Here is a 576,716-nt window from a genome sequence, read left to right as displayed (position 1 = left end):
ATATTCATGTCTCAAAATGAATTCATAGGTGACTGAACCGTCTCTAGAGACCTGGCTGTCAAGATCATTGAAATTTTTTTTGTTTTGTTTTGTTTGGCTGCTTTGGGTCTCGCTGCTGTGCACGGGTTTTCTCTAGTTGCTGTGAGCAGGGGCTACTCTTCATTGCAGTGCGCGGACTTCTCATTGCAGTGGCTTCTCTTGTTGCAGAGCACGGGTTCTAGAGCACAGGCTCAGTAGTTGAGGCACAGGGGCTTAGTTGCTCCACGGCATGAGGGATCTACCAGGACCAGGGCTCGAACCCGTGCCCCCTGCATTGGCAGGTGGATTCTCAACCACTGCACCACCAGGGAAGTCCCTGAAATTTTTAACTTACAATGAACCTGGGATTCTAAAGACTGGCTGAAGGCATCATTCTACTAGGTTTGAACAGGTGTCGTCTAGTACTAACGGCTCTCAATGAATAGAACCACACTCGTTACTATTCCAGATACTCTTGCTAATTTGATGGTGTGGTGGAGACATTACTTTATTTCCTCTTCCTAGGCACACAGGAAAAATACATTCCTTGCAGTTAGGTTGAATGACGTGACTAAAGTGGAAAGCACTTACTAAATACTGGCTCACTGAACCAATCAAAATTTCTTTCTTCTTTTCCCTTGAAATAGCTCAACAAGAGCACAGAATGAAAATAAAAATAAACAGAGGGAGAATTCATCTAGGACTAACAGCATTTGAATAGCAGTGGGATAGAACTCCTCCATCCTATCACATTGGGGTACAGGCTCGGGAAACCAGCTTGGACTTGGAAATTCTAGTCAGCCATCAGAGCCAGATGTCCTCACCCAGGGGACGTGGGAGTTATCATTTCTTGGTCAGCCTTCACAGCCAATAGATTACTGAATCCTGATTAGTCTGTCCCTTAAATCTCTTCAGTTGTACCCTGCCCCCTCCTTCCCTGCTGCTCCTGCCTTCGTTCAGGCTTTTGCTTTTTCTTATGTTGACTATTTTAATAGGTGAGGTGACTCCTTGTCTCACCCCCACTCAGAGGCATTTTCTTCACTGCCTCCTAAAATGCAGAACTGAGCATGACTTCCCTCTGTGTAAATTCTCCAAAGTCTCGTACAGGAGTAAGGTCTAAACTTTCTACAAAGCACAAGACCACCTGCTCCTGCTCTCCTCTCTAGACCCACTTCCCACCACTCCCCATACAAAACCCCACATCACCTTATCATTCTCTGAATAGAACCATATTCTTCTTGCCTCTATAGATTTATACATAGATGTTCTCTTTGCCTTAAATGTCTTTACTCCCAGAAAACTCCAACTCAGCCTTCAAAACCCAGTTCATACACTACAAAGCTACAGTCATCAAGACAGTATGGTACTGGCACAAAAACAGAAATATAGATCAATGGAACACGATAGAAAGCCCAGAGATAAAACCCACGCACATATGGTCACCTTATTTTTGATAAAGGAGGCAAGAATATACAATGGAGAAAAGACAGCCTCTTCAATAAGTGGTGCTGGGAAAACTGGACAGCTACATGTAAAAGAATGAAATTAGAACACTCCCTAACACCATACACAAAAATAAACTCAAAATGGATTAAAGACCTAAATGTAAGGCCAGACGCTATAGAACTCTTTAGAGGAAAACATAGGCAGAACACTCTATGACATAAATCACAGCAAGATCCTTTTTGACCCACCTCCTAGAGAAAGCGAAATAAAAACAAAAATAAACAAATGGGACCTAATGAAACTTAAAAGCTTTTGCACAGCAAAGGAAACTACAAACAAGACGAAAAGACAATGCTCAGAATGGGAGAAAATATTTGCAAACGAATCAACGGACAAAGGATTAATCTCCAAAATATATAAACAGCTCATGCAGCTCAACATTAAAAAAACAAACAACCCAATCAAAAAATGGGCAGAAGACCTAAATAGACATTTCTCCAAAGACGACACACAGATGGCCAAGAAGCACATGAAAAGCTGCTCAACATCACTAATTATTAGAGAAATGCAAATCAAAACTACAGTGAGGTATCACCTCACACCAGTTAGAATGGGCATCATCAGAAAATCTACAAACAGCAAATGCTGGAGAGGGTGTGGAGAAAAGGGAACCCTCTTGCACTGTTGGTGGGAATGTAAATTGATACAGCCACTATGGAGAACAGTATGGAGGTTCCTTAAAAAACTAAAAATAGAACTACCATACAACCCAGCAATCCCACTACTGGGCATATACCCTGAGAAAACCATAATTCAAAAAGAGTCATGTACCACAATGTTCATTGCAGCTCTATTTACAATAGCCAGGACATGGAAGCAGCCTAAGTGTCCATCGACAGGTGAATGGATAAAGAAGATGTGGCACATATATACAATGGAATATTTATTACTCAGCCATAAAAAGAAACGAAATTGAGTTATTTGTAGTGAGGTGGATGGACCTAGAGTCTGTCATACAGAGTGAAGTAAGTCAGAAAGAGAAAAGCAAATACCGTATGCTAACACATATATATGGAATCTAAAAAAGAAAAAAAAAAAGGTTCTGAAGAACCTAGGGGCAGGACAGGAATAAAGACACAGACGTAGGGAATGGACTTGAGGACACAGGAGGGGGAAGGGTAAGCTGGGACGAAGTGAGAGAGTGGCATGGACATGTATACACTACCAAATGTAAAATAGCTAGCTAGTGGGAAGCAGCCGCATAGCACAGGGAGATCAGCTCGGTGCTTTGTGACCACCTAGAGGGGTGGGATAGGGAGGGTGGGAGGGAGATGCAAGAGGGAGGGGATATGGGGCTATATGTATGTGTATAGCTGATTCACTTTGTTATACAGCAGAAACTAACACACCATTGTAAAGCAATTATACTCCAATAAAAATGTTAAAAAAACAACCAAAAAAACCCTGTTCAAGCATCCTTCGTCTTGTGAAGTTTTCCCTGACCCCCTCTGGCTCCCACCCGGACACAGGTGATCACCTCCTCCTCAGGGCCACCAGGAAACCTGAACACACCCATTGCTGCACAACACTGCCGGTACTTCTTTATGTAGATGTCTCTTCTGGTTGACTGTGAGCAACCTGAGGGTCATGGCCCCCAGCAGAGAGTAGGTGGTCTGTATTTTGTTAAAGGTGATGAATTAGGCCATCAGATAGTGTGATGGGCTGGGGTGGAGGTCTAATCCCCCAGCCAGTGCCTCTGGAACATGACCACAGTGGCAGAATTGGGAAGAACTGAATTCATCACAAGAAGAAATTCAGTCAATCTATACATGTTCAAGTTTTATTACAAAGTATGATGGGCAGAAAATACGGTACTTCTTATACAGGAGGCTGAAACAGAATGAAAGGGTGAAAATTAGGTTTAATATACTCAGGAAGCAAGAAATAAAATCATAGATATAACACTCCACTTTCAGGTACCTTTGAAGTAGCCTTCAATGGAGATTTACCATCATGGTTTCACAGCACAGTGTTAAAAAATTTTTTACAAGCCCTGTGTATAATCAATCCTGTGAAAATAATGTTTTTTTAAAAAAATGGTTACAGTACAGTTCTGCAAGGGGCAGCTTCCTCTCCACCTGACCATGGGATGCCACAAAACCTATAATGTAGAGGAAAACTTTAAATATATAACAGGAAATTAAGTTCAGACACACTAGGCTAAAGGGGACAGAAATGGATTGGCTAGCGCTTAACACTTCAGAGAACAAGGAATCTCCATTTTCTCTACATAGAAATTTGTACAATCATGCTACAAATTCACGCTCGGGGGAGGAAGGATGGAAAGTCACTGACAGAGGGGTCATCAAATACACAGGAACCATATCAAATGATCCATATTCGACTCAAGCAAGTCAAAGCTTTAGCTCCACAAGTTTCATAACACACTGTATTACCACAATCAACCCAAGGTGAGAACATTCTTTTAAATAGCAGGTATCACACGTTCTTATTCACTGGGTTTTCCCAAAGGCCAGTACTTGTAAGTTTTCCAGCTCTTACACAGACTGCCAGCATCCTCCTTCCTCTTGAGTTTATACTTTGATTAGCTGATCTGTTTCTGGCTTGATACACCAGTCCAAGCCTCTTGGGAAGGCACCTGCATGTTTCTATACTTAAAATATCACATCCAGGAAGTAGCCTGAGAGGAGCTGGCCCATCCCATGTGGCCACACATTTGACTTTGACCACCAGTAGCAATGACAACGGTGGGAAAAGAGGCCGAGGCTCTGCAACACTGAGTAGCTGGCCGAGCCAGTGCAGGGATGGCAATTCTTGGAGAGCCTGGCCCAGGGTTCACAGTGACTGCTCAGCTCAGCTTTCCTCCCAGGGAAAACCCAACTTCAGTGCCAAGCATGACCCTCCCTCCTCATCCTGGAACACAGACAGGAAAGGGGAGAGGCTGCTTTGGGGCTTCTACTTTAATGGTCTCCCTTCTCCCAAGTCAGGAAGTCAAAGGAGCTGGGGACGGTGGAGGGAAGTTACTAGGCTGGCCTCCCATGGTTGGTAGACCCTGCAGCTCCTGCACACCTTATAGCCTAGGAATTCAAGGCCCAGGTTGCAGCAGGGACAAAGTTCTACAGTGGAAAGGGAGTGGGAAGGTAAAGAGGAAGAGAAAAGAGAAAAGGGAGGGGGGAAAGTCAGCATGACTGTTTACAACCTCTGCTTCTGCTCTCTACAAACCTACAACCAAGAAGAACCATGGTCTGGAATGATCGAGGGACTCCCACTCCTGCAAGTTTCTACCACCAAACGACACTAGGGCTGAACTGCAGCAGGAAGGGGTCCCCCTGTCACCCTGTCCCCAGTTACCCCGCATCACAGGCACCTGATGAACAGTCCAGGAAGGCTGACCCAGGCCGAGAGCAAGGTCTCACTCCACGGCCACATGACAGACAGTCTGAATGCTTCCCCAGCTCAGACCTTTACTGCCCTCTAACATTTTCTCCTTTGTTACCACTGCTTTTCTCCCACATCCTAAATCTCCTCCTAAAATTTCAGCCACACCTGTCATCAAAAACTCATTGGAGTCTTCATGTTTTCTGTTTCTTAACCAGTTCTCTGAGAGCCGATCCTGGTTCTGATAAGAAATTCTCACCTGGTTATCAAATATCTTCCCTCTTCAAGTCCTCATCTTTCAGCCTGGTTCCTCCCTGGAAAGAGAGGCTTCTGACTCTCCTGGGTGTAAACAACCCAAGCTCTTGAAGGACTTGGATCCATTCACCAGCTCTCTGATGGGGAACCTGAGGCCTCATTTATTCAGCACCCCCCTCCCCTCAGAGCAGACAAGGAAAACAAAGGCGGCTGCGGCTCAGGGGGCCAGGAGCATGTCAAAGGGCCACCGCCCAGAGCGCCAGAGCCCAGAGGCGCTGCGGCACCCTTTCCAGTGCCGTCCCGGCAGCGGCTCTTCTCATGTTCAAGGAGAGCAGAGGCAGAGCCTCCCAACCTATTCTCGCTGGCTGGCCATCTGAGAACCTAAACAAATTAAACAAACACTTGCTTTTGAAACTACAACAGATCTCTGCTTCCTGTAGCGTGGCTGACTAAGAGGCTTTCTAAATCCTGAGACTACAGAAATCCCCTCCTCAGCCATAAGGCCATCTGACCCATGGCATAAAGGGAGGGTGAGGGAGCCGGGACTTCAAAATCCCAGCATGCCAGCTACAGTGTGTCTGTGTCTGCTTGGGGGGACTGGGGAGTCTCACCTGGGCCCAGGTGGGATGTTGAAAGGAAGAGGACCAGACCACACTGCAGGGCCTAAGGAGGGTGACAAGGCTGGGAGTCTGCAGGGCAAGGGAAAAAAACATTCAAAGTTGTTGGTTTCCACAGTAAATAGCAACTTTATCCAAATATATCCCTATTCTTATTAACTAATTTTTTTTCTCCAGATTATTTTCAAGTTAGAGTGGAAAAATCTTCTCACCACTCAGAACACGAAAGTGCAGATCAGGAAAGGAATCTTAACTCAGAACTCAGTGTAGTTAAGCCCTGCCCCAGCAGGACCAGCCCCCTCGACCACTAGACCTCCATTTCAGACCCTTTTCCACAGGAAGGAACTGATGGCCTCCTAGAGCAAGTGACATTCAATTTAGACTTGCTACCCTTGAGGGAAGGACCCTGGAACCATCAAACACAATAACAAGCAGAGGAGGGTTCTGACCAAGAACTGTTTGCTTTACATCTCCAAATGATGCAGTGCAAATCTGGTGGTAAGTGCAGGAGAGATGATGACCTCAAGCAGACGGCCATCCAAAGAGCCTCAGAACAAAGCATAAAGGGAGAAGGGGAAATACCCTGACTGAAAAAAAGAGCCTTTTTCTTTGGGACAAGCCCCCGTGTATTAAAGCAAAGAGCTATGACTTTGGGGATACAAATACATCTGCTTCTGAAAAGGAGGACTCAACCAAGAGAGTTTAAGTGCCCAGAAGAACAAAGCTAACTGCTTTGTTTCTCAAAAGCAGATGAGAACTGGACAAAACCATTGGCCTCAAGGTCTGCTTCTCTCCTACTCTCGGATGCTCAACTCAGAGGGTCTCAGAAACCTTCCGGCACTTGGCAGAGCGCGGCAAGCTTCCCCCCTCACCCCCCGCCCTGACTCTGAGCATGTCCCCAACTCTGCCTGCCCAAGGATTCACCTACCACCGGAATCACACACAAGCCCCCTCCACGGAACTCGTTCATATAACGGAAACAGACACCCACAGCCTACAATCCTGTACTGCTCAGAACCTAAACTGGGGTCAGGGTGGCTGACAGGGGTTCGTGGAGTTCTGAACTGGCTGACCCTGGGTCTCTGAAGCTTTTCTTGCTCTCTATATAATTGATGGCCTGGGATCACCACAACCTATTGGTCCATCCTTTGCAAGAGCTGACAGTCTCCCACACTCTAAAGGAGATCCTGTTCAGGCTAGGTGCTCAGATTGTGCACCTGTCAAGCAGGGCTCTCTCACCTCAGAGCACTCTATCCAAAGAGTGGCCAATATACTGCCAGTCACAGTAAACTAAACAAACAGAGATACTGAAGTTCAGCTTATACTTCATTCTTGCCTATCATTCAAGACATGAAAGAGAATGGCTGGGGGCTTATACCTGGAGGGAAAAACAGACTCTTAAACTAGGTACTGGAAACATGCTCTAAGCTCAGCTTTCCTGCCACTGTTCCCCTCAGTCAGGCGCCCCAATCAGCCTGGCTAGCTCAGCGCTAACACGTGCCCAGGAGGTCCCGGGGGGCTGGACAGGGGTACTACATGTGCCCAGGAAGTCCCGGGGGGCTGGACAGGGGTACTACATGTGCCCAGGAGGTCCTGGGGGGCTGGACAGGGGTACTACATGTGCCCAGGAGGTCCCAGGGGGCTGGACAGGGGTACTTCAGGGAGTAACAGAAGGAGTCACATGTCTGTTTCGGAGCCCAGAATGCCCTTGAGAAGAGCCAGGCTGAGCAAGGTGTGAGAGCTGGCTGACTTCCGAGCACCGAGGCGGTTTGGGACTCCAGGTCAGGTATGTTCCGCTCAGGCAGTGATTCAAGAAGGCAAACTGCTCATGGGGGTCAAGGGCCTGGGGCCAGATCCAGGCAGGGAGGGAAGAGAGGAAGGTGCTAACAGGGAGGGCTATGAAACAAAGGAAGAGACCAGGGAGTAAAATTCTTTTCGTAAAAAAATTAGCCTGATAGATAAAAAATATACAAAGTTGGAGTTTGTTAAAGACACTGATAACAGAGAGAAAGACAACTTTGAACTGGCGTTTGTTCCCACCTAAGTGCTCACGTGGACACGGACACAGACAGCTGCCCCGGGCAGCAGCAGACAGAGACGTCTGGGACAGATGAATACAAACAGAGCCGGTGCCCACAATGCTCATTAACACAACGGCTGACAAACAAATATACAGAAATTTTTAATTGAGGAACCAACGGAGATGAGGAGAAGAGAGGAAATCTTAAAACCCAGCCCTGGGCTGAGGAGGCGCCACACAGCACTGAGTCCGGCCCAGAGAGCGGTGGGGTGGCCGGCCGGGAACTCCTAGAGCAGCTTCTGGGAACAGTGGGTGCAAAGCGATGAAAGACGTACTGGCCACCGGAAACACGTTTCTTCTTACTCTGGGGGTGGGACAGAGGCGGGAAACACACAAGCCCCTGCCTCGTGGGCACGGCGCCACCGACACTACACTCTGAGTATCTCCAGGCAGTTGTTGTAGCAGATGGCAATCCAGTCGGGCTGAGTCGACGCCCACTGCACGTTGTTGATCTCTCCCTCGGCTGTGTAGGCCAGGATAGGGTCCTCGATGGCCCGGGGCATTTGCTGGATGTCCCAGATGAGAGCCTGATGGTCATCCGCTAGGGACACAGAGAGCCAGCAGGCAAGGTCACAACTCAGGCAGTGAGGATCATGACCCCTGCATCTGAGCGGGGATCACAGTTTACAAAGCATTCACTCACCAAAACCCCAGTGAGGCAGGTTTTACTGCAAGCCCCCATTTTATAAATGAGGAAATGTTAAGGCACATGCCCCAAACCACAGAGCTATGCAGCAGTGAGCGGCAGAGCCCGGACGCAAAGCAAGGCCGCTGTCTCTGACCCATTCACCACAGCAGAGCTAGGATGGCGGAAGGGACTTGGATGGGCACCTCATCTCATCTGGGGCAGGCATCAGGAAAGGAAGAAGGGATGGGATAAAAACAATCCCCAAACATGTCATTTTCAGCCACTTAAAGTACTTGAGTGATTAAAGATCCCTCTCTGACGATTCAATTATTTAATGGGATTCTTTTCCCTCCATCTTATGGACATTTATACATCAATGAGGTGTTATACAGATAATGAGATAAAGTGCTGTGGGGACATGTGCCAAGAAAAGGGCCCTGGGAAATACCAGAAAGAAGGAAAGCACCTTAAAAAGACAGATAAGCACATGAAAAGTGACTGGAAAGAAACATATCAAAATGAGACCAGTGGTACCATTAGGACCGCAAGGTTATGAGTTATGTTTACTTTTCTCTACTTCCTAAGTGATGTGCAACGTGGTGGTCATGTTACTTTTACGATCAAAATAATTAGTTCTTAATTTAAGAGAGGGAAAAAAGGGCAAGGACCTTCCACATCACAATGTCCCCTAGTCCCATCACCCATCCCGACGTGAAAGCCTGTCTCTCTCCTGAATAAACCAAACCCTCAGAGGCCGCATAACCTGGGCACAGGTGAGAGATGCCCTTCCCAGGACTATCCGCATCAAGAGATCTGGGAAGTTGTTTTAAACACTCGGCACCTCTAAAGCACTAAGTGCCTTTTCCTCGACGCTCAACTGAGCACGCCCTTCAGCACCAGCTCCTGCCACCGGAAGGACACAGGGCGGGTGCGGCACCCAGGGCAGCAGCAGGTCTGCAAAGGCAGCCACTGGGAGCCGAAGGTGGGCTTCTGCTGGGTGGGCTGATGCTGTTCTCCTTTCTTTCTTTTTTCTCCTCCTGCCCTTCCCTAGCCACACTCCTGGGAAAAAGCGGGCGACAGTGAAGAAGCCAGGCCACAACATGAGGCACGCGGGACGGCGTTGGGCCTCAACTGCTCCACGATGAGACCGACAGGCACAAGCAGAGGGCCCCAAACAGGAAGAGCTTCATGCCTTTCGCATTCATGCTAAAATGGCAGAAAACCACCACACTACATTGCTCCTCTGGCTCCATCATGAACAAGGAAAGGAGGATGCTACTGATTTGTGAGGAGGGGGAAAGTGTGTTAGAAGGAAACCCAAGGCTCTGAAAAAGATAAGGAGCAGAACATCATGGGGCTAGAGTGGAATCCTGCCTGTAAAATAAAGGGACAGGTATTCACATGGGAGGGATGTGTACGCATGGATCCACCTAAAAAGGTCTGGAAGGAGACACACCGACCATTGTGAGAGGTGTCACCTCTACAAAGTGGGGCTGAAGTGGAAACGGGTAAGGAAGGAGAGAAGACGATGTTCACCTTCCGTTTTTTTTACATCTCTGTATTGTTGAATTTTTTTTTTTTTGGTTGAATTTTTAATAGCAGGTATTGTTTCTAGAATACAAGCACACCAACGGCCAGAGTATTTTTAAGGGGTACTCTTTTGGGTCTGGCAAATGGAGAAATGGGAACTACACGTCACACACCACTGACCCGGGCAGGCTGTGCAGGCCCTTCCATGCACCCAGAGCTCAGTGCAGGGGGCACGTGCTTTTGGCATCTCCCAGGCGACAGGCCCAAAGAGTCAGTTACATCCAAGAGAGACTGCCCCCTCCTTCAAGTTCCTGGATGAGTGCTCTGTGCCGACCTAGATTTCAGAGGCGCACAGTAGTTGGCACAAGCCTATAATGGGTACACGACGTAAGTACTATACAGATGCTCTGACATCACTGAGGGTACAACAGCATCTGGAAATCTGGACTGCTTCAATTTCACAAGCATAGGGAGGCTCTCAATGGAGTTACTCTGTGTAAACCTCTCAAACTATCCTTGGAATACAGTAAGGATTACAATTCTAAGGAGACAAGAGGAAGATCTCCTTACCGCTCCCTCCCCATCGCCCCCTGCCAGTAATTACCTGCAGTACAGATGTGGCAGGATGAATGTGGGGCCCAAGCAATGCCATTGACACATGCTCGGTGGTTGTTTAACCTGGCGACAGGCGTGCAGGGAACTCGAACGTCCAGAATCACTACCTGCAGAAATAACAAGAAAGAGGCCCAGAAACTTCAGGGTGTGACAGAAAAAACAAGGCACTACACAAGAGAGAAAAAAAAATTGTTTAACTTGTTCATTTGTAGATTTAAAGACTCTTGGAGACAGAGGGTCTCGGTCCCCAAAGTAGCTACAGGATTGAGGAAAAAGAAAAAAAAGGCACAGCTAGTTTCTAGTCTGTGTCATAAGCAGCTCAGGGCCTTTAGGCTGCAGGGGAGAAGTCGGAGTAAGTAACATGAATTTGAATAATCCACCAAGTCCTATTAGGTGCCTGTGCTAAGGATTCTGTGCGTGCTCAGCTGGGCAGCATGGAAGCCCTCTCCCCCAACCCCCGAAGCAAAAGTTGAAAGGTAAGCAGCCCAAGGTACTGGTTTCATCAAAATAAAATTAATCACTGCATCATCTCCACCCACAATTTACTGCTTTTATCAAATAACAGGCTACAGAGTTGCCACTTCCACATCTGTTCACTAAAGCTGGCAGAATCTGTCCAGACTACAGAGGGGAAATCTGCCTGTGTCTTTACTCGGCACCATAGCACGTATGATTTGGTTTACTCTTTAGATACTGCTTTTCTTGGCTCCGACTCCAACTCTCCAAGTAGTAAAAGTGCTTAACACACGGTCCTTGTCCTAGATCAGGTTCTCTCAGTTTCAGCACTCCTGACATTTCGGGTCGGTAACTCTGCGCTGTGCGGAGCGGTCCTGTGCGCCACAGGCCGTGCAGCAGCAACCCTGACCTCCGCCCACCAGACACCAGGAGCACCGCCCCTCCCCCTCCCCCCCCCCCCCGAAGGTGGGACAACCAAAAATGTCTCCAGATAGTTCCAAAAATCCTCTGAGGAGACAATGGCGACCAGTTGAGAACCACTTTTCTAGATACAGTAAGTAAGCAGAGCCGGAGCTGAGTGGCAGGGCCTATGTTAGCCTCAAGCGGGGCTCTCACCTCCATTCCGTCCATGGCCATGGTGGCTAGGTAGTTGGGGTCCTGCTTGTTCCAGCAGAGGCGAAGCAGTGGGTGATGCTGTGGGTCTTCGTAAATGATGGTGCTGTGTTCTAGATGACGGAGGTCAAACATCCGCACCGAGCCATCAGCACCCACAGAGGCAAACATGTCCCTGCCACCCCCGGCCCGGCTAAATGCAATATCATAGACCTGTTGGTGAATAAGAAGCGTCAGTCGGATTCAGGTCCGTCACTGCCCTTTCCTGTAACGGGGATATCTGCTATCCCTAGTTCATCTAAACCCTTGCTCATGACCCAGAAGGAGGTAAACAAAGCCAAACAGCACCTGTGAGGACTGGGACCTGAGAGTGCTAACATCAGTGACTTTCCAAAGAGTGAAGGTCATTCTGCTCTGGAAACTGGCAGGCTTCTTCTCACTTCCTGCTTTCCAAGGACTCTTCCTCCACCTCCCGTGATAAAACAAAGAGCACATACCCTGCTGACCGGCAGAGCACATGTAGCTCTGAGCAAGTATTCTGTAGGCTTGGACACGCTCAGTGAAGCCAGAGCCAGTGGCTGTCTCCTGCCACCCTGTTACAAGATGAAGACATTTATTTCCTGGGCCTTCGTGGCTTTCATTTGTGTGTGATCAGAGGCAAATCCATGAGCACATTAAGGCCAAGATCATCGATTTGCTAGGTGGAAGCAGCCACGGTTCTGCTGAGAAACCTGGACCTGAGACTCATTTGCGAGAAAGAGGTAACAGCAGTTTTGAATCTCGGGAGGCTCAGGTGTTCCTATACTTACGAAGAGGCTTAATACCGCTCTCTTGTCTTAGGACACGCTATCTCTTCTCCTAGTTGGTTTGTGTTCATGAGTGAATCAATTTACGTTTTGAATCATTGTTTTCTGCACTTATTACTTGCTGCAAACATTGCACTCTGCTAACGTCTATGAGAAAACAGAGGCACAGAGCAACAGAGAGCTTCAGAGAAAGAAAGGGACAAAGAGAGATAGACAAAGCCAGAGCCAGACAAGCGGAGACAGAGAATCTGAAAAAGGAAAACAAAATGCCAAACAAAACCCATCTTCTGGGGCCAAGGACAATAACAGCTGACTTCTGGGGAGACATGAGTGGAACCCCTCACTCAGTACCGTGACTCCAGCCTTCTGGAGGTTCTACCTACTGAGCGACACTGACAAACAAGCATCCGTTTCTATTCAACCTCATAACTTCCTTTTCCTCTGGCTGACTATGAAGAAATTACACTTCTCTTTCTGTAGTAGGAATTAGGAGTGGTTCAACGGGGAACTGGGCTGGTCCTCACAGGAGGCCTGACAGATCAAGGCTCTGTCCAACACCGACCAGCTACCTTAGGCCTGGGGTGTGTTCATCCATATGCGCACCCAGGGTTGGCTCCCAGTAACTCGCAGGGACAGGGACACCATGGCAGCACCACTAAGCAATAAGGTTCCCACAGGCAATATGGCCGAGTGTGTAAAGCTCAGCTCTGACTGCTTCTTCTTCTGTGCTCCACCAGTGTATTTCATCATAAGCCAAGGGAGGGAAACAACTCCCAGATATATGCTACCCTCCTCTGCACCAATCCGCCAGTAGCAACGGGAGAACCTCCTGGCAAGTCTTTACTTCAACAGAGAGAGGTGGGCTGAGAAAAATCTAAGGTGCCAGGAGGCGTCATGTTTCTCTCAGAACAACCACCCTGAGATTCATTTCTTCGAGGCCGGGGTGCTGGTCCAGGGCCCGTTTGCTGTTGAGATCGCTGCTCCCATTGTCTACATTACCTCACTGCAGCTCCAGTGTGGTGTCTCAGCTTTACCATCGTCTGTGTAAGCAATCTCCTCATTAAATCCCCTCAGTTTAAATATTTAAAGTAGCTCTAGGTTTCTGGGTTGGACCCTGACAGAGAACAGCAGGCTAAGCTGTCACAGAACCAAAATGCAGCAACCTGTTCCACTTGATGCCAAGAGGGCTCCCAGAACCGCCTTATACTGATCTTCTCGGCAGGACAAACTCTTCCTTCGCCCCTTGGATTATGGCAGCCAAGTCCAGCAGATTTGTAACAGATCTTACTGTTGGGAGCACAGAAAGCCAAAGAACAACCTCTCACTAAGAATGATAATCTGGTCACCAACTTTCCATTCTGTGGACAACCTCAAGTTTCTCACCTAATGTCAAGGCATCCTTTTTATCGGTACAGATATTAACAATCCTCACTGTGCAGGGTACGATAGAAAAGAAAACACTACCCACAGGAAACGTCCTGTAATTTTTCTGGTAGAGGACCAGCATGCAACGGCTCTGGCAGTTAAAGATTTATGACCATTTTACAAAGTCACTCAGAAGAACGCTTTGTTAACACAATTACAGATAGCTTCCTTTGGCTCTTCCAATAAACACAGGAGAAACATCACCATCAAAATAAACCATATTCAATTCCAAATAGTATTAAAAGTATAAGCATTAAGTGAACATACTAGAATTTCATAAAACAAGTTTAGAGAAAAATTAATGATTTTGTTTTGTCTGCCAGGAAATTTTCCCTCTTCTTGCCTCCCTGCTCCCAAAAAAGTAAATATATTTCAAGATAAGTGTTACTCTAAGATTATTTTTTAATCACATCAAGTCCAAGTTTGTCTATAAGAGATCTCATTATTAAAACCCAGCAATCTCTGGCACAAAAAGAAAAACAACAGACTACAGAATGTTTACACCAGCCAAAAAAAACATACACTCATTTATAATAGTGCTGTTTTCCACTGTTCTGACACATTACTATTTTCAATTTAGACAAGACGACGTCAGCATTATGATTTTCCACGTCATTTGCAAAACAAGGAGAGAACAGCCTGACTTCACACCGAAGGCACAGAAAGCAGCTGCGCACCAGCATCAGTACCTCTTTGTCATGGGCAATCAGCTGGGTCTTCACATGGCCGGACACAAGATTCACTCGCCCCAACACCTGCCCGGTCTCCAGCCCCCATATGGTACACGTCGTGTCAATGCTGGAGGTACCTGGAAACAACCAGTGCAAGTCAGCGGCTGACGGGGGTGAAGTTCCCACGCCAGCTTCTCTCCTTGTGCCTATTCATCTGTTCAGCCCAGGAGACAACGCACTGCAAACACTTCTTGAGTACAGGGAGGGAGAGCCCAAAAGAGTCACGTACTCCATCCTCACCCCAGGGCCTTGGACTCTGCCTGGAGAGACAAGACATGCACACATGGGAAGCTCAACTCCATGGGAGGAATTAATAACCACATTCCATATTTAACCTCTTCCCCACTCGGCCCCATTTCAGGATGTTGCACGGACCTCAGGGCCCTGGTTAAAAACTGGCCCAGTGTTGTATCTGAGAAAACGTATCTTTGCTTCTTCACACCGGAATACACCCTCCCTCACTCCCTTACCTAAAAGATAAGGGTCCACCTCGTTCCAGTCAAAGGAGGTCAGAGGAGCACAGAAATCCGAGTTCTTGTTATTGTTGAGCAAACATTCCAGCCTGGTCTCTGTTTCACCAACCTGAAGGAACAATAATTTTTAAAAACTCAGCCAGTCTTATCTTCACAAAAAATCTGTAAAGCCTCTTTTATTCGATATCTTAGTAAATTTAAGACATTTAAATGTCTTAATGGGGGACATTTTTATCATAGAGTATTAAAAACCAGGGGAACTACTTGAATGCTACCTCTTTCCAAGCTTTCTCCTCTGCCCTGCTTTGTTCCCCAAACTTTCACCCCCAAATCCTTCTAGACGAGGGATCTTCTCACTCTGCCCAAACCGGAGCATCTGTACCCTGCCTGGCTGGACGCCACACCTCCAGCTCCAGGAGAGGCCATGGTGACGGCTCGGCAGATGGGAGGGGAGGCTCCAGGATACACTCCCACGCTGCACTAGAAGCAGCGGCCTGGATTTTGTTTCATTTACTCAAAAATATCCTGGCTGTAAATAGAATAAGAGGCCGCCGGTGTCCCCACCCCTGCAGAAGGCAGGCCCTCGTGCTTACATCACGGTCACTGAGCCTTGAGCTTCCAGGGCGACTGCAGCCGGCAGCAGGACTTGAAGGAATCTTGGCGGGACTCACTAGGAAATCTGCTGAGCCAAACAAGCTCGGTCCAGACCCGCTCCCACTTGTTTTCCCGGCTGCAGTGATCTGGCCTCCAGCCCCGGCCTGTTCTCCGAGAGTCCACGCTGCTACGAGCAGCTGACTCTGAGGAGGCCCGTCAAGCACCCGCTTACCCTCCACACGCGGAGATAGTCGCCGCTCGTCGCCAGCAGGTCTGGATAGACGCCTTTTGTGTCAGGGATCCACATGAGCTTTGTGGTGGGGTACGGATGGTCGAAGGTGTTCCGACAAATAAACTCCGAACTCTCTTCGTCTAAACCAACAAGCTGGACCTGTAACACAGCAGAATCCAGCCACGTAAACATCTGCTTCTCGGGAACAGCACCAAATACACCAGACCCCTGTCAGTGACAGCCGTCCTGACGCTGTACTACCCTTCACTGCAGAGGCAAGAACTGAGGGAGAGAGGGCATCTAGTCCAACAGGCCCGCTGCTCAGACGAGGAAACCCAGCCTCGGAGGGGCTGAGTTACACTGAAGACTGCAGAGCTAGTCAGAGGCAGAGACAAAATCTGAATACAGGTTTTCTGACTCCAACTCCTGCCCTCTTGATCCAACACCCTAGAGCTGTGTTATCTGCCCAGCTGGTTACCTTCCCCCACAAGCCGAGGCACTTGACAACGTGCAGCCGTGGTTTTAGTGACCCCACGACTAGAAGTGCCGTGGACATTTAGTGACATCCAACAAAGGAATGTCTCACCTAAAAAAGGCAATCGTAGGGGCTTCCCTGGTGGCGCAGTGGTTGGGAATCCACCTGCCAATGCAGGGGACACGGGTTCGATCCCTGGTCCGGGAAGATTCCACATGCTGCACAGCAACTAAGCCGGTGCACCACAACTATTGAGCCTGCGCTCTAGAGCCCGCGTGCTGCAACTACTGAAGCCCACGCACCTAAAGCCCGTGCTCCGCAACAAGAGAAGCCACCACAATGAGAAGCCCGCACACCACAACGAAGAGTAGCCCCTGCTCCCAGCAACTAGAGAAAGCTCGCACACAGCAACGAAGACCAAACAGCCAAAAATAAATAAAATTAATTAATTAAAAAAAAAACTTTGTTAAGAGTCACAGAAAAACTGGGCAGAAAGTAGACAGAGTTCTCTAATACATTAAAGTTCACTCTTTGTGTTGTACAACCTATAGGTTTTGACAAATGTATAATGACATGTATCCACCGTTACAGTATCTTATAGAACAGTTTCACTTCATTTTTTACTGGGTTGTTTTATTTATTGAGTTTGGGGAGTTCTTTGCATGGTCTGGATACAAGTCCCTGGTTATGTGTTTTGCAAGTATCTTCTCACAGTCTATGGTTGTTCTGTCATTTTCTTTCAGTGTTTATTGAAGAACAGAAATCTAAAATTTTGAGGTCAGTTTACTATTTCTTTAACAGCTCATGCTTGTTGTGTCCTAGCTAAGAAATTTTTGCCCAACTCCAGCCCACAAATATTTTCTCCTGTTTTCTTCTTCCTTTCTCCTTGTTGAGAATCAATTGACCATGTATCTGTGCATCTATTTCTGGACTCTACTCTGTCCCATTGATGCATATGCCTGCCCATTGATCAGGACCACACCTGCTGCTACAGCAGCTTCCTAGTGAAGTCCTGAAATCGGACAGTGTCAGTTCTCCAACTCTGCAGTTCTTTTTCAAGATGGTTTTGAAACCTACTCTATATGTTTGCTTTTCTGTGTAAATTTTAGAACCAGCTTGTCAAATTCTACAAAAAACCTGTTGAGATTCTGATTGGGATTGTGTTGAATCTATAAATCAGTCTGGAAAAACTACTGTCTTAATGGTATTGGGTCTTCTAACTCACAAACAGAACCTATTTCTCCACTTATTTAGGTTTCCTTTAATTTCTCTCAGCAGTATCTTGACGTTTCCAATGTACAAGTCCTCCTTTTCTTTTACTAACTTTATTCCTAAGTATTTTTTTTTTTTTTTTTTTTTTTATTTATTTATTTATTTATTTATCACTGTGTTGGGTCTTCGTTTCTGTGCGAGGGCTTTCTCTAGTTGTGGCAAGTGGGGACCACTCTTCATCGCGGTGCGCGGGCCTCTCACCATCGCGGCCTCTCTTGTTGCGGAGCACAGGCTCCAGACGCGCAGGCTCAGTAACTGTGGCTCACGGGCCCAGTTGCTCCGTGGCATGTGGGATCTTCCCAGACCAGGGCTCGAACCCGTGTCCCCTGCATTGGCAGGCAGATTCTCAACCACTGCGCCACCAGGGAAGCCCTATTCCTAAGTATTTTTAAGCTATTTTAAGTGGAATGGTTTTTAAAATTCTATTTCCAATTGTTTATTGCTACTATATAAAAACACGATTTTTGCCTATTAATCTTGGATCCTGTAACTTTGTTATTAGTTTTAGTAGCTTTTTTGTAGATTCCTAAGAATTTTTCTATGTATATTTATAGATCTTTCCATCCATATCTGACTTAAAAATCCATATGATAACTAAACCTAAATATTCATTTTTATGGAGCACCTACAGACTGAGGGAGATAATGTATGAAAACATAAAAGGAGAAAAAAACCCACTGCCCTAAAACACAACACTGCCCTAAGACAGCAATAAAAGTGACGTCACAAGGTAATACACGATTAGTTGCTTATTTATAACACAGATATAAACAAACAGCTTAGAGGAAAGAGCAATAATTCAAAGTAGGCAAGTGAGGAAAAGGAGCTGGGATCTGAGCAGTCTTCAAAGGTGTATGGAGGGACTTCCCTGGTGGTCCAGTGGTTAAGATGCCGTGCTCCCAATGCAGGGGGCCTGGGTTCGATCCCTGGTCAGGGAACTAGATCCCACATGCCGCAACTAAGAGCCTGCATGCCACAACTGAAAGATCCCGCACATGGCAACGAAGATCCTGCACGCTGCAACTAAGACCTGGCGCAGCCAAATAAAAATAAATAAACAAATAAAATTTAAAAAGGTGTATGGAAAGGTTCTTAGGAGGCGCAGAAACGGAAGGCATCCCCAGCAGGTGGGGCAGAGTTACTAACTGGATGAGCCACTTGGCGGGCAGCAAGAGGAACCATTTGGGAGAGCCCCGCAGAGGGGGCTGGGGAAACGTGCCTAGGGCAGGCTCGAGAGCCCTGACAGCAAACTGAGGACAGGGGTGGGCTTTCCCCCGTGAAGGAGTCTGAGAGGCAGCGGTAGGACTATGAGGCCCTGGAGGCATGAGTATGGGGCCTGGAAATGCCAGGCAGGACTGACTGGATCCAGGAAGAGGCTGGAGGCGGGGAGCTCAGCCTGGAGACCCACAGGGGAACAGGTGGGAAAGGTTAAGGGCCTGTGGTGACCGGTAGTGAGAATGGCAAGGGATAACCTGAGATGGCCACAAGAGGGATTCTGACAGAATGAACAGTTCTTATGGAATTAAAAAGTTGACATTCTGACCTTGGCACAAAACAAAACGTAAAGGAAGATTCTAGATGGAACAGGGAAAATTGGCATCAGGCTTGGTGGGGGAGGGAGGAGAAAATAGATGAGAAGGTAAATTTTGTGGCTCACTGGGCAGAATAAAGCATAAACCTCTCATATAGATTCTGAGCCAGATATTGCACTCATCTATTTATTCAAATATTTACCGAGTGGCTATTAGGTGCCAAGCCCTGTTCTAAGTGCTGGGGATGTGGCAGCAAGCACAAAATCCCTCTTTCTAACCATGCAGGTAAGGCTAAACTAGAAGGGGAAAATGCTGCTACTGCTAAAAGTTGCTTTCCAGCCATTGGAGGCTTCTCTGCAAACCTCAAAATATCAGCTCCCGCGAGCACGTGCCACTTAGGATGCGCTTAAGCAGGCATTCAAGGCTCTCCCTAGCCTACCTTATCTTCCACTTGCATTCATCTAGGCATTGCTGCCCATCCCTCTCCTTACGCTGCCCTCACTTATAAAATCCTCATACCTCCTTCCGTCGATCCAAATCCTGCCCAGTATTAATAAAGAACAGTGGCATTGGCCTCCCAGGCCTCCTTACTTACCACTTGCTAGTTGTAGGACCTTGGACATGTTACTTAACTTTGCTAAACCTGTTTCCAATCTGTAAAGTGAGGATATTCACAGTACCTACATCTCACAGAGTTGTATGTAACACCTTTTGTTTGTGAACTGTTCCGTATGATGCCTTCCTCAGTGTATGAGCTTTTAATATTCTTACACCTCACCTCCTTCATAAACCATCTGCAGTCTTCCTAACACAGTGGTCTCTCAGTACTTATCTATTCCATCCATTTGGTGACTAATCCCACACTGCCTCATGAAAGCACTTGCATGATTGTCTTATGCTATTTCTCTTAGTAAATGCCTTAAAAACAGGGCCTGTATCTCACTCCTGCTTGTACTGCCAACAGCAATGGTTTTCAAATCTGGCAACCAGATTTACCAAGAGTGCTTTACACATTCCTGGGCTCCCCACCGCTAGCCCAAGATTCTGATTCAACAAGTGTCAAGTGGGACCCAGAAGTCTATATTCTTAAGACCCTCCCTGGTGATCTGATTCAGCAAGGTTTGACAACCTCTGCACAACAGTACCTAACCTAGGGAAGAAGCCAGGAAATGGCTGGGATCTTTCCTGATCTTCCCAAAGAATTCATGTGTTTGCACAGACTCGTGTTTCATCCTTGGCCTAACTCGCTTTAGCTCTTCTGCTCCAAATTGCCAACCAAGTACTGAAAGGAACAATACTTTGCTTTCACTGTTGTTCAACTATTGTTCATATACGCAGATGTTAAAAATTTAATGAAAGAGCATGTAAGTTCTCTTGAATATTCACATAATACAGAATGAAGTGGTAAAGTCTCCCATTAACTTCACCCTCAATTCTACTTAGTGACTCTCAAACCAGTTTGATATGAACTACTTTCCAAATGGTTTTTCCAAACAAAACAACAAAAAAAACCCAGACAGGTTTGGACCATAAAATGTATCCTGTAACTTGCTTTTAACAACATCTTGGAAGATCTCACGTCCGTACGAATGGCTCTACCTCATTCTTCCACAGCAGACTGTGGTAAGCACACCATAATTTAACTATTCATAGTTACTGTGGTTATAGCCCATTGTTTTGCTATTATAAACAATACTCTGTACATATATGTGTAAAGGCTTTTATCGGTCAGATTGCTAAAAGTGTAACTGCTGCATCACATTTTAGATGTTAATAACACAGGAACTATGAGATAATAAATGTGTGTTGTTTTAAGCTAAAAAAAAAGTCACAGATTCCGTCCAGCAGCCTTTGAAAAGGTTGCTTCTATTTACACTTTCATTAATAGTATATGAGTGCCAATTTCCCCATACCTTTGAAAACACTGAAAATAATCTTTAACATTTTTGTTAATCTGAGAGATGAAAAACGGCATTTTACCACTGAAGGTGAGCATGTTTGTTTATTATTTTTACTTCTGAATAATAATTTTTAATACGAGTGCTTATAATGGACCAAGTATAAGCATTACACTTACTGCTTTACATGCAATACCTCATTTAATCCTCTCAACATCTCCATGAGGTAGGTACTATTATTCTTCCCACCCTCCTAAGAGATGGAGTAAAAGAGATGTTAAGTATCTTGCCCAGGATCACAAAGGTTATCACTTCTCCATACTATCAGCAACACTAGAAGCAGTAACTTCATTTTTATAAATTTGAAAGGGAAAAGTAACATCACAGTGTCAACTCTCATTTCCCTTAACTACCTGAGGTTGAGTACCTTTCCTGTTTATTGATCACTTGCATTTTCTCTTCTAAAAACTGGCTATTTATACTCTTTGTTCATTTTTCTATCACACTAAGTAAATTAGCTCCTACTGGCTGTCATGTTTTGAAAATATTTTTCCTTGTCCTATCATCTATCTTTTTTGTCCACAGGATATCTTTTCACATAGAAATGTTTTATTTGTATGTACAGCTGACCCTTGCACAAGGTGGGGGTTTACTGCACGTATAATTTAGTATGTGAGTTCTCTGCATCTTTGGATTCAACCAACCATGGACCCTGTGTAGTACTTAATTGAAAAATATCCACTTATAAGTGGACCTGTGCAGTTTAAACCTGTACTGTTCAAGGGTCAACTGCACTATAGCCTGTCAATCTTTTCCTTAGTTGACTCTGGATTTAATGACTGGCTTAAAGATCACCTTCTCTGCGCACCCTCCACTGCCCCAGTACAAATTTCATAGTCAATTTTCTTTTACTATGTTTGTGGGACTGTTCTTTATTTGATCTGGAATTGATTTTCATATATGACGTGAATTAGGGGACTCTCAATTTTTCTGCCATACAATTTATTTTTTTCCCCAGTGAGTTAAAGTTCTATCTTATCACTAACTACATTTCTATATATACTTAGATCTGCTTTGGAACGTTCTGTGTGATTGCACCAACTATATGTGGTATTGGCTGTAACTATACCAATTCCAGTATGTTTACTCTGATCTGGTAGGCAAGTGTTCCCCTGTTTTCAAAACATTTTTTCCCTTTTATTTTTTTGGACATCAGTATACATTTATTTTTAAGACTCTGGAGACAAATAGTATTCCAGTTCTGGCCTCACATTTACCTTCTATGTCACTTTGGGGAGTTACTTAGCACATCTGGGCCTCAGCTTCCTCATCTTCCCATAAGTTTTTTTTTTTTTTTTTTTTATGATATTCTTGTCTGCTTACATTCTTTTTATGTATGTATGTATGTATGTATGTATGTATGTATGTATGTATGGCTGTGTTGGGTCTTCGTTTCTGTGCGAGGGCTTTCTCTAGTTGTGGCAAGCGGGGGCCACTCTTCATCGCGGTGCGTGGGCCTCTCACTATCGCGGCCTCTCGTTGCCGCGCACAGGCTCCAGACGCGCAGGCTCAGTAATTGTGGCTCACGGGCCGAGTTGCTCCGCGGCATGTGGGATCTTCCCAGACCAGGGCTCGAACCCGCGTTCTCTGCATTGGCAGGCAGATTCTCAACCACTGCGCCACCAGGGAAGCCCCCCATAAGTTTTGATACGTATTATTTTTACCAATCAGCTGATTTCCCTTAAGAAAATGTTTTTTCTTAATACATGGTCAATTTTTATAAATTATCTTTTTAAAAAGTGCATTCTATTCCCCATATAAATCGTATATACTCAAGTATATTTTCAGGTATTCATAGTAGCACAATCTGTAATAGTTGCAGATTTGTAGACATTGCTCCATGCCTTCTATCATCAACTGTGGCTAGCCTGACTTCTCCTTCCCCTCTTCAAGAAGATGTGATCATTTTGCCTGGATGTCCAAAGGTTCTTTCTTCACCCTTAAAATGTAGACACTTTCCTAGGGAAGTTTTCAGTGCCAATTGTTTTGTGTCCATTTCTCTTGAGATACAGTTTGAACTCATTACTTCAAACCTTTATTCTATAAAGTCTTCTTTAACGACATATTTTGAGTTTTTGTGTTTCATTCCTTTGGTCTTCTTCAGAGACACCAATTATACCTAAGTTAGACATTCTTTATTTTCTGCATCTATTATAGTCTTTCTAATTGTTCATTTCCACTTCATTTTCTCAATCTGTCTTCCCTATCTTTCACTGTTTTCAGCAGTCTGTATTCATTTTAATTCTCTTTCTAATGTGGCTTTTAGGTCTGTGATAACTTTTGTTTTCTCTCCCACTCTTTTGCTGGGCTGTACCTGCTGATGGTCCCATTTTCTCTTGTCACTATGCCTTATTTTACCTGATCTCCTGTATCTCTGCCTGGAGTTCTTTATTTTCTTAAGTTCTTTGAATTCATGGTGGCAGGACTGGCCATTAATTTTCAACTAAGGTGAAAACATTTTTCTAGTGTAGATACTTTACCTTCCATTTGTTTCCCATTTTTCCCCCCTCCTTTCTTATAGTATCTCTCTATTGCTACTATGCTGGTTCCTGAATGAGGCAAGTTCTTTCTAGATGATCTGAAGGAAGTTCCCATGGGAGAGAGGTCAGGGCCATGTTCCAAGTTAGCATAAACACATGAGGCTTCTGCATCTTCTCAGCCAACAGAGATGAGGAGCTGTCAAGCTGCTCACAATTCAATCTCTTCAAACCTGCCTCATCTAGTGCTTCTAGAGATGATGGCATGTCTCTGTGTCTCCTTGTACAACTTAGCTTCCCTCTCATCCAAGGTGTCGAGTGGGGTCTAGAGAAGCTCCTGCTGCCAGCTGCGCACCCTCTTCTCACTGTCCCAAACAAAGGACTGTTGATTTTGCCCATCAAAATCCTATCCTGGAGAACTGTGCTCTTCTGAGTTTGAACCTGCAGCCACAGACATCCTTTCTCAGCATCTTCCTATACCTATTTGATCTTCATTATACTGCCGTCCTTCCTCACTTATTGTGGGAGCGTAAGGAAAAAGTATGACTTCAATCATCTTGTCAACACTTAGGTTACCCCTCTGCCTTTTCTTTCCTCCATAGTCTTCCCTGTCCTCCTGCTAAACTTCTTCTATCTCCCACCTCCACTGCCTTTCTGCAACTATTGCTTCACAATGCTTTACCCCAACATATGAAACAAATGCCCCCTAAAAAGAAAAGACTGTGAAACAAGATCATTTTGACTTATTTTTAAACTGTGGATGTTACTATGTCAGATATCTCCTAAGGAGCAGATATAAAACATAAAATATTTATTCCTTGGAGGCATGACCACAGCTTCACTTTCAATTACTTTCATGAACAACAACATAAATTACTATTCACATTACTCATACCTTACATTTTTTAAAAATTTAAAAGCTGCTGTGTTTATCTTGTTACTACGCTCCTTGAAGGAGAGAACTGTGTATCCCTCTTTAACTACGTACAGTGCTAGTACCAGAACATGAGGTGAATGCATATGAATATGTGTGTACATATATGTAATTAATAAAAAAAAAACCCAAGTTATCTAAACCAGTAATACCACTCTTGACAGTGGAACATTTCCCCACAATTGTTAATATAACCAAAATCAGCTAAGGCAAAATTCTGACAGAATAAACCAGCTTTTCTTGGTCTTTTCCATTTGTCCTCCTTTCAAGCCTGTTCCTGACTGATTACTGTTAATCAGCATCTGCAGAGAGGTCCTGCCTTGTCAAACTTTGAGATGCACTCTGGCACGGCACCCCTTCGGCTCCTGGCTCAGAGGCTAATCAATCAGCTCTGGCATCACAGCCCCAGGCAGGCCAGACGACCTACAGAACACAGACTCACTCCTTGTTCAAATCACAGTAACTCCAGCAAGTCTGTGTGAACCAGGTTAGGGCAAAAAACAATATAGCAGCAGAAGTTTTATTCAGTGGTCTCATGGAAGAATTAGTCCCCTCACTGTCTAGAAAAAAGAAAGGAGGAAGTTAAAACCAGAAGAGTTTTATACTTTAAATTCCCCTGCTGACAGTCTTGGCAAGGACTGATGGAGCACTGCAAAATTTTAAATATCTATCAAAAACACTTATGTGTACTAAAACACTTTCTCTTTATTGCTACCAATCTCAAATCTGCTAAGAAAGGATACAGAAGGTTACCAAGTATTATCGCTGTGCCTAAAACACAACAAATAAATATTTGTTGAATTAATGAACAAATGAATGAGAATCCTGAAAGGCTGACAGAAATACTGAGAAATGAAAACTTATATGCCAGGGTCAAAATCATTATGTGCCAAATAGATAAAGTAATTCTGCATTAAAGATCTCATAGGAATCAACACAGGCTGACAAGGCAAGCATTCATCCCATGTGCATTTCAAGTACAGGGTAGTCTTACTCAGATTCACTACCAGTATTCTTCAAAAAGCATCAGGTATACCTATGGTTTCTCTCCTCAGAACCTCAAAAAATGTCTTCTAGATGCCAAATCTTAAAGCACAAATGGTCAGCTAGTTAAATATTAGGGCAAAATAAATCCCAATCACGCTGTCAATTCTATTCAAAACCAACCCTGAAACATGCAGCTAAGAATAGAAGCCCAGGAGCTGCTACCCATCTTTCCCCATAAAACAAGGGAAATACCACTTGTCTAAAGATGACAGATATTGTCAAAACTCAGGAGAAATACCAGAGTTCTTATATCAGAGTTACTGTGTCTAAGCCAGGTAGAACAAGAGAAAATGGGCTTAAACTAGCATATTACAGTACTTGGAGTCCAACAACAAGAAGCTTCTACACCACAAAATGGGTTTGGTTGAAAGGAACCAAGAGAATTTTTTCCCCTGGGTCTTGAAAAGGCAAAGGAATGAACATAATGACCTTTTGAGGTACCTTTCTGACCTAAGGTCCTGATTTTTCTCTGGAAAATACAGAAGTCAAATTTACCTAACACCCATATAATTCTCCTTGATTATATTTCAATTACAGATAGAGTAGTGATGATGTTTAAGTAATAATAGCTAACATTTCTAAATTGCTTACTATGTGCCAGGCAGAGTTCCTAACTCCATTACATTATTAACTCATTTAACCTTTCTTATTACTCCCATTTTACAGATGAGGAAACTGAGGCACAGAGTTTAACTTGCCTAAGGCCACACAAAACTGGGAAGTGGCAGGGCTGAGATCTCAACCCAGACTACCTCAAAGAGGCTATCTGGTAACTGAGCTTTTTTCATGGGATGGAATCAATGTTTAGGCACATGCAGACGCCAAAAGAAGGATTCCTGTCTCTGGTCAGGAGATGCCAAGGTAACTCCAGGGTAATGGTCTTAGAGCGCCACCTGGACCACCTGTGTCTGAATCACCTGGCTGTCTGTTAACTAGTGAAGCCTGAGAATGTATAAGTCCCTCAAAGGATTCTTAGACACAAGCTAAAATTTAGAAAACCATTCTCCAACACCAGTGCTGCTCTATCCCCCAGCAGAGACCACAAAAAAAGAACATCAAACACAATTACCAATAGTAGGACTCTTTATTCCAGGTGTAGTTGATAGAACCTAGTTTACTCCACTACAACTCCCAAATTTATTCAGATGATGGAACACCTGGAAGTCAAGTTGTTCTTGAAATGCTAAGAGATTTAATTCCACAGAACTACAAATAATTTTACTACAGGAAAACGTGATGACATGAACACAAAATTTTTCTTAAATTATAATCATGTTTTCTTAATGTCTCACAGTAAAAAAAGATGACCGTTTCTAGGCTTTTTCATCAATGTTAATTTGCTGTGTCAATTTATTTTGTCCTCTACTGGCAATTACTATTGATAGCAAACAGGAACCAAAGGTCTGAGAATTTCAACCAATAATTTTAAAATTCCTCTAAAATATGAAGTCTGGCACCTTCATGTCCAGGTTTCTCAGAAACTGAGCCTGATAATCACTGTGTTCAAGTGAGATTTACTGCCCGCCAGCCCCCAGGCACAGATCCTCTGCAGCAGGGTTTCTTACCTTGAGGTCCATGAACTTGAGTTGGAAAATCACATTTACATTTTCACAAACTCTAGCTAAAATTTATCATTTCCTTCCATTACAAATGGAGGCAGCTACTCACCACGGCATCAGGATCTGTGATTTGTTACCAATAAAAATCACTGATTTTTTTCATATCACATCACAGTGAACATCTTGAAATGCTGTTTACCCTCATCCCTACTTCAAGATTAATGATTATAATGGATGATGTAATTTAATGAGTTAATTTAAAAGTACAGATTACCACTTTTTAAAAAATGTCTTTAATAACTATAGCTCAATATGATTGGTTTCCTTTGTAATCCTATGTATTTTATGCATTTGAAAACAGAATTATGAACAGAGATCTACTGGCTTCAAACTGCCAAAGGTGTCCATCACACACACACACACACACACACACACGTTAAGAACTCTGACCTAGATAGGTGGGGGCACAAAAACAGTAGGCAAGACACAGCACTGCCTACATCATGCAAGTGAACTAAGACAGAGGTAACTGCTTAATCTATTACTACTGGGATCATCAGACCACACTGCCTGTGGGCCTGGCACAAAGAAGGAGCTCCATATGGTTACTAAATGAAAGGGCAAACTTTGGGGTAGAGTCCCTGCAACAGAGGTTTGACACCAGTTACTCCACTGATTCCACCAGCAGCCTAACTGTGGCTCAGTTTCTCCTCTCTTATAAATGCGACTACTACTGCTTACCCAAATCGACCCTGGAAGAACCTGCAAGGAAAAAAAAATCTATCTGTGTGAAAAGATTTAAGCCCTTTGAAAGATATATTTTACTTTTTTTCCCCTTTTAAACATGTATCCTTAAACAACAGTTCTAATGTTCTCAATTTTACTAGTTCAGTTTACACATCAGGGCCTTGAATTCCATTCCCAGCTCTGCCATCCACCACGGGCCATAAAGAAGAAAGAGGCACCAGAGAAAAGAAAATAAAGCTATGTCTTGTCAGGACTCTCTGCTTTCTGTGGGCAATGGGTGGACTCCAAGATCAGTGCATACTCCCCGAGATTTGTTTGTAAATTGTGTATGTGTGACGTCTGGGTAATGAAAGTCCATCGTTTTCATCACTTTCTCAAAGGGGATTCCAAAATAGTTAAGGCCTAACTCTAGAGAAACAGATGTGCTCCTGAAAAACTGTAAACAAAATTACAATGTTCAAATGTTTTTTACAGGACCTTTATGTGTAAAAAAGAACTTTCCTACAACAAACTGTGGGTCAGAAATAATAAAACTGACCTGTGCAGTACCCCCCAGCTGGTCAGTGGACCAGACAGGACCCAACCCTAGAGCACCTGGCTTTCTTCCCTGCACCATGCCTGTCACCATCCACACACTTTATTCTTCCTAAGTCACGGTGTTCATGGTGTTAAGCAGGTGTACAGGCTTTCAACACCGCTAGGCATGGCTCTCCGTTGCTCTGATCACTATCAATCACGTTTACTCTAATACAATAAATGGAAGAGATTAAGGAGTAAAGGAAAGAAAATTCTCCCCACTAACTTATTCAACAACTTTCAGAAATAAATTTATGCTGCACTTCCAGCTTAAAGCTTCCTCCTACTACCCGTGCTTCTATGAAGGATTCTCAAATTGTGGATGTCCAGAAAGACTTACTACTCAAGATTACATATCTGTATTAGCACGAAAGATGCCAAGAAAAAAATACAGCAAGTATCATCCTTCTCTGTTCGGAAAACAATGGCGGATTACAGCCATTGGCCAAGATTTCCAAAAAGAGGTCTCTTTGAAGAGAACGAATATGAGGCAGCAATAGCAATGGCAATCCCGGCAAAGGGCTGGGGGAATCCAGGAAGAGTACCTGGGGGTGGGTGTAGGGGGCTGGGAAGCCTGCGCAGTAAACAGTCCTAATAGAGATCTAGCGTGGCCAGGAGCGACCACCGAGGCGCCAGCATTTTACAGCCATCATTCCCTCATCCTTCTTCCGCCCCCTAATTGAAGCAATGCGGCAGGAGCGGAGGGGATAGGAGTGATAAATGGCATAGCTTTGGGGTGTAAACCTGGGTTTGAGACCTGTTTCCGTCACGAAATAGCTGTGTGACTCGGACAAGTCACAACACGGTGCCTCAGTTTTCCCATCAGTAAAATAAGGGTAACTACACTCCTGACTACCCAGGAATGCTGCAAGGATTAAATGCGTTAACGAGAGCGAAACTGTCTGCACAAGGCCAGACACAGAGGAACCGCTCCGTGGCGCTAGGGCAAGTCCGCGGGAGAATCCTGGGGTCTGGGTTCCGGCCCGGAAAGGGCGCCCCCGGGGCCCGCTCCCCGCCAGCCGGGTTCCGAGCCCCTGCCCGGCCCACCTTGTTGTTGTACTCCTCCACGAAGCTGCCCAGCGCCAGGCGAAAGCGCTTGTCGGGCCGCACGCTCCAGTTCATGGCGTAGACGGTCCAGGGCGCTTCATACTTGTAGATCTCCTTCCGTTTGCCGTGCAGGGACATGGTGGCGGCGGCGGGGCCGCAGAGCGGATCGGGACGGCAGCGGGCTGCGGAGGGCGGGGGCGCGAATCAGTCAGGGAGCCTGGCCTGGAACCCAGGGGTCCGAAGGGAGGCGGGGCGGGGGCGGGCAGGGACGGCCTAGCCCGGAAGAGGGCCCGCAGCGACAGACAACAAGGGCCGGGCCCAACCCCCAGTTTCAAACCTGCTTCGGCCCGGACGACAACCACCTTCCGCTTGAGACACCGCCCCGCCCACTCGGAACGGAAGCTACGCGACCCTAGCAGCGGCGCCGGCCGTTGGCTGCCTGACACGTCCTTTCGAACAGTTCCTTCTTCTCATTGGCTGTTGTACCCTGGGCTTCTGAAACCTCCTTGCTATTGGTGGAAATGTTTGTCATTCCAATTACTCGCCCCGCCCAACTCCAGGGGGCAGGCGCTTTCACAGCCCCAAAGGTCATTGGCTGACAAAGATGTCAGTCAGAGAGATAACAGGGTAGTGATGGTGAATGGGGGCGTGGGTGCATAGAATCTAGCTCGCTGGCTTGCAGGCCTCCAAGTTCTAGGTCAAGCCTCTGAGCGTGAAAGCTCTTGTGTGACCTGCTCTGACTTCCCCACTGCAGCTACTATTTCCAACGGCTTCTCCACTCTGTCGAGTGAAAAAGAAAATTCTGCCTTACCGGAGAGCCTGCTGCATTCCGCGGTACTGAGCTCCGCGGCCTGGCTGCCTGGCCTGCGCCAAATGGGAACCACCGTAATTCCCCGTCATGCCAACGCCCCCGTTACGCCGGAATGTTGTTCTCCCAGCGCCCCAAGGCGAACACACCGTTGGACACGCCGATGTACTCAGGGCCAGGCCAGCTTCAGTCAGGCTTTCCTGCGCTATCCTGGCCATTGTAGAAATGCTCTGAATTCTAGGGTTGGTCTTCAGCAGGCAGCAGCCCGACCAGTGTGGCTCTCACTTTTTATTAGTTCCCATTCCATCCTTTCCCCACCGAGGGTCCCAAGGCAAATGCTAATCTAGCCCTAAATACTATATCTGTGTCTTGAGTTTGAAATGGAGAAGGGTCCGAACCTAGGTAACATCTCTTTATAATTTAAATGGTTTCCAATAATTTGCTTTCAACAAAACTAAAGGAGGATTGAATTGTTAGATATATATATAAATACAGTTTTTAATGATAAATGTGATTGTTAACACAGCTCAGAAAGAATTCAAAGAATTGAGTGACACTGTTATATATAACAAACCCCTTATAGTACTATCTATTTCCTTATGTGAACAAGTTTTCTCTGTGCTTCTGTTTTACTCTAATAAAAAATTAATATTCATCCACACACATGAACTAATTGAGAGGAAAATTCCCTCTTGTAAAAGATGTATATCCAATAAAATTTTAGTTTCTATAAAAATTTAAAGAGATATTTATGTTGTTTTGAAAAACCTAGTATTAATAAGTGTAACCCTTAAAGCCTTAGTAAGGTTACAATTACTTTAAAAATTTCTTTTTTTATTATTTTTTATAAATTTATTTATTTATTTTTGGCTGCATTGGGTCTTCATTGCTGCGTGCGGGCTTTCTCTATTTGCACTGAGCGTGTTTTGCAAACAGATATGATGAGGTTATTAATAATAGACTTTCAAGCATGGAAATAAATTACATGTCAGATAAACTGTGGATGGAATAGAGTGGAATTATGAGCAGAGAAAAAGGAACTGTGTTACAGAAGAGCTTGCTCTCCTGTTTTTAAAATGAATATCAGCTTCTGAATCACTGCTATTTGGATTGAAATAGATTGATATGAATGCAACAGTTTATAAAGTGTCAATATTTACAACACACTGGAAATTATGTCCTCTGCAACTATTTATTTATTTATTTAAAAAATTTATTCATTCATTTTTTTGGCTGCGTTGGGTCTCTAGTTGCAGCGAGCAGGGGGCTACTCTTTGTTGTGGTGCGTGGGCTTCTCATTGTGGTGGCTTCTCTTGTTGCGGAGCACGGACTCTAGGCACACGGGCTCAGTAGTTGTGGCTTGCAGGCTCTAGAGCACAGGCTCAGTAATTGTGGCGCACGGGCTTAGTTGCTCCGCAGCATGTGGGATCTTGCCGGACCAGGGCTCGAACCCACGTCCCCTGCATTGGCAGGCGGATTCCTAACCGCTGCGCCACCAGGGAAGTCCTGTTCTCTTCAACTATTTAAACTTATCATGAAATACTTCAGATGTCAACTAAAAATGTGTGAGGGGGAAATACATTTTCAAAATTCTTTTAGGAAGTACTGCAAAAGGACAGGACCAGTGACTTTTTTGGACAACAGCCCATTTCAGTGGAGTAGTTGACTGCACATGTTCTCAAACCAGACCATCTGGGTTGAAATTATGTCCTCCTTTTGATATGTTTTTGGGAAATATTCTTTTTTTTTTAAATCAAAGTATAGTTTACACATAGAAGTGCACATATTTTTACAACCTGAAACACATTCATGCAATCAGCACTTAGATCAGGAAATAGAAGAGTACCAGCACCCCAGAAGTTCCCCTCTTGCTTGGGTAAATTTCTTAGTGTCTCTCTGCTTCTGATCCCTCATCTTTCTTTAAAATCGGGATAATAATACTGACCCCATATAGTTGTTGTAAAGAGTTGATGAACTAATATCTGCAGGGCAGTCAGCACGGTGTCCCCCAACACAGGGTGAGCGCTATGGAAGTGTTGGCTGTTGTCATGATTCCCTATGGCCACCAAGCCAGCGCCTCTCTGCTTCCCTTCACCCCAGCCTGGCTAAAAGCCCCCTGCTCTGGGGACTCCTGAACCTGGTGGATCCACCTTCAGGTCCCCAACACACAGCTCCTTGGGAGAGGGACTTGGAGAAGATCACAGCTGTCAATTACAGCACAATCAAGGACCTGATGACCCTAGGTAAGTTACACACCCAGCCCAACGTGAAGTGTGCAGACTTTATTAGCTCTGAGACACTCCACTGTCCACTAGGGTCCCAAAGGTCATCACAGAACCGTCGGGGGTAGAGTGGCTGAGGGCTGGAGTTCTGTGCCCTGATGTGTCCACTACAGAGGACACTTTCATCTCCAGCTGGTTCACAGGCTCTCGGCGGGAGGTCTTGACCAACCTTGGGGGCTGGCTGGGTGGTGGGGGAGAGTTCTGAGCTGGGAGGTGATCGTACTTGGCACAGAGCAAGGCTCTCACACAGAAGATCAGAAAGGTCTCTGTTCTTCACTGAGCCCTCTGTCCCATAAGCTACCTCTACACCTGAGGCTCACCCACCCTCCACCAGGCCTGCTGTCTAAATAGAGACCTGGGGGAGGCTGGCAGAAGTCCTGAGCCTCTTCGCCCAAGCCATCTTGGGTCACCTGGATTGGCAGTTTGTAGCTACTCTAGGTAAATGGTTTTCAGTTTACAGGCTGTCTGCCTCCCCCAAATCCTTAACTGTCACCTCACCCACCTTCAGTTCCTTCCTGGTGTCTCTTATCTTGGGGTACAGTGGCTCTAGCTCCTCACAAATCCAGGATCTGAGCCATGTCTCTGGAACTCCAGCTATTTGGGGACAGAGCTGAGGTGTTCAGGGAGGGAGGGAAAGCGAGGACCACAGACAAGTCCCTGTACCTCCAGGGGATGCAGAGGTGAGGCCAGGGGTGACAGGAGCCCCTCAGGCTGCTTCTGTTCCGAGGACAGTGTTGCAGTTTTGTCCATTTCTGTGGCTGGGGCCAGCATCCTGGAGGAGGAGTTCCCCAGCTTCGGCCTCCATTCGTCCAGGTCACCGTAACTGGGGGCCTGGGAGGGGCAAGAAAGAGGGAGGCATGCGGTATGGGGAGCCTCCCCAGGCCACCCTGACTTCAGCGATGGGAACTGGCAGGAGGTGTGTCCTGCTGCCCTCGCCCCAGATGTGGAGCCCCTGGTCACAGTCTGGACTCTGTCACCACCTGTCCAGGCTGCCTGTCATGACTCAGACCATAAAGGAGGACAGCAAAAGTCATAGCTGCTCTCGGACCACAAAGGCCCTGGGCTGGACGCCCATTGAGACCAAGTTAAGGGTGGGGGAAGACATGCAGCTGCCTCCAGGCAAGCCCCTGGGGATCCTCTCAGCTGCTTACCTGTGCAGGGGGCAGATCGCCCTGGGGTAGTCTAGTTCCTGGACTCTGAGTCGCTGAGGTTGCAGGAGACAAGGCCAGGTCATTGGAGGCAGGGGCTCCCAGAATGTAGCCAGTGTGGTCCTGGGGCGGGGGCTGCTGAAGGAGCTGCAGGATGCGGCTGAGGTCTGAGGACATGCGTGATTCCAGCCTGCTGGGCAGAACCCCACGGTCAGAGTCAGGGTCAGGGCTGGGGCTGGCAAAAGCAGTTTAGGTCCTGAGGGCAGCTCTCGATTTTGTAGGCTGCGTGCTGTCCCTGCTATTTCCCTGCTATAATCCACAGCCCCTGCCCAAATTCCCCTCAGCACATCCCTGACTCTGATAACAACAGTTATCAGGCACGGTGCACACACCATTTAGTCCTCATAATGAAGTTTTTTTTGGCAGGGGGGGTGGTGGGTAACCAAATTACTTTATTTGACGGAATGGTACTATGGAAAGAACTTAAGTAGATGTTTTGGTACACCTTAGGAAAGGTGAAGGTAACCCAAACACGCATGCACTGCCTTGGTGACCAGGGAAGTCACCCCCGTGGCTACAAGAAGCCAGCCTAAGGCTTAGCTCTCCTTAACACTGTTTCCCAGAGGGTGCTTGTCAAAGAGATACTCTGGCCTCATAATGAAGCTTGAGGTGGGTATTCTGGTTATCCCCATTCACAAAAGGGCAAACTGAGGCTCAGAGTGGTTAAGTAACTTGTCCACAGTATTGCTGGTAGGTTGCAGAGCCAGAATTTGAACCCAGGACTATAGTGCCCCTAAGCCTTCACTCTGCCACCACAGCCCTGCCACCCACAGGCCACACCCCCTTTCCAAGGGCCCGCGGAATTTGTTTCTGCATGAGGTTATGCCCCTCTCCCCAGAAGTCCTCCTTGGCATGCTCCAGGGTTTGCTGGGACAAGCCATCCAAGGAATTGCACTTAGCGACAGGGATGGGGAGGTCTACAGCTAAATGGGGCTGGCCATTCTCAAACCCATGGGGCACCCAGCGATGTCCCTGAGGCACCAGGAGGGGGCACCCGTGCCTAGCCTGCCACTGGGCCTGCCCTCTGTAGCTGCCCCCATCTGTGGCCCACAGGTCACTCACCTGTTCATCTGGGCCTGGAGCTGCTCTAGCCTGGAGCCTAGCTCCCGAGGCCAGCAGTCTGGGTCTCCCTGAGGGTTTGGGGGGCTCTGACTTGGCCTGGGGGGCACTTGCTGCAGCAACTCAGGCCAGAGGCCAGACGCATCTGAGATGCTCAGGGAAGGGGCTGCGCCTGCACAGGGCGGGGAAAGGGAAACTTGAGCTTCGTTTCAGCTGGTTCCACAGGCCTGACCTTCTTGAGCAGAGTCCGGGCCCCTCCCCCTACCTGCCATGGGAACACAGGGTGGGAGGAATGGATCTCCTTACCTGGGTGCCCTGAAGTACGAGGTCCTGCCCCCACAGAGGTCTGGCTTCTGGGACCCAGAAGGCTGTAGCCCTGGGAGGGGGGCTGGGGCCCCAGCCTGGCGGGGGTGGGTGGCTGGCTGGGTGGGAACGTCCAGCCCTGGCCTCACTGTCCAGGGAGCTGCCGCCCAGCAGGGCCCTTGGTGCCTTGATGTGGAGCCTCAGGGGGCTGGCGGGTATCTACCCCTGAGGGCAGCCCTCACTCAGGCTCTGAGGACACAGGGGGAGGAAGGGTACAAGGGCCTCCGGCACTGAGCCTAGGGAGGGAGCCCCTCTCCACTCACTGAGGGACTGGGGAGGCCTCTCCCAGGGGAGGCAGGTTGGGGAGGACCTGAGAAGGGGCAGGAGGCTGGGCAGGGGCTTCGGGCTGGGGAGGGCAGACACTGGTGGGGGCTGGCCTTGCCCACCTGACTGGTTGTCACTGAGGAAGAAGCCTTGGTGGTCCTGGCTGCCTGGGGCCTGTTGGGGTGATGACTGGAGACCCCCGCCTGCCTTGTGGAGAACGAGAGCATCAAGTAACAGGGACCAAAGCCAGGACAGGGCCTCTTTGCCCTCCCCTCCCCCTCCCTCTGGGGCCATTAGGTGAGAAAGTGGTGACGGGTGGCTGGGCTCCCTGACTGTGCTCCCAGCAGCTCCTCTCCTGTGTGTGTGGGTAGGAGACGAACAGGGGCTTGGAGACGTGCAGACCCCCACAGAGTCTCGCGAGAGGCCGCCTTGAGCAGCAAGGTTGGGGTCGAGGGAGACAGGGGGACTGTTCTCCTCCCTTTCTCCCCAACGCCCTGGTGTCCCCACCTTCAGCGTGGGCCAATGGGGCGATTTCCTCTGAGGAGACGGGGTCTGGAAGTCCCAGTCCGTTCAGTGGGTGCCCTCAGCAGCGCCTCTGGCAGCCCACCTTCCTGGCACCATGAGACTTGGGGGTACCCAGGGGATGCAGATGTCCCAGGCCATGGGGACCACATCCCTCTTGCCCTGGAGTCCAGCCACTGAGCACCTGGGCCACCTGATGGCTCCTGGCTGCTGGCCCTCCCCCAAGGCAGGGTCTTTACGAGATGTCTCCTAGACAGACCAGGTGGGAAGGGGGCAGACCGGGGAAGGGGAGGACAGCAGAGGGCACAGGGTGGGGAGGGCTGTCCAGAGCATGTAAACCTGCCTCAGCACCACCTCCAGAAGCTGGGTGTGGGGCTGGGCCAGCAGGACCCCTCCTCCTGACACCGGGGGTGGGGAGCTCAGCATCGGGGCCTCAGCTGCTGCTGCCCTTGCCAGGTGTGCCTGCCCCCGCCTTCCCACTAGCTGGTTCCAGACCCGCTCCTCCATACAGACCCTTCCGGGCACTTCCACTCCGTACTGGCTGCCCCACGCCTTGGCAACCCTGAGCTCCACAAATATTTGGTCTCCCCGCACACCTTTGAGACTTCCTTGGTTATTTAACTATGCAGCTCTTTCTTTTTCCTGAGTTATTATAATCTCCTCCACTGAGTGATAAACTTGAGAGACTGCTCTATTACTGTTTATACACCTGGGACCTGGCACCGTGAGTTCTTGGATGGCAGACACTGCCGCCCCCGCCTCCCCCCCGCCCCTTGCAGCTTGGTAGGATGTGGTGGGAAAAGCCCGGGCTGTGGAGATGCACAAACTTGAGTCCCATTTTGGCTGCGCCATTGACTATATGGCTTACTGTATGGCTGTGTGGCTTTGGTCGTTTGTCCGCTATGACCCTCAGTTTCCTCATCCGGAAAATGGGGATAATAACACCACTTGCAAGAAGACTAAATGAGATCATGTAAAAGGAGCCCAGCGCTTACCACATAGTTGGTGCTCGATAATTGGTAGCTACCTTCATACTTAGCATTATGTTGGCCATGGTAGGCACAGAAGAAATTACGGCAAAGGATGCAGGAAGGGGTTGAAAGGAAGGGAAGTGGCCAGATGGGTCCCTTTAGGCCAGGCAGGCCAAGCTCTCAGCCGGCTGACTGGCCATTGCCCATTACCAGCTGGCCAAGGGCCACCCCCCACCCAGCCTATCCAGCCCGGACTCACATCCCGCAGGTTGAAGGTGACTTCCAGCTTACTCCAGAAGCTGTCTGCGAAGGCGGGGTACATGTCCAGCACCTCCAGCAGGTCTGCCCGCTGGATCTTGTGCAGGTCACAGTAGGTCAGGGCCCGTACGTCTGCACTGGACTTGCCCGGCCGGGCATGGAGGCTAACGGGCTCCCCAAAGATGTCATTCTTTCCTGCCAGCCAGAGGGGCGGGGTCTTTCTAGGGCCTGGCTCCAGGCTCTCTTCTGAGGAGCCTCCCTGAGGACCTCTTAACCATGACCTCACCCCACTTCAGGGATCCTTCTGGGCTGGGGCCTGGGAACAAGGTTGGATGTGCTGGCTGAGGGGTGCTGCAGAGACCCCTCCCACCCCAGCATGTGGGTCCCCTTGCTATCTCCAGGTCCCTCGGGACCATCCTCTATTAGCCTCCCCCCTCCTGTTTCCCACTTTCTTTGGAACTGCCCCTACCACCCCCACCCAGGGGACAGTGGGCAGTAGGGGCCCTAGAGGCTCCCTGCTCAATCTCTTCTTCTCCGGGCCTCCGCGGTGCTGCAGAGAGGACGGGACCCAGGGTCAGGAGTACCCAGCTCCCCAGGGAAGGGCCTGAGGCTTCTCTCTCTTTGTGTTCCCGCTCCCTTTGTGGGGCCAAGTGACCAGCATGGCCGCAGCAGAGGAAGCCTGGGGAAGTCACTTCCTCTCTCTGGACCCCAGTGTCCTCATCTCTAAAATGGTTATAACCATATCTGCCTTGTCTACCCCCCTGGGCTGTCCAGAGAAGCAGATGTGATGCTTAAGGAAGTGGCTCGAATAGCAAGACGCACCAGACAGGTGGATGCAAGGCACTGGGAGGGACGGATGTCACAGGGTGGACATGGGCTGGATACAGGGGCACGTGGTGAGGGTATCGGGCCCTCCTGGTGCCAGATACTGTGCTAGCCACGGGATGTAAACATGAATAAGATGCTGTCCCATGCACAAGGAGCCCCCCAAATCCCAGAGAGGCAGATTACAGAATGATCTCTAGAGCCTTAGAACAGGGAAGAGCCAAGAGCAATGGGGCTACAGGGGAGGGAGAGGCTCGTTCCACCAAGAGTGGTTGGGAGCAGGGAAGAGGGGGGCTTACAGAGCAAGTGAAGTGGGGGCTGTGTAGTGAGACTCTAGGAGGACTGGAAAAAGGCAACGGGGTGGAGGAAGCAGCATGTGGTCCGTGCGGCACAGTCAGGGCTGGGGGCAGAAAGCCCAGGGCCAGGGTGCCAGGGACCATGATTACTTGGATGGCCACTCCCCACAGGAAAGTCCAGCCCCCCAGCCTGGCCATACCACACAAGAGGTGCTAACTGCTTGCATAATGATGGACAAAGGCCAAGACATGTGCCCCAAGAGAACCGGATAAAAGGTCATTTACAGAGGAGGGGACTGAGACTTGGAGAAGGAAGGGACCCTCCAGGGTCACATATGAAACCCAAGAAGCTGGAAATCTGGGCAACATTATAAAGTGATGGTTTTCCAGTAGATGAAGGATTATGATCTAATGTCCATTTCCACTCAGGACAAAATGAGAGGAGTTCATGTTTCTAAATAAAACTTAAATTGGACTGGCTTCTTAATTATTAATAATAATTATTGTCTCTCCCACATGGATGGCACTTCTAAGCTTGGCTGAGACTGAGGGAAGGGCTCATAGAGGAGCCCGTGCTTGAGCTCAGCATTGAAGGATGACTGGGGTCAGCCAGGCAGGGGGTGCAAGATAGGTGCTCTGAGCAGAGTGGCAGCACGTGCAAAGGCACAGAGCTGTGACAGATGGGCGGGTTTAGAGAACTAACTAGTTTGTATGGCTGGAGCGTGAACTACTAGGGGGGAGGCTGGCAGGGCTTAAGGTGGCCAGAACGGGGAGGGCTGTGCATGCCATGCACAGGGGTTTACATTTGGCCCATGGGTCATGGGACCCATGGAAGGATTCTGAGCAAAAGAGGAGTATGCCAGATGTGAATTTCAGGTCACGGGCAGGAGGTGGAAGATGGAGTATGGCAGTAGACCAGATTCAGGGCCACGGGAAAGGAGCTCCTGACACCTGCCCAGGAAGCACACAATGCGGGGTGGACCCAGGCAGGGACAAGTAGACAGGTATGGGACAGAGAGAGATTAATGAGGGGAACAGACAGGGCTCCGTGGCTGCCTGGATGGTGGCGGTGGGGCAGAAAGGAGGAGGGTGCTTCCTTGGTTGACTCCCAGGTCTCTGGCCCAGGCAACGGAAGGTTCACAGTGATGGGGATGCCGACGGAGCTGCCTTTGAGGGCAGATGATTTCAGATGGAGATATGCTGTTTGGTCTGCCTATGGAATATAAGGGTGGCCATGCCCAAGAACACACGGAGTAGTCCAGTCTAAGGAGAGATTGGGGCCGGGACACAGTTCTGGGGGCCCTTGTGGCATAGGGGAGGCTGAGATCACGGGAGCAAGGAGTTGGCCCAGGTGAGGATGTAATGGGAGAAGAGAGTGGGCACCACACCTGGTGAACACCAGCCGAGGGCAGGCCAGAGGGAGAGGACTGGGTAGAGGGGTTGGAGTAGAGCTCGGCCATGGCGAGCAGGGGAGGGTGAGGCTGGCGGCCTGGGCAGGGACTTGGGGTGGGCTGAAGTCAGCGGGAAGGCAAGGAAGATGAGAATCATCTGAGACAGCTGCAGTGACCTGCCCAACGTAAGTGGTAGGGGCTGTGTGTGCCCCAAATCTGTCCCCTGTCCAATGCTCGTATCCTTCCTCCAAAGTGTCCAGCTGTCCCTGCAGCTGCACCGAGACTGGGGACCCCCCTCCATCCGAGGCAAACCCTCGCCCTCTCACCCTGAGCTTCCCAAGGGTGGGAGAAGGTCAGAAGCTGCCTGGACTTCCGAGTCAGCCCCGTAGCCCTGGAATCCCTGCTTGTCCACCCACCAGACGTCTCTGAGCATCAACTTCCCTGTCAGGAAAATGGGGCCTGTGGCAGAGGGTAGTTGTAAGGCTTGAGTGAGCTGGGTGTAAAGCTCCCCCGTGGCACACGCTCTGCACATGGCAGGTCAGCAGAAGGGGCCACCGTCATCATTGGGAATGGCCTGGTCCAGGCAGGACACCCCACACGCCGGCCTAGCCCTCCCCGCCAGACGCACCGAGGATGGCCACCACTACGTCGTCGCGCAGGATCTCGATGGAGCCGCGGGAGATGAAGTAGAGCGTGGAGAGCACGTCGCCGAGGTGCACCAGAGTGTCCCCGGGCGGCGCGTGCGTCGTCTTGAACTTGACGGCGAGCGCGCGCAGGCAGCCCTTGCTGGCGCCGTGGAAGGCCGGGCAGTGCTGCAGCAGCGCGCGGTGCAGGTGCAGGCAAATGTCGGCCTGCAGGCACTCGGGGAAGCCCTTCAGCACCTGCGAGACGGGCGGTCGCGTCCAGCGGGGCGCGGCCGGGGCGGGGGTGGGGCTAGGGGAACGGGTGGGGAGGGCTCTGGGGACGCCCTGCGCCCGCGGGACCTTGGCCTCGCTTGGGGAGTTAGCCAGAGCTGGGACTTGGGCTACGTCGCCCCCCCCCCCCGCCCCAGGCAGAGCGGCGGGGGCTCACCGCGTTCATGTCGATGCCGTTGGTGTAGGACCAGGCGTGCTGGAAGTACTCCTCGAGGCGCTGCCGCAGCGGGTTGGGGATCTGGTGGAAGCGGATGAACTCCTTGACTCGCAGCATCTGCGTGTGGTAGCGCGCCGTGCCCGAGTACAGGCGCTGGATGATGGCCGACACGTTGCCGAAGATGCTGGCATACATGAGGGCTGGGGCAGGGAGCGGGGGATACGGGGCCGGGGGATGGGGTGGGGGGTGAGCTCCTGAGTATCCGCACCAGGCCACAACACCTCAGGGCCTGCTCCGGGGCTCCCTCCCTCTCCCTGGGGTCCCCCAGCCAGGGACCCCTCTGTCCAGGGCAAAGTCACAAGTGCCCAGGACCGCGCCAGGGCATATGGGGGACAAAGACCCCTGGGCTTCCTGCCCTCCTCCCTCTGCCCTCCCTCTTGGCAGCTTCCTGGGCCCAGAGGCCAAACTCCTGAGAAGAAGAAACTAGGGCAATGAATTTTTTTTAGTTCAGATTTGTTTTCTCTTTCAAGTTGTAAAAATATAATAAAGGGAAAACTCTTGGTCTCTTGTTTTCACCCATTTTCCCCTTGTTTTTGTTTTTCTGGGCTTTAACATCTCTAAATACTTCATGGGAGTGGACCTGTGCTAAGAAGGGCCCTGGGCCTGGTTTAATGCTCTGCTGTCACCGTCTTGAAATTCTTAATAATTTTTTTTTCAACAAAGGGCTCCACATTTTCATTCTGCACCGGGCCCTGAAAATGACGTAGCTTGTCCTGATCCCTGCTATACAGCGAGGGCTACATGGGTGTTAAATTCTGTGTATAGTTGGTGTACACATATGCAAAAGTTCATTGTGCTGCAAACTTAGGCTTTGCCTATCATACCCACTCTGTTATATCTCATTACAAAACTGAAACTGGGATTCTATGGGTAAGGCCCGGGACACTCACAGCCGATGAGCATGACGCAGATGGAGAAGACCTTTTCAGAGTTGGTGTTGGGTGAGACGTTGCCGAAGCCCACGCTGGTGAGGCTGCTGAAGGTGAAGTACAGGGCCGTGACATACTTGTCCTGCACCGACGGGCCCGAGGCCGGGTCGCTGCCATTGTAGCGCTTGCCGAGCTGCGCGCCCAGGCTGTCCAGCCAGCCGATCTTGGGCTCCAGGTAGGGCCGCTCCACGTTGCCGATGGCATACCAGATGCAGGCCAGCCAGTGTGCGATGAGCGCAAAGGTGCACATGAGCAGGAAGAGCACGGCCGCCCCGTACTCAGAGTAGCGGTCCAGCTTGCGAGCCACGCGCACCAGCCGCAGCAGCCGAGCCGTCTTCAGCAGCCCGATCAGGGTTGTGGTCTGGAGAGGTAGGGAGGGGGCCACGGAGTTGGGGGTCAGCCCTTGAAAGGCTGTGCTTAAGACCACGTTTATTCACTTGCGAATATGGTCACATAGTCATTCAACAAACGCTTACGGAGAGCCTGCTTTGGGCCAGGCTCTTGGCAGTGGGGCACAGTGCAGGGCCTTAGGAGCTCTCAGTGTAGAGTTCAAAATAGCCTTATGTTTGCTCGCACAAAAGTCTATGGGGAGCACAGAGGAAGGGGAGGTCAAGCCTGCAGCGGCAGGGCAGGGAAGGCTTCCTAGAGGAGGTGACACAGGAGCTGAGCCTTGACAGAGGAGGCTGGGTCTCCAGGCAGACAGGAGGGAGAGGTAGAGGGCACTCCAGGCACAGGGGGCAGCACGAGCAAAGGCGTGGAGGTGTGAGAGGGCACAGTCCACGTGGAAAACCAAGGGTGATGCTGCAGCTGGAAGGACAGAGTAGAAGATGGTGGAGGAGTGAGGAGTGAGCCGGGAAGGTGGGCGGGGGCTGCCGCTGTGGCCGCAGGGCCCACAAAGAGCTCGGCTTTTATTCCAAGACACTGGGGAGCCTGAAGACTGGGTCAGATAAGGGACAGGGTCAGACAAGAGATTTGAAACTCGCTCTGGCCTCTGTGTGCAGGGGCTGAGACTGGCAGGTGTGGGGCTGGGGCAGAGGTGGGTAAGAAGGCCACTTAGTGTGCAGGCAGGGGCAGTGTGGGCGGAAAGTGGGAGAGAGGACCTGGGGGTAGATTTGCTGGGAGTGGGTGGTCATGGGAGCAGGTAGTCACGATGGACACCCCGTGCTGGACAGGCTGGGTGACTGGGGCTTGACTGGAACACAAGAGGCAGAGCTGATTTGAGTGGAAAGCTGATCCCAAGAAGGTGAGTCAAAAGGACGTAGTGGGACTGGAAGCTACGAGAAGAGCGTGAAAATGCCCTCGCATCAGCTATGAGAAGCAGAGTGGGCATAGTGGAGGGACTGGGGCTTAGGAGGGGGTCGGGCTGTACTGAGGGACAGCCTGTGGATTCCTTTTCTAACGCCGGGGTAAGTGTGGTTTAGAAGTCAGCACGGGGCTTCCCTGGTGGCGCAGTGGTTGAGAATCTGCCTGCCAATGCAGGGGACACGGGTTCGAGCCCTGGTCTGGGAAGATCCCACATGCCGCGGAGCAGCTGGGCCCGTGAGCCACAACTACTGAGCCTGCGCGTCTGGAGCCTGTGCCCCGCAACGGGAGGGGCCGCGATAGTGAAAGGCCCGCGCACCGCGATGAAGAGCGGTCCCCGCACCGCGATGAAGAGTGGCCCCCACTTGCCGCAACTAGAGAAAGCCCTCGCACGAACCGAAGACCCAGCACAGCCAAAAATAAATAAATAAATAAAAATTTAAAAAAAAGTAGCTATAGAAGTCAGCACGAGGAGCTGGGGCACAGGAGTGCCCGTCCCAGGAGGGGCAAGATTCTGGAGCACAAGGAGGGCACCCAGGCCTGGGGTGCTCCGCTGCTCCTTCTCCAGGGCTGGGAGGTGACAGATGCCTGAGCCCCCCACCCCTTTCCACCACCACTTGCTTTGGCAAAGGTGCCCAATGCCAGGTACTCTCTGCACCCAGGGCTGGGGCACAGGGGACGGCCACCGCGGCTGGCCTGTACGGGGTTTGCTCACCTCATCAGAGCCAGTACGGAAGATGAGCAGGTCGAAGGGGATGGCGGCCACCACGTCGATGAGGAACCAGCCCTTGAAGTAGTGGACGGCGATGCGGCGTGGGTGGCTGACCACCTCGTCGTTGGTGTTGACGTAGGTGGTGCGGAAGTTGATGACAATGTCCACGACGAACATGATGTCCACGACGAGGTCCACCGTGGTGAGCGGGCTGCAGGCGTAGCCACAGTCCGCGCGCTGAGGCTCGTCCTGGTCGCCGAGCAGGAAGGCAGCCGAGTAGGGCGTGAAGATGGCCGTGTAGATGACCAGCAGCAGGATGAGCCAGTCCCACACGGCCTTGAAGGGGCTGTAGTGCAGGAGGGTCCCGCGGTGGATGCGCGGTGCCTGCAGCTTGTACTCCGGCAGCACGTCCGCACCCAGGGACAGCACCTGGGGGTGGGGACCATGGGGTGGTCAGCAGGGCGGCCGCCGCTGGGGAGATGGGTCTGGGAGGGGTGGAGATGCAGGGGTGAGGCCTAGGAAGGGAGATGTGGGAGAGTGTGGGCGATCGGGGCTGTGCCGGGGAGAGGGGACGAGACAAAGATGGGGTGTGGCACGTATGACAGGGCAAGTTCTTAACGGGACAGGTGTGCTGGAAGTGCAGAGAGGAGGGGGGGTCCAGAGGAGGGGTGCAGCTCTGTCCCACAGTGACCCCAGGTTTGAAGCTCACAAACTCCCGCCCAAACAGGCCATCCTGGAGTGGGTGGAGACAGGGCTGGGGGAGGGGAGAGGGGAGGGCCAGGCTCAGGCAGATTGAGAGGGTGCTTGGGCGGGGGGCGGGGCATCAGTCCTCTCTGGTGGGTTTGGGAAGTTTCCAGTGGTCAGGTTCCCGATGGGAACAAGTCACCCCCAAAATAGCCTCTTCATTCCTGAGGGCCCTGTGGAGCCTGGACCAGTGAGGGCCGCCCTCCCTGGGGCCAACCCTCAGAGCCTCCGTGGAAAGAACCAAATTTGGGGGTGAGTAGCTAATCTGAGCCCTCGACAGGTCCTGTGTGCCAGAAGCCTTGACCACTTCACGCATCCGAGGGGGTTGTGATCATTACATTCAGCTGAACGCCCTTCTGCTCTGCCCCTCTGACCCCCGCCTCTGAGCCTATGGCCAACACAGGATCACCAGGGCCCAGCCCAACATACCCAGGCTCTGCCCAGCTGCCCAACACAACAAACAGCTGGGGCAGCGGGAAGGCATGCGTTTTGAAGCCAGACCTCCCAGGCTGATCCCAGGTCGGACATTGCTGTGTGTCTGTCTTGGGGCAAGTTTTTTAACCTCTGTGAGCCTCTGTTCCCTCACTGGCAGAAGGCGATGACAAAGGACAACAAACTCCACGGGGCTGTTGTGAGTAAATGAACTGGTGCGTCTCAATGGCACATGCCGCTCTACACGATAATTCCTCCTCCGCGCTCAGCCCATATCAGACGCTGCCCCGACAAGGATGGGGCCTGAGGGGTGTCTCATGGACCACGCCCCACCCCCTGCCTAGCACTACCAGATAGGGCCCTGCCGGTGGTCCTGGTTTAAGAAAATCTACCATGTAAGGTTCTGACCTTGCAAACCAGGTCCATTAGCAGATGGGATCACAGTAAGGAAGATCCACCCAAGGGCTGGTTCCAACCAGATGGTCCCCCATCTGCCATCCAAGGCCCTAGGAGGGGCCACAGTGTCCCCACCCTGTGGTGACCTCCAGCTCAGCCTTGGCCTCGGCTCCTATTTTGTCTCCCCAGGAAGTTTCCTCTAACCCTGCACAGACTCAAACCATCTTTTTCAATTTTCTCCCTGCTCCTTGTAAACACCCTGACCACACAGCTATCCGCTACTGACTTAGAGCTGCAGATCCCTTGTCCCGCACGTCTGTCTCCTATGCCCCGCACTTAGTCCACACGGGGGCTCAACTAAAAGGGGCCAAACGAGCACTGAAAGCCTGGCTGTCATGGCCACCTCCGCCCCTGGCTGCTCAAGACCAGCCAGGATGAAACAGCAGAGCACGGGGAGTGGGAGGGAGGCAGTCAGAACTTGGGGGGGTGGGGTCCGAGGAAGTGTACATCCTCAGGGCTTCCAGACAGGGATGCCATCTCCCCCACCACAGACCTCCATAGTCTCCCATCGCCTCTGAGGCCAGCACGAGGCCCTTCCCAGTGGACCCTCAGGATGTAGGAACTCAGGTGTGGGATCACAGCCCTCTAGACCCTTTGAGTTCTGGTTGAGGTTGGTGTGACTTCCGTGCTCTGGGCCATGCCAGCCTGAGCTCTGTCAGGCTCCTCCCCACCTTAGGGCCCACATGCAGTGGGTTAGTAAAGCCAAGAGGGGCTGGGGCAGGGGGAAGGGGGCAGGACAGGTTGGGTGCGGGCAGGGACCACGGGCCCCAGCCAGCTCTGTCAGGCTTCACGGGCAACTCTCCAGTCCAACAGCCCCCATGGCCCCTACCACCAACCTGACGGCCCCGCGGTGTGCAGCTAGGTGGGCCTCCCAGGCCACTGGGCCACCCTGCCTGACCTCCAAGCGCCCAGCCCTCAACCTGGGGTCCTTTCCCAGGGTTCCTGTGCTTGGTGAGGGGCTGGGTCACAAGGAGTTTCTACTTCATCTGCTCCGGCACAGACAGTGCTTCAGGTGGAAAGGGGCAGGGAGGAAAAAGAGCTGCTCCCATCCGCTTATGAAGCAAAGTCCCAGGGGAAGCTGGAGTAGGCGCCTACCTCGCCCTGCAGCCCCTTGCCCATCTCTGGCCTAGGCAGCCCTCAGTGCTTCGTGGGGCCAGCACACTCATATGAGTCCTCAGAGACTGTGCGGTCCAACTCATTCCTCCAGATGGGAGCCCTGGGGCCCAGTAAGGGCATAAGGCCTCTTGCTCAAGGTCACAGAGCGGGCTAGTGGCAGGGAACCAGAACCTTGGGCACGGCCCTCTGCATTTCCCTCTGGATGGTCAGCTGGGGACTGGGGCATCAGGCCCCAGGAGGAGGGACACTGGGGTCAGCTGGAACAGAGGACCCAGGGAGGTTTGCCTTGGCCTGGCCAAGGTGGGGTGGTGGGGAGGGAGGCATTTCGGGCCTGATCCCCAGGGACCTGGGCAACGGGACCTGAAGATGCCAGGGCCACCTCCCCTCTGCCTGGATTGCAGAAGGATCCTGCCATGGGGGCTGGCCGTCGCCTCAAAGGCAAGGGGCAGAAGCAGGGCTGGGGCTTCCCCATCCACTTCTCAGTATGGCCCTGACACCTCTTCTCTCTGCTTCTCCTTCTCTGGGACTGGCAGAGCCTTGGGTGGGCCCCCATGGTGACTGCAGGTTCCCCCCTCCCAGCTCCTCCAGGCCTAGGATGTGGCACTAGTCACGGGCTCTGCTGACCCCACCCTCCCCTGGTTCTGGGAGCTGAGCATCAGGGTGGTGGCCTTGGGGTAGGCCTTTAGGTCTAAAGAATCAGACTCCAGCAGGACAAGAGGCCTGGAGCTCAGACCAGACAGTAGGGGGCTGGGCAGGCCGGCTCCCTCTGCTAGCCCAGCCCCGGAGGAGTCCAGTCCAGGGCCTGAGAAGGGACCCTCGAGGCCCAGCAGAGCCCCGTCCACCCTGCCCTGCAGGCCGCACCTGGGTGACCTTCTCGGTGACGTTCTGGGTCCGCTCTACCACCTTGTGGGGTGCGATGATCTCAATCTCCGTGGTGGAGCCCGAGCGGTGCTTCTCCAGGTTGAATTCCACGAAGTTGAGTGTGAACTGCGGGATCTGGCTGATGGTCCTGTACTTGACCCTGCCCGTGCCAGGTCCCTGCGCGCCCGGCCTGCCATGAGAGCCCTCTGAAACCAGGGCTGGGGTCAGAGCAGCCAGGGCTGGGGGACCCACTGTGCTACCTGGTGCTGCCCGCCCCTCCCCTGCCACCTGCTCCCCGCCTCACCGGAGCCCAGGAAGCTCTGGGACAGCAGGCGCTGGGACAGGCTGCGGTTCCCTCGCTTGGCCAGGAGCTGGGCCAGGTCCTCAAAGTTGAGGATGAACATGATGACGGCCCCGTCCTCATTCTTCACGGGCACCACGTCCACGAGGCAGCGGAAGCTGGAGGCTGCAAACACCGCGGGGAGGGGGTGTCACTGGAGGCGTCCTCTCCTGCAGGAACCTGGCCTGGGGAAGCTAGGGAGCAAGCTGGGTTAAGGTCAAGTTAAGAGCAGCCGTGGCGGGTAAAGAGGCCTGCAGAGTGACCAGAGCTATTGGGCAGAGGGTTGGTGACACTGCCCAGCAGGTGCCCCACCCACAGGGCAGAGGTGGAGAGAGCAGCTAAGCTTCTCATTAGAAGATAATGTAGCATCGGGCCCAAGTCCACACTCGGCCCTCAGCTCAGGGCTTAACCTTGAGGTTCGCTTCTGCTGTAATTAAAGCCGAGCAGATGGGGGTGGATTAAGTGGGGAGGTGAGGTCGGGCATTCTACCCCCATGTAGCTCTGGCTGGCCCTCGGTTCAGCTCCCATAGTCCCGTCTCACAAAGATGTCCTGCTCCCCTGATGCTGGAAGGAACTCACTGTTGAGAACATACTAAGTGCTGGGCACTGAGCCAGTTGGCACATGAGGCCTCAAGCTCCGTGGTGGCACCCAGTGGATCCCTGGAGGGCACACACAGACCCCTGTTCTGCCGAGCCTGGGGTTCTGAGAAACTGACTTGCTGGGGCTGGCTGGGGCCCTGGAGCGGGGCGCCCTGGGCTCTCAGTACATAACAGTTTGGAGAGGGGAGGGGACTTGTTTGGGGCGAGGACACTGGAATGAAGGCCAGGCTGCTGCTCCAGGCCTGGAAGGGGCCCATGGTCTCGAGGCAGAGGTGCTGGTGCTGGGACTGGGGTTGGGGGGCGGGGCAGGCAGGGCAGTGGCCTGGGGTCTGGAGAGGGAGGGCGAGACAGATAGCAGGGTGGGGGCGGGACGGGTCCTCCAGCCTCTCTTCCCGCTCTCCCAGGAAGCCCAGACCCAGCCATTGACCCCACTCTTCCTCTTTCTCTGCTCCAGGGTCTCACTCCCCCTCCCAAAGGTGAGTGGAACAAAACAAACTAAAGCTGCCCTGCACCCCAGAGTCCAGTCTGTGGGCTGGCTGGATGCCCCGTGAGCCCCCCTCCATGGTACCCGGTCATCCCTTGTCCCTCAGTTCAAAGTGTTGGTGGGTGCCAGGCCCAAGGGTCAGGATGCTAAGGGTAGGGGCCTCAGGTGAAATGACTATCAGAAGGCAGGTTTGTGTCTGTCTCATTTGCCAGCTGCCAGCACCTGTTCCAGGTGTTGTTAACTGAGTGAGTGGAAGAACGTGTGTAAATGTGAGTGGGTGGGAGGCTAGCTCACAGGGGTATTACTACTTTGGGTTCCACTAGAATCACGCGTCCCCCAGCTGCCCCTCTGGCGTGCCTCCTCACACCCTTAGTGCCGGGGTGCAGCCGAGCCGCCCCCCATCCTCCCTCCCACTTTCCTCCCTGGGAGCAGGAATCTCCAGGATCAGATTCCCGGACTCCCAGGCACCGGGCACCATCTGCCAGCTGCTGCATTGGGTCCCATGGGAGACATCCACCCCGAGGAGAGGCTACCCGCTTGCCTCTGTGACCCACTCCTGGGCTCACAGTGCTGTAGGCCTGCCTCCCAGGCTGCTCTTGTCAGCCCGGGGCATGGCGAGGCGTGGGTACTGGGACCCACCCAGGAAGCCTCCTTGGCCAGTGACCTGAGACACCGCCCCCAAGGCCAGACTATCTCCTCACTCTCTCTGGCACTGCAGAAATCTGGCCTGGGAGCAGGCGGGGAGAGGGCAGAGCTGGGCAGAGGGCAGGGCCTCCAGGCTCTATGTTGCTAGGGGTTGCCGAGGCCCAGTCTGTACCCACTGATGCTATCTTTGGAAAACTGAGGCTGGGAATGGACCAGAGACCAGCCCATCAGAGCAGTGAGGGCTGGAAGGGGGCCATGCGTGACACCCTATGCCTGACCTTCATGCTTGCTGCCTGTGGGGTGGTGGAGACAGAAGGCTATGAGGATTTGGACGAGCTCAGAGCATTCTTTTCCTGATCCCTAAGCTGTCCTTGCTCATGAGCAACTGTGTCCGGGTGACCGGAAGTGGGTGAGTGTGGTCACCCTAGGTTGTGCCCAGGAGTGGCAGTGTTCCTGTACCCTTGCCCCCTCCCTGGACGAGGGGCCACAGGCTGTGCTCGTTCTCCCTTCCAGGGACTCCTCCCGGTCACCTCTCTGACCAAGGGCAGCAGGCGCATCTGCCCCCTGGGACACCTCACTGCTGTCCGCTCTTCTCTGTGTCTTGGATGTGTCCCTTCCTTCGATTTCTTAGAGTCCCCGCCCCTCCCCTGTGAGCCTCCCTGCTGTCTATTGCCCCCATCTCTTTACACACCCCCACCCAGCATGTGGTGAGCCCTCAGGGAGGAGCTGGTGCCAGAAAAGCTGCCACTAAGAGGGCAGCTGCTCCAGACTGCCTCCCGACGTGGTCTTTCTGACACTCACGGGTGGGTGTAAAGGAGACACTGGGACCTCAGACCTCAGCCCTTGCCCTATCCTCCGGATCTGGAGCTGAGGACCAGAGGAGCCCCAGGCTTGGGGATTAAGGGACTCTCTGGTGTGGGGTCATCAGAGAAGAGGATCTGGCCAAGGCAGGCAGGGATGGGCCCCTCTGGCAGGTCCCCAGTAGGGGCACGGGTCGGGGGGGGTGGGATCTGAGTGCTCTCCATCCCTCCCTGCAGACTTTCATTCGTTCTAGTCTTATGGCCATCCCCATGCCTTCCAGCTGTTAGGTTCTTACTCGTCCTAGTGAAGGCAGATGGCGACAGAGCCAGTTTCTCAGGGGTCTCTGAGCCCTGTCTCATGGGGTAATTTTTGTCAAATGCCCTGGCCTCTTTGAGCCCAACTTTACACAGCTGCACAATGTGGAGATATATGGACATAGACCTTCTACTTTGACTTGGAGAACTGTCAGTGGATTACCCCTTTAGAGGAAAAGAGGAGTATAAATCAGCTAGAATTCTGTCCAGGACCCCTTCCCTTCTCACCTCCCTGGAGACAGTGGAAGAGGGGGGAGAAGAGGTATCCTGAGGAGGGAAGAAATCACCATCAGGGTGCCCTCCGGCAGGACTGTAAGATGTATGTGAATATGATAAAAAACAATCATGCAGTCAGAGTGGACCATAAGGTGAACGTAAGTTATCTGAGCATTACATCCTTCCCTTAGGGGAATGAAGCCCAGGAGGTTCTCCTTTCTGGGTTTCAGGCCAATTTTGGGCAGGTCCAGGTGGTCAAGGTCTTGGACTATAGGACAGGGAAGGGCTTAGGGTGGGGGTGGGAATAGACTGGGATTTATGGGGCACCAGGTATGTGGGTAATTTTTCATTTTCACCCAGGGACAACCTCCAAGACTAGGTATCTAGGGCCCCTTCTGATTGCTAGAGGACCCCAGCAGGGTTCTGAAGACCTGAGTCCTGATCTGAGGGTCAAGGCTTGGCCTTGACCTCTACCCCCTGCCCAGGCACATGCAGGGTGCTCAGGAGACCCTAAGAGCCCTGATTTGACACCACCAGGAGTCTGTGGCCAGTCCTCACCCCTCTGGGGCCCAGGTAGAGCTCTGGGGTCAAGGGGAGGGACAGAGAAGGACTTGTTGTCCCCTCTCATTTCCTTCTGTCCCATCCTGTTCCCCTGGGACCCTTCTCACTCCTTTGACTGTCACCTCCTCTCTGCAATGATGTGAGGAGGTGAGGTCACAGCTTTTAAAAATATTCTGACTTCATGAACCCTGTGAGCGCTGCCAAGCTAAGCCAGGTTCTTCCTAGTCCCCTAATCACTACCCCATTCACGTGGGTGGCAGCAGCAGGGGACAGCCAGAGGTACAGCCAGGACCTGCCCAAGAAGCACCCGGAAGCCCTTAAACACACACACACATGCTCAGGTTCACACTTACACTCATGCTCCACACACACACACACGAGGCCCCTGCTACCCGGCTGTCAGCACCCCTCAGCCCCAGTGCCTGCCCTTTACCTGCACTCCAGTGATCCTCATGCCTTCTTCCCCAGGGAGGGCCCTCTTCTGGGGCTTCCTTCCCCCAAAGTCCTGCCTCCAAACACAGAGGCTGTTGGGTTCCTTTCTCCCCTCTTGGGATTATTCAGACCAGATATCTCTGAGGGAAGAATCCAGAGATTTGGGGTCCAGTCCCAGTTTGGACCCAAGCAGTAGAATCTTGGCCAAGTCCCTTCTTTTTCTTGGGCCTTGGTTTCTTCGTCCATGAAATGAAGGGATTTAACTAAGCCAGTGGCTCCTAAACTTGGCAAAACATCCAAACTGCCAGAGAGATTTTTACAAATACACCTGCTTTGTCCTCACTCCACACATCTGAGTCAGCCTCTCTCTAGGGAAGGTGTGTTTTGGAAAACAAGCTCCAGGTAGTTCTGATGCAGAACCAGGCTGGGGGGGCCATTGATCCAGGTGATTTCAAAGGATCCTAATTCCCACTCCTCTCTTCCCTCCCCTCACGGATCCAGTGAAGCACTGGGGGGAGGGTCTTAAAGGGCTCCATAATTTTTCATCCTCAGCCCCTGCCCTGTGCTTTTGTGCTGTTTGCAGTAAGCTTGGGCTGGCAATAACATCCCAAACAGGATAAGCCTCCAGGTCATGGCAAACTCCAGACCCTATCTCCCCAGGAGCTGGGGCTTGGTGAGCCAGACCCAGCACTCTTTTCAAGCCAGCTGCCCCATGCCTTGCCTGGCCACAGAGGCCTTGAGGGGGTGACTCCTCCACTAATCCCCAGAGCAGACGGAGATGAGTAAAGGTTAATTTCCATCCCAGCTGCCTGACAGCTGGGGCTGACAGTGACAGAGTGGACAGCCAGGAGACCAGGGACATGGGGGAGGGATGGTGGTGCGGGAGGCCCTGCATGGGGCCAGGACCAGTTGGTGGCTCAGCCTGGTCCCTGGCCTCTGAAAGGGACCTCAGAAGGCATTTCATCCAGTGTCCATCACTTCACCCTACAGATGAGGAAACAGAGGCCCAGAGAGGAGACAAGATTTATCCAGGCCCTTTGGTCCCCTGGGTCAGTGCCCTTCCCATGGCCACTCTGCCTGGACAAGAGAGGGGCCAAGCCTGCCTTGCAGAACCTGTGGCCTGAGGGCGCCTCACCATCCTTGCGGTAGTAGAGGATGTCCACCTTGCACTCCTCGGCCCCCAGCAGGGCCTGTGCCAGGCGGGACATGGCACTGCGTGGGGTGTTGGGGCCTGTGAGGAAGTCGCAGGTGCACGGTCTCTGCATCACTTCCACTCGGGAGTAGCCGAAGAGTTCACAGAAGCCATCGTTGCAGTAAATGATGGCGCAGTTCTCCATCTGAGCATTGGCGATCAGGAACTTACGACCTGGGGTGGGAGGTGGGAAGCCCATGGCAACCAGGATCAAGCAGCAGAGAGGGAAAGATCATAGGGACTCTTGGGAGCAGTCAGGGGGGATCTGGATGGGGGAGCAGAGCGGTGATCAGAATGGGGGAGGGGGAGGTCAGGTCTGGGGAGGGCGGGAAGACCAAGGAGGCCAGAGTCATGGGGGAAGGTCAGGGGACTCCTGGGAGTAATGAGGGGGTGGTCAGGAGGGGGAAGCAGGAGAGTGACTAGAGAAGTGAGGGAAGGGGAGTCAGGGCTGGGGATTGTGGGAAGACCAGCGCAGGAATGAATGGGGTCGTGAAGAGGGAGGGAGGCCCAAGGCTTCCTGGAGGCAGGGAAAGGGGTGTGACCAGACAGGGGCCAGGCCTGGGTGAGCTCCTAGAAAGACCAGAGTGGCTAGGGTTAGGAGGTGAAAAAAAGGAAACCTCTGAAGGAATTTGGGGGCGGGGGGGCGGTTCAAGAGGGAAGCGGTACAGTGATAGAAGGGGAGGTCAGGGCTTGGAAGGGGAAAAAAACAGCTCAGGGGTGGAGGGGAGCACTGCGATCTGCCCACCGTGCTGTAGGAGAGAGGGCGGCATTGGAGGTAAGCGGGGGCTCCCTGGGGGAGAAGGTGTTTCGGGGACATTAAAGGGAAGGGTTTTGCGTTCAGCCTCAGGTACCCCCCACCCTGCTCTATATGAAGTTAGTAAAGGGTTCTGGCCACTCCGGCCACCGAACCAGCGCTCCAGATCATGCCCCCACCCGACGCACACACTCACTCTGGCCCTCGAACTTGCGGATGATGGTGTCCAGGTAAGTGTTTTGGGGCGCGACGTGGCCCCTGCGGACCGGCATCTTTCGGCTGCGGCCTCTGCCTGGCGCCACCAGCGCCCTGGTTCCCTGCGTCTCCGTCTGTCCTCTGGCTCCGCAGCGTCCGGCTCCGGGCGGGCGCCGCCCCCGGGGAGGGCCGCGGGGCTTCGTGCCCCGCCCGCCCGCCTGCGTCTACCCTCTACTGCCCTCCCCGGCCGGCCTCTCGCCGCGCCTCCTCCCCTCCGCTGCCGCCCGGGAGCTGTCCGCGCCGCGGTGCTGAAAGGAGCCGCGCGGCGGCAGCTGGGAGGGGGCAACTTCTCCGGGACTCAACGGGGCAGGGGCGGGGCCCTGACTCCTAGGGGGCGGAGCTGGGCGGGAGTCCCTCTCCAGGACTTCTTGGAGGAGCTTCTGCTCTGTCCCAATGGCCTGTGGCCTCGGCCCCTCTCAGACCCGTTCCCGGTACCAGAGGGCAGTCCGGACGTTACCAGGCGGTCTCTCTCAGGCCATGGGGGGTCGGGGGGTGGTGGTGCAGAAGGGGTTGTTAGAGGCCTCAGGTGGTTTTCTGCTGAAGGTCTCTTTCCTGATCTGACCGTTGGGCTGGACTCCGGCAATGGTACGGTTAGACCTCTTGCCCATCCTTACCAAGTGCCCTCCAGCTGAACCTCGGTGTCCATGTAGAACTCCTAGTGGCAAGCCCATCCAGCACCTGATCCTGGCAGAGTGATGTACAAGAAATATGCAATGAGGTGCTTTCTTGAGCTGTTAGCATACAGGCACTGCTTGGGAAGAGAACAGATTTAAAACTACCTATTAGCAAGTGACCACTGATAAAAGTGTCTGAGTACTGGTTGAAAATGAATACAATAGAATAAGCAGATGGGGATGGGGTGAGGTTTATTGAAAGAGGCTTCTTGGAGAGGAGGGAGAGAAGGGGACCACTGTTTACTGAGCATCTTGGTGGGCTTGGAGCTTTGCAGAGGGTCCAATGGCCAGTTTCAAGCCAGGCCTTGGGGGGCAAGCATTCAAATGGGGAATGCACTTTAGGCAAAGGCTAATGGTGGAATCAGTGCAAGGGGCTGAGCTGGGGGGTGGGAGAGGTCAGGTGGGAGAAGAAGGGAATGATAAGGACCCTCAGATGCCATTTTGAACATCTAGATTTAATTGATGGACAACCAAGTTGTTAAGCAGTTAGACATGAAGGAAGTATTCCAGTGAAAGAAATTTTACAGTGGCGGGTGGGGGAGGGAAGACGGACAAGGAGGCTCAGTGAGGTTTTTGCTGGAGTCCAGGTGAGCGGCTTGGAGTCCTGGGTTGGATGTGCCTTTGCCATGCAGAGCCACAGTGCCTGATGGGGGCCTTGTTGGCCACTGTGGCTGGGGGATGGGAGGGCTGCAAGTGTGGCCTCCTGCTGGGGGCAGAGTTGTCCTGGCTGACCCTGTGTGTGGGGGGATAAGCTATCTGTGGAGGAAAGGTGGGGCTGTTTCTCATGGGCTCAGTGTGTGGGGTGCTGAGCTCTGAGGAGGGATTTGGGCAGTGGGACACTCATTCATTCACCCACTCAAACATTTTCCAAGTCCCCACTGTGTGCCATGGCTTGTGCTGGCTACAGGTGCTACACAGCGTCCTGCCCTTACAGAGCTGACAGCGAATAATGGGGACAAATAAGGACACTGCAGCACAGCAAAGTAACAGCAGTGACAGAGACATCAAACGAGCAGCCTGCGGAGCCTGCGGTCAGAACAGGAAGTGCTCGGGCTCAGCCAGAACTCAAGAAGGCCTCTTGAAACCTGGGCAGAGGTAGGATCCATGGAGATCTCAGCCCACGGGTGCAGTCCTTCTGTACCCTGATCCCCTGACTTCTGGGCTCAGATCCTTAATCTAGAGAGAGCCAGTTCCATCTTTTGGCCACTTTCCCACTAGCTCAACTGGAGCTCTTGTGCCTCCTCTCTGTGGTTACTGGCTGTGATGCTACTTCTCCTCAAGGTTTCCCTAATCTCCGACGGGCATTGACTCTCAGCCTCCCCAGCAGCCCCTGGGGCCTCAGTCCAAACTCAGTAAGTTCCCGTATACTGGGTGTGGCGTCCTTGGGTTAGACAGACAACACAAGAAAGAAAGGGGGAGAAGAGGCAGGAGCAGAGCCCTTCCCTCTCTCTTCCTAGGTTTGCCCCTCGAGTACTCATTCCCCAATGTCCTCCTAAAGCTCTCCCTCCCCATCCTCCCCTCCCCCACTGAGCCTGGAAAGGTGCTGTTTGCCCTGTGCTCAATCCCCAGGGCAACAGCCCAGGCAGCAGGTGTGTGTGTTGAACAAGGCCATCTCTGGGGCGCAGTGGCTGGAGATGAGCTTTGTTTAAATATTAAAGAAGTCAATCATTAATCAAGCTTCGCTTGGTGCCCAGCTACCCACTCTCTCCATTTGGGAGGGCCTGGACTGGGGCAGGGAGGGCCATGGGGCAGTTTGTAAGGCTACTCGCATCTCAGACAGCTAACAAGCAGCTTTTGGGGGCTGGATTATGCAGCCCAACACAGGGCAGGCCAGAGGATCAGCAGAAAGAGGGGCCGGCCAGTGTACAGAGCATCGTGCTCATGAACTGGGCGCTGATGGTTCGTACAGGAGTGTCTGGCTCTACTTGAATACATTGTATAAGGGGACTGAAGCAGTGTCCAGTTTCTAAACAGAGCAGATTCTCCTTGGGTACTGCAGCCCCTGTCCAGCCCCACAGTTGGGCTCCTGAAGAAAGCATGACTATGAAGAACAAGTTCTGGGCATGAATTGGGGCTGAGGGCTGGCTTGGAGGGACATAGCCCCTGAGTCACTAAAACCATGGTTCCTGAGCCCCCAGGGAAGGAGGCTGGCCTGGAACCCAGGGTGTACATGGAATCACACAGTCACCTGTGCACATGGCCTCACATACATGAGTTCACAAACACACAGTTACAACTCCGCATGTACCCAGATCTGCCACAGCTGCACCCAATTACAGTTGGGCACTATGCATGCAAGCGGTCCCCTCCTCAACCTCCCCAACATCCTCTCTGGCTTGGCCACCTTCCTCCTGCCCCCCCAGCCTCACCAGTCACAGTGGTGTCTAGTCCCAGCTCCACCATTCAGCTCTCATCCACGGAGGCTTCCTGTTGTGCTGTGTGAAAATCCGAATGGTCAGGCCGATTGAGCACAGCATCAGGATGAGGCAGAGGCCCAGCAGCAGCCACTGTTTTTTGACAACTTGGTGGGGCTCCGTGGCTATGCCTGGAAAGTAGGCCTTGGGTGGTGACTTGAGTGCACTGGTGTCCTGTGCACTGGTGTCCTGTGTACTGGTGTCCCGCGCACTGGTGTCTTGGGCCAGTGAGCTTTTTTCCAGGATGTACAGCCTGTGGGCCAGCAGCAGGACCACCAGTAACATGACAAAGCTCAGGGCCAGCAACACCCACTGCCCAGATTTGGCCTGGGCAGGGTCCAGCTCCAGACCCAGGAATGCCACCCTGTCTGTTTCTTTCTCTGTGGAAGACATAGGAATCTTGCCGAGCAGGTGGAACTGGGGAGGGTACCTCATGGTGATCAGAGAGGATCTGACTGCCACAGGCCTTCTCCCTCAGCCTCTGGCACCTACCTTCCATGCCAAAGTTGAGGGCCTTGCCTGGGAAGCAGGGTGAGAAAGAGGAGCAAAAGGAAGAGAAGGAAGGGACGGTACAGACAGGGCTGTGTACCACGTGGCGCCCGCAGTGGCTCTGTGCAAGGGTCAGGAGGCAAGATGCCCACCCCGTGCTCAGAAGCCAGCCCGGCAGTCTAGCTGGAGAGTGGGCAAGGAAGCATCCGAGCGAGCTAGTGGCTGGGGCGTGGGCTGTGGTCTTGGCCGAGGCTGCATCAGGTGCAGACAGGGTTCCACAGCAGAAAGCCAGGTCATAGATGGGCTAGGGGTGAAGGCTGGGTTGGGGTAGGGGTTGGCCCAGGGCAGGCTAGGGTAGGGCTTGGGGCTAGAACAGTGGTGGGATTAGGGTCAGATCACCAAACCTTCAAAGGAACAGCTGAAGTGTGGCCAGCCCAGGATCTCCCCACGCCGCACATTCTCGGTGACCAGACAGTTCAGCAGGGGCTTGAAGTAGGTCATGAGGGCCTTTGTAGACAACTTGGTCTCCCTGGTTATCTTCTGCAGGACCTCTGGCCAGGGCTTGCTTGAGCCCAGCTTTAGGACATCCCTGGGAGAGTGGGTACAGCTGTGAGGCTGTGTGGGGGAATTGGCTAATGCTGCTGGGACCCCTCAGTATGCCCAACCCCGCCTTTAGGGCTTTGATACCCAGACTCTTCCAACAGAGCTCAGCACAGTGGATTAAATCACAAGCTTTGAAATAACACCAACCTGTGCTTGAGTCCTCTGTGGCTCAGCTGTGGGACCTTGGGCAAGTACTTAACCTTTCTGAACTACAATTTCCATATCTGTAAAATGGAGAAAATAACAGTACCTATCTCCTAGGGTTGTTGTGTTGGCCAAATAAACACAATTCTGGGAGCATACTATGTAGGCAATAAATCCTTGCCTAATATTATTATTATTATTATTACTACTACTGTGATGATTACTGTTCTCCTGGACTCAAATAAGCCTAAAGTCAAGAGGGAAACCTCATGTTTCCCATGAGGTGCTCAGTGTTAGTAGAGAGAGGTCACTCTTGTCCCTTCCGGTCTCACAGGGAGCGTGTGGGATGATTAGAGAAATAATAAGCATGGGATGCGTCCTGTGCACTGCCTGCAGAGCTGCAGAAATGTCAGCTCTGCCTCAAGGCACACCCTGTGCTTGGTGGCAGGGGGTCTAGCCTTAGGCTTGGCCCGTGCACTCATGGTGGGGTTACAGAGTGTGCTGCAGCCAGGGCTCTGGGCTCCTCCACCCCAGGGCCACCCGCAGAGGCAGCAGGAGGCGTATGTTGATGCTTCTCAACCTGTTCCCCCTGATCCGACCAGGAGAGAGGTGGGGCTGAGAGGCCCAGAAGTCAGAGTGTGGAATCTAGACTAACAGGACCCAGGTTCAGACCCAGCAGTGCTAGTTACGGGCCGCACAACCACAGACAACCAGCTTAACCTCTCTTAGCCTCAGCTTCTTCATCAGTAAAACCGGGTTCCATTAACACTTGCATTTCACTGTGGTGAGGATTAAGTCACATAATGGCAGCAAAGAGGGCTTTGTTGCTTGCAAAGACTTATACACATCGCTTAATAAACAGCTGGGAAAGAATGAGGTGGGGAAACTAAAGGTCAGTGGATCCTTGGAAGAAACCACTAGGGGAAAATGTAGTTATGACCCTAGAGAAATGGAGGAGAAAAGTCATCAAGATAGAAAGAAAAAAACAAACAAAACTGACTTTAGGTTAGAGGATTTTTATCAGATGCCAGGTCCTGGGAAAAAGGAAGGACCTGGTGGGGGAAAAGTTTCAACCACTGAGAGTCTGCCTACTCAGAAATAGTCTTTCAGGCTGGGCGGGACAAGAGGTTTGATGTGGGCAGCACATGAGACTTGCAAGGGTGACAACTGGGCACTGCCTGGAGCCCTCAACTCCAACGTGGCAGCAACGGGACCCACGGACAGGGTCAGGTCCTCGCGGCTGGCTGGGTGAGGCAGGGGACTTTGGGAATTTGGACCAAGTCCACTTCGACCCTCTCTTCCCAGCAGAACCAGCTCAGAGCCTGTCCCACGGCAATCACATTTAGGATGATGGGTCAAAAATAGCAAAATCAAGTTTTAAGCTGTGTTAGGCAAAAGAGCAGCCAAGAATCTTGCCCTTCCCCTTCTCCCCTGCAAGCATGTGCCTGCCCCACGCCTCCACAATATGCCTAGTGATGACCGGCAAGGCTTCTACATGCTTGATGTCAAGTCAGACCCTGGGAGCCTTGTGTGCCCTGCGTGGAGTGGGGGAGGGAAGCGATGAGAATGACTGAGCTCAAAAGTCCCAGCGATCAAGCGGGATGAAGGCTCAGAGTCAAAAGTGAGTTGATGTTGGGAATTCCCTGACAGTCCAATGGTTAAGACTCCAGGCTTCCACTGCAGGGGGTGCAGGTTCGATTCCTGGTCGGGGAACTAACATCCCAAGTGCCACGTGGTGCAGCCAAAACAAGAAAACAAAACAAAACAAAAGTGAGTTGATGTATAAAAAATGGATGTCTGCTATTTTTTGTACTCCTGCGTTGGGGGTCAGAGATCCCTCCTTGATCCCCTGGCATGACCTCCTCACTCTCTTTGCATGTTCACCAAAGCCCTTTCCTACTGCACCAGCTCCTTTCTTGGATTACGGTTATTGATTTATCCTGTGGCCCATTGCCCCCTGCTGGACGCAGGGCAGGCTGGTCGGCACGTGCACAAGTAAATGTTTGCTGAATGAATAAATGATAGGCAGCCAGAGACATGAATGCAGGGAGCAGAGAGGCCTCTTATGTTTCACACATTCAGAGAAGCTCAAACCTGGGCAGTCGACTAGAATAAACTGCTGTAGTATGAAAAGATGGAAAAGCAAACAGACTAGGGAGACAAGAAGGCATGCAAGGTGTAGCCCTCCTGCAAGCAAAGGCAGGGATCAGTCCTGCAACTCCATCTGGCCTTGTGGTTACTGATGAATGGCTTGGTGGAATCACAAATGTGCTCATTAAACTTGCAAAGGATACTAAATTATTGTGGATAATTATTAGTATACTAAAAAGAGGCTTTGTTCATCCTCTGGGAAACCAGGAATAAAACTCAACATGACCTTGACAGGTTAGGGTAATGGACCTACTGAAATCGGTTGAAACTCAATGGGGAAAAGACCATGTCACTGGGTGGGCTTCATGTCTCAGTGGTTGGAGCGCTGATCTTGGGACCAGCGGACTAGGTCAACTTCACCAGACCAGTGTCGTTTGACTGATGGAAGCAACAGGGTGAAAGATAATGTGTTCTGGAGTCAGTTTGAGCCTCAAAGCATGACTCTGCCACTTCCTAGTTGAGCGACGTGCAATCACGTTACCCCTCTTGGCTTTGGTTTCATCACTTATGAAATGTGGATAATAATATCCATTTTGCAAAGTTATGAGCTGCTAACGTGAAACACTGCAAGAGCGCTTGTTAGAGAGCTCAGCCTGTAGCTGTAAATGCTTCCCGCCATCAGGTCAGCCTCTCGCCCCACTCCAGGTTTGCTTCAGGACCAGAAAGCAGTGCCACAAAGGCAGGGATGGAAAGGATGGGCTAGATACCCAGTGCAGGAAAAAAAACTGCGGGTAGGGGGTCAAAGTAGACCACAGCTGATCTGAGTGTGCCAAGAGGCTGGTGTGAAAGCCACCTGGATCGGCCTGGGAACTAGGCTCAAACACTTCCAAGAAAAGATGGAAAAAGCAGAGTGCGCCTTATCAAATGCTGCTGAGAGGCTAGGCAAGCGCCTTGCCAGGAAAGAATAAGGAGATTCAGATGGAAGATGGAGGCAGAGGCAGGACTCCAACACTGGGTTCTGATCTGGGACAGTTTGGTTTATTGGCTATGTGAGTGAGTGAGTGAGTGAGTGAGTGAGTGAGTGAGTGTGTGTGTGTGTGTGTGTGTGTGTGTGTGTGTGTGTGTTAGCAGGAGGGGCTAAACAGTCTCTCTGACCACAAGGGGCTACACAAGACGAAAGGAGCTTTGATTAACATAGGAGAGACTGCAGTCTGACAGAAGGAAGAACTTCCACTAGAACACAAGCTCTGTTCAGGGGGCCTAGGGTGACCAGGTGAGAAGAGGGGCCCTGGGGCAGGCATCCAGCAAGGTGGGGAAGGGGAGCCAAGGACAGGGGAGGGAGGAGGGCACTCACTCCAGGAGCTTCCCAGCCGGCTTGGAGTTATAGATGTTATGTCGGGTGCAGCAGCCCCACGTGGCCTGAGGCCTTGCAGAGTGCTTCATGGAACTGGAACTGCAGCACGAGGATGAGGAAGTACCTGGGGAGAGAAGGCGAGGCTGGCTGGGGAGGGGTGGCAGAGGTGGGCCTGGGTCAGCAGTCACAATGGGGTAGGCGGGCCCTGGAACACTGCAAGGGCTCTCCTTCCTAGCCTTCTGAATCAAACCTATGCTGGCCTCCCTCTTTCCTTCCCTCCTCTCAGGGACATCAGACATGCTTTCCCATTAGCTCTGCCCTCCACACAGGAGCTGATGTAAAAGCCCAGTGGATTCAGGGCATGGCCCTCAGAAGGTTGTGCCGTCTGATGGGAGGAGGTGGGGAGGGGTGCAGGGGGACATTTGGATCTGCGGCCTTCCTGGAAATCCTCAGCTTGGGTCCTATGCCCCCGACTCCCAACTCGAAGAGCCGGTTCTGCTGGCAGGGCCCAGACCTTTACCGAATGTAGGGCAAGCTGGCAGAGATGTGGAACTTGGTGCCCGGATCAAAGTCATCCTCTGTCCGAGGGACAGGGGGGGCACAGGCCCTGGTACTTCAACCTGGGGGTGGGGGGTAAATTGGGGGCTTGATAGTGCCATCCGGTAGGGTTCCCAGAGCCTTTTCCTTTTGAAACATTTGCACAGCTATCAAAGCGACTTGGCGTGCAGAGGACACTTAATGCATTTTTTTTTTTTTTAAAGGATTTTCTTATTTATTTATTTATTTATTTATTTTTGGCTGTGTTGGGTCTTCGGTTCGTGCGAGGGCTTTCTCCAGTTGCGGCAAGCGGGGGCCACTCTTCATCGCGGTGCGGGGACCGCTCTTCATCGCGGTGCGCGGGCCTTTCTCTATCGCGGCCCCTCCCGTCGCGGGGCACAGGCTCCAGACGCGCAGGCTCAGCAATTGTGGCTCACGGGCCCAGCTGCTCCGTGGCATGTGGGATCTTCCCAGACCAGGGCTCGAACCCGTGTCCCCTGCATTAGCAGGCAGATTCTCAACCACTGCGCCACCAGGGAAGCCCCTTAATGCATTTTTACTGATTAAATAAATGAGTTGAAAACACATGGGACTGGGAATCAGAATCAAATAATAACAATAGTTAACACTGAGCACTTCCTCTCTGCAGGAACCGTGCCAAGCTCTTCACACAGACTCACTCAACATTGTCCTCGTTCTGGGGGCACAGGAGGGAATGAGCTAGGCAAGGTCACTGCTTTCGTCCTAATGATGGGGGACGGTTGTAGACCAACCAACAAGGTTGTTTCATCTGATAAGAAGTGCCAAGAGGATACCAGGGGATAAGCGGGGGTGGGATAAATTGGGAGATTGGGACTGACATATACACACTACTATATATAAAATAGATAACTTCTGAGAACCTGCTGTATAGCACAGGGAACTCTACTCAATACTCTGTAATGGCCTATATGGAAAAGGAATCTTTAAAAAAAAAAAGAGTGGATATATGTATATGTATAACTGATTCACTTTGCTGTCCATCTGAAACTAACACAACATATAAGTCAACTATACTCCAATAAAAATTAAAAAAAAAAAAAAAAAAGAAGTGCCAAGAAGAAAACAGAGTAACATCCCTGTGGTATAGTACTACTACTATTCCCATTCTACAGATGAAGAAAACCGAGGTTTAGGGATCAGGGAATTGGTAGCAGGACACAGAACAGTCATGGGCAGACCCTAGTAACTTTCATGTTCAGGTCTGGTTTTGCCCCTCTGAGTTGTGTGACTATGGGAAAGTTACTGATTGTCACTGAGCCTTGTTGTAAAATGTTGTCTGTGAAATGGGGATAAAATGACCCATCTTTGGGATGAGACAAAGTCTATGAACAAGCTCATAGTTTCATTGTTGGCCCACTGGAGCCCTGAACCATCCTCTCAGGGGAGTTCCTCTCTCATTGACAGGGTTTTGTTCAAGGACCAGGGAGTTGCCTTCCCTTTCCCTCAACCCCAGGTTTCCATCACTCAGGTGGTGGTGGGCATGGCCGAGAGAGGAAGGAAAAGGTCCTGGGCAGGCACCTCACATGGCTGGTGGGGGTGCCCTTGGAGGGGGCATGAAGTCAAGACCCTGCCTGTCCCACCAGTGAGGCCTGGCCCTGTATTCAGGGCGGGGGTGTGAGGGTGAGAGGACGAAGGGAGGGGTGCCCAGCTCTGCCATCCCTGGATGGTGGTGTGACCGCAGGGTGGTCACACCTTCTTCTTCTGTGAATGGCCAACGTAAGGGCCTGGTGCAGAGCTAGCAGGCCCATCAGGGTCGTCTGCAGCAAGCAGACCTGAGCTGGTCAGTCTGACCATCTCCTAGTGGAGATGGAGAAGCCATAGTCATGGGCAGTTATCATCCAAGCAAACAGCCAGGGGTCGGTGGTGGGATGGACACAGGTGCCCCTCACTCAGGACTGATGCTGCCCGACTGCCGGTGGTGCTCCTTCCGTTGCCAGCTCTGCCCGCAGACAGGTCTGCGGATGCTAAGTCAGAGGCAGGTGTGTGTGTGTGTGTCGGGGTAGCAGGAAAGGGGGCACTGGGCCTGCCCCTGTCCCATGAGGACTCTTTCCACAGGAGGGAAAGAGCTCAGCCCCCCAAACACCCCTTCTGCTGGCCCCACTGGTGGGCACAGAAAGGGAGGGGAGGAGCAGGAAGGCCTGCCCGGCAGTCAGTGTCCCGTTCTTGGAGGAGCCCAGGCGCAACGACTGCGTGAGCTTCCCGGCCTCCCAGGATCCCCAGAGAGGCTAAGGGGCCTGCTCAGTGCTGGTGCTGGATTCGACATGACCCCCCATGACTGCACGCTCGGGCCCTACCCACTTCAGCAGGAGCGCTTTTGTCCGGTGACAACAAACAGCCAACGCCACCCCAGGGCTTCCCCATGGCCCCGGGTCAGCAGCGTCTCACGCCCAGCTCTGCCCTCACAGGAGAGGCAGCAGCGCTCTTTGGTAGCAGGCGGTACCCTTGAGGCTGCCCCGAAAGCCCTGGGAAAGCCCACACCAGGGCTGGGCCTGGGCAGCGGGCCCCGATCAGCGGTCCTCCCCACCTGAGGTTCCACCACTCCTGGTTGTACACGGCCTTCTCGATGGTGCCGCCAAAGACCTTCCAGCGAAACAGGTCCACCAGGTAGGCGAAGGGGATGAAGGCGATCTTCTCCAGGGCAACGTTCATCAGGAAACCGACATCCTCCTCTGGGGAAAGCCGGGCCGTTAGGAGGCTGCTCCCAGTTCCCCCTCCCCTCAGCTTTGCCTGGAGAGCCCCAGCTGCAGCCCCAGGCCGAGGCTGGCCTCCTATGATCCCCTTGGTCCCCATCACCTTCGTCCTGGTGCTGGTGGCTGAGCAGGCCTCTGCTGAGCAGGTGCTTATGGGAGGAGGCCGAGAGGGTGATCACCGACCCCACGGCCTCTGCAAAGGCTGGGTTGGCGCCTGCGCGGAAGATCACAGAGGGGTTCTTGTACTGCAGGAAGTACTGGATACGGCCCATCTGGTGGAAGATGGAGAGCAGGTCTTCTATGGTCACTTCGGTGCACTTCTTTATCCTGGGGTTAAAGGGCAAGGGTCAAGGAGCATGGGGATGCCCTGGGAGAAGGAGAGATTTCTCCATTCAGGCTCTGTTAAGGGACGGGGGTGGTCAAGCCAGAGACCAGCAGGGCCTTATGCTGTTACTCCAGGCCTCACATCCAAGCAGCGGCCAAGCCCTTTGCTCTCACCCACCTGGCCCGTGTGGCTGGCTCACCCCCCAACCCCCGCCACCCTCCTGAGCCAGGCAGACAGGTGGAGAGCGGGAGGAGCAGAGGCAGGGGGTGATGCTGGCCGCAGGCTGAGCTCCGGAAGTCCTTCCTGTTGTAGAAGTCCCAGGCGGATGTGTGGCACTCCACCTCCCGCCCGTCTGTTGGCCTTTCCATCTTGGAATTTTTCCAGAACCCAGGAGGGGTGGAAAGCAGCCCTGGGGAGGTGACGAATTTTTCAGCCTCTTGGAACATTTTCTCAGACTTCCACTGCTGTGAGGAAGAGGAAGTGCGTGGGGCCCCCCTCAGGGCTGCGGAGGGGGCAGGGGCAGACCGAGGCCGAGCGCTGACCTGGCCTCGCATGATCTTCGTGATGTCCTCAGGGAGCTTCTCCGGGAAGGGCAGGACCGGGTCTAAGATGTTGACCCAGGACTGAGCCCACACATTGCCTGGAAGGGGAGGGGGAGGGCTAAGAGGAGGCAGGAGATCGGCTCTCCCCCGACTGAGCGTCTGCTCGCCTGCCTGCTTGGAGGCCCACTCCGCCCGCCCTGCCTCTGCCGCCAGCTGGGGTTTTACCCAGAACGTGGGCAGGGATGGCCCCCTCGGATCCGGATCGATGAGCTCGGGCCCGTAGAAGCGATACAGGGCCCGGCGCACGTAGGCGTGCAGGTTCAGGCAGAGCGGCTGCAGCTCCTGGAAGAGTTGCTCCAGGTCTTCCAGTGTGTCGGACTCGTACGTGGACCGCCATAAGGCCCCCATGTCTTTGTAACCTAGGACAGGGGAGGGGGCTCAGAGGCGCTCACCACCCTTCAGCCTGGCCTGGCTGGCAGGAGACCCAAGCACCTTCTAGGGAAGCCACTTGACCTCCCAGATCCTTGGGGGTCTTCATCTGCCAAACAGGAAAAACACCTCCCAAGGCCACTGTCCGTATTGGATGAGATCAGGGTGGAAAGGCACTTAGCAAAGTACATAATGTGTGCTCCTCCCCTTGCCTGGCTGGATAGGACCTGGGTAAAGCCCTGTTCCTCTCTCACCCACCTCAAGCCCTACCCACCCAGCCTGCCTTCCTTCAGATCCTCCCAAGGACTTCAGGCTGCTCTTTTCTTCTTGCTGTCTGGCTCGTCCCATCTTTCAGGCCTTGGATAAACGTCAGCGAGGCCTTCCCTGACCACCTAGCTGAAGCAGGGCTCCCCTATTCTCTCTCTGCAGCCCCTTCCTGCTCAGCATTCATCCCGGGTGGCAACAACTGGAGATGTGCGTCTGTCCCCCAGCGAACTGTAAGTCCTAGGAGGGTGGGCACCTTGTCTGTCTTTTCACCTATGCATCCTCAGAACCTCCCCAGCACCAGCACACAGTAGGTGCCCAATCACCGTTCGCGGAACCACACAATGAGTGAGCCACCTTGCCCTCCCCAGCGGCAGGGCTCAGGGTTCCCATCTCCAGGTCCTACCACCACCCTTCCCCTCTGCAGACTCTGCTTCGCCCTTCCCAGCATTGCCCTGAGCCCCACGCAGTACCGGTCTGCCCCTGGCTGGGCTGGCTGGCAGGTGCGGGGGGAGGGGCCTCACCATTGAGCTACGCAGCCTTGTTGCTGAGCTGCACGTAGCGCTCGAACGTGCTGCGGAGCTGGCGACCCATAGCATCCCGCCAGCCCTGCCAGGCCCACAGCAGCTCCTTCTGGTCCCGGGAGGTGGCCGTGACTTCTTGGAGGCCTGTGCCCAGAAAAGAAGCCAAGGCCACCCACTCCGGCGGGTGGACTTCTGCCCTCACCTGCCCCAGGCACCCACTCTCCCCGCCCCCACCAACAAGGGCAGTTGGGGCCAGGAGGAGGGTGGGAGTCTGGAGTCTCCTGGAAGGGGCTGGTGCTGAGACTCGGGGGTTGGCAGGGGTGGGCTTGGGTGCTCCCCAGGCTCCAGGGGCAGGCAGGGCCCCGCATTCAGGCACACCTGGGCCATGCTGTACGTGGTCTCCATGTGGGCCACAATCTGGCTGCACTGGGGGGACAGGTGTCACCCAGGGCAGGCCGGTACCTGTGGGCCCACCCCCGGTGCTAGCTCCACCAGCCTGGAGAGGCGGGCCTGGCCAAGGCATCTTCCCACCAGTCTCTGCTTCCCTCCTCTTCCAGAGGACGCTCTGGCCCTGCCTGCCAACCTCCCTCCTGCCCCCTTCGGCTCCCCGCCAGGCAGCCCACCCACCCTGGGGTGGGGATCATGTGCCTGGAGGCCTGGGGGCTCGTCCTCACCTCCCGGAGCTCCTCCTTGGGCAGGGCCGCCCTGTCGAAGTTCTGCAGCTCACTCAGCACGCGCTTCACGGCTGGGTCCTGGAAGCTGGTGATCTTAAACAGGAGGGCCCGCATGCCAAAGTACAGCGTGTGCTGGGGCCTCTCCACGTCCTTGTCCAGCTGGAAGGAGGGTCACTGTGTTTGTCATGTGAGGCTGAGGGAGAGGGTCAGGGTCCCACAACCCCCCAAGCTCCTCCCAAAGCCCACTTTTTTTTTTTAAAGATTTTTTTTGATGTGGACCATTTTTAAAGTCTTCATTGAATTTGTTACAATATCGCTCTGTTTTGTTTTTCTGGCCGCTAGGCATGTGGGATCATAGCTCCCCGACTAGGGATCGAACCCGCACCCCCTGCATTGGAAGGTGAAGTCCTAACCACTGGACTGCCAGGGAAGTCCCCCAAAGCCCACTTTAAGGGTTTGGAATCATTGAAAATTTGCTAAGAAGGAGAAGGGAGGGAGCCTGGTCCTTAAAAGCAAGCAGGTGATATCTACAAGGGGAAAGAAACAAGAGACTCTTGCCTAGAGATCTTTTAGGGCTACCAAAAGGCCCAGAGCTTACAGTCTGTTTTGACATGTACTTTGGGGCTTCCCTTTTTCCTTTAGCTCTGGAAAGGGGGCAAAAAGTGTGGTTCCCCCCCAATCCCCCACCGAGACCCCTGAGAAGAGCAAGGGGAGAAGGGGCTGGGGTGGAAGTGGTACCACACCATTTCCTCGCGATTTTTCTTGGTGATGTTGGTGACATAGTTCCAGGTGGCCTCCATGAACTGGTTCCACACAACTTGGGCTGTATGCTCATAAAACTGCAGGAAGGCCTTTGCCACGGTCTCATTGTAGAGCTTGTCTGCGGAGAAGGAGACAGGTATAATGATGTCCTGGGAGGGGTCTGCCCCTGCCTGGTGCCCTTGTCTGATCCCATGCTCCTTCAGGTCCCAGCCCTACCTGAGTTCTGATCACCCTCGGTCCTGAGCCATGGCAAGAGCTGCCCATAACAGAAGAGCACAAGTAAGGAAGGTCCAGGGCAAGTCCATCTTGTTCCCATGACCAGGAGAACAGCAGAGCTGGGTGAGGCTATGGGCCAATCACAATCAAGCTCCATATTGTGACATCAGGGGCCAAAGGGTCAGCCATGCAATGTCAGAACTGGAAAGCCCCCACCTACCTTCTGGTCCAACTGTCCCCATTTTACAGGTGAGGAGACTGAGGTCTAGAATGATCTAGCCATACGACCCGATTCACACAGCTAGTCAGTGGCAGAGCCAAGAGGAGAACCAGGGCTCTTGACTTCTACACCAGAGCTTGTCTCATTCTACTCAGTCACTTCTTCCTTGCATTGGAGCCACCCTTGGCCATGACCAGGGATTGATGAGTCTCCTCCCTCCACAGGCTGGGATCACCTCTGAGCAAGTGGGTGGGAGGATGGATGGATGGATGGAAGGAAATGACATCTCTGGGTCTCTGGACTCTGGAAGCACAGTTGTCTCTCCGTGTTCTTCTGACTTGACCTCCTATGTTCATATTTTTGGCCTTTTTCTCTCTTGTGGGATGTATGATCATCCCAGGGCTGTGCAGGACCCTTCCTCCCTTTCCCTGTTCTTACACCTGCTTCCCCAGGGAGAGCCTGATACTATGAGTTTGCTTTCGGAAGGTAGAGGACTGTCTACTATGATTAAAAACAGTACTTTTTGGTTGTTGTTAACTATTGTCATCATGCTATACATTACATCCTCAGGACTTATTTATCTTGTAACTAGAAGTTTACACGTTTTGACTGCCTTCACCCATTTCACCCATCCTCCCACCCTTGCCTCTGGCAATCACCAATCTATAAGTTCAGTTCAGTTTTGTTTTGTTTTGGGGTGTCTTTGTGTTTTTGTTTTTTAGATTCCACATATAAGTGAGATCATACAGTATTTGTCTTTCTGTCTGACCTCTTTCACTTAGCATAATGCGCTGAAGTTCCATTCATGTTGTTGTAAATGGCAAGATTGCCTTCTTTTACATGGCTGAATAGTATTCCTGTGTGTGTGTGTGCATTACCTTTTCAGTGTCCATCAATGGACACTCAGGTTGTTTCCATATCTTGGCTATTGTGAATAATGCTGCAATGAACATGGGGGTACAGATGTCAAGATACTGGTTTCATTTCCTTTACCCAGAAGTGGAATTGCTGTATCATATGGTAATTCTGTTTTTAATTTTTTGAGGAACCTCCATACTGTTTTCCAAGTGGCTGCACCAATTTACATTCCCACCAACAGTGCACAAGGGTTTCTTTTTCTTCATATCCTTGCCCACAGTTATTTCTTGTCTTTTTGATAATAGCCATTCTCAGAGGTGTGAGGTGATATCTCATTGTGGTTTTGATTTGCATTTTCATGAGTAGTGATGGTTAGTGATGTTGTGCACATTTTCATGTACTTTTGGCCATCCATATGTCCTCTTTGGAAAAAAAAGTCTATTCAGATCCTTGCCCACTTTTTAATCAAATTGTTTTTGTTGTTGTTATTGAGCTGTATTAGTTCTTTATATATGTTGAATATTTAACCCCTTATCAGATATATGATTTGCAAATATTTTCTGAAAATCTGGGGGTTGCCTTTTCATTTTGTTGATGGCTTCTTTTGCTGTGCATGAGCTTTTTAGTTTGATGTAGACCCACTTGTTGATTTCTGCTTTTGTTGCCTTTGCTTTTGGTGTCAAATCCAAAAAAATTCATTACCAAGACTGATATCTAGGAGCTTACCTCCTATATTTTCTTCTAGGAGTTTTATGGTTTCAGGCTTCACATTCAAGTCTTTAATCCATTTTGAGTTAATTTTTGTCTATGGTGTAAGATAGGGGTCCAGTTTCATTCTTTTGCATGTGGCTGTCCAGCTTTCCCAACACCACTTATTGAAGACACTATCCTTTCCCCATTGTATATTCTTGACTTTTGTCATAAATATATTGACCATATATGCATGGGTTTATTTCTGGGCTCTCTATTCTGTTCTATTTATCTATGTGTCTGTTTTTATGCCAATACCATAACGTTCTGATTACTATAGCTTTGTAATAAAGTTTGAAATCTGGAAGTGTGATGCCTCCAGCTTTGTTCTTCTTTCTCAAGATTGCTTTGTCTATTTGGGGTCAAAACATAGTATTTTTAAAAATGCAAAATACAGAGCTGAGATGGAAAGCAAGAAAAGGGACTCTTCAGATGCCTGGGAGACAAGGAGGGCTCATGCAGCAGTGAGTGGGGGCCCATGTGGTAAATCAAATTTCATCCATGCCCAAAGGGCTGCAACATTGGTGCCTGCCTGGGGATAGCCAGTTGTAGTGGAAGTACTGCCTACATCAAGGGAGCCAGCAGACGGCTTCTTTTCTAAGGGAGCCCTGCAAGAAGCAACCATGAAACCGACCCTGAGGACATCTTCACAACCTGGTGTTGCATGGGAAGGGTCCCCCTGCAGAAGGCTGTCCCACTGAAGATGGCTCATAGGTCAAGATTTCCATGTAAAAGAGGAAGTCCAATGCAGTCGGTGTTAATAATGATCGCCAGCCCCCACTGAGCATTTTCCAGGGGCGAGGGACCCTTTGAGGGCTTTCAGGACATGAATCCTCACAACAAACCCATGAGGTAGGTACTGAGATCAACTCCCCCAGTTTACAGATGAGGAAAATGGGCACGAAGAGGTTGAGAAACTTGCTCATAGTTACATAGCTAGCAAATAGTGGAGGTGGGACTCAAATCCACATAGTTTGACTCCAGAGTCTGTGCTAAACTACAGACACAGGCATGGATTAGACCACACCTGAGGAAGGGCAGGTGTTAGAGCAATCTGAAAGGGACTTACAATCTGGATTTTACACCATCTACAAAAATTAACTCAAAATGGATTACAGACCTAAACATAAGAACTCAGACTATAAAACTCTTTGAAGAAATCACAGGGGAAAACTTCATGACATTGGATTTGGCAATGATTTCTTGGATATGATACCAAAAGCTCAGGCAACAAAAGAAAAAAACAGACAAGTTGGACCTCATTAAAGTTAAGAGTTTTTGCACATCAAAGGATACTAACAACAGAGTAAAAAGGCAAGCTACAGAACTGGAGAAAATATTTGCGAATCATAGATCTGATAAGTGATTAATATCCAGAATATGTGAAGAGCTCCCCAAACTCAGCAGTGAACAAAGAACAACCCAGTTCAAACATGGGCAAAGGACTTGAATGGGCATCTCTCTAAAGATGATATATAAATGGATAATAAGCACTTGAAAAGATGCTCAATATCACTCATCATTAGGCAAATACAAATCAAAACCACGAGATACCACTAGGATGGATATTACAAAAAAACAAACAAAAAAACCCAGAAAACATCAAGTGATGGCCAGCACGTACAGAAATTGGAACCCTGTGAACTGCTGGTGGGACTATAAAATGGCTCAGGCACTGTGGAAAACAGCATAGAATTACCATATGATCCAGGAATTTCAATTTGGGGTGTATACCCAAAAGAAGTCAAAGCAGAGACTTGAACAGATATGGTGATGGTTGCACAACAATTGAATATACTCAATGCCATTTTTAACTGTACACTTAAATATGGTTAATGAGACTTCCCTGGTGGCGCAGTGGTTAAGAGTCCGCCTGCCAATGCCGGCGACATGGGTTCGAGCCCTGGTCCGGGAAGATCCCACATGCCGCGGAGCAACTAAGCCTGTGCGCCACAACTACTGAAGCCCGCGTGCCTAGAGCCCGTGCTCCACAACAAAGAGTAGCCCCCGCTCGCCACAACTAGAGAAAGCCTGTGCAGCACAACAACGAAGACCCAATGCAGCCAAAAATAAATTTTAAAAAAAAAAGGTTAAAATGGTAAATGTTATGTATATGTTACAACAGTTTAAAAAAAGGTCTTTAAAGGGATGAGAGAAGGAACAGGATCAGTGAAGCAAGGATAGACTTTTGTGGAAACACAGTAGGTTTGAAAGTAATAGAGATGCAAAAATAAAAAATATAGTTATTAAATTGGAAAAACAGTAATCTCGATGCACAGGCTAAAACACAGCTGGGGAAAATCGCTTGGAGCACAGGACAGAAAAAGAGATGAGAAATACGAGTGGGAATGAGGAGACACAGAGGACAAAGTAGGAAGCTCCAAGCTGGGTCTGGCAGGAGTCCCGAAGAGGAGACTGAAAAGGACGAGGAGATGATGGCTGAGCGTCTCCAGAACCGATGGAAGCCGAGTCCCTGAGGTGAACAAGCTCACTGCACTCCCAGGGAGAGAACGTCCAATGGTGCACGGAGGAATCATGAGAAATGTCTATCCAGCTGGCAGTGAGCTGCTCTGGATGACTTTCTCTGTCTCTCTAGTGAGGGGCTTGCCTTTCCAGCTCTCCAGTTTGCGACTCGAGGGGACATTTGAAGTGGGAGGCAGATATGAAGCAATCTTTATCAGGAGATGATGCAGTCATTACAAAGAGAGGAAACTAGGCACCAGGAATTTGTATTATCTCATTCGATCAACTGCAGCAATCGTGAGGCAGCGTCATAAGAACCATTATAATTATAAGCATTACAATTATAAGCAGCGTCATAAGAACCATCTCACACATGTGAAAATGGAGGCTCAGAAAATGGAAGTAAATCACTCAAGGTCACATAGCTGGTAAGTGCAGAGGTGGGATTTGACTCGGGCCTAATCCAAAGCCACTGGACTCACTCATGAGAGCCAGAGTGAGCAGCTGGGAGCAGGGGGGGGTAGATCAGAGAAACCACCATCACCCCTGGCCTGTGTGCGTCAGAGCTGTCACAGAGAAATGACTGCTTGACGGGCAGCGCAGGGCAGGGCTCAGCCTTCAGGCCACTGGGAGAAAATGTTGGAACGGCCCCTCTTCCTGCTGTCACCACCTCCTCTTCCCTAGGCCACCTCCCAGGTAGACATGGCCTCTCCTCACTCATCCGAGGAGGCAGAAACAGGAGTCTGAACAGTTTTAATATCTCAAAAGGCCTAGTGAATAAGGCTGTTAAGTCTTCTTTGCACCTCAGACCTTTGGGTGTTGAATGCTGTTGGTCTCACACTGCCCGCAAGCTCTGACAGGCAGCAGGAACCTATGTCGTTCATAAAGATAGGAAAGGGGGTGATTTGACAGTGACCTTCGTCTAGCAAAGAGCTTTTGAAACATCAGGCGGGGGAGGGGGTAATTAAAGAAGTCTTTGGTGGTAGAAGGCTTGGAACTATTTAGAGGCTATGTTTATAAATTCCATTGTTCTAAGTAATCATAAACTTCCACCCTCTTGCAAATCCAAAATACCTCAACCCCACGTCCTGCCCCATGGAACAGGCCTGTACAATTAAGTCTATGTACAACATACACACACAGACACACAAACACAGACACACACACAATCACAGACACATACACACACACACTGACACAATGGCAGCTGGAGACTGGGGGGCTGGGCAAAAGCTGAGGACTAAAGGATGTTGGGGGACAGATACTAGGGGCTGGGCCAAGTCATCAGCAAAGCCGAGAAGAGGCTCAAGGCCGAGGGTCCTCACAGAGGCGGCCAGGCTTTGGCCAGTTTCTAGGTTTGGCATTTAAATATCTAAAAAAATAGGTCTAGTCATGTTAACTGGAAAAAAGGTTACACAACTGTAAATACAGTGTGACCCCACTTAAAATATATGCTGAGAAAAAAAGTCTGGAAAGATATACACCAAATGTCAACAGTGGTTATCTCTGTGTTGATATAAAGGGCTTTTATTTTCTTTATATTATTCTGTGTTTTCTAGATTTTCTACAATAAACATGTAGATAAGAGATTTTAAAATGTCTCTCAAAATGATACTCCCTCAAACCCATGCTGGCCTCCCAAGGAAGGCTCAGGGCGAGGGCATGTGCTGGGGGGACGGGCAGGGGTGTCCCCTAGCAGTCAGTCCCTGCGTGGGCACCAGCTACTGCCTAGCTGGGGTGAAGGGTCCTGACCCCGGGTCCTGTAGGCAATACTCCAGTGGCTCTGCCCACTCTTTCGAGTGGAAATGGAACTGGGGCAGGCAGGCGCCCGAGGTGACGCCGGGGCCAGTTTTACAGCCTCAGCATGCAAGGCGCCCTCCCCAGGGAACCAGAGGACAGCCAGGAGCCTTCCATCTGGGGGACTTGGCCATTTATGGGAACAGCTGGGGCAGGGCTCCAGAAGCCCAGAATGTCTGCTTCCCCTTTGCTGCCCAGAGCCCTCCTGGGTTGGTGTCCAGGCCTGGCAGGGGCTGCCTGCCATGGCAGGACAGGGGCCAGCTGCCCCAGCTGAAGGGGAGACTGGTATGGGCGCTGGGGGGTGCTGGGGCCAGAGATCTGGGTGTTTTCCAGCCTCTTCTTGGAGGAGGATGAAGACCCCCGAGAAGTGACCCCTTGACTGTCAGGAGGCGAGAGGGCTTCCCCCGTCCCTGGCTTCCCTGTGAGGGACACGGACACAGATGGGGAGAGCAGGACCTTTAATTGAATTCAGAGAGAGAACGGGAGGGGGTTCCATGTTAGGTGGCCTGGTCCCCAGGGGCCGGGGGGCAGGGGCCAAGGTGGTTCGTGGTCCAGGGGACTGGAGGAGGGGAGAGGAGGGGCGGGAGGGGGAGGAGGGGTGGGAGGGGGAGGGGAGGGGGAGGAGGGGCGGGAGGGGAGGGGGAGGGGAGGGGGAGGAGAGCTGGGGTGAGCCGTGAGAGCAGTGGCGGGTCCTCAGCCCACCCCCGGGCCCTTCCCGGTCCCTGGGTCTCCCGGTGGCGGTGGCGCATTCCCCGGCAGGCCCGCCCAGCCCTCATCTCAGGAGTGTCTGAGCTCCACCTCGGAGCCAAACTGGGGCTCGGGGTGGGGCTGGTGGAGGCTGCGGTGGCGGATGCTGAAGAGCCGCTGGGTGAGGCCCAGCGTGGCCACCAGCAGGGCGACGCCCAGGAAGAGCAGCACCCACTGGCCCACGCGGGCCTGCTCCTCCTCCAGGCTCAGGCCCAGGAAGTTGACGCGGCCGGAGCCCGGGAAGGAGTCTTCCAAGCGAGCTGGGCAGGGAGGAAGGAGAGCGGGCGCTGGGCCGGTCCCGGGGCGCGGGCTGGCTTCCCACCCGACCCCGCTCGGAGGTCGGCCTCCCACCTGCCTGAACCTGGGGCGGGGGCCTGGCCCTGAGCGAGCCCCGGGGCGGCCTGGGGCCGAGGGGGGTGGGTGGCGGTACCTGAGTTTGGCGTCCAGTTGTACTGAGGCCAGCCCAGCTTCTCCCCGTGCCGCCCATTCTCGGTCACGAGCCAGTCCAGCAGCGGCTTGAAGTAGGTCATCATGGCAGCGGCCGACATGTTGGGCTGGCCCGTGATGAGCCGCATGGCTTCGGGCCACGGCCGACTGGAGCCCAGCTTCATGGCGTCCCTGGGGGAGCCCCGGGAAGGGAACCGAGTCAGAGGGACAGGCCGCGAGGCCCCCTGCCCCTCCGCCCCAGCCTCGTGCCCGCGCTCTCTGTACCCGACCTCCCAGCGCCAGCTTCCCTCGGCCTGACTGAGAGGCCCGGGCAGGGCAGGTCGGGGGCGGGCTGGCGGAGGGGCTCCTCAGGCCCAGGGAAGTAGGTCAGAGGGTGGCAGCAGGCAGGGGGAGGCCAGAGGAGACTCACGCCAGGCGCTTCCCGGCCTCCTGGGACTGGTAGATGTCGCACTCGTGCAGGGGGCCCTTGTGGCCCGCCGCCTGACACAGCGCCTCGTGGAACTGGAACTGGATGACGAAGCTGACGAAATACCTGCAGGAGGGCAGGCGAGGCCTGGGGTCGGGGCGGAGGGGCGGCGTCACCGAGCCCCGCCACCCCTGCCTCCCTCCGCCCCGCACCTCCCGCCCACGCCCACGCCCACGAGGCTGCCCGCCCTTCTCAGGAGGGCCTGCTCTGAGCGGCTCTGGGCATCCCTCACGGGCACGAACAGCCGTGGCGGCGAGGTCTCCGTCCCCGGGCAACGTGCATGGAGAGGCCGGGTGTTGCCCAAGGGGTCACGTCTCTGACGAGGCAGGGAGGCCAGCCCGCATGACCTCCTTTATCCCAAATTTGGCAGCAGGAATTCCCTGCAGAAGTCTGCCGGTCAAGGTGGGGGTCGCCTCTCCGAGCCTGGGGAGGTTGTGAATATCCTGAACCAGCAGGGCAGGCCTCCCGCTTTGAAAGCTGGGCACAAGCCGTGTGTCACTGACTTTCCTGGCATTTCCTAAAGTGCTTCGCCAAGGCTTCTGGTCAGAATTTGGAGTGCATCCCCTTTGCCCACCCCCGCCTAGAGAATTATCTGTGCTAAGCCCGGAAGCTAACCATCACGTGGGCCTGGCTTCTGTGTGAAAGTGGGTGCCAGCCTGGAAGCTCAGAAATCCTTCGGGGGCTTCCCTGGTGGCGCAGTGGTTGAGAATCTGCCTGCTAATGCAGGGGACACGGGTTCGAGCCCTGGTTTGGGAAGATCCCACATGCCAAGGAGCAACTGGGCCCGTGAGCCACAACTACTGAGCCTGCGCATCTGGAGCTTGTGCTCCGCAACAAGAGAGGCCGCGATAGTGAGAGGCCCGCGCACCGCGATGAAGAGTGGCCCCCGCTCGCCGCAACTAGAGAGAGCCCTCACACAGAAACGAAGACCCAACACAGCCAAAAATAAATAAATAAATAAATAAATAATAAAAATAAAGGAATTCCTTTAAAAAAAAAAAAAAAAGAAAAGAAATCCTTCGGGAAGGCGGGCAGAGGCCCCCCTGCGGGTCATCCTGGAGCAGTGGCCAGGTCAGGCCTGCGCTGAGGTGCCCTTGAGCCTCCTTGGCTCCCTGCCCACCTATGCTCTCTGGAGCATCTGAGCAGCCTTTCTCTTTCTTCCTGGACTCGGGGACAGAATTCACCCACCCCATGCTTATTTATTAGGTCCTGACTATGTGCTGACATCGTGCCAGGTGCTGGGGTGGAGGACTGGGCACAGTGGGCATAAGCCCTCCCTCACTGCCTTCCGGGGAGAACAGGAGGCAAGGGCCGGGGTGCCCTCTACATCCTGCCTCACGGGTGGCCTGGGCTACTTGTAGCCCAGGGGCCCCCAGCCCTCTACCCTGAGGTGTCCCCAGATCCCTACCTCTGGGGAGGGCTCCAGATCCTCTAATTACCCTTCCTGGTCCTCAGCAAGTGCTCCCCTGCAGCACATAGAGGGAAAGGGGCTGCAGTGGGCGCATTCACGCTATGGCTGCATGACTCACAACGCGGCTATGTTCCTGTATTCCATTTAAGACAGTGACTTAGGGACTTCCCTGGTGGTGCAGTGGTTAAGAATCCGCCTGCCAACGCAGGGGACACGGGTTCGAGCCCTGGTCTGCGAAGATGCCACATGCCGCGGAGCAACTAAGCCCGTGCGCCACAACTACTGAGCCCGCGAGCCACAACCACTGAAGCCCGTGCACCTAGAGGTCGTGCTCTGCAGCAAGAGAAGCCACCGCAATGAGAAGCCCGCGCACCGCAACTAGAGAAAGCCCGCGCACAGCAACAAAAACCCAACCTAACCAAAAATAAATAAATAAATTTTTTAAAAAAGAAAAGAAAAGAAAAAAAGACAGTAACTTAATAATGGTGGGTTATGGCCACCAGTTCCCAAGCATGCTATGTATTAGACAGTGTGATAAGAAGTTAGCTCTCGCAATGATCCTGTGAAATAGGATTCCACAGCTGAGGAAACTGATGCTTACAGAGACTGAGGAATTTACTCAAGGAAGCAGAGTTGTGGAGACGTGATTTGAACCCAGTTCTGTCTGGGCCCAAGCCTATGACCCCTTGCCCCTAATAATACAGACTCCCAATCTAGCTGGGTCTCTAATCCTAGTTCTAGTGGATAGAAGGTATTCCAGGTACAACTTAAGTTATATCAGAGGAAATACGTTCAATATACAGTAAAGGAATCACAATCTTGTAAAAATAAAGAAACAGTGCTCAGGTCATGATCTGGCCGTGGGTCATGGTTAACGTTAACTAACCAAGGTCTTATAAGCGTTAGCCAGTTACAGTGAAGTTTCTGTTTTCAGCTGTCAGGAGGGTGCGGGCTCTCGTCACATCACAAGAGGGAAACAACGGTCAGCCTTGGCCACAGGTGAGTGGCCCAGACACAGTGGGCCATGCAGCCGGGTGCCCCGGTCAGCCTGACGGTAGCTGCCGGGGGGGGGGGGGGGCAGCAAGGGCAGTCTGAACGCTGAGCGGAGGCGCTGCCCCTCATGGCGTCCTCCTCCCTTTCCTGTTACCTGATATATGGTACGCTTGAAGGAATGTGGAACTTGGCCCCTGGGTCAAAGTCGCCTTGAGACCTGGCCACTGGGGGACAGAGGCCCTGGTACTTCAGCCTGTTGAGGAGGAAGACACATTAGAGGGAGGGTTCAGGAAGAATCAAGCCAGGAGGGTTGGTGTTTTTGATTTGAAGTATGGCGCCTGCACTGGGCGCTCCAGACTCCCGCGTGCTGTGCCTCCGTGCGTCACGGCACTTACACACACACACACCCCTAGACGCCACAGACGCAGACACACCACGTGCACACAGATGCAGGCGCCTCCGCCCCCCCATGGAGGCCCCCCCGCCCACAGCAGCATTCTAGAACCTGAGGCTCCACCACTCCTGGTTGTAGTTCTCCTTGGTGATGCTTCCGTCAAATACCCTCCAGCGCCACTGGTCCACCAGATAGCTGAAGGGAACAAAGGCGATCTTGTCGAGCGCCATCTTCATCAGAAAGTTGATGTCCTCCTCTGCCAAGGGAAGGGGGCCCTGGCATCAGATCCAGGCCTGCCTCCTAGCAGTGGGGCTGTGATGGGCGCGCGATGGGGGGAGCGGGCGGGGCGAGCTGTACCTCTCTGGGTCCTGCGACCTGCCTCTTGGGATGGTATGGGTTTCATCCTCCCACTCTCCCTGCTGGCTGCCCCTCTTGTTCCCCACTGTTCTGTCCCAGCTCTGCCTGTGGGCCATGAAGTCTCCTCTCTCCACCTCCCAGGCTTGCTGCCCCTTCTTGGCCCCTCTGCCCACCAGGATCTCCCCGTTCCTCTCTCACCATAGCTGCCGTCCCCACTACTCAGCAGGTTGATCTTGTGCAGGTGCTTGGGGGTAGACACTGAGAGGGCCAGCACATCCCCAATGGCCTCGTGAAAACCAGGGTTGGCACCCTCCCGGAAGGTCACAGGCAAGTCCTTGTACTGCATGAAATACTGTATGTGGCCCATTTCGTGGTGGGCCACCACCAGGTCCTCCATGTTCACAGTGGTGCACTGCTTGATCCTGGGAACACGGGGGTGGGGAGAGGGTGTGGAAGGGGGCAGTGAGGATCCCTGGGGCAAAGGGACCTGCTGTCCTTACTGTATGCAGAGCATACCCCCAGGACTGCTTTATGCAAGGAACACAGCATTATGGGAAGGAAAGCCAAAAGGGGAAATAGAGGGAATCTGGGGGTTAGAAGCCCCTAACGTCTGGCCCTCCAGGCCATTCCTCTGCCCCCAACTTCCCTGAACAACTAACTCCAGCCCACACTGCCATGTGGCTTTCTAACTGTACGAAGTACGTGCTCTAGAGGCATGGGGACCCTCAGTCACGGTCAGTGTAGGGCTTGGGTCATGTGAGTCATGTGGTTCCTCATTACACATTTTGTCTCTCCCAAGACTTAGGCTTCCTGAAGGAAACAACAGTGTCTGAGCTCTTCTGCATCCCTTGTGCCCAATGCCAGCAAGCATCTTCATCCCAGGATTTCTCAGGGCCAGGACTGGAGGGACATCTGCAGAGCAGTCCAAGCCAGAGGCTGCACCTCACTTTCCATCTTTTGTGAGCCAAAGAAATTCTCCCTTGGATCTAACCAGAGCTCCTCAGCTCAGTTGACCCCCTTTGTCTGTCATTCTAGGGGGAGGGGAAAGAGCTGCCCAGCACCCTGGTGACAATGAGGTTGGGATCTGTCCACCTTCTGCTATGCCTCCCCATACAGGGAAGATCCCCAAAGAGCCCTCACCCCCTTGATTCTGTCTGCGCCCAGCCCTACAGCTCTGGTCCTTGTGCCTTTGAAGGAAGGGCCCAAGGCCAGGTGAGCCAGTGAAACTGACTGCTTTGTTCCAGGATCTCTGTGCCCACTCTTCTCATAAGAGACACTTCATCAGCTGTGGCAGATCATCTCTGCCACTTCTCCCAAGAGGTGGAATCTTCTTTACCTTCTCTTGAAACTGGGTTGGCCTTGTGACTTGCTTTAGCCAATAAAATGTGGTAGAAGTGACCTGTCCCAATTTTGGACTTAGTCTTTAAGAGATCTGGCTGCTTCTACTTTTGCTCTGGGGATGCCAGCCTCCAGGTAAAAAAATCTGACCGCCTAAGGCTGCCATACTGTGAGGAAGTCCAAGCTTTCCTGGAGAGAGATGCCCCACCAAACCCCAGCTGCTCCAGCCATGCCAGCCCAGGCACCCAGCACGTGAGTGAAGGAGCCAACGTGAACATCCCTGCCCCAGCACGTACCACACAGAGAAAAACTGAGGAACCGAGCAGACAGCCAGAAGCACAGCCCCAGATGGATGGCCCCACTGAGCCATGCCAGCCCTCTCTAGCCCTGCGGAGGTCTCCACCATTGCAGAGCAGGACAAGCCATTTCCACTGTGCCTGAATTCTTGGCCCATAAAATCATGAGCATAATCAAATGGTTGTTTTACACCACTAGGTTTGGGCTGGTTTGTTATGCAGCAGTAGGTAACTGAAACACTGTCCTCCAATGAAGACAGCTTCTGAGCCCATCAGTGGTGAGACTGGATCTGTGCAAAGCCCCCACGTCCCCATGTGCCTCCGTGTCAAGGCACAGGCACCCAGGGAGAGGGCCAGCTGGACACAGGGGCCGCCTGAGAGGGAGGGAAGGCTGGCAGCTCACATGGGGCTACCCCCAGGACTGGGACCTTGAACGCTGGGCTGACAGAGCTGGTCAGCGCTCGAGGAGACCCTGCCACAAGCCAGTGGCCAGGCTGCGGCCAGGCCCAGCTCTCTTAACCCTCCGTCCCATGTTCTGGCCAAGGAGACGGCAGCGGAGCCTCTCCTTGGCTCGTGTCCTTGTCCTCTGGGCTCAGGACCAGGTCCCCCTGTCCTGTAGCCCGGACATACCTGAAATCCCTGCCGTTGAAGAAGTCCCAGGCGGAGGCGTGGCACACCGCCTCCCGCCCGTCGGTCGGCTTCTCCAGCATGGACTTGTTCCAGAACTCGGGGGGCACGGGCAGCAGCCCCAGGGAGGTGAAGAAATCGTCCGCTTCCTTAAACATCCTTTGGGGTGTCCAGCCCTGCAAGCAGAGGGAGCTCTGCCGAAGCTGGGGATTGTGGGGATGGACCGTGTGCCGCAGTGGGAGGGCCCTGGGAGAGGCCCAAGCTGGAAGGGAGTCCTGAATCAGAGGGCCCTCTCCCACCTGCGCAGGGTCCCCCTCCCCTGTGCCCTGGAGGAGCAGGGGTGCAAGGAGGGGGCCAGTGCGGACCTGCTTTATCATGGCCTCTGTGGCATCCATCCTGGGGGCTGAAGGGAAGGGTACTACCAAGTCATAGATGTTGGACCAGCTCTGTGCCCACATGTTCCCTGGAGGCAGGTAGAGGAAGAGATGGCGGAGAGAGGAGAGACAGGTGTTAGATCTTAGGCTCAGCACCGTCACGCAGGGGGAGGGAACACTGATCGTAACCTGACCAGCCACTGCTCTGTCCCCTCCATGTCGCCTGAGGTCAGTTTATGCGGTCAGCTGGCAAGAACCACCCTCCTTTTGGAGAGGTTGATGCCTCTGCATTTACGGCAAGACAAGAGTGGAGATAAGGAAGCTATTGAGAATGAGTGGACAGGTGCAGAAATACATTTGGAGAGGCTTTGACAGCCAAAGGGGACTAAGCTTGAGCTGACGTCAAGTGGAGCCTACAGTGCAAACCAGTGAGAGTCAGAGTGAGTGAGAAGCAAGAATGGGAGGGGGGAGCGAGCCTGGGCCTGGCTGCTCTGCTCGTCCTGGGGGCTCAGCTCTACGCCCCAGCTCCCAGGGCCAGCCGGGCACCTGTGTCCCCTCCCGGGGTCTGTGTTTCTCCGTCATGGAGCTGATATTCTCTGGTCTCACTACAGAGGGACCAAAAATGGCTGCTCTCTTGGGCTGCAAAGACCCTCTAGGCTGAGCAGAGCTAGACCCAAAGCTGGACGGGGGTCTCCCTCACGATTTGTAAATGGTCCATGGCCCCGCCTGGCCTCTCTGTTCACAGTAAGAAGCCCCCAGAAACACGTTCCTGACGGCCCGACAGAGACAGGAACCCAGTAGTCTCTACTTTGCCCCAGTCCCTACCATCCCTTATTGTCTTCCACTGCCTACTTCATGTGTTCAGGGCATTTGAGTTTACAACCCCTGGAGAACGAGGCTCCAAAAGTTGAGGGGGATCTACACTCTCACAGCTCCCTTTGCCTGAATGTCGTGTCTGCCCTTCTCTCCCCACGACTACTTTCTCCATCTGTCAGAACCTCTCATCTTTCAAGGCTCTGCTCATATGCCACCTCCCGGGGAGGCCTTCTCAGCTCCCACTCACGGCCCCCTCCTCTCCCTCATGCTGCCTGGAGCTGTGACGGGTGATGTGGTCTCCCCATGACGGGCCTATGAACTCCACCCACTGCCCCATCCCTGGTGACCTGTGTAACGTGGATCTGTAACGTGGCACCAAATGCAGGGAGGGGGCTCTTCTCCCCACCCCCAGCCCCGACCCCACTCCAGCCCTGGCAACATTCCCCCAGGCTCCAGTTGTTTCACTTCCCCAGCCTCAGGTGTCATCAGCAGACCCTTCCCAGTCTGCCCTCTGCCCTCTGGCCAGCCCTGGGCCCCCCCTCCCTCATACTGTTGACCGTCTCACTTGCCCTCACCCAGCAGGTGGGCTGGGATGGGGCCCTCCAGGTTGATGAACTCAGACCCGTAGAAGCGATACAGGGCCCGGCGCACGTAGGCGTGCAGGTTCAGGTAGAGCGGCTGCAGCTCCTGGAAGAGCTGCTCCAGGTCGTACTCCAGGAATGGCATCTCGTACATAGATCTCCAGGAGTCCCCTCCGTCCTCGTAGCCTGCAGAGGGGACACAGCCAGGCTCTTTGAACACCTGACCATCCCCTGAGCACCCTGCCTCCTCCCCCCTCACCTCTTGGGTCTCAGAGGACCTTTCTGAGGGCCTCGTGGGGGGCTGGGACCCGACAGCCAGTGACACTGGCAGAGAGGACTCACCATTGAGCCTGGCAGCCTTGTTGGTGAGCTCCACGTATTTGGGGAAATACGGGAGGATGGATCTCCCCACCTTGTCTCGCCAGCCCTTCCATGCCCACAGCAGTTCTTCATAGTTCCGGGATGTGGCCATCAGATTTGTCAGATCTGGGTGGGAGGGGTTGGATGGCTTTCAGCCTCCAGCTCTTGGCTCACTTCCCACCTCCTTCAGAGGTGGAATAAAACTGGAAAGGGACCGCACAGGCAGCAAGTCGAGGGAAATTGGAGACAGGCTGGTGCCCTTCCCATGGGGCTTACAGGGCGCCAGGCCCGGGGCTCAGCGCTTCCCGTACACAATCTCAGGCAACTGCGGGGCTGCAACAGCCCTGTGAGGGATGCCCTTGACCCTCTTTCCACACAAGCGGTTTGGTGACACGGCTGCGTTCCCCAGCCAGCAAGTGGCTGAGCTGGGGCACAAACCAAGGGCCCAGACCCCAGAGCCGCTGCTCCCTACTCGTTCCCTGCCCACCTCCTCCCTGGGAGAAATGGCTTGGAGGTCAAAAGACCCGAGTTCTTGTTCAGTTTCCTCCTGACCTCGAAATCACCTTGGGTGAGTCACGGGAACCCTCCTTCCCTATGAAATGGGGACTATGCCGGCCCAGGGGCAGGAGGCCCCTGGGCAGGGACGGTGCCTCCTTCATCTCCACGTCCCCACAGGGCCCACGGCGTCTTTCCCACATTGTGACTGAACTGATTAAATAAAAGAACTGCTGTGAAGGCAAAGTACAGAGCTCCATTCGAGCATCCTCAGGGAGCCAGAAATCTTGCGTTTGTGTCCTGTCACAGCCATGACTCTATGAGTGGCCTCCTGGCTTATGGATTACACGGAGCTCACGTCTACCTCACAGAGCTGGGATGAGGCTGGCGTGAGCTCACGCGTCAGTTCTGAAGGTGACTCCCCTTCCTGCCCGGCCTGGCCTGAGACGGAGGCCTGCGGGCACACCTCAGGGACTTGTGCTCTGTCCTGAAACATGCTATGTGCTATCTACTTTTCACAGAGACAGTACATTCAAGTTAATTTAATTTGGGGAAAAAACGTATCTTGAGAATTTTGTCCTCTGCTGATGTGAGTGCTCTGTTTTTGGGGGTGCTTCTTATTCTTACTACTGGCAGCGACCTGACGGCCCAGCCCTGGACTGAGCGGCTGACCGATGGGGGGTGAAGGCCATACTCCCTTTAACGCTCTTCTCCGTAAATGCACACAAATGCGCATCCCCTTCCCCCCACTTTGCGTGCCTACCCACATACACAACCCGCAGGCCAAACCCTGTCCCAGGAAAACTGTTTCTCTCTCCTGTTTATTTTCCATTTCCCCTTCTATTTGTCATTGTTCTAACGTGGGAGTTGGGCGGAGGGCCAGGAAGAGACTGTTTCTGGGTGGAGATTCCTCAGGAAAAATGTTTATGCCTCTGGCTCCTCGACCCCGGGAAGCATGGGTCAGAGAGTGGAGGGGGTGTATCTGTGCGCAGGTACTGGGGTGTCGGGGCTGAGCTCCTTCAAAGAGGAGAAGGTAAGAAGGACCAGCCCAGTCTCCTGCGAGAGAAAGAGGACACGCCAGAGCTGGCCCACTCCTTCCAGTGGGAAGTGGCGGCAGAGGGAGTGAAGTGGGAATGGCGCGGACGTGGCTTCTGCGGGCTGAGGCTTCAATTTCTGGGTGGAGGAGGGGGCCAGGGAAGGGCCAGGGAAGATGGGGAAGGTGGATAGGATCAAGGAAAGAGCGCAGAGGGGAGATGCCTAGAATTACTCTCCCTACTGGGGAGTCCAAGCCCCTGAGAGACAAATTGGAGATACACCTGCTCTGAAGGGCGGAATGGAGGGAGGAACAGAGGCGACCCAGAGGGAGCGGACGGGCGGAGCCAAGGGCAGGGCAGGGGACCAGGGCAGCGATGAAGTAGGCGTCGGTTCTAAGCAGGGGCAGAGGAGCACCGGCGGTGGAAAACAGGGAAGTGAGTCTCCTGGGCGTGCGGACCCCATGACCCAGAAGTGAACTCCGCCCCTTCATGGCCAGCACCCCTAGCCTCCCCAGGCCTCCCTCTCACTCCCCACGTGTGCTCACCAGGCTCGAGCCGTAGACAAGTGCCATTGCTATAGCACACAGAGGCCACGCTGTAAGTGGTCTCCATGTCCAGCAGGATCTGGTTGTACTGCAGGGGGAAGAAGAGGGGCAGCGAGCTTTAGCCCTGGGCTTCCTGCTCTGCCCCAGGCACCATCGTGGACCCGGGCTCTGCAGCTGGGGCGGGTGCTCCCAAAGCTCTGCCTTCTCAGTAAGTCTGTAGGTGTGTGTTGACGAGCCAGATGTCACGACGTGACAAATCGAGGACGGGGAAGCAGCATGAGGGCCAGACACTGTCCCCTGAGCTAGGACCCTCTCCTGACCTCGAATCCTCCACCCCCTGCTCCCCCCAAGGTACACACCTCCTCCAGCTCCTTGACAGGCAGTGCCGCCCGCTCTAGATCCTGAATCTTCTTTATCATCCGCTTCATGGTGGCGTTCTGGAAGTTGGTCACATCAAACTTCCTGGCCCAGGTGCCGTACTTGACAGTGTGGTTTGCCATCTGTACATTCTTCTCCAGCTGAAAGCACGGGGGAAGCGTATCATGAGGCCCAGGAGCTCTAGAAAGGCCTCCTAGGAGGAGGTGCATTGAGGGGAGCCAAAGGGACTGGGGGTGTCAGGGTGGGGGCAGTTTTACCAAGTTGCTGCCTTTGCCTATAAAGACCCTCTTCAACCCGGACTGTCTATAACATCCTGTGTGCAGTACCTGCCCCTCAACAGATGGTCATATCGAGCAAGACATCTGATGGCAGCGGCAGAGAAGGAAAACCCACCCCATGTCCTAAAAGCTGTTAGGATAGATGCAGCCTGGTATTTGCTCTGTGGCCTCTCTGAGCCTCAGGGTCGCAGCTGTAAAATGGGAATAAGGTCACTGGTGTTGCAAGGTTGAGGAATAAATGAGGCAACAGACGTCAAGTGCCAAGGAACAGTGGCCAGCACACGGTGGGTCTTCAGGAAATGTTAGTCCTCTGCGACTCACCTTGGTTATAACCAGCGCTCAGCCACACAGGCGGGGAGGGGGGTTGGAGGGGACGCAGAGCCCTCTCTATGGTGGCAAACAGGAGCTTTCAATCTTTTTAAAAACTGACTTTAGCATCACTTATTTCTGTACAAATTATTCCGTTACCAACAACAGATTGATTGTTAACGATAAGACAACTTGTTTAGGCACTGGGTGTGTGCCTGAAATTGGACACTTTTCAATATGCCATTGGGATTTTTCACAAATTCTGACAGCCTGTTCCCACTGAGGTGACGTCGGGGGCGGAAGGGTGGCCTGCAGTGCCTTGGGTTTCAGAGGATGGGCCCCCGGGGGAGGAGCATACGGTGCTGAGTCTGTGAGCGAGCTCCGGGGGCGGGGGGAGGGGGCGTGGAGGGGCCCCTACCAGTATCTTGCTGCCCTCCTTGGTGATGTTGGTACTGTAGTCCCAGTTGGCCTCGGCATACTCGTTCCACACCACCCGGGATCTCTGGTCACATTCCTCCACAAACTTGCTGGCCTCAGCCTCGTCGGACACCAGGTCTGTGGGACAGAGCAGAGAAACACAGACAGGCCTCCCCCTGCCCTTCCACTGCTGCCCCGGCCTCCCCGCCCCGGCCCCTAGCTGGTCCCACTTGGGCTCTGGGTTTTCGGGCTGCTGGTTGTTGGGTGGCGGGTAGTCGTCTGGCTGCTGGTTGTTGCCCGGCTGGTTGTTCCCTGGTTGACTGACACCTGGCCGGTGGTCCCCTGGCTGGTGGTCCCCTGGCCAGGGGCCAGCAGCGGGTGCCCACAGCAGAGAAGGAGGAGGAGGAGGAGGCGGGACAGTCCTGGAGCAGCCCAACCTTGGCCCATGGCAGCAGGAGAGCAGAGTCCTGCAGCCCCTGCCCCCTGGCCAATAAGAGCGGAGCCTGCAGTGTGACCTCATAGAGCAGTGTGCCTGCCCGCCAGCCCCCCGGCCGGGGCCTCACATCTGGGCATACCCTCCCCAGGATGTTGGGAAAGATGTGTCCGCCCCACCCCAGGGCCCTGCCAACCAGCTCAGGGGGCTGCCTGGCCCTCCAGGCAGGGCGCCAGGGCCCGGCTGGGAGAAGCTGATCGGGAACCATGAACCGGGGGCCTGGTCCCGAGCCTGGAACTGAGAACCTGCTGTAGCGCCCCGCCCCAGGCTCCCTCGGGCTTTACCAATGCCCTCTGGGTAATTGTCGGGCATCGGTGGGCGCCACTGATATTCCGGCCAGCCCAGGACCTCGCCATTCTGCTGGTTCTGCTCTTGTAGCCACTGTGTGACCGGCTGGAAGTAGTTGAGCAGCGGCTGAGCGTCCAGGGAATCTGAGCCGACCATGTCCTTCAGCACCTCCTGCCAGGGCCGTGAGGAGCCTGCCTGCAGCATTGCCCTGTCAGGCAGAGCGGGCACGGTTGGCACGGGGCTCTCGGGCCAGGGGCCACTACCGCTGCCCTGGCCCACCTGCCCCATCTCCGGCCACTTCTGCCCCCACTGGATGGCAAGAACGGCAGCATTAAGACTCAGGGCCTAGGAGCTCTGTGAAGGGGGGGACATATGTTTTGCCCCATGCCAGCCAAGAGGCCCACTCAATAAACATTCGATGAGAGAAAGCAAGGGAGGGGGAGGGGAGAAAGGCTTCCTCCACTGGTCTGGTGGTGGTGCCCTCACCGGCATGCCCCCCACCGGTCGCTCCCCTCACCTCCCACTGCCCTCCCTGTGCCCCACACACCGGAGCTTGGCTCCTGCCTGCGTGGATTGGTAGATGTCACACTGGTGCAGGGGGCCCTGGTGGCCCGCCTCCTTGCACAGGGCTTGATGGAACTGGAACTGCAGGACAAAACTCACGAAGTACCTGCAGGCACAGGGTGGGCATGAGGGGGATGGTGGAGGCCCCTTGCCCAGGTCCCAGCCAGCTTCCGCCGGGCAGAGGCCAGACCCGGGGCTGCCTGGGGGAGAAGGGAGAACCGGGCTTAGCTCAGGAGAGAGGCCCCCTCAAATTCCAGGCCGCTGAGGGGTCCAGAAGGGTGTGGGAACAAGCCCTGGGAATGGGGGTCCCAGAGTAGGGGGAAGGGGACTAAAGGTGTGCTGGAACTGGGGGCAATAGTACCTGATGTATGGTGTCACATTTGGGACATGAAACTTGGCTCCAGCGTCAAAGTGGGTTTCGTTTCGGACAACTGGAGGACAGATCCCCTGATACTTGGTTCTGGAAGAGGATGTGGTTAAATTGTCTTAGGACCCAAGGGTTGTACACAGGCTGATTTTACCTTTGCAGAAAAGTCTGCTAAGCAGAAATTCCCACCGGCCATCCCTTCCCCATCCTGGCGAACCGGGAGAGACTGCCTGACAGAGAAAGTTTTAGGCAGGAAAGAATGCCTTGCGGAAGAGGATGGAGGCATCATTAGAGAGGAGGGAGGCAGGAGGCAGGTTTCCCGGGAGCAGGGGGAGGGCTGCTTGGGATTAGGCCCTTCCCGGTCCCGCTTTGCTCACCGAAGATACCACCAGTCATAGTTGTAGAGGGAAGGGGGTGTACGCCCACTAAAGACCCCCCAACGCCACTGGTCCACCAAGTAGCCAAAGGGCAGGAAGGCAATTTTTTCCAGTGCCATCTTTAACAAGTAATTGATGTCGCTTTCTGTCGGGAGATGAGATGAAAAGAGAGAGGTCAGAGGGAGACGGGAGTCCAGCTGGGACAGAGTGGGCCTGGGGAGAAGCCAGCAGGAGGTGAGGCTAGGCAGACGCAGAGAAGGGAGCGCCAGCCTTTGGGACCCTGGGCCCCCGCTTGGAAGAGGGCGCTTGGGCAGTGGAGTTGGGACTCAGGGTGGGCTGTGAGGCTCTGGGTGGACCCTCAAACCTGCCTGACGTGGGGCAGTGAGGCAGAAACAAGAAGGGCAGAGGGGAGTGGGGACAAGTGTGGGCCTGCCGTGGGATGGAGCGGGGTCTGGGTGGGGCTGCGCTGGGCTCTCTCCACCCACCCCCATACCCCTGTCGTTGGTGACATGGTCCAGCAGGCCGATTTTGTACAGATGTGCAGGAGTGGAGACGGAGAGCGCCAGCACATCCCCAATGGCCTCATGGAAGCCGGGGTTGGCGCCTTGGCGCAGGGAGACGTGTTGGTCCTTGTACTGCAGGTAGTACTGCACGTGGCCCATCTCGTGGTGCACCGTGGACAGCTGGTCCATAGTGACCTGCGTGCACTGCTTGATCCTGGGGTGGGGAGAGGGCGTGGGTGAGGGTGAAGGACGGGCGGGCCAGGGACCAGAGAACGGTGGGGCTAGCGCCTGAGGGAAAGGAGCCAGGCGGGCACTGCCCTGGGGTTCGAAGGAGCTGGCGGAAACAGGCAAACCCTTTCCCCTGCCCCAGCCCACACTCTGGCCTTTTCCCTCCGTTCCAAGGTACAGAGCTGACTGCCTGTCAAAGATGCCCAGGGAAGGGACCCCGCCCCCAGCCAGTGCTGGTGCTGGGTTAGAGGCGGGCCTGGGAACTGGCTTCTCTGTGCCCAGGCTGTCAGCCCTTCGGGAGCCCCAGAACCCTCCTCCCGAATCGAGACCTGAAGTCTTTCCTGTTGTAGAAGTCCCAGGCGGAGGCGTGGCACACAACCTCGCGCCCGTCGCTCGGTTTCTCCAGCATGGACTCTGCCCAGAACTCAGGAGGCATGGGCAAGAGCCCTAGGGAGGTGAAGAATTCCTCTGCCACCCGGAACATGTGTGTAGCGTTCCATCCCTGGGAGGGGTGTTCGCACGGGTCAGGGGCCAGCCGCTGGAGCCCGCCATGGCTGCCCCGGGGGCACGTCTGTGGTCCCCCACCCAGCTCAGCTCCCTGCTCATGAAGAGCACCTCTGCTCTGTGGCCTCCCTTCCCAGACGTCCGGCCCCTGCTGGCTAGAGCCGGATGGACCGCTGCTCACAAACCCCGCCCCCGAGGGGCCCCGGAAGGATGACTGGCCCCTCGGCGAGGACGAGGACACAGACCCCAGCTCATGGCTTGGACATACACTCCAGGCTGCTGCTCTGTAGAAAGGGAGGGACTGAGGTCCCTTCCTGTCCCTCTCCTCATGTCTGATTCCCTCCTGTGGCCCCCACCTGGCCTGACTCCGAGCTTACCTTCTGCACCATGGTACTGGTAACATCAAGATTGGGCTTGTCAGAGAAAGGCACCACCATGTCGTAGATTCTGTCCCAGCTCTGGGCCCACATGTCCCCTAGACAGAGGAGGGGAGCCAGACAGCTTGCCTCCGAGTCCAGCCAGTGCCTGCTTCCCCATGTGTGTCACCGAACAGCACCCTGGGCGCCTGGTGTCTGGACCCAGGGCGCTGCAGGGCCACAGCCCTCTCAGCTGGCTCACACATCAGTCCCACCCACACTCCCGAGTGCTCTGCATTCCCTGGGGCTGGCAGAGGCCAAGTGTGAGCCCAGGTGATGCTGCTGGGTCCTTTCTGACCGTGCCAGGGTCCCTGCCTCCCAACCCTGACGCAGGGCCACAGGGCTGGCTTCCTGGGGCGTAAACCAGGCTTATTTTTCCTTCTCCACTGGACCTGGAGCTAAAGCCTTCAGTGTGACTCCTGGCTCTGCCTTTTAATAGTTTTCTGCCCTCTGCCAAGTCACTCGTGCACCCTAAGCCTCAGGGTCCCCATCTGAAAAGTAGGAACAATAGTGACCATGAGAAGGATCACCTGCTTTATGGGCTCATGTGCAGAGGATCGAGCAGTGCGGTGCTCTGAAATGTGACACACGACGAGGATGACCCTGGACATGTGTGGCGGCAAGGCCAGGTCCTTACCCAGCAGGTGAGCAGGGATGGGTCCCCTGAGGTTGATGAATCTGTCCCCGTATCGGCGGTGCAGTGCGCGGCGGACGTAGGCATGGAGGTTCAGGTAGAGGGGCTCTAACTGATGGTAGAGGTGCTCCAGATCCTCCGTGAAGGTGGGGGAGTCGTACCAGGAGCGCCAGTAGGCCCCTGTGTCTGAGAAGCCTAGCCGGGGGTGGCATTGGGGTGCAGCTCAGGCCCCAGGCTCTGGCACCTCCGCCTCCCAGCTACCACCTGGCCATTCTCCCGGCTCAGGGCCAGTGTGTCTGCCTGCTAGCTGGAAGGGAGAGCTTGGGGGTTGCTGCTCTACAATCTTCTAACTAGGGGTTGCTCCAACTCCAGCTAAACAGATCCTAGAGAGCAGGAGAGGCAAAGTTGAGCCCTAGGGCTGGGAGGAGTGCCAGGAGCGGCGGCATGAGGGCGGATGGGGCTAATGCCCATTCCGCCATCCACTATCTGTGTGACCTTGGACCAGTGTATGGAGTCATTGTAAGAGCCGCTCTGCTTGCCTCAGGGGGCGGGGCTCAATGGAGACAGAAGATGAGAGGGAAAGGCCCACAGAAGAGACAGGGCGGCCATGCTCACCATCCTGCCTGTAGGCCGCATTGCTGAGGGCGGTGAAGTTCTGGTACAGGGGTTTCAGCGGGATGCCCACAGCGTTGTGCCAGCCCTCCCAGGCATATAGTAGCAGGGCGTAGCTTCGCGACGCAGCCAGGATGTTGGTGAGCTCTGAGACACAGGTGAGCAGGGTCAGTTCGGAGGCTTCTGCGTTGAAGTCAGCAATAGCCTTCACCAGAGCTCCCGCACTGGTCCTCACCATCTCCACCTACTTCCTCAGCATCATGATACCCTCAAAGCCAAGGGCAACCTACAAGCTGGACAGGATGGGACTGGGAGCTATATAAAGTAAGCAGCCAGGCAGGGTCCTGGTTCCCAGGAAATGATTATCTAAGGTGGTTGACACAAAGAGGACACCCAGAAGTTGAAACCCAGGCAGACCCTTCATGGCTCCTTGGATGGAGCGGCTGACCTCAAGGCTGCCTGGTACGTGGTGGGGGGGTGGGGGTGGGGGGGGAGAGGAGGAGGTTTGCAAGGGAAGCCATGAGGGGTCTAAGGCCTGTGGAGGGCTCTTGCGGGGAATGAAAGGACCCACGAAAGGGAAAACCAGGCAGCCAGGAGGAAAGCCGGTTGTGATGGGAGAGGAAAAAGCACACATGAGGGTGGGGGTGGAGCGGGGGCTGGAGGCTGGAGATTCCAGAAATCAGTTTGCCTGGAGGAGCAGGGGTCTGGGGGCATCTGGCAGTCCAGTCCCAATTGGAGGTTAATGCCTTTGGGTTTACCCACTCTCTCTGCAAAAACACGCCATCCTCCTAAGTGCAGCAGGTCGATGGGGAAGGGTAGGAAGCCCCCGAAGACAGAGAGAGTAGACACAGGGCCGTACCTGGGTCCAAGGACCAGCAGGTGGCAGTCTTGTTGGGGAAGCAGACCTTGGCGGTGGAGTAAATCCTGGACATGTTGCTTAGCAGAGAGTTGTACTGGGGAGTTAGAGTTGAGAAAATGTTAGCGATGAACAGCCCTTGGAGGTAATCTGGCCCCCTCTCCTCTTTCTGCTGGGAGGAAAAGGGGAGATGCCCGGAGAGGGGGACGTGGCTAGGGCAAGGCCACGCTGTGGCACCCAGAGCACAGCTGAGCATGAATGCACAGATTCCCCTTCCAGTGGAGGCAGCCTGGGAAACTAGTGTCCTGAGAATTAGGGACCAGGGTTCAATTCTGAGCCCAGCCACCACCTTGAGCGAGGGCAAATCCCTCTCATTCTCTGACCTTGATGCCTTCTCAGCCCTTGCCAATCTTTCTGAGGAAGCCCATAAAACAAACCACCTATGGAGAAAGTTTGAAAACCCCTGTTTCATCCTTTACTCTTTACTTGAATTTTGCTTTCTGCTCCATAATACTTGCTTTGATAGAAATGAACTTCTCTCACTCCAGCTCCAAGGAAAATCAGTACTTCAGGAATCCATTCTGTGCTTGCCGGGCTTCCCCTACAGTCGGGGCCGGTAGAGATCCCAGGGTCCCTCCCTGCCAGGCCCCACCCCCCCGGGGCAATGAGGGCACCCGGGTCAAGTGTGGCCTCCACCCCTCTGCCAGGCCCACCTGCTGCCGCTCCTCCAGGGGCAGGTTGGCAGGGCCCAGGGTGCGCACGGCACTGATGATGCGTCGCAGCGTGGGATTGGTGAAGTTCTGCCAGATTGGGTCGAACAGAGCCTTGGCCTTCTGGCCCCAGACCTCTGCAAACTCCTGGCTGAGCAGGGCTGCCTCTTCCTGTGGGTACCAGGAGGGCACGAGAGGGTAAATAGGGGAAGCCGTGGCGCGGGGGAGGGGAGGAAGGCCAAGGGCTTCAGGAGACTGGGGCTTGTGGGAGCACGGCTCCCTCCTCCTGGGCCCTCGGGGCGGGGCGGGGGGAAGAACTGGGGGAGTCTGCCTCAGGGAGGCGGTGGAGCAGAAACTGGGGCCAGAAGAGAGGCGGGGGAAGAGAGTGTGAACAGTGATGAGTGGTGACAGGCACAGTGAGAGAGGGGTAGGTTGCGGCCGGAGAGGATGAGAACCCAGAGCAGAGCGGGCACCCTCAGCGAAGACTGCCGCGGACCCAGCCCGTCGTCATCCCCAGGCGCTGCCACCTGGAGGGACTCGGGGTCAGAGGGGCCAGCCTCATCCATTCGGTTCCTTACTGGGCAGGAGCATGTGCCCAGCACCGTGCTAGGGAACCGACGGCCTGTCTGCTGGGACGGCGCTGGGGTGGGGGGTTAGCGGGGAGGCCGGCTGGCCCAGCCCGGTCCCCACCGCTCAGGGGCCGGGGGCGCGCGCGGGGCGGTGACTCCCCGCCCCCCCGCGCCCGGCCGCCCGCCTGTGATTGGGCGCCCGGGCCCCGCCCCCCCCCCCGGGCCCGCGCGCCCACCTGGCGCCGCGCGTTCTCCTCGTTGATGTCGGTGTCGTGCGCCCAGCTGGCGGCCGTGCTGTGGTACAGCACCTGCTCCGCGCTCGAATTGAAGCTCTCTGCGAAGAGCTGCGCCCCGGCCTCGTCGGCGGAAAAGTTCCCCGGCTGCAACGCGGGGTCGAGCGCCAGGACCACAGGCGGCGGTGGCGGCAGCAGCAGCAGCAGCAAAGGCAGCAGCGGCGGCCGCAGCCACCCGCGGCCCGACGCGGCCCCCATGGCGCGGTGCGCGGTGCAGCCCCTTCTCCCGCGCCGCGCCCGCCCTGCGGGTTATAAAACCCGGCCGCCGCCGCCGCCGCCTTCCGACACACCCTCACCTCCCCGCCCCGCCGAGCTTCCTCCTCGGCTCCAAAGTACCCCGGCCGCTGCGCGGGCCTAACGGAGCGGGGCGGGGACCGAGGCTTCCTGGCCCGCCCCAGGCAGGGGCGCGGGCCCGAGGAGGGGCCGAGGCGGCCCCCTGCGAGATGCAGCCCGGGGGTGGCGGATGGGCCTTAGGTCAGGTTCTCACAAGGGAGGCTAGAAAGGAGAAGCCCCCCAACGCGCACACACACCTCTGAAGCTGAGGGACCCAGCAGTTTGCTGGAACACCCCAGCCTGCCAGCCTGCCCTCCCCTTCCATCACACAGCCTCGGCGCAGGGACCCGGGGCCCAGCGGTCTCTGACGCTCAATCTTCCGGCCTCGCCGCCCCCGGGCTCTCTGGACTCGGGAGTGACAAGGTGGGGGAGCTGTCCGCAGTGGCGCTAGTGCTGCAGGATAGGGTTAAGGATGGTCGCCCGGTCCAGCTTCTTCACGAGGCCCTTGGGGGAGAGGGTGTGGCCTGCGCGGGTCGGGGAGAGGTTAGCTTCCGCAGGCGCCTGGGGGCGGTGCTCAGAGCCCCCGGCTCAGAGCCCCCGGCTCACCTGCGGACTGGGGAGGGGGGGCTGTCAGAAGGGGGAGAAAGAATGGAGGGGCTGTTCTGGGAGGAGGGGGCGGGTAATAGAGCCACAGGAGCACTGGCACACCTGCTTTCTTCACACGAGCTGTCATTCGCTCAGGCAGAAACAGTCCCAGACTGGCCGACTTCGAGAGCTAGCTACAAAGATGAGCGCAGAGATGTCAGCAACCTCTCCTTCAACAGAGGAAGACATTAAGACTCAGGTTGAATGGCTTGCTCCAAGTCACTCCAGGTCTCCACACTCCCCATCAGTCTTTCCCTGTCTCACCACGCATTCCTCCAAGTGACAAGCACGGGGGAGGAAGGAGAGCGGCATCCTCTTGAGGCGGCTGGGGAGGCTGAGGGCCCTCCCCTAACTCCTCAGCATCATGATGTCTGTCCCCAGAGGCAGGAGGACCTACCCCCAGCAGACGCCGACAAGGGTGTGGGCAGGGCGACGGGGGAAGCACAGGCTGGGCAGAGGGAGCAGGGAAGGGGCCAGTGACAGCTGCTCAGGAGACCCAACCCATCCGCAGCTTGGGTCCCTTGGGAATCACCTGGGCTCCTGGGTATCTGCATGCGGGATGGCGCCTGGGGCTCTGAGGGACATGTGGGCTCGCTGTGCCCTCTGGAGTGTGTGCAGGAGGCTGTGTGGCCCGAGACCGTGCCGAGCTGCCAGGTGACATGGTGCCAGGGCGGTGTGTGTGGCGGGGGGGGGGGGGGGTGAGGGAGGAAGGCGGGGAGAAGAGGAGGGTGGCTGCCCCAGCCCTAGGAGGGGGAGCAGGGCATCGTCAGTGCTGTTGTTCCACAGTGTGGGGGGAAGGCGGGAGGGGAGGAAGAGGAGTCCTGGGCCCCTGGTTTTCCTTCACTCCAGCGGACACTTCAGGGCTGGCGAAGCGGACACCTGTGATCAGAGCAGCCCCATCGAGGGCAGGGGCCCGGCTGAGGGCGACGCAGTGGGCCTGGCCTCTCTTCCTCAGAACTCGCCGGCTCTCGAGTGGCTCTAACAACCATGTTCTCCAGGCTTTGAGGGCAATGGGCCGTGTGTGCACAGTGAGCTGCTGTCTTCTGGGAGAGAGCGGTCTCTCCACCAGCTAAGGCTTGGGTGGGGGGGATTTTGTGAGTGGCACCCCTTCAGGCCCCAAAGAAGGGGTCCTGGAGCGGAAGGATGGGTAGAGGGGGTAAAGAGCCTGACGCTTAGCTCGTGAGCAGGGAGCCCTTCTCTTCTACCAGGAAAGAAAGAGCGTGGAAAGCTGAAGGGTTTGAGCAGGTCTGAGCAGGGCCTTGTCTCTGAAGAGATCTTGAGCGCCATGTCTGGGAGGCTGGTAGGGCAGGGGTTTTGTTCCGTGGCCCATCCTCAGCTCTAACGTGGCCTCGTGACGATGTCTATAGAACGTCTGGGTTCAGCATGGAACAGCCTCGGCCTCACCGAAAATCCATAAAAGCAAAGGCTAGATGGGGTTGGAAGATAATCTAAAAGTAAATACAACTTACATTTGGATAGCATTTTAGACCTTTCTAAATTCTTTTGAGTAAATGATCTTATTTGATATTTATAATAACCTTGAGAGGTAGTAAAGAGATAAGGTCCTTTGTTCAGTCAGCTACCTCCCAGCTGCCATCAAAACAATAGAGACAGCTCTGAATCCTGCAGGAGGATGTAATTATGACCCCCCGGAGGCCTGACCCACCAAGGAAATGCAGTCTGCTTGGGAGAGCGCCCCATCTCTCCACCTCTCTTCCAGGGAAGGACAGGTCACAAGTCACCACAGTTTGAGAAAAATATCCCTTAGAAAATATGCCCAACAATGGAATAAAACTGAGACCTGACCAATAAACACATGAAAAGATGCTCAACTCCATCAGTCATCGTGGAAATGCAAATCAATCCACAATGAGATACCACTTCATACCCACCAAGAGGCCTAAAATCAAAAAGATAGACGATAACAAATGTTGAGGATACGGAGAAATTGGAGACCTTATACGTTGCTGGTGGGATTGTAAAATGGTACAGCCACTTTGGAAAAAACAGCGCAGTTCCTCAAAACTTTAAACAGAGATGCCATGTGACCCTGCAATTCCATTCCTAAGCATGATAGCCCAAAATGGGAAATAACCTAAATGTCCACCAACTGATGAATAGATAATCAAAATGTGGTATATTCATACCACAGAATATTATTCAGCCATAAAAGAAATGAAGAATTGATTACTTGCTACAGCATGGATGAGCCTTCAAAACATGATGCTAAGTGAAAGGCCACATGTTATATAAATCCATTTACATGAAATGTCTGGAATAGGCAAATCCATAGAGACAGAAAGTAGATGAGTGGTTGCCAGAGGCTGGGGGGAGAGGGAATGGGAGTGACTGCCAATGCTATGGAGTTTCTTTATGAGATGATGAAAATGTTTTGAAATTAGTAGTTGCACAACTCTGAATATACTAAATATACTAAAAACCACCAAATCATACAATTTAAAAGGGGGAATGTTATAGCATGTGAATTATATCTCAATAAAGCTGTTATTAAAAAATATGCCCGAATGTTGACTTTTGTCATTCTATGTTCATCAGGAATCTCACGATCATTGATTGGTTTTCAGAGGAGCCGTGGTTCTCTCACTGGATACCCACCTGCTCTTCTTTGTTTAGCCAAAACCTACCCATCTCTCAAAGACCAGATCAAGTCCTGCCTCTCACATGAACAGCTCTAGCTCTCAACCAATGATAATCTCGCCTTTCGATATTTATTCAGCATTAACTCACATGGACACCACAAGCCACGGGTAGGGGAAATAGCACTGGATCAGGAGCCAGAAAAATCTGGGCCACACTTACAAGCCATATGACTTGAGCAAAATAACCTCTTTGAGCCTCAGTTTCCTCATGTGTAAAAACAGCTATAGACATTTTTACCCATTCGCCCTCTAAGGGTTGCTGCCTGAGTTGAGGAACAGCTAAGGGACCAGGGCGGCTGGAGCAGGCGGAGACAAGAATAGGCTGAGTGTGGACAGGTGGCCAGAGCAGGGACCCGGTTATCTTGAAACGAGAACCCAGTGCAATTGTTGGGTATTGGTGACAGGCTTTCATTTTTTAAAGTGTCTTCTTATAATGTAATTAATATATGTTACGTAGAATATAAGTAGTATGTATATATGATATCTAATGTATATGTAAGTTATGAAGCATAATAAAGCGAGGACCCATAAATCCACTGCCCAACATTACTCTTGTCTAGCTGCCTCCTTTCCCATCTCCCTCCCCCACACCCACATGCACCCACACCAGCTCCCCTGAATGCTATCTTTATCATTCTCCTGCGAAGAAGAGTTTCAGTACTTTGTATGTATCTCTAAACATCACACTGTTTAGTTTTGCTTGTTTTAGAGCTTTATAAAGATGGCGTCACCTAGGTATGTACCTAAGAGAAATGAAAACACGTCTGTGCGGAGACCTGCGTGCAGAGCAGTGTTACTCAAGGGAGCTGAACAGTGGAAGCAACCCTGACGTCCGTCAACTGGTGAATGGGTAGACAAAATGTGGTAGATCCACACAGTAGAATATTAGTTGGCAATAAAAGGGAATGAAGTTCTGATACATGCTACAACGTGATGAACTCCAAAAACATTATGCTAAGTGAAAGAACCCAGACACAAGAGGCTACATATTGTATGATTCCATTTATATGTAATGTCCAGAAAAGTCAAATCTATAGAGACAGAATATAGATCAGGGGTTGGCTGGGGCGGGGTGTGGGAATGAAGAGTGACTGAAAATTGGCAGGAGGGTTATTTTGAAGGTGATGGAAATGCACTGAAATTAGATAGTGTGATAGTTGCACAATTCTCAAAATAATCTATTAATCATTGAATTGTACACTTAAAATGGGTGAATTATGCTAAAATGTGGAAATGTAAATTACACTTTGATAAAGCTTTTTTTTTTTTTAAAGGTATCATATTAGAGTCTTCTAAGGTTTGTTTTTTCTCTTACAATTACGTTTCTGAGACTTTGTCGTTGCTGTTGCATGTTTACAGTTCATTTATTTTTATAACTTTTTCATAGTCCATAATAATCCATCATGTGATTATGCCACACTTTTTTCCTCCAGCCTCTAATCCTGTCACTGGACATGTGAGTTACTTCTTGTTTTCAGTTACTACAAAACAATTTGCCAGCAACATTCTCGCACATGTCTCCTTGGTATACATAAGTAACTTTATGTCTGTTGAATCTAATAATAAGATATCAGACTTGTATACTGTATGTCTATTTTCACTTCATTTTTAGGAATTCATTTTTACTGTATTTTACAAAAGTATTTTTCCCCCAACAAATTAAAAATCAAAACAAAACTGGTCCTCATTGAGAAATATTGCTCTAGGGAGTAAAATTGCTGGGCCAAGGATATGCAGATGTTCAGAGATACGCAAAAGTTCAAGGGGGTCCCAATGTCAAACTGCTTTCTAAAATAGTTGTACTGATTAGCACTCCTGTCAGCAGTGGATGGGAGTTTGCACACTGCTCCACATCTTCATCAACACTTAGTGTTCTCCTATTTTTAAATTTGTGCCAATTTTGTGGGCATGACATATTTTCATTCCTTTGTTGTTAATGAGGTTGAACATCTTTTCATATGTTTATGGGGCAACTGTGTTTCCTCTTCTGTGCTATTCCTGTTTGTTTCCTTTGCCCTTTTTTTCTTTCATTTTCTTATCAACTCATACAGTTCTTTATATATTCTGAATATTAGTCCTGTGTCATTTAAATGTGTTGCAGAAATCATTCCCAGTGTGTAACTCGTTTGAATTTCCTTGTGGTGTCTTTTAATAAGAGAAGGTCTCACTTTTTTTTCTCTATTTTTCCTTTTTTTGGCTAGCTCCTCTTCGCTCCTTGCAGATCATGCCTGTTTCCTGGTCAAAGCCTCTGCATGGTCCCTACTGAACTGATAAGCTCTGAGAAGAGCATGGACGGCCTCCTGCCTCCAGCCTCATCTCAGTCCCACTTTACACTCAGTAGTTTGCTCTGGAGCTCATGTTTTCACCCCTGAGTCTGTCGGGGCTGCAAAGACTTCCCTTCATCTGCTCGTAGAACCCCATCACTCCTCAAATCTCAGCTCTGGCACAACCTCCTCCCTTCCCCTCCCCTCTCCCTCTCCCTCTCTTCTCCTTCTCTCTCTCTTTTTTTCCCCACAGTCCAGAGGTCTTTTAGTTCTTTACAGCTATCAAGCCATGAATTCACAGGGAATGCGTCCCAGCAGGGCAGGCCCCTCTCACCGGTTCTCACAAAGCGGGACTCTCTGGCTGGAGCAGGCTGGGGCTTCAGTTGAACCCAAGTACATTTCTTCCTTCTTTTTCTGATCATTTTCTTTCACACGTTTCAGGAAGCTGTCTCGGCTGGTGGAGTAATTCCTACGCTCAGTTCTCAGTTCATACCTTAATTCTCTTGCCAAGAATCTTGCCCTTATCTTGTTTGTTTACAACAATGCCAGCCACATGCTGTGTGTGCACTGTAGACTCTTCCTGTTTTGCCATGGGGACACTGGTGGGCGTTCCTTTTTAAACGGTGCCCCTTCCCTTCATGTCTACGACATCACCTTTCTTGTAGATTCACGTGTATGTGGCCAAAGGAACGGCTCCTTGTTTTCCGAAAGGCCTGGAGAACATACAGTAAGTGCCTCTCCTCCCCGCTTTTGTGTTGGTCACTTTGGTGAGTTACTGGAAAATGGTGGCTCGGGAGGAAAGGCACAGCTTCCTCTTCTTAGAAGCATTTCTTCCTTCCTTGTTCAGTGGGCCCCAAGCCTGGCTAAGCATCAGATAACTGACAATACACAGGTTTTTGACTATGAAAATGGAATAAATTTTACTTTGAATAAGTGCAATTTATTAAATAGATACATTATTATAAAACATGGGATTCGTGAACAATGGGATGTTTGGAAGGGGAAGAAAGGTTAGGAAACGCTGGTCTCTTGCCAGTGACGGCCATGATATCCCTGACATCATCCTGCTTCCGTTAGAACATTTCCAGGGACAGGAAGCTCACCACCTTGGTGGGCTGGATTGCTCCAGCTGTTAGGAACTGCTTTCTTCTGTTGTGTCTCCTGCCTCACCATTTATACTTACTGTTCTTCACTCTGCTCTCTAGAGAAACACTTCGTCTTTTCTCTCTTTGGCACGACCATCCTCCAACAGGAGAGGTCTGTCTCTCCATGTCTCCTTTTCTCCAGGAGAAATCCATCGCCTCCAGCGATTCCCGGGAAGAGATGGTTTCCAGATCCCTCCATACTTGCTCACCCTCTTGTGAATGGACTGCAGAGCTTCCATATTCCAGGTAAACCACACGCCCATGTTTGAGGAAGACCCCAGGGCTGGTCTAACCTCAGGGCTGGTGCAGAGGGGTCCTGATCCAGTTAATGTGAGTCTATTGGTGCAGCCCGAGGACCGTGGCTGTTCTGGCAGCCTCATCGGCCCTGTGGCTCATACTGAACCTGGGATTTGATGAAAACCCTTAGATTTTTTTTCATGTTAAAAATTACCAGTTTGTTTATGTGCATCTGATTTCCCCCTTGTCTAAATGCAGAATATATGTAAAATTCAATCTTACTGCTTTTGACTCAGCAATCCTATCTTTTGAGACAATTTTCTTCACTTTCATGTCTCATTTTGTTCTTCCCCTCAGCTCCATGTCAAGCACAGATTTAGTCAGCAAGATATTGTTTTTTTAAAAATGTTGGCATCCCCAGGACAGTGCCCTATGGCAACTAAGCATCCGTGGACCCTGTCTGCGTTGTGCTCTGCCTTTGGGATGTCAGGCCCCTGACCGCAGGGAGCAGGGGAAGGGGAGGTGCACTGCATCACTCCAGGCCCAGACTGAGGCCCAGCTCTGCCACAGCTGTGGGCAGTGACGGTCAGGTCTGTCTCCCAGGCCGGGAGCATCTGAGAAATCTTTGACTCACATCTGTCCTGTCTCCTCTTGCCTAATCTTTCCTGGTCGTCATTAAAAATGTCTCCCTCCTTTTCTTTCATTCACTGGTTCCTCTGCACATTTCTCCTGAGACCATGGGGTGCAGGCACTGTGCTTGTGCTGAAGATGGTCTCACCAACACAGAATCCCTGGATGTTTTCTTTAGGGACTTTGGCGCGGCATGTGGGATCTTAGTTCTCCGACCAGGGGTGGAACCCGCACCCCCTGTACTGGGAGTGCAGAGACTCCCTGGATTTTTTTTTTTTTATAAATTTATTTATTTTTTGGCCGTGTTGAGTCTTCATTGCTGCGTGTGGGCTTTCTCTAGTTGCGGCGAGTGGGGGCTACTCTTCGTGGCGGTGTGCAGGCTTCTCATTGCAGTGGCTTCTCTTTGTTGCGAGCACGGGCTCTAGGCGCGCGGGCTTCAGTAGTTGTGGCACGTGGGCTCAGTAGTTGTGGCTGGTGGGCTCTAGAGCGCAGGCTCAGTAGTTGTGGCACATGGGCTCGAACCCATGTCCCCTGCATTGGCAGGCAGATTCTTAACCAGTGCGCCACCAGGGAAGCCCTCCCTGGATGTTTAACAGCAATTCCCAAAGTGGTGACAGGCCCTGTGCCCCCTCTGGGGGTGTTGCTTGGGCTGAGCCATGAAAGGAGGGGTAGGACTTGATCAGGTCAGTCGTTGGAGGACTCACATTTGAAGCAGATGAAAGAGAAAGCAATTTCCCCTGGTCAGCACATGGATGTGAGTGGGGGCTGGAGAGCAGGCTGCGGCTGCCAAGTCAAGGTGTGTGGTCAGACTTCCTCCTAAGGAAGGGCTCGCATAGGGCAGTGCCAGCGCCACAACTGTATTTCAGGGTGTTCAGTGGAGATAAGTGATTAGCAAACTCTGGAGGCCCAGAGGTGGCAGGAGAAGATAGGGCTCAGGGTCCCCCAGAGACTGAGTAGAATCAGGGTCTGCTGAGGGAGACAGGGGCCGCATGGATGGGGGGCAGGGTGGGGAGGGGTTGAGGGGTGATGGTGCCTTGAAAGGCATGTTCCTAGGCAGCAAACAGCCTAGAAGCAGGCCTGGGTGGTGGGGGGCAAGGAGATGAGGACTTGGTTTGGGAGGGCACTGGTCCTTCACTGTGAGGAGGTAGGTGACTGAGGAGCCAGGTCTTCTCACTCCTGCCACCAACGGGCATCCTCCAGTCTGCTCTCCCTCCTGCGGCCACCAGACCCTCTGCCCCCTTTTCTCTGCCTGCGTCCTGCCACTGGACCGGGCCTCCACCCCAGAGAACCTCCCAGGAGGTGTCGAGTCCCTTCCCACTCCTGGGCCCAGCTCAGTCACAGGCTCCCCAAGTTTCCATCTCAATCAGCGTTAGGTGTGTGTGGGAGTGGCAGGTAAGAGCTGCCCCAAGAGAGCCCAGGAGGGTTCAAAACCCAGCCCAACACCCCGGAAGGCAGGCTCCGAGCCCAGGGCCTTCCTCGAAGCCAGGCCTAGTATTTTCACCAACATTAACAATCCCTCCTATTCTCTGGGGGCTGTGTGAGTGCTGGGGATGTGACAATGTATAATAATATCAGGCCATGTCTATGGAGCTGGGCATCTAAGCGCTTTACACATCTTAATTAATGTAAACCTCCCAGCAACCTTATGAGTTAGGTACTATTTGGTTCCCATTTTACAGATGAGGAAACTAAGGCACAGAGAGGTTAGTAAGTTGACTAAGGTCGCACAAGAGGTGGAGCCCAAGTGCAAAGTCAGACAAGTCCCCCCACACTGTGAGCTTCCCCACTGCCCACTCCTCCCCCGCCTTCCAGAATGCTCACTGCCTTGGTCCACTCTCACCAACGTGTCATGTGTCATATTCTTTACAGTCAGGATGTTCTTATCCTTAATCCCAAATCCTAAGCCCACTTCCTCTGGTTCTGCCCCTAGTGAGGTTATCTCTGTTCACGGTCCCTGTGAGAACGTGAATGTGAGAGCGGGATGACACCTTCCTCTTCCTAGCTCCTCCCCCTTCTCCAGTCCCACTGCCACTGTCCCCACCTTGGGACAGACCCTCATCATTTCCGCCAGCTCCCTCCCCCCGGCTCCCCCGTCTCTCTCCCTCTGGTCCATCCTTACAGCTGTGAGAATGAATGCTTGTCCCAAAGCACGGATCTGACCACAGCATCTGTTCCCTGAGAGCCCCTCCTGGCTCCACATCAGCTGGGGGATAAAATCCACACTCCCGAGTGCGTAGTCCAAAGTCCTTCCTGGTGTGGCCCCTGCCTCCTCCAGGTCGCCAGTTCCTGCCCTGCCTCTACAGGCCCCTCTGTCAGCACTTTCCAGAGGCCAGTCCACTGGCTGGTCTGGCCCTTGATAAAGTGTTCGATAGTCAGCAATAAAGCAAGACAAACAAGAATAATGAGATATATAAAATCGATCGGCATACGTCAGCCAAGTTGCCAGCTGTCCTTTCTTGGTCACAATATCTTTTATTCTAAGTATTCTATTTCTTTTTTTTATAGTTAAAATACTTCTTTCATAAAATGGTACTGAGAGAAAAATGATGGATTTTTAGAAAAAATGTCCTTACTTGGCAAACTAAAAAATGTTTGCAACTCTAGTCAGATTCTTTTTTTATTCTGACAGTTCAGGGGTTGATGGAAGCTTGCCCCACTGGCGTGCCAAGCAGACCCTGATCTCTTAGATTCCTGAGTCTTTCCTGCCATTCGTTCCTTCTGTCTGCAATGCTCACTCCCTGACCCAGTGCTGGTCATCACCCACCGTGCCTGAGGCCTGACCTTCCTTCCCAAAAAGCACGTCTGCAGCACCATCATATTCACATTTCCAGAGCCTGGTGCAGGCCCAGCCACCCATGTACTTGGAGGTTTGCTGAGAGCCTGACTAGAATGAATTCCAGCCTTCTCTGCAGCAGGTTGAGTGTGTGGTGGTGAGGGGCAGTGGGTGGAGGTGTCCAGGCTTCCGCTGGCCTCAGCTGTCAGGCCGGGGCACGGCCAGCTCTCTCCTGCTCTGAAGGCCCAGTTGGGTGCCAGCGACTCTTCCCCAACCCCAGTGGGGCCCAGCTCAGAGCTCCGAATCCTAACAGGCCCTAAAGCGCTACCCGGCACGTGTGTATCTCACTCATTGTTCCCAGGGGGGTCGTGAAACCACCCTCGCCCTGAAATGCTGGAGATCATCATCTCCCTCCTGGAAGCCCAGGAAACGTCAGGTCAGACAGGAAAACAGAGGCGGAGGGAAAGGGGAGAGACCGAGAGAGAAACTGAGAAAGAGAGAGACAGTCAGGGGAAACAAAACAAGGCCTGTTGTGGCAGCAGAGAGGGCAACGTGGGGGACCCACAGAGAAGGGGGTCAGGAGGGACAGCTGTCATTGGAACGGTGGGCGGCGGAAGCCTGGAGCCAGGGGTCTGGACTGCCTCCTGCTGGGCTGGGGAGATGCACCCTCCCGCTGCCCTCTAATACGGTCTCCATCATGGGACCCAGAACGCATGAGGCAAATGCACCTTTGGGGTCTGCCCCCACCTCTACATGTCCAGGGCCCAGCAAGGCCCTCTGAATGCCCAGGGCCCCTGAAGGGCCTGCAGCCCCCCTGCCATCTCCAGCAGCATCCTGGTCTCCACATCCCTTCCCTGGGACCCTTCAATAATCAAACTCCCTGGAAGGCATCAAGGATGGGTCAGAGGAGGGGTCCCTAAGGGAGAAAATGACATTTTGTTTTTTAGTTAACTTGGAGTAGTTTGCTTTGCTTTAGCAGGTACCACTTGAGAAGGCCTTTTTTTTTTTTTTGGCCACGCCGCGTGGCATGCAGGATCTTAGTTCCCCATCCAGGGATCGAACCTGCGCCCCCCGCAATGGAAGCGCGGAGTCTTAACCACTGGGCCGCCAGGGAAGTCCTGAGAGGGGCTTTTATGCAGACATCAAGAAGAAAGTCTGGGGACTTCGCTGGTGGCACAGTGGTTAAGAATCCGCCTGCCAATGCAGGGGACATGGGTTCGAGCACTGGGCCGGGAAGATCCCACATGCCACTGAGCAACTAAGCCCGTGCACCACAACTACTGAGCCTGTGCTCCGGAGCCCACGAGCCACAACTACTGAGCCCACGTGCCACAACTACTGAAAGCCGCACGCCTGGAGCCCGTGCTCTGCAACAAGAGAAGCCACCGCGATGGGAAGCCCGTGCACCGCAGTGAAGAGTAGCCCCTGCTCGCTGCAACTAGAGAAAGCCCACGCGCAGCAACGAAGACCCAACACAGCCAAAAATAAATAAATAAAATACATTTATAAAAAAAAAAAAAAGAAGAAGAAAGTCTGTTGAGGAGATGGAGGCAGTGGCCTTCTGTGGCTGGGCAGAGGCCACCTCAGGTCACCCCCCCTTGAGAGTGGGGTGGTGGGTTGACCAATGTGCATAAGAGGAAGCGAGAATCTGAGCTGAGACCCTTTTACCTTAGCAGACCTTCTCTGACGGTCAGCTGGCAAGGGAGGCGCTGGGGCTGCTGGGGAGAAACCTCTCCGCGGAGGAACGTGGATGGGGCCGGGCTCTGCGGAGGCCCCAGTCGGACTCAGTCATCTTGCGGGGTAGCTGGTGCTGTTCACCGCACATGACGGCTGCTGACCTGGCCACCTGAGCACTGCGGGGAGGCCATGGGGGGCGGGAAACAGAGCACGGGGTCTCTAAAGAGCTTAGAAGCTGGGCTCACTGGCATGCCACCATTGGTCTTGACTCTGTGGCCAGCTGAAGCCAGGACTGAGCCCTGGGCCAAAGTAAGCTCTTGGAGGTGCCTGGGTTTGTCAGATGAAGAGAGGCCTGTGGAAGGGGAGAAAACTCCTCAAGACGGATGACAGCACTCCAAGTTACACCCGTTTGGACTTGACATTGCCTTCCAAGCTGTGAAGGTATCACAGACAATGGGATGTCGGGACGGCTGATGACTCCAAGCAGTGTCCGTGCCTCCCAGCAGCCTTAGTCCGTGCGACCTAAGAGACGGCACTCAGGGTCATCATTTATGGGCCCTGGAGCATCGCGGGGAGCTACCCAGAAGACCTGAGCTACCCATTGCTGTAGGAGCAGGAGGGCCTAGCTCTGGCCCCTTGGATCCCTTCAAGAGCAGGAGGCATGACCGCCCCACAGGAGGCCGTGAGGCAAGAGACCAGGGGACCAGCTGAGGGGCGTGGCTCTCCCTGGCACCAGCCCCCCCTTAGGGTCTCCCACTGGCTGGGAGGGGTCAGAGGAGTGTGGCTTCTTGCGTGAGGGCAGTTCTGAGCTAAGGTCAGGGTACCTTCTAATCTAAGCTGCTCTCAAGTCAAGGAGCAGAAGGCCTGATAGGAGCACTCAGGCAGGAGGTGATGGCCAAGGTCAAGAGAAGTATAAAGGATGAGGGGAGGGGCAGAGCAGAGCGGGGCGAAGTGAGACCTCTGACTCAGGACAAGCAGGCCGCTGACTGGCTAGGACCTTGGAAGAGTCAGCAGCCTTAGTGCACTCATCAGGGACAATGCCTGACCTGTCCTCCCCCTCGTTCTGCTCCTCTGGGTTCAGCTGCATCCTGCTCTGGAAGAGGGTCATCACAAAGCTGCGGCTGGGAAACACTGCCTGTGCCTTTGCCCATCTCCCGCTAGGGGCATCCTCCGGGCCGTGGCTTTGTCACCCCACACCTTCGGCTCAGAGTGGCCTCCACGTCCTCAGCACACTCCTAGCATGAGGAGTGTGGCTGAGAAACAGGGGGTGTGGAGCCAGGGCTGGAGTAGCTTTAGGAGCCAAGATGAGCACTCAGCTGTCACAGGCTCTGAACAAAGTGCAGCAGTCCTGGCCCTGCAGGGTTTATGGCTGGTTAGTGGAGGCGATTAGATGGCTGTCATCAGCAGCTCATGCCCTCCCCCTTCATGTCTCTGCTGACACCACCCCAAGCTTTAGCCAGTCCTCATCCCCGGCCTCACACCCTTGCCCTCCTGGGTCTTTCTTGCTCTCCACAACGCGCCTAGTACTCACATAGCGGGTCTTCAATGTTTGTTGACTGAGACTCAATGACTGATGGACTCGGAGAAAAGTGGGGAGGTGGGATTGAGGACACGACTGGGAAACACACCTCCTCATGGTTTCTTGTCTGGAAGGGAGCGCTGGCCTGGGTGGATGTCATGCCGGGGCTGGGCTCCAATGCCTCCTTCTCAGGCCGTACCACCAGCCACAGGTAAACCTGGGCTGGACCAGGAGAGCTTGGTGGTGCCCTACTGACTGGGACTGGATTCTCCAGTGGGTGACAGACATGGTCAGTGCTCAGACACAACCACAACTATGTGCCTACGGACACTTCTTAGACGCCCCAGGAACCTCTGGTGGGGTCCCCGCTGCACACCTCACATCTTCAACCTCTGCCCTCTCTAATGACCTGTTTACATCCTGCTTTCTTGTCTGCACACGTGGCTGATTTCTCCTGTGTTGGGGGAGGAGAAGTGTTGGAGGGCAGGGTGGAATGGAGACAGCCATGCACATTCCTGTCCTGGGACCTTTGTCCTTCTTCCCTCCTCTTTCCTCGGCTGGAATTACCTTCCCCTGGACCTTCACGTGGCTGCACCCTCACTTCTCTCTCCTCAGAGAGCCTTTACTAGCACCCCTCAACAACAGCCCTACCTCCCGGGACACTCCATCCCCTTCCCCTGCTTAATTTTCTTTGTATCATCTGTTACTACATGCAGTTAGGTTTCTGTGTATGTGTGTGTGGGTTGTTTGTTTGTTTACCTTTTAATTATCTGTCTCCCCCACTTCATGTAAGTTACATGAAAGCGGGGACCTTGTCTGTCTTATGGATTACTGTCTCTCCAGGGCCTGGAACAATGTCCGGCATAGGTAGATGCCCAATAAATCTTTGTTGAAAGAAAGAAAGGAAGGGAGGAAGGAAGGGAGGGAGGAGAAATGGACTTCCTCCTGATCCTTCCCTCCCCCAGAGGGCTGCACAGAGCACACTGAGAGGCTGGGAAAGCCCACCCCTTCCACTACCACCCACTTCAGGCACCCAGTGCTGTTTTGCCACCTCTTGCACTGGGCCAGTCCCCTGCACCACCCCGGCCGCTTATGCCTCCCACGTCTGTTTGCTCAGGGCCAGCAGAAGTGAAAGCTGGCCGGACTGTTCCGTTCTCATCGCTTCTCCATCCAACCTGCAGTGTTCTCTTGGCTTGTGGACAGGTTACTCTTGTTTATCTAAGTCTTGTTTTCCCAGACTTGGACCGACTTTGTGGGTCAGCCGGGGACCCACAGCCTGTGGCATTCCTCAGCCCCATCCCCTCGCATTCTGGAGGTCCCAGGTGACTCACTGTCTTCACTGGAAGCTTTGCGGTCAGTCCCCTGTGTGCTGCTTCTCCTGCCACCATCGCTGCTGCTCTGCTGGACGCGCTGGCTGTTTCTGCTCGGGCCGCTGATTTTCTGGCCTCCTTCGCTGCCCCTGAGGCTGGAAGATAGGATTTTCCCCCTGAGTGATTATTGTTCCATTTTAAACTCATCAAAGTAGCCATGTGCTTTCAGATTCAAACCAGTTTTCTTTTCCAGCAAGTTGTGGCAAGTTCCCCAGGAAGGGGGCCTGGCGATGCCGCCCCCCTGCTGAAGGATGCTCTCACCCTCAGAGTACAGGTCAGCGGATGTGTCCTTCGACTATTTGCCACCCGAGTGCCACGCCCCCCTCCCAGAGCTGGCACAGGGTTTGGTTCAGGCACGTGGATTCCTGATTCCTATGCCGGCAGTACTGGTTGGGCCTCCTCGCCTGCCTTCCAGCCAACGCTCCTGCTCTCTCCCTGCTGTCCCTTCGCCAGGTTACCCCTGCTCGCCCTGCAGCTCTACGATTCTATGCCATGCCCCAGAAGCCTTCCCTGACCCTCACATCTGGGTTAAGTGCCCTTTCTATGCACTGTTAGGGCCTGGAGAGAACAGCGCTGTGCCTGTCCTGTTCATTGTTATACCCAATGTTGCCCAGCGCCTGGAACACTGAAGGGACTAGATAAAAACTATTGTAAAGAGTGAATGAATTGTGTGTGTTTGCATCTTACAGTGTGTTAGGACTGGGGAACCTCATCTCCAATGCCTTTGGTATTCACTGCAGCCCAAGGTTAAGGCCTCTGGCTAAAGCGTGTGCTGAACAGGAGTTAACTGGGTGTTTCCGCCTGCTGGGGTAGGGACGCTTTGCTGGGAGGGGCCAGAACTGCTGGGAGGTCCTCTGTCCTTCCCACACAGGAGCAAGGGTAGGATTGCCAGATACAATACAGGGCGCCCAGTTAGATTTGAATTTTGGATAAACAGCAAATACATTTTTAGTATATTGCATGTCATACGTAGGACATACTTACGCCAAAAAAATATTAAATTCAAATTTAACGGGGCATCCTGGGGTATTTTCCTTCTTTTTAAGTCTGGGAACCCTAGCAAGGCAGACATGATCTGCCAGGTGCTAGGGGATCTGAGGTCCTTCCACAAGGTACATTCTGTTCACTGTCTGGGTTCTTCCTGCTCTTTCAATGCTTTTGGGCAAAGAACAGGGTGAGCTCAAGGCGTGGTTTCCCAGGGCTGTCACTAGCACGCTTAATCCACGGTACCTCCCTGCATCTCAACCCCTGACCCAGGCTACTGGACTGGATCGTTAGGGAAGGCCTCTCTGAGGAGGGGATGTTTGAGCTGAGATTTGAAGGAATGAGCCAAGTGATGATGGGGGAAGACCGTTCCAAAGGAGAGTGGCTGTGAACCTGGTGAGTCTGAGGAACATAAAGGCTAGTGTAGTGTAGTGAGTGCAGGAAGGGAGGGGTTTACATGGAAGACCTTGGGCCACATCCTCGGTCCCCAAGAAAGGGACTTGAGGCTGCACTCCTTGCTGGTCACCGCCCCCAGCTGTAGGGTGGATGCTTCTCTGGCCTCCAAGGCTGAGTCTCAGCGGCAAAGATGGGGGAGGAAGGGAGTGAGTGTCTGCCATCTGGGGTCAGGGATTCTGGCAGCAGCGGCAAAACCATGGGGCCTGGTGCTTGACTGCAGTTTGGTGGGATCTCCAGCTCTTAAAAATGGTGTGGAGCCATGACTGCTTAGAGCTAAGACCCCATGTGACTGGTCCCTGTGGAGAGCCACCTCCATCCCCTCCTGAGAGCACTTCTGGGAGCCAGGTGTGCTCTCCTTTCTAGGGGAAAGTGCTGCAGCCCAGGGCCACAGGGCCACGGCGTGGGGAGGACCCAAAGGGCTCCATCCCACCTCAGCAGGAGTCTCTCTCCTGGCTTTGGAAGGGGTTGAAAGCCCTACACCAGGAAACTCAAATCAGGTCCCCAGTGAGGCTCTGCTCCTTTGTGCAGCCCTGCCCACCCCAGTCCTCCTCCTCCAAACCCAAATACGCAGGCCAAAAAACGGGAAATGGCTCGTTTCCAAGGACTCAACTCACAAGACACTTGTTGCCTGCTGTTTGCCTGCTGGCATGTGAAGGAAGCTGTTTCTTAATTTAAAATGTCCATTATGGGCTTCCCTGGTGGCGCAGTGGTTGAGAGTCTGCCTGCCAATGCAGGGGACACGGGTTCGAGCCCTGGTCTGGGAAGATCCCACATGCCACGGAGCAACTGGGCCCGTGAGCCACAACTACTGAGCCTGCGCGTCTGGAGCCTGTGCCCCGCAACGGGAGGGGCCGCGATAGTGAGAGGCCCGTGCACCGCGATGAAGAGTGGCCCCCGCTTGCCGCAGCTAGAGAAAGCCCTCACACAGAGATGAAGACCCAACACAGCCAAAAGAAAGAAAGAAAGAAAGAAATCTTATAAATAAATCTGTCCAATCTTAGCCAGCTTTGACTACACAAAATAAGATTCCTTAAAAAAAAAAAAAAAAACCTAACCCAAAGGCAGCACCTGAGTCATTATTAAAAAAAAAAAAAAAAAATGTCCATTAACTCCCTCCAGCTGGAAAGCTACCCCAACAAAACTTCTGTTTGTGGAGGGTTTAAGCTTGCTCACTCTGAGGGCATGGGCCCAGCTGGGTCTGCCTCATCGGAAGGTGTGCCCAGGGCAGTGGGCACCCTTAGGTGTCTTGCCATGGCTTGAGAGTATGTTCTCTCTGTCAGGAGGTATTGGATCCTCAAGGCCCACCTTGGCCAGGGCCCTTGGGAAGCCCACAGTGCTGGGGCAGGGGGTGAGGGTGATGTCCCTTTGCGGAGGCTCTTTTATGTCTTCAGGAGAGGAAACCCCATTTCCCTACTACCACCAGGCCCTCGGTGAGTCTTGCCAGGCATCCGACAGGAAAGAACCTTTTGTTCTGAGCTTGTAGGAAGTCTGAGCTGGACTTGTTATCTACCCACAGCATTTCCTGGATAGGGGGCCTGGACAGGGCTGCACTAGGGGCTGGCTCCCAGCCTTGGCCTTGGTTCCTTCCTCTCAGCGTCTGGGGCCGGGGAGGCTGCCCATGGCAAGGTCTAGGTCTTCACGAAAGGCTGGTGAGAACTGGTATTTATCTTTAGGCTGCTGGAGGGGGTGTGTGTGGGGTGGGCGCTATAGCCTGGCAAAGGCCCCTGGCTTGGGGAAAGGGGGCAAGAAACGTCACCTAGTGCGCACGCGCCGTGTGTGTGTGTGTGTGTGTGTGTGTGTGTGTGTGTCGGGGGGTGCTGCGGACCTGGAGAAGGGGTGACCCCAGCCTCCCTGCAGAGTGACACCTCCACCATCCGGCTGCAAGGAAGGGGCGAGTCCCTCAGGGCTGCAGGAGCGGCAAGGTAGGCCAAGGTCCGGGCCACGCCTGACACCTAGTGGCCACCTGAGCCCGGGGCAGGGCGAGGGAAGAAGCGGGGAGGGCAAGGGAGGGCGTGGAGGGCGGGAACCTGGAAGCGCGGAGACCAGGCCCGAGCAGGGTGGCCGTTCTCCCGTTCTCCCGGCCGGCATCCCCCTTCCCTCTGCCCGGGGCCCCGCCCCAGCAGCCCCGGCAGCCCATACCCCCTCAGCCTCGCCCTCGGCCTCCGAGTCAGGCCTGGACTTGGACGCCTCCCACACCCACGGGTGGGTCGCAGAACCCCATACGCCCCCGAACGTGGTGGACCCGGGAAGCCAGGTCGTGAGGCCCGGATTCGAAGGTTACCCGAGCTCGGGTCCGGAGGCCGGGTCACGGTGGCCGCTGTTCTCGCGCCGCAGACCCTAGCACGCGGGCGTCAAGGTTCGGGCCCGGAGTCTGGCGGGACCCTGTCCCTAGACCCGGGACCTTGGGGGGCCGGGCCCGGTCCCAGGTGCGTGGACCCGCCGGGGGCACTTCCGGTCCCCGCCCGCCCGCCGCGTCGTCCGCCGGGCTGCCAACCCGCCGCCCCCCCCCGGTCGCCATGGAGACGCGGTAGCTCTGAAGTCCCCGCGGCTGGCCGAACCGGCAGAACAGCCCGGGCGTGGCGCGGGCAGCTCGCGGGCCAGTGGGCAGCGCGACGCTGCGCAGCGAGGACGAGGTCCGGGCTCGACGTCCGGCCAGGTAGGTGGCCGGGGCGGGTGGGGGCGAGCCGAGCCCCGGCGCGGAGGCGGGAGGGGCCCCGGGTGTGTGCGGGTGGCGGGGGGGGGGGGGACGGCGAGCTCAGGTGTGCCCGGCCTGGGGCGGGACCGTGTCCGCGCCGGGACAGGCCGGGATCCCGGCGCCGCAGCCATTCTTTCTCTTTCCCTCTCCTGCCGCCACACCTGACTCACCTCACCTGCTTCCCCCGGCTCGGGGCCACCGAGCAAGGCCCAAGGTTAGGAGCTCATCCCACTCCTGCCTGGAGCTGTCAGCCGTCGGTCCCGGGTCTGCCTCTGTGCCCAGTCTCTGCGGAAGTTAGCACGGAGCAGCAGGTGATCCCAAGTTCACGCACGGCGTAATGTTTTGCCCTACTCTAGAAACTAGGTGGCATAGAAGTGGATCAACCAACATTTGCCACGACTGTTCTTTTGAAACCTGAGACCGAGCTGCCAAACTGCTTCGCTAGTGGCGGGGCCTCCCTCCCTCTGCCTCTTTCCTCTTGGGGTGAGATGTCTAGCTAGTAGAGCCCTTCCTTGTTCTTCTCCAACATCTCCAGCCTCTTGGTGTGCAAGGAGTTTCCCGTTTGGGAAATCCTTACTCCTTGGGTTGGCCTTGGTAGCCCCTGAACTGTGGGTACAGGGGATGCAGAACTGAGCTGAGGAAGGGATCTGCTGCTGCCTTTGACACCTGGGAATGGTGGGGGGTACCTCCCCTCTCTGCCTGCCCTTCCCCCCAGGGCACCACAGAGAGGAGGATCCAGGTGGACCCTGGAGTCCCGGACATGTCTTTAGAAGCTGACACCCCTCCCAAGTCTTTCTCCCTTCTGGTTGCCCCTCTCCACTCTCACTCTACCTTGGCTTTGAGGATTTTCTAAGACTCATTAAATGAAGCTCTATCTTATCTGGATTCTGTTCCTTCGTTTTCTTCTGTTTTTAATATAAATTCATTTATTTTATTTATTTAATTTTTGGCTGCGTTGGGTCTTCGTTGCTGTGCGCAGTCTTTCTCTAGTTGCAGCGAGCGGGGGCTACTCTTCATGGCGGTGCGCAGGCTTCTCATTGCAGTGGCTTTTCTTGGGGTGGAGCACGGGCTCTAGGCACGTGGGCTAAGTAGCTGTGGCTCACGGGCTTAGTTGCTCCACAGAATGTGGGATCTTCTTCCAGGACCAGGGCTCGAACCTGTGTGCCCTGCATTGGCAGGCGGATTCTCAACCACTGCTCCACCAGGGAAGCCCAGGTCCTTCGTTTTCATAGCAAATGGAAAACAAAACAAACAACAACAACAACACCCCACAGAGCTGTGCTACCTTCTCATACATATCTTGATTTCTCCTGTGAAACTGGATTGAGGCAGAAAATATAGGCAACTTGTAAATGCCAAGGGGAGCCCCATACAGAGAAACGGTTGCTACAACCCGGCCCCCGGGGCAGGAGGCGCCTCCTGGACCTGAGTGGATGCCCTGCTTGTCCCACTTCTTCCCTGCCTGCGCCACCTTCCCTTGGCAGGCAGAGCTTGGGCGGCTTCTAATACAAAGTGGTTCAGCAGCACTAGAAGAATTTGGTGGAGGAACTCACCCCAGATCCAGGGGTTTCTGCCCAGTGGGGGGATTCATGGTAGACAGAAGGCGGGGTATGGATTTATTAGAGGGGGTCGTGCTGTCTGCTGCCATCTGGCTCTCTGTGGCCCCAAACCTCATGTGTCAGCAGCTTCGGATGCATGACTCTTCCTAAGGTGCTATTAGGAACAGGTTTAGTTTTTGTTAGATTGCTATGTAACTGAATACCTACTATGTGGCAGGCAGTGTGCTAGGCATTGGTACATATTTATCCTGTTTAATCGTTGCTACAGGCCAGTAAGGTGGATCTCAACATCCCCCTACCTTATGGAAGAGGAAGCAGTCTCAGAGAGGGTGCTTGGCTCGCCTGGGCACACACAGTCATGAACAGTGGGGCTGGCTTTGAAATCATATCCGTCTGACCAGGGCTGCGCTGTGGCTTTCCCCTTCCTCCATAAAAAAATAGAGAGAATTATATTTTACAACCACATTGGTATAAAGATGAATATAATCCAGGCTGGGTTAAAACTTAAACTATTTTCTTCAACCCTACAAGTTTGTTTTTTTCTTACGATTTTAACAGAAATCAAAACGTCTTTTGTGAGTCCCTACAAGTACTGGGAGCCCCGCCGCTGAGCCCCTGGGCCCCGTGGAGAACAGGGCTCGGTGTCTGACCTCAGACTTTCTACCCAGGGGTTACTTGGGTGTGGGCAGTAAGAAAGTGCCCCACCTAACAGCTCAGCCTTCATTTTGCCTTTTCTTTTATCACATTTGAGGACATTCTAGGACAATTGAGTTGTTTCTCCCCTTCACCCATCAAGAAAAGATCTAGCCCCCAACACAATCTTTTCTAACCCAATTAAAACCCTGCTGCGGATAAGGAGGCTGTGGCCAGGCCAGGCTCCCTGCTTCCAGGCTGTGGGACTTGTGCGGTGTCTGGTCCCCATAATGAGATTAGGCCTGGTGGCCTTTCAATGAAACCCCTTGGGCTCAGGGAGGGAGAGGGATGCTCGTTAGCACGTTCAAGCCCTGCGGCAGCTCCTGGCCCTGGTTGATCACATTAAGTGGAGTCTGGCTGCAGGTGTGTGTGGGAGGGGAGGGGTGACTGTCACAGCCCAAGGTTCCAAAAGCTGCCAGAGATCTGACATCCCCGTCCTGTGCTCTGACAGGAAGGAGGGTGGCCGGGTAAGGATCCACAAGGGCTCGCCCTGGTTCTGAGACTCTGGTCTACTGGGCTGAGGAAGCCTTTGCGGGTGTAGATGGGCTGCTTCCAGACTGTTGACATTGCTGCCTGTACTGCTGCACTGGGAACACAGGAGATCCCAAAGCAGCCAGTGTTCTGGGGTTCCACAGGAAGGGAGGAAGGAAGGGAGGAAGGAAGGAAGGAAGGAAGGAAGGAAGGGTGAGAGAATGTTCCCACTGTCTAGACTGGGAAATGAGGGAGCAGAATAAAAGATATTTGCTTACTAGGGAGTGAATCTCAACTGATTTCAAGGTTTGCAAATGCACATTTGTTTGTGGGTGAGTCAGATTCCAACCAGAGTCCTTGAAATGTCTTCTCTGTTTCCCCCATCATCGGAAGCAGCCCCTCTGTGTACAAAGATACGTTGTCAATTATGTTGAACCGAATAAGCAATGGGGCAACGGCATTGCTGAAGGGGTCTCAGTTCATCTTCTGTGAAGCACAGAAACCACTTGATGCTTTGTCTTTTCTGTAAATCTGGATTTTTCACTTAGATCTTATTGGCTGAGGTCACCTATGGGGAAGCTACAGGCCTGCCCGAGGACTGGTCTTTCTGTGTGTGTTTTCCTGTCATCCCTCATCCCTGGATTTAGAATCACCTTCAAATTGGAAGGGGCCACAGGGGAGACTGCTTAGGCCTCCATGAGTCCAAAGGTCATTCTTTATCTCTGGCTTCCTCTGGGATGCCTAGTTACCAGAGCACAGGGACCAGGAGAGATGCCTTTGGAGCAGTTGGCATGAAGATCTTGCAGCTAGTTTGTCCCCATCACCTCTTCTCTCTAACCCACCTGTTTCCATCCTGCAGCCTTTTCTCCCAGGAGAGCCCATGGGGGACACCAATGCTTGATGCTATGGTGGGTGTAAACTGCCTTAGAAGCATGGTTCCCCAAGGGGTGGGGAGGGCCCAGGAAGACTGGCGTGTGAGGGGAGAGGCCTTCCTGGAGCCCTGCCTCCAAGCAGATTCAGATCCCCTGAATACTGGATTCAGTATTCAGGAAGTTTTCCTTTCTTCCCTAGTTACTGGCCTGAGAAAGTGCAGAGCCACACCCTGAGCAGGCAACCCCTGTAGGAAATCCAAGGGAGTGGCCACCCCAGTGTGGTGAAGCCAGCATAGACTGTGGAAAGTGCTCTGGGAGTTTAACTCATAGCCTAAGTTGTTACGGCCCTTTACTCTGGAATCTGCATCTGCTCTGCACCTTGTCTGCAAGGCCCTGGAAGGCGGAGGCCATGGCTCGTCTGTATCCAGCAGTGTGACCCCCATATCGTAGGCGCTTGATAAACAACTGAGTTGAGCACTTCTTTGCTGCGGATGATTTGAGGCAAGTTGTTTATCCTCTTTGAGTCTCAATTTCCTCATCTGTCAAATTGGGGTAATACTCCTGTTATCACCATAGGTTATTGCGAAGATTGAACTGAGTACAGAGCGGGGCTCCCTAGCCCTGAGGCTCGCAACCCCAGTCCACCACCCTGGGGTGCAAACAGCACTAGGGTTTGGACTCCGAAGGGAATTCAGGTTGTGAGTTTTCAGTGAGGACGTTAAAGCCACGTGTTTACTCACTGTGCTGTTCCCACATGTTTTCTTTTCGGCACCACCAAGCGAGTCTCCATTTCTCAGCAGGTGCTCCTGGGTGTCCTACAATTTAACTCAACATTGTCACTACCTACCGGAGACCGCGTCAGATCCCGCAGAGCTCAGTCCCACAACACTGCCCCCACCCCCTTCAGATGCTAATTGCAAGTCCAGGTTGTCACCTGTGCTGCTGAACAACGGGCTATAGATCAGAGCTTCACACGACCTTTTCCTCAGGTTCAATTAATTTGCTAGAGCAGCTCACAGAACCCAGAGAAACCTGCTAGATTGCTGGTTTGTTATAAAAGGATATAACTCAGGGACAGCCAGATGAAGAGGTACGTAGGGCAAGGTCTGGAAGGGTCTGGAGCACAGGAGCTTCTGTCCCCGGGGAACTGGGCTGCACCACCTTCCCGGCACGTGGATGTGTTCACCGACCTGGGAGCTCTCCGAACCCCGTCCTTTAGGGGGTTTATGGAGGCTTCATTACACAGGCCCGATTGATTAAATCATTGGCCACGGGTGGCTGCACTCAGTCTCCAGCCCCTCTCCCTCCCTGGAGGTCAAGGGTGGGACTGAACCGGTCCAACCCTCCAGTCACGTGGTTGGTTCCCCTGGTAACCAGCCCCACCCTCAGGTTTTCGAGGGGCTTCAGTAACACGATGTAATATTAACATAACAAAAGAAACGATTGCTTTGTCACCTGGAAAATTCCTAGGGTTTTACAGGCTCGGTCCCATATATTTCTTATTATAAATCACGCTATCACGGCTGTGAAGAGAAGTCTGATTTCTGCCCGACTCATGAGGAGGTTGGCTGCGGGGGGTAGAAATCTGGCTCTGGCTTGCGTCACCAAAGAGCGGCTCTTGACCCAGGAGTGGCAGTCTTTGCAGCCCTGAGCTCCCCCTCTGTACTCAGTGGCTACTCGGTGGGGACGCTGTGGCAGGTCTGCGGGGGCAGAGCACGTTCCTTCCAGTCTTCCTAATTCAGAGCTAATCAGATTCTGACTGCGCCCCAGGCTCTCGGGGAGGAATCTAATAAAGCAGAGGAGGACAGCATTTCTCAGTGCAGTACACTTTTCCTGTCAGAGTCGGCCAAGGGATGAGATCCCCGAAGGAGAGGTAGACGCATTCCCTGCCTTCTGGGAGCTCACAGGGCTTAACGCGAGGCAGGACACCGAGGGTAAGTAAGCGCCAGGCCAGCCTTGGGGACACAGAGGAGGGGGACAAAGTGGTGAACAAAACGCCCATTTCAGGTTGTGGAGCAAATCGATAGAGGCGGAGGAGGAGGAGCGGGGAGTGTGAGGTGGAGGGGCTAACAGCAGGTTGTGTTGCTAGAGCTGGGGAACTGGGAGCATCTCTTCCGAGTGGACTTGGTAGGAAAACAGTGGGGGCTGCAGGTGGGCACTGGGTTAGGGTCAGTTATGGAGTTGGCATTTGACCACCATACGCTGGTGGCCCTTTGTGCCTGGTGTGGCAACAGGACTGGGACCTGGCTTTGTCCCTGTCGGTCAGGCAGGTTGAGGAGGGTAGGGAGACGGGGGCAGAAGCTCCAGGCCCTGCTGGGTGGTGGAAATGAAGATGGCCAAGAGGGAAGTGATGGCGAGACCTGGGGGAGAAGCAGGAGGATTGGGCACTGGGCAGAAGGGCGACCTGGGAGGTCAGGAGAGGGGTGTAACTTTGGATGTGCTGAGTTTGAAGTGTTTGAGGGACGTCCAGGTGGAGATGTTAGTGGACAGTTAGAAATGGGGTTTAAATTTGGGGGAGATGACAGGCTGGCACTAGATTTAGGAGTCATCAGTGTCGAGGTGACAGATAAGCACGAGGGCAAGAGTTCCAGAAATACGGCTTCACTGTTGCCCAGGGCTTCTGGAAACAGGTGTTCCCACCTGCCTTGGGAGTGTTTTCTGGAAGATGATTTGACAGAATGTATCCACAACCTAAAAAAGAACCTAGCCCTTGCTCAGGATTCTATTTCTTCACTTAGGAATTAGACGAGTGTGCAAAGATGATCACAGTGTTGTTTATTTAGTGAAAAGCTGAAAGCTGGCTAAATATTTAACAACAGGAGATTAGGGGATTGGTTAAAATACGAAATAGCCGTGTACTGACATGAAAAGATGTGCATGATCTATAATGAAGTGAAAAAAGCAGGTTAGAAATTGGTATGGTCATGTTTCTATGAAAGAAGGTACATATATTTCTAGAAGAAAAGGATATAAATCAAAATGTTGATTACTTGTAATTTTTCTCTTTTTTTGCTTATCTGTATTTTACTGCAGGGAGGTGTGTTAACACTGCCTGCCCCCCTTTTTAAAAAATGATGGAGTTGCCAACAGTTGTCAAAGGTGGCAGAGAGAACTGGGGGTAAAGACAGCCTGGTCCCCAGGAGGACAAGGCCAGGCCAACTGGAAACTAGTTCTTGAGCAGCACAGGGTACAGAGTGTGTGCTCGGTATTGGGGGGGGGACCCCAAAGTGTGTTAGTCAAACATCTCTGCTCAGCTGCTGTTCTCTGCTGGTAATGAAGGAGAAGGAGGGTGTCTCCAGCGCTGCTGGGAGAGGCTGGGGCAGTGGGAGAGGCAAGCTGGGGGGATGGAGTGCTCGGCCCTCTGGGAGCTGCAGCAGCGCCTTTGTGTGGCCCCAGGCCGCCAGCACCGAGGCCCAGCAAACGGAGCCCGTACTTGTTCATCAACCGCCTCCTCTCCTCCCATCTTCCAGCTGCCTCTCCCGCCTGGGTGTGGGGAGAACCAGCAGGTTCAGGGGGAAGAGCTGGCACACAGGCCACCCTGAGCCTGGGCGAGGCCGTGGAGACACCGGGGACTGGGCAGAGGAGCCAGGAAATGCCTCCCACTGGCCCCTGAGCCTCGCTTCCCCAAACCCCGTTGAGCCCCCGGTTCCTTGTCTGCAGACGGAAGCAGTGACACACCTGCTCTCACAGGATCCTTGTGCGCTAAGTGACCCCAGGAGTTCTCACCTTGTAGGTCTCAGTTCAGGAAGCCTGGCCTGAGGGAGGGGCGCAGGCCCACGCCCCAGGTGTGGAGGGGAAGACGAGGCAGGAAGGGAAACGGGCAGCTCGGCGGCTCCTGTCCCCTGGTCCTTTCTACTGAAGCGGCTCAGAGAACATTCCTTCTACCGGCAGCTGCCACGCAGCTCTCTGTGGGCAGGACTTCTTTCATCTCCAGCTGGGAGCTGAAAAAGCAGGCACGGGGGAGTCAGGTTCCCCATTTCTCACCCTAGATGTCCTTTATGATTCATCTGGAGGAAAAATCCCGGCACCTTCAAGGAATTTGCTCACTTCTCTGTGTTTGTTTCACCTGTGAACCCCACCTGAGAAAACCCAGGGCCTCCTGAAACAGAAAGTAAAGCACTGGCACTGGGCCCTCCTGCTCCGGCCAGAACTTGGAGGACTCCGACTTGCTCCCTCATTGCAGGTGGAAGTGCAGCCAGGTGTGGGTCTGTCTCTGCAGGAAGGCGGGCCCGTCCCGCTGGGCGCTCTCACGGAGGCCTGGGGTTGTGGGCCGAGAGGGAGGAGGCAGAGGTGGGCAAGGGAGGCCTGGGATGTATTTTTGGAGGCTGTGGGCCGTTCCTCTGAGCTCCACCATCTTTCCTGCAGCAGTCGCCTCGGCATAGAGCCACCTCGGCATGGAGAGCCCTGCCCGCCCAGCACCCGCCCCCGCGGCGCTGCTTTACTATGTGGCCTTCTCCCAGCTGCTGGGCCTGGCCGTGGTGGCCATGACTGGCACCTGGCTCGGTGTGTACCGAGGAGGCATCGCCTGGGAGAGTGCCCTGCAGTTCAATGTGCATCCCCTCTGCATGATCATAGGCCTGGTCTTCTTGCAGGGAGATGGTGAGTCCCTGGGCGATGCCGCCTGAGAGAGGAGATTTGCAGGGACCCTTTCACACCTGAATCTGCCCAGTCAGAGAAGGAAGCTGGCTTGGACCTTGGGGACACTGGGAATCCAAATCAAGGGCCCCAAGGCTGGTGGGTGGCAACTCCTTTCTGACTTATCCCAGATCTTTCACCTCGTGCTTCAACAAGGAACATCCGAAGGTGTGTGTGCTTCACACAGCGGAGGCCCAGGGGCTGGGCTGTGAGCAAGACAATCTTCTGCAGAGGTGGTTTTAAATTGAGGGAGAGAAAGTGAGTGTGAGTGTGAGTGTACGTGTGTGTGTGTGCGTGTGTAGATGCTGGACTTGGCGGAGCCAGAGCTCCTCTCTCTGGGGTAGGATCCAGGCCGTGGCTGGCCCCCACCCTGCCTCAAGGCCAGGGGGCCTTGGCCTTCTCCTTCTGGTAACAAGAAAGCTGGACCCATGCATTCTTCCTAGATGTGGTCCTGGTGACAGCCACCCCCTCAGCAGCAGACTCCTGAGGGACATTCTGCAGGAGCCCTGGCCCTGACTGCTTCAGCCCGAAGAGGGGGGATTAGCTTGGGGTCGCAAGGTTCTGCTTTGAGAACCTGGGGTTTCCCAACCGGGGAGCCTGCTGTCTAAGAGTAGTGAATGTCTGATCCGGCTTCAGTGCTGTACAATCTGAGAACCATCATAGCTAAGAGGTGAACTCAGAAGCCTGGGGGCACCTTGATGTTGACTGCACGGCGAGCCTAAAACAAAGCCTGGGATACACAGGACAGCTAAGAAGGGGGCGGGCGGTGCGGGGGCGTACGGAGCCTCGTTTCCTCCCCCACCTCCTGTGGCTGGGGTACCTGGACAAGCCCTCCCCTCTCCAGCCGGGGGTGTCTCCTCGCTGCCCTGACAGGAAGGCCTCGTGCTCGGCTTAGCGCCCTGACATTCCCTTTCTCACGGCCCACCAGCCCTGCTGGTTTACCGTGTCTTCAGGAATGAGGCCAAACGCACCACCAAAATCCTGCACGGGCTGCTGCACGTCTTCGCCTTCGTCATCGCCCTGGTGGGTGAGTTCCAGGCACGGGCCCGCCCTCCTTCCCCCACCTCTGCTGACTTGGGGAAGGAGGTGCTTTACTGTCCAGTCCCCCCTCCCCACCCCTCCTCCCCATTCCAGGCAGGGACACTGGGTGCTGGCAGCCACCGAGCCGGTACTGGAGCCCAGAAGTCCCGGCGGGTCGGGTTTCCCTTGGGTCACCGCACCCCCTCCGTCGCCATCAGCCCAGTCCTCACGCGACCCCCACCTCCGGCCAGGCCTGGTGGCGGTGTTCGACTACCACAGGAAGGAGGGCTACGCCGACCTGTACAGCCTGCACAGCTGGTGTGGCATTCTGGTCTTCGTCCTCTTTTTCGTGCAGGTGAGTCCTTGCCGCCCCATGGCGCTGGGGAGGGGCGGGGAGCAGGGCCGGGGCCAGGCGTGCGCACAGGCGAAAGGCGCTCCAGCCCGCCGGGCGCTCCCTCCGACCCGGCGCCCTTCTGGCCGACAGGCACGTGGGTTTGGTCCCAGGTCCCACCTCGGGGCGCACAGTGTGGGGCTGGGACCGGCCTCGAGCGCCGGCCGACCTTCCCCACGTGCTCAGCGCTCCCGCCGCCGCTCCGGCCGGAGGCCACCGCGCGGGGGGGTGGCGGGGCCTGCGGTCCTCGAGGGAGGCGGCCCACCTGGGGCGTCCTTGGGCTCCAGTCTCCAGCGCAGCTCAGCCTCCGGCAGCACCTCGCCTTTCCTCCCAGTGGCTCGTGGGCTTTAGCTTCTTCCTGTTCCCCGGCGCGTCGTTTTCTCTGCGGAGCCGCTACCGGCCGCAGCACGTCTTCCTTGGCGGCGCCATCTTCCTCCTCTCAGTGGGCACCGCCCTGCTGGGCCTGAAGGAGGCGCTGCTGTTCGAGCTCGGGTGAGCGCCCCCTCCCGGCGGCTCTGTGTGGGGCCGCCGAACAGCGGCTTTTCTCCCGGGGGAGGGGGGCGGCGTGGGGCGGGGTTGGGCTTGGGATCGCACCGCATCTTGCGGGCCGGGGGCGAATGGCACTCGGCCTAACGGCTACGCCTCGGGTGGCCTCGCCCTCCGCCCCAATCCCGCAGGACCAAATACAGCAAGTTCGAGCCCGAGGGCGTCCTGGCCAACGTGCTGGGCCTGCTGCTGGCCGCCTTCGGCGCGGTCGTGCTCTACATCCTGACCCGCGCCGACTGGAAGCGGCCCCTCCAGGCGGAAGAGCAAGCGCTCTCCATGGACTTCAAGACGCTGACGGAGGGCGACAGCCCCAGCTCCCAGTGACGCGCGCCCCGTGCCATCCCGTCCCGTCCCGCGAGGCGGTCTCCGCCGTTTCGGGGTCCCGACAGGTGTCTGTCCCGCACCCGCCGAGGCTCCGGGGGTGGGGAGCGGGGGTGGGGCAGCCCTCCGCCCTGCGCGCTGATTTCCGGGGTTCAGGCGCCCTCCGCTTTTCCCTCCTCGCTGCTGCTGCTGCTGCTGCCGCCACTGTGTTAGTCCTGCGCAGACCCCCGCCCCCGTTGCCCCTGCCACCCCCTCAGATGGAGCAGCTTTGGGTAGGGTTCTGGGCGGTTGGGCCTGGTCGCAGAAGCACAGATCCCTAAAGGGGTCGGAGAGTGGGGGGGCGGCTCCCCGCTCGGGGCAGCGGGGCCTGGGCTGTGTCTGCGGAGAAGGCGGGGCTCAGCGCCGTGCCTGGCGAGGCCAAGACTTGCTTTGTGTGACACCGAACTCCAACCAGGAGTCTTGCGGGCCCAGCCTTTGGCAGCGGAGCAAGTGATATTATGTGTAAAATATGCTGGTGTCAGGGCAGGGTTCCCCAGGAGAGGGGAGGGACTGGCCCTTGGGAAGCTCTGGACGCGTGGCTTCGGCCCAGCTGCGCTCTGCAGCCTTCTCTTTCTTTAACCCCTTAGCCCCAGGGCGGCTTTCTTTGCCTTTGGGGCCCAGCAGCCCGAAGAAGAGGCAGGAGGTGGGCCTGGGCGGGCGCTGCGGGCCGTGTGCCGCCTGCAGGGGCTCCCCTCCCCGCGGGGGGGGGACGGCCTCGGCGAGCCAGCTGCCCACCAGCTGCCCACCCTCGGAGCTCACTCAGGCGCTGCTCTGACAGAGGCCCAGGACACAAGCCTTTTTGCTTTAAACAAAAAGCTGCCGCTGTTGCCCCCTTTCCCTTCCCATAGGGAGGGTAGGGGCTGCCTGATCAGGAGGAAAGCCTCATCCTCTCCTACCTGGGGCCCATCTTTGCAGGAAGTTGGGACCAAGTCAGAATCGGATTAATCCCCCCAACCCCATGAGTGTGTAGTGCTGTTAGCTGAGTCACTGTTTGGCTTCTGTCTAGAAATAACGTGATTACAGCATCGATCTTGTGCTTCTTGGACCTGGTGAATGCTCTCTCCTTGTTTTCCTCGTTTTCCGGGCTTTGAGGAGCATGGCACTGTTTGAGACAAGACACAGTTTACTTAGATGAAGACATTAATAAAATTTCCAAATCTGACTACTGGTTTTTTTTTTTAACGGCTGCCTTTCTCACACCTAAATGCTGCCTTCGAGAAAGGGGGCTTGTCTCCCCTAATGCTCGGATTTCTAAAACAGCTTTTGCGGTGGGTCCTGCCTCAGGCGATGCTGCTTCTCAGAGCAGGTGGCTGTGTTGGGCGCCTTACCAGCAGGGCTCCCTGCTCCCTCCCTTGGGCGTTCCGGGCTCTGCTGCAGCCCCGGCACCAGGGTGTCTCCGCACCCTGTTTATATCATACGCCCTGCAAGGGCACGGGCTCCGGCAACTCTTTGATCACCTGGTATGGTCAGTGTTTACACGTGGGAAAACTCCACCTTAGACAAACTACCAGAGTACAATTGTATATCTCCGTTGCCAGAAAGCCACAGAGAGAAATGGAACCTTGGATTTGCAAGAAAAGTCTGCAAGCTGGCCTGTTTGCCAAAGCATATGCTGGATGACTCATGAGCCAAAAAGCCTCCTCCCCACCCCCAAGCTGATCCGTGGTGGTTTATTTTATTTTGCCTGTGGCCAATCTTCTATGAAGTACAATGTAGTGTTGGTACAACAGATGATTCAATAAATGTCTACAGCAGGTCTCTTGCCTGTTATCTTCATTTACTGTGGCAATAAAAGGAGCCAGTGCTTTTAGCAGATGCATGAAGTTAGTCTACTAGGGTTGAAAGAATTTGCATATCCCCAGGCTGGGCACAGAAGGTAAAGTGATTAATGATATTTATGATGACACAGGTTCTGAAACAGCCCAGTGGCTGTCCTGACTCTGGACCCAGTGAGGGAGGCTCTTCCACATGGTTAGAGAAATTCTCTTCTCAACCCAGAGTGGCCTGGAGGGTGGAGCCGTAAGAGCCTGACAAGGGCCTTGGCAAGAATTTTCCCCAGTATTCAATTAACCTTTTTCCTTTTAAAAATGTCTCTTCATTCCTTAAGAAGAGGAGCAAAGCTTTGAGAACAAGCTGAGATTCCACTTTAGATCAATTCCTGAGGCTCAGGCAGATGTGTTTACAGTAAACCTGGGTGCGACTCAGATACCACCGGGATCTACCGTGTGCTCCTCAAAAGCACTGTCACTTAACAGCTGAAAAACTTACTAAGAGGGCTCACTATTGAAAGGGACCATGGATTCTTACTTCCTGGCACTTACTTTATTTTCTGCATTGAATCTGGTTTCTGGCGTGTCTCAGCCAGAGCTTGAGAGGTCTTTGCTTGATGCATCTATAGAGTCTTTTTCCTGAATCCAGCCTTCTATGTGGACCTTCATTTGCTTTAAAAGCCTGCAAAGCACGGCCTGGTACATGTCATAAGGTGATCTCTCGGTCAGGGTCAGGGCTGGCTCTCCGCGCGAGGGCAGAGGCATCCTGACCCTGTGAGGGTGCCACCTCTCTTGCGGCTTTTGTGCTAGCCTCTGAATCTTAAGGGTCTCTTTGTGTTTGAATATTCAAATGATCCCAGATGCTGCCTCTCCCTCCAGGGGGCTACTCCTTAACCAACTCACCTTCTCACTGGGTTTGGAACCTTGAGAGGTCCCAGAGTTATGCCTCTTGCCCCTGGCACAGAGTTGTTTCTCTAAAGGAGCACAAAGTAGCATTCTCTAAGCTTCCTTCTGGACCACTGCCTGTGCTGCTTCCGGGGTCATCCAGATTGCTTGCTTGTCTTGGATTACCCCTTCTCAGGAAGGGGGCAGGCAGCATGGTACAGGGAAAATGCTTGCTGGGCAGATCTGATTCAGAGTCCCACCTTTGACTCCATGACCTTGAGCAACCTAAACTCTCAGGATCTGCTTCCTCATTTGTGTTTTGGAGACGGCAATGTCTGTCAGAAATTGGATGAGGAATACATTAGAGAACACGTGGGAAGTCCCCATCACAGTGTCTGGGACATAAGGGGTATCTCAGGAGAATGGCCCTTTACAATGGACTCAGTGCTGTCTCTTCTATGAGACCCTCTTTATCATAGGGCCTTCCAGACATGATGTCCTTATTCCTGGCAATGGGAAGACTCAGTGTCCAAGTTTCTTCAAGCTCCTCCAGCTTCCATTTTTAAAGGTGAAAGAAGATGATGCTATGTTCCCCCCTCAGCCTTGGCCTGTGGAAGGGGAGTCTGACTGCCCACGTGCATGTGTGCACAGCGGTGTGTCGAGCTATAAAGAGCAACTGAAGGGCACCTACCCGGGAATGAAAATGACTAGGGGAAGACCTACCAGAATGTGCTGAGTGCACTGTTTCCTGCTGCTCTGAGTGGCTCTTTAGGTAGGTTCAGGGCAAACAGCTTTTAAGAATTAGCTTTCTGGGACTTCCCTGGTGGCGCAGTGGTTAAGAATTTGCCTACCAATGCAAGGGACACGGGTTCGAGTCCTGGTCCGGGAAGATCCCACATGCTGCGGAGCAACTAAGCCTGTGCGCCACAACTACTGAGCCTGCGCTCTAGAGCCCGTAAGCCACAACTACTGAGCCTGCGCTCTAGAGCCTGTGAGCCACAACTACTGAAGCCCACAGGCCTAGAGCCCGTGCTCCGCAACGAGAAGGCACCGCAATGAGAAGCCTGCGCACCGCAACGATGAGTAGCCTCCGCTTGCCACAACTAGAGAAAGCCTGCGCAGCAACGAAGACCCAACGCAGCCAAAATAAATAAATAAATTTATTAAAAAAAAAAAAGGGGGCTTCCCCGGTGGCGCAGTGGTTGAGAGTCTGCCTGCTAATGCAGGGGACACGGGTTCGAGCCCTGGTCTGGGAGGATCCCACGTGCCGTGGAGCAACTGGGCCCGTGAATCACAACTGCTGAGCCTGCGCGTCTGGAGCCTGTGCTCCGCAACAAGAGAGGCCGCGATAGTGAGAGGCCCGCGCACCGCAATGAAGAGTGGCCCCCGCTTGCCGCAGCTAGAGAAAGCCCTCGCACAGAAACGAAGACCCAACATAGCAATCAATCAATCAATAAATAAATCTTTAATTAAAAAAAAAAAAAGAATTAGCTTTTTAGGAATCATTCAGTGCCTCAGGAATTCTTAAAAAACTGTTTTCCTGGGCTTCCCTGGTGGCACAGTGGTTAAGAATCCGCCTGCCAATGCAGGGGACACGGGTTTGAGCCCTGGTCCAGGAAGATCCCACATGCCGCGGAGCAACTAAGCCTGTGCGCCACAACTACTGAACCTGTGCTCTAGAACCTGTGAGCCACAACTACTGAGCCCGTGTGCCACAACTACTGAAGCCTGCACGCCTAGAGCCTGTGCTCCGCAACAAGAGAAGCCACTGCGATGAGAAGCCTAAGCACTGCAACGAAGAGTAGCCCCAGCTCACCACTAGAGAAAGCCCGCACACAGCAACAAAGACCCAATGCAGCCAAAAATAAAATAAATTTATTAAAAACCAAACCAAACCAAAAAAAAAAAAAAACAAACCTGTTTTTCTTTCAACCACTTCTCCATTTTTAACTTTTAATGAAATAACTGGAACAGCCCAGGAATGCTTTTCAGACTGAGCAGGTAGTTCCTTCCAGAGTCCTCTCCTCTTTAAAGGCAGTTGTGGCGTCCAGGCTGGGATGACTGCATGCCTGGAGTTTTCCTGCTTCCCCAGCTTTGGTGCTTTGGGGGAAATGGATGTACTTACACAGCAGGGATGTTTGTTCAACAAAGTCTGGCGTCTAGAGGAGGTGGTCTCCTTCCTTGCTTGTGCCTGAAGTAGACAGAGAGGTCGAAGCCAGGCAGGAAAGACCACAGGACTCCGTCCTTAATGAAGGGTATGGAGGCTCCAGCCAGTTTCAGAAAATCTGCAACCTCTCCGTTCACAGGGCAGCTGCCTAGCTCTCTACATGGCGAGGATTGGAAATTCCGGCCGGATTTCTGAAGAAAAAATAAAGTCACTGGAAGCAGTGGGCTTCCAACTTTAACCAAGTTAATTAGCCTTGGGAACTATAGCTGGTGCTGTCCCCCCGCCGCGGGCCTGCAGTCTCTAACCCTAACAGTTCTAACTGGCAGCCTTGGATTTTGGTACGGTAGCTGGATTGGGGTGTAGCCTCAGCTATTAAAATCAAAGGAGAGGAACTCAGTGCTCCCTTGGCATGGCTGGAGAAAGACTCTTCCACGGAAGAAAAAGCCTCCCTTTCTCAATGAATGCAGTGGGCCTTGGCTGATGGGCCCTCAGGACTGTCTTACGCATGGTTCTTGCGTGCCCACCGCAGTGTCCAGCTCCCGAGAGAGGTGCTCAGTAACTTCTCTGATGAACCAGAGCCTGAAGGGGTGACTCTAAATATTCCTTAAGAGACCAGCCAAATCGTTAGGAATTTGGCCTCTGCCAGCTGTTCCTGGGGGAGGCTTCCTCACACCGCAGGCCTCAGTGATGCTGAGTGCAAGTCAGCTCCCCTGAGAGGTACTGTAATGAAAGGAGTGCACCACAACGCCGTGTTTTTCCAAGTGTTACCCATTTATAAATAAGTACATTTGCTTTCATACATACAGTTCATTGTACAGATGGCGATCTGTATACATGGGCAGGAAACTGCATTCATTTAACTTTTCACATCTATCTCACACAGCTCACATGTACAGACAATAAAACTGCTCAAGCAAGTACAGCAAAGGAAAACGTCTTTCCTTATACACAGGGGCCTAGATGCCTCTGTTGGGTGTGGGACATCCCCACTGCATGAGTTCACAACTGTGTGGTGTTCAGTATATCAGGATAGAGAACAAACATGCATTGGATAATATACTGTACAGAGAAAGTCCTTTACATCTGAGTTATAGAAAACCTAAAGGAAAACTAAGTGCATTAAAGCTTTTTCCAGCAAGTGTCTTGAAAGGACAGCAAAGAGGAGGAAGAATCAAAATCATATTAGTACAAATCACTCTTTAATTGTAGACTGTACATATCTGTACTAATTAAAATCATCTTGGATTTGGAGGAGACAGAACAGAGACAAAGATGCTAAGCTGGATGGAAAGGAGGCCATGCCTGAGAATGGCACCTGCCCTGAGCCTGACGAGGAACTGGCCCCACTCAGCAGGAATCAGCCAAAGAGGAAAAAAAAAAAAATAACAGAAACAAAAACAAACCAAAAAAACCAAACCAGAACAGGAAGTGTAACTTACAGAACTTCCAAAATAACCTATGAATGAAGTAGAGATCTGGAGCCAGCATTTCTAACTTTTTTCCAGTAAGTTGGTTCACAATAAGGCAGGTACATTCAAGTACTGAATTTTCCAGAATTAACTCTCTGTCTGGTCCTGGGGACCAGAGGGATTGAGCTGAGTCCCCCTAACCAGGTGTTCTGGTTAGTGATTAGGCAAGAGAAAAATCCAGCCAGCAAGTGCTACAACACAGCCCGCTAAGCTCCTTCCTTTCCACAGACTAGGTGGAAAAAACGAGAGCGATGCCGGCCTGCACCTATATGCATCCAGCTAAAACCTGACAGGTCAGCTTAGTGGAGATATCACAGAGTCAGCAGGAAGAAATGAGAGGATACGGGTGAGGAAACATGAAAGTAACACTTGATTTTTGGTGTCCAATTATGCGTTCATTTGGTACTGACTTTCAAAGCTCTGACTGTGGCCATCAGCTGGCCACAAGCATCTCAGGGTGGTTCAGCTGCTGTGAGGCATTGGACACCGAAATGCAGGTTACCAACACTTCAGCCCTTGAGTGGTCTGTGTTATAAAAGTTGATGAAGACCCAGTGATTATTCAAGTAGCTCTGCACAGAGGCTCCACCAGCCCCCTTGTGCTTGTGTCCAGGCCCCCAGCCAGCCACCTTTTCTTGGGAGCAGCCAGAGCTGAGTTCAAGGCATTGCATGGTGAAGGTTTCCATGACACGTCTTTGTAGGTAGCTCCTACCCCTAAGCCCTTTGTTCACTGTTGTCATGGTAGACGGTCAGTCTGGAATTCCTAGAAGAGGAGGAGAGAAAGCCCCCCCCCCCCCCCCCCCCCCAGTGCACACACAAGCGGGCGGCACGGGCCTGGTGCGGGGCAGCAGCAGGCCGCCTCTGCAGGGTAGCTTCTTGAGAAGGGGGCAGCCCCGGGGCAGACAGGCAGGGCGGGCGAGGCTGGGATGGGGTGGGTACATCCTGCCCCCTGGGGGAGCCTGTTCCGTTCTGTGGCAAAGATTCAGCAACTGGTTTTGTCCAAGGCAATTCCGCAGGAGAAAAATAACTATCTGTGAATCAAACCACCCAACCGTGACACCCCTGGAGTTATGAAAGTTGGAGGCCGAGAGGAACTGAGAGGGATGCTTGTGGGGAAGAAACAGGTCTTCTGCACACCCATTCACCCACCAGAGAAAGGGAGCTCTGGTCAGCCTTCCCCCAGCCTCTGCCTGGCTGAAGGTCCAAAGCAGGTAGTGTTCAAAGAGCTTATCTCGCCACATCTGGCACAGATGTGTGAAGACCCCTTTCCAGGCCTTTGTTCCCTCCTTCTCGAACCCTCTTGAGCCTACGGGCCTGTTGGCCTGGATGTCGCTCCTCCGGAGATGCTGCCATTCTTTGCTACCAGACGAGCCTGGTGCAGAGCCACAGTGACACCTAGTGGTAAAGTACGGTGAAGCAAGGTGACATCCACAAAAACCCACTGTCTATGACTAAAATCTAAAGAAAATACTTATGGATATTAAATTAGATACTGATTAATTTTTCTGTTGGGTACATCTCTGGAATATAAAAATACCAATATTTAGAGAGGGGGTTCATAAACTACTATACAATATAAGGACCGAGAATATCTTTCTCTAAGCTCTTCTGTTTACAACAGTCCAGGCTTACCTAAATTAGCAAACTTGTATCTCTGGACAACGACCTGGGGTACTGCACATGATTCTAATTAGTGGAATTTTCCTGAGCCTTCGAGTTTAAGTTAAACACATCTAGAAAGAAGGGCACATGGGAGAGGAACAAGAAGGGTTTGTGCTCTATTAACTTGGGACTTTTAATAGTGCACGTCTGCAACTTGGACAAGATACAACAGCAGATACAAAATGGTCTCCATTTTGTCCATGCCAAATTCTCATGTTACACAGGTTTTCCCTTTACTTTGTAAATAAACATTAATTTTTAATTGTTAATTGTGTGCCTTACTGATCCAGTAAATAAAGTAACCATGTCTCAGGAGTCCCTAAGAAAATTGCTGGAAAAGCACTTTAAAATCACTGCAAATATTTTTTTGTATTTAAAAACTCTTAATCTTTTTGATGCTTATATACAACAGTTATTTCTTGTGCTATAAATGTTGTGATCCACTGCTTGCTTTCTTTCCTTTTTTTTTTTTCCCTTGAAAAATACACTAAAAGGGCGGTTTTGCTATTTTCTAATGAAGACATTACTCACACTTAAATATCCAGTATTTATCAGAGTTACAAATTCAAACAATAAAGTGCACCCATTTAAAGACATGATGTGATGGAAACCCATTAGTGCAAGAATTCTGGGTGAACGGAAGGTAGGATTTGGTGAGAAACCTGTAAGCTAAAGTCTGTCACCACTGTCTCCATTTCAGGGTGATGTGAATCGGGTGAGTGGAACTTACCGGTTTCATGTGAAAAATTTCCCCCCATCTGAAGCCAGACATTGATTCAGCAAGTGCTGCTCGGGGAGGAGGCATCTCTAAGGTACAGCACTGAGATCATCCCGTGGCAGTGAAGTAGCAAAACAGGGCACAGGCAGTCTGCTTACAAGGAAAGACTTTGTCTCCTGCTCCAATAAGGTCCCGTTGGCAATTTTTAGTCAAAAACAACCGGCGCCCAGTAGTGATATTCACTCCCTCTTACAATGGCTAAAAAAGAATTGCATCTTGACTGTTGACAGTTTAGGTGTTTTGTCCAGTAAGGCATGGACCCTAAATCTGTCCGTCCTAGAAAATTCTAAGATACACACTCGGGAGAAGTGGCGTCAGTGGTGTTATTTGTAAAACCGTAGAACCTGCTCACCCACTCAGGTGGGTGCAGGTGGTACGTGTGGTGTTCCAAATAAACAGGGGGCACTTTTCTAATAAACACTGAGAAGTTTTCAAAATGTGGCAGCAGCTCCTCAGTGAGTAGTAGTTAAAAAGGGTAAGATGCAAAGAGCCCAACAGGGCTGAGACCTGGACAAAAAAAGCTGAGAGGCTGCTGGGCTCCTGGCTGTAGGCTGATGCTATAGCTGTACATTTCACCTTCTTGATGAGAGAAAGAGAGAGAAGAGTCACTGACGTCCACTCTGGGCTAGCTGAGTGGGAGATAGTCCTTCAGCATCAGAGAGAGTGGACAGAGGCTGGGTCTTGAGTTAGCCTTGCTGTTTACTTCTAGCACAGGACACACATCCTGGCCTGTTCCAGGCTTGGGGGTGGAGGGGTTCATCTATTTGGCAGAATCTAAGTTAGCAAAGAAGTGTTTCTGATTTCAGCTTCATGCTCCCCACGTCTTAACGATTCTTTCAGAGGACACTTACGAGTACAAACAGGTCTGGTCACATCTGGATGTTTATTCAGGAAGCCTCTCTTCCTGTAGCCCTTTACTAACAAGAGCAGAATGATTCCTGGTAACAGTGACCGAATTCTCTTTTGTTTAGTTTTAGTTGTTTAGTTTGTTAATTTTAAGAGCTGATGTGCAGTTGCTACCAGGCCTGTGCTAAGGCTTTGATTTCAGTGTTCTTGCCGTCCATCTCATGCTGGCCTCAGTCACTCAAAGGACCGGTTAGCAAAGGACCACCAGACACAGGAGATGTCTGGAGGGTGACTGGATCAGAAGACTTGCTGTCTACCTTATGTGCTCCTACCCAGGGCTGAAAGGGGTCTTTCTTCACCCTGAAACACTTTGCTGTGCCTGGTTTTTAAATGTCAATCCCCAAACACTCCTACCTAGAAAAAGAAAAGAGTAAACAGTTCCTGTAATAATAGATCATGAAACAATAGATCTTGAAATGGAGTTAGACAACATTTGCCATGGAATGCAATGGCCCTGGGTGCAAGCTCTGGGAATAAGTCTTACCGTCCCCAGAGAATTCAACTTCCTTCCCCAAAAACCAATTCTTCACTATACCATCTGGGTTTAAAAAAAAAAAAAAAGAGGGCCAGTAGAACAAAATGTGGCTCTAGGCAAAGATCCAACTTAACAGGATTATATACCAGTCAACCTCCGGGAAGAGTATGCTTTTTGTGGAATATGATGCTCAGTGACGTATCAGAACCCGAGAAGTAGATTTCTCCAAGACAGATTTTCTACAGCCTTCCACTGAGAATCCAGAACAGTCTCTCTCTCTCTACGTATTTATTTATTCTCTCCCCCACCCATGGAAAATTGGTAGCTTTTAATGGTTAATTTGGCTAAAAACGTAAAGAATAACTCAGTGAATTATTTAAAAATATGCATGATTCTCATCCAGTTTCCTCGGCTGACTGAAATATTTAAAGGGCTGGTTGTTTTCTGAATGTTCCTAAAATGCCTCTTGGGAAATCCATGTAGTGACATTTCAAATAACTGTATTGGTGCTTTCTTATTTCTTCTCTTTCTCCTTGATCCTTTACCCCCATAGGAAGACCAGCAATAATCTAAATGAACATTCTAGACCTGGTGGCTGCAGGGAGCTGGCGGTCCAGGGGAGGAGACCATGGTACAAGAATGCACTGGGGCTGCTATCTGGATAACACTGGATAAGAATGCAAAGGCAAAGGGGCATCACACTCTTTCTAAAGTTCCTAGAAGAAAACGAACAAGAACATCTTATTTTTGTAAAAACGGAGAAAGACATTTTACACAACAAGAACATCAGTGAAAGCGATTGTCTCCTGGAAAGAGCTGACCAGTGTGTCTGATCTCCCTGGGTTAAAGCACACGGCACAACAATCTCCTCGTTGGCATCTGAAGAGAGGGAGAGAGCGTGTGGCTAGGGTACAGACAAAAGAAACCCAAGTCCCGGCTCCCCGGAGGCCAGCTTCCCAGTCGGCTGCATGCAAAGGATTTCGGCATGTGGGCTGCCACCTCTGAACACCACGCGGAAACTACATGAGAAATTAAGCCAGAGAACTACCTCGAATGTGGAAACCAAGCCTGAAAATGTGCAGTGAACACATAGGGGTCTCGCTCCAACACACGTCTTTTAAACATTAGACTCCACAAATGGTCTCTTTGGTTTGATAGGGGACGTCTGCCCATGTCGAGGGTCCCGGGACAGCTGCCTGTGCAGGTTGTCCTGGTACGCCTGAGCCACAGGGAGGGTCCGAGCCACCTTCACGTCGGGGTACGAGGAGGCCTGGCTAACTCTCTCCAGCAGGTCTCCGCGGGACCCGTTAGCCAGCATCCCATGGGGGCTGTAGTAATCGTCCTCCAGCAAATGGCCGTTCTGTGCATTGTTGGTTTTGTTATAAAAGGCAATGTTGCTGATGGATGACGGTGGGCTGAAGGACTCAGGCTGAGGCAGGTTGCCTGGAGACGTAGGACTGAGAACGGTATCCACTGATGACACTGCCCAGGTCCGATTCTGCTGGTGAAGGTGGGGGTACTGTTGAGTCCGGGCCGTTTTATCTATGATCCCCATGAATGGTGTGGTCCTGGATCGGGTGGGCTCACTGGGGTAACCTCCCTGAGTGGGAGACACTGGCGATAGCTCGTCACATGACCTGTCGTATGCCGGTTTCAGTGGGATCTCCATTTGTTGAATCGAGGAAGATGGCCGGAAGGTAGGAGTTAGGTTGGAGGCGGATGAGATACTATTGCTAGATGGAGAGAAACGAAGGCCTACGCTTTGGGAGTGCAGCAATGGCCTGGGAGTTGGTGGGTGGGGTTTGATTTCATTAGGGTTGACACTAATAGGTCTTCTGATTAAATGTGACACATCGGGGGAACCTAGTTGGCTGGAGGAACGCTCCAGATCTAGTTTTGAGTGACAGACTGGGTAATAGGATGCGGACTGGCTACGCCCAATCTGTGGTGTCTGGCTGTATCTCACGCCACCTCGGTAGGCGGAGGAAGGTCGCTGGGGAAGCTCTTCTTTGGTCAGCCCTCCGTGCTGACAGATGGCGCCTGCACTCAGGCTGGCCTGCACATGCTGCACGGGTCTCCCGTCCCCTACAATCCCCCCGATGGACCCCTGATAAACCAACCGGCTCTGACTTACTCCTATGTCTCCTTGTGAAGACTGGTATTTAGCAGCCATCGAATGGGCCACTTGGCCATAGGCCCCTGTGGAGATGACGGTGCTCGAATGAACTGCTGAGCTGGGCTGGTTGCTTCTCACGATCTGGGCTTTGGCCGGCTGGAGCCTGAGCCCTTGCTGGGGCACTGCCACAGGAAGCTGGGGCATCTGGTAGGGCCGCTGGGCCATCTTGGATAATGGAGATTTCGGTCTGCCAGGAAGCTGACTCACACTTGTTTCTTGCTGATAGCGCACGGGCGAGCCTGACTGGGCTCTGTAGACGCTCACGCTTTCCGCTGGAGGGCTGGCCCGATACTGAGGGCCTCTGCGGAGAGGGGACGGGGGCGGGCTCGGGTACTCCTTGCCCTGCCCTCCCACAGGAGGGGGGCTGAAGCGGTAAGACCCTCCCTGATGAGCGGGGGAAGTATGCGGGGGGCTGGGCCTGTAATGCGAGTTCTGGTGAGTCGGAGAAAGGGCAGGTGAGGCGGACTGGTAACCCTGCCTAGTGGGAGAGCCCACAGAGCTGCTGGGCCGGAAGTCAAAACCCTGGTGGGAGCCGAGAGGCGAGCTGGAGATGCAGGCCGAGTCGCGGTGGGCCGGGGAGGAGGGCGGGCTCTGGATTATCGGGAGCCCCTGGCTGGGCCGAGCCTCCGTCTGGAGGCCGATGGACACATTCTCAACATCCTGTTCCAAGAACTCCTCCTCGAGTATGTCCTGCACGGAGTAGATATCTTCATGCTGGGGTTCGGGTTCTGTTTCTTCCGGTAACTGCTGCGGAGGCTGCTGCTGTGCTGCCGGCGGCTGTTGCTGTGTCTGTCGGCACTCCTCCTCCACTCTCAGCAGAAGTCTCTGGATCTCACGGTTGTTTGGACACAGCTTGATGGCCTCGTTCAGGTCCTCTAAGGCTGCTGCAAACTGTCTGCTTGACAAAATGTAAACACAGGAACTGGAGTTATTCTGAATCAACGGGAACCACCAAGAGCTGAGAACATGGTCACTGTTTCAGAGAACTGTTAGCGTCTGGGGGCATCTGGGGGGCTTTGGTTTCGTCTGATTTGTAAGGAAGGAAATAGGTAGGCTGTCATTCCAGAAGAGTCCAGAATGATTCCCTAGCCAGTTCAGCCTCCATCTTCCCTCTGGCCTCTCTGGCATCAGTGGAGAAATGTCCCCATTTTGTCAGTCCAGACAGGCCCTTCAGGAAGTTTCTCTCAGTGTCCAAATGCACACCAGGTAGTAGGAGGGTTGGGTGGGGTTGTCATTTACAGGGTCACTGTCAATTAGCTTAGGAACAAAACAGTAACTACAATATTTAAAATCTTGCTGATCCAGCAGAATTTTTTCTTTATATTTTAGCTCCAATTTTCAGGCCTGTTCCATCCTAGGCAAGAACGCCGTCCTCTGCCCTTTCTACCCCTCGCCCCACAGCACTGCAGCTCCTCCATTCTGCTGCATCAAAGCTGGGCAGGTATTAGGCTCGCTGACTAGAAAACTCAGATTCTAATCTACCAATAAGGACCCAGACAGTCAGAGATACTCCCATCCTCTCTATTAACCTTGCCCAGAAAAGGGGCAATTGGCCTTGTGGGGAAGGAATAATCCAAGGGGAAAGAGAATTTGACAGTCAAGCTTCTGTAAGAACTCTGTTGCCCCAGCTAATTAAGACTAAGATCACTGCCACCGTCATCACTAGACTTAAGCTGGGTTTGATTTTCAGGACCACATGCCCCCTGGTCATAGCTGTGAACCTGAAGCAGTTCTTTTACAGGCAGAGCTGGGGAGAAGGGCAGGGCGCCGGGCAGGAGGCATTAAGGACAGTGACAAGTTATCTAAAGATCAATGATGGCAGTTTCTAGATCTTTCTGGAGCCTTTCCTGCCCACTGGCCAAACCATAGCAGATGGGGCATAAGAGATGGGGTTTCTCTTGGGCCCCCTCAGTCCCGGCAGCAGGACCTCCTGTCTCCATGCGTGTGTGGTGTGGTGCTCGGAGGGGTGGGTATGTGAGAAGGAGGCTTGATGCCACCAGACTGGAGGAGAGCCCCAGGAGGAAGACTAAATGATCCAGGGAATCTCCCAAACGCCTGTAAGAAAAGAAAGAGGAGCCCGTGATATATGACCCATCCTACTTTCCCCTCTAAAAGGGCTGGGAGGATGTTTTGCTCCAGCGACCTCTTCTTAAGCCACCAGTGTCTCTACGCTCTCTGCTTTGGGGGTTAAAAAGCGACTGAGATACGGCAGAGGCTTCTTGGAAGAAGGTGCCATTCTCCAACAGTGAAAAGGCAGTTTTCTCCCAAAGTAAAATGCTCTCCATCTCCACAGCCCCAAAGAGTTGCCAGCTGTACGATGCGGTCTGTGTGATGGGAGCCATCCCCAAAGCTTGGTCCTGCGAGTCCTCAGGGACAGACGTATGGGTCTGTCCGATACGCCCCAGGATGGTCTACGTTGCCTCGGCCAGATTTTCACAAAAGAGAGCTCTTGCTTCTCACCCTCTCTCTCTCTCTCCTCACCTGCTGCTGCGTTTTGCCCTTGCTCTTGCATAGTAAGCTTCATAAGATTTCGGTTTCAGCTCCAGGGCCTTAGTAGCAAATTCCTCCGCCATTCCAAAATCCTGTCATTACAATAGGTGTGCAAATGAGTCATTGAAGAGATATGAAAAATAGACAGCTTGGGAATAAAACAGATTATATGTACATTTCTTTGACATTTATGGACGGAACACCTGGGATTCTTGACATGCCTGGCATGGCTCTAGCCACGTGGCCCAGACTGAAAGTTCCTTCTGCCTTTTGCCCTGTGTGGCCCTGCAATGGCTCACAGGAATTCATCTGCCCGAAAGTATGAAAATATTTTTAATTTGTCCTCTTTCTGCCTTTGTAACATAGTTCTTTCTGGTCCAGAAGCCAAATGTCAACCCACTGAAGCTCTTGAAGTTGGAAACCCGAACTCTTGTTGCACACGCGTGTGTGAGGCAAACACACATGTCGACGCCTCATGTGTACCCTCATCCTACCCCCCACCTTCCTGCCGCACCCACTATTCCTTGGCTTTAAAGGGATGAGAAATAAGTCCAGGAAGATGGGATTTGTGTAAAAAAGAAATGACTGGCTATGGAGACTCGATGGAGGAGGAATGTCAGACAGGCTTGCGTTCAATTCTCTGCTCTGCTTTGTAAGCCCTCAGGGTGTGTTGTGTGTTTGCTTATCCATCCTACCTTAATCCCAGGTAGGATTAAGAGCAATAAAGCATTTGAAAGCCCCATACACAGTCCCTGGCACACAGGAGATGCTCAATGAACAGCAGTTTCCATTCTGTTTCACAGAGGCTTCTCTGGCCTGCTCCTTCTCTAAACTTGTTCCTTACTTAGGAAACATTTAAAATTTAAATAATAATAATAAAACAAGACAGAAGACTGGCTGTCACCGGGGCCTGTGCTGTCACCTCATCTCTTTATCACTGAGGCTCCCTGGAGGAACACAGTCCCATCTGTCCTCATTCTGAGAAGCCCTGGGAACAGGAACCAGGGGAACGAAGCCATAGTCTTCAAGACGCCCTTACACACTAAACTAAAGGGGAAGGTTTTCTGCTCTTTTACTATCAAAGCCATAGTACAGCACAGTAGCCTCTGGTTAAACTTGTGAGTCCTAAGGCAGAACAAAGGCCCTGGGGTGGCGGTAAAGTTGGAAAAAAAAAAAAGAAAAAAAATTAATGGGCAACTTTCTACACAGGACGACAGACTTCAGGTGGTCCTGGGAGGTGATTAACTGTTTCTGATCCAACGTGGAGCTAGAGAGGAAGTGTTCTATTTTATAGCATCGGCTTCCAGCTCTACTGTTTCAATCTTTCCCCTTAATTTTTTCTTTCGGGACAATCATTATTTCTGGGAAGATTATAGAGTATTTTTAAGAAGCAGACTATTTGTGAGGCAAAAAGTCAGCCAGCAGGTTGGCAGCAGCTTTGGAGCTTTGTCTAACTCTCACTAACTGGAGCTGGAGGAGACCCTTGGTGCTGTTTCTTCTGTTTCACGTAAGAACCTCACTGCGTTTCCCCGAGAACTCCTCCCACATCCCCACTCTCCTCAGCACCTGGGAAAACTCTGCCTCTTAGGGCATCACTGTGCCCTCTGAGATACCCAAGTCTATTTATCAGGGCGCTCTTTTCATTGCCATCTAAAGATGGATGATATAAAGGTCACTTTTCCAGAACCGATAGCAGATCTCTTGCTACTGAGGCTGAAAGCTCACTTCTGTACACCTGAGCTCTCTATCCCTTTATTCAAACATTCCTGTTTGGCTTGGATTATTTTTATCTCCTGAGGAACCATGAGACCTCAGGCTAGTGGATGTCAGAGATTCCTGACATGATCCTGGCTAGTCCCAGGATCTGAGAGAGGGTTCTTGGCCCAGGAGTGTCTGCAGGTCAAGGGAGCAGTGCCTGAGGGCATCAGAGGCTGTATCTGCAAGGCAGGCAAGAAGGACCAAGGACTATTTAGGGGATAATAAAGGACCAGGAGGAGTTCTAAGACTCCCTCTGTGACAAGAAGGGACATGTCATGTTAGAATAAAAGGACGAAGAAAGAAGTGAAAAGCTGAAGATTAGCCTTAGAGATTAAACCTTGAAGTTCATGGTCCTGGGCCCTCTTTCCAGCCCTTCCTTAAATGACTAGGGGGTCTACCAGTAAGGAAGGGAATGACTAAAATTTGTATCTAACTGCAGCTGGAATTCCAGCGACCACTGCTCTCACATTTTCCCAAAGACCAGAAAACTGACTTGGGGGCAGGGCAGGATGATGATGGTATTCCAGTCACTTTCAGCAGGAATTAGGAAAATTCAGAAAGCTACAAAGTGCCCACAGGATTAACTTTTTTATAGTTTGAGATACAGATTGTACTTAGACTTGATTTCTTTCAAATTGCAAATGTCAGTGCTCTGTGAAGGACAACCAAGTTCCAAATGGGGCAGACAAGGATTTCAGGGGCCTGGTAAAAGCCAGTGCATGACATGGACCGTCAACTTCCAGGACTGCAGAAAGGAGCTGGGATGAGAGGGACTTACGTTCATTTTCCTGCGACATCGAGAGAGGTTGAGGAGGAGAGACACTTTTAGCTCCCGGAAGGTTTTCAAGTCCTCACCAAACCCTTCTCTAGGGAATTTCTTCAGAGCGTACTGGTAGCGCTGGGCAGCTTCCTTTACTTTCCCTTTCTAGTGGGAGCACAAGATAGCAAAACACACGGTTGGTCTGCTGAGCAGCTGAGGAGGGTTGCTCCCATTCCCTTCCTCTCTCCGCAGTTACTACGAAGGGTTGGCCCTCCCGACACCAGCCCTGACGGTGAGAGCAGAAGAGTCCAGTCTTTTCTACTGGAAGCTCACCTGGCAGGCGAGGGGTGACGAAGGGGATTCCCAAGATACAAGCCAGAGAAACAAAGTCTTGGCGTATGAAAGGCCTGGGACCCCAGCTTCCCAACTGGACTCCCAAGGAACTGACCTTGTTCATTTCAAAGGAGCTTTTTCTCGACCTGATCTCCCTAGGACACATAGCATTTCCCAGTCCCAATCACTCCAAAGTTATTACTACTTCTTTACATTTGTCTTATCTGGAAATTCTTTTTGTTCCACCTTGCCAGTCCTCTACAAGAGGCCATTCTCTTCCTCACAAGGGATGTGGGAGCTAAAGCAGTCTAGCTGTTGCTCCCCTAATCTCATGGCATAAAAGAATATCAATGAGTCTTCCCCTGTTTTTCGAAAAGGCATGGGGTAGGGTGGTGGTAGAGAAGTGAAATTTAGAATTTGTGATGCCATCTGACTATGTCAGAGGGATTTTCCAAGATGAGGTAAATCTATGACCCAACTAGGGACCTGGTCACAGGGGCCTTGAACTTTTCTTACATTTTGCATCTGAAAATCTATAAGCTGAGCCCAGAATGATGCAGGAGGCATCTCACACTCTGTTAGCTGAACTTTATCCACTCCATTCCTTCTGTATAGTTGCAACTCCAACCAGAGATCCTGCTCTTTTATTTTCTCTTTAGACCCTTTCACTGAGGACAGACTTGGGAGTCTTCCAAGGCAGAATTCTGGGTAGGAGCAGGAGTAGCTCTGCCTGTTTAGGAGGTAGGACTCCTTGTCTTAGGATGCCAGAAGTTATGTTATAAACAGGGCTGAGATTCTTGACAGCAATGCCATTCTCAAGTCCATAAACATGACACCTAGAGAGGCCCTTCTTTGAAGTCATGTAGAATCATGGTTGGGTCAGAACTCAAGTTTCCTAGAAGCCTAAGAGTCCTAGATTACAATAACTCTCACTCAAAGGGTCTTCGGGAAATACAACTCTACTCCCAGGAGCTCTGTATACTCCTTACACAAGGCGGAAGTAACGTGCATCACAATCATTTCCTCATCTTTGGGTCTGGGCATGTCTCAGTGACACCCGCTGCCAAAAGCTGGGCTGGATTTGTATTTACTTTAGGAGAAGAAGATTCAGCTAATCTTAACACAATGAGATAACTCTGACATGGAAAGTTCTTAAGGGACTTCCTGCAGCCCATGGGAGTTTGGTGTGTGTTAGGGTATGGAGTCTTCAGCTTGAATTGTGAGTACAAGAAGACTTCATACCTTTTTTGTTGTCATTCAGTGAATGACTTCAAGTAAATCTTATAACTGCTATTTGTCTTGGTTTCCTTTTCTTCCTCAGGGATGCTGATAAGCTATTATTACTACAGATTTTTAAATCTACATATATATTAAATATAAAACCTAAGATTGATGCCTCTTTCCCACAGACTGGAAATATCTGCACTATGTCACTTTTCTTTTACTTGTCCCATGGTTTCCAGGCTCCAATGAACAGATGCCATGTAGAATCTATGTATCTGCCTATTAGTGACCAGGTACCACTAGGTCTTTAGGTTCATCGGCTGCAGGCATGTGCAGGCTACTCTTGCTCTCTTGTTGAGAAAGCAAAAACCTGGGATCCTCAGCTTATGAGCCCACCATTGAGGGACGGCACTGCCTCTAGAACCAAGGGTGAGACCTGCCGAGACTTTGGGAGATTCTACAAGTAGAGAACAGTCAGCGGCTGTCTGGAGGACACGGTTCCTTCCTCCCCTCACCTTATAAAACATGTCCCCCTCTTCCATCAGCTTGCTCAGCAGGATGATCATGATGTCTGGTTTGGAGGTGGCCATCGCCCATGTGGCTGGACCTGTAGTGTACAGGATGCATGATGGGTAAAAAACTCATACAATGTAAGGGTGGTAGGAAGCTGGGTGAAAAAAACACCCCTGGGGAATTTCTGCTGAGAGAACAACTTGCTCCACAACAATGGCCTCATCTTTTAGAACTGGGAGCGTCTTACTAACTCCCCCTGCCAAGAAGCTGCGTTGGATTTGTATTCACCTTAAAATAAGAATGTTTGCACTGTCTGAGTTTGCACCATTGGAGGGCAGCAAAGCCTGCGTGTTGTATCTGGGCAGGCGATGGCTTAGTTTGGAGTTATTTTAAATAAGGAAATTGGGAGAAAGGGTTTACATTAAATGTCACCGTAAGATTTTAAAAATCCAAAAAGGGTAATTTATTTCAGAATCTGGGACTCAAAACCCCCAGCTGTTCAGTCTCAATTTTTAAATACGTTCTTTGCAGAAGGGAAACCATGAAAGACTCTAAAGGCTCCCTTAATTTGTAAGTACTGAATAGGACTCCTGGGATTCATGCTGAACCAGGAGCACGGTTCCAATGTGAAACAAGCCAACATGACTGAGGACCACTTTACCCACAAAGAGAAAGAAAAGGTTAACTCGATTAGTTTACGGATGCCTGAATTATTTACCAACTAAGCTTTTCAGGGTTAGTTATCAAAAGTTCAAGTTATTCTCTACAACAGTCATTAAAAAAAATCTTCTTTTAAGGTGAAGTAAATTAAAAGATTAGAGGTGTAGGGAACTCATGCAGGCTAAATCAAAGAGGAGAAGGCAAAGCTGACCAAGCCATCAGACCACGCCTGATGCTGACAGCGGTGAAATATACCTCGTGGGCGACTCGGTAACGTCTGACAACCTTCAAAGAAAGGAGAAAACAAAAAGTTGTAGGAGAGGAAAAAAAAATGGATGAAGGTGAAAAAAAAAAAAAAAAAAAAGAAGGAAAAAGCAGCAGTGAGAGGCAGGCAGCAAAAAAGCCAGCATATCAGCCAACCCTTGTCTACAGGTCTGAGGGATGGATGGGACAGCAGCCGCAGGGACTCGAGAGGCCAAAGCACATACAGAGCAAGGGAAAGCGAAGGCTGTGGCAGTGCAGGGATCCAGGATGCTCACAGGGCGGGGCTGCTACCGAGGCATCAGCGCCGAGATGCGCTTAAGGTCAGAGCAGCCTCCTGGCTGAGGCTACTCGCGGCACGGCAGATAGCCGTGTGATTTTGGACACAGGGTAGTGTAGACCATGGCTCAGATGGTGCTTTCTCTGGGCCAAGAGTCTTTCTGTTCACTCGGACAATAACTGGGCCAGGGCAGAGGGCAAACTATACACACACTCACACCACACACCCGGGGCAGCCAGACCACCGGACCAGTCTGGCCCCTGGGCACAGATGGCCAGCACCCTCTTCCTTTCTCCTACCTATCTTGGCTCCTTTCTTCAGAAGAGTGACAACAACAGAAGTGTTCCGGCACCCCACTGCCCTATCCAAAGGGCGCATTCCGCTGTAGTCAACGTGCTCGATCATGGCCCCGTGATCCACCAGGAACTGGACCTAGGACACGGATGAAGCAGCGCAGTTAACCCAGGTGTAACGGCTCACACTGCTCCACTCAGGGCTCTGGCTGCTGCCTGCCCTTTATTCAACTGCTGGTTTGAACCAGGCTGGACAGCCATGGTATTCCAGGCCAGACCTATGTTCCTGGTCTTTAATGGTGTTGTGAATGTTCCTGCCCTCCAGCAAGTATAGATCTGAGAACTTTATGTCAGGAATCATCAACCCCAGATGACACTGTGGATAGAGGACCTTCCCTATTCTTACCACCCTGAGGCTTGGTTAAAGGCACTCACCACCTCAGCATCACCGTAGAAAGCCGCCAGATCCAGTGGGGTGCGGCCATTCTTGTCAGCATGGTCTGTGGCAGCTCCATTATCCACCAGAGAACGTACTACCGAGAGATGACCCTTCAAACAAGCCCAGCTGAGGGCTGTCAATCCTTCTTTGTCCATTAGCGCGATGGAGGCACCTACAAGAGCAGGCATAACACAGGGCTGAGGAAACACGAGAAACGTGAAAGTTCACAGCAGGAGGGAAAGCTGGTATTCAAGGTGTACACTCGGCCAAAGCACAGCTTATGTTTCTGGCATGTGAGTTGTCTTTTGATAAAACTGTTAACAAAATTGCTCCCACGAGCTGTCAGTACAAGAGTCCAGTTCTTTGACAGGGCAGCCTATCCTGGGCTGTGCACAATCTCTCCCCAAGCTTACTGTCCATCCGTAAGCTTCATCACTCCTCTGTGAGAATCCTCAACTTCGGCCAAAATGGATGTGCTCACCACCCCTAGAATCTCCCACAAGTACTCCTGTATCCTCACTTCTGGTTACGTTGCTCCCATGTGTGGAAACCTTTTTTCTCCCCATGACTTAACCTCACTTCTACCTGTTCTCTAGGAACCACCTCAAACCTCCCTGTCTCCAAAACGCTTCTCCCATTCACTGTTACCTCATCTTGAACCTGCTTGACATATGTCACCTTATTCTGTTATTAATCTTTTTTTTTTATGTATCCCACTTATATGTAATAAATTCTCAGTGCATGTTTTCTGAACTCGGCAAAAATCTTCGATTTCTAATAGTATAAACTCCTTGAGAGGTCCTCATAAAATAAGGAGCTCAGAACATGTTTATCATTGACGATAGTACCAGGTCACCTTCTCCCTCCTTAGAATGGGAAGGAAACGGACTCATGGGAAGAGACTGAGCCCAGGCCAGGAAGGAAATCGGGAGTTTAATTAAACTCGTCAGCCTTCAACAACCCCATCCCCACTCTTTTAGCCTATTTTATATTCTGCATGTTCTTCCCTTCAACATTTCTATTCTCACCTGTGAGGAGCAAGCACACTTGCCGTAATGTTTTGTAATTAGTCTAAAATTCAATACACGTTTGGTTCTCAGCCTAGACTGTAAGCTCTTGGATGGCAAAGAGCCCGTCGTTCCCTTGCTAGTTTTGAAGAGTACCTAAGATGACTCTTTCCACACAGTTGGCATGACATGCTCACTAACTAAATTAGAGATCAACTTACTGCACACATAGTTCATTTTCCAGGCTGCCTCCTCAGCTGGACAGGATTCAGATGTCAGATCAAGCTCAGGACCTGCCACAGCCAGGCTCTGGGGCTACTCAGCAGTTATGTGGCCTATCACCTCTGTATCCCTAGAGGTCAGAGAACCAGACTTTGGGGCTTCCCGTAACAGGATGAAGGGTTGGAAAGTACGATACTTCTAACCCTGAGGAGAGCCATCCATGTACTGGGTTATCTTTTCACAACGGTATAGTTTGCAACTAAAACACTGACGCTAACATGGAATGAGTCTGAATATGGGACAGAATCTAAGGAGTTTTCTCAGATGCAACATCTATAAATTTCCTGGACAGAGTCTTCAGGGGTGGAAAAAGCAGGATAAGAAGGTTCTGGATGTATGTTACAGATAAATTGATTTTACAAAGATAAGGGAAGCTGGAATTGAAGAAATTAAAAGGAGATGCATATGAAAAAAACCCATGTATTCAATTTCCTCCGAAAATTCAATTTGAAATCTTCCTCTCCTCTCTTTTCTTCTCCTGGCAGTTAACAGAATCACAGTTCTCCCAAACATCCATTTTAGAACTTTGGAGTTATCGTCAACTCATCTATCCTTACGTCCTGCATGTAATCAACCCTTATATCCAAAATCTTTTTTGCACTTGGCCCTCCTGTTCTATCCTAACAGCTACTGCACCTTGGATTTGGCATTACCTCTCATCTACTCGATGACAATGGCTTCCTAATTGACCCCCAGGTCCACTATAATCCCTTCATCAACTCTACTATTCACACCACTGCCAAAGTGATTTTTTTTTTTTTTTAAAGCACAACTCTGGCACTGATTCCCTTTTAAAAAATCTTGAAAGGCTCCATACTGCCTTCAGATAAGTCCAAACTCTTTTAATCTGCTCCTTTTCAATTTCTTTCCACATACATTTCCAATTTTATTTCCCAACAGTCCTCATGTATGTCACTGGACAACTTGCATATTTCCCCAAACCTGTTGTGTACTGTTTCTCCTCTCCGACCTTTCATTTACATTACGTCCTCTCCCTGAATATAGAACATTTTTCCCATTCAAATTTCAAAGTCTGTCCTGTTCTAACTCAAATACCTTTATCATCAGAGTACTTAGGATTCTCTGCTTTTTAAGGTAGTTCCTTATCTTTGTTTTATCCCCTTCTTGCCAGATTACAGACCCTTTGAAGACATAGATTGTAGTGTATTTATTTAAAAAAATCACTCAGTTCCTAGCATAGTGTTTTGCGGATAACGTAGGCTAAATAAACTTGGGTAGGATTTGTTGATTGGGAGAAAGTCTCTGATTTAAGTGTGAAAGAATGAAACAGTACGAAGACTGGAGACCAGAATGCCTGCAGCGTAAAGGGAACAAATCTCTGGGATCTGTGTCTGATGAGCTTCTACGGGCTCTCGGCAGACTGTGTGCAGTCATCTACAGCTTATCTGTGGTAAAGGGGTCCTGCCTTTTCCACTAGGCTCAGATTGTTCTGGGACATTTACTCCTGCCATGTTTTATCCTGAGAAGCTAGGCATATCTCCCTTGCTCCTCCAGCCCCCTCTTAGCAGAAGGATAGATACCATGAAACCTGGTTTGTTTGGTGGCTTGTATTGGGGAAGCAAGAACCACTCTGTACACCGGGAAAACAGTTCTCTGATTCTGACCCAGTTTTGTGAGTCTAAGGTTGTGGAAACAAATCTTTGCAGGAGAGAGCTAAAGATCCAGTAAGTCTCTGACTGAGTTGTAGTTTGAAATCTTAGAAGAAGAAACCTTGTCTTCTTCCTAAATCAACTACCCTTCAGCTGCTCCAGCCTGGGCATGATTTGCAGGAGCTTGTTTTTCTTGAAGTGTGTGCACTTATGGATATTAATTATAGTTGAAAAGATCCCATTTACTCATAGGGGAGGCTTGCTGGAATGGAGTAAAAGCTGGTCACAGTCACACCACCTCCTGCTTGATGCAAATGCTCAAGCTCCACTAGATGGTACTGCAGAGTCACTAGTGACTGGAGCTTTTCTACTACAGAGGTTCCCCTGTCACTCACTACTGTTCTGTATAGATGACTGAGGTCAGAGCCATGGAAGGGAATGCTTTGGATAGCATGACCACAATCTCCTTTCACTTATTTCCCATTCACCAGGAATATGTGAATGTTGGTAAATGTCAAAAGGAATTTATTACAATAGGAGGGTAATAATACCCTGATTCCTCAAATAGGGTCCCATGGTCAACAATCATTTCAACTTCCATTTGCCTCCTTAGGAAACAAGAAAAATATTAGTTGTGCAGGCTTACAAAAGAATTGATAAAGTCAAAATACGATCCCTGGAAGATGAACATTTATTGAGTGTACATTAAAAAAAATCAAAGTTGGGAGATTAAAGAGCTTAGATTATGTAAATTTGATTAGGATACCAAAAACCCCTCAAGCTATAAAGAAACAGAGAACGTCAGAATTAGAAGGGTCCCACTGTATATGAGAAGAGAGGAGACGGACTTTCATTTTCTAATCAACTGGCTTAAGAATATCCATTCTCAACTCCTCTTGGAATCCATCCCTGGAAATCATGAGTTCCTTGGGTTGTTATGGGCACTGATCATCAAGCTCTGGCATCGTAGGACTGACCTTGAGCAAGGAGAAAGTCCACAGTTCCCAGGTGGCCTTCGGAAGCCGCCATCATCAGGGGAGTACGGCCCTGCTTGTCTGCCATGTTGACATCAGCTCCATGGGTGAGTAAAAGATCAACAATCTGCAGGTGCAGAGAAGCAGGGACCAATCAGCCAGGAAGCGCTGCTGAGCAGACGCACACACGCCCTCCCCCACACTGTGAGAACTCCCCGCGAGTCACCTCTAAAGAAACTTCCCACTGCAAGAAACCCCTGCGTGGTCTAGTACCATGGGGTTCGATCTCTGACTCTCTCAGGGACAGCCAAATGAGAAGAACTCAACTCTAAATGTCCGACTCAGCCACTCAGTAAAAAAGAATTCAAGATAACAAAGGCCAAGATGTAGACTAAACAACCCCATGATGGAAGCGCCAACACCTATGTCAGTGCCATTCTACTGGCCTCCAGGGGTTGCAAACCTGCCTGCAGTGAATATTTACAACTGAACAGAATACAGTAAATACAAAATACAGCCTCTGATAACTCTTTAGCACTGTTTGGCTCCTAGGACTTTTTTCCTACTTAAACATTTTCAAAGATTATAACCAATATACTTTTTTTTCCATCCTAAATATATAAATTAGCGTTTATCCAGAATCCAAACATCTGGAAAGATCGCATAACTAGAATTTACATATACCACATTTTCTTTTTGCAAGTCTGAGACACACCTGCTGTAAGTGGTTAGCAGGGATCTGCTGAGGTTTGAACCTTCCAGAGACCCTGGGGATGTTGTGAAGTGTGAGAAGGAGGTCACTGCATGACCAGGCCAAAAGTAGCTAGTCCTTCTATACGATACAGATCATCAGGAATGATCTGTATCATATAGAAGGTATGAATGTTAATTTTCTGACATATTCTCAATTAACCAGAATATTAATAACAGAGGCTCAAGTCTTCAAACCCAGTGACTGCTGGATAACCCAAATTTTGTGATTTTTTTGCTCTCTGCTTCAGAAGTTCCCGCCCAGCACTCACCCCTGCCTGGGGCACTGGAAGTAGCTACCTGCTTACCTGCCAGTGGCCTTGGCGAACGGTGCTGAATAAGGGCACTGCCCCTCGGCGGTTTGGCTGGGCCACTGCTGCCCCCTGTTCCAGGAGCAGACGACACACCTCCAGTTTGCCCCTTCCAGCTGCAGCTGTCAGGGCTAAGGGCAGAGAGCACAGAGTGAGGACAGGGGTTCTTGCCTTCTCCAGCCCTCTAGGGTAAGCAGGGCAGCATACCTGTGTTTGATGAATGTAATTGCTACTTTACCTCCAAGAATGATGATTTTGGCTACTTTTGCCATGAAGGAAATTTTCAAAGAAAAATAAAAGGGCTTACATATATGGAGACAATTATAATAATTTTATTGAAAAAATCACCTTTGACCAAACTTACTTGGTTTCATGTTTCCTACCCAGACTGTCTTCTCTGCTTTTAATACCTCTCTTTTTTGGTACCTCGTCCCAGCTACAAACCTTTTACTGGTATGTGCATGGGTAAGAATGCAGAGAGAAGGGTCTTTGCAGACTAAGGTCTTTTAGAGTTAGCTAGGAACCACCTCTGGCCAATTTCTACTCCTGGGCCCTTAAACTCAGAGAACCAGTCAGAAATTGCAGTCTTAATTTTGTTGATTTCTTAAACGACAGTTTCCTGGATTGCTTTTAAGGGAGTATTTACAATAAAAATATATTAAAAAAGTAAAAAAAAAAAAAAAAAAAAGAAATTGCAGTCTAAGAGCCTTGGGCCAGTTTTCATTCTTTTTTTTTTTTCATCAGTTGAGACAGAAGTTTCTAGTACATGCGTGACCATTTTCATAGGAGGGTCAAAACTGTTCAAGGTAATAGTCTTAAAGATGAGAGAAGTGTGACAAAGGCTCTTTTCTTCTGAATACAGGATAATGGAGTCACAGATAAAGAACAGCTATAGCGAGGATAAAGGACACACAGCAGGAAGAAACATAAATATTCTTCCTTCTGTGCTACTGTCCATTGTTTATGATCTCTGATACAGCGGAGATTCTAAGAGTGCTTATTTCATCCTTTGAGTACTATTTCAATAGCAGTAAGAGGAATTTGTCGATATACTTCTTACTAAGTCTATATTTGAACAAATACGTATTTGTCTCTTAACCAGGGATCTCAAATGTGTACACTTAGTGTTTTAAATAGATGAGGGTAGGGAAGATGGTAAACACTGTTAGAAAATGGCAGGAGTTATGCTTTTAAAGAAAGAGTATGGAGACCTTTTTCCCCACACAGACTTGAAAAACGGATGTGGTAGTCAGCGGGTCCTTCCTTTATTGTGGCCACCTACTCCAATGACAAATCAGAGGAAGATAATACTTGGCAGGTGCAGATAATATTTCAGTTTGCAAATGTTGGTATCTAATCAGGGAAGTAATTGAAATTCAAATCAAATGGTCACTTGTGATTTTTTTCATTTAAGTGCAAATTACGGCATTTTGTCTTTGAGCTTGGCCAAATTTATCCACAACTGACTCATATGCAAAACTAAAACTACCTGTAATTTCCACTGAGATAAACCTTCAAAGTAATCTTTTCCTTCCTCAAGGATAGAAAGGGCTTATGAAGGAAAATGTGGCAATTTTAGAAGAGCTTAAACTAGATGTATCTAGGCCTTGTCTTATGTGTATTTTTCATTTTATTTTTTGGAACTCTTAACATAGGCATTTCCGTCCTGTTCCTCACAGAAGGGCAGAGGCTTCATCCTATCTGAGGTGAGGGTCATTTCCAAGTCCCGAATGGATAAGTTACAAGTATTGATGGGTTTGATTGTTTACTTGACTGAGAAGTTTTGTCTCTTGTTCTTTAAATCAAAGTGATTTTCCCTCTTTTCCAAGTTCACATTTCTAATAGTTCAGGAAAAAAAAACACAACTTTAGTTCTTGGGTCAGAACACAAGAGTAGCTTAAGAATTTGACTGGCAATCATCACATTGTATACGTTAAACTTACACAATGTTGTATGTCAATTATATCTCAGTCAAGTTGGGGAAAAAGAAAGAACTTGACTGGGTTAGACACTTGTTAGGAACCATAAGAATCATCTCGTTGGTACATAAAACAAAGGGTTTGGAAAATTTCTAACCCTCCCAAGTTTAAAGTAGCTACCAGGGGGCAGGGTTGCAGCAAACCTCCCTTTCAATGTCTTGTGTATGGCGTGGGGTGTGTGTGTGTGTGTGTGTGTGCGCAAATACATTCTTTTTCACGCAAGAATTTATAGCACTCTGGAGAAAATACAGACAGTATTTCAGAATCAAGCCTCTCGTCAATGATGCTAGTTCACAGAACACAGATGAAAATTCACAAGCAGTGCCCATCCTGAAAGCTAAACTTATATACTGTCTGCTCTAACCTGGAGTCATGTTGCTGGGGGCTGGCCCATCTCAACCCACCGGACAACATGTTTATATGAGAGGGAATGTTCCATTCGGCCTTTTTCTTTGTTGTATCATCTCTGTTACTTAGGTTATGATGTAATTTGGCAGGAATCTCCAGCTGATATCTGGACATGGTCATTAACACAGCTGGCCAACTTCATCTCAGAACAACACAACTATGGAAAATTTGGTCTGTACTTTTCAAAATCCAAGAGCAAGGAGTTGCTTTGGCTGGATTTTATATAGGTCTTATCAAAAAACGTTAAAACTTTTTGAAAGAGAGACGATTAAGGCAAAGCCAGCTCTGTAAAACAACAAACTGATTCTTAGAGCAAATGTTAACAGTTTGGAGCCAAATCTCTTTTCCTAAGAGACCAGTAACAGAATTCGTTCCCTAGCGTGTCAGCATCTGATGAGATTATCTGAAATAAATGGTCCTTTTTCAAAGGGAAACAGTTAAGGAGTTTGAAGACACAGACAGGATACAGCTCAGAGTTGAGGAAACAGCCAAAGTCGGCTTCGATGGGATGCTGATGCGAATAGAATGCAGAGAAGCAAATGGTTCTTTTATCTCTTCTCAACCTTGAAAGTGTACAGCACAGACAGGTCATGGAAGACCGATGGGATGGAGGTGGGTGGGGAAGACATATACTGATCACTGCTATCCAAAACAACATTAATTAAACATTTATAGAGCTATTTGTCAGATACTGTCGGCTCTCAAGGAACTCAGGGTTGAATAAGGATAACAGACAAACAAATACATTACTATACAGTGTGATAAGCACAACAGAGATAAGTCCATGGGGGTTGTCTGGAGGTGGCACAGAGGAAGAAGTGTCTGAGAAGGTCTCCAGGAAGAGATGACAATCTAAACGAGATGCTGAAAGAGAAATAGGAGACTTACAGGCAACGACAACAGGGAGGCATTCTAGGCACAGGGAGAGCACGTATAAAGGCACTGAGGTGGGGAACGGCACGTTTACTCCTACTGGAGAAGACAGGCAATAGATGATGCTAGAGATCATGACACGTCTTTTTATGCTACCTTTTTTTTTTTTTTTGGCCGCATCACACAGCATGTGGGATCTTAGTTCCCCGACCAGGGATCAAACCTGTGCCCCCTGCATTGGAAGCATGGAGTCTGAACCACTGGACCACCAGGGAAGTCCCTTTCTATGCTACATTAATGTTACAGGTGGTCAATGAAGGGTGGTAAGCAGGAAAGTGACATGGACAGATTGTGGCTTAGAGAGATCACTTTGGCTGAAGTCTGGGAGATAAATCACAAAAGGGTGAGGCCAGAGACAAGAAGATCAGCTAGGAAGTAGTTGCAATAATCTAGGCAAAAGATGATGAAGGCACGAATTAATGGTATCTTGTTTATTTTCTGAATTTTCGCTACTTTTGGGCCATGGATGGCTCAGGCTCTCCAGAGTTGCTAGAAGCTTTTAATGCTGGTTCTGTTCTATAGCTGTAAGACAAAGGAGAGGAGGGATTGGTGAACCATCTTGTCACCTTAATTGCCTTTCTTCTGTGTTGGAACACAGATTTCTGTGTTCCATAAGAAATCTGTGAAAACTCTGCAGGATGGGAGGAGTCAGCCAGATGGTGAAAGCTCGATGTAGGAAGGTGCTCTTTGGAAGGACAAAAGGCCATAAAAGGAGGACGAAGACAACCAGGATATTCTAGTGACCTGCTTTTAGAAAATCTGATATGTAAAAATTACATCTCAATAAATATTTCACCATATGCTAAGGTATATTTCATTGATTCTAAGATGCACTTTCTTCCCTCCGCATTTTTAACATCTCAAAGTCAGGTTGCATCTTATAATCGATGTGATAATAAAGAACTGTGTCAGTTTTATAGGCAGAGGGTTTTTCTTTCTGGTTTTTTTTTTTTTTTTTTTTGGAATGGCACATAAAATAATGGTTATATAGTTTCTTATAGTTACTGGTGTTTTGGATTTAATACAGTAAATGATACAAATTGTTGGAAACACCATTACCATCATATTTTCCCTAAGTAAAAAATTGGGTTGTTTAGGCCAGGGTTGCAGATATGAGACCCTAACCAGCTGGCTGCAGGTCATAGACCTTCATTCTCTATGCAAGGGAAACATGTAAAAGATTTTGCCATTGGAGGAAACATCACAATTCAATGAGTCATTATAAATTTTAAACGATTATGTGCCGTAAGTTAAAAAGAAACGTGTACTTGGTAAATCCATCACTATAGATAGAAAAGCAACTCAGAGTCTACCCTACACTAGTGGTGAGTTGTAGGGACATTTTTTAACATAGCAAAGACATCATTTCCCAGAAATTTTTCTGAAGTCAAATAACTTTTTATAGCTCTATAAATTATATTACAAATGTATTTCATTCTAACTCATATTTAAATAACTAGTCTTATGTTCATAATGCTGAAATTAGTTCATATAAATATCAAATTAAACACAACACAATTCTGACTACAAGCAAACTGATGTGAAACTTTGATTTTTTTTTTACAATCTTGAGATATGGTACGTATGTAAGGAAATTAATGTAACAAACTTTATTGCACACTTTAAAGCAGGAAATCCTTTAAAAGTCCTGAGGCTGTAAAGTTTTATTCTAATAAGAAATTCATATCAATAAAAATAAGTCTTCCACTTAGTTCACACCCTTCTTGAACATTTTTAAGGAATTCTTTCAAGGACAGCACTAGGATGTGTGTGATATTCATCACTATGATTGCTAGTCTTGTAATTTCTGTCCATTATCGCCATCGGGCCACTACTTTTTGTTGCCCTCCCCAGTTAGGGTTAGGGTTGCACGCGTGTGGCCTGGCAACAGGAGACTCTGGGAGGGACGGCGGGGCTGTGTCAGGGAGGCTGTGTTGATGGGATGTAAACCATCATGTCTCTCCCGCAGCTCCAGGTCTCAGGATGCACACTCCACAACTGCTGGCGCCCTGGCCAGCCCCTTCCCCTCAGTCTGTCCTCTGGCTTCCCTCAGGGTGGGGCCCCAGAGACAGCAGCTGTTGCCAGCTGCACATTTTCCTTTAATCTGTCATGGGCTCTTAAGCTGCAGCTGCCCGGCATCTGCTCTCTTTGGCTCTGACAGAGGGAGGGATTGTTTGAGAAGCAAATTCCTGAGCTCTGGACCATTCTACACGATGTTAAAGAAGCCATGAAACCTATATATAAGATTACTGCCATGTGTGGAAACATCACAGTTCAATAGGTAATTATACATTTTAAGTGAATTCAAGCATCTTCTCATTTTTAATAACATTCTGACCCTAACCAAAGCATATCCCCCTCTTGTTTAGTAAAATGTTCTCCCTAAAATCGGCCATCTCAATGTTGGTCTACTTATCCTGGCAAACACGACACATATCTGTGGTGATTCTACAGTTTTTACTGCCCTGGTTTCATAAAAACACATAAAAGGTTACTAATGTTTTTCCAGATGTTCCAGTTTAGACTTGGGGGAAAGACAACAATCATTTCCTGCAAAGGCCACAAGGAAGAGGCTTCCGTTTGTGGAGTAAGTACCAAGCAATATAGAAATGGCTTTGCTACAGAGACTGCGCAGGGCTGTGCCCTACAGGGGGGACCTTCATTTTGCATCCTGATAGCAACTGTACTCATGACGTATCAGTTTAACCATGTCAGGACCACTCTGCCATGATAACACTTGGTTCAGTAAGCCAGAGGTGTCAATAAAAATTTAACTTCTTGGTTTATAGCTACAGGAGAAATATTTATTCCTAACTGCTATAAGGATCACAGGAAAAAAAAAGTTCACAACTATTTTCTGCTATGGTTTGGCACACTGTAAGGAAACTTTCAGTCTTTTAAAATATTTGGAAACAAGAGCGGGGGAAGGTTTTGTCTGAAAGAAGACTCTGGGGCTAATGGCATGGAGCATCCAAAGGGAAAGAGGAGGAAAGAAGGAAACTGCGTGACTTTGTACTTTGGCTGAATCAGTCTCCAACACAATAGCCGTAAGACAGAGACTGCCACCTTTGGTCTGGCAGAGAAAAAAATCAGGGTGTGAGATGCAGAGAATATCTCCACGCAGACATGACACATGCACAGAGAAGAGAGAGATGTCCACAAGAGGTACCTGTCTCTCCCCAGAGGCTGTCAAAGCTGTTGATCTGTGCTCGCTCCACCTCCTCCTCATCTTTTTCTGGAAGATCAAGTAGGTAGGAGACAATCTGAAACAAGAAGTTGTGTCAGCTCAAACGTCAGGCGGAAAACTATACTACTGATACTAGCCTGTGAGGTTTGGAAGATACCCAGATACCCAAGGGTCATGCTCTCTCTTGCACACAAAAGGAGTCAGAACTGACTGTCCTCGCATAAAAACCCAAAGCTGCCATGATGAGCATTTGTTCTACCAGGTAGTTTACATGTTTCCCTTGAACACAATTAACTTACACAGCATGTGACTTCCAAAAATCACATATTTATCACATTTGAGTTAAAAAAGCAAACCCTCGTCCTCCTAATAAAAATGCTACCAAGAAATAAACAGGAAAAAAAATCAATAAACAAAACCCAGAAAATAAATATGGAGAAAACTGAGGGCCCGTAGTTTTTCAGAACGGAGCTATTATCTTCTTTTTTCCTCTTGGAATTACAAGGACTGCTTGGGGATAATAAAAGGAGAATGGCTGCTAACAACAAAGGAAAGTGACAGCTCTGCTTCCAGGAATTTGACTGTAGAGAGAGCTAAAAAGCCTTCTATAGATAATAAAAATTCCAATTTCACTTAATATTCCCTTGGTGATACATCAGGTCAGCTGATGGGGTAGCTGTGTCACTGAAGCATCTCAAGCAGTGGCGAGCCAACTTGTACTGGCCCATGAAAGCGGACTGTTAAATTTTCGGAATTTTGCAAGCCAGTCAGTAAACAAAGATGTTTATTAAAAAATTATATTAAAAAAGGTTAAAATATCAAATGTTATAACTTCTTAATTATTTAATTTCATTTTACTATTATCTATGCTCTTCAGGTTATTTATATTTACTGTATGTGTATGGTGGAAATTTTATATAATGGTGTGCTCCTGTGCATCTCTTTGAAACTTTGTGTTCGGTGATGTCACGTTGGCAGCTTGAAATCAGCCATGGTGGGGGTATTTATACCCTGGAAATCGGCAAACTTTGTAAATGAGGATTTGATTTAGTGCTAAAGCTAAAAGAGGTTCCAGTTTAATGAATATAATTTGTATGAGGGTGAGACGTAGTTTAACAGTAGATCGCACATCAGATTTAATGACAAAATTATTGGGAAAAGAGCAAATAGGGGTGCAACTTCATTTATCAAATCATGGTTGAGCTGTAACCACAGGATGGGTATGGATATACATTTAGCAAAAATCAACAAAAGCATTCAATTAAGAGTATTACACAATTCATTATTATTTGTAAACTGTGTGCAACATTTTTTTTAATATCAGTAAAATTTATAATAAATTTAAGTCTATATGTACATACACACACACACACACACACACACACATACACACTTCTGCTCCACTCCACTCCCCTCCCCAGAGCTGGCTGTTACACATTTCCTAGAACACTACCAATTCCACATATTTTGCCACTGTATTATTACTTTCATTAATAAATAAATTAGCAAAAATACCATCTGCACAGTGTTTAACAGTTTACATCTCATATCAACATTGTAAAAAAGAATTTATTAGCCTCGTTTTACTGGTGGGAAACTAAGGTTCTAAGAGATTAGGTAAATTGCCCAAGGTCCAGAGCTGATGAGTAGGAAAGCTGGGCCTCAAACCTGGTTCTTCTGAGATTACAACTGTTGTGCCCTTTCCATTCCACTCTGCCTACCCATGTGAACACAGGTCAAAAAATAACCTCCTGAGCCTAGTGTCATTGTCTGTTAAATAGGGGTGGAAAGATGGGGAGGAATCAGATTAGATAATTCCCGAGATCCTTTCCAACATAATTCTAGGTACCCTGGAATCTCCCTACTCCTCAGATCAATGACCAAAAACCTAATTCACATTAATTAATTAGGCTGACAAATTTTTTTTTTTTTAATTTATTTTTGGCTGAGTTGGGTCTTTGTTGCTGCGTGTGGGCTTTCTCTAGTTGCAGCAAGCGGGGGCTTCTCTTCATTGCGGTGTGCGTGCTTCTCATTGTGGTGGCTTCTCTTGTTGCAGAGCACAGGCTCTAGGTGCGTGGGCTTCAGTAGTTGCAGCATGCGGGCTCAGTAGTTGTGGCTCGCGGGCTCTAGAGCACAGGCTCAGTAGCTGTGGCGCACGGGCTTAGTTGCTCCGCGGCATGTGGAATCTTCCTGGACCAGGGCTTGAACCCGTGTCCCCTGCATTGGCAGGTGGATTCTTAACCACTGTGCCACCAGGGAAGCCCTAGGCTGGCAATTTTATAATAATGCAACCCCTTTTTCCTGGTTTCCTAGGTCCTTCAATACACAGCTTGAAAAAACCCCCCAAACCTTATCCGCTGCTTTCTTACCTCAGTATAACCCATGCTGGCTGCAGCGATGAGGGCCTGCTGGATGGCGTGGCTCTTCTTAAACACCCCTTGCTGCTGGCCCGCCATTGTCCAGTCACACTGAATCAAAAACTTGACAACCTCCAGATGACCTCGGAGTGCAGCATGGACCAAGGCACACTGCCCATTCTTATCCAAGTGATCCACCTACGGGAGGGGACAGAGAAACCTATGTGAAAAAGACTGTGGCTGTATTCCCAATCTAGTCACATCAGCCCACTGCACAGGTCTGGACTACTAAGATTCCTCCTCTCCTATTCCTTGGACCAATCCCTGAGAAAATTTAGAAGATACTCTCCTACTCAGGCTAGATCTTCACTGAGCTACAACTCTGGTAGATGCCCCTCTGGGGAGAACCTCTTTGCATAACGTCAGGTTTTTGTTTTCACATCAAAAGAAACCAAAAAAAACCACCCAAAAACAAAACACCAAAACTCCCAGCTCCAGCTTTGTTTTCCTGAGGTACACTCTCCCTTGTCCTCAAATAGTTCTTTTTAGACCCAAATTTGAAAGACTTGTAAGCTGCGTTGGCACAAAAAACTGTCTTTGAAATCATGAAAGGGAAGAAAAAAGTTTTGAAGCTCAAATTTTTTGGTCTTCCAAAGAAGCAAAACATCTCATATCATGAATCACACATTTGACCACTATGCTTTGGCAAAGGCCACTGCTCTCTTCCAGTGGGAGGGCAGAATCTCAACCATCTGGCCAAAATGGCTAGAGGTACTTGGAACTTAATGCTAGACTATGTTCCAACAGCAGTTTTTACAGTTGCAGTGCTGGTTACAAGTTTAGGCTGAAAGAGAAGGCTGATTAAGGTCAGTCTACCAGAAGGTCCCCAGCTACAAGTCTCAATAGATGAACAGCCTTTTCTGGCAGGTGGGCAGGTTATTTTCCAGTGGTAGTTAGAGCACTTGAAGCCTAAGTTCTGTATCTGGTTCTCTCCAGCTTTAGTTCCACCCGGCCATCCACATAACAAATGTTTACTGAATGCCTACCATGTACAAGGTACACGATAGGATAAAAAGGTAAATAAGAGAGTAAAATATAGATTCTACTCTCAAAGTTTTGAACAAGATAGGGGCAATGCGACCAATACAACAAAAACTCGTCCAACAAAGGTGTAATATAATAAATGTCAGAAGGAAAGCAAAAGTGCAATAAAATTTCAGAGAATTTCCAGCCAGAATCAGGAACAGATTCAGAGGGAAAGGTGCAATGGTCTGAATGTTTGTGTTCTCCCACCATTATTCGTTGGAATGCTAACCCCTGAGGTAATTAGGAGGTGGTGCCTTTGGAAAGTGATTGGGTCATGAGGGCAGAGCCCTCATGAATGGGATCAGTATCCTTATACAGAGGCCCCAGGGAGCTTGCTTGCCCCCTTCCACCGTGTGAGGACACAGCGAGAAGCACTGTCTGTAAACCAGGAAGCTCTCACCAGACACCGAATCTGCGGGCACCATGCTGTGGGGACTTAGCTTCCAGAACTGTAACAAGGAAACGTTTATAAGATACTCAGTCTATGGTATTTTGTTACAGCAGCCCAAATGGACTAAGAAAAGGGCTATCTCAACTGGCTGGGATAGGAAATGATTAATTCTAGTTTCTGAAGGGTAAGATACATTAAGGGGGAGTTCAAACTACAAAGTTGAGAGGGTCTTTTGGGACAAGAGCATGGATATTTTGAATGCCAGGCTAGTGGTCTGAATTTTTTTTTTTTTTTTAGAAATTCACTTTCTTTTTTATTTATTTATTTATTTATTATTTTATGACTGTGTTGAGTCTTCGCTTCTGTGCGAGGGCCCTCTCTAGCCGCGGCAAGCGGGGACCACTCTTCATCGCGGTGCGCGGGCCCCCCACCATCGCGGCCTCTCTTGTTGCGGAGCACAGGCTCCAGATGCGCAGGCTCAGTAATTGTGGCTCACGGGCCCAGCTGCTCCGCGGCATGTGGGATCTTCCCAGACCAGGGCTCGAACCCGTGTCCCCTGCATTGGCAGGCAGATTCTCAACCACTGCACCACCAGGGAAGCCCCTGAATTTTAATAAGTAATGGAGCGTCATTGAGAATTTTCATGTTCAGAACTGTATTTTTTAAAAACTAAAGCAATGAATTAAAAGAACCCTTGGCTTCTTGGGGAAATGGTTGATTCCAGGGCTGGGACAGTAATAGCAAAAGATGAGTTTGGAACATCTTGTGGTGCCAGAAAGTACAGAAGCACTCATGAAATAATGGGGGTGGGGGCTTGAAAGGACACAGGAACCAACGTGAAGAAGCTCCCAATGGCCAAATCTGGGGCAATTTGAGCAAAAAAAGAAAATACCGGCAATGGGTTATAGATCATAGAATAAAATAAATATCCAGGAACCCATAGTGCTATAAGTAAATGAATAAATGAATACATTGAGGAGAAGGGAGAGCTCTTCCTTACAGTAGAATTCCAATTAATAAATGTAGAAGGAAGAGGGAAATAGAAAATCACTATTATGCAAATATCATAGCAATAATTACTGCAGCAAGAATGGACCCATCAATGGATGGACCCTAAATTAGTGGACAAAAAAATTAGTGGACAAAAAAAAGATACAAGGTATCTGCCTAGTCTGAAAGCATCTCCCTAAAAGAAACTTCTTAATTCCAAATGGGAGAAACAGTAACTTCAGGTTGAGAAACCTGGAAGATACCACCTTATCCAGGTGATAGAGGTTAACATCCCCTGTAATGAGATCTCAACATCATGCACCTCCTGCAGTGCTGCATGAATAAGGGCAGTGCATCATGTCTGTGGTGTGATTGCCAAAAACATACAGACTCAATCTAATGAAGAGAAAATATCAGACCAATTATAATTAAAGAACATTCAATTCAGTTATGCAACAAAATAACTGGCTAAATACTTAAGTGGTTTAGAGGGGTGAGAAATGAGAAATAGTTACTTTATTTGGCGATTGGCAGTTGTTAGTGACTTTTGAGAGTAGCTTCAGTTGAATGCCAAGAGGTTAGGGTTTTTTTTTTTTTTTCCTTTTTTAAGGATATTATTTATTAGGCACTGCATGAGACTAAAAGAGACTTCATCTCTTTTTAAAAAGGTTCGATCACTTTTAATTGTCACAATGCCCCTCTTAACCCTGTTTCTAGGTTAAACAAGTGAGACTGAGAGAGGTCAAATGACTCATCCAAGCCCTCAGAGAAAGCGAGTGTGAATGCAGGCTTTGACCAGGTCGTGCTTGAAGCCAAAGTTTATGATTTTAATGACTTGCCTCCTCTTTCTCTCACGGAAGCCAGACCACAAGTGGTTAAGGAGTAGTAAGGAAGCAGTGGTAGCAAGTAGAGATGACTCTTAGGACAGGCTTGGCGGACATGGGTGGGAAGAGATGGGATGGTGGCTTCTGGTTAGGAGAGAGAGGGGAGTTTCTCTTTTGGGTTAGATAAGACATTCATAGGTTGTAGAAACTGAGAAGAAAGGTAGTGTGAATTTAGAAAAAGAATGAAATGATGTGAGAGAAAGAGCAACATACTGAGATTAAAAAATATAGGTGGGGAATTCCCTGGCAGTCCAGTGGTTAGGACTCCGCACTTCCACTGCAGGGGGCATGGGTTCCATCCTTGGTCGGGAACTAAGATCCCGCAAGCCATGCGGCATTGCCGAAAAAGAAAAAAAATAAAAACAAAATATATATAGTGGAGGCAAGCATTCTGGAAAGGAAGGTAAACACTTCCTTCTCTGAGGCAGAAGTAAAGGTGAGTGTAGGTAAGGATTAATAGAGTTTTGAGATAGAGGCACAGTGAGATAAACTCCATCTTGGTAGTCGTAGGAGGGCAAAAGAGGTTTGATAGCGTCTTGAAAAGATCACAAATGATTTATTTATCTGCTCTGGGGAAAATAAGAGATGAATAAAATGATACCTGAGCAACAGGAAAGACCCAGCTGAGATTAGAATATGAATTCACAGCAGTAGTAATAAGGCCCAGTTATCACTCTGTTTCTAGAGGTGTTCATTCAAATGACTAGGACATTACAGGTGGACCATTCCTGTGTCACAGTTAACAACTACGGCTCTGAGATTTCACTGAGGTTCCCAGGTCCCAGCTCCCAAAGGAGTCTCAGGAGACACAGTTCTTCCCTGGTAAGGACACTGGACACCTCAGAACGAGGTCATACATATTACTTATATTTCACTGCAAAACCACCAAAATCCTCAGTTTGTTTTCAGGATGGGAACAAAATACCATTGGGCTACAATGTTCCCCAGAGGCCTACATTTTTGAGACCAGCATTTTTCTTTTCACCAATATTTTGAAATTGAGTTCTATCAGTGGCCTTTGAGATACTATAAAGCAAATATATTTTTGAGAAATGTTTTGAGAGAATTAAAATACACTTAACAGAAACACTTCTGAGTTCCTCTGGTCAGAGAGAATCATCTTCTCCCCATACCTCTTCAGGGGCGTCTTCAAGACTCTAACATGAAAGGCTTAGGGTCTAGAGGCACCATTCAATTCAGACTTCACAGTGCCATCTCCTTGCTCCCCCGCTTCTCTGTCCTCACTCTGAGCTCAGGAGAGAATTTCTTGGTTGTTAGGCAGGGACTTTTTATGGCTGCTGATAAATGCAGTTTCCTAAGTGCCTCTCAAAAGTTTTAGAACTGTGTGCAGATGCAGCATGGAACTGGCCATGGCAAGTGGGCACCAGTAGGACGTAATCAGAGCTGGTTCTCCCTTTGATCTGCTCCCTAATAGGATCTGATGTATTCTACCTACACTCAGGAGGTAACACAGGAGATAAGGAAGAGTCTATAGCAGGAAGAAAGAAAAGGGAAGACGAAAAGGCAGCAGAGCCGGACAGCCACTACCTTGGCCCGTTTCTTGCACAGCAGCACGACAATGCTTAGGAAGCCTGCGGCGGCAGCATAGCCCAGAGGAGTCAGGCCGCTTTCCGAGGAGGCATCCACGTTGGCCCCAAACTCCAACAGCAGGGCCACCATTTCTGTGTAACCAAGATGACACTGGACGCATAGAATTGGAGCGTTATTTAAAACCTCTGTCCGGTAATTAATGTTGGCACCTCCCAAAATCAGCAGTCGGCTGACCTAGAAATAAGTGAATAAACAGAAATAATACTCAAATAAATATCAGTTATATCCTATCAGTCATCTTTTATTAAATCCTCTGGGACCCCACAATAAGTGCCCAGAAGCATTTAGTAATGGCTTTATTTTAAAATCTTCATTTGTTCCTTTTTCAATACCTTGCCTTTGGAAAGGGATGTGAAAGGTCTCCTTTATATAAACTGCTCAGTAACTAAAGTCAACACCACCCATACTGTAGTGCTGTCAGAGTCTCCACTAAGTGAGCTGTCAGTCAGAAAAACCCCTATCAAAACAAAGGTGGTCCAAGAATGACTTACTCCCTAGAAGCAGCAGGACTTATTCTACAATCAGAGTCATCTTATACAAGGTGCAAGGTCAATAGGTTTGGTCTTCAACTCAGAACAAAATGTAAAATATATCAAATTATCAGTAAAAGGTTAATTAATAGGCGACAGTCTAAGGCAAGTCAAAGATCGATTAAATAGCTACTTAAATGTCCTCCTAGCTTTAGGTTTTAGGTTTTCATAGTTAATTCTTTAATCTGGCTGTAATTTATCACTTACCTTTATATTTGGAGTATAGAGATTTCGTAAAGATGCCAATGCCATGGAAAGACCCTCTGTGCTATAGGAGATCCAGAGACCTTGGAGGATGGAGGATGATACTCCAACTTTTTTACTCAAACCCTGAAAAAGAAATATAGAGACAATTAAATCATTAGCCCAGCTAAAAAGTACCATCAGTAGTAAGTTAGGAGCCTCTAGGTTTGTGGTACTAACAAATGAGAATAGAGTCTTGCTCAAACAATACCCAGGCATAACAAAGCCAATCCACTGATGCAGATGAAGACTAGTCCTGTAGGAACAGGCTAACTTAAACTGTCTCTACCTTGGCAGTCTGCGGCAACAAATCTACTTAATACCTCTCTTTTCTGCTATATCTGGATATAATCCCCCCTCTCCCCAGATCTTTTCTATTAGCCTTCTTGAATCAATCTCTTAAATTCAAGTTAGTAAAGTATACACGGTAACAGAGATAATGCAGTGTGATCACTGATCTCCATCTCATTTTCTGGGCATTTGTGAAAACTGTATCTCCCAGCCTCCTTTACAGTTATGTGGGCCATGGGACTGACTTCTGGCTAATAAAATGTGGGCAGAAGTAATATGTCATGTCCAGCCTTGGCCCCAAATTCCCCATGTGTTTCTCCACACTTTCTATTGTTCCTCTTGATTGCAGGCCAGATGATCCAATGGAGGATCCTGAGACCCTAGGAGATTTTGGAACTACTATGTGGAAAAAGCCTGCCCAATGATCTGTACTGGACTGCAACGAAAGTGAAAAATAAGCCTTTGTTAAGTCACTGAGATTTTGCAGGTTTGTTATAGTAGCTAGCATTGCTCACCCTAACAGCCTAAAATAATCACATCTGTTCATCCTCAGGGAAACAACATAGGTTTGATTGCCATCAGCAACAAATTTTCTCTAGTATGACTGGCCTAAGTCCCACTGTATGTACTAATGTTTGCCCCTTTTACTTGGATTACTCCAAAAGGAAGTTAGAATAAATTGTTTTTTAAAATCTCCTGTTGTGATGGCAAGATTCTCTGGCAATCTTCTTCTTCTTTCTTAAGGCCGTGCAGTGTGGCTTGCAGGATCTTTGCTCCCCAACCAGGGATTGAACCTGGGCCCCCTGCAGTGGAAGTGTGGAGTCCTAACCACTGGACCGCCAGGGAATTCCCAGCAATCTTCTTACTATTCTGCCAATATCTGGGTCAAGTGAGTTAAAGCAGGAAATCCTGAGGGCCGCAAGATATTAACAATGAAGTTTGGGAACCACAAAGTAGATCTGAGGAGGTATTCTTTTTAAAAACTTAATCTGTTCTGTTTGCTTTGTGAGAACGTAGTCCAGTTTGATTCTTTTGTGTGTAACTGTCCAGGTTTCTCAATACCATTTATTGAAGAGGCTGTCTTTTCCCCATTGTATATTCTTGCCTCTTTTGTCATGGATTAATTGACCATATAAGTGTGGGTTCATTTTTGGGTTCTCTGTTCTGTTCCATTGATCTATGTGTCTGTTTTTGTGCCAGTACCATACTGTTTTGATTATTGTAGCTTTGTAGTATAGTTTGAAACCAGGGAGCATGATACCTCCAGCTTTGTTCTTCTTTCTCAAGATTGCTTTTGCTATTCAGGGTCTTTTGCATTTCCACACAAATTTTAGAATTATTTGTTCTAGTTCTGTGAAAAACGCCTTTCATGTTTTGACAGAGATAGCACTGAATCTGTAGATTGCCTTGGGTAGTATGGTCATTTTAACAATATTAATTCTTCCAATCCATGAGTATGGTATATATTTCCATTTGTGTAGTTTTCGATTTCTTTCATCAATGTCTTATAGTTTTCTGGGTACAAGTGTTTTACTACTTTAGTTAGATTTATTCCTAGGTATTTTATTTTTTTTGATGCAATTGTAAATGGGATTGTTTTCTTAATTTCTCTTTCCAATAGTTTATTATTAGTGTATAGAAACACAACAGGTATCTGTTTATTAACTTTGTGTCCTGCAACTTTACTGAATTAACTGATTAGTTCCAACGGTTTTTGGTAGCATCTTTGGGATTTTCTATATATAGGATCATGTCATCTGCAAACAGTGACAATTTTACGTCTTCCTTTCCAATTTGGATGCCTTTTATTTCTTTTCCTTGTCTGATTGTTGTGGCTAGGACTTCCAATCTATGTTGAATAAAAGTGGTGAGAGTGGGTATCCTTGTCTTGTTCCTGATCTTAGAGGAAATGCTTTCAGCTTTTCATCATTGAGGATGATGTTGGCTATGGATCTGTCATATACAACTTTTATTATGTTGAAATATGTTCCCTCTGTATACTCTGTTGAGACTTTTTATTATAAATCGATGTTGAATTTTGTCAAAAGCTTTTTCTGCATCTACTGAGATAATCATGATTTTTATCCTTCATTTTGTTAATGTGGTGTAACATGTTGATTGATTTGCAGATATTGAACCATCCCTGCGTCTCTAGGATAAATCCCACTTGATCATGGTGTATGATCCTTTTTATGTGTTATTGAATTCGGGTTACTAATATTTCATTGAGAACTTTTGTATCTATGTTTATCAGTGACCTGGGCCTGTCATTTTCTTTCTTTGCGGTGTCTTTGTCTGGTTTTGGTACCAGGGTGATGCTGGCCACACAGAATGAGTTTGGAAGTGCTCCTTCCTCTTCAAGCTTTTGGAACAGTTTGAGAAGGATAGGCATTAACTCTTTAGATGTTTGGTAGAATTCACCTGTGAAGCTGTCTGGTCCTGGACTTTTGTTTGTTGGGAGTTTTTTTTTTAAATTACTGATTCAATTTTCAATTTCATTACTGGTAATCAATTTGTTCATATTTTCTATTTCTTCCTTATTTAGTCTTGGGAGATTGTAAGTTCCTAGGAACTTATCTGTTTCTTCAGGTTGTCCGTTTTATTGGTGTACAATTGTTTGTAGTAATCTCTTATGCTCCTTTGTATTTCTGTGGTATTTGTTTTAACTTCTCCTCTTTCATTTTTGATTTTATTTGTTTGGGCCCTCTTTTTTTCTTCATGAGTCTGGCTAAACATTTATCAATTTTGTTTGTCTTTTCAAAGAAGCAGCTCTTGGTTTCATCGATCTTTTCTATTTTCTATTTTTTCTATTCATTTATTTCTGCTCTGATCTTTAAGATTTCTTTTCTTCTACTAACTTTGGGTTTTGTTTGTTCTTTTTTTTTTCCAGTTCCTTTACGTGTAAGGTTAGATTGTTTGAGATTTTTCCTGTTTCCTGAGGTAGGCACCTATCACTATAAACTTCTCTCTTAGACTTGCTTTTGCCGCATCCCATAGACTTTGGATCATTGTGTTTCCATTTTCATTTATCTCTAGATATTTTTTGATTTCCTCTTTGATTTCCTCAGTGACTCACTGGTCGTTTAGTAGTGTGTTGTTTGGAGTTCACGTGTTTGTGTTTTTTGTAGTTTTTTTCCGTATAGTTGATTTGTAGTCTCATACCACTGTGGTCAAAAAAAGATGCTTGATATAATTCAATCTTCTTAAATTTATTGAGAATTGTTTGTGGAATAGCATGTGCTCTATTCTAGAGAATGTTCCATGTGCACTTGAAGAAAGTGTGTGTTCTGCTGTTTTTGGATGAAACGTTCTGTACATATCTATTAATTCCATAATTGTCATTTAAGCCCAGTGTTTCTTTGTTGATTTTCTGTCTGGATGATCTGTCCATTGATATGAGTCGGGTATTAAGTCCCCTACTATTATTATATTACTGTCAATTTCTCCCTTTATGTTTGTTAAAATTTGCTTTATGTATTTACGTGCTACTATGCATCCATATTTACAATTGTTACATCTTCTTGTCAGATTGATCCCTTTACTCCTTTATCATTATGTATCATTGATCTCTCTATCATCATTGATCCCTTTACCCTTCTTCGTTAGTCCTTGTTTTAAAGTCTATTTTGTATAAGTAATGCCAGCCCAGCTTTCTTTTTGTTTCCATTTGCATGGAATACCTTTTTCTATCCCCTTACTTTCAGTCTGTGTATCTTTGATCTGAAGTGAGTCTCTTGTAGGCAGCATATATACAGGTCTTTTTTTTCTTTTTTCAGTCCATTTAGCCACTCTATTTCTGCAGCTCTTTGGGACTCCCAAAAGTAATCTCCACTGGCTGTCAAAGCCAAATGCTCTGGGGACTCATCTTCCCGGTACAGGACACCCAGGTTGGGGAGCCTGAGGAGGGACTCAGACCTCTCACTCCTTTGGAAGAACTGAAGACATGTCCACACAAAAACCTGAACACTAACATTGTAAGTGTACTAAATGCCAATGAGTTATTCACTTTAATATGTCTAATTTTATTTTTAAAAAATAATTAGAGGGAAAAAAAACCTGTATGCTATGTTCATAGCAGCATTATTCACAACAGCCAAAAAGTGGAAACAACCGAAATGTGCAACTAGTGAATGGATAAACAAAAAGGTGTATTATTTGGCAATAAGAAGGAATCAAGTACTGATACATGCTACAACATGGATGAACCCTAAAAACATCATGCTAAGTGAAAGAAGCCAGACATAGACAACCATGGATTGTATGATTCCATTTATACTAGACGTCCAGAAAAGTCAAACTTATAGACAGTAGATTAGTGGTTGCCAGGGGTTGGGGGAAGCTCATGGGGAGTGACTTCAAATGGACACAAGGTTTATTTTTAAGGTGATGGAAATGTAGTAATAGTGGTAATAATTACACAACTCTGTAAATATACCAAATATCCAGAATTACAGACACTCAACCTCATATTTTTAAGGTGATTAATGACATCATATGTAATTTTTCATGAACAAAGATAAAATACGGGAAATTTAAAACTAACTGGAAAGAAATATGAATTGGACTATATGTCACTGCTGATTGGCAGTTCTAAGTGGCGCTGAGTCTAAGCATTGAGTCTGTCTTTGCCTTTTCATGACCCTCAGCTGATAGGAAGTGAGAATTCTGGCAGTCTGAGAGAAGCTTAAGTCTATCAACAGGGAGCACGCTGCATTTAAAGGACCCTGAAAAGTGCAGCATCAGGAAAACCATGGTCTGAGTCCACATTCTTCAGCTTGCAGTCATGTCATCGCCACATGCTATACACCCGAGTATTTATGGCCTGAATCACACACGGAGCCAGTCTTATCTCAGGCAACCATGTTGTCTGCAGCAGCATAAGATAAAACTGTGTCAGTGACAGGAGTGTATGGTTTAAGTGTAGGTCTCCATGACAGGCTGCTGGTTGCCAGAGAGGAGGGGGTTGTGGGGAGGATGAAGTAGGTTAAGGGATCAAGAGGTACGAACGTCTGGTTATAAAATAAATAAGCCATGGGGATATAAAAAAATAAATAAATGTAGGTCTCCCTGTAGTGGATAAAGTCACAGGGGATCAAATGAAACTTCATATCATTTATCTGTTTCATGTGGTATTTATCTTATGGTGCAGGGCATAAAGACAGGCATCATCTTCATTGCATCTGATCCTAGGCAGAGGGTGATGCCAAATGTTCAAGCGTTTAAAGCAGTGATGCTTAATACGTAAGTTACTTTCCCATCCAATTGAAGGATACTCATCTCAGAGTTTGTAGAAGTAGCAGATAGTTTTTGGTTCACTTGAAATTGGAATGAGACACCTTGCCTGTTAAAATAAAATAGTCTCACTCTGCTCCCATTAAGTAAGGTCACTAGGTAAGGTCATTTTTGGTAGAGTGATTTATTAATAAGACAATTATGATTCAAATAAAGGACTTGTCACTGTGGGTTTTACTTCTGTCCATCTGATGAAAAGGCTTCTCTAGCTGTGTACTTATATACTGGGAAGAATTTGCTAGGCTCTTGAAGTTGCCCTTAATGCCATTTTTCTCTCTGAAGAGAACAGAACTGTTTTATCTTTAACAGTATCTCTTGGGGGAAGTCCAAGCCAGAGGACTATTTAAGATCTCTGTATTTCTCAATCTGGGAGCAGCAAAAGTGGTCTGAAGAGATTGTAGGGATTGTAGGTGGCAGATGAAATAGCAAGCTGTGGGCTAGGAAAATCAGGAAAACAAATTTCTTCCTTGACTTCTGTCCTTTGCCCCACAACTGCTATCTAGACTATAAATTCCTTGAGATTAGGGGCTGTATATTTTTGGTTTGTGTATCCCTAGTACCTAGTACAATGCCTCAGTAAGCACTGAATAAACGAATGCATACAAGCACAAACAGATGAATTACGTGCCCTCCTCTGGGTCCTCCACTCCAGCTGTGTGGATGTTGGGAGAGGGAGGCTTGATGCTTGGAGTCCTTAAAAGTTTTGACACTACTGCGAAAAACTGGGATTATAATTTGAAGAGAGAATGGGGGAAGTAGCTTAAAGGAAGGTTATAGTTGGTTCTAGACAAAGAGTTTGAAAATCACAGCACCAGGAATATTAAAATCTTCACTAAAACAATTAAGAGAACACTGAGAGAGTAAACTGCTCTCAGCGATTTTTTTTAGACACTGTGAAAACCTGCAACTAATGCTACAATGTGACTCTTCTCAGGAGATGGTGGGTCATATATGGAGTACACATGTGTATGTGTATACGCTTCTTACCTAAATGATTATACATGTACCTTTCCTGGAAAGCCTAGCAATCCACTAAACTGGGAGATGACAAATGTGGCTTTCTTTCAAAGTCCTAGGGAGGAACAGGTCAGAAATTTTAGGAGATGGACCAATTTTGCAACAAACTGATTTCAGAAAGCAGGGGCCACACTGACATAACAGTAGCTTCATACACACAGTGTTAAGGAAAGCCTGATGGAAATGGAAAGAAAAACACCTCCAACTTCTTTAATTACCTTAAAAATGTGTGCTTTGAGGATGTGATGTCCCAGTTCAATTGTCTGCTGTCGGTTTAGTTTTCCCTCTTGGCGGGAAAACCAGAAGGCAAGTAATGTGTGACCACTCCTGCCAAAAAAAAAAAAGAGACCCATTTTAGAAAATTTAATGCTCCAATTCTCCTTTGGGTGGATGACTGTTCAGGTCTAGCCATACCTCCAATGAAACTCTGTCTCATTCAACCAGTTTCTTAGGGAAGGGCACCTGCTATTGGGCAAATAACGGGTAGTGAAAGGTTCCTAGCTTTTACCAGTCCTTTACCCAAATCACATGTGTGAATATCACAGAATGTCATTTCTAGTTGGCTTACACCCATCCCACACATAGATGGCATTAAAAGATCCATTTTTATTTTCTGTCTCTGTCAACTTCTCTTATTTCACCCATGCTTTAAAAGTCAGTGTTGCTTCCTCAGGATCTCATTTCTGGTCCTAGTGTGTCCTCTGGATTTAGCTCATCCATCCTCAGAGCCTTCGCCACCACCTAAACCCTATTATCTTTTTCTCTATCTAGATGTTTCAGCTTTAGATCAATATACATCAACTGTCTACTGGATTTCTCTACCAGGAGGTCCTATAGTACCTTAAACTCAACATGTCCCAAACTGGATTAACAACCTCTTCCCCAAGTGAAGTCTTCTCTGATCAGCCTCTACCAAGCCTCTATCCTTTCTCTCTAACATTTTCTCCCAGCCGAGAACACAGCACTCTGTCTTTGGTGCAATCATCATCGGTTGTATATGCCTTTAGTACAGTGTCTACCACACTATTACATGCTCTCTCCTCTACTAGACTGTAGGTTTCCTGATGGCATCATTCTCACCCCCCATCTCCTTGTCAACAGATCCCCAATCTGTTCATGAAAGAGAAAACCCTTTTCTCTGCCTCTGCATGTTGTCTCATCTGCCCAGGATGCTCAGTACTGCCACAGCCCTCCTGTAATCACGTGGTCAGCTGGCCTGAAGACAAAGCCAACAAAAAGGCTAAGCTAAGAGAACTGCTGAAAAATAGAGCCTGAGTCCTGACTGTACAGCATCAGAAGCGGTCCTAATTTTGGACTACTTGTTATATGAAGTGATAAATTTCTTTATTGTTTAATCCATTTGAGTTGATGTTTTCTATTTCTTCCAGCTCAAAGCATACTAATGATATATGCCTTTACATGTGAATGTATATATGTATATATGTATGCATGTAAGGTATGTGTATACATGCAGGATTGTGTATGTGTATTTTTATTTACATTTATGACAGAAATCCCGAATTGTTTATACTCTCCACAGTGCCAAACATTGTGTATTGCACATAAAAATTCTCAATAAAATTTTTTGGGGGGCTTCCCTGGTGGCACAGTGGTTAAGAATCTGCCTGCCAATGCAGGAGACACGGGTTCGAGCCCTGGTCTGGGAAGATCCCACATGCCACAGAGTAACTAAGCCAGTGTACTACTAATAGTGAGCATGTGCTCTAGAGCTCACATGCCACAACTACTGAAGCCCGCACGCCTAGAGCCTGTGCTCCGCAACAAGAGAAGCCACCGCAGTGAGAAGCCTGCGCACCGCAATGAAGAGTAGCCCCCGCTCGCCGCAACTAGAGAAAGCCTGTGCACAGCAACGAAGACCCAACACAGCCAAAAATAAAACAAATAAATAGATAAATAAATTTATTAAAAAAATTTTTTTTTTTGGAAGCAAGATCGGACATTAAAGAAAGGATACTGGGTCACCTTTGGGCTGTGCCTTCTTACCACATTTTCTGTAGTCTGTAGGAACTGTGACACTTAGAACCGTCTCTCTACTCCCCAACCAGGATAGTGTCAGCAGAGTTCTCTATGCTACTGACAACACAACTCTTTTAATCCTTTCACTTGGAGTGTCATAGAGGAGGGAAATCAAACTGTTATCTCAGTTTCAAGCCTAATGAATTAATCAAACAGAAGGAAAAACAGCAAGTGAATTTTTGTTGGTGACACTTTGCTGAGAGCAGGCCCAAATGCCTACTGGACGATTTTCTCTCATATTTAACACTGGCTACTCTGCCAGGTTTAACATTTGAAGATGTCTAATACTGAAGTCTGAAAAACAAACATATCCTTCCTTCCTTCTTCCTTTCCTTCCTCCCTCCTTTTTTTTTTAAGCTTCAGTAAAGAACTTGGAGAACAGAGAATGGAACAGTTCCCATCTTAGGTAGGAATCATCCTATAAAACATTAAAAAGAAATTCTACCATGTTCTAACCTTCAGCTTCATAGAATTTCTGAATTCTAGTGGATACCAGGTCATCTTACTTGATCAGATAAGACTAACCATAAAGGAAAGAAAGTTATTTAATTGAGAGAATGTCTCAGACAACTGTATCTTGTATGGAATCATCAGTGTCATCTGAAGATATGAGCCCAGGGTTGTTTCACACTCACAAAATCTAGAAATTGCTACTGAACTCTTATATATCCCTTGAAAGCCCAATGTAGTTGGTAGGCTATTTTAACAGAAGTTAATGAGAACCATTTATAAAAGCTCCCTATCTCAAGTTCTCAAAATCTTAACCAGTTATTAACAATGAAATTATTGTAGCCTCCCTAGTGTAAGAATTATTACATTAAGTGTCTCATCCATGGCTGTTCATAGTGACTAGAACTCCTGAATACGATCCACCACTTATGCTTCAGGCCATTAATGAGAATCCATGCTGGTGAGGAATAAGGATAAAGCTCATGTCTGACAAGGATATGAATTGTCAGTTAGACACAGAACTGACTTGCCCTAGTGCATTTACTTTACTACCGTGACTAGGATACCCTGGGAAGATGCTTCCATCTCTCTAGTATGCATTTCAGCCAGCTATAGAGGACAGTGCTTGCTTTTGTTATTGTTGATCAGGCACTGAGGAGAAACAGCAAGCCATATGGGTCAAGGAAAAGATGAAGGTGACAACAATAGTATATTTTTGGATACAAGCATATTACGTTATTCATAAAAGAATGATTCTGATCAGTTCACCGGACTCAAAGCTTATGGTGTTGAGGACACAAAAGGTAAAATAGCAATTTCCATTACATGCTGGCATTTCCATTTGTACCTTACTATTCTTTTTTTTTTTTTTAACATCTTTATTGGAATATAATTGCCTTACAATGATGTGTCAGTTTCTGTTGTATAACAAAGTGAATCAGCTATACATATACATATATCCCCATTTCTCCTCCCTCTTGTGTCTCCCTCCCCCCCGCCCAGGTGGTCACAAAGCACTGAGCTGATCTCCCTGTGCTATACGGCTGCTTCCCACTAGCTATCTGTTTTACATTTGGTAGTGTATATATGTCCATGCCACTCTCTCACTTCGTCTCAGCTTACCCTTCCCGCTTCCTGTGTCCTCAAGTCCATTCTCTCTGTCTGTGTCTTTATTCCTGTCCTGCCCTTAGGCTCAGCAGAACCTTTTTTTTTTTTTTTAAGATTCCATATATATGTGTTAGCATAAGGTATTTGTTTTTCTCTTTCTGACTTATTCCACTCTGTATGACAGTCTCTGGGTCCATCCACCTCACTACAAATAACTCAATTTCGTTTCTTTTCATGGCTGAGTAATATTCCATTGTATATATGTGCCACATCTTCTTTATCCATTCATCTGTCGATGGACACTTAGGTTGCTTCCATGTCCTGGCTATTGTAGATAGTGCTGCAATGAACATTGTGGTACATGACTCTTTCTGAATTATGGTTTTCTCAGGGTATATGCCCAGTACTGGGATTGCTGGGTCATATGGTAGTTCTATTTTTAGTTTTTTAAGGAACCTCCATACTGTTCTCCATAGTAGCTGTATCAATTTACACTCCCACCAACAGTGCAAGAGGGTTCCCTTTTCTCCACACCCTCTCCAGCAGTTATTGTTTGTAGATTTTTTGATGATGGCCATTCTGACAGGTGTGAGGTGATACCTCATTGTAGTTTTGATTTGCATTTCTCTAATGATTAGTGATGTTGACCAACCTTTCATGTGTTTGTTGGCAATCTGTATATCTTCTTTGGAGAAATGTCTTAGGTTTTCTGCCCATTTTTGGATTGGGTTGTTTGTTTTTTTGACATCGAGCTGCATGAGCTGCTTGTATATTTTGGGGATTAATCCTTTGTCAGTTGCTTCGTTTGCAAATATTTTCTCCCATTCTGAGGGTTGTCTTTTCATCTTGTTTATGGTTTCCTTTGCTGTGCAAAAGCTTTGAAGTTTCATTAGGTCCCATTTGTTTATTTTTATTTCCATTTCTCTAGCAGGTGGGTCAAAAAGGATCTTGCTGTGATTTATGTCACAGAAGTGTTCTGCCTATGTTTTCTCTAAGAGTTTTATAGTGTCTGGCCTTACATTTAGGTCTTTAATCCATTTTGATTTTATTTTTGTGTATGGTGTTAGGGAGTGTTCTAATTTCATTCTTTTACATGTAGCTGTCCAGTTTTCCCAGCACCACTTATTGAAAAGGCTGTCTTTTCTCCACTGTATATTCCTGCCTCCTTTATCAAAGATAAGGTGACCATATGTGAATGGGTTTATCTCTGGGCTTTCTATCCTGTTCCATTGATCTATATTTCTGTTTCCATGCCAGTACCATACTGTCTTGATGACTGTAACTTTGTAGTATAGTCTGAAGTCAGGAAGACTGATTCCTCCAGCTCGGTTTTTCTTTCTCAAGATTGCTTTGGCTATTCGGGATCTTTTGTGTTTCCACACAAATTGTGAATTTTTTTGTTGTAGTTCTGTGAAAAATGCCATTGGTAGTTTGATAGGGATTGCACTGAATCTGGAGATTGCTTTGGGTAGTAGAGTCATTTTCACAGTGTTGATTCTTCCAATCCAAGAACATGGTATATCTCACCATCTGTTTCTATCATCTTTAATTTATTTCATCAGTGTCTTATAGTTTTCTGCATACAGGTCTTTTGTCTCCTTAGGTAGGTTTATTCCTAGGTATTTTATTCTTTTTGTTGCAATGGTAAATGGGAGTGCTTCTTTAATATCTCTTTCAGATTTTTCATCATTAGTGTATAGGAATGCAAGAGATTTCTGTGCATTCATTTTGTATCCTGGTACTCTACCAAATTCATTGATTAGCTCTAGTAGTTTTCTGGTAGCATCTTTAGGATTCCCTATGTATAGTATCATGTTATCTGCAAACAGTGACAGTTTTACTTCTTCTTTTCCAATTTGGATTCCTTTTATTTCTTTTTCTTCTCTGATTGCTGTGGCTAAAACTTCCAAAACTATGTTGAATACCAGTGGTGAGAGTAGGCAACCTTGTCTTGTTCCTGATCTTAGTGGAAATGGTTTCAGTTTTTCACCATTGAGAACGATGCTGGCTGTGGGCTTGTCATATATGGCCTTCATTATGTTGAGGTAAGTTCCCTATATGCCTACTTTCTGGCGGGTTTTTATCATAAATGGGTGTTGAATTTTGTCAAAAGCTTTTTCTGGATCTATTGAGATGATCACATGGTTCTTCTCCTTCAATTTGTTAATATGGTGTATCACATTGATTGATTTGTGTATACTGAAGAATCCTTGCATTCCTGCAATAAACCCCACTTGATCAAGGTGTATGATCCTTTTAATGTGCTGTTGGATTCTGTTTGCTAGTATTTTCTTGAGGATTTTTGCATCTATGTTCATCAGTGATATTGGCCTGTAGTTTTCTCTTTTTGTGACATCTCTGTCTGGTTTTGGTATCAGGGTGATGGTGGTCTCACAGAATGACTTTGGGAGTCTTCCTTCCTCTGCTATATTTTGGAAGAGTTTGAGAAGGATAGGTGTTAGCTTTTCCCTAAATGTTTGATAGAATTCGCCAGTGAAGCCATCTGGTCCTGGGCTTTGGTTTGTTGGAAGATTTTTAATCACAGTTTCAATTTCACTGCTGCTGATTGGTCTGTTTATATTGTCTATTTCTTCCTGGTTCAGTCTCGGAAAGTTGTGCTTTTCTAAGAATTTGTCCATGTCTTCCAGGTTGTCCATTTTATTGGCATATAGTTGCTTGCAGTAATTTCTCATGATCCTTTGCATTTCTGCAGTGGCAGTTGTTACTTCTCCTTTTTCAGTTCTAATTCTATTTGAGTCTTTTCCCTTTTTTTCTTGATGAGTCTGGCTAATGGTTTATCAATTTTGTTTATCTTCTCAAAGAGCCAGCTTTTAGTTTTACTGACCTTGGCTATCATTTCCTTCATTTCTTTTTCATTTATTTCTGATCTCATCTTTATGATTTCTTTCCTTCTGCTAAGTTTGAGGTGTTTTTGTTCTTCTTTCTCTAATTGCTTTAGGTGTAAGGTTAGTTTATTTGAGATGTTTCTTGTTTCTTGAGGTAGGATTGTATTGCTATAAACTTCCCTCTTAAAACTGCTTTTGCTGCATCCCATAGGTTGTGGGTCGTCGTGTTTTTGTTGTCATTTGTCTCTAGGTATTTCTTGATTTCCTCTTTGATTTCTTCAGTGATCTATTGGTTATTTACTAATGCATTGTTTAGCCTCCATGTGTTTGTATTTTTTACAGGTTTTTTCCCCTGTAATTGATATCTAGTCCTATAGTGTTGTGGTCAGGAAAGATACTTGATACAATTTCAAATTTCTTAAATTTACCAAGGCTTGATTTGTGACCCAAGATATGATCCTGGAGAATGGTCTATGAGCACTTGAGAAGTGTATTCTGTTGTTTTTGGATGGAATGTCCTCTAAATATCAATTACGTCCATCTTGTAATATGTGTCATTTAAAGGTTGTGTTTCCTTATTTATTTTCATTTTGGATGATCTGTCCAGTGGTGAAAGTGGGGTGTTAAAGTCCCCTATTATGCCTGTGCTACTGTCAATTTCCCCTTTTATGGCTGTTAGCATTTGCCTTATGTATTGAGGTGCTCCTATGTTGGGTGTATAAATATTTACGATTGTTATATCTTCTTCTTGGATTGATCCCTTGATCATTATGTAGTGTCCTTCTTTGTCTCTTGTAATAGTCTTTATTTTAAAGTTTATTTTGTCTGATATGAGAACTGCTGCTCCAGCTTTCTTTTGATGTCCATTTGCATGGAATATCTTTTTTCATCCCCTCACTTTCAGTCTGTATGTGCCCCCAGGTCTGAAGCGGGTCTCTTGTAGACAGCATATATACGGGTCTTGTTTTTGTATCCATTCAGCCAGTCTATATCTTTTGGTTGGAGCATTTAATCCATTTACATTTAAGGTAATTATTGACATGTATGTTCCTATTATCATTTTCTTAATTGTTTGGGGTTTGTTATTGTAGGTCTCTTCCTTCTCTTGTGTTTCCTGCCTAGAGAAGTTCCTTTAGCATTTGTTGTAAAGCTGGTTTGGTGGTGCTGAATTCTCTTAGCTTTTACTTGTCTGTAAAGGTTTTAATTTCTCCGTCGAATCTGAATGAGATCCTTGCTGGGTAGAGTAATCTTGGTTGTAGGTTTTTCCCTTTCATCACTATGTCCTGCCACTCCCTTCTGGCTTGCAGAGTTTCTGCTGAAAGTTCAGCTGTTAATCGTATGGGGATTCTCTTGTATGTTATTTGTTGCTTTTCCCTTGCTGCTTTTAATATTTTTTTCTTTGTATTTAATTTTTGATAGTTTGATTACTATGTGTCTTGGCGTGTTTCTCCTTGCATTTATCCTGTATGGGACTCTCTGCACTTCCTGGACTTAAGATTGACTATTTCCTTTCCCATATTAGGGAAGTTTTCAATTATAATCTCTTCAAATATTTTCTCAGGCCCTTTTTCTCTTCTTCTTCTGGGACCCCTATAATGCAAATATTGGTTCATTTAATGTTGTCTCAGAGGTCTCTGAGACTGTCCTCAATTCTTTTCATCCTTTTTTCTTTATTCTGCTCTTTCGTAGTTATTTCCACTATTTTATCTTCCAGGTCACTTATCCATTCTTCTGCCTCAGTTATTCTGCTATTGATTCCTTCTAGAGAATTTTTAACTTCATTTATTGTGTTGTTCATCATTGTTTGTTTGCTCTTTAGTTCTTCTAGGTCCTTGTTAAATGTTTCTTGTATTTTCTCCATTCTATTTCCGAGATTTTGGATCATCTTCACTATCATTACTCTGAATTCTTTTTCAGGTAGACTACCTATTTCCTCTTCATTTGTTTGGTCTGGTGGGTTTTTACTTTGCTCCTTCATCTGCCGCATATTTCTCTGTCTTCTCATTTTGCTTAACTTAGTGTGTTTGGGGTCTCCTTTTCATAGGCTGCAGGTTCGTAGTTCCCGTTGTTTTTGGTGTCTGCCTCCTGTGGGTAAGGTTGGTTCAGTGGGTTGTGTAGGCTTCCTGGTGGAGTGGACTAGCGCCTGTGTTCTGGTGGATGAGGCTGGATCTTGTCTTTCTGGTGGGCAGGTCCACGTCTGGTGATGTGTTTTGGGGTATCTGTGAACTTACTATGATTTTAGGCAGCCTCTCTGCTAATGGGTGGGGTTGTGTTCCTGTCTTGCTAATTGTTTGGCATAGGGTGTCCAGTACTGTAGCTTGCTGGTCGTTGTGTGGAGCTGGGTCTTAGCATTGAGATCGAGATCGCTGGGAGAGCTCTCGCCAATTGATATTACGAGGTGCCAGGAGGCTTCTGGTGGACCAATGTCCTGAACTCAGCTCTCCCACCTCAGAGGCTCAGGCCTGACACCTGGGCAGAGAACCAAGACCCTGTCAGCTACTCGGCTCAGAAGAAAAAAAAAGGAAAATAAATAAAATGAAGTTATTAAAATAAAAAAATATTAAAAATAAAGTAATAAAAAAGAAAAGAAGATAGCAACAAAACCAAAAAACAAATCCACCAATGATAACAAGTGCTAAAAACTATACTTACAAAAACAAACAAAAAAACACGGACAGAACCCTAGCACAAATGGTAAAAGAAAGCTATACAGACAAAATCACACAAAGAAGCATACACATACACACTCACAAAAAGAGAAAAAGGAAAAAAATATATATATAAAAAAAAAGGAAGAAAGCAACGAAATCAATAAACAAATCTGCCAATGATAATCAGCTGTAAATACTAAACTAAGATAAACATAAAACTAGAAAACAAATTAGATGCAGAAAGCAAACGCCAAGTCTACAGTTGCTCCCAAAGTCCACTGCCTCAATTTTGGGATGATTCGTTGTCTATTCAGGTATTCCACAGATGCAGGGTACATCAAGTTGATTGTGGAGATTTAATCTGCTGCTCCTGAGGCTGCATGGAGAGATTTCCTTTTCTCTTCTTTGTTCACATAGCTCCTGGGGTTCAGCTTTGGATTTGGCCCCACCTCTGCGTGTAGGTCGCCTGAGGGCGTCTTTTGGGAAGTCTGAGGTCTTCTGCCAGCGTTCAGTAGGTGTTCTTTAGGAGTTGTTCCACATGTAGATGTATTTTTGATGTATTTGTGGGGAGGAAGGTGATCTCCATATCTTACTCTTCTGCCATCTTGAAGGTCCCTCCCCTGTACCTTACTGTTCTGACAAAATATGATGTCACTGGCTAATCCATAGTCTGAATGTGCCTATATGTGGAGTTGTCTACATTTATTTCTATTTTTCTTATTATTTGCTCACTCCCAAACCTTATTTTTTTTTTTAAGAATAAAACATTTGAACATTTATTTAACTTTCTTTTATACTTATTTAGGGTTATAAATTTCAAATATAACACTTTTAATTTTTTGTTTACATCCCTCTCATTGAAGATGGCAAGTGTTAACCAAAACAAGTCCCTGCAAAGTCACATGACCAAGGGCTTGGCTACAAGAAAGAACAAATAATTAAAGTCCATGACGCAATTTACCAGACAATGATACAAAGATGAGTTTGCAAGGAGCTAGCATTCTGGCTGGAGTAGTGGATGGAGGAGAGTGGGCACTGATTGTGGTATGTGCTACAAAGAAACAAATATAAAATACATTACTATGAGTCCATTTCTGAAAATAAACATGGACCAGGCAATATGCTGTTTCATATACATCATTTCATTTACTCCCCACAACAACACAAAGAAGTAAATATCATTATCCCCATTTTACAGATATTAAATATAAAAATCAGAGAGGGGAAGTGACTCCACCAAGACAGCACAGTAAGTGACAGAACCCAGATTCCATCCCAGGTCTATCTGATTACCAAGCTTGTGCTCTGAACCTCTTGACTGCTACTGAGTTCCTGAAATTAAATGTAACAGTGATTCAGAGGAGAGAGGGGGAATTGAAAGTCTTCCTGGAAGAGAAATCCTTTGTCTCTGGGTCCTGGAAGTTTGAGTGTGATGCTGATAGGTAGGAAAATAGGAAAGTGGGGAAAGGCGTAGAAGATGGAGGGAACAGAATGAATGAACATATAAAGGCAAATTTTTACAATCCCAGAGGATGTATGGGGAGAAACAAGGCAACTGCTTTGGCTTCCCAGGAAAGTTAAGATTCTGGGCTGAGGAGTCAGTATTCAACACCACAGGCAACAGGGAGGCACTGAAGCCAAACCTTATTCCTTTTGACTCCTAGCCTCACCATTCTCTAAGATCACCAGGAGCCTCTTAATTGGTTTTCTTTTAGCCTTTGACCTTTTTCTTTCTTTTTATTTTCTCCCTCCAGCTTTAGGTCTTATGGACTATTTTCCTTGAAACTGTCTCTTTTCTTGACATCTGTGACACTACCTTGGCACTTTTCCTTTCCTTCGGTTACGTTAACTTCTTTGCTCTATTCCCCATTCACTCTTCTTTCGTAGGCAGCCCTCCCCTCGACTCCTGGCTTCAGCTCTCACTGCAACAGCATCTCTAGCACTGAGATTTCCTTTGCTTCTCTAGCTGCCCGCTGATCCCTCTACCACCAAATGACCTGCCAAACGATGCTGTTTGAAGCTGAAATCTTCCCTTCAAACCAAATCCCCTTAAGAGTTCTTTATTTTTTAAAAATACTTCCAGTCGCTCAGGCATAACATCAGCTGCTGTTTCTCTCCCCCCTTTGCATCGTCTCTCTTGGATAATTGCAATCCACTCATTCTCTCCACTGCCTCCTTCCTTGCCCACACAGAAACCTGATCAAAATTCACCTCAAAATTCTTCAGTGGCTTTATATTTTATTTCCTCCTGTACATAATCTAAACTCCTCAGCATGGTATTCAAAGGCTCTCCATAATTTGTCCCTTATCTATCTGTCTGTGTCTTTACCTCCTTACCTGGTACTTCTAATTCCAGACAGAGTAACTTATTCTAGAGTTTCAAACATGCTTTCCCTCTGCCTGGAATTCTCTTCTCCGTTTAGTTCATCAGGCAAACTACTTCTCATTCTTCAAGTCTCAGTCCACACCATCTCCTCTGTGAAGCCTTCCCTGGTGCCCCCAGATGGACTCAGGGATTCTTTCCTTTAGGCTCTGTTTTACCTGGTACACGTCCCCATCACTGCACCAACTGCAGCACTCTCTCTCTGTCTGCACGTCAGTCTTCCCACTAGACTGTACTGAGGATGGAAGCTACGTTTTTTCACATATGTACAACCTGCTAATAGGAGTAAATAGCTGCAGAATGAATGAATAATAATCCCTTACATTTGTAAACTACCTTATGGTTTTCGAAATACTACAACACTTATATTCTCCCGTACACCTATACTACAGGCACAGGAGTGAATATTACTCCTAATATGGTAGAAAATTGACTGAAACTCAGGAAGATTGAAGGACAGATCCTAGCTCACGTTGCTCAGATGTAAAAGAGATGAGATGAGAACCCAAGGTCTTCTGAAACCTCGTTCCACTGCCACACTGACAAGATTAGGAACTGGTTTTTATTTCTGGGCAAATTTGTATGAAAAAGTTGACCAATGTAAAGAACAGTATGTTCATTTTTACAGTGTACAATCTGGATTCTTACAATTAAAATCAGCAACTGTTAATTTTGACATTTTTCGATTAGCATTTTGGGAGAGAGTAGTTAAGAAATAGAGACAGCCCTAGTCACTGTGACATTTTACGCATGACTGAACACAACTATGTTTTTCCCTATAATTAAGGATGATGGTGATCAAAATCAACATTAATGTGGGTTCATATGTGGTTATAAAGACCAATGGGGGGGGTGGCAGCAGTGAGGGCAGAAGAAGTATTTCCACATAGCTTATATAATGAGGTCACCTTGTGATTCAGTCACCCTGCGGACTCCATCCCTGAAAGAAAGTCAAATCCCAGTTCTGTCACTTACAAGCTTTATAGCCTTGAATAAGCTTTCTAACTTCTCTGTAAGACAGGGATAGTAACACCTATCTCTCAGGACTGTGGTGAGAATTAAGTGAGAGATATTAAGTAAAATGTATTTTATATTTCTTTTATATCCTCCATAGTAACTAGCACACTGCTGGACTAAAGGAATGAACATTAACCATAAAAGACTTTAAACATATTAGAAGATGACTGTGTGCTCAAACAGAACTTTAATCTTTAACGTATGCAGCAGGGTGAAATGCAGTACCCTATCCTTAACTCCAATCTTTGCCCCTCCACACCTAACCGTACTACTTTTACAGCCAGAAAGGAAATCCAGGGATCAGGGAAAAATGACTGGGGATGGATGTCATTCACTGTTAGTCACTGCAGGAAAACTTGGTAGTGTAACTTCAGGCAGAGAGTGGGGATAAGGACAGAGCTAACCAGCCCTTAAGAAATAAGGTAAAAGTTAAGCTAACAGAAGGAATATGAACCTTTCATGTAGATCAGAGGTTTTCAGGAGGATATAAACCTTACATTCAAGATATATTTGCTTTGCGATATTTTAGGAGAGAATCAATCACATGTCAGAGTTAAAGATTCTTCCCCCCAGAACTGTCCTCTCTCCCCTCTCCTGACAAAAGGCAGGGAAGGGTGTATCCAGAATAACAGAGGGTAGATCCAACCTCCATTCCATCTGTAGGCATCAGCAGCCCCTCGATAAGGATTACTGAAGACAAGCGATACTCACCCTTGGACAACTGTAGGTTATAAGACAGTGAGGAGCTGCCCTTACCTGATGCCCCTGTACCTCAAGAGTTCAGAACTACGGAATCTTTCAGACAAAATCTCTTTCTAAGGCAAGACTACCCTCTAGGGCATCCCTACCCTCCGCCCATTTACTGGTTTGGAAGTTGCATAACAGTTGTTATACACAAAATATACAATGGTACTATGTTTTTCTAATAGATTTTCACTTAGCACCCAAGGGAGATAGTTAATCTTAAAGTTTCTATTTGTAGTACTGAAACACGTTAACAAGTGGACTCAAATATTTCCAGCATGGATGTTTTCTCCATTGTTCTAGCCAGAGTCACTAATGTGTAGTCACATAGATTTCATCAGCTCTGGTGATGACAAACTTGATATACAACACTTTAGTGTTTCAGAGAAATAACACTTAAGTGTTCTGATATTCTTCTATGTGGTGCTCAGATGTGATAAAGTGGTACAGGGACAGCCAGCTGGTGAGGAACTGCTTACAACCTAAAGCCTATCCTAGCTATCTTATAATGTGGGCTGAAATAACATGTGTTGCTGTGGAATGTCTTTATATTATAGAGGTACTTGTGGGGAATTATTTAGGGAAACCTAGTGAGATTAGAATTATGGGGCAGAGAAGGATATCTGTCTGCAAAAGGTCTGTGCTCCCATCCACAGTCGAGAGTTGTTGGGAAGCAGTTACTTTGCCAGGGACCTTGCATTCACATTCAAGTGGGGTCACTTGACAGTTCTGGCTAATGGAATACAGGCAGAAATTATATTCATTACTTCAGACCTAACCCGGAAAAATCTTCTCCTTTGATTTCCATGACCTTACTTTCTCTTGTTTCTCTAATATTACTCTTGTAAATTATTATTTGGCTCACCATTTTCTTCTAGCATTTAAATACACCTACTCTGATATGAACCTATTTACAAAACAGAAATAGACTCACAGACATAGAGAACAGACTTGTGGTTGCCAAGGGGGAGAGGGTTGAGGGAGGGATGGAGTGGGAGGCTGGGGTTAGCAGATGTAAACTATTATGTATAGAATGGATGAACAACAAGGTATTACTGTTATAGCACAGGGAAATATATTCAATATCCTATGATAAACCATAATGGAAAAGAATACAAAAAAAAAAGAATGTGTGTGTGAGTGTGTGTGTGTGTGTGTGTGTATATATATATATATATATATATAAATCACTTTGCGCTACAGCAGAAACTAACACATCATTGTAAAACAAATATATGTCAATAAAAAAATATACCTGTTCTGTTTTCATGCTTCCAAACTTCCTGCTTTATACTCTTAACCTGGGTGATCTTGTTAAGTTCTATGGCTTCTACTGTCAGTTATTTGCTGATAACTCTGCAGTCCATAACCTCATGCCTTCAACTTTCTCTTTTCCTGTTTTCCAAGGTCACATTTCTACATGTATTTGTTCATCTTCCCTTGGAGGCAATTCATTATAAACATGCCAAAAATAGGATTTCACCTCTCCCCATAAGCCTGTTCTTCCTCCTGCCTTTGTTCATGCTAGAACCCTTCCTCCTTTCAGAATGTTCTATGCTGGTCAGTAGCTTCACTATTTTCCATCATTCAAGATAAGTTCTGAAGTCATTTTTGATCCCTCCACCCTTACCTCCCATACACACAAAAAAAGACCAAGTGCTTTTGAGTATCTCCAAAATGTCTACCTTGTTCTCTGTTCTCACATTACAGGCCTTAGTGCTTCTCACCTAGACGACTGCTCTAAACCTCATAACTAGTATCCTGACCTGCAGTCTCTCCTCTTCTTCAACCCATCTTCCATATGCTACTTGTCAGAGCTATTTTGCACATTATCAGAGTTACCTGATCATTGTCTCCTCCTTCTCACAAAATTATAGACTCCCTGTTACCTACAGAATAAACTGTAAAGCCTTACACCTGGCTTTCAAGACTTTTTTCCTAGTGACACTTCCTATCATTCTCTCTGACCATAAGTCTTATTTTCTAATTATGGCTTCTCACAATTCCCCAAGGGCACTTCATGTCTTCACACTTGTTTTTGTCCCTGCCATTATGTTTTCTAGCCTGCTTCCAGCGCTCTCCTGCGCCAATGCTGCTAAACGGAATCAACTCATCCTTCAAGGCTGAACTTGACTGTCACTTACTCTGCGAAGTATTTTCTCTTTGTCTAGGTCCCTCTGCTACTCAGTACTATGGCACTGTCATTGGTTGCTATGTGTCTGGCGTTCCTCTAGAAGGTCATGGCTCTAGTGTTGGGGGTGTCTTAGTCACCTAAGTTTCTCTAGTACCTAGCAGAGTCCTTGGCGTAGAGTAAAAGTTCAATAAATGTTTCATGCATGAATAAATGCCACGCAGATGCGTGCGTGGAAGAGCAACACAAGGACTTCCAGATCCACTGTCTAATGCACTACCCAATTCAACCCTGAATTGGCAGGCATCTCTGTTGCCACAGATCAACTGTGAAATGAGTGTGACCAGGACTCAAATACTGACCATACACTGACAATCCTGATCTTTTTCATCTCTCATCTTAAAAACCCTGCCTGCAGTTAAACTTTGGTGGTTGCTGCCTTATAGTCTGCTTGTTGCAAATGACACCCACATCTTTACAAAAATGCTCGCCTCTATCTTCAGCTTTTCAGTTAGTAACTGCTTTGGCATGTTCTTTTCGTGGCTTTCTCATGGAACCGGAATACAAAATACATTTCTAGTCAGCTTGTCTTACTGTTTCATATTCAACGCGGAGATGGAAGCGCTAACGATAAGGAGGAGACTATAAGTAAAGCGTGCCCAAGATGTACCTTTGTAGAAATGGGTGGAACAGCATAATTTCTTTTTAAACATAGAACTTGGATAGAAATTTGCTGCTTTCTCCCGCTATGCCTCACAGTTTCCTCCTGCGCTTCTGTTCTGTTAATGCATCACTGGCCCTAGGAGAACGGACGCTGTCTGCCTCTGCTATGCCAGTGAAGCCTTTAGGCAGTTGGCAGGGCTTCACGAGGCAGCAGAGCTGTGACGCCACTGAACTGCCACCGTTTGAAACGCCAACAACAGGCACAGGAAGATGGATCACTTCTTCCTCCTCCACGTTCCTCAGCTCTTTCTTTGTACCTCCAGCACAGCACTCGGCCTTAAATTATAGCTGGTTATAAATATGTCTGTTAAAACCGCTATCCTGTAAGTCATGGTAGACAGATCTATCTTACTTGTATTTGTATCCGCTGCAGTGCTTAACACAGAGCCTTGAATATGTCACCTAACAAATGTTCACTGGGTGCGTGCTGAAATGCATGCCTTCACTTTCCACTGACGTGCAGGAGCAGAACAAACGAAACTACTTAACTGTGGGAAGAGTTTCTCAAATACTTCCAGTTGCAAGCTTCAAGTTAGTACCACTGACCACTTCTTTGTTCACTCATTAATTCATTATTTAACAAAATATTTGCTGAGTGCTGACTGTGTGCCAGCCACTCTATTAATCATTAGGAAGACCAAGGTGAGCGTGATAGGAAGGTTCCTGTCCTCATGGAGCTCACTCACATTCTAGACGGGAAAGTGGACAATAAACAAGTATTCACAGACAATAAATTAATAAAAGACTAGAAAGTCGGGCTTCCCTGGTGGCGCAGTGGTTGAGAATCTGCCTGCTAATGCAGGAGACACGGGTTCGAGCCCTGGTCTGGGAGGATCCCACATGCCGCGGAGCGGCTGGGCCCGTGAGCCACGGCTGCTGAGCCTGCGCGTCTGGAGCCTGTGCCCCGCAGCGGGAGGGGCCGCGATAGTGAGAGGCCCGCGCACCGCGATGAAGAGCGGTCCCCGCACCGCGATGAAGAGTGGCCCCCACTTGCCGCAACTGGAGAAAGCCCTTGCACGAACCGAAGACCCAGCACAGCCAAAAATAAATAAATAAATTAATTAAATAAATAAATTTAAAAAAAAAAAAAAAAAAAAAAAAAAAAAGACTAGAAAGTCAGAAGGTTGCTATGTTAAAGCCAGGAAGGACTTTCTTAGATAAGGTGACACGTGGCAGTCTTAGGAGGTGGCCATTAGGCTGAGACCTGAAGGAGTGAGAGATCTTGCCATGTGATGAGGGAAAGTGAGCTCCGGATGGAGCAAACTATTAAGTGCAAAGAGCCAGGGGTGGAAAAGAGCTTAGCAAGTTCTAGGAACTGGTAGATGACCATTTATGACCGGAAAATTGTGAATAAGAGGGAGAACAAATGAACTTAATTAGAGAGGGTAGGCAGAAGCTATCTTTGTAATACAGGGCTTTGAAGGATCTGGCTTTGATTTTATTCTAATAACAACAAGAAGCCATTGCAGGATTTTCAGGAGGAGGTTACACAGGGTGTGGTCAGTAGAGGTGGAAATAAGTGGATACTTACAAGTAAAATTTGGGTGGTAGGACCAAGTGGGTATGCTGATGGCGATAGTGAATACATGTCTCACAGCTGTGGGTCCTTACGGTTGAGTGAATAGGAGGCTATTAGTGTTGATTTTACCAAATGTGGAGATTCAGCTGCTTTTGAAAGTCTAGAGACAGCCGAGTAAGTTGCTCCGCTCACAAAGAAAGAAAACGTGCTGTCATATCCCACTAAGCTGGCAGTAACTCCTCCTGATTTCTGCGCCATGAATCTTGGTCGGACAACCTAGGAGAGCCTGTGGGATTCCCATCTTTTCATTCAGCCAGTGTTGCTTCAGAGACTCATTAACGGGACAAATTAGCCTCTATTTCCTACGCTACTCTCAGTACCAAAAATTTCCCTTAAAATTTCCCTGCTCTGCTTCTTACGGGAAGTTGCTTTAACCCGTATTTGCTACACCTTAAAAAAGCAATATATATATAAAATTTAAATATATAAAGCAATATTATGTTTGTAGCAAAATCAAATATAGGAGAGTACAAGCCCCTTCTGTGTTTTCGTTAGTTGACTCTTCTGCATGCCTGCCAAGTCATAAAATGATGCTCTCTCTCCATCTTATGAGCAGAACTACTTCTCTGTATATTTATTAACTTAGCAAACTTCACATGAGTTTTTATGACAGTAAAAATAAGTAGTTCTCAGTTTTAAATAGGTGTGGAGAAGAATTCTGATTACCAGCTTTCTGCAAACTTAATTTTGGACTTGGAAAAGGAAAAAAATATGTTATAGCTGTCCATCTTTGAAGGCATGAGAGTTTGAACAATGGGGACAATTTACCTATTTGACTGATAGATTGTGGGTTCCATGATTTATGCTAAGAGAAACAAATTTGTGAAGTTTAAGGACATCATGCCTGGGGAAACTGGACATATTCCCAGATATATATTAGATTTCATGTAATATCTCCCTTGAATTATATTACAAAACCATGACCCTGGGTCACTAGAATAATAGATATTCCATTATTATTTTGAGTCTCAAATTTATTCTTGATGCCAACAGGGAGTTAGAAAATGGTTTAGATAATAAGGACAAAATATTTATGGCAAATTAGACAAATCCCCCCAATTATTATAGATTAATGAAATCTCTCCATGAAAATCACATATCGAAATCATGACACCAGAAGACTGACTTCCCCTTAGTGGTAGAAAAAGAATTAGAAGTGAAGCAGATCTGGACCCAGAACAGAGATTAGAGAGCTAATATTTCTAGGCAGGTAAGGTCATCTACTAAGGGACATGTGCTAGCAAAAGGTGTTCGGTACACCTCTCTTCTCTCTGCATGAACTCTTCCAAAGCTCCTAAAGGCTGACTTAGTTCCAGAAGCCTTTTTTTTTTCTTTGCATGATCTATCACTTTGCTGAATTCTTTCCTAATGCTTTTAGAAAGCAGAATCCATCTGCCAGTTCAAGGGGTTGTTGGTGGGAGCCCGCAATGGCTGAGGAGCAGTGACCTCAAGTTCGTGCTTCTGTGAGGGTAAGGTTAAGTGTCGTCCCGCCTGGAGGCTCCTGTTTGGATTAAAAAAACAAATAAAACCACCACAACCCTGCAACTCACCATTCTGTGGTCATTTCAGACTTATGTATTCTTTAAGAAGCCAGGCTGTACAAGTTCCTGACAGAATTAGTTTTCCTTTATAGGGAGAATGCCCTCTTTTTTTTTTTTTTTTTTTCCTCCCTTTGACAAACTGCTTCTTCTCTGACACACTGCTTTGTGACATGGATTTTGGAGCACCCAGTCTCCACTGTGTAATTTGCTAACATGGCCAAAATAATTAAGAAAGATCTTTTTTTTTTTTTTTTTAAAGTTTTACTTGATTTTATTTATTTATTTATTTATTTTTGGCTGTGTTGGGTCTTCGGTTCGTGCGAGGGCTTTCTCCAGTTGCGGCAAGCGGGGGCCACTCTTCATCGCGGTGCGGGGACCGCTCTTCATCGCGGTGCGCGGGCCTTTCTCTATCGCGGCCCCTCCCGTCGCGGGGCACAGGCTCCAGACGCGCAGGCTCAGCAATTGTGGCTCACGGGCCCAGCTGCTCCGTGGCATGTGGGATCTTCCCAGACCAGGGCTCGAACCCGTGTCCCCTGCATTAGCAGGCAGATTCTCAACCACTGCGCCACCAGGGAAGCCCAAGAAAGATCTTAAAGAACATTTATTGTAAGATATCAACTCTGGCCACAAGGAATCGAGTAAGTACTCAACTGTCCCCACAGGTACAGTTAGGACTTGTGTAGCCTTTTCCCTTTTCCACCCACTATAAATTTGCTTCTCTTAGTTTCAGGAAATCAGGCCAGCTCAAATTAGGCTTCCAAATCAAACCTCATTAGGGTCTACAGCTTAAGACTCGTTAAAGTTTACAACAGGCTTCCTGCGTTTTATTCAAACAGTTAAAAATAAGGCAGCTGAGTCTTTGAATCTCTATGTCAAAATCTTACATGTATATACACATCAAAATGTTGATCTGAGAGCTGTTCTTAGGGAAGGGGAGGCTAATACCATGAAAACAGAGATAACAGGAAAGAAACAGGAAAAAAAAGAGTGGGGATTCATTCAGGGCTAGCCTAAAGCTATGTAGAAATATTAGGCAGTAATTGGATAGCACCACAAGGCTGGTGGTCCCAACTGTCTACTCTATCAGCCTCACATTTCAACTATCAAAATCATTAATAGGTTGGATTATAAAGGCTGGTGACTTCTCTTAAATGCTTTACTTAAAATACGCAAGTTGCATTTAATGTTTTCTACTTCCCTGTTATGACCATAACAACAGAGATTAGTTTATTAGATTAGTGAGTTAATCTGATAGCTCAGTGGCCGAGCGAATAACATATAAGACAGATTAATTTCAGAGTATGACAGAATATGACAGTGATGAATAGTGGGAAACAGAAGGCAGAATAAGGTGGTGAGGTCTAAGGCTTATGAGTGCTTCAAGGGGCAAACTTTTATCTAGAATGTTCATCTAAAATCTTAGAAGTTTTGATGTAATAAAAGATTTTGCAGTGATACTTTACTTACAGTTTGATAAACACCAACATGCATATATATACAAATACTCTACCCTGTTACCAAGCCAAGAAAAGGTACCTATAACTCACTTCTTTCTGTGACAGACGTGTATGCAACCTTAGGTCACTCTTTCTGGGATGTCAATTGTCTGCCCTGATTCTGGGACAACAGGAAGTCTGATATTTAAAATAAGGAAAACTCTATCTCAGCTGCTGCACTGACCTCCAGCTCTGCTTTTTCCTCTTTCTAGCGCCATCCTCAGATTACTGACTCTCTTCACTTAGCAGAAGTACCACCCTGGGTGGCCTATTTCTGATGAAGGTCAACTACTTTTTGGCTTCAGTAGAATAGTCTCATCTGTGTCTAATTCCCTGATAAGGTCAGTAAGTTCAGGGTGAAGACGTGAGTGTTGAAAGCCCAGGAAGACGGACTAGAAGAGATGTTCTGTAGCTTCTGAAAGTTCTCCTTACACAGAGTTATGCACGTCAGGCACTGGCCTACATAATGTGACTTCAGAGGCACTGAGTTAGTCTTCCCTGGTCTACTGAACCACATTAGATGTTCTAGAGAGAAGTTGGAGATAAAGTGGAGAACAGAGTGGGGAACAATGTACAGGCAGTAGAGGCTGAAGCCACAAAGGCAAACCCTGCCTGGAGAGAGTCCTGCTAATCAGACTCGCCTACAATGGAAAGCAATTACAGCCAGTTTCTTTGAAAGGCCAGCCTGGGCTCTGCCAGTGACATTAAATTCTTAGTGCATTTCCATCTCATTGACCCAGGGGGCCTCAAGCTCTGAGATCAATACCTTAGGAACAAAGCTGGTGCCAGACAGTGTTGGGAAGAAGGCTGAATTCCACCTGAGATGAAACATGTAAGAAAGCTTTTTTGATAATGCCTGGTCCTGTTTACTCTCTGCCATTAAGTGATATATGATGATCCCTCAGCAGCCCTGAGTGTTATTCAATCACCAGGCAACAGACTACACAGCATTTGAAGTTAGAAGCGTTTGCTCTCCTTGTCCCAGTGCATCAGCCTCTTGCCAAAATGATTCTAGTTAATAAACAATGTTGAGAAGGTAAGCCTGTAAAGCCATGATATGGCTGCATAAATACCATCTCCTCCCCTTTGAGAGCCTGAGGGTTTTATCTGTTGTAAGGATACTGTCAATTCAGCGCTAGTCTGGCTCCCCTGGACCTCAGTTCTCAATCCTCTGAGACGTTCCAGGATAAGAGAGCAGATCAGCCAGCAAAGTTCCTCTGGAAACTGATTTCAGTGTTTATTAGGCAAGTCTAGATGGGTCTCTTTTTCTTAACTCTGTCGATGCCAACTCTGTGTACTAACATCAGCAGCAGTACTAGTGGTATTTACAATAAAATCCTCTTGGGAATGGCATACAATTCACAGAAGAGACTCAGACCCAGGGTTTTTAAAAAAAATCTTGTGCCCCCAAATGCTGACAGCAGAAGACTCCTGCTGCCTATCCAATTAGCCACAGGACTTAGTTAAGGAACACCTGAAAGGTCTATTACTGCAAAGAGAGGGGAAGACAAAGAACATCCCCTGACCACTTTCTCTGTACTCTGTGCTAGTCTAGGCATTACACGACATGACCTCAATTCTCAACAGCTCTAGGAATTATTACTCCTTTTATGTGGATGAGAAAACTGTCTCAGAAACATTATGTAATTTTCCAAAGGCCACAGTTCCTAGAAGAGGTAGGACTTATTAAGCAGGTCATCTAACGTTTATGTTCTTTCCACTACAGCATGTTTCTTTAAATAGTTTCCCTCTTAGGGAAGACAGCACAAAATCTACTGCCTGGCTTAACATCGTTATCAGAATCTGGAACTGATCTTCTAATGAGTCGGCATGAAGTAGGCCGAGCAGCATGCCCACAAGCACAGGTGTCTCTAACAGGACCTGGTGAAGAACATGCCTCGCGAGTAGTAATAAAATCCCAGCACGGTCAGAGACGGTCAGCCTCTCTGATGACTCACAGCGGAAGACACAGGCAAACCTGGCCTATCTTCTTTTTGAGCCAGAATAAGCTCTGCATTTGCCAGCTATGTTGTTGGTGTCTTCTTTGTTTCCAGGAAATCAGGACTATACCTGCTTTTGAAAACATCAACTTTATTAAAGGAATAATTCTTTCAAAAAGGAGTGTGGAGGAGTAGAAAGCACACCTCACTAGGATGCTAGATATCTAGGTTCTATCCAAGAGAGTGGGAAATAGTTTCATATCGAGTCTGGTTTGTTGAGCATAGTTTCATATCGAGTCTGGTTTGCTGAGCTGAGAAAGATTAAGTCAGGGTCAAGCTCATCAGGAAAGAGTGCTGGGGTAAATCACTGACGTCTGCCACGGGTGCAGGATAGGGGAGCGGTGGTACACACAGCACATTTGCCATTCCTCTTTTAACTCCTCTTCCTTTCTCCCACCTGTTAACCTTACGGCTTTTCACAAGTGACTCAGCATTTTAAGGCCTTTATAGTAAAATAGGGATAATGACACTTTATTTATCTAAAGGTAAGAGTGGCTAAATCAGCTGATCTCCTCAAGTCTTTTTCAGCTGTAAGGTGTAAGATTCCATTTTCCACTGTAAAGCTTAGCATCAGCTGGGCTCTAATGGGGTCAGTCATTGGTGACTTTAACAATGGCATGGCTTTTAAAAGGGCACTCACAATTTTAAAACAATTCTGCTCTAAGTCAAAGAGGTGAACAATGTATCAATTCTTTCTGAAGAATACTGAGGAAGTCTGTCAAATGGTTAAATTAATTACAGCCTGGGGACTTCCCTGGTGGCGCAGTGGTTAAGAATTCGCCTGCCAATGCAGGGAACACGGGTTCAAGCCCTGGTCCGGGAAGATCCCACATGCTGCAGACCAACTAAGCCTGTGCACCACAACTAATGAGCCTGTACTCTAGAGCCTGCAAGCCACAACTACTGAGCCCGTGCTCCGCAACAAGAGAAGCCACTGCGATGAGAAGCCCGCGCACCGCAACGAAGAGTAGCCCCTACTCGCTGCAACTAGAGAAGGCCCGCATGCAGCAACGAAGACCCAACGCAGCCAAAAATAAATAAATTAATTAAAAAAATTAATTATAGCCTGTGAACCCTAGTGGAATCAGGGAAAATTGTTTAGAAAAATACAGGAATGTAGGGAGCATTCTAAACATCTATGCAGATTTTGAGTCTTAAGGAAATAATATTGTGAGAAAATAAACTTCATTATAGCCTTGTCTTAAGAAGAAACAGAGATGATGTTTCCTTTATGTGAACTGTTCAATGAAGAACACTTCTCACTGTTTTCAATACCCATGCTCCATGCAGTAAATACAAAATAGGCTCACAAATTGCTTATTACAGATCTATGGCTTACCTGGGATCACAGAGAAATTTGGTTTTCTCTCCTTCTTCTCTCCAGATAAGCCATTCTCGAAAAGAAGGATGTACAAACATACGAGTCATGTCTCTGCGCTTGATTAGGAACATAGAGAGGTTCTCCATTCTCTGCTGAAAATCCTCCCATTCTAGCGTGCCTTCAATGCTGCCAGCATTGATGGCTTGGAAGATGTGTTCATCAGTCAGTGGGTGGAGAGAGGCCACTGCCACATTCAGGAGAGGCATCACCCGGTCAAAGGAAGACTGGGTTGGGAACTTCATATTGCACTGGAGTAAGTAAACCTCAGAGAGCGAAACAGGAACTACTTTGTAGCTAGAGCTCTTTAACACTAGATAGCCTTTCTCTATGAGGTCAAATGTGAGTTTCAGGTATAGATAGGACCCTTGACTGAGTGTCTTGAGATGAGAACTGAGTTTGCCAAATGTAGTATTGTCCATTTTGCCATTAAGTGAAATGTTATTCTGGATCTCTGAGCTGCTGTGTATCCGGTGCAGGATGTAAGCCTGCAGGTCCTGGTCTATGGCTTCATTCTCTTCTAGTCGATCCAAAAAAATCCTATGGAAAGGCAGCAGCTTGGTAATTTCCTAAAACAGATGGAGAGAGAGAGAGAGAGAGAGAGAGAGAAAGACCTTCAGTTTCCCCTAACTCTTGTGATAAACTACGAGGTCCACAAATTTATTCTGAACTTCTGAGTGGTCAAAGAAAAGAGGGAAATACGATCGAGTATTAGTGTCCATAGATTAAGACATATTAGTTGCACAGGAGGGACACTTTTCCTAATATTGAGACTTAAAATAACTTTTATGGGTCTTCATAAAGGGCACTTTAGGAGTGATTTAATGGTCAATATCCTAAATAACACTCACTCCTAAAATAGAAAAGAGAATGCCATATAACTTTTGTTGTAATTTTTCTCAGTGTAAACCATAGCATAATGTCAAAGTACAACTCACTAAGATAAATGTAAAAGGACTTAAAGAATGTCATATAAAAATGTGACCTTCTATCCTGCCTGATAAAATGACTTTATTTTAATGTAGGTTCTTTGGAGATGCCTTAGCCCAAAGGAACACTTCTAATAGTGGGAAGCTTGGTACCTTGGTGATCTGCTTGGAAATTACATTGGGGGAAGGTGACAGGGCTTTGTGGTGACTCTCATGCTCTGGAATCCATCTTTTCTTATCTGCTTATAGACTTTGCTCCTGTAAGTATCCATTCCCTCTCCTGCATTAATTTCCTCTTCTCTTCTCTTTCTGTCTTGTCTCCACAGAGACATGTGACTCCGTATTCCTCCCTCCAACTACTATATCTCTGTTCCCATGTTTAGCAAAACCTAACAGAAAAGTTTTCTCTACTTACTGTATTTCATTCCTCCCTTCCCATTCTCTCCTCCATTTGTTGCAATCGGGCTTCAATCCCGTCACTTCACTGAAATGGTCCTTGTCAAGATGATCAGCAATCTTCATCTTGCCAAATCCAATAACCAAGTTTCATTTCTCATCCTCCTCAACCTCTCAGCAGTATCTGACACAGGTGAACACATCTTTCTTCTCGAGTCCCCTCCTGCAGCTTTTGCTTCCACAGCATGCTCCCCTCATTTTCCTCTTAGCACACTGGCTACTCCTACCCAGCCTTTTTGGCTGGCTCCTCTCTCATTTCTCAGTCCAGCCAGGGCTCACGTCTCCATTCTTTCCTCTTATCTGGCCACCCTCACTCCCTAGAATAGTTGGGTCCCATGGTTCTAAATATCATCTATACGTGGATGATGTCTAATTTCATATTTCCAGCTTATTCATTTCTTCTGAGCTCTCATCTTATATCTCCATCTACTCAACAACGACACTTGGATGTTTCATAGACAAACTTAATGTGATCAAATCAGAACTACTAAAATTTCCCCCCACCACAAAACCTCCGCATGTCAATAAATGGTATTACCACTGACCCTACCACCAAATCGTAGGAACTATCTATGATCCTTCTCTTTTCCTCAAACCAGCATCTACCCAGTTGCTCACCAAAACCCCACAATTCATCCTTGAATCTTCTCTCTTGCTCATTCCCACATCCAGCCCATCATCAAGTCCTTTTGATTCTTCTTCAAAATATACTCCAAGTATGACTTCAGAGGGTCTCCACTGTTCCCACTCTAGTCTAAGCCACCATCACCTTTCACCTGTACTTCTGCTTCCATTCTTGATCCCCTACATATTATTATCTACACAGCCAGCAGCCAAAGAAGGTAAATCAGATGTTATCACTTTACAAGGCTCCTTGGAGAGGCCTTTCCTATCTGCCCTATCTAAAATATCTGTCATCCTCATTTATCCCTTTACTATGTTATATTTGTCTTCATAGCACTAACACTACCTAAATTTTTAATATATGTTCATTTTTTACTTTATTATTTGTGTTCCTCACTAGAATACAAGCTTTATGAGGGCAGGGGTATTGTCTGTCTTGTTCACCATCGTATCCTCAGCTCTTAGAAAGAGCCTTTTATACTCGAAGTACGTAAAAAATGTTTGTGGAAATAATGAATGATCAATTACGAGGGTTCATTTTTAAAGACCTAGGAATTGTTTCATTGTCAGCTAAATCATTTTAAAAAGTTATTGGTTGAAGTGAATGAAGTATCTGGGAAGTTATTGCAGGTCTTGATCTATGAAGACATTGACATTTGGACTTTGTGTGTATAATACTTTTCCTGTTCTTTGGCACAGCTGAAAAATTAAAGTCACATGGTCTACCAAGTCATACTTAAAACATCTTTTGAGATTGCACACGGCATTATATAAAAATATAAATGAAGGAAAAAAACCAAAACAAACAAAAATTATATAAACGAAGATATCTCCTAAGTACGTACTTAGTAAAACTAGTCAGAGATTGTGTTCCTGGAAGTTTCTTTTATTCATCTTTCATCTTTAACAAGCTACTGACCAATAATGGCGGATTACATAATTTTTAGTTGTAAAGATGCATTTATGTTGATTCATTCAAATTACTTTGAGATTTTAATAACAAACATCTGCAAGTTGGTGGTCAGGATCAGAAGTACAGTCTCTGATCAAAGAAGGCAGATTGACCTATATTGGTCAATCTACAGGAAAAATACTAAATGCCTGGGAGAGGGGAAAAGGAGGGCACCGAGACTATTTTCTGTATATTAACAACTGTTTTAAGGGAGTTGCATCAAAATAGTGGGATGGGTGTATAATATGCAAAATTTTAATGTTCTTTAAAAGAGGTTATGGTTAGGGGAAAAAAAGTTGAGAAACCCTGTTTCAAACCAAGTGTGAATATGTAAAGAATGGAAAATACCAACTCAGCTATACTGTGAATGGCAGAGAAGGTGGAGTCATTTATCCTTAGCACATATGTCTTTACAGGCGCAGTTCCAACATTCCTAGTCATTCTTCTAGGCCATAAACTGAGTGATCAGTGAGTGAGCAGGGAAGGTAATTAAAAAAAACTCTTATCTCCCAGTTGCAGTAAGTTTAATATAAAGCCTCAATATTGCCGATATTTCTTAGAAAAAGAAATATATAGAAGAAAGTCCATCTTCATGCTATAGAAAGTTGAGAAACAGAGGGAAGAACTAGAAAATCTGACTCTACACTGTACACTGAACTGGATTTTGCCTGGCATTAAATGATAAAAAACATAAAACAAAAGTCAAACAGTGAATTAGAGTGTTACAGGATCTATTTGCTTTGCTACACTCATGACAAAGTCTAGAAAAGCGGACTTTCTTTTCATGCTTTTTTGAGGGACACTTTATCAAAACTTACTCAGAGCAATGGAAATGGGAATTTGAGCTAAGAGAGTAGTATACAGAGAATGCTCTCTCTAGATTGTATCTCTTACTCTCAAAATATGCTCGTTGGGAATTACTCTTGCTAGTGCTCTAGGACATGGTAGAGATTTAGAAAAGCTCATCACTAAGGGTACAAGGACCTAGAACTTTTTCACTTTAAGCACTCTCCAAGGGAAATAATTTATGGTCCAAAAGCAAACAAACACATACCTGTAAACTGGTCCTAACTGTTACAATTAGTTTGAGCCAGGAAGGAAATTTTCCAATCATTTTACTCAGAAATGATACAATTGTATCCCCATAATCCGGTTTGTGAAATTCTGCTTCATTTAATCCATCAATTAAGATGATGAAATCTTCATCTGGGATTTTTCTCTCTGAGATAGAAAGAAACAAATTACTTAATAATTACCAAGTGGATAAGTGAGTTCTTTCTGGGTCTTTGATCACATATCTCTTTGGAAGAAAAAATTAGAAAAGGTCTGCTGTGTGTTTAGTGAATGCTCAGGATACATAATTTATTATAAAGACATGGAATAATTCATTTAGTGAGTTCATTTTGTTTTTCACTAGGTATGAATGTGTTTGTCACATAAATAATATATAAAGCATATGTATCATCATCATAATTTCCCCCATGTTATCAGTTGTGAGACAGCCTGAGCATTGCATTTATGAGAATTTTTACATGTAAATTTATTTTTCTCTCATACCTGAAAAAGCTGGAAAGAATGTTTTTCTCCCCCTCCGCCCCCCCCCCACCCCGAATCTGACAGCATTAAAGAGAACAGTATCACATGTTCTTTTGGGAATTTCAAAAAAAAAAAAAAGGTTTAATTTGGAGTCCACAGCAGTATATAAGACTATATGTGAATACGTAGTAGGAAGGAAGGGATGGAGGAACAGAGAAAAGGAATCCCAACCAACAGACAGATCTACACTAGGCAGGCTGGATTCCAAGATCTTACAGAACCAGCAGCTTCCAAGATTATACCTAAAGCAGCTTCAAGGAGACCAGACCCTTACGTGATCTTCCCAGGGGAGCAGGCAGGAGTCATGTAGGAAAGACAAATATCTTTTGTTTCCCTTTCCTGCCTGGAGTCTATACTACCCTAAATTGACAAAATCAGTTTATCGTGAAGGCTAGGCTGTAGAAGACTTGGTAAGATTTCAGGTTTCCACTCCCATTAAATGCTTACTGATTCTTAAACAATATTGAACAATTAGAGATTAAAAAAATCCCCTGGCTGAATGAACATTTCAGTATAAATGAATTGCAAATAACAAGTAAAAGTTCCTAGTTGGTAGGACCTTACAGGGTCTGAAGAAAGGAAAGCAGGGGAAGAGAGAAAGAAGTCACTGGATGCCTGAAACAGAAATAGGTTATATCTGAAGAGGAAAAAGAAAGTGAAGCTGGGGACAGAAGGAAAACTCTGAGCAACTCTGTACCACATTGGCTCTTTTAGCTTTTGAAAGAGTCAAGACTAATTGAAACTCTACATATTTTTGTTTCACATTTGAAAATATGCAGATTTTTTGCATGATTAATAAAACTTTATATTTCCCCTCTAAAGTACAAGCTTTACATAAAGGAGTTTAATTTCAATAGCCTAAGTACTACAAATTAGTTCTCAAATTATAAAGAGTTTCAACTATTACTTTCATCTGGTGACTTTAGGAAGAGAAATGAACTATGGATTTCAGCTCTCTAACTGTTAACAATGATTGTTAATGAAATGGCATTCTAGATGATATAGGGCTAAGAAAACACATTACTCCTTTAGGGAGTCCAAAGAACTCCGGAAGAGAGAGGAGTTGCTTGGAACTAACTGGGATTTACCCACACAAATGGGGGCTCTTAAGTTCTTGATTTTGAGGACCTTGGCTCCCTTTAGCATACTTGTGTCTTTAATTCCCATAGAGGAATTTTCTAATTGCATTCTGCTTGGCGATATACTAGAGCTATCCTTTGTTACTGAGTAGAACCTTAAAGTATCGTGAAAAACGTTGACTCTCATTTTTTTAAAGAAAAATATATAATTTGAAATCTAGCTCCTGAATCTAAATTGAAAGTGTTTTCAACTGAACTTTCCTGGAAAGAAAACTCCAGCTACCTTTAAAAAATTCCCTATTTTAAAAACTACTGTGATAAAATTTACATATACAATTAATTGTGAAGATCTTAACTGTACACTTTGGTGAGTTTTGACAAACATGTATACTCATGTAACTAACATCCTGATCAAAGTAGAGAACATCTCCATCATTCCAGAGAGGTTCATTCCCAGTTCTCAATAGGCAACCACTGTTCTCATTCATATCACCATAGACTATACTTGCTTCTTATGCTTGATATAATGTTTCTGAGATTCATTTATGTTGTTGAGGGTATTATTAGTTAGTTCCTTTCTACTACTAAGAAGAATACTAAGAATTTAATACTAAGATTTCATTTAATATCCATCGAATGAATATACAATTTGTTTATGTATTCTTTTGTTGAAGGACCTTCGGTTGTTTCCAGTTTTTAACTACTATGAATAAAGTCAATACAAACATTTTTGTATGAGTCTTTTTGTAGATATATGTTTTCATTTCTTTTGGGTAAATACATAGGAATAGAATTGCTTGGTCATAAGGCAGATTTATCTTTAACTTTATAAGGAACTGCCAAATAGTTTTCCAAAGTAGTTGTACCATTTTAAACTCCCACCAGTAAAGTGTGAGGGTTCCAGCTGCCTACCATCCTCACCAACATCTGATGTTCAACTTTAAAAATTTTAACCACTGTAGTGGGAATAAAGTGGTGTCTCATTGTGATTTTAATTTGCATTTCCCTGACGACTAATGATGGCAAACACCTTTCTATGTGCTGGCAGCCTATTTGAATACCTTCTTTTGTGAAGCATCTAAATCTTTTGTCCATTTAAGAATTGGATTATTTATCTTTTCATCAATGATTTATAGAAATTCTTTAGATACTATGGATACAAGTGCTTTGTCACACATGTACACAGAGTGAATTATTTTCTCTCCTTTTGTGATTTGCTTTTCCTTTTTCTTAGTATATCTTATGTTGAGCAGACATTTAACATTTTGATGAAGTCCAATTTATTAATTTTTTCCTACATGGTTAATGATTTTTAGGACCTAAGAAATCTTTACCTACCCCAAGGTTGTGAAGATATTCTAAGTTTTTTCTCTTAGCTTTAGAGATTTAGCTTTTATATTTTGGACCATGATCTATCTTGAATTTATTTTTGCGCACCTATGGTGTGAGGTAAGGATTAAGATTCATTTTTTCTCCATACATGTATCCAGTTGTTGTAGCATCATTTGATAACAAAAATTCTCTTTTCCAAATTATCTTGGCATCTTTGAGGAAGGTCAACTGACTCCATATGTGTGGATTTCCTTTTAGATTTTCCATTCTGTTCCACTGATCTATTTATCTATCCTTGTGGGAATACCACCCTGTCAGTGGAGTGCTAGAGCCAGCTCAAGCTGGTTCATGGGAGCTGATTGCTAAATTTCTTATGGTCAAATCAGGCCCCCACCCCTGGACTGACTGTTAAACATTTACTAACATATTACTGCCTGTCATGATTTCTGTAGCTTTATATTAAATCTTGAACCCAGGTACTGTTGGTCTTCCAGTACTGTTGGTCTTCCAATTTTTTTTATTTTTTAAGATTGTTTTGGCTATTCACAGTCCTTTGAATTTCTGAAAGTTGTCAATTAAAAAAAAAAAATCCTGCTGGGATTTTGATTGGGATTATGTTGAATCTACAGACCAGTTTGGGGAAAAACTCCAATCTACAAACATGGCGTATCTCTTCCATTTACTAAGTTCTTCAATTTCACTCTGCATGTTTTGTAGCTCTCACTGTGGAAGTCTTACACATCTTTTGTTAAATTTATTCTTAAGCATTTTGATTCCATAGAAAACGGTATTTGCTCCAGTTATCTGCTGCTGCATCAAACAGAGTTACTCAAATGGCTGGGAAACGGAATCATCTGCAACAAAAACTCACATGTTTGGTGTCAGGGCCAGAATGACTTGATGACTGGAACAGTCAACTGGGACACTAATATACTGCTGCTCCATGTGGTTTGTACTTCCTCACAGCAGGGTAAACTCAGAGCAGTCAGTTTTTTGTCATGGCAATGCGTACCCCCAAAAGCAAGTGTTTCAGTGAACAAGATGGAAGCAGCATGACCATTTATGACCTAGCCGCAGATATCACATAGCATCATTTTGTAGTGTTTTATTGGCTGAAGCAGCCCCAAGTCTGCTAAGATGCAAGGGAAGGAGACACAGACCCTAACTCTGGATGGGAGGAATGTCAAAGATTTTGCAGCCACGTTTTAAAACTGCCACACTACTTTTTAAATTTCAGTTTTCAGTTGTTTGCTGCTAGTATAGAAATACAACAGATACTGCATATTAACCACATAGACTGTAGCTCCACCTATGTTAATTCTCGTAGGCTTTTTTTTTTCTTTTGTAGATTCCTTAGCGTGTTCTAGGTAAACAAACACATCTGCAAATAAAGACAGTTTTACTTCTTCCTTTCCAATCTTTATACTATTTGCTTGTTTGTTTTCTTATTGTGCTAGCTTGGACCACACATGGAATGTCGAATGTAAGTCACCTTGCTCCTGATAATAGGGGAAATGTATTTAATATTTCATTGTTCCCTGCATGTGTTTTGGAATTGTCCTTTATGAGACTAAGTTTTCTTCTATTCTTAGTTTGCAGAAAGTTTTTATTGTTAATTGTAATGTTTTGTTAAATGTTTTTCTGCATTTGTTGAGATTATAGATATATATTTATATAAAGACATATAGATTTTCTCATTTATTCTGTTAATATTATGAACTACAGTGATTAACTTTCAAATGTAAACTAACATTGCATTCCTGGTCAAGTAAAACTAATTTTGCTATTAGTGTGTTTCAGGATTTTGCTATTATGGTTATGAGGAAAACATGTCTGTAATTTTCTTTTCTTATAAAGTCCTTATCATATTTTGCTTTCAGCATTAATGCTTGTCTAATAAAACAAATTGAGAAATGTTCTCTTTTCCTTTATTTTCTGAAAACATTTGTGTAAGATTCATATTATTTCTTCTTTAAATGTTGGATACAATTCATTAGTAAAACCATCTGAGCCTGGAGTTTTTTTTTTTGGAGGTTTTTTTTTTCCTTTTAACTTACAAATTAAATAGATAAGAGCTAGTCAGATTTTCTCTTTCCTCTTGAGTCACTTTTGGTAAGTTGTGTTTTTTATAGAATTTGCCCAATTTAAGTTGTTGAATTTATTGTTATATAGTTGTTCATAATAATCCCTTATTTTTCTTTTCATGTCTGTAGGAACTGTAGTGCTAGCTCCTCTTTCATGCCTGATGTGTTTTCCTCTCATTTTCTTGATCAATCTTCCTAGGGGTTTATTCATTTTAACTATTAATCTTTTTCTATTTCACTGATGGCTGCTCTTGCTTTTCATTATTTCCTTCTTTCTGCTTACTCTGGGTTTATTTTCCTCATTTTTTTCTAGTTTATTAAGTCATAAACTTAACCACTGATTTAACGTATTACTCAGTTTGAAATATTCTATAATTCCCTTTGTGATTTCTTCTTTCTCTTATGGGTTGTTTAGAAGTGCACTGCTAAATTCCTAAATATTTGGGGATTTTATGTGTATTGATTTCTAATTTAATTCCATTATCTCAGAGAACATTTTCTGTAAGATTTTAATTTTTTGAAAATTTCAGACTTATTTTATGGCCCAGAATAAGGTCCATATGCACTTGAAAAGAATGTATATTGTGCAGTTATTGGGTAGTGTTCTATAAATGTCAGTTGGATCAAATTGGTTGACAGTGTTGTTAAAATCTTCTATATATTTACTAATTTTTGTCTACTTGTTCTAACAGTTACTGAGAGAGACATGTTAAAATTTCCAACTATGATTGAGTATTTGTCTATTTAGCTCTTAGGTTCTATTAGTTTTTGATTCATGTATTTTGAACCTCCATTATTAGGTTCATACACATTTAGGATTACTTTATCTTCTGATAAATTAGTCTTCTTATGTTTATCAAATGCCCCTCTGATAATACTCCTAGTCTTGAAGTCTACTCTGCCTCACATTAATAGACCCACTCCAGCCTTCTTATGCTCCATGTTTATAGAGTATATTATTTTTCTATCCTTTCATTTTCAATCTGTGTCTTTAAATAACCTCTCCTACAGACAGCATATGGTTGGGTCTTGTTTTTTATCCAGTCTGACAGTTTCTGCCTTTTGATAGAAGTATTTGGTCAATTTAAATTTAATGTAATTATTGATATGGTTGATTTTAATCTCTCATCTTGTTGTTACATACTAAAAAAATTATTCTGTTCTTTCTTTCCAGGCTTCTTTTGGATTAATCAAATAATTTTTAGTATTTCATTAATTTTATAAATTGTGTTTCCAGTTATTGCTCATGATGGTGATTTTGTTTTAAGGGTAAGAACATGGGAATTTTATAGAATAATTAAATTCACTCAGAACAACATTTACCCATGGGGATATCTAAAGCTGGTTATGGAGACCTAAATGAGAAGCAAATATATCTAGTAGCAAAATTAAAAAACACATGAATTATGGTTGCAAATCCAGAGCTGAGTCTACATGCATTTGGATATTCTCCTTGAATTAGCCTTAAGATGTAGATCCTTGTATCACTGACTTTCCTTCAAGGTACCCCTACATGTGAGCAATTTCTATGTTCACTTATTTGTTCAAAATTTATTTCCTGAAATGCCTACTATGTCCAAGGTGAGGTAATCACTATGAAGGATAAAAGTTGAATAAGAAAAGGTTCCTAACTTCAAAAGCGTACAATTTAGTCAAAGGAATAAGTACAGAAATAACTAATTCTTATAAAGCACAAAGTATAATATCTGACATATAATAGATGTTCAATAAATGTTAGTAATAAAAATTTAAGTTCTTATTATACATACAGTAACGTATGAAGTACCATAAGTGAGATATAAAAAAGAAAAACCTATTGTCAATTTGGAAGGATACTGTAACTTACTGGAGAGGGCAGGTGGATCAGCAGGTATTTCATGAATGAGGTGGGATTTAAGGTGGTCCTTGAAAGATGGGTAGGATTCTGACAGGCAGAGATGTGAGGAGAAGGTATATCAAGAAAAGGAAACAATGAACAAATGTATGGAGGCAGGGAAATGGAGGGGAGTATTTAAGGATTAGTGGATACTTTGGTTTACATGTAAACACAGGGTTCATAAGGGTAAAAGTAGATAATAAGGCTGGAAAGTAGGTTGGATCCAGGCCATTAAGTACCTTAAATGATAGGTTAAGGAGCTGGAAGTTAATTCAGTGAGGTAATAGGGAAGCACTGGAGGTTTCTGAACAGGGAAATTTAGTGATCAGAGCGATGCTTTACGAAGCTTTATCTGGAAGCAGTACATAAAGTCTAGAAGACTGGAGAGACTGGGCAGAGACTACCCACCAGGTATGCCATTAATGGGTTAGAGGTGAGCCTAAAAATGAATCCCTTCAGCCCTCAGGGCTTCGGGGGATTTGTGCAGCTGTAGCCTCAGGGCCGGCCATGTCCAGCCATGAGGAGGCATGATTTTTTATCCCAATGTGCTATACAAATTTTAATAATTTTCCAAGTATGTTATGATGTGAAAGAAGCACTAGACCAGAAACCAGAGAAGACCAGGAAGGGTAGCAGCACAGATGTGATATCATGGGCAGCTGAACAGCCTTCAGGGTAACAGTGGTAGGAATGACTTTGAGATTAATGGATGTGAGAAACATCAGGAGGGCAGAATTAACAGGATTTAAAGATCGACTGAATGTACAGAGATTTCTCTTTAATTTCGCTCAAAATACTTGCGGAGAAATTCCAATGTTTAAAAAAGTCTAGGGTATGGTAAAGCTAATAGGTAGGTAGTAGAAGTACAGATAGAGGTCATTAGCATTGAGAAGAGAAACTCTGATATCCAAGTAACTGGCATGGAAGTTCACATAACTGAAGATAGAGGCCGGAAGAATGTAAATTCTTATAAGTATCTCCGAAATGCTCGAGAAAAGTATATAAGTCTCTCAGGAATAAACAGGATTGCTCAGCAATCTCATGCTTACTCAGGTCCTTTTCTTCGGCTTCCAGCACTGACAGAACATCAGGAAGGGGATGAGGCAGAGAGACGGGTGAAGGAGGAGATGGTTACATTTAGGTCACAGCCAACACTTGAGTTGCAGAGTTAAAACGGAGGAAAGGCATGAGGCGTGAGAGGGAGATGGATCCCATTTCATTTCCCCCTACTTCTTAAAAATATCTTAATACCTTTTAGTGGACAATTAAGTAATTTTTAGCATACACACAGTTATGCAACTCTGCATGCCATTTCATTTTACCTGACTGTGGAGTAATAAAAAAAAATAGCAAATATAAAAACTGAGGATGTTTCTAACCATAGAAACTCCACGGCACTGGGTTGGAGTCATGGCTTTACTGATTTATTTGAACTCCACGGAGGACTGGTAGCTCTAGTACCTTTAGTTCTAGAGAAATGCATTATATTTGGAAATAAGAATGAGAATTTTTACAAAGAAAGGAGGAAGTAGCAATTCCTGGAGGAATTTTTATTTTTTCAGGTAAAACCTTTTAGTTGTTAACTGTATCCTATAGGAACATTTAGCTCTCGCAGTGTGATAAAAATAATCATTTCGGGCTTCCCTGGTGGCGCAGCGGTTAAGAATCTGCCCGCTAATGCAGGGGACATGGGTTCGAGCCCTGGTCTGGGAAGATCCCACATGCCGCGCAGCAACTAGGCCCGTGAGCCACAACTACTGAGCCTGCGCGTCTGGAGCCTGTGCTCCGCAACAAGAGAGGCCGCGATAGTGAGAGGCCCGCGCACCGCGATGAAGAGTGGCCCCCGCTTGCCGCGGCTGGAGAAAGCCCTCACACAGAAACGAAGACCCAACACAGCCAAAAATAAATAAATAAATAAATAAATTTAAAAAAAAAATCATTTCTATAGCATGACCCCAGGTGAACTTGGGCTCCAGACCCTCCACCTTCCACCTGCTTTGCATCTCATCTGTACCTTTGTGGAGATTCTCCAGGGGCTCCAGCACTCCCCTCCGGAAGGAGGCCATGGGATCTTGAACACAGGACCGAAGGCTCAGCATGCTCTGTAGGTGAGGCTCCCGGAGAAGCTGCTCCCGATAGGCCGCCAGCTGCGGTGAGCGGCAGAGCAGGGCAGCAACATTGTGGACGAATTCCGGCACCAGGCAGGTGTAGGCATTATCTGCTTGGCAATAGTGATAGGCAACCACCTAAAAAAGAAAGATGAGAACACAGACAGGTTTATCAGTAGCGAGAGCAACGGTCATGGTTATTGTACAGTCATTCTCTAACACTGTCTTCTGTCTCCCCACTCCTCAACTTCTTCAAGTAAGAATGAAAGCTGCTAACTTCGAAACTGCCTGATTTATCTAAGATCAGAAAATTGACCCAATATTTCTCTTGTACATGTATGGTATCATAATTCGTAATTAAAATTTATAACTACAAATTGAGTTTTCCCTCTGGATTATAAGAAATAGGAAGCAGGCCTGAGAATAAAGATTTATATTAATCTCTCTAATATTTATTCAGCATAGAGTAGTAGAGGAAAGAGTCTGATATTGTAACAAAGCATTTAGGGATAAAATAACCAGAGAAATACCATATGTTAGACTCAACAAACATATGCTCCTAAGGCATATTTTTAAAATTATTAAAAAATTATAATTTCATTATAAACAGTCTTATAAAAAATAAAATGACTCAGACATAAGAATTATCACTAAGTATTTCCTGAGCACCCAGAGATAGAATCAGAATTAGATAACAGGAAGCAGAAAAGGAGTGAGATTTTCGTCAGATGCAGGTGTTAAATTCAAAGACCTTAGAAAATGTATGCATCTTAATACCATTCCTACAGTCTGGTCTGTCAGGCTGGAACCTGCAATTTTAAGCTCTGTTTTTGTTTGTTTGTTTGTTTGAATTTGCACAGGGTTCGCTCTATACCTTCTGGTTGTTCCCTTTGCCTCAAGGGCAAGTGCAGAGGGTGATTTTAATCTAGACCACTATGTTGGCTCAGTACTACCTACAAAAGTGATGGGATTGTGTAGACAACAGAAACTGCAGGGGAGATTCAGCCTGAATGTATGGAAAGCATTGACATGGTGCTCAGAACATGCAAGTGCACAGTAATGTTAGCCGATGCCGCCACCACCACCATCATTGCCTTCCTTCTTTTCCTCTTCCATCACATCATCTCCATCAACATCACGGTCATCTGAATGTCAATATTATGACATAGTATGAGTGTGTTTCATGTTTGGTAATTGCAATCATTGTTGCTTTTGTTGTGGTCATCCATGTACAATGCTGGGTGTCAGTCTATTTATCTCTTGTAAAAATGAAATACAGTGTGTGTGTGTGAAAAAAAAAAAAAACATCACGGTCATCATCAAGGTTCTGTATACCCTCTCCTTCTCAGCTACTGGCTTTGTGCCTACAGGCATTTGAAATTTTCCCTAGGAGCATGCATAGATATACCACTGGGACCCCAGCTCCTCAATCATCTCTCAGAGAACAGTCATCCACAAAAGTACTCTGCTTTGAAATGACTCTTAATCTAGCTCTTTAACAAATGCTGGGGTTTCTCTGGTGGCGCAGTGGTTAGGAGTCCGCCTGCCAATGCAGGGGACACTGGTTCCAGCCCTGGTCTGCGAAGATCCCACATGCTGCGGAGCAACTAAGCTCGTGCACCACAATTACTGAACCTGTGCTCTAGAGCCCACGAGCTGCAACTACTGAACCCGTGTGCCACAACTACTGAAGCCCGCGCGCCTAGAGCCCGTTCTCCGCAACAAGAGAAGCCACCGCAGGGAGAAGCCCGCGCACCACACCGAAGAGTAGCCCCAGCTCGCCACAACTAGAGAAAGCCTACGCGCAGCAACAAAGACCCAACGCAGCCAAAAATAAATAAATAAGTAAATAAATAAATTAAAACAAAACAAAAACCCAAATGCTGGAAATGTCACTTTTTAAAAAACGCCTGAAATTGTTCTCATTAAGCATTAAGAAAACTGAACAGTACAGGAAATGTTACTACACATGTAAAGCTGAGGATAGGAATTGCTTGTGAGTGAAGCAATGATGTCTGAGCACAGTGTGGAACTGGCAATGAGGAGGTGTACTTAGAAATCTCCACTCCTTTCTGTAGACAGATTGATTACAGCTTTATTACCGACCTTAAGCACAACATAAGGAACCCAAAGAGAAAACCTGGCAGCAATCCATCTGTGCTCTCCATGAACAGTGAATGTCAATGGTTATGCCCACAAGGACACAAATCTCCACTTTATAAAAAGCAAACAGCAAACCTCTGAATCAATATGAACTTTCATCATATTTTACCTCAATTGATTTCACAGGTCGAGGCAAAGCACAGCTGAGCAAATCAGCTGTAACTTACCCTTTACCTAAAGTAACGGGATAGGAGTTTGAAGATAAAAATTCTGAAATTTAGGAAGAGGGTTCTTTTACTGATTTCATTAAAAATCATCTGCGCTCTTGGCTGTATGAGGTTTTATCTAACAAAGATCATTGCTAAAGTTGCCCCTTCTGTGGCTGCCTTTCTTTCTTTTAATTTAAAAAAATTTTAGGCATTCGAAATATAAAATCTCGATTCCTCGGAAGAATTCAGGCAGAAAGATCTTTCAACATCTTCATGAAATCTGTAGTTTGACTCAGAACTGATCATCGACTAGACATTTCAAAGCAGCTACATAGTATGTAAATGTACACACAATCTGTCAAAAACACTTTGTACTTCCCCTAAATTGTCTATTGACATTATCTACAACTTTTCCTACATATACAAATAGGAAACAAGTCTGGGAATGCAGTTTTTTCCTGCATTCTCTCATTGTACTAGTGTTCAGTGATGGATAATAGATCACTCCCTACAGCTCTGAGGAAGTCATCACAGCCACCCATACTCAGTCACTACTATTCCAACTTCTTGGAAATGGTTCAGAATTAGTCCACCCTCAATAAATCAGTAGGTAAAACCTTTCTCCTTGGTGAACTCTTGTCTCTAACAATGACTTGTTGAAATTTCATTTTCAGCTATGTTTTTCTTATGTTATTTTTTTCCATCTCACATTTTCCTTATGTTAAATCTTTATACTTTTGATTAAAACAATTCTATCCAAAATATATCTTATATGACCAAAACTGTAGTAATTCTTTGAAGACGACGGCGAGTAACTTTTAGATTACTGCTGTGAGGGAAGAAAAAAAAGGCCAGGTTTGTAGACTATAAAGACCAAAAAAAAAACAAACAAAAAAAACAAAAGAAGACTGGAGGTCAGTATCACCTTGGGTATAAAGAGGTTTTGATTTAAAGCTATACACAAGAAATGATACAACTAAGCAAAATCCTCATCAAAGGCCTTAATCAAATGATTGAATGGCAGCAAACCTGTCAGGCTTGTGTTAAAAGTCCCAGGCCTTCACTCTTTAAAGATTCTTTTCTACTTCAAATGAATAATCTGTGACAGGATTAAGCTAATCTCACATAAAGAAAAGGCAGCTTTGAATATCTGGAACTCATTTGGACATAAAAATTTAATTTACATCATGACTGGCATTTGCATTACTTAAATTCTAATGTTACCACTGACCTTCCTTCAGGTCTGCTCTCATATTCTTATTCCCTGCCTCCTTCTCATCACTTCTTGAACGCCCTCACCACCACCTGACTGATTTCTGACTCAGCGCATCCCTTCCAACACTTCGGTTACTTTGGCTTTTCGTGTTTCTAGGGACCTGGAGGCTCAGTGTCAAAAACTACTTTCTCTGCCTTTTCTCCTGTCCCTCAACTCTGACTCTAATCCCCATCCTGGGGCTGGAAGCTAAGAATAGCTCCAGACTTGGGTTCGGCCTCAGTAATTTTCCAGCTTGGAGCTCTAACTTTTTTTTTGTCAGTAGGACTGTTATTTATTTTTAAAAACTTTTTATTTTGAGCTAATTTTAGACTTAAATGTTGCAAAAAAGATGTGAGTTTCTGTATATCCCTTACCCAGCTTCCCTTAACATTTTATATAACTGTAGCATAATTATCAAAACCAGGAAATAACACTGGCACAACACTATTAACTAAAGGCAGTATTTGAATTTTGTCAGTTTTCCACTAATGACCTTTTTCTGTTCCAGCATTCTATCCAGGACCCCATGTTGCATTTAGTTGTCATTTCTCCTTAGACTCCTGTAGTCTGTAAGAGCTCCTCAGTCTTTGTCTTTCATGACCTTGACACTTTTGAAGAGTCCTGATCTGTTATTTTGTTGAACATCAGTCAACGTGGGTTTGTCTAATGTTTTCCTCATATTCCAACTGAGACTTTTTGGCAAGAATACCGCAAAAACAATGTTGTGTCATCCTCAGTGCATCATGTCATGGGGTTCATGATGTTGACATGTCCTGTTACTGGTGATGCTGACCTTGATCGCTTGGCTAAGATAAAGGTTTCTTCTACATTTCTCTACTGTAAAGTTACTATCTTACCCTTTGTAGCTAATAAATATCTTGGGGGAGATACTTTGAGAGAATGCAAATCCTGTTTCTCCACAAATTTTTGCCCACTACTTTTAGTATCCATCAGTGGATGTTGTCTGCAACATTATTATTATTGTGATGTTGTACAACACGGTGACTATAGTTAACAATACTATGCTGTATAGTTGAAAGTGGCTAAGAGAGTAGATCTTAAAAGTTCTCATCACAAGAAAAAATTCTGTAACTACGGGAGCTGATGGGTATTAACTAAACTTAGTGTGGTAATCGTTTCACAATATAGACACATATCAAATCATTATGCTGTACATCTTTAACTAATACAATGCTATATGTCAATTCTATCTCAATAAAAATGGGGGAAAAGCACTATGAGAGAGGAAATATAAGATATTGGTACAACATATCTAAGTAACTTAGGAGAGCCAGAGAAGGCTTCTTGAAAGTAAAACTTAAGCTGAGATCTAAAGGATGAGGTGGAGTGAACGGGCGCAGGAGTGTCCCAGGCAGAGGAAAGCAATACGTGCAAAGGCCCTCAGGCAAGACACAGCTTGACACTTTCAGGAAATCAGTTTTAGTGCAGCTACAGTGGAAGTGAGCTGGGAGTAGTAGGAGATAAGACAGAGCAGAGGTTTTCATCTGGGGTGGCTCTGCTCCCCACGGGACACTTGGCAACGTCTGGAGACAGCTTTGGTCATCACAACCGGGGGTGGGAAGATGCTACTGGATAGTGGGTAAAGGCCAAGGACACTCCTACACATACTACAATAAACAGGACGGCCCCAAACAAAGAATCCTCTGGCCCAAAATGTCAATGGTGCTGAGGCTGAGAAAACCTGAGCTAGATATAAAAGGTAAAAAGCCCTTTATGCTAATACATGTGATGTTTCAAGAAGGGAGTGTGGATTCCATTTAAGGGCAAGGAGGAGCCATTGACAGGTTTTATGTAGCAAGAACAAAAATACGTTTTAGAAAGATTACTCAGGCTTCAGTATAGAGAACAGACTACAATTTAGTCACTCATTTAACACATATTTCTGTGCAAGGCATTGTGCTAGGAGCTGGGGATAGAGTGGTGAACAATAATTTAAATACTGACCCATTCTGGTGGAGGAGACAGATAAAAAACATAAGATTGACAAAGGAATAAATAAGGTTGTTTCCCATATTCAGTATCCTGAATGTAGATGCAATCTGGGTCTCACTATAAAATTTCAGTGTTAATTTTTAGAGGAAAAAAGCCCTAGACACATTTTATAAAACATCATTTATAGGTTACTTGTTTAGTTCTGATCACATTTCTCCTAAAATGTAAATCTTTTAAAAAATACCCAACTGGAACACAAACCAAATCTTATACTTCACTGTTGTCATTTTTTGTTTTTCTCTCTCCATGTGTATATGTGTGGCTTAAGTCTCTGTATTATGCTCAACACACGTGTGAACTGCTGAAACAATCACTTCTTTGGCTGATAGCTTTAACAGTAGCAGCAACAATCTCAGGAACCATATCACTTGACATCCTCCTGATTTAGTACAGAACTAGTCTCTTGGCAAGGATGACATTTCAGTTTTTTTTCTTTCATAGATTTCCTTCGGGGGAAAAAAACCTTTACTTTTTGTGTCTCTGTGACACTTCTTAAAATTAGCTGGTTTCTCTAATTAGCTTATTTCAGATGTATTAGCTTCTTAATCTAAGGACTAAGCTAGGGACAATTTACCTAATGTGACAAGAGCTTCTAGTTGCATAAAAACTTTTTTTAAAGACTTTTTTTTGGATGTGGACTGTTTTTAAAGTCTTTATTGAATCTGTTACAATATTGCTTCTGTTTCATATTTTGGTTTTTTGGCCGCAAGGTGTGTGGGATCTTAGCTCCTCAACCAGGGAAGCTAAGCTAAGCAAACCCGTACCCCCTGCATTGGAAGGTGAAGTCTTGACCACTGGACCACCAGGGAAGTCCTGCATAAAAACTTTTTGAAGAAGAATTTTAGGTCAGCAAAATTTCTGAAAGGTGCCCCTTCATTATGACTTCCTTACTTTAAAGCCGCATTCAATTATAGATAGATTTTCCAAAAGAACATTAAACAAAAATCCTTCCTGTCACACTACAGAGGCAGCACAGTGGTTAAAAGCATGGACTCTGGAGCCTGCCTGCCTCAGTTTAAATCTGGTTTCAAGTCACGTACTAGTTATCTCAGCAAGTTGTGTAACCTCAGAGCCTCTGTTTATCTGTAAAATGGGGAGAAGAAGAAGACTCACTTCATTGGGGTGAATACTGGCTCTGTATCCTAGCTCTGCCATTTACTAATAGTAAGACCTTGGGAAAATTAACTATCACTGAAGCACAGTTTCCTCATCTGTAAAATGGGGATGATAATGACCACCTCACAGGCTTAAGAATGAAGAAGTGAAATAACAAATATAATGTAAAAAGTACTAAGCTCAACACACATTAAGCCCTCAGTAAATGGAAGTCAGCCTCTCCTTGTCTGGAGAATTCTGCATGTATGATCACTTGGTGGCAACAGACCGAAAGCCTGGAAAATCTATGGTTGTTATAAAGTCACACACCCAGGAAAGGCCCCGAATGAGATCTTTGCACCGCTCTACTGTGATTATACTTCAGAACATGTAAGATTAACTGGAAATACATTTAAGAGATGTACACCTAGCAAAACCTGTTACTTCAAGTGGGAAGTGTTTCTTCAATAAATAAAATTGCTCTAAAGTTGTGACAAGAACTCTTCAATGTTCTCAATTATGAAGAAGCATAAGAAGCAGCAAGCATACTACGAAATACCAATGATAATTAATGATATACAAGAACCAACACTAAGAACTCTGGCTAGCAAATCACGAAGTTTTTCAAGGATACTTTTAATTCTCATATATTAGCTTACTTTATCAAAATACTAACTGGTCTGAAAAGATAATTTCTGCTTACCAGTTTGTTACAGATGAGAAGCAAGATTGTTGGCTTCTGCTCTACGCTTCTACAGCACACACTTGCACTTGAACTGAGACCTGTGGCACAATTACTGGGATAATATTCAATTTTAATCTAAGGGGCCATTTGTTTTAGATTTTTTTTGTTTAGTGTAAACTTCACAATATCCCATCTCTAGGTGTGAACAGATGTATTTATATTTTGCTTAAGTTAGAAATAAGTGTGAAATTTTAAATATGTTCCTTGAGTAAGTGTAAATAATCACTAATTTCTCACTTATAATATTTAACATTTTCCAAATATTGAACTAAACATCAATTTTAATCTAAAGGGCCATTTCTTATATAATATTTAATATAAATTTAAAAATATCCCATTTCTAGGTACAAAAGACATTTATTTATATTTTGCTTAAGGAAGGTATAACCATGGAATTGAAAATGTGATCACTTTTCAAGTAAGTATAGTCACTAATTACCTACTAAAAATAAATAACATTTTCCAAATATTGAACATAAACATCTTGGGACTTTTTCTCTTGATGAGAGAGAGGCTAAGAAGTGACAACATGGGGAGACTTTCTTTTTAGCACTCATCACCATCTGACATATTACATATTTGTTTGTTAACTGGCCTTTTCCCACCACAAAAATGTGGGCTACATAACAGCAGGGATTGTGCCTGTCTTGTTCACTGCTTTAACTTCAATCTTGTGTTATAGGCATTCCAAGCATATATTCTAAATGAATAAATAAATGACTGTGATGATGAAAGCTCTTCAGCATTTGTGTATCTCTAAGATGACAGTTATTCTGATTGTTCTAAAGAAGAGGCAGGAGTCAGCTTACATGGAATATTTGGAAAAGTAAAACAAAGATGTCTTTTTTTCTTTTTTTTTGGCTCCACTGGGTCTTCGTTGCTGTGCACGGGCTTTCTTTAGTTGCAGCGAGTGGGGGCTACTCTTCGTGGCGGTGTGCGGGCTTCTCTTGTTGCAGAGCATGGGCTCTAGGTGTGTGGGCTTCAGTAGTTGCGGCACGCGGGCCCTAGAGCGTGCAGGTTTCAGTAGTTGCGGTGTGTGGGCTCAGTAGTTGTGGTGCACAGGCTCAGTAGTTGTGGCTCGCAGGCTCTAGAGCAGAGGCTCAGTAGTTGTGGCACACGGGCTTAGTTGCTCTGTGGCATGTGGGATCTTCCTGGACCAGGGATCAAACCCGTGTCCCCTGCATTGGCAGGCGGATTCTTAACCACTGCGCCACCAGGGAAGTCCCCCAAAGATGTCTTTTAAAGTTGCACTGAGTTAGCAATGAATATAAGGGAAATCTCAGACTGTTTTCAGAAGCCCATTTATAAATGGATGTGTACCAATAAGTGGGGACAATTGAAAACGTATTTGGGGGAAACATGCTGTTTCTGGCTGTAAGCTGGACAGGATTGCTATGAGGAAATTAGAACCTTATGACACTGAAGATGGCTCCCTGTTCCTCATTACTAATTAACCATGACAAGAGATTTCTTTAGATACTGGAGACAGGCATTCTGCACTCTATACTTCTCCTTAAAATCCTCAAAAATAAGGAGAATAAGAAAGAGAAATGCAAACTCCATTGATTAGGAATATCTATCTCTAATCTTAGATTATAATATATAAAGATGGAAAGTGGATGTAGGATTAAATAACCTAACAGACAGAAGAAAGTGAAACAAATGCCTGCTGGGGTTAACAACAGGAATGAGCCAAATCATCTGTCAAACCTCAGAAAAGCATAGGAGTTAGAAGCACCAGGTACTATGGAAGATGGGGGTGAGGAAGGAAGTTGCAAACACAGAAATTATTTGAAGTTTATAAAAAGAGCAGTTAGATTCCCAGATATCCATCCCTATCCTGCCCAGCCAGGTGACTACCTTCCCCAAAACCCACAGGAAAGAGAAATTAAAATCACTAGAGAAACTAAACCAGAGAATCTAGGCTTAGGAACACCAGACACAGAGTAGGTGAGGATCAGGTGCAGGACTGAAAACAAGGGGCTTAGGTAAAAGGCTGCAACCTAAACGATGAAGCTCTGCCACCTTCTCCTACTAGCTCCAGAATGTTGGCGACCAGGTTATACACCCTCCAGGAAATTGGTGGATTCTTTGCTAGAAAAGATGAACAGTGCAAGGAAAAAACTTATGGACACTGACTTTTGGGTTTTCCCATAAAGGCTGGTGGGTCATCTTAATGCTCTATAGTTAAGCTCTCCATACATACAAGCTTCCATCAGTTTTTCGGTGCCTAACTATTAAGGAAGAGATAAGAGAACATACTGCATCTATAAAACAAAAACAGTATGCTATAAAAAAGAGGGGAACAGGGGCTTCCCTGGTGGTCCACTGGTTAAGACTCTGTGCTTCCAATGCAGGGGGCTTGGGTTCAATCTCTGGTCAGGGAACTAAGATCCCACATGCCATGCAGTGCTGCCAAAAACTAAAATCAAAAAAAAAAAAATCTCAGCTTCCCTAGTGGCGCAGTGGTTAAGAATCTGCCTGCCGATGCAGGGGACACGGGTTCGATCCCTGGTCTGGGAAGATCCCACATGCCATGGAGCAACTAAGCCCGTGCACCACAACTACTGAGCCTGTGCTCCAGAGCCCGTGAGCCACAACTACTGAGTCTGCACGCCACAACTACTGAAACCCACGTGCCTAGAGCCCATGCTCCGCAATGAGAAGCCACCGCAATGAGGAGCCCGTGCACCACAACGAAGAGTAGCTCCCGTTCGCTGCAACTAGAGAAAGCCCGTGTGCAGCAATGAAGACCCAACGCAGCCAAGAAAAAAAAAAGTCTCAATTAAAAAAAAAAGAAGGGAACAACTGGGGGAAAAAAGGACCTATTGAAAATTAAAACTATGATAGCCAAAAAATTTTTTTGTGAAAGGATTGAAAGGTAATGTTGAGGAAATCTCCTAAAAGTGGATAAAACAAATAGGAAAACAGAAATATAGGAAACAGAAAAGTTAAGAAGAGTAACAATATAGGAAATCTAATTTTTGACTAAAAGGAGTTGTAGAAGGAGAGAACAGAGGAAGTGGTGGTGAGAAAATTTTCAATAAATACTACAGAAGCATTTCCCTGAATCAAAAAATATCTCCAGGGCTCACTAGGTACCGACAGAATATGAAAAAAAGACCCAAGAACAGTGGTGATAAAAAGAAGATTCTAAAAGCTTCTGGAGAGAAAAAAGGTATATATAAAGAATTAGGAAAAAGAATAGTACCATATTATTTAATAGTAATACTGGAAGTTCAAGATGGATGCCTTCAAAATTCTGAAGGAAAATAATTTTTAACCTAGAATTATATTATGTCAAACAAAGAGTAATGTATGAGAATGGAATAAAGATGCTTTTAGGAACATTAAGTCTCAAAAAACTTACCTCCTACGCATTCTTTCTTAGGAAGCTACCAGAGGACGTGCTCCGTCAAAATAAGGCATACAATCAAGAAAGACCATGACATGGGATCAAACACAAAAGGGAAGTAACAGGAATTTCCAGGATAACAAGTAGGTGGTAAGACTTGAGAGCATCCTAGGTCCAGATTAGCTCGATGGAGAGCTCTAGGATTTCCAGGAGGGGAAAAATGTAACTGATGTGGAAAACTGTATTGAGAGGCATTTTACAAAGCATTAAGGCTTATGGAATGACAGCTACAGTTTTGAAGAAAAATAAGCAAATTTTACAATGAGGCATTTCACAACCCAGGAAAAACAAAACTGCTCAAGAAGAAAATGTTATCCTTGGTTCCACAGTGAACCATATTTGTGTAGTATTAATACTGAAAATACTATAACATGGATTCAGACTAAACTCATGATATAACTGCACTGAGATGGTAGAGGGAGGAAGGAAAGTGAAAGAGCTAACATTTTCATCATCCGTAATAAGAAGCAATAGATAATGTACAAAACTGATCAAAAAAGTTATAGCAGTATATGAAACATGGAGGTAAAGATCAGAGAAACATCTCCAAATGTTGAAAGTAGATGCCTTTGGGGAGAGGGTGGGCTCAGGAGGGGAAAAGAATTTCTGGATTTTATTATAAGTCTTTGAACATTATTTGATTTCCTAAACTGTGTATATATGTTACTTTGATAAAAATAGAAAATTAAAATGCAAACATATAAAGAAGTTATGGATAGTGCGGTAGAGCAGGAAGAGTTTTGAGCTAGGAATGAAAATACAAAGCTATTGATTACTTCTACTGTGATCTTGGGTAAATCATACAACTTCTTTGAGTCTCAATTTCCTTATCTATTCATTGTGGGACTTTGGTTATTTCTAAGGGCCGTTCCAACAATAAGGTTCTGATTCCATAATAACGAAGTATTTTTCTAGGAACAGCAAAGACAGAGAAACTTTTCTCCATGTTCTCATGGTCCACCTGTACATACTTTTGTTCACTTCACCAGGGGTCTCCCTACCATTGCCCCCTTGATGTTAAAATGGAACTAGCATGCCCGCAACCTGAGAATCCTATTGTACCTGCGAGGCTAGTCTCCGCATGGCCTCCTCCTGCCGCCTCCGCATTTCTGGAGTTCCTGGGCAGCTTCCACTGGCGATGGATGAGTGGGCTGAAGGTGGCTGTGTGAGTGGCAGCTCTCTGGTGGCATCCACATCTGTATTAAAAAGATGAGATGTTTGCATCAGATAATCATAAAACTCTGAACTAAAGAAAGACTGGTTAAATCCCGTTTGTTCTTTGATCCAGCAAATTCTACTCCTAGGGGTATGTACCCAAGAGAATTAAAAACATATGTCCACGTAAAAACTTGTACACAAATGTTCAAAGAAGCAAGATTCATAATAGCCCCAAAGCGGAAACAACTCAAATGTCCATCAACTGATGAATGGATAAAAGGTGGTACAGCCTCACAATGGAACATTACTCAACAATAAAAAGAAATGAAATACCAATATATGTTACAACATGGATAACCCTTGAAATGTTACACTCACTCAAAGAAGCCAGTTACAAAAGACCATATAGTATATGATTCTATTTATTTGAAATGCCCAGAAGACAGAAATCCATAGGGACAAAAAGCAGATTAGTGGTTACCTAGGGGTAGAGATAGGGACTTAGGGGGGAAATGAAGACTGACTGCTAATGGGCATGGGATTTCTTTTAGGGGGGGAATGAAAAAGTTCTAAGATTATGGTGATTGCTGCACAACTCAGTAAATACACTAAAAAGCAGTGAATTGAACCATTTAAATGGGTGAATTATACGGTACGTGAATTGTAGCTTAATAAAGCTGTTTCTTAAATATTCCATTCGTTCATGTTATTTAGGTAACATCTTAACTACTACTAGAAATTATAGGCTCTATTTATAAATACAGACCATATTTTAAAAATGGGTACAAAATAAGTAGACTGTTATTTGAGGGTCAATAGCTACTGAAAAGGAGAAGAAATAGGGGAAAATAGTTCTCATTTAACTCCCTACCAGTAGGACTTAATTGAGACTTCTTCCATCCAACTGGCAAAGTAAATTCCCTGGCCACTGCATAGAGTTCTGAATAAACTGTAGGAGGGTAGGTGTGGGAGACGGCAGTGAAAAAGACTGAAGAAATGTGCGCAGTAAAGTTCAGTGACTGTCACTGTATCATGCCTGTTGTTCACTCCCTCTGTCTACCCCACTCCCCCTTATCTGGTTTTGTGGCGAATTACTGTCTGAGTACCTTCTGTCTTCTAGCTGTTCCCTTTTGGAGAGGCCCTCCTTTTTGTCTGGGTGTCTTTACTTTCTGCTTGGTATTCAGAGGACAGTAGAAATAAAAGTTAATAGGGAGGAGCAGTCAGTATGCACAGCAAAAAGGCAACACAGACTTCTGGAAGGAGCAGAGTGGGGAGGGTAGGGGTTACTCACTGAACAGCTATTTGGGGGCATGGCAGCTGTTGGCAAATGTCAAATCCAAACAGCAACTACACTGAGACTTTCAGTGATAGGAAAATACAGTCTTGTATTAGACCGAACTTCCCTAACTACTGTACTGAGTATACTTGTAGTTAATGTAATAATGCCTGGATTACACAACAGGTCCATTTTCACAAAATGTTTCTGTTCTTTGTACGTATGTGTTGGGGGGTGGGTGGTGACGGTGGTGGTAGAGATTGATGGGGGAGTCAGGTTTGGGAAGGGGTGTAGGTGGACAGCAGGATGACAGGCTAGTGCCTGCCTTGACAGTTTCTCTGTGCCTTCCCAGGGAAATGACAAGGAGGGGGCGGCTGGGGGCTGGGTGTCTGTGGGGGAAGGACAGAGCCAGGCAATGCAGTGCTGCAGGCTAGACTGCTCACGTCTTCCACAGCAGCGCTGCTCAGCGTGGAGGAGTCAGGGACAGAAGAAAGAATGACACAGGATGCAGAAACGGAAGTGGGGAGCTCCAATAATCTTCCACCTATTTTCATTACTACTACAACTGCATCACTGACTTAGGTTTGGGAAGGCCAGTGGGATCCCAAATACACCTATCAAAGCTGAATGTAAATTAAACTGTAAAAAATTAAGCCAACTCTCTCTCGATAGACATCATTCTTATTCACTAATGAAAAAAATTCTGCTACTGCCAGTAACATTTCCAGGGCCGGCTCATACAGTAACAGATCAATGCCGAAAAACAGCTTGTTCTTTATCAACCACTTATTCTTTTTTTTTTTTCCTCAAAGAAATATCTTTAAATTGGTTAAGATATATTCAGTTCATATTTGTTTACAGAAATAACAGAAATATAAAATAGAAACATACAGATCATTGATATTTTTTAAAAGTAACATTTTTGAGTCCTAATACTTGAAAAGCTTTAACCAAAACCTCGTGAGCATAATACAAGAAAGACAAAACATTCGTCCTCAAAAATAGAAAATTTAATGAGAGAGCCAGTTCTAAAACAAACTGAAGTTAGATTTTATTATTAATCATTTGCATAACAGAAAATGAAAATTTTACAGATGTGTGTAGCTATTGGGGTAATTTCAAGATTTGATTTTGCTTTTCAGAGTTAATATTTAAATACCAGTAAATGACATCAACCACTTATTCTTGACCATTCTTAAGTGGTTCGGTTAAGACGGCAGAGGTGGAATGTAGTTTGGACATCAAAGCTGACAACAAAAATTATTACGTCAAATTACGACAAGGCAATGCTGGTTCTGTGTAATTCTGATAAATACCTGGCCACATACTCGATCTCCTTTAACACCTTTTCAAGTTTTCTAAGTTAACTATCAGGCCAAATCTATAGTCTTGACCTGTGGACATTTATCACATGAATGGGGTATTTTTAGAGTTTCTCTGGAGGTAAAAGGCAATGGATGTTAGAGAATAACTTAATGAACTATCTTTAAAGGACCTCTGCTTTGGGGAGCACATGGGCTGTTTTCTGTTAACTCCTGCTCTCCCCGGCTTAGAGGGGGCACTTCCAGGCACCTGTGCTTTCAGAGAAAGCAGCTCTTCTTGCCCTTGAGCCATGATTCTACCATCTGTTATCTGCAACAGTGACTGATATATAGAGGAGTCAGAGAGACTATTACCTAGCTGGTTTTCTTTCTGACACACTCAAATAGTTAACCTCTTGGATTACTCAGATAAGAAGTAGTCTGGTGTGATACTTAAGCACTCTAACGAAAATACTGGAATAGGTATGAAAAGTTACTTTCAACCATGCAGACATCTTAGAATCACAGAATTTTAGCATAGGAATGAATCTTAAAGATCACCTAATCCCACTGACTTATTTTACAGATGACAAAAACCGAGGTCTAAAGAATTAAAGTAAAATTCTCAAGGTTACAAAGTATAGTCAGTTTGAGCGCTGGGGCCAAACTGTGGGCTCTTGATTCCCATGACATTATGCCAACCTACCTCAGAAAAACTTCATCCAGAAACTAAGCATGATACTGCTCTTAACACATGAATTCTTCCATACCAATTCTTACCATACCCTGGCAAATGGGACTCTTGATCCAACCAGTTTTCCTTCTAGACACTAGTTCTTCTACGTGTCAGATATCCGTAAGTTTACCAGAGGCAATCTGCCTACTTAATGACATGAAACAGGAATTAATTTCAACAGGAAGCCAGGATGTTTGGAGGGTGTTCAGTGAGTTCCTGTTGAGTTCCCACAGCACCGTGATAGACTCTGTAACTAAAATACTGTGATCCCAAACAAACCATTTCTAGTAGTTGTTGTCTGGAAATCTGTGGTGAGCTAGATTATTGATTTGGACTAGCAGGGCAATAGTTTCTTTTTGTTCTCTTATAACTAGCAGAAGCCAGGTAGACTGGTTCGATACATATAATGTGCATAGGAAGAACCCCTATACATTTCTTTTTATCTCCTTTACTCAAGTGAGTTCCATCAATAAGGAGAGGGAGCACGGCAAAATGGATGACACTGGCCTCTGAAACCAGACTGCTTAGGCTCAAATTCTAGTTTCACTATTTACTGGCTATGAAACCTGGGAGGCTTACTTAACCTCTCTGAGCCTTAAACCACTTATCTGTGAAAGGAAGATAACAGGAACTACCTCACTGAAAGAGATAAGATAAGAGGGTTGGATGAATTAATATTTGTTAATCTCTTAGAGAGTGCCTGGTACTAAGGACCATATAAGTATTTTAAAAACAAATAAACAGGATCCTGATGGCGATCATTAAGCTGCACCCTGCCTGTGATGAAAGAAGCATAAATATATATGAGATCTCAGCATCTTTTCACAAGGAAGCAGGAGAAACCCTTCAAGGACACAAAGAAGTTCAAGCCCAAGCAGTGCAACACTGACATCGATTGCAAGGAAATGAAGGCCGCAAACAGACTGTGCCGGCGTGAACAGGAAGCCTGCACACAGGCTGAGCAAAAGCTGACAGTGATGGATGCAAACAAGCTCTTATAGGCAATTGCTGTAGTCATTATCCAAAGGACAGACCAGCCAGGCAGTCAGGAGGGAAGAGGCATACATTTATTCTGAGAGAAAGGTTTTTTCGGTCACACTCAGGTGACTGTTGGATATGTGGGTTAAATGTCAACAGAGTATTACATTCTTTCCCTCAACTCTGAGTTAATGGTCCTCACATGCCAGTCAGGTTCTGCAGATCAGAAAATGAAAGGATATAAGACTTAATACAAAGATGCCAGAAAAAATTTCAGAGCAATGAAGCATGGAGTTCTTTATTTTAAAAAAAATTTTTTTAGTGGTTTTTTAAAAAAAATATCTTTATTGGAGTATAACTGCTTTACAATGGTGTGTTAGTTTCTGCTTTATAACACAGTGAATCAGCTATACATTTACATATATCCCCATATCTCCTCCCTCTTGGGTCTCCCTCCCACCCTCCCTATCCCACCGCATGGAGTTCTTTAAAAAGGGATACATACGTTTGGGGGAGGCGTGTGGGCTGTCTGAGGCGATCTGTCTCATCCGTGTTCCATGGCAGCTGAGGGCCACCAGTCTGGAGATGATGGCGGTTTTGCCGAACCCAATGTTTCCCACGATCACTACTCCTTGGTTCACGCTGGCATTTGAACTTTGAAGTTGAGCATCTATTTCGTGGAAAACCCAATCCCGGCCAACAAACACTGACTCTGTAGTGATGCTGGGCACTTCAAAGAGCAGCGGCTTCAGGGAGATATCTGGAGGCCTATAAGGTGCAAAGCGAACTGGAAGGAACAATAAGAGAACACAGAACTTAGGCCAAACCATCAACACTGAGAGAAATAAACAAAAAAACCAGTATGGTTTAGGAGACCACTGGGAGTTAGAGTATGATGGTATTCTGAGTTATTCAGAAAATAATAAAACTCTGAATTTTGGTTCTACACAGAGAAGCAATGGCACGTGAGCTAGAGCTATTTGATACTGTAGCTGGCAGAACACAAACATAGTTAAAATAGTAATAATTTACGTTATAGGCAGAAAGTCAGGGTGATATTCAAAATTATTAAGCAATGGAGATGGCCCAGGCACCAGCCATCAGGATGGATGCAAAAGTAACAAAATGCAGGGTCCTTAAGGCCTCCTTCTATGCCTGGGGATAACCTTCAAAATGTTGGATTGTGGGGAGATGTAGGGTTGGAGTTTCTGGGGGAGAGGCTGGAGTGTGGCAGAGAATCCGGATGGCTTACAGCATCAGTCCTGTAGAAAGCAATGTAAAGAGAACTTGTTTCTTTAAAAATACCAATAAAAACAGTAATTCCTTTAAGTTCACAATGGTAGTTTTTAAAAATCTAGTAAGTATATTAAGGGAAGCAAACCCCTAAAAGCTGTGATGGTTTAAAAGGTTTTCAATATGTTAAGCAGTCAAGGAAGCAGAAACCAAATTTTCATTTAACGTCTCTGCACCTGTAAAGCTTGTATTCATGCCAACTGGAAAAAAAAAAAAAAAGATTTCTGGTTTACACACATATGTCTTGGGGACAAATCCCTATTGCTTTTCTCGAGATGTTTTTCTGTGCTTATGTAGTTGTGAGATGTGCTAAGGGCCAACCAAGCATGAGCTCTACTTGCTCTCTAAAAACGTATAACAGATATAACCTGGTTTCAATGATCAACCTTCTAATTACATTGATGGTAAAAACAAGTCCTGCCTGACCTCCCTTATCTGAGTTAAATGCCTTCTTAACTCTTTCTTTTTTTTTTGGCCACGCCATGGGGCCTGTGGGATCTTAGTTCCCTGACCAGGGATCAAACCAAGGCCCCCAGCAGTGAAAGCCCGGAATCCTAACCACTGGACCGCCAGGGAATTCCCTTCTTAACTGTTTCAAGAGTAGTTCTAGATGTATCATTTTTTTTTCATTTTATTATTTATTTTTTAGAAGTTCATTTTTTTCTGTATCATTAACCTTAGCACAGTACCTTGACACATAGTAGATGCTAAATAATGCTTACTGAAAGAATTAATTAAAAACAAAGTATTACACTCTCATCCCATTTTATATTTTGAAGAATAAAGTCCAGGGGTGGGAAGGGAGCAAGGACAGGAGAAAGGGAAATCATAAAGGGGGGAATTAGATCTATTAATACTGCTTATATTACTCTAGAACATACTTAAACCACTTATACATCATAAATTGGGATCTGGAGACGACAGCTTACTTGAGAAAACACACACAAGCACACTTCATGTAAACACTCATTTAAAACTGTCTGAAAGCCATTAGAATGATAGCTGACCATTTTCAAAAAGGTAACAATTCCAGAAGTAGCACAAAAATTAAAAATATAAAGCCAAACTCTAATAATAGAAGCAAATTGTTTCCTATGTAAGTTTTAAAATGTCCCAAATTTTCACTAAAAAAAAAAAAAAAAAAAAAGGCTGTGGAGATACACCTACATGGTTACTTATAATTTCCTATGTCCTGATTCACATCTTTTTATCAAAACGTACTCTTTTAAAATACATACATAATTACAGAATTAAGTGAAAAATTAGACTTTAACTTGTTAAAAATCTTAATTCTAGTGTCTTAGCTAAATAGATTCTATTTTATTTTTCTTAAACATTATTTTATTGAACTATAACTCACATGCCATAAAATTCACCCTTTTAAAGCATACAATTTGGTGATTTTTAGTATATTCAGAAAGTTGCAAACATCACTATTTAATTCCTGAACATTTTCATCACTGCCCCCCAAAAAACCACATACCCATTAGCTGTCACTCTCTAGTCCCCGTTTCTCCCAGCCCCTGGCAACCAGAGAATTTCTGTCTTTACAGATTTGCCTATTTGAGACAGTTCACATATATATTATCATATGATATGTGGCCTTTTGTGTCTGGCTTCTTTCACTTAGCATGTTTTTGAGGTTCATCCATGTTGTAGCATGTATCAGTACTTCATCCTTTTTATTGCTGAACAATATTCCATTATATTGATATATCACATTTTGTTTATCCCATGTATCAGCTGACAAAAATTTGGGTTGTTTCCACTTTCTGTCTATTATGAATCATGCTACTATAAACATTCATGTACAAGTTTCTTTTCTTCTTTTTCTTTTTTAAAATTAATTACTAATTTTTAAAAACATCTTTACTGGAGTATAAGTGCTTTACAATGGTGTGTTAGTTTCTGCTGTATAACAAAGTGAATCAGCTATACACATACATATATCCCCATATCCCCTCCCTCCTGCATCTCCCTCCCACCCTCCTTATCCCACCCCTCTAGGTGGTCACAAAGCACCGAGCTGATCTCCCTGTGCTATGCGGCTGCTTCCCACTAGCTATCTATTTTACATTTGGTAGTGTATATATGTCCATGCCACTCTCTCACTTCGTCCCAGCTTACCCTTCCCCCTCCCCATGTCTTCAAGTCCATTCTCTACGTCTGCGCCTTTATTCCTGTCCTGCCCCTAGGTTCTTCAGAACCATTTTTTTTTTTTTAGATTCCATATATTATGTGTTAGCATACGGTATTTGTTTTTCTCTTTTTGACTTACTTCACTCTGTATGACAGACTCTAGGTCCTTCCACTTCACTGCAAATAACTCAATTTCGTTTCTTTTTATGGCTGAGTAATATTCCATTGTATATATGTGCCACATCTTCTTTATCCATTCATCTGTCGATGGACACTTAGGTTGCTTCCATGTCCTGGCTATTGTAAATAGTGCTGCAATGAGCATCGTGGTACATGACTCTTTTTGAATTATGGTTTTCTCAGGGTATATGCCCAATAGTGGGATTGCTGGGTTGTATGGTAGTTCTATTTTTAGTTTTATAAGGAACCTCCATACTGCTCTCCATAGTAGCTATTATCAATTTACATTCCCACCAACAGTGCAAGAGGGTTTCCTTTTCTCCACACCCTCTCCAGCATTTATTGTTTGTAGATTTTTTGATGATGGCTATTCTGACAACTGTGAGGTGACACCTCATTGTAGTTTTGATTTGCATTTCTCTAATGTTTAGCGATACTGAGCAACCTTTCATGTGTTTGTTGGCAATTTGTATATCTTCTTTGGAGAGATGTCTAATTAGGTCTTCTGCCCATTTTTGGATTGGGTTCTTTGTTTTTTGGATATTGAGCTGCATGAGCTGCTTGTATATTTTGGAGATTAATCCTTTGTCAGCTGCTTCATTTGCAAACACTTTCTCCCATTCTGAGGGTTGTCTTTTGGTCTTGTTTATGGTTTCCTTTGCTGTGCAAAAGCTTTTAAGTTTCATTAGGTCCCATTTGTTTATTTTTGTTTTTATTTCCATTTCTCTAGCAGGTGGGTCAAAAAGGATCTTGCTGTGATTTATGTCATAGAGTGTTCTGCCTATGTTTTCCACTAAGAGTTTGATAGTGTCTGACTTTACATTTAGGTCTTTAGTCCATTCTGAGTTTATTGTTGTATACAGTGTTAGGGAGTGTTCTAATTTCATTCTTTTACATGGAGCTGTCCGGTTTTCCCAGCACCACTTATTGAAGAGGCTGTCTTTTCTCCATTGTATATTCTTGCCTCCTTTATCAAAGATAAGGTGACCATATGTGTGTGGGTTTATCTCTGGGCTTTCTATCCTGTTCCACTGATCTGTATTTCTGTTTTTGTGCCAGTACCATACTGTCTTGCTGACTGTAGCTTTGTAGTATAGTCTGAAGTCAGGAAGCCTGATTCCTCCAGATCCATTTTTCTTTCTCAAGATTGCTTTGGCTATTTGGGGTCTTTTGTGTTTCCATACAAATTGTGAATTTTTTTGTTGTAGTTCTGTGAAAAATGTCATTGGTAGTTTGATTGGGATTGTACTGAATCTGTAGATTGCTTTGGGTAGTACAGTCATTTTCACAGCGTTGATTCTTCCAGTCCAAGAATGTGGTATATCTCTCCATCTGTTTGTATCGTCTTTAATTTCTTTCATCAGTGTCCTATAGTTTTCTGCATACAGGTCTTTTGTCTCCTTAGGTAGGATTATTCCTAGGTACTTTATTCTTGTTGTTGCAATAGTAAATGGGAGTGTTTCCTTAATATCTCTTTCAGATTTTTCATCATTAGTGTATAGGAATGCAAGAGATTTCTGTGCATTCATTTTGTATCCTGCTACTCTACCAAACTCATTGATTAGCTCTAGTAGTTTTCTGGTAGCATCTTTAGGATTCCCTATGTATAGTATCATGTCATCTGCAAACAGTGACAGTTTTACTTCTTCTTTTCCGATTTGGATTCCTTTTATTTCTTTTTCTTCTCTGATTGCTGTGGCTAAAACTTCCAAAACTATCGTGAATAGTCGTGGTGAGAGTGGGCAACCTTGTCTTGTTCCTGATCTTAGTGGAAATGGTTTCAGTTTTTCACCATTGAGGACAACGTTGGCTGTGGGTCTGTCATATATGACCTTTATTATGTTGAGGTAAGTTCCCTCTAGGCCTACTTTCTGGAGGGTTTTTATCATAAATGGGTGTTGAATTTTGTCGAACGCTTTTTCCGCATCTATTCAGATGATCATATGGTTTTCATCCTTCAATTTGTTAATATGGTGTATCACATTGATTGATTTGCGTATATTGAAGAATCCTTGCATTCCTGGGATAAACCCCATTTGATCATGGTGTATGATCCTTTTAATGTGCTGTTGGATTCTGTTTGCTAGTATTTTGTTGAGGATTTTTGCATCTATGTTCATCAGTGATACTGCAGTGTAGTTTTCTTTTTTTGTGACATCTTTGTCTGGTTTTGGTATCATGGTGATGGTGGCCTCGTAAAATGAGTTTGGGAGTGTTCCTCCCTCTGCTATATTTTGGAAGAGTTTGAGAAGGATAGGTGTTAGCTCTTCTCTAAATGTTTGATAGAATTCCCCTGTGAAGCCATCTGGTCCTGGGCTTTGGTTTGTTGGAAGATTTTTTTTTTTTAAATAAATTTATTTATTTATTTATATTTATTTTTGGCTGTGTTGGGTCTTCGTCTCCGTGCGAGGGCTTTCTCCATTTGCGGAGAGCGGGGGCCTCTCCTCATCGTGGTGCACGGGCCCCCCACCTTCGCAGCCTCTCTTGTTGCGGAGCACAGGCTCCAGACGCGCAGGCTCAGTAGTTGTGGCTCACGGGCCCAGTCACTCTGCGGCATGTGGGATCTTCCCAGACCAGGGCTCGAACCCGTGTCCCCTGCATTGGCAGGCAGACTCTCAACCACTGCGCCACCAGGGAAGCCCTGTTGGAAGATTTTTAATCACAGTTTCAATTTCACTGCTTGTGATTGGTCTGCTTATATTTTCTATTTCTTCCTGGTTCAGTCTCAGAAGGTTGTGCTTTTCTAAGAATTTGTCCATGTCTTCCAGGTTGTCCATTTTATTGGCATATAGTTTCTTGTAGTAATTTCTCATGATCCTTTGTATTTCTGCAGTTTCAGTTGTTACTTCTCCTTTTTCAGTTCTAATTCTATTGATCTGAGTCTTTTCCCTTTTTTTCTTGATGAGTCTGGCTAATGGTTTATCCATTTTGTTTATCTTCTCAAAGAACCAGCTTTTAGTTTATTGATCTTGGCTATCATTTCCTTCATTTCTTTTTCATTTATTTCTGATTCGATCTTTATGATTTCTTTCCTCCTGCTAACTTCGGGGTTTTTTTGTTCTTCGTTCTCTAATTGCTTTAGGTGTAAGGTTAGGTTGTTTATTTGAGATATTTCTTGAGGTAGGATTGTATTGGTATAAACTTCCTTCCTAGAACTGCTTTTGCTGCATCCCACAGGTTTTGGATCATCGTGTTTTTGTTGTCATTTTTTTCTAGGTATTTTTTGATTTCCTCTTTGATTTCTTCAGTGATCTCTTGGTTATTTAGTAGTGTATTGTTTAGCCTCCATGTGTTTGTATTTTTTACAGTTTTTTTCCTGTCATTGATATCCAGTCTTATAGTGTTGTGGTCAGAAAAGATACTTGATACAATTTCAATTTTCTTAAATTTACCAAGGCTTGATTTGGGACCCAAGATATGATCTATCCTGGAGAATGGTCCATGAGCACTTGAGAGGAAAGTGTATTCTGTTTTTTTGGATGGAATGTCCTCTCAATATCAATTAAGTCCATCTTGTTGAATGTGTCATTTAAAGCTTGTGTTTCCTTATTTATTTTCATTTTGGATGATCTGTCCATTGGTGAAAGTGGGGTGTTAAAGTCCCCTACTATTACTGTGTTACTGTCAATTTCCCCTTTTATGGCTTTTAGCATTTGGCTTGTGTACTGAGGTGCTCCTATGTTGGGTGCATAAATATTTGCAATTGTTATATCTTCTTCTTGGATTGATCCCTTGATCATAATGTACTGTCCTTCTTTGTCTCTTGTAATAGTCTTTATTTTAAAGCCTATTTTGTCTGATATGAGAATTGCCACTCAAGCTTTCTTTTGATTTCCATTTGTATGGAATATCTTTTTCCATCCCTTCACTTTCAGTCTGTATGTGTCCTTAGGTCTGAATTGGGTCTCCTGTAGACAACATATATATGGGTCTTGCTTTTGTATCCATTCAGCCAGTCTATGTCTTTTGGTTGAAGCATTTAATCCATTTACATTTAAAGTAATTATTGATATGTTTGTTCCTATTACCATTTTTTAAATTGTTTTTGGTTTGTTATTGTAGGTCTTTTCCTCCTCTTGTGTTTCCTGCCTAGAGAAGTTCCTTTAGCATTTGTTGTAAAGCTGGTTTGGTGGTGCAGAATTCTCTTAGCTTTTGCTTGTCTGTAAAGGTTTTAATTTCTCCATCGAATCTGAATGAGATCCTTGTTTGGTAGAGTAATCTTGGTTGTAGGTTTTTCCCTTTCATCACTTTAAATATGTCCTGCCACTCCCTTCTGACTTGCAGAGTTTCTGCTGAAAAATCAGCTGTTAACCTTACGGGGATTCCCTTGTATGTTATTTGTTGCTTTTTCCTTGCTGCTTTTAATATTTTTTCTTTGTATTTAATTTTTGATAGTTTGATTAGTATGTGTCTTGGCATGTTTCTCCTTGGATTTATCCTGTATGGGACTCTCTGCACTTCTGGACTTGATTGTCTACTTCCTTTCCTATATTAGGGAAGTTTTCAACTATAATCTCTTCAAATATTTTCTCATTCCCTCTGGGACCCTACAATTTGAATGTTGGTGCATTTAATGTTGCCCCAGAGTTCTCTGAGACTGTCCTCAATTCTTTTCATTCTTTTTTCTTTATTTTGCTCTGTAGTAGTTATTCCCACTATTTTATCTTCCAGGTCACTTATCTGTTCTTTTGCCTCAGTTATTCTGCTATTGATTCCTTCTAGAGAATTTTTAATTTCATTTATTGTGTTGTTCATCATTGTTTGTTTGCTCTTTAGTTCTTCTAGGTCCTTGTTAAATGTTTCTTGTATTTTCTCCATTCTATTTCCAAGAATTTGGATCATCTTTACTATCATTAATCTGAATTCTTTTTCAGGTAGACTGCCTATTTCCTTTGTTTGATCTGGTGGGTTTTTACCTTTCTCCTTCATCTGCTGCGTATTTCTCTGCCTTCTCATTTTGCTTAACTTAGTGTGTTTGGGGTCTCCTTTTCACAGGCTGCAGGTTCATAGTTCCCGTTGTTTTTGGGGTCTGCCCCCAGTGGGTAAGGTTGGTTCAGTGGGTTGTGTAGGCTTCCTGTTTGAGGGGACTAGTGCCTGTGTTCTGGTGGATGAGGCTGGATCTTGTCTTTCTGGTGGGCAGGACCACGTCTGGTGGTGTGTTTTGGGGTATCTGTGAACTTATGATTTTAGGCAGCCTCTCTGCTAATAGGTGGGGTTGTGTTCCTGTCTTGCTAATTGTTTGGTATAGGGTGTCCAGTACTGTAGCTTGCTGGTCGTTGTGTGGAGCTGGGTCTTAGCGTTGAGATCGAGATCTCTGGGAGAGCTCTCGCCGATTGATATTACGAGGGGCCAGGAGGCTTCTGGTGGACCAATGTCCTGAACTCGGCTTTCCAACCTCAGAGGCTCAGGCCCAACACCCGGCTGGAGTACCAAGACCCGCTCAGCCACACGGCTTTTGGGAAGTCTGAGGTCTTCTGCCAGCGTTCAGCAGGTGTTCTGTAAGAGTTGTTCCACATGTAGATGTATTTTTGATGTATCTGTGGGGAGGAAGGTGATCTCCATGTCTTACTCTTCTGCCATCTTGAAGGTCCTCCTATGTACAAATGTTTTCAGTTCTCTTGGGTATATGTCTAGGAGTGGTATTGCTGGGTCATATGGAAACTCTATGTTTCAGCTTTTTGAGAAACTGCCAAACTGTTCTATTTTACTTTTGCTATTTTTTTTTACATGGAAGTAATACATACTCACTACAGAAAATTTAGGAATAGCAGATAAACAAAATAATAATTTTACTCCCACTGGCTAGAGAGAAACACAATTCACATTAAAAAATTAATTAATTTAATTAAAATAAATTATTTTAATTAATTTTATTTTATTTATTTTATTTTTGGCTGCGGTGGGTCTTCGTTGCTGCATGCGGCCTTTCTCTGGTTGTGGCGAGCGGGGGCTACTCTTCGTTGTGGTGCACAGGCTTCTCATTGTGGTGGCTTCTCTTGTTAGGAGCACAAGCTCTGTGCGTGCTTGTCTTTCTGGTGGGCTTCAGTAATCGTGGCACATGGGCTCAGCAGTTGTGGCACGTGGGCTCAGTAGTTGTGGCTCGTGGGCTCTAGAGCGCAGGCTCAGTAGTTGTGAAGCACAGGCTTAGTTGCTCCGCAGCATGTAGGATCTTCCCGGACCAGGGCTCAAACCCGTGTCTCCTGAATTGGCAGGAGGATTCTTAACTACTGCGCCACCATGGAAGCCCCGCACAATTCATTTTTTTTTCCCGAGTTTTGTCTGTATTATATATACTTATTTTTAAGACAAAAATCATACATACTATAGATACTGTTTCATAATCTGCTTTTCTTGCTTTGCTTAGCAATTCTAGAGTTCTGAAAAACTCTAGAGTTCTGTCAGACTTGCTTCAGTGGAGGGACTGCTTCTTGGAGCTCCTTACTCCATTTTCCATAATGTCACTTGATAGTAGGGGGCTGCTAACCATGCAGGGGGGTTCCCGGGTATCTGAGTGCCCTTCGTGGGGAGACACTCAGACAAACATGCTGAGCTCTGGTTGAGCAGTCACAGGACTCACAGCGAGGAAGGAGAAAATAGATCAGTTGGTTTGAGGTAAGTGTAATTAGGCCCAGAGAGATCTAAGGTCACACAGCTGGTTGCAGAACTAGAATGAAAACCTAATTTTGACTCCAAAATTCAGTTTTTTTTCTATTATTTTATGTTGCTGCTCTATAGGATGTCACTATTAAGTCTGAAATCTGGTCATGAGTTATACCACTGATGACCAGAATTGAGTAGACTTAGCTGACTGGCTAGGCTAGCTTCTTTCTCCTTCACCTCTCCTGTGTTCCCCTTTAGGAACTGCATGCTTGACCTTTCCACAGAGGGAAGAGCTTCTGAGACACTCAGTTGCTTTCTAAACTAACAGACCTATCTCTTCAGGTCCAAGATTACTTAACATTTTGCATCAAAAGGGGGTTTCATGAATATGACCAGTGCCAATTTATAATATGGGATAAGTACAGATTCAACTTAAATGCTGAAGTTTTTGAGAAAAACTTTATTAAGATAACTTGTTCTCATGTTGATGTAATCTCTCATCATATTTTATTCTACTGAGAAAGCTTTGACATTTTAAAAAGTTATTTTAAAATTTTTCTAAAAATGTAATCAATTTACAAAAGCCTCAAGGGAAGAACAGACAAAATTAGCCCAGCACCATATGGTAAAACAACTGTAGACGCCAAGAACAGCCTAGAAACAATTTCTGTACCTCAGAATCTAAGGCTTTTGTCAGATCAATATGATAAAAGAAAGCCATACTTCCTATGTACCAACAATAAATTTAGGGCATACGAACAAGAAGGCACTTTGGCCTGCACTGTGAAACATGGAGGTAATGAATACCCCCTGTGGAGTTCATATTCCTAAATAAATGTTTCTTTGTTTAGGATATCCACTGGCTTCCAAGAGATTTTCTAAGGCAGAAACCACCGAAATAATCCAGTGAGAAATGACCACTGCAACTATAGCTGAGCCAAGGGCAAAAGATGAGCTAATCCATACATTTAGTAACAGATGTGGTCTCCTTACCCCTGGCACCCAAGAAGGGGCAGTCCCAGGGTGGCAAGAGAGCAGGAACACCATCCCATCCTTCTCAAAATATTCCAAAGTATACTGACATCTGGAATTTACTTTGAAATTTGTAAAAAATGATGCGTGGTTAAAGAGATGGGCAGATAGATATGTGATGAAAATAATAAAATATTAATGATATAATCAAGGCAAGTAAACGAGGGTTTACTGTAAAATTGTCCTTTTTTGGGGTATATCCGAAAATTTTCCTAATAAAATGTTGAAGGAAAATACACAAAGAGGAAAAACATTCCAACAGGGTATACAAATAAGACAAGCTTTGGAAGGCAGTTTTTTAAAGAAATTTAATAACCACTCAAGACTCAGATCCGTGTGTGCATCTCTTCAATGCAAATTAGGCTTGTGACAGACAAATGAATGCTCTCTAGGAAACAGTCTCTGTGAGACCATCAATACAAATAATTATATATCTGGGCTTATAGAGAAAACTGACCTTTCTTTAACTATGGCAAAGAGCAAACATTTAAAAAACAAACAAAAGTGCATTAAGGCTAACAGACCAGCTCGTCCAAATGCAAATATAAGCAGCTGCAGCAAGAGGAAAAGGGGAAGGGGAAGTGGGGGCAAAAGAGCTCTAACTGGATTTAGACTAAAGCATATTTACTCATGAATCATCTTAAAAGAAGTCAGTCACAGGATTGGCCGAAGAAAGGGTGTGTGTAATACAGACAAAGGTCTGGTGCAAACAGGAGCAGAGTTGTATTTCCTCACATTCTTCCATTATGGCTGGACAGTCTAGCCTGGAAGCACCTCTGTTCCTCAGAACAAAAGATAATTTCAGGCTTATTCTTAGGGTTCAGGCCATGCATGCTATTCCCTACACAGAGCGGAGGAAAAAAACATGTACTTCAGACAAAACCTGATATCACTTTAGTGCCAAACATAAGTCAAAAAACATGCTTATTTTTTTCTCAAGTATATTTATTAACCCAAGGCAGGGCTCATTTGTCTACTGAGTTTCTAGAAGACTCATTCTTCCATTTACGAGAGTCAAATCTCTTTAGGATCTGTTCCTTATTTATGGCACTCAGGAATAGGACTACAGTCGGCAGGTACTCCTACCCCAGGAAATGAGTTTTGGAAGAATGTAAAGCAATTTGAAGCAGGTCCTAAAAAACAATCTAAAGATAATAGCTTGAGAAATGTTCATTCCAGATAACTTCTGTTTAAAAAAAAAAAGATTAAATAAAGCAGAGTCACTTTTTGGGTGAGCAGGGAAACAGAGCAGGGTGGGTAAAACTGTGGACTCAGAGCCAGGATGCTTCAGCTTGTATCCAGTCTCTGTTACTTACGAGCTGTGCGACCTTAGGATAGTTATGTTCTTGGTATCTCAGTTTTCCTTATCTTTAAAACAGGGATAACCATGACACGTGAGGATTAAAATGAGTTAATACATGTAGTGTGCCTAGGACAGAGTCTGCTGGTTAACTCTGGTAGCTGCTACTACTATCCACACGATCAAGCCAAAAAAGAAGCCAGTGTAACCTAATCACCTCCCTCCCACACACATTTATTTAAAACAAACATAATGAAAAGGATATTGAGAACATACTGGCTCTCTTGGAGCCCTCATCCCTTTGAGTTTCTGACTTATGTCCCTTTTCCCTTTCACCCCCAACCCCTGCAACATTTTGAAAGGGCCATGCTTGCTATCTTCACTTCCACAGCAGTAACTCATCCTAGCCTGGCTTCCTCCCATGTTACTCTGTTGAAATTGTTTTAGGTAATGACACTAAAGACTTTCTAACTTTTAAGTCCAATGAATTATTTTCAGTCTGTATACTTAACCATGCTTTAGTATTTAACACTTCTAATCAATCCCCACTTTTTGAAATACATTCCCTTCTTGGGCTTTACATAATAACACTTTCTTCTAGTTCTTTTTTTGGTCCTCTCTTCCTGATATATCTTTAATGATTCCTCCTCTTCTGCCCATCCCTAAAATATTGCCAATCTTAGGTTCTATATTTTATTATTTTTTTCTTCTTCATGATCTCCCTGGGTAATCTCAAAGGAACAGACTAATGGCTTTTATAACCATCTAAGTGGTGATGGTTTACATTTCTGTTTCAGATCCCATTCCTAAACTCCTGTATAGCTTTTCCAGCAATTTACAAGAGTTATCTATGTGGATTTCCAAAAGATATCTCAAACTTAAAATGTTTAGAACTAAAGTTATTTTCTCACTCACCTTAACCTATTCTTTACTTTCCATTCATTATCTCAGTTAATGAAATATCATCATCTGCCTGGTCTCCCAAGATAGAAACTTGGGACTCACCAGGATTTCTTCTTTCTTGACCTTTACATCTAATTTGTCACAGGTCCTATCAATTATTCTTGAGGAATATCTCCCAGATATAATTCCTGTTTTCTTTTCCCATTCCACTGTTACTTATAATGATATAACCTTGGAGGTGTTGCCAGATTACTCTAAGCCTCAGTTCTGAGGATAATAAGAACATCTATCTCATAAGGCTAAACAAGAAAATGTACATTAAGTTCTTAGTTCAGAACCTAGTTAATCCTCAATGAATGACAGTCATATAGTTCAGATTCTCAACATCTCTTGCTTTTTACCATGTACTTAAACAAGCTTTTAATGAATAACTTTGCATTCCACACATCCCTCCTGTATACAGTCATCAATGATATGTATATGATATAATCATGTCAGCCCCTACACTTCTACCCTCATATCTCATCAACTTACCCTACCACAATCACCCAACCTAGTAAGTCCTTATTAACTAGGACAGTTCTTGTCACAGAGTCTGTACATTTAATAACGTTTAATAAATGAATTAGTGAATGAAAACAGTGAATATGAATTTTCCATTCTTAACTGCAGGGAAATGTTTATAGACTTGGCTTTGGTAGGACAGCAGGGCTACAGGAAGACAGTTATAGGATGCAAACCAAGGTCTTTGAAAATCACTTGAACCATACTATGATAATAAAAAGAAATGAATCATTTGTTTGACAACTTTCAGGGATAAATTCCTATTTAAAGGCTACTGTCATAAACAAGAGGGCCATTAAGTAACAAGACATTCAGGGAAGAAAAACTGTTATTTTCGAAGCTCTGTACACATCACAGGCAAGGCCTGGAGGCTGGCCAAGACACAAACAATCATATTCCTACAGGAAGCTGGGGGAAGGGAGAAAATGTGCCTTAGAGCTAGTGTCCAGAGACGACAGGATATATTTTTTTAAAGGCTAGTTCCTTTCTTTTAGAAAAGTTACTGAGAAGGCTGAAGTCACACACATCCACTTAGTAACTAAAGTCTTGCTAATGTGACGTGGAATTTATTCTGTGCAAATAATAACCATATTTTTCTTCATTATTATAGGTAAATATGTATTTTAGCTTACAGAAAACCCAATTCTAACTCTCAAGCCAGTCATTTTCTAAGGAGAGATGGGTTGATGCTCTGGTTCATTTCATCTATAATTTTCTTTTTAAAAATCTGACATGAATTTCCACTTCTGGCAAAGGAGAAACAAGGACTAGATTTGCCCTCCCACCTAAAACACCTCCAAAACAAACATATAAAGCTCTAGACAAAGTATATGAAATGATGGTTTTCAAGACACTAGACACAGGCAATGAAAAATAGTAATCCCTGAGAGATGAAAAACAAATGAGGTAAACCCTATGCCCACTCACAACATTGAGAAAATTTTCAGACCACTATGTAGGGAGGGAGAGCCCAGTCAGATTCTGGCAGACTCCCTTAGTTGAGTAGACCAAGCTGAGAATCCAGGGAGACCAAGGCAGCCACTGTTCAAAGAACAGAGTACTAGAAAGGAGAGAGCTGTACAGAAATAATTCTGGAGACCTGTGGAGAGTAACCCTTGAGTAATCAGCAGGGTAGTGATTAGCACAAGTATGAGGATTGGAGACAAGAGTATCTGCAGCTTACATAGGGCCAGGAATAGTGCCTGTTCCTACCAGCCAGAATGGAAAACCTCACAATGCACAGGACATTGGATAAATCCAGGAAGACCCTGACACAGTAGTATAGAATAATGAGACCTGTAAATATTGTTCTGGTTCTACTCAACAAATTTTAAAGGCAAGACCCAAAATTGATCATACTGTTTCCAAATAACTAAGTCACATTCCAGAAAAAAGCTGAAGAATATTTATAGGAATACAAAAATATCCAACACACAATAAGGTAAAATTCACAATGTCTGGCATCCAAATGAAGATTATCAGGCATGCAAAAAGAAGCAGGAAAATATGAGCCATAATTAGAAGAAAACCAATCAACTGAAACTGACCCAGAACTGACACAGATGTTAGAAGTAGCAGAGAAAAATATTAAAACCATGACTATATTCTATCTGTTCAAAAGGGACATGGAAGATACAAAAGACCCAAATTGCACTTCTACAGAAAAAAACATCAGAAATGAAAAATACACGAGATGGGATTTGTGACAAATTTGACATTACAAAAGAAAAGATGAGTAACCTTGAAGACACAGTAATAAAAACTATGCAAAATTAAAGACACAGAGAAAAAAGAGATAAAAATTTAAAAATTATTAAAAAAAATAAAAAGAGCATCTGCGAACTGTGGGACAACTCCAAGTGGTTAAATATAGGTGTAACTGGAGTCCTTGAAGGTGGAGGACAAAAAAAATATTTAAATAAATAATGGCTATGAAATTTCCAAATATGTCAAAAGCTATAAACTTACTGATCCAGGAAACGCAATGAGCCCCAAGTGCAAGAAACATGAAGAAAATGACACCAAGGCACATCACAGTCAAATTGCTCAAAACCAGTGATAAAGAGAAAAAAAAAAACAGCCACAGAATAAAAAGACACACTAAGTACAGAGGAACAAAGATAAGGATGACAGCAGATTTCTTGTCAAAAACAATGCAAATGAGAAGGTAGTAGACCTAAAGCTTTAAATTATGAGAAGAAAAAACATGTCAATCTGGAATTCTATACCCACCGAAAATATCTTTCAAAAATAACGATGAGGGGCTTCCCTGGTGGCACAGTGGTTGAGAATCTGCCCACCAATGCAGGGGACACGGGTTCGCGCCCTGGTCTGGGAAGACCCCACATGCCGTGGAGCAACTAGGCCCGTGAGCCACAACTACTGAGCCTGCGCGTCTGGAGCCTGTGCTCCGCAACAAGAGAGGCCGCGATAGTGAGAGGCCCGCGCACCGCGATGAAGAGTGGCCCCCGCTTGCCACAACTAGAGAAAGCCCTCGCACAGAAACGAAGACCCAACACAGCCATAAATAAATAAATAAACAAATTAATTAATTAAACTATTGAAAAAAAGATGAAATAAAGATTTTCAGACATATAAAAGCTGAAAAAAATTATTAGTTACCAGCAGACCCACAATATAAGAAACGTTAAAAGAAGTCCTTCAGTCAGAAGAAAAATGACACCCGATAGAAAAATATGACGAAAGAAATGAAGAGCACCAGAACTGGGAACTATGTGGATTAACATATAAAAGTTTTTTCACAACTCTTTAAAAGATAACTGACTTTTATATGGTGGGGTTTATAACATTTAGATAAATAAACTGTCTCACAACAATAACATAAAGGCTCAGAGGAGAGAAACAGAAATATACTCCTGTGCAGAAAAGAGTTAACATAACAGGCCTAAGACTACTAACCCTTAGAAAGCCTGCTTACAAGATTGGCCCTTACTGAGGTTTGGGAACGTAGATTTCAAGAGGATTCACACCACTCCAAGAACTAAGAAGTATGGCTCACTGTGCCTAATTGGTTTGTACGAACAATATTGTTTATGCTGAATACTTGCTTTTCTTCTGGAAGTCTGGAATTTTGGTATTTTTTTTAGGCAAGGAGGTCTATGTGACCAGACCCCCATAAAAATCTTGGGCACTGAATCTCTGATGAGCTCTCCTGGTAAACTTTTCACACAGGTCACAACTTATTGCTGGAGGAATTAAGTGCATATTGCGTGACTTCACTGAGAGGGAATACTTGGAAGCTTGTGTCCGCTTTCCTGTGGACTTTCACCCATGTACCTTTCCCTTTGCTGATTTTGTTTTGTATCATTCTACTGTAATAAAGCATAGCTATGGGAATGACTATATGCTGAGTACTGTGAGTCCTCCTAGTGAATCAGTGAACCTGAGGGACACCCCAGACACAAGTATTATAAAGGCCTTGAAAAATTTACCAAGATAGACCATATTTTGGCTCATGAAAAATTCTGGATAAATTTAAAAGAATTCATGCTGTTCAAAGTGTGTTCTTTGACCATAACAGAACTAAGTTAGGAATCAACAGCAGAAATATATCTGGAAATTCCCCAGAAATATCCATGAGATGAAGAAGAAATCAAAAAGCAAATTAGTATTTTGAACTGGATGAAAGTGAAAATACAAAATCTGTGAAATACAGCTAAAGCAGTACTTAACAGGGAAATTTACAGCATTAAAATGCCTATATTAGAATAGAAGAAAGGTCTATGTCAATGACCTCACCGCTTACCTTAGCAAATTAGCAAATAAAGAAAAAAATCCCAAAGCAAGCAGAAGAAAGGAAATAATAAAAATCAGAGTGGAAATAAAACAGTAAACAGAAAAACAATAGAAAAATTAATGAAAATAAAAGATTTAATAAGCTCAATAAAATTGATAACTCTCTAAGCAGACTAATAAGGAAAGAAAGAGAAGACATATCAATAAGGATAGAATCAAGAATGAGGGGTAACATGACTACAGATTAAAAAGGTAAGGGATACTATGAACAATTTTACACCAATAAATTCAACAGGTTATATAAAACGGACAAATTTCTTGAAAGACACAAACTAATGAAGCCCACTAAAAAACCCCACACATGACCTGAAGAGCCTATATCTACTAAAGTAATTGAATTGATAGTTAAAACCTTCCCATAATTAAAACTGCAGACCCTGATGGTTTCATGAGCAAATTCTACCAATCATTTAAGGAAGAAATAATATCTATTTTAAACAAACTCTTTATAAAACTAAAGAGGAGAGAATACTTTCTCATTACTGTGGTATTAAAACCAGACAAAGACATTGCAAGAAAACTACAACCCAATATATCTCATGAACACAGATGTAAAAAAATATACAAAATTATAGTAAATTGAAGCCAATATAAAAAAATACATCATGATCAAGTGGATTTTATACTAGGAATTCAAAGTTGGCTTAACATTTGAAAAATCAATGGAATTCATCATATTAACAAAGCAAAAAAGAAAACCATATGATTATTTCCACAGATATAGAAAAACCACTTGACAAAATCCAACATAAACTCCTGATTAAAAACAAAAAAATCAAACAACTCTTAACAATAGTAGGGGAAAAACCTCAACCTGATAAAGTGCATCTACTGAAAACCTATCACTAACGTATCTCATGGTGAAAGACTGAATGCTTTCTCTCAAAGATCAGAATAAGGTTAAGGATTTCTGCTCTCTTTGCTTCTATTCAACAATGTACTAGTTCTAGTCAGAGTCACAAGATAAGAAAAAGAAAAAGGAAGAAGTAAAACTATATTTGCAGACTATATGATTATCTTAATGTAGAAAATCCTATGGAATCTATAAAAAAGTCATTAGAAATAATAAATGAGTTTAGCAAGTTTTCAGGATACAGGAGCAATATACAAAAAGCAATAGTACTTCAATGTAATTGTTCACTAGCAATGAACAATTAGAAATTGAAACAAAAAGCAATACTATTTATAATAGCATAAGAAATATGAAATACTGAAGGATAAATATGACAAAATATTTTCAACCTCTGTACATCTACAAAACATTACTGAGAGAAGTTAAGGAAGACCTAAATGAATGGAGAGATATATTATGTTCATGGATTGGAAGATTCAACATTGATAAGAAGTCAATTTTCCTAAAATTGATCTACAGATCCAATGCAATCCCCATCAAAATTCCCGCAGGCTTTACGGGTAGAAATTTACAAGGTTTCATATGGAAATACAAAGAACCTAGAATAGCCAAAACAATTCTGAAAATGAACAACAACATTGGAGGGTTAACAATACCTGATTTTAAGCTTTATTATAAAGCTACAGTAATCAAGAAGGTGTGGTATTAGCATCAAGGTAAGACAAACAGATGAATGGAACAGAAGCAGTCCAGAAACAGATCCATAAATATATGGATGACTGATTTTTGACAGTGCAAAGGTGCAAAAGGAATTCCGTAGAGGAAGAACAGTCTTTGCAACAAATGATGTTAGAACAGCTGTATATCTACATGCCAAAAACAAAAACCCAAAAAACTTTGATACATATCATGCACCGCACCACATACAAAAATTAACTCAAAATCAATCACAGACCTAAACGTAAAACCTAAAACTGTAAAACGTCTAGAAGAAAATACAGGAGAAAATATTTGTAACTTTGGGTTTGTCAAAGAAATCTTAGATACAACACCAGAAGAACAATCCATCAAAGCAAAAATTCATAAACTGGACTTCTAAAAACTTCTGTTCTTTAAAAGATACTGTTAAGAGAATGAAAAGACAAGCCAAAAACTGGGAAAACATATTTGCAAAGAATGCATCTGATAAAGGACTTGTATCCAAATTATATAACAAACTCTTGAAACTCATTAATAAAAAAAGAAACCATCCAATAAAAGGGCACAAAATATTTGAATAGACACTTCACTAAAAAAGATATTTGATGGCAAATAAGCATATGAGACGATTAACAATAAGCACAATGTTGTACAGCAGATCCCTAGAACTTTTTCATCTTGTATGACTCAAACTTTATATGCCCAATCAACAGCAACTCCCCATTTTCCACTCCCTGCAGGTCCTAGCAACCACCATCCGGCAATTAGTGTTTATATGCAACTGCTTCCCATCCCTAACACCCCAGTGTACTGAACTATGTACAATAAGCCATCGTATTGCTATTATTATATTACTTAAAGCTTTTTGTATTATACTGTCTATGACATAGGATAGCATGGTGGTTAAGAGCACAGGCTCTAGGGTCTTCCACATATGAAATGAATCCTCGCACTGCCAATTACTAGACCTGTAACTCTAAGCAAGTTATTTCATCTCTCTAAGTCCCAGTTTCCTTACTACCACCACTTGCATCAAAGAGTTGTGAGGATTAAATAACATGTTTAAAGCTCTTAGCACTGGGTCTATAAAGAATAAGAACTCCAATAAATGTAAGCTATCATTTTTATCTGTTTAAAAGTGTCCCATTCTCAGCATTTGTCTTAGTGTTTTAAGAAGTCTATTGTATTCTATTAATGTGGGGATAAAAAAGGGAAAAGGCTTGACTCTGGAAAATAATACTTTGAGTCCTTGAAAAACTTGTATATTAAATTTCAGCTTTCTGACATTGGTCTTATAGAAAAACATTTGTTGAGAAAAACCTGGAGTCATTGTTGAGTGGAATTTTCAGGAAGGGAACAATGATCCTTCAAAAACAGTGGAAGAAATAGGGGAAATCCAACTCTCCCAAAAGATGCTACTTTTTACATGTTTCCTCACATTTAATACCTCAAAATGTGGGGAAAGTAAAAAAATGGTAAAGCTTTTAAAATGTGAAACATCTGATAAAAGAATTATATAACTATGTCAACATAGTTTTGTGCTATTAGATTGTTGGTCTTGAAGATGAGATTTTTTATTGGAGAATCAGAACTGGCTAATTACTTGAAATTTAAGATTAAACTTTAAAATTAATTAATTAATTAATTAATTGGCTGCGTTGGGTCTTTGTTGCTGCTCGCAGGCTTTCTCTAGCTGTGGTGAGCGGGGGGCTACTCTTTGTTGCAGTGTGCAGGCTTCTCATTGTGGTGGCTTCTCTTGTTGCGGAGCACCGGCTCTAGGCGCGCGGGCTTCAGTAGTTGTGGCACATGGGCTCAGCAGTTGTGGCTCGCAGGCTCTAGAGCGCAGGCTCAGTAGTTGTGGCGCACGGGCTTAGTTGCTCCGCGGCGTGTGGGATCTTCCTGGACCAGGGATCGAACCCATATCCCCTGCATTTGCAGGCGGATTCTTAACCACTGCACCATCAGGGAAACCCAGATTAAACATTTTTAAAGTGACCATTCAGTGATGAAATAGCTATGGCCCTACAAAGGAAATTCTCCCATGCTATATTTTATTAGTATCTGGGGAAGTTATTACATAAAAAATCTTTTATTACATACTGCAAGATTGGAACGCTTAGATCATTTTACTGAATCAAAAAAGTTTTACAAAGTGTTACCTAAATAAATTTACTGGTATTATGGTTAGTTTAATAAGATTTAGTCACTTTTGGAGAAAATAATGATAGAAAGATTAACTTGGGAGCTATTCTTTAAATCTAATTTAGGTCAAAACATAAAAATGGCTTAACGGTTATTTTTCTTTATTGCACTTAAGGCATTTAAAAATATTTTCAGTGATTTATTCCTGCAGAACTAGATATCATGATTAGAATTTCTTTCATGTTACTCCACAGCCTTTCTCTAAGTAGTGTGTTATTTAATGCAAGAGGTCAATACGTGCCCTGTTAGAAGATTAAATGGTTTATAGACTCTTCTCTTTCCCAAAGGCTAATTTTCCCTTTCAGGTCTTGTGGGGGAACTTTGTTGTATATTAGCCACTGTTTGGGCTTTCAAATTTTAAGACAGAATTTACCAACTAAAGCTGGTTTATATAAAAACCAGATCTGTGTACTGATCTGGAGCTACTTTAACAAGTAGTGATCTGCTTTAAAAAACTACAGCTAGACTACTCCAAAAAGTATATAAATCAGTTTCTAGCAGACAAAGACATCCAGTTTGAGTACTGCTTTTCAAATTTTAGGGTACTTTGCAAAAGAGCTGGCTGGGGGTGAGAGGATCATCTCATACAACTAAAGCTTACAATCCACCCTAATATTTATATATAGGCAGTTACGGGCATGCAACTTTATTTCTGGATTTTCGATTTACCTAAAAAGAAAGAAATTTAATCTTGTGAAAATAAAACAATGAACAATGAGATAGAAAAGACTGATGGAAATATTCCCTTGTAAATGTGATAGCTAGCCAGGCAATGATCAAGATGACTAAGCAACCTCAGGGATGTGTGACTCAGTAGGCTAACGCAAGATTATTAGCTTCATGACATACATCTTAGCCATCTTCAGAAAGGATTCATTGTTTTGGAAAAGTAGGGGACTCACAAATGGCATGAAACACTGATTTTATTTGATAAAAATTCAATTTTTTGCTTTGACAAAGCCAAGTTAACTGTGTCAGGGTCAATTTCACATCAGTTCTGCCAATGAGTCAGACCATCATTTGCACATACGCCCCCAACCTAGTATCTATTAAAGCAGCTATTAACTAAATCCAATGCCTGTGAATGGCCGTCTATGTAATGGGATTTAGTAAAAGTCCTAAGGAAACCAACACATAATGAGAAATGAAGTTTTAATTAGGAATGTATAATCTCTTTAAGCAGAATAGTGTGATTATGATTTCATATCAGGCAGGTTCCAGAGTCTTATCAATAATAATCTGTTGTTAATTTACCCCAAGTAGCTACTATTCAAAGTCATTATGCTATGATTTGCTTTGTGTATTTTAACTTCTCCTGGTTCCATTTATATGTTCTTTCTTCAGATTTATTGTATTTATCCATAAAAACCAACATCCTCTTCTTCCCTTTTACTGGACAGTAAACAGTTTCTGTCTTTATCTGGGTAAAAAGAGATTCCATTAAGGTGGTCAGAGAAGAGTGAGAGGTTTCAGGTATAGCATGACTCCACATTTACACAAGGTGATTAAATTAAAAACGGACCCTGAAAATAATTTTTAAAACTTGAGTTAAAAACTTTAAGATTTCAAATTAGTATCTGTCAAGGACATTAGGCTTTGGGACTTAAAAGGCACATGTAGTTAGCTAGTTGTATACTCTGCATTAGGACACAATCTACTGTAACTATTTTGTCATTAGAGCTCAAGCTCTTGAATGGTTGACAGCTAGGAATCTACTGACTTGCTGCACTAAGATCCTGGACAGTGCACTTATGTGACCTCCTCCCCACTGTTGGGCTGGGTCTCTGGAAACATCAATTTTGGGAGAACAGTTGTTCAAAACAGCTGTCTTGAGAAGTAAAAAAAAAAAAAAAAAAAAAAAAAAGACTTTTTACTAATGAAGCAAATGTTAATGTTAATACTCGACTTGAAGATCCAAACTGTAGCTCATGGGTTACCTCAGCAACTTCTGCTTCAGCAGTCAAAAGACTATTATTATGATCAAACAATTGCAGTTATTATTAAGATAACTGTTAAATGAACTATGCCTGTACTATTAAACCATGTTCATGAATAACTTCTAACCAACTCTCAAACTACACTTTTCCACATTTCTGTAAACAGGCTGTGTGATCCTTAAAGGCATAAAACTTATCTTCAGTTACAATGGTATCCTCTAAACCAGTCTTTCTTACTGTGATCTTGGGACCCCTGGGGCTTCTCAAGACACTTTTGCGGGTCCACAAAGGCAAAACTATTTTCATAATATTAAGAGATTATTTGTCTTTTTCTACTCTCATTCTCTCACAAGGGTAGGGTGGAATTTTCCAGAGCTTACATGAACACATAATGGGTCTACTATTAAAAAAAAAAAAAGAACAGGTATTTTAACAATTTATCAGTTCTAATTTAATATGGTAAATATCAATCAATACAACTCATATAACACAAGCTTTTTAGGGTCCTCAATAATTTTTTAAGGTGGAAAGAGTTCCTGGGACCAAAAGTTTGAGAACCACTGCTCTGAACAAAATAGTGCAGGACTGCCTGTATGAAGCGCCCAATAAATGCTTGTCATCTCTTCATATATTAAAGTGATTTTACTTCAGATAATCTCTGTACTTGAAATCAGTCAGTTAATTTAGTACCCACTGGATATACTACAGTGTACATGACCATTAACTACCTTCTTCTGAAGATCCAGGGTCATTTAAAACCGGAATTGTGATTTAAAAACTATTTCATAGGACTTGTTTGAGTTATACTTTAAAATACAGAAAGATATACCTCTAATGTAGAAAGAGATACCTTAATGTACACTAAAAAAGGTTTTCAATCACTTTATTACTTTTTTGGGGTAAAACTGTTTTACTTCAATCATAACCAGAGTTAGCGGAAGATATAAAACTGAAATACGACTGCAATTTGTATGTTCCTTAAAATAAAAGTAGAAAACATGATGTGGCATGATTTTTTAAAATTATACCAGGAAAACAATATGATTCTGTTTCCATAGTAAAGTGTACTGTTTTGGATATAATAACCACAAATTATAAAGGCTTGCCAAACAGGTCTACAGAAACACAAGGAAAATCTGTCCAAGTTTGCTTTCCTTTCTTGTTAATGTTTAAGCTACAGAGTTCATTTGTAAATAGTAATCAAGATAACATGTTTTTGAGGGAAGGTTATTGTCTAGGGCCTCAAAGTTCTAAATTAAAGTATGCTAATTTTAGAAGATAAAATACCGCTTAGTAAACACCCTGTCTTTATGGATTAATACAATCAACTGGATGGCATGTTCCAACCCTTTGGACTGCTAAAAGAAAACTTCTTGAAAGAAAAGACAACTTTAAGGAACTGAAACACTAATACCATAGCACACTCATCAACGGACAGACTCCATCTTCAAGTATTAATGTAAGCAATAAGTTGAAACCCTATCTGCAAGGGATATGAAATTAGTTTTGTTAGGAATGTATTATTCAGGTGGAGAGCTTCCTAAAGATTTAGGTATGCTTTGGAAAAATCTTTGGATGCACTTTGGTTTTACTGAATGTTTAGGCTGAAGCTCAGTAAAATGGAAAAGATTTTCGTTGTATTCTATACACAGCTGATATCTATGTGTAAACATCAAGCTCACCAGAATGTATCTGTCGAAGACCTTACTAAATCTTTAGATACTGGAAGTAGACATGTGTCATCAAGTATCAATAAAACCCAACACGAAGAGTTCTCAAAAATACACAGCTGAGGGCTTCCCTGGTGGCGCAGTGGTTGAGAATCTGCCTGCCAATGCAGGGGACACAGGTTCAAGCCCTGGTCTGGGAAGATCCCACATGCCGCGGAGCGACTGGGCCCGTGAGCCACAACTGCTGAGCCTGTGCGTCTGGAGCCTGTGCTCCGCAACAAGAGAGGCCGTGATGGTGAGAGGCCTGCGCACCGCGATGAAGAGTAGCCCCCGCTTGCCGCAACTAGAGAAAGCCCTCGCATAGAAACGAAGACCCAACACAGCCAAAAAAAAAAAAAAAAAAAAAAAAAACCACAGCTGAAATCTGTCATTAATTTTGTTTTTGATGTAGTATAAAATCCATTATTCAATGACTAGCAAAGCAGAAAATAAAATCAACAATGTCAGTATGTTTTTCAGTAATGCAATGCAAGGTGATGCCAATGTGGCAGATTTTCAATCAAATCTGAAGGTCTATATAGATCAATAGTTGTATCCAATCTTCTTTATTATGGTTATGCCTTCTGGTCATGGCACAAATAATTTAGTTGGTCTTTGAATAAATTTATTCAGGCTTTGGACATAATCAGTATAGCAGCACTAAAGTAGTACTTGACATAATTCCGCTTTCTGGGATAAGCAACTAAGATGTGGCTAACTGAAGAAACGGCAAGCAGGATGGATAGGATTGGGAACTAAAACCATGACTGAGGCCATCAACTCACCACTGTTGATGGGAGGTATGGTAATTGTAGCAATACAACTAATTATTTTATGCTCCTAGTTGCCGAGCCATCAGTGAAAAACGGTCAGTATGATGACTTCCAGAATGGACAGCAGGCATGTTTGAGTCCCTTCCTGTGTGAGTTATGCATGTGGCACTACACAGATTAGAGTAGGGCACAGGACAAGGGGTGAGGAGGAGAGCAAAGCAAAGATGCAAATAATCTATAAGATAAAATAAATAATGCACCTGATGTAGTAGAGCTACGGATTACTAGATACTAGAGAAAGCAGACCATCTGTTAAGACTATCACAGACAGTTTGGTTCACTTGAACAAACAAGAGGCACAAGCAGAGATACCAATAATAGGCCTCTCAACTAGACTGTGGTTATAACAAAATGAAAAGTCTTCAAAAACATCAGGTTCCTGACTGCAGAAGCATGTAGCATGCACAAAGGGTGTAAAGAAACAGGTGTCTGAATGGGAAAAGGATAAGTTGTTTAGATGTTGCCAGGACAGGACTAGAAGCACTAAAATTCTAAGAAAATAAAAGTACTGTATGTCACTAGAAATGGTCACTAGAATGTAAATGAAATGCATTCTCTAGTGAAACAAATTAGCAGCATCAAGTTCACCTGCAACAGGGCTAGGGCTGAAATTGGTCAACAATTACCTCTAAAATCCAGGACCTTAAAAAGGTTATTTCCCCCATCAACCCCAGCCCTTTCCACTTGTTTTCTTTCAGAATTTCAAGGAATCAATTCTTCCAACTGTTGGTAATTACACTGCCTTTCTATGACGAGTACAACGTATTTGTGTTCATCTTTCTCTCTAGATTCAGCAGAAATGAACTGGTTACATGCTCACTTAAGGGAGGCTTAAATAGGTGTGGAAATTGGAAACAAAGGAACTTTTTGCCTACTGCCCATTTCCATTTTCCCCTGGGCATCCCCATGCAAAGCCCTCTTGTGGTTCTAACCTCTTAAATCCTGTTGTGTGCGAGCACCGGCCATGCTCTGTCTTGGCATTCGAAGAGAAGTTCTCAAAGGTGTATGTCTCTGCTCATCCAGGTAAGCGAGGTCCTCCAAGTGGGTGGAGCTTGTGGCTGATAAGACAGAAGAGTTTAGTCAGAATACCTAAGTTTAGAAAACTGTCAGTTAGTCTGTATCTCCAGACTTCAGAATCAGAGCAGATACATTTACTGAGAATTAGCCCATCTCAAAGTCCTCATCAGTGTCTCAAACATGTGCCAGGAAAACATGTCCAGAGTTGTCCGTGGCTCCTTCACTACTATCAAATGCCTGAGCTTATAGACAATACTAGCAACAAGCTGGCAAACACATTAGTACCTGACAACAAAGATGATTAGTTTTTGCTTCTTTCGGGTCACAAATCCCATTTATATAAACAACATCAGTGGAGAAATCTGTTCCAAATTATATTAAGCTATAAAAGAACCATGAAGCTCTATTTTCAACATTTCCCATTCACGGTAAAGAGTGAAATATGAAAACATTCTAAAAACAATTTTCACGTGTGTATATATATGTATATAATGGAAAGGCGGGCACCTGGGGCAATGGACGGAGAATTGCCAAATAGCATTTAGCGAACTGCCAATGTCCATGAATTCCAAAGAACATGTTGTTGCTCTCTGAAGATGAAAGTCAAGTAACAGTGGCTTCCCACTGCATCTATAAATCCTTTAACCCCTAACCTAGCCACAAAAGAGAAAGAGAAAATGGCAGAAGATGGGGGGGTAAAATGGCACTGCTACATACTGAGAGCTATTGAGTCCACTTACAATGAATCAAAAAGTGAAGAAATCAAGAATCAGGAAGTGCGGAAGACAAAAAGCTTTTAAGAAAAAAGAAAAAAAACCCCAAACTTCCGTCAGGAAATGTTTATTTAGAGCTCATACGTGATTAATTAAACCGTTAATTCAAACTGTTGCCAACTATGTAAGATACTGTGCTGGGGGTTAGTTCAGTAATTCCATGACAATTATTTACTGAGAGACTCCTGTGTGCCAGGCTCTGTTCTTGGTGCCCTCGCTGGCTTCATTGCTAGTCTACCTCTGTGACAATTTGGAGTGGGTGAAGGGAGGCAAAATGAGATCCCTCTTGGCTGCGGAGCTCCAATGAAGCATTGCCCACATCCTCAGTCAAGGTAAGACGCAACAATAACATAAAGAGGGCTATGACAACCGGCACAAAGACAGTTACAAAGTGCTCCATGAGCTGAAACAGAGAGAGAAAAGATGGAGAAAATCGAAGAGAGGGAGAGGAAGAGAGAAAAGAATAAGAACAAGTGCAAGAGACGTATATTCCCCTCACCCTTCAATTACTGCAATTGTCTTATTTACCTGGATCTACTGGAAACCCACACAAAAGGAATTTATCCAAATTATACATATAGTTTCTATAAGGAAATACAAGTCTTTGAAAGCTAGTCCAGGGAACGTAAACCAAGAAAGGGAAGCCAAATGACACATGACACACCAGAGAGAGGAAGAGAATAAATATCAGAAGAATAAAAGATAATCTCGATTTCTGCATTCTGAAATTAAAACTATCCAGAATAGATAACTTTCTAATCTCTTATTTAAAAACACTGGGGACAATTACACCAACCCCACTGGTTCTAATTTGGTTCTGTGAATTAGTTCTTTCTTATGTTTCATACAATTCCTCCTGTTTTAACCAAAGTCTATTTTCTTTTGCTAGGTTCTTTATCCATACGTGTGTAGCTACCAAAAAAAAAAAAAAAAGGCGGGGGGTGGGTAGCCCCCAGAAGTCCTGTCCCCACAGAGCCCTGCTTGGAGCGCAGAAATATTAGCGTCAGCTGAGCATGGCCCCTTCACAGAGATGTTTGTTTCAGCTTTGTGGGGCCTCTCCTCCAAGCTTCTATGGTTTAATCATCCCAACCTCTTGTTTACAGGCTCAGAAGTGGTAGCTGCTTCCTGAAGTTGCTAAGTCCATGAAATCTCAGTGTTCTCTTTTACCTTTTCAGTTCTTTAAAACCTAGTTAACAATTCTTTATATATAACATCTTCTGTTAAAATATCTGTGTGGTTTCTGTCTCCTGGCTAGCCCCTGGCTGAGATAGCATAGAAAATAACTGAACAGCAATTCTTTTACTATGTGATGTTGATAATAAAGCAATAACACAGAACACAGATGTAAAAGGAGTTTTAAAGGCCATCTAGACTAGAGGTCAGCAAACTATGGCCTGTGGATGAAATCTGGCCTGTCGCATAAAGTTTTACTGGAACACAGCCTTGCTTCTTTGTTTAAATAGCTGTTTACCATAGAGTTGAATAGTTTCGACACAGACCATATGGCCTGCAAAGCCTAAAATACTAGCTGACCCCAATCTAGTCAGATCCCCTCCTTTTACAGTTTAGGAGACAGTGAAGTCATTTATCTACAGTGACTCACTTATTCACTGGAGAGCCAGGCCTGGAAACCAGCTATCTTAACTCTCAATCCAGTGAGCACTATTTGCATTGTACCCTCCTCTCCTTTTAAACCTAAACAAATCTAATTCTTTCTTAAAAGGCTTATTTTTCATTCCTTCTTCATCTTTGTCACTTTCCCTCAATTCTCTGTTTTTTATGGCTTCAAAAAGCAGTGATCAAACTTGGGCAATAAAGGCCTTGCCAATGCATAGTAAGGTGCCCTGCATGTCACAGACTAATAAATCTCACTTCAAAATTTTCTGCAGTAAGAAACAAAAGAACAAACAAAAGTCAAAATTTGTTATTTTTTTAATAAGAAAAATACTTATAAGGTACTTTTTAAGCTGATAAACTGAAGAGTAATATGAAAAGACGAATGACAATGAGAATTTTTTATTTTCTTTTATTCACATTAAAACAAAATTCAAATAAAAACTAACAGCTGGATGAGTGATAGAAATTTCTGGTTATCATTATGGCAATATTAATGGTACATTATATGATTTTAAAGCAAGGTTCTAGCAAGGTACTTTTACTAAAATGGTTCTATATGATAACACACTAAGATGGTTTGATATGTTTTAATAAAAAGAGAATATATATTTCATTAACAGTAGGCAGAATGATATAGAAATACACAACATGAAGTGGAGCAAAAAGCTTTGTTAAAAAAAGAAGCCTAAAGTCTTTTCTTTTTATACGTTATATCCATCTATGAATCTTTTAAAGATTAAACTATGGGAGATCTATACTTGGAGTACAGATTTAAATTAAATAACAGTTACATAATCCATTTTAATTTCTTTGTATTAAAAAAATCTTCTGGCACAGCCTTCGTTTCACATGTTCAACTTCTTATATTCAATGAAGAGCTACTGACAGCTTTCATAAAATGTAAATGTCTACTGTGAACTTAACAAGTTTTACTAAACAAAGCTTTACCATAGTAATGCCTAGAAAAATGAACATCAGTTGTTCTATTGCTTTTTTTCACAAAACCAAGAAATGTAGTAAAATATATTTTGGAATCAGCACATTTCTCAATTCAGACAAATGACATTAGAAGAAAAAGAAAAAATATTGCAATAACTGAACTGAAAAACAGTTCATTCCTTTACAAGTCCAAATACTCACAGGCAAATTGAACTAAGGAAAAGCAGAGATATTCAATATCAAGCACTATAGCTCTGAACCAGCCAATGGGGAACTACTGCTTTATTCTGGACTGCAATTGAGTTATGGTTAGTGTTACCTAAGTCTCTTAAAACATTCATTCTTTTTCTTACTTTGGCAATAATATCTTTTTCTCTCATCTCTGAATCTATCACTATTTTATCAAATAATCCAAAATAATTTCTTTACTGCCTCTTTTCCTTATTAAATTGTTTTCCTTAGTCTTATTTTCAGTTTCTTTCTGCTTCATCATTTTCAAAATTCTTGTCCCTTCAAATACAGTATTTAAAGACTTAGCAGACAAATATTGGAAAGATCAGCCAGGAGACCTGAAATTCTACGCGCTGTGGCCTTTGTTTCACTAATTGTACGTAGTTGTACTCTCCGGCGTAGTCCCATGAATCTTTTCCATTTGCAAGCCAATTTCTGAGAAAAAGTCTTTGTCATACTTTGTCAAACATCTCACTCATTGTCAAAATTTGCTCAGGCTACACTTTTTCTGCTTCCCTGATAGATCCCCCAGTCAGAATTAATTGCTTCTCCCTTTCAGCAACCACATACATATATGGCTAATTAGAACTTGTGTTATTCAGCTAATTGTTTACATTGTCTGTCTTCCCTTACTAGATTATGGTAGGTTCTTGAGGGCAACTAAGGCAATGTCTGATTCATCTTTGATAACTACATTCCTTCAGAGTAAATCAGAGTGCCCTGCACGTAATGCTCAATACAGAACTAAATTCCAGGCTAGTCCTACTTAGATTTAGAAATCTGTCTGGCTTTATCCTCACCTTCCTCATTGCTCTGCTTAATGTTTAACAGACATCACTATGGTAATATGCTTGGCTCCAATGATGTTCATAAAATCTTTCTTCAGGTACTGCTAATCCTTTACGTTTTTCTATAACACATATCACTTTCTATTGTATTGAATACTATATAAATTACTTATTTATTCTCTTTATTTTACTTTCCCTGGTGAGAATGTAAGTTCCACGAGGGTGAGAACCTTTGTTTTGTTTATTGATGATTCTCAAGTGCTTAGAAGAGTGCCTGGCATATATAGCATATGCTCAATAAGTGCTATTTAATGACTAAATAATTGTATTTAACATACACGTTGTGTTTTGCCTATATTTAAACAATCAATGAATAACAAATTAGGTTTTGTCTCACTGGGTTATCTGAAAGCTAAGGATGAAGGAGGTGGCTATAACAACAATGCCTTGTACATCATCATCCATACAAACACCGGTGGCAGATCTATAGGGACACATATATTCCCGCCTTGTAGTGCTACTCTTACTGTGAAATTGTCCTGGCAATTTTTTTGAGATAATTCTGTCAAATTAAATTAATACTATAATATTTAATGAACACTTTCTAGATACAAATATAAGAATTAATCAGGTAAGTTGAAGTGAACTGATGAAATAGGAAAAACAAATCAACAATAAAAAGTTTTATGTAAGAAGAAAATGCTTTTAAAAAAGTAAGCCCATAAAATCTATGTCATTAAAAATCCTTGTTTTCAGAGAAGGAAGAGGGAAGTGGAAAAAGGGAGCATATATTTTTCTGAGATTTCATCAGATTGGAACAGCTGACTCATTTACAGAACATTTAACTGACATACTTTTTGAATTTAATACACAAGTGGGCAGGAAGAAATCCAGCAGATGACATTTGGTACAAAACATTCCGGAGGCAACTCTGTATTATAGAGTTTGGAATCAGTTTAAATTGTTTCTTCTTATATCAGTTGCCACTAATGCAAACAGATTTTAGTAGCACAACTGCCATTCTGGCTGACCTGAGCAGGGAGCCTGGAATGATACTTTATGTTTGCTACAGCCTGAGCAAGAAGCCACTCTGCTGTTCTTACACCCCTGATTCATAAAGCCAACATTCTGACTGCAGAAAAGCGCATTTCTGATTTTATTTTTTTTGGTAAAATCTTTATTACAGTTTCTGATTGGATTCATTTAAATCCCCCAGGATTCCCATTTTGCATTTACCTGATTCTTAAGATCCTTCTCTTAGGAAATTGTGCAGCTCCAAACATTAAGAAGCAGATGGTGAAAGTTTATATTTTAACTGACTTGTGTTGTTTGCATGTTTCCCTGATAGACTCTTCATTTTCACACAAAGCACTGAGGACAGCTGTTGTAAGCGAACATTTCCTGCTTCCCATATCCCTCCAATTCATTGCCAATCTCATTTTAAGACATCAAGGATGACCACAGACAGCCTACTCTGATCATTTCTGCTATGCAACCACAAGTCCACAAAGGTTCTCTGCTTCCTTCCAACACAACAGGCTTAAAAATATGCAATAGTGATTTACATTTTGAAAACAATAAAAGACAGTTTTTATTTTTTCATATTTTACTATTTTAATTTAAAGGTGCATAAACTTCTAAATTTATATTCAGAAAACCGAGCTGCTCCAGGAAAAACCCAACCTTTAATGCTAGACTGCCAAAACTCACCTTTAATCACTTCATCATTCAAGATAAAAGTCTTTATGTTTTCAGTAAATAGTACTATTTGCATTTGTGGTATATGGAGCTTTTAATTGGTACATTAACTTTAGACTTCACTTGTTTAAGAATCTTTATGTTGCTAAAGGTATATAGCTAAATCTAATTGACCAATATATTTATTCAATCAGACCTATTTTAGTAATCAATAAAAAGTACATGATTGTTTAAAAAATTTCATTACATGTTACTTCAATACATTGTAGTGAGTTAAAATCTCAGAAAATATTTAAAAAAATAAATCACCATAAACATTTTATATGTGCTGACTCCATTCCCTGAAAGTAAAAGTGTTTTAAAAGCCACACATCCTTTCCAATTCTCTTTAAAATCAAGAATTATGGAACAACATAGACAGTTTTACTCTTCAGAGTTCAATCCAGCATCAGCCTCATATAATTCCTTGACAATTTCCTGGTCGTGACAAATGTGGTCCTGTAAAGATGCCACAAAGCTCAAGCTAAAGAGGATGCTTCTCTTCCCCAGGTGGGGAGAAGTCTATAACACAGCAAGGACCAATTAAACAAGTAATGTCCTAGGTTTTTAAAAATGTGATGAAAATGGTATTTTCATATCATCATTCAACATTAATTGGTCTCTAAAATAAATAATTATATCACTCATACTGAGATAAAGTTTAAAAAAGAAGGAAATTTAAAAGCTGAGTTTGAACAAAGCCTTTTATTATTGGCATTCATCACCCCCTAACCTCGTTCATATGCTTAGAACAATTTAATAAGTAAAATATACTGACTTTTTTCCCTATTTCAAACTCATCTCATATTTGAAATCCTCAATCATTCCTGTTCACCAAGGAGATTTGAGTATTTGATCTTCCCCCAGCTTGGGGAACCACTTCTACGTACATTAGAAAGTAAAGGAAAACATATATATCTAGAGCTAAAATGAGAAGAGAGGACCCTCCTGAGCTAATACAATTTACTTTAAAAACTGATTTAGATATCTAATCACTTAAGCTACTAGAGATTGTGGTCTTATCAAATATTTACACACATTATACAGTTAGCAGGTGAAAGTAATTTTGTCTTTCTACATTCTGGAAACACTTTCAACCTATAATCTATTAAATTTTGAAAATAATTGAGTCATTTGGTTTACTTTCCTGCCTCTGTGTGAGGATCTGAAACCATGGTTTCCAGATACAGAACATGGTTACAGATACAGATACATGGTAGTTTCCCATACAAACTACTCCTTGACCTATGACTTGCCCTGTAGGCAATAGCAGGTCTGTTTGTATTACATTCAACATTGACAAGAAATAATTCTCTGATGAAGTATTTTGTTCAACATAGTCAGTAAGTGCTCCTCCAACAGTATAAAATCCTATTCTCCAGGACAGATCTATTGAAGAAGCATGATCAGTACTGCTTAAGAATCTGAAAAATCTCTGCTAGCCAGAAAGGCCAGTGTTATGAGATGACCACTGTGATAGATGAAAAACTAATCAATAATTAAGGTTTATCGGAATAACAATTTAGACTAATATTATCCCTCTTATTTATGTTTTAACATGAGGGAGGGTAGAAGGAAAAGAAGAAGGAAGAAAGCATTTAAGTATGTAAGGAAGTACTTTTCAGTACTTGAGTTAAACTCCAATAACAAAGAAAAATCAGTGTTTTATAATACTTGATATCAACAGTTTACTTTCTGTTAAAATGATAAAAAAAAAATGGCACCAAAAGCATGGTCCACAGAAGAAAAATCTGATAAATTGATGTCATCAAATTTTTATGTTTCAGATGAATGGATAAAGAAGATGTGGTATATATATACACAATGGAATATTACTTAGCCATAAAAAGGAATGAAATAGTGCCATTTGCAGCAACATGGAAGGACCTAGAGATTATCATACCAAGTGAAGTAAGTCAGACAAAGACAAATATCAGATGATACCACTTGTAGGTGGAATCTAAAAAACGATACAAATGAACTCATTTACAAAACAGAAACAGACTTACAGACATAGAAAACAAACTTATGGTTATCAAAGTGGAAAGGGGCGGGAGGGAAAAATTTGGAATTTGGGATAAACAGATACACGCTACTATATATAAAATAGATAACCAACAAGGACCTACTGTATAGCGCAGGGTACTGTATTCAATACCTTGTAATAACCTATAATGGAAAAGAATCTGAAAGAGAATACATACAAATATATATGTATAACTGAAACACCTTGCTGTACACCTGAAACATTGTAAATCAAGTATACTTCAATAAAGGAATAAAAATTTAAAAAAATTTTGTGTTTCAAAATACATCAATAAGAAAACAAAAAGATAAGCAACAGACTGGGAGAAAATATTTTACAAACACATCTCTAATAAGGATTTGTATACAGAATATACAACAAATTCTTACAACTCAATAATAGGAAGACAGACAGCCCATAAAAAATAGATATTTCACCAAAGAAGATATATGAATAGCTAATAAACACACAAAATAAGCTCAACATCATTAGTCACTAGGAAAATGCAAATTAAAACCACAAGACAGCATTTCGTATCTGCTAGAATAACCATAATAATAGGTAAGACAATAACAAATGGCAGACGGGAGGTGGAGAAACAGAAGTCTCCAGACATTGTGGGTGGTGCAGTCACTTTGGAAAACAGTTACGCAGTTTCTTAAAAAGTTAAACATAAATTTACCCTATGATCCAGCAATTCCAATCCTAGGTATCTATTCAAGAGAAATGAAAATATATATCCATTCAAAGACTGGCACAAGAATGTTCATAGCAGCAGTATTCACAATAGCTAAAAAATGGAAAAAACCTCAATGTCCATCAACTTGGTGAATGGACAGATAAAATGAGGTATAGACGTACAATGGAATACTATTTGCAAGAAAAAGGAACAAACTTCTGAGACACCTTAAGTAAATCATCCAGTTCTTGAAGTTATTTGGATATTTTTAAATCAACACTAAAAATAGGTATTTCTTCAAAGATCTAGTGATGTCACCTAGGACTGCTATTTCTAAACCAAAGACAAAGGGAAACCCTTTTAGAAAGACAAGAGCTTAAATATATACTTTATATGTATTTTAAGTTGAGGTATAATTTATATACATAGTGTACATAAATCTTAAGTATTTAGCTCAATAAATTTTTATCTATGTATACACCCATGCAACCACCATTCAGATCAAGATATAGAAGGCTCCCTTAATTGATATTCCCACCAAAGGTAACCACTACTTTAGTTCTTCACCACAGAAGTGCCAGTTTTTTCTGTTTTTCTGAACTTTATATAAATATACATACTTCATATAGTATGCACTCTCCATGATGTTGTCTATAGCAGTAGTACGTTCTTTTTCATTGTTGTACACAATTCATCAAGACTGTTGATGGACATGTGGATTAATTTCAGCTTTTGGGTATTATAACTAAAACTGATATGAACATTCTTATATTTGTCTTTTGGTGAATATAAGGACCTACTTTTGATGGCTAGTCTATGCAGGAGTGGAATCGCTAGGTTTTAGGTAACATGCACATATAGCTTTATATACCTTTAACAGATCTTGCCAAGCAGCTTTACAAAGTGGTAATGCCAATTTATTAATATACCCCCATCAGCAATGTATGACAATTCCAATTGCATCACATCCTCATGAACACTTGGCATTGCCATTCCTTTTAATTTTTTTAGGTATGGGTATAATGGTATTTCACTGTCAAGAGCTGTGAAGGATCTGATATTTTATCCTACTTGTAAGCTAACAAGCCTGGATGCTAGAGGAAGAAGACATGAGACATCTAGGTCATAGATGAAAGACAGTTTGTTACTCAGAGGAGTAACAGTAGCCAGAGTATCAACATTGTGTCAGTTATGAGCCCCAATTCCCACAGGGTAATACAAAGAGGGCTCGGTGAAACTTGCACGTGCAGATGGTTGTATTGCAAGAGAGACCCTCTGTGCCTATAGATTAGTTTGCATTTTCTAGGATTTTATATAAATGTAATCATATAGTATGTACTTTTAAAAAATCTGGCTTCTTTCACTCAGCATTAACTATTTTGAGATTCATACATGTTGTTGCAGTATCAGTTCATTCTTTTTACTGCTGGGTAGTATTCACTGTAAAGATATGCTTAATTTGTTTATCCATTCACCTGTTGATGGGCATTTGGGATACTGACAATTTGTGGCCATTACAAATAAAGCTGCTACGATTTGTGTAAATCTGGGTAAGAACATATGCTTTCATTTCTCTTGTATAAATTTTATTGATTTTTGACCTCACATGTCTCTTACATATATTATAATCACATGTAGCTATATAATATATATTATGTATATAATATTATATGTATAATATATATTTTTTAAAGAATCATTAACTTTTTACTAAGAAGAGAGGGGAGAGTGGCTTTTCCTTTTGTGTTTTTTGTTTGAATTTGAATTTTTATTTTATATATATTATGTAATATATATGAATCTTTAATTTCTAGAATATGTCAGCAGGAACCACTGGGCAAGGAGATTATAGCTCATTTTTTGTTTTGTTTTCTTCTTTATATCTATTAAAAAATCTAATAAATGTTATTTTTTAAGGTAAAAAAGAAGAAGATCTCTCAAGCCACTCTCTCAACTCTACTGATATAACCTGGCAATTCAATTCACTATAATTTTGCACAGTACCAGAAGCTTTTAACTATTTTCTCTAACTCCAGGCTTTTGCCCTTCAGTCTATCTTATAAGGGATGGATACGTACAGTCATTCTTTTGAACTGCAAATGTGATAATATGGCTCCTGTTTAAACTCACTATCAACAAAGTAAACTCAACATAACGTCAGAGTGCATAAGGTCCTTGGCATCCCTTTCAACATCATTTTCTACCATTCCTTCCATATACCCCAGGTCCTAGTCATGCAGAAATACCAATTATATGCCAAGTTCTTTAAGTTCTTGGTGCCTCCTTCCTCTTTCTTCTCTTAGTCCTTCTAGTGAATTCTTATTTGTCCTTCTCTGTGATGTTTTCTGCTCTTCTCTACCCTACTCTCCCCTTTGCACTTAGATGCTTCCTTCTCTGTGTTCCTATGGTACTTTCTAAATTACTGTATTATAGTGTTTGTCACACTGTAGCCGAGTAGGTTACCAAAACAACAATGGATGTCAATTAGAATTCCCTCCTGTAATTCTCCAAAAAAATCTTAATATTTGCTTCAGTCACTGTTCCAATGGATATGCAAAAAGTTACTGAAGTACAATTGTAGCCACAAGTATGCTGACGACTACAAACAGTAAAGTTGCTAAATGGCAGTTTGCAAAAAATATACCACGAGAGGTAGTTAAGAAGTCTGAAAAATTCACAAATTGAATGACAATTCCCTAAAAGTTGACCACAATTTAAAAGATTTTATTAAGTAACTAGAATAACAGCGCTTGCAAGATAAAATTCTAAATAGACAAAAATCTTACAATCCATATAATGGAAGAATGTACTCTTCACTTGATAAAATACTGCTTGCTTTTTAAAGTCTTTTTAAAAACATATTTCAAATTATATTTTTACCCGGTGATGAAAATACCTGATATAGAAACCTGGGTTCTATACAGTCAATTTCTTCAATATCTATTAGTTAGAGAAATGTCTGATAACTTATTGATACTTCTGACAGCTGCCTTATGCCAATTTCTGGAAAGCAACAGTGTTAGAAACCTTTAGAGACAGTGAGGGATGAATCATATCTGTCTAATTAGTCCTGTACAACTTTTTGTAAAACCTAAAGTTAGTTTTTGCATAGGGTAAAATAATGAATCTTTACAGACACTTATGCTCAACAAGGGAAAAGTATTTTATAATCTCTTCAGTAAACTAAAAAGAGAACAGAAGAAGCTTATACCTCGGTTTCCTACTAAGTGCTCAGTGTTCTTCTCAAGTAACAGAGCCAGAACTCTCTTAGAAATCATTGCAGCTTAGTTAAGAAGTAAACTGGGATGTACCATTAAGGTTGGTAGCTATATTTTCCATTTTTATGTAAGCAAGGATTTAAATGCTTCTCTTTTGGATATACTGAATTTGCCTAGCAATTTCTCATAAGTTATAGCATTCTAGGATTCTAAAAATGATGTCATGGTTGGGGATCATCATATTTAAAAGAACCCAGGAGAGAAAATTTTCTGTCATTATATAAAAGTGAATAATCTTGAAAAATTAATATTAAAATCTTCTGCAGTTACTGATCTTCCAGATGAGCCATGCCCCTCGTAATCACATCTGATGACAGATGCTGATGGTCCCCAGAGGACGGAACAAAGAGTAATGGTTTAGAAAAGGTACAGAAGGGAGATGGGAAAGGCAAGAAGCATCACACCATCATCTGCGTAACATAAATAATTACATCTGGAAAGAGCTCTTGACTACAATAAGTATTTTACTATCTTGTGTCAGTGAGATAAACCCATCCTGACACTCATCAGGCAAGTAAGAAAGACAAACATAACTTTGATTTTGTAGCAGGGACAAAGTCCAGGTGATGATGCATTTTGAAAATGTCAGAATGCCCAACTATTCTGCAAAAGTCCTGGTCTGAATTATTAAATAGCAACTTACCTGTATTAAAAATATCCCTTGATGTAGTTCTGAACAGCTGCTAAAGAATAATGGCTCCATACTCCAGCCACTTATTATCTGTATCATCCCCTTATGACTGAGACTGCTAGTAGTGTTTGAGTTATTCTCTAGCAATGTAGGTACCTGATGATTCTACTACGGTAAGATAGCCAGTGTATTGTGAAAATATTGAGCTCTTCAAATGGGGAAGGTGAATTCTTGCCTGCCTGTCACTCTCTCAAACTATAGGTGATGTTTCTGGTAATATAAATTTTACTGAAATATACTTCAATTTAATAATGTTTTTTATTTTTTATTTTGGCTGCACAGCGCAGCTTGTGGGATCTTAGTTCCCTGACCAGGGATCGAACCCAGGCCCTTGGCAGTGAAAGCTCAGAATCCTAACCACTGGCCCGCCAGGGAATTCCCAGATAATGTTTTTTATAACTCAAGTTTTTAAAATCTAAAATCTCAAATTGAAATCCTGTGAAAGACTAATGATGTGAGAAAAGATTTTTAACAGTTTGACAATATACTTTATAGGTTCTCTTTTTGATTTTATGTGTTTTTATTTTATATTTATATTTTGGTTTTCTTTTAAGATTTTTTTTGATGTGGACCTTTTTTTTTTTTCTTTTTTTAAGTCTTTATTGAATTTGTTACAACATTGCTTCTGTTCTATGTTTTGGTTTTTTGGCCGGAGGCATGTGGGATCTTAGCTCCCTGAGCAGGGATCAAACCCACAGCCCCTGCTTTGGTAGGTGAAGTCTTAACCACTGGACTGCAAGGGAAGTCCCTATTTTATATTTATATTTTGGAAGCAGAACTAAACAATCACTTAAGGAACACGAACCTTCCCCCGGGTTCAAAAAGATATACACATGTATATTACCCAAACATAAAAGAATAGCTTAGTTGAAGAAGATGAATGGAAAATTTAAATACTGTGAGAGCAGAATTTATCTTCATTTCAATATATATGCCAGTAAAATGGTGATTTAAAAATATAAAACTTACCTGCTACTGAATTTGGCCGTGGCATAAGATAAAGAGGAATAGACTGTACTGACTGTGATAAAACTGTTTCCAAATTCCTCTCTGGGATCTTATTCAGACTATAGGTGGAAGCCGTCATGTTTTCATCTACTCGATATAAACAGGAATCCATGCTGGATTTTTGAGACTGCCAAGGCTTTAGGTTTCCTCCAGATCCTAATTCTTTACTGCTTTCCCCAACGTATTTTGTGCGTTCCATGTTTTCAGAATAGCTTGTCAAGGTAGCTGAAAAAAAGAGTAAAGTGAATTAAAAAAGAAAACCAAACCTCGAGGTTAATCTGTTTACTACTCTCCAAATACATGACTAGATAATGACAATATTAGAAACATTATTTTTAAAAAGTTACTGATGATTTCATCTCCATCATGAAGTTTAAACAATTGAAACCAAAATATAACTCTCTCACACAGGTTCTCTCTCAAAGATTTACTTTTAACAACTCTATTTGAATGAATTAAACAAATTCAGTGCTAAAAGGCCTACAAATAAGGCCTATCAATGGTAAAAACTGTAGAATTTCATCAAAAGGGAATTTACATACTTTTCATGGACTGCTGGAGAGCCCTAGAGGTGTCAAAATGATCTTTATACTCTTTTTATCCTATATTTTTCCTTCCTGCCCCTTTATATGAAACAAAGAATTAGAAAATATAGAAACATTCCCTAAGTAGATGCTAATATAGGAGAAAGAATCTGTCTAAATAAGGAAACACTACAAGGCCTCTGTTTTTAATTAAAAATTCATTTCATGTATTTATCTTTCAGTCATAAATAGCCCAACGGATCCTAACCTTTTTGCCACCAAACACAATGTTACACCTTCCCCAATGAGATTTTATGGATTCTATAGCATACTGTATAATCTCTAAATATGTTCAGTGATAATATATAGGTGTAAATTTATATTATGTGTGTATGTGTCTGCATGCGTTCTTTTTAAACAGAGGCATGCTTCTTATCCTAATTTCTGGAAATTGTCTTATTACTTTAAAATATATTTAAACATTTTTCTTTCTGTAAAATTTGACTGAAGTATAATTTCATTTGGTGTAAAGATGTGGTGATTCAGCTGGCTTTTAATTCTTAGCTAGAAGCTTGGAGTTCACACAGCTGCTAGGCTCAGTATAATGAAAGCTGGAGAATGTAAAACTTCTGTTTCCCGGAGGACTTGTCTACATGTAAAGTGTCTGTTAGTTAACCCTTTGCCTTTCATGTTTTTTTTGGTGGTGTGTCCCAGCAGAAGTTTTTATCCTTAGGTCCCAAATCAGAGCTGGCTAAGATTCACTTGTATCTGTGTGGTCTTACCCTGGTATATATTCCAGAAATATACCCCTTTTCTCCAGATAAACCCTGAGCACATTCAATAGGCTACAAACACTGGAGCATGACACCTTTAAAGGTCTGAGAAGGTAGTAATGGGTTTCACTATTTTCAATATTTCAAATAATTTGTACGTAATAATATGTTTTCAAATAATTTATAAGTAATAATATGTCGACTAGTTACCTAAAACATCAAGTTTCTATAAACTTAGCTGCAATTATATCAAGGGTGATAACGTTAGTTATCTCATGTTGAACAGAAATTTTGGCAGATATATATATGTATACATATCATACGTATATAGATATATATATGTATACATTTGATAAATAAAAAATGAGATAGAAACTATTGGATAATGAATAGAGTGATGCTGAAAATTTTTTCAAAAATACGGGGTCTATCAATAAAAATTATGAAAGTCCTCATTGGTGGTGAAAAGATTTGAGAAACTTTGAATTAATTCATGGTACAAAGACAGAATTATTCAGTGGCCTATGGACCCTATTTTATCATTTAAATGATAAAGTTTATAATAAGGAAGGGCTTCTATGGTCATGGTATTTAAAAGTAAAGACAAGGAAGACATCCAGTTTCCCAACGTGAGAGAAGAGCAGTGATGTCATTTTGCACTACAATTGTACTATCTGCATGAACCAAACCTGTTATTACATAGTTCACTTGTTTTTCAAACCCAAAGTATCCCTTGCCCTTTTTCACTAGAGAGAAATGTATCTAGTCCCTGGCACACAGTATATGATCAACAAATATTTGTTGAGAGGATGAATAAATTAGTTTTATTGGATGCTCAATGGTCCAGAACCATTAGGGCACAGAAAGAGTGAAAACAGACAACTCACATAAAATACTAGAAGTAAAATCCTCTGGTTAACCATTCCCATTTAGGAATTTTGTACATTTCTGCTTCACTGATGCTTTTCACAGAATATGATGACTTTTAGTTAATTTCATTCACTTATCTAGCCAATAAAATTTTACTGAGCAACTAGTATGTGTCAGACTACAGTGGTGAACAAGATAGGTCCTAAATCCTTAATCCCAGAAAAAGGACAATCCTGTGGCAAAAGAGGTCACACACAGAAAAAATGAAGAATCACAAAATGAAATGCTATTTTTAATAACAACATACTAATGTTTGCATATTAGTCAATTTTATGGATGCTCCTATTTTACTCAACCATTCCTCTATAGTGAGAACTTATCATATAACTTAAAGTCACCAAGGTGAATGAAGCACCAGAGAATGCAATGATATTTTGATTCATGTAGCTACTAAAAGTTTCAAAAGTCTAAAGCCCAAGCAGTTTATATGTCAGATATTGGCCTATATAAATTAAGCACCCCTATGTGCAAAGTTTCTATGAGTGGAGTTGAAGAGGAAGACATGGCCTCTCATTGAAAAATATACATATTTGTTTTCCACGAGACCTATTCTATCTCCATTTTAATTCTCTAGACCTAGTCATTCCCAGGTGGAACAAAGAATAGTGGGAAATACTGAGTTGTAAGCAACTAAAGAGATTTTTCTGAGAATTTCTCCATTTTCCTTCCTTGATATAGAAAAAAAAATTGCTACCTCAGTATAAAGAACTGCTTACATGGCATTTCTGTTTATATTGCCATATAGGCCAGGAAGATAGTGTGAGGAAGTAGGAATTACAGACTTATAAACAGGCTCATTGTGAATAAAATTAGCTCCATATATTTAAAAGTTTTATTGAGGTACAATTTACATACCATAAAATGCACCCATTGTAAGTGTACATGGGTACAAGCACATTTGCTTGTCATCTATAATAATTAAAAACTGATAGTAGGGACTTCCCTGGTGGCACTGTCATTAAGATTCCACACTCCCAATGTAGGGGGCCTGGGTTTGATCCCTGGTCCAGGAACCAGATCCCACAAGCATGTCACAACTAAGGAGCCCGCCTGCCACAACTAAGGAGCCCACGTGCTGCAACTAAGGAGCCCTCGAGCCACAACTAAGGAGCCCGTGAGCCACAACTAAGGAGCCTGCCTGCTGCGACCAAGACCTGACACAACCAAATAAATAAACAAATAAATATTAAAAAAAACTGATAGAAATAATTTCTATCTTGATTCACTACTTTGCTTTTGTTGATAAAGACTAAATTTTTAACGCCGGATAATAGTCTTAGGTCCTCTGTTCTGAGAGAGAATTATTTTAGAACCATGCACTGTTTTGTAATAATTAGGACCATGGGTTTTGAAGTTATACAGACCTGAACTTGACTCTTAGCTTTGCCTCTTAATATCTATGTGATCTGGGACCAATTATTTTTGAATCTCAGTTTTCCATGTTTAAGAAAGATTGTTATACTATTATGTAAGACAGAGTTAATTTACAGCTAGACTGGGCCAGCCCTACACTTATCTCTGGGGATGCCTGGAACTCTTTGCCAAGATAAGGTCAACTGGGATAACTAATGATTTATAATTTGCTGTTTAAAGTTTGAAACTCCCCTGGTAGCAACCAGGTCTAGTTGTTTATTGACAGCTTACACCTGGACTACTTGGACAGCCTAGCTTAGCTATGTGACCAGAGGGGCATAAAAAGCTTCACTGTAAACTTCTGGGGGGCTCTCCTGAAACCAAGATTCCTTATACAAATCTCGGTGATTTATACTCTGGGGACAGGCACATCCTATTTGATTACGAAAGAACCTGGATATATATGGAATCTAAAAAAACAAAAATGGTCCTGAAGAACCTAGGGGCAGGACAGGAATAAAGACGCAGATGTAGAGAATGGACTTGAGGACACGGGGAGGGGGAAGGGTAAGCTGGGACAAAGTGAGAGAGTGGCATGGACATATATACACTACCAAACGTAAAATAGATAGCTAGTGGGAAGCAGCCGCATAGCACAGGGAGATCAGCTCTGTGCTTTGTGACCACCTAGAGGGGTGGGATAGGGAAGGTGGGAGGGAGACACAAAAGGGAGGGGATATGGGGATATATGTATATGTATAGCTGATTCACTTTGTTATACAGCAGCAACTAACAACAATGTAAAGCAATTATACTCCAAAGTATTTATTAACTTTTTAATAAAGATGTTAAAAAGAAAAAAAGAAGCTGGAGAGCTGCACTTGGGAATGGATCCTCGGTGCTCGCCTGCACTCTCTTTCGCCTGCTGTACTGTATCTTTACTACAAGCTTTTCGTAACCATTTTTCTGCGGAGTCTTACGTACCCTTTCAATTACCTGATCCTGTGAAACCTTTACAACTATTTTCTTATAAGATGATTGTAAGGATTAAGTAATGGTACCCGCCTCATACTTTGTACTCAATCAATGGCTGTTGTTGTTGTTATTATTATTATTATTATTATATTAGTTAGGTCAATTATGCAAGAGAAATGCTCTGTTTGGTCTCCTTGATCAATTTAATAGGCAGTATCTAGACTTCTTTAACATATATGCCATGCCATATAAATATAACGCTATAGCTACCAAAAATTTATTAGTGCTAAGTAAGCAGAAGGTGGGAAGGATGACAGAGTCACTAGCACAATAACTGGAGAAACTTAGCAGTGAAGATACAATTGCACATTTCTGAAAACAGGTTGGAGAAAATATAAAAAAAACCCTCAAATTATCTAATGTTCAAGTTTATGACTCAGGGAGGTGATTTTTTAAACGTGAAAATTTGGATCAAAAAAAGAACATATAACATCCTACTGGAATATATGTTACGAAAGGAACAAAGGTCTTTGATTAGGAGTTTCTGATTTTGCTTTTTAGTTACTAATGTGAAATATTAGGAAAACATAATCACTCAACAATGAGCAAAGCTGTAGATACTTCATCTTCCTAGGTGTTAAGTGATATAAGGCTAAAGGATATAAGACCAAATTTGGCAATAAATCAGAACCTAAAGAAAAAAAAATCCTGAGATTTGATTAAAAGAGGGAATTCAAGAATTATACCTTTCTGGGACTTCCCTGGAGGCACAGTGGTTAAGAATCTGCCTGTCAATGCAGGGGACACAGGTTTGATCCCTGGTCCGGGAAGATCCCACATGCCGTGGAGCAACTAACCTCGTGCACCACAACTACTGAGCCTGTGCTCTAGAGCCCGCGAGCCACAACTACTGAGCCCGAGTGCCGCAACTACTGAAGCCCGCGCACCTAGAGCCCATTCTCCGCAACAAGAGAAGCCACAGCAATATGAAGCCCATGCACTGCAATGAAGAGTAGCCCCTGCTCACTGCAACTAGAGAAAGCCCGCGTGCAGCAACGAAGACCCGGCGCGGCCAAAAATAAAAAATAAACAAATAAATAAATAAATAAAAAGAAATTTAAAAAGAATTATACCCTTCTGGAAGGAACTGTGATCTCCAGATAAACAAAAGGCAAGAAACATGCCTAAATGGATCCATGCTTAAATTCATTTTGCTATGTAACACCATACTAAATCAGCCCATTATTAAAACTTAACATGAAAAAGGAATAGGATATAAAAATGATGTATATCTCAGAGTTTACGATTATCAAGATTTTTGCTTGAAGCTATATAGGAGCTTATATATAAGCTGATAGGAGATTATATGTAGTTATATGTAGTATCTAACTAGGCACATATATAAGGCCATTATACCATTAAAGTTATGCCAATAAAATAAGAGTAACAAATATGAAATTACACTGTAAATATCTGACAATCATGTCAGTGATATTTTACCACATATTTAAGAAAGGTTGTGAGTTTGAGGAAAGGGAAGCTATGCTTGGAACAGAGAATGCTTTCTGTGGTAGAAATTAAATTACATCTGGGGTGAATCTAGACCACATAGAATCTAAGAAGTTACAGTTGTTTACAACCTTTTAGAATCTGAGAGAGGAACTTTTTACATTAACAATACTTAAAAAATTCAGGAACTCTGCATTTCTAGTATTCTGATTCTTATAACTAGAATTCTACATATTTTGGCATGCTATAAGAGTGATACAACAGGCATCACTAAAATTATGATTGCTATAATTACAAAATGTAATCATAAGGAATTCACACTGAACTGACTGATATATAAAGAAATTAAAAATAGAAAATTTAAATTAATACATTTAATAACTTTTGTGCTTTTTGCTGATGGGGCAAGATTTAAATATGGAACACTAATAAACAACAGACCATCTTGGAAGATTTTGTTTGAAATAATATAAGCAATAGTTAATTTGGAAAAGCAGATGTTTCTATAATCAGTGGGGAAAATACTTGAAACATATTTAACAGTTAAGGTAGGCCAGCCTTGAGATTTCCAAGGTAATAACAATATCTTTGACTATTATTACTTATGCCATATACAATTTTCTTCCAAATCAGACTGCAGTGAAAAAAAACTAAAGGGAAACAAGTCATTTCTCAAGATAAGCTGCTCACATATAATTTGATAACTACTCTATAGTCTTATGTAATTTTAGGAACAAACATTATTCTCTTTCTTCCCTCATTATTTTGCAAGTAAATCTGTTTCAGTATTTATACACATTAAAGAATGGAAGTTCATTATTCTTCAAATTAGCTCTCTTATCCACAAAGGCACTTATATTTACAAGGAACACAATTCTGGAAATTTATCAGAAAAAAAAATGAGGAACACTGTCTGCTATAAGTCAAAGCAGGATCTCATTTTTAATTTTCAGAACATTATGAACATTTATTCTGAACACTCACTGACATGTTAAGCTTCCACTTTGAAAGGTAACTACTTGTAAACGGATTTTATCCAATCTGTCAGCACCATGCCTTCTGCTTGGATGAACATATTTCTAAAGCTATTTTTTTATGTATGGCAGAATATATGATATGCAGTTACAGACACTCTAATAAGATCGACAGAAGAACCCAGGAAGAGGTTTGGCTGGGATTATAAAAGTCACTGGGCCAAAATGAATCATAAAGAGAACTTAAGAGAATAAGATTAGTCGATGGAGAATTCTCATCTCTATTATTTATTAAAAATTTAATAAAGTTCCATCTTGTACCCAATGGTCACTCTAAACACCTGTCAAAAAAGTAAAGTGCCAGGTCAGTCCTTTATCCCCTATCTTTCCACACTTAAGCTTTCTTTCCTTTGAGCACCTACTATGCTACCACACATCAGTCACTGGACTAGATGCTACAGATACGGATGAATAAGACACAATTTTGGCTAACAAGAAACAGTCTAATGGTGAAAAGCAGGCTCCAAAAGTAATTATAATACCATGTGTTAAATGTAATGATACAGATATGTACAGGTATTACTGGGAACACAGAATAATAATATGTATTGGATAGGAGGTGGAGTGGAGAAGTGAAGAGAGGTGGTGGTAGTAGTGGTGACAGAATACTCAAGGTGAATCTTAAAAAATATGTAGGAGTTAGTCAAATTTAAGAGGGAGAGAGGAGATTACAAGGCAGAATGATCAATATGAGCAAAAGCACAGAGATGAAAAAATAAATGTGTCAGGTAACAACAAAATCTAAAGTTGCCAGAATAATATATACAAGGCCGAAAGTAGTGGGCTTGAAGGCTGGAGAAATTGGCTGCGGTCAGATCAGGAGAGCCTGGCCTTTATCTGCTAGGTAAATGGGAGCCAAAGGAGTGATCCGATCAGATTTGATTTTCAGGTAGTTCACTTCATCTTATAGATAACAGAATCAAAATAGTAATTGTTTTTCAGTTAATTCACTTTGGTGGCTGTGTGAAAAACAGACTTAGGACAAGACAAAAACCGCAGAGAGAACAGTTAGATTTGTATTAATCTAGGTCTAAGATAATGCGGACTGTCAAGGCAATGCTAGGAAAGATGAAAAAACAATACAGGGATGAGAAATACAGGGGGAAGGAAGGTGCGAAGGACTCTCCTCTTGGCTTTCTAGCTTGGATTCCTGGGTAGGTAGTGATGTCATTATAAGAGAATATTTTGGACAACTTTTTGCAAATAAATTTGAAAAAAGATAAAAACCATTACTAAGGAAAACAGATTCAGGAAGAAAAAGAAAAAATTTTAAGTCCTATAGTATTAAATACACTGAAATAGTAGTTTTAAAAATCGACATAAAGAAAATAACAGGTCCGAAATATTTTAATGGCAGGTCCTACTAAGTAGTCAAGAAACAGGTAATTCCAATTTTCTATAAACTATTTCAGAGGTTAGGAAAAGAGGTCAATTTTCATCATATTTTATCTATGTATTTTATTTAGTTAAAATATTTAGCTATTTAATGATAATATCTTCATAATGACTTCTCATATAAAGTAATCACAAATTAGAAATTATTATGTTAGATACTAAGGGTATATAAAATTATTAGACATGAATACTGCCTTTTAGGAGCTTTGTAATGTTTTAAAATCAGGAAATGTGAGTCCTCCAACTTTGTTCTCCTTTTTCAAAATTGTTTTGATTATTTGGGGTCCTTTGAGATTTCACATGAATTTTAGAATGGGTGTTTCTATTTCTACAAAGAACATTGTTGGGATTATTATAAGGATGTCAATGATTCTGCAGATTGCTTTGAGAAATATTATCATTTTAACAATATCAGTCTTCCAATCCATGAACACAGGATATATTTCCAATTATTTAAGTCTTTTAAAATTTCTTTAACAATGTTTTGTAGTGTTTAGTGTACATGCCTTTTGCCTCCTTGGTTAAATTTATTCCTAAGTATTTTATTCTTTTTGATGCTACTGTAATGGAATTGCTTTCTTAATTTTATTTTTTTTGGTTATCCATTGTTAGGGTATAAAAATGCAACTGGTTTTTGTATGTTGATTTTGTATCCTGTAACTTTGCTGTAAAAATATTCTTTTTATCAACTCATTATTTATTTAAAGTGAATAAATTCACATGTTGATATATATTCATTTAAGTACTAGAGATATGCTTAGTTGACATGGCATTAAAATATCTGCAATAACATCTAAACAAATAAATATTTTGATTTGATAACCTTTAGAAGGAAGCCAAATGAGGAAAAAATATTTCATTGTCTTTATTCCTTTATCGTTTCCATTTTCCTAGCCTCTTCAGGTTCTGTCATTTGTTGACCAGCCTCTCCTCACCCCTTCCTTGAAACTTTTATCTTCCTTGGCACTGGTAACATTATACTGCCTCACTTTTTCTCCTATCTGTCTGACTACCCTTTTTCTGTATCTACTGGCTCATTCTCACACCTCTCACCCCCTGCTCAATTTGAACGTGCCCTAAGAGTCTGTGCTCAGTCTTCTTTTCTCCTCTTTGCATTTCTTTGTCTTCAGATTCTTCTTTTCCCAAAACTTTGCTCATTTCTATGTGACTGACTCCCCTTAACAAATATACAACAGGCAATAATACGAAGAACTGAGAACCACCGAGAAACTCTACTAGTTCAGTGAGGAATAAACTTTTTCTGAACCACTTCTGTTGGTAGACAGATGATGCATGTGAATTTACAAGAAGAAGTAGAAAGAAATTTTTCTATTCATCCCTTCTTTTATCAGATAATATCTTTAAAGGACTGGTTAAGCAGGGAGGGATACCTCTCATTTTGTTTACCCTTTATGTCTCTCTCCTGTATCATTAAAAAGAAAAGGACACATTTTATATATACATCTCAGTAACTCAAAAGCAGAATTTTTGAAAACTTTGAGCTTGTGTAATTATTTTAAAAAGAAAAAGAGACACAAAATGATTTCTTTTTTAATGATTAATATAAAAACCAACTTACCGATGATACCGCTATCTCTGCTTTCAAGGGTGGAGGTTGGACTAGTGACAGCCCCATAGCTGCCATCCTTGGCAGTTGCATTTGTACTGACTTGCAGGAGAGTGGAGCAGGGGCTACTGGCTGGTGGAGAGGCAGTGCTGCTAGTCAAGGTGGAACAGGGACTTATCCTCTGGGTGATTGCTGAGGTCTGAAAAATTGAAATGAAAAATAAGATAAACTGATCAGCTGTTAGAGTAAAATATATCTTATGGTAAAACACATGTTTTGATAAGAAAAGGAAAAAAATCTACATGCACAACTTTTACATCTATTAAGTTCTGTTTGTTTTTGCCTTCCAGGATAAAGCATTCTGTGTTCTATAATTAAGGTGAAACTTGATAAATTTAACATGAGCAGAGACTGGCCTGTTTTTCTGCCTAGGAAACTCACAGTGACAAGTAGTCTTTTATCATTGCTATGAACTAATAGAGGAATTTACTTATTAATCACAAATTTTTCTTGCTATTTTCAATCGAAATTTTTCTGAAGGCTTGGAACTTTTTCTTGCTAATAATTTTCTTTGGATAGAAAAAAAATATCTCTGCAGCCAAGGAGAAATAAAAATAAAGTTCTTAATGCAAATAAATGGGTTGTTTTTTGATACATAGGGGGCTGCTCAGAGACAATAAACGAATGCAGGGAAAATGCTTTATCTAAAAGTTTGTCATATAAAATAGATCAAACAATATTAATTTAATACAAAATGAAATAATTTCTCTGTAGAAACTGATTACAGACTGAGATCACTGAGTGATTCTTACACCTAAAGTTACCTCCTTTTCACATTTTTGATGGGAAGTAATGAATAATCACCAAAAAGACTGACGGTAGTATATTCTAGTTTACCTAATTTAATGACAATTCGCTTTTCTTTAGCTCTTTCTACCCAAATAAATTAATGAAATAATGAATGAAAGTCTATGTTTTTTCAAACACTCAAGAAATGTTATCCTACCCTGATACCAAAACCAGACAAAGATGTCACAAAGAAAGAAAACTACAGGCCAATATCACTGATGAACATAGATGCAAAAACCCTCAACGAAATACTAGCAAACAGAATCCAACAGCACATTAAAAGGATCATACACCATGATCAAGTGGGGTTTATCCCAGGAATGCAAGGATTCTTCAATATACGCAAATCAATCAATGTGATAAACCATATTAACAAATTGAAGGAGGGAAACCATATGATCATCTCAATAGATCCAGAAAAAGCTTTTGACAAAATTCAACACCCATTTATGATAAAAACCCTCCAGAAAGTAGGCATAGAGGGAACTTACCTCAACATAATAAAGGCCATATATGACAAACCCACAGCCAACATCGTTCTCAATGGTGAAAAACTGAAACTATTTCCTCTAAGACCAGGAACAAGACAAGGTTGCCCACTCTCACCACTATTATTCAACATAGTTTTGGAAGTTTTAGCCACAGCAATCAGAGACGAAAAAGAAATAAAAGGAATCCAAATTGGAAAAGAAGAAGTAAAACTGTCACTGTTTGCAGATGACATGATACTATACATAGGGAATCCTAAAGATGCTACCAGAAAACTACTAGAGCTAATCAATGAATTTGGTAGAGTAGCAGGATATAAAATGAATGCACAGAAATCTCTTGCATTCCTATACACTAATGATGAAAAATCTGAAAGAGATATTAAAGAAACACTCCCATTTACCATTGCAACAAAAAGAATAAAATACCTAGGAATAAACCTACCTAAGGAGACAAAAGACCTGTATGCAGAAAGCTATAAGACACTGATGAAAGAAATTAAAGATGATACAAATAGATGGAGAGATATACCATGTTCTTGGATTGGAAGAATCAACACTGTGAAAATGACTATACTACCCAAAGCAATCTCCAGATTCAGTGCAATCCCTATCAAACTACCAATGGCATTTTTCACAGAACTACAACAAAAAATTTCACAATTTGTATAGAAACACAAAAGACCCCGAATAGCCAAAGCAATCTTGAGAAAGAAAAACGGAGCTAGGGGAATCAGGCTGCTGGACTTCAGACTATACTACAAAGCTACAGTCATCAAGACAGTATGGTACTGGTACAAAAACAGAAATATAGATCAATGGAACAGGGTAGAAAGCCCAGAGATAAACCCACGCACATATGGTCACCTTATCTTTGACAAAGGAGGCAAGCATATACAATGGACAAAAGACAGCCTCTTCAATAAGTGCTGCTGGGAAAACTGGACAGCTACATGTGAAAGAATGAAATTAGAACACTCCCTAACACCATACACAAAAATAAACTCAAAATGGATTAAAGACCTAAATGTAAGGCCAGACACTATCAAACTCTTAGAGGAACACATAGGCAGAACACTCTATGACATAAATCACAGCAAGATCCTTTTTGATCCACCTCCTAGAGAAATGGGAATAAAAACAAAAATAAACAAATGGGACCTAATGAAACTTAAAAGCTTTTGCACAGCAAAGGAAACCATAAACAAGACGAAAAGAAAACCCTCAGAATGGGAGAAAATATTTGCAAATGAAGCAACTGACAAAGGATTAATCTTCAAAATTTACAAGCAGCTCATGCAGCTCAACATCCAAAAAACAAACAACCCAATCCAAAAATGGGTAGAAGACCTAAATAGACATCTCTCCAAAGAAGATATACAGATTGCCAACAAACACATGAAAGGATGCTCAACATCACTAATCATTAGAGAAATGCAAATAAAAACTACAATGAGGTTATCACCTCACACCAGTCAGAATGGCCATCATCAAAAAATCTACAAACAATAAATGCTGGAGAGGGTGTGGAGAAAAGGGAACACTCTTGCACTGTTGGTGGGAATGTAAATTGATACAGCCACTATGGAAAACAGTATGGAGGTTCCTTCAAAAACTAAAAATAGAACTACTATACGACCCAGCAATCCCACTACTGGGCACATACCTTGAGGAAACCATAATTCAGAAAGAGTCATGTACCACAATGTTCACTGCAGCTCTATTTACAATAGCCAGGACATGGAAGCAACCTAAGTGTCCATCAACAGATGAATGGATAAGGAAGATGTGGCACATATATACAATGGAATATTACTCAGCCATAAAAAGAAATGAAACTGAGTTATTTGTAGTGAGGTGGATGGACATAGAGTCTGTCATACAGAGTGAAGTAAGTCAGAAAGAGAAAAACAAATATTGTATATTAACGCATATATGTGTAATCTAAAAAAAAAAAAAAGGTTCTGAAAAACCTAGGGGCAGGACAGGAATAAAGACGCAGACGTAGAGAATGGACTTGAGGACACAGGGAGGGGGAAGGGTAAACTGGGATGAAGTTAGAGAGTGGCATGGACATATATACACTACCAAATGGAAAACAGATAGCTAGTGGGAAGCAGCTGCACAGCACAGGGAGATCAGCTTGGTGCTCTGTGACCCCCTAAAGGGGTGGGATAGGGAGGGTGCGAGGCAGATGCAAGAGGGAGGAGATATGGGGATATATGTATAGCTGATTCACTTTGTTATAAAGCAGAAACTAACACACCACTGTAAAGCAATTATACTCCAATAATGATGTTAAAAAAAAAATGTTATCCTTTTCACAACAGTAACTGATCAGTTGCAAAATTACTTGAAGGAGTACTAATGATAAATTTGACATCTTTAAATGTTAAATTAAAATAAAAGCATTTCAACTTCTTTACATACAGAGTCTATTCATAACCTCTCTGCTAAAATTGAAGATTTACATTTTATAACTTGACTGGAAAATATGTTGATCACTGAATATGAGAATATTAAGGCTCTTTGACTCGTCCCCAAATGATTTCCAGATGCAATCTCTTATATTTAATTATCTGTGTTGAATCCAGGTTTTGATTTTAATTTAAATGCTATAACCAGGTCATAAAAGATACATTCAACTCAACCAAGCATAACTGACATTCTCAGAACCCTGCAACCAAGTAAATCTTTTCAATCATATGAATAATATTAGAAACTGATTTTTCTTAATAACACAATAAGCCCTCAAATCTATGCCATTTCTCTTCTACAGAATTTTTCTCCAGAGGAGGGAGGAGTTTCAATTTCTTTGTAATTTCCTCTATTTCAATAAAATGATGTTGGTCTACCAGAGCAATGATTTTTTTTTTAAACTGGGCTTGCAGTAGAATTACCTGTGGAATGTAAAAAACAAGTTCCCCTACAAAACTGACAGATACTGAACCCACCCCACCCCAGTCTTACTGAATTAGAATCCTCCCTAGTTAGAATTTGGCATGGCAATTTTTTTTTTTTTAAACATCTTTATTGAAGTACAATTGCCTTACAATGGTGTGTTAGCTTCTGCTTTATAACAAAGTGAATCAGTTATACATATACAATATGTTCCCATTTCTCTTCCCTCTTGCGTCTCCCTCCCTCCCACCCTCCGCATCCCACCCCTCTAGGTGGTCACAAAGCACCGAGCTGATCTCCCTGTGCTATGGCATGGCAATTTTTAACTGCCTCATTCTCAGTTTAAGAAATATGTGGGTACTGTAATAGAACTGTATTAGAGTCTTTTACATTAGATATATCTATACTACAGTCATTCCATGTTGAAAAAGTTTCATTTGGGTATAAATCTATTACCTCTATAGCAACTAATTTCTATTTTTAGACAAGATTCTCAGTCTGTTCTGTGAGAAAGGAAACTGTATTATATGCATAATATAGCCAATGTGGAGGTTAAGCTCAAATGATGCATACTTTTTACTACAAGTTATTTTCTGGAAAATAAAGCATTTATCACAGACTGTATGCTTTAAAAGCTTTAACTGTAAAAGCAAAGCTTAAAGATCAAGCCATTCAGAAAGCAGAAAATTGTCCATGGATTGTGAATTAAAAGGCAAGCCTTATATTTATTTAAGGAGGCTAGTTAATGAGACATAGAAATCTCTTCTAGGCACAGAAAGACAACATTATCTACTCTCCATACTGCAGGCTAAAATGGACATCTAATTAAGCTGCTCCACTTCTAAAACCTTTCAGTGGTTTTCCCATTGATCTTTTAGTGGTCTCCAGAAGGATCCCAAACTCCCAATCGGATCTCTTAAAGGTTCTACAAATACACAAGGGAAGAATCTAATGATGGAATTTATAAGGTACATCCTAATAGCCCAGAAACTACTGAGAGAAGGAAATATAGTGATCAGTTGAATATCACTTTCAATACGTTGTCCTTTGCAAAAAAATGATATATGCTGACTTGCCTGTGCTGGATTTTGTCATCACTAGCACTATTCTGAGGACACCATTACTATAGGGTCTTCCTAAACAAAGCGATCTATCTTTGTCAGTATGCTGTTTAGTACAGAAGAAAGTCACTAAGTGAACATGACCTCCTAGTTCTTAATAATTTTCCTAAGACTAGAAATTCCAATGATCAATTCAGCCACTTTCTTCTGTGGTTCCAAGATAGCTTCATGGTACATTATATTCCAAGAGGGCTATCATGTAGCTTCATTATTAATATTTTACATTTGTTCAATGTTTTGTAGTTAAATTTTTTTAAATGTTGTAATTGATACTTCATTATCTCCTTATCAACCAAGTATGAGGCATAATAAATATTATTTCCCCATTTAAGAAATGTGAAAATGAAAGTACCCTAAGTATGCAAGCTATGAAGAAGCAATTTCCCCCAAATCATACAGGTCCTGCATACATTTACATACTAATTATATTGCATATATATCTTTTGTTTATATGACATTTTACAGCTTACAAAGTGATTTCATATTCATGATTTAACTTGATTTTCACAACAATCCTGTCATTATTTCATACTATACTGGACCAGCATGGTGTAGCTATTAAGAACATAAGTTGTAAAAGCAGACTGCCTGGATTTGAATACTATTCCATCACTTTCTGGCAGTGTGTTTCCATTTTTTTTTTACCTGGAAATTGAAATATAAATGAACCCTACAAATCTTCTACCTCCTGGTTCAGTGACTTTTCTATTATACTATATCACTTTAATTACATTAAATCAATGATACTACTCATTTACTTATTTTATGACGAATTTATTCAGTAAATGCACAAGGCACGCTCTAATCTGAAATCTTTACCATGACCAGGAAGGGGCTACCTGATTTCTAAATGAAGTCACAAGTCATGTGACTTTATTTAGAAATTACTGCAACAGGCTGTGACATGAAGCATCTCAAAAGCAACCAAATATAAATTTTAGCACCTCAAGAAATGTAGCGTTTTAGAAATAACAGGGTCCTTGGCAAATTCTCAGATTGTAATGTCATGTTTCTTGGTCATTATTAGAGCAGTCATATTTTAACCTGCTGTGAATATAAAGAGATAAAAAGTAAAATAGATGTTTTATTTATACCAATTTAAATGAAGCCCTCAAAATATATCATTTCCATTTTTTATTCACAGATCACAGCATACTGACACAGTTACAATGTAAATTAGTTTAAAAAAAATTAATCCCTATCACCATGAAGCTTCCATTCTTGTATGATATACAGACAACCCCCCCCACAACTAAATATATAACGTAATAAATTAATGATAAGAGCTATAAAAAAAATAAAGTACCAGGATAAGGGGATACAGTGATGGGCAGGTGCTATTAGATAAATTAAGGAAGAGGCCTCTTGGAGGAGGTAACATTTGAGCAGAGCACTGGATAAAGTGAGGAAGTGAGTTATGTGGGAAGAACATTCCAGTATAAATGAATGTTTTCTGTGTTCGAGGAATCACAGGAAGGTCAGTGTTGCTGGCGAGCTGCAGGTGAAAGGGAGAGGGGTAGGAAATGATGTAGGAGAGGCAGCGAGGGGTCAGATCAGGTAGCCCCTTGCTGGTCATGGTAAAGATTTCAGATTTAATGTTAAATGTGGGGGAATACAGTGGGAGATTGAGAGAAGAGAAGTCAAAGGACCAGGTTCACATTTTACAAGGATCACGCTGGCTTCTGTGTAAACAGACTACAGGGGGCAAGAGTGGAAGCAGAGCCCTATCAGGAGGCCATTTATTCAGACAGCAAATATTTATTGAGCACCTACTAATGGTAGACATTGTTCTAGGTGCAGAGGATACAGCCGTAAATAGAACAGGCAAAAGTTCCAGCCTTCTAACCTTACATTCTAGGAGCTATTGCACTAGCCCAGGCAAGAGATGACAGTGACCTGGATTTAGGTGTACCAGTGGAAGTAATGAAAAGGGATCAGATTTAGCACACATTCTGAAGACAAAGCCTACATAATTTGCTGAAAGAGTGAATGTAGAGTGCGACAGAGTAAAGCCAAGAATGACTCCAGTGCTTTTGTCTTATGCCTGTAGGTGATGCCACCTATTCAGACAGGAAACTCAGTAGAAGGAGCAGGTTCTGGGGAAAAATGCAAGAGTTCAGTTTTTTGACATGTTAAATTTGAGATGTATCTTGGACACATAGGTAGAAAAGGCAGTGTAGGCAGCTAGAAATACAGATCTAGAGTTAAGGGGAAAGGCAGGGCTAGAGATAGTTTAGGAGTTAAGACACTATTTAAAGACGTAAGAATGGAAGAGTTTCAATCTGATTAGAATCTCCAGGTATTTGAATTTTACAGAAACTGCCCACGTGATCAGAATGTGCAGCCAGCAAAACCAATGACCTTAGGAGTGAGAATATAAAGAAAGGAAAAGTCTGAGGAGAGAGCTCTGGAACATCTGAGCATTAACCACATGATCTACAAATATATTCAAATAATCCTTGTACACTTTATGGTGAAGCTAACATATGACATAGAATCTTCACCAACATTACTGAGAATACGCAATTTGAATTTAATTTGTCATCTTCTGAGTAAAATGGTTCACTACCGGACATTCATTTTAAAGATGAAGACCGCATAAATGAATCTGAGTCTAATACTTCTTTTGCTACATTTTAACTGAAAGGAATGGAACAGCCAAAAGTAAAAAGTCTATGAAATAATAATTTTTTCAAACTGCTGATATTTTTAACTTTCTGAGATAAATATCTAGGTCATTAATTTTTGAGATTTTCTGCTTTTCTAATATATGTATCCAAAATGAAAGTTTTTTAAAGCATATTTTATATACTACAAGTTTTATTATATTTTGTTTTTTATTATTTCCATTTAAAATATTTTCCAATTTCTTGTGATTTTCTGACTTAAAGGCTACTTAGGAGTATATTAATATCCCAACACTTGGGGATTTTGATTTTCTAAGTTATCTTTTAGCTATCATTTTCTATGTTATTTTATAATTGATTAATTCTACTATGGTCACAGTAATTGAAATCTTTCGACATTTGTTGAGATCTGTTCTATGGATCAGCATATTGTCAATTTGGCAAATAATCCATGTGTACCTGAAAACAATATGTATTCTGCAATTTGGGGGTGCGGTGCTCATATATATGTCTATTTTGTTTGTTGGCTTACTTACTTATTTATTTCCTCATTCATTCAATAAATAAGTCAAAACCTTAAAGTGGCTTTTTAAACTTAAGAAGGAAACTAAAAGATGTTCCATAAACTGAAGAAATACAGTGATTATGGAAAATTAAGTTATATCTCCAGGCCTCAAAAGGCATTCTATACTTGGGATTATTCTTCTCAGAACACCGACACCCTGCAACATTTTTCCTTTCCTGGTTATAATAGGCTGTTTCATCCCATGTTTCACTAAGTTGATAGGAAGCAGTTTACCTGATTTTCATCCTGTACTTCCATGTTGTATTGGTCACCTGGCTGAACTTCCGTGACTTTCTCTCCAAGGAGGAAACCCAGACGAGTCATGAGTGTGTTTGCTGCCTCATCTACAGATGGAGGGGGACCAAGTTCTTGTTCAGCATCACCTATAACAGGAAGACATTGAAACACCTGAAACTATCAAAATAAAATGGCCAGTTTTGCAACTATTTTTACATTCAGTTTGGTCATTTCCTTTGTTTTCACATTCTAAATGCAAAATTACTAAGTCCCTGACTAGAAGCTGATTTTTCCACTGTTACATATTATAAGTGATAGTCTACTCAGAATCCTCAATATATTTACTTGAAACCCTTGAATTTGAGAAAATGTTTTTGTAACTCACTGAAGAGAAGTTTCCCATTTCTTTGGCAGTTGGCCTTCCAATACAAGTCCTCGTGTTGGGATCTAGTCCTGGCCATAATCACCACCTTCATTCATGTTCTTTTATCTTTTTTTTTTTCCTTACAGTTCGTGTAAATATCCTTTTTTATTTTAAAATCAGTTCAAACTTACAAAAAAGTTTCAAGAAGAGTAAAAAGGACATTTTTTTCCTTAACCACTTGAAAATATAGACATGATATCTCATCATGCCCAGACAGTATGCATTTCCTATAAACAAGCAATTCTCTTACATAACCACAGTACTAGCAGAGAAATCAGGAACCTAACATTTTACATTATTATGATCTCATCCACAGACCCCATTTAAGTTTTGATATTTATCCAGTAATGTCATTTCTAGCAAAAAGATCCAATTCAGGATTAAGCAATGCACTTAGTTCTTAGTTCTCTTTGACTCCCTTAATCTCGAACAGTTCCTCAGTCTCTTCTAAACTTTCATGATCTTGACACTTTTGAAGATTACAGGCCAGCTATTTTGCACAGTGTCCCTCAATTTGAAGTTATCTCATGATTTAATTCAGGTTATGCATTTTTGGCAGGACCATTGCAAAAGCAATGCTGTGTTAACTTTGATCACTTGGTTATGGTAGTGTTTGCCAGATATTTCCACTCTAAAATTATACTCTTTGTAATTAATAAGTATGTAATGTGGGGATACTTTGAAAGTATGTAAGTATACCATTCTTCAACAAACTTTTAAATTAAAAAAAATTTTTGTGATAAAAATACACGTAACAAAATTTGCCATTTTAACCATTTTTAAGTGTACGATTCAGTGGCATTAAGTATGTCACAATGTTGTGCAACCATCTCCATTTTCAGAACTTTTTAATCATCCCCCAGAGAAACTCTGTATCCACTAAATAAAACTCCCCAATCTCCCCTCTTACTAACCCCTAGTAACCTCTATTCTACTTTCTGTCTCTATGAATTTGCTTATTCTAGGTACCCCATATAAGGGGAATCACACAGTATTTGTCCTTTTATGTCTAACTTATCTCACTTTGCAAATTTTCAAGGTTCATCCCATGTTAGATCATGTATCAGAATTTCACTCCTTTTTATGACTGACTCCATTTTATGTACATACCACATTTAGTTTATCTATTCATCTGTCCATCAAGTTGGACACTTGAGCTGTTTCCATCTATTAGGTATTATGAATAATGACAGTATGAACACTGGTGTACAAGTAGCAGTCTGAATCTCTCCTCAATAAACTTTTGCCCACTATTTTTAGCATCCATTAATGTTTCTTGGTAGAATTACTGTCATGCTTGCCAAATAGTGATATTTTCTAAATCCATCACTCTTCTATAGTTTAGTTTCTTTTCCTTTATCTATCTACCTACCTATCTGAACTCAAAGACTCCTATTGTACTCAATGAGTTATAACCTGTTACTATTATTATTTATTTTGATGCTCAAATTGTCCCAAAGTTGGCCACGTAAGCCCTTTCGATTTGGCTCCTGTAACCTTCTGATATATCCCTGTCATTTTCTGAGCACTTCCTTGCTTTCTGGCACCAGATGTTCCAGGCTCATCTTGTACTTTCCCTGCCCTAGCCCTAGAATCAGTCCTTTTCCCAAGAAGGGTTGATTTTTTTTTTTTTAGTGGGGAAAGGTATTTAGAATATCAGGTATGCTCATTGCGATCAGGATGTCACTGCCCCCCAGGTCCACTCCATCGACAGAGTTAGGCAGTATGCTCACACACTTCATATACATACACACAACTCTATATTCGCTTTTATTTGTAAATCCAAATACAAACATACACTCTAAATGTTCACAAAGATGCTCCAATTCCAATTCAATACCATAGGGTTAATTCTAGATTTCTTCCTTTCCAAAGTTATAACTCTGTTCTCCAATAGTGAAAAATCTGGTTCTCGTTTTCCTTATTTAATACTATATTTATTTAATCTATCCCCCTACATGTAACAAATCTCACTGCTGCTCATTGCCACCCTGCACACAGGTGCTCTACTTACCCTAGTTGGGTTCCTATCCTATGCCAGATAGCCCTGAGCTATCATTTCCCCCATAGTCAGGGTCATTTTTTCAAAATAACTCATATACCATAAACTCTATCCTCTTAAAGTATACAGCTCAATGGCTTTAGTCTCTTCATAAGTTTATGGAACCATCACCACTTTCTAATTCCAGAATACTTTCATCACTCCAAAAAGAAACCCCATTCAGGTTCATTTTTTTGCCCTGGAATTTAGACCCCTAAAATTCCTGATCTCTGGCATTCATTTTAATCCTGTGCTTCCAGACTGCTACACTCTTTCCATACAATTAGCTTTTAACACAATTTTTTTTTCTTTTTTCTTTTTTAAGAGCTCAGCTTTTTACTGAACGTGTTACTAAAGAGGTTTAGTCAAAAAGACCAAAGCCCATGTCATCATCAGACTCTTCAGATTCTTCTTTCTTTGCTTCCACTTTCTTCTCCTCAGCTGGGGCAGCAGTGGTGGAGGGGGCAGGACCTCCTGCCGGTGCAGCCCCAGATGCTGGGGCAGGTCCACCTGCCCCCACACTGCAGATGAGGCTCCCGATGTTGACACTGGCCAAAGCCTTTGCAAACAAGCCTGGCCAGAAAAGTTCAACATTTACACTGGCTGCTTTAATGAGGGCATTGATCTTATCCTCGGTGACTGTCACCTCATTGTCGGGCAGGATGAGGGCCGAGTAGATGCAGGTGAGCTCCGAGTCAGAGGCCATGGTGCAGGTGAGCGCTAGGCAGGGGCTGCCGGGCATGGTGCAGTCGCCAGATGAAGTGAGGGCCTACACCCCAACGCAGCCTTGGCTTCCTTAGAAGAACCGAGCACCTTAGCGGCAGCTGAGGAAAGCGTAATTTTCTTTCTATTTAGGCTATTTTTCAGTGGTTACCAACTACAGGAATTATTCTTTTTCAAACCTTTTCACTGAGGGATGCTGAACAATGTCAGTATGAGGTTTTTTCCTTGGACTCAATTTATTTCCAAATAGAGAATTTATAGAAATTTATAGACATAAAAAATAGCCAGGGAACTCAAGATGATCTATTTTAAATGTGATGCAGAACTAAGTTACCTAAACTGAATATCTCTTTACATTAACTTGATTCATTGTCAACATTTTTTCAGATTTTGTTTTATGTTCAGATGCATTCAGTCTAACCTGTTAACAATCCACAGTAGCACATATCCTATATAGGATATTACAAAAATCTTTTTTTTTTTTTTTTTTTTGGAGTCAGATATGTCCTTTCACCATAGCAAGCATTAACTAGAGTATCATATGGTTTGATGCTAAAATATAATAGCTTAATTTTTTAGTATATTCAGTATTACACATTAAATCACTCCTAATGGCAAGAAAGTGAGGTTTATGTTCTTTTTATTCAATTTAACATTTATCTTAACTTCTCTACTAAAGTCACAAGCTGCAGGTCAGAGGAAGGGACTACAGGTGTATCCTTGTATAGTATTATTGAACTCAAGTGCTCCATCTGTGGAAAATCTATATAGAATTCTCACTGAGGACTTCCCTGGTGGCACAGTGGTTAAGAATCCGCCTGCCACTGCAGGGGATACGGGTTCAAGCCCTGGTCTGGGAAGATCCCACATGCCGCGGAGTAACTAAGCCCGCGCACCACAACTACTGAGCCTGCGCTCTAGAACCTGTGAGCCACAACTACTGAGCCTGCGAGCCACAATTACTGAGCCCGCATGCCACAACTACTGAAGCCCTCGCGCCTAGAGCCTGTGCTCCGCAACAAGAGAAGCCACCACAATGAGAAGCCTGCGCACCGCAATGAAGAGTAGCCCCTGCTCGCCACAACTAGAGAAAGCCCATGCATAACAATGAAGGCCCAACACAAACAAACAAACAAAATAAATAATTAATTAATTAATATTAAAAAAAAAAAAAAGAAAGTGCCTAGACTGGCATTCAAACCTAATTCTACCAGTGTTGAAGTCCTATTAAAAAAAAAAAAAAAGAATTCTCATTGAAATTATGTCAGAGTAGAAAAACAGGATCTATATTCCCTTCCCTACTTCTCTGCAAGAGGCAACAAAAATGGATTTCTCTGCCACAGACCAGAAAGATATCCCAGGGGCTTTATTACCTCTATAATGTCCAACATTACAGACAGTTCCTTATCTCTCTACCTCTGCCCAATTATGATACTCTAACATAAAATCTCAGGAAAAAGCTGTGTTACAAATGCATGCAAATGCATCTTCAAAACAAGTACCCTAACTCTAAAAAATAATACAAATGAATGTATATACAAAACAGAAACAGAGTTACAGAGATAGAAAACAAACCTGTGGTTACCAAAGGGGAGAGGGAAGGGAAGAGGGACAAATTAGGGGTATGAGATTAACAGATACAAACTACTATAGTAGATGAGCAACAAGGGTATACTATATAGCACAGGGAATTATACCCATTATCTTGTAATAATCTATAATGGAATATAATCTGCAAAAATACTGAATCATTATGCTGTACACCTGAAGCTAACATAATATTGTAAATCAACTAAACTTCAATTAAAAACAAACAAATCCCCTATCCGTCATTCAAGCAAATTTCCACCTTTAAACCCTTGCTATGAAGAATTTTTCATTTCATTACCACAGTGTGTAGAATTTCTAAACTACTGAGTCAACTATTTAATATTATTAAAATTTATCAAAGTCTACTATGATAACAAGAATATTTATAGCATATGAAATTTGAAGTAAACAGTTTCAGGTTAAAATGCTAAATGTAATTCTGAAGACATCTATAATGAAATGTAAAAGTCCCTGACCTCTTTAAATTTCACAACATACTACTACACTATATACAAATGGCAGGCAAGAGGCTATAATTATATTATCATTTCATGCATTATTTGCAAAAGTCCAAATGTTACTCACTTAAGAAAGAGGCTAGGGGAAAAGAAACCAAACTCTTCCTTTTTCTTCTAGGCTCTTATACTCATGTTACTCTTAGTCTTACTATGTCACTCTATTTCTCTTAAGTGCTTTTTTCCCTAAATATTAGTTTCCTAAAAAGATACTAATACTTATTATTTTTAAGAAGTCCACAAGCTCATATACTTTATATACATTAAAGTATTTATGGGAGAAATGATATAATGACCAGGTTTTGCTGAAATTACTACAGAAAAATTGGAGACGATATACATAAAACAAAGTTGTCAAAATTATTGAAGCTAGGAAATGACTACATAGTAGTGCATTATTCTATTCTCTGTTTGTGAATGTTTGGAACTTGAGGAAAAAACTCTATGCAGGGAAGTTTCTTTTAAATAACTTAGCAGTTCTCAACTGGTGACAATTTTGCCCCCCAGGGAACGTTTGGCAATGAGTGGGGATATTTCTGGTTGTCGCACTGCAGGGAGCGGTGTTGCTACTGGCATCTAGTAGGTAGAGGCCAGGGACTCTGCCAAACATCCTACAATACACAAGACAGCTCCCCACAATAAAGGATTATCTAGCCCTGAAAGTCATTACATAGTATTGAGGTTGAGAAACCCTGCAACAGCTAGAATCACCTTATCCTTTAAAATCTGTCAAATTGGATGAACTCTTAATACACAATCAGTAGGAAAACCAGTGTCCAACCTGTTACTTCCATGGATTCTTAAAATTACTTCAATTTCTAACTTACAATGAATTTTTAGTCTTTGGGCTATTTCTTTTCTGAGTGTAGGGTCTGTTTTCTGTACTACTAGATTCTGCTGTAATCTTTTCAGTCTTCAATGAACCTTAGTCTTATGGTGGTGTGTGGACAGGACTTTACTGGGGTTACAGTGTGTTTGTTAAGGGTGGGGGATTATATCATGGCACAGAACAATTAAATGAAACTAAAAAATATGATATATCTCAGATTTTCAGATTATCGTTTATTAATTGTAATAACAGCTAGCACATATGGGGATTAATTATATGCCAGGTACTGTTTCTAAGTATTTTATATACATTAACTCTTTTAATGATCATAACCACCCTATGAGGTAGGCACATATCCCCTTTTTACGAATAAAGAAAGTGAAGCACAGAGGGATGAGTAACTTACCCAAATTCGTAAGCTAATAAGTAGCTGATCCAGGAAATCTGGATCTAGAACTCAGGCTCTTAACCCCTAGGCTCTACTGTCATCCTTGATTCCAGTCTCTCACCATTTTGCTGGGCATCACTTCCTACCTCCCCTCTGCCCAGGGTATTTGTTCAAAACTCTCAAAATTCCTCTTAAATCCTCATACCAAATATTTTACCTATCTTTCTGTCTCATCCATGACCATCCAGGTGATGTGAAGAAGGTGTCATCTTCATACCCAAACACGCCCAATTAAGGTATGTCCCTAAACAAAGACAGTACTTTTCTTGAGTGGAATTCTACTGTGACTTCTTTAATAATGATGAATTTCAAGTATGATACACAAAACAAGATGGCTGGTAGGTTGTTGGAAAATAATCACTGTGACACTATTATACAGAAAATAAATATCATTCATACATTATGTTGATTAAAACTCTTGAAATTTATCTTGGCTATTTGGGAGCAGTGTGTTTATGCAATAGGCTTTGCTCCCAGAATACTGAATGAGGAATACAGCACCATAAAACTAAAGGATTCTTATGTTTGGATTTTTTTTCCACAGCAGAAGTGGTTATTGAATGTTTATCAAATGCCTTTTTTAGCCTCTATGAAGAAAACTAGTTGTTTTTATTTCTCTTACAGCTATTAGTATGATGAACTATTTTAATGGATTTTGTAATTTTGAAAAGCTTTCATTAAAGTTAATAGGAATTATTATTAAACATTAAAAAGAAATAAAGGATCTAAAATTCACATGGAAACGGAAAGGTCTAGGAATAGTAAAGAAAATGTGAAGAAGAATGACTGCTATTACTTAATATCAAGGTTTAATCTAATGTTAAAGTAATTAAGACAGAGTATGATTGGTACAGGCATAGATAAAATGACCAGGAGAACAGAATAAAGAATCCAGAAATATATCTATACATGTATAATCACCTTATTTGGACAGAGATGCCATTGCAATATTTTAGTAACCAAATGGCGTTTTCAATCATTGGTGACGGATCAATATGTATGAATAAAAATGAAACCTGTCCCTACCTCATCCCATACACAAAAATCAATTCCAGGTGGATAAAAGACCCAAATATGAAAGATAATACATTTTCTGGAAGACAGCCTAATAGAATATCTTCATGAACTAGGACTAGGCAAAGATTTCTTAAACAGAACACAAAAAAGAAAAGATGGGTAAGTTTATTAATGAGAAAAACTTCTGTTCACCAAAGACTCCATTAAAACAGTAAAAAGGCAAGCCACAGAGTGGGAAGAATATCTTTAATTCATACATCCAACAAAGGACTTGTATTTAGAATATACAAAGAACTCGTACAAATCAATAAGAAAAATAAAGACAATACGATTAAAAGATGAACAAAAGAAATTCCACACGGGAATTTACAAAACTCCTGTTTTATACAAAATGTTCAACATTGTACGGAAATGAAAAAAATCAAAACCACAATGAGATACCACTACGTATGTGTAGTGCAGGATAGCACACAAAAGAAACAAACCAAAAACACTTGATAATATGGGGTAAAAGGACAGTTAAATCCTGTTGTACTGGTGTATGTACAATGTAAATGTGTACAAGTATATGAATGTAAACTGGTAGCATCAAATTTGGAAAAAATTTAGACTGGGGACTGAAACCCCATGACCCAGCAAGTCTACTACTAGGTATATACTGAAAGGAAAAGTATACGTAGGGGCATCAAAATAGATGTAACAAACATTCACAGAATTGTTCATAATAGCCAAAGTTGAAAATGCCCATCAACAGTAGACAGACAATGAAATACAACAGCAATGAAACAGAATCTCACAAACATACTACTAAACAAAAGAAGACAGACTCAAAGGAGTACATACTAAATGACTTCATTTATATAAAGTTTGAAAACTGGTAAAAGAAATCATTGATAATGCAGTCAGAACAGTGGTCAAGCTTATAGGGAGTGGATTATGATGCAGAGGAAACATGAGAAAAGGTTCTGAGGTGCTGGTAATGTGCTGTGTCTTGATTTAGGTAGTGGTTATACAAGTGTGTTCACTTCTGAAAATTTCATAGAGCTGCATAATTATTATTTGTATACCTTTCTGTAATTATGTTATATATTAATTTTCAAAAATTACAGAAAATGTATTAAGGACATAGGACACTGGGTTTGAGAATGAAACAATATTCACAATACTTTTTTTTCCTCCAAGAAAGAAGTCTACAGCTATGAAAAACTAACTAATGCTATATATAATTAAAAATTGAGTGTAAAATAAAAAATTATCGGACCACTCCCCTCTTACATCGGTTAACTTAAAGTGGAGCAATGACCTAAGGACAGAGAGAAGCCAGTATATACAAGAAGTATTTTGTAAATTAAAGGAAGTAGTAGAGAGCACAGAGAAAGAAACAATTAAACTTGTTCTGGAAAGATGGAGGAAGAAAAGGAGGAAAGAAGGTTTTTTGCAGGAGGCCATACTTGTTTGATTTTTTAACAGTAGAGTTAAGGAAAAAGAGGAGAGGGAGCAATTTTCAGATTCAAATTCTGTATGACTTACCAGTTCAACGCAAATACAGAATTCTAAGATCAAAACTGAGTAATATAGCATATTTAGTGTTGTTTTAAAAGAGTGTTTTAAGTTTATTTCTGGAACAATAATATTGATAGTTGTACTAGTAGTAATAATAACAATAACTTATTGAGGCATTACCATCTGGTACTTTTCTAAGTGCTTTACATGTATTAAATCATTTAATCTTCACAACACCTTCCTTACCTTACAGATAGTAAAAGTGAGGCACACATAGCTCAAGCTTTTGCTTGCCCACGGTTACACAGTTAGGCAAGGGAGAGAGTCAATTTTGAAGTCCAGGCTGCCTGGCTGCTGGACTCATTATTTTGCCCGGAAATATGTGATTATTAAGTACAAATTGTTTAAATGGTTATTTTATTTATTAATGGGATCCAGCAGAATAACCTCCATGGACAATACAAGACAGCATGAATTAATTCAATAAATATTTACTAAGTACCTTCTGTGTGTCCAGCACTGTGTGAGGTATTAGATCACATTTATGAACAATGGGTACAGTCCCTATCCTTAAGGAGCTTATAGTCTTGTGAGGAAAAATGGAAAATAAATAATTTGACTGAATCATAGTAAATTAAACTCTGAGAAATATAATGCAGGCAAGAAACAGGATGCTGTAAAAAAGCAAATGCTGAATATTTCAGAATATTTTTGTGTTTTGATGACATCAATTTTCTTCTCAGAGATGGTTTATACTTTACAACATGTGCAAAAAGTATTTTTTACTCTAAGTAGCCAAAGTGCAGAGGGATTAAACAATGATTAAAACTGTGCCAAGAAATGAATTCATTTCTTGGATAGGCTTAGCTAATGTATCCAAATCCCTAATCTGTATTCCTAACATGGCAGGCTACACAGAACCGTTCCACAGACTCTCTTAATTCTCAGCATTCTCTTAGTATTTTCTCATCGGGCTGTTTACATTTTCCTTTATGATCTGTTAATTATAAACTGCTTGTTCTCATCTATTTCAAGACTCAGAAATTTGTACTACATTTAATCAAATAAAGAAACCCATGCTTTCTCTCCAACAGAGTTACAAAACCTATGATTAGCTTGGCCCGACTGCCAAAGCAAACCTGGTTATATTTTCATTTCTTAGTTCTTAAATGGCAACCTAAATTTTTCCTTTTCTGATGAACAATGGAAATGGGTGACCGACAAAAGCAGTGGCTGCAATTTGCCACAGTAAGTGCTAAAGCCGGCATGGAGCTCTTCCACATCCTCCCCACACTGAGCTCCTGACTGTGAGAGTCACTGCCAGTGATCAAGTGATCAGGAATCAAAGCAACACCACCAGCCCATCTCCACTCATAGAGGCTGACCTGAAAGCATATCCCTACACTTCTTAGTTCCCTTGGGCATAACTGAAGAAGAGGGGGAGAAAATACATGAACTGATTGTTGATACTGTGGGGTGGGTATATGGGAGGTTCTTTGGGTAGGTTTAAAAGTTTACACAATAAAAGATGTTTTCGGCTTGGCCATGTGACTTTATTTGGACCTTGGAATGTTATGAGCAGAGGCGTGAAATGTGCCTGAGCAGTTGGGCTTGTGTTCTTGTGCTCTGGTGATCCGCCAGGAGAAAGAGCTTCTCTCCAGCGGATGCCCCTTCATCCTGGGCCCCAGAATGAACACCCACCGGCCTGAGCCCAACTTGAACCTCAGAGCTGCTCAGCCAACCTGCAGCCTGAGACAGAGCCATCCCAACCCACACTTGCAAATCCATGACTAAAGAAAATTGCTTATTTTTTGGTTGCTCTAAATTTTAGGGTGGTTTGTTACACAGCATTATTATGAGTATTTAATTTTTAGGTACTTAATTTGATTCAAATGCAACCATAACTTATTAGTAGACCAGAATGAAGCCCTGGTGATTTCTCTTGCCATGTATTTTCTGTTCAGTATAACCATTCTCTTACTCACCTTCATACCCACTCACTTCTAGCTGTCATCTTTTTTTTTTTTTTTTTTAAATAAATTTATTTATTTTATTTATTTATTTTTGGCTGTGTTGGGTCTTCGTTGCTGTGTGCGGGCTTTCTCTAGTTGCGGCGAGCGGGGGCTACTCTTCATTGCGGTGCGCAGGCTTCTCATTGCGGTGGCTTCTCTTATTGTGGAGCACGGGCTCTAGGCGCATGGGCTTCAGTAGTTGTGGCACTTGGGCTCAGTAGTTGTGGCTCACAGGCTCTAGAGCGCAGGCTCAGTAGTTGTGGCGCACGAGCTTAGTTGCTCTGCGGCATGTGGGATCTTCCCGGACCAGGGCTCGAACCCGTGTCCCCTGCATTGGCAGGCGGATTCTTAACCACTGCGCCACCAGGGAAGCCCTAGCTGTCATCTTATTCCAGGATTCTATTCTGTTTCTTACTCACCTATTGATCTTGTCTTTTTAAAGATGTAATTTACATACAATAAATTATATTCCAATAAAGTGTGCAATTCAATGAATTTTGACAGATATATACATCTGTGAAACTACCGCCAAAATCAAGATATAGAACATTTCTATCATCCCCAGAAGTTTCCTTAGGTCCCTTTGAAGTCAAACCCTCTCTCAAACCCTAGCCACAGGCAACCACTTTTTCTGTTATCAGAAACAGAAACCACTGCTTTCTGTTATCTTAGTTTATATCTCCTATAATTTTATATAACTGGAATTAAACAGTATATTTTCTCTTTTGTCTGGCTTCTTTCGTTCGGTTTTTGAAATCTATCCATGTTTCAACAGTTTGTTTCTTTTTATAGCTGAGTAGTATTCCTTCGTATGGCTATATCACCTTTTTTTTCTTCCTGCTGATGAACACTGGGTTGTTTCATATACAATAGTTTTTTGGCTTTTATATATGAAGAAACTATGAACATTCTTATAAAAGTCTTTGTGTGGATATATATTTTAACTTATCTTGGACAAATACAAAGTTGTGTAATGGCTGGGTTATAAAGTTTGAACATTTAACTTTGTAAGAAATTGCCGGTTTCCAAAGAGATTGTTCAGTTTACACTCTCAAGTAGTGTGCAAGAGTTCTAGTTGCTCCATATCCTCACCAATGCTTGGTATGGTGAGCCATTTTGATTTTAGCCATACCAATGGGTGCACAGAGGTAACTCATGGTTTCACTTTGCATTTCTCTGATGACTAAAGATACTGAACACCTTTTCATGTATTTACTGGCCATTCTTATATCTTCTTTTGTGAATGTTTCTTCAAATCTTCTGTACTTTAAAAAATTAGGTTCTCTTATTATTTGTCAGAGTTCTTTATATTGGATACAAATCTGTCAGACATATGTATGCTAATATTTTTCCTGTTCTATGGCTTGCCTTTTCCTTTTCTCAAAAGTCTCTTTTGAAGAACAAAAGTTTTAAATTTAGATAAAGCCCAACTTTTAAGTTTTTTCTTTTATAGCTCACACTTCTTTTGTCCTATCCAAGAAAACTTTGCCTACCTTAAGATTGAAAAGATTTGCTCCTAGCTCTTACATTTAGGTCTATGGTACTTTAAGTTAACTTTTGTGCATGGTATGATGTAAGGATTGATGTTCACTTCCCCACTGAATTCCCCTGACACCTTTATTGAAGAATAATGGAAGTCCTTTAACTTTGCTGTTCTTTTGAAAAAGCACTGGGGCCACTCTAGGTCACCTGCATTCCTATAAAAATTTTAAAATCATGTAAATTTCTAAATTTATAACCATGTAAATCTTATAAATTTCTACAAACATTTTTTTCTTGGGATTGTAGTAAATCAAAATTGCTACTTTAGCAATACTGAATCTTCTAATCCATAAATGATATCTTCATTTATTTGGATCTTTATCTCAGCATTATTTTATTTATAATTTTTAGTGTACATGTTTTGTTAAATTTATCCCTAAATATTTCATGATTTTGGATGTTATTGTAAATGAAATTGTTTTTAGATTTAATTTTCCAATTGTTCTTTGCTAGAATATAGAAATACTCCTGATTTTTATATACTGACCTCACTGTCCTTCTTTTATACTTACATAAATGCATTTATATAAATGTTATTGGAAACATATCTTGCAAGTATTAGTCTGTGTTTGTGTATTGCTCTGCTAGTATATAAACATATTTATATAATATAAAGGTAGTTAGAGTTGGGGTGGGAATCTCCATGTCCACATAGAACACTGACATATCGAGGCAGCTTATCAGAGGCTTGCTTTACACCAAATTTGGGAGAAACAATGATGAGGCACTCAGGTATTAACTAGTTCTGGCATTAGGATTCTTTTTTTTTAAATTTATTTATTTATTTTTGGCTGTGTTGGGTCTTCGTTTCTGTGCGAGGGCTTTCTCTGGATATGGCAAGCGGGGGCCACTCTTCATCGCGGTGCGCGGGCCTCTCACTATCGCGGCCTCTCTTGTTGCGGAGCACAGGCTCCAGTCGCGCAGGCTCAGTAGTTGTGGCTCACGGGCCTAGTTGCTCCGCGGCATGTGGGATCTTCCCAGACCAGGGCTCGAACCCGTGTCCCCTGCATTAGCAGGCAGATTCTCAACCACTGCGCCACCAGGGAAGCCCGGCATTAGGATTCTTAAACAGGAAAGGAAGATAGTCATAGACTATCTTCTAAATTCCTCAGGCATGTCCATAAATACTGACATATATGGAAACTTTTTTTTAGTGTTCCTAGGTGAAACAATTTGGGGTGGAAGATGAGATGCCACTTACAATACTTTCGAACTTAACTGCAGGAACCTGGTTCTGAGTTCTTCCAGCTGGGGATAAAGGTAATAAGGGGAATGGAGGTGGTGTAAGGTTGTAAGAAAAAGAGGCTAATAAAAGAGCTGTAAAACTAGGGGTACTGTACAGAACCGAAAGAGTAAGTTAATTCTAATTTAGAAGTCTGACAAGAGCTGTAATACTGGTATACTAAAAAAGTGCTTACCTCACACAGCATAGCTTCAGTGCCATGAGATGACTAAATCAAAATCAGTTAATGTGGAAAGTGATATACCACCAAGGCATTAATAGATTCCAAAGTCATGTCAAGATCTGCCTCTGTCACTGGGAATGATGTTATGTGAAAAAAAGGTATGGAAATAAATGAAGACCACCCAAATAAGAACAAGTAAAGGCTATTTATTCAGAGCTTGCTATAGCAAGGGAATCAGCTACTATCACTTGCACCTGGAGGAGACTTAAAGGCAGGCAGAGGAGTTGAAAAGCTTTATAGTGGGGAGAAAAAGGAGAGGCTTCAGGTATGCCCTGATCGGAGGCACCTGGCACAGAAGAGCTGAAGGTGGGCTAACTAGAAGCATCTTACATGACTGGTTACATGTGCGTATTTAGCCTTCTCTGGTTACTCCTAAGTTGGAAGTGAGGGCAAATACTAGGGAAGCTGTCAGTTAAAAATCAAGCCCTGGTCATTTAGTTCCAATAGTTACAGGGGTTATTGTTGGCTTCCTGGACTGGTTATTAGAGATAGTAGTCTTACTTCCTACAAGTCTGACTTGTAGATAGTAAGTTGGGTTCCTAGGCTATCTGCTGCAAATTGGGTGTCAGAACTCTATTTTTATACATGGTCTGGTCATTGTAATATATATTCAGTTTCTCAAAGGATAGTGTTAAGTTTATTCATGTATTTATTTTCTTTTTCCTGACCTTTGAGGATAAATGTGTCACATCTGGCTGGCAGATATTTTCCTGAAATCCTCATTCTTTGCTTTATACTCATTGATTATGTTCTCTAATCACATTTATTACAATTCACTCGTAGCTGATTAATCTCAGTTGGCTGCCATGGCCGAATTCTTATCCAGTGAAGCTTTATGCCCCTTCCCATATGCTAGTCACATTGGCCTTGTAGGTAGACTTCTATCAATGGAAGGAGAAAGTTTAGGAATTCAAAGCAAATGAGATACCACAAATAAAAAAACCACTGAAAGAAATACTACTTCCCCTTTCTCATCACCATAGTGAAATTACATTATAAGCACAGATTAAGAAATCAGGGTTCCAGTTGTTCATGCTTACAAGCCCCTCTGTAGTAAATTAGAAAAAGACATATTCTTAAGTAGAGAGAAAACCATGTAATTTGCACGTATTTATAACATACTAAATTTTTTTCATTTTTCCTTCCTCTGACTTTTTAGGTTCATTTCATTCATTCAACACACACTGAATGAACACCTACTACGTATTAGTCAGTCACTGCACTAGGCACTGTAGATACAGTGGTAAAGCATAAAGGAGAAAATGTGTAAATTGTCCAGATGAGTGTTTTTGGTCATTTTAGTGTTTTTTTTTTTTTCTTGTTTGGATATTTAAGAAGAAATGATTTAGGGATAACTGTTATTCAGAAGCTTTCATTAGAGAAATGCTGTGATGATTCACTTACAGTTTAATTCTTTCTTCTCTCTAAGGCAGACAGCATATAATCTGGGTCATTATAAAAAATGTTACTTGATTAGGGACCAGATAAGGCATTTGTTGTACTAGAGAATTCATTGTATAGAATAAATTTTAACTAAGAAAATAAGCATCATTGCTCTGGTAAGGTACCAGAAAATGGCATCCATATTTTATGTCCTTGACTGTAATGGAAGTTTTACTTGTATACAAATGAATTCTAACCAGAGTTCTTTCACTTTAAGACTTATAAACAGAAAAATTATTTATATGAAACAAATAATACCTTTACATTTTAAGGGTAGCCTTCTGTTCTACAGTATCAAAGATGATTTACATGGATTAATAGAAAATTGAGTCTTTAATATATGCACTAGGAATTTTGTGGTAAATACAAAAAATATATTACATGGCTGTTGATATTCAATGTTTTAATGAAACATTAACCAGCAGATAAGAACATTCCTTTTAAAATTGGTTTGCAACAGAGCCAAGCAATAGAAAGCCAGACTGTAGTAAGCTTGTGTCTCATGATCCTCTTCAAACACTAAAGAAACTCTCCAATCATTTTGCATGATGACTCCCATTCCCTATTTAAAATTTTTTTTCTGGCAGCAATATAAACATCAGCTTCAACCACTCACAATTATAATTTAACTATTATGGCTATTGTAGAAGGTAAGATGAAAGCTGAAAACATAATAATGTTTAACTTACCTCAGTAATCTATGAAATACATTTGGGATTTGTGACTGGATGAAACAGACATTTTCCTCCCCAATGTAACAGTAATAGGTCAAATAACACCAGAAGGACATCAGGCACAGAAAGGCAAGTTTTTCAACAATTCAGTATCATGGGTAATATCATAATCACACTTGGCAAAACTTGCCAAAATTTTGATGCAAAATACTAATTTCTTTGAGATTAAGTTCCAAGTCCAAACAGGAGACAACTTGCTCAAAGAGATGGACCATGAACCAACTCTAAGAGCCTGTTTCAGGGCTTCCCTGGTGGCACAGTGGTTAAGAATCTGCCTGCCAATGCAGGGGACATGGGTTCGAGCCCTGGTCTGGGAAGATCCCGCATGCTGCGGAGCAACTAAGCCCGTGCGCCACAACTACTGAGCCTGAGCTCTAGAGCCCGTGAGCCACAACTACTGAGCCCACGTGCCACAACTGCCGAAGCCCATGTGCCTAGAGCCCGTGCTCCGCAACAAGAGAAGCCACTGCAATGAGAAGCCCGTGCATTGCAACAAAGAGTAGCCCCTGCTCGCAGCAACTAGAGAAAGCCCATGTGCAGCAACGAAGATCCAATGCAGCCAAAAATAAATAAATTAATTAAAATAAATAAATAAATAAATAATTTTAAAAAGGCCTGTTTGAAAAGAGAAGTTCTTTATATTGATATTTAATTAACCGGCTAATACTATCAGTTCAATTTCTTAGTAGATAGCTCCCAGAATTTATGGGGACTGGTTTGTCCAAAGAGGTAGTGTTCTAAGACTGTTTTAGCATACAGTCTGTTCTCATGTAGCTTCATGAGGAGCACAGAACAGAAAAATAAAAATGTATACATACCTTCAGATGTATACACGATCTACAAATACAAATGCTAGAATTTTTTTTCCCCAAAGGAAATAATGATGGTAGGGACCTTTTAGTAATTGGAAACCTTCCAGCTGATGACAATTATTAAAAGCTGGACAAAATATATTTAAAAAATCTTTTGGAAAGCATTAAATATCCAACAAGATGGTGGTAAGTCATCATTATAAGAACAGGGAGAAGATGGAAATCAGAAATGGAGATCTTGCCCAGCACGGAGGGCCACTTTAGCACTTAACAGGGAAGAAATGACTGAGCAGCTGAGCTGTGTGTTTAGCTGTCTCACAAGATCAGGGGAACAAAAATGGAGTCTAGGATCTGCCAGGAGTGGGAAATCTAGTAAAACACCCCATACTTTAGGCTGAGACCCTTAAGAGCTACACCCTAAGGGTAAAGATGAACCAGAAGTAAACTAGGTCCTGCAGTCCTGATTTGTGTCATTTCATTGGCTTGGAAAACTTCACACCCTGAACTTGGATTGAACTGGTCACAGGTGGCAGAAGCAAATGAAAACCCTCTCTGGGAAAAAAAAAAATCATGCTACTTTCAGATTATTTCTACACATATTTTCAAATATTAAATCCAGCACACAAAAATAATTAGGGGTATGAAAAGGCAAGAGAATTAGCAGAATAATAGGCAAAAGAAATAATGGTAAAGGTCATAGGGTTAGAGTAGTACAGTCAATCTTTTAAGGTTATTCTTAATATAATATTGTAAAAATGTGGTAGAAAAGAGCTAGAGTCTGTGGGAAGATGAGTGCTGGAGATGGAGGAAGGAGAGAGCAGTGGAAGAGTTACAAGAATAAGAGTCATTTGATTTACACCGTGTTGGAGAAGGTGAATATTTCCCTAACACCACTTGAGGTTATTGGTTGAGGAAATTCTCCTTTGGTTCTTCTCTTTTTTTTTTTTTTTTTTTAAAGTCTTTATTGAATTTGCTACAATACTGCTTCTGTTCTATGTTTTGGCTTTCCGGCCACGAGGCATGTGGGATCCCAGCTCCCCGACCAGGGATCGAACCCGCACCCCCCGCATTGGAAGGCGAAGTCCCAACCACTGGACCGCCAGGGAAATCCCTGGTTCTTCTCTTTTTAAAGTAACATTACATTGCAATTGTTCAATCATGCATAATGCTTCCTCCTAGCAGAGCTAAACCATAGTAGCTAATAACAAATGATACTCTAAATAGTAGCTTATGTCAGGTAATGAATGATCTAAATCAAGAACTCTTGATATGAGATCCTCTGATACACTTTTGGAAGTCTATGAATCTCCTGAAATTGCATGTTTTAACAGGGAGAGAGTAAGGGAAATTTTCATTCTTTCATCTTCCAGTTCTTCTTTGCCACCTCCTAAAAAAAGTAACGACTTCCTGTAACCCACAGCAGAGGTTGCAAACTCAAATACCTTCAGGATATGGGAAATTTTAATGTATCTGGCATGGCTAGGGGTGATGGTAGTAGGAAATGATAAAGTGTATGTTGAGCTGCAGAATATACAGCCAGGCTGAAGGCACTCTATTTCTTTTCAATGTGCTTGCTAAACAGTTTTTGAACACCTTATCTCGAAAAATGTGTCTACTGTTTTAAAATTAAATATAAGTTGGAGGTTAAGAAGGTGGTCTTGGTCTGAGATGTTTTCCATAGTTCTAAGTGAGAGCCACCTCTCAATATGGAGGATCCAGAGGGCAGAAAATAGGGAAGAATGGTCCCTGGATGTAGATGGGAAAACTAGATCCATGTCAGGGTACCAGTGACACAGGTCACACTGTCAATCCTCAACTGAGGGGAAAAAAGTGCCTTAGTTGGGGCAGGTGCAGAGAAATCTAAGGAACCTTTAATCACAGGACCCCATCTCTTTAAAACAGAAGTGTTTGAATTTCTCCTACTTACCCTTCCTTTCCCCTACTTCCTTCCTAAATAACTGCCTTCTTTAAATTAACTCACCTAGAGCCTAAGTTAAAGAACCAACTTTTAGGGAATCTCTACAGTTGCACTATTTAGATACCTAGCTTTAGGGTATGGAATGGAAGTTAGCAATAATGTAACTTCCTTAGAAGACTCTAGGTCTTTGATTCTTATTAATTTTGGTTTGCTTAGACTAGTTTTCAGATAAAACTATTACACAGGGCAAACAAACCTAAATGTTTTATTAATTTCTTCAAAACTCAGACAATATGCAAAATTTTGCACGTGAGTGCAATTTTCTGCAGAGGCTGTCCATAAATTTCATCAGTAATCCATATACATATAAAATGATAGTGTTGTACACAATGAACTTACCCAATGTTACATGTCAGTTATATCTCAATAAAGCTGGAAAAGGAAAAAAATGCTCCCTAAAAAGTAAATTTATCTCCTAATAATCCTATACTCTTTTTTATTTTTAATTAATTAATTTATTTATGGCTGTGTTGGGTCTTCACTGTTGTGGGCGGGCTTTCTCTAGTTGCGGCAAGCAGGTGCTACACTTTGTTGCGGTGCGCGGGCTTCTCATTGCGGTGGCTTCTCTTTGTTGCAGAGCACGGGCTCTAGGCGCGTGGGCTTCAGTAGTTGTGGCATGTGGGCTTAGCAGTTGTGGCTCGCGGGCTCTAGAGTGCAGGCTCAGTAGTTGTGGCGCACAGGCTTAATTGCTCCGCGGCATGTGGGATCTTCCTGGACCAGGGCTCGAACCTGTGTCCCCTGCATTGGCAGGCGGATTCTTAACCACTGCGCCACCAGGGAAGCCCCTATACTCTTTTTATTAATAACTTAGACATACACAAATAAATGGGGGGAAAAAGTCCTACACACACACACACACGGTGGTTCTCCCTTGTGCTATTTAGGAATAAAATTTTTATAAGATTAGGGACTCTTTGCATTTTAAAAAATTCATTAGTTTAGCACTTAGCTAAGAGAACAGGCTTTTAAATGCTTATAATCTTCCATTACAACATCCCACTATTCTGATTCTCTCCCACTGGAAGTGGGAATCACTATAGAGGCAGAACACCTAGAGATAGAAAGTACTCATTGTTTGGCAAAACTTACACTAGTTTCCTTGCCTACATAATTCCCCCAATGTACAAGAAGTACTATGTGCACATCAATGTATGATTAGGACTATTTGGCTGAAATGAAAAGCAATATTTGACAAGCTCAAGAACCTTAAATGCTTCACTGAAATCTGTAAGACTGACGTTTATCACTGTATGTTCCTTTGGATTTTAAACTGAGGTTTCTAACAACTGCTTTGAACAGACATATGTTTGAGATACAAAATATGGTAAAAATGTGTTACTTGTGTTATACAGTATTTCCATATTATTCCCCTACTGACCTGGATTTCCTTACCCATCGTACAATGTGTTCTAATGTGGAAAGCAAGGCATTTATAGATTGCTCACAGTAAGAAAAGTATTATCCTCAAAAGTCACCTTTGTCTAAATGGCAAATGTATTCTCTGTTAGCTTCCAAATCTGGAATTTATTCTAGAACCTGCACGTTAAAATAACATGATGTAGTTACCCAGACTTAAAGAGAAGAACACCATTCTAGGAACAAGTATTTCACTGGACCATAATAGTATAGGTTAGGCAAGAAGAAAGAACTACAGACAGTTATTAGAAGGGCAGCAGGGGAATTTTGAATATAAAAGGGTAGGGTACCAGGAATACTATGGAACTCTTCTATTGGAAGACAAGGATGAGAAGGATTCATGCTTCCAGAACACAGAAAGGTAATATCAAATATGTAGAAAAAGCAAGGAAAATTCATTGCTTCATTTAAACAACTTTCTTTAAAATTTCAGTTTACTCCTTTGAGTGTGGGTTGGACCTGGTGACTTGCTTCTCATGAAAAGAATACAACAAAAAGTGACAGGATGTCACTTTTGAGACTAAGTTATAAAAAACTGTCACTCTCATATAGCTCGCACTCTCTCTGCCTCTTGCTTGCTTGCTCTCATGAAGCAAGTTGCCATGCGTGAGGTGCCCTGTGGAGAAGCCCACAAGGTGAGGAACTGAGGGTGGCTTCTGGTAAAGGCCAGCAAGGAACTGAGGCCCTCAGTTCAACAGCCCATAGGAACTGAATCCTTCCAACAACTATGTGCATAAATCTGAAAGGGGAGCCTTTTCCAGTTGAGCCCTGAGATGACTACAGCCCAGGCTGTCATTTTTTTTTTTTTTTTTTTTTGCTGCTCCTCGCAGCTTGCAGGATCTTAGTTCCCTGACCAGGGATTGAACCTGGGCCCTTGGCAGTGAAAGTGCAGAGTCCTAACCACTGGACCGCCAGGGAACTCCCCAGGCTGCATCTTGATTGCAGCCTGTGAGAGACCCTGACCCACAGAATGCAGCTAAGTAGCATCTAGATTCCTGACCCACAGAAACTGTGAGATAGTAAATGTTGCTGTTTTAAGCTACTAAGTTTTATGGTAATTGGTTATATAGCAATAGATAACCAATACAAGGACCTATTCACAAGGGTACTCAATAATGATAAACAGAATATAACCAACACTCCCCATGTCTTATATATATATATATTTTTTTTTTTTTCGGTGGCCACGAGGCTTGTGGGATCTTAGTTCCCCAACCAGGGATCGAACCCAGGCCCTTGGCAGTGAAAGGGCAGAGTTCTAACCACCGCACTGCCAGGGAATTCCCTAACTTTAAATGTTATAATGAATAACTTCCATATAAGGAAAAACAAAATGACAAAGAGGATTTTAAGTGACTTAGAGATGAAGGATGGCAGTGGTGATATCAGATACAGAATTCATAAATCTCTAGTTTCTTAGGTATCAAAACACAAGTCAAGAATAGCTTTCTGTCTCTTCCTTGTTCCCACTGAATTTTTCATGAACATTGGGCTGCAGGAATGTATATACTGTTTAGGGAAAAGAAAAACACAAAACATTTTTTTTTCAGAAATAAATGTATAATAATATATAAATGTGAGAGATGTTGTTAGTCATAATAACTGATGTTCCAGACATTGTGCTAAGCACATTATGTGTATTATCTTATTTAATCATCACACTCTATGGAGTAGGGTTATTTTACAGATGAGGAACCAGAAAATTAGAAAGATTAAGTAATAAAAGTTACACAGCTAGTAAGTGGCATAATTAGAACTTAACCAAACTCATCTGATCCCAGGGCTATTTACCATTACGAAAAGCTGCCTCCACTAAAAAAACAACCAAAACCCACAAAACTTAGTATCTATACATGGACTGCTTATGAAAACAGGCCGGTGACAACAGGTTACAGGCGTAATTTTATCCTCTTTGCAAAGCGCTCATAAAAAGGATATAACCTTACCCATAACATTCTTAGATAAAGGGTAGTAAAGGCTCTGAAACACTTTAAAAATTGTAGCTAAGAGTTATCTAGCACTAACTATGGACCACATAATTGTCCTTATTATTTTACATATTTTATTACATCTTCATAGCATTCCTACGATACAGGTAATATTATAATCCCCATTTTACAGATAAGGAAAGTAATCATTCTTATGGTTAAGTAATTTGCCCAAGGTCACACAAGCACTAAGTGGTAGAGTCAGTATTTGAACACAGGCAGTCTGGCTCCAGGGTCTGTTGTCTAAACCAGTGCACTTTACTGCCTCAAAAAACCAAAAGTTAAAATTAGTTTTCAGAGTTAATGAAAAAACTGTCCATTTGGATATCTAACTAAATTACGGATCTAAGCACCATACTCACAGCCCAAGTCTTTACAATTGGTGATGCAAAACACCTTGAGAAAAGTTAATCTAAAAGTCAGTTAAAAGATGGTTAACCTTTTAAATAATGATAAAATATGAACCAAGAAAACAACTGAAAATGTTCAAAGTGAAAAGTTCTATTCAACAAAGCATCTGTCCACTGAAAGAACTTTCTAACATGTTAAGAACTTACTATTGGATAAGGGAGTGTGCAGATGAAAAGCTATTTATTTTCATATTCTAGCTCTTTGGTGTGTTTATGTTCATAATCAATTTTCAGGCAGTATCTCTCATACTTAAAATATACTGAAATTATTCCTGTTTATCTCTCTGCTTCCTATCTCTAGTTGCTATACTGACTTTCATATCCCGATTAGGGCAGCACTGAAGTTCATTTATACCTTTCATTTGATTTACAAGTCTGTTCACTATCCAACTGTTAGGTGCTTATTTTTGTTGTTGTTCTAACAGTTGTACCATTAACAACCTTCATTTCATGTCAACCTTTATAACAGCATTTCTTTTTTCCTTTTTCTTGGGGGTGGGGGAAGTATGTGTTACAGACCATTTTGAGAACCAGTTATAGAAAGAAGTACATATATGCATATAGAATAGTGTTTGTATGTAATTTTAAGGAGTTTAGAACCCGCCTCCCTAAAGCTCACCTGTTTAATTCAGGTTAAAAATCTTGCTGTATACTTATTGTGTTTACAACATAGTAGACTTAAGGAATACAAATACAACATAACAGAAGACGTGAATTACAAGAAAAAGGCTTCTGGTATCCATACACCAATCAAAAATCAGAGGGTTTTATGTCTAAAGTATAAAATTCATAGCCCAAAAAAAAAAAAAAGAAGAAGCATGCCTAACTATTTAGGATAAAGATAACATTTGATAATGTTTTCAGGAAAAACATGGAAGGAAGAAAATGAGAAAACAAATCATCCTTTTCTTCTAAGTGGAATGACCCTGACTATACAGGAGTTGGAAAAAGAGGATTCAAGGGACTACTCACTTTATGTAAAATATTTCATCAACAGTGGTTTGTACTTGTGCTATAGAGTACCATGCTGATAAGAAATCCAAATGAAAAATCCTCTACAAATTCAAAACCTATATAAAGAGTATGTACTTTCAAATAAGTATCATAAAACTCTCTTCCATTCCTGAGTTTCAAATACATCCTAATTTTGTTGTCACCTTAAATAACACTGTCCTTTGAAGGACAGTGCCATTTTTAAAGAGATTTAAAAGAATCTATTATAAAAAGATTAATCTCAAATTCCTCTGAAAGTATCTGCTGTGGATAAAAGCCTGTCTATTTTCAGAACACTGGTCTGGACTTTGGCCCTTAACCTTGCACATGTAGTCAAAAGTCCTATAAAACTGTCAACATGGCCTGCCATCTGTATCAAGGCTCATTTCTACACTTGAAACTATGTGTTACAACGTGCAAAATAAAAACTTAAAAAACTAAGACATAGGAATGTTGCTATCCTTTAGCAGAACCTGATTACTGAAAAATTTCAATACAAATTCATTGCAGAAATTTTAGAAAATGAAGAAAAGTATGATGATGATGATGAACAATAACAGGAAGGGTGCTACATATCTCTTCTTGTTCATTTTGCCTGAGCTAATCATTTGTCATATACATTACTTAATCTTAACAACTCTATGAGATAGATTTACTGCAAAAAAAAAAAAGACCTATTTTTATCACAATCTTATAGACAAGGAATTTAAGACTATGAATGTTACATGTATTCACACAGCTAGTAGGCGACAGAGTCAGGAATTAAACTCAGATCTAATTTCAGAACCAGAGCTCTCATGCACTAACATATATTGCCCAATAAAGAAAAGTAAAATCATCTGTAATTCCACCAGCCAGATATAACCACTGCTAACATGATCATTATCTCACCAATGCTACTTTCTCCTCTGACATCCAAACAATCCCAATTCTCTCCCTCTTTAGGCAACCAATGTTAGTTTGGTGTATTCTTCCAGACATTTTCCCCTTTGAATGTGTACTCATGTATCTATACAAATATATATTTAATTTGTTAAATTATATAAGTAACATCATGTTACATGTAACGTTGCTGTGATAGGAAATTGAGGCACAGAGACATGACATGACATGCTTAAGATCACAAAACTAGTTAGGGGAAAATCATAATTGAAACACAGTAAGACACATTTAACTAAAAATGACCCTAAACCTTTACATCTTGTTTTTCCTGACTGTTTAGAAAAACTTTAAGATCTTGTGTTATACACCTCAGGATCATCACTATAATAATAACAAAATTAGCTAACATTTATAAGCATCTACTATAAAACAAGCATTGTGCTAAGTGCTCTATATTTATTAATCTAAGATTACCATTTCCATTTTTACAACTGAGGAAACTGAGGCTTAGACAGGTTAAGTGACTTGCCTAAAATCACACAGCTAATAACTAATGCTGTAGGTAGAAAAGTCAGAGTGTAGGGTGAACATGTTCTTTTATTTTGGGAATTGTTTTATTGAAATCAGCTGGTTACCCTAAAAAGAGAATACGGCCCTGTCTCATATGTAAAAACTGAATTTTCTACTTTTTAATTTAAGGGTCAGTCAAGGGGTGCTTATAGAATTTACACAGTAATAGAATTAGGGACAATGTATTTCTGGACTATACTGTGTCCACTTCAAGAGTTCAACAATAAATCCTGCTTGTGACCTTCCACAAATCACTTAAATTCTCTAGGTCTTAATTTCCCCACTGTAAGACGATTATCAAACACAATTCACTTGACCTCGCCTACTCGGGTAGTTCAGTTATGTAACATCATCAATCATCTCCATGGTTAAGCTGCAGAACCAAAACATACTGTTAACTTGTAACTTTTCCTCAGGTTTTCTGCATACAACAAATCTGATTTGAGGAAGAGTAAAACAAATTAAGTATTCTAGAATCTAATGCTATGTAAACTGAATCCTTCAGTTTTTTAGACAAATATTCTGGATCAACAGCTCTATCCCATTGCAGCTTTCCCTAAACTTTGCAGACCAAATATCAACAACTTGCTCTGGTTTGATCCACAGTTTCCTTTTTCTTGTAGGACAACACTGAAAACTAGTCATGGGTACACAGATACCATGTACAAAAAGACAGATCAAGAAAAATATATGTCAATTTCTCAGACACAGAAGCTTTATTCTTCCCACCTAAAATACAGGCACCAACAGGTTTAAGTTAAGATAATAAGGAAACAACATCCCCAATTACTCCTCAGAAGTCAACAGCAGAATGAACCCTACAGGTTTGCAAGCAGCCTCCAGCAGCCCTGTAACCCACTTGGTTCTCCCAAGTGTGGCACCTCAACCAGCAGCTTCACTATTAACTGAGAATTTGTTAGAGAAGTGAATTCTCAACCCACCCAGGCTTACTGAATCAGAAATTCTGGGGCTGGGTCTTGCAATCTGTATTTGAACAAGTCCTCCAGGTAATTCTTGAAGCATGCTAAAATTTGAGAACCATTGCTCGTTTAACCTTTAGCTTAGGACTGTTGCCTCTGTCAGATATACTATTTTCCTAAATTTGCATGTGATAATGAATAAAGCAGGTGGACCGGAAGGTATCAGATCACTAGCTTTAACTGCACTATTATGTATGAGTATACAATAAAATATGATCATTATTCGGTTAATATAGCCTATGTAAGAGAAATTCAAAAAGGATGGATTATTTGTTTTCTTTATGAGTCTACTAAATTCATTTGTTTATTGTTAATTTTTGGTACTATGTAGAAGATAATAGCTTCAACCCTCAGGTCACTAATCTTATCTCAGTAGAAACCTATTTCCACAGAGTTTAATAACTTTACTATAAAGAACAAATCATTAAAAAGCTTCTGTGCCTTAAATCTATTTCAGATAAGAAAAGGAGAGACTGCAGCGTATGGCAATTAACATTTTGGCAACATGTTTTAGTTTCTTCCTGGTTTTCTGAAAATCTTAACAGGTTTAGTCTGGTTCAATTCCAATTCAGCAAAGATTCCTGCTTGTGGAAAATATACGTAAGTAATAACACGGACGAGATTTTTCACAGTGATTCAGCACGGGCATTCTAACCAACAGCAGCTACCTTGCTTCTTGACAATAACAAAAGCTAGATTAGATTAAGGATGTCAGATGGGCAATCAGGAAGTGAAAGGTTAGTCTCCCCACAATCATTCTGATTTGCAAATCTGGAAAAGAAAAGGCCTCTGATAGGGTTTCTCTTCCAAAACTCAATGCAGGAATAGAGAATTAGTGCATTTATTTATTTTACTTTATTACACTAAAATTTACATGAAGAAATGCAGAGCATAATATTCCATTGCCCAAGAAATGTGACAGTACCTCAGAATGTGAAAAAATTTTGTTCCTTTTAGAAATAGAAAAGCTATTCCTAACACGTATCTGTGATTGATTTAAATTGAACAGTCATTTACAACAGTGGATGAAGCCCAAGTTTCTGCAACCTGCAAGCGAAATCCCCGAGGTCTTTCAATATTCAAAACTGATTCACAGAATCAAATGTCTCTGATTAGGTTTGGCTCAAGTTTTTGCCTACTGTCTTCTTTTAAAACATGTCTTATCTGGCTTCAGAGGTATAGTATCCTGCTATTTCAGATTACAGCTACTGATAACTTCCTTAGAACTAGAAATCACCTTATTCTGCTGATCTGTAATGCTGTAAATATGTAGTAGTTGCAGCCACTGTGCAATTTTAATGAGCAGGAATAAACAAAAGACCTAAAACCAAGTCTTGTAAAGTTCTTTACTGAAGCTCTGATCTGTATACTCAACTAGAGCTGTGAACATTTCTGACACAGCTCTATAGACTCACTGTAGAGTGAGTGTAAAGGATGTTGCCAGGCAACTCATCTAAGTTTGGAAGAATCTAAGCATTTTGATAATGAGTCTGTCTCAGGTTTGCTCCCACACAAGAAGGGTTTTAGTGAACTCCCACATGTGCTTACAGGCCATTCATGAGAAGAGGTATTTCTAACAGTGAGTGTCCAGGAGCCCAAATCAGGGACCTATAATGTTTCTTTTTCAATTCAAGTATAATGTTTCCAACATCACAACTATTTTCTATAACTGTCCAGAAAACCAACAGAGATTAGGCAAAAAAGGTCATATGCAAAGGGCTAGTGTTGAATGAACATTTTTATTCACACTTGAACGTTCCTGATTGCACATGGCCAAAGCAAAATTTCAAGTATCTCAGATCACAAAAATCACCCTGAAAACGTATCTACTGAATTATTTTAATTTCCTTTGAAAATTATCTTTGAAGCTGTTTTCAATACTTACATAATTATATCAATAATCAAAAAGGATGTTCAGTAAAAACAGTGCTCTAGTAAGGAAAATATGCGACCACAGCTGCAAAAGAGGTAACGGTTATGTTTTTATGAATAATATACATGCAAAACACTGCTCTGCTTGATGGGCCTGATCCAAACCTCCCTCTTTCAAAGCAGAAACTTTGCATGCACGCTTACCAGGGCAGTATGCATCCACGTCCAGTTTCTGAGCTGAAGTGAGGGTTGGTGAGCCAAGCTCGGATTCTGGAATTCGTGGGCTCTCAACAAACTTTGCCTTCCTCAGAGGGGCTAAGGACAAAAAAGAGAGATAGAGAGAGAGGGAGAGAAAAAAAAAAAAGAGAGAGGAAAATAGAAAGGAAGGAAGAAAGAAAAAGGAAAGAGAAACAGAGGGAAAGAGAAAGGAAAGAGAAACATAGAGGGGTCATGAGTAAGGGGAACAGCAGGCAACAGATGGAAGCACTTAAATGAACGACACACTCTGTCAGACTCAGATCAGGTTACCCTATTTTTTTGTGCCAGAAAAAAAATTAACTGCATTCTTCATAGAGGAGATGGGTCTTGTTAAAAAGTCACTGCAAACTGGAAAAGCTAAAATCTCATAATCAAAACTACGAGCATAAGTTGTTAACTGTCTAGTCTATCACCTTTAGCTATTTTCTCTCTCCTTATAAAGCAAGAGCTTTCTTATTTTGTCTTCCTTTGCCGTTAAATACAGGTATTGACTGAGTAAAGTATAGGACTAAGTTTTAAGATTTTGTTTATAATAATTGTAATCAAAAGTCTTCTTTATCCAGAAATAACTATTATATAATACTGGGTTGTGATAAATACCTTAAGTAAGATTAATCTATTGATATTTAGCTTAACAAGGAAATCAATTACCTAACTGCTCAGCTGTTAGGTAAGAAGTCAAAACTGCTAGTGGACTAAAATATTAACTAGGCCATGCCAGTTTACAACTGGATGCTAAAGATAAAGAGGTGTGATTTAGTTACAAATATAATCATGAGGTCTACGGAACAGTAATATTGCATGCCATGGAAAACATTCATTCTTGTAAGAAATGAATGAACGAAAAAAGTATAATTCATGAATTGAAAGTTTTCATATTAAAAGCTCATATAAATTTTATTTAATGGTTTTAGGGGGAAAAGTTAAGGAACATTATTGATATACATTTAAATAATCAGTTAAATATATTAAAAGTTATAATTACGAAGATTGCTTTGGTACTTTTAGACTGAGTTCTATTAAATAAACTGTAATAGGGTGAAAGTCCTTAGCATAATACTGGTGCAAAAGTAACAGTTGAATCTGAAATTGACTTGTATGCATTACACATTATATCATAACTATAGGTGTCCCAGACATGTGAGTGCTTAAGATCACATTACTTTTTTCAAAAGTTTCTGCATGTTCTTCAAAATCCTCATCCATTACTGATTCACAGGGGGATTTTAAGTTATTCCTAAAAGACCCTGTAAAAAGTAATATAAAACTTTGTCATTACAATGACCAGAATTCTCCTCTATTTTCTTTGGAGGACAAAAATATAAAGTTTTTAAAAAATAGAAAATATTTTTGATATGTGCCAATACTCAAAACCTGCAGTCAACTAAACCACACTTTAAATCTTAAGGTATGTATGTATATTTTAAGTGTATGTTAAAAAAAACAAAATAAAGCCTTACTGTCTCCATGGAAACAAAGGCTAAGGGTGCTAACAATATGGTCCTCTGCCAAAAGTAAGCTCTGGAATAGCAGAACTCTCACCTCTGATGAGAGTTAAAACTTGAGCCTATTTTTAAAAATCACTATCACAAATGAAGATCTCAAATGATTTATATGCAAATCTGCAGGCTACTTACAGCCAATATTAGAATCTCTTTCACTCTGATCTCACCAATTCGAAAATAATGAAACATTTTATTTATCCAATATTGCTTTGTATAGGAGAAATTATTACAATTTAATTCTTAAATCTCTTAAGTCTTTTACTAGAATTTTATTATTTTATTTTATCATGGCAGTAGAATAATTATTTTACCTGCTGAGTTCTGACAAAGACAGCCCTGGTCCCTGTTCAAGGGACTCTATACATCTAAAAATCTTAATAACAATATTTATAATGAAATTTGGGGCTAGTAGACAGACAGAAATCAGCAACTTAGGGTAGATATGTGAGAAAGAAATTGAAAGATGGCAGGAGAAAATTGAGGGAGGTATGAAGAATGTATTAAGAATTATGAGATGGAGTCAAGGGGGAAAATCAGGATCCTAGAGATCTGTGAAACTCAACACCATGCAGACTTCTCTTTTCCCTTCTCAGGGAATCCCAACTGCTATCTTTATAGCTCATAGTGGACATTTAATTCTGTTTTTCTACCTTCATCTCTAACTGTGATCCATGGAACACTGTACATGTCTAATAATGAATTTTCGTTATTCTATAAGGTAGATTATAATGTTACTCTCAGCCAAATTACAGAAAACTAGTGTTACCTGTAAGTCAATCACACAGAGGAGGTACAATCACAGGCATGACAGATTGTCCAGTAGTCTTAACACTACTTGGTGGAGAACATAACAGGTCAACATGGAAGATGGGACACAGTATTTCGTTTGGAAGCCTAGAATTCCAATATACTTTATTGTAAAATAAACGGTATGTAAGATTAATCAGATGGGTAAAAGAAATCTTTGTCAAAAGGGTTTACCAGATAGTTTTTTAAAAAAAGTGGTTGAAATGAGATGGGTAGGGGACTCTAAAACCAAACCAGGTATTTTATTATGATATGAGAGATAACAGGAAACTACTGATCTGGAAAGAGATCTCAACCAACACTGGGAATATGAGTCTTATGCTGTAAGAGACTTGAGTTTGGGAATCTGGCAGAGTTGAGAGGAGGATGCATACTGGTTAAGAATATGGGTTTAGTCATTTCAAAGATTGAGGTTGTGGCTCTAGTACTTATAAGTAATAAGAAACTGGGCAAGTTAGTTAACGTTACTAAGGCTCAGTTTTCTCAAAAAGTCACAGGATTATTATGAGGCTTAAATAATTCCAAGCATGTAAAGTACTTAGCATAGTGCTTGGATAGGATGATATAGTTCATCTAGGAGTTTATTAAGACATGGAGCAGGGAGGGCAATGGCTATGGAAAACAAAGTAAGCGTGTGGTTCCAAGACATAGCGTGGAGAGGCAGGGTAACACGGTAATGTAGTAACGAGGGGTTGGATGAGAGAGGAATGAAGGGTCTGAGCCCTGAAACCAGAAAGCCTAAGTTAGATCCCATCTCTTCCACTTTTTCCTAGCTGTGAGAGTTTTTCTGTGCCTAAGTTTCCTCATCAGTTACTTGGAGTTAGTAACAGTAGCTACACCATGGGGGAGTTGTTAAGGAGTACACTAATTAATTCAAATAAAATGCTCAGAACAGCGCCTAGAACAGAATAAATCCTCTATGAATGTCAGCTGTTTTTATCATTGTTTCTGCTGTTGTTGTCATCATCATCACCGTCACAGATGCAGCATTATTTGGAAAGTCTGAATTGTGTGTGTGAGAGGGGTAAAACAAAGACACTTAAGATGCCATAGGGGAATGACAAAAAATGGTGATATTACCAATTTTGTTTTTAAAATTGAGAAGGGAATAATGTTGAAGAAAACATGTTATACCTTACAAGGTGGTAGAATACCCAAATCAAAGTGGTCTAGGTTAGACAATGAGAAATATGTGGGTATATAAAGAAAGTTAAACACTATGATTTAGACCACTGGTTCTCAAACTGTGGTGCCTGGACCAGCAGCATAGCATCATCTGGGATTTTGTTAAAAATGCAGATGATCAGACCCCATGTCAAATCAGCTGATGATCAGAAACTCAAGAGGGTACAGTCCCAGCAATCCGTGCTTAGCAAGCCCTCCAAGTGATTCTGAAGCACACTAAAGTTTGTAGACACTGAATTAGAGAGAGAGAGATCTATAAATACCTCATGAAAACAGATCATTAAAAGGCCTTTTCTAAGAAAAAAGTCGAAATAAAACAGAAATCAAGGCCTCATCTCTGAAAGAATTAACGTCTATTGTGAAAGTTAGGATTTCTTCTCAGTCACTCTTTTAGCAATATAACTCTTGTGTTATGTTTTTTTTGTTTTGTTTTGTTTTTAAACAGTTCCAAGTAATAAAGTATCCATCATTTGGGGCCTATTTTGAAGAGAGACCAATAGGTCTGTACTCACTAATTCTTACCAAGATCACTGAGGGGTGGAGGACGGGGGAATAAGAGCACTCAGATATATCACAAAGAAATGTTAATGGTGAAAGAGAAAATCCACCTATGGAGATCCTCTGTAAACTGAGATGCTGTAGATGATGTTGAAGCACACCTACTTCAAGCAATTATAAAGGCATTAAAATATAAATTTTAATAACTATTGAAATATCTGTCTTTGATAAAAGTTTCATAGCAAAGGGGAATTTTTAGGGATAAACTGTCACAAGACTCAGATACTCATGGAAGAATGGTATGGAGGCAGATAAAATAAAGCAAGGACCAGGAAAATGAGAACTGAAGGATAAATATAAAGATGAGCAGAACATAAAGTACCAAGAAAGTACTTTCACAAAGTTGGTTTTGAGATTAAAAGCATATTCAGTAAGCTTAATCTAAAAACAAATTCACTGTCAAATGAATATGGTTTCTACTAAATGTGAAAGGAGGATAAAACGATTTTAGCTATAGGCAAGAAAAAGAAATGCAAGGCACCCAAATTAGAAAGGAAGAAGTAAAATTATCTTTGTTTGCAGATGACACAATCTTAAATGTAGAAAATCCTAAAGATTCCACTAATAAATGAACTCCGCAAAGTTGTAGGATACAAAATCAATACACAAAAATACACTAACAATGAACAATCTGAAAAAGAAATTAAGAAAACAATTCAATTTAAAAGAACAACAAAAAGAATACTTAGGAATAAATTTAATCAAGGAAGCTAAAGACTTGGAACACTGAAACTACAAAATGTTGCTGAAAGTAATTAAAGACACAAATAAATGGAAGGATAACCCTTGTTCACGAATTCGAAGACTTAATATTGTTAAGATGGCAATACTACCCAAAGTGATCCATAGATTCAATGCAATCCCTATCAAAATCCCAATGGCATTTTTTGCATAAATAGAAAAACTCATCCTAAAATTCATATGGGCCTCAAGGAACCCTGAATAGCCAGAATATCTTAAAAAGAATGAAGTTGGAGATCTTAAACTTCATGATTTCAAAACTTACTATAAAGCTACAGAATTAAAACAGTGTGGTTGGTACTGGCATAAGGACAGACATATAGACAGTGGACCAGAATAGAGATTCCAGAAATAAAACCCATGGTCAAATGATTTGACAAATGTACCAAGACCGTTTAGTGAGGAAAGGATAGTCTTTTCAATAAATGTCGTTGGGAAACTTGGATATGTGCATGCAAAAGAATGAAGTTGGATCCTTATCTTATACCATATACAAAAATTAACTCAAAATGGGTCAAAAACCTGAATGTAAATTAAAGTTATAAAATTCTTAGAAGAAAACATAGGAGAAAAAGATCTGAACTATAGAATTGTTAATGAAGTAGAGAGAAACAGTGGAAAATTTATCTGGAAAGAGAAAACTGTATTTTTAAAAGTTTTCAACACAGCTTTCACAGGCAGAATCTTATGACATTCATAAAATTTTAGTTCCTAAACGTTTATTAGAAAATAAACCTTTCAGTAACAATGGATTTCCTGGAGTGGGCATGGGAAAAAAGGGTAAAAGGAGAGAGATTATTTGAGAAACTCTTTATTTCCTCCTTCTTAACCCCCAATCTATGGTGGGTTTAAAATCGGGAAATAGGTGGTAACAGCATCCTTCCAATTTATCTGATATCCTGATTGCTTGTCATAATTGTGCTTAAATGGTGACATAAACCACACCTTGAAGAAAGAAAGAATGCCAAGGAGCTTTTCTTTTTTAGTTATGCACCAATAAACAAATGAACCCCCCAAAATAGAGGGAACAAAAACTAAAAAAAAACTGAGAAAGAAAAACCAATAGAATTTGACAATTTGACACATGCTAGATGTAAGTGAAACACAGATAAAGAGAAAACTATAATTCATATAGTTCCCCATTTTTTGCAAGGAGAAAGTATCCATCTATAGAAAAGAAAAAACATATAAAACAAATAAACACCCTCAGATGCAACCCAGAAGGAGGAAATTAAAACGTGACATGACAGTCTTCATCAAATAATGGCTAGTCTACTACAGAACGTTTCTGACTCATTATAATGAAAAATAAAACTCTGCTGCTCTAACCAATGACAAAATTAACATAAAGCTGGCAAAGTATTTTTCTGGTTCTCTTTTCTTCTATAAAAGTATTAAAAAATGAAGTATATGTTTTACACATTTCTCTTTACCCTGCTTTTTCCCCAAATACCATGTGTTATCTTCTTTAATCTCCCCACTTTCCAGACTCTAAGCTACAAATGAAAATTGTCGCATGTTGTTTTACACCCATACTATGCAGTGAAGTATCAAATAATTAGAATGCATTTATTTTAAATCTAAATATATATTAGTATAGCTAGAAATACAATATGCATATTTATTCTTGACAACAGACTATTAGAGATCTGATGTCTTTGAAACCTATACAAATATAAGTGAAATATGAAATGTGTGCAGTGTGGCAAAGTCAACTATGTTTACCAATACAAGTATCAGTTAGTCTGTGGTCACTAGTTATCCCTGGATAACTAGTGGGTGGGCTCGCCTGTGAACATTTCCTATCTGCATTGATCGTAGTGAACAGCTTTATAAAGGAGGAATCCAGAATTCATTTTATTTGAGCAAAAAAGCAACATTGCATAGTTTTACCATTTCCAAAACTAACAGCAACTACATCTATTTTTTTTTTTTTTAACTGAAAGGTAGCTGATCAGCATCAACTTACAGCATTATGGTCCCACTGAAAGTAAGGACTGAAAAGAAGGTCCCACTTGAACATAACACAAAGAATACAGAAGCTATCCAAGTACAGAGAAATTTAGCAATTTGAATATCAAAATAAGTTCTTTTAAAGTACCTATCACCTAAAAACTTTAATACTAACTTCCTAATAATGAAAACAAAACAAAAAACTCTGAAGAAACAAAACCCAAATAACTGAAATGACATTAATAATTTTAAATTTATAAAGAATTCAATAAAGTATGGAACAACTATTCACTAACAGTGACACAGCAAACTGCTACAGATAAATAACAATAAATGGAACTTGAGATAGTACATTGGTATATTTATTTATTTACAAGTAACAACTTCAAAGCAATAGGATGCCTCAAATACATTCATAAAGCTGTCTATCGACCAAAATATAGAGGTTGTGAGATCAGTGCTAAATTTTTTTTTAGTACTTTCTTCTTCAGAAGTTATAGCTGTGAGGTATAAATTTATATATAAACACATATAGCTGAAAACTCTAATATGAATCTAATTTCTTCCGATTTAATTTTTTCATCTTTAAGGTACCCCTTACTTAAATAATCTTGTAAAAAAATACAACATAACAAAGGCACCTCCTCTACTAGAGATGCTAATAGGTAATAAAAAAGGAGGCATCAGAATACATTTCAGGGATTATCATAATCATTTGACAGGATTAGGATACTTCACTAACATGAAAATTCATATTTACTCAAAATGTAAATTTAATCCTAAATGAAAGTTTTACATATAAATACTGATACTTTTAAAGTGAGAATTCTTTTTGTTAGAAAACTGCATACAACCATTTGTAAGCCAATTCCATAAGAGCTCTTCCATTCAATTCAGTAAATGCTATTGTGTTCCTACCATGTGCAAAGCACAGTGCTAGACACTTCAGGGGATTCAAACATGATTAAGGCAGTCTCTGACCTGAAGGAATGCAACAATGGGATAAGACAGAACAAGAACAGCTATGATAAGAAGCAGAGAAAGTGCCATGAAAAAAGTACAAAACAGAAGCTATAGGGTTTAAAGAAGAGAAAAATGTACATATCTTCCTCAACTTATGATGGGGTTACATCTTGATAAACTCACTGTAAGTTGAAAATATCCAAAGTTGAAAATGCATTTAATACACCTAACCTACCAAACATCATAACTTAGCCTAGCCTACCTTGAATTTGCTCAGAACACTTACATTAGCATACAGTTGGGCAAAATCATCTAACACAAAGCCTATTTTATAATACAGTGTTGAGTACCTCATGTGTTTATTGAATACCATACTGAAAGTGAAAAGCAGAATGGATGTATGAGTAGAGAATGGTTCTAAGTGCACCGCTGGTTTACCCTCATGATTGCCTGGCTACTGGGAGCTTTGGCTGCTGCTGCCCAGCATGACAAAAGCATCTCATACTACATATTGCTAGTCCAAGAAAATATCAAAATTCAAAGTTCGAGGTATGGTTTCTATTAAATGTATATTGCTTTTGCATCATTGTAAAGCTAAAAATCTTAAATCAAACCATCATAAATCAGGGGAGCATCTCTACTTCAGAATGCCTCCCAATTCAGTATGAAGTTTAATAAATATAATTAATTTTCTATTAAAATCAAAATTACAAGGTTAATTTAAGAAGCTAATTTTGAGAGAATTACTAATCTTGCTAATTCACCTTTTTTAAAGTTTCAATGAAGAATTTTATGGTTACAATGGTTGAAAAGGTACTAGGGGAAAAAATGCTCAGCATATGTTTTTAAAAAGTTGAAAAAGAACAAACTAAACCTAAAATCAAGCAGAAAAAGGAAATAATAAAGATTAGAGCAGAAGCATTAAATAGTAAATAAAAAATTGAGGATTGAGGACAGTAATGAAATCAGAATTTAATTCTTTGAAAAGATGAACAAAATGAAAAAATCTTTAAAAATGGGCAGAAGAACTGAACAGACATTTTTCCAAAGAGGAAATGCAGATGGCCAACAGACACATGAAAAAGATGCTCAACACTGCTAATCATCAGGGAAATGCAAATCAGAACCATAAAGAGCTATCACCTCGCACCTGTCAGAATGGCTATCAACAAAAAGAACACAAATAACAAATGTTGGTGAGGATGTGGAGAAAAGGGAACCTTTGTACACTGTTGGTAGGAATGTAAATTGGTGCAGCCACTGTCAAAAACAGTATGGAGATTTCTCAAAAAACTAAAAATAGAACTACCATATGCCCCAGCGACTTACTCCTAGGTATATATCAAAAAAACCCCGAAAAAACTAATTTGAAAAGATACATGCATCCCAATGGTCCTAGCAGCATTATTTACAATTGCCAAGATACGGAAGCAAACTAAATATCCATCAACAGATGAATGGATAAAGATGTGGCGTGCGCGCACACACACACACACACACACACACACACACCAGAATACTACTCAGCTGTAAAAAAGAATGAAATTTTGCCACTAGCAGCAACATGGATAGACTTGGAGGGCAAAATGCTAAGTGATATAAGTCAGAGAGAGAAAGAAAAATACTGCATGATATCACTTACATGTGGAATCTAAAAAATACAACAAACTAGTGAATATAATGAAAAAGAAGCAGACTCACAAATATAGAGAACTAGTGGTTACCAGTGGGGAGAGGGAAGGAGGGAGGGACAAAAAAGGGGTAGGGGACTAAGAAGTACAAACTATTAGGTATAAAATAAGCTACAAGGGTGTATTGTACAACACAGGGAATACAGCCATTATTTTATAATAACTATAAATGGAGTATAACCTTTAAAAATTGTGAATTACTCTATTATATACCTGTAACTTATATAATATTGTACAGCAACTATACTTCAATAAACAAAACAAACAAAAAAGATGCACTGTATTTTAAAGTTACATACAATTTTCAGATTTTACAAAAATAAAAGGATTTATACCTAAAAAAAAAAATTTTTTTAATCTTAAACCAGACTGACCAAGAAAAACAGCAAAGACACAAATTACCAAAACTTACGAATGAAAGAGAGGACATTGCTATCAACTCTACAGAAATGAAACAGATTATAAGAGAATGTTATGAACAACTTTATGCCAACAAATTAGACGGTTTAGATGAAATGGACGAATTCCTGACACAAATGATCAAAATTAATGCATTAAAAAATGGAAAATCTGAATAGACTATTACATGTAAGGAAACTGAATTAGTAATTAAACATCTTCCCATAAAGAAAAACCCAATCCTAGTTGGCCTCACTCGTGAATTCTACCAAATATTTAAAGAAGAAATAATAGCATGCTTTTACAAACTCTATCAGAAAATTACGAAAGAAGTTGGGACAGGAGCAAGAGACCTAGAAAAACAGGTTAGTTTAGGTACATGTGGCTAGATTTTGTATCAACAGTCTACAAGAAATCTGTAGTGATATTTATTTAATTTATGAATTTAGTTTATTCATATTTAGCTTAAGCACTTAAATAAATATCATCACATTTTTGCCTTGTTTTAAAAATTAGTTAATATGACATCATTTTCAGTTTTATCAAATAAAAAAGTTTAAAAACTAAGCTTTTTTCAATATTACATCTATTGATAAGTTTTTTATAAAGCTTTATAAAAAATTATAATTTTGCTCTGATCTTATTTGGTAGTTCAAAGCAAAATTAAGTATAAAAAAATATTGTAGAAAGAGCATTCCAGTAGTAGAAAAATATGCTTAAACTTTGTTTTAGAAAGATCAGTGGGAAAGGTAATTCTGTTTGAGACCTGTATAGCCTCTTTTGTTAGTGACAACTAACTTCTTGCTGGAGCCTAATTCTAATGCTAGGTACCTAGCTCTAAAAACAAAATATCTCACTTTCAAAAAAGTTATGCAACAACCAATAGAACAACAGCTAACATCTGTATAACAGTTTACCTAACTCATTCAACGTTCGTAATTTTCCATGATGAACACATTAACCTTGTTTTGCAGATGGGAAAATAGAATCAAAAGATCTCTTGCCCAAGATCACAGTATTCAAGTGGTAGATTACAGACTTTTGATTCAGAATATTATATTTCATTCACAATATAGTTCTTCAAAAGGTGGCACTCATTTAAGGAAGAGATGATTTTACACAATCTATAAAAGTGGCAGTACATTGAATTACACAGTATGGTAGACTTTACTAGTGCCTACCAGCATCCTGCAGCCTCCATTCCTTTCTGGGCACAGGGATGACTACAATTGCCAGCTCCTGTGAGGTTTAGGAAGGACTATGTGCCTAGTTCTGGCTTATGAAATAAGAGCAGAGGTGACACAGTCCCTGAATGATTTTACAGTCTGTTTCTTCCTCTGGCACAAAAATCACAGACAGGTATCATGTTGAGATGGTGGAGACACAAGACTGAAGCAGCCTGGGTTGCTGTGTTATTGCATAAAGGACAGCTGTCCTGGAAAGTTGCCCGGGCTTGCTGGATAAACTAGAAATAGACCTTTGTTGTATTAAGCCACTGAGATTTTTAAGGTTCTTTGCTATGACAGTATAGTCTAGCCTATTCTGACTAATGAAATAGCTACAATGTTATTCCCTTTTCAATTATCTTTCAATCCTTCTGAATATGTCACGAAGAAAAATGTAATGTAGTGTTAATACTAGCCAATCCTCCTTTTTAACAAAGAGGGAGAAGAGTTTAGTTCAGAGCCATGTGAAAGTATTTAGCTAGAATTAATGTTCTAGTTAATCTTATAGTTACAGCATGTGATACTGATTTTCCAGTTTGACTAGTGATATAAAGTTTCTTTTAAAGTAAATTTATTTAAATAAAAACATGAAATTCAAAGAAAATATTAGATTAAAAAAGGTTAAGAGGACATGTGGCAAGAACATGAAGATGCTCTGCCAGTGAATGAAACTTCGGACGGTGCACTGTACCAAACTGCCTCTCAGCAGGGTAGCCCTTGATCTGTTTTCAATTCATTCTACGTTGAGTTGTTAGCAAACTATTTAGGCAGCTACATTTAAATTGGTATCCAGCATGAAGGGATGGATAGAACTGATAAAATATCTTTTTGGTAATAACGAACAATCTGTAGCAGTCATGACTGGGATATTGGTTAGGCATTAAAGATAAAAGAATCAGGAGACAACAGTTGTAAATGGTAAGAGTACATTAATAACTTTAAAAAAGACTTATATGAATAGATTTATGGTCATTTGAGCAATCGAGTCATGTGATTAAATAATCAGAGAAGTTGCCTCTTTAAATTTTTTGCCATCTTTTCAGGGGGGCCCATCCAATTCCACACACTTGTAATAGCCACTGATGGCACCATCAGAGGTCAAAAGTGGGGACAGAGGAAGCACAGAGTGAATCAGCTGTACTTACAACACACAGACGCCGAAGAACCTACATACAGGGTTATATGGTGGCATCCTCAGACAAGTGCGGTCTGTCAATATAGAAAAAGCTTTAGTGACTTTATTAAACTGAGGATAAACCATCAGGTTGTTCTTAGAGGTAAACAGGTGATTAGAGGGTTCTAACACTATAGTTTCAAAACTGTGCTACCCCACTCCATAATATGTAAAGGGTCTCGTATGCTCACTCACCATACTTGCCACAGAAAGAAAAACCCTTGAAAAATTTGCTTCTTGTCATGAAGAAAGAGAAAAGGAAATATAGAGAAGATGGAGAAAAGTATTTTATTTCAGGGAGATAGAAGGAAGGATACAGATTGACAGGGATAATGGGACAGGATACGGGAAGTACATAGATTAAAGCAGCCCTCCCCATAGTTCAAGCAGACTAAGAGCCAGCACCAGAGCCCAAAGGAAGGGAGGTGTTTTCATCTTAATCAACTGGTGTACATGCAAACTGGCTGGTAAAGACTTAAGTCTCTTAAGCCCACTTTTAGACTTATGTATTCATAAAAATTATGGTCCTCTCCCATAGACATATAACCATAGTTATAGGACAATCATGGTTCTTCTTTGTATTAGGGTAAACCAAGAGCTAAAACAAACAACCCTAAAATCTCAGTGGCTTAAGACAACAGAATAGAGTTCTCATTCAATATGGATGCTCAGTAAGAAGCTTCTTATCTTAGAGTCTCAGAGTTCTCTGGTGGATTCTATTCATCAAGCTAAAGACCAGGGGAAAAAGGGAAGAACTGCATATGTGAAGTTTTTATAGCCCAGTCTGGAATTGGTATATATTACTTGCACTCATATTATTCAAAATTCAGTCACATGACACATTTATCTGCAAAGAAGGCTGGGATGTATAGTTTACCTGTGTGCGCAGGAGGAAAGGAGAATAGGTTTTGGAGAACGCATAGTATTCTTTGCCACATTCTACAAAACAGCTTTGAAATTCATATAAGTTAGATGTGGAACTAATGAACAAAGCAGCAAATTCTATATAAACTTAGCTCCCTTTTTTTTTAAATTAATTTTTATTGGAGTATATTGCTTTACAATGTTGTGTTTCTACTTTACAGAATCAGCTATAGTGAATCAGCTCTACATATACATATATCCCCTCTTTTTGGAATTTCCTTCCCATTTAGGTCACCACAGAGCATTCAGTACAGTTCCCTGTGCTATACAGTAGGTTCTCATTAGTTATCTATTTTATACATAGCATCAATAGTGTATATATGTCAATCCCAATCTCCCAATCACCCCACCCCCTGCCTTTCTTTTAAATGGGCTGAACATACATCACCAAGAATCAGGAACAGCCTAAATCTATACAATTATTTTTATTCAAGTATAATGCTTTAGACTATGGTGCCTAGAATAGTGTCCGCATGTGGTACCTGGTTAATAATTATTTGCTAATGAAGAGTATAGAGTAGAAAATCAAAGCAAAGCCAGGAATTATAAATAATAGTTTTAATAAAAGAAATGTCTTAAAAAGTGAGTTTTAAAAAGCACTTGTGGAAATGTTTATTGCAGCACTATTTACAATAGCCAGGACATGGAAGCAACCTAAGTGTCCATCAACAGATGAATGGATAAAGAAGATGTGGCACATATTTACAATGGAATATTACTCAGCCATAAAAAGAAACAAAACTGAGTTACTTGTAGTGAGGTGGATGGACCTAGAGTCTGTCACACAGAGTGAAGTAAGTCAGAAAGAGAAAAACAAATACCATATGTTAACAAATATATATGGAATCTTAAAAAAAAAAAAAAAAGGTTCTGAAGAACCTAGGGGCAGGATAGGAATAAAGACCCAGACGTAGAGAATGGACTTGAGGACACGGGGAGGGGGAAGGGTAAGCTGGGACAAAGTGAGAGAGTGCCAGGACTTATATATACTACCAAATCTAAAATAGACAGTTAGTGGGAAGCAGCTGCATAGCACAGGGAGCACAGCTCAGTGCTTTGTGACCACCTAGAGGGGTGGGATAAGGAGGGTGGGAGGGAGGAGATATGGGGATATGTGTATATGTATAGCTGATTCACTTTGTTATAAAGCAGAAACGAACACACCATTGTAAAGCAATTATACTCCAATAAAGATGTTTTTTAAAAAAAAAGGTTCTGATGAACCTAGGGGCAGGACAGGAATAAAGACATAGATGTAGAGAATGGACTTGAGGACACGGGAAAGGGGAAGGGAAAGGGGAAGGGTAAGCTGGTGAGAGAGTTGCATTGACATATATACACTACCAAATGTAAAACAGAGAGCTAGTGGGAAGCAGCTGCATAGCACAGGGAGATCAGCTTGGTGCTTTGTGACCACCTAGAGGGGTGGGATAGGGAGGGTGGGAGGGAGATGCAAGAGGGAGGGGATATGGGGATATATGTATACATATAGCTGATTCACTTTGTTATATAGCAGAAGCTAACACAACATTGTAAAGCAATTATACTCCAATAAAGATGTATAAATAAATAAATAAATAAATAAAATAAAATTTTGTAAATCATGTGCATTAAAAAAAAAAGCACTCGTGGATAATATAAATGTTAATCACACTATAAATCATCTCACTGAGGGCTTCCCTAGTGGCGCAGCAGTTAAGAATCCGCCTGCCAATGCAGGGGACATGGGTTCGAGTCCTGGTCCAGGAAGATCTCACATGCCGTGGAGCAACTAAGCACGTGCGCCACAACTACTGAGCCTGCACTCTAGAACTCGCGAGCCATAACTACTGAAGCCCGCACGCCTAGAGCCCGTGCTCCGAAACAAGAGAAGCCACCTAGAGCCCGTGCTCCGAAACAAGAGAAGCCACCGCATGAGAAGCCTGCGCACCGCAATGAAGAGTAGCCCCTGCTCACCGAAAGTAGAGAAAAGCCCGCACGCAGCAAGGAAGACCCAACGCAGCCAAAAAGAAATGAATAAATGAATGAATGGATGAATGAATCATCTCACTGAGAGACTTAGACTTCCAGAAAACAAACATTGTATAAATCATCATTATAATTAGACTATAATTATTTAACATCGGCTTTATTTTCCATAAAAATTATCCAACAAAATATGCTGAGAACATAGTCGAGTTAAAAGGGAAACACTACAAAAGATACTTTGGCTGTGTCCAAGCTCTTCCACATTCAGGGATATTTGAAGGATGCATTAACAAAGGAAGTCAACATCCTCTTGATTCTTGACTTTCACCAGGAAAGCTAAGCAGCTGCTTTCTGACCCTCCAAGGCATATCAGTCACTGGCTGATCAGTCTGATCTTTTTGAGCCTTACTTTAAAAGCTTTGTTTAGGCAGGTTTGCAGTAACCTTTTACTCAAAAGACATTTAGCCCTACTACGAAAGTGTGTCCTTTCTTGGATCTCTACTGAATGCTCCAAGTTTTTAACAAGAACTCTACACTCTGACTGGTCAGAATGAAAAAAATCTCCCATTGCTGGGAGAACTCTAAGAATAGTTTGATTTATAGGTATTTATTCTTTCTTCAGCTTCATGGAGTCTCACCCCACCTATGTGCCATTCAGTATTAAGTTAAAGACTCAAAAGGGCCCCTATGCAGAATTTTGTAGCTCTGTTTCTATTTAGCTCCCCATTCTTCAGTACTCTGTAAATTCCAGTTGCCTTGGCTTTCCCAATTTCTTTTTTTTTTTTTTTTAATTGAAGTATAGTTGACTTACAACGTTGTGGCAATCTCTGCTATACAGCAAAGTGACTCAGTTATACACAGAGACATTCTTTTTTTATGTTCTTTTCCATTATGGTTTATCCCAGGAGATTGGACATAGTTCCCTGTTACTATACAGTAAGACCTTGCTGTTTATCTGTTTTAAATGTAACAGTTTGCATCTACCAACACCAATTTCTAATCTGTTTCCTCAGTTCGGCAAGACTGTCATTCTCTAAATTCTCCATCATCAGGACAATACCTTGAATACCTTTAGGCAAAAAGCCAGGATTCACCTAGTTTCCTCCCCCACACTTTCTCCCAGGGATCACATTACTATGCTGTCAACTGTCCAATGTCTGAAAAAAGTTGTCTCTAGTGGAAGGGCAAGTCCAGTACTGGTTAATCCATCATGATGGGAAGAAGTCTCTCATGGTGTTTTAATTTGCATTTTCCAGATGTTTAGTATTCATAATGTAGCTGACAAAAGGCAGAACCTTTGCCTGTCTTATATATTGCTGTAGCCTTAGTCATGCTTACAACAGTGCAGGGCACAGAGCAAGTACTATTATTTGTTAAATGGATTAACTATTTATGTTTACCTATATATTTTTGAAGGTATAAATGATCTGTTTATGTCTTTCACCCATTTAGTGATTACAGCCTAAGAAACTGGTGATTCTAAGCTGTATCCAAGGTAACTCAAGAGTAAGTCTCCCACATAAGTTCTATTTTCATGCAATTATGTTGTGCTATACAAAGGGATATGCTAGACAAATTGATATATAGATAGATTATACAAGCAATAAGTATGGAGACAACATGGTGCTCCAAAGAAACAGTTACTCCAAAAATGAGGGCAATAACTTTTAGGACATTCCCACAAGACATTACTTCAATGGAATTTTTAATAAAATTAAATAGAAATTCTCATTTCAATAAGAAATTGAGATTTAAATCTTTGTTTACCATACACATTACTACAAAGAAAAAGGCAAATTATTATAGCCTACAAACTCATTGCTGTAAATGCCATCTCTTTACAGCAGTGAGTGGCAAAACTTAGGGTGTCTGAGATAAAATAAGGCAGTATAGATTTCAATTACCCATCTTAATATCTTTGCATATACAAATCAATAATCCGAGTTCAGAAAAACCTTTTAAATATGCTTATACAATATTCAAATGCCAGTTAGTTTAATGGTATTATGTTTCATTTCCATACATCTGAAGAAGTACTGGGTTTTTTTTTTTTTTTTAAATTAATTAATTTATTCATTTATTTTTGGCTGTGTTGGGTTTTCGTTTCTGTGCGAGGGCTTTCTCTAGTTGCGGCGAGCGGTGGCCACTCTTCATCGCGGTGCACGGGCCTCTCACTGTCGCGGCCTCTCTTGTTGCGGAGCACAGGCTCCAGACGCGCAGGCTCAGTAGTCGTGGCTCACGGGCCTAGCTGCTCTGCGGCATGTGGGATCTTCCCAGACCAGGGCTCGAACCCGTGTCCCCTGCATTGGCAGGCGGATTCTCAACCACTGCGCCACCAGGGAAGCCCCTGGGTTTTTGATAGTATAAAAAAAAAGAGTTCCAAAAAAAAAAAAAAAAAAGAGTTCCAAATTTCAAAAATTTGGGTATGCTGGCTTATGTATGATTACTGATTTACTGATATAAGCAATTCTATATATTTGTCAGGCCAGCTTCTGAGTTCTAAAGTACCTATATTATATAACTACATGAAAATTTAAAATAGTACATAAACATGTTTCATCATAGGAAAACTGGAAAATATAAGAGGCAAAAATAATGCAACTAAAAATGATCAGAATCCTACCTCTGTTAAAGTTTCAGAGCATATGGCCTTTCCTATTATTTTATTTTATATAAAACATTAATGCCAACTAAAGCAGCTAAAAATGACTGAGAGGAATACTTAAGACCCTAAAAGCAGCAAGTGAATTCACTGAGCAACATTTTACATGAAGTGAGACAGTATGATGCCTGAGAAGAGCTGCATCACTAATATAAACCTGAATATTTAGCCAAAGGTTTTTCCTTGTTAAATGCCTCTTACCTTCTCAAAATATAAAATGCCTCAAATTTACATATGTAACTTATAAATATATAACATTTATATATGTACTTTATATATATAATTTATGCAATAATACAGAACAGACATGTGATAGGACTGGAAGGCATGAGGCTAGATGTACTTGTAAATGTTCTAAAAATTAGTTCTAAAAATTAGCCACCATCTCTCTCCAATTAGAGGAAAAATACATCTTTTCTAGCACCTTTATGACAGAAATATTACATCTGTATAATTCATATTTTCTCATCATACACCTATGAGAAAGTAGGAAGAAAGAAACAGGATAAAGAAAAGAACACGGTGATTAAAAGAAAGAGCATTAAAGTGAGACTTGTGTTACATGGCCTATGTATGTGGTTCAACAAATTATTTAACTTTTCCAAGCTTGGATTCCACATCTTTAAAATGTGAGCCATAATCTCTCTCTTAGAGTTGTTATAAGGATTAAAGAATAAAGTACAGATAAAGCTAAAAAAGAAGATATTAGTATTTATTATTCTTTGGAAATAGGCAGCTGAAGCATAATGTGCTACTCAAGGCCACAGACTGAGCTACCCCTAGAATAGAAACTAAAATGTGATCTTGGATTCATGGATCAACCATAATGCCACAAGAGATGCTCTGTACATCTCTAAACTAAGTGGCCTACAAAATCATAGTAATAATATGCCACTTACCCCTCCAGGTTACTGTAAAGATTTAAACAAACTCATCTTTGTAAAGCAATTAGCATACTGCCTTGCACACACAATGCGCTCAATACTAGATGTTGTTGTTGTTATTAGTATGTGATGGTGATGGTGATGATGAGGAGGAGGAGGAGGAGGATGTCATAGGTAACAGAGGAACATGGAAATACATAAGTAAATTTTAAGAGGCTGATCAGAATTTGGTATCTAGAGGGGATGATTTGTGACGTCAAAGTGCAAGAATTAATCTACTCATGCTTCTTGCCTCAGTTCTGTCTATCTATCTGTACCCAAAAGGATAGCTGTTATTTAATGGATGAAGTTATTCTCTTTACTGGAATATGTATTATAACAAGAGTACTAGTATAGGTCCTCTTACATATATGATGGGGAAAGGTACAGTATGTTGGAGAAGTGGTATTTAGAATATGAGAAATCTAGTGGTTAGTTCCTTTTTGAACATTTTACAAAGTATAATTTAAAAGTGTGTTAAGTTATTGGATCCAGGAATTATACATTTGAAGTACAAATTCCATCCCTCTATTATTTGTGTCTGAACTGTCAAACCCTACTAGATTATAAACTCTTTTAAGGCAGGGGCTGTAGAATAATCATCTCAGAACAGTGTTTTGAGAACGATGTATAATGCCATCACACTGCTGCTTTCTATTTTTCATCAGCTATCAATAATGGCTGAAAATATGCTGACTAGGTGCAATAACATAAAATTCCTTGGAAAAAATAGTTTTACATATACTTAAGAAATGAAGAGAAATAGATGTGGATAGTTAGTTAGCATGTAAATAATGGTCAGCCATCAATTACTGACAACCAAATTGATTTCTCCAAAAGAACTAGGGTTAAAAAGAAAACAGAAAGTTAACAATTAAGGAAGGAAATCAAACCCTTTTTTTTCTTTTACAAAACTTCAGGAAAGTACGCTGAAGAACATCCTAGGCAGTCAAGGTGGGAGGCAGAAAACTGCTGCAATCTGCCGTAAAAGGAAACATTGCGCCAGGCTGTGCTAAAATTCTACAAGGATAGATAACAACAAATTAAATCTTTGTCTTATGGACAAAAATGACTACTGAGACATTTTCAAAGATTAAGTGTGCCTTCACCAATACCTTCTGGCTTGTTTTTGGAGTGTACAGTTGCTACTGATCTTATAATAAAGAACTTACAACAGAGAATACTTTACTATCCACTAACTGTGGGTAAAGAATCACATTTCTCTAATCTTAGAATATCTGTCAGCAATTCCCAGTCTTTGTAACAATACAAGTTGCTTCACATCACTCTGAAACCTTGAGACCATCTCTGACTAGGAAGGAACAGAGAGGAAAATAAGATGATTAACTCCTGAGAAGAACAGGGTATGGAAAGATGAGTTGCAGCCTCTAATGCAAATGAAACCATGAAAAAAGAGAGTTAACTGGAGCAACAGAACTATTGTTCTACCAGGCAAGGCTTTGATTTAGAAGTAGAAGCAGAGATTTTTATTCTGGCTTTCCTTAAATATACAAAGGCATGAAATACTGTTTGCTTTACTCTTCTTGGTTGTATGTTAGTAAGAAGCAGTGTTACATAATACAGTAAAGAGGAATGGAAGCCAAAAAGTAAATCTCAACTTAAAAAGTTTATAAATTTTTCTTATGATTTCTGTCATTTTAATAATGTACCTCACTGGATGTATGGAAAAGCGAAAACATGTAAGTATGTAACAATAAGTGGTAAAGAAAAGAACACTAAATCAGAGTCTCTATAAAATTTGGTACATGTCAGCTCCCCAATGCATAAATGTTTCTACGGTTAGAAATAAGTAACTTGAGAAAGTGTCAGTGTTAATGAAAGACAAAAATCTCAAAATCCTATTTGGGGACGTTCTGTTTCTATACAGCCAAGTAAGCTTCTCTATCTGATGGACCCTCTCACAGATAATAACCATAAACTCTGGACAAAACACAACCACCTCAAGGCTCTGAGGATTGAATACAATAAAGAGCTTCTTGGAGAAGAGCTGACAGTTGCAAGATAAGACCAGATTGGGATTTCTCTCTCTCTCTCTTTTTTTTCCCCCGGCTTTTAGACTACAAGCAGACCACAGTCAGCACTGCATGGGGCCATTAAAACTCCAATAGAACACCTACAGTTTTTCTAGTCTGAAGTATCCAAAGACAGAGCTTGCAGCGACAATAGTCTCTGAAAAGTGAGGGGAGGAGGATTTCCAGAAAAGAGAGAGAGAGCTAGAGGAGGTGGCCCAGATTCTGTGTATAAACTCCACTCAGATCTCTGGCTGATTCTGAACCATGCATACATGGAGCAGGCTGGCTAATGATAAAACAATTAAACTGAACTGAACTGATGCCCAAGAGACAGAATTTTCCATTGAGTCAAACCAAGTTAACTGCCTGCTAAAAGAAAGATATTAACACTCTTTGAAGGAATATGATAAAATCCAGAGTATCCACTAAATAAAATGTCCACGATACAATACATGAAAATTAATCAATACATGAAGAACCAGGAAAATGTGACCCATTATCAACAGAAAGATGGAGACCAACCCTAAAACACTCCAGATATTGTAACTAGCAGATGAGGAATTAAAAGCAGCTATTATAACTAGTTTCAGCATGGTAAAGAAATATATTCTCTTAATTTACAAAGGGAGGAAATCTTAGCAGAGAAGTAGAAACTATAAAAAAGAACCAGAAGGAGCTTCAAGATGGCGGAAGAGTAAGACACGGAGATCACCTTCCTTCCCACAAATACATCAGAAATACATCTACATGTGGAACAACTCCTACAGAACACCTACTGAACGCTGGCAGAAGACCTCAGACCTCCCAAAAGGCAAGAAACTCCCCACGTACCTGGGTAGGGCAAAAGAAAAAACAGAGACAAAAGAATAGGGACAGGACCTGCACCAGTGGGAGGGAGCTGTGATGGAGGAAGTTTCCACACACTAGGAAGCCCCTTCACGGGTGGAGACTGCGGGTGGCGGAGGGGGAAGCTTCGGAGCCATGGAGGAGAGCGCAGCCACAGGGGTGCGGAGGGCAAAGCAGAGAGGTTCCCGCACAGAGGATCGGTGCTGACCAGCACTCACCAGCCCGAGAGGCTTGTCTGCTCACCGGCCGGGGCGGGCAGGGGTTGGGAGCTAAGGCTCCGGCTTCGGTTGGATCCCAGGGAGAGGACTGGGGTTGGCTGCGGGGACACAGCCTGAAGGGGCTAGTGCACCACGGCTAGCCGGGAGGGAGTCCGGGAAAAAGTCTGGAGCTGCCGAAGAGGCAAGAGACTTTTTCTTGCCTCTTTGTTTCCTGGTGCACGAGGAGATTAAGAGCGCTGCTTAAAGGAGCTCCAGAGACAGTCGCGAGCCGCGGCTACCAGCGCGGATCCCAGACACGGGCATGAGAAGCTAAGGCTGCTGCTGCCGCCACCAGGAAGCCTGTGTGCGAGCACAGGTCACTATCCAAACCTCCCCTCCTGGGAGGCTGTGCACCCGCCACTGCCAGGGTGCCGAGATCCAGGGACAACTTCCCCAGGAGAACTCACAGCTCACCTCAGGCTGGTGCAATGTCATGCTAGCCTCTGCCGCCACAGGCTCACCCCACACTCCATACCCCTCCCTCCCCCCCGCCTGAGTGAGCCAGAGCCCCCGAATCAGCTGCTCCTTTAACCCCATCCTGTTTGAGCAAAGAACAGACGCCCTCAGGCGACCTACACGCAGAGGCGGGTCCAAATCCAAAGCTGAACCCCGACAGCTGTGCGAACAAAGAAGAGAAAGGGAAATCTCTCCCAGCAACCTCAGGAGCAGAGGATTAAATCTCCACAATCAACGTGATGTACCCTGCATCTGTGGAATACCTGAATAGACAACAAATCATCCCAAATTGAGGAGGTGGACTTTGGGAGCAAAGATATATTTTTTCCCCTTTTTCTCTTTTTTTGAGTATGTATGTGTATGCTTCCGTGTGTGATTTTGTCTGTATAGCTTTGCTTTTACCATTTGTCCTAGGGTTCTGTCTGTCCGTCTTGTTTTGTTTTCTTTTGTTTTTTTTTACTTAAAAAATTTTTTTTCTTAATAATTATTTTTTATTTTTTAAATAACTCTATTTTATTTTATTTTATCTTTTCTTTCTTTCTATTTTTTCTCCCTTCTATTCTGAGCCATGTGGATGAAAGGCTCTTGGTGCTCTGGCCAGGCATCAGTGCTGTGCCTCTGAGGTGGGAGAGCCAAGTTCAGGACACTGGTCCACAAGAGACCTCCCAGCTCTACGTAATATCAAACAGCGAAAAGCTCCCAGAGATCTTCATCTCAACGTGAAGACCCAGCTCCACTCAATGACCAGCAAGCTACAGTGCTGGACACCCTATGCCAAACAACTAGCAAGATAGGAACACAACTCCATCCATTAGCACAGAGGCTGCCTAAAATCATAATAAGGCAACAGACACCCCAAAACACGCCACCAGACGTGGACCTGCCCACCAGAAAGACAAGATCCAGCCTCATCCACCAGAACACAGGCACTAGTCCTCTCCACCAGGAAGCCTACACAACCCACTGAACCAACCTTAGCCACTGGGGACAGATATCAAAAACAACGGGAACTACAAACCTGCAGCCTGCGAAAAGGAGACCCCAAACACAGTAAGTTAAGCAAAATGAGAAGACAGAGAAACACATAGCAGATGAAGGAGCAAGGCAAAAACCTACCAGACCTAACAAATGAAGAGGAAATAGGCAGTCTACCTGAAAAAGAATTCAGAATAATGATAGTAAAGATGATCCAAAATCTTGCAAATAGAATAAGAGGACCTAGAAGAAATAAAGAGCAAACAAACAGTGATGAACAACACAATAAATGAAATTAAAAATTCTCTACAAGGGATCAATAGCAGAATAACTGAGGCAGAAGAACGGATAAGTGACCTGGAAGATAAAATAGTGGAAATAACTACTGCAGAGCAGAATAAAGAAAAAAGAATGAAAAGAATTGAAGACAGTCTCAGAGACCTCTGGGACAACACTAAACCCACCAACATTCGAATTATAGGGGTCCCAGAAGAAGAAGAGAAAAAGAAAGGGACTGAGAAAATATTTGAAGAGATTATAGTTGAAAATTTCCCTAATATGGGAAAGGAAATAGTTAATCAAGTCCAGGAAGCACAGAGAGTCCCATACAGGATCAATCCAAGGAGAAACACGCCAAGACGCATATTAATCAAACTATCAAAAATTAAATACAAAGAAAAAATATTAAAAGCAGCAAGGGAAAAACAACAAATAACACATAATGGAATCCCTATAAGGTTAACATCTTATCTTTCAGCAGAAACTCTGTAAGCCAGAAGCGAGTGGTAGGACATATTTAAAGTGATGAAGGAGAAAAACCTACAACCAAGATTACTCTACCCAGCAAGGATCTCATTCAGATTTGACGGAGAAATTAAAGACTTTACAGACAAGCAAAAGCTAAGAGAATTCAGCACCACAAAACCAGCTTTACAACAAATTCTAAAGGAACTTCTCTAGGCAGCAAACACAAGAGAAAGAAAAGACCTACAATAATAAACCCCAAACAATTAAGAAAATGGTAATAGGAACTTACATATCGATAATTACCTTAAATGTAAATGGATTAAATGCTCCAACCAAAAGACATAGATTGGCTGAATGGATACAAAAACAAGACCCGTATATATGCTGTCTACAAGAGACCACTTCAGATCTAGGGACACATACAGACTGAAAGTGAGGGGATGGAAAAAGATATTCCATACAAATGGAAATCAAAAGAAAGCTTGAGTGGCAATTCTCATATCAGACAAAATGGACTTTAAAATAAAGACTATTACAAGAGACAAAGAAGGACACTACATAATGATCAAGGGATCAATCCAAGAAGAAGATATAACAACTGTAAATATTTATGCACTCAACATAGAAGCACCCAAATACATAAGGCAAATGCTAACAGCCATAAAAGGGGAAATTGACAGTAACACAATAATAGTAGGGGACTTTAACACCCCACTTTAACCAATGGACAGATCATTGAAAGTGAAAATAAATAACGTAACACAAGCTTTAAATGATACATTAAACAAGATGGAATTAATTGATATTTATAGGACATTCCATCCAAAAACAACAGAATACACATTCTTCTCAAGTGCTCATGGAACATTCTCCAGGATAGATCATATCTTGGGTCACAAATCAAGTCTTGGTAAATTTAAGAAAATTGAAATCGTATCAAGTATCTTTTCCGACCATAACGCTATGAGACTAGATATCAGTTACAGGAAAAAATCTGTAAGAAATACAAAGACATGGAGGCTAAACAACACACTACTTAATAACCAAGACGTCACTGAAGAAATCAAAGAGGAAATCAAAAAATACCTAGAAACAAATGACAATGAAAACGTGATGACCCAAAACCTATGGGATGCAGCAAAAGCAGTTCTAAGAGGGAAATTTATAGCAATACATTCCTACCTCAAGAAACAAGAAACATCTCAAATAAACCACCTAACCTTACACCTAAAGCAATTAGAGAAAGAAGACCAAAAAACCCCAAAGTTAGCAGAAGGTAAGAAATCATAAAGATTAGATCAGAAATAAATGAAAAAGAAATGAAGGAAACAACAGCAAAAAACTAAAAGCTGGTTCTTTGAGAAAATAAACAAAATTGATAAACCATTAGCCAGACTTATCAAGAAAAAAAGGGAGAAGACTCAAATCAACAGAATTAGAAATGAAAAAGGAGAAGTAACAACTGACACTGCAGAAATACAAAGGATCAGGAGAGATTACTACAAGCAACTGTATGCCAATAAAATGGACAACCTGGAAGAAATGGACAAATTCTTAGAAATGCAAAACCTTCCAAGACTGAACCAGGAGGAAATAGAAAATATAAACAGACCAATCACAAGCACTGAAAATGAAACTGTGATTAAAAATCTTCCAACAAACCAAAGCCCAGGACCAGATGGCTTCACAGGCAAATTCTATCAAACATTTAGAGAAGAGTTAACAGCTATCTTTCTCAAACTCTTCCAAAATATAGCAGAGGGAGGAACACTCCCACACTCATTCTACAAGGCCACCATCACTCTAATACCAAAACCAGACAAAGATGTCACAAAGAAAGAAAACTACAGGCCAATATCACTGATGAACATAGATGCAAAAATCCTCAACAAAATACTAGCAAACAGAATCCAACACCACATTAAAAGGATCATACACTATGATCAAGTGGGGTTCATCCCAGGAATGCAAGGATTCTTCAATATACGCAGATCAATCAATGTGATACACCATATTAACAAATTGAAGGTGAAAAAACATATGATCATCTCAATAGATGCAGAGAAAGCTTTCGACAAAATTCAACACCCGTTTATGATAAAAACCCCCCAGAAAGTAGGCATAGAGGGAACTTTCCTCAACATAATAAAGGCCATATATGACAAACCCACAGCCAACATCATCCTCAAAGGTGAAAATCTGAAACCATTTCCACTAAGATCAGGGACAAGACAAGGTTGCCCACTCTCACCACTATTATTCAACATAGTTTTGGAAGTTTTAGCCACAGCAATCAGAGAAGAAAAAGAAATAAAAGGAATCCAAATTGGAAAAGAACAAGTAAAGCTGTCACTGTTTGCAGATGATATGATATTATACATAGAGAAGCTAAAGATGCTACCAGAAAACTACTAGAGCTAATCAATGAATGTGGTAAAGTAGCAGTATACAAAATTAATGCACAGAAATCTCTTGCATTCCTATACACGAGTGATGAAAAATCTGAAAGTGAAATTAAGAAAACACTCCCATTTACCACTGCAACAAAAAGAATAAAATACCTAGGAATAAACCTACCTAAGGAGACAAAAGACCTGTATGCAGAAAATTATAAGACACTGATGAAAGAAATTAAAGATGATACAAATAGATGGAGAGATATACCATGTTCTTGGATTGGAAGAATCAACACTGTGAAAATGACTATACTACCCAAAGCAATCTACTGATTCAATGCAATCCCTATCAAACTACCACTGGCATTTTTCACAGAACTACAACAAAAAATTTCACAATTTGTATGGAAACACAAAAGACCCCAAATAGCCAAAGCAATCTTGAGAAAGAAAAACAGAGTTGGAGGAATCAGGCTCCCTGACTTCAGACTATACTACAAAGCTACAGTCATCAAGACAGTATGGTACTGGCACAGAAACAGAAATATAGATCAATGGAAGAGGACAGAAAGCCCAGAGATAAACCCAGGCCCATATGGTCACCTTATCTTTGATAAAGGAGGCAAGAATATAAGTGGAGAAAAGACAGCCTCTTCAATAAGTGCTGCTGGGAAAACTGGACAGCTACATGTGAAAGAATGAAATTAGAACACTCCCTAACACCATACACAGAAGTAAACTCAAAATGGATTAAAGACCTAAATGTAAGGCCAGATACCATCAAACTCTTAGAGGAAAACACAGACAGAACACTCTATGACATAAATCACAGCAAGATACCTTTTGACCCACCTGCTAGAGAAATGGAAATAAAAACAAAAATAAACAAATGGGACCTAAGGAAACTTAAAAGCTTTTGCACAGCAAAGGAAACCATAAACAAGACGAAAAGACAACCCTCAGAATGGGAGAAAATATTTGCAAATGAAGCAACTGACAAAGGATTAGTCTCCAACATTTACAAGCAGCTCATGCAGCTCAATATTAAAAAAACAAAAACCCAATCCAAAAATGGGTAGAAGACCTAAATAGACATTTCTACAAAGAAGATATACAGATTGCCAGCAGACACATGAAAGGATGCTCAACATCATTAATCATTAGAGAAATGCAAATCAAAACTACAATGAGATATCATCTCACGGTCAGAATGGCCATCATCAAAAAATCTACAAACAATAAATGCTGGAGAGGGTGTGGAGAAAAGGGAACCCTCTTGCACTGTTGGTGGGAATGTAAATTCATACAGCCACTATGGAGAACAGTATGGATATTCCTTAAAAAACTAAAAACAGAACTACCATACGACCCAGCAATCCCACTACTGGGCATATACCCTGAGAAAACCGTAATTCAAAAAGAGTCATGCACCGAAATATTCATTGCAGCTCTATTTACAATAGCCAGGACATGGAAGCAACCTAAGTGTCCATCAACAGATGAATGGATAAAGAAGATGTGGCACATATTCAGTGGAATATTAGTCAGCCATAAAAAGGAACGAAACTGAGTTGTTTGTAGTGAGGTGGATGGACCTAGATACTGTCATACAGAGTGACGTAACAAATACCGTGTGCTAACACATATATATGGAATCGAAAAAAAAAAAGGTCATGAAGAACCTAGGGGCAAGATGGGAATAAAGATGCAGACCTACTAGAGAATGTAGTTGAGGATACGGGGAGGGGGAAGGGTAAGCTGTGACAAAGTGAGAGAGTGGCATGGACATATATACACTACCAAACGTAAAATAGATAGCTAGTGGGAAGCAGCCGCATAGCACAGGGAGATCAGCTCAGTGCTTTGTGACGACCTAGAGGGGTGGGATAGTGAGGGTGGGAGGGAGGGAGATGCAAGAGGGAAGAGATATGGGGACATATGTATAACTGATTCACTTTGCTGTAAAGCAGAAACTAACACAACATTGTAAAGCAATTATACTCCAATAAAGATGTTAAAAAAAAGATAAGAGAAATTAACACAACACTGTAAATCAACTATAGGTCAATAAAAAAAAAATTAAAAAAAACAAAAAGAACCAAATGGAAATTCTAGAACTGATGAACACAATAGCTGAAATGAAACATCACCAAATGGGTTTAACAGCGTATTTAAATGTTTAAACATGACATTAAATTTTTTGTTATTGAGGTACCACTGGTGTATAACATTATATAAGTTTCATGTGTACATTATATTTCTATTTCTGTATACCCTACAGCGTGCTCACCACCAAAAATTTCTAAATATGACAATTTAAATGACTGTGTGTATATGTACATACTATGTATCTACACACCCATACATATATAGTATATATTAAATTGAAAATAGTTTAAAATGATAGTCAGTGAATTTGAAGATAAATGAATGGAAATTATCCAATCTGAAAACTACAGAGAACAAAGATTAAAAGGAAAAAAAACAACTAAAAAAACCCCTCAAGATCTGTGAGATGACATCCCAAGGTCTGATATATATGTAATTAGAGTCTCAGAAGAAGAGAAAAGGGGGCAGAAAAAAATATTTGAAGAAATGATGGCTAAATATCTCAAATCTGCAAAGGACATATGTTTACATAATCAAGGAGCCCAGAAACCCTAGGCAGAATAAATATAAACAGAACCACATTAGGCCTGTCATATTCAAACTGCTGAAAACCAATGAAAAAGAGAAAATCTTAAAAGCATCCAGAGAAAAACAATATATTACATACATGGGCCAACGAACTGAATGATGTCTAACTTCTCCTCAGAAACTATGTGTCCAGGATTGCCAATATCATCTTCTTACAAAGTGGAAATCAAGAATACTGTCTTATACTCGATAGAACAAGAAATATAGAAATTAAATGGCTACAATCAATAAAACAAAAAACAGTGACAATTACGTTGGGAAGAAAACAGGGAGCAGTGCAAATAAACTTAATGTTTCATGAGATTTATTTAAAACTGATCAATCAAGGAATTTCAGCAGAAGCATAATAATTTATAGATATGAAGGCAACCACCAAAGAAACAGCAAAAAGCATTTAAGCGACTGTCCCCCCGAGGAGTGGAATTAGGAATGGAAAAGGATGAAGCTGGAGACTGTAGCTTTTCATTTCAAGCCCTTCTGTACAAATTGATTTTTTTAAAAATCATGTATATTTATACCTTCATTAAAACAAGTATACTCACATAAAACTGCTAGGGAACCAATGTTTCTCCCACCTAAGAATTCTGAAACCAGTAAGTATTTATTGGGTAACTTCGACATGCAGGACATTATGATAGGCACCAAAATCTGCTTTTTCTTCCTTAATACCTAGTCCTTGACATAATTGATACAGAGCTGTCAGTAAGACAGCTGGATTTACTAGTAATAACAGAGTTCTGAGTTCTTGATATGAGTATATGGATGATATTTTAAAGTCATCAGAATGTATCAGATCATCTGGAAGACACAATGGGCAGACAGAGAGATTTCTTCTAATTCTTCTTCTCAAGTAATGAGACTTCTCAAGTAATGAGACTTCCTTTCATGACTTATGGTTAAGGCTAGCCCCAGCTTCCTATTGGTGCATATTTTGTCCCTATCTTGTTCTGCTTTGGTAAATGGGTCATGGTGGGTTATTTTTCCAAAATATTACAAGAATAGTCCCCCATATCTCTCTCCTCCTATGCAATAAGATATTGTAGCTTAGGCTATGAAATTCTGAAGAGTCCACGATTCCAAACTCTGCTGAACTTTTCTACTTATTCATAAAACATGACCAGTTTCTCTTATCATGCATTTTTCCCTCTATTCTGTCACTAATAAGTTTCTTAAGGGTTTCTTATTCATGAATTGATGTAAATTTTCGTACCTCTGTCTATAATACTTTCACAGTATTCAAAAGTTATCTCGAAGGGCTTCTAAAAAAAAAAACAAAGAACCCATCTTCCTGATTTCCCATTAATGTAAGGTATCATGAAATTAAACTCTACAATTTGGAATGCTTGTTAATTTATCTGAAGAGGGACTAATGTTTGTATTTTTTAAAGTATTCTGGAAAAATTATCAAATTTATAGTGTCAACAATATTATGTGGAAATACATAATTAATCTATAATATAATCATTGACTTACACCATCTCAAAATATGAAGGGTAAATATCTAAGAATCCTCTCTATATCATAAACCAAAAATTGGTAGACTATGGCTTGAGGGCCAAATCTGGCCATCTGGCTATCTTTTTATGACCTGTAAGCTAAGAATGGATTTTACTGTTTCAAATAGTTACATTTTAAATGGTTATATAAATACCTACATAATACCCTTGATTTTGCCTGTCAGCCAACAAAGTCTAAATTATTTACTCTCTGTTCCTTTAAGAAAAAGTTTACTGATCTCGATCTGTGGTTACCAGAGGCAGGGGGTGGAGAGAGGGGGGGACTGGATGAGGGCAGTCAAAAGGTACAAACTTCCAGTTATAAAATAAGTAAGCACTAGAGATGTAATGTACAACATGATAAATATAATGAACACTGCTGTACATTATCTATGAAAGCTGTTAAAAGAGTAAATCTTGAGTTCTCATCACAAGGAAAAAAAATTTTTTTTTCTATTTCTTTAATTTTGTATCTGAGATGATGGGTGTTCACGAAACCTGATGGTGATAATCATTTCATGATGAACGTAAGTCAAATCGTTATGCTGTACACCAAACGTGTAATGTACAAAAACTGGAAGAAGAAAAAGAAAAAGTCTACTGATCTCTGTCGTAAATGATCAATCTAGTTTGAGTGTAACTATTAATAATAACATTACCAGAAAGTCAATTTTATCTTATTCTCACTTATTAAAGTAGCAGACCTTTATATAGCAAGTTGTAGACATGTTTTCATAGCACAATCTATATTACTAGGTATACTAAAATGGAATAAATATCCATTTAAAAGTTATATTAATCCCTGGATAACTCACAAAATATGTAGGGCACAGAGAGAATGAAAAAGAAAAATAAACATGTCATTTTCAACCAACAGTCTTGACTTCTTTTTTGTTTCTAATGTTCAGTTCTCTTTCTTTCTTTCACACAAGAAAGAACAGAATCAGCTACACTGATAACAGGCCATCATGAAGCATTCACCAAGAAAGAAGTGCCAAACTTTCAGCTTTAGGGTGCTTATTAGAGTCTAATAAATAGTGGTGGTAATGTCATCTAAGTCTCCACTACTCCTACGGGAATACTGGTATGTCTCTTTTTTTCTTTTCATTGTGAAGTCTGGGCAACGCAGCTATTTCCCACCAATTCTAAAGTAAAGCAGTTCAAGCAATTAAGAACTCTGCAGTTTTTCCCTACAAGGCAAGTGTATCTTACAGCCAACTTGATGGGTAACCCTGGCCAAAGACTAGTTTGTTTGCTGTCCCCAAAACTTTATATCCAGTCTGTTCAACTACAGAGAGAACAGCCAGGCAGCCTAACACACAAAGGATAGCCATTTTGTTCTAGGTATAATACAAAGGTACCTATCGCCTGGGAAGTAGACTTCCCTTTCCAGCTGACCTCAAAAGCAAGTAGTGTATAATTCTACTTGAAGCACTATGGTGAAAAATACCTTCCTTAGAGGTTGTGTTGTCTAGAAAAATGAATCTCAAACTTTAGCATGCATCAGAAGAATCACTTAGAGAGCTTGTTAAAACACAGACTGGTGGGCCTCACCCTCACAGTTTCTGATTCGGTAGTTTTGGTGTGGCGGGCCCAAGAATATGTACTTCCAAAAGGTTTCTAGGGGATGCTGATGTCCTTGTTGCTGGTCCACAGACCACACTTTAAGACTCACAAATCTAGGTGATCTCCAAAGTTCATTCAAAATCTGAACACTCTGAAACAATATCATAAAAAATGTCTTGAGGGCTTCCCTGGTGGCACAGTGGTTAAGAATCCGCCTGCCAATGCAGGGGACATGGGTTCGTGCCCCGGTCCAGGAAGATCCCACATGCCGCGGAGCGGCTATGCCCGTGAGCCACAACTACTGAGCCTACGCGTCTGGAGCCTGTGCTCCGCAACGGGAGAGGCCGCGACAGTGAGAGGCCCGTGCACCGCGATGAAGAGTGGCCCCCACTCGCCGCAACTGGAGAAAGCCCTCGCACAGCAACGAAGACCCAACACAGCCAAAAATTAATTAATTAATTAATTAATTAATTTAAAAAAAAAAGTCTTGAAAGTTAAGTTGTTTACATTTGATTTGAACATCCATTAATACCGGATGGTTTTATGAGCCCTGTGATGAAAGCAAATTTTCATACAAACCCATGTAATTGGTGCAAAACAGGAAAAACTAAAGAAGTTTTGTTGAAAAAGTAATAATGATGTGACATTTGGTAAGATACGCATGTTTAATCTTCTTCCCTTTTTTTTCATGGGATGAGGAAGGGATTGTTCAGGAAGAAAAGAATCATTTGTTGATTAGCTGTATGTTTTGGTGTGGTGGGCCCAAGAATCTGTACTTCCAAAAAGTTTGAACATACAACTAATCAACAAGTGATCTTGACCTTTTCCTTTCCCCAGTCATTTTTTATATCCTTAGCCATTACAGCCACAGACTTTCTACAGGGCAAAATTTTAGTCTAGATTTCTATTATGATTTTATTTTAGTCTGCACATTGATGTAGCAGTAACTGCATTCTTCTTTTTTTTTAATTTTTAAAATTAAGAAATTTTTATTTTTCATTCTGGTAACAATGACTTATAACATTATGTAAGTTTCATGTGTACAACAGTATATTTCTATTTCTTTATATGCTACAGCATGCTCACCACCAAAAATTTAGTTTCCATTCATCACTATACAGTTGATCCCTTTACCCATTTTCCTCTCCCTCCACCCCTTCCCCTTTGGAAACCACTACTCTGTTCTCTGTATCTATGTGTTTGTTTTGGTTTGGTTTGTTCATTTATTTTGTTTTTTTGTTTGTTTATTTGTTTTTTATATTCCACATATGAGTGAAATCATTTGGTATTCCTTCTCACTTTTAAACATTTTACTTTATCAGACTGTGCTATGAGCTTAAAAAAACAGGGTGGAGAATCAGGCCTATATTCCTACAGCTATAATACAACATATTCCACAGCAATTTGATTAGAGCTATTTTCTTTTAATTAAATTCTATTTAGTCACAATTCTAGAAAAACCTTTCCTGGGTTTCTAAATTCTAGTCAGTATTTTGGCTTTTCTGATCTGCTCCATGTTTCTCAATTTGAACTCCCTGAAGCTTATTCTTCATTGATGCTGTCTGACTCTTGTAAACTTTGCTAAATTCATTTTTCCACAGCTTTTAAGGAACAAAGAGTTAATGTATTTTGTTTTTAGATTCCTGAAAAATAAACTGATTATCAATTATCCATAGATTTTAGTGGTGTTCTTACATATCAGTGTAAGCTGCAGTGAGTTATGTCTATTACAACAGCTATTTCTGAATTTAGTGTTTTATATACAATTCCAACTGTACTAAATCAGAGCTTTAAATTCTTAGGGGAATCTCAAGGCAGAAATAAACTACTTTGTTCTTAGTAAAGAATACGTAGAATTGTCTAGTAATAGTAACCATAATAAAACATTTTACTATTGTATAGATTCAATTATAGTACAAGTTAGGTTAGACCATGTCCCCTGAAACGTAAACAGACAGCAAATTAACAGATTTATAAAGTCATTGTCAATACTGACTCCTTTTAAGAAAATAATTAACAAATAGCTAACAAAAGACAGTAAATCTTTTATTGTGCTACCTAAATGAGAAAAAAATTTGGTTAAGATGAGAAAAACAATTAATTTAAATACTGAAGGAAAAATAAAATAGCTTTCCCAATTTTATTTCCTATTTTATAATTGTGTAGACATATAACAGAAGATTACTACAGGGAAATAGGAGGTGGTGAGTATAATTTATTTTTCCAATTTAATTGGACTTATAACAACAGGTAGAATACTGTAGATACGACACCAAGTCTCTTGCTCTTAGCTGTTGCTATGTGTTTCCGTGCATAGGTGTACTTTAGACTTAGTAGTTCTATCACATATTTCTGTACAAGCTTTCAAAATGATTTAACTGTTAGTAATAAAGACCACTTAAAGTATACTAATGGTATAAGAGCTAACTATGGGCTACGCACTGCTAGACACTCGACATACATTGTTTGCTTACCCTCAACATTCTTGCAAGGCAGTTGCTCATTATGCATATTTCGTCAGTGAGGAAATTGAAACCGACAGAGTAGGAATAACTTGTAAAAGTCACACAGCTGCTGAGTGGTAATGCTGGAACCTGAACTCTGTATGTCAGACTACAAAATCCAGGAACTTAACTACTTCTATAAACTGCCTTAAAGTATGCACTTCTACCCAAAGGAACAGAAGATTCTTTATACACAGCCCTGGTTTGCTAGACGGCATATATGCTCAACGGATAGGGGGTGACATGCGACTAAACACAAATCTCCACTTACAGTTAAACCTGGACCTAACTCACATGAGGTAAGACCAGAATTCATAGGTCTGTTCCATGCTATTCTACAGCTTGTCTCATGATTCCCCCAAACTTGGTCAGGGCTTTCAAAAAATATGATGGCGATATATATACTAGAAGTTCTCTCTTCCTACCCTGATAGGGAATAGCAGTTGATCAATTTATCAAAAATCTTGGAAGAAGTGGGAAGAGACAAAAATGATGTATGTATGAAGCTCTTTAACTTAATATGTAAGTACATTTATTCATCAAACTTTTAATGTAAAGCCAAGACCTTCTTGTTTGCATATCAGTTCCAATTTTTCTTTCTGGCATAAACTGCACTAAAATGTATTCTATTCATTTCATTTAAAATAAAACAAAAACATAGACAACCTAAGTATAGGTGGATTTTTAAAGTGCTTTGTTTTAACCGAATAAATTTGACATGTAACACTGTGTAAGTTTAAGGTGCACAGCATGTTATTTTGATATACTGATATATTGTAATATGCTGATGTAGTGTTATTTATCACATTATGTAATTATAGTATGGGATTATTGTCTATATTCGTTATACTGTGCATTAGATCTCCATGGCTTATTTACTACTCATTATAAGTTTTTACCCTTAAATACTAACAATCTGGGCTTCCCTGATGGCGCAGTGGTTAAGAATCCGCCTGCCAATGCAGGAGACACGGGTTCGAGCCCTGGTCTGGGAAGATCCCACATGCCGCGGAGCAACTACTGAGCCTGTGCTCTAGAGCCCACGAGCCACAACTACTGAAGCCTGCGCGCCTAGAGCACGTGCTCCGCAACAAAAGAAGCCACTGCAATGGGAAGCCTGCGCACCACAACAAAGAGTAGCCCCCGCTCGCCACAACTAGAGAAAGCCCACGCACAGCAAGGAAGACCCAACGCAGCCAATACATACATACATACATACATACATACATATATACATAAATAAATAAAATTTATTTAAAAAAAATACTAACAATCTTATCCCCCATGTAGTGTTTTCACCCTAATTCATTATAGCATTTTTTTTTAGCAAATTACCTTTACTGACGTTTTAATTGATTTTTTCCAAGTTTTTAACATAGTTTTTCTAAGAACAATAACTTTATAAATGCTCTCCTACTTGCATTGGTATTTCATTAGTTAATGTATATATATTTAACTATATTATCATAATAGGACATAAAATGGGAATTTAACTGCCTCTCAGTAAGCACATGCCACTACAGGGATAACAGAAGTACGTGGGTATACCAGAAGGTAGCCTACTGGCCTATAACATCCACCTTGTCCTGGCAACCATCAGTAGTTGTCAAAAAGAGGATGGAGAGCATTAATCCTGCAAGTGGTTAGGTGAAGGTCAGTTAAGAAAGCATCTCCTGTAACTGGTAGAGCTAATCTACCCTGCCTGGGGCATGATTATATGTAGAATGCAGATGAAAACATAAGATTGGACTCAGATGCCTAACTGAACATCTTCAGATGTCACCATGCCTGTAAGGCACCAATTATCAAGATTGAGATTTGGAAATAAAACACAGAGTATAAAATTCTGCCAATCCCCTATGGTGATTAATGAGCGCCAGTGTCCATAATTAAAAGGACAGTGATGACCTAAACAGTGATGGAGTGGGAAATTAAAACATGAATAGATTCCCACAGAGGGAGCTGTTTACACTTTGTCATATTCATTCTCTAAAAGTATACTATTTTTGTGACATTCTACTAGCTATATTCTTAACAATAAACTATTTGAGAAGTAAAGGGTCAAAAGCAATACTACAAACATAAAACAAAGCCATTTCAGACAGATAAATGTTGACCAAAAATATTCCTTTTCAAAATCCAAGGCATAAATAATCTAGGAAATATTAATTAGAATTTAAATTAAATTAAAATTAAGTCTGAATTAGAAGAGGTAGTCCATGGTTCAATGTCACATTGCATAGACAAATCAAATATTGTTTAAAATAATCTAAGCTAAATAGATTAGATATTGACATGTCTAAAAAAACTGTTCATTAAAGCAATGATTTATCCTCAGAATGGGGGAGAGTAGCAAATACTAGGCATCTGGTACAATGAAGAGAATTCCAAAACACAATAGAGAAGACCTAGTGGTGAGAATAAGAAAATAACAGCAAATTTTAATTTCAGTTTTGCCAAGTTAAATCTGACCTTTTTAGGTACTTAAAAATGAGAAACTCTGTCATACCTGCAGTATGTTCCCAACCTTGGGCCTTGGTAAACTGACTTCATATGTTGGGGCAACTTTTCAGTAAGAAGTTCTTAAACCAGGTCAAAATTGGCATGAAGAAAGCTATTTCTTCCTTTTCTAGGCATTACAAGGTCAACAGAGAATCCTAAGAATGAGGGAGGAGAGGAGGAACCTCACTCATTTGTCATACCTACTTCTAGCCTCAGTTTAAAAATGTTTACCATCACAGCTGTGATCAATAAACAAAAGGGTGAGTAGAGCATTCTCAAGATTTCACTTAAAAAAAAACCTCAGTGAGCAAAGGCTCTTAACACTATACGAGGGTTATCTGCTTTGGTCTGCTTGGCTGAAAGTGTTCAAGCTAAGAACATTACTGAAGCCCTATGTAACCTCAATGTTTTACTGATCAACAAATGTGTACTGAACATCTACTATGAATATCTACTATGTACCAGGCATTGCACTCAAGACTGAGGATATAATAATAAAGAGGATAAATACTGTTTCTGCCTTGTAAGGGGATAAGAGATAAATTACACACATACTAACTAATAACAAATTAACAAAGACTGAGCAATTATGATCCGAAACTGCTCAAAGTATTTTACTCATTTAATCCTCACAATAAACCTATGAAGTAGATACTATTATTAGTTGCTTTTTATAGATGAGGAAACTGAGGCACAGAAGAGGTTAAATTACCTGCCCAAGGACACAGAACTAATAAGTGTCAGTCAGGATTCATATCCAATTAGTCTGGCTCCAGAGTCCACAAACTATGTTAGACAGCCTTTATACTAAACTACATTGCTAAATAATTTAAAACTTACAGTGTAATAAATGCTAAGATGGAAAAGCCCACTGTACACTGAATGTATAACTTTACCATAATTCTAAGTTTGCCATCATATCATAATAATACGACAACATATTTATTCATACTTTTTCGGAAGGGGGTTCTTTTAAATTAAACAAAGAAGGGGAAATTATACACTTCTCAGTCATTTCTCTTTGAATATAAAACCAGTTTTCACTGGAAGTAATATAAATTAATAATAAATACTCCGCACATTAATGGCTACTGGATCAACATTACAGAGAGAAGTCAACACCAGTACCCACTGCTCGTAACAGCAAGATGTTTTCTAAATTCAATTATGCTTTAAACCTTCTGCTCTTTAACTACTCTCTGCTCACTTTAAAAACTTAACCTAACAAGTAAAAGTGAAAATAGTTTCCCTTAACATCAAAGGAAAAACTGGAAAAGTAAAAAAGGTACAGAAAGAGAGAAATAGGGTCTTGAAATTGCCAATAAGTGACATCATCATCAATTACTATTATTGAGTACCTACTACCTACTAGAGGCTGGTGTAAGCATTTTACCTGTAAAAACTCACTTAATCCTTACAAACCCTATGGGAGTTGTTATATATCTATTTCACAGATGAGAAAACTGAAACACAGACAGGTTACATAACACATCCAAGATTGCAAAGCTAGTAAGTGGCAGAACCTTAACTACTACACCATGTCACAGGAGTTAATGGAAAACAGTCATCTTGCTTTAGGGATAGCTTCAGCTATGTTAAAATAAAAAATGGGATATTTATTGGGGTAATGATGTTAAATGGACAGAAACTTATTTTAGCTTCAAAAGCTTTGAAGAGTCCTATATGTGACTATATATTATAGACACCAAAAAACAACCAGAACTCTAAAAGTGTATTCGGCTGTGAGTTTCTCATTAGATGCTTCCTTCCCTCAGCTCCACTTCCACCTGTTCTGTTATGTAGCTTTTCCCCCTTTCTCCTCTTTAATGAAATAGAATACAATTGTTTACCTAATGCAGACCACTGCAGCTAAGAGTTTGGACTACAGCTCAGGAAAGCAAAAAGCAGATCACATAGAAACAATAGATTCATGGTCCCATGTGAACCTGTATTCTTGACCTCTAAGTGAATTTGAAAATAGTGACTAAATGTTCCCTAAAACCCTCTCAAACCTCAGCTTCTGTAATAGTTATACCACCGTGGTTCTCCCAACACCTTTCAGACTACTGTTTATTCATATCTGTCTTTTTAACATGGGTTTTTCTCTTTTGGTCCCTTAAGTGGGATATTTCTTAAGGTTTACGTCTTGACTCCCAAGAGTAGGAACTATAGTTAGAGAAAGACCTAAGTTGGAATCCTGATCTCTTACACCTAAATTGCTTAATGGTTAACCTGATTAGGTCTTGTTTTCTTCATCTAAAAGATCATGGCCATGATAATTCAAACTGCTACTGAAAAGCTCAAATGACTTAAAGTGATAATGCCTGGTAAATGCTCATAAAATATTCATTTCCCACCTTTTTCTGTTTATTTGTTCTATTCTCATTAAGAGATTTATTTTACCTATTCTTAGTGTTGTAAGTACTCTCTATGGATATAACTTCCAAATTTATATCCTAAAACCTTACTCTTGTTAAGTGTTGAAACTGCATTGCCACTCTAATATTCTGCTATCACCTTGAACTCCATGTGTCTCATTCTCTCAGAACCAGCTGTCCTAATCTCTCTGTTCCTATTAATAAAGCCATCAATTCCCATTCTTAAAGTCTTGGACTCATCTTGGACAGATCTTCCATATTCCTGGATTCTGTAACTGATCAGTCACCAGTTTGCTTATTCTCAAAATCTTCATCTCTTTGTACCTTTTCCACTGCTACCATCTTAGTTGACCATTGCCCCAAACCAAAGGCCTCCTCGATCCAGTCGCAGTTTTCTCTTCCACATCATCCTTTACGAAACCTCTGTCCACACAAACTGATTTACCATTTGAATGTGTCCTGTACACTCTTGTTTCAAGTTTTAATTCGTCACTTTATCATTTCACTTTCTAATCCACATGATAAATACAACCTTTTCTCTCATTAAAAAAACAAAACAAAACATACTACTCTTTAAAATATTAAAGCACAACTTATCTGGGGAATTTGAGTAAAGTAACTTTCCCATAATTGTCTGGAATGCCCAGGTGATTGCTTTCATACTTTGTTCTGTACGGTTATCCATTCTTCGTTCCTTCTGAATGGCATAACTTCCTTTGGTCACTTATTTCCTTAGACATATTCCTTAGAACACTTATTTGTTGCACATGAGTTTGCAGGAGTTGTGTAAGGGGGCCTGATTTAAGTTTTAGAGATGCTAGGTTAAGCAGTTAAAATAGGTTGCTTTATTTCAGGACTTCTCGCAGTTTTAAGAATGCTAAAACTGTTAGTTCCTCCATCACCGTTCTTCATTTCTGACATGAAGGTATTCCTTTCTCATCCCACTACAGCTTGACCCAGCTCCATACCACTGCTCCCTCTTTTGAACTGAGTAATAAGCCTTTCAGCTTTTACCAGATTCATTTTTCATCCCTGCCTCTTGATTCTCAATCTATTTCTCCAGAGAAACACGTGTCTTTTAATAAAGGATCTTTATTTCTTAAAAAATGATACCCAGGGACTTCCCTGGTGGTGCAGTGGTTGGGAGTCCACCTGCCAGTGAAGGGCACATGGCTTCGAGCCCTGGTCCGGGAAGATCCCACATGCCGTGGAGCAACTAAGCCTGTGTGCCAAACTACTGAGCCTGTGCTCTAGAGCTTGCGCACCACAACTACTGAGCCCGTGTGCCACAACTACTGAAGCCCGTGCACCTAGAGCCCGTGCTCCTCAACAAGAGAAGCCACTGCAATGAGAAGCCCGTGCACCACAGTGAAGAGTAGCCCCCGCTCGCCACAACTAGAGAAAGCCTGTGCACAGCAATGAAGACCCAACGCAGCCAAAAATAAATAAAAATTAAATCTTTAAAAAAAAAAAATGATACCCAGACCAAGAGATCTGAGTAGTATGTCTTAAACTTGGGAATTCGTAAGGATAGGCAGTAGTATGTTGGTGCAAATTTATAGGAGAAAATGTGGCATATTTTCCTGAAAAGTTGAGTTTTACTCAAAGATTTTTTGGGGAAACATTTTTATGATTTAAAAAAAATATAGAACGTAGACTATTTTAAAAGGGGAAATATGAGACTTCCAAGAAATTTCCAGATTTGCTTTTGGATGCCTCTTTAGGCTACATCGCATACCCTTTTGGTATGCATTCAAATTCCTAGGCCCTAAAGGTACTCCCAGGGAAAAGTCCAAGAACTTCTGGACAATGGAGAGGAAGGGTAGAGAATTATTACTTAGAAAATGTTTCCTTTGTGCTAAGTACTATACTAGATATTTCACATATATATTATCTTTCTTAATGCCTACAATGACACTACAAAAGGCATTATTTCATTAATTTTATAAAAGAGAAACTTCAGAGAGGTAAACATGTCCCAAACTGCAGAGCTTACAAAAGTGGTTAGAATGTCTTACTATATAATGTTGGAGTGTAAAGAAGACACATTTATCATGGATATATTATGACTGATGTCCATGAGAAAACAGTAACTAGGAATCACTCTTTTAAAATAATTTATCACCAATATGAGACTTTCAATCTTAATGTAGATCCTGAGAGAAATTAGGCACCTATTTCCTAGTAAAAGCTTATTAGTGGTACTAACAACTTTCCAGATATTCAGAAGTGGTATTAGGATGACAAATTTAAGTTTTAGTTAATGGAAACTAGGGAAGAAACCTAAGCCTTTTATATTTATAAATTTTATATATTATTTCTTCACTAGCACATTTCCCCCCAAATGAAAGCAATGCCTACTTTGAACTAAGATTTTACCCAGTTATCTGTTATATGAAAAATATTGTAAAGACACTAAAGGATTTCAGAAAGTAAACCTGAAGATGTCAAACTATTTTGAAATTGAGAGGTTAAACTTTAGTCTGAAGCATGAGGTTTAATTTCTTCACAGAATGCTGCCAGTTAAATCTGCAACTTGAATCCCTAGATACTGAAATAAACTGGATGGCTCTTTAAGAAAACCTAGGATATGATATACAGATTCACCAAATCAACTTAACGGCAGAATCTCTCAAAACAGGAAGCTTCACTAGTGGATTTTAAATTAGACAATTTACAAACAAATATACTTACATACAACCTTTTAGGAATACATACGTTAGGCCAGGACCCAAACATTAAAAAAAAAAAAAATCACAGGATGTGCCAAGAAAGATTACTTTAAAATGAATAAATCTGATATTAAAAATACTATCCTTATTAAAAATATCCAAATCAGGGACTTCCTGGTGGTGCAGTGGTTAAGAATCCACCTGCCAATGTAGGGGATATGGGTTCGAGCCCTGCTCCGGGAAGATCCCACATGCCGTGTAGCAACTAAGCCTGTGCGCCACAACCACTAAGCCTGCGCTCTAGAGCCCGAGAGCCACAACTACTGAACCCATGTGCTGCAACTACTGAAGCCCATGCACCTAGAGCCCATGCTCTGCAACAAGAGAAGCCACCACGATGAGAAGCCCACGCACCGCAACGAAGAGTAGCCCCTGCTCGCTGCAACTGGAGAAAGCCCGTGCACAGCAGCGAAGACCCAATGCAGACAAAATAAAAATCCAAATCAGTCTTTGTTACTATTAATAAGAATTATAGTTTCAGAGATAATGGAATACAAAATCCTTTGTATACTTATGAGGATAGATTAGTCAAAAAGGAGTGTTAACTTACAATGTACACAGTTATTAAATACACATAAATTTTAAAATTCATATTTTCTTGCATGGCAATGGTTAAAACGTTGAATCGATTTATTTAATCTATTAATTATAGGCTTTCAAGTAAAAGTAAAATATTACTACTAATGACAGAAATGACAGTAAGTATAAGTGATTAGTACTTTCATTATCCTTTAATATATTAATTCTCCCTATTTAAAGGTTTCTTAAACATTGCGCAAAGTCATATGTATAGCTCTATAGGGGAAAATATCAAAAACGGAAGAAGGAATACAAATCAAAATATAGTAATGGCAAACACTAGTAATTTACAACTAAATTTATAGTAATTTAATCTAAATTATGTCCCTGAAGTCTATCTACTCTGAACATGTATTTAAGAAGAACAATTTAAGAAGGTAAATAACTACAAGAATAAGCCCAGATGAAATGCCTTTTTCTTTTGTGAGGTGGCTGAAGATCAGTCTAAATATTCTAATTTTGAAAAATCAAGTTCCTACTTTTAGTACATTTCTAAGTTACCATGGTTAGCTGAAGAACTAAAAAGAAAGAATAATTAAAAGCCAGAAAATGGACAGAGTCTTTTGAGAAAATGTAATCTATAAATTCAATTTCTTTTAAATTGATAATTACCAAATGGTCTAAAAATACAAGTAAGAATGGTAAATCTCTAATTCACCTTTCTCACCTGGGAAAACAGACAATATAAATCAACATAACTAGCAAATAATGTTAAGTTAAAAAAAAGTCCTTAAACTATGCAAGAACATCCATTTGCAAGCACTCCAGTTAATGAAAAAAGAAATATTTGATGTATTAAGGAAATATGCTTACAAAATTCTGGTTTTCCATACTGTTATTTTTTTTAATGTATTTTACTTATAAGGATATTGCAATAGGAAGTAGAAATCTATTCTGGAATCACAATCTAACAAAAAAAGCAATCTGACCTTCACATTTCATTAAAACACTGAGTTAAACAGCATTCTTTACAATGAAATATTATTTTAAAAAGTATAACACTTTAAAAGATTCATATATACACACACACAAGTAAACAAACACAATTAAAAATTAAATAAATGTACCTAATGACATTTCTTAATGGCTTCCCTGAAAAATAAGTGTAAAATTCTCTTAGGTGGCGTTTGCTTTTCTACAAAGCTCAAAGTAGGCCTCATAGCTCAGAAATCCATGTAATATACAAATACTCTACTCATACTCACAGGCTTTAGTTTTTCTTCCTCATTAGTCAATACTATATAGTCTTGTCTCCTGAAAACCGGAAAGGCTTCTTTTTATTCACCGGTCGTGCTGTTACCAGAGCTGACACGTCAGTAACGATCCACACTTTAATCTTCCCCAGCCAGCAATTCACACTGCTCAGAACTTACTGTGTGTTACAGGTGATACTTCTTATAGCAGATGCTGGTAATGGTCCCAAAGCACAAGTGATGCTCCCAAAGGACCTTAGAACCCCTAACAACATCACCTGCTCCTTTCTGTATCCAGAGATGCAATGTGGTATTTGTTTTGAACAGCTAATGATTTCAAGAAAGATTACACAGACGAGTTCTTTTCATTAGCCTGCTTGACATGAGCTTATCCTTTCAGAATACTGCAGCAAATATAGATTGTAAGATTCCCTTAGGAAAAAAGAAATATTTATACAATTTTCCTCTGTGGCGCAGTTTAGTTTACCCTTCTGTTAGAGCAAAATGCTGGAAGAACTGGTTCTTGGGTTTCTAACGGCGCAGCGTTAACATAGTGAATGATTCACGGATGTTCTTAACATTCAGGAGTAACACGGAAGGCTAGCAATGCAGCCCAGGTCCAGAGCTGATGAATGGTGCAGTGCTGCTGTTGTCATAGCAACCGAAGGGAAAAAAGCAGCACCATATAAGGAGCTGTGACATGGATTCTGGGAACAATTTATATTAAAAAGCTGTAAGCTCCTTATGCCTTAAAGCTATAAACTCCTTTCTTACTGATTTCTCCTCAGATTTTACTCTTCTGAATTCCTAAACCAGAACTATGTGTATATTGCAAAAAAAAAAAGTAAATAAGACACTAACAAAAAACTGCATATTGAGGTTTCTGAAAAGATTAATAATACTTTAGCAAGCTAATATGTGCCTGTAATATCATCACAGTTTATTGGGTTAAATGGTAAAATTAGACAGTGAGAAATAAGGAACTGTCTAAAATGTGAGACAGCAGAAAATTTATTTTTAAATAGAGATGTTAAAAACTTGATTAAATGCCTTTCATTCAGATGGATCATCAGATAGACCAAAACTGCAGAACCATCAATTGACTAATATAATAGCAATGGTTTCAATTTCAAAAAGAGGTATACTACCTCCTATATTCCTTACAGATGCAGAAAGGTACAAAAGACACTAACTGCCCTGAAAATGCTCACAGCCTTCACGTGTGATCAAGGAAATTCTTTGTGTCAGTCGCTGGTGAGAAAGGGTTACTAGCCCACTCCATGCTTCTGATGAACTTTCCCTTCAGGGCCTGGAGAACTTTTCTCCTGTCATAGCTTCTCCTCACCTCCCTGGAATCCAGAAGAGTCCCTTCTCTTTCACTGGACAGCAGAATAGCTTCAAAAAAGAACCATGGGAGAAGGGGGAGCTAGGGAAAGTGTCAATGCATGGATTTAGCAGTGGTAACGGCACTCCCTCTGCAGTATTGTAGACATGGTTCTGAACTGACTTGAGAAAAAAATCTTTCACTAGGCTTCTGAAGCATGGTTCACTGGTACTATTCATCTATTTAGATAGGGCAATTCTATATGGAATTGTTCTATATTAATCAGTGTGGGTTTCTTTCCCATCACCACATATTTAATGAAATGTTCACAAACAAAGGAAAGCAAAACAATTAGGTAATTTTTTAATTATATTGTTCTCTTATGTGGGCAGCATTACCACTGTAATAATAATTCTGGTATAATTATATATTTGTTAGTCATAGATTTATGTTGCATTACTCTCCCTAAATGATGATAACCTCAGTAAAATGTGAATAAAAAGGACTGCAATGTAGTAGGAATGACATGCACTTGGCTAGACTTTTGATTGTAGGTGTGATAATGGCTCAGTTGCTTACTAGACATACCCTGGGTAAGTCACTTAACTCCAACCCTCAAATTCTTCATAAGTAAAGTATGGGTAATAACATATTTTCTACTTTCTTCCTAAAGCTACTGTGGAAATAAAATAAAATAATGTAATGCAAAGGCTTGAAATTCTAAAAATCTATGTCATCTTATTTAAAAATACCTAATTAAGCAAAATAGCAAAGATGAAAAGGAAAAAGGGATTTCAATAGAACTGAATAGACATGGAAAATAGCCTAAAAGAGTAAATATTTTTTCAGGCTAGTTTTATGTTTGACTGAATATTTGGTGTCAACATATTGCACCATTTTAGAATTATAGTAAACAGAGATTCTGTGGACTAGTGTTAAAGGAGTATTTAAGATAATCATGTAAAAGTAATTTTACTGCCCCAACATGACTTATAAACATCTTTAGAAAATGATAACTTGGAGATACAGAAGTATAAGCAATTTCTATAGAACGGTAATACTAAAGATCATGCAAAGAAACTTGTTTCAAATGATCTTCAATTACTTTTTCTCTCACCTAGCTAGAAAACTGTAAGGCAAACCTAAAAATGAGCATTTACATTAGATTTGAAAATTCTATGGACAGCACACCTCTGTTCTGTTTCCCTGATAGTCTAATCTATCTAGTTTTTTTTTTTTTCATCAAATATTTTCTTGCCCCAATGGTTATTTTTCAGGGAAATTCTCTTTGTGTCTTCTAGAATACCAAAAACTCAATACTTCAGGAAAAAGAGGGCAAATTCCCTTCTCCCCCAAATCAAGTTGAGCTGATCCATGCATTAGATGGATTCCAGAATAATTCTGGAAAAAATGCAAACTTGGACAACAAATCATTTTTCCACTGGCTTTCATTTTAATGTTGCTTATGCTCTGTAGGAGCTGACTGAGATGAGGACGTGGTTAAGATACTTTAAAAGACAAAGCACATAGGTTTGGTTTGGTTTTTGTTTTTTTAAAAATTGGATTTAACTTAAGGTAAGGGTAGAAAGAGATTTAAGAGACTAAGCTATTCCCCTGACTACTAATTTTTAACTCCCTTATGATTAATTTAGGTAAGTCATTCTAAACCTTACACAGAGTTTTATATTCTTTTTATTCTTTTCCCAATCTTCTCCCTTTATAAGCTTTCTCTAAGGAGTAATCATCAGTGTTAAACTCTATAGTGCTTAAAGGTAGGGTAATACTTATGAAGAGGTGAATATATGAAATCTCTATTGGCACAGAAGTAAGAAAGTATCCATCCTACTTATTATAGCAATTCAAGCTTTGGCCAAATTTCTAATTTTGGTTTCTTCCTTTCCCAGGAATGGCTACTGTTCCAGATCAGGACTTCAACTTCCAAGAGAAGAGTGATGACTAACCGAGAAGAGAAAGAAATATATTCTTAAAAATCATATAATGTGGTCTCTACACATGAGCCAACTATTCATCTGGTGGTCAGTAAAAGAGTTTAAAAAACTGGCAGGGTTGGACATATTGAAAAGCAGTATTTCTGTTTAATGAATGCTGTGAATTATCTTCTTAAGGGATTTCAGAGGATAATTTTTATTATATACAGTTTTTACTTGATATGTTGACTTTATTACCTAAGCCCTGAATAAAATTTCCTCAAATGTGTGTGATGCTATCTCTACATTACAATCCCAATAGTTGAAAAAGATCATTAGCTGGCAGGTGGCTCTTTCAGAATGTTTTTATGGATAAGTAGAACATAAAAGGGCATATGAGTTACAAGACATACATATTGATTACCTTTCTCTCACTTTACTTAGTTCACTAAATAAATCTTCAATTTATGAAACTCACTAAATGATATAGATGTACATATGACTTAAAAAAAGTCGCTTTCAGAAGCCAGAAATATAGACTTTAACTAGAAAAGGAGGAAAAATGTGGACTAACCAACTCTAGCATGTATCAGAACACTGCTCATTATGTTGTCTAAACAAAACAGATCACTCAGATACATAGGTGATTCTCAAATGGCCATATTTCTTCCTTTTTTTAAATGCAGCCAATGACATGAAAGAATGAATGATAATGGGATAACAGAAAATGTCCTTTGGAACACTCTGCCCTCTGGTGTTTAAAATGTTCATCAAAGAGGGAGTATTCTGTCATGCCGTGAATTTATTACTCTTACAAGCTGAATACATCATTTAGGGCACATAATATTCTATAATGAGAAATAAAACATGGGTTAGCATTATAATAAGCACTGTTATAATGTGAGTATATATTCTATGCTAAGCTTTATATAATCCCATACTATAATTTACTTCCTGTTTGGAGAGTCACTAAGAGGATTTCCTTTGAATCATGGATATTTACTTATTTGCCTTTATGATGCTTTGTGACTGAAGAGTATTACTGATGACCAACGTTATTTAGTACCTACATTCAATATCTGACACTTTTTGAACTGCTCATATTCCATAGCAAGTGGGTAGATAAGTAGGGAAAACAGGGACAATTAACTTTAAAAATGGACTTCCTAGGAACTGTGCCAGAAAATCATGGTGAGTTTTCTGGGGAAATCACAAAGGAAGGATCGACAATGAAGAATTTTTTTTCTATAAACTTCACTGCCATCTTTAAAAGTGATATTCAACTCTTAGAAACACCACACACTAGCTCAAAAGGTTATCAGAGATTATCAACCAAGTACTTGCCAACTTTTTCACCTGTTAGGATTCCTTTTATTATTTCCTCCCATATAGACTTAAATTTTAAAAGGTTTTATCTGTTCAAAAATTTTATTTATTAATTTAAACAGAGATATAATAAACAATTAAATGGAGTTTCAAATAAATATAAGTTGATCACAGAAAGGCGATATAATTTCATCCAAAACAAAATAAGCTAGCCTGTATAATTTTATGACAAGTAAATGTGTATTTTCTTTTAGGCTCTTTCAAATATTGAGAATTACATCCAGGGTGTAGTGTCGAATGTAACAGAGCTTCATGGTAGTAACTGTCAAATCATACTTAAATGTTTGACACAGTAATGTTAGGAACATAGAGAAACTCTATACAAACATTTCTGTATTCCTCTCAGCCCTAAGGCATTATTTTTCCTACTATACATATTATAGAGGAAAGAGAAGCTCAAAAAGTATTCATCTGTCCAGACATACAGCTTACAAATGAATGAGTGTGGAATTTTAACCTGGTTCTCTGTCCAAGTGGAAAGGCTGGGCTCTTGACCAGTATGGCACTATTGGTTCTTTTGGGCCTAGAGTTCTGAGCCTTAACTCTGCCACATTATAGATATATCAGTATCATTCTTCCATAAAGATCTGCTGACAACAAAACATTGCTTTATGATGGGTTCTCATTGTTAAACATTTTCCTTAATATTAACCACTTGTCCCCCCCTGGAACTGTGCCTGCTGTCTGTCCCAAGATTCCCTTGGATTAACAGGTTTCACCCTTTTCCTGTTCACACCACCAGTTACATACTGCTGATCACCCTAATGTTTAGGGTCTGTTTAGACCTCCTCTTAGTGATTGTTACCAGATTGTACCTTACTAAGTAGCCTTGAACAATGATAATAATAATATTATAATACAGATTAGAAAACATGCTCAGAGGACTGAAGTGTCTTGACCAAGGTCATACAGCTAATAAGTGGCAGAGTAAGGGCTTGAACCCTGCATAACAAGTATAACTGCCTCCAAAGTTTGCCGTGGTTAACAACAACCTGCCTCCAAGCAAGAGACATAGAACAATTACTCCCTTTTTTTGCTTTAATCTTCTCCATTAATTACATTTAAACTAAAAAGGGTGGAATAAACATTGTTAAGTCACTGAAGTCCAAGTTATGAGTTTAAAAACATACTTGAAATCCAGGCCCACACAATTTACACTTGAGTTCTAAAAGAACATGAAGGCAGGAACATGAAACTACTAATAGCATTCTCTGTAAACCCACGTAAGAAATTAGGAGGGCTACAGGACTAGAAAGTGGGAAAATATGCATTTCAAATAGTTTATAAAAAACCTTCATAAAAGGTAAAATGTTCACTAAGATTCAATAAAGGGTCACAAAGAAAAGTAATTCCGAAATAATCTCGTGTCCATTTTGATATAGTTACTAGACTAGAAGATAAAGGAAATAACATAGACCTAGGACCATCTCGATACTGGACAGGTCTTTTTTTTTTTTTTTCAAAGCCATTCTTTTTATTTTATTTATTTATTTATTTTTTAACATCTTTATTGGAGTATAATTGCTTTACAATGGTGTGTTAGTTTCTGCTTTATAACAAAGTGAATCAGTTATACATACACATATGTTCCCATATCTCTTGCCTCTTGCGTCTCCCTCCCTCCCACCCTCCTTATCCCACCCCTCTAGGTGGTCACAAACCACCGAGCTGATCTCCCTGTGCTATGCGGCTGCTTCCCACTAGCTATCTATTTTACGTTTGGTAGTGTATATATGTCCATGCCACTCTCTCACTTTGCTGGACAGGTCTTAATGAAGTCTCTTAAGCTAGAGAAAGCAGATATGAAAATGGCTTTCCAGGATATAAAGGACTGCCATGTGGAAGAGGAGGTTCATTTATGTCATAAATAAACAGAACTTGAACTAGCAGGTGGGAACAATAGAGGATATTTGCATATGTGTAAATAGAAAATTGATGGTTAAAACTATTCAACAAAATAGGCTAAGTACAAAGTAGAAAGCTTGCCATCACTGAAATTTTTCACATAGAAGCCACTGACTATCCACTTAAGATTGCCATGAAAATTAAATCTGCTCACTACGTAAAGCATTTCATACCGTCTAGAACAGAGAAACAGCTCAATATACATTATCTATTATTACTATTAGTATTATTATTACCTAAAAGTTTAATAAAACTTGCCTGTAAAATCATCTGGACCTGCTGAGTCTTAGGGTTCTTTGATTTCTATGGTTACTGGGCTAGTCATATTTTTAAGTTTACTCGAGTCAATTTTACAGTTTGTTTTCTTCCATTAATCTAGTTTTTATGTTGTTCTGCTATAAGCCTGTATACTATATTCTGTTACAGTAAAGAACATTATTATCAGCAGCTATTTCATTCCTTGTTCTATGTATCTTATATGTTAACTTTCCTCTCTCCTCTTTTCCTCTTTGGTGGAAAAGCATACCTGTCAAAGATTGTTCTACTCTCTTAATCTTTTCAGTGAACTTGTTTGTGGCTTCACTGATCAAGAATTTTTATTTTGTTTTTTAGTTTTACTCATTTTTGCTTTTAAGTTTTTGATTACTTGTTTTATGTTTACTTCTTCTTCTTCTATCTCCTTGAGTTAAATAGTAAATTTACTTTCGGTACTTCTTGTTTTCTAATAAAAGCACTCGAACATACATACACCATATATATATGCACACTGGAAAAAAAGAAATCAATTAGTATATGATAAACACTAAGGTGAGGGTACATCTGGTTCCTCCAGGGCAACTGTGATAGAGGTAGTTGTGTTGTTCCTTTAGGATTGTAGGGTGGTGGAGTTTCTGGCTGCAGTCAGGCCTTCCTGGAGATTCTGAAAGCTATCATAACACTTCACTAAATGTCTTTCTGTTTAGACTAGCCAAGGCAACTCAGTTTTCTACAACTGAGATCTTAACCAAACAACTACTAAGATAGAAAAAGAAAGTAGGGGATCAGCTCATTTGCTTACCAGTTAAATTCTACATCAAAGAAAAGAACACCTCTCAGGAATTTTTTTTTTTTTTAAAACACAGATGAAGGCTAAAAATAAGTTTCACGGGAAAATTATAAAAACATCTTGTTGGGAATTACCCTCGTTTGCACTATATGCTATAGCTTTCCTAGGAAGACACTATTTTCTTCTAGAAAATATTAGTCTTCAAATAAAAAAGAATACATTGTAGGAGGTAATGACCATTTAGAGAGATACAAGGAAATGGGAAACTGAGTACAAGTTTATAAAGAACAACTTCTCGTAGGTAGGTACTGATAAGAGTTCTGTTGAAAAATACTATCATGGTTTCTTACAATCTTGCATATACTTGGCTAAGTCAACTCAGACCCTAAAATGTGAGTATTTGACTCCAGAGGTTCCTGGGCACTGCTGATCCTCACCAGAGGATTCTGGCTCTTTCTCCGTTAAGGGACACTTTGGCATTTTTTTTCAACCTTTACCCAGTAGTGGTTGAATAGAGGTAGGAAGACAGAACTACTGTATTTCAGTGGAATATACACAGCAACACTATAGTTGTCTTAAATAATCCCACTATAAATACCACAATGGTATAAACAATGCTTTTACTCTGTATGAGTGACTTCCATTTAAATATGAAAAAAAATAGTAGAAGAGAAAATTATTTGCTCTATACAAACTCTTGAGTTCCTATAAAAATCTAAAAAGAGCAGATTTAATTATGTTGCAAATTCAGCGCATGCAAACATCAAATAAAGAACTCTTTATTTGATAATGTATGTTGCCATTTAGGTGTTCAAAATATACATAATGACAAAGACTCTCTCCTTAACTAAAATTTAGTCAGGCTGCTCTGAGCCCCCTACCTATCTATCTATCTATCTATCTATCTATCTATCTATCTATCTACCTACCTACCTACCTACCTACCTATCTACACAATTTTTAAAAGTTACACTCCACTTACAGTTATTACAAAATATTGGCTCTATTCCCCATGTTGTACAGTACATCCTTGTAGCCTATCTTACACCCAGCTTAGACCAGTTGTATCAAGAATCCTGCAAAGTCAGTTCAGCAAGAACCCCCCACACTTGATATCTAATTCCCTGGTTTGCCTTCAGCAAGAATTCCCCTACCCTTGATGTCTCCACTTAGTAATTTTCCATCCACTGCCACCCTTGCCATCTTCCTCCCTGGTTATAAATCCCTAGCTGTATTTACTCTTATCCTACAGTAGCATGAGTACACTAAGATAAATCAAACTGTGAAGACTAACATGATCTCTAGGCTCTTTATATTTCCAAACTGGCTTTTCAATAATTTTCTCAAGACTATATTTCCACTTTATCCAAGATATAAAATGAAAACTAACATTTATCATAACTAATAAGAACCTGCTGTATAAAAAATAAATTAAATTAAAAAAAAAGAAAAGTAACATTTATCAATGTTTATTACATGCTAGGTTGTATGTTTAAGAAATCTTATTTAATCTTCATAGCAACCCTGTATTTTTTCTAATAAAATTTACTAAAGTACACCTTGAATTCCAGTGTTTCTAACAATTGTAAGATAATTATTCTTATGTGAAGAACATATCATAAGTACACTACAATATATCAGACTATGTAGACTATGTATAGACTCTTTTTAATGCCAAAATAGCTGTAAGCAATTTTTCCAGGATGTCTCAGAAACAAGTCAATGATTCCATTTTATTAATAACGTATTTTAAAATAATATTTTGGCCTTAGCTAGCATCTAAAATAACTAGGCTGCAGCATGATCAGACTGGTTATTGTAACTTATTTACCATCTAAATTGGATTGCCACTTGGTCATTACAATCTACTGGTAGCAAATACTTTAAAAATCAGGCCAAAAAATCTTTTCTCAGAGGCTAATACTAATTAGTATTCCCAGATACTAATCCTTTTGATATCAGTATTTTAAGGTTACTCCTCAGAACAGGAGAGGGACTTACTTAAGGCTATTAAATAAATTACTTGAAGGTCATCCTCCAAAGGCTCAGAATTCATATTTGACAGCTGACAGAAAGTCACCCAAATCTATTTTAAAATTATAATAATGACCGTTGCTAACATTTATTGGACTACTTATTCTATGCCAGACGCTGTTTTATGAGCTTTTACACAAACGAACTCATCCAATTCTCTTATAGTCCTATGAGGTAAATACTATTATTATTCTTATTTTAGAAACAAGGAAACTGAAGTATAGAGACTAAGCAACTTTACACAAGCTGACACAATTAGAAAAGGGCAGTCAGGGTCCATTTCGTTATATTGCCTCATGAGATACACTGGGTTTTACACATAAAAATACAAACATGATAGAAGGATATACAACAAAATTCATGTCATTCTCCTCCTGCTTTTGAGTTAGAGCTATCGTATCTCCACTCCACCACCAAATGAACACAAGTGTGATGTGTGTATGTTTGCATATCATTTTAAAACACAAGTGCATTACTATTATTGATATTTAGATTTTCATTTTTTTACTACATAAACAATATTATATATACATACACATACACACATATACATTTCAAATTTGTTCAAATTTATTTATAAAATACAATGTTAGCAATAAAATTGTTGTGTAAAAGATTATGTGCATTACAATTTTGATACATATTTCAAACTGTTCTACAAAAAGGCGTACTGGAACTTCCCTGGTAGCACAGTGGTTAAGAATCCACCTCCCAATGCAGGGGACATGGGTTCGATCCCTGGTCTGGAAAGATCCCACATGCCATGGAGCAACTAAGCCCATGGCCACAACTACTGAGCCTGCGCTCTAGAGCCCGCGAGCCACAACTACTGAAGCCTGCACGCCACAACTACTGAAGCCCGCGTGCCTAGAGCCCGTGCTCCACAACAAGAGAAGCCACCACAATGAGAAGCCTGCGCACTGCAACGAAGCGTAGCCCCCGCTCGGCACAACTGGAGAAAGCCCGCACACAGCAACCCAACGCAGCCATAAATAAACAAATAAATAAATAAATTTTTAAAAACTTTAATAAAAAAAGGGTGTACCAATTTACAGCCCGACTAACAGTATGAATACTCAAAATTTAACTTTTACTAAACCTACAGTGTACATAGTAGGCAGACAGTGTAAATTCACTAAGTGTTGAATGAGTGAACTACTGGCACTCCCAATTATCTATATTTTAAGAAGTATGCTGAGGGGCTTTATGATATTATGAACAAAAGCATCTGGAAAAGGTCACTGAGTAAGAATCCAGAGAACGGGGGCAATCCCATGACCACGGTTACTGGGGCCAATGGTATGTCTCTGCACACTCTCTTCCACGCCTCCCCCAGTGCAGAGCAACATCCACTGAGCAAGTGAACCTTGAGGCTTGACTAACCTCTAGGTCTTCTAGTTTCCCTATATTGGCTTAAACCATTTGGCTATGTTACTTTTTTTAACAAAAAAGTCTTAAGCGATATACCAGATGCCTTGGGTGAGTTGGTTAAGTTCTCTAAACCTCAATTTTTTCATTGGTAAAATGAGACACATTTAGGGTTTAAAGGCCTAGGTATTAATCTTGGCTCTGACCGTTTCCTAGTTGTATCATTTTGAGCAAGACATTTTACCTCTCTAAGATTTAATTTATTCATGTGTAAAATTGAGATACATGTGAAGAATACGTGAGTTTACATGTGTATGTCAACACAACAGGCACTCAAATGAGAATTATTATCGTTATTACTATTACTCATTAAAAAGTATAATTTTTAAAACGTGTAAAGTTTTAAAGTTCCAAATTGGTGTCTAATGCTAAAAGAAATTTTTAAAAACTTCTCACCAAATTTAACAATTTTGTTAACAATAACAGCGAACACTTTCTGAGCATTTATTATTTGCCAAACACAGTTTTAATCAAGTATTAAGCAATGTGATAACCATCAATGGGTTATAGACCTGACTATCCATGAGGTAGGAGGTATTGTTAACCCCATTTTGCAGATGAAGAAACAGAAGCAGGCAGTAGTAAAGTGACTTTCTCAGAGCTGGGATACAAACTCAAGCAGTATGACCACAGAGCCTGTTTCTCTCTTGATCACTTTTATGGTAACTTGTTTTTGTACAGGACAGAGCTATATATATTCTAAATATACATAGTTAATATATATATAATTAGTTTTCAAGCTTCAAATTACATGTCTTTATTCTTGAGCAAACCTTTCCCCATTCTCACTCCCTCGAGACTAAAGAGAAGTCAAAGTATTTGGAAATGGATCTTCACATACACCTGTGTGTATAAGACAAATATGTTGAGAGTACAAAGGTTATGTAATAATAGGAAAAGGTTGCTCCATTATGTTTTACAAGATAAAACAAAAAAAAAGATTGTCTTTTCAACCTCTACTAACTTGTTAGAAGTTAAAGATCTATTAAAGATCAGGAAAACACACCCAAGGTTAATGGGATACTCCAGACCCCCATACTCTATCTACTCTTAGCACGTTTGCCACCAAGATCTGATTAAAAGCTAAATCAGATCATATTACATCCCATTCCAGCTCTGCTTAAAATCCCACAGAGTACGTTCCTTACCATGATTCTAAAAACTCTGGCTTCTGCCTACCTCTTCAATTATTTCATACTCCCCTCCCCTCTGACTTATTTTGCTGACAACACACCTGTCTTCTTTCTAATCCTTGAACATGCCAACGTTGCTTTCTGCTTTAGGACTTTTGTTCCCCCTGTTCCCTCTGCCTGGAAGGCTCTGATCCCAGATCTTCCCATGGCTGGCTTCTTTTTGTTATTCAGACCTCAGTTCAAATATCTCCTTCTCTGACTCTCCTTGATCACTTCATAGAAAGAACCTACCTCTAACCCCAGTCTTTCTCACCTTCACAGTACTCGTTACTATCTAAAATTATTTATTTATTAGTTATATGTTTATTATCAGTCTCCCTCCCAACTGGAATATAAATACCTTGAAGGCAGGAGCCTCAACTGTCTTTTCCTCTACTCTATTTACTGTATCTATAGCAGTGCCTGGCATATAGTAGGTCCTGAACAAATATTTGTTTAATGATTAAGTGAAAAGCACAGAAGAATAATGAGCAAACTACCCTGACCATAGCAGAGACAGGGGACTAAATATTAGAAAGTCAGAAAGAAAACAGAAGAAAATAACTATTCTGGCCCTACTTATTCAGTTTGGTTGTAATATGAATACAAGAAGGATAAGGTAGTTGGAAGTTTAAATGAATGGAAATGCATAAATTAGGAAGTGTAGCCCTAATGGCCATATTAAATTAATGTATTTTGTTAAGAACCATTCTCTGAAGGACATTTCCTTATGGTCAGTTAATCTTTTCCCATACAAAGTTCTTTTTACTTATTTATAACAAAATATAATTAGGAAAGGAAAGATAACTGATGAATAATCTACTAAATAATATTTTTAATTTAAATTTCAAAGTAATTTCATTCCAGGTTAAACCAGAAAATTCTTATCATCTAATTCACTTGGCAGAAAATTGGCCACAGAAAAATTTTCATGGCATCCTCTTTCAGGAGACAGATTTCTTTCATTCAGATATTTAAAAATGCATTCTCAAACTTCAAATTCTTAGGCCTCTGACAACCTCTTCGGTAAATAAAATTATTTGAGAGGATGATTATACTTCGAGCACTGTAAAATTAAAACTGAATAGTTCATACCTGTAATTAACCAAGTGTACTTCCTATTACTGCTTCCCTGTACTATCTCTGTGACATCAGGCATGTTGTTGACATATGTATTTATCTTTTAGGTCATCTAAAGGTTGTCTATTTAAGTTAAAGTTCAAACTGGGATAGGCTAATGGGATAGGAAAGTGCTATCTCTAAAACCTCAGGCAATTCAGCTAACTTCTATAAGGAAACTGAATTTTTCTTACTATTTCTTCCAATATGTGTAGTAAAATGAAGCACATCACTTGACAGCCATCAGATTTGATTATTTGTATTTTCAGTAATCAATAATACCTTAAACTGTAAGAAAAAGCAGGGATTTCTAAGCATTGAAATTTTTATTCAAGCCCAATCACATAAAACTTACCCTGTTTTCAGATAACAGAAGGAATAAGTATTTTAGTAAAATGTTATTAAGTTACTTTACTGATTTTTACCTAATGACCCAAGAATCAAAGTAGACTTTGACTCAGTCATTTGAAGATGCCTAAAAAAAACAATAAAAAATATAAGAGGCATAACTTATGCTTTGTGCAGGTTGTAAAGAAGCATAAGTTATGCTCTGTGGAACTACAGAATAAAGAAATACTATTATTTTAATGAAAATTATAAACATTGTAAAAGTTTCATTCAAAATAGATGGAAGAGTCTGAAAAATCTCATTTCCCCCTCTATCATCTTATTTTCTTTTGAATTGTCATTCAATAATCAACACTACTGTCTAACTCAATGTCAGACACATAGGAGGAAGTCAATATAGCCTTTGGGAATGACTTCATTTCTTGCCTCCATACACTCATAATCCATTCAATACCAGTCAACTTATTGATGTTGATATAAACTAATAATGTTAAAAGAAACCGGACAAAGTGATCCAGGTGTACATATTTTCGCACATAAGTATCATTTAATATATTAAAATTTCTTCCCTGAAAAAGCTTTAAGGGATAAAAGTTCATTTAATCAAGACACAGTTTCATACCTAACAACTTGATCTGACTGCACAATACATACTGTGAGATCATATTAAAGTCAATCCACAACTTATGAATTATAGTAAATATCCTAACAAGTTGGAGTACTGTACCATGGAGAGGTAAATATCTAGATCAGCTTTTAAAAATAGTTATGAAATATACAAATCAGGATTTCAAACGGATGTACCTTTGCTAAACTATGAAGCTTTTATTATTCTAAAATTACAATATCTCCATTTGGTAATCTGACATGAACAAGCTGATAAATGCAATCAGAACAACAGTATATTCTGGCAAAACTGAAAACTTCCTGAAAGCCTAGAAAAATATGTCCACAACAGATGGATCATTTAGGAAATAAATACAACAATCTGTCAAATGGAGCACTATTCTAATTCCCTAAACTAAAATCAGTAGGAGCTCCACTCTCCAAGAGTCTGTGACATTAGTAAGGCCAAAGAGGAAAAACCTAGAGATGCACATAAACATATCTGATATGACCTAGAGTGCCATACTGTTAGGTTTCCTGTTAAATATACTAAATTTAGGTAAAGTCCTTACCAGTTAACTTCTTCACAGGTTGGAGCCGAACACTGATAGACTGATGTGTGAGTAAGGGGGAGGATGGAAGAGAGCGAGACATGCCCTCCATAATCCGAATGTGCTGCATACCTTCACTCACTGGAAGTGGTGGGACGGCGTAGTCTGGCTCAAAAGCACAGTCGCTTTCTGTGGAGATGCCACCTGTTGTTACACAGAAGAGAATGGGAGAAAAGAGCTGGTGAGAAAATATTCTTCTACTAAAATTCTTCTCTATTAAAATTTATCTTTTTGGATGACTCAGCACAGTGTACACTGACATTGATTTTTCACTGTGAAAAGAAAATAAGGAATTCCCAACACACAGATTCATGTCTACATAACTGGGTACTTAACTTCAAGTCCAGCACTAGGAAACTGAACATGAATAAGACAGGATTCCTCCTTGTAAGGGGCTCACTGTCTCATGAAAAATGTAGTCATAATAAAAAATGATTACAGTACAATGCAACAAGTGTTACGATTACAGCAATGGTCTTCAATTGTCCCTGAGAAGACAAACATGAAAGAAGATATCCCCCTGCTTGACAATCCAATCTGTGCAATTCCTAGTAGGATTACTGTAACTCTATTTCTTATTCTCTTTCTCCAAGAATGTACATGAAAATATAAATGGGTAAGACTAACATTTATATGCTGATTTTTGAATCTGCTCAAACATTTAAAAAAAGAGTAAATGATATGCTGTTTACTTCCACTTACATACTGTTGACTTCTAATTCTGGTAATGGCAGATTAAATACTTCAGACCAACTTTTCCCTAAGAAAACTACAACTATATACATTTTAAAAATCTTCCTGAAGGCACTGGAGAGTTAATAGCATGATGAAGAATTACAAGGAGAAGACTGAGACCTGGCATTTGGGGCCATTTTTTACTTTGTGGCATCTGAAAGGCTAAGAAGCCATTGACAGTTTTACAGAGCTGGGAAGACAAGTACTGGAATGGCTGGAGAACCAAGCTGCGAAGGGGGAGCTGGTAAAACTCCAACACTTTTGTTTGGAACCCCAAAGGGCTACATTCCAGGAGTGAGTATAAACCAAAACTAGGGACCTTCCCGGTGGCGCAGTGGTTAAGAATCTGCCTGCCAATGCAGGGAACATGGGTTCGAGCCCTGGTCCGGGAAGATCCCACATGCCACGGAGCAACTAAGCCCATGTGCCACAACTACTGAGTCTGCGCTCTAGAGCCCACGTGCCATGACTACAGAGCCTGCACGCCACAACTACTGAAGCCCACACACCCTAGAGCCTATGCTCTGCAACAAGAGAAGCCACCGCAGTGAGAAGCCTGTGCACCACAACAAAGAGTAGCCCCCGCTCTCTGCAACTAGAGAAAGCCCACATGCAGCAAGAAAGACCCAACGCAGCCAAAAATAAATTAATTTATTTATTAAAAAAAAAAACTAGACTGGCCTTTACAGGACTGAAGCTCAGCTCCAAATGTCTACCACAAAATTTAATTAAGGCAATCTTGGATTGCTAGTCCCTGCCAAAAACAAACATAAATCTTCTTAGAAGAAGATAACATCATCATAGATCTCAAAATACTTCCACAATCTTTCATATACAATATCTGGTCCTTAACTAACAATAACAAAGAGAGAACATGAAAAAAGCAAATCAGAAAGACCATGCAAAATAAATAGTCTCAGAGGGAATACAGACTATGGAACAATAAGACACAGAATTTAAAGTAGTATGCTTAACACCAAAAAGATTAAAATACTTAGGAATGAATTTAACCAAGGAGGTGAAAGATCTATACATTGAGAACTATAAGACACTGGTGAAGAAACTGAAGACACAAATAAATGGAAAGATATCCTGTATTCATGGACTGTAAGAATTAATATCGTTAAAATGTCCATACTACCCAAAGTAATCTACAGATCCAATGTAATCCCTATCAAAATTCCAATGGCATTTTTTCACAGAAATAGAAAAAGCAACTCTAAAATTTGCATGGATCCACAAAAGATTCTGAATAGCTAACGTAATCAAGTAATCTTGAGCAAGAAGAACAAAACTGGAGGCATAACACACTTCCTAATTTCAAATTATATTACAAAGCAGTAGGAAAACAATTTGGTACTAGCACAAAAACAGACACATAGATCAATGGAACAGAATAGAGAACCCAGAAATAAACCCATGCATATACGGTCAACTAATCTTTGACAAGGGCACCAAGAATATACAATGGGGAAAGGATAGTCTCTTCAATAAATAGCATTGGAAAAACTGAATATCCACATGCAAAAGAATGAAACTGGATCCTTATCCTACACCATATACAAAAATCAACTGAAAATGGGTTAAAACTTAAACCTAAGACCTGAAACCATAAAGTTCTTAGCAGAAAACACAGGGGGAAAAGTCCATGAAATTCATCTTGAAAATGATTTTTTTGGGATTTGACATCAAAAGCACAAGCAACAAAAACAAAAGTAAAACAAGTGAGACTATATCAAACTAAAAAGTTTCTGCACAGCAAAGGAAACCATCAACAAAATGAAAAGGTAACCTACAGAATGGGAGAAAATGTTTGCAAACCATATCAGATAAGGGGTTAATACTAAAAATATGTAAAGAACTCATATTCAATAGCAAAATAAAACAAACAAACAAAAAACCTAATTAAAAAATGGGCAGGACTTCCCTGGTGGTGCAGTGGTTAAGAATCCACCTGCCAATGCAGGGGACATGGGTTCGAGCCCTGGTCCAGGAAGATCCCACATGCCGCGAAGCAGCTAAGCCCATGCACCACAACTACTGAGCCTGCACTCTAGAGCCCGCGAGCCAGAACTACTGAAGCCTGCGTGCCTAAAGCCCATGCTCCTCAACAAGAGAAGCCACTGCAATGAGAGGCCCACATCCCACAACAAAGAGTAGCCCCCACTCACTGCAACTAGAGAAAGCCCACACACAGCAACGAAGACCCAACACAGCCAAAAAAATAATTATAAATAAATAAATAAATATTTTAAAAAATGGGCAAAGGACCTGAATAAATATTTTCCAAAGAAGACATACGAATGGGCAACAGGCACACGAAAATGTACTCAACATCAACAATCATCAATCACAAAAATCAAAATCACAATGAGATACCACCTCACACCTGTTAGGAAAGCTATTACCAAAAAGTCAAAAGATAATAAGTATTGGCAATGATGTAGAGAAAAAGGAACCCCTATACACTGTTGGTGGGAATGTAAATGGGTACAATGATTACAAAAAACAGTATGGAGATTCCTCAAAAAATTAAAAATAGAGCTACCATATGAGCCAGAAAACCTACTTCTGAGTATATATCAAAAGGAAATAAAATTACCATTTCAAAGAGATACTTGCACTCCCATGTTCACTGCAGCATTATTCAAAGTAGCCACAATATAGAAACAATTTTAGTGTCTGTCAATGGATGAATGGATGAAGAAAATGTGATTTTACACACACACACACACACACACACACACACACATACACACACTCTCTCTCTCTCTTTCTTTCCCTCTCTCTTCCTCTCTCTCTGAGGAATATTATTCAGCCTTAAAAAAGAAGAAACTCCTTCCACTTGCAACAATAGGATGAACCTGGAGGACATTATGCTAAGTGAAATAAGCCACCAGACACAGAAAGAAATAATCTCTACGTAATCTCACTTATATGTGGAATCTAAAAAATAAGGCCAAAATCATAGTAGTAGAGAGGAGAATGGTGGTGGCGAGAGGAGAATGGTGGTGGCAAAAGGAGATGTTGGTCAAAGGGTAAAAACTTTCAGTTATTAGATGAATAAGTTCTGGAGACCTAATATACATCATGGCTCCTAGACACAGTCAATTACTGAGTCAAAAGTGTTGAGAGTTTCTATTGAGAAATACTGACCAAATGCTGTATTAAAATTGTGTGTCATCTTATGTAAAAAGAAAAAAATTAACATGCTAATATTTAAAGAAAGTAAAAGTTTAGAATTTCAGCAATAATTAAAATTATGAAAATAAAAACTCAATAGATGGATTGAAAAAACAGATTAGACACAGATGAAGAGAGAATTAGCAAACTGGAAGATAAAACATTTGTGCATCAAAGGACACTATCAAGAGAGTGAAAAGACAACCCTCAGAATGGGAGAAAATATTTGCAAATCATTTATCTGATAAGAGTCTAGAATTGAGGGGACTTCCCTGGCAGTCCAGTGGTTAAGACTCCGTGCTTCCACTGAAGGGGGACAGGTTCAATCCCTGGTTGGGGAACTAAGATCCACATGCCAGCGTGGCACGGCCAAAAAAAGTTTTTAAAATAAAAAACTTAAAAAAAAAAAAGAGTCTAGAATCAAGAACATAAAAAGAACTCCTAGAACTTAACCACAAAAAGAGACACAATGCAATTTAAAAGTAGGCAAAAAACTTGAGCAGACATTTCTCTGAAGAGAAATTTACAATACAAATGGACAATAAGCTCATAAAAAGATACTCATATCATCAGTCATTAAAGAAATGCAAATCAGAGCCACAATGAAATACCATTTCACACCCAGTAGGATGGCTAATAAAACAACAACAACAACAAAGAAGTGTTGGTAAGGATGTGGAGAAATTAGAACCTTCAAACATTGCTGGTGGGAATATAAGATGGTACAGCTGCTGTATAAAACAGTTTGGCAGTTCCTCAAAAAGTTAGACACAGAATTACCATACAACCCAGCTATCCCTCTTCTATGTATATACCCAAAGGCAATGAAAACAGGTTTTCAAGCAAAAACCTGAGCATGAATGTTCATGTTCATGAAGCATTATTCATAATAGCCAAGAAGCAGAAACAACTCAAATGTCATTAACTGATGAATCAATAAACAAAATGTGGTATATCTATACAATGAAATATTATTTAGCAATAAAAATAATGAAGGCTTGATTCATGCTACAACACTGATAAACTCTGAAAACGTTATACTAAGTGAAAGAAGCCAGACAAAAACAATGCCACATGTTGTATGATTCCATTTATATGAAATGTTCAGAATAAGCAAATCCAGACAGAAAGTAGATTAGTGGTTGCCAGAGGTGACTACAGGAATGGGGAGTGACTGCTTAATAAGTACAGGGTTTCCTTTTGGGGTGATGGATTATATAGCTGTGATGGTTGCACAACATTGTAAATGTTCTAAAACCACTGAATTGTACACATTAAAATGGTTAAAATGGTAAATTACCTCAATTAAAAAATATTACGTATTTACCACCTACTCACATATTTATTCAAACCAGAAGACTAGTAATCATTCATTTCTTCCCATCACATCCCTTTGCAACAAATGCAATAGCTATTCTGCAGATTATCAACCTCATATAGAGTTCAAATCTACCATGTTCTCTTCATTTCTCCTATCACTACCATAGTACAGGTCACTATTATCTTTCCCCCGAACTTCTGTTGGTAGAAATCTAGGATTTATTCCTTATCTTTGGATTTCAAAAATTTTACCAGAATAGGTCTTAACTTTTTATTTCTCATTAGTCACTGGGTCCTTTCTTTTACTATGTTGACCAATTCTTTTCTTCCAACGGTTCTCTTCTCTTTCTCTCTGGAACTGTGATCAGATGAACACTATATCTCCTAGACCTATTTTTCAAGTCTCTTTCTTAATAGATTTCTAATCTTTGGGCTTTCATGAATAGACATGAGACTGATTTATATGGAATTATAGTATTTTACAGGTTTACAAAGAGACATGTCATTAGCGTAATAATTCCCTAATTAAAGAAAAATCAGCACTAGATTGTTTAAAGACAATATATCTAGAAGAATGCATTTGATTTAGTGAAGTATCTCTTTTCACTTGAAATGTTCTAATGTTAAAACTTAGCTGATAATTTTAGAATCTAATAATACTCCTTAAGGAATAATACTGCAATTAGTCCAGTATAGATGTCCTAGTTTACTTTTTTGCTTAAAAATATTTTCCTCTATCTTCTCTGCCCTATAAATACAGAGAAAAAACTAAAAATATATGTTTCAAGTAAAGAAAAGTACTGGTATGCATTAACAGAATTTGACTGCATTAGTCAGTTTTTCTTGGGTAACTAACAACCTCAAAATCTCTGTAGTCTACAACATTCACTTTTATGCTCATGAGTCTGCAGATTGACTGTGGATCAGCTGATCTTGGTTGGGTTCTCAAGTTCAGAACTATTCCAATGTGTCATTCATATTGGGCCTAGTCACTGAAGGGGCAGTGAATATGTGGGGCACACTCCTGTCATGGTAGATCACAGGGCTGCAGGAGACCAAGTTAAATCGGAGGAGCATATTTAAGACCTCTGTTCACTAATATTTTACTGGCCCAAGCAAGTCCAAGAAAAACATCAACAGGGCATGGAAATACACCATGAACCACTGAAAAGCTGCATAGCAAAAGGAATGGATGTATAATTTTATAACAGGAAGGAAGTTAAAAATTTGAAATCCAATTTACCAGGACTTCCCTGGTGGTCCAGTGGCTAAGACTCCACACTCCCAATGCAGGGGGCCCGGGTTCAATCCCTGGTCAGGGAACTAGATCCCACTTGCCGCAAATAAAGAGTTCACATGCTGCATCTAAAGATTCTGCATGCCGCAACTAAAAGATCCCACATGTCGCAATTAAAGATCCCACGTGCCGCAACTAAAAGATCCTGCATGCTGCAACAAAGATCCCGCACGCAGCAATGAAGATCCCCGGGCCGCAACTAAGACCCAGCACAGCCAAGTAAATAAATAAATGTTAAAAAAAAAAAAAGAAAAGAAATCCAATTTACCAAGCATGTAAGGTGATATTTACTGGTACCCCAAATTACTCAATCTTCCTTTTCCTACCACTCACTTATCCTGCTATAATCAACTGAATAAAAGTTACTGAAATAATGTGATCGAGATATGGCAGAAAAAAATAAACTGCTAATGTGACAGAAAAAATTCAGTTTTGCTGGATACCCGGCGATTAGATATTCAAAAGTTGAATTAAGATAGCACAGGGAGGGCTTCCGTGGTGGCACAGTGGTTAAGAATCCGCCGGCCAACGCAGGGGACACGGGTTCGAGCCCTGGTCCAGTAAGATCCCACATGCCACAGAGCAACTAAGTCCGTACGCCACAACTACTAAGCCTGTACTCTAGAGCCTGAGAGCCACAACTCCTGAGCCCGCACACCTAGAGTCCATGCTCCGCAACAAGAGAATAGCCACTGAATGGCTATTGTAGAAGGTAAGATGAAAGCTGAAAACATAATAAAGTTTAACTTACCTCAGTAATCTATGAAATACATTTGGGATTTGTGACTGGATGAAACAGACATTTTCCTCCCCAATCTACTAGTAATAGGTCAAATAACACCAGAAAGACATCAGGCACAGAAAGGCAAGTTTTTCAACAATTCAGTATCATGGGTAATATCATAATCACACTTGGCAAAACTTGCCAAAATTTTGATGCAAAATACTAATTTCTTTGAGATTAAGTTCCAAGTCCAAACAGGAGACAACTTGCTCAAAGAGATGGACCATGAACCAACTCTAAGAGCCTGTTTCAGGGCTTCCCTGGTGGCACAGTGGTTAAGAATCCACCTGTCAACGCAGGGGACACGGGTTCAAGCCCTGGTCCAGGAAGATCCCACCTGCTGTGGAGCAACTAAGCCCGTGAGCCACAACTACTGAGCCTGAGCTCTAGAGCCCGAGAGTCACAACTACTGAGCCCACGTGCCACAACTACTGAAGTCCGCGCATCTAGAGCCTGTGCTCCACAACAAGAGAAGCCACCACAATGAGAAGCCCGCGCACCGCAATAAAGAGTAGCCTCCCCTAGCCGCAACTAGAGAAAGTCCGCGTGCAGCAATGAAGACCCAACGCAGCCAAAACATAAATTAAATTAATTAATTAATTAAAAAAATTTTTTTTTTAAATAAAAATGAAAGGCTTCCTTAAAAAAAAAAAAAAGAGTGAACCCTAATGTAAACTATGAACTGTGGGTGATAATGATGTGTCAATGTCGCTTCATCTATTGTAACAAATGTACCACTGTGGTGCTGGGATGTAACAGTGGGGGAGGCTGTGAGTGTGTGGGTGCAAGAGGCATATATAGAAACTCTGTACTTTCCACTCAACTTTGCTGTGAACCTAAAACTACTCTAAAATAGAAAATCTATTTTTTAAAACAAATAAATCTATAACCAAAAACCAACCAAACAAAAAGAATGCATAGAGTACCTATCTGAAGACTATGAAAATAAACAGTAGCAGGCAGATTGGAAAAGAAGCACAGAATATGAAGTTCCATTGAAGTGGTGGTGAGTTTGCCATGTTTTTTCTCAGGTATTGCCTCGCCTGGACCCAAAGGCAGCCCAAAACTGAGAAGTGTACACCGGATAAGAAAAAGCTCCAAGAAAATCCCTCCCTTTCTAGTGAGGAACAGGGAAGGGGGCCCTTGTTGGTCTGAGAAACTAGGGGAAATCCCTCTTTTTTCCCTTCTCTTCTATCCTGGTCTCCAGCCAATTCTATGGCAGTAGCAGCAGAGAGATGGTAGTGGTGACTGGGCAGGCACCTAAAACCCTGGGAGAAGTGAACCCTTTTTTCTGACCCCAGGAATTGTAATCCCAAGAGTGTGAGGCAAATCCTCACTGCTTTTTATCTCTCTGTCCTCTTACCACTTGACTTGGAAACAGACACAGTTGTAGGAATTGATCAGCGGAACAGGAAAACTAGAGCCCCTGTTTTTTAGCCAGACTACTGGCAAGGGAGAGTCTGAGAGCTGGAAAATGTTGGTAAGATTGGGGTGTGGAGGGATATCAAGCAAACAATCGCATAGAGTTGTATATGAACTTCAGGGCTCACCTCTGAGCTCTGCGTGCATGGATGTGACCCTAAACATCCATACCATAGGCTTTAAGAACAGAGCAACAAGATATACTTACTACCACTCTGGTCCCAGAATGGACACTGGGTCACACACATGGAAATGATCTAAATAGAAATGCCCAGAAAACCGAACTGACGTTGGAACTAGAGCCCTGAGAATGCAGGTAGGAATCTGTTTCCTGAACATAATCTGGTTGACTAGACACTGACATACACACACACACACACACACACACAAATTAACCTTTTCCTTAGAACTTAAATAAAACCTAGGGTCTCATATCATAATATTCAAAATGTCCAAGATATAATCCAAAATAATATGGCACATGAAGAAACAGGGAAATCTCAACATGAGAAGGAAAAGTCAACAGATGTTATTCCCAAGATTACACAGATATTAGAATTAAACACCAAAGACCTTAAAGCAACTATTACAACAATGCTTCAATAAGTAAAGGCAAACATTACTGAATGAACGGGAAGACAGAAAGTTTCAAAATCTAGTGTGTAGTTTACACATACAACACATCTCCTTTTGGACCAGTCACATTTCAAGCACTCACAGCTACCTGTGGTCAATGACTACTGCATTGCACAGTAAAGCTTTACACCTATGTCCAGAATCAAGTTCACTTAGTTCCTAGAATATAAGGCAAAAAGTATGATCCAATCACTAAATACTGGAAAGATCCTAGGGTGATGACTCTTACCACATTCCCATTCAACTCATCTATATGGCCTAAGCAGAAGAAAGACAAATCTTGGAGAATGACAATGGATTTTTGTAACTTATTCAGGTTGTGTATCCCACTGCTGCTGCTGCTTTAGATGTGGTTTTCTTGCTAAAGCAAATCAACATATCCCTGGTACCAGGTCTGCAGCTACAGACCTGAGAATGAGATCATCATAAGCAGTAAGCATTCAGCTGTCAGGGTTAGCTATACATTTTCACTGGCCTACCTGCTATTAATTCTCCTGGTCTTAGTAATAATCTAATCCACAGGGACCTTAACTGCCTTTCCATTCGAAGGGCACCATGCTGGTCCACTACACTAATAATTTCATGCTGATTAGACTTGGTGAACAAGAAGCAGCAACTGATCTAAATACTGTGGTAAAATATATGCACTCCAGAGGGTGGGAAATAAATTCCACAAAAATTCACAGGTCTTCCACACTGGTAAAATTTCTGTGAGCCCTATGGTCTTGAGCAATTCAAGATATCCCTTTCAAGGTGATGAAGTTGCTGCACCTACTCTCTCTTAATACTGAGAAAGAAGTGCAATGCCCAGTAGACCTCCTTGGATTTTTGAAGCAATCTGTTCCTCATTTGGGTATGCAACTATGAACCATTTACCAAGACTGCTGGATGTAAGAGAGGCCCACAACAACTGAAGGCTCTGCAACACATATGGGCTGCTGTGAAAGCTGCTTTGCCACTTGGGTTATATAACCCACTAGATCCAATGTTGCTTGACGTATCTGTGCTAGATAGGGATCTTGAACGGTTATTGCACAACTTTAGGTGAATCTCAGGCCAGATCTCCAGCATTCTGTAAAAAAGCTATGTCATCCGGTACAAATAACTATTACCCTTTTTTGAAAAACAGCTTTTGGCTTACCACAGGGCCTTAGAATGAATGCTTGCTTGATCATGGGCCACCATGTTACCATGTGACCTGGGCAGTCCATCATGAACTAAGTTTTGTTGGACCAACAAAGCAATATGGTTGGGTGTATACTGAAGCACTTCATCATCAGAAGGAAGGGATGTACATGAGATCAGGCTTGAGCAGGTCCTGAAGGCATAAATAATTTGCATAAGCAAGTGGCCCATATGCCCAAGGTTCCTATTCCTGCTATACTGCTTCTTTCCTCTCAATCTGGATATATTTTATCTCATGGAGAATTGTCTATGACCATCTCACTGAGGGGGGGGGGGGGAAATCAAGCTTGTTTACTGATATCTCTGCATGATAACATGCAGATGACAACAATACTAGAGCCCCATTCTGGGGTCCTGAAGGACAGTGGTGAAGGGAAGCCCTTCCAGGGCCAGAAGCTTGAACAGGGTACCTAGTTGTTCATTTTGCCTGGAAGGAGAGATGACAGAGATACTGTTCTATACTGACTCATGGACAGTGTTTAATGGTATGACTGGATATTCAGAGATTTGGAAGGAATAATTAGAGAACTGGTGACAGGAAATCTGGGGATAAGGTATATGGACAGACCTCTTTGAAAGGGCACAGAATATGAAGCAATTTATGCCCCATGTGAATGCTTACCAAAGGGCAAACTCTACAGAGAAGGTGCTTAATAACCCCGTAGATAAAATAACCAGTTTGGAGGACTAAGCCAGTCTCTTTACCCAGCCATTCTATCTTTGCCCAATGGGCTCATTAACAAAGAGGCCATGGTAGCAGGAATGCGATTTATACACGGGCTCAGCAATATGGGCTTCTGCTCACTGAGGCCAACCTGACTACAGCCACAGCTGAGTGTCCAACCTGCCAAAAGTTCGCGCATGCACTGGGGAAGAGGCAGGTGGATGCCCCCAATATACGGTACCATTCACGGGATGGTTGGTCAGTTGTCTCTCTACTCATTTCTAGTCCCTGGTGACTTCCCCTTCCTTCTTAGTAAATCAATTATGAATTTAAAATAAATATTGTTTATAGTGTCAAGGATTTCAGATTGTCTTAGTCTGCCCCCTTGTGGGAACCAGCTCTTCAATCTTTCACTAGGAATAAAACTTATTAAATCCAGCCTGGTCCTCAAACAAAACAAAACACAAAATGTATTTACTAGATAATAATGTTACCCTAGGCTTCACTAATACGTTCCTTCCTCATCCTTTGTTATCCAACTCTTTATGACCCTTCAATAAAACTTATGAAGTTTTTCAAAGAGGTTTTTGTCATTTTTATCTCTTGACAGAAGAATTCAGATAAAAATATTTTAAATCAGAATCTTTCTAAATGTCCAACATACCTTTTCCAACCTTTTTAGTTCCCATGCTTTTATTCCGTTTCATTCATAAATATGGATAAGCAAGGAGTGGCTTCTACAAACCTTCTAGTGTTAACTAGTCCAATTATCATAATACTAAGTAGGATACTTAATATGTTCTGACACAAAACGTGCTTAGGGTTGCATATTCCTAGAGTTTAAGATATTACTAAGTAAATTATTATGAATCACTTTTAAAATCTGAACACTCATAGATGAGGAAATGGTGGAAAAAATTATGGATTACTTAGCTAAGGAGGATTATACAGATTTTAAGAAATTAGAATTTAAGTATGTTCCTGGAGGTATGGCCATGCTACACTGTTAACTGAGGGAGAAGAGAATTAAAACTGCATTTTATTTTTTAAAATCTTCAAAGTAATACACACAAACACACACACACACACACACACACACACACACACACACCCATGCATGTGCCAGTATGAGTTTAGGGGAAATCATGGAAGGATACAGACTGAATACAGTTAATACTAGTTACTTTAGGGGAGTGGAAGAGGAAGAAGTCCTAACGTATCCTTTTTAAATGTCTACATTGTTTGATAAAAGTAATTTTTTACTTAATACAATTATTATAACTCACATTTAAAAATATAAAGTGTAACTGAAATATATAAACACATTCTGACATACCCCTAGCACCCTAAGATAATAAGAAATTGTTGGCTAGAGGGCCAATTTCAAGTTTAATTTTTTGGAAAAAAGAGTGTTACACAAAGAATTATCAACAAGAAGTTAAATCTCAGAAGAAACATGACTAGAAATAAAGACACTTCAGAAGGATTTATCATTTAAGGTCAGATCTTTTCAAGTCTGTTGGTCCAACCACCAACAAACAAATTTGTGTTTTAAATACCAGAATAGAAAGATTCTAAATATGTGCTACCAACAAGTCTGATTCGAAACTTTTGGCATAGATTAGTGTAAAGCCTGAAATATTTTCCGACTGAAAATAATACTTACTTCACAGCATTATTCTGAGAATTAAATGAGGATTTTGTGAAAGCACCTAGCTCAGAGCCTGGCACATATGTATTATTAAAATTTTTTTCTTTATTCCTAAAGCAATCTATGTCGAAAGCTAAATAATTTTTATCAGAAGGAGAAAGTACTAAAACAACAAAATAATCCTGTACATTAGTGACGCCACTATGCCAGATATACTCTTACACTGAGATAAAGAAATGATATACTGAATATTGAAATAATTTTCCTTATCATTCTATATAATAAAACACTCTGAGCTTAATAAAGAAATCATCATCACCAGACTAAAGAATAATTTGTATATGTTTCAAGCACATGAACATCTCATTTCTACGAAATATTTTATATGTTTATAAGGAAAGAAAAAGAACCAGGAGACAGCATATTTGAAAATTTAGTACCTTATTACTATAGATACACCAGCATGTAATAATCAAATGAAACTGGCTAAAAATAATGGGAATCACACAAAGTCAAATACTGTACAATTTCCCAGTCTTCCAGCATGAACTGATCATAGGTATTATTATACCAATACACATCTTGTATATCAGAGTCTAATGCCTGCATAATGCTATCTTTGCAGAAGTGAATCAAAACTGGGTTTCAGCCATATTACATAAGCTCATGCACCTATTTAGTATCTAGAAGCAATAAGTTGGCTTATGTACAGATGACCTCTAATGAAAAATCATTTGATTCAGAAAATGGAGCTAGTACAATAAAAAAACAATTCTGATGAAGTACCCCATGATTTCTGAAATACAGAACCAGAATTCCTAGAATTGATAAGCTTCCTTCATCAATTCGATGGCCTAAATGCAAGACATTGGTACTGTGCTAAATGCTAAGATCCTACCATTAATGAACTCCTAGATTACTAAGAAAAATAGAGATCCAACAGACAAATAAGACCAAATGTAGTAAATAATATAACCCAATAATATACAAAATGCTACGCTGGAAAGCCAAAAATAACCACCCAACCTTAAAGGCTATACTAGGGTTAAACTGTCACAATCAGTTTTACAGTCTTATTTCAAGAGCCTCAATTCACAAATCAATAGATAGTTGATAGTCTGACAAACTACATACATCCAACAAATTTCTCACACTGCTGCTTTACTTTTTCAGTTACATAAATAACAGAAGTGAATATTGGATCAATATGTGACCTGGGCACATCCACATACTTTCCCATGCACACTAAGTGCTAGATATTTGTTCATTCCTTCATTCAACAAATACTGAAAAAATTTTATATGCAAGTGTTCTAAGGCTAGAGTGGTGAATAAGACGAAGTCTCCGCTCAAATGAAACCAGTTTTCTGGTAGTTGAGACAACAATGAACAAGTAAAGTAGTGGCAATTATGAAGGCTAGAGCTGGGTGTTTAGGTGGTCAGAGAGAAGGCCTCTCTGACCTGAGTAGAAATCTACAGTCCTTTAGTCAAGAAAGAACAAATGTACAGGCCCTGAAAAGAAAACACTCTTTAACATGTTTAAGCAAAAAAGCCAGCATAGATGAAACAAAGTGGATAATGAAGGGAGTGGGAGGACATAAAGTATTAGGAAAAGGGTAGCTTAGGTAGGGTCATATAGGGAATGATAAAGACTTTGGAATTGGGGGCTTCCCTGGTGGCACAGTGGTTGAGCATCTGCCTGCTAATGCAGGGAACATGGGTTCGAGCCCTGGTCTGGGAAGATCCCACATGCCGCGGAGCAACTAGGCCCATGAGCCACAACTACTGAGCCTGCGCGTCTGGAGCCTGTGCTCCGCAACAAGAGAGGCCGTGATAGTGAAGAGGCCCGCGCACCGTGATGAAGAGTGGCCCCCGCTTGCCGCAACTAGAGGAAGCCCTCGCACAGAAACAAGACCCAACACAAAAATAAATATAAAAATAAATAAATAAATAAAAGAGACTTCCCTAAATTAAAAAAAAAAAAAAAAAGACTTTGGAATTTATTCTGAATGTGATAGGAAGCCACTGGTGAATTTTTTTTTCAAGTTTGGGGAAATATACGATTTGATTTATTTTAACCAGAGCAGTATAGCTATCAAATGGACAACAGACTATATGTTGGCAAGAATGGAAATAATAAGGACACTGTAATAGTAGTAAAGGAAAGAAACGACGGTAGTTCAGACTAAAATGACAACCATATAGGTGGTGGGGAAATGATAGAAAATGTATCTTAAAAAGAACAAATTCTTAAAGCATTACAAAACAAAACAAAAAGCCAATAATGGAGGAGGAATGTTAAGAAATCCATGGAAGACAGAAACTACATGCAACTGGAGGGAGGAAATTATAGCCCACAGCATGTGTAGGAGAATAACTGTAAAAGATGAGAGTGTTTCCAGGTCTGTTTTAACCACAAAAGCAAGAGATGCAAGGAACAGGAAGTTCTCAGGGGCAGTAATCTTAATGAGTGGCATGGGATCTGATTCAGTCCAAGCAGTCAGGCCATCTCCCATCTCCTACATTTGATAAGCAGATGACATCAGAGGTCTCTGTCCCTAAACCAGAGCAATGAGTGTGGGTATATTTGAGTCAGAATCCACTGCATCTGAAAGATCAGAGGCCAAACTAGTTAGTTAACACGCAGGAGAGAGCCCTCATGCCCAAAGATTGACACACCTCACCAGACACCTTACCTTACATGTCTGCCATTACTACTGAGAAGAGACTTAAATAGCAACTATATCCACAATCAGGCAGGGCAGATTATCAAGCGTTATGGCCCTCTACAGGCATATCAGTTGTTTAAAGATAATGTTTGTTCTGAACAGACTGGCATCTGTTCTGGTTGGTTGATATTTATGGCATACCAATTATTAAATATTTTGAATATTACCCTCCAGACAGGTCAACACAAAATATAATAAAACGGAAAGGGACTTCGCTGGTGGCACAGTGGTTAAGAATCTGCCTGCCAGTGCAGGGGACATGGGTTCGATCCCTGGTCTGGGAAGATCCCACATGCCATGGAGCAACTAAGCCGGTGCGCCACAACTACTGAGCCTGCACTCTAGAGCCCACAAGCCACAACTACTGAGCCCACGCACCGCAACTACTGAAGGCCGTGCACCTGGAGCCCGTGCTCTGCAACAAGAGAAGCCACCACAATGAGAAGCCTGCACACTGCAACGAAGGGTAGCCCCTGCTTGCCTCAACTAGAGAAAGCCCACGCGCAGCAACGAAGACCCAACGTGGCCAAAATAAATAAAATAAATCAATTTATTAAAAAAAAAATGGAAGAGCTCTTCTGGTTCTGGGTTAAAATGGAGTAAGCACACTCTGCCTTAACTGAATATAACTAAAACCCATCAATGTAACTGAAAACCCTGGAAAGAATGATGGAGCAGCAATCTGAGGACTCTGAAAACTAAACAGTAGCAGGCAAATTGTGGAAGGAAACCAGAGCTTGAAGGACAACCAATTCAGTGATGCATTTCCTGTTGTTTTTTAATGTCACCAAACTCCCAGCCTGAACTCAAAAGAAATCCAAATCCTGGATTGGCACACCAGAGTCAAACAGATACAAGTCTTCTCTTTCTGATTAGAGAGTATAAATGGGGCAGTGGTGGGGGGACAGACCATATAGGACTGTGAGAGTGGGAAGATCTGGCCTTTTTCTCTTTTTACCTTCCTCTTCCAGCCCTGCCTATAGGTAAGACTATTTCAGTAATGGCAGCTGTAGGGCATACTTAAATCTCTGAGGAAGGGGAATCCTTTCTGATGACCAGAGGATCAGTGGTATGAGGAATGTGGTAGAACTGCAAGGGGAAATAGATAAATCCACACTTACGGTCTGAGATTTCAATATTCCTCTCTTAATAACTGACAGAATGAGCAGACATAAAATCAGCAAAGATATAGAAGACTTGAACAACACTATCAATTAACTCAACCAGACTAATATTCATAGAGCCTTTCACCCCCAAAGAGCATAATACACATATTTTAAGTGCACACAGAACATTTAAGATACAAAATTTCCTGGGCCATAAAACAAATCTCAATAAAACGTGATTTAACTCGGAATGTGTGTTCTTTGGCCACAGCAAAATTAAACCAGAAATTAATATGAGGAAGGTATCTGGAAAATTCTCAAATGTTTGAAAACTACATCAACACACTTCTAAATAACACATGGGTTAAAGAAGAAACCAAAAGGGGAATTAGGCAGTATTTTGAAATACATGAAAAGCATTACTCATCAAAGTCTGTGAAATGCAGCTAAGTCAGTACATAGAGGGAAATTTATAGCACTAAAATTCCTGTATTAGAAAAGAAAGTTCCAATATCAGTGATCTTAGCTTCTACCTTAAGAAGCTAGAAAAAGAGAAAATTAAACCCAAAGCAGGCAGAAGTAAGGAAATAATAAAGAGCAAAGAAGAAATTGATAAAATAGAAAACAGGAAAGCAATACAGAAAATGAATGAAAACTGAAACTGATTCTTTAAGGTCAATAAAATTGATATATCTCTATCCAGAATGATCAAGACAAGGAGAAAGAATACTCAAATTACCCATATTGGGAATGAGGAGAGGTGACACCGCTACAGATTCTATAGATTTAAAAAGGTTACTCAAGAAGAAAGAGTTAATTTGAATAGTCCTATATTTACTAAAGAAATTTAATTTATATTTTAAAACTTTCCCACAATGAAAATTCCAGGCCCAGATGCCTCCCTGGGAAATTCTATCAAACATTTATGAATAAAATAATATCAATTCTATAAAAAATACTACAGGAAATTGAAGAGGGAGAAGTATCTCTCAACTTTCAACTGATTCTATGAGACCAGGATTACCTTGATACAAAAATCAGACAAAGACATCCTAAGACAGGAAAATTAAAGGCCAATATCCCACATGAACACAGATACAAAAATAATTAAAAGTGTCTTAGCAAATCAAATCTATTAACTGTACAAAAGCAGGCCACACAGGCCAGATTTGCTCACCCTGCTTTAGAGCACTACTGCTCAACGATAATGGTCCAAATCAAATAATAAAAATATTTGTACCACACTGGAGAAAACTGATATGGTTTACCACTGGAGGTGACTGACATGAACTTCAGCTACTCCAGACACTACCCCAAGGACTGAGAACTTATTCTAACATCTCCTTTCACACATTACTTGCTTTTATTTGAGTTTAGATCTTTTTTCATTTAATACTTTATGTATTTATCACCAATTCAACCCTAAGCCTTTCATCAATTACTTAAAACTTTTCTAAAGATAATTAAATGCATCAGATTTCTACCAATTTCATTTTCCTGAGAATGGCTCTTCTGGAAGCTTCTAACCGACTCCAATCTGGTCTGTTTGCCCTCCAACCCTGTCTTTTCATTGTATGCTGAAGATTTCTTTACCCTTCTCTTTTGTTAAATTTCCTGTTTCCTGTAACCTTTCCCTTTTTTATTTGGCTGACTTTCTCATTTTGATGGATCACATCCTCCAACAGACTTCTAAGAAAGGGTACAAAGTAGGCAAACAAACAAACAAACAAACCAAAAAAACAAACAAAAACCTTACATGTCTTAAAACATCTTAATTTAACTCTTATATCTGATTAATAGTTTCAATGCATATGAAATACAAAGGGGTTGAAATTATTTTCCCTCAGAATTTTGAAGATGATGCTCCATTTCTCATTTAGTATCTAATGCTACCATTAAGAAGTCCAAAGCCAACTGATTCCTGTTACTTTGTTTGACACATTTTTTTCTCTCTCTGAAAGCATGGAAAGATCTTCTGTGTCACCCAGTGATTTGAAATTTCACTATGATGTGTCTTAGTTTGTGTTTATATTCATCCATTGTAATGAGTACTCAGTAAGCCTTTTGAACCAGAACCTCATGTTCTTTGGTCCAAGAAAGTTTTCTTGAATCATTTTGTTGATGATTTCTTCCTCATTTTCTCTGTTTCTTCTGGGAACTACTGGTGTTTTTTGTTTTTTGGGTTTTTTAAATTAATTTATTTATTTTTGGCTGCGTTGGGGCTTTGTTGCTGCGTGCGGGCTTTCTCTAGTTGTGGTGAGCGGGGACTACTCTACATTGCAGTGCGTGGGCTTCCCATTGTGATGGTTTCTCTTGTTGCGGAGAATGGGCTCTAGGCACGCAGGCTTCAGTAGTTGTGGCACACGGGCTCTAGAGTGCAGGCTCAGTAGTTGCGGTGCACGGGCTCAGCTGCCCCGCAGCATGTGGGATCCTCCCAGACCAGGGCTCGAACCCGTGTCTCCTGCACTGGCAGGCAGATTCTTAACCACTGCGCCACCAGGGAAGTCCCAACTACTATTATTTGAATACTGAAATTCCTGGACTGCCCCTGTAAGTTTCTTAATACTCCTCACTTCTTTTCTGTAACCTTTGTTCTTTTACTTGACTTTTTCACAGATTTCTTCAACATTAATTTTCTAAGTACTTCGACAAAGCTTTTTTGATCTCTGCTATCAGAATTTTAATGTCTAAGAGCCTCTTTTAAAAATCAGAATTATTACTCTTTTACAGTAACTCCTTATTTCATGACTGTATTATTTTCTCTTATTTCCCTGAAGTTGTTTATAATGGTTATTTTCCTCTGCAAAAGATCTGTTCTCAGTTGCTCTATCCTGTTTATTTTAATCTCTACCTTTCATATATTACAGGGTTTCCTCAAATATCTAGTAATCCTTGGTCAGCTGCTCATAGTTAGGAGAAAAGGACTAAAAGGTTGATTATTTTCAGTATGGAACTCCTGCCCTCCACTATGCCTGGTGTCTTCTGCTCTAGATAGAGTCTCTATTTTTGCCCTCTCCAAAGAATAAATTTCTGGGCTTTGCCAAAGTGACGGGTGAAGAGCTGGGCACTTGTCCAGCTGACTGGTTAGCTAATTTTGAGAAGGAGGTCCCAGGAACCAAGGGCTTCTTCAACTGACTTTCAACCAATCCTCCTTTCACTTCCACTTCCACATGCTGCCATTCTTGAGTTTTTTTAGTCTTTTGGAGGGTAAATCAGATTATTTTCTTGATTTTCTCTGCTACTGAGTTTAGCGTCCAGTCTTCAATTATTCATATACTCCCTAGTTTCTAAAATTGTGTTGATTTTGTCTCCTCTCTAATTCCCCTTTACTGATCTTTTAGGACTACTAAAAGATCTACTATTTTTAGGAGAAAAAGTAGAAGTATCTGTTCATCCTATCTCTTTATTCCTGATAATATGGATTCTCATTCATTCCAACTCATTATAGATGGCTTTGTATTTTTATTTCTGTCTTTTGAATAAAAAGATAAAGTAAGTCCCCTACATACGAATGAGTTCTGTTATGAGAGCGCGTTCGTAAGTCCAATTTGTTCGAAAGTCCAACACAACTAACACAGTTGGCTATATACTGCTGCTTTTATGCTTGCTTCTGGACATCCTGGGCTTGACATAAAGATACTGTACTACTGTACTCTATACAGTACTGTACAGTAAAGTACACAAAAGCACAACCACTTGTAGAGGATGCACGTACGTGATAATATACGTCAGACATGAACTAACTTATGTGACTGGACATGCGAACACATGTTCGCATCTTTGAAAGTTTGCAACTTGAAGTATTCGTATGTAGGGGACTTACTGTATTACAAATAAAATCTCTAAGAAGGTGAGAAACATGCTTTTACTATCAGTTAACTCTCATAATGATACAGTTCCTGATGACTTCTAATTAAGATCAGTCCTGATGAGTTCTGAGATCAGGCAGCTGTGCTCAGATCATGAAAATCACTGATTTTGCTGTTAAGTTCAGCTTTTGTTACTAAAATTCAATTATACTCATTGATTTGAAAAGTATTTCAACTGACATAATTCAGAGGGCACAAGGTAAATTAATAATCTCCCACATCTATATCTGTGACATTAAATAAAATTAAACTTTAATAAAAGTTAGTATAATTATTTTTCTATTAATTTGCACTAATTTCATTTTTAGGGTTATATGATGAGGGCACCCAAGGTGGCTGTTCTCTTGCTCTCTCTACAACCCCTGTTCACCAGTCCCTTCTTCACCTACACCCTACTCACATGATTGACCTTCCCTCTTAATCATAGAGCCTAATCAGTAAATGCCTGGTCTAATCTTCAGATCAGAACATCTCCACCACGATAACTTATCAAAGGGGCAGTGAGGGGTGTGGTTTCCCTGGTAACCGATGAGCCAACCTGACATCAATTCCCCCTATAACTGGTAAACACTTTCACCCATTCCCTCTCCCAGGAGTGAAGACTGCTGCCATATCCTGCCCACTGTCTGCTGCACACAGGACCTTGCTTCAGACATGTAAGATTCTCCTATCCATTAAACCACTGATGTCTCTGTTGCTGACTCTGGGCTCTTTCTTCTGTCTTGAGGCTGGGCAAGTACAGGGCATGCAGGCCTGCGGGGTGTAGCCCAGCAAGGATTTTAAATACATGAGCTCATTTTCTTTCTTTCCCCCGACACCAAGGTTTATTGTGATATAACTGACATAAAACATTATATAAGTTTAAGGTGTACAATGTGTTGATTTGATATACTTATATATTACAATTCAGTCTTTCTCTTAATTTTTTTTATATCAAAATACATGTAAGGTGAAAAAGTGAAAACTTACATAAATTCCTGACATTTACAATACATGCATATTATTTAAAAATGATTAAAAGTACTTGTGTAAGTTAAAATTTCCAAATCAACCTGAATATATTATTCTTCTTTTTGTTCTGCAGCAAACAATTGTATTAAAAATAGTACAACTCTAAAACTTGGGAAGAGCAAAGTTGGAGAAAAAGGGGAAGAGGATTATAGAATAAATGAACCAGGAACTTTTACAGGATTAAAACATCACACATTTGTATATCTAAGGCTTTATTTTATTTGTAAATACTCTCAAAAAACTAAACTCAGTAATGACTGCTTGAAATTTTGCAATATTTTAATCAGTCTGGGTTCCTAACTCTCATTCTCTTAGAGATGACTTCATTCATCCAACAGTATTCATTCAGTAACTACTATTGTATATACCAGGTACTTATTCTTGGCACTGGAAATACAGTAGTGAACAAAGAAAACCAAAAATCTCTGCAATCATGCAACATTCATTCTAGTTTTGGATAGAGAAAACAAATATAAAGGTGATAAGTACTATAAAGAAAAATGTGGAGGTGCTAGTCCTGCAAATTTAAATGTTCCTTAGGGAAGGCCTATCTGAAAATCTACTGGTAGAGAATACTTTAACCTAGTTTTGAAGTTGTCACTTCAAAAAAAACAGTCAAAAGCCTACGGTAATAAATTTTAAACTGAAAAGGAAAATAAGTAAGAAGATCTTAATTTTAGATAACAATTATAAACAAAACCCATTTCTTCTGAGACAGCTAAGACAACAAATATTGCATTGATGAACTTTCAAAAGCCAGTGTGATGATACTTGCAACAAACGTTACTGCTAAAAATTTACTTTTGGTTATATTCCAAAAGTGATATCCAGACATATGCCACAATGCTCCAAAATTACTTAAAACCTTAATATCGTTAAAAAAGAGACCATTTTTCATTTTCTTTTATCCTGAATAGATGATTATCATATGGAACTAATTAGATTGTACCATCTGAACTCCTAAATGAGAAATGAGAATATCTAAACTTGACCCAGTGAAAACCCCAGTCCTCAGATTAAGTACTGGAAAGGAATAGCTGGTATCTATTCTTTTTAATTTAATAATAAATTTGAGGAAAATTTACCTTGCCCAGAGCGGCTTTGGCGAGCGTCTACACTTGACTGTCTTCGATCCGGTCCTTCCTCGTTCCCTCCATCTGCATAAAATTAGAGCGATCATAAGCGAATAGATAATGAAATTGATGTAATATCATCCCTGGCGACATCTATATCTTAAAACTACTATATCTATCATTTGTTTTCATTTCTTCTAAGCTCAATCATTAAAATATTTGAGGATTTTTCATACACAAACCAAAGGTCCTTACCCTTATTTTTGTGGGGATGGTTTACACTCCTCTCTGAAAGTCTAAAGAAAGTGAAGGTGTTCTTTCCCTACCCCCATACATATACACTCCACTTTGCACATAATAAAGCAATGTTATCTACTCTGAAGTTCATTCACAGAATTTCAATTTAAAAGCCTTGATTTAAAGCAATGTCTAAATTAATTACATCTGTTTATTTAATCTAAAGTATGTCAAATAATCCTTAGGGCTATATATTTTACTCTAATAAAAGTCACATTTACATGTTTTATGAGAGATAATGGGAAAATTACATAATACATGAAAGAGCAACATAAATCAGAATCAGAAAAACTCAGAAATGAGGAGGGAGAAACCAAGAAATAATGAGAAAACAAACAAAAATCATTTCAGTAATGAAGACTAAACTATAAGAAATACAAGAGCAAACAAACACAAAAGATCTTAAAAGAAATAGAAGGTAAGATGGAAGAAAATCTTTAACAAAATTTTTAAAAAGAAGAAATAGATTAAAAAGGATCTGCAAGAAGGGGATAAATACTGGAGACAGGCAAAGAAGATCCAGCATAAGGATAAACATAGGAGTCCCTGAAGAAGAAAACCAAAGTGAGAGAATAGAACAAATACTGAAAAACTATAATTCAAGAAAGCTTTCCAGAGGAAAAAAAGTAGCTATGTGTGTGTAATATACATAGTTATATATGTGTATAAATACATTTATACGTGCACACACATATATATACATCTATATTTGAAACTACATATTTCAAGAGCACCCTGTGTCCTACTTAATCAACTTAGATCAATGTACCAAGACATTTTCTACTAAAACTACTGGACTTTAAAGAAAAGGGGAAAAAAATCCTTTGGGCATTTAGGCAAATACATCACATGATTAATAAGAGAAAACAACAGAAGAAAATGGAATAATATATTTAAAACACACAAGGAAAGAAAATTTGAACCAAAGGCTTTACAACCAGTAAAACTTACCTTTAAGTATAAAGAGTAAAGAAAAACTATTACTAACATGTAAGAACTCAAGGAATATTGTTCCCATGGGCCTCTTCCTAGCTCTACCAGGAGACTACCTTTAGGCAACCAAAGTGACTAGAGAGACATTAAATAAGGACTGGTGGTGAGCATTACATATACAACTGACTGTAGAATTAAGACTAAATGAGATGTAGAGAACAAATGTATGGACACCAAGGGGGGAAAGCGGGGGCAGGGGGGATGAACTGGGATATTGGGATTGACATATAGACACTAATACATATAAAATAGTTAACTAACAAGAATCTGCTGTATAAAAAAATAAAAGTTCAAAAAAAAAAAAGACTAAGAGTTTTAAATGGAGAGATTATAATATGTAATGGCTATAAGATCTGACAATGAAGATACAGTACAGCCAAAACAAACGAAGAAAGAATAAACAAAAAGTAACTGATTTCAGAAATCAAAACTGGTAATTGTAATGTTGTGAGACCACTGTATTTAAAAAGCGGGATAAAGCAGATGAATAATTATGGGATACTCTAATGGTATCATCTTGAGAACCAGAATTTTCAGTGTGGAAGAAAGGAACTATAGATATAAGACTATAGAAGAAGTTAAGTAAAAACTCTTTAGTATTGAATCTATATTGGAAACATCAGTACAGTCTTATAAGTCACATGTATGTCCTAGCTCTGTCCACTTAAAACACCTAACATCTTGACTAATCAAGTAGTACTAACCACTCCTAGGGCCCAGACTGTTATCCTCAAATGCCATTCTCCATTAAAAGAAATCAGAACTTCTTAAAGAACCAGCTGGTTTAGCAAAGGAAAAGTACTAGATGAACTTGGAACACCCTGACATATGCAACAGTAAAGAAGCTATTAAAGACAATGTAAAATTGAGGTCATGTCAAAAAAGACTCAGTGAAGAAGCTCATCAACATGCAAGAACTCAGGGAATACTGTCCCATGGATCTCTTCCTAGCTCTACCAGAGAACTAACTAACTAAATGTACAATTGACTACAGATCATAATGATTTAAACAAACAAACAAACAAACAACAAACAAACCACAGCACTACCACACTAACTGGTCACCTTCTGAGGTTGAGAGGGGCCCAGTTCATTATCTTGAAAACTGTGGAAGTGAAAGAGTTAGCAATTCATCCTACATTTCCTATATAAACTGTACTAGTAGCCAAAAAGTATATAAGAGAGCTCTCTCTATAAAATTATTCCAAATAAATGGGAAACAAAAGATAAAATATCACCATTTCACAAATTGCAATTAATTAATATCTCTGCAGCCATCGAACATCAATGGCTAGTAACATCAAAAAAGAGAAAAAACTGGACATTATATGCCTCCTAATGATAGGAACACAACTACAGTTTTGCCAAAGCAATCAAACCTGAGTCTAGTCAAACCTCTGAAACTAGCTGTCAGTTTCCAGGAAAAACAAAGAACAGAAGAAAATGCTGAATTGTTCTTGAGTGTATAATCAACAAAAATACTGATTGTGGGAAATTCTACATGTCAAACAATCCAGGTCTCTCAACAGGTAAAGAAAAAAAATAAAGTATTATGAGGTCCTAAATTATTGTGAAACAAAAATTCATTTTATGAAAAGATAAAACTATACAAGAAATCTGTGGCATCTTATATCAGGGATCGGGATATGTAAATACAGTCCGAGTCAATTTCCCTTCCTACTGATCATCTAATTTTTTAAAGCAAATTTCTTTCTTCTCTTTTACTTGGGAATAAATTACAATGAGCAACACTTGTATTCAGGCCTGTCTTAAATTTTCATTTTCCACATGGATAAAATTACATACATGCATCACATTCTCTGTTTTAACATCAAAACATGCCCCTGAAGTACGTAAGAAGTAATATGAATAAAATACAGACATTTCCCCTCACCAGGATGTCTTTCTAAATAATAAAAGGAGAATAAGAAATAAAAAAACAAGGCTTCAAACAGCATTAAATTTGCACGATCTGCAGTATGTCAGCGTATCAATAAAACAACCTACAGGACAACTACAGACAAGAAATGGTTTAAGACAGTTTTGAGTCAGCCAGCCAACGGCAAGACAAAAAGTCACCAATTTTGATACCATCATAATCTAAAATGTTTTAATTGCCTGAATTTAAAAAATTAAATCAGAAATACATTGCAGTAAATTTGAGCAAATCACTCCTCTACGACTGAAATCTTAACCATGTCTTACTCCAGTGGAGGTTAGTCATAAGAGTTGAGATTAACTCTCAGGTAAAAGTAAACAGCTAAAGATTTTTTTAAAATAATAAACTCACCATTGACCCAAGATGGTACAGAAAAAAAGTTCAAGCTCTTTGAAAGTGTCTTGTGGTATGCTATGCAATCAATGACTCCATTATCCAAAACAGCAAGACTGCAATGATGTACAGTACTTTACATATTTTTGCTTTCCTTAAAACACAATTCCTTCAGTACAGATAAGACCTCCCACACATAATACATACAACTACATTTATGGACAAAACAGAAGACCTTCAGTCATCAAGTAAGTCAAGTTACTTACATAAGACTCATTACCTCACCCTGAAGTGCAGAAGGGAGAACAGGGCTGTGTCTGTGAAGTTAGAATTTACTCATCAAGCTTGAGTTAAAGACTTTCTTCAAATATACTTATTGAGCTTTACAAAGGAAATCCCACTGATGTAACAGGTACAAAATTTAAAAAGAAAAGACCTGACTGTCCAATTTAAGTGCTAGCTTTTAAAATTAGAGCTTAGGTTTCCTAGATTTGTTCTCATCAGAGAACATTTTTTTATCAGTATGCTAAATTAAATCCAGCAAATAATATAAAACAATACACCTTTAATGGACTTCCTCGTCCCATTATTTAAAAGGGAAAAATGTCATAGGAATATTTACTTCATAGTGTGAACAGCTTTCAACTCAGGTTATAAATACACTAAAATAGTCTAAGTAAAAAAAATACCAACCACATAGGGATATTCCGTATTTAGTGTTTTCCTATGAAGAAATTTAAGTTAGAGAAAGGCTTATAAGAAAGTGCCCAAGTCCAAGACAAATGTTTTCTTTCCTGCAAGTAGAAGATACTTCAAATGATTATTCTTCTCAGTCCAGGATCAAAATATTACAGTTGAAAAATAAACAACTTAAGTGACCTTGAATTTGGTAGCCCCAGCCCATCTTTAGCATTCACAGTTAAATAATGTGCCAGAATAAATATTAGATTTTATGAATTAAGATTTTGAAGTTGACTGTCTTCAATCCTCCTTTAGAAGTATAAATATATGACCTTAATAGAAGGGGTGGGAACTATTAAAACTATATACATATAATCTATTATACATATAAAGTTTTACTATTCAGGTTTGAACTCTGGTCTCTTTTACTATTCAGGTATGAATCTGCAAGAACTGTATACACTTACTGCCAACAAGGGGAGACATGAATTGGAGGACATATATGGAATGTAATGAAAATGCAAAAGTAGGGACCAGGAACATAAGCTAGATTTATTTATCAGCCAAGTTCCACTTATGAAGAGGTACATACAGAAGATGTTCCTTGGCTACATAAGCACGATGATAACCAGAAAAGATGAAAAGCAGCTCATCTGTTTGGTGTAGAAAAGAGAAAAGAACTACAATTTGTTCAGTATCTATTCTCTGCTGGCTATGGGGTCAGTAAGGTCTTTACAACATTATCTCATTTAATACTACTAATAATTCAATGAAACAAGTACTATGCCCATTTTTTAAAATAAATTTATTTATTTTGTTTATTTATTTTTGGCTGTGTTGGGTCTTCGTTGCTGCGTGCAGGCTTTCTCTAGTTGCGGCGAGCGGGGGCTACTCTTCATTGCAGTGTGTGGGCTTCTCATTGTGGTGGCTTCTCTCGTTGCGGAGCACGGGCTCTAGGCACGTGGGCTCAGTAGTTGTGGCTCACGGGCTCTAGAACACAGGCTCAGTAGTTGTGGCGCACGGGCTTAGTTGCTCCATGGCATGTGGTATCTTCCCAGACCAGGGATCGAACCCATGTCCCCTGCCTTGGCAGGCGGATTCTGAACCACTGTGTCACCAGGGAAGCCCTATGCCCATTTTAAATGTAAGACACACTCAGAGAAGAAAAGTGACTTTCCCAAAATCACACTGCTAGTAAGTAGCAATCCTAAAATTTAAAGTGTCTGGTTTCAAAAATCTGTCTTCATTTCCAGACCCTCCACTGTCTTTTACTATAACAAACAAATCATTAAGATGGTGGTGGTGGTAGTGGTTTGGAACTGAAGTGAACAGAAGAGGACAGAAGTAGAGACCAATTAAGAGGCTACTGAAAAAACATGAAAAGGATAAACACCTGGACTAAGTGAGTAGTAGAGGTGGTGAGAAGAGGTCAGATTCTGGATATATTCTGAAGGAACAGTGGAGAGAATCTGCTGTCAGAAGAGAAAGATACAGAAAGAAGTCAGGGGTAATTCTGCTATTTGGGGCCCAAACAATGGATCTGCAATTTACTGAGATAGGAAAGACTGTGAGAGAATAGGCTTGGGGATGAGAAGAGTATGTGGAGCTCAGTTTTGGACATACTAAGTTTGAGATGCCTATTAGACAAATAAGCAGAGATGGACACATACATATGCCATCATTACATAAATCACATTTAAAGTGTATGACATTCCCACAAACTGGAGAGGGACAAAATGGTTCTAGTGACAAAATTATCTCTATCAGAGAGAAAAACTCTTCAGTGGGATTTTTTCACAGCCTCCCATTCACTGCTCTGAGGAGTTGCCTTGCAAATGTCCCTTATTACTCAGCTCAGTCACACCCTAGGACAGCTCTAGCCCTCATTACTCATTTGTAATAATAATAATACCTTGCATTTAATGTGCTGCTTATCATATATATGATATGTCATATAACATTTATGATATATTTATTTACATTTAATTATAATTTAATAATTTGATGTACGTATTTTATAATGTACTGCTTTATCAGATATGTATTTATATAGTACATTAAATTCACGATAATTTGATACCTATCTGTGAAGTAAAGAATTAACCCAGTAGCCTTGAGTTACTCAAATCTTGTACATTCTCAGAAGGGCCTACCTGTATGACTAGCCTTGGCTGGCTCCTAGGAACTGAGGTCTTAGAATGTTCCCTATGCTACTAACTGGTTAGGGCACTGTGCATGCTTGAGGTCTTGAACCACATTATACCAGCTTGTGTGGACAGTGTGTGTAAAAAATGTGATTTATGGTGAACACCTGCTTTCCTTCTGGGGGGTCTGAAGTTTCAGTAACTGCAATCAGCACTGCAGTTACCCCAATAAAAACCCTGGACTTTTAGGCTCAAGCAAACTTCCCTGGCAGAAAACATTTTGCATGTGTTTCTCCAGTTCATTGCTGGGGGATTTAGTATGTCCTGTGTGACTGCACTGGGAGAGGACTCTTGGAAGCTTATACCTGGTATCCTCCAGCTTCTGCCTGATGTACCTTTTTCCTTTATTGATCCTGCTTTTTATCCCTTTGCTGTAATAAACTATAGCCTGACTATTAAATAAATAAATAAATAAAGTGTATGACATTCCCAAGGAAGGGAGTATAGATAGGAGAGAGACAGAGAGAGAGAAAAGAGGTCAGAGGTCTAAGCCTTGGGGCTGAATTCAACATGTAGAGGCTGCAGGTATGAGGAGAGACCAGCAGACAATAAGAAGCAGTGGCCAGAGAACAGGAACAAAACTAGAAGAGTACAGAAGTCAAGTAAAGAGTTTCATGGAAGGGAAAAGATCAGATGTTGACAGGTCAAGTAATATGAAGAGTGAGAATTGATCACTGAATTTGTCAATGTAGATGATTTAGTATGGTCCCTGTGGAGTGGTAGGGGTAAAACCTGATGGGATTAAGTTCAAGAGAGATTAGAAAGAGCTTCTGAAAAAGGTCTTGTCTCTCCCTAGACATGGAAGATAACCCATGGAGACCCTGGATATACTGACTACCATCTTGTAAACACAAGGGGAATAAACTACGGGATAAAGCTAACACTATGAAAGTTACAGTAGAGAGACAGAAGACACTAAGATCCTTGTTGACACTGAATTACTGAAGAAAAGTACCCTATCTCTGGACTACAGTTATATAATCCAATAAATCCCCTTCATCATATAAACCAGAGGTCAGTAAACTAGTCCATAAGCCAAATCTACCCTGCCGCCTTTTTTTGGACAGCCAGTGAGCTAAGAATGGTTTTTACATTTTTAAATAACTGAAAAACAGTTTAAAAAAATAATATTCTGTGACAAATAAAAATGGTATAAAATTGAAATTTTAGTGCCCATAAATAAAGTTTTATTAGAACACAGTCATGATCACTCATCTACATACTTCTGTGAAATTGATACAGTAATACCCTATTGAGTTGTGGTGAGAAACAAATGTAGTAATATAAAACACAGCATGCCATCTGGCACTAAGTAAATACTTATTAAATGATAACTGTACTCTTTTATCTATCATTATCATGATCAACAACATCCTTTCACCAAAAGATGGCTTAAATGTCATTTCCAATCTTCTCTGTAAAGACTTTCTGGAGGCCTATCAGAAAGGATTAAACGTTCCCTCTTCTGTGCTTCCAAAGCACATTATACATATCTGTTTTATAGCACTGCCACACTGTATAATAATTATTTATATGACTATCTCTGGACTGTAAAATGTTCAAAATGTGCCTTTGAAAGCCTTTTTCATATTGGTATTTTCAGTGCCAACTTGGGAGTTAAAAGGTATTCCTTGAAAAGAAAAAACAACAGTTGAATTAATTTTGTCAAGGGCCAGCTCTAAAATTAATGTATTCATCAAATTAAGTTCAAGGAAAAAACCAAAAAGTGGTATTGATATGGTTTGAGATACAGTTTTAGGAGTTCAGTGTTTCTCTTTTCTTATCCAAACTATTTCTATGAAAAGAAAAGATGAGCGGCATCATTCAAAAGCACTATGACCTTATCCTCCACATCTATCTCCATGATCTTTATTTATCAATAAAAATTTTCATAGGGAAGCCCAGACCCACCTAAAAGTTTATTTAGTTCTTAAGAAAACATATACAGTGTTTCTTTAAAGAGAAAAGGAAGCATTCTACACCAAATAAAATATACTGATTAACATGCCATAAGTACTACAGCTAACACTTTTCAAAAGTATACTATAAAATATTTTCAAAGTTTGCCAGAATATAAAACTGCCAAGTTCACAGGTTTTCATAGACCTAGCTTGTATACTCTAAATTAAAAAAATAATAACTTCTCTATGATGAGTTATTAATTTATATTTGCCTAAGGCATCCAAAATGTCCTAAAAAGTCTGATCTGTAGCTCAAGAAAAGTTCTGCTAAACACAGAATGTTTTGATTCTCATGATGTAGCTAATGCATCAATGATGATGACTAATAACAGGGAAACAAGGTAGACTTGCTAATTGTAAATGGAGCAATCACCAGTAATAATGTCAGTAGTTTAAAAGTTGATTACTGTGCTTTCAAGGTGCACAATGAATATACAAAATATCAAGCCTAACACTGAGTTAAATTAATAGAGTAACTCTGTTAAAAATAAAGGTGTCTACAATTATATATTTTTTGCTTTTTTTAAAAGTAAACTTTTTATCTTAGAATAGTTTTAGATTTACAGAAAAGTTGCTAAGACAGTACAGGGAGATCTTATAAACCCTAAACCTGGCTTCCCATCTTAGATTAGTCTAGTCATTTGTCCAAACTAATCAATCAATATTGACATTATTATTAACTAAAGTCCATACTTATTTAGATTTCCTCAGTTTTTATCTACTGTTTTTTCCATTCCGTGATACCATATTACATTTAGTCATCCTGTCTCCTCAGACTATAACAGTTTATCAGACTTTCCTTGTTTTGGGTGACCTTGACAGTTTTGAGGAGTACTGGTCAGGAATTTTGTAGAATGTCCCTCAGCTGGGTTTGTTTAATGTTTTTCTCATGATTAGATTGGGATTAGACTGAGATTATAGGTTTCGGGGAGGAAGACACAGGCAAATTGCCATTCTCACCATATCATTTCAAGAATACATACTATTAAATAGCATGAAACTAGTTAAATAAATATCCTACATAACTGAAAAGGAAAAAGTGAAGCTCAAGCTTATTAGAGTGTGCCAACATTAGTGAAAAAAGTCATTACCTACTTGGTCTTTACTATGTGTCAGGCACTATGATAAATGTTTTACGAATTTATGTGGTTCAATTCTCAGTAAAACCTCATGAGACGGGACTTCCCCGGTGGTGCAGTGGTTAAGAATCCGCCTGCCAATGCAGGGGACAGGGGTTCGATCCCTGGTCTGCGAAGATCCCACATGCTGTGGAGCAACTAAGCCCATGTGCTACAACTACTGAGCCTGCGCTCTAGAGCCCGCGAGCCACAACTACTGAAGCCCATGAACCTAGAGCCCGTGCTCCGCAACAAGAGAAGCCACCACAACGTGAAGCCCACTCACCGCAACAAAGAGTAGACCCCATTCGCCGCAACTAGAGAAAGCCCGCATGCAGCAACGAAGACCCAATGCAGCCAAAAATTAAAAGAAAAACAAAAAACAAAAAAACCCCTTATGAGATAAATATTAGTTTTCTTTTTACTAGATCAGGAAACAGGAGTCGAGACTTTAAGCAAAAATGGTCACAACTGTAGAGTTAGTAAGTGCAGGACCCAGGATCTGAAATGGCCTGATTCTAAGGCCTGTTCTCTTCTCCACCATTCTAGGTCACCTCCTTGCAAAAGGGAATATAGTTTATTCACATCTATATACAAACATACCATGACATGTTAAGGAGCTCTAACAATATGGTTGTAGGATATAAAAAAAAAGATGAAAAAATTCCAAGGTGAATTTGAAATAATCTCTGATTTCAAACTTCTTCCCCTCAAACTGGGTACTCAGTATAGCTCACTTAAATTCTTGAGCTTGATCTAACAGTTTTCTCCACGTGGAGTTTCCTAGTAAGACAGATAGCTCTACACATAAGTACTTCTTAGATTCACAGAATGACAGAGCCAGAAGGAATCTGGGGTTTCTTTGTTTTTGTCAATTTATTATTTTTTTTAACATTCTGTGAAGTTGAAGCTTTAAAAAAAGGTCCAGCACAGCAATTTATAATAGTTAAAAATATAACTGAATGTCAACAATAACTGTATATATACACACACATACTTACTTAATTTATATTTAGTGTTCTTATCTGTTGAAACTGGATGCTGAAGAGCATACATATAGGTCTCAATCTTGGCTGCACATTAGAATGATCTAGGAATCCAGGGATTGTGAAAAATCCTCAGTGCTGAAGCTACTCCCCCAAATCAATTAAACAAGAATCACTGAGAGTGAGACCCAGGCATGAATATTTCTTTAGAAATATTCCTGGATAATTACAAATTGCAGCCAAAGTTGGGAAACATTAGTAGAGATTAAGTGGTGCTGTGGTACGGTGATGAACTGAATCCATCTGAAATTTTCCAGTGATGACAGACAGATGCTGTAGGTCAAAGATACTAACTGCAGAGAAGGATACGATCTCTCAATTGAGGACAAAGATTATATTCACAGGTTCACTCTCTGATCTCTTCTGTTTATTTTTTATTATAATTTATTTTGGTGACTTGCGCAGGGGGTTGTAGATTAAACTGGGATAGTAAAGTGGAGAAGAGTTTAACCTACAGTTAACTAGTCTGAATGTACATCTCTGTACTGGGCTTGATAAGTTACATTACTGAGATGATGATTTCACCTAAATGTAAAGTTTCCTAAGATTCTAAAAACTAGAATAAGCCTCTGCTTCTTCCTATTAACCTGGGTCTCAGGGAAGCCACAGCTTCTAAAGTATGAGAAGGGATGTTCAGAAACAGTACCATATTTTATTTGCAAAGACAGACAGGAGTAAAAGAACATAGTGCATTTAGGGAAATTCAAAGAGTTTGGTATGGCTAGAGAACAGAAAAGTATGGGGAAGAGGCAGAATATAAAAGTAGAAAAGTTGGCAGAGGCAAAATCACAAACGGCATAATCACGATGATCAGTTTGACCTTTATCCTGTTAAGTGTGGGGAAGAAAATGAAGGACGTTAAGCAGGGGAGGAGCATGATCTGACTAGTGTTCTGAGAAGATAAACTTGGCATGTGTATATAAGTTGGCTCTATGGGGTCATAGGCTAAAGGCAAAGAGATCGCTGCAGTAAGTCCACAGGAAAGGAAAGCCTGAGCAAATGCATTAACATTAAGAATAAAGAGGAAAAGGTAGGTTCATGGACTATTTGGGACGTAGAAGTACAAAGACTTTGTAGCCGGTTAAAAGAGTTGTTTCTAATCACTATCAACAATCTTCTCACCCTTTTCTTCCTTGAATCCACTCCCATCAGGCATTTGCCCACACCACTCCAGAAAATTCACACTTACCAGGATCTCTTATAAAGTCCATTGCTAAATCCAATGGCCATTTCTCAGTTTTCTTATTTTTTGACTCGTCAACAACATTTGATGCAGTTAATCATTCTTTTTTCCCTGAAGCTTTGTCTTCACTTAACTTCCAAGACACCACACTTTCCTACCTCTGTGGCGCCTCCTTCTCAGTCTCCCTGACTTGTTCTTTTTCATCTCCCCCATCTCTAAATGTTGTACTGCCCCAGGGCTCATTTTTCTAATCTGTACTCTTTGCTGTGTACATTCCCTTGGTTATCTCAAACAGATCCAGGGTTTTATGTTTCATCTATATGCTGATGATTTCCAAATTTATATCTCTATCTGGACCTCATCCATGGACTAACTCCATATTTATGGAGTTACCTACCCGACATCTCTACTTTGAATATCAAATAAACATCTCAAGATTTAATGTCTTAATATTCCTCCGTAAACCTGCTCCTCTCACAATCTTCTTCATCTCTGTAAACAGCAACTCCACTCTTTTAGTTGCTCAAGTCTAAAACCTTGGAGTCATCCTTAACCCGTCTTTTCCTCTCACACTGCACAGACAAACCAACAGTAAATCCTGTCAGCCATACATTCATAACGTATCAAAACTATCTCTCACCCTTTGCTACTGGTCCAAGCCACCTTCATCTACAACCTGGTTTCTCAGCTTCTGCCCCAGCCTGGCTTCAATCTAGTCTCAACAGAGCAAGCAGAATGGTTCTGTGAAAACACAAATCAGACCATGACATTCCTCTCCTGAAAACCCTTCAAAGATTTCCCACCTTAATAAGAGTAAAAGTCAAAGTCCTTAGGTCAAGGCATTATATGATCTGCCCCCCCATCCCCTCTCTGACTTCACCTCCTACTACTCTTGCCTCTCTGGCTTCTCTTGCTTCTGGAAGCATACTGGTTCCCCTCACCGTGCTTTTAACACTCCAAGAATATACCCATATCAAGACCTCTGCCTGGAATACTTTTCTCTCAGATATCAGTATGGCTTGTTGCTTCATCTCCTTCAGGGAGATACCTAAATGTCCCCTCAGTGATGCCTTCCCTCACCACCCCTATCTAAAACTGTACCCCCACACACACACCATATTTACACAGATAGACTTTTTTCTCCCTTCCCTGCTTAATTTTTCTTAGTAGTTATCACTAACGTATTCTACATTTTGCTTATTTACCTTAATTTTGGCATGTTCTCCACTAGAATTTAAGTTCCATGAGGGTAAATAATTTTGTATTCACTGTTCTATCCCCCATGCCTAGAACAGTATCTGACACATAATAGGTGCTCAAAAAATAGCTCTTGAATTAATTAACTTGCATGAGTGAAATGAGTAAAAGGAAGAAATTCTAAGGATGCCTTAGAATTATTGATTTGGGAATTCCACTGCGCTGATTATAATGTCATTAACCAAGACAGAGAATAGAAGATGGGAGATTGGGAAGGAGAAAATAAAAGCCACTGTAACCAAGGAGTCAATTTAAAATCTGATTTGATCTTCACCTCTATTTAGAGCCTCATCAATTTCTAGATCTAGAACTAGGTGGAGGAAAACATGAACAGCCAGAAATGAAATTATTTAATGCCCTGAAAACCAAATTAGTCACTCTCAAGAGTTTTGTACTGATTCTCAATTCTCAACCCAAATATTTATGCTCTACTTTAAAATCCATTATTCTATTTAGGGAGCTCCTCATTCATCTATCTGCATGAAAACTGGAAAGCTCCATCTACATAACAACTGTTTTTTGCAATGTGTATTTGAATGTCTTAAATATACTTCAAACTCGAAATATCCAAACATGAAATTATGACCTTCCCCTCACCCTTCAGACCTGATACTCTCTATCAGAGTTCCCCATCTCAATGAATTCATTACCAAATACTGCTGATTTTCCTTCTTAAATGTCTCTTGAATCCATCCTCCCATCTCCATATCCAACCTGCATCCATTCCTATATTGATTCTCTTCTAAATGTTTATCCACGAAGCATCTGAGTAATCATTTAGAAACGCAAATCTAGTAGTTACCCCATTTAATGTTTAAAATGTTTAAACAATCTCCCATCAGAATAGATAAAAATTCTTAACATGATCTGTAAGGTTCTACTTTTCCAGCTTCATTTCTAATTAGTTCTCCCTTTGTTTTCCTAATACTGGCTTTCTTTCATTTTCTGATCTCTACTCTCAGGATATCTAGAGCAGAAACCTAAGAAACAACTACTGTATACTTGTGGAGCCAGGATAAAATGGTTTTCATCCAAAATTCCTGCCTTCATATATGAGGATAAGTTTCAAATGCAGTAGTAATAGAGAACTTTATGTCACATAATTCACAATAAAATAAACCTTTATATTTATTCCTCTTACTTCCTAAAAAGAAAGATAGCTACTGACAGACTAAAACGCAAATCTCCCCTTCCCCACTTCATCCCCAAGGCACAGCATCTTTCTGTTTTGACTGATAAGTATGTTTAAATGTATTGACACTGACATGGCCATGTTAGCCCAGCTGCAATGCAAGCTCGGTTGATGAGTGTAGAACATCAGTACTACTACAGGAGCAGGTAGGGAATCAACTGGGGGAGTGCACAAAGGCCTGGCTACACCCCAGCCTGTTACTCCTCAGCAGAAACTTCCTATGAAAAAATTCCCTAACTCACTGAGTACCACCCACTTCTCTTCATCATCTGTGGGTTGCAAACAGAATCAGAATCATAAATTTAAAAGTAGTGTTAGCATACAAGGGGATTATAGATACAGGGAGCCATGGTTATCACCTAGAGATGATTTAAGTAAAAGCCCAGTATAAATAAAATTGCAAAATGAAAAAAAACAATGTATTGACACTGAAAACCCAAAGTAATTAAAAAGCCCCCAAATCATATATTATCTAAATATTCTTCAATTTTTTTTCAAATAAATTATTCTTTATTTATCCTATATCTGTAAATAATACTTTGTTGCTACTGGTTTATATTTATATATACATAAGTTTTTTTCAAGTATTCAGCACAATACCACACACTTGTGAGTACTTACTCTTTACTATATTATTTGATTTTGATAGTGATGGCAATGAAAATAAAAATTCAAGATCAAAATGTTAAAGTATGGAGCTGCCGAAGAGGCAAGAGAGTTTTTCTTGCCTCTTTGTTTCCTGGTGCGCGAGGAGAGGATATTAACAGTGCCGCTTAAAGGTGCTCCAGAGATGGGCACTAGCCACAGCTATCAGCGTGGACCCCACAGATGGGAATGAGATGCTAAGGCTGTTGCTGCAGCCACCAAGGAGCCTGTGTGCAAGCACAGCTCACTCTCCACACCTCCCCTCCCGGGAGCCTGTGCAGCCCGCCACTGCCAGGATCCCGTGATCCAGGGACAACTTCCCCGGGAGAACACACGGCACGCCGCAGGCTGTTGCAACGTCACGCTGGCCTCTGCTGCCACAGGTTCGCCCCACACTCTGTGCCCCTCCCTCCCCCCGGCCTGAGTGAGCCAGAGCCCCCAAATCAGCTGCTCCTTTAACCCTGTCCTGTCTGAGCGAAGAACAGACGCCCTCAGGCGACCTACACGCAGAGGCGGGTCCAGATCCAAAGCTGAACCCCGGGAGCTGTGCGAACAAAGAAGAGAAAGGGAAATTTCTCCCAGCAGCCTCAGGAGCAGCGGATTAAAGCTCCACAATCAACTTGATGTACCCTGTATCTGTGGAATACCTGAATAGACAACAAATCATCCCAAATTGAGGAGGTGGACTTTGGGAGCAAAGATATCTATATTTTTTTCCCTTTTTCTCTTTTTGTGAGTGTGTATGTGTATGCGTCTGTGATTTTGTCTGTATAGCTTTGCTTTTACCATTTGTCCTAGGGTTCTGTCTGTCCGTTTTTTGTTTTGTTCTGTTTTGTTTTCTTCACTTTTTAAAAATTTTTTCTCAATAATTATTTTTTATTTTTTATTTTAATAACTTCATTTTATTTTATTTTACTTTATTTTATTTTATTTTATCTTCTTTCTTCCTATTTTTTCTCCCTTTTATTCTGAGCCATGTGGATGAAAGGCTCTTGGTGCTCCAGCCAGGCGTCAGGGCTGTGCCTCTGAGGTGGGAGAACCAAGTTCAGGACACTGGTCCACAGAGACCTCCCAGCTCCATGTAATATCAAACAGCAAAAAGCTCCCAGAGATCTCCATCTCAACACCAAGACCCAGCTTCACTCAACGACCAGCAAGCTCAGTGCTGGACACCCTATGCCAAACAACTAGCAAGACAGGAACACAACCCCATCCATTAGCACAGAGGCTGCCTAAAATCATAATAAGGCAACAGACACCCCAAAACATGCCACCAAACATGGACCTGCCCACCAGAAAGACAAGATCCAGCCTCATCCACCAGAACACAGGCACTAGTCCTCTCCACCAGGAAGCCTACACAACCCACTGAACCAACCTTAGCCACTGGGGACAGACACCAAAAACAACGGGAACTACGAACCTGCAGCCTGCGAAAAGGAGACCCCAAACACAGTAAGTTAAGCAAAATGAGAAGACAGAGAACTACACAGCAGATGAAGGAGCAAAGCAAAAACCCACCAGACCTAACAAATGAAGAGGAAATAGGCAGTCTACCTGAAAAAGAATTCAGAATAATGATAGTAAAGATGATCCAAAATCTTGGAAATAGAATGGAGAAAATACAAGAAACGTTTAACAAGGACCTAGAAGAACTAAAGAGCAAACAAACAGTGATGAACAACACAATCAATGAAATTAAAAATTCTCTAGAAGAGATCAATAGCAGAATAACTGAGGCAGAAGAACAGATAAGTGACCTGGAAGATAAAATAGTGGACGTAACTACTGCAGAGCAGAATAAAGAATGAAAAGAATTGAGGACAGTCTCAGAGACCTCTGGGACAACATTAAACGCACCAACAGTCGAATTAAAGGAGTCCCAGAAGAAGAAGAGAAAAAGAAAGGGACTGAGAAAATATTTGAAGAGATTATAGTTGAAAATTTCCCTAATATGGGAAAGGAAATAGTTAATCAAGTCCAGGAAGCACAGAGAGTCCCATACAGGATAAATCAAAGGAGAAACAAGCCAAGACACATATTAATCAAGCTATCAAAAATTAAATACAAAGAAAAAATATTAAAAGCAGCAAGGGAAAAACAACAAATAACACACAAGGGAATCCCCATAAGGTTAACAGCTGATCTTTCAGCAGAAACTCTGCAAGCCAGAAGGGAGTGGCAGGACATATTTAAAGTGATGAAAGGGAAAAACCTACAACCAAGATTACTCTACCCAGTGAACTGATGAGGATGAGTATAATTTTTGTGACTTTCTGTCTGAATTAAAAAAAAAAAATCCCACAAGGACTCAGAGGCAAAGAATATACAAATCAATTTTCACTGCAAAGTAAAGGAGCTGTTACAGTGGAGGATTACTGGACTGAATGTCAATATTATGACATAGTATGAGTGTGTTTCATGTTTGGTAATTGCAATCATTGTTGCTTTTGTTGTGGTCATCCATGTACAATGCTTGGTGTCAGTCTATTTATCTCTTGTAAAAATAAAATACAGTGTGTGTGTGTGTGGAAAAAAAAAAAAAAGATTACTCTACCCAGAAAGGATCTCATTCAGATTTGATGGAAAAATTAAAACCTTTACAGACAAGCAAAAGCTAAGAGAATTCAGCACCACCAAACAAGCTTTACAACAAATGCTAAAGGAACTTCTCTAGGCAGCAGACACAAGAGAAGGAAAAGACCTACAAAAACAAACCAAAAACAATTAAGAAAATGGTAATAGGACCATACATATCAGTAATTACCTTAAATGTAAATGGATTAAATGCTCCAACCAAAAGACACAGACTGGCTGAATGGATACAAAAACAAGACCCGTATATATGCTGTCTACAAGAAACCCTCTTCAGACCTAGGGACACATACAGACTGAAAGTGAGGGGAAGGAAAAAGATAATCCATGCAAATGGAAATCAAAAGGAAGGTGGAGTAGCAATTCTCATATCAGACAAAACAGACTTTAAAATAAAGACTATTACAAGAGACAAAGAAAGACACTACATAATGATCAAGGGATCAATCCAAGAAGAAGATATAACTACTGTAAAAATTTATGCACCCAACATAGGAACACCTCAATACATAAGGCAAATACTAACAGCCATAAAAGGGGAAATCGACAGTAACACAATCATAGTAGGGGACTTTAACACCCCACTTTAACCAATGGACAGATCATCCAAAATGAAAATAAATAAGGAAACACAAGCTTTAAATGATACATTAAACAAGATGGAATTAATTGATATTTATAGGACATTCCATCCAAAAACGACAGAATACACATTCTTCTCAAGTGCTCATGGAACATTCTCCAGGATAGATCATATCTTGGGTCACAAATCAAGCCTTGGTAAATTTAAGAAAACTGAAATCGTATCAAGTATCTTTTCCGACCACAACGCTACGAGACTAGATATCAATTACAGGAAAAAAACTGTAAAAAATACAAAGACATGGAGGCTAAACAATACACTACTTAATAACCAAGAGATCACTGAAGAAATCAAAGAGGAAATCAAAATATACCTAGAAAAAAATGACAATGAAAACACGACGACCCAAAATCGATGGCATGCAGCAAAAGCAGTTCTAAGAGGTAAGTTTACAGCAATACATTCCTACCACAAGAAATAAGAAACATCTCAAATAAACAATCTAACCTTACACCTAAAGCAATTAGAGAACGAAGAATTAAAAAAAACCCAAAGTTAGCAGGAGGAAAGAAATCATAAAGATCAGATCAGAAATAAATGAAAAAGAAATGAAGGAAATGATAGCAAAGATCAATAAACTAAAAGCTGGTTCTTTGAGAAGATAAACAAAATTGATAAACCATTAGCCAGACTCAGCAAGAAAAAAAGGGAGAAGACTCACATAAATAGAATTACAAATGAAAAAGGAGAAGTAACAACTGACACTGCAGAAATACAAAGGATCAGGAGAGATTACTACAAGCAACTCTATGCCAATAAAATGGACAACATGGAAGAAATGGACAAATTCTTAGAAATGCACAACCTTCCAAGACTGAACCAGGAGAAATAGAAAATATAAACAGACCAATCAGCAGCAGTGAAATTGAAACTGTGATTAAAAATCTTCCAACAAACAAAAGCCCAGGACCAGATGGCTTCACAGGTGAATTCTATCAAACATTTAGAGAAGAGCTAACACCTATCGTTCTCAAACTCTTTCAAAATATAGCAGAGGGAGGAACACTCCCAAACTCGTTCTACAAGGCCACCATCACCCTGATACCAAAACCAGACAAAGATGTCACACAGAAAGAAAACTACAGGCCAATATCACTGATGAACATAGATGCAAAAATGCTCAACAAAATACTAGTAGACAGAATCCAACAGCACATTAAAAGGATCATACACCATGATCAAGTGGGGTTTATCCCAGGAATGCAAGGATTCTTCAATATACGCAAATCAATCAATGTGATACACCATATTAACAAATTGAAGGAGGAAAACCATATGATCATCTCAATAGATGCAGAGAAAGCTTTCGACAAAATTCAACACCCGTTTATGATAAAAACCCTCCAGAAAGTAGGCATAGAGGGAACTTTCCTCAACATAATAAAGGCCATATGTGACAAACCCACAGCCAACATCGTCCTCAATGGTAAAAACTGAAACCATTTCCACTAAGATCAGGAATAAGACAAGGTTGCCCTCTCTCACCACTATTATTCAACATAGTTTTGGAAGTTTTAGCCACAGCAATCAGAGAAGAAAAAGAAATAAAAGGAATCCAAATCGAAAAAGAAGAAGTAAAGCTGTCACTGTTTGCAGATGACATGACACTATACATAGAGAATCCTAAAGATGCTACCAGAAAACTACTAGAGCTAATCAATGAATGTGGTAAAGTAGCAGGATACAAAATTAATGCACAGAAATCTCTTGCATTCCTATACACTAATGATGAAAAATCTGAAAGTGAAATTAAGGAAACACTCCCATTTACCATTGCAACAAAAAGAATAAAATACCTAGGAATAAACCTACCTAAGGAGACAAAAGACCTATATGCAGAAAATTATAAGACACTGATGAAAGAAATTAAAGATGATACAAATAGATGGAGAGATATACCATGTTCTTGGATTGGAAGAATCAACACTGTGAAAATGACTCTACTACCCAAAGCAATCTACAGATTCAATGCAATCCCTATCAAACTACCAATGGCATTTTTCACAGAACTACAACAAAAAAATTCACAATTTGTATGGAGACACAAAAGATCCCAAATAGCCAAAGCAATCATAGATCAATGGAACAGGATAGAAAGCCCAGAGATAAACCCATTCACATATGGTCACCTTATCTTTGATAAAGGAGGCAGGAATATACAGTGGAGAAAAGACAGCCTTTTCAATAAGTGGTGCTGGGAAAACTGGACAGCTACATGTAAAAGAATGAAATTAGAACACTCCCTAACACCATACACAAAAATAAAATCAAAATGGATTAAAGACCTAAATGTAAGGCCAGACACTATCAAACTCTTAGAGGAAAACATAGGCAGAACACTCTATGACATACATCACAGCAAGATCCTTTTTGACCCACCTCCTAGAGAAATGGGAATAAAAACAAAAATAAACAAATGGGACCTAAGGAAACTTAAAAGCTTTTGCACAGCAAAGGAAATCATAAACAAGACCAAAAGACAACCCTCAGAATGGGAGAAAATATTTGCAAATGAAGCAACTGACAAAGGATTAATCTCCAAAATTTACAAGCAGCTCATGCAGCTCAACATCCAAAAAACAAACAACCCAATCCAAAAATGGGCAGAAGACCTAAATAGACATTTCTCCAAAGAAGATATACAGATTGCCAACAAACACATGAAAGAATGCTCAACATCATTAATCATTAGAGAAATGCAAATCAAAACTACAATGAGATATCATCTCACACCGGTCAGAATGACCATCATCAAAAAATCTACAAACAATAAATGCTGAAGAGGGTGTGGAGAAAAGGGAACGCTCTTGCACTGTTGGTAGGAATGTAAATTGATACAGCCACTATGGAGAACAGTATGGAGGTTCCTTAGAAAACTAAAAACAGAACTACCATATGACCCAGCAATCCCACTACTGGGCATATACCCTGAGAAAACCATAATTCAAAAAGAGACATGTACCAAAATGTTCATTGCAGCACTATTTACAATAGCCAGGACACAGAAGCAACCTATGTGTCCATCAACAGATGAATGGATAAAGAAGATGTAGCACATATATACAAATGGAATATTACTCAGGCATAAGAAGAAATGAAATTGAGTTATTTGTAGTGAGGTGGATGGACCTAGAGTCTGTCATACAGAGTGAAGTAAGTCAGAAAGAGAAAAACAAATACCATATGCTAACACATATATACGGAATCTAAGGAAAAAAAAATGTCATGAAGAACTTAGGGGCAAGACGGGCATAAAGACTCAGACCTACTAGAGAATGGTCTTGAGGATATGGGGAGGGGGAAGGGTAAGCTGTGACAAAGTGAGAGAGTGGCATGGACATATATACACTACCAAACGTAAAATAGATAGCTAGTGGGAAGCAGCCACGTAGCACAGGGAGATCAGCTCAGTGTTTTGTGACCACCTAGAGGGGTGCGATAGGGAGGGTGGGAGGGAGGGGGATGCAAGAGGGAAGAGATATGGGAACATATGTATATGTATAACTGATTCACTTTGTTATAAAGCAGAAACTAACACACCATTGTAAAGCAATTATACTCCAATAAAGATGTTAAGAAAAAAAAGATCAAAATGTTTTAAGGAAAAAATGCTATTAAAGCTAACAATATGACCTTGATATACATAATATACAAAACTCAAAAACTATATTCCTTTCCCTAAACATGTCACTAGTAAGGTAAGACTAGAGTATTACCACTTTGTATTTTTCTCCCAAGGAACTTTGGAAATGTGAATACAATGATGAAGTGTTTGAATAATAGAGATCATTAGGATCAAGGAGAATATAGAAATATTTAATCAAAGAACAAGCAAGGAACTGAATAAAAAACCAGAAAACAGACTTGCATATAAATAAAGAAACTGTGTATATGAGAAAATAGTATTATAAAACACTGGAGTAAGGAAAGGCTACTCAACAACAAATAAGGTGGGAAAATTGTCTTCCTCCATATAAGAAAAAACAATTATATCCTCTTCTCACACCATAATCCCATCACCAAAAATTAAACGGAAAAAATAGAAAAAGAAAAACCAAAATGTACTAAAAATCTGAAACTGAAAAACACAACTTTAACCATTTTAAGAAAATACAGGAGTATATATTGGCAATCTTTTAAGGAAAGATTTCTGAAACAAAATGGGGGAAAAGAATGTCAAATGTGAATAAATTAAAAATTTTAACTTCTATTCAACAGGAGTTTAGAGTTTTAGTCTCATAACCAAAAGCAAAGTTTTAAGACCAGATGGAGACTGAGAGACGATATCTGCCATAAACATCACAGACTAAGGATCAATCTAAGGGTCTACAAACTTCTGTAAAGAGAACAAATATTCTAGGCTTTGCAGATCACATGTTCTCTGTTGCAACTACTCAACTCTGCCACTGTAGTGCTAAAGCTCTATTCCAATAAAACTTTATTTATGGACACTGAAATCTAAAGTTCATAAATGTTCACGTTATGACATTTTATTCTTATTTATTTTTTTCTGAATCATTTAAAATGAATGTAAAAACTATCTGCACAAAAACAGGTGGTGGGCTGGATCTGACCCATGAGCTATAGTTTGCTGAACCCTGTCTAGAATATATAAAGAATATTCACAACTCAATAAGAAAAAGATAAATAATCCATGAGAAAATGCATAAAGGATACGAGAAGGCTGTTAACAAAAGAGGAAATGTGAAAGGCCAATAACCACATGAAAGGATATTCAGCCTTGCTAAAAATTAGGGAAAGAGAAATTAAAGCAGTAGGGTATTACCTTTCATCTACCAGAATGGGGAAAATGGAGAAGTCTGACCATGTGAATGTTGGAAAGGATATGGCAAAACAGGAACTCTCAAACACTTCTGAGAAGAGTGTAAACTGATATAGTGACACAGGAGAGAAATTATCTAGTAAAACTGAAAATGCAAATAATCTACATCTCGTCAATTCCACTTTTAGGTAGAGCCCCTAGATACGTATGTAAGGATATTCACTGCAGCATTATTTGTAGTAACACAAAACAAATACTAAAATAAACTCCCAGAATAAATAAAACTCCCAGAAACTTATCTTTAAATTTCACCCCATTCTAAGAATGTTTTCATTTTTTATTCCTTTTATTCTTAACTACACTGTTACTGTGAAATCATAAATAATACCCTAAGAAACTACCTGGATCTTAGAATTATAAATACAAAGATGGTTAAACGAATATTAGCAATAGTTTTTTTATTGCTTAGTTGAAAACAAATTATTCTCTATTTATAGCGTAAAATCTTTTGTTTTTATTCTGTAAGAGTATTTGTACGTTTTCTTTAATAAAATGTTTCTTTATTGTCAAAAGCACCTAGTACAACAGTCATTCAGTCCAACTTACTTTGCAACATTCTCCTTCAACAAAAGATACCTTAATTGCATCCAGCTCTCTATTGCAAATTTACAGTACTAATCCTTGCCAGCCATTTTGTTTTCAGCTTGTAACACTAGCCACTAGCTGCCTTCAGCCTGACTCTATTAGCATATCGGATAATTTACGAAATAAGCACAGAAATGGAACTAAAAGATATAGTTGGTTTGTATCAGAATATAACGATACATTAGATATACTCTCTAAATATGTTTTAAAAATGATGCTTCTCTATTTCTTTTCAATATAATAATTGAAATTAATAATTATTTTTTTAATATAAATGCTCATTCCTGCTCACAGTAATTTTTCCTTCCCCTAAGTCCTATAAATGATGTTGACCTATTACTGTTTAAATATAAGACTTTTCCAATTTTAATAGAATAAACTACAAGTGTATTTTAAATATGCTCTGTAAAAGGATAAAAGGGTTGGATATTTGGTACTGTAATTTACACCTGTATTCCAGCAGGCCACCTAGCCAAGAATAATAAATACTTAAAAGCTAACATATATTGTTCTCACATCTCAAGGGTGTTTCTAGTAACCAGCAGACAGCAAACAAGTCTTCACCTGTTTTGACTTGCAATAGCCTGCTGTTTGAATGTCAATAACAATGTGCCCTCACCAAGCATCACTAAAGTCTTAGATGACAAACTATCTAATGCAATTTTAATATGATGGGAAAGGGTAGGGCCAAAGAGTTTCTATTAGTGTCCTGTTGTTCTTCAGAACTCTTTCCATCCCATCCTTCCCCCTCCCCCAGTAAGTTCCACTCATCCATATTTAATAAATGTTCTGAAATTATATTATTCATTAACCCACTCCACTTAACATAAAACTCCTTTTAGAGAGACTCCTCTAGCTCATTAAATAATACTATTTAGAAAGTTTGTTAACTTAATAGAATATAACACTTCCTTGAAATAACAATGAACAACAACAGAGTCTGAAGGGGATAAAAACCCACAAGGAAATAAAATGCTCAAGGATAAGGATTATCAGAGTGCTTTAACAACTTCATTTTCTCTTCCAAACCACTCCAAGGCATTTTTCTGTTTTTACTGTGATGTTAACTAACCATCCAGGCTGCTGTAGAAGCCTCTGGTTAGAATGGATTTCAAGGCTGCTGTGTCTTGTGAGGAACCAATCAGATTTCTTTGTTTCATCTGCAACATTCCATCAGGGTTATATAACATTTTAGATACATGAAATGTTCTAATAATATAGTGTATTTCAATCTATAGTTAATTATCTATTGTCACTAAATTTGGCACATGAAAATCCCTATTATTCTTCTGTGTCATTTGATAAAATCAAGGAATACAGTACAGATGAAAAGGTAATATTTTCTTTTTGGGGAGAAGATAGAATGAATTTGCTTTGTCTAAAAGAAAGAGTTTTTGAAAATATAAAATATGAGCACTCTGCAGACTAGTAAGATTAATGCTGATTCTTCTTATTTCTGTCTACAGTAAAGTGGGTGAGGTAATCCAACACAGCAGCAAACAGCCATGTAGTTTGTTCATTCTTATCACATACAACATGTCATTAGTACAGAATAAAACATTATAAATAGATTTAAACTCAGGCTTAATCTTTTGCTAATTTTTTTAAAGCACAGAAAAATTAAGTATTTAGTATTTAAACAAATATTTCCTCAAACAAGAACATCTGAACTCTATATGTCATAGCCCAAATAAACACCCACAATACCAACCAAAAAAAACAGTATACCAGCAGCACTGTTACCTGTATGATCAGAATACTTGCAGTACACTTATACTGGAACCACGCGAGTATTCATATTCTCTCTCTCTCTCTCTCTCTCTCTCTCTGCTAGAGATAATGCTGCATAACTTAAATACTGCTCTTCTGTGCTATTAATATAACAACTCAGATATTCAAGAATAAAGCCAGCTGGAACCTGTGAATCTAGTCTTTTCTTTCTTTTTACAACTCAAAGGCATCCCACATTTGATGCTTACAAATCAGCACAGGATTAAAATAGTGCCTGAATGCATAAAAAAGCTGAATCCGTTGGGTGTGGCTTAAGTAAATACATCTTGTCTCAACTGGACAGCTCCCCAGTACCATGCAGCCACCGACACCCAAAATATATGGGTATGTAAGTGCTCCCGGGAGAGGGTGGGAAACTAAACCCCCATGTTTTTCTAAGCTTGATGTTCCATTGTTTCTTTACTGTACTTCTAAAATGACAGTGCCTTGAATCAATAGTGAGCATTGCTCAAGAAACCAAGGACAGAGAAATTTTACTTGTCCTATTTCCTCTCCTTATTTTATACTCACTGTGTACAACATGGCTGTTCTTACTAACATTTTCCTTTCATAAAAGAGGTAGTCATTTAAATCATGACTATGTGCAATGCAAACTCACACTGCATTACAGTCATCAATAAAATATGAAGTGCCAACTCCAGTGTTCATTCTACTTATTCTCCATCTCACCAGAGAATGCTCTACTAACGCTCTCTACTATTACAAAATGAACACTATTAGGAAAGAGACATTGCTAGGAGCTGCGACAGATATGCAAAAGAAAATATAAAACCTGTAAGTGCTTACTTTTAAAAAAATCTACTATTAATAGGAAAAAAACCCTTCATGTATATGTATATGTGTATCTATTTTTATATATACACATTACACATATTTAGTACAAGTATATATCTGTTTATAAGCTACCATGCATGCATTTATTAAAGCTACACATGCAATATACCTGAAACTTCTATATATAGAGGGCATGCAGATTTCAGAACTATACATTTTCATTCTTAAGTGGCCATAATCAAATATTAAAACAGCTAAGGATATCTGACATACTGAACTATAGCTAAGCTTTTAATCTTGTTAGACAATTTTCTCTGCTATGCAGTGTAGCGAACCCACCTTTGGATCATATTGTTGGTTATTTTTTTCCCATGCCCTCTACGTGCTGCACCATTTTGTTTGTCTTCTGGACAGTGGAGAACTCGGCAGAACAGCAGTGAAGGAGTGTACTGAAGTCAGCAGAGGCAGTGCCAGCCTCCTACTGCAGTCTGTATATTGAACGCACTCAAACCCACAGGTGCCTACGTAAAATCCTCTAGCTGCAGCCTGCAACTTAATGTTTCCTTCAGCAGCAGATCTGTATGCTACCTTCACTTTGTTTTAACCCAATAAATGGACAGGATACACAACAGTATGCATCTTTTAAAAATGCATTTTACACAAAATACTTACATAGATATTATCTCTATTAAGTAACCAAAAATGACTGACTTTTTAAATCAGGAGGATAATTACCAAATTATGAAGATTCAGAAGAATAATCACCAAAAAAGAAATACATTTCTAACATTTTAAAAATTCTAAATTGATAATTTTTTCAAGAAAGTGTAACATTAAAAAGTAACATGTGACATGTCTTACATCGTCTTACATGAATGGCTTTACAAGTAATTTTTCACATACCATTTAAGTATATCATGAATAAATGTATAAAGAGGCCTACCTTTAACCATACCTTTTCAACAACAAATAATCCATTGATAAGAAGAAAATACAGAACTTATCTGTTAAAAGGCAAAGTAAACCATTGTTCAAACACTGACGGATGAAACAAAAAACAGAAGCTCACAATCCTTTCACATAAACTTCAAACATACACACTCTCGTTCTACCAGAATTATAGAATTTAAAAACTGAGAGAAACCTTAAAGAAGACAAATAAATCTAACTCTTTAATTTTTCAGATGAACAAATTAAGAACCAGAGAGGCTAATGCTAAAGTACCTTTCCCAAGGTCACATAGGCAGTCAGTAGCAAAACCTGGATTTCTACCCACATCTTTTAATAAATAATTAATAACTACTGAAACTCACCAAAGATTAAATAGTAACCTGAATATTCCTATAACTATTAAATAAAGTTTGGGATTAAAAAACCTTTATAAAAAGAAATCTCCAGGCCCAGATGGCTTCACAGGTAAATTCTACCAAACATTTAAAGAAATAACAATTCTACACACTCTCCTCCAGATAACAGAAGAGAGGGAAACACTCCCAACTCATTTTATGAGGACAAAATCACTCTGATATCAAAGCAGACAAAAACATTACAGAAAAGTATAGACCAATATCCGTCATGAACATAGAAACAGAAATCCTCAACAAAATATTAGCAAATCAAATCCAGTAATGTATTTTTAAAAGACCCACATACACTATGACCAAGAGGGATTTATCCTGGGAATGCTAAGCTAGTCAACATTTGGAAATCACTAACGTAATCCATTATATTAATGATTCAAAGAAGAAAAATCACTTGATCACTTGACGTAGAAAAAGCATTTAACAAATTCCAACATCCATTCATGATAAAAACTGGAAAACTAGGAAGAGAGGGAAATTTCCTCAGCTTGATAAAGAATATCTACAAAAAACCTACAGCCAACATCATACTTAGTCAAAGACTGAATGCTCACCCACAAACCCCAAAGATCAGGACCAAGGCAAGAACACCCACTCTCACCACTCCTAGCCACCATCATACTAGAAGCACTCATCAGTGTATACAGACTGGAAAAGAAAAAATAAAACTGTCCCTGTTCTCCAAAGACATTATTTTACACTTAAAAAATTCAAACAAATCTACCAAAAGCAAACAAACCCCTCCAAAAACCTCTTAAAACTAAGTGAGTTTAGCAAGGTCACAGCACAAAGTAAAAAAAAAATCGTATTTTTAATTAATTAAATTATTTATTTAGACTTTTACATATTAGCAATGTACAATTAGAAACAAACATGTTAAACACACAATAGCTTAAAAAAAGGAAAAGAAAAGAAATAGTTATAAATCTAACAAAACAAATACAAGATCTGTATGGCAGTACTAAAAAGTGCTGATAAAAGACATCAAATAAGACCTAAATAAATGAAAAACATATGTTCATGAACTGGAAGATCCCACATGGAAAGATTTCAATTCTACTCCAACTGGTCCATAGATTTAATGCAATTCTAACCAATATCCCAGAAGGATGTTTTTATAGATAAAGATTCTAAAATATATACAGAAAGGTAAAGGATCTAAAATATCTAAAACACGTCTGAAAAACAACAAAGTTGTAGGAATCACACTACCCTGTTTTTAAGACTTACTATAAAGCTACAGTAATCAAAACAGTGTGGTATTGGCAAATTGATAGAAACAGACCAGTGGAAAAGGACAGTGCAAAAACAGACCTGTTCGACAAATATGGTCAATTGATTTGTGACAATGGTGCAAAAGCAATTCAAAGGAGAAGGGATAGCCTCTTCATCAATGTTGTTGGAACAAGTGCATATGCAGATGTAAAAAAACAAACATACACATCAACTTTAACCTCAGACATATTAAAAAAAACTCAAAGGACTTCCCTGGTGGTGCAGTGGTTAAGAATCTGCCTGCCAATGCAGGGGACACGGGTTCAATCCCTGGTCTGGGAAGATTCCACATGCTGCGGAACAACTAAGCCCGTGCACCACAACTACTGAGCCTGCGCTCCAGAGCCCGCGTGCCACAACTACTGAGCCTGTGTGCCACAACTACTGAAGCTCGTGTGCCTAGAGCCCATGCTCTGCAACAAGACAAGCCACCACAATGAGAAGCTCACTCACCGCAACGAAGAGTAGCCCCCGCTCGCTGCAACTAAAGAAAGCCCACGCGCAACAACGAAGACCCAACACAGCCAAAAATAAATAAAATAAATTAATTTTTTAAAAACTCAAAAAGGATCATAAATCTAAATATAAAACTATAAAACTTAAGAAAAAAATAGGAGAAATCTTTATGACCAGGTTAGGCAGAAGTTTTAGATATGATACCAAAAGCATGATCCACTTAAAAAAAAAAGATAAATTGAACTTCATCAAAATTTAAAACTTTGTTCTGCAAAAATCACTGTTACAAGAATAAACAAAACAAGCAAATCACATATCCAACAAAGGACCTGTATCTAGAATATACAATGAACTCTCAAAACTCAAGAGTAAGAAAACGAACAACCTAATTAAAAACTGAACAAAAGATCTAAACAGACACTGCACCATAGGGGATATACAAAAGGCAAAATATGCACAGGAAAAGATGTTCCACGTCATTCACCATTAGAGAATTGCAAATTAAAACCACAATGAGATACCGGTACACATTTAATAGAGTGGCTAAAATAAAAAATTTACATACTGACAATATCAAGTGCTAGCAAGGATGTGGAACAACTGGAACTCTCATACATAGCTGCTGGGAATCAACATGATACAGCCACTCTGAAAAATAGCTCGGCAGACATTTCCTGAGATGCTCACACCACGCTGCTTCTTTATGCCACAAATTCCCTGCCTTCAGGGAGACGGATTCGAGATTCATTCTCCCATTTCATCCTCTGCCTGTCTTGTGAATAAACCCTCTCTTTACTGCAAACCTCTACATCTGAGCATCTTGGCTTGCGGGATGTCAGGCAAGAGCAACCTAGTTTGGTAACAGGGTCAGAGCTCTACTCTTTCGGCTGCTGAAGACAAGCCTGGCAAGGAATCAGATCCAGAGAACAGACTTGGTTGAATCGCAACACTGCCATGTGGCTGAAAGGGTCTTGGTGCTCTGGCCGGGTGTCAGGCCAGAGCCTCTGAGGTGGGAGAGCTGACTTCAGGACGTTGGACTACAAGAGACCTCCTGGGCCCACATAATATCAATTGGTGAGAGCTCTCCCAGAGATCCCCATCTCAACACTAAGACGTAGTTCCACTCATTGACCAGCAAGCTCCAGTACTGGACACCCCATGCCAAACAACTAGCAAGACAGGAACACAACCCAATCCATTAACAGAAAGGCTGCCTAAAATCATAATAAGGCAAGAGACACCCCAAAACACACCAAGAGATGCAGTCCTGCCCACCAGAAAGACAAGATCCAGCCTCATCCACCAGAACACAGGCACCAGTCCCCTCCACCAGGAAGCCTACACAACCCATTGAACCAACCTTACCCACTGGGGGCAGACACCAAAAACAATGGGCACTACGAACTGGCAGTCTGTGAAAAGTAGACCCCAAACACAGTAAGTTAACCAAAATGAGAAGACAGAGAAATACACAGCAGATAAAGGAGCAACGTAAAAACCCACCAGACCAAACAAATGAAGCGGAAATAGGCAGTCTACCTGAAAAAGAATTCAGAGTAATGATAGTAAAGATGATCCAAAATCTTGGAAATAGAATGGAGAAAATACAAGAAAACGTTTAACAAGGACCTAGAAGAACTAAAGAGCAAACAAATGATGAACAACACAATAAATTAAATTAAAAATTCTCTAGAAGGAATCAATAACAGAATAACTGAGGCAGAAGAATGGGTAAGTGACCTGGAAGATAAAATAGTGGAAATAACTACCGCAGAGCAGAATAAAGAAAAAAGAATGAAAAGAATTGAGGACAGTCTCAGAGACCTCTGGGACAACACTAAACGCACCAACATTCGAATTATAGGGGTCCCAGAAGAAAAAGAGAAAAAGAAAGGGACTGAGAAAATATTTGAAGAGATTATAGTTGAAAATTTCCCTAATATGGGAAAGGAAATAGTTAATCAAGCCCAGGAAGCACAGAGAGTCCCATACAGGATCAATCCAAGGAGAAACAAGCCAAGACACATATGAATCAAACTATCAAAAATTAAATACAAAGAAAAAATATTAAAAGCAGCAAGGGAAAAGCAACAAATAACATACAAGAGAATCCCCATAAGATTAACAGCTGAACTTTCAGGAGAAACTCCACAAGCCAGAAGGGAGTGGCAGGACATATTTAAAGTGATGATAGGGAAAAACCTACAACCAAGATTACTCTACCCAGCAAGGATCTCATTCAGATTCGATGGAGAAATTAAAACCTTTACAGACAAGCAAAAGCTAAGAGAATTCAGCACCATCAAACCAGCTCTACAACAAATGCTAAAGGAACTTCTCTAGGCAGGAAACACAAGAGAAGGAAAAGATCTACAAAAACAAACCAAAAACAATTAAGAAAATGGTAATAGGAACATACATATCGATAATTACCTTAAATGTAAATGGATTAAATGCTCCAACCAAAAGACAAAGACTGGCTGAATGGATATAAAAACAAGACCCATCTATATGCTGTCTACAAGAGACCCACTTCAGACCTAGGGACACATACAGACTGAAAGTGAGGGGATGGAAATGGAAATCAAAAGAAAGCTGGAGTAGCAATTCTCACATCAGACAAAATAGACTTTAAAATAAAGACTATTACAACAGCCAAAGAAGGACACTACAAAATGATCAAGGGATCAATCCAAGAAGAAGATATAACAACTGTAAATATTTATGCACTCAACATAGAAGCACCCAAATACATAAGGCAAATGCTAACAGCCATAAAAGGGGAAATTGACAGTAACACAATAATAGTAGGGGACTTTAACACCCCACTTTAACCAATGGACAGATCATTGAAAGTGAAAATAAATAAGGAAACACAAGCTTTAAATGATACATTAAACAAGATGGAATTAATTGATATTTATAGGACATTCCATCCAAAAAGAACAGAATACACTTTCTTCTCAAGTGCTCATGGAACACTCTCCAGGGTAGATCATATCTTGGGTCACAAATCAAGCCTTGGTAAATTTAAGAAAATTGAAATCATATCAAGTATCTTTTCCAACCACAATGCTATGAGACTAGATATCGATTACAGGAAAAAACCTGTAAAAACTACAAACACATGGAGGCTAAACAATATGCTACTAAATAATCAAGAGATCACTGAAGAAATCAAAGAGGAAATCAAAATATACCTAGAAACAAATGACAACGAAAACACAATGACCCAAAACCTATGGGATGCAGCAAAAGCAGTTCAAAGAGGGAAGTTTATAGCAATACATTCCTACCTCAAGAAACAAGAAACAACTCAAATAAACAACCTAACCTTACACCTAAAGCAGTTAGAGAAAGAAGAACAAATAAAACCCAAAGTTAGCGAAGGAAAAATCATAAAGATCAGAGCAGAAATAAATGAAAAAGAAATAAAGGAAACAATAGCAAAGATCAATAAAACTAAAAGCTGGTTCTTTGAGACAATAAACAAAATTGATAAACCATCAGCCAGACTCATCAAGAAAAAAAGGGAGAAGACTCAAATCAATAGAATTAGAAATGAAAAAGGAGAAGTAACAACTGACACTGCAGAAATACAAAGGATCATGAGAGATTACTACAAGCAGCTATTTGTCAATAAAATGGACAACCTGGAAGAAATGCACAAATTCTTAGAAAAGCACAACCTCTGAGACTGAACTAGGAAGAAATAGAAAATATAAACAGACCAATCACAAGCAGTGAAATTGAAACTGTGATTAAAAATCTTCCAACAAACAAAAGCCCAGGACCAGATGGCTTCACAGGCGAATTCTATCAAACATTTAGAGAAGAGCTAACACCTATCCTTCTCAAACTCTTCCAAAATATAGCAGAGGGAGGAACACTCCCAAACTCATTCTACAAGGCAACCATCACCCTGATACCAAAACCAGACAAAGATGTCACAAAGAAAGAAAACTACAGGCCAATATCACTGATGAACATAGATGCAAAAATCCTCCACAAAATATTAGCAAACAGAATCCAACACCACATTAAAAGGATCATACACCATGATCAAGTGAGGTTTATACCAGGAATACAAGGATTCTTCAATATACGCAAATCAATCAATGTGATACACCATATTAACAAACTGAAGGATAAAAACCATACGATAATCTCAATAGATGCAGAAAAAACTTGTGACAAAATTCAACACCCATTTTTGATAAAAAACCCTCCAGAAAGTAGGCATAGAGGGAACTTACCTCAACATAATGAAGGCCATATATGGCAAACCCACAGCCAACATTGTTCTCAATGGTGAAAAACTGAAAACATTTCCACTAAGATCAGGAACAAGACAAGGTTGCCCACTCTCACCGCTATTATTCAACATAGTTTTGGAAGTTTTAGCCACAGCAATCAGAGAATAAAAAGAAATAAAAGGAATCCAAATCGGAAAAGAAGAAGTAAAGCTGTCACTGTTTGCAGATGACATGATACTATACATAGAGCATCCTAAAGATGCTACCAGAAAACTACTAGAGCTAATCAATGAATGTGGTAAAGTAGCAGGATACAAAATTAGTGCACAGAAATCTCTTGCATTCCTATACACTAATGATGAAAAATCTGAAAGAGAAATTAAGGAAACACTCCCATTTACCATTGCAGCAAAAAGAATAAAATACTTAGAAATAAATCTACCTAAGGAGACAAAAGACCTGTATGCAGAAAACTATTAAGACATTGATGGAAAAATTAAAGACGATACAAACAGATGGAGAGATATTCCATGTTCTAGATTGGAAGAACCAGCATTGTGAAAATGACTATACTACCCAAAGCAGTCTACAGATTCAATGCAATCCCTATCAAACTACCAATGGCATTTTTCACAGAACTAGAACAAAAAAATTTCACAATTTGTATGGAAACCCAAAAGACCCCGAAGAGCCAAAGCAATCTTGAGAAAGACAAACAGATCTGGAGGAATCAGGCTCCCTGACTTCAGACTATACTACAAAGCTACAGTCAGCCAGACAGTATGGTACTGGCACAAAAACAGAAATATAGATCAGTGGAACAGGATAGAAAGCCCAGAGATAAACCCACACACATATGGTCACCTTATCTTTGATAAAGGAGGCAAGAATATACAATGGAGAAAAGACAGCCTCTTCAATAAGTGGTTCTGGGAAAACTGGACAGCTACATGTAAAAGAATGAAATTAGAACACTCCCTGACACCATACACAAAAATAAACTCAAAATGGATTAAAGATCTAAATGTAAGGCTAGACACTATAAAAATCTTAGAGGAAAACATAGGCAGAACACTCTATGACATAAATCACAGCAAGATCCTTTTTGACCCACCTCCTAGAGAAATGGTAATAAAAACAAAAAACAAATGGGACCTAATGAAACATAAAAGCTTTTGCACAGCAAAGGAAAATATAAACAACACAAAAAGACAACCCTCAGAATGGGAGAAAATATTTGCAAACGAAGCAACTGACAAAGGATTAATCTCCAAAATATACAAGCAGCTCATGCAGCTCAATATCAAAAAACAAACAACCCAATCCAAAAATAGGCAGAAGACCTAAACAGACATTTCTCCAAAGAAGATATACAGATTGCCAACAAACACATGAAAGGATGCTCAACATCACTAATCATTAGAGAAATGCAAATCAAAACTACAATGAGGTATCACGTCACACCAGTCAGAATGGCCATCATCAAAAAATCTACAAACAATAAATGCTGGAGAGGGTGTGGAGTAAAGGGAATCCTCTTGCACTGTTGGTGGGAATGTATATTGATACAGCCACTATGGAGAACAGTACCGAGGTTCCTTAAAAAACTAAAAATACAACTACCATACAGCCTAGCAATCCCACTACTGGGCATATACCCTGAGAAAACCATAATTCAAAGAGTCATGTACCACACTGTTCATTGCAGCACTATTTACAATAGCCAGGATATGGAAGCAACCTCAGTGTCTTACAATGGAATATTACTCAGGCATAAAAAGGAACGAAATCGAGTTATTTGTAGTGAGGTGGATGGACCTAGAATCTGTCATACAGAATGAAGTAAGTCAGAAAGAGAAAAACAAATACCATATGCTAACACATATATATGGAATGTAAAAAAAAAAAAAGGTTCTGAAGAACCTAGGGGCAGGACAGGAATAATGATACAGACGTAGAGAATGGACTTGAGGACACAGGGAGGGGGAAGGGTAAGCTGGGATGAAGTGAGAAAGTGGCATTGACATATATACACTACCAAATGTAAAATAGATAGCTAGTGGGAAGCAGCGCATAGCAAAGGGAGATCGGTTTGGTGCTTTGTGACCGCCTAGAGAAGTGGGATAGGGAGGGTGGGAAGGAGACACAAGAGGAAGAGGATATGGGGATATATGTATACGTATAGCTGATTCTCTTTATTATACAGCAGAAACTAACACAACATTGTAAAGCAATTATACTCCAATAAAGATGTTAAAAAAAAAATAGCGTGGCAGTTTCTCATAAAGTTAAACATAACCTTACCATAAAATCCAACAATCTCACTCCTAGGCACTGACCCTAGAGAAATGAAAACTTATGTTCACACAAAACCTGTCCATGAATGTTTACAGTGGCTCTATTCATAACTGCCAAAAAATGGGTAACAACCCAAATGGTCTTCAGTGGGTGAATGAATAAACAAACTGTGATACATCTATACAATGGAATACTACTCAGCAATAAAAAACAAAAACAAAAAAACTACTGTTGGACCAACTTGGATGAATCTCAAAGGCATTATGCTGAATGAACGAAGCCAGTCTTAAAAGGCTATATTATTCCATTTTCCATTAAATGGCATTCTTAAAAAAACAAACAAACAAACAAAAACAAAAAAACAACAACAGAGATAGAGAATAAATAGCTCATTGGTTTCCAGGATCCGGGGTGGGGTAAGGGTATGACTAGAAAGGGATATCAAAATACAACCTGTACCATCATGTATACTAATTGTGGTGGCAGCTACACACACCTATACGTGTTAAAATTCACTAAATGGTACACACACACAAAGTAAATTTTACCTTATGATAAGTTTTTAAAACTTTAACCACTACTACAGAGGTTCTAAGATCTCTTACTCTGCCCTCTTCTACAGGAACCTAACTCATGTGTCTAACTTCTCCTGGTTATCCCATCATCACCTCAAACTTAATATCTCTAAAACTGATTTCATTACATTTCCCCACAAACCTCAAATGAATGGCAACCACAATTCACCCAGTCACCTAAGCCAGAACATGGTGTCATCCTTGCATAAGTTCTGTGAGTTACTATGTAACTAGGACAGTAACTTGATCTATAGCACTACTGTATCTCCAGTAACTCTAACTGTATCCAGCACACAGCAAGTGCTCAGTCAATATTTTTGTTGAGTGAATGAATATATAAGACCAGGGCTCTTTCTTCATTGGACCCACACCCAATCTATCAAGTTCAGTTGATTCTTTCTTGACATCCCTCCATCCCCACTGCCATCCTCTTATTTTAGGCTCTCATCACTCTCCCCTGGTTGCTGTTGCAATCACTCCTAAGGATGACATATTGCCTGCCCACCATCACACACACACCCTTTCTGCAAACTGCCCTTTACCAATCCTCATTCCATCTGCTAATTGTCAAGCTCTCTCACAACTTCATGCCTTTATATTTGCTGTATCCTCTGCCTGAAATTTACTTTTCTCCATTTATCAAAGTGGCTAACTACTAGTTAGGTCCAACAATAGCCACTACCTCCTCCAAGAATTGTTCTATTTCCCAGTCTGAGATGGAGTCCTTCCTCTGTACTCCAATAGTATCCTGTGCAGAACTTTATCCTAATACTTCTCACACTATATTTTAATAGTACTGGATTACTCATACCATATAGTCAAATCTAATAGGGACGATGTCTTATAGCTCTAAGTAAACTGTATCCCTCAGGACTTTACCTGGCCCACAGCAGGCACTCACTATATAATCAGGGATGAAAAGACAGAACACAGAGAGCGAGGAAGGAAAGAAGCATCTAAATAGTATCTAATAGTACTGTAGCCTCAGAGTATGAAATGATTGGAAGGTTAACAGAGTGGAGATTTACTAGCAGTATGGCCATCAGTCTCTAAGACAGGAACAAAGAAGAATGGCAAAGTAACACAATAGTCTGAGTAAAGAAATGGCTGATATGAAAAATATCAGAGGTAATGGAATGAGGCTTGAGGTAAATTTTTAGAGCAAAAAAGTAAAGCTTGGCATTATTTTGAAAAAATTAGTTTTTCATTCAATATTGTCTTTCTCCCAGTAAACATCCCCTTTTTCAAGCAGCCAAGTTTTTTGTGGTTAGGTGACAGCAAGAAAGCAGACAAATCTGTTCCAAATATTTGACCTGGCCCCTTACAGACACAAAAAGGCTTCCAAGCGGGACTTCTCTGGTGGCGTAGTGGGTAAGACTCCGTGCTCCCAATGCAGGGGGCCTTGGTTTGATCCCTGGCCAGGGAACTAGATCCCACATGCATGCCAAAATTAAGAGTTTGCATGCCACAACTAAGGAGGCTGTGTGCCACAACTGAGGAGTTGGCGAGCCGCAACTAAGGAGCCCACCTGCTGCAACTAAAACCCCACGCCATTAAATAAATTAATTTAAAAAAAAAAAGGCTTCCCTTCATTTAAAAAAAATATTCAGGGGCTTCCCTGGTGGTGCAGTGGTTGAGAATCCGCCTGCCAATGCAGGGGACACGGGTTCGAGCCCTGGTCTGGGAAGATCCCACATGCCGTGGAGCAACTGGGCCCGCGAGCCACAACTACTGAGCCTGCGCGTCTGGAGCCTGTGCTCCGCAACAAGAGAGGCCGCGATAGTGAGAGGCCCGCACACTGCGATGAAGAGTGGCCCCCGCTCGCCGCAACTAGAGAAAGCCCTCGCACAGAAATGAAGACCCAACACAGCCAAAAATAAATAAATAAATTTATTTAAAAATATATATATATTCAGGAAAAAAAATTAGAGCAAATCTCCCATCCACTCCTACTCTAGACTAGAAAAGAATTCCCCTGGCCAAGAACAATCACAGAAATCTGTCTTCTGAGATGATCGGTGGGTTTATTTCCCAGGCAAAGCCTCTCACACAGTAAAATCCTATGGTTCAAGGCCCAGTCCTCAACCTTGCAGGTCAGAAACCAAGTCTTTAAAGATTTTCAAAGTGGATAAAACTCAAAGAGATTGAGTCACACCATAACAGCTCTATATCACCTGCAAACTTCATAGCAAAATAATATTAGCATTACTGACAAACGTAAGAAGGTCCTGTCTTTCCTATTTTGGGGCAAATATGGGCTTGTCCTTCTAACTCTTGGCATGGGAAACACCACTAATTTTAAAAATAAACAAAACCCATAACTAGGTTAGTAAAACAAAGTGGTGGACTCCTCTGGTTGCCCACACCCAATCTATCAAGTTCAGTGCAATCCCTTCTTTCATACTAACAGAATCCCAATTTTATTTTTGGTATTTGCTTCAAGGGAGGCTGGTCCTCTCCCTAGCCTCAGAGCCAAACTTTAATTAGTAAATGAATCTTAAGAACACCAGCTGCAATTCCATTAACTGGTATAAGAAAGGTTATGTGCTAAAATTTGGCCAGTGGGACGTGAGGCAAATGCGAGAGCGAGAGAGAGAGAGGTAGTTTTCAGGAAAGTTTTTCTTAATCTTAAATATGGACCCAAGAAAGGGCCAGCTGTTCTATCAGTCTTTGAACAATGCTGTGTGTGGATATACAAGTTGAAAGTATGGCAGTCCTCGTGCAGCTATGCAAGGATAAGCCTGAGAAGAATAACCAAAATTCTAAAAATGGCAGGGCAGAAAGTTGGAAAGAAATTGGGTCCTTGATGATGCTATCGAGCTTCAGAATTAACTTATCTATAATCACCACACCTCCGAAATTCTTTATCATGTGAACTAATAAATCCCCTTCATATCTCAGTCATTGTAAATTGGATCTTTGGTAATTCTAACCACTCTGTTACAAGAGCAAATAAAAATGACCAGAGAAATGACTATAGAATCTAATCAAATTTAAATTTTAACATAAAATTATTATTTCCTCTAGAAATCTCAAATTTAATAAATATGGAGCAGAGGTACTGAGTTTAGGTGTTAAAATCTTTCTTTACTTACCAGTTTGAAATCCTGCAATGGCTCACTTGAGGCTTTAAGGATATAATCTGAACTCTTTAGCATGGCATACAAGACACTGCATTAACTGATGTGCGATTAACTGTCCATTTTTTTTAAAGCAACTTTCTAACTCACCCTAGGTTCCAGGAATCAAGAATTCTTGTAGTTGCTAGAATGCACCATATAGTCTCCTATCTTCATCTACTGGCAAATGCAACTTTCTCTATGTGGACCCCTAATGCTTACTTATCCTTCAAAGTTCAACTTGCATTCTCCTCTCCTCCCTGCCTATCACCCAACTGTTGTCACTGTTGGTTTAGCAAGCTCTCTCCTCTATTAGACTTTGAGTTCCCTGGGAGTAGCAACTGTTTCCAACATGTATCACAATGACTGATACACAGTAAACACTAAAAAAATCTTGGTGGAATGATTTAATGAACCACATTTGGGGGCAGTCATAAGTTCCTTCCATTGCAGTACTGGATGATGCAGATTTATAAAATATATACATCATCACGTCAAGTTCTATTAAACAGCACTATTTTAAAGGGTCGTTAATTGTTTTAAAATGATTCAAAACCAGTTTTATCTAACTTTTAAAAGAATAACAAAACATAAGACAAAATAATGTTATAACTTTTTAAGAAAATTCATGCTATGTGACAAACATTTATTATGAAACAATGACCAAGGATAAAAAAATGGGTAAGAGATGTCTCTGTTCCCAATAACATTCGTGGTCTGACCACAGACTACCACCTAAATGCTTTACAATAGCCATAAATGATATTTACCATTCCTAATCAAAACTATAGGCTCCCTAAAATAAAATCTTTAGTGAGCAAAAAGGAAATCATCCCACAATTTTCACATATTACACATATTTCACATTAATGTAGACTAAGTAATAAATGAGTGTTTGATTAAAGTGTTTAATATAGTGCAAGAAACGTAATATTCAATAAATGCATGCTAAATCTGAATCAACTTTATGCAGAGATGAACAAAGTATTTTTCTAAGTTTTATTTCTTTATGTACATATACCACAGATTCATCTGAGGAAAGTAAAACCATATTTGTTACAGAAATAAAATTAGTATCATAGTTATAAATTATCAACTCACAATGTATAATTGGTGCCCATATTTTAAATGTTTCCATGAAAAACAATCAGAAAAAATGAGAGAGCAAAAAAAAAAATCAGAGAGCAAAAATGCATGCAGTTTAAAATAAAATCTCTCTCAACTACCAAAAGAAGTCACCAAACTCTTGGCTACTTTCTGTTTTGGTACAATCATTAGCAACCTAAGATCTGTTAAAAACTGACTGGCTACTTCAAATAAAAGACATTTAGTAGTGTTCAGATCTCAGTTTAGACTAATTCTGTTACTAATTGTCTCATTTACTCAGAGACAGCAATATACGAAGAGTGAGAATTCAATTGCTTCTACTCCAATGGCTGTCTACTAACTATAGATACTTGGGAAAGTCTTTTTATCTTGGGCAAGTCTTTTTATCTCTCATCAGTAAAATGGAGTGGTATTTGCTATACAGATTAAATGAGGTAATAACACGTTAAAGTCTTTTCCTTTTGTGAACCATAGAACACATGCAAATGTAAGGTAACTGTTACTCAATACATGTTTTATCGAAGACAAGAAATTTAACCAAATAACCTCTTACATTCTCTTTCAATGAAATATAGATATATAAATGTAAATATAATGACAGTATGAACTGATGGAGGGTAAAAATGCAGTGAGCATTTCTTACCCTTAGGATAGTTAAACTGTATTAGGGAAGCATTTCTAGAAAGTTTATATGCAATAAAAGGCATTACATTATTAAGTTTCACATTAGGAAGAAACACTACAGTACATGAGACACAAGAGTGATCATTGTGAACCTGAATAAGATATAAGCTGGACTTTAATGATTGACTGGGTAGTATTAAAAGAGGTGACTTAAGTATAAATGGCAAGTTTATTCCAGACAGGGTGAATGTCATGATCAAAGGGTCACAGAAAATATAAAGCATTAAGAAGATCGACTTGGATAAAGTAGAAAGTTTCTGAGTAAGAGTTATAGGGAATAAGGCTAGAGAAGTTAGGTAAGGTCAGGTGCCAAGCTAAGAATTTTCTAATTAAGAAAATTAAGATGGCAGCAGGATGAGAGTAGGGCAAGTGCTGGTGAGGCAGAGAAAACAGTATATTTATTCATCTGTTCAACAAATATTTATTGATCTACTAATTTCCAGGCACTATTCCTGATTCTGGGAATAATGCAGTCAGTGAATTTGTAAGACTTACATTTATTAAGGAATGCAAACAATAAATAAAACCATGCAAACAAAGTAAAATACCTCAAAGAGTGATATGTGCAATAAGGACAGAAAGGGTAACTGGATGGAGTTTGAATGTGGTGGGGACTGAGAAGGAAGACTGGTGAGGAGACTGAAAAGAAAGACCAGTGACTATTAAAAAAAGAAAGCTGGGGCTTCCCTGGTGGCGCAGTGGTTGAGAATCTGCCTGCTAATGCAGGGGACACGGGTTCGAGCCCTGGTCTGGGAAGATCCCACATGCCACGGAGCAGCTGGGCCCGTGAGCCACAATTGCTGAGCCTGCGCATCTGGAGCCTGTGCCCCGCAACGGGAGGGGCCGCGATGGAGAAAGGCCCGTGCACCGCGATGAAGAGCGGTCCCCGCACCGCGATGAAGAGTGGCCCCCGCTTGCCGCAACTGGAGAAAGCCCTCGCACGAACCGAAGACCCAATACAGACAAAAATAAATAAATTAATTAATTAAAAAAAAAAAAAAAAAGAAAATCCTAAAAAAAAAGAAAGCTGTATGCATGTGAGGGGCAGACGGTACATGGGAAATCTCTGTATCTGTCCCTCAATATTGCCATGAACCTTAGTGCTCTAAAAAAAAAAATCTATTAAAAAAAAAAAAGAAGGAGAGTAGGGAGGCAGGCAGTGTTTATATTATCAAGGGCTCTCTAAGCTTTTTTGTTTTTTAATATTTATTTATTTATTTATTTGGCTGCACTGGGTCTTAGTTGCGACACGCAGGATCCTTTAGATGCGGCATGCAGGCTCTTCATTGCAGCATGTGGGATCAAGTTCCCCGACCAGGGATCGAACCGGGGCTCCCTGCATTGGGAGTGCGGAGTCTTAACCACTGGACGGCCAGGGAAGTCCCAAGCGCTCTATAAGCTTAGTGAAAGACGTTAAACTTTATTCTAAAACCTACTGAAATCTATTGCAGGGTTCTAAGATTAGGACTGATATAATATGATGAAGTTGATTTAAGATCACTAAAGCCATTTACTAAGTCAAAGCATGGGCAGTAAGAGGAAGACTGGTCTACCATAGGCAAGTACACCTGAAATAACACAATATTATAAATCAACTATACTTCAATAAAAATAAATTAAAGAAATAAATTAAAAAATAAAAAGAACAAAAATATGGGAAAAAAGAGAAATCAGCAAATTTTTTTAACGACCACCAAATTTGTCCAGAATGGGCCAAATAGTAAATATTTTAGTCTCTTTCCCAAGTATAGAATTCTGCTCTTATAGCATGAAAGCAGACACAGACAACACATAAACAAATGATTATGGTTATGTCCACACAAAATTCTACTTACAAAAGCAGGTGGTAGGCCAGATTTAGCCTGGAGGCCATGGGTTGTCAACTCCTGGTATAGAACGTGAAGGAACCCCAAATTCAAAGCTAGTTCTCCCTGCCCACTGATACTCCACACAAGACTTCTACCAAATTCAGGGAGACAACAATCTGGGAGACTGGAAGCTTGACAATAATGTTGAGCAAGATCTCATAATGAGATGACACTTAGATCCCAGAGTCCTGCTAAAGGGAGAGGACTGACATACACACAGAACAGACCTCAACCTAGACATCTGAAACACATGTGAACTGAGACAAACTAAACTGCAACCTAGCTCTTATCCACCTCAACCCTCCATCAGGTCCAAGAGAGCAGACCCTCACCATAGCTGTCTTGCATAGGAAAAAGCTTTCCCTCTCTACATGTTGACGAAAATTCAATTAACTATCAAGTTAAGAAGAAAAAAGAGAATTTTATTCAAGCCAAACTGAGGATTATAACCCAGGAAGCAGATTCTCAGAAAGCTCTGAGAACTGTTCCACCTGCTAGAAGTTGAAGGCATAGTCATATACATTTTTGAGACAAAGGATCATACATCAAAATGATATACTGATTTTACATAAAGTTCACCAAGGATACACAGTCCAGGTAAACATGTACAAAGCGAACAGCAAGGCACCATGACCCCTACAGAGCTGGGAAAGAACACTATTCTTTTAAAAAATTACATTGCTAGCATCAGAAGGAAGAAAAAAAAATTTACCTTTACAGTTGAGCAGGCACTCCCACCTTTGAGGAGCTCTGGTTAATGCGTAATGCAGATGCACACTGCACATTAGGGAGAGAGAAGGCCCAAACAAACACAGAGAGGGCATTTTACATTTATTTTTTCTTGTCCTGCCTTAAAATATGAATTTTATTTCATCAAGGGAAAAATATTATTTACTCTAGCCTCTACAAATCTTTTAAACACAATATCTGATAAACAACAGAAAAATGATGAGATGTGTGAAGCAGCAAAAGAATTAACAGAAGCAGATACACATCTGACCTAAATGCAGGACTTAGCAGACACATCAGCTATTAAACTATTATTTTTAGCTATTAAGTAAAAAAAGGTTAAAAACAGAAAAAACAGATGAAAAGATTAAAAATTTCAACAGAGAAATGAACTATCTTTAAAAGAGCCAAATGAACATTCTATAACTGAAAAACACTATCTAAATTAAGAATCAACTGACTGGGCTTAAAAGCTGACTGGACTCAGCAGAAAAATATTAATAAACCTGAAGACAGGCCAACATAAATTAACCAAAGGGGAAAAATTACCCAAAAAAAACAAAGAAAAAGAACAGTTTGAGATGTATTAGGTAATATCAAACAATCTAATGTACAAACTAAAAGTTCCAAAACACAGATGAAAAAAGAATAGAAAAAATGCCTTAAGAAATAATGGCTAAGGTTTTCCACAACTGATGAAAGACATCAACACTTAGACTCAAGAAGCTCACCAAAATCCAAACAATATAACAGAAAGAGAAGCATACACCTAGGTATATCATAGCCAAATGCTAACAGCCAAGATAAAGAAATTTTTTAAGCAGCCATACTAAATAAAATAAATAAATAAATCACATTTCGTTCAAAGGCAAAAACAATGAGAATGATTGCCAACTTCTTATCAGAAACAAAAAATAACAGAATAACATCTTTAAAGTGTTGAAAGAAAAGAACTGCCAATCTAAGATTTTATACCCAGGGAAAATATCCTTCAAAAATGAAGGAAAAATTAAAACATTATGAGTAAATGAAAGCTGAGATAATTCACTGCCAGTGACCTACACCTCAAGAATGCAAAGGAAGTTCTGCAGGGTGAAAAAAAATTATCCCAGATAAAACACCATTTTACAAGGAGGAATGAAGAATACTAGAAGAAGGAAATATATGGGTTAATATTTTTTAAGACATTTAAAAAGCATCTTAAAGACTAATGACTACTTAAAGTAACAAATGTATTGTGGGATATATATCAATACTACAGTGGAAGTAAAATACAGGACAACAAAAAGTGGGATATAAATAGAATTAAATATCCTAAAGTCCTTACAGTGCTCACAGAGTAGTAGAATAAAATTTCAAGTTAAACCATAAAAAGTTAAAGATGCACATGGTAATCCTTTGCACAGTCTCTTTTTTAAAAAATCCAAGAAGGTATAGCTAAAAGGCCAAGACAACAGAATTTAAAATATTTCATAAATTCTAAAAAAGACAGGGAACAGGGGGAAAAAAAGAACGAGGAACACATGAATGCAAAAGAAACAAAGAGCAAGATGAGAAACTGAAACCAAATCACATCAATAGTTATATAGTCAATGTAAATGGACTGAATATACCATTTAAAAACAGAAAATCAGATTGGATTCAACAAGACAAAACTACATATTTACAACAAGAGATACACCTTAAATACAAAATCTAGATAGATTTAAGGCCACAGTATCAGAAGCTCAACTAAGCAAAACATTAACATACAGTAGCTAAAAAAAGCAGTAAAGTTTACTTAAGAAATATAGCAAACTTTGCCCTATAAAAAGAAAATACATTTTGTTTTCTAGCATCCATTAGATAGTTATAAGATCTGATCAAAATACAGCCAAAAAAAACCAAAAATAAAAAAACAAAACCCTCAATGTTTTTTTTTTTTTTTTTTTTTTTTTTTTTGGCTGTGTTGGGTCTTCGTTTCTGTGCGTGGGCTTTCTCTAGTTGTGGCAAGCGGGGGGCCACTCTTCATCACGGTGCGCGGGCCTCCCACCGTCGCGGCCTCTCTTGTTGCGGAGCACAGGCTCCAGACGCGCAGGCTCAGCAATTGTGGCTCACGGGCCCAGTTGCTCCGCGGCACGCGGGATCTTCCCAGACCAGGGCTCGAACCCGTGTCCCCTGCATTGGCAGGCAGACTCCCAACCACTGCGCCACCAGGGAAGCCCCACCCTCAATGTTTTAAAGCAAAAGTTGGCAAACCTTTTCTCACAGGGTCAGATCATAAGTATTTCAGGAGTGTGGGCTGTACAGTCTCTATCACGAATGGGCGTGGCTATGTTCCAGTAAAATCATACTATGTAAAAAGTTAATATTGAGAATACTATATATCAAAATTTATGGAATACAGCATAAGCTATATCATAGAAAATTCATAATGTAAATGAGAAGAAAAATAAACAGAAAATTAGTAAAATCAAGAGTTGGATCTTCTGAAAAAGCTAATAAAATATATAAGCCTCAAAGCTAAGAGACAGAAAATATAAAAACATTCAATATTAGGAGAAACTGAATTAAACTCAAATGAACACAATATTTATAACTTTATACAAATAAATTTTAAAATCTCAATGAAATGGACATTTTCTAGGAAAACAATAAATTATCCAAATTGCCTAAAGGAAACGTAATTACACTGATGAAAATAAAATAGAAAATACTGTCAAAAAACTACCTACAAAACCCCCAAAAAGCTCAGGCTAGCCATTTTTATGTCTGAGTTCCACTAAACTTTCAAGGAATAAATAATTTATATGATACATGAAGCACCGTAAAAGATGAAACCATGACAATTCATCTTGTGAAGTTAGCATAACTCAAACAACTCTGAATAAATAGGATAAAAATAAAACTGGAAATAGAGGTGAAAACATGAGTGCAAGTGTATGTGTCTGTCTGATGAGAAGTGCTATTAGTTTAATTGCTAAACCACCACAAATATCTGAAATATAAATAAAACCAGTCAAATCAGATATGTTTCAAAATGCAATTTCAAGGCTCTCACCACTTTTTTCACTCTCCAGTCATGTTCATTTTCACAGCCCACCACCGAATAAGAATCCTTCTTCTTTTTAACACAGCCACACACTGTCATTTCCTCTAATGACTTTTCCCCTCAAGTTCTATGACAGCCTATCTTAATTGGCAAGGACAAACGAATTTCATAAAGAGTAAATATCTCAACTGACAAACACAAATTGGGCAAATAGATGGGCAGAGAATAGAAAGGGAAACAGCAGTCAATAAAAATATGACAGGTTTGGGTTTTATTACAAAAGATGCTATAGCTCTACAATTAAATAAGTAAAATCCTTTCCTCATATTAAACAGCAGTATGTTTTCTAACCAAATTTGTTAGAACAGGGTACAGAAAAGGTAAAAACCCTTGAAAAGCTTATGCTGTAATTTCATGGTTTATTAGTGAAATAAAACTTACTGTCCCTGGAAGGAAAAAGATATTTTTACAGCAAAGTATATTTATATGAATGCTATTGTACATATTTCTTTGAACATTTTATTATGAACATTCACTATTCAGACAGCAATGAAGATTTTAATTAATTTCAATGCCCAGTTGGTGGTGGTGAGGAGGGCAGAGGGAATGCCAATAACAAATGCTTCTAACAAAGTGCCCTATTTTCACAGATGGACTGATTTTTGCTCATGAAGTGGTTAAAGAGAAATTAACTCAAACTCAAATATCAGGCAACCAGTACACTACCCAGTACTTAGTGATTAATGAATAAACATCTGTTGACAGAAACCAAATCATGATCTATAAAAGTAAAACAATGAACTGGACTTCATAAATATTAAAAACTTTACAAAAGACCCTGCTAAGGGGATAGAAAGACAATCAATAGGCTGGGAGAAAATATTGGCAAACAACATATCTGACAAAGGCTAGAATATATAAAGAGCTCTCAAAACTTAATACACACACACATACACACACACACACACACACACAAACACACACACACACACACACACACAGCCCAATTAGAAGACAGCCAAAAGACATGAAGAGATGTTTCACCAAAGAAGACATACAGAAGGCAAATAAGCACATGAAAAGATGATCAGTATCATTTAGCCACTAGGGGAATGAAAATTAAACCACAATGAGATACCAATACACACTTGTCAAAATAATTAAAATTAAAATAGTGACAACACCAAATGCTGGCAAGGATGAGGAGAAACTGGATTACTTACACATTGCTGGTGTGAATGTAAAATGGTATAGACACTCTGAAAGAGATGGCACTTTCTTTAAAAACTAAACATGCAACTAAAATACGTCCTGGAAACTGTACCCCTGGACATTTACCCCAAAGAAATGAAAGCACATGTTCACACAAAACCCTGTACATTTCCCCATATGACCAGCAATTCCACTCCTAGATATATTCCCCCAAAAAAACTGAAAACAGAGACTCAGATACTTGTACGACAATGCTCAGAGCAGCATTATTCAAATGAAAATAAACCAGTGTCTATCAACAGATGAATGGATAAACAAAATGTGGCATACACATACAAAGGAATAGTATTCAGTCATAAAAAGGAATGAACTTCTGATACATGCTACAACAGGAATGAACCTTGAAAACATTATGCTAGGTGAAATAAGCTACATACAAAAGGACAAAATAGTATGATTACACTTACATGAAATATCTAGAGAAGGCAAATTCACAGAGACAGAAAGATTCGAGGTTATTAGGGCTGGGGAGAGGAGGAAATGGGGAGTTACTGCCTAATGGGTACAGAGTTTGCGCTTGGGGTAATGAAAAATTTGGGGAAATAGTGGTGGTGGTTGCATAACATGGTGAATGTAATTAATGCCAATAAATTGTACAATTAAAAATGGTTAAAATAGTGAACTTTATGTTATATATATATTTACCACAATAAAAAACTTAAAAAAAATCAGTCCGTGGCCTATGATACCAGTGCAGTGCCTAGCAAGAGACCATTACAATAACTAACAGCACAGGATCCTCACAGAAAACAATTCCTACCTGAGATGAGCTTATAAACAAACTTAGAAAACACATCGGAAATGATCCACCATGAACAAGTCACAAAACATCACAGAAGAATCAGTTCCCCAAGCATTAAAGGTAATACAATGATGCCAGAAAACATAAGCTCTAACACCTCCATTCTATCCCTAGTTTAAGTCTAAATCAAAGACAGCTTCTGGCTGTTCCCAAATTTAGAATGTATCTTTTGGTCATAATGGCATTTGTGTCCTACAATGTGTTGGACAGCACCACAAAATGAAGTGGCAATAATGCTCTTGCCTCAGTAATGCCATGGTTTTCTTTGCTCTCTTTCCTAGACATATGTCTAGCCTATGTGCCTATGTAACCAAGTATTTACAGCTAGTTTTAATATCTTGTAAGTCATACCCTGACCAAAATCAATTATTCCTTTTCATACTTATTCTTCCATAGAATTTTAAAGTTATTTTACCCAACTGAAAATGAACCTGCTGTTTCCTGAATGGAACTGAAACAAATTTATGTGTAAATCCAGAAGCATGATATGTCTTTCCATTTGTCCAAGTCTTACACACTTCAATAAGGTTTCTTGTCAAATCTATTCCTGAGAATTTGATGGCTGTTATCATTGTGAATGTAATTCTTTTCTCATTTACATTTCTAATCAGGAAATATTGGTAGGGCTAAAAGTGCTAACCACCTTGCCAAATTACATTATTATTTCTAGTAAGTATTTACTGGATTCTCTGGGGTTTTTACCTTGCTTAAAAATAAAAATGACACTGTCTTGTCTTTTCCAATGTTTATATTAGTCACTTTATTTTCTTGTCTTTAATGTATACTAGAACCTTCCAAACAATTTTGAAAAAGAGTGGCAATAGGAGAAATCTCTATCATGTTTCTGTTTTAATGAAAATGGCTGATCCATTTCTTTGTTTAGAATGATGCTGGCTGTTGGATTTGGTGAATACTCTTTATTACATTTAAAGTATCCTTTTTCTATTTTAATGCTTTTAATGGCTGCTCAGATTTATAAAATGCTTTTTTAGAATATAATGATATGATAATGTGGTTTTAAATTTTTTTTCTAAGTAAAAAACTTATGTTGATTTTCTGATATAGAAATGTCTTTGCATTCCTGGAACAAATTCTACTGTTGTAGTACACAATCAGGAATTATTTATATTTAACTGTAAGTTTTACTTACTTTGCTCACTTTTCTTTCTGCATCTCCTTCTTTCCTCACATTTATTTTTTATTTTGGTAGGAGACAGCCTCAAGATATTTTTTTTCTCCCAATGGCTGTGTTATATTAAGGGTACTATACTTCCTGAGTTCTTGAATATCTGAAATTGACAGTATTTTGCCCCCCTCATACCTGAGTGATGGTTTACCAAAACAATGATACAATGATACCAAATAGTGGCTTAGTTATATCAAAGAAACATATTGGAACTTTTACTAATTACTTGCATGATTTTAAATAATAAAAACAACAGTTAAGAAAAATATATATAAACATTTAATTTTTAGAAAACATAAAAACACACATCATTTCTTTGTAACTCATAATTCAAAAGAGCCACACAGTTGTCTTTTCACAAAACAAGAGTTCCAAGTCCCATGTACATCAGAAACAATTTTCACATCATAAAACTGAATTAAGCTATAAAATTCAAAGCTGGGCTTCCCTGGTGGCGCAGTGGTTGAGAATCTGCCTGCCAATGCAGGGGACACGGGTTCGAGCCCTGGTCTGGGAAGATCCCACATGCCGCAGAGCGGCTGGGCCCGTGAGCCATGATTACTCAGCCTGCGCGTCTGAAGCCTGTGCTCCGCAACAAGAGAGGCCGCGACTGTGAGAGGCCCGCGCACCGCGATGAAGAGTGGTCCCCACTTGCCACAACTAGAGAAAGCCCTCGCACAGAAACGAAGACCCAACACAGCCAAAAATAAATAAATTAATTAAAAAAAAAAAACAAAAAAAAACCCCTCTACTTGTAAACTGCCTTCACTGATTAAGTCCCCTTTAGTTATTTCTTAAAAAAAAAAAAAAAAAAAAAAAAATTCAAAGCTGATATTCACATATCCTTAGAGGGAAAACTTTGTCTGAGAAAATTCATTTGTTATTACTTGATATAAAATCTACTTCTGTTAAATATTTACCTAGTGCCCCACACAAGAGTTGAGATCAACTATTTAAAGGACAAATTAGAACAGTCAATTTCCTTTATTACAAGTGCTTTTCAAACTAAAAACTAAATTGGTTCCCTAAAACAAAACAAAAAAAAGATTATGCCATGAGAAAACTTACCTTACTCATTTTAAAAATAAGCCATGAGCCAAAAGTTAATATAAAGAATAAAGTACCCACCCAATTATTCATTAATGATTAAAGGAAAAAACTGTAATGATGAAAACATTAATGGTATCATCCCATATACACACTTTTTCTTTAAATATCAAATTTATTCTTGCTTTGGAATTCTTGTCTTAGAGTACATTTGAAAAAAAATACTGCTTCTCTATAAATTCTTGCCATATATAATACAAATCACTATTTTTATAACTACTCTAACTTACAACTACTCTAAATTATAACATTTTACATGAAAAGCCATAGAGAAGAATAAACACTAAAATAAGACCCCTTGAAATCATTACTGACATAATTAAATACCTAGTAAATCAAAATAATAAGCTTTAATAATACAGTAGAACCTTGACATATATGGGTTTAATAATATGATTGTTACTAAAGCAGTAGTTACTCAGAAGTCTAGGATACAATAATTTGTAATTTTGCTAAAGTACAAATTTGGTGCCTACCTCTAATAAGGGTAGTATGTGGAAATAAATCACTCACCTGGTACTCAGGGCAAAAAGTCTACCCAGCATCTGCATCTTAATATGGCTTTACTGTTTTCTACTAGTTATTTTATATGGATTAGTTGTTGTGAAGTGACAGAAAATCCTACTGCTGGTGTTAAAGGTGAACAACTGTAGGTGTCTAAGGAAATCATAGTTCTTGACCAGAAAATAAATTTTGGAAAACCATTTCTTTAAGTGTCAAATGTGGAGGCAGCTTGGATCTCTGACATGTATGAGTTACTCTGTGTGCGTGTGTGTGTGTGTGTCTTTCAAAAAGTGACCAGTGGGGTGACGTCAACTATTATTCGTCTTCTGCTAAATCCAGTTAATGTCTGGGGAGATACAATACCTAAATGCAATGTAGTTCTCTGGATTCAATTCTGGAACACAATGAGGAGTTTAATGAAAAAGCTACTGAAATCCAAATAAAAGTGTGGAGTTTAGTTAATAGCAATATACCAATGTTGGTTTCTTAGTTTTGACAAATGCACCATGGTAATATAAGATGTAACAGTTGGGAAAATTAGGTAAAGGATATACAGGAATTCTCTGTACTATCTTTGCAACTTTTCTGTAAAACTAAAATTAACCCAAAATGAAAAGCTCATGGAAAAAAAAAATAAAAAGAGGCATAGGAGGAAATAAAATTATTAATAAAAACCAACAGAAACAGACACATTTAGAGTTAGACAGAAAAATACAGACATAAATATAGTACGTCTATATTTATAAAAGATGAGACAAGATTGAGAATAGTACTGACAAAGAACAGAAAAAAATAAAAAGAACCTAATGGTGTCTACCTGCAGACTGTTTTTAAGTTGAAAGGGGAAAATTAGTATCTATATAGCAGAGAAACTGGACAGTACACTGATTTGGTCATCAAAATCACTAATGAGTGACAGATGGACATTATGTGCCTCCAGCTGTGATAACCCAAGAAGAAAAGAACATATGTAACATTCAGACCACAGAAACATACCCTGAATCTAATCATTAAAAAAAAATCAGAACAAATATAAAATTAGGAGCATTCTAGTTATTCTTCAAACATGTCAAGAGAGGCTGAGAAACTGTTTCAAATTAAATGAGAGTAAAAAGACATAACAAGTAATATAATACCTTATTCTAGACTGGATCTTGGAAACGAAGGGGGAAAATTCTTTTTAAAAAAATTACTAGGTAAACTGACAAAACTTAGAGAATAGATGGTAGATTGGATAAAAGTATTATATCAATCTTAAACTGCTTGAGGTTGATAACTGGACTGTGGTATAAAAAAGAATTTCCTTAAGAAATACCTTTTGAAATTTTTAGGAGTAAAGGGGCATGATGTATTTAACCCACCCTCAAGTGATTTAAAAAAGAGTGAGAGAGAGAGAAAGGGTGAAGTAGGGGAGAAACAGAGACACTGTGCGTGTGTACTTATAGAGAGAGAATGATCAAACAAGTGCGGTGAAAAGTTCATGAATCTGTGCAAGGGTATATGGAGTTCTTTGTACTACTGCTGCAACCTTTCAGTAAGCTTAAAATTATTTCCAAATTTTGGGAATTCCCTGGAGGTCCAGTGGTTAGAACTCTGTGCTTTCACTGCCAAGGGCCTGGGTTCAATCCCTGCTCGGGGAACAAGGATCCTGCAAGCCACACAGCATAGCCAAAAAAAATTAATAAAAAAAAAGTATTTCCAAATTAAAAAAAAAAATTTTTTAAAGCAAATGGAAGTTCTAGAACTGAAATATACAAAAACTAAAATTAAGAACTGAATGTGGTTAAGAGCAGATTATATACCAATGAAGAGTGAATTAATGAACTATAAGATAGATAAAAAGAAAATATCCAACATAAAGCATATAGAGACAAAAGAATAGAAAGAGAGTGTAAGAGACATAGATGACACGCATGTAGTCTATCAAATGCATAACTGGAGTCCTAGAAAGAAAGGAGAAAGAGAAAAAAGGGAAAAAAATAAAATTTGAAGAGAGAATGAGTAATAGCTTTCCAAAACTGATGAAAGTCATCAAGCCACAGATTCAAAAAACCCTACAAACATAAATAAATAGAAGAGAAACAAAGACAGATTAAAAAGAAAACCACTCCTAGGCACATCAATGTAAATGTAGAAAACTAAAAACAAAGAGAAAACCGACAGATTGCCTTTAAAGAGGAAGCAATTAGACTGACAGTTGACTTTTCACCAGAAATAATTCAAGAAGCCAGAAGACAATGAACAATATTTCAAAGTGCTGAAAGAAAATAACTGCCAACCTGTAATTCCACTCCCAGCAAAAACATCCTACAAAAATAAAGGCAAAATAAAGACACTTTCAGATAACTAAACACAAAGTAAAATCACCACATCAAGATCCCAACTAAAGGAAATTTTAAAGGGTGTTCTACAAACAAAAAGAAATTTGGTGATCCCATCTAGAAAGTGAAGGAAGCAGGAGGGAACGAATATCAATAAAAATGTCAAATATGTGAATAAACCCAAACAACAGTGACTACATAAAACAATAATAATGTCTTGTGGTGTTTAAATACATATAGGTGTAAAGATTATAAGGCTCTTCCATTGTCCAGGAAGGGGGTAAAAGTACCAATTAATACCAAACTTTGATTGATGTTTTAATCTTTAAACTAACCACTGAATGAATTATAAGAGTATATAATCTCCAAGTCAATAAGGAGAGATGTGGAATATAAAAAATCTTTTGATCAATCTAAAATAAAGCAATAAAGGAGAGAGAAAAAGCATAGAACAGTCAGGACAAGCACAAAACACACAACAATATGTTATATTTAAACCCAAATGTATCACTGGTTGAATTACTGTAGACGAACCAACATCTCCCTTAAGAGAAAAACTTGTCTGAATGAATAAAAAAAGAAAATTCAACTATGTGCTATTAACAGTATAACCAGATATATATGTTGAAAATAAAAGAATGGAACAAATTATACCTTATAAATACTGATCAAAAGAAAGCTAGTATAGCTATACTAACATTAGACAAAGTCAACTTTCAAACAAAAGGCATTATTAAAAATACAGAGGGACATTTCGTCATGGTAAAACAGTTAATTCACCAGGAAGATATAGTAAGTCTAAATTTCAATGCATCTAATAAGATATCTTTCAAATATAGACAATTCTACAATCATAGTGTGAGATTTAATCACACCTTTCTCAGTAAATAATTTTTAAAAAATAAGTTAGGATATAAAACGTTTGAGGACTACCATTAACAAAAACTGACCCACACTACACCCAATAACTGCAGAATCTACATTATTTGGTGCATCTAGAACATTAGACTAAATTAATCATATGCTGAGCTGTAAGGGAAATCTCAATAAATATGAAAAGAATAAAATACAGGATAGGTTCCCTGATAAGAGTACAATTAAGCTAAGTTAATAATAAGATAACCAGGAAATCATCAACTGTTTGGAAATTAACAATTATACTTTAAATACCTATGGATCAAGAAGAAATCACAAAGAGAGCTAAAAAACATTTTGAAGAGAATGATAATGAACATAATACTACTTATGAAAACTTGTAAAATGCATAAAAATTAGGAAATTGAAAAGATTAAAAGGATATAATAGCAACAAGGATATACTACATAGCCCAGGGGATTATATCCGTTATCTTATAATAACCTATAATGGAATATAATCTGCAAAAATACTGAATCGCTATGATGCACACCTGAAACTAACACAATATTGTAAATCAACTATACTTCAATTAAAGAAAAGAACATGATAAATACCAACAACCCATTTGCAGAAAACAAACATTTAGTACATTAATCTTCAACATTTCTCCCAAAAAAGTATCTACACAGTTTTGGTTTGTTTTTACCTTAAAAGCCTAAGAATTACACTCTTGTTTTTTTAAAAAAATCTTTATTTTAATGACTAGAAAAATGTTCAACTTATATGTCACTTTCTGTATAACCCTTTGAGGACAGTTCCTATTATTTTTAGTCTCATTCCCCAAAGAGTATCTAGGACTGAAATAATTTCACGTTAATTCAAAAGTAAATTTAGGTCTAGAAAGTCTTTAATACATAGTTCACAAAAGCATTATACTCTCATATATAAGAAATAAATATTTTTCTTTCATAAACTCTTCCTTTACCTGACTATTCCTGATGAGTGTTCATCAAGTGTTCCTCTTAATAAAGAGTCTGACAGCCTACAAGAACGTACACTTTCTTTTTTTCTAAATTAAATAAGCCATTTAATAAATAAATATATAAAGTGTTGTAGCACTAATTCAGATCCCTAAGAGAACTTTCTTTTCTAAAACATCACACAGAATAAATGTAGCAGAGTCACTCACCACTTGATCTGTTCTTACGACTTGATTTCCCTCCAGTAAGAAGCATCTTGAGACTATTCCGAAACATGGTTGTGCTAGTCTAGTATTCACAAAACTGTAAAAGAAAATGTGGGAAAACGTTAGAAAACTTGGTTTTCTATTCAAAATACTATTAAGAATTAATTTTAAATGTGCTATAAGGAATTAACTACTCTGTTTAAATATATAGTACAGAAATTTTAACTACATGAGAGAAACATTTATTTAAATAATTTAATTTAATTAAACATTTATGTTGTTTCTTAAAAATATACTATAATACTTTGAGTACCCTAAGAGACAAAGGTAGACATCACTGAGGGTACACAGAAATAGAAAACAATTAGGTAGGTATAAATACAGTTTACCCTTCCACCAGGCTCTCCATTTCTTGGACAATTTTCCCATATGCTCAATACACACACCCAAAGTTTAAGAGTTCAGAACTTAAGAATAGATGCCTATTTCCCATTGGTCAAGCCAGAATTCCACCTCACAAGACTACTAATATATATGAGTACATCAGTATACAGATATACTACTAACCTCTGTATGTCCCACTCCTATCAAAGGAAAATCCTGCTGATTGTGCTTTGGATTATGTCCTCTCTCACCTCAAGAACTTTTATCTAAAAATCATCTTCCTTTTCTCTTTCACACGGCTTTAATTTTTTTCTCTCTACTGAATCATTCCAGTCATAACATAAACATGCTAGTATGTCTTAACCAAAAACAAATAAGTTAAGTCCCTCTCTGTATTCCCACAAGGACCAATTACTGCTCCTATATCCTTGCTCTGCACAGCAAAATTTCCCAAGTGTCAATACTTGGCACCTGCAGCAGAGTGAACAGAGCAAATGTGAATTAGAACAGAGGTTAATAGAAAATCTCTGAACCAAAGCACAGAGAAATTAAAGGTTGAAAACTACAGAAGAGTATGAGAGGCATATGGAATCCTTTGAAAGGTTCTAACATACATATCATTGAAATCCCAGAAAAAAAGAAAGAAAAAATAATAAAGAAACGTTATCTGAAGTGACAACAATCAAGAATTTCCTAACATTGATGAGACATAAAGCCACATCTTTAAGCAGCTAGGGAAAAAATAAACACACTGAAAGAAGCAACAATCAACAGACTGAGAGATAACTTTCAATAGAAATGCTGAATGGCACAAGACAATGGAATGACTGCTTAAAATTTTTGAAAGAAAAGAGGTGCCAATCAAGAAATCTATTCACAGTTTAAAATGTTTTGAAAAATGAAAATGAAATAAAGGTGATTTCAGAACAAAAACAAGGAATTTATCAGTAAAAGAAATACTAAAAGGGAGTTCTTCCAACAGAAGGAAAATGATACTAGAAAAAAACATAGAAATGCAAAAAGGAAGAGCCATAGAAAAGTAAGCATATTGGCAAGTATGAATGAACAATAATTGTAAAAAAATATAACATTACTAACTTGTTAAGTTTAAAATATATAGATTTTAAATGCATAACGACAATGACAGAAAAGTGAGGAGTGGGGTAAACGAAGTTAAAGTGTGCAAGATATCTGTCTACATTGTGCAGGAAGTGGCAGAAGTAATAATTTACACTAGACTGCAACAACTCAAAATTCATGTAGTAATTTCTAGGATAGCCATTAAAAGCTAACTGATGTGAGAAAAAGAATGATTAAAATATCTGACTGAACCAAAGAACGTAAGAAGTGAGAGAAAAAGCACAGTACCTGTGGATAAAATATAAAACAAATAGTATGTTGGTAGCTTTAAACTTAAATTATATCTGTTATTATGTTAAATACTCTACTAAAAGACTATTTATGGACACAGAAAGATTAAATATAAAATGATGAGAAAAGATATACCACACAAAAACCAATTAAAAAGAAGCTAGCATAGCTATGCCAATATCAGACAAAGTAGACAAGGCAAGATATTTCTTAATAATTAAAAAGTCATACCAACAAGAAGATACCCTAATTCTAAACCTCAATGGACCCAATAACAAAGCTTAAAAATATATAAAGCAAGAATATCCAAGACTAATAGATGATACAGACAAATCCATAATCACATGGGAGACTAACACACATTTGTCAATAGCTACAAGTCAAGCAGACAAAAAATTTACTTAAGATATATTGATAGAAGATTTGAACTACATAATTAACCAACTAGACTTACAAAGTATATGTACAGTACGCTCTTCCAAATAAAAAGAGAATACACAAACTATACACAAAACATATACCAAAATGGACCATATGCTGGGTTATAAAGCAAGTCTCAATAAATTTCAAAGCACTGAACTCTTTGGGAGTATATTCTCTGACTACAATGCAAATTATTACAAGTGAATAATTTTTAAAAATGGAGAAAATCCCCTACTGCTTGAAAATTAAGTGATGCATTTCTAAATAACCCATGAGTCAAAAAAAGTAAATAAATCACAATGGAAATTTAAAAATATTTGCAATGAATGATAATTAAAAAATGACTTAGAGAAACATATGGGATGTAACTAAAGCAATGTTTATAAATAAATGTATACCTTAAATGCAGTATTAGAACAGAAGGGTCAAAATCAATAGCTAAACTTCTATCTCAAGAAGTTCAAAAACAAACAGCAAACCAAATCCAAAGAAAGTAAATGGAAAGAAAGAGTAAAGAGTAAAAATGAGTGAAGCAGAAAACAAATCCAAAATGGATAAAATCAACAAAGTCAAACAATGGATTTCTGAAAAGTAGCAAAATTGAAAAACCTAGTAGCAAGGCTGATCAAGAAAAACAGATGGAAATTACCAATATCAGGAATGCAGTAGGGGACATCATTTCAGATACTAAAGCCTTTTTCTAAATAGGAAGATATACAAACAACTTTACACCAAATTTAACATTTTACATGAAACAAATTCTTTGAAAAATACAACTTAATGAAACACAAAGTTGAGCAGAAAATCTCAACTACCTCTATCTCTATTAAAGAAACTGAATTTATCAAAACTTTTCCCACAAAGAAAAGTACCGGGCCAGACTATTTCACTGGTGAAGTCTGGCAAACATTTAAGAAAAACACCAACCTTATAAAAATTCTTTAAGAAAATAAAAATAATACTTCCCAACACATTTTAAGAGGGCAACATGATCTTAATCACAAAATCTAACAGATTATAAGAAAAGACAATTACAGATTACATACCTCATGAACATCGACTCAAAAATCCTTAATGAAAGACACTGAAAACTACAAAAGGTTGCTTTAAAAAGAATTAAAGAAGACCTAAATAAGTAGAGACAGAGGCACACCTCGGAGATACTGTGGGTTTGGTTCCAGACCACTGCAGAAAAGTAAATACTACAATAAAGTGAGTCACACGAATTTTTTGGTTTCCCAGTGCATATGAAAGTTATGTTTATACTGTGGTCTATTAAGTATGCAATACCATTATGTCTGAGAAAACAATGTATTATATATACCTTAATTTTAAAATACTTTAATGCTAAAAAACGCTAACCATCACCCAAGCCTTCAGCAATTTATAGTGATAACATCAAAGATCACTGATCACATACAGAAAATAAACTAGTGGCTACCAAAGGGGAGAGGCAAATTAGGGGTATGGGATTAAGACTTACAAACTACTGTGCATAAAATAGATAAGCAACAAGGATATATTGTATAGCACAGGGAATTATAGCCATTATCTTGTAGTAACTTTTAATGGAGTACAATCTGTAAAAATATTGAATCACTATGCTGTATACCTGAAACTAATATAATATTGTATAAATCATACCTCCATTTTAAAAAAGATCATTGATCACAGATCACCATAACAAATATAATAAAAAATGAAAATGTTTGAAATATTGCAAGAACTACCAAATTGTGACAGAGACATGAAGTGAACAAATACTGTTGGAAAAATGGTGCCAATAGACTTGCTCGACTCAGGGTTGCCACAAACCTTCAATATGTAAAAAACACAATATCTGCAAAGCACAGTAAAGCAAAGCGTAGTAAAACAAGGTATGCCTATATACTATGTTCACAGATTGGAAGGTTCAATATCGTTAAACTGTCAATTTCCCTATATTGCTCTAAAGAAACAATACAATCTCAACCAAATTCCAGCAGGCATTTTTTTTGTGTGTAAATTGAGAAGCTGATTCTAAAATGTATATGGTACTACAAAGAGCCTAGAACATCCAAAGCAATCTTGGAAACTACCAAAAAAAGCTAAAGCACTTATAAGACCCGAAATCAAGACTTACTCTATAAAGCTCCAGTAATTGTGACAGTATAGTACTGTCGTAAGATTCATCAAATAGATCAATGGAACAGAATAGCTAGTGCAGAAAAAGACCTATACTTAATACCATCATTTGTTTTCAACAAAGTCATTAATGGGTAAAGGAAAGTCTTTTCAACAAATGGTGGTGGAACAAATACATATCCATTTTTTAAAACTTAACCTTGATCTGTGCCTCACACTACACATGAAAATTAATTCAAAGTAAATCAAACATCAAACATCATATAAATGCTAAAATCATAAAGCTTTTAGAAGAAAACACAGGAGAATATCTTCATTATTTAGAGGCAGGCAAAGGATTCTTAGACACAGCAAGTAATAACCATAAAAATTCATTAAAATGTAAAAAAACATGTGCTCATCAAAAATAACATTGAGTAAATGAATAGACAAATCACAAACTGGGAGAAATTATGCACAAAACATATATCTAACACAAATAAACATGCAAGATATATAAAAAACACCTACAACTCGATAATAAAGAGACAATTCAATTTTTAAATGTGTAAAAGATTTGAATAGACACTTTTTAAAAAAAGATATATCTTCTTTTTTAACACACATATAAAAGGAGCTCAACATTTTGTCATTGGGTAAATACAAATTACAACGAGCTACCTCTATATTCCCACCAGAAGAGCTAATTTTTTAAAGCCTGACAATATCAAATATTGACCAGGATGGAGAGCAACTGAAATTCTTAATACATTGTTTTAGGAGTATAATGGTACAATTGCTTTGGAGAGTTTATTATAAAACTAAGCATATACCTAACATATGACTCCACCCCTTACATATTTACCCAGGAGAAATGAAAACATATGTGCTTAAAAAGACTAGTACAACAATTTTCATAGCAGCTTTATTCATAACAGCCAAAAACTAGCACAGGTGCCCATCAACAGGGAGATGGATAAACTGTGAGATCTTCTTACAGTGGAATACTACTCAGCAATAAAAAGGTATGAACTATTCATATGTTCAACAACACAGATAAATCTCAAAATATAATATGTTGAGTGAAAGAAACTTACATTAAAATGTATGCAGTAATATATGGTAAGAAAAAAATCAGAATAATGGTTGTCTCTTAGGGATACATATGAGAATTAACTGAGAAAAGGCATGAGAAAATTTTCTAGTATGATGGTAATATTCTGTTATCTTGAGGGAGCTTGGGATACACATATGCATACATTTGTCAAAACTCAGCCAATGTTCACACCAGATTTATGCATCATATTGCATATAAATTTTACTTCAGAAGAAAAAAGTGAGAAAATAGTCAACTTTACTTAATGATATTCATGCTTAAATATTTAGAGGAAAGCATACTGATATATCCAATTACTTTGACATGCATTAAAAAAATAAGACAAAATGATGGATGGATAGAGGGAAGTGAAGGCACACATGTAATAAAGCAATTATAGCAAAATGTTAACACAAGATTCTAAGTAGTGGATATACATGTGTTAAATGTAAAATTATGTTAAATATCTATATGTTTGAACTTTTTTATATGAGGTAAAAACAGTCTGCCACAAAAGAAACTCTAGGCCCAGATGATTTCAACAATTTAAGGAAGAAATAATATCAATCTTACACAAATTGTTCCAGACCACAGAAGAATAGGAAGCATTTCCAAACATGTTTTCTAAAGACAGCATAAGCTTGATAACAAAAGTCAACAAGGTTGTTACAGGAAAGAAATGTTACAGACCTCTCTTTTGCCATAAGTACAAAAATTCTAAACAAAATATTAGCAAAATCAAATCTACCAATATATAGACCAGGACCAAGTGGTGGTTTAATTCAGAAATGCAAAAATGATTTAACACTTGAAAATCAATATAATTTACCATGTAACAAAAGAAATAAATCATATTATCAATAGATGAAACAAAACCAATTGATAAAATTCAACATTCATTCATTATTTTTTTAAAAACTTACACAAAACAAGAAATAAAAGAGAAGCTCTTTAATATCATAAAGTGTATCTTTTAAAAAGCCTATAGAGGACTTCCCTGGTGGCGCAGCGGTTAAGAATCTGCCTGCCAATGCAGGGGACGTGGGTTTGATTCCTGGTCCGGGAAGATCCCACATGCCGCGGAGCAACTAAGCACATGCACCACAACTACTGAGCCTGCGCTCTAGACCCAGTGAGCCACAACTACTGAGCCCACGAGCCACAACTACTGAAGCCTGCACGCCTACAGCCCATGCTCTGCAACAAAAGAAGCCACCGCACTGCAACAGAGAGTAGCCCCTGCTCGCCGCAACCAGAGAAAGCCCGTGCGCAGCAATGAAGACGCAACACAGCCAAAAATAAATAAATTTATTTTAAAAAATAAAAAAATAAAAAGCCTACAGCAAACATCATACTAAATGGTGAATGACTGCAAACATTCCCCCTGAGACTGAAGAATGTGACCACTTATTATCACTACTTGCACTTAACATGGTCCTGAAGGTCTTAGCCAGTACAAATAGGTAAGAACATGAAATAGAAAGTATAAAGAATGAGAACAAAAATGCCACTTTCACAAACAGTATGATTACTTACTTAGAAAACCTAAAAGAATTTATAAACCATTAGAATTAATAAGTGAATTTAGCAAGGTCATTAGATACAATGTAAAACAAGATTTAAGGTGAACATGAAAAAATAACTTATCCTTTTTCCAGTGAAGATAAATATGGTGATGAATCCTAAAAATATTTCAAGCATTTATGAAATATTCCTTTTATACATGCATCTTGAGAGCCATTTTTAGGGTTTCTGCCCCCTAATCTTACTTTAAGAGACTATCTGAGAAGTAAAAGTTCCAAGCTTGATAAGTACTTACTTCACTAATACTTGAAAGACTTGAAAAAATTGTTTTATATGTAGGGATATATAAAAAATATACTTCATGCTTTAAAACATACCATGAAATTTAAATAGCAAACTTTAGAATTCTTAAATTTATATTTTCTTAGAAGAGAATGAACAACTATTTTCTTATATATCAGATTCTCTGCGTGTATACAGGTGAGAAAAATATATATTATGTAAAATATTATACACATATGATTTCATTTAGTCCTCATCAAAACCTCCTTAAGACAGGTAGTATTTGCTTCATTTTAAAGAAAAGGAAGCTGAATTAAAGAAAAGCAAAATAGCATGTCCACAGTTATACAGCTAATAAATGCTTAAGGTCATATTTGAACCCATGCTCTTTGTCCGCCTCCTCAGTGTCTCTTCTTAATTAATAAACACTTAATAAATCTATTTAAAAGAGCTGAAACTATGAAATTTCTAAATCTAGTGATCCAAATTAAAACTCCCAGAAGCAGTATTCCATTTGGTTCTTGTTTTTAAAATACGTTTAATTTATTTATCTTTTTGTGGCACTACCACATACTTATTTTACCTTACTCTAGTAAATGTTTTTTTTAAAGTACTGCTACAGGTTGGCATTAGTCTTTGCAAATGCATCAAGAAAAATTATGGGGCTTCCCTGGTGGTGCAGTGGTTGAGAATCTGCCTGCCAATGCAGGGGATATGGGTTCGAGCCCTGGTCTGGGAAGATCCCACATGCCGCGGAGCGACTAGGCCCGTGAGCCACAATTACTGAGCCTGCGCGTCTGGAGCCTGTGCTCCGTAACAAGAGAGGCCGCGACAGTGAGAGGCCCGCGCACCACGATGAAGAGTGGCCCCCACTTGCCGCAACTAGAGAAAGCCCTCGCACAGAAACGAAGACCCAACACAGCCAAAAATAAATTAAAAAATAAAATTTAAAAAAAAGAAAGAAAAATTATGACAAAACTCATTTGGGGGTGGGGGGAGAAAAGACATCCTGCTTTAGTGGACACTATGATGTCCCACCCAGATCCTCATTACAGGATCAGTGCACCCATCCCTCCAGGTGTTATTATTGGCTGAGAGCTGCTCCCGCTTCACCAGAGAACTGCTCTAGACTGACTAGAGCCACCAATGACTCATTAGTGCAGGAGTACAAAAGACCAGCTCCTTTTAACTCAAGGAGGGCAACTCTGTGGAATGATTTATGCTCCAAAGCCCTCGCCCATCTCTTTCTATTCTTTATTTTTCTTCAAATACTGATCTCTAAATGATGTGTTATATACCTGTTTTTTTTTTACTATCAGTTCCCCTACTAGAATATGAGCTTCACAAGGGTATGAAAGCTGCTTATTTAACTCACTGCTGCAAGCCCATAACTGGAGAATAATGCCTGGTAAACAGCAGGTACCAAATATTTATTGAATTAATTAATTTCTTTAGTTTGTATATCACTGTCCAAATCGAATCTCTTGTAGAGAAACCGGATCTTACTCTTTTTATCCTTGATGCCTAGCTCATAGGAGGTTCTCAACACTTCTTAAATGAGTAAATAAATCAATGAATAATTGAGCAAAGACTTGATTCATCAGATTATTAACTTGGTAAAGAGGTAAACGGATGTAATATAAGTAAGCTTCAATAGACAAAAACAGGTTATGAACTAACTAGAATAATGAAGACTAAGATGATTGTGCATCAGAGAAGGGTACAGAAATTTTAGGCAAGTCCAAATTTTTATCTGAGGAAAAATCAAGAAAATTCTAGACATACTTCAAACTTCTGCCTAACTCAGACCTTACTACTATATATGTATAGTTCTTCAAAGTTTCAAAAGGAAAAAAAATGTATAGGCACAGATTATTATTAGAAGAAAAACGAATTATTGCTTAAAATTTACTAAAACTAGGAGTAAAAAAGAATAAAAATTTTAAATCTAAAAATAAACCAAGATAACATTCCACAGTTAATTTAAGTAAAAAATGATGATGGGTGAAATAAATTAATTATAATGATAATCACTTTTTGAAGTATAGGGGGTTTTTTTTTGGTCTTCGGTAGTCCTAAAACATTTTACAAAAATTGACTAAAATGTATAAAGAATGAAATGAAACATAAAATACTTATTTAAGGCTAATTATCCATCTCATTGCTACATTTTGATAAAATGACTTTCTTATTCAAGTTAACCCACCACTAGAAAATTTATTGTAATAAAATATTAATACAGAAACTCTACAAAACTGAAGCTAAGTGGAAAATGACAGTTTGATCTAATTGGATTTATGACAGTAATATATGGCTAAATTTCACCCTACTTTTCCAAGTTTTAGATCCAAATTTTTTTAAATGTTAACTCTCTAGGAGAAATAATCAAATAAATTCCTGGCAAGTGAATCTCTGGCAGGAGAATAACAAACAACATTCACAGACCCCCAATCATTTCTAATTGTCTTGTACTTAACTGATTCAAACCTTATGTTATCTACATGACCCTATGTTTGTGACACCTGGCTTAAACCATTCAGGAAAAGTATTGACTATTCTGGTCCTAATGGTCCACCAATGCTGGAAATTCAATGTCCTATCTCAATATCTTCTTGCACTATTTTATTAGTGGATAATCAAGTTTCATTTTCAATGTTCATCCCTCCTGTACATAGAAAGCCCTTTTCTTATCCTGTTATTCAAAAAAGGAGCACAATATCCCCCTTCATTTAAATATTTATGTAATAATAATGTAATCAAGTTAACTCTTAAGCACTTCTGCACCATTCAGGCTAAATAATCGCAGAATTCCCTTTAACTTTTCCATATCAGACATTTTGCGTTCTGTTAACCAGCTTCAAAAAAAAATAATCTGTGTTCCTAAATCCTCTTTCATTATCAGTGGTTTGGTATTATTTTTATTCTTATTTCTGGTTTTGTGGTAGATTGACTTATTCTTACTTTTTTTTTGTTTTCTCATTCTAGAAACAAGTTTCTTGACATTGGAACTACGCCTAGTAGATAAATTATACTATTAACATGCTGTTAAAGTTCTATAGGATCTGAAGAAAATGTTTTCAACAGTAAGAAAATAAAAAACAAGGAAAAGTAATAAATTAAGATATTGTCTGTAGAATTTTAATTACAAAAACAAGAATACATACTGATCCAAATGATGAATTAAGTATTATCTTTCCCTATCCAGAAAACCAACAAAATCTCCTTCTAGAATTCTCTCCACAATATTAATTTGGATACTGCCTTTATCAGAGTCCCCTTGAAAACAAACCTGTTGGTATAACTGTGAAAAGTAAACTATAGATCTTTAAAGTAAATGCCACTCATTTTTGAGCATTTATTACCCTTCCCTTCAGAGAAATTTTTGTAAGGGAAAAAAACACACACACATACCCATGCTTACTAAACATTTCAAAGAAAAATTTTAAACATTACAGGGAAAGATGCAGTGGTTAATGATGCAGATATGATGGAAATGTTGGAAAATATGATAATACATGGTTTTAATGGAAGATGCTAAGCACTTAAATACATAGCCTTGATTTTAAAATATCTAAAAGATAGCATATTCCTCATACAGAAAACCTGCAAAAAAACATGGCACAAGAATGTAATTAATGACTATATAGTTGTTTAGTGTTTATTTAGTATATGTTTATCTCACTAGACTGTAAAAGCGAGGTTACCACTGAAAACCTGGCACCAGACACAGAAGCTGACACATAAAAGGCATTTAGTGAGTATTTGTTAAAGGCATGAGGGGGTTCCAAAAAATGGACTCACAAATAATCTAAGAGAGAAATAGAGAAGAACAGAAGATCTCAGAAAAGTATGCACATAACTGTAACAGGAGAAGTAAATAACCAATGACAAATGCAATAATGTGAACCATGAGAATATTAGTTAAAAAATAAATCCAGCAGCATAAACTGGGGCTTTTGAAAAAAGGTAAAAACTCTACGTTAAAAAAAAAAAAAAAGGATAAACAATGATAGGACAAAATCAATACAAGAAAGAAGAATCATCTGTCCACTATCTGGAAATTGCATGTTTTTCCATCTGTGAAAGGCATGTTGAATGACCAGGATATTATCAAGAATGGCTTTCCATTGAATGTTGACTGAGGTAAATTGCTAGATGTGTCAGATACATTCCATTAAATAACTCCGGAAGTACCTACAATTAATCAAAGATAAGAGACGGTGACAATATAAAGACGGAAGGACTAAGGGAAAATCCAGAGTATCCAGTATAATACACAATAATCATAAAATGTCTGCTCATACTAGAACGTTTTGAACAAGTTATATCCAGAGAAGTCTTTGGACTGAATAAAATTACCTGAGCTCTGTCCACAGATAAACGCTGATAATTTCTCTAAGAGAGAAATTCTGAACTGCACTGAAGAGCATCAAATCATGCAATCTCATTCAAGATTTGAGGGCACAGGAAGGAATGTAGGGCAATTAATTTCTCAAGTAAGGGGAGAAATTGATGATGGGCTCCATCTTACTCTCAATCATCTCACTGTAATGCCCACACAAGGATGCTCACTCTAGCAGTGTATGAAAAATAAAGGAAGACATGGGTATGTATAGCAGCTTTATTTATAACTGCCCAAACTTGGAGGCAACCAAGATGTCCTTAAGCAGATGAGTGGACAAATAAACTGTGGTATCCAGATTATGGAATATTATTCAGCACTAAAAAGAGGTGAGCTATCAAGCCATGAAAAGACACGGAGGAAACTTAAATGCATATTAAGTGAAAGAAACCAATCTGAAAAGACTATAAGATTCCAACTATGTGACATTCTGCAAAAGGTAAAACTATGAATACTAAAAAGATTAGTGGCTGCTAGGGGTTGGGGGCGGGGGGGTGATGATTAGGCAGAGCAGAGGATTTTTAGGGCAGCAAAAATATTCTGTATGATATTACAATTGTAGATATATGTCATTATACGTTTGTCAAAACCCACAGAATGTATACCACCAAGACTGAACCGTAATGTAAACTATGGACTTTGGGTGATAATGATGTGTCAGTGTAGGTTCATCAATTTTAACAAATGTACCACTGAAATGTGGGATGCTGACTGTGGGGAAGGTTGTACATGTGTGGGGACAGGGGGTACACAGGAACTCTGTACTTTCTATTTAACTTCACTGTGAATCTAAAACTGCTCTAAAATATAAAGCTTCTTAATTTTTTTAAAAAAGAGAATGAAAGAAGGCACAGAATGAGGGAGGTAGAGAGGAAGAGAGGACCCATTAATAGGAAAATGATTAAATTTTGGCATAGGAAATACTATGAACTACGGAATACTGTGTATGGTTTAAACAGCATGTAGCACATCTCTTCTAAGATTAAAAATTCTCCAAGCTTTATCCTTAAGTGAAAAAAAGCAAGTAACAGAGCAGTGTGTGCAGTACAGTCTTATAATTTTAAAAACTATGAGTTTATTGACCTGTACTAGGTATACATATGTACTTAAAACTGTGGAGTAAAACTTGTGAGAGAAGATACACAAAACTTCTCAGTGGTTTCCGTAGGAGATGAATACAATGTTGAAAGGAAGATAAATGTGAATTTTTTATTAAATGTATTTGTATTAATGTTAAAAAATAATAAATAAAAATCAGTCGACCCACAGTACATTCACCATCTCTGTCTAGTTCCAAAACATTTTCATCATCCCGAAAGTATTTATTCATTATTGATGTCAGTATAAATTTTTAAATTATTCATTAAGTTGGCATAAATTTTCTTTGACTCCCCCAAAAAGCAGATAAGATCTCACAGGGTGAAGGATGAGAGAGCACTCTAGAAAACCTTTGCCTTTCAAGTTGGCTGCCTCCTCAGTTATCCCACCAACCTACATTGTTTCAATGAATACCCAGTGGCATATATACCCCCAAAATTAAAATCATTTTTTTAAGTTTAAAAGTTTAGATCCTTCTTAATATACCCATTTTCTAACAAAAAAATTTAAAGTTACATTAGAGAACTGTTTTGTTACCAGTTCAGTAAAAGGTCAAGTGAAAAGAGTATTTACAGAACTGCCACTACCACTCCCTGCATCATTTGCTTTCCCTTGGTTTCTCCAAACCATATAATGAACCGGTCCAGCATGCCTGTGAAGTTAAAATTAAACTATTTTAGAGGCAAAGTCCAGACACTAAGCATTCTTATAAATAACATCAAGAAACAACCAAAACACATACACACACAGCAGAAACTTTATTTTAGCAACATATATTAGCTAAAATTCTTTACAAATTATATTCTTGGGCTTAGGAATACTTCTCTACTTCTAAAACACGTAAAATACAGATGGCAAAGCTACCGCTAATCTTTTTCTAGTAGTAACCTAGAAATAAATTTTTTAAATAAAGTGTCTTTTGATCTACTATTTATTCAATCTTTATTATGAACAAGCTAAGATAAGGCCTTGAACAAATACTGGAGGAAATTTTTAAAAGGTTAATAACAGTTCCTGCCTAAAAGGAGCATCCAGTCAGGTAATGAGAATTAAGGAAAAGTGAACCCAAGCACAATTCCAGATAGAAGGTGCTAGGTATCACAAGAGAAATACAAAATGTAATGGGAATTTAAAAGAGGGAGAGATTACTTACAGGATTAAGTAAACAAACACTTCTTAAGTGTCTGCTATGTGCCTAGCACCATGCTGGATACTAGGATAGCAACACTGTCCTGCCCTCAAGAAACGTAGAGCCAACAGGTGAACAAGAAACCTTATAAATGGCTTATTATAAAATTCAGTGATAGAGGTATTCACAAAATGCCTGGTAGTACAAAAAACTTTACATGCTTATCTACCCACCTTTAGATAGTGGGTGAAAATAATCCTAATGAATTAAAATTATTCTGCTGGTTTATTGACATAATTTTTTAGGAGTTAAAAAATACTTAAAGAAAAAAGTGTAAATAACATCCTCTCATCATATCCCCTATCTTAAAAATACAATCACAAAAATCATTATCTTTATAAGCATGGTTTTTAGACCTAAGGATGGTTTCTAGGGCAGTTTATAGACACTAATTGTCAAACAAAGTTAAACATCCTTATTAGTGTCAAAACACTAATAGGACTTTTAAGAACAGGAATCCATCTATACCGATACATTAATTTATTTTAATTCCCAATAGATATCCAGAGATAAGGCTTCAGTTGACATAAAGCATTAATAATTAAAATAATAATTTATTGTTATACAGAGAGAACCTCCCAAAATTAAGTATAGGATAAAGAAAATGTCAGACTAAGGCAAGAGCAAAAGAGGAAGAGGTTCAGTAAATGCTGGGTCAAATGGCTGGCCATTAAAGGAAAAAGAGGGGGTGGGAGGGATGGATGGATTCCTACTTTTACCCATATACAAAAATAAATTCTAGATGTATTAAAAATGTAGATACAAAATATTTAACTATAAAAATAATAGACTTGCATAATAAGAAAACCCATCCTAAAATTCTATGCAGAATTATGCAATAAAAACCAGAGCGCTTATGGGAAAAAAACAAACACAATTTTACACATACTAAATGGCTAAGTAATAAATACCACAATAAATATGGTACTTTACCTTGAGAAAGACCTGAGATTTGCTTGTGGAAGTGAGTGTCAGAAGGGTTGCAACTTGTGAGTTGTAAAGTGGCAGAAGGAGGGTTATCAGATACCAAGTATAAAGTTGTAACACCAAATGTGGATGGGTATAACTCAACACACAAGGTAAACTGAGGTAGGTGGTAAATGTCTATCAATCACATTAGAATTCACATTCTCAAAACAAGCAGTATAACAGAACTGACTAAATAAGTGCTTCTGTTCACCAAATACAAAAAGGAAGGAAGGAAGGGAGGAAGGGAGGGAGGAAAGAAGGAAGGAAGAAAGAAAATACTCAAATCTCAATTTTTAGGGTGTTGAGGATGGGAAACAATTTACTGTTTCCTAATGAACATCCTTAGCAAGCAGTGACTCAGATACTGCAATAACCTAAAACAAAAACCTGTCAATAAACTCATAATCTGTAAGTTATTAATACAATAGTGTCATTATCATTAAGGAGATCAAAATAAGTTACCCACAAGAACACTAACGTTTGCTGACCAAAACAGTTAATGCCAGGGATAACAATAATGATGATTAGCTGTAGTAAGAAATTAACTACTTTTATCAGGTATCTGTCTTCCAAGGCAAGTTTTTCCATGATTTCATCATGAAATATGGACATAGTCAAATCAACTGATCAAATCATGTTCAAAATTCCAAAAATGCTATATACACCTTTACTTGGCTTCAACCCTATTTCCAGCTGTCTGTTTTGAACATTTATGGATAATGCCAGTACCAGCCTCTGGTTTCTGAAACTGACAGACATAGGAAGCAGAAGATACCAGAAGGGAGGCCAAGTTTGATGAGAAGGCTCAGAAGAAGATGCAAAGCAGATGGCTTAACTTTCCCAGAATTTTCACCAAGTCAGAACCAGTAATAGAAATCAAGTTTCCCAATATCTGTCCTGAATCCTCATACAAAACAAATAAGAGACATAATTATAATAGTGTAATCGTAAGAATTGGGGTTAGGGGGACAGTCCCCATCACCAGTTACTAGTTTTGTGCGCAAGAGCAAACTAATTAGCCTTTCAAAGCCTCAGCTTCCCATCTGTAAATTGAAGCTAATAATAGAAAAGTACCTTTCCAATCACTTGTGAAAATTAAGGGAACTAAAGCAAGTAAAGCACTTAGCACAGTCTGGCACCTACTAAGCGATCAATAAACATTAAAGTGTTCAATGAAAATCAGTATTAATTGAGGACATAAACCATCAATTTTTCCCTTATCTTCTGATCATCACTTTTTTAAACCCCTTAATTCTTGATTTATAATATGCCTCTTACACTGGCTGCCTATTTCTTCTTTTTTAAAAATGTCACCTTCCCAGACTAGACTTTTGCATAAGTAAAATAATTTTTCATAGCTTCTCTGAAATAAAGTTCAAGGGAAAGTTTACAGAGAAACCACGGCTCCTTTTCTCCATCCTGAAGGAAGTAGACAATTAACCTTCCTTCCTTCTGTCTCTAGGCTCGGTTCCTGGGCACGCTGAAGAAGTGGAGCTGGCACTGGTTTCGTCTTCTGAAAAGGAACTTCAGAGCTGCGCCTGTGTGCTGCATATGTAAATCTGGGGTATCCAAATCATACTGAGAATCACCTTATTATATTTGCCCTAATTATGTAGCCCAAATTACATACCATTAAAATAAATTTCCCTTCCTTATTTTCCTCCAAGCTCCTGATTTGCCTATTTCGGGCTACAACCCAAAGAAATTGTTACTATGCCTTAATACAAAATCTCACTGTACATCAACTGCATTTAAACTTCAAAAATTATTCTTAAACCTGAACACCATTGCTGTTCTCAACATACAATCAGAAAAAAACCTTATTATAGTATGAGGAAAGCTTAAGTGTTAGTATAATATGAGGAAAGCTGAAGAAAATCTACAAAAAAGTAATTAGAGCAAGAAAGTGGGTTCCATCTAAGACATCCTGAGACCAAAGTAATCTGATTTCCCAGATAGTTGTCCCTTATCTTGCAAGAAAAATTACTGCTCTCACCAAGCAAAAATACCACAGGTGAATCAAAAAGACTGTGTTTAGTGAAGATTTACTATATTGACTATAAAAACCATGGAGAATATCAATCTTCCTAACATGCTTTTTTAATCATGTTACTTCTCTTATTTCTACATTTTAGTCTCCTGTCCCCGCCCCAACCCCGCAAAAAACCTCACTTTTCCTCCACTGTATTTACTCCCTACTACACCTTCATCATCATCACATCAGTAGATAATAATTATTGAAATGCTTACTATATGCCAGAAACTGGGCTAAGCACTTTAGGTGCATTAATTTAACCCCAAAATCCTATGAAACGAGTCTTTTACAGGATGAGAAAACTGAGGCTTCCATGGGTCAAATAACTTGCCACAAATCATACACCTAGCAACTAAAACGAGTCAGAATGTGATCTCAAATCTGTCAAACTCCAAAACCTGTGCTTGTAATCACTTCCTCCCTATATACTATGAGAAAATGTTTTAAAATTTTTTTAGTATGTAGCTCATTGTGTGGCATGTAAAATTCAATAAATATTTTCTGAAAGGATACGTTTAGTTTAATTATTCTGACATTCAAAGATTTCCACTGGGAGAGAGAAGGAAATTTCCACTATTCCTTAAGACAAACCTTCTTCCCCAACCAAATTATAATCACTGGGGTCCACGGGATTTGAATCCTGGCAGTGGGGAAGGGAGGAGGAGAAGAGAACTTAGGCTTTTCTCCCAGTGTAAATAATAATTTCTCCTTGTTGTAATATCCCCACCTATACATATCTTATTATAAGCTCTTTGACATGTTTATATAAGTAAGGTACACAAACACATTTTAATAAGTAGTTACTAAAAAGAAGAAAAAATGCAACCCAAACAGGTATATGAAGTACCAGTATTTGCAAATAAAAAATTAAAAGGATATAAAACAAAATGGGGACTGTTTTGCCCATTTGAGGACATTTATCAAAATAACAGATTGGTGACACTTTATGGTTTGATATATTAGGTTTTTTGGTCAGACATGCTAAGAAATACAACTGACCCTTGAACAACGCTGGGGTTAGGGGTAGTCAAAAATCCACATATAACTTATAGTTCGTATAGGTGGCTCCTCTGTATCCACAGTTCCACATCCGAAGATTCAACCAACCACTGATGTGTATTTACTATTGAAAAAAGTAGTTCAAACCTGAGATGTTCAAGGGTCAGCTGTATTAGTGTTCAGGTGTTTTGGTGATCATAAATCATAGAATGCTAATGAACTCAGTAAAAGAAACCTGAAATGATCTGCTTTCTGACAATCCCCAGGTGATTAAACATTATTATATCTAGTTTAATTTGAAGAGTCAGGCACAGTCCTTATAAGATGCTTGTGAAAATTCTCTATCTGAACAGACCTCAACAAAGTTATTCACAGCATTCACACTTTATCTTGATTCTGATATAACAAGAATCTCATTGCTTTTACATATCCAGAAGATCAAGCATCAGGAACCCTCTGTTATTCACTATAATTTTTTAAACACCAACAAACTAGTCTAAAAAAAACCATCACATTTTATTCAAATAACTTAAATACTATTTGTACAAAATCTTTACTTAAATCAGACTGGTAAATGGACAATATAAAGAGCTCCTGTAATGGAAAGACTATGGTCTTTGGACAGAGATTTACCTGTGTTCATACCCTGCCTCTACCAATTACTAGCTGTATGACTCTGTACGAGTTGCTTATTAGCCTCTCTGACTCCCCAGTTTCTGCTCTGCAACAAATAAGACACCATGTAACTTGCTGTTTTAAGGAATAGAGAGATGTGTGATTGCCTACCACCCACCAAGTGCTAAAGTTGCCCACCCCAGATCCTCACTCCCTTCCTTATTAACAGAACACTAATTTTGGATCCTATGGTGGCCATGCGACTCAGTTGTAACCAATGAGATGAAAGCATAAGTCTTATAAGCCAGGACTGAAGGAAAACTACTGTTCTGCTGCTAAAACAAAGACGTCTGGGGGAGAAACAGCCATCTTGCAATCCACAGGGCAAAAGCCACCCTTCAAGGAGAGGAAAGAAGAAACACAGAAGCCAGTGTTCCTGACGGCACTGTGTGACTGCCATAAACCCTGGACTGCCTATATCCATATTTCCTGTTACCCAAAGAAAAAAGATCCTTTTTGATTAAGCCACTGTACTTGAGTTTCCATTACATGAAGCTGTTACACCCTAATATAATGTATGTAAGCACCTAGGAAAAGAATCCATCCAGAAGATCAGTAAAGGCAATTATTCCACAAAACTTATTTAACAGAATGTGTTAAATTATTCATCAGTAAAGTAGTGTTAAATTATTCAACAGTAAAGCAATGAAACAGTAGGATGTCAACTAACACACAAACATATACACCACACACAACCCAGTTATTAAAAATGGGGTATTATAATGTACTTAAGATAAACATTCTGTCAGTATAGGATCAAAGATTTAATCAAGAAAGGTATCCTTGGGCTTCCCTGGTGGCGCAGTGGTTGAGAATCTGCCTACTAATGCAGGGGACACGGGTTCGAGCCCTGGTCTGGGAAGATCCCACATGCCGCGGAGCAACTAGGCCCATGAGCCACAACTACTGAGCCTGCGCGTCTGGAGCCTGTGCTCCGCAACAAGAGAGGCCGCGATAGCGAGAGGCCCGCACGCTGCGATGAAGAGTGGCCCCCGCTTGCCGCAGCTAGAGATAAGCCCTCGCACAGAAACGAAGACCCAACACAGCCATAAATAAATAAATAAATAATTTTTAAAAAAAAAGAAAGAAAGAAAGGTATCCTTGATGAGGTAGAAGAAAAAAATGCAATTGGATAGAAATTCTATTATTATAGCTTATAAATTCATTCACTAATATTTACAGCACATCCACACCATAATGTGCAAGCCCTAGATGCTATGGCATGAACTATATGAATCGGAGACAGCTATAAAAAATTAGAAAATAAAGGCTCAAATAAGAGGGAGAGAGGGGGAAGTAAACACAACTAGAACTAAGATTTCTATTTCAGATAAAGTAAAAATTTAAAAGGAGAGTTACTGACAGATTAAGAAAAAGTTTAGTTGTTTTCTTCTTTTTAAATAACAGTCAGAGCTCTTATCTTAAAATAATGAATTACAAAATGATAGCCAAAAGAGAATACTACCAAGATAATTTCCTGAATCAGAATATAAAAGAGTATAGAATGTAATACAAAGCAAAACAGTCAGAATAGATAGGTAATACAACGATCAGGGAAAGGGGCAGACAAAGGGTGAAGACAGATCAAGACAGAGCCAGAAAATAAAAAGGGTAACGAGAGATATAAGCGTTAAGAACAAAGTTTAAGTTAACCCACTAACAACTTTAAACCCCATTCACACACCCTGCCAGATCCCTTCCTGCCACCTAAGCAAACATATTTATTATATTTAATCTTTATATTGTTTTCTCTATAAATCATCCTAGTCCTCCTCCTTAATAATACCCCTTTCCTTCTCCTTGTGAGTCCTGCAAGATCTATTAAAGTCCTATTTTTTCTACCATTTTTTCTGATAATCTTCACATACATTCATAACATTTAAAACAATTATTCTAGATGTACTTCTATAGTAAATGAAATTTTAGTTTTTCCTTCTTCTGACTATGAGGCATGCTAAAGTTTGAGAACCACTGCTGTAAGTTGAAAAAAATAATTTAAACCTTAACATTTAAAGAGCTCTGAGCTCCGGACAGGACTAATTAATTTATTCAACTCATTCAACAAGTAACTACTGATTATCTACTATGTGCCAAACAGCATTCTAGGTACTGAGAATACAGCAAGGAACCAGTCAGCATTCCCTTTAGTGAGCTTAGAATCTAGATAAATATTTATATAAATAAATAAGTAAAATATAGTATGTCAGAAAGTGATAAACTCTAAAGGGGGAGAAAAGGCAAGGAACGGGGAAAAGAATATTGGGGGTTGAGGGAAAGAGAGGTTAGAGGGTTTCAATTGTAAAGAGATAAGCAAAAACGTGAAGATGATGATAAAGCAAGCTATGCAGGGGAAAGAAAATTCTAGGCAGAAAAAACAGTAACGCAAAGGTCATTAAGCCAGAAGCACGCTCAGCTTGTTTAAGGAACAGCAAGAAGGCCTGTGTACCTTGAGCACAGTGGATCAGTGGCCAGGAGAGAGGGGTTAGGGAAGTAGATGAGATGACAGAAATGACTTGAGCCACAATGTCTAGAGCCTTAATAACCCTTGTAAGAACTTTAGCTTTTATTCTGAATAAGACAGGAAGTCACAGGGCAGATATTAAAAAGAGTAAAGACATGATCTGACATATTTTCAAAAGAACACTCTGGCTGCTGTTTTGAAAAGAAGTTGTAGAAGCAAACCAGTTAGGAGGCTGGCTACAGTAATCCAGGTAAGCGATATGAGTAGCTTAGACCTGGGTGGAAGTGGTCAGCAGTGGCCAGATTCTAGATGTTCTGAAGGTATAGCCAATAGATCTCCTGATAGATTGAACATGGGGAGTGAGTGAAAGGGAGAAATCAAGGATGACTCCAACATCCTGAACAAGTAGAAGGATGGAGCTGCCATCAGCAAGACAGAAAAGACTACGGGCAAAATAGATGGGGTCGGGGGGGTGGGGGACAGTGAGAAGATAATTTTGGGCAAATGTGCTTGATATATCTATTAGACACCCAAGTATATAGAAAGGTCAAGTAAGCAGCTGGATATATGAGTCTGGAATTTGGGAAAGAAATCTGGATTGGATACAGACATCTGGGAGTTATTAACATGTAGCTAGTAAATTCAATGCAATCCCTATCAAACTACCAATGGCATTCTTCACAGAATTAGAACAAAAAATTTACAATTTGTATGGAAACACAAAAGACCCCGAATAGCCAAAGCAATCTTGAGAGAGAAAAACAGAGTTGGAGGAATCAGGCTACCTGACTTCAAACTATACTACAAAGCTACAGTAATCAAGACAATATGATATTGACACAAAAACAGAAATATAGATCAATGGTACAGGATAGAAAGCCCAGAGATAAACCCACACACATATGTTCACCTAATCTATGACAAAGGAAGCAAGAACATACAATGGAAAAAAAACAGCCTCTTCAATAAGTGGTGCTGCGAAAACTGGACAGCTACATGTAAAACAATGAAATTAGAACACTACCTAACACCACACACAAAAATAAACTCCAAATGTAAGACCTAATGTAAGACCAGACACTATAAACACTTAGAGGAAAACACAGAAAAAACACTCTTTGACATAAATCACAGCAAGATCTTTTTTGAACCACCTCCTAGAGCAATGAAAATAAAAACAAAAATAAACAAATGGGACCTAATGAAACTTAAAAGCTTTTGCCCAGCAAAGAAAACCACAAACAAGACGAAAAGACAACCCACAGAATGAGAGAAAATATTTGCAAATGAAGCAACTGACAAAGGATTAATCTCCAAAATATACAAGCAGCTCATGCAGCTCAATATCAAAAAAACAAACAACCCAATCCAAAAATGGTCAGAAGACCTAAATAGACATTTCTCCAAAGAAGATATACAGATTGCCAACAAACACATGAAAGGATGCTCAACATCACTGATCATTAGAGAAATGCAAATCAAAACTACAGTGAGGTATCACCTCACACCAGTCAGAATGGCCATCATCAAAAAATCTACAAACAATAAATGCTGGAGAGGGTGTGGAGAAAAGGGAACCCCCTTGCACTGTTGGTGGGAATGTAAATTGATACAGCCACTATGGAGAACAGTATGGAGGTTCCTTAAAAAACTAAAAATAGAACTACCATATGACCCAGCAATCCCAGTACTGGGCATATACCCTGAGAAAACCATAATTCAAAAGGACACATGTACCCCAATGTTCACTGCAGCACTATTTACAACAGCCAGGACATGAAAACAACCTAAATGTCCAATGACAGATGAATGGATAAAGATGTGGTACATATATACAATGGAATATTACTCAGCCATATAAAGGAACGAAACTGGGTCATTCGTAGAGATGTGGATGGACCTAAAGTCTGTCATACAGAGTGAAGTAAGCCAGAAAGAGAAAAACAAATATCATATATTAACGCATATATGTGGAATCTAGAAAAATGGAATAGATGATCTTTTTTTTTTTTTAATAAATTTATTTATTTATTTTTGGCTGCTTTGGTTATTTGTTGCCGTGTGTGGCTGTCTCTAGTTGCAGCGAGCAGGGGTTGCTCTTCGTTGCAGTGCGCGGGCTTCTCACTGCTGTGGCTTCTCTTGTTGTGGAGCACAGGCTTTAGACGCGCAGGCTTCAGTAGTCGTGGCACATGGGCTCCGTAGTTGTGGCTCACAGGCTCTAGAGCGCAGGCTCAGTAGTTGTGGCACACGGGCTTAGTTGCTCCGTGGCATGTGGGATCTTCCTAGTCCAGGGATCAAACCTGTGTCCCCTGCATTGGCAGGCGGATTCTTAACCACTGTGCCACCACGGAAGCCCTATGTGTCCCTTCTTTTGGGTTGTTCTGCTTTGTATCGTTTTTGCTACAATAAAACTATAATCATAAGTATAGCACTTTCCTGAGTTCTGTAAGTTGTTCTAGTGAATTACTGAATTTTAGGGAGTAGTGGGAACCCTCAAATTTGTAGCCAGTTAGTCAGAAGTGAGGGAGACACTTGCAGCTAGTGTTTGAAGTCAGAGTAGTCTTACAGAGGGCTGTGCCCTTAACTGTGAAGTCTGGCCTAACTCTGGGTAGTAAGCATCAGAAGTCATTGTAGGGAATGAACCAGGAGATACAGTCAACAGCAATAATGAGGGGCTGTAGTAAATAAATCTGATGACATGAGATTCAAAGGTAGAGAATTTTAGGAAAGAGAATGATTTGAATGCAGAAAAGGGGAATAAAGAGAATATCTACTCCATTTCCAGATCCAGTGGTATGAGGGTTATGTAAAGAAGGAAAGGAAGAGGGCATCACTTGAGAGGGCAAAAGGGGAAGCAATGTCCTCAAGGGAGATAAAATTCCTAAGGCACTACAACTTATAGGCTGGGAAGATGAGAAGGCATCAGTGAAAGAAATTCACTACAATGGAGCATCCATGACATAGAATAACCAAGAGATAGCGGCATCTTAGAAGCCAAAGACTTTCCAGGGGAGAGAGTAACCAACTGTATCAAATACCTCAAGCAAGATGGACACTAAAAAACAACCAATGGATTAAGCAATGTGAAAGCCACTAATGATCATAATAAGCAGTTTCAGTGAAATGGTAGGAGAGAATGCCTCGTTGGAATGGGTTCAAAAGAGAATGGAGATCTGACTTTTTAGCACTCTGGAAATCAACTAAAGGCATACAACAAACTAAGAAGTATTCATTCATGCAAACTACTTAACACTGGATAAGAGCAAAGCAAGCCTGTGGCATCTTTTTGCCTGTGACTACTCTCATTCTTCCCAAAAAGGACTACTGCCTCCAACAAGCAGCATTCAACCACGGTGGGGAAGGCCATGAAAACCAGCAGCTTTGCTGCCACTGCCAAACAGGACTCAACTGGTAGCACTGCCAATCATCTCAGTGGCAAGTGAACAGGAAGGGCCGGTATCTCCAATAGCCTGAGGCTGTAGTCCTGTTTGGAGCAAGCAATGGACTAATGGACTATCTGGGGATTTAAGAGAAAGCTCCAGGTGGTGAGATAGCCATAGGAGGTTGATAATCCCTCCTCATACCCCAGGTATTGATTTTTTTTTATTGTGCCAAGACAATTCAATGGAAGAAAGAATAACCTTTTCAATAAATGTTACTGGGGCAACTGGATATCCATACACAGAAAAATAAGCTTAAATCCTTGCCTCACACCACATACAAAAATTGACTTAAAATGGATCCCAAACCCAGCAATTCTACTCCTAGGAATCTATCCAACAGAAATTAAAACATATATCCACACTCAAAGCTTCTACCCGAATGTTTATAGCAGCACTATTCATAATAAACAAAAACCAGAAACAATCCAAATGTCCATTATTTGGTGAATGGATAAACAAAACGCAGTATGTCTATACAATAGAATAACATTCAGCAATAAAAATCAAGTACTGATACATGCGCAACACGGATTAACCTCAAAAACATTACCCTAAATGAAAAGACAGAAGCAAAAGACTGCACAGTATAAAACAAAACTACATATTGTATGATTCCATTTACATGAATGCCCAAATGCCAATTTATAGAAACAGAAAGCAGATCTTTCTGTTGCCTAGGGATGGGGCTGGGAATGGAGACTGAATGCAAATGGGCTCAAGAGAATTTTGGGGGGTGATGGAAATACTGTAAAACTGGATTGTGGTGATGACTGCACAACTCTATAAATTTACCAATAATCACTGAATTATGCTGTTACAATAGCTGAATTTTGTTAAATGTAAATAATACCTCAATAAAGCTGTAAAAAAGAGAGTTGGATAAGGTGAACAAAGACAACTGTTTTTGTGGAGTCTGGTATAAATGAGATAAGAAATGGGGTGGTAGCTGGAAGGAGAAGTAAGGTTAAGAGAGAGTTTCTTTAAGATGAAAGAATTATCAATACAATGTTTTTATTCTGTTGACAGCAATCCAGAAAAGGAGAGACAGAGAAGAATTACAGGAAGAATGTCCTTGAGAAGGCAAGAAGGGGTGAGCTCTAATGGACAATTGGTGGGAATGGCCTTCAAGAGAGGAAAAGACAATTAATTCACAGTAACACTGGTATGCAGGTGGTAAGAAGATTATTTCTGTTTTCTTAGTAAAATAGAAAGTAAAGTCACAAGCTGAAAGAGAGAAACGTGGAAAATTTGGGTGCAAGGGAAGGATAGGATCATCTAAGTGAATAGGAGTATGGAAGAACTAGAATAATACAGTAGGACAGCTTGGCAGCACTAAGCAAGGCATTTAAAGTCATTTGGTACTGGCCAAGAATTTAAAGTCAACACAGTTGTTCTGTTCCAGCCACATTCAGCTACAAGTATACAGGTGTAACATAAGTAGACTTAGTTTTAACCAGGCAAGAACAACCAAGGAAGAAAGGTCAAATCAAGGGGGTTGAGGTAGAGGCAGGAGAGCAATTGTAATGATGGACTACGGGAATTCAGCTAGTTTAAAAAAAAAAAAAGTGAGGACATGAATGCATTGAAGAACAGTTGAAAAGGTGGTAAATTAAAAGGTCCCTGTGAGATCAAGGAATTAAGGTTGTTGGGTACTAGAAGAAATGAGCCTGAAAAAATGGAGGTGGTAATTGGAGAGTAAAATGCCAGAAACTGATATTATAGAAAGTTGTAGTTTTGGGGTAGTAAGTTCTAGGGCAGTGTCTCTCAATCCTGGCTGCACATTAAAGTCACCTTGGAAAACTGTTAAAAATATTATCCCAGGCCACACCTCAGACTAGGCAAAACAGACTCTCTGGGAGTAAGTTCTAGGCATCTGTAGTTTGTCAAAGCTCCCCAGTTAATGCAGATGCACTGAGAGTTTAAAAACATCTGCACAGGACATGCCATAGAAGTGAATGGCTGAGTAGAGGAGAGGAAGTCAAGAGACCAGAATGTCAGAAGGATCATCTGCATGAATACTGAAATCGCCAATAATTACAGCTGGAGTAGTAGGAAACTAGCAGTGAGCCCAGAAGAAGTCTAGAAGCAAATATGAAAAAGCAAAGAGAATATTTAATCCACCTCACCAGGAGGAACCACCACTTAAGAACTCTCCAAGAGAAGTAAGTGCCCTCAGCAGAGAGGTAAGTTTCAGTTAGAGCAAGAAGGTAGTAATGTTTAGAGAAGAGGTTAAAGATAAAAGGGAGTTTTGCAGATGACTGACAATGAGACCCAGAAGGCACAGAGAAGCGTTTCACAATCATAAAGGGATGAAAATTGAGATCAGGCAAGAGAGATGAAGGAAAGAGAAGGTCCAGACGAAACTACTGGAGGAGAATAAAGCCAGGACATCTCAGAAAGCAAGCTGCCATATTTTTTAACACTACACAAAAACAACAGAAGAAAAAGCTCAGTGAAAGAAGCAGCTTTCCTGAACCCAGCCACATTCTAAAAGATTCATTTAACTAAGTTCAAGGAAAACTGAGTCACAGAAACGTATCAAGGTCAATCCCATATAAAGTTGTTACAAGAAAAGAGAGAATATGAAGTGGAATAACATCCCTGCAGACAATGAAAGTATGCCAGAAAGACATGCCCACATAACAGATCAAAATTAAAACATGCTATTTCAGAATGAGCTAAAAGACCTTAAGAAAATGACGTAAGACATGAAAGAATAACAAATATAAGAACTATAAAAACTCAAAATGAGATGACATAACTGAGGTAAGAATTAAAAATAAAAGGAAAGACACATTCCAGAAATGAAGACAAGAGTAAATAAAAAGACAGTCCCTTAAGAAAAATAGAAGGTAAAAAAGAGAAAAAAAATTTAAACTCAAAAAAAGAGATAAAAAGGATTTGAGAAAAAGTGACAAATACTGAAGACAGGCAAAGAAGATTGAACATACAGCTGATAGGAACTCCTGAAGAAGAAAATCAAAGCAAGGAACAGAACACAGTCAAAACAATAATTCAAAAACACTTTGATGAAATAAAAAAATATTTGAGACTACATTTTGAAAGAGCACAATGTGTACCTGAGAATATCAACTCAGAATGACCAAAATGATTTTACTATCACTAAACATTAAAGAATAAGAAGAAAAAAAAAAAAAAAGGGAAAAACTGGAGTCAGAAAGGGAGAAATACAGAACTATACAGATAGGAATTAACTCCAGAAAATGAGCGATGAACTGGCAGTACTGAGTTTAGCATGATATAAAAAGGATAAAGTGCATAATGAGATTAGACCTGATAATCTCAGGGCACATAAAGGTGGCAAGACTTTTTGTGTAGAAGATAAAGAACGAGTTATTGATACTTAAAAAGAAAGGAGAATCAGACTGGCATCAGACTTATCTATTGCACAAGAAGCTTAGAGACAGTGGTATAAGGTGTCTATGCTGTATAGGAAAAAAAAGGATTATGATTCAAGAACACTATATCCAGCCAAGATACCCTTTACTGATCAAGAGAAAAGAAAGGCATCTTCACTTAAGCAAGGATTCAGAAATTATGCCACTCTGAGGAAATTACTCCAAAATGTTATCAAATGTTTTTCTAGCACCTGTTAAGATAGTCATGGGTCTCTTTTTTCCAGTCTCCACCACTCCCAGAGTTGTGGCTAGTAGTCGAGATGTGGCCAAATCCAATAACAATATCATATACGACCAGTCCTAGAAATGACTTCAGCAAACATAGATCCTAAGGAATGTATATTTTGCCAACAAGCACAACAAGAAAGGCCTCAAAAAGATTCAGGCCAACATTTTCAAGACACTGAGCACCTATACAGAGGCCAATGAGGTGCTCATTAAGCCCAAAGTAATCAAATACAAGATCTTAAAAAGTGCCAGCCCTAAATTGGACAGGCTCACCCATATCATCCATCCCAGCTTCTAGACGTATGCTTATTTTCATACTGTCAAGAGTACCAGCTTTAGCAACCAAAAGGTGAGAGCCAAGGCCCAGGTTGCACAGAGTCCTCCCAAAGAATCCAGAAAAAAAGGTTTTTGTCTATCAACTCTGAGGATCAAAGAATTCTACAAAACTTAGACTACTGTCCGCAGGCATCTCCTTTTGCTGTTTTATATAAATACAATACAAAGTCCCCCAACTCACCCCAAAAGAGAGAGATAATCATACAGTTTTTAATCTCAAAATCTGTTAACATAACAAATTACGTTAATATTTAACCGTCCTTGCCTTCCTGGAATATATTGTCTTTTATATACATTGCTGGATTTATTTTGCTAATATTTTATTTAGAATGTTTGCTTGTCTACTTATGAGTAAGACTGGACTAATGTTTATAATAGAGAAAAAAAATGAAAACAATCGTAGCATCCATCTGTTGGAGAACAACAGACTAAATTATGGTGTAGTATGCTATGGAATGTTATTCAGCTTTTTAAAATTAATTAGAGCTCCATTTACTAAACTGGAGACAGCCATGACATATTCTTAAATAAATAAAGCAAGTTACAAAAAGCCTATATATGTGTGTATGTGTGTGTGTGTGTGTGTATATATATATATATATATATATATATATATATATATATATATATATATGCTTAAAGGTTTTTGAGCAAAGAGAAAGACGGTAAAAAACTCAACACTCAAAGTGTTGGTTAATGCTGGCTAAACCAACAAGGGAAAAGTGGAGAAGGAAAGGAAAATATTATTTTTTTCTTTATTCACCCCTGGTTTGTTTATTTTAGTGGTTGCAAGCAGAGAAATACTTTTGTAATTTTTTTTAAAAAGTAGAAGCGTGGGGGGGGAGGGGAGAGATACCAGTTATCTACTATAATTAATGACAAATTAACATTTGTTAACAACTAATAAATGGCTATCTTTAATACATCCAAAGACAAGATAGAATTACATTATCTAAAACAAGGAGAGGAATCATTATGAAGTTCATTTACTTAAAAATACAAAACAATCCCGGGGCTTCCCTGGTAGCTCAGCAGTTAAGAATCCCCCTGCCAATGCAGGGGACACGGGTTCAAGCCCTGGTCTGGGAAGATCCCACATCCAGGGAGCAACTAAGCCCATGCGCCACAACTACTGAGCCTGTGCTCTAGAGCCCGTGAGCCACAACTACTGAGGCCACGTGCCACAACTGCTGAACCCTGCGCGCCTAGAGCTCGTGATCCACAACAAGAGAAGCCACCACGATGAGAAGCCCTCGCACCGCAAGGAAGAGCAGCCCCCACTCGCCGCAACTAGAGAAAGCCTGCACGCAGCAACAAAGACCCAATGCAGCCAAAAATAAATATAAATAAATAATTTTTTTTTAAAAGGTTAAAAAAAAAAAAAGAATGGATTAAAAATACAAAACAATCCAATCTGGAACCAAAGTCGCATATAAGTGGTCTTCCTAAAGGCATTAAGCAAGATGTCTTCAGGATGAACTAGTTTTTATCTTACAACTAGCACAAACTGATCAGTTCATGGATATTACGAAGACCAAGAATAAAACTAAGATAAAGTGAGTCACGTCCATTTAAAGAAAAATAGTCAGTGAATTACTGTTCGCATGATATGTAAACAGATTAGCAGAAATGGGCAAAATGTTACAGAAATCCTTGAAGCTTGGGAAGAAAGTGAGATTTTGATAGTTAGCTTGTTATACTAAAGAAAGAGGGGCAAACTTCTTTTGATGTATAATTTTACACTGTAAATAGACAAGTCCTTTTTATTAAGCAGATCACAAAAGACAATCAACCACCATGACTGTCACTTACAAATTTTTAAAAAAGAAAAATTACAAAAAGCTAACAACATGGCGCATGGTGGCGGGTGAGTGGGGGATAAAGTTATCAAACAGAGAATGCTTCAGTTATTCACAAAAATGAGAAATGTTTGTAAAAGTAGAAAATGTTCACATGATCAAATTGAAAAACAAATTGTCAAAGGGCTCAATGTCTCAAGAAGTGCTGAAGTTTGCTATTTTATAGAGGAAATTAAAAATTAATTTTTTGCAAGTTTGTGGTACTTAAAGGGAAATAGTGCAAAAAGAAACGCATACTAGGAGTCTGCCTGAGAGTTTATATTTTTAAGTTTACAGTTATTCAAGAACTTTTCCTCTCAGCTCTCATCAAATCCTTCATAAAAGAAAATTTCAAGACACAAAATTAATGAGTAGCCGAATTACCACAGGTTTTTTTTGTTTTTTGTTTTAAATACCTTGCTAGGCTGAAAAGACAAAATAACAAGGAAAAGCTGGACAGACAATGCTAGTAAAACACTGTGGGGCGGAGCTATGTGAAGCACACATCAAGAAACAGAAATCCAGGACACTTTCCAAAACCTAATAAAACTTACCATTTATTAAGAACTAGACATTGTCCTAAGGATTTTTCACTGGCATTATTTCATTTTATCATCATCGAAACCCTACAAGAGAGGTTTTAGCCCCTCACACAGCTAGTAAGTGACAGAGTGATAATCTCAACCTGTTTTCATGATTCAAAAACTCACAAATTCATGTTCTCTCTACTATACAAAGGGTCTCATGATTGTAAAATTTCAAAAGCTACTTACAACCAAACAACAGTATTGTCACATCCTACAATATAGCAACATCGGAATAACAGCTTCCAAAGGAAGTCTCTCTTCCTCTTTAAATCCCTAAAAAGGAAGAGCTAAGATTCTCTGACGCTGAAGCAGCATTTGAGTGTGTAGTAAGTCTACATCCCACGTGTCTACTAAAGCTAATTACCTTCATTCACCCTAATTCACATCTTTGGGAGCTCTACAGGATTCCATGGAATTTGAACAGAAACAGAATTCTAGAGTACAAATACCCATCAAGCTTCCTTAGTTTTGCCTTATCAAATTTCAGCAATTAGAGCTAGAAATTGTGGGACCTCACAACACAAGATTAGGAACAAAGGGTTACAAAGAGATTTCCTTCATTTAGGCGGAGGGAATTTACTGAGATGTGAGGCAGAGGCTCCTGTCTAAATGAATAAATCACAGTATCTACACACCCACTCCCATTTCCAAATTTAATAACTAACGAATCGACTTATAAGGCTAGATCCATTGGTGGGGAAAGGGAGTTTCCACAGCAATAAAAAACTGGTACCATATCTCTTCATGTTGTTCATCTCTATGATCAGATATGTCATCTGATATAATCATATACGATAATGCAAGCATGGTGTTACAGACAAGCATGGCTACCTGGTCCAAAGACATCTGCTTGGAATAACAAAAGTTTTCCATTACTATTGCTCACATACTTTTCATTCTGAATTTTATGTCTGTAGTACTTGCTGATATTTATAAAAAGAAATACATAAGTCACTGTTTTTCTTTTCATGATACCTTTGCCATCTAAAGAAGAAAGTAAAATTTATCAACACTGGCCAGTGAAACTTTAGGAAAGTGACAAACTTTAAAATATTTTTTCAACTATATTTTTCCTAGAGGTAGAGTGAATACCCAGGACACAATTCTGAACTACAAATTCAGTTTTTATTTAAGGAAGAATATGATATGTCTACCTTCAACTGAAAGATTACAGTAGTAAAGGTAACTACTTACACATAGTGGTCAGTAAATATTTAAGTGAAGGATTTAATGTATTAATATACTGCATAAAACTCCCCCAATTTTTCCAACATAACAAATCTAACTCAACTCATATACCTTAAACATAATGTGTCTGTATAATAAACTAATATACAAAAATCAATGTTTTTTTCACACAACCTTTTCTATACAAAGTAAGTATATGAGAGACTGAGACCGGAGCAAACAAAGAAAAATGTTCTCTTACATGCTGTGCTCCAAAACCTCTCCACTTGGGATACCTCTTCTGAGAAAAAAAAGTAGAATCGAATAATGTATTTTGGCAGAAACTTCTTCAGTTAGACATAATATGGGTGTCATAAGGAGGCATAAGATGAGCCTGCCAGATAAATCATTACTAAGGCAATTAGATTTTTTAAAAACATACCAACAATATTATTCACTATAACGCAACTACTTGGTTTAAATAACTGACACCAGAATCTCTCAAGTTCCGATCAAAAGAAAGGCATTTGAGAGGTAAGATATACCATGCACTAAATAAAGGCAGAAATTAATATTATGAGGAAGGAAAGGGTAAAGAAAGGGTGTGATTACGACTAACACCAACTTAATTCTTTTGCCTCTTAAACTTAGTCATGTTTACCCTTAACTACTCAAGAACAAACAGAAGTTGAAAATAACAAGATACCGTTGTAATGTGCGGCCCATAAAAAAGCAACTTACCTGATACTTATAACATCCACAAACATAGCTTTCAAATGATTTATAAGGATTCTGTAAATAAAATAAATTGACCTAATAAAAGAAATTTGTTTCCAGAAAAAAATTATGGTATTATAATTATTTACTTAGAGCTTTCTAGAATATGAAAGATCCCTACCAGAAACTTCTTTCACTGATTGCATCCTCAACCTGCTTTAGCCTTCTAAAACCCAGGCCTAAATAGCTTGTTCTCCATCTAATATTATCTTTTTAAAATTTGTTTATTTATTTATTTATTTTTGGCTGCATTGGGTCTACGTTGCTGCACGTGGGCTTTCTCTAGTTGCAACGAGCGGCGGCTACTCTTTGTTGTGGTGAGCGGGCTTCTCACTGCAGTGGCTTCTCCTGTTGCAGAGTACGGGCTCCAGGCTCGCGGGCTCAGTAGTTGTGGCACACGAGCTCAGCAGTTGTGGCTCTCGGGCTCTAGAGTGCAGGCTCAGTAGTTGTGGCGCACGGGCTTAGTTGCTCCGCGGCATGTGGGATCTTCCCAGACCAGGGCTCGAACCCGTGTCCCCTGCGTTGGCAGGCGGATTCTTAACCACTGCACCACCAGGGAAGCCCCATCTAATATTATCTTGAATCGTAAATACTCAAGGTAAAAATATCCTCTAAAAGAAAGAAAAAGGACCGTTGGGTGGGGAAATATAGCTGTAATTCTTTAAGCTCTTCTTGTAACCTATTTCTCTCCACAGACTTTTAGAGATTCATCAAGGTCATGATGTAGTCTCTCGATCACCATACACACATCTCGACTCATTTTTTTTTAAATCATAAACAATCTTCATCTAATACAAGTTATTACAAAAGATACCACTCAAATAAACCAAGTGGTAGTTTTCATGGTATTATAACAAAGACTAAACTATTTATTTACACAGTGCCTTCTCTCCAAATGACAATCGTATTTGATGACTACAGGCACTCAACAGATACGACAATGCTGAGAAAAAAAAAATCCAAATAATTAAACTAACTTCCAAACTATTTTATAACATTTGTTACCTCGATCAGACTCGTACTAGAAAAGTAAACAACCATCTGCAACCGCTTATTCTAGCTCCTTGAAATAAAATCTGGGTACCATCAATAAAAATATTACAGCTAACGCTGGTGATCCTGTATAAGTACAATCCAACATAGTTCAACTAGTGTGCCCAATCCGTACATCTCAGAGATTCAATTTTAATTCTGTTGTAAGAGGAATTAATATGACAAGGAGAGAATTTTGATGCATTCCTTTAATCATACTTGTTCTTCCTTATATCTAATCAGTATCAACTACCTTGAAATTCCCCTTTTGGGGGGCTCCCCTGGTGGCGCAGTGGTTGAGAATCTGCCTGCCAATGCAGCGGACACGGGTTCGAGCCCTGGTCTGGGAGGATCCCACATGGGGCGGAGCAACTGGGCCCGTGAGCCACAACTACTGAGCCTGCGCATCTGGAGCTTGTGCTCCGCAACAAGAGAGGCCGCGACAGTGAAAGGCCCGCGCACCGCGATTAAGAGTGGCCCCCGCTTGCCGCAACTAGAGAAAGCCCTCGCACAGAAACGAAGACCCAACACAGACAATAAATAAATAAATAAACAAATAAAGAATCCTGGTCAAAAAAGGTGATGATTTAAAAAAAAAAAAAAATTCCCCTTTTGGAACTACTGGTTTAGTATACTCTTTTCTAGGCCTACTTCCTTCTCCATTCAAAACAATGCACACAGAGTCATTCAGAAAATACTAAAAGAACAAAGGCCTTTATGAGGAAGGTCGGGGGAAGCTAGAGAGCTAGCATGGGACAGTAAGAATCAATGACAGAAGAGGGAAATAAATCTACTACTGTTTAACCATGTTAGTAAAACTTTATGATAAAGATGCAAACAACAAATTAGGTTTTATAAGTATGCTAAAATGAACCATCAACCAATATAAATACAGAGCACGATCTGAGTCTATGATGATTTATTAAATAAACTAAAATATATAAACATACATGAATAAGTCTTAGCCATAATCAGTAAATTGCCTTATCAACCAATGTATGTAAAAATGAAGGAAGTGTTTGATTACATGACATATGTGATTCACAGAATGGCACAAAGTTTGACTAAGAGAAGAAAATAATTGTTAGGTATAGGAGGTGATATTCCATTTCTTAAACTGGGTGGAAGGTATATAAGTGTTGGCTGCATTATTAGTCTTCTGTACTTTACACATTTTTATAAATATTATTTCATATGTAGTCGATATCTATAAAACAATGTTTAAGTGCAAGAAAAATCTGAGCAAATATTTGTTGGGAAAAAGAGGTAAAAAGTACATATACATCTAATCCATTTTTGCTAATTATTTTTTTAAATAAATAGAGATCATAGGGCCTTCCCTGGCGATCCAGTGGTTAAGACTGTGCTTCCACCGCAACAAAGAGTAGCCCCCGCTCGCTGCAACTAGAGAAAGCCAGTGCGCAACAATGAAGACCCAACGCAGCCAAAAATAAATTAATTAAATAAATTTTTTTTAAAAAGTTTATTATGAGGTTAGCTCTATTTAAAAAAAAGAAAAAAGACTGCGCTTCCACTGCAGGGGGCACGGGTGTGGCCAGTAAATAAATAATTACTTAAAATTTTTAAAATAGAGATCATAAAAATGTAAGTAGGTAGGAACATAATTTTTCTGTAGAAAACAATTTCTATAGCTCTACACAGAGATCTATATATTATTTCTTTAAAAGCACCACTAAACCTTTCCTGCACACTACGTGTACATACACACACAGACATACACACCAAACTACCTGAAAGTAAAACTTTCTACCTCCAAAGATCCCCCCAAAACCAACCTCCATCACAAATATTACCTTAACCACATAAAAAGTACTGATACTCCTCTACTCGTAATCCCAGAAATAAATTACAAAAATAAATTCCTAAAGAGAAATGTTCATACTGTAAGTAACTGTATTTTTGGTGTATTTGTAGGCTTAGCATTTATGTGTCTTACTACCTACTTGGGCCTATCCACGTCTTACAGTATTTGCTTTTTTATGATGGGCACCTGCATTTTCATGATGTGCGTCAATACTAATTTGATTGAGGGCACTATAGTATACCTACGAAGAGCACAGAGTGTGGAGCCAGAGTTCCTGAATTGGAACTCAGCTCTTCCACTTGCTAACTAACTAATCTATTTAACATCTCAGTGTTTCAGTTTCTCATTTGTAAAATGGAAATTAACAGTACATACCTTGTAGGGTGTTGGAACTGATTAAAACCTGTGTAACAGGACTGGCGCAAAGTAGGTGCTATGTAAGGGTGAGCCATTACTACTAGCACTACTAGTAGTACCCTCTTCCCAAACATACTGAAAGCATTCTTAGCAATTTGAATTACTGGCTAAAATTAGATACTATTAAAAATAGACATTAAGCCTGAAGCCTGACTGACAGTAAGTTTAAAGCCCTGCAACTCTGAATAGGTGATTATAAATCTACATAACCACTTTATCAAGAACAATCTGGGGAGAGCGGTTTTCCAAAGTGCAACTATCAATTTCTTCCCTTACACAAGGGGGCAGTGATAACAAGAAAAGAACTGGGCTCTGTGACACCTCCTCCTACAGACAGTAGGGGGTGGCAGTACATATGGCTTACAGTCAGAACAAAACAGGAAGACCCAACAGAATTGTTCTTTCTTCTCCTCAGGCCCTCTCCTCTATGTTTTAGGCCCAACACAGCCTCAAGGTGAGAGACATATCAACAGAAAAGACTAAAACCCAAAATTAATCACCAAGGAAAATCCAGTTTTGTCTTTGAAGCAAATGATCCCTCAATGGCTGAATCTGGATCCAGGAGGAAGCCAATCAGTACGAATGTTAATTATCTGGCAAATTACTTACTGTTCTTCTTATAAGAACAACATTCAGGCAAGTAACTCCGTTTCTCTGCAAGAATTGTAACATAAGACACTAAAATCTCATCAGTAATTAACTATACCCTAATGAACACATGCCGATATTTCTGCTTGTTTCATACTATACAGACATATACTCACTGAATGTATATAAGTTATATTAAATAGCCCACGGAGCTGTCTTTTGTTACTTCTGAAATTCCAGCTATGTTCTGACAATCCTCTCAAAACACAGATGTTCTTCTTAAATGGAAGTCACAATGTTTTGCAGCATGTGGGTAATGATATATATATACATATATATATACACACACACACGCACACATATAGAGAGAGAGAGAGAATAAGAATATTTAATATTTCATTTCTGTGCTCACATTCCTGAGATGATCTACCTGGGAAATGCTGCAAGAAGCGCTCCACTGACAGTATCCATGTTGTTGCTTTTTATGCCACATTTACTGTATTCAATTTTTTTCCTATTCTGCCACCCCAACATCAAGAATATTTCACTACCGTCATTCACCGTAATTAGCCATTGCAACAGCTTTTGGCTTCAAACCCTCAAAATGCCTGAAAATTTATCCCTTTTGTTCACCATATTGTTTTGTTTTCCTCATTCCAGAAATTTTCACCTGTATAAAAATGAAGAAAGGGGCACCTATGAAAAAACGTCCTTTTGCCTGATGGTCTTGAACTCAGAATTATGGTCAAGATGTGGGGTGGGTTTTTTGTGTGGTTTTTTTTTTGGTTTGTTTTTTTCCTTTTCCTGGAGAGGAGCAGAGAAGACAGTGCAAGACACCCAAAACACCAAATCTTCTTCCTAATATTAATTACCATGGTTTATGTTTGGTGAAAACCATTTTAAACATTCCACACCTGGAATACAACACAGGATACAATTGTATCAGTGCTCTACACGCTGACGGCAAACCCTGGAATTATTTAGCCCTATTTTTTCTTTCCCATCTCACAACCAGACACAATTTGCTTGTTTCTTTCACGTGGGCACTATCTCTATCTCAAAAAATAGCGTATCATAGCTCCTCTCGATTCCCTGTGTTAAAATATCTAGCTATGAGCCTTATTAATCTCTTCTTAGACTACGCCTTCTTTCCCAGAGAAATTAATAATATCACTAATAACACTTCTACCGTGAATTTCAACGCCACACAGGCCAACTCACCCTGTGCCTTACCTGGCACATTTCACAACTACTTTCATGCTGCATTCAGGGGGCACATTTTACAACTCGTCTGCACCACATTCCCTGCCACGTTTAGCAATCTGCCTCGCATCTCCTCCTGGGTCCCCGTCATCCGGAGACTCTCTCGGTACCAAATTCCATGACACCTTCGGTGACACCGAAGTGACCGACCCCGGACCCATCCGAAGCCGCCCCAAGTGCCACATTTGGAGCCAACCTTCCCCACGCCCTGGACACCGGGGGCACTCCACTGCCCATTTCGCTGCCTCCCCGCTCGCCCCCGCCCCTCTCCCTGGAGCCCAGGCGTCGGAGGCGAACGCCGCTGTCACTGAAGCAACCTTCCCTTCCCAGGCTCCCGGGGTCTCTCACCTGCCGCTCTGAGGGGGGTTCGCTGCACCTCGGGGTCAAGCCCGAGTCCCCGGGGTCTCCTGTGAGGACCGCGCCGCCCGCCGGCGCCGCCCGCGATCCCAGAGCACCTCGCTGCGCTCCGACGCCCGCTGTGGGTCTGCGTCCGGGAAAGGCGCGGCGGGGCCTCCCGGCGGCTAGCGCAGCCCTCGGCGGTCCTCCTGTCAGCGGCGGCGCGGGTGCAGGCTCTCGCCCAGCGCGGCGGCGGCGGCGGCGGCGGGCAACTTGCTCCGCCTCGCGCGCTGCACAGCCAGGAGGTGAGCGCGAGGGGGATGGGAACGGGGGCGGGGCCGCCCGAAGGAGGCACGGAGGGCGGCGGCTGGAGGGCAGCGCTGGCGGCCCCGGGCCCGGCACTCGGAGCGCTCGCAGCTTCACCCGCCGGGCGGGCGGCTCGCACGAGGCAGCCGTGCAAGCGGGCCCCGCCGGAGCAGCGCACCCAGCAACCCGCGCCCGGCCGGCCGCTCGCTAGCGCCGCCGCCGCGCCGGGGGCGTCGCACCCTCCGAGGCCGCCTGCAGCCCCGCCCCCTCCGGGCCGGGGTGGGGAGGAGCGCGAGCGCGGAGGGAGAGCGCGTGCGTGGGAGCGCGTGCGTGGTGAAGCGCGCGCGCCCCCGCCCCCTCCACCGTTTGGGGGTGGGGAGTGGCGGGGAGAGAGAGAGAAGACCGAGCCCTTTTCTCCGCCGAGAGGTTTGGCCCTGGCTCTGCCTCTCTGTGAGGTCTGGGCATTTCTGTTTCCTCAGGGGGCTTTGACTGGTGGGGTCGTCGGCATTCAGTGGGGAAGAGGGGAGGGCAGCTCAATAGCAGACAAGGCCCTGGATGATTCGACTCCGCCCCCAGGGTGATGTCACTCTCGAGGTGCTGCTGCTGTCACGTGCGCCCACTTCTGGGCCTGTCCTGCTGCTTTGATGGCCAGAACGTTCCTCTAGATTTTCCCCACTTAAGTCACCTCATACACATATCACTTCTAGAAGTCTTCGAACCCTACAAATGTCAGTTATTCTTTCCCTGATGCTCATTTGTAATCTGTAGACTGCTTCAAAATGCCATAGTTGGCTGGTGTAGAAAACAGAATGAAGTGCAAAACCAGGAATGGGGGGATAGTGGGGAGGGGAGAGAGAGAAGTGAGAGCTATTATCTAGAATCATTGCTGAAATTCACCAACCACAGCTTGGGAACCTGAGGTGAAGTTGTGACGCTGCTTCTGTCACTGCCAGGTTGGACAAGAAGTAATGTGATTTTAAGAGCTAGTTGGCAAGGCACGGAAAGCCACCACAACGAAGCCTCCTTGAAGGTCATATTTCCCTCACTTCCCTCCACCTAGATCTTCTTCCCCTTTACTCTTCCTTTCCTTTGCATCATAGAACAACAAGTCAACTGTGGAAGATATCTGCACATAAATTTGTTCGTGTGCTTTAAGATGATGCAAAGCAATCACTGTTACCTACTCTGCCTGGCTAGCCTTCCTTCCGTAAACTGAGATGACCTTTCCGTGGTCATCCATTCCTTAATGAGACACCATGATTGGAAATAGATACACCAAATTACTTCAGTCAAGCAACCTGTGTCTGTGGTGTTTCTAAGAGAGATTTGATAACAGTCCTTTAATCTACTGCATCCAGGATTTTCTTTGTGTTTTTTTCAAAATTAGTATTAATTTCAGAGTAATGCAGGAAATTGAATATGAAGCCATTTTGCAACAGCTAGTCTCTACAGTGAATTCTTAAAAAGTCAGAGCTAGAGCAGCTTTGAATACTACAGCTAAAACGGCAAGATGAAGGATTGGTCTATGGAATCTTTTGGTTATAACTCCAAAAAGTCAGATTACTCCAACTAAAACCTATTTATCTATGGTGATAGAGGCAGAGTAGTGATTACTTTGGAGGAATTGAATGGGGGGGGGGGCAGGAGGGAGCCTTCTGGGTTGCTGGAAATGCTCAATACCTTGATCTTGTTAATGATTACAAGGGTTAATATATGTGCAAAACGATTGGTGTGCTTTACTCTATCTCAATTTTTAGAGTTTTTAAAAAATTTTATACACAAAAGAGGCATTACAACGTCATCATGATTGGAGTCTGGAAACCTAGATTTGAATCTCAGTGTCACCCACCACTTACCAGCCTATGAGACCTTGAGCAGGTCTGAGCCTTCTTTTTCTTTATCTATCTAATATGGGTGATGTTACCTCACAGGATGGTTGTGAAGATTAAATGAAATTATGTTTGAAAAGTACTTATCACAGAGCCTGGTATATAATAAATGCTCAGGAAACGTTAGCTATTGTTATGCTATTCTTCTTGTACTCAAATTTACCTTATTTAATTCTCTTCTGGTCTTTTTATTTATTTTAAAGATTACTTTGATTCTGAGCCTTTGCCTGTGAGTTTCACTGAGCTAATAACATTCCTTTCCCTAAGAAATAACAAAAGGCGGTCAGGGGTGTAATGTGTTGGTTTTCAAACTAGTTCAGGTGGTGATACTTAGAAATTATGGTGCTCATTGTGGAACACCATGAAATATTGTTAGATTGAATTCTGCCATATGGACTTGACACAATTTTACTAGCACTAAATCTGGCTACATTATGTTTATGCAGATCTCCCACATATTAAAAAAATGTATTTTTAAGAAATAATATGTCTGTGTTTTTCCTATAAAATTTGTTTGCAACTTTTCACTAGAAAGTACCAAAAGTTTAATAACAATTCACAAAATGAAAACCTTTAAATCCACTCTTCCTGGAAATTAGAAAAACACTGTAATTGTTCAATTTTAGCAGCAGAGCTCTTTATTGGATTTTCCCACAGTAAACTCTAATAGCTGTGACCCACAGGGTCTCTTGCTCTGATGAAGTGAGTAACTCTGACTCACTATCCTCATCATACTTCCAAAGATCCGTCTCCATTTCTTTCAGCCAACCTTTCCAAGATCCCATGTTCACACTGAGCAGTGCCAGTGCCCACTGGAATGAACTTACTGCTTCGCTGTTTCGATCATCTAAGATGATGCTACTCAGCCAGTTCTCTTCCACATAGTTCTGCTGTTAAGTCTTGCTATTTGCTGCCACACTCTTAACTTTGTGGAGGAAACAGTCTGTCCCTGACAGAGGTAAGGGTGAGGTACGGTAGGGATGGAAAGCAACAATGTAGAGAGAAGCCACCTCTGTTCTCAACTCCTCATCCTGATTTCCTTTTCGGTCACTAATACCTGAAATCCTGAGAATGCTATTTTTTTTTTTTTAACCTACTAAAACTCCATTCTAGTCAAGATGATAATTTAGTCTGTAACTTAAACTTGGAAACATAATTTATGCCATGTAAGAGGAACCTGTAAGTAATTGTCTGTAAAGTGGCCCAACCATACTCTATACCTCCCAACTTTTCAGTGCCATCTATGCCATTCAAAATGACCTTCCTTGCTTTGTCAACTCTGCACAATCACTCACCTCTGCCTATGGCATATGCCTTCCCTGGCACCTCCAAGTCTCTTAAGTAAAGCATCAGGGCCACCTCTCTCTCCCTACTGAATAAAGAGTCATAACATCTACCATTGATGGATTGCCTATTGGCTGCAAATACTTTACTAAATGCCTTGTATATACTACTTCATTTAATTCTCACAACATCCTATCAGGTAAGTTTTTGTTTTTTTTTAATTTTATTCATTTGTTTAATTTTTGGCTGCATTGGATCTTCGCTGCTGCACATGGGCTTTCTTTAGTTGTGGTGAGCGGGGGCTACTCTTTGTTGCGATACGCAGGCTTATTGCAGTGGCTTCTTGTTGCGGAGCACGGGCTCTAGGCGCACAGGCTTCAGTAGTTGTGGCACACGGACTTAAGTAGTTGTGACTCGCGGGCCCTAGAGCACAGGCTCAGTAGTTGTGGCACATGAGCTTAGTTGCTCCGCGGGGTGTAGGATCTTCCCGGACCAGGGATCAAACCCGTGTTCCCTGCATTGGCAGGCGGATTCTTAACCACTGCGCCACCAGGGAAGTCTGAGTTGCTTTCTTATTTCTTAACAAAGACAAGCAATGACGTGAACTCTAAATAGACATGTTGCAAGTCGAAAAAACAGACCAGCAAGCAACAGGTGTGAATGAACAGAAGAGTATTTACTAATCAGGGGAGAAAACATCAGTTGGTAAGAGGTTGGAAAGGTGGGACAGGACTGAACTGCAGTGGGTCCTGCCCAGGAAGGGGAACACCCTGGAGTCTCTGAGCAGAAGAATGACAAGAAGACAGTGTTTAAAATATTCATCTCATAGGGTAGATTTGAGCAAGGAGGGACAAGTAATAATGATTTGGGTAAGATACTACTATTACTATTTAAGGAGCTAAAGAAGAGGACAGCTTTAGTCAAGAACTGTGACAGTAGAGATAGAAAGGAATAGTCCCAACAGCCATTGCGTGGGAAGAATTCACAGAACTTTCTGAATAACTGAATGCAGAGCGTAAAGAACAGTGAGAAATGAAAATACAGCAAGGTGACAAGACTAACTGTCTAGAAGACTGTGGTACCTGTGACAGAAGCAGGGGAGTCAGAGGATTGGTGTTAAGGAGAAGAAAGAGATGATTTTGGCATGTTTTGTGCTGTAGTAGTTCTTTACTGCTTTTCAGTTACAAATCACTTCTTTTGAGAATCTGACAGAATCAATGGATCCTTTTCTCAGGAAAAAAAAATGTATTCGTACTTATACATGTTATATGATTTGTAATGGACACCCATAGAATTGGCTGCTGGAGAGCTCTTGACCCCAGCTGGGCACATTAAAGTCCTTTCTGGAATTTTTGTACTTTATATCCAAAGGATCATGTCAATCTCTCCCTAGTAACTGAAGCAATGGATGCTGTTAGCTGATGTGTTTCCTAACACATGAGCCCGAGAAACGAAGAATGCTCAAATGCATTTGAGTCCAGGATCCTTCACATTCCTATCCTTGGATTCCAGGACATTTCCTAGTCCTTTGTTGAAATTCCTCCATGGTTCAGCTTGTTTGAGCCACATTTCTGCCATTTATATGAGAGGTCTGATTAATTCACAGGTTAAAGGTATTAATTGAAACCCACCCATGGGCTCCAGGTAAGAACTCCTAATTTAAGATAACTTGGAAATAGCTAGTAGAAAGATGGGATTTAGGTGAGAAAGGGAAGATAGTGAATACTCAAGGAGAGGGAATATAGCACAGGTGTATAAGAGCAAGGACCCTAGACCCAGACTACACTCAAATCCTAACTCAACTATTTACTAAATGCATGACCACAAGCAAGTTATTCTACATTTCTAGATTTCAGGATACTCATCTGTGGATTGGGGATTAAAAACTATACCTACCTTATAGGGTGGATGTGAGGCTTAGGTTGGTACAGGTGGAAGTACCTGGTCCATAGCAAGTCTCTATGGACTATTATCATTCAATGTAACAGACCTGTACCTAGGCGTTTCACATATGTTATATTATTTAATCTAATCCTCATAAAAACTTTACAGGATTGGAATTATTATGCCCATTTTACTAGATGAAAACATTGTGGCTCAAAAGAACTTGCCCCAGATCCCACAGTAAGAGACAAAATCCAAATTAAAATACAGAATATTTGAATAGAAAATGAAGAGGAAGATTTTCATTACAATTAATAGAGCATACTACCTATCCTAAGAATTAATGTGTATATACGTGTATATACTAATTATGTATATATATATTTATTCGGCATCTATCTCATATAGCATCTATCTCATATAGATGCTGGATATATATTTGTGAATTAAATTTATTAAATAATCCAGATCTGTAAAAAAGGGTATGGAAAGAGTGTTCATACCAACATAACCCTTCTAATCCATGTACAGTTTTGCATATTAAAATTAAATATTGGCCCTCTGGAAAATATAATCATTTCTCATGATTTTAGTTAGCCTGAACCACACTTTCAGAGTCTAGTCCACTCTATGTTATGGACAAGCTAGAATTTGTGGACCTATAAAACTGAGGACAAGGCTCTGGACCTAGTTGACCTTTCAACCAAACTTCCTCAAAGAACCCTCACCTTCTTGCCATGCCCTTTCAATTCGTAACGACTTAAAACTGTGAAAATACATTTACCATTAAAACTCAGACACCCTAGGTTATGGCTGAACCTTGAGAAACACCTTTATTTGGGGAAAGAGAAGTCAGCAAAGGATACAGAGAAACAATAGGCAGAAAGCACATCTGTTTGTCTGGTACTGTTTTAGGCACAGGCCTCTTCCTCGCTTCTCTACAGACTTTGAAGGTACTTAGTATTGATCATGTAAATTCTATAAAAGATGCTTGGGGGCTTCCTTGGTGGCGCAGTGGTTGAGAGTCTGCCTGCCAATGCAGGGGACACGGGTTCGAGCCCTGGTCTGGGAAGATCCCACATGCCGCGGAGCAACTGGGCCCGTGAGCCACAGCTACCGAGCCTGCGCGTCTGGAGCCTGTGCTCCGCAACAAGAGAGGCCGCGATGGTGAGAGGCCCGCGCATCGCGATGAAGAGTGGCCCCCTCTTGCCGCAACTGGAGAAAGCCCTCGCACAGAAACGAAGACCCGACCCAGCCAAAAATAAATAAATAATTAATTTTTAAAAACTTAAAAAAAAAAAAAAAAAAGATGCTTGGAAGGGAAAAGGAGGGTAAATAAAGTTCCATTTGGAACTCCCTATAGGTGGACCCCTAGTTTATTCCCTACCCATTCCTATGCAATTTCTCAATACAATCCTGGTAACATATACAAAAGTTAACTATGAAAAAATTAAATGCACACATAATACAAGAGCATTTTCCCCCAAAGAGCTGAAAGCAGTATTCAATTGCTATTTGCAACTCACATTTAAGATATGATCTTTGGTAAAGTATTTCCAGCATATATTATATTTTCTAATTTTGTCCTAACATCTACCTGACTGAGGATAGAGTCCCTGCTTTGTATATAGCTAATGACTCCACCTTTGCTCAACTGGGTTATGTTTAGGAAAACTATGCTTCTTATTACTAGTATCAGCATTTCCATTTTATACTCATTTATAAATAGTGGTAAAAAATGTAATAAAATATTCAAATAATTGCATAAACAAATACTGAAAATGGTGATGATGCTGAAAATAAACTCTTGACTGGTAGGCTACACCACTGTGTAAGAGCATAAAATGTTCATTCATCTGCAAATGCGTGAATATTACAATTCAATGTATTTTAAAATGACTGAGGAATGGCATTGTATAAGAAAGTTTGAGTTGATCCAAAGTTGAAATTATAAACATTGATGACCACCTATTTTGCACTCGTACTTGACACATTTTTTTCTTCAAGGACAACATACTAAAGGAATCACAACACTGTCATCATCAAGGGTATTTATTGTGCCCTAATACAAAGATGATGCCACTGACCCACCACTAATAAGACATGAAGATTGAGTTGACTCTCCAGTATTGTGTGGGTTTTATTGAACCTGCCATATCCCCTCACTCAAAGCACCTAAGTAGTTGCAGTGTAGTTAAATATTAAGAGAGGCAATCAGCAGCAAAGGGAGAATGATTGGCCTTTACAGAGAATGACCACACAATCATGGTTTAGTACCACAGCCCTTATCAATTAGCCATGAGTAAGAGTGAAGGTAAGAATGCAGTAGAGTTGTGTAAATTGTCTTCGTTTTCTTCACAAAATGGAATACACTTAATTTCTTTTTAATCAAAAGAGGCCTTAGATAATTTTTTAAATTAATTTTTATTGGAGTATAGTTGATTTACAATGTTGTGTTAGTTTCTGCTGTACAGCAAAGTGAATCAGTTATATATATACATATATCCACTCTTTTTTTAGATTCTTTTCCCATATAGGTCATTACAGAGTATTGAGTAGAGTTCCCTGTGCTATACAGTAGGTTCTTATTAGTTATCTATTTTATATATAGTAGTGTGTATATGTCAATCCCAATCTCCCAATTTATCCCTCCCCTGCCTTTCCCCCTTGGTAACCATAACTTTGTTTTCTACATCTGTGACTCTATTTCTGTTTTGTAAATAAATTCATTTGTACCAAGGAAATGATTTTTTAATATAAGGGAATTATAGCTTTGTTGATGTGAAATGTAGAGATGTTTTAGTTATTAAAAAGAGGTGGGAGAAAGAAAAGGTAAGGGAAATGAAGGTTTCGATTGGTCCTGAAGCCCAAGTAACAATTTCTCTAGATTTAGTCAACCTAACACACAATGTGAAAGGAACAAAAGGAAGTAAAGAATTAGAATTCAGTAGAGGAAAAGGAAAGGAGGCATTTTAATATTACGTTATCAACCTGATAATTGTAATAAAACTTCATTTGTGTGAAACTCTGCTGTCTGACAATCTCATCTATCTGAAGTGCAGCAAGGAACCAAGGAAACAAAGGAGATGCAAAAAGACCTCTGCAGAAACAAAATAGAGCTCACCAAAGTCCATGCCCTAAAGATCACACCCATTACTCCTAGAGATTTATCGAAGCCCTTTCTCAGAGGCTATTAATTTTTACTTGGATTCGATTTTAAAAGACCTGGCAATCTGGCTTCCAAACTCATAAAAAATTAAAAGCGGTAAACTAGAAGAGGGAGGAGAAACTATCCCATGTAGGCATGCAGGTAGCACTGAGAAGAGAACACTGCAAGTCTGTAAGCAGGGTAGAGAGGAAAAGAGGCATAAAAATTGACTTAATGATCAAAAAAGCACAGCAATTTAGTGCCTTTAGCAAGGGAAAAACAGTTCTACGTACCTCCATAGAGCTTGGGGAAGAAATTTTTTAAGTCTGAGTCTATATTAACCCTGAGTAATCAAGAAAATTAAATTTATTCAATATACAGACATTCTCAGAGTTTTGCAGCACTCAACGTTATGTAAGTAGTTCCATAAGGCACATAATGAAATTTTGAAGACATGAGAGATTTTTTTGGCCACACAGCATGTGGGATCTTAGTTCCCCAACCAGGGATCGAACCCGTGCCCTCTGCATTGAAAGCACAGAGTCTTAACCACTGGACCACCAAGTCCCCAAGATGTGAGAGATTTCATATCACATTGAGAAATGCAAAGAAGTCGAGTGTGTAAATGAACAACGCAAAATAAGTGTGCAAGGCCAGAAGTTGCCGGTTCAAGGAAATAATGGCCTTCCATGGTCAGTCTTGCATGGCTTTTGTCCCCATGCAGATTCTCACTGCATCAGCTCATGTTATGACACTACTGTTTGTTTGTTCCCCATTTTGTTACTTTCTAATCATGTCCAAAAAGTGGCTAAGTGATGGGAAGAAGGCAGGACCGGTTTATAAGAGTAGGTAAAATGGGGCTTCCCTGGTGGTGCAGTGGTTGAGAATCTGCCTGCCAATGCAGAGGACATGGGTTCGAGCCCTGGTCTGGGAGGATGCCACATGCCGCGGAGCAACTAGGCCTGTGAGCCACAACTACTGAGCCTGCGCGTCTGGAGCCTGTGCTCCGCAACAAGAGAGGCCGCGACAGTGAGAGGCCCGCGCACCGCGATGAAGAGTGGCCACCGCTTGCCACAACTAGGGAAAGCCCTCGCACAGAAACGAAGACCCAATGCAGCCATAAATAAATAAATAAATAAATAATTTAAATTAAAAAAAAAAGAGTAGGTAAAATGAATGAGAGCAAAATATTAAAACTTTAAACAAGTCTGAAGATATTTTCACCCTACCCTGATTTTGTGTTATCCAGGACCTTTCAGGGGATATCTGTATTATGCATAAGATAGAGAATATCACTAATAGGAATATATTTTAAGGAACAATCCAAAATAGAACAAAGATTTATGCACAAAGATGTTCATCATGGCAGTATTTAGCATTTTAAAAATTGGAAGCAATCCAATTTACCAACCTTAAAGAATGGTTAAATAAATTATGGTACATAAAAATTTGATGGACAATTATGCAACCATAAAAATTATATTTTGGTAGTCAGGAAATTTGTATGACATAATTTAAAGTTAAAAAACAGGATACAGGGCTTCCCTGGTGGCTCAGTGGTTAAGAATTCGCCTGCCAATGCAAGGGACATGGGTTTGAGCCCTGGTCCGGGAAGATCCCACATGCCGCAGAGCAACTAAGCCTGTGTGCCACAACTACTGAGCGTGTGCTCTAGAGCCCGTGCTCTGCAACAAGAGAAGCCACCACAATGAGAAGCCCGCGCACCACAACGAAGAGTAGCCCCCCCTCACCGCAACTAGAGAAAGCCCGCGCAGCAACAAAGACCCAACGCAGCCAAAAATAAATAAATAAATAAATAAAATTTATTTTTTAAAAAATACAAGATACAGAATTGTATATGCAGCATAATGACTACAATGTACAAAATACATAGAAAGAAGATGAAAAGCTCTCATTAATGATGGCCACCAAAAAAAATTTTAAACCTAGGAAAAAACTATATATGCAATACCCACACAAAGAAAACTACAAATATTCACTGAAGGAAAATAAAAACTGCATAAACGAAAATGCATACCATGTTCCCTGATGGGAAGACTCACGATATTGTAAAGAAGCCATTTTTCCCAAATAATTTGCAAATTCAATGTAATTCCAATCAAAATTATAATAGGATTTTTAACAAAATTGACATGCTAATTCTAAAATTCATCTGGAAGAGTACATACTTAAGAATAGCTAGATATTTTTTTAAGCATAATGAGGGGCCTCTTCCTACCAGATATCAAAATACATAATCACAGTGATTAAAGTGTGATATTGGGTCACAAATTAAAAAATAAAATAATGAAAAAGAATAGATCATCAACTACTGACACAAATATATGTGGGAGCATTTCAAATAGTTGAAAATAGATGTCAGGACAATTGGTTATCCATTAAAAAAAAAAAAAGATATATCTCTTACATCACACCATTCAAAAATTAATTAATTAACTTCCCCTTCCCAGAAATTGGTCTGGTCAGGGTCAAGGCCTGAAGAGCAAGGTTGAAGGCCAGCATGGCTGGTATGGGCAGAGCTGAAGCCAAGCAGACAGCAGGCCACAGGGGTGGGGCAGAGGAAACGACATGGCAGGGAGATATGTTATGCCCAGGGCTATTGGGCAAACAGGGAAATAAAGGAAAATGATGAGAGCAGGTTTCTCTTTTGGAGAAGGGAGTTGCAAATATGGAAAGTGAGAAGCCTAAAATGAACTGTATAATTTTGGATTGGAGGAATTGGTGTGAACTCAACGTTTTATATATCTGTGTTCTAATTTGGATGCTTGTGCTAAGGTTATATAGGAGCAGCCCTTGTTTTTAGGAAATATACAGTGAAGTATTTAGAGGTAAGGGCTTCATGTCCACAATGGATCAGATGTCTCAAATGGTTCAGAAAAAAAATACTGCATGTATATAACATATATGTAAGGTGGGGGACAGAGAGAAGAGATGAAGCAAATGTAATGAAATGATAATAATTGGGGAATCAAGGCACATAGGTTATGGGAGTTCATTATGCTACTCTTGCAACTTTTCAGTGAGTTTGAAATTATTTCAGAATAAAAAGTCATAAAAATAATTTCCAGATGTATCAAAAATCTAAATAATTCTACTTCCTGGAATCTGTCCCCCAAATTTCTCACATATACACGAAGATGTTGTATATGTACGAGTTCATATTTAGAAATAATAATTAAAAACGTAGGAAATACGCATCAATAGGGAATGGTTAAATAAATTATAGTATATCCATCCATGGAATGGAGTGCAGGCATAGAAAAGAATAAGGTAGATCTGTATGTACTGACAATGCACTGACATGGAGAGATCTCCAGGTTGTATTAAATGGAAAAGCAAGTGACAGACCAAGAGGTAGAGTATGATCCCATTTGTGTGGTTTTTTTTTTAAAGTTTTTAGGGGCTTCCCTGGTGGCACAGTGGTTGAGAGTCTGCCTGCTAATGCAGGGGACATGGGTTCGAGCCCTGGTCTGGGAAGATCCCACATGCCGCAGAGCGGCTGGGCCCGTGAGCCACAACTACTGAGCCTGCGCGTCTGGAGCCTGTGCTCCACAGCAGGAGAGGCCGCGATAGTGAGAGGCCCGCGCACCGCGATGAAGAGTGGCCCCCGCTTGCCACAACTAGAGAAAGCCCTCGCACAGAAACGAAGACCCAACACAGCCATAAATAAATAAATAAATAAAATTAAAAAAAAAAAAAGCTTTAAAAAAATCTGCTATGGGTGTGAGTTGTGTGAATTGTGTGTATCTGTGCGTATCTATGTTTATAAACAAATTTTAAAAATGGTCTGAAAGGATACACACCAAGCTATTGGCAATGGTTAACTCTAGGGAAGGAGAATAGTATACTTTCCAAGTTTTCCATAGTGGCATGTAATACTTTATTATCAGTTGAAATAAAGCCTAAGTACAAAAAGGCAGGAATGTATACTATACATTCTGAAAGATTTCCTCTCAAGGTGGTTATAATATTTACTGCTGGGAATTACCTTGGGTTATCTGGAAAACTAGTCCAAACGCCGCATATAGGGAATTGACCTTCCAGTGGACTGTGCCCAGGAACACTTTATCATTAATTTAATAGAGTATTAGGCAGCCGGCTGAGCCACTCCCTGCTTGCTAGGCCACCGTCCAGAAGTGAATTCCCTTGCAGCTCTCCAAAAGGAGGTCAAACAAGTCCCCAGGGACTCTCAACAGAAAGAAGTTGCCAAAGGCTAAATTTGTCATGCTAGCCAAGCCCTGGACTGGGATAAACTGTGCCAGCGCTTTTCAGTTACGCTTTCAAGACCTCAGTCACAATATGCAGGACTAGATAGCTATTTTCAAGAGTGGCTTAGCAGCTCAAATTGGAAACAACTGTTCAAACCAGAGTTTGGGGGTGAACTTGAAAATGTAAAATTCCTCCTCTGCCTCCTTAACCCCTATTATCTCTTATTTAAAGGATATTTAAATTCCCTTTCTTTTCTCTTGCTCCAAGCAATTTATCATAGTGATGATTCCTGCCAACCTGATCAGATTCTGCCATTCTTAAGACAGGAAAGACAGACTAGCCATCTTTTTCATTTTTCTTTTTCTTTTTTAGGTGCAAATGGCCAGTTTTGTATTTAAGTTGCTTTTTTTGGGGGGGGGGGCTTTTTTTCTTATACAGTGTTTTATTGAGTTGTAATTCACATACCACCAGATTCATCATTCAAAGTGGATAATTCAGTGGTTTTTAGTATATTCACAGAGTTGAGCAACCATCACCACCATAGATTTTAGAATATTTCATCACCCCAAAAAGAAACCTTTTACCCATTAGCAGTCACTCCCCATTTCCTCTCAATCTTTCCATCTCTAGGCAACCACTAATCCATTTCTTTCTCTATAGATTTGCTTATTCTGGACATTTCATATAAATGAAATCATTCAATATGTGGTCTTTTGTGTGTGGCTTCTTCTACATAGCACAATGTTTTTGAGGTTCATCTATGTTGTAGCATGTGTCAATATTCCATTCCTTTTTTTTTTTTTTTTTTTTTGGCTGCATTGGGTCTTCATTGCTGTGCATGGGCTTTCTCTAGTTGCGGCGAGCGGGGGCTGCTCTTCATTGTGGTGTGTGGGCTTCTCATTGCAGTGGCTTCTCTTGTTGCAGAGCGTGGGCTCTAGGTGTGCGGGCTTCAGTAGTTCTGGCTCGTGGGCTCAGAAGTTGTGACTCACAGGCTCTAGAGCGCAGGCTCAGCAGTTGTGGCACACAGGCTTAGTTGCTCTGCAGCATGTGGGATCTTCCCGGACCAGGGATCGAACCCGTGTCCCCTGCATTGGCAGGTGGATTCTTAACCATTGCACCACCAGGGAAGCCCTCCATTCCTTTTTGAGGCTGAATAATATTCCATTGTTTGGCTCTATCACATTTTATTTATCAATTCATCATTTTATGCGTATTTGAGTTGTTTCCACTTTGGGGCTATTATGAATAATGCTGCGATGAATATTCACGTACATGTTTTTGTGTGGATATACATTTTCAGTTTCCTTGGGTATATACCTAGGAGTAGAATTGCTGGGTCATATGGTAACTCCATTTTTAACTTTTTTTGGGGGGAAGAAGAGGTTCTCTGGTTTTCATTTCTTTTTTTTTTTGAATTTTTATTTTATATTGGAGTATAGTTGATTAACAATGTTGTGTTACTTTCAGGTATACAGCAAAGTGATTCAGTTATACAAGTATCAATTCTTTTTCAAATTCTTTTCCCATTTAGGTTATTACAGAATATTGAGCAGAGTTCCCTATGCTGTACAGTAGGTCCTTGTTGGTTATCTATTTTAAATATAGCAGTGTGTACATGTCAATCCCAAACTCCCAATCTATCCCTCCCCCCAGTAACCATCAGTTCATTCTCTGAGTCTGTTTCTGTTTTGTAAATAAGTTCATTTGTATCATTTTTTTAGATTCTGCATATAAGCGATATCATATATTTGTCTTTGTCTGACTTACTTCACTTAGTATGCTAATCTCCAGGTCCATCCATGTTGCTGCAAGTGGCATTACTTCATTCTTTTTAATGGCTGAGTAATATCCCATTGTATATATGTAACATTTTTAACTTTTTGAGAAACTGCCAAACTGTTTTCCAAAGCAACTGCACCATTTTACATTCCCACCAGCAATATATGTAGGTTCCAATTTATCCACATCCTTTCCAACACTTGAAGTTGTCCATTCTTTTGATTATAGCTATTTTGGTGGGTATGAAGTGGTATTTCATTGTGGTTTTGATTTGCATTTCCCCAATGACTAATGATGTTGAACATATTTTCATGTGCTTATTGGCCATTTGTATATTTCCTTTGGAGAAATAGCTGTTCAAATCCTTTCCCTATTCTTTAATTGGGTTATTTATCTTTTTATTATTAAATTGTAAGTGTTCTTTATATATTCTGGGTAATAGCCCTTTACCAGATATATGGTTTGCAAATATTTTCTCCCATTCTTTTCACTTTCTTGATGATGAAGAAGAGGGAATAGTAGAAAGAGGCCATTAATGGGTAAAGAGTTTCTTTTTCAGGTGACAAAAGTATTATGGAATTAGTTATGATGGCTGTACAACTGTGAACATAGTAATATGTATTATATATATTAGTAATGTTATAGTATATATATAATACATTAAAATGGTGGATTTCCTGGTACCTGAATTATATCTCAATTTTTTAAGTATAAAAATCACTTTTAAAAGTATCAGCTGATCCACCTGACTTCAAACCTAACATCACTGTTTCATTTGAGTTTAACAGTTTTTTACTGGTGCTGCTAGATGCTCAGATACAAAGATGAAAAGACTTTGTCTCTACCTTTAAAGAGCCCAGAGTCTAAAATGGGAGAACATCATATACATACTTCACTTTAACTGAACTTGGTTAGGACTAAGATAGAGGTGTGCTTTGGGATCATGAGGGCCAAACCAAGAAACCTGGGCTTTGTTCCAGAGGCAGTAGGGAACCATTGAAAGTGTTTAGGCTGGGTATTGACATGATCAGTTTTGTGTTTTAGATTCATCATCCTGGCAGCTGTGTAGAAGACTGATATGAAGGTAGCATGGCTAGCATCAGAGAGATCAGTTAGGAGACAGTTGCAGTAGTTTGAGTGAGAAGTGGTGGAAGCTTGAATGAAAACAGTGGTGGTAAGAATGGAGAAGAGGAGGTGAGATTCAAAATAATGTTTAATGGATAAAACTCTATAAAGCTTGGTGTGATGATAAATGAGGGGGAGGGAGAAGTCTGGGATGACTCACAGATTTCTGGCTTGGGTCACTGGGTGGATGATGGTACCATTAACTGAGAAAAGAAATATAAAAAGAGGAAATTTGTAGGCTTAAATTTTAAGTTTAGTTTGGGACAATACTTAGGTAGAAGACACCTGGAAAATGGTATTAGGGATATTCACCAAATCTGCTTTGGGGAAACTGCAAACTCTATTAACTATTAAATATTTGCCTAGCTTTCAAAAAAAAAACAAAAAACCTTGCTCAGTGGTATCAGAGGCATGTTTATATTTACAGGTGCAACTTCTTTTAAGCCAACTCAATGAAAATACAAAAAGATCAGTCAGAGAGTGATAATTTGCTGCCCCCAAAGACTCAATATAAGATTCTTTTAATTAGGCATTCCTCCTAGTGAATATAAACCAATTTGCCTTAGAGAAATTAGACTTACATAAATTTCAAAAATAATAAAAGCTAACATTTATTTTGTGCTTGCTGCATGCTAGGCAAAGTGCTAAGCTCTTTATAAGTATTAGCTTTTTTTATCCTCACAATAACCCTACTGAGGTAGATACTATTAGCATTCTCATTTTATAAAGAAATAAACAAAGGTTTAGAGAGATTAAATAATAGAACCAAGGTCATTAATCTAGTAAGCAATAAAGCCAGGATTCACACTCAGGTCTCTCTGACTCCAAAGCACAGGTTCATGACCAAGAGCTATTATTTTATATGTAAAGCCATGGTTATATGCATGCTTAGATCAATTTAATGATCAAAATAACAATCTAATCTCACTTATGTGGAAATTATTGACCCTCCACTATGGCATTCATATCCTTATTCCTCTTTAGCATTCCTAGTTAATTTCCAGATTTACTCTCTAATCTTCATGTGAGGTCTCATTTTCTCTCTGTCCATCTTCCCATACTCTAATCACATTGTTCTATTCAGCACACAAATTGGAAATGTTCAGTAAACAAGGAAGGCTTCTGCCTTGAAATAGCAACATTTATGGCAGTTCTCAGAAGGCCCTTTGTCAAACTCATTCCCTAGCTGTGCTCCTGGATTCAGGATTTACTGTGGCTCAGCTCGGAAGCCCATTAACACAGAAACTTATTGGAGGAGGAGGAAGGGCCAAAGCAAATGTATATTCATGACAAGATGGACCAGTGGTGCCAGAGGAATTTGCTGAGTGGGGATGGAGAAGTGAAGAGCTGTTTGTTCTTCATAAGAGAGCGTGGCTGTGCTTTTTCCAGAAAATGGAAAGGAAGCCAGCTGAGCAGGGTCATCTCTAGCAGTGACACATTTGCGGACATAGAGAATGGGCACAAGAGAATTCTTCACAAATGGAGCTAGGTTGGCAGTCACTTCCAGGGGCTAGCCTAAAGTATGTTTGAATGAGGGCATTTCTGGACTCCTCAGACCCATGTAGATTGTTTAGGCAAGGAACAATCCCTGTCCACGGTTATTCATCTGAATAGTGACCGAAAGTTTTGAGAAGAACCTCGCCAAATGATAGAACTTTAAATTAATTTAACATGCAGATATTTTTTTAATTATTGGACTGAAATTATCTTTTCATAATGGCACGGCACTTCAAATAATCAGGATGCATTGTGTTCAGGATCTAATTTCCCAAATGTCAGCATGCTATACATTTCAAAAGTAATTCACTTGGGACTTCCCTGTTGTCACAGTGGTTAAGAATCTGCCTGCCAATGCTGGGGACACGGGTTTGAGCCCTGGTCCGGGAAGATCCCACATGCCACGAAGCAACTAAGCCTGTGCACCACAACTACTGAGCCTGTGCTCTAGAGCCCATGAGCCACAACTACTGAGCCCATGTGCCACAACTACTGAAACCCGTGCACCTAGAGCCTGTGCTCCACAAGAGAAGCCACTGCAATGAGAAGCCTGCACACCACAACGAAGAGTAGCCCCCACTCGCCACAACTAGAGAAAGCTCACGCGCAGCAATGAAGACCCAGCGCAGACATAAATAAATAAATAAATAAAAGTAATTCACTTTGCAGTGTGTTTTCCCCATTACACTCATATGGCAGAAATTATTGCAAATAACAGCCTAGGAACTGGGATCGTCACTGTATCAGCTAAGGGGTCTGACTGGGCCCCTTAGATTTAGTAATCTAAGATGACTTAGATTACTAAATCTCAGTAAAACAATTTATTAACTAATGGATGGAAGGTTCTGTCTTAGAAAACAGCAAGGTCATCTCACTCATTACCAATTTATTCTTCAACAAATTTATTCAACAAACATTTATTGAGCACATACTATATAGATAACATATAGGAGACACTTTGAAAGGACATTAAATTTGCACTCTGTTTGAGAAACCAAGAACCACAAAGCAAAATAAAAACAAAAAATAACAAAAAAAAGTTGTCAGTTTAAGTTCTGAATAAGTGAGCCATACAACGTGGTGATGAGTTAGAGACGTGGGAGAAGAGATATAAATGACGGAATGGTCAGTGAACTCTTCTGAAGATGTTATGATGTAAATTTAGCCTCAAAGAATGGGCAAGGGAGAGACAATAGGCCCAGAGACAAGAAAGTAAATGCCATGTTTGATTGACGGTATTTGGTCCATCTCTATGAAAGGTATAGAAAACCTTTTTAAACATCACAAGACACCATTATTCAACATAGTTTTGGAAGTTTTACCCATAGCAATCAAAGAAGAAAAAGAAATAAAAGGAATCCAAATCGGAAAAGAAGTAAAGCTGTCACTCTTTGCAGATGACATGATACTATACGTAGAGAATCCTAAAGATGCTACCAGAAAACTACTAGACCTAATCAATGCATTTGGTAAAGTAGCAGGATACAAAATTAATTCACAGAAATCTCTTGCATTCCTATACACTATGATGAGAAATCTGAACGAGAAATTAAGGAAACATTCCCATTTACCATTGCAACAAAAAGAATAAAATACCTAGGAATAAACCTACCTAAGGAAACAAAAGACCTGTATGCAGGAAACTATAAAACATTGATGAAAGAAATTAAAGATGATACAGATGGAGAGATATACCATGTTCTTGGATTGGAAGAATCAAAATTGTGAAAATGACTATATTACCCAAAGCGATCTACAGATTCAATGCAATCCCTATCAAACTACCAATGGCATTTTTCACAGAACTAGAACAAAAAATTTCACAGTTTGTATGGAAACACAAAAGACCCCGAATAGCCAAAGCAATCTTGAGAAAGAAAAACGGATCTGGGGGAATCAGGCTCCCAGACTTCAGACTATACTACAAAGCTACAGTCAGAAAGACAGTATGGTACTGGCACGAAAACAGAAATATAGATCAATGGAACAGGATAGAAAGCCCAGAGATAAACCCACACACATATGGTCACCTTATCTTTGATAAAGGAGGCAAGCATATACAATGGAGAAAAGACAGCCTCTTCAATAAGTGGTGCTGGGAAAACTGGACAGCTACATGTGAAAGAATGAAATTAGAACACTCCCTAACACCATACACAAAAATAAACTCAAAATGGATTAAAGACCTAAATGTAAGGCCAGACACTATCAAACTCTTAGAGGAAAACATAGGCAGATCACTCTATGACATAAATCACAGCAAGATCCTTTTTGATCCACCTCCTAGAGAAATGGAAATAAAAACAAAAATTAAAAAAAACAAAAATAAACAAATGGGACCTAATGAAACTTAAAAGCTTTTGCACAGCAAAGGAAACCATAAACAAGATGAAAAGACAACCCTCAGAGTGGGAGAAAATATTTGCAAATGAAGCAACTGACAGGATTAATCTCCAAAATTTACAAGCAGCTCATGCAGCTCAACATCCAAAAAACAAACAACCCAATCCAAAAATGGGCAGAAGACCTAAGTAGACATTTCTCCAAAGAAGATATACAGATTGCCAACAAACACATGAAAGGATGCTCAACATCACTAATCATTAGAGAAATGCAGATCAAAACTACAATGAGGTATCACCTTACACCAGTCAGTATGGCCATCATCAAAAAACCTACAAACAATAACTGCTGGAGAGGGTGTGGAGAAAAGGGAACCCTCTTGCACTGTTGATGGGAATGTAAATTGATACAGCCACCATGGAGAACAGTATGGAGGTTTCTTAAAAAACTAAAAACAGAACTACCATGTGACCCAGCAATCCCACTACTGGGCATATACCCTGAGAAAACCATAATTCAAAAAGAGTCATGTACCACAATGTTCATTGCAGCTCTATTTACAATAGCCAGGACATGGAAGCAACCTAAGTGTCCATCAACAGATGAATGGATAAAGAAGATGTGGCATATATATACAATGGAATATTACTCAGCCATAAAAAGGAACAAAATTGAGTTATTTATAGTGAGGTGGATGGACCTAGTGTCTGTCATACAGAGTGAAGTAAGTCAGAAAGAGAAAAACAAATACCATATGCTACCACATATATATGGAATCTAAAAAAAACAAAAAAAAATGGTTCTGAAGAACCTAGGGGCAGGACAGGAATACAGACGCAGACGTAGAGAATGGACTTGAGGACACGGGGAGGGGGAAGGGTAAGCTGGGATGAAGTGAGAGAGTGGCATGGACATATATACACTACCAAATGTAAAATAGATAGCTAGTGGGAAGCAGCCGCATAGCACAGGGAGATCAGCTCGGTGCTTTGTGACCACCTAGAGGGGTGGGATAGGGAGGGTGGGAGGGAGATGCAAGAGGGAGGGGATATGGGGATATATGTATATGTATAGCTGATTTACTTTGTTATAAAGCAGAAACTAACACACCATTGTAAAGCAATTATACTCCAATAAAGATGTTAAAAAAATTAAAAAAATAAACATCACAAGACATCTTTATTATTATTGTTTTGAACAATAAATACTAATTTAGATATCTTCTTTCTGGTGCTGTTTGTTCCTTCCTGCATTTCTGGGCTTCTAGCTCAGATTCTTTGGACTTCTACTTGAAGAATTCTTTATATTATTTCTTTTAGTGTATATCTGCTGACTCTGAACTCTGTAGTTTCTTATTTTTATGAGGCTGTCACTGTTTTACCTTAATTTTTGATGAATATTTTTTGTTAGGATTCTCAGTTTGCTATAATTCTTTCCACTCTAAAGGTGTAATATCATTGTCTTCTGGTTTCCATCATTTATTTTGGAAAAGTTAGCTGTCAGTTTTACTGTAGCTCATTTGAAGATAATGTACCTTTTTTCACTCTGGCTAATTTTAACATTTTTATATTAGCATTTAGTTTTCAGTGGTTTGACTAAGTGTGGTTTTCCTTGTATTAATCCTGCTTCAGATTCATAGAGTTTATTGATTCTGTACCTTAATGTCTTCTGTTAGTTTGGGGAAGTTCTTGGCTAATATTTCTTCAAATGTGGCTCTTGCTGCATTCCTTGTCTCTATTCCTTCTGAGACTCCAGTGACAATCATAATAATATCTTTCATCGCGTCCCATATGTCTCTTACATTCTTTTCTCTATATTCCATACTTTTTTTCTCTGTGCTTCAATCTGGATATTTTGTACTGTTCTATCTTCCCGTTCAGTAATCTCTGCTGCTAGGTCTAATACTGTTAAACCCATCCATTGGATTCTTAATTTAGTTATTATACTTTTTAATTCTAGGATTCACAATTAATTCTTTTTTATTAATACCAGTTGTCTACTGAAATTCTCCATATTTTCATCTAATTCCTTAAACATACTAACTACATTTTTTTTTTTTACAACTGTGACTAAATAAATAATACAAGTATGTTTGTCCCCTATAGGTTTACTTCCATGGTCTGTTTTGTCTCTTGATTTTCAGTCATTTGGTCCTGTTTCCTGGCATTATTGATTTTTTTTTTTTGACTGCTAGACTTTATAAAATTTTAAGACTCTGGATGATGGTACTCTCCTCCAAAGAAGGAGAAAGTGATTCAGTTATACAAGTATCACCTTCTGGCAGTGAGATACACTTCAGGCATATCACCTTTATCCAGGTAAGACTAGCTTGCCCTAATTCAAGGGCATAGCCCTTTCAGGACTTTTACTTAAAAACCTTCTTTGTTTATCAGAGTCCTTTCTCCTTGACAGACCCTGTAATGGTTAATTTTATGTGGCAATTTGACTGGGCTAAGGGGTGCCCAAATAGCTGATAAAACATTATTTCTGGGGGTGTCTATAAGGGTGTTTCCTGGAGACATTAGCATTTGAATCAGTAGACTGGGTAATGAAGATTTCCCTCACCAAAATGGGCAGGCATCATCCAATCTGTTGAGGGTCTGAATAGAACAAAAAAGTGGAGGAAGGGTGAATTCTCTCTCTCTCTCTTCTTGAGCCAGAAGGTTCATCTTCTCCTGCCCTCCGACATTGGTGCTTCAGGTTCTTGGGTCTTCAGATTCCAAGGCTTATACCAGTGGATCCCCACTCTCAGGCCTTCAGCCTCGGACTGGGAGTTAATCATTGGTTCCTCTGGTTGTCAGGCCTTCAGACTTGAACTAAATTATACCACCAGCTTTCCTGGGTCTCCAGCTTGCAGATGGAAGATCATGGGACTTCTTGGCCTCCATAACTCCTTGAGCCAATTTCTATAATAAATCTTGGGAATTCCCTGGCGGTCCAGTGGTTAGGACTCTGCACTTCCACTGCAGGGGGCACAGGTTTGATCCCTAGTTGGGGAACTAAGATCCCACAAGCCGCGCAGCCAAAAAAAAAAAAAAAAAAAAATTGCTACAGTAAATCTGTTCTTTTATCTATCTATCTATCTATCTATCTATTCATCCATCCTATTGGCTCTGTTTCTCTGGAGAACCCTGACTAATACAGACTATGAACTCCAACTTTTGTCTCCCAGGACAGTCTCAAAATAATACTACTAGTTCTAATACTACCACCATTATGGATAATAAAAACATTTAAACATTTTTTACTAATGTTCTGCTTCCCTGTTTTATAGTTGGACTACATCTACATTGTCAGAGCATATAGCCATTATATATCATACTGTCTCTCCTTTAACCCTCACTTAGTCTTAGTTATACCAGAAACTGTATTTAATGCTCACTGCCAATCCTTACGTTGATGTCTCCCCAGTCATTTTGTTTGTCTGAAGCTCATTTGCCAGTATATTTCTCAGGAAAGGCTCATGGGAATACTATTTCTTGAGTTCATAGATGTTGAGTTCATAAATATCCAGTAATTTTACTAGAATTAGTCATTCTGTGTTTGTGGTATATTCTATCAGTGTGTCATTTCAATTTTTTTTTTCCAGAAAGGTTTTCTTAAATATAGTTTTAGTATTAGTTCTGTTCCCTTACTTTTGTTTTCTTCTTTAGGGACTTCTGTCATCTGTATTTTGGATCTTCTTGTCATCTATATTTTGGATCGTCTTGGTTACTCTTCAATATCTGTCACTTTCTTTCAAATCCTTTTTTGTCCCTTCATCTAAAATTTTTAAAAAATATTTTCTTCTATTTCACTGATTTCTCTTCAGGCACTACTGTTTGATTTATTTGCTCTTATTTCCTTTCTAGAATACTCTTTATTTCTTAAATTATTGTTTCTTTATTTCTTATTATTTCCTGAATCCAGTCACTTCTTCTCTGAGTTTCAAATTCTTATTTCTGTTATTTCATATCTTTTATTATTTTCTTAATGTCTTTTAGCTCATTTGGAACTACTAGGTTACTCTCGTTATCTGTTTTGTGGGTATGTCTTTCTGGAGTGCTTTCATTGTCTCTAGGGATGTTACTCAGCATTGTCTCCCCTTCTTTTTCTTTATAAAAACTATGCAGCCTTGATATTTTTCTGTTGCTTCTTTTAATGTGAAATTAGTTTTCCTGAACTTTTGTTATAAGGTGGTGTTCAAGAAAGCTTTCCTTGGGGACTTCCCTGGTGGCACAGTGGTTAAGAATCCGCCTGCCAATGCAGGGGACTTGGGTTCAACCCCTGGTCAGGGAATTAAGATCCCACATGCCGTGGGAGAACTAAGCCCATGCGCCACAACTACTGAGCCTGCGTGCCACAACTACTGAAGCCTGTGGGCCTAGAGTCCGTGCTCTGCAACAAGAGAAGCCACCGCAATGAGAAGCCTGTTCACAGCAACAAAGAGTAGCCCCTGCTCCCCACAACTGGAGAAAGCCCCACGCAGTAACAAAGACCCAATGCAGCCAAAAATAAATAAAAACTTTTTTTAATTTACAAGAAACCTTTCCTTACTTCACAGAACTTCCTCTCTTGATTTTGGGGACTGTCAGAAAATAAGGCAACTTGCTTTATAATATTACACCGCTTTGGTCTGGAGCTTTTCTTTCCCTCCTCTCTTGTCCATGTCCTGTTCAACTTTTATTCTACTCCAAGTAGTTTCTCTTTGGTTTGGGGTTCTGTCCTGCAAAGCAGTTGGTTTTGAGAGTTCATAGGAGCTAGGCTGCTCCAGCTTCATCAGACCTTTTTTCCCATGGGCTTTATACTGGTTTTGGTCAAACCTCTCCCAGTTTCAGCTGATGTTCTCAAATTGCCTTGCCCTCTTCTCAGTCGATACCTATTGGCTATTTTGGAGTCCTCCTGTTCTCAGATCCCGGTGCAACTTCCTTATCCTTTCTCTCACACAGACACTGATACCATGCAGATCTTGGGGCTATTGATGGTTTGTACCCTCCTACTTGTATTTTGGAGTTCGTGAGGATACTTTGTTCTTGGTTTTGTTGTAAATGTTGTTCATGGGTTTTAGGTTTTGCTATCCATTTGTTCTCTCTGTTTCTGTGTAAGGATTCAGAGAGAATGAAAATCTATGCTACTGATGCTGTCATCTTCCCAGAATCCTCTCCTGAGTTAATTCAATTATAAGTGTATTTTGTATTACAGTTCCTTTGGGAGACTGCTCATAACTTATGGGTGTTGACATTTTGCTTCTACTTGGGTCTGGGAAGGTTAAGGGCTTTAAATCTTAGCTATTTATGGTACCACAATTAATGACCAAACATAAGGAAGCTAAAAATATGAACATAGTAAATTATCAACTCACATGAATTTTAAAAAAAACAAAAAAACACAACATTTAAATTTAATTACAGCAGAAATATTTCTGCTGAGGATTTGGGGATTGCTTATAACAACAAATAAAAGAAACCATTTGTGTACATATTCTCAGAATTAACACAATGCAGCTTTCTTTTATGGGGTACATATGCATAAATAACTTGCATAAAAGCTCCATAGGAAATAATATATTTGCATATATTGTTGTGAATTTTATTTAAATTTTATTACTCTTGTAGTTAGGAAATTGTAACAACTGACAAAAAAATTTGATTTTCAGTAGGCAGGCAGTCAATCGATACTATCATTAGCTCTAAACAGAATCTAGCATGGACCTTTAGAACTAAAAAAAGTCCCAAGTGGTCATCTTGTCCAGACCACAGCCTCAAGAATCTTTCTAACTCAACATGTTTAAGTACAAACAATTTTTTTTATTGAAGTATAGTTGATTTACAATGTTGTGTTATTTTCAGGTGTACAGCAAAGTGGTTCAGTTTTATATATTTATATATATATATATATGTATTCTTTTTCAGATTCTTTTCCATTATAGGTTATTATAAGATATTGAATACAGTTCCCTGTGCTATACAGTAGGCCCTTGTTGTTTATCTATTTTATATATAGTAGTATATATCTGTTCATTCCAAACACCTAATTTATCCCTTTCTCCCTCCACCTTGCCCCTTTGGTAACATAAGTTTGTTTTCTATATCTAGTACCAGACAATTTTTAACTATTAACAATATCTATAAGAAATAGGTTTTTGGTTTTGCTACCTAGTTTTTCTACCAGATGAACTAAGGTGTTCTGACAACAAGCATAACCAACAGAAACAATACTTAAGCATGACTTCAAAAAATTATGATAGAGCTATAGTAGCTAGGAAACAGCAGCACAGATAGTGCAGTGAAAAGGAATAGTTGAATAGCCAAGGGTAACTCTAGGGCCATGTTATGATGCTATGCGAGTGGCATTGCACATGGTTGCCATAGCTACAGAGCTGCACAAGCTGTAGACACACAGACCCTGTGTACCCACCCACTCTGCTGCCACTGCTTTCCACACCTGCCCCTCTGAGTTTTCTACAGCTCCAGCGTAAGGAGAAAAAGGCCATATGGCTTAAATCAAAATATTTTTTTCACTTCTAAAAATCAGGATACCAGAGATTCAGAGCAGAAGGCAAGGAAGCATTGGAAAACGCTTCTTTCCCAAGGGTCAGGAGGTCTCAGAACATCCATTCCACAAGGAAAGGCTGGTGACCTTTAGTCACCCACCTCCATGTCTACTTTCGTGTTCCTTTTTACCCTCTCTATTCTTCTCCTGGCAACACAGATCCTGTCTCTCTCTGCCTTCCCCACCTCCAACTCCCTGTCTTGACAGCAGCACCAGGGAGAGTTATAATATTATTCGAAGGAATACATGTGGGTTAAAGTGCTAGAGTAGAGATTAGATATTTTGGTAGTCTGTTTTCTTCCACGGGGATTAAAGAAATTATTTTGGATGCCACTGACAGCTTTAAAGCAAAACCAGGATAAGCTAAAGAAAAAAAAAATGGTTGTTGGGGGTAGAGATTGGGGAGAAAAAACAAAGAACAGAAAAGAGAAGCATCTTGGGTATAATTAGGGAGGTCCCTACATATCACCCTGAATTTGGGGGTGGAGAGGTAGGCAATGAGAAACACATGTTGGGGAGGGTACCCAGGGGGGCATTTAATTTTCCCTGGTGTACTCTTCCTGGTGAAATAACTTGTACTTGGTCAACTGGGGGACTTACTTCTTCACATTCATGAATATCATAATGCGAATCAAATGGTTGTGGTACTTTCTGAACCTAAGGATTTCACATGAAGTCTCCAGACCCTTTACGCACACATTCTTTCTCTGCTCATCCCATATAAGCCAATCCTGTCCTAAATATATTAAAATGGTGTGGCAGAGAGGAAAGATGGCTTTGCTGTTTGCATTAGTTTCCTAGTTAGTTGTCATAACAAAAAAACACAAACTGGGTAACTTAGAACAACAGAAATTTATTCTCTCACAGTTCTGGAGGCTGGAAGTCCAAAATCCTACTTCCTCTGAAACCTGTTGGTGAATCCTTCCTTGCCTGGTCTTAGCTTCTGCTGGTTTGCCTGCAATCCTTGGTATTCCTTGGCTTGCAGATACATCACTCCAATCCAGCATTATCGCATGGAGGTCTCCCTGTGTCTCTTCACATGGTGGTGTTTTTTAGAAGGACACACAGCAAACTGGATTAGAGGCTCTCTCTACTTCAGTATGACCTCACCCCTGACCTCTTACACAATCTGAGCTTAGTTATTCTTTTAAGAAAAAAATAGTTTATTATATTTTAAGCAGCATTTCTATGTGCAGGGACTTGGGAATGGGGCTATTTTATTTTATTTTATTTTTGTGGCCACACCTCGCGGTTAGCACGATCTTAGTTCCCTGACCAGGGATTGAACCCGTGCCCCCTGCAGTGAAAGTGCAGAGCCCTAACCACTGAACTGCCAGGGAAGTCCCTGGGGCTCTTTTAAATTACCTCCATTCTCCATATCGAGCAGAATTTCCTATACATTTTAAGATGAATAGCCATTAAATAAATGAGTTCAATAAGATGATAGCTAGTAGGTTATGAAGAGTCAAGAAAGATTTTTTTAAAGAGGAGAGACATGAGCATATATACACATGCACAAGGAAAGAGACCATGGACAAGGGAGAAGTGGAAGATACGGGAATGAGAGGGAATAATTGTGTAGGAACAAGGCTAGAATCAAGAATGGAAGATCTTAGGATCTGGAGCACAGGCAGAGGGATTAGCTTTGAACAAGAGTAGCTTCACCTCTTCCTTAGGAACAGGAAAGCAGGAAAGAAAGGATGCAGGTTTATTTACGTTCTTGGAGAGAGTCTGGAAATTGGGGCCAGATACCTCTCCTTTCTCTGAGGTTGGATGTAAGGTGAGCAATGGAGATGGAAGCCTGGGGAGCATTGAAGCTTCTCAGTATCAGCTGTGAGGAATAGGAGAGTGAGTCAAATATGTATATACAATGGAATTCTAAATAGACAAACTGAGGTTGGAAACCATGCATTTATAATGCCACCAATACAGTGGCTAGGTAATGTATTTAGGGCTGGTTAAACCCTAAACTGCCCATGTATAGGAGTAGAGAAGTACACGGTTGGGTTGGTAGAGGGTTAGAGTTTGCAAGGCAGTTACAAATAAAGAACAATCAGGGAAGGGTACAGAGGATGGGAAGCAAGTGGATGAAGTGATGAAATACAGAAGTTGAGCTGACCATGAACTAAACCCATCCTTAAATGATAACACGAAAATGGAACATACTGGACCATGGTTAGTGACAGTGCCCCAGTGGCACAGTCAGACCTCTAGAAATGGAAGCATCACTCAGGATGCAGTGTTGCTGCTGTGAACAGGTTTTCTTCCTATCCCTTAGGTAACAATTGCCCTGTCATTGTGGTGACAAGTACGCTCTGTTTTTGCTTTTGCTAATCTTGATACATAGATTCACTGTCTCCAGAAGTCTTTAAGCTCCCCAAGAGTGAGCATGAGGTTGGTGTGGCCCTCATTCACCCCTATTGGGCAGAGCCCTTGTACCAGGCCATTATATATGCCTTTGACCTTTGGATCAGGTATCCAGCCTTGACCCAATCAGCTGAGGCCAGGGTGATGCGGTCACATGGCAGGCCTGTACTTGATGCATAAGGGACCTCTCAGAAAGGTCAAAGACTTTCCACAATACTTTCCAGAAGGAATAAAACTGCAGGCAGAACTGTTCTCATAAACATCGGAATAGCATTTCTCCTCCTGGACTTCATGACAGATCTCCATCCATTTCTTCTCTCCAATTTGGGGAACTGGACACAGTTCAAAAAATTCCCTATATAGAGCACCTCATTTTGTAAGTTGCGTATGTTGTATCTGCTTGGAATTTACTCCACCCACACCCCCTATTCACATACACACATAAATTAGCTAATATATATATATATAAAACACCCATGGTTCCCATTTTTGAGATGGAAATAAATTATTTTCTACACATAGTTTTCTTCCTGGCATGCTGACGTTAACAGTAGTAACGTAGAATCTTCCGAAGTGTGATAAAACGAATGGTTTCAGTTTCAAGGTGAGATTTTTTTTTTTTACCACTTAATATAAAACATTTTGGCAAATGTCTCTCAATTTATACTATCTAGAGCAGGGTTCTGCAAACTCCTTCTGTAAGGGACCAGATAGTAACTATTTTAGGTTTTATATCACAAACACTATCCATCACAACCACTCAACTCTCTCATTGTAGGACTAAAGCAGCTGTAGACAATATGTAAATCAATGAGTATGGCTGTGCTCCAGTAAAACTTTATTTACAAAAGCAGACAGCAGGCTGGACTTGGCCCAAGGCTGTAGTTTACCAATTCCCAATCTAGAGGATAATTATTTATGGTTTCTGCTGTTTGGCTGGGTAAGAGCTGCACCTCCCAATAGTAGTGGTTTTTCTAACACATGGCCTGGAGGTTCACTGTTCTATTGACTTTCCTTATGTCGATTGTTATTCAATAATAAATAATAAATAATTGAAGGTCACCACATCACACAACTCTGGAGTCATGCAGTGCCTAGCCTGTGTGGCCAAATGCAGCAGCACTGAATGTAGTTAAAGTGATTTTTCTGCTGTTCCAATCTGAGACCAGATTAAGGCAAAGGAATAGGTAGTGTGTTCATTCATTTATCCATCCCACGTATTAGTTCAGACACTGTGACAACTGCCAATAAATATATCAAACAAGGTCCTTGTCCTCAAGGAGCTTGTGGTTTAGTAAGGTGTTTGCTAGGACTGCCGTAACAAAGTACCACAAACTAAGTGGCTTTAAAAAAACAGAAGTTTAATGTCTCAGAGTTCTGGAGGCTAGAAGTCTGAAATCGAGGTGTTAGCTGAGCCACACTCCCCCTGAAACCTGTAGGGGACAGTCCTTCCTAGCCTCTTCTTAGCTTCTGGTGGTTTGCCTGCAATCCTTATAACTACAGCTCTTCAATTTCTGCCTCTGTCATCACATGGCATTCTCCCCTTGTGTGTCTGTGTCTCTGTCTCCTTCCTCTTCCATTAAGGACCCCTGTCATAATAGATTCAGAGCCCACCCTACTCCAGTATGACCTCATCTTCTTTGAACTAATTATATCTGCAACAACCCTATTTCCAAATAAGGTCATATTCTGAGGTACCGGGAGTTAGGACTTCAACATATCTTTTTAAGGGGGACACAGTTCAGTCCATAACACCAGGTAAGAATAAATGTGAAATAAATGTGAAAACTTAACAGTTGCTATGATGGAAGTCTGTGTCAAGTACAGGGTGAGGCCAGGGAGAGAGGGGATGAGTTTTACCTGGGAGAGTCAGAAAAGGTTGTATGGATGAGGTGAAGCTTGAGCAGATTTTGGAAAATGATGTTGAACGTTTGCCAGGTGCAAATGGGGTGTGAGTTGGGCCTGGGGAATGGAAGAGCATCCCCTGTCGGAGCAGCAACAGAGGCAGTAAGGAGTGTGACATAACCAGTTTCACAGTGTTCTACTACAACTCGAAAGGGGCTTAGGCCTCCTGTTTTCCAGAGAAATAAAAATGAGGTCTAAACACCTTGGCTAGTGATGCCTCTGTGACAGTTATTCAAGATCACTGGCAGCTTCAAAATTTCAGTATACACTTTGTTGTACAACAGAAACTAACACAACATTGTAAAGCAATTATACTCCAATAAAGATACATAAAAAAAAATTTCAGTGTAGGTGGGGCACAGGGAGATAATCTAATTGGAAGGTGGGTGACTTATCAAAGCTACATTTGCATGATAAACACATTGTTTTTATTTAGTTTTACTTAGTTTGCCGATTATAGACTAATAAAGATAGCAATGTTGTCTAAAGATGCCTTCACTGGCACTTCACATAAAATGGAGAAAATGTCAATTGCATGTTTCAAAGAATAAGCACACCCAGGGGTGGCTTGAAGGGGCAGTGATGGAGACTATGAAAAGGGGCAAACCCTCCTCCTGGCCTATCCCCCATTCACATCCCTAGGGATTGAGTGTTGTTTCTGTTCCAGACACTGTGCTAAGTGATTACGTGCATTATATCTCATTATCTCCAATTTATAGATGAAGGCAGTGAGATTTAGAGAGGTTAAATACATTGCCCTACTCAAACAGCTAGTGATTTCATTTTAATGATAATCTAAAAAACTATAATAAATGCATGAACTAGAATTCTGCACTGTCCAACACAGTAGCCACTAGCCACATACGGCTTTTTGAATGGAAATTAATTAAAAATTCTGTTCATGGGTTACGCTAGTCCCCTTTAAGTGCTCAATAGCCACATGTGGCCAGGGGCTACCATATTGGACAGTGCAGATATAGAACATTTTCACTAAGAATAAGATAAATACTTTATCACTGAGTACAGCCTCATGATTTTGCTCATGTTTGCTTTGTGTTTGTGATCATATTGACACGATGTAGCATTCTCCAATTGTCCCGGGCAAATAAAAGAATAGAGGGCTTCCCTGGTGGCGCAGTGGTTGAGAATCTGCCTGCCAATGCAGGGGACACGGGTTCGAGCCCTGGTCTGGGAAGATCCCACATGCCGCGGAGCAGCTAGGCCCGTGAGCCACAACTACTGAGCCTGCGCGTCTGGAGCCTGTGCTCCGCAACAAGAGAGGCCGCGATAGTGAGAGGCCCGCGCACCGCGATGAAGAGTGGCCCCCGCTCGCCGCAACTAGAGAAAGCCCTCGCAGAGAAACGAAGACCCAACACAGCCATAAATAAATAAATAAATAAATAAAATTAAAAAAAAAAAGAATAGAGCTGGCCTTAGTATGTGAATGATGCACTACCACTGTATTAATGAAGGTAACCTAATAGTTCAAATAAAGAAAAATTGAGAGAGATCATTTTATAAATGCACCAACATCAAAAGAGCCTGCCCTGTGGCAATCAGTACCATGTTTACTTTGTAATCAGTTACATAGTTGCAGCAAAATAACATTATTCATCTCATTAAATTAGTATTGTCAATTTAAATATCATTCGCTCCATAGTTTTATTTAAATTTAATCTGGAAAAAAAAAGCCTTTGGTTTATAAGAACTATATTAGGAGTTTGCACCTAGTTTTATTTGTGTACATTTTAAGATAACATTATACTAAGGATAATTTAAGTAAATGTAAGGATCCCTGGAGAATTTTCATTCCTCTTAGAAGAGTTCATTATATTACCCAAGATTGAGAAACACTATGAAAGCCTTTAGGGTGAAGGAGCCTGAACACTTTACCTGTAACACACAGTCCCAGGCCCACGGAGCTGTGTGATTGTCAGTATCTTATCAAATCCAGATGAACTAGAGCCCTCTTGGCACCAGTATGCCATAATTCTACCCAGGGATATATTAGGATATAACTGCAGCAGCTGGCAAAACTTCACACTGATGAAGCATTTTACTCCACAATTTTCTAATCACTCCCCTGTTTTAGAATCCCGTTAGTAAAACTTGATTTACACTCTTCATAAATACCAAAATTTCCACCACCACCTCCCCTTCCTAGCTCTAAATACGCAGAAGATGTTTGTAGTGAGGAAGACCACAAAGCAAGACTTCCACTTCTCATTTTCTGGCTCATGAATTTTTTTTTCCCTGTCTTAATCAGACCAACTATTCTCAAGCATCTCACTGATGGGAAGTAGGACTCAAGAGCGTCATTTTCATATTACCACTTCCCAGTGTTTTACTGAAAGATTTCGTGTCTTCTCACTTAATCCTTGGCCTCCAGCTTTCCCCTTGAAATCTGCAGATGAATTTCACACTCTCTGAGGCAAACACTGCTTTTCTGGCCATAAATGAGAAACAGGCGTTATCTAGGCCGAGCTATCTCACTGGGTGCACCCCAGGGCTACAGTCAGCTCAAGCTGGTCTTTTCACTGTGATTGCAATAGTCAGAGAAGCCCATTCAGGCAACTTCTACATCACTGGGGATGTAAGCTATTATTTTTAGTAGTATTGTATATTACATTGAGACCCCTTATTTATGTTGTTGCACTGTGTATGTATCCCCAGAACCTTGACTGAATTTCTTACCTCTCATTTCTGAAAAATGCTTGGTAAATATTCCCACTGTTTTCTGCAAAGTGAGACTTAAAGAAGACACAGCTTCTTATGTAAGTGGCAAATAAGCTCCCCAAACCTAGGAACCAGAAGGATACTTCAAAGTGCTGCTTACCACCTTTGAATATACCCCAAAGATATGCAAATTAACACTGAGAAGAGTTTTAAAAATCCACTTCCCTCCCCTTGGGAAGGTGTTTCTGGTTGTTAAGTAAGTAAAGCCATCTTTTACTCAGATTTTTGCAAGTGTAGTTAATTATAATTGTTGACGTTCAATTATGCTAAGCTAATGATAGTAGTCACCATTTATTTGGCTCTTACTCTATACCAGATACTCTGCCAAGCTATTTACATATATTATCTTATTTATTCCTTACTTAGTGAAGGTAGGTAGTATTATCTCTATTTTATAGATTTAAAAAACCAAACAAGAAACGAGGAAGTTAGAAATTAGTCTGAGGTCACATAGGTACTAAATGTTGGCATCAAGATTTGAATTCAGAACTTCCTGAAATCCCAAGCCCACACTCTTTTTTTTTGGCTTAAAACAATACACATTTTTATTAGCTTTACAGAACTGTAGGTTAGAAGTCTGGCATGGAGTGGCTGGGTTTTCTGGTCAGAGTCTCACAAGGCTACAATCAAAGTGTTGGCAGTTGCATTCTCATCTGGAACTTGGGGTCCTCTCTAAAGCTTCAGAGATGTTGCCAAGCCCACACTATTAGCCTCACAAACAATAATACAATATAATAAGGCTTTATGTAATAATGAGCCATATTCGAGTTAATTTGTTGTTACTCCTCAAGCGAAGCATTCTGATTTCCAATATTTACTTCCCATTTTCGGGAAAATGTCAAAGTAAGTTTCACTATGGTCAGTTGCAGATCATTCTTAAGGGTATCTCAGGGTATTGGCAACTCAAATACCCTTCACAAAGTACCTTTTTCTTTTTCCCACTCAGTTCACGAGGTGTGGCCCCAAATCCCCAAAGCACTTTCATCTGTAGTCAGAGAGCCCTTTTATGAAGAGAATTGATTCCCCTTTTCATCCTAAGGTGAGCTCTCAACAGTGCTCTGCAATCAGGACTTCACTTCTCCAAGTGGGGGCCACCTTTGCGGGAGAGTTCAGCTACCAACAGCTGGGCATCCATGGGACAGGAGCAGAATAATGAATTGCCCACTTGAAGATTCAAGGGGAATTTTGAGGGCCTGGATTTTTTTCCAGGTTCTTGGTAAGCAACCTAATTTCAGTTAATAAACAACTACTAATCTTTAGAAAAACACAAACAAGGTTTAAATTCAGGTTTCTTTTCGAAGATCTTAGTATTTATTTTGAGTATTATTAGGTAAGCTTTGATAATTAACTCTATAAACCCTAAACTAGCCTGTTTGTTGTAAAATCAGCTATACCCTCCCCCCACCCTGCCCCCAACTTCAGGCTCAGGGGCAGACTCAGAAAGCCTACCTACTCCTTATTATTTCTTGCCCCTTACCAGTTTATTTAGGGGAAAATGTATCCCAAAGAGAAGAGTAACAGTCTGGCAGGTACTGACTAGATAGTTATCTCATATGCTATAAAACCTCTTCCATAAAATTTATCTATTGTGGAATTTGTGATGTTTGTTATGAACTTGTCCAAAGTTTGTATTTGCACCCTGAATTGAAAGGATTTGCTAGGCAAATAAATAATGTCTACATAATTGTAACTTGTAAAGAAAAGATCTTAAACTGAAGGGAAAAAAACATGTCTTTTGCTATGAACTGAATTGTGTTTCCCCAAAATTTGTATGTTGAAGCTCTAATCCCCAGTGTGATGGTATTTGGAAGTAGGGCCTTTGAGAGATAATTAGGTTTAGGTGAGGTCATGAGGGTGTGATCCGTGAAGGGATTAGTGGATACCAGAGAACTTGCGTGCTCTCACTCTGCCTTGAGCACCCAGCTAGACAGGGTCGTCTGCAAACCAGGAAGAGAACCTGACCATGTTGGCTCCCTGATTTCGGACTTCCAGCCTCCAGAACCGTGAGAAAATTAATTTCTGTTGGTTAAGCCGCCCAGTTTATGGTGTTTTGTTTTGGTAGCCTGAGCTGATAAATACATCATTCATTACTTTAGAAGCACCTATTTGCATGCAAAGATAATAATTTTACAGTTATCGTTTGTGTGTGCGTTCTTTAGAGGAGAGATAGGACCTCTCCATGGCAACGCTTTTATGATACTCTGTAACTTGGAAGTGATAAAAGTGCCCTTTAAAAAATAGTATAGGGCAGCTTTTTCAATAGTTTGGACAGAGTTGTAGCCAACTAGTCAGAATTTGTGAAGTTTTATTCTTTTGCCCCAAAACTCTAAAGAAGTTATTATGTATCATAACACATGTTATAGCCTGTAAGACACATGGGCATATTTCTCACAGCAGAATTGTGTGTTTTATTGCAAGACATTAAAATGGAATGGATTTATGTGGAATGGATAATCATTGAAGTTGGGTGTCGAGTACGTGGGGTTCATTGTATTATTCTCTCTACCTTTGTGGATGTTTTAAAATATTGATGATACAGAGTTTTAAATGAATATACACATGAGCTAATGGGTGGACAGATTCACTTTGCAGTATAAGTGCGGTTGCTTAGATGTGTGTTGGTCCATAACCATTTTAAAAAATGGAAAAAAACCACCTCCTGGTTTCTTCTTAAAAAGTGCAAACTGTGCCAGCTGATTTGAATGAGGGGGAATGTTTTTCTGCTTTATTTTCACAGCTGTCTTATCAGTTTCCTAAACTCAATTAGGGTGGAGCACAGGAATTTCACTATGGGGGGACTGAGGGCTTTGTTGTTGTGGTTTGAAGATAATGTTATCTTCCCAGGCTAACCTCTTGGAGTGAAGACATTTCCCCAGAGGGGAAAAAAGTAGGGCCTTAAAGATGTCTTCATAGAGTTTGCAGAGTGGTTGAAGCTTAACAGTCTATGGAGAACTCTGTCAGCCTTGTGGGAAAATGATTTGGTATTCAATTGTTTTCACTTGGGCACTTTCCCAGACTAGATAAAGCCTCTCCATTCCATCCTACCCCTCCTCCACCCTAAAATTCCCTGAACCCTAGGTGTGGCAGGCTTGCTTTTGTTCAGGATGAAGTAGGGCAAGAACTATCAGGTATATAAGGAAAGTACCCTTTCAGTTTCTTGCCTGCTGACGGCATGCCTGTGTTCCCTTGGCTATAGTGTGGAAATGAGAATTTCCACAATTTTAAAGGGAGTGTCTGTTTCTGTTCATTATGAGCTGAATCATTATTTAGGTTCTTGACCTCTTTACACGATCTGGATTTTCATGCCTGTGAGATATGAATTGAGCCGAGGACTTTATGAGAAGCAGAAGGATTTTTTTTTTTTTTTGCAGAGTTTTCATTTTACTCATAACCTAGTTTTAGACTGGAGATGTGGGTGGTGAGTATCCAGGCCCTTCATGAGGCATTACACAATCTATCCGAGTTATACAGAGTGGATAGAAAAGTGCCTATAACCCACTTATTTAAAAGTGCTTCATAATATAGACTTGAAAACCTTAGAAAATTCTTCAGGGCGTGGAATTCTTGACACTGTTTCTTGATGGAAGAGAAGAATTCTCAATTAAATACTCGCTGCTCCTATAGTTCACAGGGTAGAAGGGGAAAGGAGGGTAAGTGTGACAGACTAAGGGCATGAGGAATGCTTTGTCCTTGGGACTTGTCAACCACTTATTGGTTCAAAGGTTTGAACCCCAAACCTAGAAAAGATTCCCATATTTGGGGGATTGCAGTTAGTATATCATAACAGATTTTCATCAGAAATTTTCGTTGAGTGATAGAAATAATTAATGCAATCTGAAACTTAATTTGGAAGTGCTTCATCCCCCCCTTAAAAAAAAAAAAACTAAAAACTAAAAAAAAACCCAAATTTTCATTAAGATGAAAGCATACATTGAGATCTTCTCTTTTCCTTTGTCTCTCCAGAATTTTTAAGGGAAAGTTATTTTTTGTGCTTTCATCATCATGAATCACATTTTGAGAGCTCTTAAGTTATGTAGCAATGTCATTAGGCAATTGGGAAAATTATGTAGCAATTTATGAGTCATAATGGTCCTAGATTTCAAGGATCTTATCTTTCGCTAATTTAGTAAATATTTGAGTCCCTGCTATGTGCTAGGCACCATTCTAGGTGCTGGGCACATAACAAAACACAAGAAACACAAGGTTCTAGTCCTCACAGAGCTTGCATTCTAATGTGGATAGACTCACACAAAGCAATGGAACACTAGGTAGTAATAAGTGCTGATATCAAATAAAACAGGACAGGGTGATAGAGAGTAGATGAGTGGATGTTTGAAATTGGGTGATGCAGGAAGGCCATTCTGAGAAGGTGACATTTGAATTGAGACCCAAATATTGGGAAGAAGCCAGCAATGAAGATCAAAGGAGTTGATAATCTAGGGAGGAGGGTAAATAATGCAGAAGCTCCAAACCTTAACCTGCACGTGGAGCAGAAAGATAGCAAGTACGGCTGGGGCTTGGAGAGCAGGGGAGGGGGAGATCTAGTCAGAGAGAGGACCAGAAACCTAACAATGCAGAGCCTTGAAAGCCAGAATTTATGCTAAACGTGATGGAATGACATCGAAGGGTTTTGAGCAGAGGAGTGATATTACCTGGTCTGCATTTTAAAATATTACTCTGGCTACCACATGTAGCATGGGTTATATAAAGTGTCTATAACAATCTCAGTAAGAGATAATGGTGGCTTGGATGAGGATCAAGATGGAGAGAAGCAGACAGATTTTGGATGTGTCTGAGGTAGAGTAGATAGCTCTTGTTGGTGGGTTCAAGGTGGGGGAACGAGGGAATGGATGATCCTCAGACTCTGGGCTCCTGTTGGAGCTATTTGCCAGATAAGGAAAGCTGGGAGAGGCATAGATCAGGCTGGGGAAACAAGGGTTTGCCTTGGCAGCATGTTAATTTCGAAATTAAACATCCATATCAGAGTGAAGTAGACAGCTGGTTAAGAAGGTTGGGGCTGAAGATGTGACAGGGTGAGAGAGTGGCATAGACATATATACACTACCAAATGTAAAATAGATAGCTAGTGGGAAGCAACCGCATAGCACAGGGAGATCAGCTCGGTGCTTTGTGACCACCTAGAGGAGTGGGATAGGGAGGGTGGGAGGGAGGGAGATGCAAGGGGGAAGAGATATGGGAACATATGTGTATGTATAACTGATTCACTTTGTTATAAAGCAGAAACTAACACAGCATTGTAAAGCAATTATACTCCAATAAAGATGTTTAAAAAAAAAAAAAGAAGGTTGGGGCTGGAAATACAAATTTGGGAGATGTCAGCATAGAGAGTAGGACAAAAGCCCATGAAGTGGGCTGAAGAGAGAACGAAAAGGTAAGAAATGAAGACAGTAGCTACAAACAACTTTTTATAAGCTGACGCTGCAAATGGGGACTAGAGAAATACAGTTGCAGGAGCATGAGGGGTCAAGGACTATTTTCTTTAAAATAGTTACTATATATTTTTTTAAGATGAGAGTACTAAACTATGTAAGCTGATGGGAATGATGCAGGACAGAGGGAAAAATTAGTCTGAGGGGTTACCTATCCCATCTCCTCCAAGCGTAGACCCAAACAAAGATGACAATTTGGAAAAACTAAAAGCACAGCTTACATTCGTTATGTATGTATTGCAAGCTTTGGGAGAGAAGTGGGACAGAAAGAGAGGATAAGCATGGAGAAATGGGAATTAGGGAAGGCAAGAGAAGAAAGAAATATGATTTTTAAAATAGTACAGAGTTAGAAAATATATCTGTGGGACCTGGGGCGGGAGGCTGAGGAATGAATGAGTTATGCTTCTACCTGCTAGAGACAAATTTTTCTAGGAGACATCAGTTCCATCGTCCACTAGAGTCTTTCTGCCCTGGAGAGGGTAGCGGTTAGGAATGGTGCTGATATAAACTCCTGGCTCCACTTCTTGCTGGAGGGGAGCAAGTCATGGAACTTATTTGTGCCTCAGTTTCCTTTCCTGAATCATAGGCTCAGAAGTGCTTGCCTTGTGGGGTTAGTGTGTGAATTAAATGAGACCATTCTTGTAAGGCACACAGCAAACAGCCTTTTTCTAGGCACCTCAGAGCCTTTGGGCAAATCCTGCCTTAAGTTCCTTGAGGCCAGGGAACATGTCTTATCTTTTAATTTTCCATGGCATCTAACATATAGCCCTAAGTATAAGTGAATTTTGAATGCTTGCCTTTTGTTCCCCTCCTTTTCTTTCCCTTTCCTTCTGTGCGAAACCCCATCTCGTGCTGCTCACCACCTTACCTTGTATCTCTTTATACTTGCATTTTTGATCTATAGAGTGTTCTGTTGGATGTAGAATCACAGAAAACATGAGGTGGGACTTTAGCTTTATTCTGTCTTCCCTCCCAAAACAAGAAAGATTTTAAGTTGAACACCTTGATTTAAAAATGAAAGTTTTTTTTAAAAAAATGAAAGTTTATACCAACACTAAATTTATCTTTTGTTGCAGAGTTCATATATAATTTATCTTCTTGATCTAGCTGATTAGCTCCACAAAGATTGGTTTGTACTTATCGTTGTTTTTTTTTTTTTTGAGATAGTATGTTTTTTCTTTTTTCTTTTTTTAAAAATTTTTATTTTATATTGGACTGTAGTTGATTTATTTTTAAGAATTTTATTTTTTTATTTTTTTTTTTAGTTTTGGCTGCATTGGGTCTTCGTTGCTGCATGCGGGCTTTCTCTAGTTACGGAGAGTGGGGGCTACTCTTCATTGCAGTATGCGGGCTTCTCATTGTGGTGGCTTCTCTTGTTGCAGAGCACGGGCTCTAAGGTGCACGGGATTCAGTAGTTGTGGTGCACGGGCTCAGTAGTTGTGGCTCGCAGGCTCTAGAGTGTCGGCTCAGTAGTTGTGGCGCATGGGCTTAGTTGCTCTGCAGCATGTGGGATTTTCCTGGACCAGGGCTCAAACCTGTGTCCCCTGCATTGGCAGGCAGATTCTTAATCACTGCGCCACCAGGGAAGCCTGGACTGTAGTTGATTTACAGTGTTGTGTTAGTTTCAGGTATACAGCAAAGTGATTCAGTTATACATATACATATATCTATTCTTTTTCAAATTCTTTTCCCATTTAGGTTATTACAGAATATTGAGCAGAGTTTCCTGTGCTATACATTAGATCCTTGTTGGTTATCTATTTTAAATATAGTAGTGTGTATATGTCAATCCCAAACTCCCAATTTATCCCTGCTCCCCACCTTTCCCCTTTGGTAACCATAAGCTTGTTTCCTATGCAGATTTTTTTCCCTTGGTTGAATATGTATGAGTCCATATCAAGTTCTGCTTTCCTCGGGTTTCTGATGTGAACACATAGTAGGATCTCAAAGTTTGTTAAATGAATAATGCTTGCTTGCTTGAATAGGAAATGGATCTTTTCCTTCCTTTTCTGTTACTCTTCCCAAAGTCTTTCTCACATACTGGGTGATTTTGGAGAGTAAAATAGGTGCTTAATTACTGTTGCCTTATATAAAATTTATGAAATAAATCATATGTATTCTACCAATTCTCATGCTGTCTGTCTCTAATAGGAGCAGAATGTAATACTACAAATTTGAGTAATAAAATCATCTATGTATAAGGGAGGGAGGGTTTATTGAGAATCCTTCTGGTTGCCATATGTGGATATTCGGTATCATATCTGTCTTTTTCCACAGGAGAACATGTTCTCTTAGACTCCACTAATGAGAGGCACTTGCATGAGATCTGGTAGGGAAGAGAAGGAGAAGCCATTGTCTTCTAGAGGCAGTTATGGGCAGAAGTATAGGCAGCAGCAGATGGGATGGCTGACGTGGGATTTTTGCCTACAGCTTTTGGGTGGGTGGTCTGAGAATCCTCCCGTTGCTTTTACAGGCAGCTGAGATCAATGGCAGTAGCTTCCTTGTGATTCCTGCACTTCCAGATTTCCTGAAACAGATCTTAACCATCATCCTTCCTGCTGCTTTCCCAGAGTTGTGAAAGCCTCTAATTCCCTGTGTTAAATCCCTTCCTATTTGAAATACCTACAGTGCTGACTGTTTTCCTAATGGTACCATGACAGATAATAGGACCTAGTCCACAATCTTCCATTGGAAAGTCTGGGAGAGTAGAACTTGATATAGATGTTCCCTAAGCCCCTCAGAGCAGTAGTGATGGGACCTTTAGAATTGATGGGTCCTTGACTTTGGAATTGGGAGTTCTTCAAGTTGTCACCCAAACCTATGCTTGTGGGATCTACAGAAACAGGGTTTATGGTAAAATGAAATAACTAACACTGAGTCTATAAAACTGTGTAGAACCTACTGAGACAAAAGAAGTGCAATAGAATGAATTGTCTTAGTGTTTTACTACATACATTCTATGAAGTTAGATGTATCTGAAGAACACACAAGAAACAGATTACAGGACAGAGAGCTAGGTGGCTAAGAGACAGGGGTTGGGGGAAGACTTATTTTCTACTGCATATGCTCTTGTACCTTCTGAATTTTATGCCATGTGCATGTATTATCTATTCCAAAAACATACATTTATGTTTAATAGCAATAGTTGTATATTGTTTTTTATATACTGATTTTACAATCATCAGATTTTTTAAAAATCATAAACTCTAACAACATAAAATGTTGACCATGAAATGAAAAAACGAGAACTTGTATCCACTGTTATGGAAGTTTATAGAACTACTTCCTAAGGGTGTCAATTCGGTAATGTCTAGTAAGATCAAAAATGCACAAACCCGATCATTATCAATTCCTCTTTTATGTACATACCCTGGAGAAAGGCTCATACATCAGGAGAAAGGTACAAAGATGTTCATTATGGTATTGTTTATAATAGTAGAAGAACTGGAATCATAAAAATGTCCATTATTAGGAAATAAATAAATTGATATAAAAAATAAAATACCATTTTGTGGAATCTAAAATATGACACAAATGAACTTATTTACAAAACAGAAACAGACTCACAGACAGAATAGACTTGTGGTTGCCAAGGCGGAGGGCGGGTGGGGAAGGGAAGGATTGGGAGTTTGGGATTAGCAGATGCAAACTATCATATATAGGATAGATGAATAACAAGGTCCTGTTATATAGCACAGGGAACTATATTCAATATCCTGTAATAAACCATAATGGAAAAGAATATGAAAAAGAATATATATGTATAACTGAATCACTTTGCTGTACACCAGAAAATAACACAACATTGTAAATCAACTATACTTAAAAAAACAAAAAACAAACCAAAAACCCTCAAAGGGACCACCCAGGCTACACACAGTATCATAAGCTAATTAAATTGTTGTTAAAAAAAAAAATACTTTGCGGGGGCTAAGGGGGAGGAGGAGGAATAAACTGGAAGATTGGGATTGACACATACACACTATTATGTATAAAATAGATAACTAATGGGGACCTACTGTATAGTACAGGGAACTCTACTCAAAACTCTGTAATGGCCTATATGGGAAAAGAATCTAAAAAAGAGTGGATATATGTATATGTATAACAGATTCACTTTGCTGTATACCTAAAACTAACACAACATTGTAAATCAACTATGCCCCAATTTTTTAAAAAATGCTATGGAACAATTAAATGGCCTAGCTCTATAAATGTCAACATGGATAGTTCTCAAAAGTGTATTCTTGAGAAAATAAAGGAACTGCTGAGTGACATATATAGTATGGCAGCATTTAGGTAAATTCTAAAATACATACTAAAAGAATAAAAAGGTGGGGGTTGGCTATAAGGGTTCATACCTAATTCATGAGAGCAGTGATCTCCATTAAGATATAGAAGAGATAGGGGTTGGAATGGAAAACAAAAGAAACTTCATTTTTATTTTATTTCTTTTTTAAAAATATGAAACAGAGTGATCCAATATCCTCTTTTTTTCATTCTGGTAGTAGATATACAGTTTTATATTATCTGTTCTTTTCTATGGTACTTCTCAAAATAATGCTTTCTATTCTCTAATCTCCCACTCATTCCCCCACCCACTACAGTCTGGATTGCGTCCTACATCACTCGGGATCCCAGCAGGAAACAAAGGGCACACTCAAACTGGCTAACTTTAGGGGAGTTTAATATAAGCACTATTTACAAAGATACTGACAGGATACAGGGAAGCCAACAGAAAAGTGTGGCACCCCAGGGGCTGGTAACAGCAGGAAGCTGTCACTGTCCTCCGGGGGCCTGCAGGAAAAGGGGAAGGAGCAAAGCCTGAGAGAGTGCTATGTGGAAAGAACCACCCAACAGGAGTAGTGGCCTTTATCAAGGAATGCAGCCAGCCTATGGTGACCCTCCTCAAGGGAACTGGAGAGAATGGGTACCTCCACCTCCCTGTCCTCCCTCCTTCTGATTTCCTGTCAATATCCTCCTTTGGCCAAGCCCAGCCTGAAACCATTGGGCCAAGAAATCCACTGATGCTGCCCGTACGGGTCAGCTTCCCAGGACTCAGAACAGGGACAAACTGAGAGTATCCATAGGCTCCACCATGTCTCACAAAGTTTGCCACTTCCTGCTAATTGTCAAACCCGGGAGATGCTTCGGATGTTTTTAAACTTAGCGTCTTGGTTATAATTTACATGTGACTTTTCTCCTCCTTTATACGCCCTCCTCTAGTTTTCCAGCTAACTCAAATGGCTCCTTGCTAGTCTTGTTCACTCCTCTCTTAAGTGTTAGAATTCTCCAGGTTTCCATTTCTGATCCTCTTTCCTCATTCAGTCACTCCCATGCATGTAACTCCCAACTCTTTGCTGATAAAGACCAAATTCTTTATGTCTAGCCAAGACCTCTCATCTCGATTCCAGACTTACTTATTGATAGCAACATGGGACTGTCTCGCTGGCTTCTCAAAGTCAGCACAGCAAAGCCAAACACATCAACTTCCCCTATAAACCTGCTCCTTTCCTTACGGTTCCCACCAAGTGAATGGCCCTGCCACTACCCTGAAATCTTCCTCTAATTCCTTGCCTTCCACATACTGTCCACTTCTCTTTCCCTTGAAGTGGGGACTGGTCAAAGGAGAGCTCAAGTGCAGAAATGGTGAGCTATTAACTGGATTTATCCTGGAGAGGTGACAGAGCTGGGAAAATAAGACCAGAACCAGGATATCCAATCTAAGTGGCTTCTCAACTGTGCTGAGCATTCGATTTTTCTGGGTACCTGGACCCCACCTAAAACCAATGAATCCAAGAATATGGTGTTATGGACTTAGAAAGGAAAAGCACGCCTCCTGTGTGTCTCCTCTATTTTTGATACTCCACTACCTCACTTCTGAAACCAGATGTGTAGGTTTTCCACACTGCAAGCAATTCTGTGACACCAGCTGAGTGTCCTACAATTTAACCCAGCTCTGACACTGGGCTTAGTTTTCAGACACCACAGGGTAGAGGTTCAGTCCTAAAAGACTGCCTCCCCCACTTCAGGCACTGGTCACGAGTTCAGGTTGTCACGTGTGCTTCTGACAGACCAGCTAACTCTGAGCTTCCCAGGCTCCCCTCCTCTGGTTTGATTCATTTGCTGGCAGGGCTCACAGAAGTCAGGAGACAAGTTTACTTACTAGATTACCAGTTTATTACAAAGGACATTAAAGGAGATGAACAGCCAGATGAACAGATATATGGGGCAAGGTCTGGGAGGGTCCTGAGTGCAGGGGCTTCTGTCCCAGTGGCGCTTGGGGTATGCCACCCTCCCAGCACATGGGTGCATACTTGTTCATCAACCCGGAAGCTCTCCAAATCCTGTCCTTTTGGGGTTTTATAGGAGGCTCATAACATAGCTGTAATTAGATTATAGGTCATTGGTGCTCATGTTGCAGGAAGGGGGGACCTCTTCCAGGGCCCGAGAGTGGGCTCTTGTCAAACACTCAGAAATGAATTGTCTGAGGAGACACATGTGCTGACAAAGCAAGAGACTTTATTGGGAAGGGGTGCCCGGGCGGAGAGCAGCAGGGTAAGGGAACTCAGAAGAACTGTTCTGCCACGCGGCTCCCAGTCTCAGGTTTTATGGTAATTGGGTTAATTTTCCAGGTTGTCTCTGGCCAATCATTCTGACTCAGGGTCCTTCCTGGTGTCGCATACATCTCTAAGCCAAGATGGATTCCAGCGAGAAGGATTCTGGGAGGTTGGTAGGACATATGGACTGGTGTCTTCTCTCTCCTTTTGACCTTTCCGGAATTCTTCGGGTTGGTAGTAGCTTGTTAGTTCCGCATTCCTTACCAAGACCTCCTGTTGTAAGATAATTCATGCAAGTGATTACTATCGGGCCTGGCCAGGGCAGGCCGTGTTGGTCAGTGTTTCCCCTAACAACTGGACTCAATCTCCAGCGGCTCTCCCCTCCCCAGAGATGGGGGTGGGGGCCTGGGATGTGAGACTATAGGTTCCAACCCTCTAAATGTGGTTGGTTCCCCTGGCAGTCTGCCCCGTCCTTCGGAGCTTTCCGAAAATTACCTCGTTAGCATAAACTTAGTGTGGTTGAAAGGCGCTTGTTATGAATAACAAAAGACACCCATTTCACCTTTATGCTCTGAAGCTATCTCAAGAACTGAGGACAAAATGAAATATTGTAACAAAAGATACCCCTATGGTTCTTCACAAGGCTTTTAGGAACTATGTGCTAGGAACAGTGGACGAAGACCTAATATATATTTCTTATTATAAATCACAGTATCACAGGGCTGAACTGTGTCTCCCCCCACCCCCTTGCCAAATTCATATGTTGAAGCCCTAACCTGCAATGTGACTATATTTGGAGATAAAGCCTTTAAGGAGGTATTAAGGTTAAATGAGGTCACAAGAGTAGAGCCCTAGTCTGATAGGACTGGTGTCCTTATGAGAAAAAGAGATGCCAGAGCTCCCTCGAGCTCTCTCCCGGTGCATGCGCAGAGGAGAGGCCAAGTGAGGACACAGCAAGAAGGGGGCCATTATAAAACCTAGGAGAGGCTGCACCAGAAACTAACCCTGACAGCACCTTGATTTTGGACTTCGAGCCTCCAGAACTGAGTCAATTAAATTTTTGTTTAAGCCAACCAGTCTGTGGTATTTCGTTTGGCAGCTCAAGCAAACTAATACACCTGGTAGAAAGTCCAGACAGGAATCTTTCTCATAAACTCCCTGGGTGATTCTAATGTACAGCCAGGTTGGAGAAGCATTGAGCCAGACAGAAAACTGGAGATATCTATAAAAAGACAAACACGGTGACTAACCAGGGAAGCCAAGGAGGAGGAGCAGCCCAGATAAAGGAAAGCCAGCCTCCAGGATGCCTTTAACATCTCAGCACAGTTTCAGCTCGGCTTCCACTGGCACCTCAGAGTAATTAAGGGGATTCATCTGAGTAGGGTGGCCACGCCCTTAGGAGTCATCAGCTCCTGATAATTCCACCTCCTATTTCCCAATTCTGCCTCCCCCTCTCCATCAGCACTGTCCCTTTCCTCCTATCCTCTAGTATGGGGGTTGGCAAACTATGACCCATGGGCCAAATCTGGCCAGCCAACTGTTTTTTGGTTTTTGTTTAAAATTTTTTTAATTTTATTGAAGTATAGTTGATTAACAATGTTGTGTTAGTTTCTGCTGTACAGCAGTGACTCAGTTATACATGTATATATTCTTTTTCATATTCTTTACCTTATGGTTTATCACAAGATATTGAATATAGTTCCCTGTGCTATACAGAAGGACCTTGTTTATCCATTCTATATATAATAGTTTGCATCTGCTAATCCCAAACTCCCAGTACTTCCCTCCCCCATTCCGCCTCGGCAACCACAAGTCTGTTCTCTATGTCTATGAGTCTGTTTCATAGATATGTTCATTTGTGTCATATTTTAGGTTCCACATATAAGGGATATCATATGGTATTTGTCTTTCTCTTTCTGACTTACTTCACTTAGTATGATAATGTCTAGGTCCATCCATGTTGCTGCAAATGGCATTATTTCATTCTTTTTAATGGCTGAGTAATATTCCATTGTGTGTGTGTGGTGTGTGTGTGTGTGTATACACACACACACACACCACACACCACATCTTCTTTATCCATCCGTCTGTCGATGGACATTTAGGTTGTTTCCATGTCTTGGCTATTGTAAATAGTGCTGCTATGAACATAGGAGTGCATGTATTTTTTCAAATTATAGCTTTTGTCTGGGTATATGCCCAGGAGTGTAATTGCTGGATCATATGGCAACTATATTTAGTTTTTTGAGGAACCTCCATACTGCCTTCCACAGTGGCTGTACCAATTTACATTCCCAACAACAGTGTAAGAGGGTTCCTTATTCCCCACACCTGTTCCAGCATTTATTATTTGTAGACTTTTTAATGGTGGCCATTCTGACTGGTGTGAGGTGGTACCTCATTGTAGTTTTGATTTGCATTTCTCTAATAATTAGCAATGATGACATCTTTTCATGTGCCTATTTGCCATCTGTATGTCTTCTTTGGGGAAATGTCTATTTCGGTCTTCTGCCTGTTTTTCGACTGGGGTGTGTGTGTGTTTGTGTTTTTTTGAATTGTATGAGCTGTTTGTATATTTTGAAAATCAAGCCCTTATCGGTCACATCATTTGCAAATTTTCTCCCAGTTCACAGTTTGTCTTCTCATTTTATTTACAGTTTACAAGCTTGATTAAGTCCCATTTGTTTATTTTTGCTTTTATGTCTATTGCCTTGGGAGACTGACCTAAGAAAACATTGGTATGATTTATATCAGAGAATGTTTTGCCTATGTTCTAGGAGTTTTATGGTGTCTTATATTTAAGTCTTTAAGCCATTTTTAGTTTATTTTTGTGTATGGTGTGAGGGTGTGTTGTAACTTCATTGATTTACATGTGGCTGTCCAACTTTCCCAGCACCACTTGCTGAAGAGACTGTCTTTTCTCCATTGTGTATATTCTTGCCTCCTTGAGGAGATTAATTGTCCATAGGTGTGTGGGTTTATCTCTGGGCTCTCTATTCTGTTCCATTGATCCATATGTCTGTTTTGTGCCAATACCATGCTATTGATATTTTGATTACTGTAGCTTTGTAGCATTGTCTGAAGTCTGTGAAGGTTATGCCTCCTGCTTTGTACTTTTTCCTCAGGACTGCTTTGGCAATTTTGGGTCCTTTATGGTTCACATATAAACTTTAGGATTATTTGTTCTAGTTCTGTTAAAAAAAAAAAAATGTCATGGGTATTTTGATAGGGATCACATTAAATCTGTAGATTGCTTTGGGTAGTATGGCCATTTTAATAATATTAATTCTTCCAATCCAAGAGCATGGATATCTTTCCATGTCTTTGAATCATCTTCAATTTCCTTTATTAATGTTTTGTAGTTTTCAGCATATGTCTTTCACCTCCTCAGTGAGGTTTGTTCCTAAGTATTTTATTTTTCTTGATGTGATTTTAAAAGGGATTGTTTGTTTACATTGCCTTTCTGATATTTCATTGTTAGTGTAAACAAATGAAACCATTTCTGTATGTTAATCTTGTATCCTGCCACCTTGCTGAATTCGTGTATCATTTCTAGTAGTTTTTGTGTGAAGTCTTTAGGGTTTTCTATGTATAATATGTCATCTACGTATAATGGCAATTTTACCTCTTCCCTACCAATTTGAATACCTTTTAATTCTTTTTCTTGTCCGATTGCTGTGGCTAGGAGTTCCAATACTATGTTGAAGAGAAGTGGTGAGAGTGAGCATCCTTGTCTTGTTCCAGATTTTAGTGGGAAGTCTTTCAACTTTTCACCGTTGAATATTATATTGGCTGTGGGTTTGTCATAGTTTTTTATTATGTTGACATATATGTTCCCTCTATACCCACTTTCATAAGAGTTTTTATCATGAATGGATGCTGAATTTTATCAAATGCTTTTTCTGCATCTATTGAGATGATCATGTGGTTTTTGTCTTTTCTTTTGTTGTTGTGGTGTATCATATTGATTTTGCACATGTTGAACCATCCTTATAACCCTGGGATGAATCCAACTTGGTTGTGGTGTATGATCTTTTTTATGTGTTGTTGGATTTGGTTTGCTAATATTTTGAGAATTTTTGCATCTATATTCATGAAAGCTATTGGCCTGTAATTTTCTTTTTTGGTGGTGTCTTTGTCTGGTTTTGGTATCAGGGTGATGGTCAGCCACCTGTTTTTATAAAGTCTTATTGGAGGACAGTCACATTTGTTTATGTATTGTCTATGGCTGCTTTTGCACTACAACAGAGTATTTGCAACAAAGACCATAGTAGCCTACAAAGCCTAAACTATTTACTATCTGGCCCTTTACAGAAAAGGTTTACCAACCCCTGCTTTAGTAGATGACTACACCCTAATGGTGGTTAGGCCAGAGACCAGTCATTTATATATTAGTGTCTCACTGGTCCAAAAGAATAAAAATCCTTCACAATGTACCCAGTTTGGCATTTACTGAGCACCTACAATGTGCCAGACTCTATGGTAAGAAGTAGGGATACAACCGTGGACAAGAGACCCATATTGCCCTTATACTCCAGCAAGAGGAAGCCCTACCAGGGAGTCCTCACTTTAGAAGCCTATGCATATTACAAATACACACAGACACAAATTTATTAAAGAATACATGGTGCTTCTGTCACTTGAGCCCTTGTGCTCAGCATTGGCAGAGCATGACCTGTAACTCTAAGCAACTACCCTTTGCAGCTCATTCAGGCCCCAGGAAGATGCTTCATTACATCCCTGGCAATATGTCCTCAAAACTATAGATGACTGTGTCAGGGCCACAGAGGTTTGTGTGTTGTGGCACTGCTAATGTTGGAGCAACACACTTCTTTGGCATGCAAGGAGGATTTGAGCAGTGGAAGGGCTTAGGTAAGAGACAAGACAAATACGTTCTCAAATCCTCCTTTCAGCATGAATGCAATAGATTGGTGCAAAACGAAGTATGATTTCCCAGGGGGGCTGAGAGTCCATTTTCTTTTTAGTATTCTTCCAATTTACAGTTCTCAGAGTACTTATGAAATAGCATGATATTAACTATGTTAAATAATTTACATTATATTTGTGCATTTGTAGGTCTAGATATACTATATGAAGAGTGATACCAATTCTTTACATTGTCAACTAATAGGCATTGCACACTAGAATTGAAATCCTTTACGTATATATTTAATTAGATTTCGTTAATTTTTCACAAAATTAAATTTTAAATTTAGCTTTTTTTTTTTTTTTTTTTAATGTTTTGGCTGCACTGCGAGGCACGTGGGATCTTAGTTCCCCGACCAGGAATCAAACCCACACCCCCTGCATTGGAAGTGCGGTGTCTTAACCACTGGACCACCAGGGAATTCCCTGATTTTGCCTTTTTAATGCATGGTTTTGAATAACTTAGAAGAAAAATAACATATAAAATCATGTTTTCCTTATTTTTACTTTAATTTACTTTTTTGATGTAAGTAATCCAAATTTTTTGTTACTTTTAATACAATTTTATTTTTAATCCTTTAGATTATTACAAGCAATTGAACACACATTATATGAAAATCTAGATTATAATAACTTGATTGGTGGTTTTGCCAAAACGAAGGCAAAAATAAATTTTACAAAATAAATAATACAATAGTTCTTAAATTGTGTGTCATTTTCGTTACTCATCTAAACACTGGTCTATCAGTGGAATACTCAGACATTCACAGTAATAATTAAATTGTCTAATATTTTGCCAGCTTTTAATCATATCAAAATAATAGCTTGATATGTATTTTTCACCATATATGAAGGAATACTTGTCAGGGTAAGAGTATAAAGTTATTTTATTTAACGGTTTGCTAGCTTGAAGTTTATAATGTAGTTTATAATGCTTAAATATTTAGACAAATGATACACAGGACTTTATACTCTTGCCCCAGGGCCCTCTAATGGAGAAGAAGGTCTGCAAGGCAGACCCAGTCTTTGTCCTTAAGGAGCTTACAGTTTAAAGGAAGAGACTAGTAGGCCCTTGTAATTATTGTTGTGATACAACAATAGAGTGCTAGGGAAACATATACAGAGGATGGGATGTGGTCAGGGAGGACTTCCTGAAGGAAGTTATTTCTAGGCTAAGAGCTGAAGGATAATTAGATGTAACCAAGTGAAGGGAGGGAAGGATTAGAAATGGAAAAAGGACATAAGATGAGGAGAGTTCCAGGCAGAAGGAATCGTGTGTGGCAGGGGCAGCAAAGTTTTTCTATAAAGGACCAGATAGTAAATATTTGAGGCTTTGCAAGCCATACAGACTCTGTTGCAACTACTCACCTCCACTGTTGTATGTAACAATACGTTGTTATGTGTATTGTAGACAAAACATAAATGAATGGGTGTGGATATGTTCCAATGGAACTTTATTTACAAAACAGGCAGCAGGCCCGCAGATCCTAGTTTGCCATCTCCTTAGTATATGGGAAAGCCCAGCGTTCAGAAAAAGCTTATTTGAGGCACTGACAGTCGATCAGTATGGCTGCTGCAGAGGGGATGACGGGGAAGCAGGGAGGGAGGTATCTGGGGAGTTAAACACAAAGCTGCAGAAAGTGGATGGGAGGCATCTGGATGCAGAGACCAGAGAGGTTGCTGCCTAGGCATCCTGGGCTAGGGTAGTAGTGGGCGGAGGGAGAAAAGTGAATGGTTTAGGGAGAGATTCAGTGAGTGGTCATAGGGAGAGGGAGGGTCAAGGCCGACTCCCAGACAGGCAGTGGGTAGATGATGCTGGGGGGAAGTGGGAGAACTGGGGGAAGCAGATTTGAGGGGTGGGTTGGGGATAGGTGATGGGATCTATTCCCCTGAGAGCTCAGTTTAGTGCTTGCCATACACACACACACACACACACACACACATATGCATAATTTCTTTTTTGTCAGAAATGTGGCTGGCAGTTTCTATGAAAATACAATCTATAAATCCTGAGAAAGTCAGAGAGAAGCTGAGCCTGCAGAGCTAAATACCTTTGTAATGACAATCCTGGGGAATAATTACTATTGACAGGTTTTTCTCTAGCCTATGAGGATTGTAGGCTTTAGTTACTTTGGTTGCCTTTATTCACAGCTAATTTAACAACAGCGCAAGGACCCAGTATCTGCTAGTAACAATAGCCAACTTGGTCAGGAAAGACAGCTTCACCCAGGCAGTAAATCTGGTCAACCAGATGGATTGGCACTTGGAACATCAAGTGCCTCAAGATGCAGGATTTGCTGCCGGCTTGGGGGTGGGGGGGGGGGTGGTAGTGGCATTGCTACAGTCCCTGGCGCACAGCCAGCCTGGGGTGGTGTCCTGTGTGAAATGAGGGTGCGTGGGGGGAGGTGGGTGAGGGAAACAGGCTTGCTGAGCACTCCTGGCACACACTCTCGCCAGGATGGGTTAGCTGTAAGCCTTGCTCATCTATCAGGCCAGAACAAGGGTAGCATTTTCATCACTGAAACAATTTAGAGATTCTCTGGATGTGAATTGATGGACCTGTGGCATTTGTCATCAATCGGAAGCACATGCCATAGAACACCTGCCTTAGAACAAATGCTGCTGGGGCTCTTTGAGGAGCGGTGACCCAAATGACACAGTGGGAAGCAGGTGCTGTGGGATGTCTCTTAGGGCTCCAGCTGGAGTGTTGTAGGCCTCCATCATCTCACCTGGATGACGGCCTCCCTGGTTCCCCTCTTGCCCTCTTCCAATCAGGCTGCCTGAGTGACCTTTTTAAAATGTAAATTGGATCTTGTCACTCCTCTGTTTAAAAACCTTTAACGCTTTCCCATTGCATTTAGGAGACGATCCAGACTCTTCATCATGGCCTGCAAGTCTGCCCAGTGCGGCCCAGGTCTCCCTCTCCAGGGTTTCTCCCCTAGAATTCCTCCAGCTCAACTACACTGGCTTTCTCTCAGTTCTTCCAATACCCCAAGCTCCTTCCCACTTTAGGGTCCTTATTATTCCCTTATTCTAGAAAGTTCTTTGCACCCACCCCCACCCCTAATGTGGCTGGCTCCTTCTCATATTTCAGATATCCACTTAAAAAATCACACCTCAGGCCTTCCCTGGTGGTCCAGTGGTTAAGACTCCACGCTTCTACTGCAGGGGGCGCGGGTTTGATCCCTGGTTGGGGAACTGAGATCCCCGCATGCCACGTGGCAAGGCCGAAAAAAAAAAAAAGAAAAATCACACCTCAGAGGGACTTTTCCTGACCACCCAGGCTTCCCTCTCTTATTCTTGTTCATAGCATTGCACTATGGTCTTTTTTTTTTTAAATCATAAAACTTGACATAATTTATAATTTTACAATGATTTATATGTTTGCTTATTTATTGTCATCTCTGCCCACCCCCCCACTCCCGCCCAGTAGACTGTAAGCTCCTTGGAGGCAGGCACCATAATTAATTTACTCACCACTGTCTTCCCAGAGACTAGCACAGTGCCTGGAACATGCATGCTCCATAGATACTTGTTGAGAAATTAGTAAGTCAGTAAATAAAAAGCCATTCAGTTGATCCATCAGTGGATGGATCCATCCATAAGTGTATCTGTCCATGCGTGTAAATGTATAACTTCTGTTCTGGTTACCTATTGCTGGATTACAAACCACTGAATTTAATGGCTTAACAACTGATTATCTCATGTTCTGTGTATTCAGTGGTCTCAACTGGGCGGTTTTTCTTGAGGTATCTCATGTGGCTGCAGCCCAGTGGCAGCTGGAGCTGGAGTCATCTGAAGTGACAGTCAGTACAGGCCTGTCAGCAAGGAGCAGAGCTGGGTTGTCAACTAGAATGTCTGCACCTGGATTCTCCGTGTGGCTTGAGCTGCTCACAGCTTGGTGGCTGGGTTCGAGAAGGAGCGTCCCAAGGGAGGATCTCCTTTTGTCTAGGAGACCAAAGCAGAAGCTGCAAGGCTTCTTATGACCTAGCTTCAGAAGACCCACAGTGTCATTTAAGCCATATTCTAGTAGTGACAAGTAAGTCACAAGGCAACCCAGATTCAGGGGAGGAAATTTTACAAGGGCATAAAGGGCTGGTGCTGAGAAGTATGATTCACTGGGGGCCATCTTGGCAGACTAGCTGCTACGATCTCTTATACCATGATGATGTAGGTGCCTCTGTTCCTAGTTTACATTCCTTTGTTTATTTCTCTTAGGCTCTTGCCCTCGCCTTCTATAATTTGTGTCCTTTATTGCAAGGACACTTACTGGTAAAGGTTGAGCATCTCTTCTGCAAGTTTTCAGAGGACTGATGCTAGTCCTTCAATTTCAAGTTACTCCAGGAAGCTGCTGTGCGTTTTGGAGGCTAACTTGCTGTGGGAGGGGCAGCAGTCTTTCTGCACCTCTTGGCGCGGTGGAAGCGAGGCCAGTGCTGCTGGCTGACATCCAGGAATCTTGGTGCTCGCTGTTCATCGCCAAGAGCAGTGTGCTGACCCCGGCCAGCACGCTCGACTCGACACTGAAATCACTGGCTTTGAGAGCCAAGCCCGAGGAGAAATTGAGTTTGGGATAGTTTCAAGGGTGGGAGATGCCAGCCCTGTCTCAGTTTTGCCTTGGAGCTAGTGTTTTTATCCAAATGTGAAAAACTCTCCCTCTCCACCTCTCTTGCACTCCCACACCTCCCTCTACCCCCCCTTTTCCAAATGTCCTTCCAGCTGCTATTTTCGATTTTGGCCTCAAGGCAAATGTTTCACTGTAGCAGAATTACTGTAAAATTCCTTCCTGTGCTCCCACAGATAATGGGACAATTCCCTAGAGAACCCCGGGAACCTACCACTTCAGAAATGGCCCAAAGGCAATCCCCAAAGGCAGAGCTGAGGAAACAGAACTATTATAAAAGGTTATCATCAGAGTAAGGAGTCAAACAATATGATTGTTTTTAATGGCACTGGCTGAATCTAGGTACATTTTCTTTCTCTTTTGTGTATTGTCTCTTTCAAAGCACCAAAGACAACTGAGGGGCAGAAAATAGTATTATGAAGTTTGCTAATGGGCCCATAAACATACAAACCTAGGATATAAAAAGAACTTCAGTGGGCAGTATATAAACAAGGAGAAAATCTTATCCCAAAACAGCTTGGAAAACTGCAGAGGGAGCAGCATCCTTGAAAACAATGAGTCATAAATCTTTTTTTCTTTTTTTTGAACTCCTCTGATGGGCAGAGAATACAAAAAAGGGCAGCATGAATACTGATGCTAGGTGTTTCCATTTCACTGCTGTTTCAGCATGTCTGGGGAAGGCATGAGGATCATCTATGTCAAGGTTAAGAAATAATGCCATCTGAATCATCATGAAAAGGAATCCTCCAATTAAACACTTCTGGAAATTTGTGTGTTGTCTTGAAGCAGTGCTCCTGGTTGCTAATTGGTTTTTCCGTCATGCTTCAGCTATTGAAATACACACTTCACTTCAAATTCATTAGTTCAGTACTGAGACAAGTTCAGATGGGCACCTTTATTGGATCCATTTTAAAGTGTAAAAACAGGTTGTTCTCTGTATAAGAGAAATAGATAAAAGTCCTTCCTAAGCAAGTCAGAATGTAATTTACAAAAGTTACAAAAATTGATGACAGCCAAGTGTTTCCTGCAGGACTCTCCCAGGAGACAGACGAGTAGAAAGGTTAAAGACTTATGAGGACAAATGAATAGGTGTTGAGTAGATTTGGCCTCAGTTCCTCATCCCTCGCTCTCTCCATGCCCCTTGCCACGGGCTTTTGCAGATCCTCCCCAAGAGGGGAAGAGTAGATTTTCCTACCCTTTGACTCTGAGTTTGGTCATCTAATTTACTTGGGCCAAAGGAAGATTCACATAGATGGTACAAATAGAGGCTTATAAAAGCACTTGCTCCATTGGACATGTTACTCTTCTACCTCTGCCATTGCCAAGAGAAGAATGTGCCCAGGCTGGCTGGCTGGTCCCAGGAGGGGGGATGGAAAGACACGTGGAGCAGAGTTGCGCTGCTAAGCTCAGCCTGCAAGAGAGCCCCAGCTGACTGCCCATGAATGAGCAAGCCCAGTCTAGATCAGCCAACTCCAACCAATCCCTAGATGCATGAACTGTAATAATAAAGGATTATTATTACTATGGTCGGTTACTGTTGTTGTGCAACAGCAACTAACCAATAGAGGTGTTACGGGGTCATATTGACCCCCCAGGTAGTTCTATAACCTCAGAATAGGCCTAATGTCATAAGGGTTAATAACCACATGAATCAACAGAGACAGTAGTGGATATTTGCATAATAGGCCCACCATTCCTATCCAGAACCACAGAAAGCCTTCCTTGGCCTAAAGAAAACTCCTGAATCTTTACCTGAAATCTTCATCTTGTCTTGGGTACCTCCACAAGTTGACATGGAGATAAGGACTCAAGTGCAAGTAGTTTAAGTGGTGTAAGTGTGGGAGTGGGTAACACAAGGGAGGAAAACTTGACAATAAAGGATGTGTTACTAAGCCAGCTACTATGAACAACTGGAGCTTAATCCCATCGGGAGAGCTGAGAGCCAGTGCACACCATGCCTCAGAGCAATCCCATCCAAGGGATGGGGAGCTGGGGTGCTGCTTCAGCTCTGGCCAGTCAGTCACTGGGGGGGATAATACCCGGGTACTTCCAGCCAGCCACACTAGCAGCCAGAGAACACCCTCAGACAGGGAAATGCAGATGTTGGCGATCAGGAGTCTGGTCGTCTTGTACTGGAAGTGATAGACAAAGGGATAAGGGTGGGGGGCACTGATGTGTCTGCGGCTCCTCTGTTCAGGTTCTGCCTCAATTTGGGGAGCGTGAAACCATGGTCGGTTGAGTGCTAGGCAGGTCAAGCGTGTGCTGGTCAGATTGGAGCACTGGGACCCCCTGTTCTCCTCCATGCCACTATTTTTTTTTAATACTTATGTACATTTTCCTGTGGCTTTTCCAGTCCTTTCTCATCCCTTCTATCACTTTCTAGGGTGTCCATTCCACTGGGGTGAAGACGGGTGGCAACGCCCATGACTGGCTTTTATTGTAGCTGCCCACAAGTCTGACAGTTCAGGTCTGTTTTGGTCTGTGGGGCAAAGAGATGGATGCTGTCTATGAAATTGGAAACACAGGCCCTGCAGTTTTACAACATCTACAGTGTCAGACTTCCATCTGAAAAGTATAACATCTGTGTGATAAGGACAGTCACAACTAACACAGTAGCTGTGGCTTGAAAAAGCAATGTGTATGGATCAGTGCTCCCCAAACGTTTTCATGAAAGTTCCGATACCAGCAGAAAAAGTTAAACCGCGTACCCCTAACCCTGCTGGTAGCCCAAAGTGGGTTTATTTGAATATAAAATGTTTTAAATGATTGGACATTGAGTGTAGTGGACCTGACGGCTTTGTGTGCCAGCATCCTTTCCTTGGGGGAAATCACTTCACCTATTGCATCATTGCCAGGGGGCTGTTACTCATAATGGCTTTGATCCCTTGTCATAGGGCTGAGATACTGACATGGACTAGGGAAGGCACCAATTTCCTACCAGTCACGGTACCCCACTGGCACGTATCTCAAGCAAGGCACAGCTGCAGTGTCTTTTCATAGGTGTATGGATATAAGGAGCAAGAAGTTCTTTTCCTTCTTGTGGTTGGCTAAGTAAGGTAAATAAGGATCCCGAGTTGCCAGCAATCAGCTTAAGTGCAAGTTGGAGAGAGCCTGCATACAGAACGAGGCCAAGCAGGGCAGAAAGATGGAAAGAGAGCTAGAATTCTGACATCATTGGAGCCCCTGTATATCCAGCCACATCTGAAGCTTCATGGGCTTCCCAGACAAGTGAGCCCCTCCAAGAAAAGGGCGGTAGGTTTGCTTAAGCTAGTTCATGTGCGACTGAAAGATTCCAAAATTGTTTAGTAAAATAGACATTCCAGAAAAAATGCCTTGTTTATCCTGTGGCTTCATATTTCCCCCGGCACATTGTCATGTATCCCTTAGGAATGTGTGAGGCCTTATAATCTTTATTTCAGAGATGCTTTAACTGCATCTCTAACTATTCTTCAAATCAGCATTGATTCGGAACACTTTTGCTCTAAATTTCCCCAGCCCCTCCTCAACCTGAGCTGCCTGTGAAGAGTTTAAGCTCTTTGCCATGTCATATCCCAACTACCTGTTCCCCCCACGATTCTCCCAACACTTACAGGTTTGCTCCCATGCCTTCTTGGGTCCTCTGCTATGCACTTAATATCACTCTTTGCAGATCTCACTCTTCCCTGCCTCCCTACCCTTACTTACCATCTTGATTATGGACAGTCTAACCTTTGGAAAAATCAAATTCATGAGATGTTAGGAGAGAAACTTGTGACAGATTTCTGGGGTCAGAGCAGAGAGAAATAGGCCAGGGTGGCATGACGTCACCAGAGCAGTCTGGGAAAATCCCATTAAGTGGAAGCGGTGAGTCTGGTTTTCAGCAACAGAAGGCAAAGGCAGGATCCCAACTCCAACACAACCACCACGAAACCTTCCTCCTTTATTAAGAAACTATGTACCTATAGCACTATACTTAAATGCTATAGAAGTACACAAAAGAGGTAGTAGACAGGTCCTAATTTCAAGGCAGTTTTAATTTAGCTGAAGGATAAAGTAAAAATTTAGAGAATGGTCACGAGGTAAGACATCACAGTGCCATGGCAGAGCAGAACAGAGAACATCAGACGAGTAATCAGCATATGTGGTATAAGGGAATGGCTGAGGGCGGGAAGTTCCTGAAAGAGGGAGTCTTGGAGGAAATGAATCTTGAGCCAGGCCCTGAAGGAAGTAATTGACAGATGTAAACTCTCCAGCTGGCCACAGGGGAAGAGGCTCTTTCTGCAAGGATTGTGTAACTCAAATCTGCTCTGACCTGTTTGTGAAGACGCAGGCCAGCTCTGAAGCTATTTAGCCTGCATCTGTAAGGCTGCACAAAACCACTGTTTTGGTCAAAAGAATTCAGTAGTTTGGCACTGGGCACAGCCTGCAGATGATTTCATGTCTGTAGATCAAAGTCGGGCTAGTGTCACCTGCAAGGAAAAAAGAGTTGAAAAATAGTTTCTGTTATGGGTGGGTTTTTTTGTTTTGTTTTGTTTTGTTGCCTTCTGTTTCCAAAGTTAAATTATTTTATTTTATTTATTTTTTTGGCCGCGTTGGGTCTTCATTGCTGCGCGTGGGCTTTCTCTAGTTGCGGCGAGAGGGGGCTGCTCTTCGTTGTGGTGAGTGGGCTTCTCATTGCGGTGACTTCTCTTGTTGTGGAGCACAGGCTCTAGGTGCACAGGCTCAGTAGTTGTGGCTCAAGGGCTCTAGAGCGCACCAGGGAAGTCCCTCCAAAGTTAAATTTTAAGATAAAGATTTTCATCTTGATTACAGCTCTTGGTAAATAGATGTCATTTTAAAAGTCTGATTCCTTGCAGTGAAATGCAGAACTTATGGCCATTCAAATTCTTTTTGATATGTTAAATGTGCTAATTGAAGCAGAAGTCCTCTGTAAAACACAAACAAACCTACTTTTTGCCTTAGGAGCAGAAAGCTAAAGAGAGACATAATCATCGAGGTTGCAGGTTGTTCTCTCCTTGCAGGAGATATCAGCTAAAACATGGTCTTTAGCTATAATGAAAACACATTTTTAAGTTTCTTATTCTGGCAAGATAAAAACAAGTTGTAAAGAAACCACTTCTGTCAAGACTAGAAGCTTTGGCCTTCTTGCCATTGTTAAAAAGCAATCCAAGAAATACTATGTAAGGTTAATTTTGCTGCCCTTTTAAGAAGAATTTTGAAACCATAAAAAGCCTGTAAGGGAAAACAAAGCAATAAGCTGAATTGGAAGGGTGAGTTCCTCTTTGGCAGTAAGTGTCAAATTACAATGTCCCCTGTCTGAGGATAAAACAGAGAACTGTGCTCTTCGAGGCTGCCAACATCTAACTTGACAACCACTACAAAAATTTAACAGTAAATGAAACTGACAGCCTACTTCACAAGATTGAGAATACATCTGGACTTCTCCAGAAAGACAGCCAGACTAGAGTTCATTTCCCTGGAGGCTGGGCTACAGCAACACCTAATGAAAACAATGATGGGCACATATTTATTTCCAAGGCATTTGTAGCCTGCGTTCTGGTTCCAGTCTTACCGCAGAAGCAAGATCAACTTTCACATCTTTTCACTAAATGGATGGGATGTGAAATTACTCACATTGACAATCAGCATTCTCAAGGGCTCCAGTAATTACATAGCCCAGCACAGCAGGAAAGAGGCACTAACAACAGCACATAGACAATTGGTTACCACCAGTCTCCTCTGGTGCTGGCACATGTATCTGCAGTAAAAAATTGAGGTCTTGGGTAAAACCTACTCCTTCCAAATCCAACCAGCAGAATGCAGTTCGCAGGTGATTTCTTCTCCAGCCATCTTTGGAAAGTTCATGCACCCATATCTAATCATAGCCAGGATTTGTGGGCTGAGAAACCAAGGGCCTAACCTCCTGTCTCATAATTTCTGCCTACCCTCCCCCATCTCACTCCATTCCTCCCATTTTTTATTCTGCTCCATTTGTGAGATGAGAGCCAAAGGACCTCTTTCACAATGGACCATAGTGGACAGCTTCTTTTTCATTTTCATCTTTAAAGGTTCAACCTGTGTAGGATGCTCAGATTGGCGACAGCTCCCGGCTCCTGCCTTCTTAATTGTTTTGTCTCAAATACACCAGTCTATGTAACAGGGACAAAGAATGAAGACAAAAGTAAGCTACTGTCAAGGTAAATTAGGACCCAGGTAGAGAGCCTGTGGCGTATGAATGTGAGAGAAACTGCTCAGAGTTTCCAGACCTCAGATTTGTCTTGCAGTCACCAAAAGCTGATCCAAGACTAATGAAACATCATTCTCAGGAAGGTGCCCATAAGGTCAACTTCCTCACTATTGTAAGAATGATTTATTTCCTCTAAAAGATTCCATCTAATTCAACCAAAAGCAAATTTAATAAGAAGCCCTTTATGTGTTTGTATAAATATAACTTAAGTAGGAAGTTGCTATTGTGACAGTTTGGGAATAAAGGTATAAGTGATGGGAAACAATTCTCATGAAGTACATTAAAATTTGGATTAAAAATATTACAAGATCAGGTTCACCTTTTGGAACTTTTGGTTCAGTTTAGGATCTGGGCTGTCGATCTATCAATAGAAAGGCACATTTCTTTCATTCCTTTCCATGTCCAAAGTTAAAATAAATAATAGTAAAATGTTCCTATCCATGTTTGGTATCAAAGAATTTCCTTTTTGCAGTCCCAGAAAACCAGATAGGAGAAGAAAACCAACATTTACTGAATGTCAGGCATTATGTTAGGTACTTTACATACAGTATATATTTCATAAATATTATCTAAATTAATTTTTACAACACTGAAGAATTATTAAACCCCAGAGTGTCTGGTTCCTACGCTTGATATCCTCCCTCTGTGTTCCATTATGGAACGCAGTTTGCCAATTTTCAGAGAAAGAGAATATAACAAAATTTACTTGACAGTAAAATCATAATGAAAAAAACTTAATCTTCTATTGTGATCAAAAATGCACTTTATCTCAGGTTCGATTTCTCTAAACAGCAACTATCATGGCTTAGCTTTATCTTATTACTTTCACATACATCATAGTTAAAAATAAAACAGGAGTAGGTAAGGCTGCAACTATACTGATCCTATGTCATATTCTAATATCAAATTATTTAATTAATTGCTTTTTCTAATAAAATGAGAGGCCAGAAGAGCAAAAAGGTAGTTATTTGAGAATTTTGGTTGTGTGGATTCCATATAGTATTTGCTATTATTTACCTCTTTGTGTAGATCCATTATGACCTGCTCTCAACATTTGGCCATAAGAACTTCAAGCAAAACAAAATTACGGGCCTTAATTCTCCCAAACAAACATTTTGTTTTCGAGTTAACTATGACCTTAAATAATAGTTGAAAATATAAACAGGTTCAAGAAGAGTTGAGAAAAACTTGTGGATCTCAGCTGCCTAATAGATTAAGAGGAATAAAGTAATTTGGGGGTACATCCCTAATTTCTGAGAGCATTATCATGGAAAACCACCACTCTTCCCTCAGAGAATATTAAGAGAAAGATTGCATTTTTAATGCATTTCTCAAGTTAATTTCCATCATCTTTCCCTCAAAACCCATTTTGCTTCTTAACTATCTAATCTGTTAATTTTATCATCACTTTTTAAGTCTCCCAGGATAAAAATCTTAGAATAGCATCTCCCAAAATGAGTTCTGTGAAATACTAAGGCCTGTGATATAGTCATAAGGTTCTACCAGATGAGGAATCTCTTTCGGGAATCCTAGGTTAAAGAAATTATACAGGTTCCACTTCCAGTGATGGCCAGGAGCTCATGTTAGACCAACGCTTCTGCAGAGGAAAGCTAAATTCTTGAGAAAATATAATTCTTGAAAACTATAAACAAAAACTGGAAAAACTGAATGCAAGCAGATACTGAACGTGGCCAACACTATGAAGAAGGGGATGGCATGGGGTGAAATTCCCATTTTTATAGCTGTTGGCCTTTGTGTAAAGCAGGCCCCTACAGAGAGCTGTGCCAAGCAGAGTGGCGAAAATTCAAATAGAAACTCAGTATTACTGAGTTGAAGAACTAGAAGACACAGTTCTGGGTGACCACAGCAGCTAGAAAACGGAAGGCATTTCAGAAAGGAGAGAACCAGAAAGGGGGAGGCCCACATTCTTTATATAAACTCTGCCCTAGTCTCTGTCTGATATTTGTACCATGCATGCATGGGGCAGACTCCAAGCAGCCCAGCTAAGACTAAAATAAATAAACTGAGATTTTAGTTGATGCCCTTCTCAGGGAAGATAGTTTGCAATTTGAGTTCAGCCACGTTATCTTTCTGCTAAAACAAAAACTGAAAACTCTTTAAAGGAACATGATAGAATTCAGAGTGTCTACAGTGTATTATTCTCAACGTCCAAGGATTATAAAAGAAAGTGAGCTCACAGTGAATGAAAAGATACGAAATCTCAGCAGAAAAATAGAAATTCTAGAACTAAAAAATATAGTATCTTAAAATTACACAGATTTCTTTAATGCAGATTTTTAAAATGTGTTCATGTGCATCATGAGGGAAATGAACTATGGAACTGTTTCCCAAATTTCATCACAGAACTGTAAAGAACACAATAGAACACAGTTTGAATAATACTACCTTAGACATTCAAGTTAAGGGGTCTGTGATTAGACTGTAAACAAAAGCTCTAGGGCTTTGGTTTGACTCTGGTACTGAATCAGTATTCTGTAGGGCAGATATAATTCTGAGATATGGGGCAGAGAACAACTTTGTACTAAGTGCTTGTTATGTGCCAGGCAGTATCATTTCATAAAATAAGTTTTATTGTTCTTGGTTTAATATAAAGTATTTTACTGATAAGAAAGTTGAGCTAAGAAAAAGAACTTCTTTGTTCAAGGTCATCAATTAATAAGCGTAGACCAGGATTCAAACTCAGTTCTGCCAGAATTCAGAGTCCAGACTCTTCATTCTATTCCCTTGATACTCAAAATATGGTGTGTGAACCAGCAGCAGGAGAATTATCTGGGAGCTTGTTAGAAGTGAAGAATCGCAGGTCCTGTTGAAGACCTACTAAATCAGAATCTGCATTTAACAAGGTGCTTGGGAAGTTTGTATGCACATTAAAGCATACAAATGCTTTGAGAAGCATTGGTCTATGCCAGTGGTTCTCAAAGTGTAATCTCTGGACCAGCAGCATCTGTATCACCTGAGGACTTGTTAGAGATGCAAATTCTTGGACCCAATTCTAGAACTATTAAATCAGAGCATCTGTGTTTTAACAAGCTCTTCAGGTGATTTGATGCACACTAAAGTTTGAGAGCCACCGGTTTATACCACGCTGCCTCATATTAAATTACTGAAAATCATGGAACCTGTCTAGATAGGAGAGTGAGTAAAAGGCAAAAGTGAGTGAAACTTGGATGGTGAGTAGGATCCAAAAATAAACTAAGACCTAGTATAGGATAAAGTTTCAAGTAATAACCTATGTGAAGAAAAGCGTACAATATTACTGGAAGACATAAAAAGTTATCAAGTCTAAATATGGAGGAAATGCCAATGCTTTACAGATTAACATTCGCATTTAATATAATTAGAATTACTCTCCTAGTAAGAAGGTGCTTAACAAAGGAATTTTAAACTTCATATAAAGGAATAGACAAGCAAAAATAACCAATAAATTTTTGGAAGAAAAAGGCTAATTCTAGCAGAAATGAAAGCATGCTATAAGGCTACAATAAATAAAACACAAGGATGTATAACTAGATCAATGAAATAGTTTATGTGACTCCCAATGTAGTGATTTTCAAAACGAGGGGCTTTTTCAAACAATGCGTGCCATTCATTGGAAATTCTAGCATGCCTCCATTTACAAGCCTCCTTGTAAAGCACTGCATGTTGTGAGTTTGAATTTTGTGGAGACAGAAGAAATACTAAGAGCCACTTCTCCATAATAAGAATTTTAGATATGATTAAAAGTGTATCTCAGCTTAACAGGGGAAAGTCTATTCAGTAATTCATACTGAGGGAAATGGTTAATTATTGGGGGAAAAAAATAAGTTAGAGCTTCCCATCAGAATTTGTACCACATATATTCCAGGTTTTAAAATAGTTTAAAAACACACAACATAGAAGATAGATTTGGTTACATAAAAATTCAAACTTCTGCATATCAAAAAAAAAAAAAGCCACAAAAAACTTAAAAGGCAGTAATAACACAGTTTGTGACAATTACGGAGAAAAGGTTAACAATCTTAATATTTAAAGCATTCTTACAAATCAATGACATAATCATTAATGTCTCAGTAAAAAAAAAGTTAGGCAAAGGACACGAACAGATAAGTTGTGAAAGAATACAAATGTCAATAATTGTAATTTTTGAAAATAAGAACAGGGTTAGGGTAAGCTGTTTGGATAACAAAGATTAGAAAGAAGGATGTCATGTTTCCCTTAAAAATTTCTTTTCACAGAAAAATGCCCACTTAATGTGAATTGTATTCCTTACTTTGTCATATTTAAATATTTATTTTCATTGCCATATAATTGACATAACATTATATAATATATATTAACTTCAGGTGTGCAACACAATGATTTGATAGTTTTATATATTGTAAAACCATCACAATAAGTCTTGTTAACACCATACATAGTTACAATTTTTTTCTTGTGATGAGAACCGTTAAGATCTATTTTCTTAGCAACTTGCAAATATGCAATAGAGTATTATTAAACATAATCATCATGCTATACATTACATCCTCAGTACTAATTTATTTTATAACGGGAAGTTTATACCTTTTGACCTCCTTCACTCATTTCAGCCATTCCCACCCTCCACATCTGGCAACCACCAATCTCTTCTCTGTATCTATGAGTTCACTTTTTGTTCTATTTTGTTTTGTTTTAGATTCCATGTATAAGTGAGATCATACAGTATTTGTCTTTCTCTGTCCAGTTTATTTCACTTAGCATAATGCCCTCAGGGTCCATCCATGTTGTTGTAAATGGCAAAATTTCCTTCTTTTTTTATAGCTGAGTATATTCTACCATATATATATATCACATTTTCTTTATCCATTCATCCATCGATGGACACTTAGGTTGCTTCCATATCTTGGCTATTGTAAATAATGCTGCAGTAAATATGGGGGGGGGGGTGCATGTATCTTTTCAAGTCAGTGTTTTCCTTTTCTTTGGATAAACGCCTGGAAGTGAAATTGCTGGATCGTACAGTAGTTCTATGTTTAATTTTGTGAGGAACCTCTGTACTGTTTTCCACAGGGACTACACCAATTTACATTTCTACCAACAGTGCACCAAGGGTTCCCTTTTCTCCACATCCTCGCCAACACTTGTCATTTATCTTTTTTTTTTTTTGTAACAGCCATTCTAACAATGATGAGGTGGTATCTCATTGTGGTTTTGATTTGCATTTCCTTGATGATTAGTGATGCTGAACACCTTTTCATGTACCTGTTGTCCACCTGTATGTCTTCTTTGGAAAAATGTCTGTGCAGATCTTCTGCCCATTTTTTAATCAGGTTGCTTGTTTGCTTTTGAGTTGTATGAGTTCTTTATACAGTTTGGATATTAATCTCTTACCAGATATATGACTTGCAAATATTTTCTCCCATTTGGTAGGTTGCCTTTTCATTTTGCTGATGGTTTCCCTTGTTGTACCAGGAACTTTTTAGTTTGATGTAGTCCCACTTGATTTTTGCCTTTGTTGCCTTTGCTTTTGGTGTCAAATCCAAAACTTTTTCATCACCAAGACCAATGTCAAGGAGCTCATCGCCTATGTTTTCTTCTAAAAGTTTTATGGTTTCAGGTCTTTCATTCAAGTCTTTAATCCATTTTGAAGTTAATTCTTTTGTATGGTGTAAGATAGGGGTCCAGTTTCATTCTTTTGCATGTGGCTGTCCAGTTTTTGCAACACCATTTATTGAAGAGACTGTCCTTTTTCCATTGTATATTCTTGGCTCCTTTGTCATAAATTAATTGAAAATATATGCATGGGTTTATTTCTGGGCTCTCTATTCTGCTCCATTGATCTATGTGTCTGTTTTTGTGACAATACCATACTGTTTTGATTAATAATTATATTCTAAAATATAAGCCACTAATAATGAACACAAATTAAAACACATGTTTTTACTTAAATTTGGTTATTTAAATTTGGTTAAGATTTTGCCAAGTAACATACATACCAGAAAGTTTCTATATGGAATGGCAAAGTAGCAGAACTTTTATAGAAAGCTAGTTTATAATGACTTCATCCAGTAATCCCACGCATGGAAATTAATCCTAACCAAATAATCAGAGTTTATCCCATAAAAGCAAAAAATTAAAAACAGTTTAAATGACAAAACCCAGAAAAATAATTACAGATACATGATAGTAGATTCATTAGCTATAATATTATGCAGCCATCAAAGTCATGCTTTCAAAGAAAATTTAATGATGTAAAAATAGTTTAATATAATGTTGGGTTAAAAAGGCAAGATAGAAAGTTATATACCATAGAATTTAAATTTTGTACAAAGTGAAAATAAGCTAAAATATTAATGGTGATTTTTCTCTGAATAGTATAATGAGGGTGATCTAAATTTTTTCTTTATTATTTTCTCTTTAACAATAAACATTTATTTTATAATGTGGATTTTAAAAAGTACTTTTTAGTAAAATAGTAAGAAGGGGATTCATGAAAACTCATTTTCTACCATTACTACCAGTGCAAAAAGAGGGCTATTTCTTTTTTTTTTTTTAACTTTGGGTTTGTTTGTTTGTTTGTTTGTTTATTTATGGCTGTGTTGGGTCTTCGTTTCTGTGCGAGGGCTTTCTCTAGTTGCGGCGAGCGGGGGCCACTCTTCATCGTGGTGCGCGGGCCTCTCACTATCGCGGCCTCTCTTGTTGCGGAACACAGGCTCCAGACGCGCAGGCTCAGTAGTTGTGGCTCACGGGCCTAGCTGCTCCGCGGCATGTGGGATCTTCCCAGACCAGGGCTCGAACCCGTGTCCCCTGCATTGGCAGGCAGATTCTCAACCACTGCGCCGCCAGGGAAGCCCCCAGGGGGCTATTTCTTATAGAATCAATCAACTAAAAGATATTTATTGGACCAACCACTGAGTTATATGCTACTAGGGGCAAAATGAAGAAATAGTCACTTTCTCTGGCCTCAGTTATCTTAAAATCCCAAATGGAGACATTTTCTCCAGTCTGTATTTTATGTGTACATATGTGATGAGAAATAAACAAGCAAACAGTGCCCAAAAAAAACGCCCAAAACGAATTTTCACTGATGTTACTGATTCAAGACACGAATTTTCACTCCTGTTACTGATTCAGGACACTTGCTTCTATTACTGTAAATCTCAGAATTCTGATCTTAATCATTGCTCCCTGCTGACTGTTCTGCCCCCTTTGTTCCCTCCTCCTTTCCCTGTTGATTGACACCAGTTCTCTACTTCTTCCAGACTCCTCTCTAGCCACACTTCCCCCACATATATTGATATTTTCCCCCCATGCCTTCCATTAAGTGTCTGCTAATATAGAACAACACATATCAACATTTGTCAAATTGGTTGACAGTTCTTGTTTTTACATTTCTTTTTGCTAAGAACTGTGATGGTTCTGAGATTTCCCCCCACTTGCAAATCAAGAAGTTAGCCTGTCACAGTTTCCTGGTTGCTGGCAGAAGATGTAAGACTCCAAGGTCAGAGACAAAGGATTTTATTATTCATGGGACATCTGGCAGCATGGAGCTTCATGATTCCATTGGTTCCTCTCGCCCCCAAAGTCTCAAAGAGTGACACAAAGGGGTCTAGGTGGGTGCTGTGCACGCAGTAGATGTGCCTCAAAGCTGAGGAACCTTAAGTTTAGGTGATCTGAATCTTTAAATTTATTTATTTTTGCTGTGTTGGGTCTTCGTTTCTGCGCGAGGGCTTTCTCCAGTCGCGGCGAGCGGGGGCCACTCTTCATCGCGGTGCGCGGGCCTCTCACCATCGCGGCCTCTCCCGCTGCGGAGCACAGGCTCCAGACGCGCAGGCTCAGCAGCCGTGGCTCACGGGCCCAGTCGCTCCGCGGCATGTGGGATCCTCCCAGACCAGGGCTCGAACCCGTGTACCCCGCATCGGCAGCCGGACTCTCAACCACTGCGCCACCAGGGAAGCCCAGGGGATCTGAATCTTTACATGGACGACAAGCAATCCTGCCCAAACTTTGCCCTGGAGGGAGACATTATGTTATTATACTTGACAGTAAACAAACTTGTCCTTTGCACCAGAAGGGGATACAATCTCTATCTTCTAAGGCTCTTTAACTTTACAAATATCCTTGAAAAGTTAGACTGGGACAAAAGCTATCAGTGCCTCTGCTCACAAGATAGAGAGAAACATGGAAGACCCATGCAAAATTTTCTCCCAGCATCTTTTCCAACATTTTTTGGCAACTTTTTATTTTGATACAATTTCAAACTTAAGTTGCAAGCAAGAATAGTTCAAGGAAAACCCTTATACCACTGTTTGCTAATTACATTTTGTCTCATTTGCTTTTTGAGACATTTTGTCGCATTTTGTCTCAATCTGTGTGTGTGCATGAGTGCACACATGCATTTTCTGAGCAACTTCACAATAAGTTGAAAACATTTTGCCACAGGGTGGAGGTTTGTCCCAATGTTGGTGATGTTAAATTTGATCCTTAGGTTAGATAATGTCTGCCCAATTCTTCCACTGTAAAGTTATTCTTTTTCTCTTTGTAATTAGTAGTTTATTGGGAAATACTTTGAGACTAGGTAAATATGCTGTTCCCCATAAAAAATTTACCCACTGGTTTTAGCATCCATTGATGACTACCAAACTTCATCATTTCTTCTATATTCTTATTGCCTTGCTACTATAAAGAGCTTTCTCCTCTCCCGCATTAATTTTTTAATTTATTTATGTCTGTTTGGGCTCATAGATTCCTATTTTGCTAAACAGGTTATAATCTATCACTATTATTATTTATTATGATGCTCAAATTGTCTCATATTTGGCAACTAGGAGTGAATTCAAGCCCTCTCTGGTACAACAAGATCTTCTAGGCTCATCTTATACTTTTCCCATTTCAGACCTGGAATTAGTCTTTTCTCCAGTGGTTGCTTTCAGTATTTTGAAATCAAGATCTTAGCTCTTACTGTGCTCATTGCTACTAGTGTGATGTTGTTTCTGGGCTCGCTCTCTCTCTCGCTCTCGCTCTCTCTCTCTCTCTCTCTCACACACACACACAAAATCATAAGTTAATACTCATATCTCCAATTCCAAACCAACTCTTTTTCTTTATTGAGATATAATTAACATGTAACATTGTATTAATTTTAGGGGTACAACATAATAACCTGATATATGTATATATTGAGAAATGATTACCACGAGTTTAGTTAACATTCATCACCACAGTTATAAGTTTTTTCTTGAAAAAAGATGAAAACTTTTAAAATCCACTCTTAGCAACTTTCAAATATACAATATAGTTTTGTTAACTATAGTTACAATACTGTACATTACATCCCCAGGACTTACTTCTCTTATAACTGGAAGTATGCACCTTTTGACCACCTTTATCCAGTTCCCCATCCCCCTAACCCACACCTATGGTAACCACAAATCTGATCTCTTTTTCTATAAGTTTTTTTCTCCTCCCCTTTTTAAAAAAGGTTCTAAATATAAGTGATGTCATCATCATACAGTATTTGTCTTTCTCTGTCTGATTTATTTTACTTAGCATTATGCCCTCAAGATTCATCCATGTTGTTGCAAATGGCAGGATTTTCTTCTTTTTTATGGCTGAATGATATTCCTTTGTGTGTGTGTGTGTGTGTGTGTGTGTGTGTGTGTGTGTGTGTGTGTGTATGAGAGAGAGAGAGAGAGAGAGATCACATCTTCTTTGTCCATTGATCCATCAGTGGACACTTAGGTTGTTTCCATGACTTGGCTATTGTAAATAATGCTGCTATGAACATGGGGGTGCAGATATCTTTTTGACAGTGGTCTTTTCCCTTTGGGTATATTCCCAGAAGTGGAATTGCTGGATCATATGGTAACTCTGTTTTTAACTTTTTTAGAGGAGACTTCATACTCTTTTCCATAGTGGCTGTACTAGTTTACAATCCCATCAATAATGCACAGGGATTTATTTTTCTCCCCATCCTCGCCAGAATTTATTGCTTGTCTTTTTGATGATAGCCATTCTAACAGGCATGAGGTGATAACTCATTCCCCTAATGATTAGTGATGTTGAGACTCTTTCATGTAACTGTTGGCCTTCTTTGGATTGTCTATTCCTGCCCATTTTTAATTGGATTATTTGGGTTATTTTGCTACTGAGTTGTATGAATTCTTTTTATATTTTGGATATTAACCCTTTATCAGATATATGGTTCGCAAATATTTTTTCCCAATGCATAAACTGTCTTTTCATTTTGTTGATGGTTTGCTGTGCAGAAGCTTTTCAGTTTGATGTAGTCCCACTTGTTTATTTTTAATTTTGTTGCTTGTACTTTAGATGTCATATCCAAAAAAATCACTACTAAGACCCATGTCAAGGAACTTTTTCAGTATATTTTCTTCTAGGAGTTTTATGGTCTTTGGTCTTACATTTAAGTCTTTAGCCCATTTCAAGTTAGTTTTGTGGGGGAAGATAGGGGTCTAGTTTCATTCTTTTACATGGGTATATCCTATTTCCCCAGCACCATTTATTGAAGAAACTGTATTTTCTCCATTGCATATTCTCAGCTCTCATCAAATATTATTTGCCAATATATGCATGGGTTTATTTCTAGGCTCTTGATTCTGTGCCATTGGTCTATGTGTCTGTTTTACACCAATACCATACTGTTTTGATTACTGTAGCTTTATAATATAGCTTGAAATCAGGAAGTGTGATGCCTCCCAATTTGTTCTTCTTTTCTCAGGATTGCTTTGGCTATTCAGGGTCTTTTGTGGTTCCATATAAATTTTAGGAAAGCTTTTTTCTACTTTTGTAAAAAAAAATAACTGCTGTTGGACTCTTGATAGGGATTACATTTGACCTATAGATGGCTTTGGGCAGTATGGGCATTTTAACAATATTCTTCCAATCCATGAACTTGGGATAACTTTCCATTTATTTCTGGCTTCTTCAATTTCTCTCATTAATGTCTTGTGGTTTTCAATGTAGAGATATTTCACCTCCTTGGTTAAATTTATTCCTATGTATTTTATTGCTCTTGATGCTATTGTAAATGGGATAATTTGTTTTTCAGATAATTTATTGTTAGTATATAGAAACACTACTGATTTTTGTATGTTAATTTTGTATCTTGCAACTTTACTGAATTTGTTGATTAGATCTGTTTTTTGGTGGAGTCCTTAGGATAGTCTATATATAAAATCATGTCATTTTCAGATAGAGACAACTTTACTTCATCCTTTCCAATTCAGATGGCTTTTCCACTTTTTTTTTCCCTCCTGGCTAACTGCCCTAGCTAGGATTTCCAGTATTATGTTGAATAGGAGTGAGAATGGGCACCCTTGTCTTGTTCCTGACCTTAGAGGAAAAGCTTTCAACCTTTCACTGTTAAGTATGATGTTAGCTCTAGGCTTGTGATATATGGCCTTTATTATGTCAAATTACATTCCTTTTAAACCTAATTTGTTAAAAGTTTTTTTTAAAATCATGGATGGGTGTTGAATTTTTTCAATTTTTTTCCTGCATTTCCTGCATCGTATTTTTCTTTCATTCTATTAATATGATGTATCATATTGATTTGCCATCCCTGTATCCCAGGGATGATTCCCACTTGATCATGGTGAATGATCCCTTTAAAAATGCTACTGAGGGACTTCCCTCATGGTGCAATTGTTAAGAATCTGCCTGCCAATGCAGGGGACACGGGTTTGAACCCTGGTCTGGGAAGATCCCACATGCCGTGGAGCAACTAAGCCCGTGTGCCACAACTACTGAGCTTGTGCTCTAGAGCCCGCGAGCCACAACTACTGAGCCCATGTACCACAACTACTGAAGCCCGCGTGCCTAGAGCCTGTGCTCTGCAACAAGAGAAGCCACCACAATGAGAAGCCCATGCACCACAATGAAGAGTAGCCCCCGCTCGCCGCAACTAGAGAAAGCCCACGTGCGGCAACAAAGACCCAATGTGGCCAAAAATAAAATAAATAAATAAATAAATTTATTTTTTTAAAAATGCTACTGAATTTCATTTGCTAATACTTTATTGAGAATTTTTGCATCTATTTTCATCAAGATAACGGCCAGTAGTTTTCTTTTCTCATAGTGTCCTTTTCTGACTTTGGTAGCAGGTAATGCTGGCCTCGTAAAATGAGTTTGGGAATGTTCCCTCCTCTTCAATTTTTTGGAAGAGTCTGAGAAGGATTGGTGTTAATTCTTCTTTAAATGTTTGGTAAAATTCACCCGTAAAGTCATCTGATCCCGACCTTTTCTTCACTGGGAGATTTTTTCTTCATTATTCATTCAATCTCTTTACTAATACCTGGCCTGTTCAGATTTTCTGTTTCTTTCTGATTCAGTCTTGGTAAGTTGTATGTTTCTAAGATTTTGTCCATTTCTCTTAGGTTATCCAGTTTGTTGGCATATAGTTTTACATAGAAGCCTCATGATCCTTTGTATTTCTGTGGTATCCGTTGTAACATCTCCTTTTTCAGTTATTATTTTGTTGATTTGTGTCCTCTTCTTTCCTTGGTTAATTTAGCTAAAAGTTTATCAATTTTATCTTTTCAGAGAAATAACTCCTAATTTTGTTAATTATTTATATTATTTTCCTGTTCTCTATTTCATTTATTTATGCTCTAATCTTTATTATTTCCTTCCTTCTGCTAACTTTAGGCTCAATTTGCTTTTTCTAGTTGCTTAAGGCATAGAGTTAGGTTGTTTGCAGTCTTTCTTGTTTCTTAATGTAGGCATTTATTGCTATGAACTTCCCTCTTACAATGGCTTTTGTTGCATCCCCTAAGTTTTAGTATGTTGTGTTTCCAATTTCATTTGTCTCAACACATTTTTTTACTTCCCTTTTAATTTATGCTTTGATCCATTGGTTGTTCAGGAGAGTGCTTAATTTCCATGTATTTGTGAGTTTTCCAGTTTTCCTTCTGTTACTGATTTCTACTTTCATACCATTGTAGTCAGAGAAGATACTTGGTATGATTTCAATCTTCTTAAATTTTCCAAGACTTCTTTTGTGGCCTAATATATGGTCTGTCCTAGAAAGTATTCTATGTGTGCTTGAGAAGAATGTGAATTCTGCTGTTATCTATGGTGTTCTGTATGTCAGGTCCATTTGCTCCATTGTGTTGTTCAAATCCACTGTTTCCTTATTGAGTCTCTGTGTGGATGATCTCTCCATTGTTGAGAGTGGGGTATTAAAGTCCCCAACTACTCTTGTATTGCTGTTTATCTCTCCTGTTAGCTCTGTTAGTTTTTGCTTTACATATTTAGGTGCTTCAATGTTGGGTGTGCAAATGTTTACAACTGTTATATCCTCCTGATTGCTTTATCATTAATGACCTTTTTCTCTTTTTACCATTTTTCATTTCAAGTCTGTTTTGTCTAAGTAACTGATAGCTACTGCTATACCATTGTCTGATAAGTCTGATAGCTACCTCTTTTGTTGTCGTTGTTGTTGTTACCATTTGCTTGAAGTATCCTTTCACTCTCAGTCTGTGTGCTTTAAGGCTAAAGTGAGTCTCATGTAGGCAGCCTAACATTGGATCTTGTTTTTATAATTATTCAGCCATTCTGTGTCTTTTGATTGGAGAATCTAAGTATTAAAGTAATTATTGATAGGTCAGGACTTACAACTGCCATTTTGTTAATTGTTTTCTGGCTTTTGTAGATCCATTATTCTTATACTGCTGTCTTTGTGTGTGTGTGTGTATGTTTTGATGTTTTTTGGTTTCAGTATGCTTCGACTTGTTTATCATGTTCTTTTGCATAATTACTACAGGTAAATCTCCCTTGTGGGTACCCTGACACTTACATAAAATATCTTAAAACTATAACACCCTATTTTAAAGTGATAACAACTTCAATAGCATTCCTAAACTTTACACTTTTCCTTCTCTTCCCCCTCACGTTTTAGGTTATGATGTTATAGTTTACATATTTTTTATATCATGTAACCAATAAGATTATTGTAGTTATGCTTTTTTACTATGTTTTTTTACTTTACTTTTACTTTTAAAATTTTTATTGGAGTGTAGTTGATTTATAATATTGTGTTTCTGCTGTACAGTAAAGTGAATCAGTTATAGATACACATATATCCTCTCTTTTTTAGATTCTTTTCTCACATAGGTCATTATAGAGTATTGAGTAGAGTTCCTTGTGCTATAGAATAGATCCTTATTAATTATCTATTTTATATATAATACTGTGTATATGTCAATCCCAATCTCCCAATTTATCCCCCATTCCCCCTGGTAACCATAAGATTGTTTTCTAATCTGTGAGTCTGTTTCTGTTTTGTAAATAAGTTCATTTGTACCATTTTTTTAAATTCCACATATAAGTGATATCATATGATATTTGTCCTTCTCTTTCTGACTTACTTCACTCAGCATGACAATCTCTAGGTCCATCCATGTTGCTACAAATGGCATGATTTCATTCTTTTTATGGCTTAGTAATATTCCATTGTATATATGTACCACATCTTCTTTATCCATTCTTCTTTTGATGGACATTTATGTTGCTTCCATGTCCTAGCTATTGTAAATAGTGCTGCAATGAACATCAGGGTGCATGTATCTCTTTGAATTATGGTTTTCTCCACATATATGCCCAAGAGTGGGATTGCTGAATCATATGATAGCTCTATTTTTAGTTTATTAAGGAACTCCATACTGTTCTCCATAGTTGCTGTACCAATTTACATTCCCAACAACAGTGTAGGAGGGTTCCCTTTTCTCCACACCCTCTCCAGCATTTATTGTTGGTAGATTTTTTGGTGATGCCCATTCTGACTGATGTGAGGTGATACCTCATTGTAGTTTTGATTTGCATTTCTCTAATAACTAGTGATGCTGAGCATCTTTTCATGTACTTTTTGGCAATCTGTATGTCTTCTTTGGAGAAATGTCTATTTAGGTCTTCCACTCATTTTTCGATTTTTTTTTTTTTTTATATTGAGCTGCATGAGCTGTTTGTATATTTTGGAGATTAATCCTTTTTTGGTCTCTTCATCTGCAAATATTTTCTCCCATTCTGTGGATTGTCTTTTCATTTTGTCTATGGTTCCTTTGCTGTGCAAAAGCTTTTGAGTTTAATTATGTCCCATTTATTTTTATTTTCATTACTCTAGGAGGTGGATCAAGAAAGATCTTGCTACGATTTGTGTCAGAGTGTTCTGCTTATGTTTTCTTCTAAGAGTTTTACAGTATCCAGCCTTAAATTTAGGTCTTTAACCCATTTTGACTTTATTTTTGTGTATGGTGTTAAGGAGTGTCCTAATTCATTCTTTTACATGTAGCTGTCCACTTTTTGCAGCACCACTTATTGAAGAGACTGTCTTTTCTCCACTGTATATTCTTGCCACCTTTGTCATAGATTAGGTGACCACAGGTGTGTGGGTTTATCTCTGAACATTTTGTCCTGTTACATTGATCTATATTTCTTTGTGCCAGTACCATACTGTTTTGATAACTGTAGCTTTGTAGTATAGTCTGAAGTCAGGGCGCCTGATTCCTCCAGCTCCGTTTTTCTTTCTCAAGATTGCTTTGGCTATTCAGGGTCTTTTGTGTTTCCATACACATTGTAAAATCTTTTAATTCTATGAAAAATGCCATTGGTAATTTAATAGGGATTACATTGAATCTGTAGCTTGCTGTGGGTAGTATAATCATTTTGATAATATTGATTCTTCCAATCCAAGAACTGGTATATCTCTCCATTTGTTTATATCATCTTTGATTTCTTTCATCAGTATCTTATAGTTTTCTGAGTACAGGTCTTTTGCCTCCTTAGGTAGGTTTATTCCTAGGTATTTTATTCTTTTTGATGCGATGGTAAATGGGATTGTTTCCTTTCCCTTTCTGATCTTTTGTTGTTAGTGTGTAGGAATGCAAAATATTTCTGTGTATTAATTTTGTATCCTGAAACTTTACCAAATTCATTGATGGGCTCTAGTAGTTTTCTGGTAACATCTTCAGAATTTTCTATGTATAGTATCATGTCATCTGCAAACAGTGACAGTTTTACTTCTTTTCCAGTTTGCATTCCTTTTATTTCTTTTTCTTCTCTGATTGCCATGCCTAGGACTTCCAAACCTATGTTGAATAAAATTGGCGAGACTGGACATCCTTGTCTTTTTCCTGATCTTAGAGGAAATGCTTTCAGTTTTTCACCATTGAGAATGACGTTTGCTGTGGGTTTGTCATATATGGCCTTTATTATGTTGAGGTAAGTTCCCTCTATGCCTACTTTCTGGAGAGTTTTTATCATAAATGAGTGGTAAATTTTGTCAAAAGCTTTTTCTGCATCTATTGAGATGATCATATGGTTTTTTTCTTCAGTTTGTTAATGCAATGTATCACATTGATTGATTTGTGAATATTGAAGAATCCTTGCATCCCTGGGATAAATCCCACTTGATCACGGTGTATGTGTTGTTGGATTTGGTTTGCTAGTATTTTGTTGAGGATTTTTACATGTATGTGCATCAGTGATAATGGCCTGTAATTTTTTCTGTGTGGTATCTTTGGTTTTGGTATCAGGGTGATGGTGGCCTTGTAGAATGAGCTTGGGTGTGTTCTTTCCTCTGCAATTTTTTGGAAGATTTTCAGAAGCATAGGTATTAACTCCTCTCTAAATATTTGATAGAATTCCCCTGTGAAACCATCTGGTCCTGGACTTTTGTTTGTTGGAAGTTTTTAAATCAGTTTCAATTTCAGTACTTGTGACTATTCTGTTCATATTTTCTATTTCTTCTTGGTTCAGTCTTGGAATGTTGTACCTTTCCAAGAATTTGTCCACTTCTTCTAAGTTGTCCATTTTATTGGTATATAGTTGCTTGTAGTAGTCTTTTATGATTTATTTATTTATTTGGCCGCACTGCACAGCATGTGGGAATCTTAGTTCCCTGACCAGGATTGAACCTGTGCCCTCTGCAGTGGAAGTGCAGAGTCCTAACTGCCAGGGAGTTCCCTCCTTTTTCATTTCTAATATTATTGATTTGAGTCTTCTCCTTTTTTTCTTGATGAGTCTGGCTAAAGGTTTATCAATTTTGTTTATCTTTTCAAAGAACCAGCTTTTAGTTTCATTGATCTTTTCTATTGTTTTCTTCATCTATATTTCATTTATTTCTGCTCTGATCTTTGTGATTTCTTTCCTTCTACTAACTTTGGGTTTTGTTTGTTCTTCTTTCTCCAGTTGCTTTAGGTGTAAGGTTAAGCTGTTTTTTGTTTTTGGTTTTTTTAAATTAATTAATTAATTAATTTATGGCTGCGTTGGGTCTTCATTGCCACGCACAGGCTTTCTCTAGTTGCGGCAAGCAGGGGCTACTCTTTGTTGCAGTGCATGGGCTTCTCATTGTGGTGGCTTCTCTTGTTGCGGAGCGCAGGCTCAGTAGTTGTGGCACACGGGCTTAGTTGCTCTGCGGCATGTGGGATCTTCCCAGACCAGGGCTTGAACCCATGTCCCCTGCATTGGCAGGCAGATGCTTAACCACTGCACCACCAGGGAAGCCTGGTTAAGCTGTTTATTGGAGATTTTTCTTGTTTCCTGAGGTAAGATTGTACTGCTATAAACTTCCCTCTTAGAAATGCTTTTGCTGCATCCCATAGGTTTTGGATCATCGTGTTTTTGTTGTCATTTGTCTCTAGGTATTTTTTGATTTCCTCTTTGATTTCTTCGGTGATCCATTGGTTGTTTAGTAATATATTGTTTAGTCTCCATGTGTTTGTGTTCGTTACAGTTTTTTTCCTGTAATTTATTTCTAATCTCATAGCATTGTGGTCAGAAAAGATGCTTGATATGATTTCAATTTTCTTAAACTTACTGAGGTTTGATTTGTGGCCCAAGATGCGATCTGTTGTAGAGAATGTTCCATGTGCATTTGAGAAGAAAGTGTATTCTGCTTTCAGATGGAATATTCTATAAATATCAATTAAGTCCATCTGATCCAATGTGTCATTTAAGGTTTGTGTTTCCTTATTAATTTTCTGTCTAGATGATCTGTCCATTGGTGTAAGTTGGGTGTTAAAGTCCCCCACCATTATTGTGTTACTGTTGATTTCCTCTTTTATGGCTGTTAGCATTTGGCTTACATATTGAGGTCCTCCTATGTTGGGTGAATATATATTTACAATTGTTATATCTTCTTCTTGGATTGATCCCTTGATCATTATATAGTGTCCTTCCTTGTCTCTTGTAAAAGTCTGTTTTAAAGTCTATTTTGTCTGATATGAGTATTGCTACTCCAGCGTTCTTTAGGTTTCCATTTGTATGGGATATCTTTTTCCATCCCCTCACTTTCAGTCTGTATGTGTCCCTAGATGTGAAATGAGTCTCTTGTAGACAGCATATATATGGGTCTCGTTTTTGTATCCATTCAGCCAGTCTGTGTCTTTTGGTTGGAGCATTTAATTCATTTACATTTAAGGTAATTATCGATATGTGTATTCCTATTGACATTTTTCATTGTTTTGGGTTTGCTTTTGTAGTTCTTTTTTCTTTCCTTCCTCTTTTGTTCTCTTGTGATCTGACAACTATCTGTAGTGTTGTGTTTGGTTTGCTTTTCCTCTTTTTTGTGTGTATTTATTGTAGTTTTTGGGTTGCTGTTCCCATGATGTTTTTGATACAGCAATACACACACACACACACACACACACACACACACACACACACGGTTGTTTTAAGTTGATGGTCTCTTTCACGCCTAGAGAGTGTCCTTTAGCATTTGTTGTAAAGCTGGTTTGGTGGTGCTGAATTCTCTTAGCTTTTGCTTGTATGTAAAGCTTTTGATTTCTGCATCAAATCTAAATGAGAGCCTTGCTGGGTAGAGTATTCTTGGTTGTAGGTTTTTCCCTTTTATCACTTTAAATATATCCTGCCACTCCTTTCTGGCCTGCAGTTTCTGCTGAAAAATCAGCTGATAACCTTATGGGGATTCCCTTGTATGTTATTTGTTGCTTTTCCCTTGTTGCTTTTAATATTTTTTCTTTGTCTTTAATTTTTGTCAGTTTGATTAATGTGTCTTGGAGTGTTACTCCTTGAGTTCATCCTGTATGGGACTCTCTGCACTTCCTGGACTTGATTGTTTCCTTTCTCATGCTAGGGAAGTTTTCAGCTATAATATCTTCAAATATTTTCTCAGGCTCTTTCTCTTTCTGTTCTCCTGTGACCTCTATAATGTTAGTGCTGGTGCATTTAATGCTGTCCCAGAGATCTCTGAGACTGTCCTCATTTCTTTGCATTCTTTTTTCTTTATTCTGTTCTGTGGCAGTGATTTCCACCACTCTGTCTTCCAGCTCACTTATTTGTTCTTCTGCCTCAGTTATTCTGCTATTGATGCCTTCTAGTGTATTTTTCATTCAGTTATTGTATTGTTCATCTCTTTGTTCTTTAAACCTTCTAGCTCCTTGCTAAACATCTCTTGCGTCTTCTCAACCTGTGCCTCCATTCTTTTTCTGAGATTTTGGATCATCTTTACTTACCTTTACTCTGAATTCTTTTTCAGGTAGATTGCTTATCTCTTCATTTAGTTGTTCTTGTGGGTTTTTATCTTGTTCCTTCGTTTCCAACATATTTCTCTGCCATCTCATTTTGTCTAACTTTGTGTGTTTGTGGTCTCCTTTCTGCAGGCTGCAGGATCATAGTTCCTCTTCTGGTGTCTGCCCCCTGGTGGGTGAGGTTGGTCCAGGGGCTTGTGCATGCTCCCTGGTGGGAGGGACTGGTGCCTGCCCTCTGGTGGGTGGAGCTGGGGCTTGTCCCTCTTGTGGGCAGGGCCACGCCAAGGGGTGTGTTTTGAGGTAACTGTGAGCTCAGTACAACTTTGGGCAGCCTGTCTGTTAATGGGTGGGGCTCTGTTCCTGTCTTGCTGGTTATTTGGCCTGAGGTGTTCCAGCTCTGGAGCCTGTAGGCAGTTGGGTGGGGCCGGGTCTTGGTGCCAAAATGGGGACCTCTGGAAGAGCTCATGGTGATCAGTATTCCCTGGGGCCTCCACCACCAGAGTGTCCTTGCCCCCACAGTGAGCTATAGCCAACCCCTGCCTCCCCGGGAGACCCTCCAAGATCCCTAATTAGGCCTAGCCCTGGTTCCTATGGAGGTATTGCTTTGTGCTGGGTCCCAGTGCATGAGAGGTCTTGTGTGCACCCTCCAGGAGTGGAGTCTCTGCTTATCCCAGCCCTGTGGAGCTCATGCACTCAGGCTCTGCTGCCCTTCAAAGCCAAATGCTCTGGGGGTTCTTCCTCCTGATGCCTGACCCTCAGACTGTCTTGGAGGGCTATTTTTATGTGGGAACATCCCTGCATAGCCTGTGTGGGTTAATAATTTTTGGTGTGAGGGCTGTTTTTAGTATGGATGTCTGCCACCTCTTTCCTCAGTGTAAGCTGGCCGTTATCCCCTTGATAGGAGGTGTGACTGATGTTGTGGTGACCTGAGCCTGCACTGGATATTGAGTGGGGCCTCTCCTCTGCTCTGTGATTGTTACTGCCCTGTCAGGGGCAGGGTCTGCTCCCTAGTTGTTGGCGTAGAGGCCCCCAGATCTGTTTCTGAGCTGTGTTTCTGATCTGCGGTGCAAGGTAGGCAGGATTGGAGGGCTCCCACTGGGAGAGAAGCCACTGAGTATTCCTCCACTGGAGCTGTTCACCTGTGAGTGCACTCTGTTGTGTCACTTCTCACCTGTTTTGCTGGCTCACAAATTACACTGCTGTTGGAACTGCTCTCAGTCCCACCTTAACCATGGGTATGTGGGCAATTGGCTCTGGTGTCTCTCAGGCATTATTTTCACCAGGCCACCTGCCTGCAGATCCACCAATGCCAGGTCCCAAGACTGCAGTAGTCGTGCACCTGGACCCCCTATGGAGGCTATGGAGGCAGCTCAGATTCTGGCCTGCTCCAATCCCTGCATTTACATGCCCACAAAGCCCACAGCTGCTAAAGCTAGACCCATCTCAGCTATGGGAGCACTCATCCATCTGGATGTTCCACAGGTGCTGAGTTTACAAAGCTGGCCGGGTTGGGGGGCGTTGGGGGGGTTGTTGTTATAAATCTGTGGTCCCTGCAGCTGCGTGGAGAGATCTCAGCTCTTCTTCCTTAGTAGCACGGCCCCGAGGCTCAGCTATGGTTTCAGCCGCACCTTTGCGTGTGGGCCTCCCACCAGCATCTGCTCCCCGAGGCTGCCCCAGAGCACACATGCCTGCCCAGGTTGGTGGAGGCTGAGGCAGTGATGGGCAGGGTGCACAAGCCCGCTGGGGCCAGCAGGGGCAGAGGAGGCAGTGGCAGTTTTTTAACTTTTTTTTTTTTTTTTTTTTTTTGATTTTATTTATTTATTTATTTATTTATTTTTGGCTGTGTTGGGTCTTCGGTTCGTGCGAGGGCTTTCTCCAGTTGCGGCAAGCGGGGGCCACTCTTCATCGCGGTGCGGGGACCGCTCTTCATCGCGGTGCGCGGGCCTTTCTCTATCGCGGCCCCTCCCGTCGCGGGGCACAGGCTCCAGACGCGCAGGCTCAGCAATTGTGGCTCACGGGCCCAGCTGCTCCGTGGCATGTGGGATCTTCCCAGACCAGGGCTCGAACCCGTGTCCCCTGCATTAGCAGGCAGATTCTCAACCACTGCGCCACCAGGGAAGCCCCAGTTTTTTAACTTTTAAACTAGAGTTGTAAGTGAATTACACACTGCCATTACCATATTACAGAATCTAACTTTGACTATCTATTTACCATTACCAGTGAGTTATACATTACCTTCTTATGTTTTTATGATGTTAAGTGGTATCCTTTTACTTCCACTCAGAGAACTCCCTTTAGCATTTCTAGTAAGGCTGGTCTAATGATGATGAACTCCCTCAACTTTTTTTTGTTTGGGAAAGTCTTTATTTCTCCTTCATTTCTCAAGGACAGCTTTGCCTAGTATAGAATTCTTGGTTGACAGGATTATTTTTCTGTCACTGTATGTAAACTGTAATAACATAAAATATGAGGGGGAGGAGAATAAAAAGTGTAAAGTTTGAGAATTCTGTTGACGTTATCACTTTATAATAGGGTGTTATAATTTTAAGGTATTTTATGTAAGCCTCATGGTGCCCGCAAGGGAGAAACCTGTAGTAATTACACAAAAGAATAAGATAAAGAAGTCAAAAGCATACTGATATCAAAACACATTCAAAATATTTTGAAAATATCATTCCATTCTCTTCTGGCCTAAAAAGTTTCTGTTGAGAAATCTACTGATAAACTTATGAGGTACCCTTGTATGTAACTTCTCTCTTCTCTCTTGCAGCTTTCAAAATTCTTTCTTTCACTTTTGACAATTTAATGATAATGTGTCTTGGTGTAACCCTATTCAGGCTCAACCTATTTGAAGTCCTTTGGGCCTCATGGATCTGGATGTCCATTTCTTTCCCCAGGTTTGGAAAGTTTTCAGCCATTATTGCCTTAAATATACTTTGTTCCCTTTTCTCTCCTCTTTCTGGAATTCTCATAATGTGAATATTGCTTCTGTTGATTGTGTCCCATAGGTCCTGTAGGCTTTCTTCACTGTTCTTCATTCTTGTTTTCCTTTTGCACCTTTCAAATGTCCTGTCTTCTATGTCACTGTTTCTTTTTTCTGCGTGCTTGAGTCTGCTTCTGAAACTCTATTGAATTCTTCAGTCATTGTATTTTTCAGCTTTAGGATTTGTTTGGTTTTTGATGGTTTCTATTTCTCTGAACTTCTGATTTTGTTCATGCATTGTTTTCCTAATTTCATTTAGTTTTCTAATCACTTAAAACAAAAGTTTGTGTTTTTTTTGCTGTCTGGGTGATTTATTTTATTAATTTTTTTTTAATTGGAGCATAGTTGATTTATAATGTTGTGTTAGTTTCTGCTGTAGAGCAAAAAGTGAGTCAGTTATACATATATCCACTTTTTTAGATTCTATTCCCATATAGGTCATTACAGAGTATTGAATAGAGTTCCCTGTGCTATACAGTAGATTCTTATTAGTTATCTATTTTATATATAGTAGTGTGTATATGTCAATCCTAGTCTCCCAATTTATCTCCCCCTTTTCCCCCTTGGTAACTGTAAGTTTGTTTTCTACATCTGTGACTCAATTTCTGTTTTGTTAACAGACTCATTTGTACCATTTTTTTAGGTTTCACATATAAGCGATATCATATGATATTTGTCTTTCTCTGTCTGACTTACTTCACTCAGTATGACAATCCACGTTACTCCAAATGGCATTACTTCATTCTTTTTTATGTAGTTTTCTAATCAGTAGATGGGTATCACATTTCCATACGAAGAACAGCATTATTGTGGCACAACATTATTATGGCAAAGAAATCATAATTTGTTAATGACCAAATACACTTCTTTAAAAATAAACTACTATTTCCTTTTTGGTTCGTTTTTAATAATTACAAAGTGAAAAATACATTAACACAATCAGTCAATGATGTTCTACCTAACAAATTCCTTTTCTTGGATCCTCAGTAGGTAATAGTTTTCTAGTTATAAATTCTCTTCTGGGCTGTTTAAAAAGCAAATTTAAATAGCACAAAGAAAAAATTCTAAAACACTGAAAGAAGGGGCTAGTATTTTATGGCTGTGCTATGAAATATGCTTGATAAACTGCACCTGTGAGGGTTTCCAGTTGTATATGTGTGCACATGGGTGCACAGTGAAATTCACTGCCTGAGAGAATGGGGATGAATAACACAGCTTTTTTAAAAACTAGCAAACAGACACACTAAGATACTTAGGAACCGTGTCCTTAAACATAAAGACATATATAGGACGTAGGGAGAAACACCTCAGTTTTAGGAACTGGGTAGGCCTAATTTTGAATCCCAGCTCCACCACCAGCCAATTATAACTCCTCTGAGCTTCAGTTTTCTTATCCATAAAGTGGTGGTAAGAATACCTAAGTAGCAGAGGTGTTGTGAGGATTAAATGAGACTAAACGTTAGGGACTTATGGTTAGGAATCAGGCTTTCACTCATCACCACAGCCAGGGATGTCTGTCTGCTTTCCTGCCTCCATCCACTCTTAAGGGGGTAATGTGGTCTCAAAGAGCATGAGTTTTGGAGTCAGTTCAATTCCAGCCAGGAGTCCTGGCTTTGCTTCTTAAAAACTTGTGATCTCAGGCAAGTTAATGTCCCTGAGCCTTATCAGAGATAAGGATACCCACCATATTAGATTAATGTGCAGATTCAATCATATGGTTATATTTAGCTCCTACCACAGCAACTGGTAGGATATAGTCAATGCAAACTGTATTGCTTCAGCATGTGCTTCTTAAATGTGAATGACCTTACATGCCATAGGTAAATGGGGAATTGGTATAACATGGAAGTCATTTTGGTTCCTATGCAATTTTTTTTCTAGCATGTTAATATTTTGAAGCAACCAGAGGCAAGCTTTCTCATACTACCTCTTTTTTTTTTTTTTTAATTTTTGGCTATGTTGGGTCTTCGTTGCTGCACGCGGGCTTTCTCTAGTTGTGGCGAGCGGGGGCTACTCTTCGTTGCAGTGTGCAGGTTTCTCATTGAGGTGGCTTCTCTTGTTGCAGAGCATGGGCTCTAGCGTGCAGGCGTCAGTAGTTGTGGCACGTGGGCTCAGTACTTGTGGCTCGCGAGCTGTAGAGCGCAGGCTCAGTAGTTGCGGTGCATGGGCTTAGTTGCTCCACAGCATGTGGGATCTTCCTGGACCAGGGCTCAAACCCATGTCCCCTGCATTGGCAGGCAGATTCTTAACCACTGCGTCACCAGAGAAGTCCCAGTAACTACCTCTTTAATAAGAGAAAACCTTAGCACTCTATGAAGGCCTTAAGGAAAAGCTGCCTTTTTTAGCTGCAGAAAGCAACTGATTCAGTGACTTTAAGAATCACTATTATCCTCATGTTGTGCTTTCTAGAGAAGCTGAGGGTACTGATGATGAGTCTGTGAAGACATTTCCCTTTAAACTAGGAGAGACTAGTGAAGAACACTACTCCTTAAATCACGTTTAATTTTGATGAAACTGATCCCTATTAGAAATGAATGTCCTCCAGGACTTATATCTCAAAAGAAGCCCCAGGGCTCAAGGGCAGAATGCAGCCTGCAAATATTCAAGCTAAGGTTTAGTGGGGGCTAATATTTTGCTAATGTTGACATTGTTTTTGTTAGTGCTTGGGTTACAAAATTGCATAGGTTTTTTGAGTGGTCTGCCCAACCCTATTTTTTTCCCAGCAGCCCAGTTTTTTTCAGTGGGCTATTTTGTAGACCATGGAGCTTTTCAGGAACACATAGGTGGTGGTATAGCAGGGACATCTGTATACGTTCCCTTTCCCTCTAAGGTTTCTTTCTGAATAAAATCTAAGCAATACAAAATGTAATAATGAAAACAATGGCTCACATTTATTGTGTACTCTTTCCAAATGAGTCAACCCTCATTTAATTCTCAACAATCCTGTGAAATAGGGGCTGCTGTTACACCCATTTTATAAATGCGGAAACTGAGATTTATAAATAACAATTTATAATTTGTAAATTATAATTTAATTATAATTTAATATAAATTATAATTTATAATTTATAGATTTATAAATAATGAGTAAACTGAGACTAACTTGCCCAAGGTCACACAGCTAGAAAGTAGTAGAGTGAGAATTTAAAAACCTGTGCATTTTCTGTGCATTTATTTAACTACACATCATATTGTTTTGTCAGTCTTTTAGCATACATGGGATTACACTTAAATTGTTTAATTTTACAGGCGCTGCCCTATTTAGACAGGCCATGTAAAGGAAAGCTGTTAGTAATTCACAGCTATTTACATTTCACAAGACTTGTGTTCCATTCCAAGAGATCAGGCTCATCAATTATTTGCATTTGGTAACATGTTAATTATACAAATAATTAGCCTTGAGACTAGACTTGAACATGAAAGTATAATGAATAGTTTTGCTAATTGCTCTTTTCTGTTACGGACAGTCCTTGAGCTGAAGTATTAACAGCTCCAATATTCAGCTTGCTAAATTCTCCTTTCACTTCGTGGAAAAGTCCAAATCAGGGCTGACAATTAGATTTCCTCTGTCGTGCCAACTCTAACCCGTTGGTTATGAGTACTGGGAGCGCTGTGTTGAGATGCTTTGGAGGGGGCGCGGCATC

General features: G+C 41.3%; 7 protein-coding genes across 43 annotated transcripts; 1 reads left to right on the top strand and 6 right to left on the bottom strand.

Moving 5' to 3' along the window:
• Window positions 1-3,365: 3,365 nt before the first annotated feature.
• On the bottom strand, window positions 3,366-29,679 carry DCAF7 (DDB1 and CUL4 associated factor 7). The gene is made up of 7 exons (XM_007175782.2): window positions 29,542-29,679; window positions 15,918-16,076; window positions 15,089-15,200; window positions 14,577-14,695; window positions 11,660-11,869; window positions 10,578-10,695; window positions 3,366-8,356 (listed from the first exon to the last, which is right to left on the bottom strand). Exons 1-7 carry the CDS (start codon window positions 29,677-29,679, stop codon window positions 8,184-8,186), a joined length of 1,029 nt encoding a protein of 342 aa, XP_007175844.1. The 3' UTR covers window positions 3,366-8,183.
• KCNH6 (potassium voltage-gated channel subfamily H member 6) lies at window positions 29,639-54,135 on the bottom strand. Of its 7 annotated transcripts, XM_057535815.1 has the most exons (13): window positions 54,007-54,135; window positions 53,000-53,230; window positions 47,776-47,937; window positions 47,472-47,677; window positions 43,866-44,291; window positions 41,810-42,209; window positions 40,860-41,059; window positions 40,417-40,669; window positions 37,278-37,471; window positions 35,648-35,732; window positions 34,902-35,070; window positions 33,783-33,969; window positions 33,226-33,462 (listed from the first exon to the last, which is right to left on the bottom strand). In XM_057535815.1, exons 1-13 carry the CDS (start codon window positions 54,080-54,082, stop codon window positions 33,226-33,228), a joined length of 2,826 nt encoding a protein of 941 aa, XP_057391798.1. In that variant the 5' UTR covers window positions 54,083-54,135. The 7 variants fall into 7 exon arrangements, with proteins under 7 accessions (XP_057391799.1, XP_057391798.1, XP_057391801.1 ...); XM_057535816.1 differs by lacking the exons at window positions 34,902-35,070; window positions 35,648-35,732; window positions 37,278-37,471 and adding an exon at window positions 29,639-29,723 and having other exon boundaries at window positions 33,295-33,462; XM_057535819.1 differs by lacking the exons at window positions 33,226-33,462; window positions 33,783-33,969 and having other exon boundaries at window positions 34,949-35,070; window positions 35,648-35,728.
• A 2,988-nt stretch (window positions 54,136-57,123) lies between these two features.
• LOC103017628 (angiotensin-converting enzyme-like protein Ace3) lies at window positions 57,124-68,939 on the bottom strand. The gene is given in 17 exon segments (XM_057535191.1): window positions 57,124-57,533; window positions 58,047-58,231; window positions 61,835-61,878; window positions 61,880-61,958; window positions 62,355-62,431; window positions 62,433-62,454; window positions 64,938-65,082; window positions 65,207-65,423; window positions 65,713-65,892; window positions 65,971-66,068; window positions 66,196-66,229; window positions 66,232-66,389; window positions 67,188-67,331; window positions 67,514-67,613; window positions 67,862-68,020; window positions 68,605-68,741; window positions 68,840-68,939. Coding segments are annotated over 17 exon segments (2,289 nt in total).
• A 5,752-nt stretch (window positions 68,940-74,691) lies between these two features.
• ACE (angiotensin I converting enzyme) lies at window positions 74,692-95,312 on the bottom strand. Of its 3 annotated transcripts, none has more exons than XM_057536949.1 (25): window positions 94,948-95,312; window positions 94,146-94,313; window positions 93,436-93,529; window positions 92,580-92,723; window positions 91,968-92,159; window positions 91,292-91,389; window positions 90,740-90,912; window positions 90,173-90,396; window positions 89,680-89,824; window positions 89,297-89,395; window positions 88,919-89,041; window positions 88,368-88,579; window positions 87,592-87,728; window positions 86,568-86,726; window positions 86,209-86,296; window positions 84,117-84,260; window positions 83,769-83,960; window positions 82,369-82,466; window positions 82,007-82,179; window positions 79,941-80,164; window positions 79,497-79,641; window positions 79,146-79,244; window positions 76,531-76,653; window positions 76,105-76,292; window positions 74,692-75,383 (listed from the first exon to the last, which is right to left on the bottom strand). In XM_057536949.1, exons 1-25 carry the CDS (start codon window positions 95,200-95,202, stop codon window positions 75,310-75,312), a joined length of 3,771 nt encoding a protein of 1,256 aa, XP_057392932.1. In that variant the 5' UTR covers window positions 95,203-95,312; the 3' UTR covers window positions 74,692-75,309. The 3 variants fall into 3 exon arrangements, with proteins under 3 accessions (XP_057392932.1, XP_057392931.1, XP_007175845.1); XM_057536948.1 differs by lacking the exon at window positions 74,692-75,383 and adding an exon at window positions 75,568-75,934 and having other exon boundaries at window positions 94,948-95,311; XM_007175783.2 differs by lacking the exons at window positions 74,692-75,383; window positions 88,368-88,579; window positions 88,919-89,041; ... (8 more) ...; window positions 94,146-94,313; window positions 94,948-95,312 and adding exons at window positions 75,568-75,934; window positions 87,821-88,317.
• Window positions 95,313-102,090: 6,778 nt separating this feature from the next.
• LOC103000520 (transmembrane ascorbate-dependent reductase CYB561) lies at window positions 102,091-126,041 on the top strand. 20 transcript variants are annotated; one of them, XM_057536306.1, is made up of 7 exons: window positions 112,341-113,286; window positions 113,495-113,559; window positions 121,917-122,126; window positions 122,293-122,526; window positions 123,491-123,589; window positions 123,834-123,937; window positions 124,651-126,041. In XM_057536306.1, the coding sequence occupies exons 4-7, from the start codon at window positions 122,322-122,324 to the stop codon at window positions 125,158-125,160; spliced, it is 918 nt and encodes a 305-aa protein (XP_057392289.1). In that variant the 5' UTR covers window positions 112,341-113,286; window positions 113,495-113,559; window positions 121,917-122,126; window positions 122,293-122,321; the 3' UTR covers window positions 125,161-126,041. The 20 variants fall into 20 exon arrangements, with proteins under 20 accessions (XP_057392304.1, XP_057392294.1, XP_057392301.1 ...); XM_057536310.1 differs by having other exon boundaries at window positions 112,341-113,296; XM_057536317.1 differs by lacking the exons at window positions 112,341-113,286; window positions 113,495-113,559; window positions 121,917-122,126 and adding exons at window positions 113,650-114,293; window positions 114,689-114,815; window positions 118,127-118,428.
• A 3,340-nt stretch (window positions 126,042-129,381) lies between these two features.
• On the bottom strand, window positions 129,382-490,343 carry TANC2 (tetratricopeptide repeat, ankyrin repeat and coiled-coil containing 2). 9 transcript variants are annotated; one of them, XM_057535654.1, is made up of 29 exons: window positions 489,811-490,343; window positions 451,535-451,628; window positions 395,469-395,540; window positions 372,754-372,936; window positions 313,797-313,907; window positions 285,402-285,550; window positions 276,629-276,815; window positions 266,518-266,781; window positions 252,705-252,830; window positions 226,218-226,499; window positions 221,326-221,459; window positions 209,335-209,566; window positions 200,408-200,574; window positions 196,354-196,961; window positions 172,528-172,636; window positions 165,674-165,796; window positions 164,874-165,110; window positions 159,987-160,172; window positions 157,600-157,693; window positions 151,108-151,241; window positions 150,053-150,176; window positions 146,173-146,348; window positions 145,744-145,876; window positions 145,159-145,188; window positions 144,246-144,337; window positions 142,192-142,338; window positions 139,647-139,747; window positions 137,124-138,060; window positions 136,597-136,722 (listed from the first exon to the last, which is right to left on the bottom strand). In XM_057535654.1, the coding sequence occupies exons 2-29, from the start codon at window positions 451,599-451,601 to the stop codon at window positions 136,717-136,719; spliced, it is 5,211 nt and encodes a 1,736-aa protein (XP_057391637.1). In that variant the 5' UTR covers window positions 451,602-451,628; window positions 489,811-490,343; the 3' UTR covers window positions 136,597-136,716. The 9 variants fall into 9 exon arrangements, with proteins under 9 accessions (XP_057391628.1, XP_057391631.1, XP_057391629.1 ...); XM_057535645.1 differs by having other exon boundaries at window positions 129,382-138,060; window positions 489,811-490,342; XM_057535648.1 differs by having other exon boundaries at window positions 129,382-138,060; window positions 372,865-372,936; window positions 489,811-490,342.
• On the bottom strand, window positions 288,203-288,575 carry LOC103002291 (60S acidic ribosomal protein P1-like). 2 transcript variants are annotated; one of them, XM_007175794.3, is made up of 2 exons: window positions 288,505-288,575; window positions 288,203-288,429 (listed from the first exon to the last, which is right to left on the bottom strand). In XM_007175794.3, exons 1-2 carry the CDS (start codon window positions 288,573-288,575, stop codon window positions 288,231-288,233), a joined length of 270 nt encoding a protein of 89 aa, XP_007175856.2. In that variant the 3' UTR covers window positions 288,203-288,230. The 2 variants fall into 2 exon arrangements, with proteins under 2 accessions (XP_007175856.2, XP_007175855.2); XM_007175793.3 differs by having other exon boundaries at window positions 288,203-288,575.
• Window positions 490,344-576,716: the final 86,373 nt, after the last annotated feature.

This window comes from Balaenoptera acutorostrata, chromosome 20, assembly GCF_949987535.1.
Source record: "Balaenoptera acutorostrata chromosome 20, mBalAcu1.1, whole genome shotgun sequence".
NCBI classification, from domain to species: Eukaryota; Metazoa; Chordata; class Mammalia; order Artiodactyla; family Balaenopteridae; genus Balaenoptera; species Balaenoptera acutorostrata.
The sequence above is the reverse complement of the archived record's forward strand: the minus strand, read 5'-3'. Positions and strand labels throughout refer to the sequence as shown.

Bases quoted from the DNA above. Each gene is read 5' to 3' on its own strand.
- DCAF7 (XM_007175782.2), bottom strand. From the start codon at position 29,679: ATGTCCCTGCACGGCAAACGGAAGGAGATCTACAAGTATGAAGCGCCC. The intron at 15,201-15,917 runs GTAAGCGGGTGC...TTGTTCCTTCAG, and splicing joins ACTATCTCCGCGTGTGGAGG to GTTGGTGAAACAGAGACCAG. The intron at 8,357-10,577 runs GTAATTACTGGC...CTGTGTCCCTAG, and splicing joins CTGCCACATCTGTACTGCAG to CGGATGACCATCAGGCTCTC.
- KCNH6 (XM_057535815.1), bottom strand. From the start codon at position 54,082: ATGCCGGTCCGCAGGGGCCACGTCGCGCCCCAAAACACTTACCTGGAC. The intron at 44,292-47,471 runs GTGCGGCCTGCA...CCCCACCCCCAG, and splicing joins TCACCGAGAAGGTCACCCAG to GTGCTGTCCCTGGGTGCGGA. The intron at 33,970-34,901 runs GTGAGTGACCTG...TCTGCCCAGCAG, and splicing joins CTCCAGGCCCAGATGAACAG to GCTGGAATCACGCATGTCCT.
- ACE (XM_057536948.1), bottom strand. From the start codon at position 95,202: ATGGGGGCCGCGTCGGGCCGCGGGTGGCTGCGGCCGCCGCTGCTGCCT. The intron at 86,727-87,591 runs GTAGGGGCCCCT...CCGTGCTTTCAG, and splicing joins AGGAGGGCAGCAAGATACTG to CTGGAGAAGAATGTACAGAT. The intron at 82,180-82,368 runs GTCCGCACTGGC...CTCTGCTTGCAG, and splicing joins CAGAGGCCATGATAAAGCAG to GGCTGGACACCCCAAAGGAT.
- LOC103000520 (XM_057536320.1), top strand. From the start codon at position 122,322: ATGGAGAGCCCTGCCCGCCCAGCACCCGCCCCCGCGGCGCTGCTTTAC. The intron at 122,527-123,490 runs GTGAGTCCCTGG...ACGGCCCACCAG, and splicing joins GGTCTTCTTGCAGGGAGATG to CCCTGCTGGTTTACCGTGTC. The intron at 123,938-124,650 runs GTGAGTCCTTGC...CCAATCCCGCAG, and splicing joins TCGTCCTCTTTTTCGTGCAG to GACCAAATACAGCAAGTTCG.
- LOC103002291 (XM_007175793.3), bottom strand. From the start codon at position 288,575: ATGGCCTCTGACTCGGAGCTCACCTGCATCTACTCGGCCCTCATCCTG.
- TANC2 (XM_057535645.1), bottom strand. From the start codon at position 451,601: ATGTTTCGGAATAGTCTCAAGATGCTTCTTACTGGAGGGAAATCAAGT. The intron at 165,797-172,527 runs GTAATTAAAGAA...TTTCTTTTTCAG, and splicing joins TCAAAGCACACATTTTTAAG to GGTTTGAGTAAAAAAGTTGG. The intron at 145,189-145,743 runs GTAGGAGAAAGG...CTTTCTTTGAAG, and splicing joins GAAGAAAGGAGCCAAGATAG to GTTGTCAGACGTTACCGAGT.